At 36.6% G+C, this 472338-nt stretch overlaps 86 protein-coding genes, 2 long non-coding RNA genes, 3 other non-coding genes and 2 pseudogenes across 145 annotated transcripts; 49 read left to right on the forward strand and 44 right to left on the reverse strand.

Moving 5' to 3' along the window:
* Nucleotides 1–1444: 1444 nt before the first annotated feature.
* Nucleotides 1445–3555, forward strand: LOC111799558 (protein RDM1). Of its 5 annotated transcripts, XR_002815857.2 has the most exons (5): nt 1446–1640; nt 2045–2219; nt 2360–2742; nt 3335–3423; nt 3504–3555. XR_002815857.2 is itself a non-coding variant. In XM_087126576.1 (4 exons), exons 3-4 carry the CDS (start codon nt 2063–2065, stop codon nt 2725–2727), a joined length of 525 nt encoding a protein of 174 aa, XP_086982702.1. In that variant the 5' UTR covers nt 1445–1640; nt 1871–1947; nt 2045–2062; the 3' UTR covers nt 2728–2911. The 5 variants fall into 5 exon arrangements, 4 of the variants coding, with proteins under 4 accessions (XP_086982702.1, XP_086982701.1, XP_023538687.2 ...); XM_087126576.1 differs by lacking the exons at nt 3335–3423; nt 3504–3555 and adding an exon at nt 1871–1947 and having other exon boundaries at nt 1445–1640; nt 2360–2911; XM_087126575.1 differs by lacking the exon at nt 3504–3555 and having other exon boundaries at nt 3318–3423.
* Nucleotides 2860–5839, reverse strand: LOC111799557 (LOW protein: PPR containing-like protein). The gene has a single exon (XM_023682916.2). The coding sequence runs from the start codon at nt 5586–5588 to the stop codon at nt 3063–3065; it is 2526 nt and encodes an 841-aa protein (XP_023538684.2). The 5' UTR covers nt 5589–5839; the 3' UTR covers nt 2860–3062.
* A 562-nt stretch (nt 5840–6401) lies between these two features.
* LOC111800719 (serine/threonine-protein kinase 54) lies at nt 6402–10382 on the reverse strand. 3 transcript variants are annotated; one of them, XM_023684534.2, is made up of 7 exons: nt 9831–10382; nt 8960–9396; nt 8699–8820; nt 8342–8550; nt 8093–8267; nt 7100–7234; nt 6402–6900 (listed from the first exon to the last, which is right to left on the reverse strand). In XM_023684534.2, exons 2-7 carry the CDS (start codon nt 9249–9251, stop codon nt 6694–6696), a joined length of 1140 nt encoding a protein of 379 aa, XP_023540302.2. In that variant the 5' UTR covers nt 9252–9396; nt 9831–10382; the 3' UTR covers nt 6402–6693. The 3 variants fall into 3 exon arrangements, with proteins under 3 accessions (XP_023540302.2, XP_023540301.2, XP_023540303.2); XM_023684533.2 differs by lacking the exon at nt 9831–10382 and adding an exon at nt 9584–9747; XM_023684535.2 differs by lacking the exon at nt 9831–10382 and adding an exon at nt 9581–9747.
* Nucleotides 10383–17160: 6778 nt separating this feature from the next.
* On the forward strand, nt 17161–21859 carry LOC111801101 (protein tesmin/TSO1-like CXC 2). The gene is made up of 10 exons (XM_023685082.2): nt 17161–17513; nt 18301–18461; nt 18570–19302; nt 19676–20148; nt 20254–20331; nt 20428–20608; nt 20686–20781; nt 20872–20938; nt 21062–21224; nt 21304–21859. The coding sequence occupies exons 1-10, from the start codon at nt 17460–17462 to the stop codon at nt 21650–21652; spliced, it is 2355 nt and encodes a 784-aa protein (XP_023540850.2). The 5' UTR covers nt 17161–17459; the 3' UTR covers nt 21653–21859.
* A 4419-nt stretch (nt 21860–26278) lies between these two features.
* Nucleotides 26279–33228, forward strand: NET1A (Kinase interacting (KIP1-like) family protein). 2 transcript variants are annotated; one of them, XM_023684174.2, is made up of 4 exons: nt 26279–26720; nt 26984–27179; nt 27581–31665; nt 31868–33228. In XM_023684174.2, exons 2-4 carry the CDS (start codon nt 27077–27079, stop codon nt 32984–32986), a joined length of 5307 nt encoding a protein of 1768 aa, XP_023539942.2. In that variant the 5' UTR covers nt 26279–26720; nt 26984–27076; the 3' UTR covers nt 32987–33228. The 2 variants fall into 2 exon arrangements, with proteins under 2 accessions (XP_023539942.2, XP_023539943.2); XM_023684175.2 differs by having other exon boundaries at nt 26279–26491.
* Nucleotides 33229–33512: 284 nt separating this feature from the next.
* LOC111800468 (small ribosomal subunit protein eS1) lies at nt 33513–35829 on the reverse strand. Its single transcript, XM_023684176.2, has 7 exons — nt 35685–35829; nt 35555–35602; nt 35355–35460; nt 34507–34644; nt 34230–34415; nt 33913–34113; nt 33513–33798 (listed from the first exon to the last, which is right to left on the reverse strand). The coding sequence occupies exons 1-7, from the start codon at nt 35693–35695 to the stop codon at nt 33703–33705; spliced, it is 786 nt and encodes a 261-aa protein (XP_023539944.2). The 5' UTR covers nt 35696–35829; the 3' UTR covers nt 33513–33702.
* A 1097-nt stretch (nt 35830–36926) lies between these two features.
* Nucleotides 36927–38161, reverse strand: LOC111800983 (leucine-rich repeat extensin-like protein 4). The gene has a single exon (XM_023684929.2). It carries the CDS (start codon nt 38147–38149, stop codon nt 37013–37015), a length of 1137 nt encoding a protein of 378 aa, XP_023540697.2. The 5' UTR covers nt 38150–38161; the 3' UTR covers nt 36927–37012.
* Nucleotides 38162–40476: 2315 nt separating this feature from the next.
* On the reverse strand, nt 40477–52819 carry LOC111801203 (sulfate transporter 3.1). Its single transcript, XM_023685222.2, has 12 exons — nt 52482–52819; nt 52185–52392; nt 51935–52106; nt 51759–51824; nt 50986–51099; nt 50767–50883; nt 42018–42144; nt 41576–41862; nt 41311–41501; nt 41152–41237; nt 40993–41069; nt 40477–40892 (listed from the first exon to the last, which is right to left on the reverse strand). Exons 1-12 carry the CDS (start codon nt 52795–52797, stop codon nt 40701–40703), a joined length of 1953 nt encoding a protein of 650 aa, XP_023540990.2. The 5' UTR covers nt 52798–52819; the 3' UTR covers nt 40477–40700.
* On the forward strand, nt 43385–43524 carry LOC111804587 (small nucleolar RNA Z247). The gene has a single exon (XR_002816551.2). It is a non-coding gene; the product is annotated as a small nucleolar RNA Z247 (small nucleolar RNA).
* A 7515-nt stretch (nt 52820–60334) lies between the features above and the next one.
* LOC111800526 (protein IQ-DOMAIN 19) lies at nt 60335–62224 on the reverse strand. The gene is made up of 3 exons (XM_087126088.1): nt 61557–62224; nt 61232–61471; nt 60335–61120 (listed from the first exon to the last, which is right to left on the reverse strand). Exons 1-3 carry the CDS (start codon nt 61971–61973, stop codon nt 60335–60337), a joined length of 1443 nt encoding a protein of 480 aa, XP_086982214.1. The 5' UTR covers nt 61974–62224.
* Nucleotides 62225–65743: 3519 nt separating this feature from the next.
* LOC111800048 (VAN3-binding protein-like) lies at nt 65744–67312 on the forward strand. Its single transcript, XM_087126401.1, has 5 exons — nt 65744–66251; nt 66321–66599; nt 66689–66738; nt 66821–66878; nt 66957–67312. The coding sequence occupies exons 1-5, from the start codon at nt 65813–65815 to the stop codon at nt 67178–67180; spliced, it is 1050 nt and encodes a 349-aa protein (XP_086982527.1). The 5' UTR covers nt 65744–65812; the 3' UTR covers nt 67181–67312.
* A 2715-nt stretch (nt 67313–70027) lies between these two features.
* On the reverse strand, nt 70028–70505 carry LOC147791360 (EPIDERMAL PATTERNING FACTOR-like protein 4). The gene has a single exon (XM_087126531.1). It carries the CDS (start codon nt 70378–70380, stop codon nt 70090–70092), a length of 291 nt encoding a protein of 96 aa, XP_086982657.1. The 5' UTR covers nt 70381–70505; the 3' UTR covers nt 70028–70089.
* A 2982-nt stretch (nt 70506–73487) lies between these two features.
* On the forward strand, nt 73488–76781 carry LOC111800527 (acireductone dioxygenase 2). The gene is made up of 7 exons (XM_023684261.2): nt 73488–73646; nt 74950–75061; nt 75154–75248; nt 75400–75514; nt 75607–75731; nt 76338–76408; nt 76508–76781. The coding sequence occupies exons 1-7, from the start codon at nt 73629–73631 to the stop codon at nt 76572–76574; spliced, it is 603 nt and encodes a 200-aa protein (XP_023540029.1). The 5' UTR covers nt 73488–73628; the 3' UTR covers nt 76575–76781.
* Nucleotides 76782–78133: 1352 nt separating this feature from the next.
* LOC111800657 (heat stress transcription factor A-6b) lies at nt 78134–80372 on the forward strand. The gene is made up of 2 exons (XM_023684455.2): nt 78134–78592; nt 79278–80372. The coding sequence occupies exons 1-2, from the start codon at nt 78290–78292 to the stop codon at nt 80007–80009; spliced, it is 1035 nt and encodes a 344-aa protein (XP_023540223.2). The 5' UTR covers nt 78134–78289; the 3' UTR covers nt 80010–80372.
* Nucleotides 80373–81547: 1175 nt separating this feature from the next.
* LOC111800931 (uncharacterized) lies at nt 81548–88057 on the forward strand. Its single transcript, XM_023684854.2, has 18 exons — nt 81548–82035; nt 82472–82711; nt 83002–83065; nt 83142–83271; nt 83348–83489; nt 83955–84197; nt 84293–84377; nt 84647–84749; nt 84966–85091; nt 85165–85278; nt 85683–85801; nt 86042–86129; nt 86226–86318; nt 86424–86513; nt 86640–86759; nt 86869–86960; nt 87309–87366; nt 87651–88057. Exons 1-18 carry the CDS (start codon nt 81846–81848, stop codon nt 87735–87737), a joined length of 2184 nt encoding a protein of 727 aa, XP_023540622.1. The 5' UTR covers nt 81548–81845; the 3' UTR covers nt 87738–88057.
* A 397-nt stretch (nt 88058–88454) lies between these two features.
* ELIP1 (Chlorophyll A-B binding family protein) lies at nt 88455–89460 on the reverse strand. The gene is made up of 3 exons (XM_023683322.2): nt 89218–89460; nt 89032–89115; nt 88455–88909 (listed from the first exon to the last, which is right to left on the reverse strand). The coding sequence occupies exons 1-3, from the start codon at nt 89341–89343 to the stop codon at nt 88565–88567; spliced, it is 555 nt and encodes a 184-aa protein (XP_023539090.2). The 5' UTR covers nt 89344–89460; the 3' UTR covers nt 88455–88564.
* A 1286-nt stretch (nt 89461–90746) lies between these two features.
* LOC111799569 (emp24/gp25L/p24 family/GOLD family protein) lies at nt 90747–93150 on the forward strand. The gene is made up of 4 exons (XM_023682941.2): nt 90747–91003; nt 91843–92029; nt 92123–92230; nt 92896–93150. The coding sequence occupies exons 1-4, from the start codon at nt 90785–90787 to the stop codon at nt 93027–93029; spliced, it is 648 nt and encodes a 215-aa protein (XP_023538709.1). The 5' UTR covers nt 90747–90784; the 3' UTR covers nt 93030–93150.
* A 2264-nt stretch (nt 93151–95414) lies between these two features.
* LOC111801100 (stem-specific protein TSJT1) lies at nt 95415–97265 on the forward strand. The gene is made up of 4 exons (XM_023685081.2): nt 95415–95718; nt 96289–96529; nt 96620–96740; nt 96841–97265. Exons 1-4 carry the CDS (start codon nt 95519–95521, stop codon nt 97029–97031), a joined length of 753 nt encoding a protein of 250 aa, XP_023540849.1. The 5' UTR covers nt 95415–95518; the 3' UTR covers nt 97032–97265.
* A 35-nt stretch (nt 97266–97300) lies between these two features.
* Nucleotides 97301–101462, reverse strand: DMC1 (DNA repair (Rad51) family protein). Its single transcript, XM_087126477.1, has 14 exons — nt 101164–101462; nt 100971–101056; nt 100428–100519; nt 100279–100350; nt 100117–100155; nt 99815–99872; nt 99687–99732; nt 99538–99583; nt 99029–99090; nt 98838–98904; nt 98667–98759; nt 98522–98590; nt 98334–98412; nt 97301–98106 (listed from the first exon to the last, which is right to left on the reverse strand). Exons 1-14 carry the CDS (start codon nt 101181–101183, stop codon nt 97811–97813), a joined length of 1125 nt encoding a protein of 374 aa, XP_086982603.1. The 5' UTR covers nt 101184–101462; the 3' UTR covers nt 97301–97810.
* Nucleotides 101463–102470: 1008 nt separating this feature from the next.
* On the forward strand, nt 102471–110170 carry LOC111800263 (Leucine-rich repeat protein kinase family protein). Of its 2 annotated transcripts, none has more exons than XM_023683877.2 (11): nt 102471–103284; nt 104067–104361; nt 104556–104721; nt 104815–105565; nt 105680–106103; nt 106210–106391; nt 106662–106821; nt 106986–107213; nt 107299–107646; nt 109285–109386; nt 109541–110170. In XM_023683877.2, exons 1-11 carry the CDS (start codon nt 102773–102775, stop codon nt 109793–109795), a joined length of 3423 nt encoding a protein of 1140 aa, XP_023539645.2. In that variant the 5' UTR covers nt 102471–102772; the 3' UTR covers nt 109796–110170. The 2 variants fall into 2 exon arrangements, with proteins under 2 accessions (XP_023539645.2, XP_023539646.2); XM_023683878.2 differs by having other exon boundaries at nt 104097–104361.
* A 4702-nt stretch (nt 110171–114872) lies between these two features.
* Nucleotides 114873–124062, reverse strand: LOC111799933 (protein argonaute 10). 2 transcript variants are annotated; one of them, XM_087125996.1, is made up of 22 exons: nt 123540–124062; nt 122399–122951; nt 122002–122210; nt 120716–120865; nt 120464–120597; nt 120272–120381; nt 120095–120201; nt 119865–120003; nt 119667–119783; nt 119103–119210; nt 118935–119006; nt 118073–118195; nt 117830–117989; nt 117620–117741; nt 117381–117518; nt 117144–117286; nt 116983–117045; nt 115911–115974; nt 115684–115819; nt 115518–115591; nt 115317–115443; nt 114873–115235 (listed from the first exon to the last, which is right to left on the reverse strand). In XM_087125996.1, exons 2-22 carry the CDS (start codon nt 122807–122809, stop codon nt 115069–115071), a joined length of 2874 nt encoding a protein of 957 aa, XP_086982122.1. In that variant the 5' UTR covers nt 122810–122951; nt 123540–124062; the 3' UTR covers nt 114873–115068. The 2 variants fall into 2 exon arrangements, with proteins under 2 accessions (XP_086982122.1, XP_086982123.1); XM_087125997.1 differs by lacking the exon at nt 123540–124062 and adding an exon at nt 123202–123413.
* Nucleotides 124063–128328: 4266 nt separating this feature from the next.
* Nucleotides 128329–131799, forward strand: LOC111799934 (ATP sulfurylase 1, chloroplastic). Its single transcript, XM_023683465.2, has 5 exons — nt 128329–129026; nt 129821–130226; nt 130315–130575; nt 130663–130749; nt 131384–131799. Exons 1-5 carry the CDS (start codon nt 128515–128517, stop codon nt 131525–131527), a joined length of 1410 nt encoding a protein of 469 aa, XP_023539233.2. The 5' UTR covers nt 128329–128514; the 3' UTR covers nt 131528–131799.
* A 196-nt stretch (nt 131800–131995) lies between these two features.
* On the reverse strand, nt 131996–136918 carry LOC147791361 (uncharacterized). Its single transcript, XR_015422078.1, has 3 exons — nt 136793–136918; nt 133012–136687; nt 131996–132715 (listed from the first exon to the last, which is right to left on the reverse strand). It is a non-coding gene; the product is annotated as an uncharacterized LOC147791361 (long non-coding RNA).
* On the forward strand, nt 133250–136881 carry LOC111800049 (uncharacterized). 2 transcript variants are annotated; one of them, XM_087125866.1, is made up of 5 exons: nt 133250–133385; nt 133484–133546; nt 133625–133786; nt 133876–134067; nt 134168–136881. In XM_087125866.1, exons 2-5 carry the CDS (start codon nt 133504–133506, stop codon nt 136879–136881), a joined length of 3111 nt encoding a protein of 1036 aa, XP_086981992.1. In that variant the 5' UTR covers nt 133250–133385; nt 133484–133503. The 2 variants fall into 2 exon arrangements, with proteins under 2 accessions (XP_086981992.1, XP_086981993.1); XM_087125867.1 differs by having other exon boundaries at nt 133487–133546.
* A 1034-nt stretch (nt 136919–137952) lies between the features above and the next one.
* LOC111800936 (calmodulin-like protein 11) lies at nt 137953–139379 on the reverse strand. The gene is made up of 4 exons (XM_023684863.2): nt 139233–139379; nt 139017–139174; nt 138840–138920; nt 137953–138225 (listed from the first exon to the last, which is right to left on the reverse strand). Exons 1-4 carry the CDS (start codon nt 139306–139308, stop codon nt 138088–138090), a joined length of 453 nt encoding a protein of 150 aa, XP_023540631.1. The 5' UTR covers nt 139309–139379; the 3' UTR covers nt 137953–138087.
* Nucleotides 139380–142388: 3009 nt separating this feature from the next.
* Nucleotides 142389–142610, reverse strand: LOC111801240 (small nucleolar RNA U3). Its single transcript, XR_002816115.2, has one exon. It is a non-coding gene; the product is annotated as a small nucleolar RNA U3 (small nucleolar RNA).
* Nucleotides 142611–143012: 402 nt separating this feature from the next.
* Nucleotides 143013–145423, reverse strand: LOC111799682 (uncharacterized). 3 transcript variants are annotated; one of them, XM_087125846.1, is made up of 3 exons: nt 145179–145423; nt 144777–144984; nt 143013–143730 (listed from the first exon to the last, which is right to left on the reverse strand). In XM_087125846.1, exons 2-3 carry the CDS (start codon nt 144966–144968, stop codon nt 143371–143373), a joined length of 552 nt encoding a protein of 183 aa, XP_086981972.1. In that variant the 5' UTR covers nt 144969–144984; nt 145179–145423; the 3' UTR covers nt 143013–143370. The 3 variants fall into 3 exon arrangements, with proteins under 3 accessions (XP_086981972.1, XP_023538887.1, XP_023538886.2); XM_023683119.2 differs by having other exon boundaries at nt 144777–144993; XM_023683118.2 differs by having other exon boundaries at nt 144777–144993; nt 145174–145422.
* Nucleotides 145424–151079: 5656 nt separating this feature from the next.
* Nucleotides 151080–153217, forward strand: LOC111800384 (uncharacterized). The gene is made up of 3 exons (XM_023684049.2): nt 151080–152194; nt 152323–152515; nt 152602–153217. Exons 1-3 carry the CDS (start codon nt 151775–151777, stop codon nt 153189–153191), a joined length of 1203 nt encoding a protein of 400 aa, XP_023539817.2. The 5' UTR covers nt 151080–151774; the 3' UTR covers nt 153192–153217.
* A 2529-nt stretch (nt 153218–155746) lies between these two features.
* On the forward strand, nt 155747–158360 carry LOC111800953 (armadillo repeat-containing protein LFR). Its single transcript, XM_023684890.2, has 8 exons — nt 155747–156013; nt 156183–156352; nt 156556–156680; nt 156763–157013; nt 157164–157269; nt 157349–157487; nt 157577–157704; nt 157826–158360. The coding sequence occupies exons 1-8, from the start codon at nt 155836–155838 to the stop codon at nt 158079–158081; spliced, it is 1353 nt and encodes a 450-aa protein (XP_023540658.2). The 5' UTR covers nt 155747–155835; the 3' UTR covers nt 158082–158360.
* A 919-nt stretch (nt 158361–159279) lies between these two features.
* On the reverse strand, nt 159280–161036 carry KCS20 (3-ketoacyl-CoA synthase 20). The gene has a single exon (XM_023684968.2). It carries the CDS (start codon nt 161010–161012, stop codon nt 159510–159512), a length of 1503 nt encoding a protein of 500 aa, XP_023540736.2. The 5' UTR covers nt 161013–161036; the 3' UTR covers nt 159280–159509.
* A 3920-nt stretch (nt 161037–164956) lies between these two features.
* Nucleotides 164957–167521, forward strand: PNSB5 (NAD(P)H dehydrogenase 18). Of its 3 annotated transcripts, XR_015422114.1 has the most exons (7): nt 164957–165249; nt 165328–165388; nt 166531–166593; nt 166676–166734; nt 166824–167081; nt 167335–167411; nt 167479–167517. XR_015422114.1 is itself a non-coding variant. In XM_023684970.2 (6 exons), exons 1-5 carry the CDS (start codon nt 164992–164994, stop codon nt 167052–167054), a joined length of 672 nt encoding a protein of 223 aa, XP_023540738.1. In that variant the 5' UTR covers nt 164957–164991; the 3' UTR covers nt 167055–167081; nt 167335–167521. The 3 variants fall into 3 exon arrangements, 2 of the variants coding, with proteins under 2 accessions (XP_023540738.1, XP_023540737.1); XM_023684970.2 differs by having other exon boundaries at nt 167335–167521; XM_023684969.2 differs by lacking the exons at nt 167335–167411; nt 167479–167517 and having other exon boundaries at nt 166824–167262.
* A 1397-nt stretch (nt 167522–168918) lies between these two features.
* On the forward strand, nt 168919–171771 carry LOC111799810 (serine/threonine receptor-like kinase NFP). The gene is made up of 2 exons (XM_023683290.2): nt 168919–170108; nt 170888–171771. The coding sequence occupies exons 1-2, from the start codon at nt 168951–168953 to the stop codon at nt 171620–171622; spliced, it is 1893 nt and encodes a 630-aa protein (XP_023539058.2). The 5' UTR covers nt 168919–168950; the 3' UTR covers nt 171623–171771.
* A 327-nt stretch (nt 171772–172098) lies between these two features.
* LOC111799737 (ion channel POLLUX-like protein, putative (DUF1012)) lies at nt 172099–180580 on the forward strand. Of its 5 annotated transcripts, none has more exons than XM_023683194.2 (24): nt 172099–172377; nt 172710–172783; nt 172986–173165; nt 173346–173629; nt 173878–173949; nt 174413–174488; nt 174608–174706; nt 174782–174936; nt 175033–175137; nt 175337–175423; nt 176461–176545; nt 176633–176780; nt 176864–176940; nt 177015–177095; nt 177204–177398; nt 177755–177868; nt 178159–178251; nt 178336–178462; nt 178544–178620; nt 178799–178846; nt 178927–178996; nt 179076–179149; nt 179655–179765; nt 179840–180580. In XM_023683194.2, the coding sequence occupies exons 2-24, from the start codon at nt 172757–172759 to the stop codon at nt 179918–179920; spliced, it is 2466 nt and encodes an 821-aa protein (XP_023538962.1). In that variant the 5' UTR covers nt 172099–172377; nt 172710–172756; the 3' UTR covers nt 179921–180580. The 5 variants fall into 5 exon arrangements, with proteins under 5 accessions (XP_023538962.1, XP_086982659.1, XP_023538961.1 ...); XM_087126533.1 differs by having other exon boundaries at nt 172710–172779; nt 173046–173165; XM_023683193.2 differs by having other exon boundaries at nt 172100–172377; nt 173047–173165.
* A 163-nt stretch (nt 180581–180743) lies between these two features.
* On the forward strand, nt 180744–184279 carry LOC111800998 (rRNA-processing EFG1-like protein (DUF2361)). Of its 4 annotated transcripts, none has more exons than XM_087126540.1 (8): nt 180744–181047; nt 181583–181712; nt 181802–181929; nt 182424–182562; nt 182929–183037; nt 183135–183201; nt 183307–183594; nt 183853–184279. In XM_087126540.1, the coding sequence occupies exons 1-8, from the start codon at nt 180913–180915 to the stop codon at nt 183856–183858; spliced, it is 1002 nt and encodes a 333-aa protein (XP_086982666.1). In that variant the 5' UTR covers nt 180744–180912; the 3' UTR covers nt 183859–184279. The 4 variants fall into 4 exon arrangements, with proteins under 4 accessions (XP_086982666.1, XP_086982665.1, XP_086982664.1 ...); XM_087126539.1 differs by having other exon boundaries at nt 180745–181047; nt 182923–183037; nt 183313–183594; XM_087126538.1 differs by having other exon boundaries at nt 180746–181047; nt 182923–183037.
* A 1345-nt stretch (nt 184280–185624) lies between these two features.
* Nucleotides 185625–196817, forward strand: LOC111801113 (Glycosyl hydrolase family 47 protein). 2 transcript variants are annotated; one of them, XM_087126537.1, is made up of 18 exons: nt 185722–185861; nt 186216–186279; nt 186398–186517; nt 186630–186722; nt 187432–187518; nt 188410–188500; nt 188958–189013; nt 189335–189407; nt 190296–190405; nt 192911–192961; nt 193687–193775; nt 193878–193959; nt 194067–194180; nt 194732–194811; nt 195322–195457; nt 195551–195621; nt 195731–195971; nt 196268–196817. In XM_087126537.1, exons 3-18 carry the CDS (start codon nt 186407–186409, stop codon nt 196490–196492), a joined length of 1710 nt encoding a protein of 569 aa, XP_086982663.1. In that variant the 5' UTR covers nt 185722–185861; nt 186216–186279; nt 186398–186406; the 3' UTR covers nt 196493–196817. The 2 variants fall into 2 exon arrangements, with proteins under 2 accessions (XP_086982662.1, XP_086982663.1); XM_087126536.1 differs by lacking the exon at nt 186216–186279 and having other exon boundaries at nt 185625–185861.
* Nucleotides 196818–200252: 3435 nt separating this feature from the next.
* LOC111799884 (auxin-responsive protein IAA4) lies at nt 200253–201507 on the reverse strand. Its single transcript, XM_023683377.2, has 3 exons — nt 201223–201507; nt 200919–201139; nt 200253–200807 (listed from the first exon to the last, which is right to left on the reverse strand). Exons 1-3 carry the CDS (start codon nt 201420–201422, stop codon nt 200632–200634), a joined length of 597 nt encoding a protein of 198 aa, XP_023539145.1. The 5' UTR covers nt 201423–201507; the 3' UTR covers nt 200253–200631.
* A 6614-nt stretch (nt 201508–208121) lies between these two features.
* LOC111785088 (auxin-responsive protein IAA14-like) lies at nt 208122–209492 on the forward strand. Its single transcript, XM_023665563.2, has 5 exons — nt 208122–208435; nt 208536–208756; nt 208854–208989; nt 209059–209120; nt 209202–209492. The coding sequence occupies exons 1-5, from the start codon at nt 208194–208196 to the stop codon at nt 209237–209239; spliced, it is 699 nt and encodes a 232-aa protein (XP_023521331.2). The 5' UTR covers nt 208122–208193; the 3' UTR covers nt 209240–209492.
* A 910-nt stretch (nt 209493–210402) lies between these two features.
* On the reverse strand, nt 210403–214337 carry LOC111785089 (PRA1 family protein D-like). Of its 3 annotated transcripts, none has more exons than XM_023665564.2 (2): nt 213660–214337; nt 210403–210605 (listed from the first exon to the last, which is right to left on the reverse strand). In XM_023665564.2, exon 1 carries the CDS (start codon nt 214196–214198, stop codon nt 213668–213670), a length of 531 nt encoding a protein of 176 aa, XP_023521332.1. In that variant the 5' UTR covers nt 214199–214337; the 3' UTR covers nt 210403–210605; nt 213660–213667. The 3 variants fall into 3 exon arrangements, with proteins under 3 accessions (XP_023521332.1, XP_023521333.1, XP_023521334.1); XM_023665565.2 differs by having other exon boundaries at nt 210403–210613; XM_023665566.2 differs by lacking the exon at nt 210403–210605 and adding an exon at nt 213507–213552.
* Nucleotides 214338–214475: 138 nt separating this feature from the next.
* Nucleotides 214476–216617, reverse strand: LOC111799576 (DNA-directed RNA polymerase V subunit 7-like). Of its 4 annotated transcripts, none has more exons than XM_023682955.2 (4): nt 216454–216612; nt 215547–215654; nt 214833–215437; nt 214476–214743 (listed from the first exon to the last, which is right to left on the reverse strand). In XM_023682955.2, the coding sequence occupies exons 2-3, from the start codon at nt 215595–215597 to the stop codon at nt 214850–214852; spliced, it is 639 nt and encodes a 212-aa protein (XP_023538723.1). In that variant the 5' UTR covers nt 215598–215654; nt 216454–216612; the 3' UTR covers nt 214476–214743; nt 214833–214849. The 4 variants fall into 4 exon arrangements, with proteins under 4 accessions (XP_023538723.1, XP_023538729.1, XP_023538727.1 ...); XM_023682961.2 differs by having other exon boundaries at nt 215566–215654; nt 216454–216605; XM_023682959.2 differs by lacking the exon at nt 215547–215654 and having other exon boundaries at nt 216454–216617.
* Nucleotides 216618–217728: 1111 nt separating this feature from the next.
* On the reverse strand, nt 217729–219331 carry LOC111799529 (small ribosomal subunit protein uS19x-like). The gene is made up of 4 exons (XM_023682882.2): nt 219175–219331; nt 218948–219099; nt 218815–218872; nt 217729–218176 (listed from the first exon to the last, which is right to left on the reverse strand). The coding sequence occupies exons 1-4, from the start codon at nt 219175–219177 to the stop codon at nt 217928–217930; spliced, it is 462 nt and encodes a 153-aa protein (XP_023538650.1). The 5' UTR covers nt 219178–219331; the 3' UTR covers nt 217729–217927.
* Nucleotides 219332–219768: 437 nt separating this feature from the next.
* LOC111800690 (calmodulin calcium-dependent NAD kinase-like) lies at nt 219769–222561 on the reverse strand. The gene is made up of 9 exons (XM_023684496.2): nt 222460–222561; nt 222168–222362; nt 221852–222075; nt 221705–221763; nt 221301–221525; nt 221094–221223; nt 220675–221009; nt 220443–220587; nt 219769–220114 (listed from the first exon to the last, which is right to left on the reverse strand). Exons 1-9 carry the CDS (start codon nt 222470–222472, stop codon nt 219851–219853), a joined length of 1590 nt encoding a protein of 529 aa, XP_023540264.2. The 5' UTR covers nt 222473–222561; the 3' UTR covers nt 219769–219850.
* A 2824-nt stretch (nt 222562–225385) lies between these two features.
* LOC111800557 (uncharacterized) lies at nt 225386–228947 on the reverse strand. The gene is made up of 6 exons (XM_023684306.2): nt 228383–228947; nt 227757–227916; nt 227034–227210; nt 226870–226953; nt 226280–226361; nt 225386–226174 (listed from the first exon to the last, which is right to left on the reverse strand). The coding sequence occupies exons 1-6, from the start codon at nt 228766–228768 to the stop codon at nt 225744–225746; spliced, it is 1320 nt and encodes a 439-aa protein (XP_023540074.1). The 5' UTR covers nt 228769–228947; the 3' UTR covers nt 225386–225743.
* Nucleotides 228948–231904: 2957 nt separating this feature from the next.
* On the forward strand, nt 231905–233189 carry LOC111800997 (uncharacterized protein At2g34160-like; annotated as a pseudogene). The gene is made up of 5 exons (XR_015422073.1): nt 231905–232511; nt 232650–232698; nt 232792–232854; nt 232939–233003; nt 233085–233189. The product of XR_015422073.1 is annotated as an uncharacterized protein At2g34160-like (transcript).
* A 395-nt stretch (nt 233190–233584) lies between these two features.
* UAH (ureidoglycolate amidohydrolase) lies at nt 233585–236298 on the reverse strand. The gene is made up of 10 exons (XM_023684629.2): nt 235950–236298; nt 235779–235864; nt 235623–235697; nt 235412–235540; nt 234810–235202; nt 234636–234727; nt 234472–234534; nt 234140–234380; nt 233999–234039; nt 233585–233877 (listed from the first exon to the last, which is right to left on the reverse strand). Exons 1-10 carry the CDS (start codon nt 236157–236159, stop codon nt 233780–233782), a joined length of 1428 nt encoding a protein of 475 aa, XP_023540397.1. The 5' UTR covers nt 236160–236298; the 3' UTR covers nt 233585–233779.
* Nucleotides 236299–239395: 3097 nt separating this feature from the next.
* Nucleotides 239396–247390, reverse strand: LOC111799996 (TNF receptor-associated factor homolog 1a). Of its 2 annotated transcripts, none has more exons than XM_023683560.2 (13): nt 247230–247390; nt 246458–246690; nt 245853–245964; nt 245271–245359; nt 245112–245180; nt 244895–245024; nt 244213–244371; nt 243273–243621; nt 242846–242958; nt 242226–242373; nt 241609–242081; nt 241336–241540; nt 239396–240992 (listed from the first exon to the last, which is right to left on the reverse strand). In XM_023683560.2, the coding sequence occupies exons 2-13, from the start codon at nt 246639–246641 to the stop codon at nt 239613–239615; spliced, it is 3411 nt and encodes a 1136-aa protein (XP_023539328.1). In that variant the 5' UTR covers nt 246642–246690; nt 247230–247390; the 3' UTR covers nt 239396–239612. The 2 variants fall into 2 exon arrangements, with proteins under 2 accessions (XP_023539328.1, XP_023539327.1); XM_023683559.2 differs by having other exon boundaries at nt 242226–242376.
* Nucleotides 247391–248654: 1264 nt separating this feature from the next.
* On the forward strand, nt 248655–250315 carry LOC111800551 (FHA domain-containing protein At4g14490). The gene has a single exon (XM_023684299.2). The coding sequence runs from the start codon at nt 248743–248745 to the stop codon at nt 249913–249915; it is 1173 nt and encodes a 390-aa protein (XP_023540067.2). The 5' UTR covers nt 248655–248742; the 3' UTR covers nt 249916–250315.
* Nucleotides 250316–252037: 1722 nt separating this feature from the next.
* On the forward strand, nt 252038–252942 carry LOC111800058 (uncharacterized). The gene has a single exon (XM_023683637.2). It carries the CDS (start codon nt 252271–252273, stop codon nt 252730–252732), a length of 462 nt encoding a protein of 153 aa, XP_023539405.1. The 5' UTR covers nt 252038–252270; the 3' UTR covers nt 252733–252942.
* Nucleotides 252943–257939: 4997 nt separating this feature from the next.
* On the forward strand, nt 257940–261702 carry LOC111799991 (ethylene receptor 2). The gene is made up of 3 exons (XM_087126265.1): nt 257940–258631; nt 258812–260654; nt 260797–261702. The coding sequence occupies exons 2-3, from the start codon at nt 258888–258890 to the stop codon at nt 261340–261342; spliced, it is 2313 nt and encodes a 770-aa protein (XP_086982391.1). The 5' UTR covers nt 257940–258631; nt 258812–258887; the 3' UTR covers nt 261343–261702.
* A 4201-nt stretch (nt 261703–265903) lies between these two features.
* On the reverse strand, nt 265904–267076 carry LOC111800059 (AT-hook motif nuclear-localized protein 20). Its single transcript, XM_023683639.2, has 2 exons — nt 267073–267076; nt 265904–266921 (listed from the first exon to the last, which is right to left on the reverse strand). The coding sequence occupies exons 1-2, from the start codon at nt 267074–267076 to the stop codon at nt 266074–266076; spliced, it is 852 nt and encodes a 283-aa protein (XP_023539407.2). The 3' UTR covers nt 265904–266073.
* A 1395-nt stretch (nt 267077–268471) lies between these two features.
* On the forward strand, nt 268472–269525 carry LOC111800952 (enoyl-CoA delta isomerase 2, peroxisomal). Its single transcript, XM_023684889.2, has 2 exons — nt 268472–268891; nt 269188–269525. The coding sequence occupies exons 1-2, from the start codon at nt 268487–268489 to the stop codon at nt 269485–269487; spliced, it is 705 nt and encodes a 234-aa protein (XP_023540657.1). The 5' UTR covers nt 268472–268486; the 3' UTR covers nt 269488–269525.
* On the reverse strand, nt 269343–279265 carry ARP9 (actin-related protein 9). 3 transcript variants are annotated; one of them, XM_023684885.2, is made up of 21 exons: nt 279116–279265; nt 278962–279034; nt 278686–278795; nt 278539–278598; nt 278396–278461; nt 277325–277421; nt 276775–276980; nt 276246–276366; nt 274796–274860; nt 273289–273378; nt 273076–273126; nt 272485–272616; nt 271710–271799; nt 271561–271631; nt 271270–271484; nt 271145–271188; nt 270990–271039; nt 270444–270489; nt 270232–270282; nt 269834–269980; nt 269343–269481 (listed from the first exon to the last, which is right to left on the reverse strand). In XM_023684885.2, exons 1-20 carry the CDS (start codon nt 279116–279118, stop codon nt 269837–269839), a joined length of 1785 nt encoding a protein of 594 aa, XP_023540653.1. In that variant the 5' UTR covers nt 279119–279265; the 3' UTR covers nt 269343–269481; nt 269834–269836. The 3 variants fall into 3 exon arrangements, with proteins under 3 accessions (XP_023540653.1, XP_023540655.1, XP_023540652.1); XM_023684887.2 differs by lacking the exon at nt 269343–269481 and having other exon boundaries at nt 269639–269980; nt 271270–271469; nt 279116–279264; XM_023684884.2 differs by lacking the exon at nt 269343–269481 and having other exon boundaries at nt 269639–269980; nt 279116–279264.
* A 1151-nt stretch (nt 279266–280416) lies between these two features.
* On the reverse strand, nt 280417–283147 carry LOC111799718 (uncharacterized). Its single transcript, XM_023683167.2, has 5 exons — nt 282924–283147; nt 281587–281701; nt 281328–281417; nt 280907–281005; nt 280417–280796 (listed from the first exon to the last, which is right to left on the reverse strand). Exons 1-5 carry the CDS (start codon nt 282989–282991, stop codon nt 280695–280697), a joined length of 474 nt encoding a protein of 157 aa, XP_023538935.1. The 5' UTR covers nt 282992–283147; the 3' UTR covers nt 280417–280694.
* Nucleotides 283148–284400: 1253 nt separating this feature from the next.
* LOC111799889 (1-aminocyclopropane-1-carboxylate oxidase homolog 1-like) lies at nt 284401–286398 on the forward strand. The gene is made up of 3 exons (XM_023683384.2): nt 284401–285066; nt 285152–285473; nt 285999–286398. The coding sequence occupies exons 1-3, from the start codon at nt 284522–284524 to the stop codon at nt 286245–286247; spliced, it is 1116 nt and encodes a 371-aa protein (XP_023539152.1). The 5' UTR covers nt 284401–284521; the 3' UTR covers nt 286248–286398.
* Nucleotides 286399–287112: 714 nt separating this feature from the next.
* LOC111799900 (1-aminocyclopropane-1-carboxylate oxidase homolog 1-like) lies at nt 287113–288929 on the forward strand. Of its 2 annotated transcripts, none has more exons than XM_023683405.2 (3): nt 287113–287694; nt 287740–288082; nt 288651–288929. In XM_023683405.2, the coding sequence occupies exons 1-3, from the start codon at nt 287147–287149 to the stop codon at nt 288912–288914; spliced, it is 1155 nt and encodes a 384-aa protein (XP_023539173.2). In that variant the 5' UTR covers nt 287113–287146; the 3' UTR covers nt 288915–288929. The 2 variants fall into 2 exon arrangements, with proteins under 2 accessions (XP_023539173.2, XP_023539174.2); XM_023683406.2 differs by having other exon boundaries at nt 287761–288082.
* Nucleotides 288930–290185: 1256 nt separating this feature from the next.
* LOC111799864 (1-aminocyclopropane-1-carboxylate oxidase homolog 1) lies at nt 290186–292561 on the forward strand. The gene is made up of 2 exons (XM_023683351.2): nt 290186–290803; nt 291779–292561. Exons 1-2 carry the CDS (start codon nt 290244–290246, stop codon nt 292362–292364), a joined length of 1146 nt encoding a protein of 381 aa, XP_023539119.2. The 5' UTR covers nt 290186–290243; the 3' UTR covers nt 292365–292561.
* A 467-nt stretch (nt 292562–293028) lies between these two features.
* On the reverse strand, nt 293029–295913 carry LOC111799867 (1-aminocyclopropane-1-carboxylate oxidase homolog 1). The gene is made up of 3 exons (XM_023683358.2): nt 294363–295913; nt 293617–293938; nt 293029–293418 (listed from the first exon to the last, which is right to left on the reverse strand). Exons 1-3 carry the CDS (start codon nt 294902–294904, stop codon nt 293164–293166), a joined length of 1119 nt encoding a protein of 372 aa, XP_023539126.2. The 5' UTR covers nt 294905–295913; the 3' UTR covers nt 293029–293163.
* Nucleotides 295914–296053: 140 nt separating this feature from the next.
* LOC111799575 (transcription factor bHLH104) lies at nt 296054–298860 on the reverse strand. Its single transcript, XM_023682954.2, has 5 exons — nt 298626–298860; nt 298432–298503; nt 297940–298017; nt 297517–297679; nt 296054–296456 (listed from the first exon to the last, which is right to left on the reverse strand). Exons 1-5 carry the CDS (start codon nt 298739–298741, stop codon nt 296208–296210), a joined length of 678 nt encoding a protein of 225 aa, XP_023538722.1. The 5' UTR covers nt 298742–298860; the 3' UTR covers nt 296054–296207.
* Nucleotides 298861–299210: 350 nt separating this feature from the next.
* Nucleotides 299211–300281, reverse strand: LOC111800934 (RING/U-box superfamily protein). Its single transcript, XM_023684860.2, has one exon. It carries the CDS (start codon nt 300279–300281, stop codon nt 299310–299312), a length of 972 nt encoding a protein of 323 aa, XP_023540628.2. The 3' UTR covers nt 299211–299309.
* Nucleotides 300282–303503: 3222 nt separating this feature from the next.
* LOC111801174 (ethylene-responsive transcription factor ERF096 pseudogene) lies at nt 303504–304061 on the forward strand (annotated as a pseudogene).
* Nucleotides 304062–309317: 5256 nt separating this feature from the next.
* LOC111800217 (ethylene-response factor C3) lies at nt 309318–310251 on the forward strand. Its single transcript, XM_023683811.2, has one exon. It carries the CDS (start codon nt 309390–309392, stop codon nt 310065–310067), a length of 678 nt encoding a protein of 225 aa, XP_023539579.2. The 5' UTR covers nt 309318–309389; the 3' UTR covers nt 310068–310251.
* Nucleotides 310252–311891: 1640 nt separating this feature from the next.
* On the forward strand, nt 311892–314628 carry LOC111800216 (serine/threonine-protein phosphatase PP1 isozyme 3). The gene is made up of 5 exons (XM_023683810.2): nt 311892–312355; nt 312452–312644; nt 313515–314074; nt 314144–314362; nt 314448–314628. The coding sequence occupies exons 2-4, from the start codon at nt 312470–312472 to the stop codon at nt 314339–314341; spliced, it is 933 nt and encodes a 310-aa protein (XP_023539578.2). The 5' UTR covers nt 311892–312355; nt 312452–312469; the 3' UTR covers nt 314342–314362; nt 314448–314628.
* A 3014-nt stretch (nt 314629–317642) lies between these two features.
* Nucleotides 317643–319806, forward strand: LOC111800215 (low affinity inorganic phosphate transporter 1). Its single transcript, XM_023683809.2, has 2 exons — nt 317643–317761; nt 318024–319806. Exon 2 carries the CDS (start codon nt 318032–318034, stop codon nt 319601–319603), a length of 1572 nt encoding a protein of 523 aa, XP_023539577.1. The 5' UTR covers nt 317643–317761; nt 318024–318031; the 3' UTR covers nt 319604–319806.
* Nucleotides 319807–320681: 875 nt separating this feature from the next.
* Nucleotides 320682–322355, reverse strand: LOC111800712 (phosphoenolpyruvate carboxylase kinase 1). Its single transcript, XM_023684524.2, is given in 3 exon segments — nt 320682–320905; nt 320908–320925; nt 321217–322355. Coding segments are annotated over 3 exon segments (837 nt in total). The 5' UTR covers nt 322001–322355; the 3' UTR covers nt 320682–320870.
* A 1433-nt stretch (nt 322356–323788) lies between these two features.
* LOC111799821 (uncharacterized) lies at nt 323789–327246 on the reverse strand. Its single transcript, XR_015422089.1, has 2 exons — nt 324993–327246; nt 323789–324386 (listed from the first exon to the last, which is right to left on the reverse strand). It is a non-coding gene; the product is annotated as an uncharacterized LOC111799821 (long non-coding RNA).
* Nucleotides 327247–329268: 2022 nt separating this feature from the next.
* Nucleotides 329269–330901, forward strand: LOC111800060 (transcription factor MYB30-like). Its single transcript, XM_023683640.2, has 3 exons — nt 329269–329401; nt 330057–330186; nt 330265–330901. Exons 1-3 carry the CDS (start codon nt 329269–329271, stop codon nt 330767–330769), a joined length of 768 nt encoding a protein of 255 aa, XP_023539408.1. The 3' UTR covers nt 330770–330901.
* A 1550-nt stretch (nt 330902–332451) lies between these two features.
* On the forward strand, nt 332452–336929 carry LOC111799751 (pre-mRNA-splicing factor SLU7). The gene is made up of 11 exons (XM_087125844.1): nt 332452–332629; nt 332961–333030; nt 333284–333447; nt 333536–333648; nt 334122–334535; nt 334639–334774; nt 334885–335184; nt 335711–335927; nt 336201–336304; nt 336405–336473; nt 336587–336929. Exons 2-11 carry the CDS (start codon nt 333015–333017, stop codon nt 336662–336664), a joined length of 1611 nt encoding a protein of 536 aa, XP_086981970.1. The 5' UTR covers nt 332452–332629; nt 332961–333014; the 3' UTR covers nt 336665–336929.
* A 1029-nt stretch (nt 336930–337958) lies between these two features.
* LOC111800061 (cotton fiber protein) lies at nt 337959–338790 on the reverse strand. The gene has a single exon (XM_023683641.2). It carries the CDS (start codon nt 338706–338708, stop codon nt 338148–338150), a length of 561 nt encoding a protein of 186 aa, XP_023539409.2. The 5' UTR covers nt 338709–338790; the 3' UTR covers nt 337959–338147.
* A 1689-nt stretch (nt 338791–340479) lies between these two features.
* Nucleotides 340480–344200, forward strand: LOC111785025 (putative E3 ubiquitin-protein ligase XBAT35). Of its 3 annotated transcripts, none has more exons than XM_023665507.2 (10): nt 340480–340635; nt 340878–341120; nt 341204–341318; nt 341410–341490; nt 341590–341678; nt 341784–341875; nt 342077–342158; nt 342722–342824; nt 343181–343266; nt 343437–344200. In XM_023665507.2, exons 2-10 carry the CDS (start codon nt 341019–341021, stop codon nt 344037–344039), a joined length of 1353 nt encoding a protein of 450 aa, XP_023521275.2. In that variant the 5' UTR covers nt 340480–340635; nt 340878–341018; the 3' UTR covers nt 344040–344200. The 3 variants fall into 3 exon arrangements, with proteins under 3 accessions (XP_023521275.2, XP_086982383.1, XP_023521276.2); XM_087126257.1 differs by having other exon boundaries at nt 340542–340657; XM_023665508.2 differs by having other exon boundaries at nt 340573–340729.
* Nucleotides 344201–344633: 433 nt separating this feature from the next.
* Nucleotides 344634–346948, forward strand: LOC111785016 (Splicing factor 3B subunit 5/RDS3 complex subunit 10). Of its 2 annotated transcripts, XM_087126258.1 has the most exons (4): nt 344634–344770; nt 345488–345573; nt 345662–345785; nt 346549–346948. In XM_087126258.1, the coding sequence occupies exons 1-4, from the start codon at nt 344765–344767 to the stop codon at nt 346594–346596; spliced, it is 264 nt and encodes an 87-aa protein (XP_086982384.1). In that variant the 5' UTR covers nt 344634–344764; the 3' UTR covers nt 346597–346948. The 2 variants fall into 2 exon arrangements, with proteins under 2 accessions (XP_086982384.1, XP_023521267.1); XM_023665499.2 differs by lacking the exon at nt 344634–344770 and having other exon boundaries at nt 345482–345573.
* Nucleotides 346949–350326: 3378 nt separating this feature from the next.
* LOC111799876 (casein kinase 1-like protein 10) lies at nt 350327–355926 on the forward strand. The gene is made up of 15 exons (XM_087126335.1): nt 350327–350485; nt 350682–351017; nt 351121–351161; nt 351710–351779; nt 351893–352041; nt 352119–352214; nt 352544–352614; nt 353111–353172; nt 353288–353351; nt 353438–353522; nt 353708–353834; nt 353956–354029; nt 354128–354188; nt 355026–355162; nt 355260–355926. The coding sequence occupies exons 2-15, from the start codon at nt 350942–350944 to the stop codon at nt 355539–355541; spliced, it is 1395 nt and encodes a 464-aa protein (XP_086982461.1). The 5' UTR covers nt 350327–350485; nt 350682–350941; the 3' UTR covers nt 355542–355926.
* A 4868-nt stretch (nt 355927–360794) lies between these two features.
* LOC111785018 (large ribosomal subunit protein eL14z) lies at nt 360795–362698 on the reverse strand (the record flags this gene model as incomplete). The annotated part of the gene is given in 6 exon segments (XM_023665501.2): nt 360795–361135; nt 361346–361458; nt 361559–361688; nt 362284–362385; nt 362515–362625; nt 362627–362698. Coding segments are annotated over 6 exon segments (582 nt in total), but the record flags the coding sequence as incomplete, so codon positions are not given.
* A 1477-nt stretch (nt 362699–364175) lies between these two features.
* On the reverse strand, nt 364176–366746 carry LOC111785019 (large ribosomal subunit protein eL14y). The gene is made up of 5 exons (XM_023665502.2): nt 366651–366746; nt 366418–366519; nt 364901–365030; nt 364675–364787; nt 364176–364516 (listed from the first exon to the last, which is right to left on the reverse strand). Exons 1-5 carry the CDS (start codon nt 366651–366653, stop codon nt 364463–364465), a joined length of 402 nt encoding a protein of 133 aa, XP_023521270.1. The 5' UTR covers nt 366654–366746; the 3' UTR covers nt 364176–364462.
* Nucleotides 366747–367444: 698 nt separating this feature from the next.
* Nucleotides 367445–371195, forward strand: LOC111799879 (glycolipid transfer protein 1). The gene is made up of 7 exons (XM_087126020.1): nt 367445–367650; nt 368037–368166; nt 368514–368569; nt 369064–369194; nt 369778–369913; nt 370424–370555; nt 370812–371195. Exons 2-7 carry the CDS (start codon nt 368049–368051, stop codon nt 370845–370847), a joined length of 609 nt encoding a protein of 202 aa, XP_086982146.1. The 5' UTR covers nt 367445–367650; nt 368037–368048; the 3' UTR covers nt 370848–371195.
* Nucleotides 371196–371859: 664 nt separating this feature from the next.
* LOC111785020 (uncharacterized) lies at nt 371860–373738 on the forward strand. Its single transcript, XM_087126469.1, has 5 exons — nt 371860–372072; nt 372172–372364; nt 372442–372545; nt 372653–372725; nt 373108–373738. The coding sequence occupies exons 2-5, from the start codon at nt 372292–372294 to the stop codon at nt 373479–373481; spliced, it is 624 nt and encodes a 207-aa protein (XP_086982595.1). The 5' UTR covers nt 371860–372072; nt 372172–372291; the 3' UTR covers nt 373482–373738.
* A 794-nt stretch (nt 373739–374532) lies between these two features.
* On the reverse strand, nt 374533–376755 carry FIB4 (Plastid-lipid associated protein PAP / fibrillin family protein). Its single transcript, XM_023665504.2, has 4 exons — nt 376435–376755; nt 376029–376265; nt 375152–375278; nt 374533–375033 (listed from the first exon to the last, which is right to left on the reverse strand). Exons 1-4 carry the CDS (start codon nt 376702–376704, stop codon nt 374819–374821), a joined length of 849 nt encoding a protein of 282 aa, XP_023521272.2. The 5' UTR covers nt 376705–376755; the 3' UTR covers nt 374533–374818.
* A 980-nt stretch (nt 376756–377735) lies between these two features.
* On the forward strand, nt 377736–382002 carry LOC111800897 (KIN14B-interacting protein At4g14310). Its single transcript, XM_087126566.1, has 3 exons — nt 377736–379624; nt 379866–380479; nt 381255–382002. Exons 1-3 carry the CDS (start codon nt 377978–377980, stop codon nt 381787–381789), a joined length of 2796 nt encoding a protein of 931 aa, XP_086982692.1. The 5' UTR covers nt 377736–377977; the 3' UTR covers nt 381790–382002.
* Nucleotides 382003–385320: 3318 nt separating this feature from the next.
* Nucleotides 385321–391470, forward strand: LOC111785024 (long-chain-alcohol oxidase FAO1). Of its 3 annotated transcripts, none has more exons than XM_087126165.1 (4): nt 385321–385584; nt 385677–385949; nt 387498–389227; nt 390739–391470. In XM_087126165.1, exons 1-4 carry the CDS (start codon nt 385366–385368, stop codon nt 390749–390751), a joined length of 2235 nt encoding a protein of 744 aa, XP_086982291.1. In that variant the 5' UTR covers nt 385321–385365; the 3' UTR covers nt 390752–391470. The 3 variants fall into 3 exon arrangements, with proteins under 3 accessions (XP_086982291.1, XP_086982292.1, XP_023521274.2); XM_087126166.1 differs by having other exon boundaries at nt 390755–391470; XM_023665506.2 differs by lacking the exon at nt 390739–391470 and having other exon boundaries at nt 387498–389231.
* On the reverse strand, nt 390055–395381 carry LOC111800267 (phosphate transporter PHO1). Its single transcript, XM_087126164.1, has 15 exons — nt 394954–395381; nt 394152–394232; nt 393832–394054; nt 393065–393407; nt 392907–392955; nt 392743–392814; nt 392456–392585; nt 392017–392137; nt 391677–391926; nt 391476–391580; nt 391352–391396; nt 391111–391263; nt 390746–391024; nt 390514–390659; nt 390055–390408 (listed from the first exon to the last, which is right to left on the reverse strand). The coding sequence occupies exons 1-15, from the start codon at nt 395182–395184 to the stop codon at nt 390318–390320; spliced, it is 2319 nt and encodes a 772-aa protein (XP_086982290.1). The 5' UTR covers nt 395185–395381; the 3' UTR covers nt 390055–390317.
* A 14355-nt stretch (nt 395382–409736) lies between these two features.
* On the forward strand, nt 409737–415005 carry LOC111801142 (protein NPGR2). 8 transcript variants are annotated; one of them, XM_087126212.1, is made up of 6 exons: nt 409737–410081; nt 411445–411721; nt 412028–412280; nt 412402–413618; nt 413883–414036; nt 414374–415005. In XM_087126212.1, the coding sequence occupies exons 2-6, from the start codon at nt 411467–411469 to the stop codon at nt 414691–414693; spliced, it is 2199 nt and encodes a 732-aa protein (XP_086982338.1). In that variant the 5' UTR covers nt 409737–410081; nt 411445–411466; the 3' UTR covers nt 414694–415005. The 8 variants fall into 8 exon arrangements, with proteins under 8 accessions (XP_086982338.1, XP_023540900.2, XP_086982339.1 ...); XM_023685132.2 differs by lacking the exon at nt 409737–410081 and adding an exon at nt 410173–410192; XM_087126213.1 differs by lacking the exon at nt 409737–410081 and adding an exon at nt 410490–410983.
* A 1709-nt stretch (nt 415006–416714) lies between these two features.
* LOC111799722 (multiple organellar RNA editing factor 2, chloroplastic-like) lies at nt 416715–418961 on the reverse strand. The gene is made up of 4 exons (XM_023683172.2): nt 418498–418961; nt 418315–418412; nt 418091–418156; nt 416715–417053 (listed from the first exon to the last, which is right to left on the reverse strand). The coding sequence occupies exons 1-4, from the start codon at nt 418914–418916 to the stop codon at nt 416911–416913; spliced, it is 726 nt and encodes a 241-aa protein (XP_023538940.2). The 5' UTR covers nt 418917–418961; the 3' UTR covers nt 416715–416910.
* Nucleotides 418962–419183: 222 nt separating this feature from the next.
* On the reverse strand, nt 419184–419256 carry TRNAF-GAA (transfer RNA phenylalanine (anticodon GAA)). The gene has a single exon. It is a non-coding gene; the product is annotated as a tRNA-Phe (tRNA).
* A 2656-nt stretch (nt 419257–421912) lies between these two features.
* On the forward strand, nt 421913–427105 carry LOC111800700 (protein NRT1/ PTR FAMILY 5.2-like). The gene is made up of 5 exons (XM_023684511.2): nt 421913–422112; nt 422789–423006; nt 423596–424161; nt 425232–425507; nt 426506–427105. The coding sequence occupies exons 1-5, from the start codon at nt 421992–421994 to the stop codon at nt 427074–427076; spliced, it is 1752 nt and encodes a 583-aa protein (XP_023540279.2). The 5' UTR covers nt 421913–421991; the 3' UTR covers nt 427077–427105.
* A 294-nt stretch (nt 427106–427399) lies between these two features.
* On the reverse strand, nt 427400–430879 carry LOC111800063 (protein unc-13 homolog). The gene is made up of 2 exons (XM_023683643.2): nt 430183–430879; nt 427400–430108 (listed from the first exon to the last, which is right to left on the reverse strand). The coding sequence occupies exons 1-2, from the start codon at nt 430750–430752 to the stop codon at nt 427643–427645; spliced, it is 3036 nt and encodes a 1011-aa protein (XP_023539411.2). The 5' UTR covers nt 430753–430879; the 3' UTR covers nt 427400–427642.
* An 876-nt stretch (nt 430880–431755) lies between these two features.
* Nucleotides 431756–432855, reverse strand: LOC147791362 (uncharacterized). The gene is made up of 2 exons (XM_087126062.1): nt 432435–432855; nt 431756–432151 (listed from the first exon to the last, which is right to left on the reverse strand). Exons 1-2 carry the CDS (start codon nt 432650–432652, stop codon nt 432094–432096), a joined length of 276 nt encoding a protein of 91 aa, XP_086982188.1. The 5' UTR covers nt 432653–432855; the 3' UTR covers nt 431756–432093.
* Nucleotides 432856–434488: 1633 nt separating this feature from the next.
* On the forward strand, nt 434489–436798 carry LOC111799789 (protein PROTON GRADIENT REGULATION 5, chloroplastic). Of its 2 annotated transcripts, XM_087126403.1 has the most exons (4): nt 434489–434880; nt 434957–435042; nt 436279–436391; nt 436493–436798. In XM_087126403.1, exons 1-4 carry the CDS (start codon nt 434602–434604, stop codon nt 436636–436638), a joined length of 624 nt encoding a protein of 207 aa, XP_086982529.1. In that variant the 5' UTR covers nt 434489–434601; the 3' UTR covers nt 436639–436798. The 2 variants fall into 2 exon arrangements, with proteins under 2 accessions (XP_086982529.1, XP_023539035.1); XM_023683267.2 differs by lacking the exons at nt 436279–436391; nt 436493–436798 and having other exon boundaries at nt 434495–434880; nt 434957–435235.
* A 207-nt stretch (nt 436799–437005) lies between these two features.
* LOC111799726 (acid phosphatase 1) lies at nt 437006–439687 on the reverse strand. 3 transcript variants are annotated; one of them, XM_087126402.1, is made up of 4 exons: nt 439559–439687; nt 438003–439067; nt 437430–437639; nt 437006–437353 (listed from the first exon to the last, which is right to left on the reverse strand). In XM_087126402.1, the coding sequence occupies exons 2-4, from the start codon at nt 438395–438397 to the stop codon at nt 437182–437184; spliced, it is 777 nt and encodes a 258-aa protein (XP_086982528.1). In that variant the 5' UTR covers nt 438398–439067; nt 439559–439687; the 3' UTR covers nt 437006–437181. The 3 variants fall into 3 exon arrangements, with proteins under 3 accessions (XP_086982528.1, XP_023538945.2, XP_023538943.2); XM_023683177.2 differs by having other exon boundaries at nt 439475–439687; XM_023683175.2 differs by lacking the exon at nt 439559–439687 and having other exon boundaries at nt 438003–439552.
* A 560-nt stretch (nt 439688–440247) lies between these two features.
* LOC111801188 (uncharacterized) lies at nt 440248–443364 on the reverse strand. The gene is made up of 3 exons (XM_023685191.2): nt 443052–443364; nt 440702–442459; nt 440248–440601 (listed from the first exon to the last, which is right to left on the reverse strand). Exons 2-3 carry the CDS (start codon nt 442382–442384, stop codon nt 440431–440433), a joined length of 1854 nt encoding a protein of 617 aa, XP_023540959.2. The 5' UTR covers nt 442385–442459; nt 443052–443364; the 3' UTR covers nt 440248–440430.
* Nucleotides 443365–447205: 3841 nt separating this feature from the next.
* On the forward strand, nt 447206–454895 carry LOC111800120 (pre-mRNA-processing factor 19). The gene is made up of 18 exons (XM_023683705.2): nt 447206–447366; nt 447462–447547; nt 448664–448735; nt 449026–449082; nt 449718–449804; nt 450072–450216; nt 450298–450419; nt 450568–450684; nt 451327–451422; nt 451507–451566; nt 452030–452104; nt 452350–452454; nt 453417–453533; nt 453617–453694; nt 453772–453868; nt 453997–454048; nt 454271–454341; nt 454422–454895. Exons 1-18 carry the CDS (start codon nt 447354–447356, stop codon nt 454535–454537), a joined length of 1566 nt encoding a protein of 521 aa, XP_023539473.1. The 5' UTR covers nt 447206–447353; the 3' UTR covers nt 454538–454895.
* An 850-nt stretch (nt 454896–455745) lies between these two features.
* Nucleotides 455746–457484, forward strand: LOC111800121 (plasmodesmata-located protein 2-like). 2 transcript variants are annotated; one of them, XM_087126221.1, is made up of 3 exons: nt 455746–456919; nt 457009–457116; nt 457240–457484. In XM_087126221.1, the coding sequence occupies exons 1-3, from the start codon at nt 456130–456132 to the stop codon at nt 457242–457244; spliced, it is 903 nt and encodes a 300-aa protein (XP_086982347.1). In that variant the 5' UTR covers nt 455746–456129; the 3' UTR covers nt 457245–457484. The 2 variants fall into 2 exon arrangements, with proteins under 2 accessions (XP_086982347.1, XP_023539476.1); XM_023683708.2 differs by having other exon boundaries at nt 455771–456919; nt 457006–457116.
* A 1266-nt stretch (nt 457485–458750) lies between these two features.
* Nucleotides 458751–460839, forward strand: LOC111801097 (pentatricopeptide repeat-containing protein At4g33170). The gene is given in 1 exon segment (XM_087126490.1): nt 458751–460839. A coding segment is annotated over 1 exon segment (1740 nt). The 5' UTR covers nt 458751–459061; the 3' UTR covers nt 460802–460839.
* Nucleotides 460840–461159: 320 nt separating this feature from the next.
* On the reverse strand, nt 461160–464833 carry LOC111801098 (S-adenosyl-L-methionine-dependent methyltransferases superfamily protein). 2 transcript variants are annotated; one of them, XM_087126491.1, is made up of 5 exons: nt 464490–464833; nt 464052–464280; nt 463757–463909; nt 462310–462882; nt 461160–461489 (listed from the first exon to the last, which is right to left on the reverse strand). In XM_087126491.1, exons 1-5 carry the CDS (start codon nt 464703–464705, stop codon nt 461299–461301), a joined length of 1362 nt encoding a protein of 453 aa, XP_086982617.1. In that variant the 5' UTR covers nt 464706–464833; the 3' UTR covers nt 461160–461298. The 2 variants fall into 2 exon arrangements, with proteins under 2 accessions (XP_086982617.1, XP_023540847.1); XM_023685079.2 differs by lacking the exon at nt 461160–461489 and having other exon boundaries at nt 461957–462882; nt 464490–464831.
* Nucleotides 464834–465275: 442 nt separating this feature from the next.
* On the forward strand, nt 465276–469783 carry LOC111799527 (uncharacterized). 6 transcript variants are annotated; one of them, XM_023682875.2, is made up of 9 exons: nt 465276–465383; nt 465486–465664; nt 466641–466749; nt 467798–468102; nt 468190–468324; nt 468533–468631; nt 468973–469065; nt 469160–469234; nt 469374–469783. In XM_023682875.2, the coding sequence occupies exons 4-9, from the start codon at nt 468036–468038 to the stop codon at nt 469586–469588; spliced, it is 684 nt and encodes a 227-aa protein (XP_023538643.2). In that variant the 5' UTR covers nt 465276–465383; nt 465486–465664; nt 466641–466749; nt 467798–468035; the 3' UTR covers nt 469589–469783. The 6 variants fall into 6 exon arrangements, with proteins under 6 accessions (XP_023538643.2, XP_023538646.2, XP_023538644.2 ...); XM_023682878.2 differs by lacking the exons at nt 465276–465383; nt 465486–465664; nt 466641–466749 and having other exon boundaries at nt 467556–468102; nt 468533–468598; XM_023682876.2 differs by lacking the exons at nt 465276–465383; nt 465486–465664; nt 466641–466749 and having other exon boundaries at nt 467566–468102; nt 469163–469234.
* On the reverse strand, nt 469321–471977 carry LOC111799526 (uncharacterized). The gene has a single exon (XM_023682874.2). The coding sequence runs from the start codon at nt 471851–471853 to the stop codon at nt 469826–469828; it is 2028 nt and encodes a 675-aa protein (XP_023538642.2). The 5' UTR covers nt 471854–471977; the 3' UTR covers nt 469321–469825.
* Nucleotides 471978–472338: the final 361 nt, after the last annotated feature.

Below are 472338 nucleotides of genomic sequence, written 5' to 3' on the forward strand. Positions count from 1 at the left end.
AAAGAAGAACATGAGAAATTAATATACTCTTCTTTTTCAAACAGTCAAAAAGTAAAAATGAATTTGTCTCTTCCAATCAATATTTTGTGTTTTTGGACCCCAAAATCACTCATAAAGCCCCGGAATATATCTACCCACGTTAAATCATTGGAAAATGTGACTACCCACAACTAAATAATTTTATTTTACACTATAGTTTTAAGTTTATATTTTAATTTTAACCTAAGTTTGGATGCATGCTCCACATAATTATTAAGTTTCTATGTTTTAAATTTTATTATAATAGGTCTTTAATTTTTCAACCAATTTGTCCTCTCTTCTCCACCATTCATATTTGTCCTCTTATGTCTCATAGTCAATGCCTATTTACTCCCTATTCTCCACACCTCATGCTTTGAATTCTTGTTCATCTTCTTCTTTTTCCAAAAATGGTGGCTTAGGATTGTTCCAAGGCTCAAATATGAGTTGGGTTTTGTTTTATTTCGAACGATTTTTCTTCGTGGGCGTCGTTTTGCTATGTGAACGAGTTGAAATTGAGTGTTCGGGTGAATTGAACATGTAGTTTAGTTTGAATAATTTACAATATTTTTGTTTTTAAACTGTGAATGAACTTATTTGGAGTTCTTTTTAAATCGTGGGTCGGGCCACCTTTTGTTGCTCGACTTTACTCCTAGAATATTAATATTTACGGGCAGATGATCATCATGTTGGGCCACCAACATGAGTTATTTCAACATGTTTTGTCCTCAAATGCCACCTAACATAGAAATGCTCCAAGCAAATGCACCTTCTTGATATGGGTAGGATCACTCTCAGTGGTCTCAATTCATTCACGTGCTCCTTCATTTATTCGAGTGTCACATGTATACTCACGATATGATCTTTCTCGTGTTTAAAGTCAATGTAAAACTATAGTTGAACATTGAACAGCTCGACCTCACCGCTAACAAATATTGTCTTCTTTAGACTTTCCCTTCTGGGCTTCTCCTCAAAATTTTAAAACGGGTCTATTGGGAGAGATTTGCACACCCTTGTAAGAAATGTTTCGTTTCCTACGATTGCGTTTGGTTTGGCTAATTGGACGCCTGCAGCCAAACAGGGCGTTGTGTTGGGGCGTGCAAAATTACGAACTTCCATCATCATCATAATTATTTATTAATTTGGAGTTAATTTTATATTTATTGAAGTAATGATAATATTAATGTAAACAAATAAAGCCTTTCCACCCGCACGCTAATCATATGAAAATGGGCCGAACATATAAGCATGCTACTCCCAACATAATCATTGTAACATTTTTTTTTTCGAAATTAAGCAATTTTGTAATTTCCATAATTAATTAAATAACTCGTTATGGGCTTTGATTTTGGGCCTGAAATTGACGGGCTTCTGAGCTGGGCTCACATTTCATGTACATGTTCTCCTCTTCAATGCCCACAAGGTGTTTGTTCTTTTGCCCACCTCAAAATACCACAAGGTGTTTGATACTGCGCAAGCCATTCCATCCAAAGCTTCTGCAACGTTTTCGAGCTCGTTGGATTCGTTACTGAGCTCTGCTGATTATCCGTGGCGGAATCCAGATCGCAGAAGAGTTTCGGCTTTACGATTCGAAGCTCTCCCTCTTTTCTCAAAATACGAAGGTACCTCATGATCACTCTGACTTCCCATTTATCCATTACCATCTCTGTTCTTCCATTTTGTTTGTTTGAGATGTCACTTGTTATTGGATATCATCCCGTGTGTGGATTTTCCAGAATGTTGCTTCGTTGATTGATGCAGTGTCGTAATAGAGTTTCATTAGTTCTTAGAGATTGCCCTAGATATTGATGGTTATTGAGGGTAGTAATAATCTGAGGTTGTTCCTTAGCAGAAACTGAGTGCATTGCTTCATAAATTGCATGTGCGAGGTGTTCTTTGGGAATGGAGAGATAGTGATGGCTCAATGCGGTGATTAGTTCCAATTCTGTGATTAAGTTTTGTTATGAACATGAGATTGAAAGTTTAAAGCTGTTATTTATTAGTAACCATGATATTTTTTCTCCAGAGTTCCATTCTTTACAAAATGAAGAGGCCAATGCCATGGAATGAACAGGTAGATGTTATATCATCAGGTGAATCTTCTTCCTCTGATTCAGAAATAGGGGGACAAAATGATGGATTTGAGTTCAAGCCCTCCATTGACGACTTCAAAATTCCTGCAAAGGAGATGACATCTGAAGGTAATTTGATCTTTGTCTTTGTTACACCAACAGTTTGAAGTACTTCGTGAGATAAATTTAGAGTTTTTATATATAAATTTTCACATTCATAAGCTTTGGAAAAGAGGATTTTCTGTGAAATGCCATCTAATTATATGCAGACATGTTGATTAAAAGGGCAGAAATGTATCAAGAATACATGAAACAGATCCCGATCCCGGCACACCGTGGATCTGTTATACCGTTTACAACATGGATGGGACTAGGAAAATCTATAAAGCAACTTTATGAACAGCCTTTGCATTACCTGACTAACATTCAGCTCAAACAGTGGGACCGATTAAGATTCGGAAGTGTGGATGAATATAAGCCATTGGATACCATAATTCATCCGAGTAAAGCTGAAGCAACCGTATGGCTAGTTGAAGAGATTCATCGGCGCACCTCGTCACATCATCATGTTGCTAAGCTCTGGTTATCAGACTCGATGCACGAAGTGTATGTTGACTCCATTTTCCCCCAACTATGAAAGCTGCTGCTCTCAGTTAAGTTCTGTTCTGTGCTGATATTATAACATATTTCTAGTAGACTAACTTGTCATTGACAATGTGAATCGTAATAGAAACAACATAGTTCTTTAGTCACACTGCTCTTGAATGTGTAGGTTTCTTATCAACTGACATAGAACATGCTCTACCATTGCTTCTTCTGTCCATTGTTGTGTCTATCTGTGAAGTAGTTGATTGCATTTACTTTTGTAGCTTACAGATAGAAAAGCAATCTTAAGTTTCACAGAGATCAAATATAAATCAATAGTGAAGATGCATAGTTTCTTTTACAATTCTTTCCTATCTGAGAATTATGTTACCAATAATCACCACACGAACAAGACCCATGTCGAAAGAAGTGAAACCGATTATTATCTCGTATTGTTATTTCCCTATCATACACTTTTGAAACGTATTTGGCAAATGCATGACAGTCTGAGCACGTTCGGAGATTCTTAATGACACGAATAGGCAGGTGTTTTTTTGTACTTATAAGTCCGTAAGCCATCGCCAGCTTTTCGCTATGCTGATTGAGTAGATATTGTTTCTCCTGATCATTTACATCAAGCAGAACATTGGTTAAATCAGGAACATAGCCAGCATCCCCAAGCCTGTTGGTGATTTCTTTCAACATCATGTCAATGTGACAAGTTTCTGGGTGTGATCTGTCACCCGAGGTAAATTCATGAATAACTCCATCGACTTCGATTGAGCTCGAACCAGGCGTTTTTCTAACTCCTTTCTCCTTTAAATGTAGCCTCACATTAGCAACATCAGCCCACTGTTCAGCCGACGCATATATGTTTGATAGAAGCACATGAATCCCAGTCCTTTCTGGAGCTGTTTCTGCCAACCTTTCAGCTGCAAATGTAGCCAGTTCGACGTTTTTATGAGTACGACACGCAGCCAATAGAGATCCCCATATAATTCCATTGGGTTTCATTGACATGCTCTTTATAATGTCAAGAGCTTCTTCTAACTTGCCTGCACGGCCTAATAGATCAACCATGCAACCATAATGAACAATCTGTGGGGAGATTCCATGTTGCTTCATTGACTCGAATATGTGCTGCCCTTGTTCCACAAAACCACCATGGCTACAAGCTGTTAATATGTTTACAAAAACTACTTGATCAGGTTTCACCCCTTGTCTTAGCATCTCACTATAAAGTTCTATAGCTCTCTCTCCATTCCCATCCACAGCCATTGCTCCAATGGCTGCTGTCCATGCCGAGACGTCTTTTCTATCCATATTGTCGAACACTTTCATCGCACTACAAGAGTCACCACACCTAGCAAACATATCGACTAAGGCTGTCTCAAGCAACATATCACAGTCGATATTGTTCTTTATGATATATGCATATATCCATTTGGCGAGTTCGAGAGCTCCTAGATATCCACATGCAGATGCAACTTCTACCATCGTCACCCTGTCTGCTTCTATTTCCTTTGTTTGCATTTCTCGAAAGAGTTCAATTGCTTCATCGAACATACTCTCTTGAATCAGAGCACTAACCATTGTGTTCCAAGATACTATGTCCTTTTCAGGCATCGCGTTGAATATCTTCTTAGTTAACTCTAAATCTCTGTTTCTAACATAACTAACAAGTAATGAGTTCCATGACACAGTGGTCTTATTTGACATACCGTCGAAAACTTTGTAGGCCATTTCTTGTTTGCCACACTTCATATACATGTCAATCATTGCATTGCAAATGTTATCCCAACCTTCGTACCCGTTTCTTAGAGCAAAACTATGGCAGCACCTCCCAAGTAGATAGTCTCCCATCTGCCCACATGCTGAGATTGCTGATAACAACGAAACTCTATCCGGTCGAAGATCTACCTGAAACATATCTACCAAGACAGCAAGTACCTCTTTCGGCATGCCATGGCGTGCCAAATTTGACATGATCGTGTTACACAAAACCAAATTCTTATCAACACATTCATTATATAGTAGCCTAGCAGCACCAGGTTCTCCACATTTCATGTACATATCCACAAGTGCATTCACCATATGAGTATTAAGCTCCACTTCGGACTCTTCGATATAAGCATGAATTTTCATGGCCAGTTCAAGATCTTTCAACTTGGAACAAGCTGATATCACACACACCATTGTGACAGAATTGGGTCTAACGCCTGCCTCGATCATTTGGAAAAACAAAGCCACGGCCTCACTGGAAGAATCTGACCTAGCGTAGCCACAAATCAAGCTGGTCCATGAAACAACATTTCTCTCAGGCATTTCATCAAACACCTTCCGAGCAGACGAAAAATCTCCTGCTTCTGCATACAGATGTATCAGAGAATTAGCAACAAACATATTTCCTTCCAAACCAATCTTCATAAGAGCTCCATGGAGTTGAACCCCTCCTGAAAATGCAGCAGTCTTTGCACACGCACTTAACAAAAATGGAAATGTGAAGTTGTCTGGCACAAACCCAGTCTCGATCATCTGAACGTACAATGAAACAGCTTCATCACAAAGCCCTGAAGCAGAGTATCCCCTAATTAACGAATTGTAGATGAAAACAGTAACAGTTGCTTCGTCGTCTTCCTGGAAGAGCTCGAATACCTTTCGAGCATAATCCAAGCTTTCTAAAGTGCCCATTTCCACGCAAGTGGAAATCAACTTAGTTACAGTTGATTGTTTACGAATGAGACCCTGCTTCGACGCGTAGCAGTGCAATTGTCGAAGTTCATCCATGGTTTTGCAATTTTGGAACAACCCAATTTGAAAACGGTGGGAAGCGATATGCTTTGAGTCATTCTGAGCGGTGGGTATGATGAAGCTCGGCGTCACAGAGACGGTTGTATGAAGATTTGCCGCCATTACGGTGTGTCAGTTGTTGCACTGTGAAGCTACCCACTTTGTTTTGGATGAAGAATTGACTCAGAGCACTTGTAACCCAGCAGCAACTGCAAGCAAGTCGATTTCGCCACACATGCTCAAGGACTTCGAGATTGGTCGCCCAACGGAGCTACCTTTTGTTTGTTTTCTCTGTTTCGGATTTTATCTCAAATTCATCGACTATATAGCTTCAAATATAGTGTTATTGGAGGGCGTTTGAGTATATTTCATTAGGTAAGGTACCAAGGTTGGTTCGATCTCTACCTCTACAATATTAAGCTTTTTGATTAAATCCATGGATCTTGCCACTTAGAATTGGTAGGTAAGTATGTCTTTTTCTGGATTCCGCTAAACTGAAAGACGGAAGACATACATAAAAAATCGTTTAGATCTGTAACCAGCTCTTGAAAGCTCGTGTCATAGGTGGGAAGAGATAGGCCGAAAAAGCATGTTAATCATCTACACAGGCCCTTATGTCCCGAATGCTTAGCTAAAATGTCAAACAAATGTCATAACTAATAAGAGTACTCATTCAACTTTGAATGGTCTTCAGGTATCAAAATTCGGAATCAATCGAATAGGAGGGAGCAAAGCTTACCGTTAGTAGGACGGAGGACAAAAGCTAGGAAAGGAGTTGCTAGTTTAATATGTCAAACCCTCGTCCAAAACGCTCGCTTATCAAGTAGGATTTACTAATCCTAAGACAACATTTTATTTTCTAAGTTTTGAATTTGAATGAGATAGAAATGAAGCAGAAACTTAACAGAGAAAATATCATTCCTGGGACACTAATGCTTCAATAAACAAATGAATTGGGCTGTGTTTGTTCTATACAATCTACACCATACTAGTTTAAAACGACCAGATTCTCAGAAGAATAAATAAAAACTATTGGGAAGAGAACGCTTCATTGACAAGTCCTGAAGGCAAAGAAAGCTTGGTAACTGCAGTCACAATATGAGACAGCAGTTTTCAGCAGCTACAAGGAAATATTATCACATCACAACTGCGCAAAAGTAAACAAAAACCACCTAGTTTTGACTCTGCTTTATTTCTACATCATTCAATTGATGAGAGTATGAACGAATCACGGACCGCGGGGCGAGCCGAAACAGAAGCACCTAGAGACTTGGTCATCAGAAACCATCCCACCTCCTTTACTTGTATCAATGGCTTCCAACATTTTGACAACCTCATCCATTTCAGGGCGTTTGGATGGGTTGCCATCCCAGCATTTCTTCATCACATTAGCCAGAGAACTAGGACAGCACTTTGGGATATCAGGTCGTAGGTTCTGGAAAAACAAAAATGATCTTCTTCATAGACTATATACATAAACATGGAGATCATAACAAGACTATTGAGTTCTTTGGTATAGACACTATTTTCATGTTCTCCGCTGCTCCTTTGACATGCGGTATGAACATAAAACGAATGGGAACGAACACGAAATTTAAGAGACATTTGATTTCTTACAATGCAAAGTAGCATACCTGTCGAACAACAGCAGATGAGACATCAGCAAAACTAAGATCGGGGTATGGCATATCACAACAGTAAATTTCCCACAAGCAGATGCCAAAGCTGTAGACATCACATCTTCTATTGTACGGCTTCCCATCAAGAACCTATAATGGTAGTAGACATTGACATTATGAGTTCCTACTATACAGAAACTAGGCATAAGATACGATTATTATCAGTTATTATTCATTTTGCACAAAAACTCGGAACATAATTGAGCAAACACACCTTGACTAAAATTATTTGAAAATCATTCAGGATGAATGTATATGTAAGATCCCACATCGGTTGGGTAGGAGAACGAAACATTTTTTATAAGGGTGTGGAAACCTCTCCCTAGCAAACGCGTTGTAGAAGCCTTGAGGGGAAGCCCGAAAGGGAAAGCCCAAAGAGTACAAGATTTGCTAGCGGTGGGTTTAGGCCGTTACAAATGGTATCAGAGCCAGACACTGGGCAATGTGTCAGCGAGGAGGCTGAGCCCTAAAGGAGGTAGATTGGGAGTCCCACATTGATTGTAGAAGGGAACGAGTGCCAGCAAAGACGCTAGGCCCCGAAGGGGGTTGGATTGTGAGATCCACATCGGTTGGAGAGGAGAACGAAGCATTCTTTATAAAGGTGTGGAAACTTCTCCCTAGCATACGCGTTTTAAAAACCTTGAGGGGAAGTCCGAAAGGGAAAGTCCAAAAAGGACAATATCTACTAGCAGTAAATTTGGGCCATTACGTAAGGTTAACAAAACAAGCCACCAAAAAGTAAGTAAACCCAAATATAGAGATTTTTGGGTCTCCAAAGGTTGATATAGAAGAATATAACATATAAAATCAGTAGGCTTTCTTCCAAATACATTAAGGACATTTATAATTTGAAAATATCCACATGCGGTGCTAATTGCTATGACACATGGTAAAACAACAGAGCTAGCGCCTAATAATCACGTATAATAAGAACAGAATGAAAGATACCTCTGGGGCCATGTATCCAAGAGTACCAGTTTCCCCAGTCATGTCTCTTGGATTCTGAGCTTCGACACGGGCAACCCCAAAATCAGCAATTTTGAGAGTTCTTTGACTATCTAACAACATATTTTCAGTTTTGACATCACGGTGTACAATCTTCTTGGAGTGTAGATAGCTAAGCCTGTAAAATTGGTTATAATCCATATCAGCAAATTGTCTAGCAAAGGCTTGATCAATAGAGAGAAAGAGACTTACCCTCTGGAGAGATGCAAAGCTATTTGAATCACAACCTTAAAGGCAAGTTTCTTTTTCCTGTTCCTTATCAAGTATTGTTTTAATGTCCCACCAGGAAGATACTCAACAACAACACAGCAGGCTCTAGATGGAAGGGAATTTTGACCATCCATCGAAGAGCCATTTGAAGGAATCTTAAGATTTGTAGCTCCCATTGAAGCTCCAACAAACTGACCAGAGTTCCAAAAACGAAGAACAAGAAAAGTGTCAAAGAGGCAAAGAAAAGAAAGTTTCATATACAGAAAAATATAGTAAAAAAGTTGTCACATGTATGAACATCAAGCATTCACAATAAGAACTTGAAGCAGAAGTTCGTACTTTTGTAACATTAGGATGATCAAGCTTGTGCCAGACAGCAACCTCTTGCTGAAACGATGCACGCAAAGCAGCAGTTTCAGCAGATGTGGCAAGACCATCCTCCCCCCAGTCCAATAGCTTCACTGTAACAAGAAAAGTACAGTTCAGCGACAATTCGATATTGACGAATTTAGAACGATGTTTTCATTAATATAAACACCCAGCTTGAAGCTTGAAGCTTGAACATACAGAATTCCAAGATGAATCATAAAGGACATTTACCAGCAACATCTTGATTGTCATATGTACCCCTGAACACCGTCCCGTAAGTACCGTGAGCAACGACATATCGAATATCGAGTTTAGACAAATCAATCTCCCACTCCTCCTTAGGCTTTTGTGTCTCAACGCCAACGCTCTTCGACCAAACACGGCTCAAGTGCTTTTCCAGCTGCATATCCAGGTTTTTCAAATCAATCTTATCTGCTCTAAATATCATATCTTTGCTGCTAATGCTTCCCATATTAGCATCCTTTGAGTTCAGAGATTTATCCTCGTTTCCTCTCGAATCCATTGCTAAGATCCAAACAGATAACTCAAATAGAACAATCTTAGACCTGAGAAATCAAACAGGGTGAAGAACACGGCCTGGGAAAGTAAGAACTGTACAGAATTTTGCTATCTTTCATGCTTCCCATTATGCTAGAGAATCCATGAACCTGTTCAAAAGTAAAAATAAAAAACAAAAGAAGATCAAACTCAGACTCCTCCGAACTTGAATCTACTTCACCGACAAAGTTTAACTCGAAACAACAGGCAGTTTGATCTTTCAAAAAGAGAATGTTTGATCAAAATCCAAGAACACCAAACTTTCCAACTCAACCACCCAATAAAAATACGAACTACCTCCAATGTTGACCGATGCCCCCAAAATAATAATAATTAACCTTTCAGAATCAATAATAGCCAGAATAGAAAAGCTAGAAGACTACTCCTCTTATCAGGAAAACCCCAGTTGACAATTGAGTTCAAAACCCAATATGTAAAAGAAAGTAAACCTTCAGAAAACGACCAAATTATGACTACCGAAAGGCCAATACCAAGCACCAGAAATGTAAATAGTAGACAATTCAATAATTGTAGTTTCCTTTACCTCTCAGCAAAATCGGACCCGCCGAAGAAGGAAAAAAGCCCCCACAAGAAGCACGAGCGCAGACCCACCAAAGACCCCTCGCCAGAAAGCGAACGAGTTGAAGAAAGAGGCCGTAAATGTTGACTACCACAGCGAATGAAGAAATACAGCCATGAAACAGGCGGAAAGTCGGGTATACTTTTAGGATTCAAAGGAAACGAAGCCGACGAAGTAGAAGGAAAAATCTAAGAAGCGCCATTGCCGCTATCACCGGACGCGATTAGGGTAATGGAGGAACAAAGAATCGTACGGCGATCAAAAATCGTGAACCAAATTTCGTGAAAACAAAAGGAACCAGCAATTCGAATCGAAACACCTCGGAATTTGGGAGCGATGAATAGAATAGCGCGGGGGTTTGGCTACATCATAGAGTAGGAATTCGACACTGACCCTTTCAAATTTGTCGAAATGTGTATAGAAATTGGAATTAGCAAAAGAATTGTATTACGATTTTTCAACTAAATTACCTGTATGAATCAAACGATGAACCGAGATTTCTCCTCGTTGTTCACCCCAATTCATCTCCAATCAGATCATCCACAATAATAGCAATGATAATAATAATAATAATAATTACACAGTAACATTTATAGAAAATAAGTCATTTTTGTTTAAAAAACGACAATAATAAATAATTTATTTCCCTTCTATATTAGCAAAATACACGCCCTCTAATATTTTGGTCATAATTTGAATAATTATTAAAAAAAAAATGGCACATTACACGCTTTATTCCTAGTTTAATCAAAATAGAATTATGATTCAAAATTTAAAGGTATAATTATTAAAATTCAAGCATGTATTTTCAATTAAAAAAATCATAAATTTAAATTCGTTAAAAAAAAAAAACTCTAAAATTACTAATTATTCAAATTAGTGATTTTTTTTTTTTTTTTTGTCTAACAATAAATTGAATTTTATGAACGGTTTTAAATTTGTTAAGTCCCGTGTTGGATCATCAAACAGAATATTACTATTTTGCCTTAGTTGAATGGATAGTGACATGTCTTAATGGTAGTTTACGTAGGGTCATTTTCGTCAAAACAGTGTAATATCTCAAACTTAATAGTATCATCATTTTTATAATGTTATTTTATGGATAATTTTTATTTTTAAATTTATTAAAAGTATAAGAATATTTATAACGAAAAAAGTAAAAATAGCTAAAGGGTTTATTTTGACATTTAGAAACAGAGTATTAAGAGGCCGACATTGAGAGGCAGCTCTAAATGCAACGCATCTAATAATTGTACGGACCTCCTTGTCTCTACCGGTTACCTTCCGTACCGGTAACATTGGTTTCCTTCACCTATGTCATAAGCTAATCAATTAAATCAAATGAATATGGTCAAATTTGTGGGTGTCACTTTCATTTTTTTAATTTTAATATTTAAATTATAAATTTAATTTCGAACTATATATATATATAATGATGACAACGACCTTGCAATAATAATAATAATAATAATAATAAAGCCTATAGGTTGATTGCGTATAATTTCGAAATTAAAAATTAAAACCGAATAGGGACATTATAAAGTAGTCGGAAGAGTTGATTTTAAATAATTTATTTAGCATATAATTTCAATTAAATAACTAAAATATTTTAATTATAATTAATATTTTACTTAAATAAATAATTATTTTCCCACAAAGTTTGGGCCGGGTCCAGCTGAGCCCAATTGAGTGGAGCGAAGAATCAATTTGGGCCGGGTCCAGCTGAGCCCAATTGTTCCCACAAAGTTTTTTCTTTTAGTCACGTGTCTGATGTCGTGTTGTTTTACTTCCCAAAAATTAACGTTCAATATGTTTTTTAATAACAATAATTACAATTTTATGTTTTTTTTTTTAATTAGACCAACCTATTTATATATGACTCGAGATTGAATTAGGTCTAATAGAGAGGTCATTAGGCCAAAATGCTCAAAAGGCCACCTCAAACCGAGTTGAGTCAAGGTGGACAAAACACAAATGGGCAATGAGCTCGAGAGACGTTTGGTTCAACCTTTTCCTAAACTTATCCGAAAGAAGGAAAAGAAACCCCAAGTCAACTCTATTTTTTATTTAATTACATTGTATATTATTATTGCATTTTATAACTACTACCTAAGTATTTCATTAGTTAATTATGAATTACAAAATTCAAACCATTTTATCTTTGTCCACCTCCCATTTGGAATTGCATGCAATATTCTTATTCTAAATTGGGCTAATCAACTTAGATTCTCTTATTTCATGCCAAAAGTAACAAACAAAGTGTTATTCCAGAAACATATCATATTTATTTACTAAGTTACATTAAACACTTTTTGCATTATGATATATTACTTGGTTTGCTATTATGAACATAGGGTATTTAGAACGTTGCATACGAGGAAACTTACTGTTAGAGATGTCTATTTAATCTGTGAAGTCAAGATAGAGATTTTTGGTTAAAATGGAGAATAGACGAAGGAGCCGGGAGAGATTTGTTCAGGATAAGGACGGGTTCCTATTTTTACCCCCACCTCGTAAGCATCTCGGGTCAAACACATTTGAAAAAAACACCAAACTTGGCAAGTTGAGAAAAGAAAGAGGTGATTTTTTATTGATGGGGTCAGAGTGGACATATAAAAAAACACTTTGAGCTTCCTTCTTTTGGGTCTTTTTCCCCTTTCTTAACTCCAATCAACCTCTCTTTTCTTCGACAAACAGCACAATCAGTGTCCAGTGGGAGCCGTTGAACTTCCTCCTTTTCATGTTCCAAACACTCCGCCCCCTAAACCAAACCTAAAACCTACCAACCAATAACGTAAAAAGTCAATACACCTCTTTAATTTTCTTCGATTCGAGATTATGTCGGTACAATTGATTAACCAAAACACGAGAGATATTCGCTCAAAAGATTACTGGGATATTAATGAATAAAAGAAGGGTCGTAAACAAATGAACCTGTACGACCGTTCACAAATGCCACTAAACAAGTAAAGGGCAACAAACCGTTCTCGTGCATCACGAACATTTGAACAGCAAGACAAGAAGGACGAAGAAGACAGAATATAAAACATATTTCCAATAATTAAAACAACGTATTTTTTTATGTTCCACTCATTTTGCATTTGGCCGAATTTGGTTAGGTTTTTGGTTCCCACCTATTTTGTTGGTCAATCCCATTATTAAACTCTCTGACAATTTTGGCCCAATATAAAATAAATAAATATAGATTAATTTATTTTAATTTTTTAAATTTGGTTGGTTAATAAGCTATGTAATACAAAATTGAAAAATTTAGAAATGGAATAAATAATAATAATAATAATAAAAAGACAAGGTGGTTCTCATGCTCTGCCACCGAATCTATGTATAATTATGGGATGCATGCTTTATTTTCACACGCACTCGACACTATCATTTCTACTTCCTAAAAGGTTTGGAAAGGACGACTTGGAAAATGGTTTTGGTTCATCTTCAACTTTGGTCTCCTACTCTACTTCAATTTTAATCGTCATAAATTTCACATAAATAAAACATTCACAAGTCACAATGCATCATTAAAATCAGTTACAAACTTACTATCAATTTTATTGAGGACGAATTTTTTGAGTTTGCTCACTTTCACAGGATCACAACCCTTTGTCCCTACCACTGTAGCATGTGTGTCGCCCAGGGCGTAAGAGGCATGATGACTTGACGTCATCCTCTACTCAAGGTTCCAACCTCAACAATTAGCAATTAAATACGAGGGTTGGGCTCATTGCAAGACTTAACCCAACATTTTACGGCACGAGCTGACGACGACCATGCACTACCTGTGTCTGCGTTCTCAAAGGCACCCCTTTTTCAAGAGGAAATATTTATAATTTTCACAAGGGTTGAGTTATGAATTTATTTTAAGGTTGGTCGGGGAAAAACTTAAACTTTTCAATTTTTAAAAAAATTTAACTAAATCTAAAAAAATTTAATCCAATCCAATATTTGTGATTTGAGCTTCATAGTCTGAATTAGTCGAATTATTAGAAGATAGTAATAAAAAAAAATTAAAAAAGAAAAAGTGACCGGCGTGTGTAAGGCAATGGAAATGGACCACGCACCTAACCAATAAAGCAGACAATTTTTATACGCGCCCTGCCAGCGCGGCACCAGAAAACGACACTGACGTGTCTTGTTGCCACTGTGTCTTTGTCACGCACGCCACAAACATGACGGTCGTCTATGCTTGTAATATGCAAGAATATTGGGGATTTTTGTGTATTAAATAAACATTATGGTCTTAAAATGTCATTGTCTTCCTCAAGTGCGTATATTTATATAAATATTTAAATGTCAATTTTTAACTTTTTAGTTAAAAATATATATTTTAATAATTAAGTGGATTTTTGTTTTATTTTTAAACTAAAATTCAACTTATTCTTAATATGTCTGTAATTTTAATTTTATGTATAAATATATTTTTAAAATTTTAAATTTTTAATAACATTTGACCTATTTTATCACTTTTTTAAAAAAATTTATTTAAAATTTATTTAATGATTATTAAAAATCTAACATAGACTATTTTACAATGATTTGAAAAGTTCACATAGATAATTTTAATTATTTTAATTGAGTTATTAAAATTCTAAATAAATTAGACTAAATTACTAAATAAATTAAGTTTTATTTGAAATCCATTTGATTTTCTTTAATTTGGATGATTTTCTCTCAATTTTTTATAATGATTTTCTATTTTATTAAGGAAACGTTTGAATTATTAATCAAATTAAAAAAAAAAAAACAAAATTTTAGAATTATATATATTTTTCAAATTTGGCTTAATTTATTTTAAAAACATAGATAAAAATATTAAAATAGTGAAACTCGAGCTTACTTTTTAAAAATAAAAAACTAAAAATCAAATAATCCTATTTTATACATCAAAATATAAATATATTCTTCCATCGTTTATCTTCGGTATATATATATTTTAATAAATTAGTCGAATAATACATAAATTAATAAGATCTTGACATATTTTTTCCAAAATAATATTTATTTTTTAAATACAGTTGGATAATTAATATTTAAGACAAAGCATATTACTAAATAAAAACAGGTCACACTTATAAGTTCTTGATTATAACAAGGTACAATGTATTATTTACGTTTTTTTTGGGTTAAGTCAACTAATTAATTGCGTTTAATCAAGTTTTTTTAAAAAATTATTATCAACCCAAAATTGATTAATTAATTGCATTTTTATTTGTTTTTTTAAGGAAATTATTTATTTATGATTTTTAAAACTTATAGGTAATAAATGTGACATTGAGACTTAGCATTAATTAATTATGCAAATGGATTACTAATTTTAGACCAACATTGCATTAAAATCAAAGGAAGTTTGTTAATTATTGGGTTAATTAAAGAAATACTCATTATATATATATATATATATATATATATATATATATATATATATATATAAGAAGTTTTTTTAGTAATTAAATAAATATTTGTAAAAAATCAGTCAATTGATTAAAAAATTAAAATTTAATATTTTAACCGATTAAATTATACTCGTGTAAATAAAAATATGCTTATAGTTAAGATAATTAACTATAATTATGCATATATTTATTTATAGCGATTAAAATTTAAAAAATAATGTTATTGTATTTTTCTAACTGTTTATCTATATTAATCAATAAAATGAAAATGAAAAAAAAATAAAATATTATTTTATAATTTTAAAATTCAATAAATTAAAAAAATAAATAAAATTGTAAAGGAAAAAGATGGTGGGGTATGGCACGTGAGAGGCGCGTGGGCTTTGACCGTTCAATCACAAAAAGCTCATGTCCACCGAAGATTCAATGCTCATCAATGTAGAGTAACTATTACGTCATTCCCTCATTCCCGCCCTTCAGCCCATTTAAAACCCATTTTAATTTTATTAAGATTAAACTTTAAAACTGGTACCGTATATTTATAAATTAAATTCCACGTAGGACAAATGTCAGTTTTTAATCTTACTTTTTACTGTCACTGACCCAATATAGAAGTACCAAAATTTATCTTTTTCTTTGAAATAAATAAAATACTAATTATTCATTCATTCTCACATTTATTTGCATTTAAAATATTTAAGAGAGATGTTTTTTTTTCTTTATAATTTATTAAATTTGGGAATATAAAACTTGCGGTTATATTATATGCTTTTGAATATAAATTTAGTTTTATAGTTTTTATTCCCAAAATATTAAAATAATAATAATAATAATAATAACCATTTTTACTCAAAAACTTATTAAATTACCCTTTTTACTTTATTGTTTTAGTTTTTATTGCCTTTTTACCATTTTTAAGTTTATAATAAATACATATTAGTTTTAAAAAATAAATCAAACTTTAAACCCTAATACATTTATCGAATGTAACTAAAAAATAATTAATAAAAATAGAAATTAATTGAGATGGTAACCGAAAATATTCACCTAGTAAAAACATAGACGTGTACATTGTTATTAATAAAATAGAAATTTCTCGTTATTTTTTTTTATTTTAACTTATAAAATAATAAACAATGCACTTGATTATAAATTATAATATAGAAAGAAATTAAAAAATACATAACAAAATGGAAGAATATAATTATTTATTTTAAATTCCAAAAACAATACAATTTATAAATAAGAAAAACATTATCCAAAATTCAAAATTAGTAAAAAAAAAAAACATACTATTTCCATTAATCTCATTTTTTTTTTTTCCATTTTCAAACAATTTTATTTAACTTTACAAAATGGAAACATTTTTTTAACAATTTTATGTATAAAAAAAGAAGAAAATCCGATAAAATATACATTAATTTCTATCGATCTTATAATATGTTACGGTTAATCCAGTACTAAAATCAACAATGCAATATTAATATAGAATCTTAGTCAATTTGGCTTTACCGCCTAAAAAAACCCTTTTAACCTAAGATTAAGTTTCAATTCAATGGGCCGGTAAAATGATATGAAAATTATATACTTTTCTTCGACAACAAATAATCATAGTAGCTTTAGAAACATTAGAAAAACCCAGAAAATCTGAATCCACTCAATGGCAGTGGAAAGAGATTGAAGGACTAAAAGAAAAAAAATAAAAGGGTTTTGAGGCAAGAAAATCAAGACCCAGAAAAGCAAATCATATTCAGCGTTACTTTTTTTTTTAATAAATAGTTTTGTATTATGTAAAAGAAAAAGAGAAAAGAAAAAAAAAAAAAAAACGAAAATTTTACTGTGAAAAGGTAGAGAGGGGGCACATTTTTTTGTATTAACACATCGACAGCTGTGAAGAGGTGAGTGTGGGAGATTGTGGTGGGACTTTGTTGTAGGGTCCGGGTTATCCCCACGAGAAAATCTACTATCCCGCCTTCCCGCTCCTTTGAATCTCATCTGGGAGACCCCATTTTTTCTAAGTAGAAAGAAAACTAGGTTAAGAGAGGGGGAAACTTCAGAGAAAGGGAAGTCAGAAGAATGGAAGTGGTTAGCTAGCTTGCTTTGATTGCGAGTGTTGTGTGTTTTTTCTTCTTCTTTTGAGTGGTCTCTTTGAGGTATGCTGGTGGAGGAATCCATTTAGCTCGCCGACATGGATACTCCGGAGAGGAAACAGATCGCCACTACTTCTGTCTCTAAATTTGAGGTGCTGCTGCTTTGCATTTCAGATGGGGCTGACCCTTTTGCTGTTTGATTGTTTTTTTCTTTACTTTAGGAGTTTTTGTTATCTGGGTTGGGATTGGTTTGCTGTTCTTGTGCATGTTCTTTGATTTTGGCTTCGTTGACTTCTGGACCCTTAATTGGCCGATCCCATTTATGCTCTTGTGGATGTGTTGGCTGCATGGTCTGGATTTGTCTTGTGAATTCCTTGATCTGTTGTCTTTGTGGGTTTTGGTTGGTTTTTACTTAAACTAGTGTTTTCTACGTCTTTAATTCGATGAATTTGACGTTTGTTCTTGGTCTGATGGTCCTGGGAGGACTGGCTTCCTTGAGCTTCGTGTATTTGAGCTCCAGATCTCCAATTTGGGCAATATTTGCTTTCATATTGGCCATGGTTTAGTTGCTGTGCTAGAGTTCTTTGTTACTGTTACTTTGAAATTTGGTGTGTTTAACTTAGTTGTGCTGCACCAAGCTTTGGAGCAGATCTGTATCTTGTTTCTGGCCTGTGGCTTCACGTGTAGAAACAATGTTTTCTGACGTTTGAGGCTCTTTGGAGACTTTCTTTTTAGTTCAATAATGTATGGGGTGGGGATATGAACCTCTAACCTCTTGATCTCGGTTGAACTATGCTCACATTGGTGGCTCTTTGGTGACTTCGTGCGTTGGTTTGGTGTTCTTTTTTCTTGTGTGTGTGTTGGGGGAAGGGTGTTTATGCATTAATTCTTGTGAATGCTTCATCTTTTCATGCCTTTACTGGGTTATTGCTGGTGCAGGATTCCCCTGTTTTCAATTACATCAACAATCTATCACCGATCCAACCCGTAAAGTCTGTACATACTACGCAGACATTCAACTCTCTTAGTTTTGCCTCCCTTCCGTCGGTTTTTACTTCGCCACACGTTAGTTCATACAAGGAATCTAGATTCTTAAGAAGGTACTATACAGGCCTCTTTTAAGATGCCTTTTTTTCAAATTACTTGCGAGGATATGTAAATGCAGCTACTTTTTCTCTATATATAATTGAAGTTTTATTTGTCATTAGGCACAGTGTTGCAGATCTATCGAAACCGGACTTCGCTTCTGAAAATGGGAATAGAGTTGACACCAATGGAGGTGTTACTGGGAGTGTGTCTCAATTACAGGAGAACTCTAGTGCACCAGATGGTAACTCTGATTCAACCGAGCTTCCTTCTGTGCACCCATTGTCTACTAAAGAGGAGCCACAAGCTATGAAGAGTGATTCGGCTCGTCCAGACTGTGACCAAAAGCAACCAGATAGTGTTACAGAATCAGGTGAAGATCCAGCTTTAATTGAACCCTATGTTCACAACAAATCAGGAAATGGATCAGCTGAAGCTGAAGCGAATAAGCAAGTCGTAAGCCTCACTGAAGAAAGAGAGGCGACCGGTTATGATTGGGAAAGTTTAATTACTGAAGGCTCTGATCTTTTGATATTCAGCTCCCCCAATGGTTCAGAGGCTATCAGACTAGTTCAGAAACCATTAGACCTTGTGACAGGGTTTACTTCAAGCACCTTGTCTCAGATCATGGAAAACGACAATACCAATCTGTCGAAAATGAGAATTGCTGATCCAATAGAATCTAGTGGTGGACAGCGGGAAATAGAGTTTTTGTCATCTCAAGCTGGAGAGGCTCGTGAGCTAAAAGATATGGACCGAGCGATAGATAGCCTTTCTTTTCCAAACTCAAGTAACTCTATGAGTAGGGAAATAACAGATGATGAGGTGGCTAGATATATTACCGATGATTGTAAGGTATCGATGCTTAATTGTCTCCCTATGAACTTTTTATGCAAATGCTACCGTTCGATGAACTTTTTATGCAAATGCTACGTTCGACTTTTTGCATCTTGCATGTCAGAACTACAAGGAAATAATGGGCAATGTAATTGAGAAGGATAACATTTTGGTTAAAAAATGTAACTTATCAAGGTTTTTATTACACCAATTTTTAAGTCAGAACGTTATGAACACGTCTATTTAAATTTATCTGGTTACGTTTTGTGTAATATTTCATATAGAGCCTGTTTCACCATACATTGTGATCCCTTTTGTTTTAGCTAATATATAATGTAGCTTGCTTTGATTATTTAATAATACTAGTTGGGGTTCGTTTGTTTGCTTACAGCCAGTGTCTAATTTGTATCGGGGTATGCGGAGGCGCTGTCTGGACTTCGAGGCAGCAGTCAGTCGAAGAAAAAACTTGGAAGATGGTTCAACTAGTGGTTCTGTGTCGACACATCCAGAAGAGAAGATGCCATCCGTGGATAAACAGCTGGTCCCTTATAAATCCGGTGGTGTTGCAAGTCGATGCATTTTAACTGGAATAGGTTTACACTTAAATGCTTTGGCAACAGCGTCAAAGGATGCCAAAACTCTCAATCAAGAGAAGTTTTCGTCCGAGAGGCAGCTGAATTTGCCAAATTCGAGTGCTTCATGTCACTCTCCCTCAACTGGCCTGGATCCTCGCTTAACTTCGGTCGTTACCGAAAGGGATATGGACCCTTCAGAGAATGGGGTTCATAACGAGGAAGATGCTGTGAGGGCATCCTCTTATGTGCTTGCGGAGGACTTCAATCAAAATAGTCCCAAAAAGAAGAGGCAAGTGAACTTCTCTGAATGAAATGGCCAATGCATCACAGTATAGAACTTCGACGTTTAGCTGCATCGCCTTGTTATCTAAAACTTTGTCAAATGGTTTTGCAGGCGTCGGTTGGAACATGCTGGAGAAACTGAGTCGTCGTGCAAACGCTGTAATTGTAAAAAGTCGAAGTGTTTAAAACTGTGAGTTCCAACTCCAACAGTTCGACTGAATCAATTGTTTCTCTTCTTCAAATTGGCTTCATAATTAGTATTTGACCTTTTGTACTCTTTGTGCAGTTACTGTGAATGCTTTGCTGCGGGCGTTTACTGTATCGAGCCATGCTCGTGTCAAGATTGCTTTAACAAACCTATTCATGAAGATACCGTTCTTGCAACTCGCAAACAGATTGAATCTCGCAATCCACTTGCATTTGCTCCTAAAGTGATCAGGAACTCGGACTCTCTTCCTGAGCCTGGGGTATGGAATCTCTGTCTAGATTTTTCTCTGTAGTGTTGGACTGCGAGATGATAACTTGAGAAATTTGTTTCGTTCAGGACGAATCTAACAAAACCCCGGCGTCTGCACGGCATAAAAGGGGATGCAACTGCAAGAAGTCAAGTTGCCTCAAGAAATACTGTGAATGCTATCAGGTTTTCCCCCTTGGAAAATCATGTGTTTATTAGTTTTTTTATTCTTTTCCTTCCGTGGGATCTTATTTAAACCGTTCGTCTTTATAACAGGGCGGTGTTGGATGCTCCATCAGTTGCAGATGTGAGGGGTGTAAAAATGCATTTGGAAGAAAGGACGGTGAGTTTTACGAGTGATTTCACGGCGTTGGTTCCGTGGTCTCTTGATTGTTCATCTGAGATTTTAGATACTTTGCTTTCCTTTCACTATTTTCCTTCATAGTAAATTTTGTTTTTGTTTCAGGGTCTTCTTTATTAGGATTAGAAACTGAACAAGAAGAAGAAGAACCAGAAACAAACCAAGCGAGTGCGATGGACGACAAAGCTTTGCACGGCCCTGAAATACCGAATAATGAAGAACAGAACCCAGGTTCTGCTATTCCCTCAACACCATTACAGCACTGCAGGTGGATATCTGAAAATTTCATCTTAAACATTAATGTTTATATTCATTGTTGTTGGGATATTGACAATCTACATCAACAGGCAATTGGTTCCTCTACCCTTCTCCTCAAGGAGCAAACCGCTGCGTTCTTCTTTTCTCAACGTCGGATCCTCGTCTGGATTTTACACTGGCAACAAGCTCGAAAAGCCGAACATTCTCCAATCTCAACCAGATCCAGGGAAAAATACTCTTCCTGGTATGGAAGATGAAATGCCCGATATTCTTTGTGGCAATTGCTCTCCTGGTGCAGGCGTGAAGACTGGTTCCCCCAACAGTAAGAGGATATCTCCTCCTCAGAGCGACTTCGGGTTATCGCCATTACCACGAACGGGCCGGAAGTTGATATTGCAGTCAATTCCTTCTTTCCCTTCTCTCACCCCTCAACACTGAACATGGTGAGTCTTCCGAGCAAAGTCTGCTTCAATTTGTCAATTAGTTGAAAAGTATGTTGCTCAGTAGTACTCTGTATAATAAAAGTAGTGTCCGTATGCCCAATACCTCCAACTTATCATGTAAAATATTAGTTTCCCTAAGCTTGTACCTGTAGAAATGATGGTTGGACTGTTGATTTATATAGATCCTTCATTAGTTTGCTTCTTTACAACCTCTTCTCTTCATAGTTGATCACAGCCATGTCTTAGAAACCAAAGGCCTACCCCCTTACTCCTTAGCCCATTGGCCCAACCCATATGAATCAGGCACATGGGTGAGAGATAGGCCTTTGTCCTTTTGTATGCAGCAAGAACTGTAGAGAGGAACAAACATGTGTAGGATTTTTACTTGTTTGAAGAAACAACAAATTTACAGCACAAGTTTTAACTTTTTACAGCACTGTTTTTCTGAATTCAACTGGTAGCCAGCCACACAGCTGGCTACTTCACTAGAAAACAAGAACAAAATCTGAAAGTTTATCCCTTGGTTGGGATCCAAAAGATTCACATGCCCCTCTTATTTCCACTTTTCTTCTTAGATATACTTTTAAGGCCAACTTAATCATGGAGGTTGGTTGATTTGTAGTGGGTTTTGCTTTTTATATTATAAGGACAATCATGCCGACACTCCACAAAACTTCAACATATTCAAACCATTGTCCACACAAACACAATCTCTTTGGTCTTAATGTTCTTTGTGGCTGTTTTTCTTCATATGTTCTTGGAATTAAGAACAGTAAACCTTCAGAATACATTCAAACTTTGTTGTTCTTTCTTGGTTTGTGCTGTTGTCAATGTATTGAATCGTTTCTTTCCTTTGTTTCTAATTTCTGGGTGTTTGGGTCGGTTTGGTTTGTGCGTATCTCGACTACTTTCACGAGACAACGTTCAAACCAAACCCTACAAAATGGTTTGATGAAGCATTTCAGAGGGAAATCACATCAAGAGGGTGAAGGGTTTTTATTAGCTGTTGTACTGTTTCTGAAAGCATAATGTAGCTTTTTTGGTGAGAAGGAAAAATCCAACAGTGGGTGGACAAGATTGAGCTGAACCAATTAGAAAGGACTGTCTTTTGTTCCTTTCAAACAATACTTTGGACAATCTCCATTGATGGTGTTTGAGTTTTGATTGATGCAGAAAGTTTACAACATCTCCATTGTTGGAAGGTTTACAACATCTCCTCATATTTAACTTCTCATTAGAACTTGTATAGTGTTGAGGATCGTTAGAAGATGAGTCCCACATCGGCTAATTAGGGAGTTGATGACAGGTTTATAAGTAACGAATGTATCTTTATTTGTAGGAAAACTACGAGAGCTTATGCTCAAGGTGGTCATTATCATACTATTGTGTAGGTCCGTCATTCCTAACATATAATTCATATTCAACCTCTTCTTTTCTTTGTCTCAAAACTCAGAGCAATTTTGTGGAGAAGAGAGAGAAGAAGAGAGAGATTCACTTGATGTTCTAAAAACCTCCTGTCTTATTGAAATGAGTAATTTTGGTCGAATAAGAAACCCGGAAATTAAAAATAATAGAAGATAATAATTCAAAGTAAAAATTAAAATTGGAGGGACACCAATTATTTATATTAAGTATGAACAAACCCATTTGCCATCTGACAGGTGGACCATGAGTCATATACAATGAGTAAAAAATCCTACGTCAGCATCCATGTGGACATCATTAAATGGACGGTTTTGATCATTGACAAGTTGTCCAATGAGTCAACATTTTTACTTGGACCCAAATAATCAGAAAATATCAATATTTAGAAAATTAAATTATTGATTTTTTTTTTTTTTTTTTCATGATTCCGGACTTTATGTTAAAAGGAGAAAAGCGTAAAAAAAAAGTTTAAAAACTTTTTGAAACGAAAAATAGATGCAAACAAAATTTAAATATTTATATTTGGAATAAAAATAGAAAAGCTCCCATTTCCCCCTTTTTATTTCAATGATAATAATAATATAATAATAATAATAATTTCATCATTCGAACCCTACCGACAATGTCATTAGAGTTACTATAGACAGGCAAAATTCATGGATTTATGAGACACCCTTTAAAGCTGGTTTCAGATACCAAATTTAGACACAAATTTGAAAGTTTAAGGAACTAAACTTGTAATTTTCATACTCTATCTATAAACTTAAAAGTACTCAAATCACTCGACATTTCAACTGTCTTGTCAATATTGCATTAATGAGTATCATGAGAAAAAATTTAAATGTTTAACGTATATTGGATGAACCATAACCGTGGCATAGTCGAAACTCGAAAGTGGACCATTAATTAAAAAAAAGATGAAGTGGCGGACCCATTCAAGGGCAGACAAAATTCACCCACAATTTGAGACACCAATAATGGAGCGGTAGGCCATAAGAGAAAACCAAGACGAAACGCACCAAAAATTCAAACAATGTGTTGGCAATCGTGGGGGACTTTTTTTATTATTTTTTTCTCCATTTTTCTTGCAATTGCTTAATGTTTGTTTAATGTAAGCTTACAAAGCACCGACAGATTCCCTTTGCTATTTTGGTCTCTCTCTTAACCAATCCACATTAATATTAAACTTTGCTAAATCTAAAATAATCCTACGGCTACGATCATCTTATCAATATGGGTGTTCGTTCGTTCCTTGGTTGGGTTAAGTCGAGTTGATACGCTGTTTAGACCTAGCCCAATTATTCCGACTCTAAATTTTTTCTACCCAATTCAAACAAACCATTAATCTTTAGAATTGGATTAGTTTCCGTTATTTATCAATTTCAATATATATTTTGAAAAATTATCCTCTAAAATAATCATGAAGTTAAATAAATATATGTATTGTAATGTATTTTTTAAAATTAATAATAAATTAGAATTTGTTCCGTTCAATTTAATCTAACCAATCCAATCTACGGTTCATAATCCAACTCAAATCATACTAATTGGGATGAGAGTTGGGTTGGTTGAATTTGTCGGGTTATCAGATTTTTTGAACACTCACCCGTATTGTCGAGTTAATTTTTTTTATTTAAATATTGATCTTGACGTTAAGAAATTATGACATGTACAAATAATTTTATTTTTAGAGGACAGTAATTTAAGCATAATTTAATAAATAAAATACCAATTATCATCGTAAAAATGATTTACTAAAAAGTAAAATAAAAGGTTTTAACTAATTGTTGGGTTGGTAAATGGGGGAAGTTGGGCATTGGGACCAAAGCTAAAAACCATTATTGGTTACCTATTTGATAATTCATAATATCTATGATTAATAATGCAACAAAATTTTAAAATAATAGTCACATTTAATTTTGGATTAAGACTATAGTCTCTTATTTTCCCACATGATGATAATAAAAAGTGGGTTCAAAACGTTATAATTAAATTATAATTGTATAATAGCGTGTGGATGAAGACAATTATTTATAAATAAATGCATCCGAACTTAATAACCCGGTGAACGGCAACCAAATACGTAAGATATTTGATAGAAACATTATTAGGCATAACTCATCGCAATAAATTTTTTAGTCGATGATATATCTCTTAATTATTTTGAAAAAAAAAATATATTTTTTTTGGAGGGTTCGGGTTTGTTGATGAATGACCAACTTTTGTTGACTTTTGTATTATAGATCTTAATTCTACCTAATTTTTATTTAATAATATTAACATAAAAAATTTGGATATTATTATTATTTTCTTTTCTTAAATTATGAACTTGACATCTAATATCTCTAATTAAAAATTTTATCAATTTAATATATATTTTAGTAATATTTTATTATTATTATAATAATAATAATAATTTATTTTTCCTTATTAATGATCCATTATTAAAGAGAGGTGGTGTTCCACCCACACAAGGAAACTAGAAATATTGGTTATTGCAAATAAAAAGGAAAAAAATTAGAAATTTCATAATTTTGTGAGTAGGCAAGTTAATATATAGATTACTATTTGTGGAAAATTTGAATTATTTAATAATTTTAATAATTACTTCTCAAGAACACGATGAGAAAAATAAAAATAAAAATAAAAATTGTTAGACGAATACAACTCTCTACAATAGTATAATATTGTCCACTTTGAGTATAAAGTGTTGGCTTTGCATATTAATGAAGTTGGTATTCCTCACTTATAAACTCATGATCATTCTCTAAATTAGTCGATGTGGGACTTTTATCTTTCAATAAAAATAAAAAACTCAACTTAGTATTATATTGAATTTCTCTATCTTGAAAAAGCTGGTTAACAATAATTCAAGGCACTAATTACTGGTTAGAAACCCAATAAAGAACAGCTTGAACATCATAGCTACAAGCAACCGTGCAGAGAACAAAATTGATTTTAATAACCAATTAGATAAAAATAAAGTAGGAGGTAGCTTTTGGTGATTTAAGCACCTTAATCACTCTCTACCCACTAATCTTCTTCAGGGTGGTGACGACAAAACACAGCAAAATTGAAAGAATACGACTGTTTTCCTTTTTTTGAATCTAATTAACGCTACTTATACTGATTTTCAAGGTTATTTTTTGGGGTATTTTGTGTTAATTTCCTAATTGGGTTGCTTACCCCTTCATCTAATTCACTCCTTTTGCTTAATCTCAGGGCGGTCATTTACGCTGCTCGAACGGCTGAGTTATCATTGGACGGTTACTGTACGAAACCCGAAAATATAATGCGATAATGATATTCTGCGATGGAGAATAGCAGGGAGACAGAGAGAGAGAGAGAGAGAGAGAGAGAGAGAGAGAGAGAGAGAGAGAGAGAAGAAATGGGGTGAAGAAGCTGATTGGTTAGTGGGGTTTTTTCTTATGACCCATTTTGTTGCCTTGGTTCTTATGCTTTTCATTTGATCGAAGCGTTTGATTAGAGGAAATCGCTGTTTCGCCTCTTTTGTGGGAGACCCATTTGCTTGAAACTTGATTTTGTGTTCTTTCTGAGCTGTACTGCTTCTTGTATGATTGGGAACAAGCTGCTTTTTCAGCCGTTCTGGTGATTTTTGGTCCCCTGATTACAAAAGGGTTGGTTTCTGCAGCGCTTTGAACTATTGATTTCTTCCTTTTGCACCAATTCTTGTGTGTTGAGTTCATAATCGACTCGTATAGATAAGATTTGTTTGAAACAATCAAGTTCTTGTAAATTTGGGGAAGTTTATGTGGTTGGAGATCTGGATTTCATCTGTTTTCCTCATCCTTCTCTTTGAAGCTGCCTTTTATTAAAGGCTAAATGGCCACAATGTGAACAAAGCTTCGTTTCATAATGACGTTTGTCTCTTGCTATGCAGGTGAACTCAGTGACAAGGAGATGGGAAGGCTCGTGGAGGATTAGCTTGGTTTCTGGCCTGGATCCGTTACCTTGATTGTTGTGTTCTGGAGTTATGGCGACGTTGTTGCATTCGGAATCTCGGCGCTTGTATTCTTGGTGGTGGGATAGCCATATCAGCCCCAAGAACTCAAAATGGCTACAGGAGAATCTTACAGGTTATGCATCTTCCATCTTGACTAACCTTACTGATGCGAGTTCAGTTCTATTCCCATGTTTAGATGGTGCTTGACCCCCACATTACTCGAGTCCGTGGGGGCCTTGTCGTTTAGTTTACGAGCTGCATTGTTCTTACATTTGTTCAGCTTCCTTTAGTCTCGAATCTTTTCTTTCACTTAGAGTTTACGAACTTCACTCGACCTTTGACTGATTTCACTTGGTAAAGCTGCTTCGTTCAATCACTTGCCCTTTACCGTCCATTCGCGTTAATTTCTTGCTGAATTTTTTTAACATCTGAATTTTGGATGAGTTGGTATTGGAGGCTAGAGTTGAAGAATGAGGTAGAAAGTTTGTAGTTGAAACTCTCTTTAAAGGAGACCTGTTGTTCACTTGTTTGCAGATATGGATGCCAAAGTAAAAGCAATGATCAAACTCATTGAAGAAGATGCAGACTCCTTTGCAAGGAGAGCAGAAATGTACTACAAGAAACGTCCCGAGCTAATGAAATTAGTCGAGGAATTTTACCGAGCTTACCGTGCTTTAGCCGAAAGATATGACCATGCAACTGCAGAGCTTCGTCATGCACATAAAACCATGGCTCAAGCTTTTGACAACCAAATGCCTCCTTTTATGTTCTCTGATGAGTCAGCTTCAGGGTCTTCTAGTTCTGAAGCTGAAGTCCACACACCAGAAATCCACCTCCCGAATCGTGCACTGCTCGATCGAGATGACTCGCACAAGGATTCGGCATGTTCATCATCAACAAACCAACATCCATTAATAACAAAAGGAGACAATGAGCTAGAAAATTTAGAGGTTAGTGAAGGAGGAAGCATCAAACCACAACTAGTTTTTTCTGAAGGGGAATTGGATGACCATAGTTTGCAAAACGTATCCTCTCAGTTATCAAGTAAAGCTTATGATCTCGAATCGCATGAGCTGGTTGAGTCGGGAAGTGACGAGAAATTGGACGTCGAACTTCAAAACTTAAGAAAGAGACTCAATCAGATGGAAGCTGAAAAGGAAGCTTTCTTTCTTAAATACCAGAATTCTTTGGAAAAGTTGTCTAGCTTAGAGAAAGAACTTAGTTCTGCTCAGAAAGATGCCGGTCGACTAGACGAACGAGCGAGCAAAGCCGAAATCGAAATAAAAATATTGAAGGAAGCCCTTATAGATCTGAAAGCAGAGAAGAATGCTGGTCTTCTACAATATAATCAATGTTTGCAAAAGATATCTAGCCTAGAAAAGCTATTATTTGTAGCCCAACAAGATGCTGAAGCACATAATGAGAGAGTTGCCAAGGCAGAAATTGAGGCGCAGAACTTTGAGCAACAGCTTTCCAGATTAGCAGCTGAAAAGGAGGCCAGTCTTCTTCAGTATGAGCAATGCCTAAAGAAGATATCCGCTTTGGAGAAGAAAATCTCTCTTTCTGAAGATTATGCAAGAATGCTTGATGAACAAATGAGTAGCTCAGAGACTGAAGTCAAAGAACTTAAGAGAGCTCTTAATGAACTAAATGAAGAGAAGGAAATAGCATCCCGCCAGTATGAACAGTGCTTGGAGAAGATTGCGAAAATGGAAGCTGTAATATCTTGTGCTCAAGATGACGCAAAACGTCTGAAAGGTGAGCTTATGATGGCTAAAGCAAAACTCGAGACAACCGAAGAAAGGTGTGCTCGTTTGGAGCAATCAAACCATTCACTGCAGTTTGATGCAGACAAACTTGTGCAGAAGATTGCTATTAAGGATCAAGAGCTTGCAGAAAAGCTAGATGAGTTGAAGAAAGTTCAGAGTCTAATGAACGACGAGCAGTCGCGATTCGTACAAGTTGAAAGCACTCTCCACACTCTGCAGAATTTGCATTGTCAATCTCAGGAGGAGCAGAGAGCTCTGACTTTGGAGCTAAAAAATGGTCTCATGATGTTGAAGGATTTGGATATATGCAAACATGGTATGGAGGAAGAGCTTCAACGAGTTAAGGACGAAAACAAAATGCTGAATGAACTACATTTTTCTTCTGACACTTCAATGAAGAATTTAGAGGACCAATTATCTAGCTTGAAGGAGATGAAGGACAAACTTGAAGAAGTTGTTGCACAAAAAGAAGATCAGAGCAACTTGCTTGAGAAAGAGATCCTTCATTTGAGAGAAGAAATTAAGGGCTTAAGCGGAAGATACCACGGCATAACGAGACAATTGGAGGCAGTAGGATTGGATCCCGACTCGCTCGAATCGTCAGTGAAGGAATTTCAGGAGGAGAATGCCAAGCTGAGGGGGACATGTGAAAAGGACAGGAACAAGATGGAAGCACTTCATGAGAAGGTCAGTTATATGGATGAACTTTCAAAGGAAAATTCCATTCTCAAGGTATCTCTAGCTGAACTGAATGCTGAATTGGAGAAAGTCAAGGAATCCCAGGAAGAAAAAACTGCTATTGTTGCAGAGAAATCTTCGTTGCTTTCACAGTTGCAGAATGTAACTGAGAATATGTTGAAACTTTTAGAGAAGAACACATTGCTAGAAGACTCCCTATCCGGTGCAAACAAAGAGCTTGAAGGTTTAAGAGCAAAATCAAAGGGCTTAGAAGACTTCTGCCAGTTATTGAAGGATGAGAGGTCAAATCTTCTGAATGAACGAGGGGTGTTGGTGGGTCGACTCGAAAACATCGAACCGAGACTAGGAAATCTCGAAAAGAGGTTTACAAATCTTGAAGAAAAGTATTCTGATCTTGAAAATGACAAAGACTCTGCCTTATATCAAATAGAAGAATTGAGATTTTCCCTTCTCATGGAAGAACAAGAGCATACAACTTACAAACAATCGACCGAGGCGAGACTTGCCGGTTTGGAGGACGATGTCCATGCCCTGCGAGAAGAAAGTAGAGTAGGCAAGGAAGAAATCGAAGAACTACTAGATAATGCTGTAAACGCCCAGGTCGAGATCTATATCTTGCAGAGGTTTGTTGAGGATATGGAAAAGAAAAATATTTCTTTGCTCATTGAATGTGAACAATATGAAGAGGCATCCAAATTATCAGATAAACTTATTGCTGATTTGGAAGGCGAAAATCTCGAGCAACAAGTCGAAGTAGAGTTTATGTACAACGAAATCGATAAACTAAGAGCTGGAATCCGAAAGGTATTAATGGCTCTTCGAATTGATCAAGATTATGTGCAGGGAAATATGAAAGAAGAGAGAATCCTGATAGTGGATATCTTGACCAGAATTGAGGACTTGAAAGCTTCTGTGTTCAAAAACAAGGACAAGAAGCAGCAACTGCTTGTTCAGAACTCAGTTTTATTAACTCTTCTCAAGCAACTGAGTTTAGAGAGTGAAGAACTTCTATTAGAGAAAGATAACATTATGCAGGAGTTAAAGATCATGAAGGGGCAGCTAGCAATGCATGAAAACGACAAGCACGAGCTTCTGAAGTCGAAAAACGAGTTGATGATGCAAGTTAGCCAGTGGGAGCAACATGAGCTACTGCTGAAAGCCGAGATCGAAACTCTAAATGAGAAGCTAGTAAATCTTCAAGGGACCTGCCTTATGCTGGAAAAGGAAAATCATAATGTTGCTGAAGAAAAGAAATCTTTGCTCAAGAAATTTTTGGACCTTGAAGAAGACAAGAACATTATTCAACAAGAACAGCACGATTTAATCGTCCGGGAAGTGATTGCGTTCAATATCCTATCGTCCGTTTTTGAAAGCTTCAAAACCGAGAAATTCATGGAAACGGAGAAGCTCGTTCAAGATATTTGTCGTCTCCAAGTGGTGAATTCTGATACAAAGGAAGAAGTTGGAAAGTTAGCAGAGAAATTTCAGTTGAAGGAAGTGGAAAACTTGCATTTAAATGGTTCATTAGAGAAATTGGCTAAGGAGCTACATGAAGCTAAGGACATGAACGATCAACTTAGCCATCAAATTTTACTTGGAAGTGATTTTCTGAGGGTGACAGCCCAAGAGCTTTCTGAAACAGAAGAGAAGCTTAAAAATTCACATCTTGAACTGTCTGAAAAGTGCTTAAACCAGGAGAATGAGATTCAAAGCCTTTGTGAACTGAACGGAAACTTAAAATACGAAGTCGATTTATTGCACGACGAGATTGAGAAATGCAAAGTTAAAGAGGAATGTCTGAATTCAGAACTACAGGAGAGAAGAGATGAATTCGAGCTCTGGGAAGCGGAGGCCACGACGTTTTACTTCGATCTTCAAATCTCATTGATCCGGGAGGTCTTATACGAACATACGGTTCATGAACTTGCACAGGCTTGTGAAACTGCTGGGGATGAGAATGCTGCAAAAACTACAGAGATTGAACAACTCAGAGAAAGAGTAGGTTCCCTGGAAACTGAAATTGGAGAGATGGAAGCACAGATGTCTGCTTATAAGCCTGCCATAGCTTCTCTGAGACATGATGTAGAATCACTCAAGCATATTGTTCTTCCTCAAACTAGGGATATCTGTAAGGGTTTTGTAGGAGAAGAGGTAAAGTTTTTTTCTTATTAAATATATGCTAAAACACCTGCAGCAGTAGTTTAATGCACAAATTTACTATGATTTAGCTCAAAATAGCCAAATTTTGTGCTTGGTATCATTGAACTTCTTCAGTTCCTTTGTTCTTGGATGAGCTGAGCGTGAAGGATAATGTTGCTGAATTCTAATAATGATTTATGTTCATATGTTGCAGGAGGAGGAAACCCAGATTCATGTTCATCACAGTAGCTGTTATGTCCACAAAGATGAGATATTGGATTTGCAGAAGATTGGGGCCGTGATAAAGGCGGTCGAGATGGCTGTGATCGAAGAAAAGGAAAAGCTGAACAAAGAAGCTGCTGAAAAACGTGTCAAAAACTCGAAATCGGAAGGAAACTCGGTTCAAAAAGCAACGAGTAAGGAAGGGAAAGGTTTGAGGGATGGAATTAGTGATAAAGTAAAGGCAAGAAAGAATAAACCTGAGAATGGAATATTGATGAAAGATATTCCATTGGATCATGTATCAGATAGTTCTTTCCAGAGAAGAAGCAAAAGGAGGGAATGTAGTGAGACCAGTGATCAAATGCTGAAGTTGTGGGAAACTGATGAACAAGAATGCGAGCAGAGTTTGATTGATAGCGTGCCACAAAGCCCGTCGGACGGGCAAATCGAGTGCCCACAGTCAGAAATTGTAGAACATAAAAGTCCAGATTGTTCTTCAGAGCTGCAAGTAGAGAAGGAGTTGAGCGTTGATAGATTGGAGCTATCGCCTAGCATTAGAGAACGAATTCGACGAGGTCGAAAAGGAAAGGTTTTGGAGAGACTTGATTCAGATGTTGTTCAGTTGACAGGTCTTCTAACAAGCGTTCAGGATTTGAAAAAGAGAATGGAAGTGAACACAGTGGAAATGGCTAGAAACAATGAATACGACACGGTCGAGAAACATTTAAAAGAAGTCGAGGAAGCGATCTTCCAGCAAGTAAATATAAATGGTCAACTGAAGCAGAGTTTGGAACGCAGTCCATCCTGTTTCGAGCGAAGGTCATCGGTAGAAAGCGAGGCAACTGGAAACATGCCCCTAAACAAACTAACAGAGCAGGCACAAAGAGGATCAGAGAAGATAGGAAAACTACAGTTTGAAGTACAGAACATTCAGCGTGTTATTATGAAACTCGAATCCGAGAAAACAAGAAAAGGGAAGAACAGATTCTCGAAGAGTAAACCGGGTGTTATTCTGAGAGATTTCATCTACAGAAGCGGAAAACGCAGCAGCGAAAGACGGAAGAAGGCGTGTGCTTGTGGATGTACAAAACCTTCTACTCATGGAGACTGAGTGTGGTAATGCTGAAGAACAGCATAATGTTATAGAGGCAGCAGAGCTAGATATTATCCCCTTGTAAGTTGTATAATTGTAGTTTGGTGTTCTGTAGATCATCTCTGGATCTTTTTTTTTTTTTTTGAAAAAAATGCTCCCCTTTTGATCTTATGATGAACTATAATATAGACAGATTGATGTAGTGATATAACCTCCTTTCTAAAACTTGTACTATCTTGAGCTACCTTGATTGATTGATTGATTTTGCATTATAGGGCCCTGCATTGAGATGCATACATAATTGCCAAAAGCTTGGCTTTGTGATGCTCAAGTAACCAAATGACCTGACTTCACCTTAGTTTAAGGGGATCCGTTCTACAATTACCCAGTTGATCGATGTATTGTGTAGCACAAGATCGATGTATTGTGTAGCACAAGATCGATGTATTGTGTAGCACAAGATTACGGAGAAGTCTTTTCCATCCCCATCTCTGCCCTTTTTCATTTTCCATACCCACGAAATTCTTCACTGAAGATCGTAGAGTGAAAAAAACGGTGCAATTTGCTAAATTGATTCAATGAAAGTATTCTTAACTAAGGATTTGGTAGCACAAAATTGCGATCCTCAAAACCAACTCTCCGACTAGACCGAGAAGCGGGTTAAAACTAAGTTTGTGACAAAGCGGGGCAAAACTAAACAAAAACAGATCAAATGAAATTCAACATAACTGAACTTAAGCTCCAACAATTTCGGTAGGCCCCTCGTCTGCAACTTCATCAGCAGGTCTCTCAACCTTCACGCCAACGTCTTCTGAGTAGTCTCCATGAACCTATGAACACAGATCACGGCAATGATAAGACTCTGAAATAACATTATAATTTCATAGTCTACGGATGAAATTCAAAACATTAAGAGAGAATGAGAATAAACCATATATATATACCTCCATCAACTTTCCAAGATCGAATTTGGGTGCTTTCAAAATTTTTACTTTCCGGATAAACACATTTTGAAGAGGGTAGATGCTGGATGTTGCCTTTTCAATCTCCTTGCCGATGGACTCTGGAATGAACTTGCGAACCAATTCCTTCAAATCACAAGAGGTTGCTTGGTTTACCATGATCTCTCTCATCTTACGACGGATCTGACATGTAAAAAGGATGTCAGCATCAATTCAGAGAAAATTTAGTGACAAATGCATTACCATAAGCAAAAGACAAGTTTTACGATAAAAATACTTCACTCCAGTCCTGAACTAACCTGCCTGATCTGGCTGGATTGGGCGTAGCATGTCCTCTTCACTTGGTTTGGCCTTCTCTTAGTGAACCCAATGCAAAACATTCTAAGAGTGTAGTTGTCGGTGGTTTTGACATCGACATGAGCTTCAATCAAAGTATGCCACTTGCGTACTAAAGACCTTAACTTGTCAGTAGTGAAATTCATTCCCTGAACATTTTCACAAGAAAGAAAGAAGAAGATCAATACGCAATCAACAAAATACCATGTGAATACAACTAAGTGGAATGTCCCATCTCACCCAGAAATTTGTCAGGACATTCCTCCCTTGAACATCTTCTGCTCTCAGTCGAATCTTCCTGTAAGCGTGCTCCTCATCATCCTGAAGATCAGCCAACGAGACCTCGAAGACTCTGTGTTTGAGTCCTTCAGAAGCAATCTATTGGGAGCAGCCAAGGAAATTTAATATTTACATTATTTGCAAAATTAATTATTGATACAACCATTAGATAAATAGAAGAAAGTGTTTCAATACCAGATTCTATAACTTTTTTATATTAATTATTATGTTCTATAATTGATATTTTCCAATGTTCAATATTTATTTGAAACTAAATTAGATTTCATATTCATATGAATTAGGAATAGCTAAGATCCCAGTAATTAAGTAAACTACTACTCATGTGACTAGAACAATTGAACTAAGTTGGTTGGCTTAACTTCGGCCATTTGATGCGTAGTTTTGTAATGTGATCACGCTTAACCCAAAAAGATTAAAGCATCGCTTTTGTAATGCAATTGTCATCGGTTCCATTTTTATAGGTCTTAAATCTACATCAGATAACTTCCAAAACTCCAAAGAAGTAAGCCAGGTTACAAACGGCATTCCACAACATCTAGAAAACATAAAATCCAATCTTTTGTTCTAAGAATCCAAATATCTCCATCCAGCATCAATACAAAATTATAAGCAAGGAGATAAAGAAAAATCTTGTATCAATCGAATTCAACAATGCCACCGAAACCCATTTAAAAAACAATGCCTCTAAGACCACACAAACACCATTCAAATTCTCTTACACTAAACCCCCTTTTTCCAGATAAATTTCAAATATAAACGTAAAAGCAAGCAGAAAAGGATCGATTTACCTTGGTACCCTGCGTACGCGTAACAAGAGTCTTTCCAACATTCTTAACAGTGAAAACTGAAGGTGCTTTGATATCATACCAATCCTTCTTGGCAAATGGATCGGTGCTGAAGGACGAGCATACAACAGATACATAAAGTACTCCAAAACCAACACTAAGATCTGAAAAACAAAGGAATATAAAAAAATATATATACTCACGCTTTCTTCTTGCCTCCCTTCTTTCCCTTCGAAATCCGCTTGTTCTTACTGATTGAAAAGAAAACAAGTATGAGAGATAAAAACACAATGCAGCATACAATTGAAACAATCGAAAAGAAAGAAAAAGTACCCGACGGCCATGGCTGGAGGAGGCGAGTTGCCCTAACTCTGCGGATGTTATGCTGCACGGCAGAGAGAGTTTGAGAGCTTCCAATACCCTAAAATCTGCGTTTATATAGGTCAGGTTTTTGGTGTTTTATATTTTTTTATTTTCAATAATTTATCTGTTAATTTTACTTTAAGGGTTAACTCTATCTAACCTAACTAACGAAGAGTTCACAATAATATCACAATTTTCGTATATTTGTAAATAGAGTAACAATATTATATTTAAATAATAGTACTAATTTTTTAATTGGGTCTTCATCAATTACGAGGCCAGAGTCCACAAAACTAGAGTCCATGAACACAAGCCCACGGAGGGAGAACCCACCACACAATAGTCCATGAGCTCAAGCCCAGGCGGCGAGAGCTCACCAAACAAGAGTCCAAGGACTAAAGCCCATGAGGCAGGAGCCCACAAAAAAAGAGTCCATAGACTCAAGCCCAGGCGGCGAGAGCCCACCAAACGAGTCCATCGACTCAAGCCCATGAGGCGAAAGCCCAACAAATAAGAGTCCAAGGACTCAAGCCCATGAGGCGAGAGCCCACCAAAGAAGAGTCCATCGACTCAAGCCCATGAGGCGACAGCCCACCAATCCAGAGTCCATCGACTCAAGCCCATGAGGCGACAGCCCACCAATCCAGAGTCAATGGACTCAAGCCCATGAGGCGACAGCCCACCAAACGAGAGTCCATCGACTCAAGCCCATGAGGCGACAGCCCACCAAATAAGAGTCCATCGGCTCAAGCTCATGAGGCGAGAGCCCACCAAAGAAGAGTCCATGGACTCAAGCCCATGAGGCGAGAGCCCACCAAAGAAGAGTCCATCGACTCAAGCCCATTAGGCGAGAGCCCACCAAATAAGAGTCCATCGACTCAAGCCCATGAGGCGACAGCCCACCAATCCAGAGTCCATGGACTCGAGCCCATGAAGCGAGAGCCCAACAAACAAGAGTCCATGGACTCAAGCCCATGAGGCGACAGCCCACCAATCCAGAGTCCTGGACTTAAGCCCACGACCGAGAGTCCACGAAACACGAGTCCATTAACTCTAGTCCATGGAGCTGAAATTTTTGTTGTTGGTGTTGTTTTTTCTTTTTTTACATCCACGAAAATAAATTTAATATTACTGTTTTTTAGTTCAGTTTAATATTATTGCTATTTTATTTTAAAATTTTCATAAATCAATTAGAAAATAAAAATTGGCCAATATAAAGTAAGAATTCAAATTACATGCATATGTATCACATCACCAATTAAGCAAATCAGTAATACCAATCATTACTAATACTAGTATTAAAGCGGCGGCGGCGGTGGAGGTGGCAGCCGTCGAGGGCAGCCAAAGACGCCGCAATCAACAGGGTAAGAGTACAGAGCTTTACATTCCTCCGGCGAACGTTGTAGTGGTCTTTCCGGCAAACAATTTTTTCGGTCATCACTCTCCTGAAGCTTCAGGCACATCGACGGCTCACTGCAGAAGAAATTATACGAGTAAGTGAAGTTCTGCAATGTCGGCAACAAGCAGACACTCGCCGGTATCTCGCCGGATAGTTGGTTATGTGCGACATTTAGCTGCTCCAATTTCTTCATTCCAGCCATTGTCTCCGGCAAAGGTCCAACGAGATTGTTGTCACTGACATCGAAAACGGTGAGATTGCTCAGCGACCCAATTTCCGGCGGCAAACACCCAATCAACCCACTATTTGTGATTATAATTTCTTCGAGTGTATTGTTCATATTTGACAAACTCGAGGGGAGGCAGCCATTAATGTTGTTATTAGCAAAAACCAGCACAGAAACAGGGGAATTGCCGATGTTTTCCGGGAGGGAGAATTTGAAATCGTTGTTATTGATGAACAGAGCATCGAGTTTCTTTTCAAACAGGGAAGAAGGGAGATCGCCGTGGAATTTGTTGAATCGAATGTCGAGGAATTGGAGGGAAGGGAGAGAGAGAATTACAGAGGGGAACTCGCCGGAGAAGTCATTGTTGCTAAGATCAAGCTCAAAGAGGAGAGTGAGGAAACGGAAGGAGTTGGGGACGGTGCCGCAGAAGCGATTGGAATTGATGTGAAACAGGGCAAGGTCGGTCAGGAGGCCGAGATCGTCGGGCAGGGTTCCCGAGATGTTGGCGTGGTTGAGGTCAACCCCGGCAACGGTGAGGATGTCGGGGTCGTCGGGAGCAGGGGCACAGAAGACGCCGGAGTAGTTGCAGACGTTGGGACCGTACCAGTCGGCAGTGAAGTTGGTCGGGTCGTCGGTGATGGCGTGTTTCCAAGCTTGGAGAGCTGTGTAGGCCTTGAGGTGTCTCTGGTTGGGGAGAAATGTGGATGGCGGCGATGGCGACGGAGATGGCGGCGGAGATGCTTGAAGGGAAGGTTTGGGGAGGAGGATGAGAATAGAGAGGAGGAGGAGGAGGGAGTTTGAGGTTTTCATTTTGGAGGAGGAGGTTAATGGAGCATGGTTGTTACAAAAATTATAAAATTGGGTTTTTATATATAGAGATTTAAAATTTGAAATTTTCTACTTAATTTAATATCACTATAGTTGGTATCAAGTTAAGCATGTGCTACATTTATTTCAGATTAAAGCAAGATATTCCTATACGGCTGACGACGACATCACAACTCGAGACCATGATACATGCACAGAGTAGTCGTATTTATTTTATTAGACTTATGTTTTTAAGTTAAATATTTATTTAGTTTTTTGTTGTGTCATTTTTAGAGGTGTTTTCAAAACACGTAAATTCATCACTATGTATTAAGATGAAGGTGACATATTATGAAAGTTTAAATGAAGTATTTTTGCATTCAATGTTTATGATATGTATACGGTACTGACCTTAAATTAGGTAGAAAATTGTGGGTCGTTACACGAGAAAAGGGAGGGGTACATGAATGAACCAAAACTACATTCGAACGAAAGCAATCATGAAGATGGGATGATTAAGAAAGACATAAAAGAATTGAAAGTCACTATCTATACTAACAAGGTGCATTTTCCGATGGCTCAATCATAAAAATTTTATGGTTAAAGTATGTTTTACTTGGAGTAATTCTATGATGGGTGAACTTCTAAGAATTCTCCCAGGATGCATATGAGTGAAGACAAAATATGTTCGAAGAACCAGCATTTGTTGTGGTTGTGTGTTTCGAGATTGAATTGCCGCGATTTCGGCTACCTGATTATGCGGGAATCTCTAGTTTTCCTCTCTGAGGTTATTTGAATCTCTCCTGCCTCGTTTGAACTTCACTCTTAGAAACTGAAGAATAAATAATGTAATCATGTCACATAGGAATATGAAGAACGGGCTCGGGAGGTTAACTTAAAGAGGAGAGAAAGAAGGAAGGGTATGATTAGAGAGTGTGGGGGCTAAAAGGGTTTGCATGGAAAGCATAAGGTAGAATGTTGTTGGGCCATTGAAATTCTCAACAAGAAAACAACTTATTACCCTAATGATTTAGACAACCCACTAATCCAACATATTCATTTCTTCTTCCTATGTTTCATATCTTTCATCCCTATCCATCAACATTTTAACTTCAAACCATATGGTAGGAGATTCAAATTAATCCGAGTCGGTCCGTATCTAATGAGAAGCCAACTAAGGTTTCCAAAATTTCTACGAAGATCGATTCAATATGCATTAATATCACCTGTATTTATCTAATGTTGGAGTGTTGATATAATATTAAATTGATCATAATTTATTAAGTTAAGCTTTTAAACTAATCGTTGCAAAAATCCTAAAGTTTAAATCCATTAAAGTTTTCTTTTAGGTTAATGGATGATTAACATAGTTGCTTGAGACTTAAAATTTAAGCATATTGATACGAGTTGATTAAACAAAATTTGAAACTTATGGAAAAAGAAACCCTACACGAATTTGGTGAATAATTGCAAATATCATATGATTTCGTTTGGAATTAAGGAGCCTATTGACTCTAAAGAAGTAAGAATTTAATCCCTGTAATTTTAAATGTTAGTATCGAAAACAACCATTAAGACATTTAATGAGACAGATAAAACGAGATTTCTAGAAGGATGGGTAACACTTCAAAAGCCTTACCAAAAATAATTTGACACTCCATCTTGAACTACATGTTGTGAACATTGATAATCGCTTTCATCAGTTTCGAACTTTGAACATTTCCATTTTCGTTTGGAGATGGAAAGGTCAATTAGTTGCCTTGTTATGTCAATAGTTGTTGGGCCTTCAAGGGTTGTTTAATTAATTATATGTTAGTCGAGTTAGGCTCTAGTAATAACATCGAAAAAAAAATAGATGAAAGAAATCTCGTATTAAATAAATATGTCGTCATGTTCTTCTTTGAGTTGTAAAAGAATTGAACCTTCGTTTTGAAGACCAAATTTAAGAATTGAATTGTTGCATTTTAAAACTGTGAGACTGACGTTGATACGCAACAAGTCAAAGCGAATAGTGGAGAGTTTGAACCATTATAAATAGTATAGCCAGATATCAGGTAATATGCGAGTGAGGACACTGGCCTTCAAAGAAGTAGACTGAGATCGCACATCGGTTGGAGAAGAGAACAAAGCATTAGAGTGTGAAAACTTCTTCCTCACAAACACAGCATAGACAATTTTTACAAGTGGTGGGCTAACGAGGTCGCCGGCACGTTTTTATGCTGACCCTTGAGAAAACAAGAAGACCAAAGGAAAAAGCAGCAAAAGTCTGGTGTAGATAATCATGCCATGAGGGAAATTTGATGGAGACGATAGTGAAAATATAAACAAGATGTGAAAGCGTGAAAATGATCTCTCTTAAATGATTTTCACCCAATTTCATTTTCGCGTATTACATTAAAAAAAGAAAGTGGAGACAATAATTTCCATGGGTGTAGATAAGAACATAACTAATGTGGCGTCCTGATTGGTGGATATATTACCACCTTGTGTGGACTTAGTGAGAGGACCCCATCAGCCAAATAGATCCTCCTTTAGCTTGGAGTAATTTTCCAGATTACACACTGTTCACAGCTGAATCTAATTCAGCAGCAGCAACAGGACTTGGTTTCCATGTTTGGAGTACGAAGTTGCAGGCCGTTACAGCTTCTCCCACTGTAAGATAGATCCATTCGTGCCCGATTGCCTCGATGAAGTTCGACTTGTTTAGCTTTTTTATCACCTCACTTTTCGGATTTGCAAGAACAAGCTGCATAATCACACAAAACCATACAAGAAATTACTATAACGAGCTATTTTGGGTCAATTTCGAGGGAGTTTATGATGAACAATGACTCGGAAATACGTACTTTGTACCCCTTTCTTTCAATACTCTTCTTAATCTCTTTAAGCATGCTGATCCCACTTGAATCAATGCTACTCACGCCTGTGTTCAAAATTTCAATTCAATATAACGAGAGAGATCGTTTGTTTTGTTCGAAACGTCAGATATTCTTTTAAGCAATTACCGGAAAGGTCCAGAATTATGTACTGCAAGCTGGTTTCGCCTGATGATTTTATCCTCTCTTCTTCATCTGTAATCCACCTTGAAAGCCTGAGAGAACAGAGAAATGTAAATCAGGATCACTGCGTCTGTCATTATGAGAGATCATTGTTCAGAATATTACCTTTCTCTCAGGTAGTTTGAGTTAGCAAAATAGATTGGTGCTTCCAATTGAAGGATGAGAATTCCAGGCACATGCTCAGCTGTTGGGTATTGATCAATGCTTCTGTAAATTGTGGAGTTGGGAATGTTACCTAATACTAAAGTTCTTGGCCTTGCGATCATGAGAAGCACCCTCAACACAGAAAGTGCAACCTGAAAAACAATGTCGATTGGTAAAAATGAGAATCATATTGGTTGATTCAAATTCATTCTGTTGATTTGCTCACCGCAATGATCAAGCCCATTTCAACACTGCCAAAGACGACACCGATGTATGCACCGAGGCAGACGACAAAGTCGAATTTGTCAAGTTTCCAAAGGTGGATGACTTCTTCATAGTTGATTAGGCCAATCATAGCAGTGATGATTATGGAGGCGAGCACCACCAGGGGTGTGTAATGAAAAAATGGCGTCAAAAACAACAGAGTGATCATCACAGCTATTGACATGACAATATTGGAGACTGCAGTTTTACATCCTGCATTGAAGTTCACAGCACTCCTTGAAAATGGCCCTGCAAATTTTATCCATATTAGTAAAGCTGCAACGCAACCTATTAGTTAATACATATCAAAACTAAAAACTCCATAGATTGGTAACGTCAACACAAATATCTAATAATCGACCCCCGAACTCGCGCCCCTCCATTGCTTTAATAAGGATTCTTACCGGAAGTCAGGTAGCAAGAAGTGCAGGAACCAACAATGTTCATGATCCCAAATGCTATCATCTCCTTGTTGCCATCAGTGTGATAATTCTTAAATGCAGCAAAACTTCTCCCAACCGCTACTCCTTCCTGCATTATACAATGGGTTCAATGAAATGAAGACAATTCACTAATTTCTTTCTTTGGGGCATTTCATCAAACACTTGGTACTCATGTTTCCAAGCACACCCACCAAGTAGAATGAAACACAATTCACTAATTTCTTTCTTTGGGGCATTTCATCAAACACTTAGTACTCATGTATCCAAGCACACCCACCAAGTAGAATGAAAAACTCTTGTAAAGACAATCAATTCATTCATATTACTGTTCAAATCTGTCCCTTCTGTTAAACCTAAAATAGATCATAACTGTATATACTAAAATAGTCTAAGATTTACTAGTTTATGATTTGAAGGGTTTGTTACCAAATCTATGATTTTATGGTTTGTTACCAAATCATAGATTTGGAATGTAATCTTCATTATACGCATCTATAAATACATGAGGTCGTGACCCATATAGGTCATCGTGCCATTCAATTTAACATGGTATCAGAGCCATGCCCTAAACTTAGTCGTGCCAATAGATTGATAAATCCTCAAATCCTCAAATATCGAACAAAGAACTCCTAAAGAAAAGGAGCCAAGCCCCTCCTCGAAGGCAGTCAAAAATGACTAAGACTCCAAAGGAGTCGAGCCTCGATTAAGGGGAGGCGCACTTTGTTCGAGGGGAGGTGTTGGATGTGGGACTGAAAAGGAGCCAAGCCCCTCCTCGAAGGCAGTCAAAAATGACTAAGACTCCAAAGGAGTCGAGCCTCGATTAAGGGGAGGCGCACTTTGTTCGAGGGGAGGTGTTGGATCATAAACTAAAAACAACTTCATGTTGTCACCATGTTGTCACAATTCCTCTAACCAAAAACAACTTCATCATATGGCGTGCCCAGCTCCTCCCCTACCTACGGAGTACGAAGCTTATGGGCTACCTCGATGGCACCAATGTTGCACCTGCCAAGCTGATCCCTTCCTCAACTGCTGCTGGTGCTGAGCTGGTCTCTAATCCGGCCTATAATCAGTGGTATGATCAGGATCAACAAGTCCTTAGCGGCCTTCTCTCCTCCATGTCTGAGGAGATTCTTCATGATGTGGTTGCCGCTACTACGTCCAAGGAGGCGTGGGATACCCTGCAGCGGATGTTTTCATCGTCAACTCGTGCTCGCACTACTCAGATTCGTGTTGAGCTTGCCACGTCCAAGAAACGAGATCAATCTGCTGCAAATTATTTTTGCAAGATCAAAGGGCTAGCCACCGAGCTGGCCGCCGCCGGCTCTGCCTTGCAGGATGATGATGTGATCGCGTATCTTCTCGCTGGTCTTGGCCCTGACTATGATCCCTTCGTCACCTCAATGACTACCAAGAGTGAAGCCCTCACCCTTGATGATGTGTTTGCACATCTAATGACGTATGAAGCTCGCCAACTACAACACCAGGCTGAACTTCAGTTAAATCTTGGATCTTCTGCCAATTATGCTAGTCGTGGTGGTCAGCAGAAGAATCGTGGGCGTAGGGATCGCGGTCGTGGTCGTTCTCAAGGTTATGCACCCTCTCGTCCTGCTGGTGATCGTCGTGGCCCTTCTGCTCGTCCTTCCTGCCAGATCTGCGGCAAAGTGGGGCATACTGCTATCCGCTGCTGGCATAGGATGGATGAGTCCTATCAAGATGAACCTTCTTCTGCTCCTCCTACGGCACTGGCGGCTACTTCCTCTTACAAGATTGACCCAAATTGGTACAGCGACACAGGCGCTACGGACCATATCACCAGTGACCTGGATCGTCTCGCTGTGCGTGAACGTTATCATGGAGGTGAACAAGTTCAAGTCGGCAATGGAGCAGGTTTGCGTGTTTTGCATACTGGTCATTCTCTAATTAATACTGCTACTCGTCCTCTTGCGTTGCGTAATATTTTGCATGTGCCTGAAATTTCCAAACATCTTCTTTCTGTTCATAAATTTTCTCGTGATAATGACGTATTTTTTGAATTCCATCCTTGGCATTTTTCTATAAAGGATCGACAGTCGAGGAAAAGTCTCCTAAATGGGAGGTGTGAATCTGGTCTTTATCCTATTAAGCCATCCGATGTTGATAATCTCAAGCACGCCTTGGTGAGCAGATCTACTACTCACGCCCAATGGCATGCTCGTCTTGGACATCCTTCATCTCAAGTAATAAAATCCATTTTGCGTCTAAATAATATTTCGTGTGCTAGTGAGTCATCTTTGTCAGTTTGTAATGCGTGTCAGTTAGCAAAGAGTCATCGATTACCATATACTAGTTTTTCCCATAGGTCTTCGTCACCTTTGGAACTTATTTTTTCGGATGTTTGGGGCCCTGCACCTCCATCTGTTGGGGGTTTTAAATATTATATTAGTTTCATTGATGATTTCAGTAAATTTTCGTGGATCTATTTGATGCATGATCGTACAGAAGCTCCTCGTATATTTTTGCAATTCCAAGCTCATGTTGAGCGCCTCCTAGATACTAAAATCAAGTGGGTTCAATCTGATTGGGGTGGGGAATATCAGAAAATTCACAACACATTTTTTCGTTCCCTTGGAATTGGTCATCGTGTTTCGTGCCCTCACACACATCAACAAAATGGGTCTGCTGAACGCAAGCATCGTCATATTGTTGAAACTGGCCTAGCCCTTCTAGCTCATGCTCATGTACCTATTAAATTTTGGGACGACGCGTTTCTTACAGCCACATATCTCATCAATCGTCTTCCTACTCGTGTCATCGATAAAAAATGCCCCTTAGAGCTTCTTTTTCATACCCCACCAAATTACTCCTTATTAAAAATTTTTGGGTGTGCTTGTTGGCCTCATCTTCGTCCTTATAACAAACAAAAGCTCTCTTTTCGATCAAAGGAATGTGTCTTTCTAGGCTACAGTTCTTCACATAAAGGGTATAAGTGTCTTGACACCGATTCTGGTCGTGTCTATATGTCTAGAGATGTCATATTTGATGAAAATGTTTTTCCATTCAAGAGAGCCTCACCTAATTCTTCCCCAATCATGCAGTCGACGCATAATGCCCCTGATTTGTGCACCTTGCATTTGGGTAATAGCAGTACTAATTTGGAGAATGATCACATGCATATGTCTGGGCCTACTAACTCTTTGGATGCAGAAAATTTGGTGTCTACATCAGCTTCGGAATTGCCGCAACAATCCTCCGCGTCGCTGCCATTCGAATCGGCGTTGGTTGTTCCGCCAATGATTGAGGCATCGGCTTCTCCGCCAGCAGATGATATTGCGCAATGCCCGGTCGAATCCTCGGCCGTTGGTCAACCAACTGCTGTAGCATCGGTTGCTCCCCTCGCAACGGCTGATACGGCCGTCCCCTCAAATGTGGATTCTGCACCTACTACTCATCCGTATGGTACTCGATTGAAGCACAATATCAAGAAACCCAAGGTGCGTACAGATGGAACAGTAACATATCTTGTAGCTCGGTCTTCTGCCTCTGAACCTACTTCACATATTACTGCTATGGAGCATCCCCTCTGGCGTCAGGCAATGAATGATGAATTTCAGGCACTTCAAAAAAATAAGACATGGCACTTAGTTCCTCCTCGTGCTGGTCTTAACGTTATTGATTGCAAATGGGTTTTCAAACTCAAACAAAAGCCAGATGGCTCTATTGATCGCTACAAAGCACGCCTGGTTGCTAAAGGTTTTAAACAGCAGTATGGCGTCGATTATGATGATACCTTTAGTCCAGTTGTTAAGCCCACTACCATTCGGCTCTTATTATCTCTTGCTATTTCTCGTGGTTGGGCTATTCGGCAGATTGATATTCAAAATGCTTTTCTTCATGGCCTTCTTAATGAAGATGTTTATATGAAGCAGCCCCCTGGATTTGTGGATTCTCAACACCCTGGTTATCTCTGCAAGCTGGATAAGTCGCTTTATGGCCTTAAACAAGCTCCGCGTGCCTGGTTTTCTCGCCTTAGCTCCAAACTATTACAGCTGGATTTTACACCTTCAAAGGCTGATGTCTCTCTTTTTATTTTTAACAAAACGGGCATTCAGATGTATATTCTCATCTACGTTGATGATATTATTATCATCAGCTCATCTTCTACGGCTACTGAGAAACTTCTTACACAGCTTCAGGATGATTTTGCCGTCAAGGATCTTGGTATTTTGAGTTATTTTCTTGGGATTGAGGTCCGCCATACTTCTAGTGGACTTATTCTGACACAACATAAATACATTCGAGATTTATTAGCCAGAACCAATATGCTCACCTCCAAAGGTGTGCCCACACCTATGCTTCCCAGTGAGAAGTTGTTATTGAATGGTGGTGAAAAGCTCTCACCTGAGGATACTACTCGCTATCGAAGTGTCGTTGGTGCTCTCCAATATTTGTCTCTGACACGTCCTGATATATCCTTCTGTGTCAACAGAGTGTGTCAGTTCATGTCCTCTCCGACTTCTATACATTGGGCGGCAGTCAAACGAATTCTCCGTTATCTACATGACACTATTGATATGGGTTTGTGTCTTACAAAGTCCAGCACTGATTTGTTGAGTGCCTTTTCAGATGCTGATTGGGCTGGGAATCCTGATGATCGTCGAAGCACTGGAGGCTATGTGATCTTCTTTGGTGGCAATCTTATCTCTTGGAGTTCGAGGAAACAATCGACAGTTTCTCGTTCTAGTACGGAAGCCGAATATAAGGCGGTTGCTGATGCCACTGCCGAATTAATTTGGATCCAAGTTCTCTTGCGTGAGCTCGGGATCTCGCAAGCGCGAGCGCCTAGCCTATGGTGTGACAACATTGGTGCCACCTACCTATCCGCCAATCCAATCTTTCATCGACGGACGAAGCATGTTGAGGTTGATTATCACTTCGTTCGTGAACGAGTATCGACTCGTCAACTTGATGTTCGACTCATATCTTCCAAGGATCAGCTCGCCGATATCATGACAAAGCCACTGCCAGCTCCTTCTTTTAGCTATTTTAGGCGCAATCTGAACTTAGTAGTACATCGTCCAGATTGAGGGGGGGTGTTAAACCTAAAATAGATCATAACTGTATATACTAAAATAGTCTAAGATTTACTACGGCACTGGCGGCTACTTCCTCTTACAAGATTGACCCAAATTGGTACAGCGACACAGGCGCTACGGACCATATCACCAGTGACCTGGATCGTCTCGCTGTGCGTGAACGTTATCATGGAGGTGAACAAGTTCAAGTCGGCAATGGAGCAGGTTTGCGTGTTTTGCATACTGGTCATTCTCTAATTAATACTGCTACTCGTCCTCTTGCGTTGCGTAATATTTTGCATGTGCCTGAAATTTCCAAACATCTTCTTTCTGTTCATAAATTTTCTCGTGATAATGACGTATTTTTTGAATTCCATCCTTGGCATTTTTCTATAAAGGATCGACAGTCGAGGAAAAGTCTCCTAAATGGGAGGTGTGAATCTGGTCTTTATCCTATTAAGCCATCCGATGTCGATAATCTCAAGCACGCCTTGGTGAGCAGATCTACTACTCACGCCCAATGGCATGCTCGTCTTGGACATCCTTCATCTCAAGTAATAAAATCCATTTTGCGTCTAAATAATATTTCGTGTGCTAGTGAGTCATCTTTGTCAGTTTGTAATGCGTGTCAGTTAGCAAAGAGTCATCGATTACCATATACTAGTTTTTCCCATAGGTCTTCGTCACCTTTGGAACTTATTTTTTCGGATGTTTGGGGCCCTGCACCTCCATCTGTTGGGGGTTTTAAATATTATATTAGTTTCATTGATGATTTCAGTAAATTTTCGTGGATCTATTTGATGCATGATCGTACAGAAGCTCCTCGTATATTTTTGCAATTCCAAGCTCATGTTGAGCGCCTCCTAGATACTAAAATCAAGTGGGTTCAATCTGATTGGGGTGGGGAATATCAGAAAATTCATAACACATTTTTTCGTTCCCTTGGAATTGGTCATCGTGTTTCGTGCCCTCACACACATCAACAAAATGGGTCTGCTGAACGCAAGCATCGTCATATTGTTGAAACTGGCCTAGCCCTTCTAGCTCATGCTCATGTACCTATTAAATTTTGGGACGACGCGTTTCTTACAGCCACATATCTCATCAATCGTCTTCCTACTCGTGTCATCGATAAAAAATGCCCCTTAGAGCTTCTTTTTCATACCCCACCAAATTACTCCTTATTAAAAATTTTTGGGTGTGCCTGTTGGCCTCATCTTCGTCCTTATAACAAACAAAAGCTCTCTTTTCGATCAAAGGAATGTGTCTTTCTAGGCTACAGTTCTTCACATAAAGGGTATAAGTGTCTTGACACCGATTCTGGTCGTGTCTATATGTCTAGAGATGTCATATTTGATGAAAATGTTTTTCCATTCAAGAGAGCCTCACCTAATTCTTCCCCAATCATGCAGTCGACGCATAATGCCCCTGATTTGTGCACCTTGCATTTGGGTAATAGCAGTACTAATTTGGAGAATGATCACATGCATATGTCTGGGCCTACTAACTCTTTGGATGCAGAAAATTTGGTGTCTACATCAGCTTCGGAATTGCCGCAACAATCCTCCGCGTCGCTGCCATTCGAATCGGCGTTGGTTGTTCCGCCAATGATTGAGGCATCGGCTTCTCCGCCAGCAGATGATATTGCGCAATGCCCGGTCGAATCCTCGGCCGTTGGTCAACCAACTGCTGTAGCATCGGTTGCTCCCCTCGCAACGGCTGATACGGCCGTCCCCTCAAATGTGGATCCTGCACCTACTACTCATCCGTATGGTACTCGATTGAAGCACAATATCAAAAAACCCAAGGTGCGTACAGATGGAACAGTAACATATCTTGTAGCTCGGTCTTCTGCCTCTGAACCTACTTCACATATTACTGCTATGGAGCATCCCCTCTGGCGTCAGGCAATGAATGATGAATTTCAGGCACTTCAAAAAAATAAGACATGGCACTTAGTTCCTCCTCGTGCTGGTCTTAACGTTATTGATTGCAAATGGGTTTTCAAACTCAAACAAAAGCCAGATGGCTCTATTGATCGCTACAAAGCACGCCTGGTTGCTAAAGGTTTTAAACAGCAGTATGGCGTCGATTATGATGATACCTTTAGTCCAGTTGTTAAGCCCACTACCATTCGGCTCTTATTATCTCTTGCTATTTCTCGTGGTTGGGCTATTCGGCAGATTGATATTCAAAATGCTTTTCTTCATGGCCTTCTTAATGAAGATGTTTATATGAAGCAGCCCCCTGGATTTGTGGATTCTCAACACCCTGGTTATCTCTGCAAGCTGGATAAGTCGCTTTATGGCCTTAAACAAGCTCCGCGTGCCTGGTTTTCTCGCCTTAGCTCCAAACTATTACAGCTGGATTTTACACCTTCAAAGGCTGATGTCTCTCTTTTTATTTTTAACAAAACGGGCATTCAGATGTATATTCTCATCTACGTTGATGATATTATTATCATCAGCTCATCTTCTACGGCTACTGAGAAACTTCTTACACAGCTTCAGGATGATTTTGCCGTCAAGGATCTTGGTATTTTGAGTTATTTTCTTGGGATTGAGGTCCGCCATACTTCTAGTGGACTTATTCTGACACAACATAAATACATTCGAGATTTATTAGCCAGAACCAATATGCTCACCTCCAAAGGTGTGCCCACACCTATGCTTCCCAGTGAGAAGTTGTTATTGAATGGTGGTGAAAAGCTCTCACCTGAGGATACTACTCGCTATCGAAGTGTCGTTGGTGCTCTCCAATATTTGTCTCTGACACGTCCTGATATATCCTTCTGTGTCAACAGAGTGTGTCAGTTCATGTCCTCTCCGACTTCTATACATTGGGCGGCAGTCAAACGAATTCTCCGTTATCTACATGACACTATTGATATGGGTTTGTGTCTTACAAAGTCCAGCACTGATTTGTTGAGTGCCTTTTCAGATGCTGATTGGGCTGGGAATCCTGATGATCGTCGAAGCACTGGAGGCTATGTGATCTTCTTTGGTGGCAATCTTATCTCTTGGAGTTCGAGGAAACAATCGACAGTTTCTCGTTCTAGTACGGAAGCCGAATATAAGGCGGTTGCTGATGCCACTGCCGAATTAATTTGGATCCAAGTTCTCTTGCGTGAGCTCGGGATCTCGCAAGCGCGAGCGCCTAGCCTATGGTGTGACAACATTGGTGCCACCTACCTATCCGCCAATCCAATCTTTCATCGACGGACGAAGCATGTTGAGGTTGATTATCACTTCGTTCGTGAACGAGTATCGACTCGTCAGCTTGATGTTCGACTCATATCTTCCAAGGATCAGCTCGCCGATATCATGACAAAGCCACTGCCAGCTCCTTCTTTTAGCTATTTTAGGCGCAATCTGAACTTAGTAGTACATCGTCCAGATTGAGGGGGGGTGTTAAACCTAAAATAGATCATAACTGTATATACTAAAATAGTCTAAGATTTACTAGTTTATGATTTGAAGGGTTTGTTACCAAATCTATGATTTTATGGTTTGTTACCAAATCATAGATTTGGAATGTAATCTTCATTATACGCATCTATAAATACATGAGGTCGTGACCCATATAGGTCATCGTGCCATTCAATTTAACACCTTCAACACCATATTACAAGTAAAGGATCGAACTCAAAAACTTACAGCAAGGCCAATGATTCCAACGATGATCCCCGTTTTGATGGCAATTAAGAGATGAGGAGATCCAAATGCTAAATCAGTCGCAGATAGTGGATTCAACCCTTTCTTCAAATGCCCAATCTACATTAGAACAAAAACATAGAAACCCAATAAAGATCAACCCAATTAAAGATTTCACACAGCAAAAGAAACAGCGACGGAAATGGCGATTCGGTAAGTTACCACTTGAACTCCATGCTTTTCAGCGTGGGTTAAATAGACGAGAAGACTCCCCAAGATGACCGACGTCAAAGGCGCCAATGCATTTATCCAAAAGAAGATCGGTTTCTTCTTGCTCTGCAATTCGTTAACCAAATTAACTCAAATTAGCAACCACTAATTATTTTACTTAAATATATTAATTATAAAAAAAAAAAATCAATTTTAAATTAGTATTTTTAATGAATTAGTTAACATTTATAATTCACTTTTGTATTATTATTTTCATTAATTCTATTTAAAATTAAAAAATAGGGAAATTTAGTCTTGGAAAAATGATATATATATATATATATATATATAGAAGAAAAATAAAATTTAAGTATTTAAAAAATATAAAATTCAATCCCATTTTTCAAAAGATTATTAGACATATTTTTGTTTTAAAAAGTTTGGTTTTTTTTTTTTTTTTTTTTTTTTTTTTTTTTTTTTTTTTTTTTTTTTTTAGATTTCAAACAAATAAGTCAACAAAAGTAATTATGGTATTAAAAAAAAAAAAAAAAAACCATGGCATAAATTTTATCCACAATATTTCTCGTAAAAACAAATCATTAATATGGTATGTGACTAACACATGCTTAGAGGTAACATTATTTTCACAGACAACCTCCCTAATAAAATACCTAAATATTCCGACCTTGTTCGATAAGGTTAAGGTTAATGTTTTTGTTTTTGTTTTTTTAATTTTTCTCGAAATTTGAAAATAGTTCTCAAACGGGAGCTAAATGAAAGCTTACAAGGTATCGGGTGAGGAGGAGAAAGAACAGAAAACAGCAGCCCAACACAATACTTTCCCATCTCCACTGTAAAAAATAATAATAATAATAAATAAATAAATCAAAGTGAAAAATTGCTAGAGAGAGCTTTGAATTGATTCAAAAATGGCGGCGGCCATGGAGGTGAGCTAAGAAACCTGATGAACTTGTGAGGAAACAGAGGTTATAACGGATACAATATCGGTCTCGTGCGTGAAATGAACCAATCCTAATATTCCTTTTAGCTGCTGAAGACAAACCACGGTTGCCGCGCCACCCATGAACCCCACTATTGTTGCATGCGACAAAAAGTCAACAATAAGCCCCAGCCTGCACTTTTCAAATCTTCCCAATTAAATTAAATAATTATTTAACATGATATCAAAGCAAGAATCTCGTTAAAACAACCTGAGAAAACCGAGAGAAGCTTGGAAAACTCCGGCGAAGAACGTGGCAGTGAAAACCAACTGAACGTATTGTTTCGGATGTTCGACGGGGCTGACTTCCCTCCCCATTATGGCAGCCATGAGCAACGACGCTACCGCTACCGTCCCGACTGCCACGTCTTTCGAACTACCAAGCATGGCGTATATCAACGGAGGAATAAAGCTCGAATCTGCATGGATTTATGAAAGTGTAATGATGACGATGATAATAATAATAATAATAAGAAGGTAGTTGTTAACATGGTATCAGAGGTGTTACAGAGTCCGATGATGGGAGGGATGCTAGCCAAGCTGGCGTAGCTGATGCCTTGAGGGACGGCTAAACTGGCGATGGTGACACCGGACACGAGGTCGGATTTGAAGAAGTCGAGGGTGTAATGAGGAGCCCATTCGAATATGGGGATGAAGTACTTTAGCCAGAGGAGAATTTGGGGTCCTAAAGGCTGGTTTTTGAACTGTTTGAAAGGGTCATCGGGGAAGAAGGTTTCTTTGAGGTTGGAGCTTAAGGACTCCAAGAATGGCTTGGTTGGTGGAATGGCGACTCGGTGAGGGCACTCAAAATCTGCGTTACCCATGGCTCGTAGCTTGAAGGGATGGTGGGAGGATTGGGTTTGCTGCGGGGGGGGGGGGGGCATATAACGAGGAGATTGGGAAGTGGGGAATCTCCAAAGTGGATTGCTGGGGCCCAGTTGGGAGGGACACGTGGAAAGTCAACAGAAGTTTGACCATAATTAAAAATAAAATTAATGGAAGAAAATGCAGTGATTTGGTTATATTTTTGGTGATGGCTCAGAGGACAGAATCTGAGACATAAATTTGTTTAAAACAAATCAAAATTCCGATCTGTGATTAACGCACATGATGTGTTTTTTCAATTATTTGTTTTCGTCTTAGTGCCCTTCTCTGTAGCTTTTTTCTTTTTTTCCTTAATTATTCTAATTAATAAAAATTTAACCATTTTCTTTTAATATAATCAATTAAACTAAATAAATATAAACTATTTTTCCACTTAAATATTCAAAACTCGTCTCATATAAAAATGCTCTAAGTCAAACACGTTAACTTTAGAATTCATAGGATTAAGTCTTCGAAAATGAAGATATACATTGTTGGTATAATCACAAATGTTCAGTTATGTGGGATCCAACATCGATTGGAGAGGGAACGAAACATTTCTGACAAGGGAGTGGAAACCTCTACCTAGTACACGGGTTTTAATATTTTGAGGGGAAGTTTGAAAGGAAAAGTCCAAAGAGAACAATATCTGCTTGCAGTGAGCTTAGGATGTTACAAATGGTATCAGAGTCAAACGTCGGGTTCTGAGATCTCACATCGGTTGGAGAGTGAACGAAACATTTTTTATAAGGGTATAAAATCCTCTCCTTAGTATACGTGTTTTAAAACTTTGAGTGGTAGCCTACAAGGAAAATTACGAAGAGAACAATATCTGCTAGCGATGAGGTTGAGATGTTACACGTTCTTTTTAAATTTTGTAATCATCATATCTTCGTAATCACTCCCGTCTCGTTTCATTTATATAACTGTTTTATATGGGTATCAAATGGAAGAAATGATTTGAGAATGATTAAGGAATATTTATAAGAATAATTAAGAGGTAATTAATATTAATTAAACAAGAGTGATGCTGTACTCCATTACTTACCATACATAAAATTGCAAGCTTTAGCCAAGTGGTCGCCTAGTTTATTACGTGGAGAACTGTCACACAGAAGCTTCCATTTGGGAAGACCAAAAGACATTAATGTGTTTCATGTGGGCGTCTACATAAATAAATGGAAAACATTACTTTTTTTTTTTTTTTTCAAATTTGGACAGCTACATCATAAGATTAACCCTTTGGATCTTTAATTTTGTTTATAGTGACTATTTTTTAGGGTTTTACTGTCCACGAGAATTTAGCACTTAATGGTCTTTATATTCGGCTACATCTCGAGTGCTAGGGTTTTGAAAGATTAAGTTTATATTGATAAGCGTCGATCTACTATTAGTTATCCGTTTGCTATAGCAGATAGATCTGTTTGTTGGCATTCAATATTGTAGTCTACCATAGAGCAGAGTATATGACAGTCACTGAAACTTTTAAAAAGCTATTTGGATGCATGGTTTGATTAATGACTTAGGTATGGATCAAGAACCAAATTAGAGCACAACCCACAAACCAAAATGTTAGAAATTCGAATCTTCACCGTCATACACTTATGAACTAAAAACACTCACAAATTAGGTAAAGATTAAGTTTATATTGATAAGCGTCAATCTACTATTAGTTATCCGTTCGCTATAGCTGGTAGATCTGTTTGTTGGCATTCAATATTGCAGTCTACCATCAAAGCAGATACTGGAGCTTTTAAAAAGCTATTTGGATGCATGGTTTGATTAATGACTTGGGTATTGATCAATAACCAAATTAGAGCACAACCCACAAACCAAAATGTTAAAAATTCGAATCTTCACCGTCATACACTTATGAACTAAAGACACTCACAAATTAGGTAGAGATGCAGGGATTTGTATATTCAGTATTACAAAAAGACGTACATGTACATATCAATAACTATTGAGCTAAACTCACGTTAACTCGTCATTTAAACTTACCGTTCTAAGCTAAGAAAATCTAGACCAGTAAACGTGGCGATCGTCATTTAGACCATAACATAGTAATCGACTATATTCTAGTCGAAAAGGTTTAATAAAGTGGAAGAAGATGATGAAAATGATTGAAAGCATGCTCATTTATGAATGGAAAATAAGGTAAAAGTTGGATAAAAAGGTAGGTTAGTGCAAGTTTTCTAGGGCTTCCATATGTCATTCCCTATTGGTAATGGGTGATATAGTGAAAGTTAATGCTTAGTGCACTCAAATATAATCACTTATTCCAATGACTTAAATTTCAATTCATTTTATAAACAAAATTCATTTTAGAGTTCCCCAAATGATATCAATATATCCACAAACATAGGTTATAACTTCCCCCACATAATAACTCCACTATCTACATTCATTTTCCCCGCTAATCATTGTTCTGACCCTATGTTAATCGGAATAGAATTTAACTAATTAAGATTAAAAAATTTCATAACCCGTTATTAATGAACTCATTAAAAAATATTTTTTGATAATAGAAAATAATAATTACTTTTGAAATATTAAATTCGTTGATAATTATTTGTTTAAATAATTACTAAAAAAAATTAAATTTATATGGAAATTCTAAGAATGTCCTCAAATTCAAAATTTTACTTTTTTTTTTTTTTTGTTTGTTTGACAATAATTTGGTAATAGAACAAAACAAAAGTATAATTCAAATCAATTTAATAAGTTTTTAAAAAATAATTTTACTAATAATAATTGATTATAATGTTAATCCATTTCAATAATTCAGCAATAACTCCAATATGAGTGGGACAACTAATATTAATTTCATAAAAAGTTCTTGATATTTTATTGCCAAGTGGCAGCATGCAAAATTAAATTTTAATTATTGATTTTATATATTATTTAAAAGAATATTCTAAATAGATAATAGACAAGATTCACGGTGATATGTGAATGTGAAGATGGAAAACTCAAATATTTGAATTTCTGGGAAATGTAGATTGAAGATTATCTGTACCAGAAAGATGTTCACGAACTTCTGTCGGGGTGAACGTCGGATACTATGACTACAGTGGAAGCTCAAGTATTGGTAGAACCTAGGAGTATCAAGTTGATGTTGTCGAGAAACGTGGTGTTGGGTGAGACGGGGACAATAAAAAAAAATGTAATTTGATTTCAACATTTGCATGCTCCAATCACAATCTCATCTTCAAGAACTCTAATGATCCAATTCATAATGAATGAAACAATGAAGAAGTTAGGGGAAGAAAGGAGTGGTTATGGAGATGGAAGAAGTGCCAAATTTGAAGGGGCGCTGTTTGGTGGTCAATTTCCATGAGGTTTGGGCGGTGGTTCGTACAAAGTCGGCCCCGGAAAATCTGTTGTACTCAAACTGCACTAAGTGAAAATGGTGGTCCTCTTCTGCGCCACGTCTCTTGATGTCCCAAAACAAAATGATATCAACCCGAATATAAACCTGCTACCCACACCATAGTTTTTGTACCATCTTCAACCCAACCCTCCAAAAGATGAACACCTCATCTCTATATTTATAAATCATTCATTATTACCTAAAAACAATTCAAATCTTCAACTTCATACCTTACATTGATCCTACTGAGCCGTATAACAACGAGGACGCTAGGCCCTCAAAAGGGTGGATTGTGAGATTCCACATCGGTTAGAGAAGAGAACGAAACATTCCTTATAAAGATGTGGAAACCAGTTTTAAAATCGTGAGTTTGACAACAATGACGATACATAACGAGACAAAACAGACAAAATATCTACTAACAGTGAACTTAAGTTGTTATAAAACCATGATCTTTATAAATCAAATGAATGAACCTCCATGTGAGCAAATCTGGATTTTGAAACCTAATAGCCACCTAACATAAGGGTATACGTTAAAACGGAATCTATCTCGAAACTAAAAAAGAAAAAGAAAAAAGATTGTTTTTGATACATAATGTTTTGATAATTGATGGAGAAACAAAATGTTGTGGGATAAGGTATGTGGGGGAAAAAAGTGGTCGAATGTAAAGGGAAAGTAGACAAGCAATCCATGCCAAAATCCACATGCTTCTTTCTTCCATCATTCTCATTCGCTGCCCATCCATCCATTCATTCAAACTCGAGACGTAGATTGAACATTCCATATACATCGTTCATTTCTAAAGTTCTACTCCTTTTCTAAGATTCCTTTCAATGATCTGTCGATTTGTCTTTAAATTGAATAAATATTGCCTAATTTGAAAGCTTATCTTGAATTCTCTCTTTATCACGAGATGGATGTTAGCAGGTGAATTATAAAGATAGGTGTGACTTAAATTTCTCTATTTTCTCCAATTACGAGTCTAAATAAATATTTTGAAAAATACTCGTAATCTATCCTAAAATTCTAACCTTCCATCGAGTATTTCAATCTAGAACTCCACTAATATTAACGAAACTTGGACTAGCACGTGACATACTTAGTTTGATATATAACATTAATAAAATATATTTTGATTGAAAAGTCTAAATGCTTTTATATTTTTAAAGAATGAATAAAAAAAATTCAAAATAAAATATAATTTATTTGCAAGTTATAATTATTAATGATTTATTAGAAAACCAAAAAATTCATTAAAATTTTGAAAGATAATATAAAAATACATATTTAATTGTCATGTGCCTCGAAGAACTTACCCCAAATAGAGTGGAGAATTAACGTTTAAATAGCAATAGAAAAATGAGCTATAAAAAATTTTGTTAGTTATGTAAATAAAGATGAGATGGAGATCGTTAAGTGATCGAAGAGACGTATACTTTATTATATTTTTAATCTCCATCCTTAACCTGACCACATCCACCTCGCTTCACTTTATATATAAATATAAAGTTCTTAAAAGATTATATTATACTATTTAAATTTTAAATTTAAATTTTTAAAAAATAATATTTAATATTATATTATATTTTTTCTTATAATTTATTATCATGTTTTACATTATTATATTAAAAAATTAAAATTGTCTATTAAAAATATGTGATACCTTTTCAAAGTCAGATCGGGTAAAAGATGAATCCAGTACTGCTTTTATCAACGAAAAAGTCTAATTAAGTGTCACCTCTTACGGATATCAAAAGATAAGAAATGTTAGCTCTTCGACTTCTAGAAAGAGTAAGCTCAGCCTTCTGAAAAGAATTGCAACTAAGTCAAGCCAGCACAGACTTCCTTCTTGAATTTCAAGAACAATAGTAATTCAATCGAAGGACGGGCGAGTATTCTAATAGTACTAGATCGGCTTTCTCAGTTTCAATAGGAAAGACAGAAATGAATTAGCTCTATATATATATATATATATATAATAGGTGAAAATCTCCCTCGAAAACGTGATCTCTGTAAATTCCTTGCAATGAATCCTCGTTCTTATCCTCGCAAAAATTAGAAATGAAAGAAGAGGTGGAGACGAGGACGGGGACAGAGAAGGCATTTTCATCTCCGTTAAGTAAATATGTTTATTGTCAGTAGCTATCCTAACTATGTTTGTTCGCGATAATCTCGCAACAGAATCGATAAGAATGATACACCTAGCTTTAACTTTTGTTTTTATATTTTGTTAAACAAATGTGAGATTTTTTTTCATATACATCTCCCCTCTCACCTAACAATTTCAAACTGCTTTCGTACCTAAATAATGTTTGGATTATTAATACCAAATACATTAAATATTAATAATGCTACCAACCTAATTATTATCTCCCGTTCATCATCGTAATAATATTTAACTTTGAAGTTTCTATGATTAAAAATCGTTGAAAAGATCATTGTCATTCGATGCAATTTTTTACTCTGATATCAACGTGTAATCATGTATTAAATAACAGTTATCGATAGATATTGTTCTTATCATTTCGAATTTGGTCATTAATATCTAGAATTGATGGATAAATATCACGACGTCAACTTGTAAAGTTTGTACAAACAATTCATAAAGTCGAACGTCATAAGATTTGAAAAAATAGAAGTAAACGAAAAGGAGAGTGGACAATAGAAATGCTTTATGATACCCTATGGTGGATAAACGAACAATAATTGAAGAGAGAAAGATTTAAAAATAGACTCGTATAGTCCAAAAGATAATCGAGTGCTTTTGAACTTTTTTTCTCCAATGGGCTAATATGTACACTTTTTTTATCGAACAAATTGGCTTATATACTCGTTTATTTTGTGATAATGTTTTTTTTTATTATATATTTACGATTTATGATTTTTAAAAAAGATTTAAGGCATTTGTAAGAATATATTAATAAAAAAGAAATATGAAAAAAATAATTAGAACTCTAAATTATTGAAAGAAATATTTATGAATTTATTTTATGTTTAAATACAATAATAGAAAAAAAAAAGTGAATAATAATGACGAAAGCAAGCAAAAGGAATTGTGTCTGTCGGTCAATTTTGAGGTTCCTTTGCTTTTCCAGACTCCCAAGATTCCTTACAGTTGACTTTTATTGACTTTTGAAGTCGTGGCGCAGTCACATTGGTCCGTCGCATTCCATCGCTGTCACATATGCAAGGCAGGCACTCCAGCCAACTTTCCATTATTTTATAATTTAACCGGTCCCACCAGATGCTTCCTTAAAAAAACAGAAAAAAAAAAAAAAAAAAAAAAAACAAACAAACTAAGGATATTTTTATGTAAAAAATCATTTTCCATTGGATACATTTTTAATCAACCAATTGGTTAGGATTAATTAATTAAAATTGAATAATTAATTAGGTTAATTCAATACATTATTATAAAATAGTTCCTTTTAATAATATTGGGTAACCGAATGACGCATTAATTAACTAAGACCACGTACGAACACACAGTGACTCAATCATAAATTTTATGTTTTTTTTCGAGGAAATAGGTTTTTTTTATTTTGTCCTTAAAAAAACCAAACATTTTTCCCTCACTATATAAGCCCAGTTAGCAGAAATTGATGGGCCCAATTTGAAGCCCATTGTTCTTCAATTGAATTTTATTTTATTTTTTCATACCACAAAATAATCACAAACAAAATTTATATTTAAAAGATTAATTTCTAAGATCTGATACCACTTGTCACAATTTCAGCACTGTGACAGCATTTGTTTGAACGCATAGAACAAGTCATTCGCCATAAATTTAAATGGCACAGACAACGTTGGCGTATGTTCGAATCTCAAATAACGTTTGTGAGAAATGTTTTAGAAGACGTGTTCAAGGAAATACATTTAAAAACGATAGGAAAGAATCGAAAAGGGTAAGTTATGTGACTATAAGCACATAAAAAAATACTACAACATATAACTCTGAATAGGAACGAGTGACAACTCGATGAAGAAAAATTTCGTCTAAAGTCCGACAAACTAAAAATTATAATGGAATTTAAACGAACATATTTGAACATATCTTATTTGATAAGATGTTTATTGTAATCTAACAGGAAAAAACTCAAACAAAAAGGAAAAGAAAAGGGTCAGAAATTGGAGAGGTAACTCCTTTTTGTTTCAGCATCTTCTTTGTTAGTATCTGTTTCCGTAACCCTGCAAAACAAGAACACCAAGAACAGCATTTCCTTCAGAATGTGATCCAGAAAATTCATCCTTTTCTTCCATTTTAATTTGTTCATACTTACTTCCTGTGCTGCCATTGATCGACAGTAGTTCGAATTCGTAACGATCGAGCATGTCGAACCACATTCGCTGTCCTTGAGCGACACGGTCGACCGGTCGAGCTTGATCGGCCATGGAGGGTAACCGGTGCCATGTGTTGCACTGCCCAAATGCGACGACGAGCGTTGCATTTTCACCGCTCTTGGAATGTTCCTCCCCTCTACTGATACTCTCCGTCGGCTTGGCTGCCTCTCGAGCGACTCCGGCCGGGCTTTTGGCGCGCTTTGTGACCGCACTTTCGCCTTCGATGACTCCGTGTTCGCCATGTAATTTGGGAACAATTGGTACTCATAAGACAATGATTCTCCGTATTCTGATCGGGGGAATTCAAATGGGAGTCGATTTAAATCGGTTTTCGCCCTGGCTGAGAAGCATTGGGGACTGTTCTGAGCTGTTCCGACGGCGTAATCATCGTAATGGCCACTGAAAGTTCTCGGGCTTATATCCACCATCGCCGATGGCGTCGGCGAAAGACGGTAGCTTTCTTGATTCGAATACGCGTAATGGCTGTAGCTATTGCGATTCTTTATGCTGCCCCCTAAATCCATCTCCACGATCTTTATATTCTCTTCCATTTCTCTGTCAATCTCCTGCAAAAAGAAGAACAAAAACAGAGCAAAAACAGAGTCATACCGTATCGCTGAGAAACTATGAACAAGATCCGATTTTTATCACAACCCAAGATTTTGATTCGAAATTACTTGATGGGGTTGTCTTAAACGAGTTTCTTGGAAGGATTTTCTATGTGCTGAGTGCCATTGTTGTGCAGTGGGCTTCGAATCTTCAGCCATTTTGATCCTCTGTGTTCGTGCTCTGTCTTGCGCCGTCACTAAAGCTTGCATACACCGCAGAGTATCGGTGGCTCTTTTTCTTACTAAATGGCCTCTGACCATCGCTTGTAATTTCACCAATCCTTTCAATGCATATAGAGCCTTTCTCGCCTGCAGTTTCAATCGCAACAAAATTGCTTTGAATTTCTATTTGGGTATTGTAAATTTGGTGTAATTTTGAGATTTGTGTATGTACCAGATAAGATCTGAAAACAGATTGGATTTTAACTGCAGCAGCTTCTTCAATTGCAGTGGCTTTCCCATTTGAAGCTGCGGTCAGACGAATCACGGCAGCGGCAGCTTGAGCGGCGGCGACTGCGACGGCCGTCGCAGCCGCCAACGCCATCGTGTGTTTTTCCTGTTCCTTTTCCATGTCGAAGGTAGTGGTCGCCGGTGGGGTTGTAACGGTGGAAACATTCAGCTCCGGTGGATTCACTTCCTTGGTCGGCGAGCCTCGCCGGAAACTCCATCGCTTCTTATCTTTAGGAGTCGAAATCGGAGTGGTGGGGTTTTCAGAGGAAATGGGAGAAATCGGATTGGCCATTTGGGAATGTTCTTTATGGAACTTCTTGCCGGAGAGGAACTTCTTGAGCCATTTTCCAGCCTTACCCATTTTGAAACAAACTCCGGCGGACTAAAAACCGGAGATCTCTGGAAGTAAAGGGAAGATCTTGAGATGAAAATGGCGGTGTGTGTGTATCATTTGTCTGTTGTGTTGCTTGGTTGGAGTCATTAAATTTACAGAAAATGATGGAAGTGAGCGAGATTTGAGTTAAGAAACAGAGTGGAAAGCTCCCTTTGTGACAGATTCTGAACTATACCAACGATGATGTTCTTCTTTTTGTAATGTTCTGTCGTATTGATTGATATTTTATTTTATTTTTCCTAAACGGTGATTATCCATTTATTTATTCTATATTTGTTATATTAAACTAAGATATTCATATGCCTTACTCATATTAAAGTTGTAGATAATTAACATATTAAATCATTATTTGTTAAATTATTTTCAAAAATATTAAGTTAAACAACATCACTGGTGCGATCAGATCTCTATTTCAACTTGGTTGATCATCGAGAACGATATTCAAAACACTAAGGAAGAACGAGCCACTCCAACTATCACCGATGTTGTGTAAACCACTAGTCGCCACTGAACATCTATCTTTTTTTCGTCTGCAATGTGTACTTTTTTGTTTGTTTGGATACTAGAACATCGAGGAAAAGTCAATGCGTTTTTCAAATGGGTTTCTGAAGAAAAAAAAAACGACCTACCCAAGGAGATGTTGAAGTTGTGCATGGAGTAGTCTCTATCTTCTGGTCGGAGACAAGGGATGGATGACGCTAGACTAAGTCAACTCTATCATTGGTTTATTATCCCTTTAACGATCTCTAAATAAAGATATGTATTATTATGCTGCGAAGCTATGTGGTGCTATTATGGCAGGGAAGGATCGATTTAATCTCACTAAGGTCTTTATGTTATTCATATGATCTCACTAACGAGTCTTGTTCTGCATCTAGATCTCGACTATAAATTCAATTAATTTATTTAAATTTTCATTTTTATGACAATTTTGCACAATAAAAACATAATTAATTATAATGAAAAAAGGTTAAAGGTGAAGCTTCAAATAACATGGCCACTCTTGTGAAATACTCCAACGAGTCACGTGCAATGAAGCTGCCCATCACTACTTTGAATGATGATTTTATGACGTCAAAAAAAAAAAACCAATAATTTGCGGATAAATAAAGCCTAAATTCAACTTTGATATATTGACGTCATAAATTAGACTTTTGTTTTTTACTTTTACATAAGGTGAAAAAATAGAAGGCCACGTGGCGAACTTATAATTTGCATGTAAAATAAGTGCCAGCTGGATTTAAATTGGTCAAAGTGGCTTTTAGGAGATAAAGTCAAAGGAGATGCTTTGACATTCCTTTGTAACATCATCTATTACATTCATTTTTACTTATTATTTATTATTTCTTTTTTGTCAATTTCTTTTTTTTTATAATTATTGAAAATTTCTTATTTATTCATGATAACACGTATTCATAAATTACAACATACGCCAAATATATTTACTATTTATAATAAACGTTAAATATAATATTTATATTGTTATTAATTACATTTCCTATTTATTAAAAAAATTAAATAACAATTAGTTGGCATTCACGTGGCTTGCTATATAAGTACTTCCCCCTTTAAATTTATGTTTTGCCATTGGGAAGCAATTTTCATTATTTCATCTCCTTTGTGAATATTCATTAAAAAAATATAAAATATTTATAATAAGTTTTAAACCAAATATTTATAATTTATATAAATATGTACGAATTTGAATTTTCATCGTGTTTTAGTAATATTCATTGGAATCTGAATTAAAAAATAATAATAATAAATAAATAAATAATTTGTGTAGATTCGATTATTATGTCTTTTATATAATGCTTAGGTGGCTCTCCACATGGGGCTTGTTTAAAGACAAAGCAAATATATTTCCATGTGCAAGATTAAATTAAGGCCATTAATTAGGGCATAATTAAATTATTTTATTTTTCTCCTTTTTCTTGAAAATATAAATTGATTTGTATTTATTTATTATTCTTTGTGAATTTAATTTATATTTATATTAATTAATTAATTTGGAAAGTGATAAATGCGACCAAAGTCATAATATTTGACCCAAAGAGGCATGGAAACAAAATTGACCTTTTTTTTTTCCTTTTTTGGAAATGGAAATTAAATGGACGTGTATTATTTAATTAATCAATTGGTGTCTAAAGTGTTTTTTAATATTAAAAAAACAAAATAAGGAACTTCTAAAAAATTATTTTGTCTCCTATTTATTTTTTTCCAAAACCCACCTTATATTTATATAATATTTATAAAAATATATCTCTAATTAAGATATTTATACTTCAATTTGAACTTAGAGTATACTAATCAATTAAATTTAACTGTCTTTTCATACGGCTTAAGAATTTTTCGGGCGCTCTCACCGTCATATGTTTATTTCTTTATCTAACTTAATCAAATTTAAAATTTTTAAAATATTTATCAAAATAAAACGAGAAAAATACAAATATAAATACAAACTCTTTTTCAATATATTTTTTTTTTCTCATTTATTGAGATATAATATTCGAATAATATATTATTTATGGAATATATCTCAGATATTATATCTTAATATTATTTTTTTTATGATTTGATTTGGAGTATATTTTATTTTATTATCAATATTTAATTAGTATATATATATATATATATATATTTTGTTGGTATCTTGTATCCGCTTATGAATATCAATGAGAATACATACTTTTGATTTCAATTCTATTTTTCATTCTTAAGATGATTTTTGCACCATATTATGATGTCGACTGTTCGGAAAATTTGAAGTTGATATTTTATTTAAAATAATAATAATAGATAAATAAATAGATAGGAGATTTTTATTTATTTATTTATGGTAGAAAAAAACAAAAGAAGTTAGAAGAAAATGGGGATGGGAGAAGTGTCGCGTCAGCACTGAATAAAATTGGTAGTGTCGGATCTCCTTCACGTTCCCATGTTTTTTTGCCACTCCGCCACCCACCGCCACCACCACCAACCTTCACAGTCACCAATCATATATATATATAAATATATATATATTGTTCCAAACTAAAGGCCTTGTAGAAAGCCCATAATGAGGATGGATTATCAATAGTTTGGGCCTGGGCTCGAAGAAGGCTTGCTTTGGGCCTCAATAGAATTATTTTTGCTCCTCCGCCACGTCCCGGCTGTCCTCCGACGTCCCTCTCGATTCCCCCTTGGGAGTCCGTCAATTCCAAGATTCCGACCGGCGTCGATGTGGAGGGGTTTCTGGTTTTTATGAACCCTTTTGGTAACTTTGTGTCTTCTTGTAAAATTTTATTGACTCTGTTCCGACGAAGATTCGATCGTGTTCTTCCAGTAGGACGTGTCTCCTCGGACATCCGGCAGGCTGCCGCACAGCAGCGGTTGAAATTGCCGACCACGACACCAAGGTTTGTTTTTCTCTTAGTTAGTCACTACTTCAGCTCTTCGAACAGTCATCGATTGTTCCATTTTTAGACGAAAAACGTTGTTGGATATTAAAAGAAACCATTTTTAACAGCTTTGCAAAATACTAAATATGACGTCAAAAACTTTGGAATTTGGGGAAATATAGTTTTTTTTTTTTTTTTTGTTTAATTAGGAATTAGAGTTGCAGTTGACCATCAGGGGAATTGGTTAAGTATTGACCATCCAATTCCAATGGTTTGAATTGTTCATCCAAAACAAGAGTGGGTTTCCGAGAAACAGGGCTTTTCCGGCGACAATTAATGAGACCAATTCGATTCGTTTCAACTAATGACGATCTCAATGATTGATCAATTTGACAAAAACCCATCTCCTCCAAATTTCTCAAAAGCATGAATCGGCAAAATTCCATGCAGCTTTACCGCTCCAACTATACTTTGAGTACCGCCACGGTGAATGGGTCCAACGCCGCCGTTATCGGCGGCGGAAAGACGGTTGGACGGTGGTTGAAGGAGCGGAAGGAGAGGAGAAAAGAAGAAAACAGAGTACAGAATGCTCAGCTTCATGCTGCTGTTTCTGTTGCAGGGGTGGCTGCTGCCATCGCCGCCATTGCCTCCGCCTCTGCAAGTTCCCAAGGCGGAAATGACGGGAAAGATATCCCAAAGACCGATATGGCTTTGGCCTCTGCCGCCACATTGGTCGCCGCTCAATGCGTGGAGGCCGCTGAGGCCATGGGAGCAGAACATGATCACCTCGCCTCTGTTATAAGCTCCGCCGTCAATGTCAAGTCCGCCGGCGATATTATGACGCTCACCGCCGCCGCTTCAACAGGTTGTAGTAGCAGCCTAATACATATTTTAATTTCTTTGAAAAATAACACGCGTGTTGTGAATTTTGTAGCATTAAAAGGAGCTGCAACGCTTAAATCGAGGGCCATGAAGGAAGTGTGGAATGCGGCGGCTATAAACCCGACGGAGACAGGAATCGGAGCATCCAGCAGCTATGGTACTGTGAATATTTTGGAGACTCAAAAATTTAGCGGCAACCCTCACCCGATTCAACACGACCTTGATCTTCTACGTGACTGTGAATCAAACCATCAAATTCAACATGAAGATAATTTCGTCACCGTACGATTGCTCGCTGATGGCTGTGAGCTTCTTAAACGTACTCGTAGTGGTAAGTTTACCTTTTCTCAATTCATCAAATTTTTAATTAATTAACTTTTTTAATTTTGTTTTAACAAACCACTAATCCTCGTATTACAGACGATCTCCATTGGAAAATTGTCTCTGTTTATATCAACCGATCAAATCAGGTTTTTTTTTTTTTTTTTTTTTTTTTTTTTTAATTTTAATTTTATAAAATTTTCATTTTAATTTTATATTCCTTTGTTACAGGTTGTGTTGAAGATGAAGAGCAGGCACGTGGCTGGGGCTATAACCAAAAAGAAAAAGAGTAAGTTTTGTTTATTAATTAATTAATTAATTAATAAACATATTCTGAATATTTAAGTTAATTGGATTCCTTGCACAGATGTGGTGGTGGATGTAGTGAAAGACATTCCGGCATGGGCAGGGCGGCACCTGCTGGAGGGCGGCGACGACCGCCGCTACTTCGGGCTGAAGACACTGATGCGAGGGGTGGTGGAATTCGAGTGCAGAAACCAGAGAGAGTATGACATGTGGACACAGGGAGTTGCCAAGCTTCTTGTAATGGCGGCTGAAAGGACTTGTATGTTCCAAGATCAACCTGTTTGAACGGGGAACACAAATTGTAAATTATAAGCTTTTTTTTTTTTCCTTCTTGTTTTTTTCAAAATTGTTTTTAATGGTTTTAATGTTCAACTTTTCTAGTACAAATCGACTTGTTTGACTTCATACCAAAATCAACCATGAATGTTGGGCTTGGGCTTCGGAGAGGCCCAAATATTGTCGGGAGCCCAAATGAGCATGGGCCCAAAGAATTTAAAATTCAGATTTAATAAATAATAAAAGAGGGAAATAAAAGTAGAGCCACGTAATTGAAATTAAAAAAGAAAAAGAAAAAAGAGGATTGTAGTGGAATGTAGTTTTTTTCAGGGGATTGCTCAGAACGACATGACGTTTTGGAGCTTCTGAACGACAACTCTGTTCCCTTTTATCCCCAACACTCGTTTAACGCTCCAACTAACATTTCACCGCTTTTTTTTATTATTATTTTTTAAAAAAGTTTTTTTTTTTTTTTTTTTTTCCATTTAGTAAAAGTAAATATCATTACCGAATAGAAAATGACGCTCCTGTCCTCCTGGTATCAGTCCCATTTTGTCCCCTCTCTAACCCCAAATATTAATCTCACTTCATTAAATTAATAATAATAAATTATGTCCCAATATACATAAATATATTTTCAAATTATAATAAAATTAAAATTAATGTATAACTGTACTCTAGGTTGGATTGGGTTTTCGTAACAACTCAAGTCTATCACTAATAGATATTATTCGTTTTGACCCGTTACATACCACGATTTTAATATGCATCAGGCTAACTACAATACTTAAGGGTTTATTAGTGGTGGGCTTAGACTGTTATAAATGGTATCATAGCCGGACATCGAAAGTGTGTGCCAGCGAGTATGCTAGGTCTCCAATAGAGATCCTACATTGGTTGGAGAGTGGAACCAAACATTCTTTATAATGGTGTGGAAACTTCTACATAGTAGACGCTTCTAAAACCGTGAAGCGAACGATAATACGTAATAGGCAAAAATTGACAATATCTACTAGTGATGAGCTAACTCTTCTAAAAGTAAAATATTTTATATCAACCTAAAAAGAACTCACAGTCCACTTAAAAAATTATGTTATTTTTCCGATCTATTTTTTAGGTTTGAAATTAAATTAGGAATAAAAATATTACCTTTTTCATTTTTTTTTTAATTTTAATTTTAGCTAAATTAATAGAGGTAAAAGTGTTGATGGCTACTTTCTTCTGCCTACAATACTTAAAGGGTCAAAACAAACAGTATCTATTAACTGTGGGCTTAGACGGTTACAAATTATATCATAGCCAGACATCGAGCGTGTGTGCCAGTGAGAATGTTATGTCTCCAATAAAAGTGGATTGCGAGATTTTACATTGGTTGGATAGTGGAACCAAACATTATTTATAATGGTGTGAAAATTTCTACATAGTAGACGCTTTTAAAACCGTGAGGCGGACGACAATACGTAATGGGTCAAAACGGACAATATCTACTAGTGATGAGGTTTAACTCTTACAAAAGTGAAACATTTTATATCAACCTAAAAATAACTCACGAGTAATCTATTTTTTAGATTTTTTTTTTTTTTTTTTTTTTGTTTAAAGTTTGAAATTAAAATATGAATTAAAATAGTACCTTTTCAATTTTTTTTTTTTTTAATTTTTTTTAATTTTAGCTAAATTAATAGAGGCAAAAGTGGTGATTGAGAAGCATAAAGGCTTTGTCACCCACAAAAGCGGTAACAAAAGAGTGTAGGGGTTCTGTGGTCGTGTGTACTGATATTATGCTGATATACCCTTCATCTTTTACACTTTTTCATAATTGCCCCTGCAAATTTACTCTTTTTCCTTTCACACATCACTCCCAATGTTTTATTTACAAACTTACCCATTCCCCATTTTACATCAATTTCACTTCACATATACACATTCTATTACTAAACAAAACATCCCCTTTCACTCAAATCGACCCTCAAACTTCTATTTAATTGAAAAACGGTGACACTTTTTTTCCCTTTTTCATGTTTAAGACCGTAAAATTTGAGAATTTGAATTTATACTCTCCGATTCGAAGTTGCATTGCATGTCTTAATCCGTTTAGAAATCAAAACAAAATAATTTCATGTAATAATCTAAATCTACTACTAGTAGATATTATCATATTTAGACTGGACTTTCTCTCAAGATTCTAAAACACGTCGATTAGGGAGAGATTTTCACACATTTTAAAAATGTTTTGTTCTAAAACATGTCGATTAGGGAGAGATTTTCACACCATTAAGAATGTTTTGTTCTTTTGGTATATTTAATTTTCACCCACGATTGAGTCACAAAAAAAAATTAATCTTAAATACTTTAAAATATTTGTTAATTCTCTTATTATGAAACGGCGCCGTTTTCAACAGTGAAGAATAACAAAAATAATAATAATAATAATAATTTCCAATTCTCTCCTTTTTTACATTTTCCAATGCAAAAAGCCACCAAATTTCAATATTGCTTTATATTGAAAATTTATTTTGGTTTTTCTTTATATAATTGAGCTGAATCACTGTTTTGAATCAGCTTTTTGTTTTTTATTTATTTATTTTTTTTTTACATTTTTTAAATCTGTACTATTTTTTTTACTGTTCATACTCTGTTCTTGTGGGGAAGCTTCACAAAAATTACACGTGACCTCTAATTATCAACTAATTGCTAAACTTTTTTGTTTTTAAATTACAAACCCATTAAATTAATATAATGTTCAAAGATGCATTAAATTAATTCTCAGCTTAGTTTCATTCATACCAACACCACCAACAATAATAACCAACCAGAAGATCAATATATACACATAAAAACAGCATTTTTTTTTAAAAAAAATTTATTTTAGTCTAAAAATAAAAAGAAAATTACTATTTCTTGCGGTGGCTGAATTTGGCCTAAGGCATGAAGAGCTTATTCCCACATTTGCATCTCCAAGCTTCGGGGTAGTACTCCAATGGCACACTCATACCCGGTTGAATTGGAACATGAACCGGTTGACACGGCCAGCATCTCCCACACTTGGATCGGCAAGTTGGCGGCGACGAACCCGGTCCAAGAGGTGTCCCAAGCCACCACCGGTGGGTTTCCGCAGAGGTGGAGTGGAAGAAGACGGCGGCGAAGGCGAGGAGGAGGGTTAGAAGTAAGGAGAAGTTGCAATGATTGGAGTGGCGGTGTGACCCTCCCATTCAGAAATCGGAAGCGGTGCAGGAGATTTTGTTGTGTAGGAATAGAGAGGAAGGGGGGCGGGGGGAGTAAACCAACCTGCTCCTCTGCTTCTGCCTCTGCCGCTGCATGCTGCCTTTCTGAATTCCTCTGCTTCTCTCTTATCGTTTCATTTTTTTTTTTTTAAATTAATTAATTTATTTATTTATTTTATTTCTATTTTAGAGAGTATTATTTCAAGTCAAATACATAGAGCCCAAAAAGATTGTAATGGGGTTTGTCTTATTGTCTGGCTTAACCTGCTGCTGCTGGGGGCCTTCCCAGCGTCACTGCCCCTCTCTCTCATCAACCCTTTTCTCCTAAATTACCTTTTTACCCCTTCTCTTCCCTTTTTCCTTAAGATTTTAAAATGATAAAAAAAAAATAAAAAATTAAATTTACTACTTATGCTATATACTATATCTTTCTCTTCCATAGCTTAATCCTCGTGAGGAGGGGTTTGCGTTTGATTAGCTAGTTGGTGAGCTAATAGCTTATCAAGGCGATGATCAGTAGCGGATTTGAGAGCATGATCAGCCACACTAGAACTGAGACAAGGCCCAGGCTCCTATGAGATGCAGCAGTGAGAAATTTTCGGCAAACGGGTGAAAGCCTGATGCAACAATGTTGTAACGGCCCAGATCCACTACTAGTAGATATTGTCCTCTTTGGGCTTTCCCTTTCGGGTTTTCCCTCAACCCAGATCCACCGCTAGTAGATATTGTCCTCTTTGGGCTTTCCCTTTCGAGCTTCCCCTCAACCCAAATCCACCGCTAGTAGATATTGTCCTCTTTGGGCTTCCCGTCCTCTTTGGGCTTTCCCTTTCGAGCTTCCCCTCAACCCAAATCCACCGCTAGTAGATATTGTCCTCTTTGGGCTTCCCCTCAAGACTTTAAAACGTGTCTGCTATGGGAAGGTTTCCACACCCTTATAAATGGTGGTTTGTTCTCCTCCCCAACGGGACATCATAATCCACCCCCCCCCCCCCCCCCATTCGAGGAACAGCAAGAAGGCTAGCACATTGTCTGGTGTCTGGCTTTGATACCATTTGTAACGGCTCAGATCCACCGTTAGCAGATATTGTCCTCTTTGGGCTTTCCCTCAATGCTTTAAACCGTGTCTGCTAGGGAAAGGTTTCCAAACCTTGTAAATGGTGGTTTGTTCTCCTCCCCAACCAATGTGGGACATCACAAATGTCGTGTGGAGATAGAAGGCCTATGGATCATGAACTTGGAGAAGAAATAATGACGGTATCTAAAGAATAAGCATCGACTAACTCTACGCAGGTGATCTCTTGAGAATTTATTACATGTCTAGAAGAAAATTTTCTATTAATCTTTATTTTAAAGATTTTAATCAATACCATTTTATATAAAATTTAAGGAGGAGGGGTAGGGGTAAAATAGGAAAAATGAAAAGAGAAATAGGGTAGGGGTAAATTAAGGGTGAAAGAAGGAAGGAGCACCCGTGTGGATTACGTACGTGCGGGAGAAAAAAAGGGGGAGAGGGAGCTGTCTTGTACGGAACGAACATCTGAGTCATCTCTCTCTAAATCTCCACCGTTAGATCCTCAATACTGGATGGTCAGATTAGATGACCTTTGTTAAATGTGCAGTGGGGCCCACGTTTTATATAGACCTAACGACGGATTCCTACGTACACTTGGACGCTACTTGTTTTTACTGATGACCATATTATATTATCAATTTTTATTATAATTTAATTATAAATTTAAAATTTTCAATTTCACCCTACAATTTTTATTTTTATTTTTATAATTTTTAATGGTTAAAAAAATAGGTGTTATTGTTTATGGAATGTTTTAATTAAAAAAAAAAATGGTACGGTATGACGAAATGGGAAATTTAAGGAGAGATTTATTGCAGCTTACTAAGTTGGGGTAAATTTTAATTTTCTTTTTCCTCTTTTATTGTCCTACACGATTTTTATTCCAATAATAAATATGAAAAAAAAGTGTCCGGCTTTACGACTGGTCATGGACCGGGTCGACTTTTGCAGTTCGATTAATAAAGCCCGGCCCGTTTTTCGCAGTCTAAGGCCCACCTTCGGCAGCTTCCTCTTTTAATGAGCTCGGAATGCGTGGCTCATGATTTTTCATTACTTAAAATGCCACCTTTTTAGTTTAATTATTAATTGTTTTTTATTTTAATTTTGTTATATTGTCTCTAAGCTCTCGTGGTTTTGATTTGGGCTTCTCTCCTCACCTATAAACCAATGATCTTCCACTAAATTAACCAATATGAGACTCACTTCCAATAATCATCGACATTTCTAATTATTGTACGTTTGCGAAGGAAAAAAAAAAAGGAATAAAAAGGACGAGAAGTTCAAGTTGTTTACCAAAAGGTCTGCATTTTTCAAGGAATTGAAAGAATATTTTCAAATATATTATTTGAATTAAAGCTTTAATTTCAAGAATTTGGTTGAATTTCCCTACCCGAAATGTATTCGTGCCATAGAAATTACGGCCCATCAGACCATTTTCGTGGACTTTTGAACCTGAACCGCAACTGGAAAGCCAATCGCGACCCGCAACCGGACACCATCCCGGTCCGGTCCAACCTTCCCCCAAATGGAACCTACCCCGGGAAGCTGCTATAAAGATTATATATTTCCAACTATACCCTTTCCTTATATTCTTATTTTCTCCAACTGTATTTTATTAGTTAAATTACTATTTTTGCTTTGTTTTTCTTCTTCTGGTTCTTATAATTTTAAGGATTTTAAATTAATTATGGTTTGAGCTTAATTAGAATTTTACAAATTAATTTCATTTTGGTTTTTCAATCCAAATGATTTACTCAAACACCATAAATTGTTGTTGTTATCTTAGATTAGTAAATGAACGGTGCATTTATTATTATTAGTATTATAAGTTGACGGGTTTGTCTCTATCTGGTTGTTTAAAATTAAATACGAGTGAAAAATAAATAATACAAAATATAAAAATTAATAATGAATTGAGAAAAGTAATTTTTTTTCTTTGGAATTGATTTTGAAATTGGGTCACAAAAAGAAAGCATTTGTCTCGAGCATGAAAAATGCAATATTCCCAATTAATAAAACGCCATGATTTAAGGGTATTATCGTCTTTGTACGTTCGAAGAGGCAGTATATAGCTTCTTCGTTTTCGCCTCTCTGCGTTGCCTTGAAGCGTTCCAATTTGATTGGGATTATTATTCTGAAGCAGAGGCCGGAGGTTGCAGTGACGATGGCTGTTCCCGACAAGGTAAATTTATCTTTGTTGCTTATCGCATCGTTTCTTTCTGTATCTGTGATTGGCAGAAAATGCTCTGTTCGTATTTTTCATTGATTGTTTCAACTCGTTATTTCCCAATTCGTTGCGATAATTGGTAATCGGGTTTGCATGCTTGGAATTTATGGAAATTTTTGGACTATTTCTTCTTGAAGTTTCATTTTTCTGTAGTCTAGCTCGAAAATTGAAGTTGTTTGGTTTACTTTGCTGTTGATTCCTAATATCTAGATGGTGCTGCCCTAGGCTGAAATGTTCGTATGCGCCTTTTCATGGGAAATTGAAACTAATTGTGTTTTGGCTTCCTCCTTCATTAAGCGAACTTGTTCTTACACATTTCCGGGGGGAAATGCTAAAATTCTGGTTTGGATTTGGAATTTCAACGCCAAGTTTATCCGTTGAAGGAAAGTAATCCCGGTCGCCCGTCGCTGGGTTGATTTGGATTGATGTCTTAATTCATGTATGTCGCATAATTATCCAATTGTTATCGGGCTTTAGAATCTAACGGGTTGTTTGGAAGTTTTTGTTTCGAAACTCTTTTTATTAGGAAAATATGATATGGCCTGTTTCCTTACTTTTTTTAGTTGTTCTCCTTAGAAAATTACGGTGTTGCACAATGACTTTGGCACTTGAATGTGGCTTTTCAAAATAGTTATTGCAAATATTGATACAAAAGCATCAATAATGTTCAAGAATTCTCTGTTTTGGCGCCATTTGTACTTGGTTTGTAAGTTTGCTGGCACTATTGAAAGGACATCCTGGTGTTATATGTTAATGATGTGAAATAATGCTCACCATCGAAATGAAAAATGTCTTCGTTTTTTTGAGATCCTACATCGGTTGGAGGGGGGAACGAAGCATTCCTTATAAGGGTGTGAAAACCTCTCTCTAACATACGCGTTTTGAAAACTTTGAGGGATGCCCGGAAGGGAAAGCCCAAATAAGACAATATTTGCTAGCGATGGGCTTGGGCTGTTACAATTTTTTTGATGTCATGGTTTTATAGTTTGCGGATATAGGCCTAAGCATCATTGAGCCGTTGAGGAAGATTTAGGTAGGTTTAAATGACATACTAATAATACTGGTGCTGATAGAGATAATGGGTTCTTAGTTTCTCTTTTTCTCTCGTAGAAGAAATGATGTCCTTAGATATGCATGCATCGGTGATGTCTGATAGTTTTGTTCAGGGCCCTGCTGCTCTGAATTTGCTGTGTGTAGCCCAATTTTGTGGGTCTTTCAATATCCTTATCATTACAATTCTCGAAACTTGCATTTACAGGATCCGAGAGAGGAAGTGATTCAGGCATGGTATATGGATGATAGTAATGAAGACCAGAGGCTTCCTCATCACCTTGAACCGAAGCAATATTTGTCCCTCCAACAACTTGATGGTAAGCCTGCTGACAATAGAATAGCTTACAGTTGTACAAAGCTAAGTGGTTTTAGATAGACTTATATTGTGTGAATTATGCTAAAATTTCAGAACTTGGAGTTCTGAGCTGGAGACTGGATGCCGACAAATATGAAACAGATGAGGAATTGAAGAAGATACGTCGTGATCGTAATTACTCCTACATGGTTTGTTTCTTTTACTTGTGTGTTCATTCCATTCTTCTATATGAGCAAGCACATGTTCAATTGCTCGTGAAAATTGCTCAAACTATTTTGTTTTTTCTTCAACAAGTTTGGTCTCTCTCTCTCTGCTATTATCTCATTCTTGTATTGTCAGGACTTTTGCGAGGTCTGTCCAGAAAAGCTTCCTAATTATGAAGAGAAGATTAAGAACTTTTACGAGGAACATTTGCACACCGATGAGGAGATCCGTTACTGTGTGGCAGGGAGTGGTAGGATTAGTTATGTTTTTCTTTTACTAGACCTCAATTATGCATTATTTGTGTCTTCTAATTTTCATTTTCTTTGATGTGGGTGGATGAAGGTTATTTTGATGTTAGGGATCTGAATGACAAATGGATTCGTATTTGGGTAAAGAAGGGAGCAATGATTGTCTTACCTGCTGGAATTTATCATCGCTTCACTTTGGATTCTGACAACTACATCAAGGTTAGCATCACATAATAGAACAAGCATCATAAGACTCTGGATGCTTCTAAGTTCTAACCCCTTCTAACTATTTGTTTGCCTTCCTCACAGCATGTAGATTCACTTTACTCTTCTCCACTTCTTTGCCATGATTTTCACTGCATAATTTTTTTTTCTGAAGATTTGTGTGAGATCCACATCGGTTGGAGAGGGGTACAAAACATTCCTTATAAGAGTGTGAAAACCTCTCCCTAGTAGACGCGTTATTAAATCTTGAGGTTGACTACGATACATAACGGGTCAAAACATACAATATCTGCTAGTAGTGGGTTTAAGTTGTTACAACCCTTCTCTCATGTGGTGTACTCCATTCAGTATACTGTGGATTTAGGTCATATTTGTTTTGTTTGGCTTTGGCTCGACTTGTTATATATATATATATATAGCAACGGTAGGGTGAAGAAACTAGTCTTCCAACCAAGAAAAACCAATAATGATTCCTTGAAGCCCTCCTTTGGTAGTATTAGGGCATGTTTAGGACTGATGTATTTATATATTGAGGCAAATTTATAGTATAGTGCTTAGAAAAGGAACAGTGTTTCTGATGAGGCAAATTCATGTATATAGGCTATGCGACTCTTTGTTGGCGATCCTGTCTGGACTCCTCACAATCGTCCCAATGATCATCTTCCCGCGAGGTATTGCTAATGCTTGTAGTTGGTGCAGTCATGGATTTTCCCTGTGCCCCTTGCCATGGATTTAGCTCAACTATGAATAACTCGTTTGCTGCTTTGCAGGAAGGAGTATCTAAAAAATTTTGTGGAGAAAGAAGGTGGTAACCAAACCATTAACGCTGCAGCTTGAACTCTGCTCGCGCTTCTGAAGTTGGATCGGGTCTTAGCTGTCGAACCCGTTACTATTTGTATGGTCCGGTATGCATGTCCTTTCTTCGGTATGCCTGTAGCTTGTCATACTTTGCTAGTAATGCCTAGGCTCATGCAAAAACTTAAATAGTTTGTACTCTGTCGTTCATGTGCTGTTTCTGAAATATATGTAATGAGTGTTTGGTAATGGTGGTTGTCATGTTCCTGAACTTTTTTCTTACGAAAGAAAGTTTCGTAAGAGGGGACGAATCGTCATCTGTCTGTTTAACAGGGAGAAATCATTCACTAGTCGATCTAACGAGTCTCGTCCTAGAAAACAGAGAGTCCGTGTGGGAAGATATATAGAAATGGAGTGTGTTTGCGCTTTGACTTTTCGTGTCAAACACAAGATTAATATTTTAATGATTTTTCTTTTTCAAAAATAATTTAAAACATTTACCTAAGATTATCATAAGTTTTTTTAAAAAATATTAGATGCTTTTTTAAATTATTATTATTATTTTCAATACTTGAATAATAGTGAAAGGCAAAAAAAAAAAAAAAAAATAAAGAAAAAGAAAAAGGGAAAAAAGAGACAAAAATAAAGGTAGTGTGGGGTCTGTTCTTTCTGAGGAGGTTCTACACAAATCCTCCATCTGTTTTCTTAATAAATAAAATAATATTTACAAAAATATGGTGAATTTAGTTCCACGTCATTGACTTAGAATGATGACCCATCAGCTCATTACTTTCATTATTATAAGAAACCACACTCCCCCATAACCCCTTAACCTCCCTCCACGTGTCCCTTCCACCTTTTCAATTTCTACACACTCCTCCCTTAAAATAAATATTAAATTTCACTTTTTTATTACAATACCGAAAGGTTAAAATTTTCTAAAATATGATTTTTCCATTTCCAAAAACTTTAATTTTTAATAAAGTCTTTAAAATAATTATGTTCTCGTGATTTTTTTTGGACCATAACAAAAACTTCCAACAATATCATTTCCTTTTTAATCCACGTGTAATCACTCTATTGGATCTTTATTGCTATCTTGTAGCTGACGTGTCCATCCAAAATCCTAACTTAAAACACATTGGTTTGGGTGCCACCCTACCAAACTACCATCTTTGACTCATCCCTGGTTCCAGATTGGCTTTCAATTTTAGATAAGATTTCTAATCTCTACTTAAGACAGAATGAGTATACTCGAACTTACGAATAAGTTCTAACTTAAAATATATTCGAGTTTGAGCTTGATTTTATGTTGCACGTCGAGAGGATTTTAGTTGACGTTATAATTCTAGAATCTTCTAGACCCTATTTTTTTTAAATGTTCATTACAATAGGGAGCATAAGAACACAAGATCGTTTTGGATTGTGACGCAACAAAAGAAAAATAATGATGAAATTATAAAAAAAAAAAAAAAAAAAAAAAAATCTCAATATAACATATCTCTCATCTTAATTGAAATCTTATTGATGCCATGCTCAAAAGGGAAAGGGCTAAAATGGAAAATGGACCAAAAAAAAAGAAAAGTTTTACACTTTTTTTCATTTCATTTGTTTCTATAATTAGAATTGATTCTTTCCTCCATTCAACACCTACTACTACTACTGCTACTCTCTCTTCATAATATCCTTCACAGTTTACATTTTCAATTTCCACTAAATTGAGAGTGAATTTCAAAAAATTAACGACGACCCAGATCATGAATCGTCTCCGCCGAGTGAAGGAGGAGTTTCCGGCGTCGAATTCTGCATTTTCTAACGGAGCGCCGTCGCCCACGGTGGCTCCTCAGCCGATGGAGGGTCTTCACGAGGCGGGTCCTCCGCCATTTCTGACCAAAACATACGAATTCGTCGAAGATTCAACCACCAATCATATTGTCTCTTGGAGTAGAGACAACAACAGCTTCATCGTTTGGGATCCTCAATCCTTTTCCTTGACCCTTCTCCCCAAATACTTCAAACACAGCAATTTTTCCAGCTTTGTTCGACAACTTAACACCTATGTATGTTTTCTTCCCCTTGATTTCGATTCTTTTAAGGTTATTGGCCAAATGGGTGTTCTTTACAAATCTCCCCCTTGATTTCGATTCTTTTAAGGTTATTGGCCAAATGGTTGTTCTTCACGAATCTCCACGATAATATGATTGTTAGGCGAACACGACTCTCCACAATAGTATGATATTGTCTACTTTGAGCCTAAGCTCTCCTGCTTTGTGCTCCCCTAAAAGGCCTAATACCAATGCAGAGAGTATTCTTTGTTATAAACCCATCAACACCTCCCTCGAACAAATTACGACTCCCCTTAATCGAGGCTCGACTCCTTTGGAGTCTTAATCATTTTTTACTGCCTTCGAGGAGGCTTGACTCATTTTTCTTTTTGGAGTCCTTTGTTTGACATTCGAGGATTTGCCAATCTATTGACACAACTAAGTTTAAGGCATGACTTCTGATACCATGTTAGACAAACACGACTCTCCACGATGGTATGATATTGTCCACTTTTAGCATAAGCTCTCGTGGCTTTGATTTGGACTTCCCAAAAGGCCTCCTACCCTATTCTTTGTTTATAAACCCATCAACAATGATATTATTAACTTTGCTTTGAATTTTTCTCGAAGGTCTTGTATGTAAATGTATTACTTACTTATAAATTTATGATCATTCCTAAATTAGTCTTAATTTTGGTAGGGATTTAGGAAGATTGATCCAGACAAGTGGGAGTTTGCTCATGAAGGTTTCTTGAGAGGGCAGAAGCATCTTCTGAAGCTGATTCGGAGGAGGAAAACGGTGCAACCAAATGCCACTCTCCAAGCTCCGGACCCTTGTGTCGAAGTCGGGCGGTTCGGTCTGGATGGAGAAATCGATCGGCTGCAGCGAGACAAGCAGGTTTTAATGGGGGAGCTGGTAAAGCTAAGACAACAGCAACAAACCACCAAAGGGCAGCTCCAAACAATGGAGCGCCGCCTCAAAAAGACAGAGACAAGGCAGCAACTAATAATGAACTTCTTAGCAAGAGCAATTCAATTCCCTGATTTCATCCAACAACTCATCCACCAAAAGGACAAGCACAAAGAGCTTGAAGAAGCCATCAATAGAAAACGAAGACGACATATCGACCAAGGCCTTTCCCCAACCTCCGACGAATATGACGAAGAAGACAAGGCATCGTTCGCGAACAACATCCATGTGGATGTCGAGCTACTAGCGGTTGACATGAACCAAAATAACCCGCATTTTGCTAAAGAAGAAATGGGTGAAAAAGGAGATGGAATAATGGATGATGGGTTTTGGGAGAATTTGTTGAATGAGGCTAATGAAGAAGGGTTTGGAGTTCATGGGTTTGATGAACAAGATGATGAGGTTGAAGATGGAGATGAATTGGTTGCTCATTTTGGGTTTTTGAATTCTAATCTTAAATAGATAGCTCGTAACTTTTTTATTTTTACAAATAATGGGAGTTCGGGAGAGCGGAAATATCTCAAGTGGGCTCGTTGGGAAGAAAGATAGAGTGCAGTATGTAGAGTACATGAAAGGTATAGTCGGCTTGATCACACACCGAATCCAGAGACACGAAAGTAACAACCTTCTTTCATGGCTGCATCCCACTTAGACTACTACTACTATGATGTGAGCAGTTCAAATTGGTTTGATCTTTCCTAATTATCCTAGTCAGAACTTGTACGTATCATTTGTATTGGGTCCATGCATAAATGTCGTGGCTTCACCCATTTAAAACGGAGTCAGGTTATAATTATTTTTAAAAATTAAATTTATTTTCATAAATTTCTGTATAATAATTTTTATTTGGTAAATATTTGAATTCTTAATCAAATTTTAATAAACAAAACTAATTTTAAAATTTTATTTATTTTTTTTAGTTATTGAATTTTTAAATGGTTTATAGTTTTGATATTTATTAATTATAATATTATTCTTCAAATTAAGATATATTATATTTTTTAAAAAAGATTTTAAATTGCATCCCACCAAACAAAAACTCTATTTTCTTTATTTTCAAATTTATCAATTTATATATTTTTTAATTCAGAAAATAATTAAAAGCCCATCTTTCCTTTTAACCAACAAAATAATTAAAATTGTCGGTCATTGAATAATTGGCTAATACATTAAAAAAAAAAAAAAAATCCAATTCCACCGGCGATTTTCTGGGCCTCCAACAAACCCACTAATGGGCCCATCATTCTATTGGCAGCCCAACTTGTATTATTTCTCTAATCAATCTCCATCGAACCGTCGGCATCTCATTTCTCCATTTTTGTCCAGATCTCAGCCGCTGATTTCGCATCACTCCCAGAAGGCGCCAATCAGTATAATAGACTCGCACACACCTGACGAAAACTCAGACGACTTTGACTATACTTTAATTAATTAAGCATTTAAAATGACGTGTTAAAGCCACATGTCTTTATAGCTAAGGAAACTATCTTCTCTTTGTGCGCCAAGTCAATGTCCAATGGAGTTCATCCCACGTCAAGCGCTAAATCAAATTAATTAAATTATAATAAATTTAATTCCTTAAACTTTCAATAAATATGACAATTGACTTATGGTTATTTTATTATTTACTCTTTTTTTTTTTTTTTGCATGAAAATTATAGTTTTTATTTGATAAATATTAACAAGAAAAAAAGTTTTTTTTTTTTTACCCAACTAAAATTAAAATTAAGGTATAATTTTTTCTTTGGGCTCTTTTATGGGTAATTAAAAAAAATGATTAAATTTAAAGTTTTTGGTATTTATAGGTTTTTTAACAACTTTTAAAACGGCGGATTCAATGAGTGTTAATTATAAATAAATAATTTAGAAAACGCGTAATTTGAAAAATAAATATTGACATAAATAAAATAAATGGATAAAACGAATTAAGAATATTTGGAAATTGGGGTAAATTTTTATGACGCATCGACTTCGTTAAACCGATAAAACCATTTTATTTTTATTTTTTATTTTTATTTTTTTATTTGTTGTTCAGTTCTGTAAGCCTTCGATTGAAAGCTCTCGCGGTTTCTCACCAATTCTCCTTGTTTGTTACGAACGGGGAAGGATTCTTAGTTTTCTTGGTTGAAAGTTTGATCGAGCGTCTCAGATTTTCTTTACCTGTAATGCCGTCGGTGTGAATTCACTACGGTTTGAATTTGCTTGTTTTTGGATTCTGATCGGCATTGACACCGTACTGAAGGAGTGAGTCAAGAATCTGAGTATCTAGGGTTTTCGATTCTGTTGCTTGGTGTTTAGATGGGGGCTGTGCCTTCTACGCCGCGCCGGACTAGCTCGCGGTCGCAGGATACGGCGGAGTACTTAATCGGAACTTTTGTTGGAGAGGAGTCTTTCCCCATTTCTTCTGATTTCTGGCAGAAATTGCTTGAACTTCCTCTTAGCCTGCAATGGCCGACTCACCGCGTTCAACAAGCTTGTGAGCTACTAGGTCGGTTATGGCTTTTAATTGCTCTAATTGTTTAGAGTTGGATTTTGTAAGCTTAAACTATGTCATGCAGTTGGTTTGGCTACTAGGGAGGACGGGATATCCAATCGAATGTGATCTAGCTTCTGGATTAGTTAGATTTTTTTATGATAGTGGACACGATATGTGCCGCATGAGATTCCATTAACCTTTGATTAGTGCGTTGGTGCCATGTTGGAGCTTTATGTGCTATGGTTCAAATTGACAGATTCTTGTGCTCTTAACATTCTTTTGTTATAGTTAAGCAAATACTGAGTTTATAGCAATTGGCTTTTTTTGAGTGCTGGGCTGCGGCATTAGACATTAATACGAAACTCTCTTACCAATTAAATCCAATTTCATGATTTTGCAAACCTTGTAAATTCCCTTGTATTTTTTTGGCTTTGTGTTGTTTGTGCAGCAACAAACAACTACAAGACGAGGCATCTTGCAAAGATTTTAATTCACATGGCATTGTGTTTACAAGAGTGCATGACGAACTCCGGAGCATCATCCTTGAATTATGAGAAAGCAATTAACGCGGTTCATATCTCATCCGTTTTCTTGAAGCACTTGATTGAAAATGCGAAAAGTGACAGAATTGAAGAATTATATCTGTCCTTGAACGATGGTGAATCAGCATCAAAAGATTTCTTAGGAGGTAAAACCTTTTTAGAACCATATTTTTCATTTATACACTGTAAAATGGGAGTTGATAATTTTACGAACTTGCTTTCCACATCTTCAAATAGAAGCAATTTCTTATGTGCTTAGAAATGGTCAGTGTAATCTCATCGTTTCAGTTGCTTTTGTTTGTTTGAGATTATTTCTATCATTAACTTCCACTTCATGGTCTGTTACCGAACCGGCATGCTTAGCCGTGTTTGCCGAACGTTCTAGTTCTCTCTGAAGCACCATAGGCTTCATCCTGCCTCATTTTATATTTTGCAGATCAAAAACTTGAGGATTTTGTAATTCATTCTGTTCTTGGCTTTATTGGCTCAGTTAATACAAGGTAAAGTGTTGAATTACTCCCCTCCCTCGATGGAGAGAAATGTCTACTATTCTGAGTATGTACTTTTTCTTAATAGCGACGAGAAATACCTCCTCCACGTGGAGCTGCTTAACTTTATGCTAATTTCCATGTCAACTCAACTTCTTTCTGGTCCATCACCTAGACCAAAGGATTTTAATCCATTTATTGATGCAGCCATGTCTCAGGTAACTGGATTTTTAACTTGGTCAAACATCAAAATTTATAAGTTTACTGCTGCTAAGTTTCTAGTGGGATTTTCAGGACAGGGCCTTAGTAATTGTGGTCATGCGGAAACTACTACTGAATTATATAAGTCGGCCCAACGTACCCTTAAATAGTTCTTATCCCGTAGTTTCTGGTGGAAATCAGTCTGGCGTCTTGCAGAGAGTTGGTTCTGCAGCAGGTATGACACTTTTTCTTTCACTTTTTTGACTAAGCCAATAAGGATCTCTTTTAATATTATTTTTAATGGATTTTGTTGATTTTTCTTTGAATCTGATTTTAGAGTTTTATGTGCCAAACTTTGTGTGGTTTCTTGCCTTTTACTGGTTTTAGTTCTCTGATTTTGTCGACCAAGATTTGGTTTTAATCAATTCTATCACCACATTGCTATGTTTAATGCTTTTCGTGTCATTTCTTAAATTACTAGCTTCCATATGCCCATGTCATTTTGTTGCCTAACTAATCAGTAGAAGGCTTTTTTCCCTTCATTCATTCGCCAAAAGTAACCAAGCCGGTGTATCTGGTTTGGCGTGCGATCTATTGTATTTTTGGTTGTTCGCATGATTGTTGAATCTGGGATACCATTTGAAGCTTATGTTACTGATAAAAGCCTCTGCTAACATGTGTACCTTTAACCTTTCTACAGCAAATTTTGTGTTAATGCCATTCAACTACCTGGTCAGTTCAACTGCCCAAGGCTCAAGAAGTCCATTGGCTGATTGCAGTCTTCACGTTCTTCTTGTTCTCATTCATTATCGTAAATGTATTGTGAGCAATGGATCTGTAGCAAGTGGCGATAGCATTAGTTCAGATTCTCTTTTGAAAGAGAATTCAACCTTTTATGATAATCCCTATTGCAAAGCCTTGGAAAATGCATCTGATGTCGAATGTAAGATATTAGTTTTCCTTGCTCCATCACTATTTGTTTCTTGTTATTTAGGCAGTTTATGTATGGTTGATGCTGGTTTATTTTGTGCTTGACAGTCGATCGTGTTGATACGGATGGAAATGCACATAATGGTCCACTTGTGCGGTTACCATTTGCTTTACTGTTTGATACTCTTGGAATGTATGTATTTGCTTTCTTGTTTAATAATTATTGATAATAATATGTTCAAATTTCACGTGTAAAGTTTTATGCATTCAGGAATCTAGTTGCAACATATATGAATTTAATTATGTTCATATATCATTTTACTAGGCTGTAGTACGAGGTTAGAAGTTAATATGTGCATATTTAGTATTATTTGCATCTATATACTATTTTTAGGTGCAAAGGCTGATGGCACGAGGCGACCTTTTTCTTTGAGTTACCCTTAACAGGATATGTATCTGCAGGTGCTTGGCTGATGAGGGCTCCGTGCTTCTTCTATACTCATTATTGCAAGGGAATCCTGACTTCTTGGAATATGTTCTGGTGCGAACTGATTTGGATACATTGGTAAGTTGCTGGAGTTCGATATTGATCAAAGCAACTGTTTATTAGTGCGATGTTGCAACTAAGATTTCTTAGATGGTTTATGGGGAGTCAATTTGGATGATTCACTTCTTTTTTTAAATATTGTTGCGGTGTTATGTTTGTACGTTGGTCATGCATCCACTTTATACAGTTGTAACAACTATATCTTATTGCTCCTGTTTGATAATCTATGAACAGTTGATGCCCATTTTGGAAGCACTCTATAATGCTTCAACGAGGTCATCTAATCAAATCTACATGCTACTGATCATACTTCTAATTCTTAGCCAGGATTCTTCTTTCAATTCGAGCATTCACAAACTGGTAAGGCCGATATCTGCTTACATGTTTTCTTGCTCTTATGAGGTTCTCTTAAGTTCTATTACTATGTGCTCAGATACTTCCTGCAGTTCCTTGGTATAAGGATCGTCTTCTTCACCAAACATCTCTGGGTTCTCTGATGGTAATAATCTTGATCAGGACCGTACAATTCAACCTCTCTAAGTTGCGGGTATGATTTGACAAGCCCATCTAATTAAAGTATGATTTGAGTAATTACAATAAATTCTTTGTGTGGTTTAATATATAGATGATAATCATGCTCCTATGCCCTTTTTATATAATTTCCTGACTTGTGGAAGTCTAAACTGCTTGGGATTAAGCAAATAAATATGTAAATGCTTGTGGAGTGATGAATAGTGTTATCAATTGCTTGCCAATTTTGAGATGTTGAGTTTATTTCATCTTTCTCTCTCTACTCTGCTTCATTGGTTTATATTGAAGCTTGTAGTAAGTTTCATAACTTACTTGATGCAAAATATTTCAACATCAGATCAATCCTGAAATATGTTCCATTTCTTCTGCTTCTTAACCTACTTAATTAACACACTAATGTATTTGGTAATTTTTTGACAGGATGTATATCTCCATACTACTTGTCTTGCAACATTAGCAAATATGGCTCCTCATGTCCACCGTTTGAGTTCATATGCGTCTCAGAGGCTGGTCAGCCTTTTTGATATGCTTTCAAGGAAGTAAGACAATAATTCTTTCTGTTGGCTGATTCCCTTGTAATTCTTTTTCCATTTCACTGTACGCGATGCTACTGATGAGGCATCAGAGATGAGTTGCCACTTCCACTTTAATGTACTTAATTTAAATGGATGCACTCGAGTAGCATGCAACTTATGGATACCTTTACTCATGGACAACTCTTGTGTCATAATTCATGGTTGGTCTTATGAGCTGTTTTCTTGCTGTTAATTTTGGTGTAGGTATAACAGATCGGCAGAACTCAGAGACATTAAGGTTGATAATGCTAAAACCAACTCCACCGAAGTCAATTTCCCAACAGATGATGCGGTAATTCACTATAATTTTTTAGGGTCCAAGTCAAATTCGTATTTGGATTATATGGATGGTCGTACAATATATTTAATGTGATTGTTTTTGTTGTAGTCAACTGAGATGCATATTTATACCGACTTCCTGAGGCTTGTCCTTGAAATTCTGAACGCTATTCTGTCTTATGCTCTACCACGGAATCCAGAGGTACCATCATAGAAGTTGATGAAAGATTCAATAATTGATTGTATATTTAGCTTTTATTCTTATTGACTTCCCTCTTCTGTTAATTGAATCTGTACACTTTGGCAGTTTATATATGCAATAATGCACAGGCAAGAAGTATTTCAGCCATTCAAGAATCACCCACGATTTAATGAACTCCTTGAGAACATTTACACTGTATGTTTCAGAATATTGTATAATTCTCTTAATTTTATCTCCCCCATCCCTGTTAACCTTGCAATTTGGCTTATTAGGCTTTGCCAGTCATTTGCAGGTACTTATTTAATTGTTAATGCTGTGTAGGTACTAGATTTCTTCAATAGCCGCATAGATGCTCAAAGAAGGGACGGTGATTGGTCAGTTGAGAAAGTGCTGCAAGTTATCATTAATAACTGCAGATCTTGGCGTGGAGAAGGCTTGAAGGTGAGAAAAAAACTCGATGTTTAGCTGAAAAGCCAACTTGCGCAAATGATTTTTGAAGATCAGTTTCCTTATTGCTTTTGTTTTCTAATACGAATTTATATTATTGTAGATGTTTACTCAACTACGTTTCACGTATGAGCAAGAGAGTCATCCCGAAGAGTTCTTCATTCCATACGTGTGGCAGCTTGTACTATCAACCTGGTATCTTTTCCTTCATGCTCCTTTTTATGCAAAATTCTTATGTATTTTCATTGGAAAAATCAAACCAAAGTCTGTTGTCCCCATCATAATCCATGAGATTCTCATATAACCATATTTTTAAATGACTATTCTGCATATCAGTTCATTTTAGTAATTGCTATATATATATATTTTAGATTTGAATCCTCGTAGTGGTTTATCAATTTATGAACTGAACATGTACTCAGTCTCTTATTCCTTAGATTTTTTTTTTATTTTTATTTTTTTGTTTCCTTGCTTTTTCTTTACATCAATATGGTACCTGTAGCTAATCCATGGCTTCTTATATTCATCATCTGATTTGTTCAGTGGTTTCAACTTCAATGCTGGAGTCATAAATTTGTTTCCAGCTAATCTACCTTCAGAAGTAAGTTCCTTCAACTGTTGAGATTAGTACTTTTTTAACTAATAAATAATTTTGTTTAGTTACTCTGAAATCTTAGCCAACTTTCTGTAGTTTGAAGTTTGGCTAAAATTTTTGCTAAATTTGAACTGTCAAAGCTTTTGCATTTCTAAGAACAAGAAATTAAAATATTCATCCAAAAGTTCTTTTAAGTGATCAACAAAAACCGAAATCTTTTCAAAGTTTGATTTGCAGAGAATACATCTGAATTGAGATCATTATTTAACTCAATGTTTACACAATCACAGAAAGAAGATGATGAAGCTACAACGCAAGATGATGATAAGCAACAAAAAGGTGAGCCTCACAAGTTGGCGATCTACATCGATCCTTAGCCGCAGATGCAAGGTATCATCACAATACCCTCTACCCCCGCCCCGGCCCTATTAGAGATGTGGATGGTTTATGGTGAATATGTATATAGATGAAAATATATTCATCCATTCTTTTCTGTTTATATGTTTTGAAGAAAGAAGCCTGTCCACTGTAGATAAATCTTTTTGAGGAGATAAATTGTGTACTGAATAAGAGACTACGAGCAATATAGTATCAGGATAAAAAAAACAGATAAATATCACCAAAATGTCACTAATAATATGAATTTTAAATAGTTTTCACATGTAAAATACTTATTTATTTGTTTGCATTTTTAACATTGATAGTTCACTTTATATATTATTGCATGAGTATTCAACATTTTCTTTGAAATAGTAATTTTAACCTCTGAAATATTAACAAGATAAGTAATAAGGATTTTGAATCATGAGGTTATATAGACATATTTATGTAGTTGATTGTCATTTATTATTGATGGCGGTATATTATTATATTAGAAATTTTTTTACATGTACTAATAATGTTAGACATCTTATGTCTATCAACCATTTATTCATCTTATAATGTGTATATCATTATTACAAAGATTCAAATGGAGTTGATGGGTTCATAATTATTCCTATTATAAAGTGAGTCCTAACATGTTTAAATTAAATGTTAATTAGTGCACTAATAGCTATTAGTACACATAATTAATTACAAACACAAAAATAACATAATAGGCAAACGAAGGAAGTATTACTAATAATAATTGTTACAGCAAACTATAAAGTAGCATATTCGTTGTTCTCTTAGAGACATCGAATCTACATCTCAGAACTACAACCTACACGAGGCTTCCACCCTTGACAAATTCAGTGAAAGCCAAAGCTACGAGCCCCAACATCGCAAACCTCCCATTCCACAGCTCCGCGTCGGATGTCATAAGCCCCTTCGACTTAGACTCCACGCTCACCCCTTTAAATAGAGGTATCAGCGATGCCAGTGTCAAAACCACGCTTGTTCCCACAAACCATGGAATTCCTCCGTTGCCTATTTGCTCCAATACATCCTGACCTTTCCATGCCTCAACCGCTACAGCAGCCACGAAGCCTATCATTGCTAGCCGCCCGTTGATTCTCTCTGGCGCTGGCCCGCTGAATGCGAGGACATCCGAGAATTTCGTGCTCACCTGCGGATCATATTATCAGATTCGAAATTAACGATGATATTTAAAGACAATGTTCATCTACGTTCTGTTACGTTTCGATCCGTCGATTGAGAACGGCTGGTGGATGTAACCGGTTTGTTTACCTTCGGCTTAGGAGACGGTGGCGGAGGGGACGGATTTGGCGTCGGTGGAGCTGGTGTAGAAATCGCTTGCTCTCTCTGCTCTTCCTGAGAGTCCAGTCGAATAAACAGATTTAGACATACATTAAGCCCTAGAATGTACATACAAAAAATGGAAGTATAGACGGGAAGGAAGAAAGCAAAGATTACCTCCGCCGTGCATCGCACACGGAAGAAGGCCGTCCTCCTGGAACACAACCGGTTCGTTGGTGTCCTAAAGGTAGTTCGAGATGCCGATCTCGCCGGAATGGCTTGTAATAATGCAGAAGTGGCCATTTTTCAACGTCAACGGAGTAAAGGAACGGCAGAAACTAAAGACAGTGATCGATCAAAGAGCGATGGAAATTATAGTATTGGAGGTGGAGCGCTTCTATGATGATGTAGATGAGAACCTCCGGGGGGTTTATATAACGGAGGATGGGGCAGGGAGTGGTGGATACTTAGGTTCCACGTCAGCAGTTTCCTTTCACTGCCAAATAAGAGAGTCACGTGGGTTGGATTGTCCACACATGAAAAAGTGTAATGGCGTGGCTTCCTAATTCACCAGAAGAAACAAAGGAGACTTTTGTACGGTGGGTTAAAGGTTAGTTAGAGGAAGCTTCTAGATCAGTGTAGAAGGAGTAATTAGGGTTTCTTTTTTTCCTGTTTAGTGTTAATTTTATCACAATAAATAAATAAATAAAATAGTGGAAGGAATGAACACTATGAGTATATGAAGTAAAATTCAACACTAGAATACCCTTATTAAAGAATATTTAATACAAACATTAAAATTATGGGTTTATAGGTATGGGGAATGTCGACCGTCCACATCAACAAAATAAAATCTCACCGTTGTTAAGGAAGACTGTAATCGTGGATCAACTTTATTTTTATAAAACTTTTTGTGTGGATCCAAACATAAAATTATGGAGGGTTATGTCTCGTAAAGTTAGACACCTCAACATGAAGCTAATATGAATTTATGAGTCGACTTTTGCATCAATAATAAGAACACAATAACTCTGTATGTTTTTTTTTTTTCATTTTTTTTTTTTTGGTTGAGTGAATATCAAAATTTGTTGATAAAGACAAACCATTTGGCTTAAGGGTCTTCACGGTTGACTATTCTTAATATTTTAAATACCTTTTTGATATTAAGAACTAAATAAATACTAATATAATATCACATTGGACAAGATTTTTTAGTTCAACAATTGTGACTACATCAATATTTAAACATTGACCTGTCGATCGATTAAATATATTTATATATTTTATATTTTATGTCTTGTTTCAATTTTTTTATTTTATTATTATTATTATTATTATTATTTTTGCCAATCATATCATAAACTATTGATTTTTGTTGGTTATATGGGCAAACGGCTTTAAATTTATCTAAAAAGAGAAATTGAAAAATAAGAAAAGATTAGATATAAATGGGCCCATAAGAACAGCTTGGCAACCAGTTAAAAAGCCCAATAGGCCCAATATATAAGCCCAAAAGAACGATAAAATAAAGGAAAAATGGATTAGGTGATTAGAGATTTGAAAACTAAATAACTTTTTAAGCCGCCGGCTTATTTTCCAATATGTTCTATAATGGAAAGACTAGTTTTCAAAAAACAAGAAAAGGGTACTTTTGTAAATTGATTGGTGATTAGTGCTACTTAACCAGTTATAAACTTCGGACTAAAGGATCTGAAAGGAAAAAGAAAACCGAGAAGGCGAGAAAATGGAAAGGAGGCTGAGAGAGACGGGATTCGGATATCTGTTGGCGGGTCTTCTTCTGGCGAGCCTATTCGCCGGAATCGATTCGATATCGGTCACAGTCAACGAGCTTGAATGCGTTTATGAGTACGTTTTGTACGAAGGCGACACTGTTTCTGGCAATTTTGTGGTGGTCGATCATGATATTTTCTGGGGCGCCGATCATCCCGGCATTGATTTCTCTGTAAATTCCTATCTTTTCTATCTTCAATCTGTTATTGTGTTTATGTTTGCATGTAGATGGATTTCATTACTGCCGATTTGTTGGTTGTGCTCGATTAAGATTGGATCTTAGATCGGGGGATCTTGGGATAGTGGGAGAGGGTTTAGTTTTAATTTCTGATATTTCTGGGAAATTTTATAATCTTCGTTATGAAATTGGCGTGGGAAAGAATGTGAGAGCTTGTGTGTTGATTTTGACTTTTTAAAACACGGTGGAAAATTTTTCCCTTTTGTTAATTCGACGTCTAGGGTTCGTTTGTTTTAAATTATGGTTTTGAGAGATGATATGTTAGATTGATAATTGGATTCTTTATCTTGTGAGCTGCGAGATGATTCGTTATTGAACAGTTTCTGATCAATAGATTCACAGTTATAAGCCCCTTTTCGAGCCTGAACGGACTGATACCCTGTAATTTTCTTCGTTTTTGAAATTGTATGGTTCAATTGTTCATGGTTTGTAGAATTGGCGATCTCTTGCTCCCCTTTGTTAAAATTTTTGTTTTTGTAATAACTACGACGAGTCATGATTCTCAACTCAATTCCTTAGGTTTACTTGGTTATTGAGCGCATCTTCACAATAGGGTTTCTAAAACGGTGGTTCAAACAATGTTTAGAAAAGTTGATGAGTTGCATTGTTGTTGTTGTTGTTCTTCTTCTTTTAATCTATGTGAAGCTACTTGTGTTCTTTCATTGTTTATGGTTGGCTGGACATTGGGGTGCCTGGAATTTCTTGTCTGATCGTTTTATATCAATGATAAAATGCTGTTTGAAGATATCCTTATATGGGTTATTTTCGTGCAGGTTACATCTCCCGCAGGTAATGTGGTTCACTCTTTGAAGGAGACCTCTGGCGACAAGTTTGAGTTCAAGGCTCCTCGTAGTGGAATGTATAAATTCTGTTTTCATAATCCCTACTCGACTCCGGAGACTGTTTCTTTCTACATCCATGTGGGTCACATTCCGAACGAACATGACCTTGCTAAAGATGGTAATTGATTAACTTCTGCATTGCTAAAGTCTTGGTTGCCTGTGAGAATTTAACACATTTCTCTTCTCACCTTGTTATGGTCACTTCTGGCAGAACACCTAGACCCTATAAATGTTAAGATTGCTGAGCTTAGAGAGGCATTGGAGTCAGTCACTGCTGAGCAGAAATATTTGAAAGCACGTGATGCTCGCCACCGTCACAGTATGTGGTTTATTTTTATGCATGGTTTTGGTTTTATGAATTCGTTTGTTTATGCCATTTCTGGGAATTCTTGCTAGCAAATGTTGAAAACGCCAGCTGAATATTGTTCGTGGGCATTATATTGAAATCACTTTTCTTTTTTATTCCTAGTCTAATATTAATGTAGAGGCATAGACAACTCACAAGCTCTTACATAATAGCAATCACATAATAAAATAGCAATCTTCCTTCATTTTACCACATTTTTAGGCTTGTTTTTGTATGCCCTAGCCCCCCCCCCCCCAAAACAAAATTTGGTGTGAATCATTTGCAGTTAACCGAATGTCAGAATGTTAGCTTTCTGAACGTAAATGTGTGAGATTGTTACTATAGCTGAACAACGAAAGCTTGAATTTTTTAGTTCGAATTCGTGAAATGTTGTTTTCCCATCTTCATTGTTTACTAATATAATAGTCCACACGTCAAGACTCGTGATGAAATTGGCTCTACAGTTGAGGGAGCAACAAAAGAATCTTAAATTTATTCTAGCCTATCTACTTAAGTTTTTGAATTGATTTATGGGTGATTCTATGACACACAAAAGATTTTGGTAATCTTTTTGCTACCTTTTCCTTACGCCATTGTCGTGATCAAGTTGATAACTTATTGTTCTCCTTTTGATGCAGCAAACGAAAGCACAAGAAAGCGCGTAATTTTCTATACAGTGGGAGAGTATTTGTTGCTTGCTGTTGCAAGTGGGCTACAGGTCGTTTACATTCGTCGGCTGTTCAGTAAGTCAGTTGCATATAACCGGGTGTGAGCAATCCTAGTGATAAAGTTGTTGCTTCTGTGTTAGGTTTCAGGAACCTTAGGAATGAGTTATAGACAATTATTCGTTGAAAAAGTTAACATTGAGTATATTATATAATCACTTTTGACCATTCTACAGTTTTAAATTTTAATAAGTTGGTTATATGTTCCATGAGTTATCTATATTCTTTAAGGAAAAACCATTTTCCCTATGCATCTGGGAAAGGATGTTTGCGACTCCAGATGACATCCTCATTGCCCTTCTTTTGTTTACAGCAATAACAGCACTCAAGCTAAATGACATGAATTTACTGCATATTTGATGGTTGGGGCATAACTCTCGAGTAACGAGGATTAGACCCTAATTACCGTTTCAAAAGTTTCGAGTCAAAGCCATCGGTATCACTACCTTTTTTGTCTTTGCTTACTGTAGAATCTAACGTAGCCAACTTGAGTGGAGCTACTAGATTTTGGAAGAGGAAGTCATTCATAACTTTAAAATATTTCTCATACTTGGTTCTTCATCTATTGGGGAGGAGGTAAGGATGGGAAAACTTCTCTGAGGGAAATTTAGAAATGGAAAACCCAAATAGTACAATATCGGCTTGTGGTGGTCTGGGCTTGTGCTATTATAAATCCTCTTCCACGTTTCGAAGGAAGAATACAAAAGGTAAGCTTGAAAGGGAAAGCCAAAAAATGACAATATCCGTTGGCGGTGGGCTTGGGCTTGGGCTCAAATTTGGGTTCGGGAAAGTCAAAAAATGACAATATCTGTTGGCGGTTGGCTCGGGTTTGGGCTTGAGTTTGAGCTCATACAAGGTTTAGGAGGGCTCGGTCCATTGTGCAAGGCATGGCTCTTGGAATTTCTTTCCAGATGGAGCATTCGGCTTCGAATTTTGGTTGTGTTTAATCTTGGTTTTAGTTCAGGGGGATCATTAATCCTTCAATCTTGGTGTTAATATCCATGAAATCTTTCCTTTTAATCTGTCATAAGTGGGTATGACGGTTTATGATCCAAATTAGGGTTTGCTTTTAATCTGTCATAAGTGGGTATGAGGGTTTATGTTTATGATCCAAATTAGGGTTTGATATCAATTTACATATTAATAATCTATCAATACTCGAATTTTAAATGATTTGTAATATACAGATAATCAATAGGTAATAGGTAAGTATATTAAAAGATAAAAAAAAAAAAAAATAGAATTATTATATTTATATGCAAGTAATCATTTCTTACAGATTTATTTTAGTAAATAATTATATTATCCGAAAATGTATTCTTAAATTATATTCAATTTTGGTATGGAATGATTCATAAACATTTAATTGTTTCAATCCAACCATCAGTCCATAGAAAAAGGAATTTCAAATATTCAATTAGTGGATACAAAGTCAGATACAATGTTCCATCCACGTGTTGCTGACTCATAATTAATTAATTGATTGATTACAACTTTTTTTTTTTAATAAAAAAAAAAAAAGTCCTTCCCTTCATCCCCAAATTTCTCCAACATCCCACCAAAATGACGTTCAAAAATAAATATTTATTTTATTAAATACTTTTAAAATTATTAATATTATTTTGGTTCTCTACTGTTAAATTTGCTGTATATATATATATATTTCATTTGAAACATGTTTGTTTATATCCATTTTTATTTGAATATAAATTAATAATTTTTAATTTTTTTAATTTGATTAATCTGAATTTCTGACTGTATTACTACGTGGTGTTCCACGTTATGAATGGATATGCTTCAGATTCCATCAGTACGACACCATTAGTTTTTTTAGTAAAAAATAAAAATAAAAAAAATTATTTTTTTTGGTTCCCTCCCAAAACCCTTACCCCTTTCACAAAATTACAAGAGAACCCCTACACTATGGATAATTGGGGTAATTAACTAATAATTAAATTTTTCGTTATCTAATATTTAATTCATTCATATCACATGGCTCTAACGTTCATCCACATCAGAACGCCACACATATAATTAAAGCTAAATCATCTACCGTTAAATACGTGATGCCAAAATAATAATGAAAATTAATATAGTTTTATTTTAAAAGTTCAAAAAAAAAAAAAAAAAAAAAACTGAAAATGAAAATATTGTTTATTAAGTTATAAAAGTTTCTAAACTTTCCAAATTTGTATATAGAAAGAAATATATTAAAATGGATATAAAGCGATGCTAAAGCTAAAAGTAATTATAGAATAATCACTTTATTCAGCTTTTCCCTACAAAATTATTCTCATAAAAATAAAAATAAAAATAAAACTGTGGGTGCAAGTTAGTAAATAATGAAAATTAGAGAAATAAGGAGGGGCAATAGCGGAAATTCACTAACCTTATTATTATTATTTATTTTTCTTTTTATTTCCGTCCTTCAAGACCATGCGATCCTTCATCGCCCGTATTTGCGAGTCCCTGCATTCACAAACGAAACCAATCGTGTTTTAGTTCATCTAATTTTTCTGATCGACGATCTTCGAAAATGCTCGCCGTCTTCGACAAATCGGTGGCCAAAAGTCCCGACGCTCTGCAGAGCCCTCACTCCGACTCCGTTTGGGCTCTCAAAGATGGAATTCTCGCCAAGCATTTTAGCTCTGTGTACCCTGACTCTGTCATTGTCAACCTCGGCTCCGCCGGTCTCTTGGCCTATTCCGTCGAGAAGAAAAACCCTCTCCTCCCGAGGTATTTCGATTAACTTCTTTTTCTTCATTTTTTTGGGGAAAACTATAATGTTCGTCTCTGTTTTTCTGATTGTTTCTTCATTTTTTATGTTTTTTCTGGATCTGATTGCTGATCTCATTAAGCTTCTGTATTCCTGTGATTTCATCTGCAGTGTTTTTCGTTTTGGGTTGCTGAGATTCTGTTTGAACTTACAAGAATCGAGTTTTCCTTGTGTATTTGATTTTACCTGCAATCAGGGGTTTACTTATATGATATTATGTCGTTAATTTGTGTTCTTTGAAGCAACTATTGGGCATTTTTTGTTTTGCTTCAGATTTTCCATTTTGACTCGATCGAAATTTTGGAGGGTCAAATCTTTCCAGATCAATGTTTAGTTTATATAATTTTAAACTTATGGGATTCTTGGTTTGGTAAGATTCTTTTACACTTCATCAATCATCAATAATTTTTATGGGATTTGTGTCGAATCGTTGGGGTTTGTTTGGCTTCTTGATTCTTTATTCTTGTAAGAGCATTTGTTAGATTTGGCTGCTGTTGGAAAATTGATGAAATTTGTGTTTATAACCATAGATTATTCGCGGTTGTGGACGACATTTTCTGCTTGTTCCAAGGGCACATTGAGAATGTTGCTCAGTTGAAGCAACAATATGGATTGAACAAAGCTGCGAATGAGGTTATCATCGTTATCGAAGCGTATCGAACGTTAAGGGATCGGGGTCCATATCCAGCTGATCAGGTGGTGAGAGATATTCAAGGGAAATTTGTGTTTGTTCTATTTGACAGTTCCTCAAAAGCTGCATTTTTTGCTTCTGTAAGTTGTTGCCCTGATCCCTTAGTTTAACCATTGATTGCTGCAGATTTCTTGTGTTTTTAACCTATTTTGTGTCTTTTTAATTCGTAGGATGCTGATGGGAGTGTTCCTCTCCACTGGGGAACTGATTCTGAGGGACAGCTAGTTCTCTCGGATGATGTAGAAATTATGAAGAAGGGTTGTGGAAAGTCATTTGCTTCTTTCCCCAAAGGTAATTTTTTATGGGAACTGTGGGCATCTCTTCTGGTATCATATCATATTCGCAGATGGTTCTTTTGTTTATTATTCATTGATTCTCTGCACTATGTTAGGTTGTTTCTTCACAACGTCCGGTGGGTTGAGGAGTTTTGAGCATCCACTGAATGAGCTGAAGCCAGTGCCAAGGGTGGACAGTTCAGGTCATGTCTGTGGAGCCAATTTCAAGGTGGATGAAGAGGCTCGAAAGGAAAGTTCTGGCATGCCAAGAGTTGGGAGTGCTGCAAACTGGTCATCAAACTATTGAGTGCACTATTCGGCAAAGGCTTTGTTTACTTTGGCCTTGGCCTTCCTCCAGCTTCTTTCCATATTTCCATATTTCATTACTCTTTAACTGTGCCTTGTAAATGGGTACTTAGGGTTTATACTTCCCTTCCCGTTATGGGCATGTTTATGCAGTTACAACTTAATATCATATGAAACTTGCTGTGGCTTATTTGAGTTACATTCTAGATACGTGGAATAATAGTCTGTTTCTAAATGTTTTTGGGGTTGCCCTTCTCTAACAATTGGCTCTATATGTGTTCATAATGGCTGAAGGGGGGCATTTATCCAAACAGATTTTCGCTGGTTTTGGATTTATGCCAAAAAGTTGCTCCTTGCAAAAATTGCATATTTGGCTGTATCTGAATAGAGTTGCAATTTAATGTTTACTAGAGAAAACGCTTTTTCATTATTTTTCCAAATGGATTGCATATGGGGTAGCTAAAGACGTTATGGATGCTAGAAGATACAATGTACATAGGGTCCTACATACTGTCACTTCAAGATAAAAATATGTATCCAGTAACTAGATGAAAAGTTTAAAACATTTCAACCTGTGTTTCCTTTAATTTTCCAGCACCACATGAGACGTCAATCCTTTGCATCTGCAATGCCCCCTGGTGTTATCTGAAAAACGTGGTTCTGTCAAGGAAAAAATTGTGTGAAAGGTGTAGCCAGCCTTTTCTCTTCTGCTTTATCTACAATATTTATCAAGTGCAATTTTTATGCAGTGATATGAGTGCAGTAGAAGAATTGTAGGACTTACTGCTTGCATACATCTTTGGTTCCATGATTTCGGAAATCGTTGAGAGTCATGGGATTTATGTTTATACTAACCAGAAAATGATAAATGAAGGTGTTGAAGTGTGACGTGATGTGAGGTAAGGATATAGCTTCAGACTCTGGCAAATTAGGAGCATCAAACACCTTACAGATGCGTTGTTCTCCTTTGCCTTTCCTGAACATCAGTCTTACCGTGGCAGCATGGGCAAGAACGTGGCCTCCTGCTGGTTTTTTTGGGTCTGATACGAACACTCCTCCACCTGGGTCTGCAACAACTGTTGTCAACAAGACAGATGGCGCGTTCAGTGACCAACATTTTGAATGATAAACACCAGTTCGGTGTACTCAACGGCAAACGATTTAGTCTCGGTAAATCCAGCTAATACAAGAAGTACCAAGGTCAAGATTCTTTGAACATAAATTGAGCTAACATGTCTGTCATGGATTGCCTGAATGAGATGACTAAGCACTAGAAACGACTTCCATAAAGTTCAATCGCTACCTTGGTTGGTCATGTAAACTGCTACATTATACTCTTCTGCAATTTTAGTTAATCGGGACAGCATCTGCGCCAGTTTTTGCTGCACGTGACAACCAGCTTGTGTCATAATTGATGAAACAAGGTGACAGGTGAGATTTAGATAGGGAAATTAAATTCTAAGACGACTGTTGAAGTCTATAGGATTCGACCTGGCGCTCTGCAAGTTCTCCTCTTCCAGTGAAATCCACTCGAAAAAGTGCAATGATAGAGTCAACAATCTGAAATTAAGAGATAGAATGTATGTCAGGCAACATAGTTTTTGACATTTGAATTACAAGTTACCAGGTGACTCACCAGAAGTTTAAACGGTTCTTCAGACATTTTTGCCGCAAGGCCGAGCAAGAGGTTATGCTGATGTTCGTAGGTGTAGGCACGAGCATATATGATCTATTTCCATTAGCAGCAAATTAATAAAAGATTTGTGATCTTGTTGAAAGAAGCTATATGCAAAAGAATGGTGCTTACATTATCTAGCACAGCTCCCGGGTCCATGCCAAATCTTTCAGCTATAGGCACAATTCGATCAGGTCGGCTGCAAGTGCGTGTGGTCAAGGAGAGGACATATTGAAAAGGGGAACATCTCTGAAGATAATCATTTCAATTCTCTAGACATGCCGCAATAACGACATGATAAAAGAAGCTTCAGAAGAGGATACAAAGTGCCTTCAGTGTCGATGTATGCAACCTTTCCATTCCCTCCCCGCATGTTGGTGGGAAGCTGCCAAGGCAAACGCCAAGCACAATCGTTAAGATGTTATCAGATTTGATGCAGCTAAAGAGGCGCTAAGTACTTCCGAGATTTATAAGAAAGATAAGTAAACCTGAGCTTTTCTTTGAATACATATATTACCAAATATAGCATTACATAAATCGAACTCAATTTTAAAGATCAGATGCGAAGCCGAACAAGTATATGCTTCCAGGTTTTCTGAAATACAATCTCAATTGTAATTCCATAACTATCTTGTGTGTACTTGACTTTCACTGGAGACTAGTAAGAGTAAGCTTTATAACAGGTGCCAGGAGAGTGAAAGGCATAAGTTATATTTGGACGGTGTCAAAACGATTTCTGTTAGTAACTATTAAAATTTCATCGACTGAGAACCGGAAAAAGGAACAAGACTACATTGTACCCCAATGAATCTTCAGATGAGGCGTAGATTACCTGCGTAGAGACGCATAGAGTATGCGCGAGTTGCGTTTTCCCGGACCTAGCATTCGTTTAACGAGGTCAGAGGAGAACGGCAATTTAAATACGGGACTTCGATTTTCAATAAACAAAATTGAAGCGCCTTTTAACATATACATCCTCACCTGAATTCTCCAAAAGCTTCCGTGATCGCTAGAGTTTCAATTCCACCTTTTGGAAAGAATTAAAACAATATTGAATGCTTATGATTGGTGAGATAGTGAAAAAAGGAACGTGGTAAATCAGGACTTGCCTCCTAAGAGTTCATCGAGAGCCTGGCTTCCAGTCGTAATGCGAACTACAGACTTTCTCTACAAACAAAAATCAAGGACTCAGTCTGCATTTCATGACGGACAGTATTTTCCTAGAATATATCTTGAACTTATAGGAGCTACTAGAAAAACTAAAGGAAATCGTATACAGTTGTTTCCGAACGCAGAACTTATAGCATGCGGGAAAGGAAAGGGAAACTATGCGAACTATAATTTTTTGGTGAAGTATGGATCTATTTGGTTACACTCAATTTGTTACAAATAAAAAACAGAAGCAGCTTACCCTGAGAAGAACGTCGCTTCCAGTGATATAACCAAAATTCTGAAAAACGACAGACATAATAACTGTTAATTGAAGAAAAGCTGGACTTCATCGCATTATGACATCATTGTGTAAACCATTGCACGCATCGTGGATAACAGAAGTGGTGATTGAGTCACTAACCACTAGCTTTTCGGCAGCTTCGCAGATCTTATCAACCTTCGCTTCGGATAAACCTTTTATCCCTGTCAAGTGCTGAGATACAAAACCCTTGGTCACTATAATTACATCAAATTCAGAATATATAGAATCGGATGTAAGAATTGTTCTACCTTCTTCGTGTGCATCATCAAACCATTGCAAGTGTATATCCCTGCATCCTGAAGCTTCTTCACGTCTCCAGCATTAATTCCATGAGAAGTCACTGCACAGAAAATGCCATGGGAACTCTATCAGATGTAGTGGAACAACAGTACAGCATGATAGTTAGTTGATGGCTAAAACTAGTTGTATCTTCTCCTCGACTTTAGCAAAACTCTGGTAGAATTGCATGCCTTGAGAAAATAGACCACTACAAAAAATAAACCTAGCTAAACTGGATGCAAGGCTATCGCGAACTGAAAGGATCACTAAATTAAAATTCTGATGAATCAATCGAATGAGATTCAGTGATGCCGTATCGGCAATCTCATATCTCTTCGGAGAAAGAAAATCAATTAGAATTGGAGTTTTTCAAATCAACCTCGAGGTCAACAAGCAAATCACTAAGATAGAAAGTCATGAAATCAAGTTTTGCACAAAACAAGCGTCAGCGAGGAAATTCTTTGAATAGCGAAACCATAACTTAATTATAAGTTGTAAGCTCTGAAACTTACGTTTATCGATTGCTTCGAACAAGTCGTCTTCATCCTCAATATCTTCGCGCTCTACAATCTGAAGTTGCTGGCTCTGTTCTTCCGCTCTGAGCAACATCACATAGACAAAATGAGAGAGAATGCGATGGATAGATTACAAAGTAATTGTTATAATCTGAAAACGAAAGATAACGAGAACAAATCTCTAACTCACTTGAGCGTTGCGAGCATCATTGTTGGCTTTGAAGGTGCCTAAATCGGAGGAGAACTATTTCCTGCTTGTGAACGAAACAGGGGAAGCCGTCTGGAACTTAAGAACGAAAAAAAATTAAATGACAACTGAATTTATAAGGAAGCGGGAACTTGTAAACGGCGGGGAAATTATGCGTTTTGACATGGCCTACATTAGCAAAAGCGTGACTACTTGGAAAGGGTATTTAGGACTTTTCACATCTTTTGGGATAACGCGCCCAAATTGATGTGAGCACTCCCATCTCCAGGAGACTGGCGTAACTAATTTTGCAAATCCCTACCGTCTCGGGGATATATTTGACTTTTCACTACCAGACTAACAAACCTGGATAATAATATACGTTCTTATCTTTTATCAATACGTGTCCAAATCTATAGTAACAATATATTATATTTTTTTATATTAAATAATTTAATAGGGAGAGAAAGTGAAAAACAAATTAAAAAAATAATACTTTTAATTTGTTTTAAAGAAATTCCTAAACTTTTTTTTTCCAGCTAAAATTACCAAATTAAACAAATTGTATCAGTAAAACTGTAAATTAAAAATTTTATCGATTAATATATACTTATAAATTTATCAAACTCTCATTGATTAATTAATTTAGGTTATTGACTTAATTAATCTGATCCATATTCCAAAATTTGCAATCCTATTATTACGTGATATTGTAAATTCAAAATGATATCAATTTAATTATATTAATTATTAAATACGATTTACGCTATATATATATATATATATATATATGCTTATTTTTCCCCTTTTGGAACGGATTTAATGTTTGTTTTTATTAGTGATGTTTTCGTAAGCATTAAGTATTTACTCTAACGAGTAACGTAATTATTAATTTTCAAATTTATTTCATATGGGTCACAATAATATTATTTTATTAAATAAAATGAATGTGGATTTTATTTTAAAGTCTTGTTTTATTTTTTCTTTCAAAATATTTATAACATTTATAAAAAATGATTAAGTAAATTAAAGATTAAAAATAACATTTTTATTGGTAGTATAGTTAGTTAATTAAATTAATTAAAAATATAAAATGAGATTATGATAATTATATTTATTTATTTATTGACTGAAATATTTGTGAGATTTAAAAGAACTAAATTGAGAATTATGTGGAACATTTTTAATGAAAAAAAAAAAAAAAACGAAGAAATAAGGAGGTAAAAACGGAAAATAAAAGGGGAGCGTCTTGAAGGAAAGGTGGCGTGCTCAAAGCGTATACTGACCAATTATATATCCCCGTCCCGTTATAACGTTTTCTTTTCCCACTGTCTCACTGGATTTCTAGGGTTTCTCTTCTTAACTTATTCACCAGGAGCGGTCCTCTTCCGGGCCTTTTCTTCCCGCTCCTTCTGCCCCTTTCCATGGATTATCCCTTTCTTTAACTTCAAATTTTGCTCGTTCTTATATTTCATTCCATGCTTTACGCTTTATATATATATTTTTTGTTTCTGGATTATTTGATTCCTGTTCTGAAGGCTAAAACCTTCAACACTTCGATTCTTCGCCATTCTGACCTGTGGATTAATCCCGGAAGGCGCTGTTGCCCTCAATGCAGCTTCTTAACTCCGAAGAAACGGTCGCCGACTCGTCGGAAAGCGGCCTTGGGGAGGAAAGAAATTTGAAATCTTCTAACTTGGTTTCGTTTGAGGGTGATAGTGGAAACGAAACCGATGATTCGGTTATTGATGTATCGGGGAGAAACTTGGATTCTCACTTCTTGGAGGGTTCCCACAGCTCAGTGAAGGGTCTGTACATATTTCGGAATGCGTTCAATTTGATTCCGAAATCAGTTGGCAACTTTGGAGAATTGAGAATGCTGAAGTTCTTCGGGAACGAGATTAATTTGTTTCCGCCGGAGTTGAAGAATTTTTCGGGGTTAGAATGCTTGCAGGTGAAGTTATCATCACCGGGTTTTGGTGGTTTATCATTACACGAACTGAAGGATCTGAAGGAGCTCGAGCTATCAAAGATTCCACCTAAACCTTCGTCGTTTCCAATTCTTAGTGAGATCGCTGGCCTTAAGTGCTTGACTAAGCTCACTGTTTGTCACTTTTCTATTAGGTGAGTGAGCCTCATTTATACCTGTTTAGAAGTATAAAAGAAGTTGAACATTCCATCATTGCTTTAATAGCCTGCTGTGCTTGTTAGTTAGATGAGAATTTCATTCATACGAAGGTAGAACGAACTAATCTTATTAAGAAAATGATGAAGCGAGTTGGATTGTTTGATTGTTTTCTGCTTTTCAATATTATATGTTATGGTCTATTGGAATGTTTTAGAAAGAGACAAAGTGACATTAGAGTGTCACTTTCTTTTGAACAATCCAAATGATTTGGAAAACAGTGACTAAAGTCTCATTCACTCTCGTCAATTTATTTTGAAGTTTTACCTAGGCTATCACATTAGGTGATATAGGAATCTAAAATTAGGATCTTTCTTCAATTGTTGCTGTAGGGTATCATTTTGAATGATAGATTATGTAATTGTTGGTGTTTGCATGCAAGTGTACGTACATGTCTATCACTTTTAGAAGTGTCAATTTTCCACGAGTTAATAGTGTCTTAAAAGTTTTAATATAATCCATATCTTTTTTTATTATTTAACTAGTGATTCATTTCTACTAGCCGGACATGTAACTGTGGCATCGATGTTGAATATCAGCTCATTAATTGTGATGTCTTGCTGTATAGATCCATACCTGGATGGATAAACAACGTATGTAGACTGATGATACAATATGATGTTTTGTGATGTGAACTATTGAGCTTTAGTATGATTTTCATAACCATTTTTCATCCTAGTTTGTAAGTTTCTTATTATTTATTTATCTACTCTTAAACAAGGTATCTTTGTCGCGTTCCCTTTTCCTTCAGATTCCTTCCTCCTGAAATTGGCTGCCTGGATAGTTTGGAGTATCTAGATCTCTCATTTAATAAGATGAAGAGCCTTCCAGCAGAAATAGGCTATTTGAATGCCTTGATATCCTTGAGAGTTGCCAATAACAAGTTGGTGGAACTACCTCCAGCTTTGTCCTCCCTGCAAAAGTTGGAGAATTTGGATCTCTCAAGTAATAGGTTAACGTCATTGGGATCTCTTGAACTTGTATCTATGCATAGCCTCAAGAACTTAAATTTACAGGTATTTTGTCTTTTTTATTATATTTTATGTATATTTACATAATTTCTTTTGCAAGTTGGTAATTGTAACCTTTCTGTCCAATCTAATGGTTTAGATCCTGTTCACTTAAATTTATTATACACGTTTTTACTCTGAATATGACAGCATATATTTTTTTAATTTTGTTTTCGCTATGGTTTTTCCTTGTGGTATAGTACAATAAGTTTCTAAGAAGCTGTCAGATACCCTCCTGGATACGCTGCAACTTTGAAGGAAATTGTGGAGACAAAATAGCTGATGAAGAATGTATTAGTTCTACAGTTGAAATGGATGTTTATGAAGCCACCATTCCAGACAATAGTGATAATTTTCCACATAAAGGTGTGTTCTGCGGTCATTTTATGCTCAATGATTGAACATGGATTTTTCATTTTGGTTCTTTGATTTTCACTGTCAAGAACTCTGTTTTTGCAGGTATTCGTAATCTCTCATCAAACCTATTAATGGGATCTTCAACAAACAGTAGATCATTTGCATCTCGAAAATCAGGTAAGCGATGGCGGAGACGACATTATTTACAGCAAAAAGCTCGCCAGGAGCGTTTGAATAATAGCAGGAAGTGGAAAGGAGTAGATCATCATACTGAAGTGAAGATCCATGAAAATCATGAACTTGGGCGGCTTGACACTGCTCCTACTTCTGAAACTACAGTTGAAGATTCATCAGTTATTGAGGAGTTATATGATAGTAAAGAGACCAGTCATGGAAAAGATGAAGGGGAAGATCTTATCAAGAACCACGAGAAGGACAACTTTGATGTCAAAAAGGAACTACCTGTGGAGGATTGCTCAGGTATCTGTAGTGGTGCTGCAGGAAAAATGACAAGGGACGACAATGAATGTCGTGAGCCCAGTGAGACTTTGCCGCTACCAGGAAATGAAGCACGTGACCTAGAAGGGTCATCGTCCCAAATATCAAAGGATAATGCTAAGTTGAAAAGATATTCTGAGAGGGAACTTGATAATCCTAAACCTTGCAAGTCAAGAAAGGCTGCTGAAGATAGCTCAAGTTTATCTTGCAAGTACAATAATATATCATTTTGCAGCGTTGAAGATTATGTACCGGATGGATTTTATGATGCAGGGCGTGATCGTCCCTTTATGTCATTAAGGAATTATGAGCAAAATTTTCATCTTGATTCTCGTGAAGTCATTCTTGTCAACAGGTAGATTAGTTAAGACATTATATTGGTGACTGATTATTTATTGAGTAGATTGAGTATCCAATGACTTTCATACTGGGGAGTGGAAAATGATAATGATTATTTGTATGTGCCCAGGGAACATGATGAATTATTAGACTCTACAGTGATATCTGCCAAGTCATTGGTACTTCGTCTAAAGCAGATTAACCGAACCCAAGAAAGACATCAAGTTCTTGATGACATGCATATCATACAAGTACTTGCTCTATTTGTGTCTGATCATTTTGGAGGCAGTGATAGAAGTGCAATGGTTGAGAAAACACGGAAAGCGGTTTCTGGTTCCAAGTATCAGAAGCCTTTTGTCTGCACCTGCTCAACTGGAGATCGGAATAATCTTACTGCGTCCACTAAATTAACGGTGGATAATTATGAGGATATTCTTTTTACTGATATCTGTGAGAAATCTCTTCGTGCTATTAAAGCTAGTCGAAATTCCGTCATAGTTCCCCTTGGAGCTCTGAAATTTGGTGTGTGCAGGCATAGAGCGCTTCTTCTTAAGGTGATTATCTTACTGTAATAACCTTTCCTTGCTTGTTCTTGTTGGGTCTTTCTGTAATGACTGGTTTTATATTTACTTGGATTTAACAAAGCTTTGATTACCTCAGTATTTGTGTGACCGAATGGAGCCTCCAGTACCTTGTGAGCTTGTGAGAGGTTACTTGGATTTCTTGCCTCATGCCTGGAATGTGATCTTAGTGAAAAGAGGCAATGCTTTGGTTCGAATGGTTGTTGATGCATGTCGACCAAATGATATACGAGAAGAAGCAGATCCCGAGTATTTTTGTAGGTAGGTTTCTCTTGTCAGTTCCAATGGCCTTGACATTTCTCCAACTACATATGCATGTTCAAGGCTTGATTCTGAACGTCTAATGTTCCTGTGCACTTGTTTATTTATTTTATTGTTATGATAATGTAGATTCGTTCTTTATTATTCTGTATAGTGTTTGTTCTTAACTTTATTACACTTTGATTCAGTTCCATGTTTCAGAATTCATTGCTTACAGTTTTGATCTGATATATTTATATTTAGCTTATAACTTTTTGTTTGTTGTGATAGGTATATTCCTCTCAGTCGTGCAGAACTTCCTATTTCTTTCGGAATGTCACCCAGTCCAGGATTTTCCTTCCCGTCTCTGTCCAACTGTGATGAGATTGAGAAGGCACCTTCTAGTTCTGTGATAAAGTGCAAACTTGGGTCAGTTGAGGCTGCTGCAAAGGTAACATTTTAGACGATTAAAAAGTTTTGTTTATCTTAATGTTATGCTGTACTGATTTGAGGTATTATTTTAATTAGTATTGTGCTATGCTGTGTGCTATATCGTTGCTTTTTTCATTTAGAAACCTTTGATGAGGTACATTTATTATGTGTTGGACATTGCAGTTACGGATGCTTGAAGTTTGTGAATCTTCATTTGATGAGATAAGGAACTTTGAATACAGTTGCTTAGGTGAAGTTAGAATACTGGGTGCTTTGAAACACTCCTGCATAGTACAGATGTATGGGCATCAGTTATCTTCTGAATGGATTCCTTCTGAGGATGGAAAACCGAAGCGCCGGTTACTTAGATCTGCAATTTTTTTAGAGCACGTTAAAGGGGGATCTTTAAAGGTAAACTGTCTTATAGCTTGTTACGTTACCATTTTTGTATCAGTAATTGTTTTTCTCAATTTATGTTCTGTTTTGTATGTTGTAGAGCTACTTGGACAAGTCGTTCCAAGCTGGGAAAAAGCACATTCCAATGGATCTGGCATTGCATGTAGCTCGAGATGTTGCAAGTGCTTTGGTAGAGCTGCATTCAAAACACATCATTCATCGTGACATCAAAAGTGAAAATGTTTTGATAGATTTTGATGAAAATTCGGATGGAGTTCCCATGGTTAAGCTTTGTGATTTTGATAGAGCAGTGCCCCTTCGATCTTCCTTGCACACTTGTTGCATTGCACATACTGGAATACCTCCTCCTGATGTTTGTGTTGGAACACCTCGATGGATGGCTCCAGAAGTTCTACGAGCAATGCATACACCAAATGTTTATGGACTGGTATGTAGATTAGCATTTTACTTTTTTCTTGTGGATGTGTTAGGCTTTCAGATCAGCGTTTCTTTTTGACACTACTGAGTCATTCTTGGTATGGTGCTATACATTTCTAACTATCTGTTCTGGCTAAGAGTGGAATGGAAATATGCCAATATGCCATGAAGTTGAGAAGAATTAGGAGAATAATGAAGTGTCCGGAAATGCTCTCTGGAAAATATTTATTTCTATCATAGAATGGGATTTTTTTTGTCTGGGGGGGGGGGGGGGGGGGGGGGCAGTTTCTTTGTAGAAAAATATCTAGACCCCAGGGACCTGTCAGTTTGTTGTTGGGTGGATTGCAACAGGATTGAAGACCTCTGGCAAAGGGTGTCCGAGATTTTGGGTTCAGGGTGTTCTGTTAACAAGCTGGATGCTAGGAATTGACACGTTGTTGGAACTACAGATGGACTTGATATTTCCCGCAAAGGGGTGTGGTAGGGGTGGATGTATATGAGGTATAGGCTTGCTGACTTTGAAGAAGAAAGAGGAAAATGCAGGGATAAGGTAATATACTTCTTAATGAGCTGGAAGAGAAGACTGATTTTTACGCCCCATTTTTAACACAGTGAGATGGTTCAAACAAATGCCCAAATAGCCCCACCCTTTTTTGTCAGGATTTCAATAGAGTTGCTTTTTATTCTGGATTTTTATTCTGTTTAGGGGGGGAAAAGGTACACAAACAGCTACCAATTTTTATGGTCTATGGGTGGGCCTACTTGGAGAAAACCCTAGCTACTTTCGAGAGCAGAGTGTATGGGTGTCACTAGCAAAACTTTGGCTATTAACATAGAAAGCAGACGGACTTAAGGGACAGTGGGGAATAATTAGACTCTCAATGGGTTTGCTTCACTTGCTTTTTAGCTTCATCGTTTAACCACTCCTCGATGATAAAGTGTGTTTTAAGGGCAAAAAATTGTTAGGAATCCACAATTGTTAGGTATTTGTCTGTTTGCCAACTGTGAATTTAACATATTTGGATATGTGGGGGATAGGTAGCCTACAGGTTACAATTCTTCGGAACAAATATTTAACCTTACTATGTGGCAACTGCATCCAGCTAAATGTCAAACTCCCTGCCATCAACTAACTTCTGAGAACTCCCTACCACACCTATCTATGCCAAGTTTCCCTGCCAATAATGTAAGGAGGTAGCCCTGGCATAGGGTGTTGAGAGGTTATATTATCTTTTTCCTGTAAAACCATTAGCAAGGACTGAATGGGAGATGCTAGATGTCAGTACCAGGAAGGAAGTGATGTGTGAGAGTGATGCAAGCTAAATATATATCTGGGAACTGGAGCGAGATGTGTTTTTATTGGGGTGTCCCAAACCTCTCAAATGTTTGGAGGTTTTGTAACTGCCCATTCACACTTTCTTCCGTTCTTTTGTGTTCTATCAAAAATATATTCTTGCCATTTGGATTGTAATTTAAAATTAGCATTCTGCGTCCATCCTGTCATTCCCCAGTACACTTTGCGAGTTTGTGTAAAAGGAAATTCATGCATCGTCTGATTTTTCTCACACCACACATTTAGTTGTGCATTATGTGGTCAAGTTATGATGTCGATAATTTGATGATATTTCATTCTTACCTTTGGTTGCAGGAAGTGGATATTTGGTCATTTGGATGTCTGTTATTTGAACTGTTGACTTTTCAAATTCCGTACTTGGGGCTGACAGAACTGCAGATTTTCGATCAACTTCAGGTTTCTTTTACTCTCTTGATCTAGTTTTCCATTTCCCAGGACTTCTTTAAAAAGAATTGGATCTCATTTTTTTAGAAGTAAAATTGCCATTTAGATCCAAATTTGAAGGTGTAGGATTTTCCCTGATCAATAATTATGCCCTCAACCTGAACAGATGGGCAAAAGGCCAGAATTGATAGGAGAGCTTGAGGAGGAGGCACTGGGGTTGATAAAGGAAAGCTCAATGTCTCAATCTGTTCAAGAATCAGATGGTTCAGAGAAAGACCAAGAAACCAAAACATTCTTGATCGACTTGTTTTGCAAGTGTACTCAAAAAAATCCGAATGACCGACCAACAGCGGAAGAACTACACAAAATTCTGCTTGAGCACACAGCCAAAGTGAAATCTTTAGAAAAACTAGCCACATGAAATTGATACCCTCAGCTGCCCCATAACCTTATCCCAAATTTTTGAAGCCCTAGAGTGTTTGTATTATGTTTCCTGGATCCTTGTAGTAGGGCCTTCTGTCCCCTGAATTAGTCATAGTCTCACAGGTTGTTTTAGAATACAGTGGCTGGCGCTAAGTAAGTAGTAAAGGTAGAATATCTAATCGTAATGTAATTAAAACCCACAATTTTTTAGGCAAATTTACCCCCACATCCAAACCAGTGAGGAGAATTGATTCTGATGCAGTTGTGTGTAGAGAAAACTTGAGGAAGACATTTAAGAGCAACGTGGGATCCTCATTAGTTGTACCCCTCACCGTTGTCTTCAACATAATCTTATTATCAATTGTTTTCCCCATGCTTTCTTTGACCTGACCGTCCTTGATAAAGATTTTAGCTTTATCTGCTTTATACAGAGCCACGCGGATATCATCATAATCTTCATATTCCCTCACTGAATCCTTCTCTTTTCTCTTCATCATTCTGTTCGTGTAATGTAATCAAGTGAAAGAAAGAGTTTATTCTGAGTTTAGAACCTTGGCTTGACTAGTTCATCGAGTTTTTATTTTTTATGTTATTGATTAACATGTGGGAGTAATAGATTCGAACCAATGACTTGTTGATCAACTTTGATTAGTTTATCAGGTTTAGATTGACCAATGACTTGATCGGTACTGATCAACATGTGGGAGTAATAGATTTGAACCAATGACTTATTAATCAGCTAGTTTATCAGGTTTAGATGGACGTGTTCGAACACAGCAGGCAGGCGCGTAGTTACAGCTTGATGCTGAAAAAGAAAAAGGTGGCCGACTTTCCTTTACAAATATATTAGACCGACACGACACGAGGATTATTCTGAATTTAGAATCTTGGGGGGAACCCTAATCCTAGGTAGGCATAGAACTTGAAGGTCCTTAATTGTTTAAATAAGAACCCTCTGCCCTTTTGAGCTTTCTTTAACCCCACAAACACAGAAAGAAAAAGGGTTTGCCTTTTGTGCCTTTTGCCATTGCCTCCTCGAAGCACACATAAGGACCACCCTTAAGATAAATGACCCCTCAATTTCTAGCCTCTCTAGGGGTTGTTGGGCTAACCCCTTTTAATTTTAAATTTTTAATCCTTCATTCTGATTCCCTTCTCCTTTCATAAAGCCTTAAAGTCGACATTCATAATAAATTTTTATATCAACCCGATCGCTAGCTCTTTCTGTTTCTACCGAACCATTTATTGTCACTAAAATTGGTTCGTATGTTTGTATACTTGGGAGCATCTAATATATTCGAGAAATGTTTAATATAATAATAAAGAATATAAGTAGTAGGCTTAGGTCTTAAAGGTAAAATGGACACGTGAGATCCATGTTTCCCATTTGGCGTGCCTATTACGCATCAAAATATGTACCCAAAAAGGGGATATAAATACGCAAATGTTGGGATCTTCAAGTCTTGTATTAAATCATTAAAAATTCAATTTTTGTATTTAATAAGTATTTATTTATTTTTAAATTTTTAAAAATTGAATAATGATAAAATCATATTGGTGGATTTATATGGTACGAAACTATGCAAAATTGTAAGTTTAATTGCAAAGTTAAGATTCTTTATATTCTCATATTAAAGTAGTAAAGAGTATGATAATATAAGTGAATAATTATTACATATATAATAAGCTTTACAAGTCACTCACCATGATAGTTCTTATTTTTTTAATTACATGAGGTAAAAAACTTTTTTGAGGGTAAATTTTCAAACAAGGACACACTTTCAATTTTTAAACTAAAAAATTTAATGTCCACAAGTTTGAGATACATTTCTAAGGAAAAAAATTATTTTGTGACAATCGAGTAAATAAGAGTTACACGAACGTATCGGACTATTAAGTGTTGTTTGAGATCCCATTCTTTATAATGGAGTGGAAACCTCTCGCTAGTTGACACATTTTAAAATCGTGAGACTAATGGTTGTACATAATGGCCCAAAATAAACAATGTCTACTAGCGGTGGGTTTGAGCCAGACACCAAGTAGTGTGCCAATGAGGATGTTGGACCTAGAGGTGGGTAGATTGTAAGATCTCATATTGGTTGGAGAGGAGAATGAAACATTTCTTATAAGAATGTAAAAACCTCTCTTTAAAAGACGCATTTTAAGTCGTGAGGCTGACAACGATACATAACAAAGCAAAAGGACAATATCTACTAACGATAGACTTGGACCGTTACATGTCGAATTTGGATTCATATTATATTATAACTTTGGAAGAAAAACAATAAACATATTCCATTTAATAAGCATTTATATCTATAAGATATGCTTTTCATTTTAAATTCGCATGGGATTAAACAAATGATCAAGAGTATTCAAAGCCAACGCCTTTGTTATAACAACTCATATTCAGAATTTGGATCAAGATTTGATACTTGATAGTCCCAACATTCTCTTATAACATGGTCACGTTACTTACTTCTCACTTTTAAGAGTGAAGACTATCTTCACATACCAACACGGGTCTTTTCAACATGTTTTATTCTCACCCAACATAGAATTACTTCAAGCAAAACAGCTGAAAACAAAGTTGTTTCTAGTTGGTACGAGTAGTAACTTTCAATTTTTTTAAAAACGTTTTTCTTGGTCATTCTATCATTAAGATTGCTCTTATTCGGTTGTGGCTTCGGTTCATTCATGTACCCATCTTTTACTCTACTATTACATACATCGACCTCTTAAACGGACACGGGCCATGAACACCCCAACCAGTATGAATATGTATCTCTTTGCTAAACTCGACTTAAGTATTAGTATTGATGTGACAAACATCACACGATGTGTTATTTTTATCTTTCGTAGGTCACATTTCTCGTGATTTGTCATCGGTAACACGGGCGATCGATCGACCTATCTATGCCTAAGTTTAAAATATAATTCAAATTCAAAACCCTAAAAGTGACAAGGAAGAATTCTCATGCACAAACGTTCCCATGTTTTTGTTTTGGCTCTTTGGATTGTTCTAAGAATAAAGTGTTCTTCGTTTATGGTGAAACACATTCTAATCTCTGTCGGTCTCTCTCTCTCTCTCTCTCTGTCATAGCTAGAGAGAGAAAGAGAGAGTAAAAAAGGGCCTCCACGCGAATATAGGGTTCTCAAGGGGTAATTAATGCAAAAAAATGAACCCACCAAGCCCTTCTCTGCAAAAGAGCTGCATGAGTTAGGGTTGGCGTGATAATATTCAATTTGCACCAACAAGGGACCACTGTTTTATTTTTACTTTTCTTTTTAGTCCCTCCTTTTTTAGTTTCTTCTATTTATACCCCTCTTCTTCAACCTCTTGCTTCTCCATCCTAAACCCTAATTTCATCACCTTTTCCCTTCAAATTATGGTGAATCACTAACAGTTGAAGCTGCCAGCATGATCTTAAATTTTCTCTCTCTTGTTTTCGTCGTCGAGGAAATATCAGATCATGCGACAGTTTCACCTGTTGTCGTTTTTCCCTCACAAACCCTAATCCCTTCAAAATTTTCATCTAATTTGGATCAATTCCTTTCATAATTGAGTTTTGTGATCCTTTTTCTTGTTTCTTTTAGGGTTTAGGGTTTAGGGTTTCGGTTTAGGGTTTAGGGTTTCATGATCTGAGAGAAATTAGGGTTTCATGATCTGAGAGAAATTAGGGTTTCTGATGCCTTGTTCAAAGCTTCTGATCATGGCGGCGGCCTTATCTTTATGCTCTTTCCAGCTACAGCCGATATGGGTATCCTTTAATTTTTCAAGATTTCATTACGCCATATGCATTTTTCTATCTCATAATTGGTTTTTGATTTTTTTTTTTTTTTTTTTTTTTTTTTCTGTAAGATTCTTGGAGTTGCAGTTTGTGTATTTCATGTAGTTTTTTTGGGATTGCTGCCATGAACATTTCTACCCGTGTTTTATTGGTAGCTACCTATTTAAGATTTAATATTCGTGTTCTAACGAATCGGCTTCTTTCTCATGATCAAAATTATATTTTTCAGCTTGTGGGAGATCTTTATTTGGGTATTAATCGGGTTCTCTTCAATATGGCTTCCAACAAATTGATTATACAAACAATTTAAAGAAAGTATTGATATGAACGAAGATATCTTAATCATATAATATGAACTTCCAAAAACATGTACAATAAAAAATGTTAAACTTAAGTTACAACTAATGTCAAGTTAAAGAAGAATCGTGCTCATTTATACTACAACAGATTCAATTTAAGCTTATAAATTTTTAGGTAGATTACAATCTAGATCTACCGTGTTTCATTAATGTATTTTTCCGTATTAAAACTTTTTATTTACTTTTTAGTTATATTTACGTGCTAATTATGATTATAAAATATAAAAATTGCAAATCTTGAAATTTTTATTGGAAGGACAAGAATTTTATTTTGAGTATAAAACCATACATAGAGTAAACTTAGAAAACGGAGTACAAAGAGCATTTATGTTTCCTTCTAACCTATAACTAAGTTTCTTTGCAATTCTATGTAGTTCAAGTTGTATCCTAAGAATCATTTAAATTTAACGTTATCAATCTTACTTGTAGAGTGATTTAAATCTCAAACAACAAATTTTCTTACCTTAAAATATTTGATGAACAAAATAATTTAGATCTTACTTTCCGAAGAGTGATTTCTTATTGTTTTGAAGTTATTGGATTTTTTTAGATCTAAAAATCTTATTTTTTAATAAAATTGTTAGATCCAATTGTCCAGTGTTAAAAAACATTTTGGATGAAACCATCTTAATTTAGGGTTTTAGAATTTAGGGTTTTAGAATTTGTGATTATTCAACCTGATTTCATATCATAAAAAAATATTTTAATTAGTTAATCGATCATATATATTTTTAAATCAATATTAGTTCATCTTTAATTTTTTTTTTTTTGTCAAGAGTATAACGCATTCCGACTGACGATCGTGGGAAGCTTAAAAGACGAGCTCTTTTGCTCGCCCCTCTCCCTATCTTTAAAGGGGCGTAAGCACTGAACTTGATAGGGGATCGGACTGGATAAATTTTTTTCTGTTGTAGACTCGAAATAATTCAACACATTAAGAAGGCATCTATACTGATTCATTATGGAAGAACAGTTCTTTACAAATGTGGGTGAAAAGAGAACCTGTGATCTATGGCTGGTTGTGATCATTCATTTACAAGGGAACTAATGCCAGAGGAAGCCGGACCTTTCCGGTCATCGCTCCGACTACGAGCCTCCCCTTTGCTTGGTGGTTCCGATTTCTAACAGTAAAACATTACTCTCTTCACATTTTCCTTTAGAGCTGGCAAAGGGCGAACCCCGGTCGCACTCTTACCAGAACGACCGCTCGTGCCATTCTCTTGCATCTCTGGTTCCATGTAGAATCGAGCTCGGAATGCTGCTAAATGTGCATAGTATGCTGGAGGGACTGCATCAATGCCAAGACTAGGAACTTCAGTAACACCAAATATGTAACTCGGAACCAATCAAAGAACGAAAACTGGCTTACCGATAGAAACCGAACGCGTACACCTTGCATACGTGTAGCAAAGATTATTGGTTAAGGACTGAATCCCATCTGCTGTAAAATTGTTTTCATCCCAAAGAACATGGTAATGAGCTGGTCGGCTTGTCCCCTACAACAAATCAAAGAACAAGAACATGGTAAACAGTTGGGTGGCATGGCTACAAAGAGACATGAAATCAATACCTGAATTCCAGCATGGCTACAAAGATAGAAATCAAATTCTGTCGGGTGGCATATTTTGGAGTCGACTACGGTGCCTGAAGAACGCGTAAGACGAACGAATATCGGATTAAAAACTCGTCCTGTATCTCTAACAGAACATGTTTGAAACGAGGATTAAGCTGTGTACCAGGTAAAATGTTTCCACTCCTGTCTGTGCTACTTCTGTCTCTATGGTTGTTGGCAAACAGTTGGGTGTGATGTCGTTTTTGTACGACGATGAACGTCACGGGTGGCTGGTAATTCAGTTCTAAAGAAGCACATGCCTATACCAAAAAGAGAACCAGAAAACTTATGATCTGTAATAAGAATGGTTAGGAACAAAAAATGGAGAGGCTGAGTTCATTGGTTCATTACCTTCCTGATTGCATCTAACTCGTAAAGTAATACTTGATAGAATTGTCCTTCACTAACGCCATCCCTGCCAAGATGATAAGCATAAAGTAACTAGTTATGCATCTGTAACAGCCTGAGCCCACCACTAACCGATATTGTCTTCTTTGGGCTTTTCTTTTCGGGCTTCTCTCGAGGTTTTAAAACGCGTTTGCTAGGGAGAGGTTTCCACACTTTATAAGGAATGTTTCATTCCCCTCTCCAACCTATGTGGGATCTTACAATCCACCCCCCTTGGGGCTCAGTGTCTCTGCTAGCACACCGCTTAGTACCTGACTCTAATACTATTTGTAACAGCCCAAGCCCACTACTAACAGATTGTCCTCTTTGAGTTTTCCCTTTCGGACTTCTCCTCAAGGCTTTAAAACACGTCTGCTAGGGAGAGGTTTTCACAACCTTATAAAGAATTCTTTGTTCCCCTCTCCAACCGATGTGGGATCTCATAATCTTTGTTCTCCTCTCCAATCGATGTGGGATCTCATAATCCATCCCCCTTAGAGGCCCAGCATCTCCGCTGGCACACCGTTTGGTGTCTGTGTAAGGGCCCAGATCCACCGCTAGCAGATATTGTCTTCTTTGGGTTTTCCCTTTCGAGCTTCCCCTCAAGACTTTAAAACGCGTTTGCTAGGGGAAGGTTTCCACACCCTTATAAATGGTGGTTTGTTCTCCTCCCCAACCAATGTGGGACATTACAGTCGGGTTCTAATACCATTTGTAACCAACCCCATTTGTAACAGTTCAAGTCCACCGTTAACAAACATTGTCCTCTTTAGGCTTTCCTTTTCAGGCTTCCCCTTAAGGTTTTAAAACACGTCTACTAGGAAGAGGTTTCCACAACCTTATAAGGAATGTTTCGTTCTCCTCGTTCTCCTCTCCAACCGACGTAGGATCTCACACTCAACAAGAAGCTAGCAGAGGGAGTGGAGGTGTCATAGCCATTCTTCATGACAATGACTATGATTCAGTTGCTACAAGTATTGTTTTTTCTCAACATGAAATGTGTTCAATCTGCCTAAAGCAGAAAAAACTGCTTTACCTGTAAAATATTATTCTTAGAGGCTTCTGCCCTGTTGCTTTCCTAAACGAAACCAGAAGATCCCTGTGACAAAACCGGTACGGTATAAACAAACATCGAAACAAAAACTTTACAGTTAATCTGTTTCCATTTCTGAAGAACGGAGTGAGATAAACCGATACCTGATCATGCCCCCGCTGACGGTGCCACGGACAGGATCCTGCCAAGTTTTGTACAAGTCTTGTATAAGTTCTTGTCTATGAGCCTGAGCACATACTAGTCCAGCATACTTTGTCACTTCAGGCCAATCCTGAGATGCTACAACCTGTCATGGATCTAAATGCCATTAGTAACAACAAAGTCAGGAATGTTGAATGAAAACAACTTCAAAATATCAGTAACTTCCTAGGAGACCGTACAGCAGCTATCGAAGGGCTCGAATCTTCGCCATTCTCTGGATGAGTCACGTCTGCTCCAAATATTATAGTCGGTATGTCGCTTACGAGCGGTATCCTGCAGCTGATAGCATCTAGAAGAACAGTGTTTCTACCACCCATCTGAGGTATCAAACAGGAGAAGAACAAGATCAAATAACACTCATGAAGTGGATAAGATTCATAAATTTGTGCTATCACTAAACTGTGGAGCTAAATTGTACCTTGACATTGATCTTCAATGAAACATTAGCAAGATACTGTTTACTAATCTTGAACACATATTTTGTAAGACAGCATTGTGATATTAAACCAAGATCCGTCTCACAGATTCGCTTAAGATCACCTACAAATCCGAATGATATCAAAGAAAAATCTCAGTTTAGAAGGGTCATCTCTGTTTTCGGATCATTTTACGAGTTGTATGAGCTCACCGTAAAGCGATCCGTTACTGTCGGGTAAGATAGCTAATAATAGCTCTAACTCTTTTCCTTTAGTCTTGTTCATGGAAGCATGATAAACATGCTTCAAAGCTTTCTCTACTTGTTCTGGCCTAGCATTGTATATTGGAATAACTGGTTCTGTATTGAATTCCTACGATATGTTATGTTGCAGATCAATAAAATGTGAAACATCTTAATCTTGAAGAACCAAGAAAGAATCAGCCAAAATATTACCATTCCAGACACTTGACACATTTGAGCAAGTTCAGAACAAAATCCACGAGCAACGCTCTCCTGCACGCTCCTAGAGAAGTTGATACACGCCCACCGACTAACCGTCATTCCATTAATCATTTTCTGCATTACGTGAGGAAAAATGTAAGCATGGGTAATATGATATTTGATAAAACCACATTGTGAGATCCCACATCGGTTGAGGAGGAGAACGAAGTACTCTTAGGGTATGGAAACCTCTCCCTAACAAATGCATTTTAAAACCTTGAGAGGAAGCCCAGAAGGGAAAACCTAAAGAGGACAATATTTGCTAGCGGTGGGCTTGGGCTGTTACAAATGGTATCAGAGCTAGACACTGGGTGATGTGCCAGCGAGGAGGCTGAGCCCTGAAGTGGGGTGGACCGTCGAGCCCCAAAGGGGATGGACACGAGGTGTGTGCTAGCAAGGACGTTGGGCCCTGAAGGGGTGGATTGGGGGGTCCCACATTGATTAGAGAAGGGAATGAGTGCCAGCGAGAACGCTGGGGCCTGAAGGGGGGTGGATTGTGAGATCCCACGTCGGTTGGGAGGGAGAACGAAGCACCCATTATAAGGGTGTGGAAACCTCTCCCTACCTTGAGGGAAAGCCCAAAAGAGGACAATATTTGCTAGTGGTGGGATTGGACCGTTACATAGTCTCTACCGATTGATAAAATCCTCGTAAATAGCCCCTACCTCACAAAATGGCGAGAGTTTTATCAAACCATTGGGCCTAATTCTAACATTGAAAGCCATAGGAACTAAATTCTAACCTTTTCAAAACTATATTAAGTTGATGTTCGTATAGAACCGATGAAAAAGTTTATAAAAAAAGAGGCATATACCTTATTCATCATATTCCATTGACCCACTTGAGGCAAGCAATCCTTCTCTTTTCCAGTATCATGGTATTTCAGCTGCATCAGTTCATCAAGAGGTTGATGTCAGCATAAACACGACTTTTTCGTTAACGTAGCAGTGGATAACATGAGATTTGAAGATGTAATGCATACCCATGGAGGAGGAAGAATTCTAGCTTCAACAGAAGTCATCTTTTCACTAACATTTATCCCAAACTCCTTTGCATAAGGATCGTTGTTATAGGCATTATGTTGAACAGTCTATCAAAGTTTGAAGGCCAAGAGAAGAAACTGTGTTATCTAGCAATCATATAAAGAGTCAAGAAAGAATGTGATAAGAAAGTCCACTGCCTAATTGGACATTGAATATCTTGTTCCTTTCAGTGTCCTGGACACTAAGCCCTGAAGGAGGTGGACACTGGGTGGTGTGCCAGCAAGGACACTGATCCCCAAAGTGGATGGACACAGGGTGGTGTGCCAACAAGGACGCTGGGCCCAAAAGGGAGTGAACTGTGAGATCCCACATCAGTTAGAGGAAAGAACGAGTGTCAGCGAGAACGCTAGGCCCAAAGAGGGGTGTGGATTGTGAGGTCTCACATCGGTTGGAGAGGGGAACGAAGCATTCTTTATAAGGATGTGGAAACCTCTCTCTAGCAGATGGGTTTTAAAAACCTTGAGGGGAAGCCCAAAAGGGAAAACCCAAAGAGGACATATTACCTTCAGAATGTCGTTTTCTCGATCCCTCGGTCTTTGACATGTGACTTTCAGAAGTGCAGTTATTTGTTTCTCATTCAATCTCTTTGTATACCTTTGTCCCCCAACAATTTTGCAGGCCTGCAGACACAAAACCATTCAAATAAGGCCGGTCGGCATCAATCTAACAACAATAGCAATGGGGGAAGAATTTTAAGCTACCTCCATTGGTAAATAATTGGCCTTCTTCTGATTTCCTACTTGAAGGCAAGGCAGATGAGCATGTTGGATGGTGAAGCCATACATCTCCTGGAAGTACTCGACAACCGACTTCATGGTCGAGTTGTCGTCAACAGGAAACCTGACCGAGCATTAGCACGCATGGATTAGCCATATAGAGTAAAAGCTTACACTATTGCAAGTGTATCTGCTTGAAGAATTCAAAAGCTTACACTAGCTCTCTTGTAGGCTGTGACGTTAGCCCCGAAATACGATACTTACGCCTTACATTACCCCGGTGCGTTACGTCGACTTTCACCCCTCTAAGAGCCTTTTTGATCTGTTTTATGCTCAAGTTAAAGGACAAGGAAACAGTGAAAAAATGGACGAGATCAGATACAAACAAACACCTTTACACGATCGGAATCAGACAGTGGCCGAGACAAAACATCTTTCCCGAGAAGCTGAGCAACAAACTCGAGGATAGGGAGAGGCTCGATGAATGCAGCTGAAGCCATATCTATTAACATAAGAACATAAACAATAGTAAGAGAAATCACTTAAGTAGAATCTGTAAGCCTTTGTTTTAAGATTCTTTTTACCAATGTTCAGAGACAGTCCCATTTGAGTAGGCCTTATACTCTGGTAAAAACCGCGCCATGATTCTAGGCCATCACCGAGCCGTTGAGGTGACCTGATATCAGGAGAAAAGAAGGATCTTCCTATAGGACAGTACCTACACGAATTCGAAACGCAACGAGCATAACAAAACTACGAAAATTAGCCATGTTTAGCTGATCTTTGTAACTGTAACAAGTTTAACATAACAAATAGAATGATAATAAATTTAGTACCTTTTGGATGATAGCTCTCTCAAGACAATGTCCAGTATTTGAATGGCTTCTTGTGGTGCATTGGCACGCTTACCGGCAAGGAACTGACCCAAATACTGCAAATTTGCCCTTGCAACGAACTTAATGACCACTTTATAATCCCTCTCCCTCCTGAAGTTTACAATTGTATTAGTTGAATGACAAACAAAACATTCTCCATAACTTTCAAAACTTCCTTTCTAACACATTGGATACCTTTCATAATGAACAGATACATGAATTTGACAGTAGACAACGTAAAAGTTTTAGAATTCGAAGAGGGGCGGTGTAATAATCAAAGCCCACCGCTAGTAGATATTGTCCGTTTTGGCCTGTCATGTATCGCCATAAGCCTCATGATTTTAAAACGCGTCTACTAGGGAGAGGTTTCCACACCCTTATAAGGAATGTTTCGTTCTCCTCTCCAACCGATGTGGGACCTCACAATCCACTCCTTGGGAGTCAGCATCTTCACTGGAACACCGTCCGGTGTCTGACTCTGATACCATTTGTAATAACCTAAGCCTAATCTGCCCCTTTGGGGGCCCAGCGTCCTCGTTGGCACACCGTCTGGTACCTGACTCTTATACTATTTGTAACAACCTAAGCCTGACGTCGTCCGGTACCTGACTCTGATACCATTTGTAACAGCCTAAGTCTACCGTTAGTAGATATTGTCCTCTCTGGACTTTCCCTTCTAGGCTTCCCCTCAAGATTTTAAAACATATTTGCTAGGGAGAGATTTCCACACCCTTATAAGAAATGTTTTGTTCCCCTCTCCAACCGATGTGAGATCTCACAATCCACCTCCTTGGGGGACCAACATCCTTGCTGGCACACTGCTCGATGTCTGACTCTGATACCATTTGTAACAGCCCAAGCCTACCGTTAGTAGATATTGTTCTCTCTGAGCTTTTACTTCTGGGCTTCTTCTCAAAATTTTGAAACGGGTCTGCTAGGGAGAGGTTTTCCCACTCTTATAAGGAATGTCTCCTCTCCAACCGATGTGTGATCCTTTGTTCTCCTCTCCAACCGATGTGAGGTCCTTCGTTCCCCTCTCCAACCAAGGTGGGACCCCACATCAGTTGGAGAGAGGAATGAAACATTCGTTATAAGGGTGTGGAAACCTCTTCCTAGTAGACGCATGATAAAACCGTGAGGCTAATAGCAATACGTAACGAGCCAAAGCGGACAATATGTACTAACAATGAACTTGGGCTATTACAAGCAGGTAAAAAACAAAAGCTGTTATGACTGTAAATTCTTACTTGGGACCACTGACTCCATCTTCTTCATCCACAAGCTTGATGTTAAACTCTCTCCATACAAAAGGAAGCTCACCAGCTGTATACAGACTCTTTCTGCCATCATAAGCTGGTAATCTCTTTCCCAGATCAGATTCTCTGTATAATCTCACCAATTCAGCCATAATGCCTCTGTTCACAGTTCTTGAGGCCACTTCTGGAGTGATTGTAACCTGTAAAACCCCATCCCCCAACGGCGGGAAAACAAAACCAAACAAAATCAAGCAGACAAAAAGAACAAATGAAGGCTATTTAAGTTGAGAAAAGGACATCACGAAATGAGAAACTTATTCATTTTCATCTGCAAAAATTTAAACTTGCAGCATAAATTGATTGTCAGATGGAAGGGACCAAAACTTACATCATATTGATTCAAATCTTTGTCGGGTAACTCTGCAAAGAAATGGTTTGCTTTTACTATACACTTTGTCCCAACTTGCCCAAATCCAGGTCGTGGGGCAAAACTCACAGACTTGCTTGAATTGTTTGCACCATTTGGATTTGGATTAGTACGCGCCACTAAAGCTCCGGCGGTAATCTCCGGTGCGTTAGGTTTACGTGCCACCGTGCAGGGCCGAGAATTTGGCATCATAAAGACTTCTCCCTGATCGGATTTCCGACCGCCTCTGCTTCTTCTTCGGGCTCTGTTTTTGGTGTTTTGGTGTTCGAGATTCGGGTGGCCTTTGCCATTTTGGATTGGTTTTTGAGCTTTTTGAACAGAGTTCTGAAAGTGGGGTTTGATTACAAGGTGCTGCTCCGAGCTCTCTGTCATTGCTGGTGGGCTGAGAAATCGACTGGCAATGGCTAAAGAACTTGACAAAGCTTCACGAAATGATGAACATGATGTCTCTTCATAATCACGCTTACTCTGAACTCATTTTTTACCATCTTCTTCACGGATTCAAGACGTCATTCTATTGAGAAGAGAAAAAAAAAAGAACCCAGAAGAGGAAAACTTCATGTCAGCATAAATACGACGAAGAATCCTTCAAAAGAGAAATGAATCATTGTTTCATACGAAAAGTTGAAAACATGTCCAAAACTTTGGCAGTTTCTTCAACGTTTTCAAACATTACTATTCCTTTGTTAAATCAAAACCCAATTTTACAGCCATTGTTTCAGCAAATTTAAACAATCGAATACACAATCAGTAAAAAAAAACACCTCCGACGGCTTGAAAATTCCTAAATGCAAGGATGAGAGTTCAAAAAAGTGAACAAAATTTAGAAACCCAGATCTTGTTTGGGAGTCCATCATCGAAAACAAGGACGAAATCTTCCATTAAGGAAGACAACACAGAAAACCCAGAAAAATAAACTATGCAGGAACACCCAGCTGATACCCAAAGATTCATTGATACCCAAATCAAGAATAAATATAGAAAAGGGTAGCAAAATCACTATCCAGCTGATACCCAAAGATTCAATGCTGCAAAAGTGGCGGCCCCATTGAATAACCACTAAGAAGAAGCAAACCCAGAATTCAAAAAGAAAAGAACTCACCCTAAAAACCAATGCAATCTACAAGCAGTACAATTTCAGAGCTCCAAAACCCCAAACCAGAAAAGGGTCACTGCAGAATAGCTCTATAACTCAGCTAAGAAACAAAAAGAAACGAGAAAAGAGAGGGAAATAGTTAAGAACGTGAAAAAAAAGACGCAATGGAAGAGAGGAAGGGCGTGGAGAAAGCGAGGTGATGATGAAGAATAAGCTTTAAACACGCATGCAATGTGCCTTTTGGTGTATCCTTTATCACCAAAAGGATAAAGAAAAACAAAAAAAGGGAAGACTCTGTTCCTCTTCGTCTCTCTCTGTTTTACAATTCGGTTCTGTTCTGATGGCACGCAGCCTCGGGGACGTACCACACACCATAAATTAAAGGGTACGGAGAGAGAGAGGGAGAGAGGACATTTTCAAAAGCAATCATACACAGAAGAAGAATAATTCGAAGTTGCAATCCTCTCTCCTGCAGGCTACTCTGTTCTTCTCTCTCTCTCTGTTTCTTCTAATCCAATGGTAAAAATTGAATCTTTTTTTTAATTCATGCACCATATGGGTACTAAGTTCTTCATGGAAACAGTATTAAGAGGAATTCAAATGAGCTTGAATAGCCTACACAACTAAAGATGAACAAACACATGGAATAAACAATCAATAATGAAGCCTTTTAGAATTATGATGTGAAAGAAGAGTGAAAAATCCTCATGCCTATAAAAATAGAAACTTTAGTTTTTACTTTATTTCCCTAACTTATGGACCTTAAAAGAAACAAATTATATGCTCCCCTCCTAACCCTCACCAACACCCTCACCAACTCTCCCACTTTTCTTTTATTTCTTCGATTTCAAGTATAATAAATGTGGGATTGAACTTCGGTTAAAGATGAGAACGAAACATTTTTCACGTCATCAATCTAAACTCGATCAACGGCTAGAAAGCAAAATGAGGAAAATGGGTACATCTCTAGCTGATGTGGACGAATGGAACGTCCACGGAAGGAAGGAGTAGTGAGAACGAAACATTTTTTTGCGTCATCAATCTAAGCTCGATCAACCGCTAGAAAACAAACAAAATTAGGAAAATGGGACGTGGAGGAGGAAATCACATCTCTGGCTGATGTGGACGAATGGAACGCCCACGGAAGGAAGGAGTAGTGGTTGTGTATGATGACATCCACGACTTGTAGAGGGGTGAAAAAATGGGACCCAGACGCCACGTGTACCATATTAAGTTATGAGTTTTTCAAGTGCTGATTCAAAGAGCACTCATTAGAATTTGGACGGTTGTGATTGGATGTTGTTACAAGATGAGATGATTACTATAGTTGACTATTGACTTCATTCTGCAAGGCAGGGACACGCAATCATTTGTGTCCACTAGGCCCATAATTTTGCCACGTCATGACTAAACTAAATACCCAATATTTGGGGTTTACCATAATGAAGTATGATTCACTTAAAGAATCTATTTTGAATATAAAAGTGAATCTAAAGTTTTAAATCAAAAGCGAGCGATGTGAGATTACAAACAACATACCGTGACATGAATCAAAATCAAGATTTGAATTCAATTTGAAAGGAATGGATTGAATTGATAGAAATTTGGCAGTAAAGGGAAGTAAAAAGGATGTTACAAATAGAAATTAGAGCCTATGGCCCATCACCCAGTGAGGCATTTGGGTGGATCGAGTATAACTTGATAGAAAAAGAGTGTATGTCAACCGGGCTTGATGCTAATTGAGCTTAAGTATCTATTGCTCGTCGTCTTTGTCATGTCAGGTATAAGTCTAATAATAAGACAATGAAAAAAGTATAAACATCATGGGCTCATCCCATTAATGATTTACACAATACTATTCTAATTCAGCTCAACGTCACTTTGATCTAAGCACTAACTCGAACATGGAAGAATGCATTAGAAACAATATTAGAGCATTTTGTGATCAAACACAAATAGAAGAAGGTAAAAAGTATGGGCAAAGGAATTAAATAAGAATGTGGAGAAAAAGGGTATAATATTCATCCACACATGCCCTCCAATTGTTAGTAATAACAATACTCATAATATCTTCATCCATTTTGAGTTTGAAGAATTAAATAATATAATATAAATAAAAAGTTGTCAATAATTAGGCAATGTGGGTTCCCAAAATAGAGGATAGAACAAAGTGGGAGTACATTGTCCATGTTTCTCTCGTCCATGGATAGATACCAATATTTCAATTTCACTATCATTTTCCGAGCAATCAATTTTCAATCCGAGAAGAATAGAAACCATCTTAAATATTGTTGGGAGAGAATCTCACATAAGGAAATGATCACAGGATTCCTAATGTTCCATTGAGAATGATAAGCTATTGCATCGTCCTTCCATTAGATCAACTACTAAAAATTAATTTTAAATATCACGAATCCAAAATTAAAATCAAAATGGAAGGTTAAGGACAAAAAAAATATTAGTTCGATTTAATTTTTTTTTTTTCTTTTTTTTTTTTTTCATTCCATTTGTTTAATGACATTTATGTCTTTTCACACTCTCTCCGCCTTTTTTAAACTTTGGCCAGTTAGCCATCAAAAGGCACCAAAACACTTTAATCCTTCACCCAAAAAGCAAAACGGTCAGAACTCCAAAAAGAAAAATATAAAAGAAAAGAAAAAAGAGCCCAACAAAAAAGGCAAGGGCATTTTCGTCATTTCCAACCATGGAAAGTCCCATAAAAAAAAATAAAAAAAAATTTCTTTTATTGTCTCGTTATTGGACCCCATTCCACGAATACAAATCCAGAGTTAATGAGTTCATCAAGATTCGAAACCAAACATTATCCCTTTCTTTTTCTTACTTTTACAATTTTATATGAGTTTTTATTTATTTAATTATTTAAATTTACATTATAATAATTATATTAGAAATACTATTTATTTTATGAACCTAAGAAAAGGGAATTATATTATTACCTTAATTTTTAAAAATCTAAACTCATGCTGAAAGTTTCCAAAAATTAAATTCACTGGGCCTTGTTATTCGACTTGGGCTGCTTATTGGGCCATCTCACTTAGTCTATGTATTTGGGCTTGGGGTTGGGCCTCATTTTTTTCATATATAAAAAAAAGGGTATTATTAAAAGAAGAAAGTAATGGCGGCTGCAGGGTGATTGAATCGTAAGGCATGAGGTTCCCAAGTTCCAAAATGTTGGGCCCAATTTAATTTCATAATAAATGTGGAAATTTTGTAATGCATAGATAAGAGAAGAAGAAAATTTAAATTTGGGTTTCTATTTTGTATTAAGGTTGGTGGAGTTTGAATTTGGGCAACAAAACGGGGAAAGTTCAATTGGACAAAATCTAATAAAGATATCATGTTTTAGTGATGGAGGTTTGAATTCAAAGATTATGAACATTCAAGGAACCTGAAGGGGCATCTTTATCTTTCCTATGGACATCATCCAATCAACTCTAGGTTGACTCAAAGAAAAAAGTGACGTAAAAAGCAACATGAAAATGTAAGGTACTTTAATATTTCAAAAAAAAAAAAGTTATTATATTAGCAAATAATTCATACCGAAAATAACTATTCTAATATTTCAACCAACCATTGTTTTAACAATTTTTTTTAGAAATGTCTACTTACTCTAACAAACTTAAGTTGAAATAAAAATTACGAATTAATCGTGAAAAATAAGTACATGTGATATGAACCAAGATATCAATCATACCAGATAAATTTTAAGGAAGATGTGAAAAAATATTGTTCAAATTATCACAATAGGTTGCAATTCATGTCGCACTAAAGAAGAATAAGGTTCATTCATTTTTAGATGGTTACAAATTTTGGGTGGGTGGATTGTAATTTAGAGTTGTTTCTTTAATATATTGTAAGACTTATTTACATACCTACCCGCTAATTATGATGCACGGTGACTAATTATAGTCACGAAAATATGAAAGTTACTAACTCTTAGAATGCTTACCAAAAGGTTGAGAGTTTTCATTTAGAGGCTATATAAAACATGTATGTTATATATGTAAAGGGATTTGGAAAGTGTAGTAAAATGAGTATTTGTGCTTTCCTTTATCGAACGAACGGCCAACTGTTCTTACATTTCCTTTCCAATTCTATGTAATTTATAATTCATTCAAGCTAGACATGATCGATCTTGTTTGTGGAGTGATTCGAATCTCAAACAGGTTTCCTTACCTTGAGATATTCGATCAACAAGATACTATGAATCTTACTTCCTTGTAGTGATTCCTTATCATTTGGTATCATAGCTCTCCTTTGGGTTGATTCTTTATCAACATGGAACAAAATTAGACCAATACAAAAGATTGAGCAACAAAACAAAGAAGATAAGAAATTGGGTCAAATTTCTTACCCTCGATCTTGACAAGAGGTCGTGGCTAAGGTCGGCCTCATTAGGGGCAGTCCTTTTTTGACTTAGATAAGAACCCTAAAAAGTCGGAAGTATGCAATTCTCCATACGAACTATTCTTCTTCTCCTATAATTCTTAGTGTTAACTGCATATGTGGCCAGGTGATCTTATTTTGCAGGTCATGTTTTTGCTCTTAAACAAAATTAAATCCTAAGAAAAATAGAGAAATTATGTATTTTTAGCACTAATTTTTCCGCCGGAAAAATACAATCATTAACGGGTAGTAAGAATTTAAAATCTCCAACGAAGAGCAACTTGGAGCATCAAAATGGGAAGAAACAAAAAGAATGGGAGGAAGAAAAAGATGTCCAGGTTCATCCTCCCAACCAAAAATAATTATTCAATGAAAGAATCTTCATTATATATTTCTATCCCATCCCACTATCTCTAAAAAGTTGCAAAATCCCCCGCTCCGATTCCCCTTTTTGTTCCATCTTCTCTCTCACTTTTTCCACCATCGGATTAATCTCTTCCCATTTCGTCTTCTTCCCTAATTTCAGGTTAATCTGTCCTTAATCTCGCTTTTGAAGCCTTGGTCTCCATCCGAGATGGCGTCCACGGCGACTCGATTCATCAAAGCCCCATCTCCATTTCATTCTATTCAGAGAACTTCCTACACCCACTTGGGCGCTCCGATCAAAATCTCCCTTCCTGCTGGGAGCTTCAAGGCCAAGAAGGCCAATCTCCGGCTCCGGGTTTCCGCCGGTTTGATCGAACCAGACGGCGGAAGGCTGGTGGAGCTTCTGGTTGAGGAGCCTCTGAGGGGTTTGAAGAAGAAGGAGGCCTTATCCTTGCCGAGGATCTCCCTTTCGAGCATAGATATTCAATGGGTTCATGTCCTCAGCGAAGGATGGGCCAGTCCTCTTACCGGATTCATGAGAGAATCCGAGTTCCTCCAAACGCTTCATTTCAATTCGCTCAGGCTTCCAGATGGGTCTGTGGCGAACATGTCAGTGCCCATTGTCTTGGCCATTGACGATGCCCAAAAGCACCACATCGGCGACTCCACCAGTGTGGCTCTCTTTGACGTCAACAACAACCCCATCGCTATTATGAAGGAGTAAGATTTTCTCTCACTTTTCTGTTGCTTTTCATTTCTCAAGTTTGTGGTTCTGATTGGGACATGATGAATCTATCTCTACGCTATGATCTGGTGAAGCCATTGTGTGGCTTTGTTCTTGACGAACCTATCTCTATTCCATGTATTGTTCGAGGAATTCATAATTTTATTTCTTTTCTCTTCTGTTTCTGTCTGCAAAAGAAAATAGTATATCCATGTATTCCATGTATTGTTCTAGGAATTCATAATTTTATTTCTTATCTCTATTCCATGTATTGTTCGAGGAATTCATAATTTTATTTCTTTTCTCTTCTGTTTCTGTCTGCAAAAGAAAATAGTATATCCATAAAGTTTCTTGCTTTTTTCCTCTCGGTTTCTAGTTCCCTAGGAGGTCAGTAGTGTAGCTTGTTGAGCGAGATCTCCTAACAGAGACAGCCTAGTTGAGAGTTAAGACACCTCTTAATTCATGCCTATGAGAAAATAGTAAGTGCTAGTCTAGAATATCTTTATGTCGTAGAAAATCCAAAACTTGGATGATTCATCTTGCATGGGCTCCAATTGTGATTTATCTCTGTTTGGATTGGATTGGATTGGATTTCACATCTTTTGTCTATTTGGGATCATATCAATAATGGCATGGTGAAGATTTTGACAAACGTTCACTTTCCTGGAGGCCTGATTGTTATAATCCATTGACAAGATGCATGCTAATTCTAATAGTAGCAGTTACTTGCCTGCTGAAATCATTTCATACCATCTAATTAGTCTTCTCATTTCCTTGTTGGATGTATCAGTATTGAGATCTACAAGCACCCAAAAGAAGAAAGGATAGCAAGAACCTGGGGCACCACTGCTCCCGGGCTCCCTTACGTTGATCAAGCCATAACCAATGCTGGTAACTGGCTGATAGGAGGTGACTTAGAGGTTATAGAACCAATCAAGTACCATGATGGGCTTGACCGTTTCCGACAGTCACCTGCAGAACTACGGGAGGAATTTACCCGGCGAAATGCAGATGCAGTTTTTGCATTCCAACTTCGAAATCCAGTACATAATGGGCATGCATTACTAATGACGGATACCCGCCGTCGACTGCTTGAAATGGGGTACAAGAACCCCGTTTTGTTGCTTCATCCTTTGGGTGGCTACACCAAGGCAGATGATGTTCCACTAGGTTGGCGAATGAAGCAACATGAGAAGGTGCCTAATTTTGAACCATCTTTCCTACTCTATTTATTGATTGTCCATGGAAAGTTCTAAATTTTTTGATCTGCACTAATTCTACCAGGTCCTTGAGGATGGTGTTCTTGATCCAGAGACAACGGTCGTCTCCATATTTCCATCTCCTATGCACTATGCAGGGCCAACTGAGGTGCAGTGGCATGCAAAGGCAAGAATCAATGCAGGAGCCAACTTTTACATTGTTGGACGCGACCCAGCTGGAATGGGTCATCCTACTAAGAAGAGGGATTTATATGATGCTGACCATGGGAAGAAAGTCTTGAGCATGGCACCTGGACTAGAGCGGCTGAACATCCTTCCCTTCAGAGTAAGTCTATATAGAATGCTCTGGACCAAACTTGGTAGATTATCACTTAAGTCGAAGAGCCGCTCATCTATTTTATTGCACTTTCAGGTTGCTGCTTATGATAAAACTCAGGGCAAAATGGCTTTCTTCGACCCCTCTAGAGCTCAGGATTTCCTATTCATATCCGGCACCAAGGTAATTGCCTGCTTTCATCATAATTCTAATCATTGTCTTCTACCTTTATTTATAGTATATAGTGGAGTGTGGAGTGTGGAGTGTGGAGTGAGAGATTCAAATCTCTAACCTTTTAACCTTTTAATCCAGAGTGTATGCTAAACTAATTGAGCTATGCTCGTTCACCTGTGTTGAGGATTATTGGGAGTGAGTCCCACATTGGTATAGTGGAAGTTCATGGGTTTATAAGTAAGGAATACCATCTCCATTGGTATGAGGCCTTTTGGGGAAGCCCAAAGCAAAGCCATGAGAGCTTATGCTCAAAGTGGACAATATCATACTGTTGTGGAGAGTCGTGATTTCTAACAACATGAATTTAATCTCAAACATCAACTATCCAATTAAATCGATAAAACATTAATATGGCGTCACGGGAAAGATGGGTGCGGTTGGCAAGGCACCATATACAAGTGACATGACTGTCACCTTGGTTTTCATACATGGCAACCATTGAGTATATTAATGTGTGCCATGTCAGCTCCCACATGGCGCCATATTAGTTGCCAGTTGACTGGAGAATTAACAGTGAGGACTAAATATATATGTTAGCACCATTGGTTGTATAATGAAAAAACATATTACTTGGATGATGCAGATGAGAACACTAGCGAAGAACAAAGAGAATCCACCAGAAGGGTTTATGTGCCCAGGTGGATGGAAGGTGTTAGTTGAATATTATGACAGTTTGGTACCTGCAAGCAGTGGCAGACTGGCTGAACCTGAAGCTGTTCTGGCATAGCCTGCTGTATCAGAAAAAAGTATATTAGCAATTTGAACATATGAATAAGACCAAGAGATGGATGGAACTGAAGCAAAACATAATTTGCCTCTCTTTGTAAATTATAGATGCCCTCATCGCATCTTTGGATTTGGTACAAGACTCTGCAGCTTGTGTACTAGTGTTCTTTATGTTGAGTTCTATGAAGGAGATGGGCTTGATTATGGATTTGATTTTCAGGTTAAACAACTTTCACTATATTATGCTAATAGAATCCCGTCGCGAGTTTTATAGATGATGGTATTGTTTCGAATCCCCACAGAGTAGTGATAGAGACAAGTGAGCATTGTTACTGATGTACCAATGGAAATCAATAGATGGGATGTTTAAGGTTGGATTTTAATTCCCATATAGCTATTGCAAATTATTTTGTTAAAAAAAAAAAATAATAAATAAATAAATAAAAATAAAAAATCAGTCGTAGGTTCTTAATTTTGTTCCCAGATATTTTTTTGGTTCCAGAACTTAGCCTATAAATACTACTTTAACCTATGATCCACCCATAAGCTTATTTGTTTTTTTACATGTGTTTTAAAATGTTTTGAAATCTAATAGAATTATTTTTGTTTTTGAAATTTAATTAAAAATTGTAATGTGTTCATAAGAAAAATGAAAATAGACAGGATGAGTAAACAAACAGATTTTGTTTTTAAAATTAAAAAAGAAGAGAAGTAAATTTATTAAAGCCAAAAAACATAAAATAATTACAAAAGTTGCCGATGGTATGTCATTAACAAATAAATTATTAAAGGTAAATTTTGATGGATCAAATAATTTTCTAACTATTTTATTTTTTGTAATCATTAAATCATCAACAATAATTAATCAAATTTGAAGTTCGAAAACTACACTGTAACAGAAACAAATAGGCAGATGTACGGTCCCAATGCGTATATTCATTTCCTTCATCAATTGTTTGCCGGAAAAGCGATTAGTGGGTTTCCCCCACCATTATCTTTTGATTTTGTTAATGAGGAAAAAGCAGAACAGCCCAATTATTTAACTCTTAAAGGTGCAATAGACAGGTAGAGAACTTACATACCAAATTACTGATATGATGAACTCGTCCTCCCAAATAATGGAGTTCAGCCACCTTGCATCAACCACCAACAAGATTAAAGCTCAAGAAATGTTGATCAATCGGCCCACCTGTTCGAAAAGAAAAAAAAAATTCCAACCGAGAATGATTATATCAGTTAAGCTCTAACTTTAATCAAAGGGACTCATAACTTATTAGTTTGTAATCAAGACTATCTATCTCTAAACAATTTTGAGGAGTGCAGTTCATCTACAGATGTCATCACAGAATGATGACAATGCAATAATATAGCAATTGCAAGTCTAGTTAGCCGACCCATTCCCTTTAAAAATAGTGAAAATGATGAAAAGTACATATGGGGGGGATTGAATTTGTTAATGAAAAACACAGCAAGAAGGCGCTTTACCCCAGAAATGGCAGCTCCAGTGATGTCCAGTTTGGATGTACCCCTGCTTTAAGGTTACCACTACAACAGCCTTTTCCAACAAATACTGAAAACAGTCTAGAAATTTTAGTTGCAAAAGCACAATCATAACGACAGATCATTAGCGCTCATTTGAGTGGAAGATTGTCAAACTTTATGTACTAAACAAAATCTTGAAAGCTATAAAGCTGAACCAGTGTCAGAGAGGAATGAGAGGTTGAAAGAGTTCGGCTGACAGATTACTCATTTAGAGCTTATGTTCTAAGCAATATTTCTGAAATTGTTTAATCTTGTGTCAACAACCTAGCTGTCTACAACAGATCAAGCTGTCAAATATCATCATGATCATCACAATGGTAAGGAAGTTTGAAGTATAGAAGCCCCCTTTAATTCCGATTTTATTCAGCTTGTCAGTTATAGAATTGTGAGTGTTGTGTATTAAACCCCTTAATAGCAGGATTTGTTGAGTTGAATATGGGAAATGAGATGGGAAACAATAACACATCTGAATTTAGAGGTAATTTTGAAGTCTGAATAGCCTCGGTAAGACTAGTTTACGACATGTATAATCGTGTTTTCTGTTCTATTGATGCAGAGGAAGAACAGGCAAGAACTGAAGGTCCAGAAAAATCTTTACTGGAAGGTGGGGCCAACGAAGTCAAAGCGGATGAAGTTGCAGACTTCAGCCAAAAAGAGGCTAGGCCAGGTTCTGATGGTGCAGATAAACTAAATGGAAATCACCATGTCATAGAGAAAGGTCTGCACAGAATTTTAACATCTCTGTTATAGATAAATTCAAGTATTCTAGAGTCTTATCCAACCTACTGTCCCTATATATTTATGCAGAGGAAGAAAAAAATAAAGAATGTAATACGGCAGAGTTTCATGTGGTTTCTGAAAAGCTACCAGACAGAACTAAAGAGGACAATGAAGTCCAGGCCAACTCTAAAGAGGATAAAACAGAGGAGTTTGATTCGGAAGAGAATAGATCGGATGGAAATGAGCATGAGCATGAAAAGCAGGCTTCAAATCAGGAAGGTCAGCAGAAGTTCCCTTACTTCTGTAATTTAATTGTATGTAGTACTAGTAAACTTCATAGCATCTAATCAATCGTTTTGTCTGCTCCAAATTGAAACAGAGGAAGAAGGGGAGGGAGTTTCCAATTTGAACACAACAATACTAGCATTAGATGAGCCGAAACCTGAAAAGACTTCAGATTTCAAAAGTACTCAGCATGAATTGCTCAACATTAAAGCCGAATCTTTCATAGAAGATAGCAACAAGTTTCCAGAAGAATGCAAGGATGCTTTGGGATTGAGTTTGAACAACATTTACCATTCAGCAGAATGTGCCATGGCAGATTCAGAAGAAACCACCAATATGGATCGAGTTCTTGGTATTGACCGAGATATTGATAAGGAAAATGGAGTGAGGGGAAAAGGTTCAAACTTCGGCATGATAACACAGGCATCAGAAGATCCAAAATCTGAAAAGATTTCTGATTTTGATGCTGATCAAGTTATTGATACTGATCGAGATGCAGATAAGGAAGATGATAGAGAGAGGGGCAAAGGTTCCAACTTAGATCCAAAATCTGAAAAAGCAACAGATTTTGATGTTGATCAAGTTCTTGATACTGATCGAGATACAGAAAAGGAAGGTGATATTGAGAGGGTCAAGGGTTCAAACTGCCATACGATGACACAAGCATCAGAAGACCCAAAATCTGAAAAGTTTTCAGATTTTGTTGCTGAGCAAGTTATTGATAATGATCAAGAAAAAGGTGATATTGAGAGGATCAAAGGTTCAAACTGCAATACGATGACACAAGCATCAGAAGACCCAAAATCTGAAAACGTTTCAGATTTTGTTGCTGATCAAGTAATTGATAATGATCAAGAAAAAGGTGATATTGAGAGGATCAAAGGTTCAAACTGCAATACGATGACACAAGCATCAGAAGACTCACAATCTGAAAATTTTTCAGATTTTGTTGCTGATCAAGTTATTGATAATGATCAAGAAAAACACAATGAAAATGATGGAGCAAGAGGAAAAGATTCCAACTTTGACACGATAAAACAAGCACCAGAAGATCCAAAATCTGAAACGACTTCAAATTTTGATGCTGATCAAGTTATTGATACTAATCAAGATACTGATAAGGAAGTTGATGGACTGAAGGAAAAAGTTTCCAACTTCGACATGATAGCACAAGCATTAGAAGATCCAAAATTAAGAAAGACCTCAGATTTCGATGCTGATCAAGTTATTGATACTCATCGAGATACAGATGAGGAGAATGGTGCAGAGAGGGGAGAAGGCTACCATGTCAAGACGTTACATGTATTGGACGATCCAAAATCTGAAAAGAATTCAGATCTTAAGTCTATTCATCATGAATTGCCTGAAACCAAGGCAGAATCGTTGGCGGGATCAAGTGCTGATGGATCCTCACAAGAAATCAAGTACTGTTTCGGCTCTAGTTTGGAACATACTGAGGAGAATGATCACTTCATGTGCACAGAAAAATTATCTAACGTGGATTCTTTCGGCGCAGAGGCAGAGACAGATATGGAGAAGAAGAACTGTGATATAATAGAGCCAAGGTCATGCCATGAAAATACAATGCCAGCAACTACAATTGTCGATACTAAAGATGAAGAAACTGCGATAGATTTGATCGGTCATAATACTTCATGTTCACAACCAGAAGAGAGTCTGGTGATAGAATTACGGAAGTCATGCATGCAAGTTCCCAAGGTTGAAAACAGATGCACAGTTTTGAAAGAAGAAACCCAATTAAGAGAAGAACAGGGAACTGAAACAATCGTTCAAGACAATCTTCCAACTCAATCTAAGATTTCAAATGAGGTCCAAGAGGAATTTAACACGATTAGGTCGCACTCCGAGGAAAATGCAGCTTCTGAATCTGTTGTCAGAAACCAGAACGAGACTCCTGGAGAAGATTGCGAGGATTCAGATGAAGAATATCTGGAAATTTCTGAACAAGTTATGGAAGTTTTAAATTCATCTATTGGAGATTACAAGCATAAGAATGAGGGGATGGGAGAGACAACGGAAATTTCAACAAACGTTGGACATGAAGGGGAAAGACGAGAACCAGAGGAAAACTTATTTGAACCTCTTTTAGGGCTTCAACCTCAAAGCCATCAAAAGGAAGCTTCGATCACATTTCAAACTGGAGAAAGTACAGATGAATCAATCTCAACACTGAGGCAAATAACCGAAAAAGCATCTGAAAAATCCAAGAAAAAATCCTCAGACTCTCCACATTATATACAAACAGCTTCAGCAACATTCACAGAAACTAAACCATCGACAAATCCGATCGACGAACAGAATGTAACAACACTTCCGCTCTCAACATTCAGAGAGGAAAATCAAGAATCTCCAGGAAGAACAAGCAACGAATCAAATTCCGACAATTCAGTCGCTCATATCGAAATGCGTAAATCGCCTAGCTTCAATATAGATATCCAAAGCGAAGGAAAGGCAGTAGAAACAGAGAAAATTCCATTGTTATACCAGATCAAGACAATCGAAGACTTACAAAATCTGCAGGAGATTAGCTTCCCAAATCCAACGGAGAAGCGAGTTGTAAAGTTAGGAAGAAGCGAATCAGAGAAATCGAGACCTTCATTCCCAGGATTCGCAAAAGAAAAAGAAGAATCGGAGATGGAATCCACCGCAATCAATCAACATAAATTAGGCGCCACAAAAAACGCAGACAAAGACTTACCACCGCCATCGCCGATTCGAAAAGGGAAGCGCAGAAGCAAATCCCTAATCTTCGGAACCTGCATCTGCTGTGCTACTGCAATCAATTGATCGGATTTTCTCTCGAATTCAAATTTCTGAGTGGTTTTCACCGGTTTTCTTCCCTTCCTGCTACGGTTCTACAAGTTTGTTCGCACCGTCCGTACACTTCTCTTCCCGCCAAATTTACAGGTCATCATCTCATCTTGTGGTTTAAATTTGCATTTAATTCTTTTTCTTATTTGGATTTGTTGTGAATGCAATACATAATTTATTTAATATAATGTTTTATTTAATTAAATTATAGCCAAATATAGTTTAGAATAAACATTATTTAATGAAATTAATAAATCAATACGTGGAGGAGAAGGTGATAAAAATAAATCAAATAAATTTAATTCTCAACAACACGCCTCTTGAAGCTGATTGGATTGGATATTTGGATGGTCCAACAAGGCATGGTCAAAGTCAATATTCACCAAATACCCTTTTAATATTTATTATGATGTAATTATTACCCTAAAAAATACATATTATAAACATTTTGAAAAAAAAAATAATAGAAGTATATATTTTTTAATATAAGATATCGAGACGAAAATGATATTTTAACGCTCAAATTATTTAATTTAACTTTCAACATCCAAAATCCATAATTAAAACATTCTTTAATTAATTAAAATAATTATCTTTTTAACTCCGCGGAAATCCCATTTTTAACTTTGTAGTTTGAGATATAACGTAGATAGAGTTATTTTCGAGTTAAAATGTTAATATTAAGCTAATTTGTATTTTATTAATGTTATTAAAATAATTTATTTTATTAATTCACAAGTGGAAATTTTAATACGAGAATTAGCATCTAGTAGTATATTAACTTATCTAAATATTAATAAATAATGTCATGTCAGCTTTTTTATAAAACTTCTTTTGTTAACAAACTTTCATAGGAGGACAAAATTGATATATATATATATATATATATATATATATATATATATATATATATATATATATATATATTATTTTTTTTATTTTTTAATTTGACGACCCAATTAAAAATTGAAAAAAAAATTGTAGACCATATTTTATATTTAGACTTTTATTATTATATCTACCAAAAATAAATTTCATGAACTTAGGGATCAAAACAAAAGGAAAATACCATAAATTAATAACTATTTAAAAAGAAAAAAACAGGAAATAAATTAAATTGTATGAAAATAAATGAATTGGAGTAAGGTTTTTGGTCCGTTGATGAAAGGCTAGTTTTAATCATCATCCAACGGTCATCATCATCTTGACGAATTCATCGAAATTGACTTGACCATCACCGTCCAGATCGGCTTCTTCGATCATCTGCTTCACTTCTTCATCTGTTAGCTTCTCCCCGAGATTGATCATCACGTGCCTCAGCTGCACATCATTAAATTAAACAAATTTCAGCCGTTAGATTTTCCACTGAAAATTATTAAAGAAATTTTAATTATAATTTTTAAAAAATGAGTGTTTGGGAGGAAAGAAAATAAGAAAGAAAATGTGGAAAAATTGTGAAGAGTGTTAGATGATGAAAGTCCCACGTCCGTTAATTTAGAAGTTTATAAACAAAGAATACTCCATCCATTGGTATGAGGTCTTTTGGGGAAGTTCAAAGCAAAGCCACGAGAACTCATGCTCAAAGTGCAATATCATATCGTTGTGGAGAGTCGTGTTCGTCTATTATAGTATCAGAGTCATGTCCTAAACTTAGTTGTACCAATTTGGAAAGGAAAAGGAGTCAAGCCTCTTCGAAGACAGTAAAAAATGACTAAGACTCCAAATGAGTCGAGCCTCGCGCATTTTGTTTGAAGGGAGGTGTTAGATGATGAAAGTCCCACGTCGCCTAATTTAGGGAATGATCATAGGTTTATAAACAAAGAATACTCTCTCCAATGGTACGAGATCTAGAGCTCAGCTCATGCTCAAAGTGGACAATATCATACTATTGTGGAGAGTCGTGTTCGTCTATCAAAAGGGAGAAGAAAATTGACCTCAGTAGCTGAGATGAAACCATTTTGATCTTTATCGAACACTTTGAAAGCCTCTTTAAGTTCTTCTTCTGCATCAGTTTCCTGTTCAAAAACAGAATCAAGATTCAAACATTTTGACTTCGAAATTGTCGGAACGACATGTCGTGAATTCGTTAGTTTGGTCGTGTGGTCTCAAACCTTGATTTTCTTGGCCATCAAATTGAGAAACTCAGAGAATTCGATAGTTCCATTACAATCGGTGTCCACCTCCTTGATCATATCCAGCAGCTCCTCCTCCGTCGGATTCTGATCCAACGACCGGATCACCGTCGCCAGTTCCTCAATCGTAATGCAACCTAAGAAACAACGTTAATTTCGGAAAAGGAAATCGGAGGAGAAAGAAAGGGCACTCACCATCGCCGTCTTTGTCGAAGAGACAAAATGCTTCCTTAAACTCCACGATCTGTTCTTCACTCAGTACTTCCGCCATGTTTTTTTTCTTTCTTCGAACAGAGGATTTTCTCGGGAAACAAACAGAAACAGAGAGGAGAAAAAAAAAAAAAAAAAAAAACAGGGGTTAGTTGGGAATGGCGGAATCTGAAGTGTATTTAATTTTAAAAAGAAATTAAAAGCTAATATTAATGAGTCAAACTTAGGTTATTTTGTAGAGAAGAATTTCCCTTCCAAAGTCTCCCACCAACTTGACATAATGGACAAACTTTAGCAACTTGTACTCTGTTTGACCTAATAAAAGTCTTGCTCCAAATCCATGCCCAATTCTCCCCCGTCTCCAATTTTTTCATATAAAAAATATATAAATATCGTTCAACGATGAAAATCCCAGAACAAAACCACGAGAGTAGAAGCCCGAAGCAAAAACATGAGAGCATATGCTCAAAGTGGACAATATCATATCATTGTGGAGAGTCGTGTTCGTATACATTCAACCATATCATAAATTAAATTGAACGAGGCTTTCTCATCTCGAGGAGAGGAATTAACACGTGTACACGTGGGAGAGGTTCAAAAAGGAAGACGTGGAAATGGGGAATTGACTTTCAATTCAAAACCCTAAAATCAAGCTTTGGTTGGGACATAATTATTATTATTATTATTTCTTTTTGGTCTTTGCGTGTTAAAACTTTACGACGACAATTACATTATATATATATATATACCTGAAGAAGGAGAAGATGCCGTGTAATTTCATATAAATAAATAACATTTATATTTTATTTACATTAGTATTATCAGATATTTTATTATAATATTTAATATTTTAAATAAGCAGTCGTGCAATTAAAAACAATAATCTTAAGATTATCCTCAAATAAATGCTTTTAATAAAAATTTATAATTTTATAATTATCATACATTATAACCTATTTTGAACCATAAAAAATAATCAAATTATAATGGAGTTGAAATTTAATTTTAAATATGCTAATCCGAGGATTATAAATAATCCATTAGTAATAATGGTCGAAAGTACCCCTCCACATCAACCAACCATAATCAACTAAGTAATGAATAGTTTAATAAATAATACATTCATTTAATTAACTTTTATTTGTAGAAATGAATTACATGTATATTTAAATGAATTGCTATTAATTTATTTTAATTGAATAATTATTTTTGGTAATTAATTAAGTATATTAAAAATAAAATTAATTAATTAATTAAAATGGTAAATCAAAACCTCCGAGCCTAACAGGATTCTCCCCATGGACTTCCCCAACAAAAGGCCTCAATGGTGTGGGATCAACGATCCCCTTGAACAAAGTATGCCTCCCTTTAATCGAGGCTCGACCCCTTTGGAATCCTAGTCATTTTTTACTGCCTTCGATTCGAATGATCAATGGTGTGGGATCAACGATCCCCTTGAACAAAGTATGCCTCCCTTTAATCGAGGCTCGACCCCTTTGGAATCCTAGTCATTTTTTACTGCCTTCGATTCAAATGATCAATGGTGTTGGATCAACGATCCCCTTGAACAAAGTATGCCCCTTTAATCGAGGCTCGACCCCTTTGGAATCCTAGTCATTTTTTACTGCATTCGAAGAGGCTTGACTCCTTTTTTAGCCTCCTTTTTCTTTTGAATTCTTTATTCGACATTTGAGGATTTATCAATCTATTGTACGACTAAGTTTAGGGCATGACTTTGATACTATGTTAGACGAACTCGACTCTCAATCGTATGATACAAAGAACCAACCAACTAGTGATTTCAGGCATAAAAAAAAAAACATTTAAAGACTTAAACTTGTAATTTAAGAACTGACGGATTACAACTTGAAGAATCATAACCATCCACATCAAAACATAGCTACCGGAGGAATATCAGGGGAAGACGGTGACGTCAATATCTCCGGACCGGGAGGCCTCGGTGGCGGAAACTCCGGTGGCGGCGGCGGTAATATGTCCGGTTCTGGCACCGGCGACCCAGGCCTTGGCGGCTCTATATCTGGAGGCTTATGGGGTGGTATGGGTACGTCGATGCCTGGAGGGGATGGAACCGGCGGAACTGGTAAGTCGGGTCCGGGAGGCAAGGGAGACGGTAATCCAGGAAAATCCGGCCCGGGAGTTATCGGCGGAAGCTCTGGCGGAGTGATCGGGTCAATCTCTGGAGAAGTCGAAATTTGAGGAACTTCGAGGGGGACAGAAGGCTCCGGAATGGGGCTCTTTTGGGGAAACTCCGGCGAGTCCCCGACAAGCAGAAAACGCGAGAGAGGCGCAGAGTTTTTAAACGGGAGGAATTCGCCATGGGAAAGGAACGAAGAAGGAGAAGAAGAAGAATAATAAATGGGAAGCGTTTTCCTCATGAGAGTGAAAGAGAAGGGTGAGGTGCAGGACATTTTCACGGCAATGAAGATCTCTTGTGGAACGGTTCGGGCTTTGGTAACAGAGGAGGAGGAAGAGGGAATGAGTGAGTAGGTGACACGTGGGGTGACACTTGGCAGGATGTGCTTACACGTGTGAAGCTCTAAAATGCGGGAACCCTTGCCTTGCCTTTTTATACTCACACGTGTCGCCATCTATGAGCAAAAGAAATTTTTATGATATCCTTCATTCTGCAGTTTCAGCGACAGCACAGCACCCTCCATTGGGTTGAAGTAAAAGCAGAAGCGGAAGGTTTCAACAGCCTCCATTGAGAGCAAGTTAGAGTGTTCTAAACATCGGTCGAATCGACCTTCAGCCTAGATCCCCTTGCCTTTGCTTTCAATTTTACCATTAAAAGAAACCAATTGCAGGTCTGTGAGGCATTTCAACAAACAGGTAAGGGGGCATGAACTGGACATTGTCCACTTTTCTCATTACTCTGCATCTTGGTTAACACTTAAGATACACATGATTTGATATAGTGATTGAAACTGAAATCGATCCCAAATCTCTCTCATCAGAGTTCAAACAACGCAGCAGAAGAAGAGAGCGGACATACCCAAATTGAATCCACTGCCAAACCAACAAATCTTTAGATTTCAGGCATAATGTTCAACACAGATTCAAAAAGGAAACGAGAGCTCAAAGAAAAACTTAAAATAGAGAGGTAAAGAAAAAAGTTTGGTTAATCTGTCAGACCGCCTTGCGACCATCCCCCAACTAGGGCGAAGCCTTGCGCTGAGAACGATCATCTACCGACGCAGATCCTCCAATGGATCGTTGGACTGTTAATCACGCTCTAGCCGCAGGGCAGTGGTTCATCCACCAGATAATGGTTCTCGTCTCTCCTTAGAACTCGGGGACACAGTTGTACAACCTATAGAACAGATCCTGTTCAAGTATGGTCGTGCCCTGATGCCTTCATATTTAGGTTTAAATATTGTTGTACTTATCCCACATTTTCCGATGTGGGATATCTACATCCATCAAATCAGCTAATTTACCTTGGAAAAACAAAGGTTCCGTAAACAATCTTCTTTTTACTTGTTCACTGTATAATAAATTTAATTGTTATCATTGCGAGGAAAATAAAATTTAATGTCTATAATTTTAAATATAATAATTAGTTAACTGTTTTAATTTTTTTGAGATTTTATTAAATCCAACTCTAATCAGTTTAAAAACTATGATGTTTTCTAAACTATATAATTCCAACATTGGTCTCTTTTGAAAAGCCTGAATTTTGGGAACAATTTATGTTGCTTTCTTAAAAGAACAATAAAATTAGAAAAATGAATTTAAACACAAAGATTTGGAAGGAGAAATAGACACAAATATTAACAAGAACTGAGTTGAAAAGATTGAAAAACATATGTTGCTGGCCGAAATGAAGCGGCTCGAGCAAGAGGCTAGATTTCTAGAGGTGGTTCTTGTTCTCTCTCTGTTCTGTTATAGACTTGTTCATTTCCCATTTGCTCATTCTGATTCATTTTGGTTTGGTTTTCGCCAGAACTCTCGGCCCGATGAATCCCGCTTGGGATCGATGGTTCGAGAGCCTGAACGATTCAAATTCTTTTATATTGATCTATTTTTTGTTAAAATGGAATTGAAAGGGGTATAACCACAAGATTACATGTAAGAATGAATCCCACAAGCAGCGACTACCTTATCAACTCGGCGTTTTACCGGTAACTTGCTGAGCAATCCACCCAAGACCGTCGTATAGACCATCTCCGGTGAGGGCAGAGCAGGCTTGGATGTGCCAGTCGTGATTCTTGATGCTGTGAAGCGAAAGAGCATCGGTGATTTCGACCGGAGTCATGGCATCCTTAAGATCCTGTTTGTTTGCAAAAACCAGCACCACAGATTGCTGAAGATCATCGTGACCGAGTAGTCTGAAGAGCTCGTCCTTCATAATGCTGATTCTTGCTCTATCTGTGCTGTCTATCACCGCAATCACAGCATGAGTTCCACGGTAATATGTTGCCCATGATGTCCTAAGCCTCTCTTGACCACCGAGATCCCATACCTACAGAAAACAAAGCCAAAACAACACAGGTTTTAGCTGTTCAGCTTCGCCTTACAAAATGAAGAACAGAGATGGGTTTTGTGCAAAGTTTTCAATATAACTGGATTGTATATGCTTTTCCAACAATTACTCTGCTTTCAATTTCCTTGTTAGGCGAATAAACAAGCCAAATATAGAGGAAACCATACTCAAATCACAAAGCAAATCAGCCCAACATTTTGTAATATTTTGAGAAGTTACCAGTTAAATGCTATAAAGACACTGACTCACAAAATCAAGTGACAACTCTACACCAACAGGCCGGAACATTAAAAGATCTCAAAGATCCCAGTGCAAAACCACACAAGCCAACACTGGACGAATAGAAAACTAGAACGGAATCGATCGAGGAAAAGAACCCCTGTCGATTGAAGATAATGAACAACAGAGTAGAAGTCAGGTAAGGAGTCACAAATCTCCACAATGGTATGATATTGTCCACTCTGAACATAACCTCTCATGGCTTTGCTTTCGACTTTTCCAAAAAACCTTACACCAATGGAGATGTATTACTTACTTATAAACCTATGATCCTTCCCCCAAAATTAGCCAATGTGGGACTCACTCCCAACAATCCTCAACAATCCTCCTCTCGAACAAAGTATAACATAGGGTCTTCGAAGAGCTTCCTCTTCATCGAACCTCGACTCCTTCTCTAGAGTTCTCGAACAACGTACACCCTTTATTCGACACTTGAATCACTTTTGACTACTACTTCGAGGCTCACAACTTCTTTGTTCGACATTTAAGGATTCTATTGACAAGACTAAGTCAAGTGCATGATTTGGTATGATATTGTCCATTCTAAACATAAGCTCTCATAGCTTTGCTTTGAGCTTCCCAAAAAAGGCCTCATACAGATGAAGATGTATTCCTAACTTATAAATTCATGATCCTCCCTTAAATTAGTCAATTTGGAATTCACTCACAACAATCCTCAACTAGCGATCATAGAGGATAAAACAAATAGACGGCAAAATAGGAGTAAATTGATAGATCGACTGTACCTCGAATCGGATATTCTTGTACACGAGCTCTTCAACATTGCTTCCAACCGTAGGATGTGTAGTAACAACCTCTCCCAAGTGCAATTTGTAAAGAGTCGTCGTCTTTCCGGCATTATCCAACCCAACGACCACGATTTTGTATTCTTTTGCCGGAAATAACATGAACCAGAATCTCGAAATGAAAGCCCCCATCGTATCCCAAAATCGCCTAAATGCCCTAAAAGTGAAGAAAACATAAATTCCTCATCAACAGCAACATGGAATTTCATAGCTAAACAGAAGAATAATCACCTAGAAAAGAAAACCTACTAAATCCAATCGGACGAACGACAAATCACAGATCCAGATCCGAATTGTTTCAAATAACGAAAAGCGCTAAAAATGAATAGACACTTACCGAACCTGAATTAATCGAAGCGGGAAATCGGATATCGAAGCGCGAAGTACAATAGCTTTACAAAAGAACCAATCAAGAAGCAGAAGAGAAAACCCTAATCGCGATTCAGAGATGAAATTTCCAAGTTTTGGGGGCAGCGATAATATGTGGTCGGCAAGTTAAGGGAGCTTCGGCGAAGGTGATGGACAGCAAAGATCATTTGATCCATCGTGGCGGCTGACGTGTACATCCCACCATTACCAACTCTTTGCACTAATAATCACATAACAATATTTAATGTTTTCCTTCCCAAAAGTAAAATAAATAATTTTTGATTTTTGATTTTTCAATTATATCCTGTGTGGTTGGGCTGTTATTTGATGGGCTCAATCTTACATATTGGGCCTAGATGTGGATGTGGCCTAGCCCAATAAAGGAGGGCCCGATTCGTTTGTTCCGGCCCAGTTGTAGCTAATTACTTGGATGAAATATAGGCCGAATTTATATGAATAATCATATATAAAAAAATAATAATAATAATAAAATAAAAACTAAATTAATAAAAATGCTTCTATATTTTTTTTTATTATTAATAATTCTCACAGACCAATACGAGTTCTTCTAACATGCTTTATCATCACTCATATAAGTCCCGAGAACTTTCTTTGTGCATTTTTTAGTCATCGTATACTCGTACTTATCAAGTTTTGATGGTGAATTAGGGATGCAAGTTGTGGGATGTTGAAATATAAAAGGTGTTTGGGTGTGACATTTGAGCCCCACATTTCATGTTATACACTTAAGCAAACTTCATGGGTTGTTTTCCTTCCGTTCCCACTTCATACTGACACTGACGCTCGAGTAAATTAGGGTTATATGAATGAACTCAATCATAGTCAAGTAATCCTATGTTGGGTGTGTTAGACGAACACGACTCTCCACAATTGTATGATATTGTTCACTTTGAGCATAAGCTCTCATGACTTTGAGTTAGGCTCCCCAAAAGGCCTCATACCAATGGAGAGTGTATTCTTTGTTTATAAACCCATGATCATTCCCTAAATTAGCCGATGTGGGACTTTCATCATCTAATAGGGTGATCTCATATGAACAGTAACAAAGTCATGTCACATATGAATAACCGTTGTAACGTTTAGCACAAAAAAATCTACTCTTACACGAAATTTGAGCCATTTAAATTAACAGGACCCGCTTTTAAATCCTCGTGGGGGCCAAGTGGCCCGTTTGCGTATATCGAAAACGGGGCAAGGGCTTATAAAAGAGAGGCTATTTTGTCATTGGTAGGAACAAAGCCAAACCCATCATTTCATTTCAATTTTATATTTTTCATACACATTAAATAGATTTCCTCATCAAACAACTTTATGTCTTCATCATTCATCATTCATCATCATCTTTTTCTTTTTAATTAATTAATTTTTTTAAATATATATATATATATATATAATGGATGATGTAAGCTTGTTGCATTTGACAAAGACAACACAATCCCAATTAATTAATTTAATCACTTTTATTACCATAAAACCCTAATTAAATCCAAATCATACAAATAATTAGCAACAAGAATAGAATATAATATGTGATGATTAAAGAATATTATCTTTTTAATCCCATCATAGATGTGCTTATAGAATATGGTCATTTTATCATAATCTTTATTAATCCAAACCATATCTTAAATATATAATTAATCCATTAAATCATTTTCATTTAATCTTTTTGGTTATAGTGGGTCCACCCCCATGTGGGTTTGGCTTCTTCCTTTTTCTTCCACTTTTTCCTCCCTATACTCATCCATTTCCCTTTAATTCTTATTTTATTATTTCTTATCTACGAAAAGGTTTCCACACGCGGGATCTCACAATCCATCCCTCTTCAAATCCCAACGTCATCATTGACACTGTTCTCTCTATGATCTCACTGTTGGATGATGTAAGTCCCACGTCGACTAATTTAAGGAATGATCATGGGTTTATAAATAAAGAATACTCTATCCATTGGTATGAGACATTTCGGGAAAGCCCAAAGCAAAGTCATAAGAGTTTATGCTCAAAAGTAGACAATATATATATATATATATATACGCCCACGTATGTATGTAAAGGGGGAAGTAGGGCAAGAGGTTGAGAAAATTCATGGGACATTGATAGATGGGATTAACCAATTGGCACATTAATTTGGTTTTGGTGGTTGCTTGGGAAAATGACATTGTTTACTATATTTGGTGGTAGCTTCTTGAGTGGCTTGTGGGATCCTCCGAAAACGTCGTCGTTTTGAACTTTCATGTCATTTTCAATGTTTTTTTTTTTTAATTTTATTTTGGATTGGGTTGGAATTTTTGGTACTCTTTTTAAATTAAAAAAAATTAATGGGAAAATCAAAATAAGGACCCTTTTTTTTAATTATTATTTACTTATATATTAGAAATAATAAATATAGAATTATACTCCAGTCGACGAAAACTAATTAGTTATTAATTATTTTATAATTCGAGTTATTGATCGATTAGTGATTAAAATTAGCTTAAAATATAAAAAAAAATTCATAAAATAAAACATATGATTAGTTGAGTAGAAAATAACATTATTATTATTATTATTATTAGTTTGCATACATAAATAATATAATTATTGAGGGTGTCTCCACATGGATTTGACCCCTCATCTACCATGAAATATAGACGACATTTGGTAGGCCCAATGGGCCCAATGGGCCCAATAATTAAATCACTAAAACAATGGAAAATGACACTCATCTACTTTAATCTTATTCCCTCTAATTCTTCTTTCCATTTGGGAAATTTCCACTCTCATGGGTCCATAAACCAATTGTCATCTTATCATCATTTTTTTTTTCCTTGTAATTGACCTATTACCCTTTCATTTTCATTATTTTGTACATTTTCCCCAACATACCATATTTATTTTATAATCTATTCGATTACTTTTTCGTCTATAGAATAAACATACACCAAATAAATGACAACATTTCACTTCACGATTGTGTTTCCTAGGTTTTACCGCTACCTTCTGAAATTAGCTGTGTAATAATTGCTTAGACGAATTAATTAGTTAATTAAAATTAATTACTTATATATTATGAATAAGTTAAAAGTAATATGGGTTATGAAAAGGAGCTCGAGGAAATTAAATGTGTTACGCTAGACTTTTGAACTTGGACCAGTCGAAAAAAAAAAAGGTGGGTTTTTTTATGTGGTCCTTTGGTTGGGTAAATATATAGAGAATAAGGTTAATTTAAAGTACAAAAGATTATAAAAGAAAATAGGGGTATGATATAAAAAAGGTAGTGCCTTTAATATCCTAAAATAATTCTAATTCTTACCCATAGGAAAATAGATGGAGGAAAATACCCAGTTTTTATTTTTTTAAAATTTTAATTTTTTTAATTTTTTTTTTTTTTAATTTTTAGGGTTTAAAAGTCATAAAAAAAAAGATAAATAGATTGTGAAATTGAAGGCATCTCAAAGTGTCCAAAAGCTAATGACAAACCCATGTTCCCAAAAGCTTTAAAAAGAGAGAATGATGAGATTCAGAAAAGAGTGAGAATTCAATAATTTCATTAGACATCATCAAAAGAAGTTCACTAAAGTGGCATCAATGCCTTTGTCCCCATTACCACCCACAATTCACCAATTTCCTCGCACATATCATTCCAAATTAGTCGATAATATACGTATACATATATCTTAATCAGTTGATAAATCATTTAAAATTGGTCGATAATATACGTATATACCTTAATCAGTTGAAATAAAATCAACACGAAAAAATATATTTTTGAAAAATACAAATTTATGAAAAAAGTTGGAATTTTTTTTTTAATTTGGGTAATTTTTAATATGTTTTTATCATTATTATATTAAATTTGAGGGAAAAATTAAAATGTTGAATTAGAAGTTGATTTTTATGGAACCAAACAATGAGGCTAACCGGACCATGAACAGACCCATGTGTTGGCAGACCGGATAAGTCGGACCCTGGCCATGAGGAATGTTGACTGTCTATATGTAATGACCGTGACCTGCCTACGGTTCTTTATTACGTTATCCGTTCCTTTAATAATTCATCGCATAATCCATACCAAAACTATAGCCTTCGTAGATTACGTAAATGTCTAACTTTTAAGTCGATTGTACGCGTTTTATTGAATTATATTCATAATGTCTATTTTTTTCATGTATTATTGATCAAAATGTTAATGTTCCGAACACAACATGTATTCTGTTACACGAGAGTTCGTACACGAATTGTGTTGGAAAATCTTTTGGACCAACTTGAAATTCAAGTTGGTTGGTAATCCAACACCCAGAATAGAGTTTAGAACTCATCCCGATATTTTTATTTTTAAGTTGGATTTGGTTATGTTGTCGAGTTTTTTTTTTATAATTATTTTAAAAATATTATAGTTATCCACGGTACATGTTATATTAATCACTAAAATATCGTAAAACTCAAATATCGAACTATGACATCCGAGTAACGGTGAAGTACGTGAATGAACTGAGATTACATCTGAATTAGAGCAATTTTAAAGATTGGGTGACTAATAAATGCTTACAAGAATTAAGAGTTGCTACTTATACCATCATAAGAAATCACTGCCATAACACACTTTCTAGAAATTTTTATGAGATGCATGTGAGTGAAGACAATAATGTGGCTGGAATGACTAGTGTTGGTTTGTTGAGATGATTTTCACTCTTAAGAAGTGAATAGTATGTAACACGTGACCATGTCATAAGGGAAATGTAGGAAAAAAAATACGGATTGGATTCGTCAGATGTTGAGATTGTCTCGGTCTTCAATTAGCTACCATAAAAGCTTCCTTAGCTTTTGTAGTGCTTTACAGCAGTCATATTGAAATATAGGCTCGTGAGATCTCCCACGCTAACTCTTGCTCTAGCACTATAACTAGCACACTAACTCGAGCTTTCACACATTGCCATCAAATGCCGAATTCATATTCTAAATCTAATCGACTCGAATTTTTGAGTTAAAAAAAAAAAAAATATATATATATATATATAGCTAAATTATTTAAACCATTTATCCCCGGACAATAATATTAAATCCCTCATTCTTATTGTTAAGGTATTATTTATTCAAAGAAAATAATTAAACATTTATTTCAAAAGGTTGACGAGGTAGGCCAACCGAAATTATTTTCACCCGATTTTTAAAATATTATGACTTTGCAACCGAATATTAAAAAAAAGAATATTCATGGTAAAACAAAACATTTTTGTAATTATGGTAAAATAAAATAATTATTTAAATTTATATAAAAAATACAAATTAATCTGTGCAAAGTATTTTTTTTATTAATTACGAAACAGAAGACTGTACAAGAATTAATTTTTAATTAAATAAATAATGAAGATCTCTATAAAAAGTTGCTTTTTCAACGTCTTCCTATGAAATAAAAAATAAAAAATAAAAAATTATTTTTATTTATTTTATTTTCGAGAGTTTTTTTTTTCGCATATCCATAAAAGAAAAAATATAAATAAATAAAAACATTTTTGAGGTAAATTGTGATTTGCCACGATCGCTTTCGATGGTTTTCGATATCCACGGAAAACGAGGGGTATCTACCCGATATTCTATACTAGTGGAGGGGTGTTTTTGGAATTTCACATGGTTTTCACCTCGGCTAAATTAATTATTTTAAAAAGGGGTAAAAAAAACTATCCACCGTTTCAACCACGCGACACGTCGCACTATCTGGCCCATCTACATGGACCAAAACTACGTGCAATAATTGTCACGCGAGCAAACTGCCAATTCAGGATAATTTACTGCCATGTAGGACTCCACGTGGCAAATATCATGTCCACTCAGCAACCCATCTTCTTCTATTTCCTTATAAATTCCCCGGCCCGGTTTTCTCCCACTCCATTACACTCGCCCCTTTCTGGACAACCACTGAACAAGGTTACTCTCTCAATTCTCATCTTCTCCGGCGACCTCCCCGGCGGAAGATGTATTTTCCGATTTCCCTCCCTTTCAGATCCAGACTTGCTGTATCCTTCTCCGATCATCGTCGTCATGTTTTCCACGAAAAGTCTCTCAGATAAAACCCCCTTTCTTTCTCTTATTTCCCTTCTTCCCCTGTTCTGTATACTTGCTTCTTGCTCCAGCATTTTTCCGCAGGTATCGTCTCTTCCGATCTGTGTATATATTTTTTCGGTGGTTTTTCCTTTGTCTTTTAGATCGCTGCACGGATAATCTGAGTATCGAGTCACTTAATTGGATTAGTGGTGGAAAGGCAACATTGATTCTGGAGCTGTCTTGTACTTCGTTTTTTAGTTTGAAGTTTTGGAGTTGGGAGATTGTGAAAATGTACATGCAACTTTCTGGAGTTCATTTCTCTGATTTTTTCCTCTTGTGAGTCCGTGAATTTCAATGTCAGTCATTGTTAGTCATCAGTCTCTGTAAATCGAGCTGCACAGTGCAGAGTTTCAGGAGGCGTAGGTAGAAATTTTCGTCCGGAGAAAATCTGTACTGTTCTATTTTTGTCTTTTGTGTTCTGGAAATCTCTTGAAGGAGACGAGATTTTTCTCTGTTTCTTCTCGGTCATGCCTTTTCCGATGAAGATCCAACCGATCGATATCGATGTTCGGACGGTGAGAGAGCAGGTTCGGACCGACACAGCCAAGCCTCTGTTCAAATCGCGACTCAGGCGACTTTTCGATCGGCCATTTCCGAGCGTTCTGAGAAGTTCTACGGTAGAGAAACCGATTGTAGGGGAACCGGCTCAGTTTAGCAGAGGAACTGAGTTCGAGCCAAGCTCGGTTTGCTTAGATAAAATGGTGCAAAATTTCATAGAGGAGAGCAACGAGAAGCAGCCGGTGGCCGTGAAGTATGGTCGCAATCGCTGCAATTGCTTCAACGGCAACAGCAACGACAGTTCCGACGACGAATTCGATGTATTTGGGGGTTTCGGTGAATCGATCACCTCCGGATCATCCGGTGGCGATGCATGTGATATACTCAAGGTAAACGCCTCACATTCATAAATTCCTCACTCGAAAACCTGGATTTTCCTACCTCTTTAAACTGTAACTCCAAATTTTGAGATTCGAGCTTTTCGCAAGTGTATTTGACGAACAACAATTTGTTACAGAGTTTAATTCCTTGCGCGAGCGTTACGGAGAGAAACCTTTTGGCAGACGCTTCGAAAATTGTTGAGAAGCACAACAAAGTTCATAAAAGGAAAGACGATTTACGAAGAATCGTAACTGATGGCCTCTCATCTCTCGGTTACAATTCCTCCATCTGCAAATCCAAATGGGAGAAATCCCCCTCTTTCCCAGCTGGTACACACACACTTTCTATGAACCCTAATTCCGTTACATTAATCCCAAATTTTCATTTCTTAAATTCGTTTTCGATTCTGTTTTAGGTGAATACGAATACATGGATGTGATTGTGGACGGAGAACGATTACTTATAGACATCGATTTCAAGTCCGAATTCGAGATCGCCCGTTCGACTGGAACATACAAGGCGATTCTCCAGACACTGCCGTACGTCTTCGTCGGAAAATCGGATCGTCTCGGACAAATTGTATCCATTGTATCGGAAGCGGCCAGGCAGAGCTTGAAGAAGAAAGGAATGCACTTCCCGCCGTGGAGGAAGGCAGAGTACATGCTCGCCAAATGGCTCTCTTCTCCGATTAGAACCGCCGATTCAGTCACCAACTCTCCTCCAGAGGCCGAACCCGAAGTAATCTTACCTCAAATCCACAACGACCCGCTTGTAACCGACACCGATTGCGGTGAATTCGAGTTAATATTCGGCGAGGAATCCGCTCCGAGCGAATCCGTCACCGGCGATCCCGTATCGCCGTCGTCGACGTCAATCTCCAGCGATAAAAAACCGCCGGCGGGAACTGCTTCCCCGTGGCAACCCCCTGCAGTCAAGCCAAAGAGCATAGATAAAGGAGCTAAGATAGTCACCGGATTAGCTTCCCTTCTCAAAGAGAAATCTTGAGAAAAAAAAAAAAAAAGTTTTGGATTTTTTCTTTTTTTTTCTTTAATTTTTTTAACCTTCAGGTTTAATATATATAAAATATATATGAACATAAAAAAAAAAAAAAAAAAAAAAAAAAAAAAAGATATATATTCCGTTGAATACTTTCATAATACTTCAGATTTTCCCTATCATTTCCAATCCTTTTATATTAAAATAATTAAAAGGAAAATAATATATATATATATATTATTAAAATAAATAAATAAATAGGTATGGTGAGATAAATGGAGGGGGGCTTCTGCAAATTTTGAAAAGAATTTTCACATCTTTCAAGGGCATAAAGAAAATTTTATTGGGGGAGTTTCGTAATAAAGAGAAAGATTGGGGGGTTAAAGAGAATTAAAGGAGTCTCGAAGGGCGTGACGGTAAATGAACTCATCAGAACGGCGTGATATTCTGTTTCTGTTTGTCCTCGTGTTTAAGCTCTAGTTCATCTACTTAGCCGTTTTTTACCGTTTTGCCCTTTTCCGCCACTTGTAATTTGAATTAAAAATTCAAAATCATTGAAAAATATTTAATTTATTTAAGTGCAGAAGAAGATGGGGAGAAAAAGCATGATGGCAAATAATTAAAAATAAAAATAAAATAAAGGAGAAAAAGGAGAGGGGAAGGGTAATAATGTCATATAATTATATGTTATACTTTTGATGGGAGTGGGTAGGGTCGGTTACTGGAGAGCTGAGAAGACAATAACTATTTAAAGAAGGCGTGGGGTTCTTTTCTTTTTTTTCTTTTTTCTATTTTTCTATTTTCTTTTTTAATTTACTTCTTTATTAATAATAATATAATTATTATTGTAGGCCGTTGAAAGCAACCTGTCACCTACTTTTATTATTTATTTTATTTTATTTTTTAAAACAATTTGGAGGTTGCTTGGGAAGGTGTAAACTTGATTTTCAACTATTGTTCTGAGCCACACGATTTGAGGGAAAAAAAAGATAAGATGCAGGTGTCCTTAGAGTAATTACCATGGACTCTTCACCTTTTTTTTTTTTTTCGTTTGTGGATTATTTATTCCTTGGAATATGCTTCTGGCTTTACTTTTTATATTTATTTATTTAATTTTGATGGACATAATCCCAATATTTAAAAATATTCCAAAATTTGATGATCCCAAAAAATTCATTGTTCCAACCAAATTGCATGTATTAATTTAAGTACAAATTAGGTTGGGTTGGGTTTTTGCCTTTTTTTTTCTTTATTTTAAAAAAAGATTTAAATAATTAGTTGTATTTAATTTTAGGCATATATGCCTAACCTTTCAATCTAATTCTTTATTATTTTAAATTAATAATTTTATTAACAGAAAATTGATGAGTATTTAATTAATTTATTAAAATTATTATCCATTTATTGAAAATAATAAAAATAATACAATAATAGAGATGGGCCCTTAAAGTTATCGGCCTTATCCGTTGATGATTGGACATGTCGGCCCAAACGAAGTCTATATTCAAAGTTGTTTATCCCTTTGAGTTTCCGCTTTTCAATTCTCCAACACATCTTGGTCCCCATGTGGTCCCCCCTTCTTATCCTTCTCCACCTTCACTTTTTCCCCTTTTTTATTTTTATTGTTTTTTAAAATAAAATTTCACATTTTTAAAATTTTTATTTACAATTGTTTTTTTTTAATTTTATTTTATAAAATGTTAAGATGAAAAATTTGTTGAGGATTATTGGGAGTGAGTCTCACATTTGTTAATTTAGTGGAAAATCATGCGTTTATAAATGAGGAATACTAACTCCATTGGAATGAGGCATTTTGGGGAAGCTCAAAGCAAAGCCACGATAACTTATACTTAACATGGACAATATCATACTGTTGTGGAGAGTGGTGTACTTCACCGTTACTCAGATATAACATTTTTAAAATAATTGAATTAAAAATGTTTGAGTTCAAACTTCACTCTTAATTTTATTGCTTTTATTTATTTATTTTTGTGATTTTGATGTGTTTTTGCATTTATTTAATGTGAATATAATATTTGAAAAACTGTACTTTCTTTTCCACCTAGGATATTAGGACATTAACTAAGACTACTTGTCTGGTTACATGATTAAAATATACATTATTTTTCAAATAAAGTAACGTAACAATGACGTGTATTTTAAAATATTATTCCTTTTATGTTAAATAAATATTATTTTAGCTAATATTTTTTAGAAAACAATATTTTTAAATTACTATATTATCCCTTTTCAATTCAATTCAATATTATTGACTTATTTGAATAACTTTGAAATATTAGGACAAAACTATTAAAAAAAATAGTATTTATAAATTTAAAAGTCAAAAAGTAAAATAAAAAATTAAAAAAGGTTCAAACGTAAAATTCAGTCAAAAAGTAAAATTGCAGTTGGGCCTGATTTGGGCTTTCAAAGCCATTATTTTGAGAATTGGGCTTATTATTTGGGCCTATGTAGCTGTCGTGATCCATATATTTCCAGGCCCATTAAAATTCATGTCGCTTTCCTTGGTGGTTGAATAATTGAATTTATTCTGCATCGTTGTGCCCTAATTTAGATTTCAAGCTTTCTGATTGTTACACGATTGGGTCGCCATTGCTAAATCGCTTGAAGTTCAGGGAGAAGAAGCCAGGCCATGCAGAAGAGAGAGCATAATAAGTTGGGTGGTAATGTTGGCGGCGTCTCGTCGGCGCCTCCGGCTAAGCGAGGCCGTCCATTCGGCAGCGTAAACAGCAACGCCGCCGCTGCAGTCGAGATCTTCGCTCCATCGGCACTGCTTGGCCCTTCTTTCCATGTTCATACTTCCTTCGCGGGTCTGTTAATCGAAACCCTTTTCACTTCGTCTCTTAATTTGCGGGACTCTTTACTGGAAAATCAGCTGAAAGTTCAGCTTTCGAGTTCTATTTTTTGTTGAGACGTTTATTTGATTGAGTTCCTTTTTTTTTTTTTTTTTTTTATCTCTAAAATTCGTCACAAGAGCAGATCAAAACAATAAAAAGATAGTGTTGGCGCTACAGAGTGGCTTGAAGAGTGAATTGACATGGGCACTGAACACTCTAACTCTTCTCTCCTTCAAAGAGAAGGACGATATGCGCAGAGATTCTACTCCTCTAGCGAAAATTCCCGGCTTGCTTGATGCTCTTCTTCAAGTTGTATGTATTACTTTGCCTCTCAGTCATTTTCTCGCGTTTTCTTTTGCTATGAATAAATATGATATCTTGGTTCCCTCGGGAAGATTTAATTGTCCTACCGTGTTTCCATTTGGGTCACGAAATTGAATTTTGAAATTGGCAAGACTGATTTAAATCGTTCAAGTAAATCCCGGGATTAATGATCATGATGTTACATCAAACAGATAGATGATTGGCGTGATATAGCACTTCCGAAGGATCTTGTAAAGAAGGCAAGGATCAGAACGTTAGGTGTAAATTCTTCTGTAACGGGATTTGGGAATGAATATGAGGCATTGGGCTCAAATGGGTATGCATCGAATGTCATTTTGTTATGTTTGCTCAGTTTACTGAATATTAGTTCTAAGTATGGTGTAAATTATGCCTGACAGCCTGAGACCTGGTTCTTCAGCTTCAGAGGTAACGGTTCACACTTCCAAATCATCTCCTCGACATTGGTGGCTTGATGAAGATGGTCTATTTAGTCTGGATGACGAAGGCCGAGCAGAAAGACAGCAATGTGCTGTTTCTGCTTCAAATATTATCCGAAACTTTTCTTTCATGCCAGAGAATGAATCTATTATGGCTCAACATCGACATACTCTGGAAACAGTGTTTCAGTGTATAGAAGATCATGTTACAGGTCAGAAGTTCGTGACCCTAATGAGCATTGCTTTTAGAGTTTCCTGTAGATATCTTATGTCATTAGTATTGAATGTTGCGTTTGAAATATTAAGTGTCAAATTTGAGTATGTTTGTCTGAATTATGTCTGAAAGCTTTTATTGTTGACAGAGGATGATGAACTTGTTACAAATGCACTAGAGACAATTGTGAATTTATCCCCACTCCTTGATCTTCGTATCTTTAGTTCATCAAAGCCGTCCTACATCAAAATAACGTGAGAATACTATCGATATTTTAGGCCGACTCGGGTTGATGATTAGTTCTAATAAGCTTGCTTTATACTTTTTTACCAGAGAGAAACGAGCGGTGGAAGGCATCATGGGAATGCTTGGATCTTCTGTCAAAGTCTGGCACTGTTCTGCTGCAGAATTACTCGGACGATTGATAATAAATCCCGACAACGAGCCTTTCCTTCTTCCCTTTATCCCCCAGGTTTGTTTCTTTTAAAACCCATGAACCTCCCGGTCTTCTGTCGTATTATGCCTGCTTTATCGTAACAACTTTTTGTTGAATCTTATTAGATACACAAGCGTTTAGTCGACCTTATGAGCATCCCAGCATTAGATGCACAAGCAGCAGCTGTTGGTGCACTGTATAACCTTGTTGAAGTTAATATGGACTGCAGATTAAAGCTGGCAAGCGAAAGATGGTAATTCTTTTCTTTTTCCTTTACCGCTCTTGCGAAAACAACCTCGAGTTCTTTCCTAAGCCACTTGACACGCAGTAGATACTGAAGTATATTGCCATCTTTTTCCTGTACTTCGAATTAGGGCGATCGATCGACTTCTTAAAGTAATCAAGATGCCTCATCCAGTTCCGGAAATATGCAGGAAAGCAGCAATGATATTGGAGAGTCTCGTATCTGAGCCACAGAACAAGGGTGTGCTCCTAGCATTTGAAAATGCATTTGCAGAAATACTCTTCTTAGATGGCAGATATTCAGATACATTCGCTAGGATATTGTATGAGCTAACATCCAGACCAAACAATAAAGTTGCTGCTGCTCAAGGAGTATGGGGCATGTGATCAGAAGTATCCTACAACCAATTGTCATCTTCGGCTCGAGATCACTGGACTAGTAGCTGCTAGATTCGAGCCTAGGACGAGATCGCTCGACCAGTAGTTGCTACCAATTCAAGCAAAGGACTCGACCCATGTCGTTGCTGTAAAATGTAAATATCAGCAGTCTACTAACTTACATATACATCTAATTCAAGCTATTGAATCTACCAACTCTGTATTTGTACTGCTTGCTTATAATCTCTTGTAAGTTACTTCTATTTCCAATATTACATTTTTTTTTTTTTCTAGCAGGTTTTATTGGATATTGTTAAAATATTTAAATTACAATTTTAGTCTCGGGTCCTTGAACGAGTCTATCCCTCTTTAAGAGATAATATTTTCATTGTTACGAGGCTTTTTGAATGATTCGATATGATTAAATTGTTAAAATATTTAAAGTGCAGCTTGATTGTCGGGCGGAATCAACAGGAAGGCAAAAATCAGGTGGATTATTCGATTCTATTTCCTCGAATTGGCTTTTCTTTGTTTGTATCACCGAGACACCCGAAGGGCCGGCCATATGTACCTCGCCTCGGCAGACCCGGTTCATTCAAATCAAAATCGAATGAGCACCTACGACTAAGGGGAATGGAATGTCGACCACAGGGTGAGATGATCTTCTAGTCAAGTCACTGTAAGTGGACCGGTGGACTGGATTTATGTGTTTAAACTGACTACGATCAAAGTAGTGACTACTCCAACCAAATAAAGGGCGACCCAGACTATTTACCAGTGTTTTATCAAACATAATTACATTAATTACATCTAAAACTATAAAGATTAAATTCTAATTTGTTTTATAGGAATTAAATTTAACATTAAATCCTTAAATATATTGTGAAAGTTAGTTGAAAATTGTCAAATGCACGTGAAAAGTGCTTAAATTTTCATACCATACTGAACAAGGGACATACTTTTTATCTACATCAACTATATAATTCAAATAATTATTAAAATATAACAGACATCAACTATATAATTCAAATAATTATTAAAATATAACAGACATCAACTATATAATTCAAATAATTATTAAAATATAACAGCCATCAACTATATAATTCAAATAATTATTAAAATATAACAGACATCAACTATATAATTCAAATAATTATTAAAATATAAGAGACATAAATATTAAAACAGCTATGGTTAAAAGAAATTAAAAGAAGTAAAATAATGGGTCCATTAATTGGGTAGTATAAATGAATATTACACCTTAAAAAAACAATAATTAATTAGCATCCAATATGAACAATATGCTGTGTGACACACAAAATAAACGCACAACTTAAAAAGAAAACATTATTTAAAAAAGAAAGAAAAAAAAAAGGACCCAAATAAATTGGGAGTTAAAACCCTAATGAATCTCAAAAGAATTCTTCTTCTTCTTCAAGCTCTATTAATGGCGGCTACTCTGGGAACCTCAACAGGGAACCCATCAATCTCATCCATCCATGGATTCTTCTCCTTCGCCGGATCGACGGTCCTCAACGCCCGCCATACTGCACTGTTACACTTGAAACCCGACCCGAACGCAATCTGCCATGTCCGATCCCCTTTCCGGATCCGCCCTTTCGCTTCACTGTAAGCCAATTCGTACCACAAAGAACTACTCGACGTGTTCCCGAATCTATTTAGAGTCATTCTCGACGGCTCCATGTGCCACTCGCTCAGATCCAGATTCTTCTCCAGTTCATCCAGCACCGCGCGGCCGCCGGCATGGATGCAGAAATGTTCGAACGCGAGCTTAAAATCAGGTATGTACGGCTTAATTCGTTTCATTTTGAGAATCTTTTTAGCGACGAGAGTCGCAAAGAAGAGAAGCTGCTCCGACATTGGGAGGACGAGTGGACCAAGAGTAGTGATGTTGGTCTTCAGGGCTTCGCCGGCAACCGCCATTAGGTCTTTGGAGAGGCGGACGCCGACACGGCCAGTGTCGTCTTCTTGTTGGAAGACGCAGTTATAGCATTTGTCATCGGAGCCTTTGTGGGTTCGGACGGTGTGGATGAGTTGGTACTTGGAGCGACGGCGGTCTGAAGGGCGGTTTGAAAGGAGGATGGCGGCGCCGCCCATACGGAAGAGGCAATTCGAAACGAGCATTGATCGGTCGTTTCCGAAGTACCAATTAAGCGTGATGTTCTCCATGCTAACCACTAAGGCGTATGAATTTGGGTGAACTTGCAAGAGCTGTTTAGCAAGATCAATGGAGATAAGCCCAGCACTGCAACCCATCCCACCAAGATTATAGCTCAAAACATTGCCTCTAAGCTTATAATGATTCACAATCATAGCCGACAAGGACGGCGTGGGATTAAACAAGCTGCAATTAACCACCAAAATCCCAATGTCCTTAGCCTTAACACCTGTCTTCCCCAAAAGCTCATCAATGGCGCCAAACATGACAGCCTCCGCCTCTTTTCTAGCCTCCGCCATACACGGATTAGGCGGGACTCTCATCACCGCCTCCGGCAAGTAAGTCTTCTCTCCCAAACCAGACCTCTCAAGAATCTTCTTCTGAAACGCCAAATTGTCCTCTGTAAAGCTGCCAGTCATCTCGGATTTGCCAAGAAACGCAGCTCTGTCGCACATTCTAGCCGTCTCCGGCTTATAGCAGGAGAAATTCATGAGATAAATCTTTCTGGGTCGGGTCATTACGTAAAGGGTAGAGAAGAAAACGATGAGGGAAGAACAGAGCGTAACAGAGAGGAGGTTGAATTTCAATTGGTTCCAGAGGTGGAGGAAGTGGTGGAATTGGAAGGTGGAGAGATGGGCAGAGGCGGCGGCGAGGAGAGGGAGGAGGAGGAGGTACATGGCGTTGGAGATGAGGTAGTGGTAGCCGAGCTTGACGTACTTGAGGCGGACGGAGGAGAGGAAGTTGGGGAGGTCGGCCATTGTTGAGGGAGGAGGAGGAAGAAACAGAGGAAGTGAAGTGGAGTGTTGGGGGAAGAAGGGGAAGGGGAAAGGGGGATTTAAAAAGCAGGGGAAGGGAAGTGTGAAGGGAGAGGGAGGATGCAACTACCCCAACGAACTTTTAATTGTGAACCAGGCGGGGCATTCAATTTGCCAACCCGGAAAACACTGTCCAATAAAATAATATTAATAATATTCATAATATTAACCTTAAATTATTATTATTAATAAAATATTCCTATAAATTTCAAAAATACTCTCCAACTTTACAAAATTTTATTAATTTTCTCATTTTTTTTAAAAAAATTTTAAAAAATCTTGTTTTAGAAATACCTATAAACGTTTAAGAGTATTAAGTTAAAAAGATATTATTTAAAATTTTAAAAAAAAAAGTAAATAAAATATTAAAATATTTTATATTCTTATTAAAACTTTGAATTTTTATTAAATAAAGTATTTTTATTAATTTAGACTAATAATAATAATTATTATTATTAATGATGATGTGAAATGTAGGAGTAAACTGTAATTTTCAAACTATTTTGCGGAGATTAATTATAATTTATATTGAACCGATAATTTTGGGTGAGCTACTATGGAGTGCGTAATTTGTCGGATAATATAGCTGACGTGGCGAGAAACTAATGGGCAATATAGTTCCGTACGCCGGTAAACTACGCGTTGACCATGAGAATTGAGGTGTACAAGTGGGTTGCCAAACCCACGAGATTTAATTTGTTCATTTCTCAAGTAATTTCAATTTTCTATTTTATTTACTTTTTTTTTTCTTCCACTAAATTTATTTTTCATTATAAAAATATTTTCTTTTATCCATTCAAACACGTCATCAAAATTTCAATCCATATTATAAAATATTGGAGAACATTCCAAAAATAAATATGAATTTAAAAATAAAATTAATAACAATCATTGAAGTAGCTTGAATTAAGCTTCTCCGTAGTTCAAGAGCTTTTTCATAGCTATTTTCGGGGCTAATTAATTCGACAGCTACAAGCATAAGTTCTTTGTCTATAAGCAACTCTACCACTTGTCTTAGTTAAGGACATTTACATTCGAACACCATCTATAAGCTACTCTTTTTTATTTCGTATTTAAATACGTATAAATTTTAATACAACTACTTAATCCAGATCAATGTTGCTATTAAAAAGTTACCCACTACAAGAATTTAAAAAAATTTCAACGTCACGAGGGGTTGAGACAAATAAATAATGTATCGACATCTCTACCAACGTGACATTATAGTGATTTATATCTGATACATATAATATAGTGTCAGGAGAAGTCGACATCTCCTAGTGGTAGGTTATAGCGTCGAGAGAAATGACTTTCTATAACAACTTTTGTGGCAATGAAACAAAATTTGTGCGAAAAAACCAAAATGTTCGTTTTAAGAGTATTTATAAGCTTGAAATTATGTTCGAAAACATTTTTTATATACATAGGCAAATATCTTTCATAATGTGAATAATTTTAGAGTGATTGGTTGGGATTGAATTGAATGGAATTGAATTGGGTTCCAACGTTTTATTTTAATTGAAGCTGTCCTTATATGTTCCCTCGTTTTAATTGGAACGTCCTATCCACTACCTCCCTGGTCCCACCTTAATTAATCTTAAATTTAATTGATAGTAGAGGTGTTCATATGACTCGATAATTCAACCAATTAAAAATGTATAACTCAAATCATAAATGTTGAGATGGGTCAGATTATTTTCTCGGTTAGATTGAGTTGAATTTTTTAAAAATAAAAAATTTGGTTCCGTTTGTTAGTTGAATATGTTTAATTAATAGTTAAATAAAAAATAATAAAAATCCGGTATTATTTATGACGTTGGATCCTTTAATCTCTTGTAATAAATTTTTTGAATTACGTTGGAATTAATAGTTATATAAAAATGGAAAAAACGTATATTGTTTATGACATTTCTTCTAAATGAAATTAATTATTCTAGAATATCTAAAAATAGGTGTTTTTTTTTTTTTTTTTTTTATAAAAAAACACGTGTATTATTTAAATAAAATCAATTGTTTTAATAAATAAGGTGGGTTGATGTTAAAGATATTTACCCTTTTTGTATTCATTTATTATTATCTCATTTTGTTGTTATTTTCATAGTATTTATAATTTACCATATTTCTGTATTCAGTAAATGATTATAAATAAGAGAACTCTCACCATCATTTAGGTGTGGTAGATTCAGCAAGCATTTACCATTGACATTTTTTGTTAAGTCAATCTAACAGACCAAGAAATAGAGTTATAATTCAATCTCACCGTACCATAATTTTAAGATTATTATAAAAATAAAAAAAATAATTGACATTTGTAAAATGTGAATATTTGATCATTGAATTTTATGACATTTAAAATAACTTGACAACCCAACTTGAAAATAGAGGATTGAGTTGTGAACTCTATTCACGTTGTTCAGATCACTAACTCAACCAACTTGAAATTTTTTGTTAGTCGAAAAGATTTTTCCAACCCAGCTCGTGTACGTCATTAGCTATCTCATAGTTATTTTCGAGTGTCCATATAATTTACTTACCACGTGGACGATCGATCCGAATCTTATAGCTATTTCTATTACATTAATATGAACATAACTCAAACCGACGAAATGGTCAAAGTTGGCGTGTGAAAGAGGAGGTGGAGCAGGTATGGAATCCCACAAGGCGCAAAGGTTGCTGGGTTTGACTTCTCCAACACGTAGACTTATCCCATAACATATTTGCGTGTCCAAAACAAAAGCATTTAATTTTCTTCCCAATTATTAATTCCCTCTAAAACTCCCAACTAATAACCCACCAATTTATTGTTCTTTTCTTTTACTTTTCCAACCAAACATCCAATTTTCGTTGGATATTTCGTACAAGCTTTATTAATTACAATGCTATTAAAGATTTAATTTTTATAATATCATTGCGTTTAACAATTTTATTACCTTATATTAAAATAATTTTAACTAGTTAAATGTTAGTTTAATTTTAAATTTTATATTTGTGAATTTATTTAACAATTATTATTAAAAATTTTAAAATTTTAGTTTTTGTTCCATCAGTTCAGAGTCGATTTCTGATCTCTTATTTGTGAAATAGCATTTTTTTTAAAAGGTTTTTTTTTTGTTCTCCTTAACCTTTGTTATAAAAAATGTGAATAGATCTGAAAATATTATTATTAAAAGGAAACAATAGAGTTAAGAATGAGAATAGAATTGGGATCGAAGGTTTAATCTTCATTCATATTCACAACGTTTGAATACGATACAAGCTACTAACTAATATCTATAACAAAAATATAAACTAACTAAATCTTGAGAATAAAATAAAATATACTACTAATCGAATATATTTAAGATATACTCTATAACTAATATATTCTTCAAATATTAATTGATTACGAATATCTTAACTAATTCAAACTAGTAATAAGTTGCATTAAATTATGACCTTAGACTTCAGGTCAGATTTCATATCAGTTGGAGAGGAGAACGACATATTATTCATTAAATTATGACCTTAGACTTCATGTCAGATTTCATATCAGTTGGAGAGGAGAACGAAATATTATTCATAAACGTGTTAAACCTATATTTAATAGATGCGTTTTAAAATGGTGAGGCTGACAAAAATAAGTAAGAGACAACAAAAATGAACAAAATCTGTTAGCAGTGGCTGGGTTGTGTTTATATAAATAGATGTAGGCTTACGTGCAACCTAGAGGAAGTTGACCATCTTACGTGCAGCCTAGAGGAAGTTGACCATCTTACGTGCAGCCTACATGTACTTGCCACATGGGTAAGCTGCAGACTTTGGTCTACGTGGCGAGGTTTCATTGGTTAGTCTGCCACGTAGGACTGGAAGTTACGATATTGGAGTTTATCGTTGGAACAAAAGGCGGGGATTTAAGGCCCAGAAACTAAAGATAAGCCCGAAAATGGCGCTCTGTTCTTCCCTCCCCGTTCTTTCTTTCAATCCACTCCCCAAAATTATCTTCAAATCTTCTGGAATTAGCGCTACAGCGTTCTCGAATCGGAGTATTCCTGGAATCAATGGAATCTCCGCCGCCAAGTTGCTCGGGAAATCGGCGAGGGGAAGCCGCTTACGGCGTCTCAATGCGGCTGGATTGTCCGAGATTGAACCCGACTTAAACGAAGATCCAGTAGATCGTTGGGAGACTAACAGTGTCAGCGCTGTATGAATCGCTCTCCTGTCCTCTCATTGTGCCTCTTTTATCTTGCTGATTTTTTAACAATTTTGTGTTTCGTTTCAGGAAGATTTTGAGTATGGAGTGTACGATGGGCATCACACTTACTTTGAGGGCGAGAAAAAAGGTTCGTTCATTAACATATCTTTGAAATTTGAATGTTAGAATTTAGATGAACTAGTTTCTGTTTTGGATGAAGTCTTCTGTTTAGGCTGGGTGGAATCTGGATTCAATATTTGGAGGTGGTTCTTGATTTTTGGAGCCCTGGCTCTGTGAATTGGTTGTCTGAATTCCAGTTTTATATGAAAATGTGGTTAAGAGAAAACAGAAATGTAATTGTAATTGTAGGTTCTGAATTAGAATCCCAAGCTTGGAATTTAGCTTTCCCGTGAGTCTTTAAAGATCAATTTCGTGAGTTATGGAATCAAGATTTCCCATCTCTCACTGCCATCATAATTTGGCCAAGATGAAACTGTTTATCATCAATCTCACTCATAATGTATGACAAATCACCTTTAGCATAGTGAAAAGTGTTTTAGTCCACCATTAAAACACTTCAAAGTTTCTCACGATGTGTGTTTATATGGCTAGAAAAAGATTTTGAAAATTTTAAAAACACTTCAAACCAAGGAAGAACTAATTTTTTGATCTGCACTAACTTCAAAAGTTATCCCGAACTCACTTTCAGCCGGTCTAATTGAGAAGTCGATGGTAGCTATGCTATAGATTTTGTACCTCTATAAGCAGTATCGATTATTTGATTGTTCTTTGAAGTAGTAACCACCTAGTTTTCGTACTATGGATATTCCTTGTTGGGAATGGTTGGATGAAAAGAAAAGTCCCACGTCGGCTAATTTAGGAAATGATTATGGGTTTATAATCTAGGAATACTATCTCCATTGGTATGAGGCCTAAAGCAAATCTATGAGAGCTTATGCTCAAAGTGGACAATATCATACCATTGTAGAGAGTCGTGTTCATCTGACATGGTATCAGAGCCATGCACTAAACTTAGCCATGTCAATAGAATCCTCAAATGTTGGACAAAGGACTCCAAAAGGGGGCTTTTCGAAGATATAGTAAAAAATGACTAAGACTCCAAAAGAAAAGGAGGCGTACTTTGTTCGAGGGGAGGTGTTGGATGAAAAGAAAAGTTCCACATCGGCTAATTTAGGGAATGATCATGGGTTTGTAATCTAGGAATATTTCAAAATCATTTGGGTAGTAACTTCTGGTACTGATTACTTTTCACTGGCAAGTTCTTCTCAGGAACATTCTGGGGAGCCATTGCAGATGATATTGCTGCAGTTGGACCTCCAACAGGCTTTCAGGGTAAACCATTGTCACTCTTAGACAACTCAATCCTCTGACTTCAACACTCGGTTCGTATCTTCACATTTGACATATTTGGCAGGCTTCATCTCGTGGCTCTTCTTACCAGTAGTTGCTGCTGCAATGTACTTCAATGTTCCGGTAATTTCGAATTAGATCTCCGAACGCCATCGATATCTTTCTTCCCTACTTTTGGGGACGCTATGTTCTTAATGGGGACTGTATTTCAGGGGGAGTATATATACATTGGAGCAGCTGTGTTTACAATAGTATTCTGCATAATTGAGATGGACAAGCCAGATCAACCACACAACTTTGAACCTCAAATATATAACATGGAGCGCGGGGCTCGTGACAAGTTGATATCAGATTACAACACCATGGACATCTGGGAATTCAATGAGAAGTATGGAGACTTGTGGGATTTCACTGTGAAGAATGATGATATAACAAAGAGATGATTGCCGACTGCTCCTCAGTAATGTGATGTAAGTGAGAACTCCTTGTCCAAATTTTTATGAAAAGATATATATAGTGGATGTAAATTGTAATTATGACATGAACTTATTATCAACCGTATAGCAAGAAAATTTCTCTTGTTCTGTGCAGCTCTGAATGAATGATGTTTTCATTTGAAGTATTGAAGTAAATCTCTATGGAGATAAAGAACTCTGCTAGTTTTGTGGTTCTGTTGGTTTATAGTTCATTGATCTGAATCTCACTCATTTCTTTCATGTTCAGGAGAACTTGATGATACAGGAAAATATGAACGAAAAATAAGCATAAAAATGTCCCTACCAGAGTTTCAAATTCTTAAGGTTAGAAATCATCCTGCAAATTTAATTACATTACATCCAAAAGTTCAAACATTGCTCTATTTTGCAGGCTTGACTAGGAATTGGGCTGAAATTAAAAAAAAAAAAAAAAAAAAAAAAAAAAAAAAAAAAAAGCTTAAAAGTGTATTAGACATGGGCTTTCATAGGTATATTTCATATATATATATATTATAACGTGGACAACAGGGCTAGTCGCATCCATGGGAGCAAATGGATTCTATACGACACTTTTTCGGTCTGGTGAATAACTTCGATTGGTCCATAGTATTTTCTCACCAATCTTCGACTCGTTTTGATCTCGGAGTTGATCTAACCTCAACTTGATCAGAACTCTCTCTCCTTCTTGAAACTGTCGTGGTCGATGCTTTCGACCGATTCTTCTCTTTCTCTGTCTGGATGGTACTTCTACGTGACCATGCGTTGTTTCTGAGGTTTGTCTCTGTCTCCCTCCCTCACTAATCGTGGTATTTGAGGGCCTCATGTACCCAAGTAGAAATCAGTATATATATATAATTTGTCTGTCTCCCTCCCTCACTAATCGTGGTATTTGAGGGCCTCATGTACCCAAGTAGAAATCAGTTATATATATATATATATATATATATATATATATATATATATATATATATTAGTTATAAAAGTTGTTTAGGTTATGAATCGAAGACAACCAATCGATTAGTTGTAAAAAAATTAATTGAACCAATTAGTTCACTAGTACAGACTAGTTTTTTAATACCTGTACTAGTAAGGCCCGTTTTATTTAAGATTTCACACATGTTAGAAATAGAATATGCTCGGGAATAATATGTCTCATAATAAAATATTCCTCTATTTAATGGTTGAGAATACATCAAGTTTGTATTTATTCTGTGAAACTATTAATTAATTTTAATTGATTTCTTAATTCAAAGTAGTTACAAATTAATTAACTAATAATAAAATAATTGGTTTGATTATATAATTAATTAGAAGTACTATTAAAAAAAAAAGCAAAATTAATTCATTAATATATTTTCAAATTTAACAACCTTTATTATTTAATAAGTTTCTTATTTTAAAAAAATGTTTATTTATTTGTGAATTCATTGACTTACTCGAAAATTTAAAATTTTATAAATTACTATACATAAGATTAGAAAAAAAAAGAATTTATAAGATTAACTAAAAAAAATATGGATTAAAATTTCAGTTTAAAATATATTTTTAATACCTATTCTCAATAAAAGTTTTATTTCACATTTTAAATGTTTTCCGGAATTTATTTTTCTTCCATTGTCAATTATTAAAAACAAAAGTTATTTTAAATAAAATATAATATTATTATTTTCCACCTGTTATTTGAATTTTTTTTATTTTTAAAAGGGCAATACTGTCAGAATGGTCCAAAATCAGCCGTTTTGAATGGTTGACTAGGACTTTGACTATTCTTCCATTCTTTTCTCTCCCACTGACTGTTCAGTTGTCGCTATAAATGAAAGACTATAAAATATAAAAAACACACAGAAAATAATATCATAACCAATGGAACCCCAAATCCGCCATGGCTGCTCTCTTCTGCTCTTCATCTTCTTCATCTTCTTCATCTTCCCCTTCCCTCCCTCCTCCGCCCAATCCCCCGACGCCGATGGCTACTCCTGCACCGCCAACCACACCGCCGCCCCATGCCAGGCCTACGTCTTCTACCGAGCCACCGCCCCCGATTTCCTCGACTTAGCCACTATCGCTGACCTCTTCTGGGTCAGCCGCCTCGAAATTTCTCGACCCAGTAACATCTCCGACTCCAACGCTACCTTCCCCCTCGTCTCCGGCCAACCCCTCTTCATCCCCATCACCTGCTCCTGCAACTCCGTCAACGCCTCTGTCAGCATCTCGTACGCCAATCTCTCCTACAAAATCAACGCCGGCGACAGCTTCTGGCTCGTCTCCACCTCCAAGTTCCAGAATCTTACCACGTTTCAATCCGTCGAAGTCGTTAACCCCACTTTAGTCCCCACCAATCTCTCCATCGGCGCCGACGTCGTTTTCCCCATCTTCTGCAAGTGCCCTAACTCCACCCAATTCCAAAACCGCGTCAATTTCATGGTCTCTTACGTTATCCACCCACAGGACACTCTGTTTTCCATCGCTTCAAGGTTCGGAGTACCAACATCGGAAATCACCGCCGCGAACCGCCCCAATCCGAAAGCGTTCGACACAATCTTCATCCCGGTAAGTCGTCTCCCGAATTTGACGCAACCCATTATTCTTCCACCGCCGCCAGAGCAGCCGCCGGCTCCGGTGAGAGAGGGAAAAAACAGGGCAGTAACAGGGCTGGCGATTGGGATGGGGATTGCTGGGTTTTTACTGATTTTAATGGTGGGTTTGTGGGTGTGTGGAGTGGGAAAGCGGCGGAGAAGTGAGAGGGAAATGAAGGAGGGAATTGAGAGGCAGAAATTGCAGGAAGTGGGGATTTGGAAGGGAAAGGGGAAAGAAATGGAGATGGATTTAATGGCGGATGTGTCGGATTGTTTGGATAAATACAGAGTGTTCAAGATCGAGGAGCTGAATGAAGCAACAAATGGGTTTCATGAGAGGAGCTTGATTCAAGGATCGGTTTACAAAGGGAGTATCAATGGAGTTGAGTATGCTATCAAGAAGATGAAGTGGAACGCCTATGAACAGCTCAAGATCTTGCAGAAGGTAACATTTTTTTTTTCTTTAATATATTTACAATTTCCGAATATTATTTTTGATATTATAACTCAAATTTATGATTTGCATTAATTTTCTTTAATGAAAATTTGGAGGCTAGTGGGGTTATTTATTTATTTATTTATTATTATTAATAAGATAAACCACTTGTATATGAATTAACTCATGGTTTGAAAAGTGTATAAGTTGAGGGTTAAAAATGGGAATTTACATAGTTCATAATTGAATGATTATTAAAAAAAAAAAAAAAAATTTTAAAGTTTTTTATATTAATTTTGAAAATTTGTGAGTATTTTCGAAACGTGATACCAATAAATTAATTTTTTTTAAAAGCTAAAGGTATTAATAAAGTTTTTTAAACTCGTATTTTTTAATTATTAAAAAAAATGTAAAAAAGAGTAACCTAACTTGGGACTAATCACTCGTTCAATGTGAAAGGAAGAACTATAGGAACGTTTTTCAAACCAATTGTTTCAAAAGTTTTTTTTTAAATAATTTTCAAAAAGCTATTTGGAAAATGAAGACGATGGCTTTTATTAAAATATTGAAAGTCGGTACGGAATGAGACCATGAAAAAGACGAAAATAGCCTTGAGTGCTTTCGTTTTCTCACTTCCTTTTCTAGTTGACACCGCTTCAATAAATATAAATGTATATATATATATGTATATATATATATACACATACATACATACAGACATTTTCTTTTCTTGAGGTTGAAAGTTCGGTTTATAGACTAATATTATACATGTTTGATTTGATTTTAAGGTGAACCATGGTAATCTAGTGAAGCTTGAAGGCTTTTGCGTTGACCCTGATGATGCAACATGCTACTTAATTTATGAATATGTAGAGAACGGTTCTCTACATTCATGGCTACACGGAAGCCAAAATCGAAAGTTGAATTGGAAAACGAGATTGAGGATTGCAATTGATGTTGCTAACGGACTACTCTATGTTCACGAGCACACGAGGCCACGAGTTGTCCACAAAGACATTAAAAGTAGCAACATTTTGTTGGATGCAAGCATGAGAGCTAAGATAGCCAACTTTGGACTTGCGAAGTCAGGGTGCAATGCTATAACCATGCACATTGTTGGAACTCAAGGCTATATAGCACCCGAATACATAGCAGATGGAGTCGTGTCGACAAAGATGGATATCTTTGCGTTTGGAGTTGTTTTGCTCGAGCTCGTCTCTGGTAAGGAGGCCATTGATGAGGAAGGAAGGGTTCTATGGATGCGAGCGAGTGGGTTTTCGGAAGGGAAAGAGAAGGAGAAGTTAGACAGATTGAAGAATTGGATTGATGAAGCTCTTTTCGAGCAATCGTGCCCGATGGAGAGCGTGATGGATGTAATGAATGTGGCTGTTAGTTGCCTGCAAAAGGACCCGACGAAGAGGCCGAGCATGGTCGAGGTGGTTTATGCACTGAGCAAGAGCGACGACGCCGTGTTCGACTTCTCCGATGATACTCTATCAGCACCTATCTTAACAGCTAGGTAGCCAACTAGTTACTCGAGTTTCTAAGAAGCTTCATGTTTATAATTTTCATATCAAGCCCTTGAAATAATTGCATATAAATTATTATTATTATTATTATTTAACTGAATTTGATAAAAAAAATAAAAATAAATTATTATTAGTATTATACAGCTCATGACAGTTTGGATTCCTTGCTGGCACGTGCGAACTGTCAGTGTTTTCGGACAAAGTGTAGGAAACTCTCACGTGCGTCAGAGGGCACGAGGGAACAAATTTTAAGATTTTATTAAAAAAACAAATATTTAAAATTCAAATTCTAGATTAAAATAAAATGATGCAACTTTATTATTATTATTATTTAAAAATTAGGATTAAAATTGATTTTAAAATTTATTAAAGTAGAAAATTAATATAAAATAAAATTCATATTAATGACGTAAATATTACCAAATAGTATTTTGCCCATTTATTTCTTTTAGAGGAATAAATTTTATTCGATTAAAGAAAAGAAAAATGTACGGTACAGCGGTGATCAAATTTCCGTCTGCAAATAATATAATATGGAATTCACCGGGCGTTCTCTAGTCATCCGTCTTCTACTCTCTTCAATTCCGCCATTGCCGCCATTACACAGCCTCCTTCCACCACCGTACCTGCTGCCATTACGGAGCATCGTGCAAGAGCCAAATGCTTCTGCAACATCGCTGCTCGCACTTGCGCCTTCCGCCGTCGCCACCTCGTCGACTCTATCGGAGCATTCCGTTTTCGACTTCCAGGTATTTCCTTCATATCCAATCTTCAATTCTCTTGTTCTATCCATTTTTCTTTAGTACTAGCTATCTTCGACTTCTGTAAATGGCATTCGACTTAATCGCTGAGATTTTCGCGCGTGTTGAACCGCTGTTGTCAAGCAGTTGACCAATTTATTGCGGATTGAAATTTGTTGCGGATTTGAAGCTCTGCCGCTTTTATAATCATTTAATCTCGGCTAGTTCTGTTCTGCTACGAGTTTATAAGATTTTCTGTCTGTAAAAAATATTGTCCGACTTATTCTTTCTAATTTATTGCTTAGTTAGATTTGTTTCAACTGTTTCAACGCTTTTTCTAGGAGAACATTGACATGTCCACTTTGGCGGATTGACCATTCGAATTTCAATGCACGCCCTCTCATTGCCGGTGATGGTGAGTCTGTTAGGAAATTACTATCAATTATCTATTTTAGACTTGTACATTTGAGTTTTCAAGACAATTTGGTTTATTTTCCATTTTCAGTGTAATTGAAATCGTTATGATTTCGCCTTTTCATAATTTCTTTCTATGTATTACATAGATGTCTTTGGAATCAATTTGTCAAGCAGCATTGATCCCTTGTTCTACTTCTTAGGCATTGAACACGGCAGATCCGTCGCACTTTTACTTTCCTGATGATGGTGATTTGATGGCAGGGACACGGGAAGCCTGTTCGCATAGGAAACTTGGTGGGGTACATACTATAACGTGTACAAGCAGTTTAAATGACCAGAATGCCAGTGTAGATAGAGTTAATCCGAATATATTTTCTCAGGTGAGTGTTCGATGATAGACTGAAAATATGATTTGGATTATTGTTGCCTGCCGAATGGATAAACTATATGTCCCCCCCCTTTTTCTCTTATTTTATCGAGAGCTTGCTCATTATATAACCCATGCTTGTAGTTCACGGAATTGGTTGATTGCTAATAATGATGCACTGGAATTGTGTCAGGGTACCCAAGCTAAAGTTGCGGTCAAAGTTATATTTGGATGCTGCCTTTTCAGCTTGACACTAACCTCTGTTAAATCTATAGGCAAAACTGTCCAAGAGATATTTCCCTGTCTCGTTCAAAATGTTGGGGAGTTTAGCTTGCCATTTGCAAGTGTATCCAATATCTTGAATAAACCGACACCCCTTCAGTTGGATGTATACTTCCCTGCATTTCATGAAATCAAATTGAGTTTCGCACGACTGATATACCTATTCAATATCCAACTCGAAAGAAATGTTGGCACGTAAGTGAGGTGCATATTTGTTGCCATGGTTCATATTTTATGGAATGATTGCCACTCATCTAAACTGATGCTGTAATAGACTGCAAATGTGATAAAAGAAATAGAGAAACTGCAAGAACCATGTATTTCATGAATGTACTGCACCGCTCTTTCTTTTTTTCATTTTTTTTCCAGAAGAAATTCATGTTCTATTAAGATTGAAATATCATTTGATTTTTTCTTTTGTTTTTTTAATGTTCAATTTAAAGGTTCTTAGTGGTGCTCCTTGTGGCATGCATCTCATTTATTTTGATGGGTGGTTTTCTGTTCTTCAAGCTCAGGTACTCTACTTTTCTTCCTTTTTGACCTAGTACTAAATTTCAGCTTCAAATAGAATTTATACTGTAAATAGTAAGATCCGATCTATAACATATTTAACCCTTCCAATGTAAGTCTTGAAAAAAAAAAAAGAAATATTTTTGTTTTTTTTACCTGTGTTCAAATAGAAGTGGATTGTTCAAAGGGAATCAGAGGATTTTCTTTTATTTTCTAGGGTTAAATATTCTGTTTTGTTATCATTTTTTTACAATTTAATTTTAAAAAATAAATATGTTTTGCTAACAATTTCTTTGTCTTGTTTCTCAGTCTAGTTTTACATTTTAATTTTTCTGTCCGCTTTTATTACTAGAACTTGCAGTCAATTCTTGCAATCAATTGTTAGATTGATTATTTTCTGTTAGTTCATTGTTCCTTCCTACATGCGATGCACATTCTTGTTTGCCAATCTGGGAGTGTGTTGAACAGAGGTAGCACTCAGTCTCTGGAGGACTGCTTATGGGAAGCATGGGCATGTCTATGTTCCTCATCCACTCACTTGAAAGTATGCTACATACATTTTCATTATAAGATCTTTGAACTTCAACTGTTTTCTTAAAATCATTTGAAGTATCTGAGAACTATTCATTTGACTTATAAATATCTCTGTATTTTATCTAACAGCAAAGGACACGAGTTGAACGTGTTATAGGGTTCATTCTTGCAATATGGGGCATATTATTTTACTCCCGTCTACTCAGCACAATGACAGAACAGTTTAGGGTAAGCTTGGTGATAACAAAACATAAGAAAAGATAAATGTTTGCTGAAGCTGATTACTTGCGCTCGTTTGGACAGCATAACATGCAAAAGCTGAGGGAAGGTGCACAAATTCAAGTTCTAGAGTCTGATCACATCATCATTTGTGGTGTCAATAGTCATTTGGCTTTTATACTGAAGCAGCTAAATAAATACCACGAATTTTCTGTCCGCTTAGGTACTGCGTCTGCTAGGTAACTGTTGCTCCTCCTGTCGTAGATTTTGTGCCAATATCATGTATTATGTGTGTTGGAAAGTACAAACAGTTTCTTTTTGGTCTGTGTTTTTAGGAGACAGAGAATTCTTCTCATGTCTGATCTTCCAAGGAAACAAATGGACAAGTTAGCTGATAATCTTGCCAAAGATCTTTACCACATTGATGTTCTTACCAAGAGGTAAGGGTAATGAAGTTGTTTTCTTTCTTAACCATAAATTAGACATAAAATATCTGATCTCTCGTTCAGATCTGTAATTGGAGTTCCCTCATATGAGGATATCCTTTCCCAAAGGAAGTGAAAAGTTACAAGTTTTTTTCTCTATTGGCCTGAATTGTCCTTGGTCTTATCTAATTCCATTGAGTTTGTGGTTCCACAGTTGTAGTCTCAGCTTAACAAAATCATTTGAAAGAGCTGCTGCCAGTATGGCCCGAGCAGTAATTATACTGCCAACAAAAGGAGACCGGTAAGAAAATTGTCAGTTACAAGTATATTCTTTGTTTTTCGCCTACTGTTGTTTCGTTGATTGAGTTTTCTTGCCTTCGTACTATCCTTTTCTTTCTCACCATTTAAAACCTGCCTTTGTTTATCAAAGTAACGATTTCTGTAATAATGTCACTGAATTTTAGTACTAGGCTTCAAAGTTGCTGCAATATGTATGAAATGTTGGTCAGGATTAATAATATTATCAAGCAGGGATGACTATGGTTTTCTTAAATTGTAATCACAAATAGGAAATTGCTTTTGACCATTAAATTGTCGGTCCTATCAAATTTCAAGTCGTAATCCAACTACACGATTGCCTACCTTCATCCTTTCTAGCCCACTCTACTTGTTACCAAACATTCCTAACAAACTCCTTAGCTGATTGCTAACAACACCCTTAATATCCCGATAACATTTTCCTATCATACTACTCTCTCAGAGAAGTCAAAGTTTATACAATGGACCTTGTTTTGAAAGAGATAAAAGACACCTATTTTAGCATTTCCAAAGCGTATGAGAGTAAACTTGTCCTTTTAAGTGGGTAGGTGGATTCATTTCTCGGTGCTTTTAACATTTTAATTTCTTCCTGTATTTCCATGGTTCCTATTTTCTTTTATGTGATAGACAAAGCTGATAACTTCTCTTTGTTCCTTCCACAGTCCTCCATTGGATATTGAGATGGATTATCCTTGGTCTTTTACAATTGTGGTGATAAAGGAAGCAGTCGTTGTTATAACTTTTAAGAAACCCTTATAGAATAGTTATCCTGGATGCGTTTAAAAGAAAGGCTATTTTTGCAACCAATTGAAGATTAATGTGGTCTCGGATATTTTATAGTGACGCTGGGTCCTGCTAAAGAGTGCTTTCGGCACTCATTCAGCTAGCTAAAATGTAGTTGAAACTGAGACATTGACCGCTATAGGATGTAGGATTACTTATTTTCGTTTCAAATAGGAGAAACCAATCTTGGAATGGAAATATGGATTAACTAAAGCATATTGGACACAAATTTATTAGGTATGAAGTTGATACAGATGCATTTCTCTCTGTTCTTGCCCTTCAACCCATTGCAAATATGGAGTCCATCCCAACTATTGTTGAGGTAAGCTACCAATAAATAACAAGTTGTCAGTCTTGTCAAATGACAACTTTGAATGGCTGAATTTGAACCTTTTCTCAATGAATTCAGGTTTCTAGTTCCAATACCTGTGACCTCTTAAAGTCGGTCACAGGACTGAAAGTAGAACCGGTGGAGAATGTTGCCTCTAAATTATTTGTCCAGTGTTCTCGGCAAAAGGAGCTCATCAAAATTTACAGACACTTGTTGAACTATCGAAGTATGCAACACATTTATAGTTCTCCCAATTTCATAGAATGTGGTTTTCAGTTTACTCAAATTTGTAATGCTGTGAAATTGCAGAAAACGTATTTAATCTATTCAGCTCCCCTAATTTTGTTGGTCTAAATTATAAAGAACTTCGCCAAGGATTTCATGAGGTACTTATCCATCAAATAAAATTTTCCTCCTAATTCCCTTTCAGTTTTTTTTAATGGATATTTCTTTTCTACAGGCAGTTGTTTGTGGTATCTATAGAAATGGGAAGATACACTTTCATCCAAATGATGATGAGATTCTGCAGAAAAATGACAAGGTATAAATAATAGATTCATATCTCTTTTTTTTTCTTTCTTTTTTTATAGAAAAGAAACACCTTGGTTTAACAGATTTTCTAAGTGAATTTGTGTATCTTTTGATGTAGGTGCTGTTCATTGCACCTCTCCTTGGAGGACACAAGGGAGGAGGTGGTCATTCAAATGTGACTAAGGAAGGAAGTAATACCATTAAAAAGCTGGAAAGTATTAAAAATAGTAATGTAGGTTTACGTCAATCTCTAGAAATATATAGAAAGGAATTCGAGAATATGATCAAACATCCAACAAAACCCTCTTTCAAGGTAATATTGAAGCTCTAGTTTGATAATAATTTTACTTTTAGTTTTCTATTTTTTAAAATTGTGCTTCTTTCCTTACAATTTCCTTACTGGGTTTTCACCTATCACAATGAAACTTTTATATTCTTAGCCAAATTTCAGAAACAAAAAAAAGTTTTTCAAAACTACTTTTTTTAGTTTTCAAGACTTCGTTTAGATTTTGAAACCATTTTCAGAAAATAGATAACAAAGTTAAGAAAACCTTTATAAGCTAAATTTTCAAAAACCAATAACCATAATTTTCAAACGGGCCCTAAGTGATTTGTTTTTATTTTCAACAAGTCAGTAAGCAAGGTAGCTAATTGTTACATTGCATGCAGCCTTTAGACAAGACTATAGGACCAAAAGAATGCATACTTTTGCTAGGTTGGCGCCCAGATGTTGTAGACATGATCCAAGAATATGACAAGTATCTTGGACCTGGTAGTGTATTGGTAAAGCTCTTCTCTTTATGAATCTTCTTCAAGTTTGCTCGACTTCAAATCTTTTTGCAACACCTTGAGTCCTCTAAATCACTTTTAATGAAACTGGGTGTGTATGAATTAACTTCTTAAGTGATTATGGAGCGCAAAAACATTGTTTAAAAAATATCTAGTGCGTTTGGCAATACAAATTAATCACTTTTGAGATAAACAGTTTTATACATTTGTAATTTTGGTTATATGCAACAATTGGCATACATGCGATTGTTGGACCCTAATTGTCATCTCCCATATATATGCAGGAAATCTTATCAGATGCACCATTTGATGAAAGAAAAAGAGCTTACAAAGCTGTGGACTGTAACAAGTTCAAAAATGTCAGAGTTTCTCACAGGGTACTGACATATTGAATGTAGTTTTTTGAAACATTTTAATACTTTCTCTAAGCTACATTCCATAACTTTGTACCTTTGCTGCAGATAGGAAACCCTATGGACTATGCTACCTTAGAGGAAACCCTACTAAATATTAGAAGTTCTTTCAATAAAAGTGAAGATGTTCCATTGTCCATCGCTGTGATATCCGACAGGGAATGGCTTCTTGGGGGTATGGATATAATACTATCTTATATGCCTTTTTTTTGGCTTGTATAATGATAATGAATTGCATTGACTTCCAACTTTTCAGATCCATCTAGGGCTGACAAACACTCAGTATATACTCTTCTCCTTGCTGAAAGTATCTGTCAGAAACATGGAGTCAAGGTATTTAATTTGTTGTTTATTAGTAATATGATCTATAGCACAATACCTTCACGAATCTTTTACATCAATCCTTTGACATTTATACATTTATGGAAAATTTGATCATATTATATCATAGTGGTTTTTTGCTTATTTCTTTTGGATAAAATAAGGTCTACGATATGACACTTTATTTCAGGTTCAAAATCTTGCTGCAGAGATTGTCGACTCCAAATTGGGAAAACAAGTAAATGCTTCATTTTGCAATTTCTTGTGCAGCTTTTTGATTATATTTAAATATTGATGTAGCTGCGGCAATGTATGCAGGTAACAAGAATAAAACCTTCCCTGACGTACATAGCAGCAGAGGAAATAATGAGTCTTGTCACAGCTCAAGGTCTGTAAATGTTCTGAACCAACCTCTTTTAGATTTTGTGTGCGAAACTGCATCTCAAGTGTATATTTTGGCGTGACAGTGGCAGAGGATAGTGAACTGAATCAAGTATGGAAAGATATTTTAAATGCGGAAGGTGATGAAATTTATGTGAAGGTACATATCTATTTCTTCATCCATATTAGCTTTTGATATGTATTCATGAATGTGAGATCCCACATCGGTTGGAGAGGGGAATGAAACATTCCTTATAAGGGCATGAAAACCTCTTCCTAACAAACTCGTTTTAAACCTTGAGGAAAAGCTTAGAAGGAAAGCACAAAGAGGACAATATCTGCTAGTGGTAGAGTTGGATTGTTACAAATGATATCAGAGCTAGCCACCGAGCTGTGTGCCAGCGAGGATGTTGGGCTCCCAAGAGGAGTGGATTGTGAGATCCCACGTTGATTGGAGAGGGAAACAAAACATTCCTTTTAAGGGTGTAGAAACCTCTCTCCCTAATAGACACGTTTTAAAATATTGAGAAGAAGCTTGGAAGGGAAAGTCCAAAGAGGACAATATTTGCTACCAGTGGGTTTGAGCTGCTACGATTGAACATTAAAATAAAATGACTAGCTTGAAAGTACGATTCTTGCACTAATTGAACCTTTTCTTGACACAGGATATCAGCGGCTACATGAAACAAGGGGAGGATCTCTCATTTGCAGAACTTGCTGAAAGAGCACATCTAAAGCAAGAAGTCGCCATTGGCTATATTAAAAATAATAGACAGGTAATAATACTAGCTGAATCTCGTAGAGAAATTTAGTATACGAAACTGATGCATTATTTTTGTGATTAATGCAGGTAATCAATCCAATTCCTAAGTCTGAACCAATCTCTCTTGCATTAACTGATTCATTAATTGTTATATCCGAGCGCGAATGAGAAAAATGTTATCTTCCATCTCTATCTGTGGTGTTTAGTTCTTATATTATACAATGCAACATTGATTTTGTTCTCCCTCTTATAGAATAGAAAGTCACACACACAAAATTGTCAAAATACTATATAGACTTTTTGTTTTATAGATCAAATCATAGGGTATAATTCGTTGGAAAAACATATTCTTTCGGTTGAATTGTGACATAGAATAAAGTTCTTGTTTTTTAAAAGTATCTTTATCGTGTTATTGACTTTAATATATACTTCCAATAACGTGTTTTCATGAATTAAGAGTTTAGTATTCTTGTACTCGATTTTCCATAATGATCGGATCATTTTTTAGATTAATTTTCTCTTACGTTTGGTATTGTCATTGGTTCTCAACCATATAGATTTTTTAATTGTATTTATTAGCCGACTTAAAATAAAACCAATAGAAGATAAATGGAAGATTAGCCACCCTAATTGTTGAGTCGAGAGTAGAGATCCCTAATGGAGAAAAACTATATTGAATTTACATTTTAAATATGAAGTTTAAAAATTTAAGATTGAATGAAAAAAATATTTATTTGAATTTTTAGATAATGATTTTTGTTTTATTATTTAAAGTTTGATTTTGATATTTGTATTGATAAATGCTAATTATTAATTGATATAATTATTAATTTGAAATTTAAAGTGATATTATTTTTTTTTCCCCTATAAATTTTGGAAATTAAGAAGAATTAGGTTTTGGTAGGAAAAATAAGTAACGTTTGTGAGAAGAAAAGGCGCTGATTAGGGCTTTTGCATAAATTAAAATTAAGAAGGTCGTCTAGAAATCCAAAGGAAAAAAAAGGAAAAGAAGAGTTAGGAAGGAGTGAAAGATATCCGTCTCCACTGTCCACCTCTCCGGTGTTATGAATCCACCGGGGTGGCGTTGAGAGCCTTCACAAAACCCTTGCTTTCCTGTATACGACTCTCTCCCTTCTCTCTCATCTGCGTCTAGGGCAACCATGGCCCACGGTGGCTACGGCAAGCGCAGGGTGAACCCGGCAGCGCGCCGATCGAAGGCTTTAGCTGTTGAGAAGAAGCCCAAGTCCGTCTCCCTCAAGAACCAGATTCGATCCGCTGAGCGCATGCTTCGCAAGGTTTCCTCCTACTCTTTCCTTATTTTCCTCCTTTGTATGCTGTTCTAGGTCGTTTTAGGGCTTCGAGTTTGTTTAACTCGTTTTAGTTCGCTATTTAGGGAGTTTGGAGAAGAGACTAATTTGTTGCATTTGTTGCTCCTTCTCTTTGTTTTTGGCTGCTGTAAGTTTTGTTTGGGAAGTTGAGTTTTGCTGTGCTTTTTCTTCGGAGGTCCCTACGATCAAGTAACACTTGATTCTCAGGACATCCTTTTTGTGTATGGAACTAGATTCCTGGAACTCTATTGAAACGCTTTATTAGGTTAGCGTGCCCTTATTACGAACCTCAAATATGGAGGTGAAGAATGTGCTGCAAGGTTTTGTGAAAATTAGGAGAGCTAAAGTGAGGTTTCCATCACGTTTTCTATGTGGGTGTGGTTTTTCGAGAGGTTGCTTAGTCTTTATCGGATTACGGATTTAATATTGTACCCCGTAGTTTACAGTGTGTGGTTGTTGCCGATTTTTACTCCATGGTCATTGAACGTTTTTTTCCCTTCAGAATTTGCCTGCTGAAGTGAGGGAGGTTCAAGAGAAGAAATTGGAAGGACTTAGAAAACAGCAAGAAATTCATTCTCGTTTGGCTGTTGAGCGCAAAATATTCTTGCGGGATAGGAAGATCAAATTTTTTGGTAATACTTGGTAATAGTTTTTCTGTCAATTGATGGGGTTTGTTTTTCAAGCACGTATCAGTTTTTGATTATTTTTTTCCTTAATCCAGAGAGGAGAAAAATTGAAAGAAGAATTAGACGCCTTGAAAAACTGCAACGTGCTCCATCTGGTCAGTCGCAAGATTCGGATATTGCAGATCAATTGTCTAAGTTGAAGGAGGATCTTGAATATGTCAGGGTAATCTCAAAAAAACCTTTTCCTAAAAATATATGTGCGAGTTTGTATCTTTGAACTTTTTATTTACATTCATTCATCAAAGGAAGTTGTTTCTTGTTGATTTTTTTTTTTTTTTTTTTTTTTGTGTGTATATTTTGTATGTCTGTTTTTATGTATGCATTTATTTAATACTTCAATACATGGGAGTTCATCTAAACTTGTTGCATAGTCATGTCTTAGTTTTCACTATCATTGTGTTCTAAGATACTATCATTGCATATATTTACTATTTTTCATTTTTCTGATGAAAATAAAAGTTGTTAGACAATGCTGAATATTTGCGTTAGAGGAGGTATGCATTGTAGATTTAGCTTTGCTTGTGCTTTTTTTGTTCACCACTTACTCCTAGAAGAACTGACAGCGTTACAACATTTGTGATGGCAAGTATAATACTTGGTATTTTCGCTATTCTTTATAATGGGAGACGTGAAAGTTTTTTTTTTGTTCGAATGCAGTTCTTTCCCAAAACAGAAAAATATTTAGCTTTATTTACTGGAAGTGATGATTCGGACACGGTTGATAGGAGGAATAAGTTGCGCAAGCAGATAAAAGCCAATCTAATTGCTGCTGCAGCCAGTGGAAAGGATTTAGAAGGTGGTTTCTTTTCCATTTCTTCCAATGTTCTTTTTCATATTTTTGTTCTTATATATATATATATATTTTTTTTTTTTGCCTTGTAGTTGGGTTTCTTCTTAGAATATTGTATCTGGGCGACTCTGGTTGCTCTATAGGTGTTTTTATGCACTAGGAAGCAACTGGCCAACATATATATATATACACACACATCATTTTTTCATTTTAATGAATTTCTTTCATTCAATGAAAAATTGTTTCCTACATGGAAACGGTACTTTTTCTCATGTTTTTTTTTTTATTCAATGAATTTGTTAATTTAAAATTGTTTTGGTAAGATCATAGTATATTCTTTTTAATGGTGTGGAATTGATCAAACAGAGACAGGTAGTGAGGATGATGGGTTACTTGACATGAGTGAGGATGATTTCTTCGTATCTGGTAGCTCAAGTGATGAAGCAGATGCAGATGATGAATGGACAGATAAAAGTGCAAGGTATGTAGGCTTTGAATTCTCATTCTTCTTCCGGTTTGTTCATGTTTTGCTTTTGCAAGAGTTCGGGTATATTAAATGTTTATTCTATTCTTTGCAGGGAACATGCTTCCAGTACTTCTGGCAAGGCAGCATCAGGCATGTCTAGCGATGAAAGAAATCATCAGGTTTAGTTATGATTTATGTTGTCTTGTAATAGGATGTAATCTTTGTATCTCATGCCCCCAAAATCTGTTTCCATCCTTCTCTCATTTGACTAGCATTTTATGTAGAGGCAGCAGATCTCTGCCAGAGCCTTAATGCCACCTCCCCGTCCAACCAAATCATTTCCAAGTTCAGCTCAAGCTCGGTCAAAACCAGGGTCTTCATTAAGAAAATTTTCGACAAATCGTAGGGCCGAGGTTTCTTCATCCAGCAATACATCAAGTAGCAGAAGTGGATCTTCTTTCAAGGCTAGGGTTTCCTCAAACTCTCATACAGGTCACAGCAGTAATATAAGTTCCAATTCTGATGCTCACAAACCCCGAAGAAAGAGGAGGCCTAAAAAGAAAAAGCAGCAGGTATTCTTTATTCTAATTTTTGTCTTCTACATCCAAAAAATTACAAAATCCTTTCCTGTGCTATCTATCTGTAGTTGGATTTTCTTGAAATTCATATTTAAGGGATAGTTTGATAACAATTTAACCAAAATTGTGCTAGTTTTCTCATCATTTCTCCATCAAATTTCGTTTAAGTTGGTGGCTTAAAGCCCCTCTCACACACTTGAATTATTCATTGCGGAAGTACTTTCTACTCATTGTCCAAACCCCTTTTTTCAGGCATGATAGATAGGCGTCGGCTCCCTATAACCTGACTTCTGAAGCGGTTTGTGAAATTTTAACCCAACCATGGATGTATCTAAGTCTGCTCTCGACCAGTTTGGAGGTTTGCTTGCTTGCACTATATATATATATATACTAGGAGGAGTTGGGAAAATCATTTCCTTTAGTTCTGAAATGATATGTGATCTTTTATTATGGTTCTTTTTGTGTTGTTTCTTTGTTTTCTATACGGTTGCAACTTGTAGTGGGACCTGAATCTTATGTAGTTCCGTGCTGCTGCTTCTTGTGTGGCCTCTTGAAACTAGTCCACTTAAATTACTTGTTCTTCGGGAATGAATAGTTACATTGCTCATTCCCCTATGATCCATTCCCAACAATTGAGTTATGTTACCAAAACCAATTCATTCACTACGCTGTTTTCTTCTCTCGAGTTAGCCCACTTTTACTCTCTATCATAGTGTACTGTTAATTGATTTTAACTTCATTTTTATCATGCAACTTCTCCTTCACCTTCGGGTGATGTTGGTGCTATATGTCATGGTTATTCTTGTCTATGATATGTCATGGTTATGCTTGTCTATGATAAGTTGTCTGTGGCTATATGTGTTCGCCAGCTTACCTCAAAATGTACGGTAGGGAGATACACCTAATTGTCAGTTTTTCTTACTCGAATTATATGCTATCAATGTTGTTACATATTGTTTGTTAGTTTAATACTATTTTCTCAAATTATGTTAAACAATGTTATTCCATAAAACCTTTTTACAAGAACGAGGTGGATGCATATTCATGTGTCACAAGTCACTCGAAATTAAGTTGGTTGACTTACTCATGGGCGAGAGTAAGTGTTGTACGATCAATCTTAAACTTGGGTATTGTGATACTATATGCTAATTTAAGCATCTCCGTTATAAAAAGACATAAGCATATTTGGTTGACCACAACTTTTGAATTCCAAGGATTGAAAAATGAAAGGAAAAAAAAAAGAAGAAAAAACATTGGCCCTATCCATTTCTATCATAATAATATTCTTTTTAACTTTTTTTTTTTTTTTTGTTCTTTTTCTATATTTTAAGTAAAATATCATAATTTCAATTTTTTTTTTTGTCTTAATCAATATTTGAATTTTAAAATGCTAATAAAGGACAGAAATTTCAATTTATACCTTGACATATTCAATTATATTTTAAAGTAATTAATAACCAATCCATAAAGTAATAATTCTACCCTATTTTTAATATTATTATGAAAATTAAGACTATTTGACGATCCAATGTTAGTAATGTAATGAGATTTTAACTATTAGTGTAATATGTATGGTAGATAAATACGATATTTTAATAAAAAAAAATATTACCCATTCGCAGTGCTACCCAACTAAAAAATAGAGGATTAAGTTGTGAACTTTATTCATATTAAACTCAAATCAAATTAATCCAAAAGATTTATCAAACCCTATCCAAATCCAACTGGTCCATATCCTAATTTAATTTCTATGTTTAAGTAGGGAGGTTTTAAAAACTAAAGAAATTGGAGTTTTCTAACAAATATTTGTAGTAAAGAAATATAAAATTCGTGAAGAAAATTAACGATATAATGAGAAAACATGAATTTTTAAAATAAAAAAACTAAATAATTATGTAATGAAACTGTTAAATATTTATTAAGACGGGTTGGTGTATCAAATATCCTCTCGAGATTTGAGATTTTGGAGCACAGAAAAGGCATTTAAATTAAGAAAATAAATAAATAAATAAATAAATAAAACAGAAGAAACAAGAAGAAGAAGAAGAAGAAGAAGAAGAAGAAGAAGAACCACAGTGATTTTCAGGGCGTCTCAGCACCGGAAGGAAAAACCACGGCGAGAGACTGTAATGGAAGCTCCTTCAACTCGGCTCCCTATCTTCTTTATCTTTCTCTTACTCTCAGTTTCATCTCCCATTTTCATTCAAAAATCTCTAGCTGATGGCGTCACTCCCGACGAAGCCAAACAGCTCAGAGATGAGGTTCGTATTACTTCCCCCTTTTTTCCTCTATCAATTGCGTACCAGAATTCATTAAGGACTCTCAACCAATTAATCTTTCCTCAATTTCGGCACCGTTTAAGCCATACCTATTCTCAATCTCTCATTTGGTAAGCTCGTCAGGTGGGCTACATTGCTTGGTTATTGAAATGCTGAACTTTTTTTTCTAATTTAATTCACTTTTCGGGATCAGTAATCTTAGGATATCTGAAAGAATTTGTTCTTATAATAAATCTCCAATATACGTTTGAACTGCCGCCATTTTCTTTAAACAGTATTTTGTTATACGGGTCATCTTGATTGAGTTTATATTTTTACGCATTCTTGTTAAATTAGCATTGGAGGATCGAACTTCTTACAAGAAGGATAGGGATGCGGGATCTGGAATTAGTGATATCATGTAATTATTTGATTTCTTGAAATATTCTGTTCCAGTTTCGTTTGTTTATGATCTGCCTCTATTTCGCTACTTTTAATTTATTTCAGATTGTTATAAGCAAGATATACTCGCCATGTAGGTACGTGAAATGTTTTATCATGCTTTCAATGGATACATGAAGCATGCTTTTCCTCTCGACGAATTAAGACCTCTGTCGTGTGAAGGAGAAGATTCACTTGGTGGTTATGCTTTGACTTTGGTAAGCTAATTCCTTCTGTTAAATGTCATACATCTAAATAATAGGTTAACTGATTTAGTGATATCATATTGGAACAATGATGATGCTGTTTCCCTCATTTTTGTTGTCATAGATTGATTCATTGGATACACTGGCCCTGCTTGGTGATCGGGAACAATTTGCTGCATCTGTTGAATGGATTGGTAAAAATCTTCGGTTCGATATAGTGAGTAATGTACATTTTTGTGGGGGTTGCTTTCGTGATTAGCTATTTAGGCTTCAACTCCGTCTAATTATTTTTGACACGGACCATTATCTGAATATATATAAATTTTTATCTTATTAGATATTAGATATTAAAAATTAAAAATTTCTCTTTCTTTCACCTTCAGTTATGTGATGAATTTACATGTTGAGGAACTTCGTCAGCATGTGGTTTTATAGAACCGAGATCTTTTGGTCTTCGAGTCTTAGTCCATGACCTCTACTTTAGGTATTTGAATTAGTTTCTTTTTGGATGTAATTTCCGATAGAGACTATACCATCTTAGTATCAAAATTCTGGTGTTCCAACTTAAAACAGTTGAGAGAGATGCAAGTGGTTGGTGACTAAAAGGAACCTCAACAAAAGTTCTTGTAAAAGAGGGATCCCTTATGGTATAGGCTTTGTTTGTTTCTTGAAAGACAGTTGGAGGATAACCAGCCACTACGAGTTGTCACTTGTGTATTTACTAACAAATTTTACGATCATTTTATGATTTCCTGATTGATGAATACAATAGCATTGGCTACTTAATAGTTTCTAAGTGATGGGGTATTATATTATGTGTTTGTAACATTTTGTATTACTAAATTAGAAGATCATTTCAGTTTTGTACCGTTGTAATTCTATAGTTATATATTTCTTCAACTAGAACCTTTCTGTTGTAATTACAGAATAAAACAGTATCTATCTTTGAGACGACAATTCGAGTTCTTGGAGGTTTACTTTCAGCTCATCTTATTGCAAGTGACCACACTACGGTATTGACTTTTTTATTTTGTCTGTGTTGTCTTTCAATTAAAATCATGATGAAATCGACAAAATTGAGGTTCTATATGCATAGTCAATCAAAATCTTATTTTCATGAATAGTGTACCTATGATTGTGAAAGTATTATTCAAAAGTCATTTCTGAAGTCTCAACAAAGTTGAGACATCGGATTGAGAAGTGACAAACACGTTGACTAAGGTAAATCACAGACCGAGGGCAAGCCTCTGAACGGTTCTTTGAAAAATTTTTCTCCTGAAAATAAGACTTTGTAAGAAGAATGGTGTTGTGGTCTGTAAATGTTACGGTTATTGTGTACTTGAAAAAATCATTACTCACAAGCACATGATTTTCATAGGAAGAAGATATATTTTTGTATTGAAAAACTAGTCACCCATGAGAACAGATTAAAGGAAACTTGTTGTAAACAACTTTTAATAAACAGTTAAACAAACTTTTTTCACTAAATTTTTGTTCTAAAAAACAAAATATGTTTTTGAAATTGCTTCTAATAGCCATTAGATATGAGAATTATTTTTTATGCGGGACAGTCAATAGCTAAATATTTACATGCCACTCTTGGTGAGGTCAATTCTGCTTGTTTGATATGCAGTGAGCCTGTGAGGTCCTGTTGTTAGGTTAACTGTTTGTATAGCAACAGAATTAGAACATTACAGATCAAATTCTTCACAAAAGTTTTGTTAGTCAACTTTTCTCCGCCATGGTGATGATAGTATATTTTCAAATTTTGTATGCCTAATGCAGTGCAATATTTGTTGTAGCTAGTTTATCCATTGTTGCCATGTGTGTAGTACAACCTACGTTTTTTGGGTGGTTATTTGATTTTTAAATGAGTATCTGATTGACTCCTTCCCTCCCTATAGGGTATGAAAGTTGCATCCTATGAGAATCAACTGCTTGACTTAGCAGAGGATCTGGCTCGAAGATTACTGCCTGCATTTGACACTCCTACAGGTTGGCTGCTGAACTATTCTGTTGTAGTATAGTGTTATGCTCACATGAAGAGAGTCTCTTTTGCAAATTTTCCATACTGAAATTTGATAAAAATTCCTCCCCTTTTCCTTGTACTAAAAAAAATGATTTCAAATTATCTAGGCATAGGAAAATCACTTATGCTCATCTAATCTTGACTGAATCATCATTTTTGGCACTTCTAGTTCTACCTTAGCGCATGCTTTTCACTTTTATTTTCTGATACATTAATTACCTACAGGCTTAAGTTTGTTATGGTAGAATATGGAATGGGGTTGTAGGGCATTTTACTCTAAATCTGATGTTTTTTGGGTTTCATTATTCAAGAAACAAAGCAGATTTTCCAAGCCACTACTTTCGTGAAACTTAGCTGAAAAGCACTTTTTGGGGTATGCCAGTGTTGGCTATTAATGACAGTCTATTGCATCATATTTTGCAGGAATTCCATTTGGATCAGTTAACCTATTGTATGGAGTTGATGAACATGAAAGCAAGGTAAAACTTCTCAGCCTTATACACATGATGTCTAATGATCAACTAGAAGAGCATGCTATCCATCTAGGTTTTGATAAAGAATTCACGCAGCTTGAAGATAGTTTCTTCTGCCCTTACAATAGTACACACGAGGACTGTAAGAACTAGATTATCAATTGCGACATGCAGTAACCTCGTATAATTTCCAAGGACTGTTTCTGGTTATGCATATGATAACCATGAAGTAATGAAGATAACTAGTAACTATTTAGTAGCTTAGTTGTGAATTCCATCTTTCATCTTATTGAAGTTCTAATACAGGTTTTGTATTCTTTCTCTCAGATAACGTCAACAGCCGGTGGTGGGACCTTAACTTTGGAATTTGGTGTTCTTAGCCGTTTGACGGATGATCCAAGTGAGTGTTGTGACCTTAACTTGAAGTGCGTTCTTTTGTCTTGACCCTTGATTGTTTCCAAGATAACCCAATTTGTGGCTGCATATTTTTTTCTATTTACACTTCTGCATCTTACTATACTTTTTGGGTAGAAGTTACCTATCATGAGTTGGTATCTCTCTTGAGTGTTTTTGGAATTAAAATAAAAGATTGTTAATCTCCTATAGTATTCTCATTAATCTCCTATAGTACTGTCAGATTCACCTAAGTGTCTAGAATATTATTTATGGTAGTAATATCAAAATAGATGTAAGAACACCATGCAAGCCACCCAACCAATTCGAGAGGGCCAGTTATTCTCTCAAACTCTAGTTCCTTAAAAATGCAAATAATTCTCTGCTCAAGTTCTTATTCCTACACATACCTAGGCCCAAAATCTTACCAATTGTCAGACTTATAGTGTCCCTTTTTCTCCTCCTAGAGGACACTTTTGCAATTGGATGCCTAACATTGTGTTCATGAATTGCTCCAATGAAGGATGGCTACAAATTTTTATATTTACGTTGACTCATATTTTTTCGTTCTTATTTCAAGAGAAATCAGTCTGGAGAACTTTAGTAAAACTGACTCCACTGAACAAGTTGTAATAATTTGAATTATTTGTCGTACTTCTCACTATATAGTAAAATGCATAAGTATCCTTCAACTCTGCAATTTTTTTTAATGATGAAACTTAATTCCATTATTTCTTAGCCTCTCGGTCTTGTTGCTCAATACTCGGTTGCTATCTGTTGACATGTATCATATATGGCAATTTTAGAAAGTTGGTTGACTATCATCTGAACTCCAAAAATTTAGTGAACTTGGTCCATAAGATTTCACACATTTTCATTTGCCATTGGAATGCAGTTTTTGAACAAGTAACAAAGAACGCAGTACGTGGACTGTGGGCACGCCGTTCAAAGCTTAATTTAGTTGGTGCACATATTAATGTTTTTACAGGTGAATGGACACAGAAGGTAACATTCATGTCAATGAAAATGAACAATGGATGCATTACATATTCATTTTTTTGATACCCATAGTTGCAATTTGCAAACAACAAGATTTTTTTCAGTTCTCATTGCTCTTTCCCTGGCATGAGTGTCAGAAACAATTAGATTGGCGGAAAGTTTATGATAATTGAAAATTTATTTCCTGATCTTACTGATTCTTCAATCTAATCATACTTTTAATTGGTCATCACTGCTTAGACCTTTCATGGTAAACGTAGTGTAATTTGAAGCAGATGCTTTGATGGACTTAGATTGGGAAAAGAACGCTTGGTTGAATTCCATCATATCCTTTCAATGAAGAATTATGGTTGGAATGAAAATGATAATCTTTTAAGAGAAATCTCAAGATTGGGAGGAAATTCCGGCACATTCCTTTTCCATTTTGGATAAACATTTTTGCAATTATTCAGAACCTGTAATTAATATTTCTTAGAGTAGTTTTTTAAGCTATTTGAGTCGGGATCTATGCCCCCTTTTTGAATTTTTATAAATACAATACAAGAAAAACTTTTTCTTTGTTGCCAAGAATAGGAAGCGTACGTTTATATTTTGATGGGGGGTAGATTTCTATTCTCTTTAGTCGGAGGAACCTATTCTTTTTTATACTCTCCCTCTTTTTAAAATACCGGTGTCAATGATAAAAACCTAGAAAAAGTTACCAGGGACTTCTTGTGGGAGGGGATTGAGGAGTGGTGGGTTGCACCCTATAGGTTGGGAGGTGGTTTCACAGCCCTTGAAGGCAAGTGATTCGAGTATTGACAACCTGAGACTTCCAAATGATGCTTGTTTGGCAAACTGGTTGTGGTATTTCTTTCAGGAATCTCGGGCTTTGTGGCAATGGATCATTGTGAGCACGCTTGGTGCTTACCCTTTAGAGTGGGTCTCTGGTAGTAGGATTTTGATATCTTTTAGAAATCCCTATGAGGCTATCTCTTCAGTTGTTCCTCTCTTCCAGTTCATGAAATGCCCCATTGGGAATGGCTCGGATAGTTACTTTTGGGAGGAATTTTGGGTGGTGGAGGTTCTCTTTGCATATTTTTCCTCCATTTGTACCATCTTTCTGATTCGATGTTGCATTCAGTGGCCTTTATTCTCTCGTCCTCTTGGGAATCTCTGTCCTTCAATTTGGAGTTTCTTTGTTCTCTTACTAGTAGGGAGGCAGTAGAGGTGTCTTGACTTTTCTTTTAAGAAATTCTCATATCAGTTGGGGTAGGAGGGATCTTCATTTGTGGACTCCTTGTCCTTCCCAAGACTTTTTGTCTAGCTCTCTTTTCCAGCTTGAGTGTTCCCTCAGACCCTGCTGGCTCCATTCTTTTTCCTCATTTTGGAAGATTAAGATTACTGAGAAGGTTAAGTTCTTTTCCAGAAAGGTCTTACATGAGAGAGTTAATACTATAGGCTGTGTGCAGAGGCATTCTTCCTTCTTTTGGGGGGTTGCAGTGTCAAAAGACTTTTGGTGTCAAAGGGTATAGTAGTGTCAAAAGACTTCGATCATACCCTTTGGAGCTGCCAGTTTTGCTTTTGGTTTGGTCTCATTTCTTGGGGGCTTTTGGTGTGTCTTCAGCTTGGAATAAGAATTCTAGGGCTGTGATTGAGAAGGTTATGCTTTCTCCCCCTTTTAGGGAGAAGGAAAATTTCTGGGGCAACTTCTTTCCTGTTGTACGGGAGTTTTTAGAGGGGGCTGAGCATTCTATGGAGGAGTTGACTGAAGTCATTAGGTTTAATACCTCGATTTGGACCTTGGTGACTGAAGTCTTTTGAAATTATCAATTAGGTCTTATTCTTTTTTATTGGAGCCCTTTTTTAGTTCTTTAGGTACCATTGTATAAGAAAAAAGCTCAGTTTCTTATCAAGAAAAAAAAAAAAAAAAAAAAAAAAATCTTTTTTCTTCCCCTTTTGATGATACATTTTCTTCAGCATTTCTTATGAAATTCATTTAGCGAAGCTTTGTTTGTTTACAATTATTACTATATATCACATTTTGTTTGGAATGAAGACATTAGCTATATGGTTTTAGTCTGGTTAAGAAAAATACTCAGGTAGATATGTTACCAAGGATACAAATATATTGGGCGTTTCTTGATGCCATTCTTAAATGAAAGGGCTGTGAGAGATGGAGGATGTAGAATACTGTTACTTTTATATGAAACTTCAACAGTTTTTTGAAATGGCAATATGAGACGCAATGCCACATAGAAGTCAGATTATAGGCGTTGTATTTAGAAAAAACCATTGTAGTTTGGAAGATAGGTCTATGAGTAAGGAGGAAATTGAGGGTTTAGTGTTGTTCTTAACTTCTAGAAGCTCTTTGTCTGAACTATCTAGTAATATTCATATTTCTTTTATTCAAGTCCCTTCGGTATTTATGGGGAAGATGTCTGATCCTCCCTCTTGTTTACTGCCTTCAGATCTAATGAAAAGCATGTTATCCTAAAAAAAAAAATCCACTCTTCATATCTTGTCTCGCAGGATGCAGGTATTGGTACGAGCATTGATTCCTTCTATGAGTATTTACTGAAGGTTGGTAACTACCTAACGTGGAAATAAATGTACCATAGTTGTTACTGGTATGTAATGTTATTATCTCAAGGAAAACTTTCTTTTGGCCATGCTCATGTTGAAATAGAAATTTTATCTATGTGATCCGAGAATCATAGAAGAGGGGATTTGAGATCACTCGAGATGGTTTTGACTTCAAGCTCTTATCACTCAAGATTTAACGCATGTACATTATGCTAACGGTTGTCCAATAAGTGTCCAACAAGGGTTGGATGATCGGACACAGGAACCAAACTAAAATGTTTGTGCTTTTTAGTCAATTTCTACACTTCCAATCCAATTATTAATATGCATCAATACTTTGTTTATGCAGTTTGAATTGCCCTCTACTTTCATGAGAAGTTTCTTTTGCTCTTATTTTATCAATCTATTATTTTTCCTTTAGCACTGGAACTGGTTCATATTAAATGGACAACACTCGAGGCTTTAAACTTTAGAAAATTGTACTTGATGTCTTTTCTTCCATGCAATTATGTTATAATTGTATTTGAAATCATCCTATGGTATTGTGCCAAATGCTTGATTCTGCTAGTATTCAACAATAAACTCCTTATGCAAGCTCAAATAAATTTCTTTACAACAATGGCAGTACAAACCGTCAAATTGTCAATACATGCGTTGCTAATCCCAATCTATTACCCCATAATCTTTTCACTAGTCATTTTTTTTGTAATACATGATTTTAGGCTTACCTTTTGTTTGGAGACGAAGAGTACCTATTCATATTTCAAGAAGCATATGGGGCTGCTATGCATTATCTATTTAATGACCCTTGGTAAGCTTATGCGTTCTAAGTCTAATGGTGAAGAAAATATGTTCCCTCCTTGCCTTTCCTTTTTATTTTTAAAATGATCAATGTTGTAATCCATACATGTAGGTATGTTGAGGTAAATATGGATTCCGCTGCACTCGTCTGGCCATTATTCAACAGTTTGCAGGCATTCTGGCCAGGGCTTCAGGTTTTCGGCTTTCTATAGTTACAATAACAACTGCTTATCATGTTTTCTGTAGTTAAATTCTACTTCAAAGAACAAGAGTTAGATAAATTCTTCTGTTGTCTTGAAAGGTTTTGGCAGGGGACATCGACCCTGCAATTCGAACACATACTGCATTCTTTAGTGTCTGGAAGAGATATGGATTTACACCTGAGGGTTTCAATCTTGCTACACTCAGTGTCCAGGTATTTTAGTTTTCAATAATGGACATGAGTCAACTGATGTCTTAAGATCTTCTTGCTGCTAATCCTATAATTTCTTTGTTTAAATAGTTTGATAAGAAATGTAGACAGTTATTTTTATTTATATTTGTTCTTTAACTGGAAGCATTTTCAAATGAAAGTCATCTACTGAACTACTTTTGCTCCCACAAATATCATGTCTGGATTGCATTCACAAATGTAGGGAGGATGGACATGTCTTAATTTTGTTAACCCGTCAGTATATCCTAGTCAATGTCATATCCATATCAAATGACCGTGACTTTGCTTCTCATATCAGTTTCTTAAGCTTGCATCTACCACCTGTTTGTGTGCATGGGTTCGTGTATATATATGGTCATTAGTAAGCCTTTCAGAACCCTATGATAAACCTAAGATAACCTTTATAACTAACATTTTTCCTAGTCCTGTTTCTGTAGAGTTGTCGTCTAAATACCTATGTATCCGTTATAATTGAGATTTAATTTTTTGTTCTATGTATGACCTTTTATCCAATTCATTATGTATTCTTGCAGCAAGGGCAGAAAAGTTATCCACTTCGTCCAGAGTTAATAGAGAGCACTTATTGGCTCTACAAAGCCACGAGGAATCCCAGGTGAGCTGAGCTAGTGTAAAGTGGTCCTGCTAAACTTTAGTAGAAGAAGGAGCGTAGTATTTACATAATGCTCATAAAGTTGTGGGCCTACTAGCTTTCTTTAATCTCTACTTTCATTTCTAGTGGGCGTATAGAAAATTGACTAATCTAATTTCTTTGCTTTTGAAAACATCAAGTTATTCGGTAGGAGAGTGCTGAGTTATTTGTTTTTGAAAGATGAAAAATGCATATTACGAGTGCTTGAAATCTTAAACATCTAGGATACGTCAAGATTGTTGATGTTTGTTTACCTTTCTATGGCACCAACTTTTTTCCTCGATTGAGTGGGGGGAGTGAACTTTATTCATACTGTTCCTTGAATACTCCTTGGAGATGGCGTACAGTAAAATCACTAGGATTTGGTTCGGAATCCAGTAATCTGTTCAATGCTGACAATATTTTTCTTTACTCGGGTGTACAACCTTTCCATCTTCCTAGAAATTGTTACGTACCTGAAATCTTTCTTTATAGATATCTTGATGCCGGACGGGACATGGTCGCCAGTTTGCAATATGGAGCCCGATGCCCATGTGGATATTGTCATATATCAGATGTTGAGTTTCACAAGCAAGAAGATCACATGGAAAGCTTCTTCCTTGCCGAAACGGTGAGGAATCTTCCCCCAATCCAACATAGAAAAAAGAAAAAAGAAACTATTACTTTACTTCTATTACTTTATGTTGAATGTTCGTTGGGTTAGGTTAAATACTTGTGGCTTCTTTTTGACTTGGCTGCGGGCCCTGACAACCTTGTGGAAAATGGTCCATACAAGTAAGTTCTAGGTTCTGTTTTAAGTTTTATGTGTCAATGGAACAACACCCATTGTTTACCTTGATATGCTATATTTTTAAAAGCAACTATGCATGAATTCCTTTTATAGGTATGTTTTTAGCACAGAGGGCCACTTGTTGCCTGCAACCCCTCAAATATCCCTAGTTAGGGAACATTGTTCATATCTTGGGGCTTTCTGTAAAAGTAGAGTGGAATCAGAATCTGATGCGATAAATAATGCAACCAGTGTTGAAGAAGCTAAACATTCATTCTCTGAGGGAACGACTTCAACAGAAACCCCACCAAGCTCTGATTTTGATGAGTTGACATCAACAACTGGGTTGATCAGGGTAATTGTTTCAGTTGCTTTAAGCTTGGTTCATTCTGCTCTCTTAATATATTCACACCAGAGCCTTTTTCTCACTTAAGTAGATTGGTTTAGAATATTACAAAGAAAACACATTCGCATCTCGTGTCGGATTTCTTATGTGAATGAATACTTATACTCCTTAGAGTTATTTGTTGGTTATACATTTAAAAATGCAAGAGAATTAGTTGAATAGGTAAAAGAAATACCAAGAGGAACTAAAGCCATTGAATTAGGTTGATCTTTTACCAAATAGAATCTTATTGTTGTGTCACGCAGGGGTTCTGTCCAGGACTGACTCATGGGCAGAAGTTTGGTATGATATATATTGGGTCAACATCCACAGACGATGAGTCTGTTACTGAAACGGAAGCTGCCCAACGACATTCGACGGTGGTCGTAACCGATCATAATTCTGGTCATTCCACATCTGATGAAAAAAACGTTGATAATTCTCAGGAGCACAGGGAGGAGGATGTGATGAATGATCCTCATCCCATTTAAGCAAGCAAAGTATTTGATATTTTTGGAATGACTCAAGCCATCTGCTCCTTGGATCTGTTCTGTTAAACGTCTCTGGGTTATAACTATTGGAAGCATTGTTAATAGAACTTACAATCAAAAGGATGGAGCGATATTCAGTCGTTATCGGTAGGGTGAAAGAGAGCCTGACAGTCGAAAACCGACACGCGTACGAACAATAGTATTTGTTGTTGAGTTCGTGTAGGAACGAGGAGGCATTAACATTTTGATGACTATGAGCATTGTAACATATGGCCTTGTACTGTAATTTCCTTTACAAAAAGCCAGATTTTGTGTTGTTTGATTATATTGGTTTAGGGGGATGGATATATATATTGAAATTGATTATTTTATCATTTCAAAGGACATAACTTTGAATTAGAAACCTTAATTTATTAATGATGTCGGATTAATTAACTTAATCCACAGACACGCAACAGAATTATTACATTAAACCCAACAGATTTTCTAAGATTCCTACACAAGTATATAACCTCGTAAATCTCATTCTATTTATTTATTTATTTATTTTTAATTAACTTAGGATTCGATTCAGTGCATTCTGCAATTTCAGTAAAAAAAAAAAAAAAGAAAAAGAAGATAAAATTAATTTATGAATAATTCCATTAAACAAAAAGTAGAGAGTGCAATTTAGGGTTGTCTTCTGGTCTCCAAATTCATCACCAGAATATTATATTGACAATTTTTTTTTTTTTAATTTTTTTAATTTTTTTACAAAGTTCAAAAAATATGCTCGTTGCTCCATAAGATTTACTCGAAATTTAATTATAATTAATAATACACATTTTGAATTAGTGGGTTTTGTTTTGTTTTGCTTTCGAGTGCCTCAAACTTTGACATTAAATTGTGGGATTTGTTTGGTAATTTCAATTCGTTTTATTAATAACATTAAAAATGCCATTTTGAAAAGTGGGAAATTGTCAGAAATTGAACACTTCAAATTCTTAACTTTTTTTTTTTTTTTTTTTTTTTAATCTATATTATTGGATTGTTGAGTCAATTTTGACCAATTTTTTCCTAAAAATTTATTTTGGCATTAAATTATCAAAATATATATCTATCTATATATATATATAGTTGACAAATGTGAAATCTCACGTCAGGAGAGAAGAACGAGTGCCAACGAGGATATTGGGCTTTGAAGATGGTGAATTGTGAGATCGCATATCGATTGGAGAGGAGAACAAAACATTCTTTACAAGGGTGTGGAAACCTCTCCCAACAGACGTGTTTTAAAAACCTTGAGGGAAAGTCCAAAGAGAACCATATCTATTAGTAGTGGACATGAATTGTTATAATTGGTATCAGAGCCAGACACCGAGCGGTGTGCCTGCGACGACGCTAAACCTTGAAGGGGGAGTGGGCACTGAGCGGTGGGCCAACAAGGAAGCTAAGCCCCAAAAGGAGGTTAACACCGTGCGGTGTGCCAGCAAGGATGCTGGTTCTCAAAAGAGTGTGAATCGTGAAATCCCACATCGATTTTGGGATGTGAATTGTGAAATCCTACATTGATTAGGGAGAGAAACGAGTGCTTGGGTCCCGAAGGGGATAAATTGTGAGATCCCACATCGTTGGAGAGGAGAACGAAACATTCTTTATACGGGTGTGGAAACCTCTCAACACTATCAGACACCTAAAAATCTCAAAAGAGAAAGTCGGTTAAACCAACAAAATACCTAAAAATTTGTTGAAAACATAATGTTTTTAATCAAAATGTGAAAAAGCATTTATTAAAACCCAACAAAATTTGTTGCTTTATCTCTTTTTGGTAATATTTAGAGTACTTTTATTAGTATTAATATTATATAATCGCCCTTTATTTATTTATTTATTTTTGTAATAAAAAAATAAGAGAGAAAAAAAGAAGAGCAGACAAAAAAGAAAAGAAAAAGAAGATTGTTTTAAGGCAAACATAACATAATGGTGTTTGGTGCTTTTACATAACAATCATTATATCATATGTGTCTCTGTTTTGCCTCTTTTCTTCACACCTTTCACTTCAAACCAAACATTTATGCTTTTCTGTATCGACCCAAATCCACCCCTAGCAGATATTGTCTTCTTTGGGCTTTCCCTTTCGGACTTTCTGTATCGACCCAGATCCACCGCTAGCAGATATTGTCTTCTTTGGGCTTTCCCTTTTGGACTTTCCCTCAAGGCTTTAAAACGCATATGCTAGGTGAAGGTTTCCGCACCCTTATAAATGGTGATTTGTTCTCCTCCCCCACCAATGTGGGACATCACAATCCACCCCCTTTCGGGGCCCAACGTCCTCGCTGGCACTATTTCCTTCCTCCAATCGATGTGGGATCGTGCCCCTAAATCCACCCCCCTTTGGGGTCCAGTGTCCTTACTGGCACACTGCCTCGTGTCTACCCCCCTTTGGGGAACAGCGAGAAGGCTGGCACATCGTCCGGTGTCTGGCTCTGATACCATTAGTATCGACCCAAATCCACCACTAGCAGATATTGTCCTTTTTGGGCTTTCCCTTTCGTGCTTCCCCTCAAGGCTTTAAAACGCGTCTGCTAAGGGAGAGTTTCCACACTCTTGGTGATTTGTTCTCCTCCCCAATCAATGTGGGACATCACACTTTCCTTTCAACCACACACAACTCACTACTTCCTCCTCTTTCCACCAAACCCTAATTTTTAATATCCAAAATTTTGATCATTAATTTCGTTCCCACGATTGATCTTATGTACGATTTGAATTCGAGCCCGTCATTTTTCATCTCTTAACAACGAACTAAAACAACCCAATGATTTTTTAAAACTATGATATCACAAGTTTCCCAGAGAACTGATTATAAAAGTTCTTCCGAATCTATTATTGAATGATCAAAAGATAATTGGTTATAGTCATTTGTTAAGCAGAATATGGATTATATCTAATTACATAAAGAACATTCGTGAGTTTCGTTAAAGCTATGCGTATATTTTAAAAAATATATTATTTTATTTTGTAGGACACGAGTTAAACACATCGAGTGCACAGACATGTGTAACAACTCTACTTTTAATCGAGAGATTTGGTCATTACTAAATGTATGACATGAATATTTGTCAAGACATAATCGAGTAAACACCAATTTTTGTTTTTTTATATTTAAATTAGGGTTTTTATATATGCTCGAAAGTCAAACATTCCCCAATAGTATGTGGTTCGGAGATGAATCAAGGTTGTAGCGTTATTTTTCATAAAAACAATATATATTAAATTTTAAAAATTAAAAATTAATTTTTTTTTAGTGGTGCAAATTATTTGGAAGCAACCCATGTGAAGACTCTTTTATTCTTTTCCTTTCTAATTAATAATTCCGAATCAATCTCATAAATAACATATAAAAAAATTACACTATAAAATCTTTAATTAAGAAAATAAAAAATTAACCATATATAAAACACAAAAAGTTTCACAGCAAAATAATAACAATAAAAAGTTAAAAGAGTTAAAAAGTGAAAAAGTTATTTTCAAAAGCCTTCAAGCTCATAAATGCTAATTTAATGGAATTTGTATTTCCAAAAGTAACACAAATTCCAAAGCTAAAATATTAAAAAATATTCTAATTATATATATATATATATATAATTAAACCGTAATAATTAGGTTAAATTGATCGTATTATTCGAATCATCAAATTTTTTAAACAATTCTATTTAAAAAATGGTCGCTCTTATTAACTTTATAATAAAATAAAATATACAAAAATTGACATCATATGAGGAACAAAAATCCCAAAAAAAGATTAATAAACATAATTAATAGTATTTTTATCCAATTACATTAATATGAATAACAATAATTAAAAAAAAAAAAAAAAAAAAAAAAAACATTTGTGGTGTATGCAGATAATGGATAATGGATAAAATCCAGTAGACACTCGCGATTAAGTTCCACAAAGATTATCAAAATGCATCAAATTTGTTCCCTCAAAAATCCTTTCTTTTCCACAAAAAAAATACAAATAAAAATTCCATCTTTGAAGTTCATCATCATCATCATCATCTTCTTCTTCTTCTTCTTCTTCCTCGACAACCCAAGCCCATTTCTCCTTCTCTTCTTCTTCCTCTAATTAATAAAGCTTCTTCTTTATTTGTGTTTCATGCAACACACCCTAACCCCTTCGCTTCCGATCCTTTCATGATTCTCAGCCTCTTGCACGACGACATAAACATCTCCCATGGAACATCTCCGACTAGCATCCAATCGCCATCTTTATCCTCGTACGTTGGAACGTATTCTGATCCTTTGTACCCTTCTCTCTCCGAGTATTCACCTATAAAAATCAAAACTTTATCCTTAATTTCACTCAAAAATATGTTTGGAGAGCTTTAAAGTAGACACTATTATATGATTGTGGAGATTCGTGATTTCTAATAACACGTACCAACGGTAAACTTGAACATGTCTTCGAGAGTTTGAAGAAGTTCGGGGTACCCTTTGTATAAACTAAGATCAATTTTTCTCAAGTAAGGAGCTCCATCCATGCTCACTTTCACGTAATTGCCAGTACTCTCTCCCGCCGCCGTCGCCGCCGCCGCCGTTTTCTTCCCTTGAAGGCTGTTTCTTCTAAACGATTGAACCGGCGGCCACCCCACAATCTGAGCTCTACACCACAAAAAACCCACAAAAAAAAAATTAATAATCAATCAAAAAGTTTCGATTTTTACAAGGTTTGAATCTAAACTCACTTGGAAGGAGGTGGGGTTTCGAGATTGTCATCAGAAACGGAGATATTTGAAGCGGAGGAGCTTTGGTTGGATTCCGGCAATAAGGGTCGTTTATTGTTAATGATTCTGAGAGATTGAGGTTCTTGCTTATTTCCGTCGACTCCCGGCGGTCCAAGGCGGAGCTCCGTCGCGTCGAGGTTGAGGCCAGCTTCAAACGCCATAGCAGAGCAAATCCTGGGTCAAAGTTTGAATTTTTTTTCTTCTTTTTCTCTCTCTTTTGTTTGAAGGAAACGGTTGGTGGAATGAGGGAGGAAGTGTTTGTATTTTTATACACAAAGCCTAAAAGAAAAAGGGTTGATTTTTAATTTTTAATTTAATAATTTAATAACTCATTTATTTGTGGGTTTGAATTAAGGACAAAGGCAAGGGAAGCTGTCGGTAGCAATGGCGGCAACTTTGAGGCAATGTGTCTGTGAAGCGAGGGGACAAGAGTGGGACAGCACCGAGCCTGCCCACGATCAAGGAAATGCAGCGGATCTAACAAATGGACGGCTCAGATTCCTCAATAAATTACCAACACTAATTATTTACAACGCTTAAGATGTGGGTTTTATTGGAAAAGTAGCCTTTTTTTTTTTTTTTTTTTTTTTACCATTATTATAAATTAAAGTTACCTTTAATTTTTTTTCTTAAAAGGGTTTAAAATGCATTGAGAAGGGTAACTTTATTCCCATTTATTCATTTAATACAAAATTAAACATAAGTGGTTGAGAGAACAAGTATAAGTCGTCTATCTAATCTCGTTTTTTCTGTGGCCCGACATGTCGACCCTAAAAAAAATTTAGAAGTAATAATAATTATTATTATTTGTTAAAAAAACAAAGGGAATGAAACGACAGTGGTTTATTAGAATGGAGTTGGAGAAGGTCGTTGCCATTAATAAATGAAACAAAGTTATTTACAATTCTGTAAGGTGTTCCACCATTGTTGGCTCTAACCAAATCCGCCATTAATTCTTTGAAAGCTTCGAAGAATATATATAAAAGAAAGAACTTTTTTTTGTGGCAAAGCAAGAAGGAAGAGCAGGCATCACCATTAAATTTGAGGGAGAGAGATGGGAATATTTATGAAGATTTGGGTTGTCATTTAATTAGGGTTTGCTAGTTAGGTTGATTCATTCAAATTTATGTATTTCCATATGATATCTGTTTTTGTTTATGAATCTTTCAAATGAATGGTTTATAATTGTTTGAGGAAACTTTCAAATTATTCTTTTTTGTGTGGAGATATTTTATGTTTTGATGGGAATTATTGTGTTTGGAATAATAATATAATGTGTTTTTAATTTGGTCCTAACATGGTTGAGACTAATAGTGGAAACCATTATAGACTTTGGGTGAGATCTCCGTTTGTTGGTATCAGAGTTAGATATTAGGCGGTGTGTCAAGAAGGATTCTGGACCCCAAGGGGGTGGATTGTGAGATCTCATATTAGTTGGAGAGGGGAACGAAATATTCCTCATGAGGGTGTGGAAACCTCTCCATAGTAGACGATGTCGAACCCCTAAGGGGGTAGATTGTGAGATCCTACATCGATTAGAAAGGGAAACGAAACATTCTTATGAGGGCGTGGAAACCTCTCCCTAGCATACGATGCTAGATTTCCAAAGGGGAGATTGTGAGATACCACATTGGCTGGAGAGGAAACGAAACATTTCTTATGAGTGTGGAAACTTCTCCTTAGCAGACGCGTTTTAAAATCGTGAGGCTGACGGCCAATTTGAGCTGTTACACAGAAAGAGTGTTTCATCCTCCAATTAAGCAATTTTTAGAGATCTAACAATGAATTCTAATGATAACGGATCATTTCCTTCTAGAACGAGATGAATTTAGTAGATCTTTTTAAGAGGACCAAATGTGTATGGATAAAAACTTATCATATTATTAGTGCTGGATGGTTAGCTATTCATGGTTTAGTCATACCTATTGTTTCTTTTGTAGGGTCAATATCAGCACTCAAGTTCATCCATAAACCTAATCCGAATTATAGAGCTATAATACAATGTTAATTGAATCATACGAGTCTTACGAAAAGATCTATTAGAATTCACGTTAACCAAAAGGGTACAAATCAAATACATGTCACACAACCTTAGGTATGATAAAATTTGTATCCAAAAAGTTTACCAATGACCCCACACAAACAAAAATTCGAACAAATTCAAATAACAGAAGTTGCGAAACCCTAAACCCTAAACCCTTTTACCGAGCATCAAAAAAATCAAGAATTAGTCCACCAAAGAGGTAGAAAGGAAGAAGCCAAGAAAAAGGGGGGAAAGAAATGCAAAGGGATAAGGATATAAACGTTGATTCAAGAGACAAAACACACATGGAAAGATGAGCAAGCATGTGTTGTTGGAATAAGCATTAGTTTAACAACAACAAGAACAAGAACACCAAGAAGCAGTTCCATCTTGGTGGGACTTGAATGTTAGGAGCACAGCTAGTGCGTGTCGTGGAGGCATTATGGGATGTGTCAAAGTGTTTGGTTTTTGTGTAGATTTACAGAACAATAGGGAAACAGGAAGGCAAGGATTTTATATTGTGAACAACCAAAATCAAAGCCAGCTCACAAACTCGGTGTTCTCCTGCTTCTGTCCCTCTGTCTGCTTCTCTACAAACCAAGCTTAAAGCAGAACATGATTAAATATGTACCGACGTTCACAACCTGAATCAACCATCTTAACGTTGTTAGACGAATACGACTCTCCATAATTGTATGATATTATCCACTTTAGCATAAGCTCTTATGGCCTTGCTTTGGACTTCCTAAAAGGTCTCATTACAATGGAGATAGTATTTTTTTACTATAAACCCATGACCATTCTCTAAATTAGCCGTGAGACTTTTATCATCCAACAAATGTCTCTTGTGTTTGCTCATCTTATTAACCCACCCTAAACCCTAAACCAAAAAAAACGAACACCAAGACTTCTCTATAGGTAGTATGTGTCGTGACCAACATCCAGTTCATAATTTTATTAGGAGGGTACACGAGTTGGGTTGGAAAAATCCAACGATGGGTGATCCGAACCCAATCGAAAAAAATTCAACTCAACCCAAATCGAAAAAAATCTAACCCAATCTATAAATAGTCAAGGTTAGTCTGAGTTATTTAGTCATATGAACACCCCGACATATTCTAAAATCACTTTTGTGGGTATCACAACCTTAGCAACTCAAAATGTATCAAGAATGACATTGCACCAAACACATCCTCCTATTCCTGACAAACCCTCAACTTTTCTATGGTTATATGGTCCCTTCAACTATTCTATATATCTATCATGTTCATAATAAGCGTTCATGTACAAGAACATTATGTGTTGTCTTTAAATTCATCCACAGTCATTGAATTGAATGTTCATTGGCAACATCAAGTTGGAGAAAATAGTTTAAATCTTTTCATTAATGATTGTGAACAAGTTTGTTCAAATTAAAAGAGGGATTATATTATACAATCATATTACATTTTATTCTTTTATAGGTATATTATGGATAAGTAGATCTGACAACCCAACCCGACCACTTAACCTAATTCGAAAAAGGGAGAGTTGAGTTGGGTTGTGAACTCTGAGTTGTTCAGGTCATCAACCCAACCCACTCAAATTTATGGGTTTGTCCAGAAAATTTTCCCAACTCAATCCAACCTGAGTACACCCTGGATACTACGCTTGGTTCATGATATCTTCCTACATCACCGTATTATATGTATGAAACTGGTCCCTCATCATCACATGCTCACAAACATGGACGTGGAGGACGGGCGTGAACAACATTCATACCCTACAAAGTATGTAAAAGAATTATATCAAGGAGAAGCATAAAACGAACTAGGTCATATAGTGAAGGGTCGTTGTCGACAACCACCTAATAATAATGTCCACATTGTGCAAACGTTAAATTTTATCATGTTCATGAACTAATTACTTGTGGATTAAAATGTTTTTATTTATTAAACAATAAAATTAAAAAGAAAAAAGAAACACTATTAATAAATTAAAAAATAATAGTGTCACGTTTGGGTGTACCTAATTAATCATTTCATTCCAATTTACATCATGATATTAATATCCAATACTAACCTAAGTATTGATGATTAAATACTATTATAAGAATAATAATATTTCTTAAAATTATATTATTAGTTTGAAAGACCACGTGGCAAATGGGTGGAAGCGCGTGCGGAAGGAGAGATAACGTGTGGGGCCATGGCAGGGTTGCATGTGTGGCGGTCTGAGGTGGAAGGTCCCATTGAGAATCAGGAAACCACACGGGAGGTACCATAGGACCCCACCGCATGATATCAAAATCCCCGCATTTATTATAATAACAAACAGTGGGACACGTGTCCCATAAGAAAACCAATCCCTAAAAATATTCATGAAACACAATAATTGGGCGTTTCTTTTTTGCGGGTTTTAAGGCCGCTTGTTGGGCTCTAGGCCCAGCCCAGCCCACCCCACCTTCCTCCACATTTCCTTTCATTTTCCGACACTCCCATTTTCCTATGCTTTTTTCTTTGTACCTTCCTCTTTTCACGCGTTTAGTTCATGATTTTAGTTCATCAAACTGTTTCTAATTCTCTTTTAATTTCAATTCTTTGTGTTCAATACTTTTTGTTGCCACACATGTTTTTTTCGGACGTATCGGCAATCTTCGTTAGACTTGTCCATACGACTCATCTCACGAGAAAAAAGATCAAACTTATTTAACTCGGCCAACCCAAGCTATAAAAGTTGGGTTGAATTTTTTGAAATTCGTTTGCCGGTCGACATTTGACTCAACTCAACTATGAGATTCCACGTTGGTTAGAGAAGAGAATAAAGTATTCCTTATAAAGATATGGAAACCTCATTCTGACCACAATGCGCCAAAGTGAACCATGTCGGTTAGCAGTGGGCTTGAACTGTTACACCAACTTCACTTCACCCTGCCCTATTTTTAGAATTATTATAATATTTTAGCTATTAATGCGACATATATCACAGATAAATGGGATATTTTTAAATAATTAAAAAAAATAACCTGATAACCTAACCCAATTCGAAAATAAGACGTTGTTGGGTTGGCTTGTGAACCCTATTTTGGTTACGATAGTTTTGTTTCGGAAGAAAAAAAAAAATCATAAATCAATTTCAACTAAACAATTCTTGTATAGTTTAGGTTAATTGATTGTTGATCCAAATTGCATGGAATTTATGGAACAGCCGTACCAACACTTAACAGAATTGGGCTGGGCCTGAGCAAAATTGGGCCGAGACAAGTTAGAGCCCAAAACGATGTCGGTTCGGGTAAAAACAGATCTGCCAGTTGTCATTATCAAAAGGGGAATGAAGAGGAAGAGAAACACACAACTCAGACGTCAATTATGTTCAAAGATTCGATGAATTTGATGTTGCCGCCGCCATAACAACCAATTAGATTTCACCACGATCACTCACTTCCAATTTCCACATTTTTTTTTTAATAAAAAATGACCATCCTTAACCTTTCATAAATAAAATAATTTCAATATTATTCCTTTTTCTTTCTTTTTTCTACCCATTTAATTAATTTTTAATTGCGACCAAATCTCATATTAATCAATTAATTAAGCAAACTTGGATTTAGAATTGCTATCAACTTTTATCGTTCAAATTTAACCTTCTGGTCGAGAATATATGTGTAACAAGCATCCCCTCGAGGTAGGATTAGGGTTTTATAATTGCGAAGAAAAATAGAATAATAAATAAGAGAGAGAAGAGGGGCATATGAGTAAATTCAAGGAAATGATGTTGTAAATATTGAGTAAAACAGTGAAAGCAAAGGGTGTCATGGTCAGCCCCACTCACGGTACCATTGTCTCAATTTCTACCAACATTTCGAATATTTTGTTATTGTGCGTCTAGATTCTTTCTAATTATTTTTTCCTCCCTACCCTTTTCATTTATTACTCCCGAGCTCCACTTTATTTCGACCCATCTTTTGGTGCTCGATAATGTACGTCTTATCTAGTTGAGTTATGGTCAAATTGGTTAAGTTAATGATGATATATATATACATTCTTAACATTACCCGAAATAATAAATTCAAACACATGTAAATAATTTCCCACTAAATTCAAAAGTTTAAGTTTGATGGATTTTGCATTTTGAAATGCACGAGAAATTGGTTTGTTTGTGACGTTACATGATTTTGACTCATACATAAAAGATTAAAAAAAAAAAAAGTGTATCTTTGGGTCGGGGTATATAGTCGTTTAGGGTACTGTTGAAGGAAGACGTGCGTGTGATTAGGAAGGCATTCACATCAAATTTATTAGAGAGAGAATGAAAGAAACATGGTGATAGATACGAATGAGCAGCTATGGGTTTGAGTTTAAATTTGGGAGAGCGACGTTGAGAGAGCAATGTTACCTACCGGCTTTGCAAATGTTTCCTTTTCTCTCTCTTTCTCGATGTGACCTGTCTCTAACTCACCACCATATCCTCTCGACCCTAACACCAACAAAACAACGCTCCACTGTTCTTATTTAATCAATCTTCTTCGTCTAATGTTTTATGTCTTAGTTTCGAGCTCGTGTCGAGGGCAACAAACGCGTTTCTATAATATGGGCGATAATATATGATTAAGGTAATATGAAAAGAGGGGTGAGGGTGTAGAGTAAGAGGTTTGGTGGAGTGTCTGTATGTGATTAATGGTTGACTAATTGAAACCATGTTACAGCTGCCTCCCTCCCTTCAAATCCAACCACAATCACTCCAAAATCAACGTCCTATGTTTCTCCACGTGGCGAAATCCCATTAGAGAGGACCTTGATAAGACATGCACATGCAACGCACCTTAATATTATTCTGCTCCATATATTATTTCTCTCCCACTCAAAATTGCAAAAAATTATATCACAACACACAGCGCTCTCAGGAATTTTTCATTGAGGTTTGCCGGAAAATGGTCAACATGCTTGAAACTGATCTCTGTCTCGGGCTTCCCGGCGGCGGAGGCGGCGGCGGAGGAGGAGAGCCGGAGACTCCAAAAGGTAATGGAAAAAGAGGATTCTCTGAGACGGTTGATCTGAAACTCAATATCCAATCTAAGCCTGTGGTTACCGTCGATCTGAGTACCACACAGAACATGAAGAGTACTGATTCAGAGGATCTTAGCTCCAAGGATCCTGCAAAGCCACCTGCCAAGTAATTAGCTTCCCTTCCCATCCCGTCCCGTCCCGTCTCGTTCCTTTACTCGAAACCTTGTTTAAGTTGATGGGTTATGATATTTTTTTTAATTATTTAGGGCACAAGTCGTGGGGTGGCCACCAGTCCGTTCCTACCGAAAGAACGCGATGTCTCAAAAGAGTCCCGATGGCGAAGAAAAGGGTAGTGGCTCGGCTATGTTCGTCAAAGTTTGTATGGATGGCGCACCGTATCTACGAAAGGTGGACCTAAAGACGTACAAAAGCTACCAAGAGCTCTCGAATGCTTTGGCCAAGATGTTCAGCTCCTTCACCATGGCGGGTTAGTTAACAATTGTTTTAAATACAAATTTGTAGAATAAATTGGGTTAGATCTCGAGCGAATTAATTAATTAAATTTGACGAGTTTTAATGTAAAGGTGAGTACGGGGCCCAAGGAATGATAGATTTCATGAACGAAAGCAAGTTGATGGATCTTCTAAACAGCTCTGAATACGTGCCAACCTATGAAGATAAGGATGGTGATTGGATGCTGGTGGGAGATGTCCCATGGGAGTAAGTTGCTTATCTCTGCGGCCAATCAACTTTTACGTCCGTTAATCTAATTATGTTTTATACTTTTAGGATGTTCGTTGATTCATGCAAGCGCTTAAGGATAATGAAGGGATCGGAAGCTATCGGGCTCGGTATGTATAAAAGCTTTATAGTACATAAGAAAGAAAGTTTGCATTTAAGCCCCTAAAGTAAGTGGGAATTACTTTTTGCAGCCCCAAGAGCGATGGAAAAATGCAAAAGCAGAAGCTGAAGAGGAGTTGATTGCAATATTTGTGCTTTTTTTTGTTTAATTAAAATTTAAATTTTGAATGTTGTGATTAGTAAATAGATATTAAAAGAGATTTGGGAGATTAATTAATTAATTTGTAATAGGAAACAACAAAATAAACTCTCTCTCTCTCTATATCTCTCTCTATCTCTCTCCTATCCTGTCTGTCTGTCTGGCTGTTTGTTTGTTTGTTTAATTAAAAAAAAAAAAACAATTATAATGGGTTTTGCTTTTATTTATGTCTTTCTCTTTTCTTAATTTACTTTTTTATTTTAATTTATTGTATTAATTATTGCATTTTGTAATGATTTTGGGTGTGGAAGCCATTAGGGAATTATTATTATTATTATTATTATTATTATTTTCTTTCTTTGGGGGACATGACCATGTGGATGCTTATAAAGATGTTTAATATATTAATGTGTTTTATTATCGACAGGGGTAGAAGGGTAAATTCACTACACTAAATATTATTTGAAAATTCATTACTAATTAATATCTTAATTGATAAGGAATTATGTGGGCTTAGTTAATACGGTACAACATAAAAATTACTTGGATGGAGATTAAATAAAATGAAAGAAAAAAAAAAACTATATGTTTAATTAATTCCAAAACAACAACAGTCCCGGTCATGCTTTCATGGGTAGTTAGGTCTTCGGTCATGCTTTCATAGGTAGTTAGGTACTATTCTTGTCATGTCTATACTCGCTAGAGCTAGAATGATCAGCGCCAACAGTGCTGGATTTTACAAAACTAGGGGTCATTTATTGTCACTTCATTCTTTTCTTGATTTGATCTTTTTTGTCTTACTTCTTGTAATTGATGATTCGTGTACATGTAATTAATTAGTGGTTAGATTCGCATCATAAAATGTTCCAAAATGTGATTGGTTTCGATTCTTCTTACATAAGTATATGCTATCAAAATTGTAGTGGTTGTTTATTTGCTTTTAGCTTATAACATTGTGTTCTTTCAAATTGTTTTCAACGCATTTCCTCACTCACGTTTTTTACCATATTAGAACGAATGTCACATACTTGATGTCACGTTTTTTACCATATTACCATAAGCTAGATTAGATTAGATTGAATGTTTGTAAAAATGATTTAAGTATTTGAAAAGTAATAATTGAAATGGAGGGATGAGATGTATGACATGATTTAAAAACTTTGAATGTTAACCCATATTTACGAAATTAATAGGGATGGACGGTTCTGGTATTGTTTGCCAATATGTTATGATGATAATAATAATAATAATTACAATATTATATTTAATAATAATAAGAAGAAGAACAAGTCCATGCTGTAATGCTTCCCTTCCATTTCTCTGATTTTTCTTGGATCTGACGCCCTCCATATGTAAATAATAAATAAATAATTAATTAATTATTAAATCATATTTATATAATTTAGACAATGTAGGAAATATTTTAATAATTTTAATGTGATGCAGAAAGAATATGAAATGTAGGTATCACTCTACTAGATACATAGCTTATGTTAAAAAAAATAAATATGATGTGTAACGTTTTATATTATAAAGGATTAATAATTCTTACATATCTTACTCTCCCTTTCTACCTCCTCTTCTGCCAAATAAATCCAATCATGTCCTGCAATAATTATTTCAAGAGGTTTATAGATGTAAAGAATGTTTCGTTTATCTCTCCAATTGATTTGAGATTTTCCTTTCAGATTTTCCCTTAGGTTTTAAAAGGGCTTCTGCTAGAGAGAGAGGTTTCCACACCTTTATAAAGAATGTTTCGTCCCTCTCCAATCGATATGGGATCTCAAAATCTACTCTCCTTCGGACTCTTATATCGATATGGGATCTCAAAATCTACTCTCCTTCGGACTTTTATAAAAAATGTTTCGTTTTTCTTTCCAACCGATGTGGGATCTCAGAGTTCTCTCCCCTTCGAGGCCCAGCATTCTCACTTGCACTCGTTTCCCTCTCCAATTGATGTGGGACCCTCCACCCCTTCCAGAGATCAGCCTTCCGGATGACACATCGCCTGGTGTCCACCCCTTTGAGGCTCAGCCACTTCGTTGACACATCGTTTGGTATCTAACCCTGAAACCATTTATAACGGCTCAAGCCCACCGCTAGCAAATATTATTCTCTTTGGGCCTTTCTTTCCGAACTTTCCTCCAAGGTTTTAAAAACACGTCTATTCGGAAGAAGTTTCCACATAAAAATGTTTCGATCCCGTCTCTAACCGAGGTGGGATTTCACATTAATATTGTTTTTTTTTTTAATAATAGCTTCAACAGTAGCACCTGATAGGATATTTTCTTCCAATTATTTCGAAGTTTTTACTGTTTGATAATCTGCAAAGCAGAGCAGACAATGGATGATCTATGGGAAAAGATATTATTCCCTTGCAAAAGGAAGGAAGGAAAAGGCTCCTGAAATACACACAGACAGATCGCTCTCTTTAGCAATCATCGACACGAGAGTACTGTTGACTTCTGACAATCGAGAGGAAAACGTCGACGGAGTACAAAACGGCCGAAGGAAAACTTCTTTGAAGAAGAAAATAACGGAAAAGAAAGGGAGAGAGAAATATTTACGCTGAAGACCAGATGGTTGGTTGTTATTTCATTCCCTCTCCCATTAAACGGGAGCTTAATTCAGATATCCAAAGCCAAAAATAACTAACAAAATTTAAGGAAACTGTGTGAATAACCGAATAGAGAAAAAAACCATAGCTTTTATCTAACAAGTACAGCTTCAGCTTCTCATCCTGTAACGAAAATGCTGTCGAAATCGACAGCACAAGACAACCTCGTCCCACAACAATGTCTTTCCACTGTGATTGCTCACGGAAAACTCATCTTGGTTCAAAATAACCGGAACAACGCCCAAGAAATGAAAAGAAGCAACTGTAACAAGTTAATGACTGTAATATACAAGTGAATGTTGCCAAGGCAGAGCCAATCCAGATTGAAGATATCAATTGTAATGTTCAAGAACATGGTTACAAGCCAATGATGGAAAGAGTTGGAAGTGGACTAATTCCTGCAACTTCAGCTTCTGTTAAACATGGAAACTTATAGGATGTTTGGATCCTATGATCAGGCTAGAGGTGAAGTTGACACTGACACACGAGCAACGCATTACTAAATCCAATATGGTTTGCCTTAGTTGCTTTAGATTAAGCCCACCGCTAACAGATATCGTCCGCTTTGGTCTATTACGTATCATTGCCAGCCTCACGATTTTAAAACACGTCCACTAGGGAGAGGTTTCCACACCCTTATAAGAAATGCTTCATTCTCCTCTCCAACCGATGTGAGATTTCAAAATTCACCCCCTTAAGGGCCCAACGTCCTCGTTGGCACACTGCCTCGTGTCTTGCTCTAATACCATTTGTAATAGCCTAATCCCACTGCTAGCAGATACTGTCTATTTTGGTCCGTTACATATAGCCAACAGCCTCACGATTTTAAAATGCGTCTATTAGGGAGAGGTTTCCACACCCTTATAAGAAATGTTTCGTTCCCCTCTCCAACCGACGTGGAATCTCACAAATAACTTTAGAACAAGAAAAAGAATGGTTCTGTTCATAATTCTACTCCAGCTAATGACCAAACATCATCCTAACTTGTAATTAGCTTTACCAGAGATGGAACTAAGCCTTTGCCTCAGATCACCTCAAACTACACAACTTGAGGGTCAGGTTAGTTCTATTTCCTAAAGTAATAGTAGACCATTTGATAATAAGCAACTTCCCCACCTGTCCTGTGTCGAGGATTGTTGGGAGGAAGTGAGACATTTTGGGAACTTTAGAGCAAAGTCATGAGAGGTTATGCTCAAAATAGACAATATCATATCATGGAGGTTCGTGATTCCTAACATCCTCCTACCCTGCCCTTTTCTTGCATATTTCTACTAAATTACGAACTACAGACATGGCAGTATACCATCGAAGGGTCGGTCAGCCAGTGACGCATCTGCACGACATCGCAGAACTGTGGCAACAAACAGCCACAGAACGAATACAGATATCTGTGGGCAGCTAAGCCAAGAGAATTTTGTGAAGGTTCTATCTAATGGTCTATAAAGTTGTCATCCTATAATGATACTCAAAGAATAATATATTCAACAAGAATCCAATTCAGTGACTAATTTAGTTTATGCAAATTCAAAGGGAAACATACAACAACGATAACATCCCAGTAATCAACAGATCAAACTCAGAAACACAAGCTAAAAGTAAAAGGAACGATAATGAGCAAAATTCAGAGCATAATGGAAATGAATACTTTTCTGCAATTCATTGTGTTCTGCAATGTACATTTCATCTAACAAATATCAGTATATAAACCAGCAAACAGTCAAATTTCTTTAGCTAAATCAATTGAAAAGAAGAACAGTAATTCAACAAACTCACATATTCAATCAGATGCCGCTGTAATCACCTCTCGGGCTCTCCAACAGCGTATCCCCAAAAGGGTCTTGCAAATCCCCAAGAGCATCCTCCGTGCCCTTCAAAGCCGCATGCAAACAAACCACCACGGCTCCAATGGCAAGCGAAATCAGCACATTCACGAAAACCCCTGTCAAAGCCAGCGCCAATCCGGTAGCCAACCCAAGAATGATGACCAAAACAAAATCTCCCAACTCAAAACCAAAAACCCTAATTGGGTCGTCGCGGGAGAAGTAAAGGACGAACCAGGCAACAAAGACAAGGAAGAACACAATCATGGAAAACGGATGGTAGATGAGGCCAAGAAAGATGAGAAGCAAGACGACCAGACAGTAATTGGAAAGGAAACGGGTCAAGTTCTGAGAAATCCGAGAGGTCGCGTCGGAGAAGGAAGAAGGAAGGCTGAGAGACAATGGGTCGAGGAATTCCCGCCATGGACGGCGGGTGGCGATGACGGATCGACCGGCTTCCTTGAAAGTGACGGCGAATTCAGCGGTCGACATTGGGATAAAAACCTGAAAATTTGGCCGGAGAAAGGCTGGTAATGACTGTCAAGAGTGGAAGATCCCAAGCTCCAATCAAAATAATCGGTCCACTCTAATGACAATTTTTATTCGGTGCAAGTTTTTTTTTAAAAAAAAAAAGTTATTTATTTTTCCACCAAATTAATTATTTAAATTATGTATCTTTAAAATTGAAATAAATAGAAACAACTATTTTAATTGTCAATTAAGCTGCAAAAAGATTTAATTTTTTTACAATACATCAATTTCTAAAAGGTAGAGATGAACAATAAGTTCTTATTTCATAGGTCGTTGTAAACGAATCTGATTCGAGTTCGACGAAAACAACAGCAACAACTGGAACTGGGTTAGATAGTAAGACATAGACATCCAAAGCAGTGATTGGAAATATGGAAATATGGCATCATCTGTTTGGATCTTCAATACCAAAAGCTTGATTAGTTGATATGGGATATATTTGGATTGAACAGTACTGTCTTGCATCTCCAACTAATAAGATTCAATGCATCCTGCTCTCGGACGCCCTTAAATCAAGACACTCAAATGAATTATCATTTGCCAAAAAGTAAGAACAAACAGAAAGATGCAGAAGGGAAGAAGAAATCAGCATTACCAAATTTGTGTGTTGTTCTAAGTTTGCAAGCCTAACTCATCGGCTTCCGACAAAGAAATGGGTCCAAGTGTGTTGCTACCTTCTAAGCTAGCAAGCATCACAAACTCCTTTTTGATGCATCCTCTTTTCTCTATCCATCTCACACCAAGCACATTGAACCGTACAGCGCTCTCGGTTCGAATAGTGGCGAATTCGTTGCTTGAGAACACAGGATTCTTACCACCAACATAATGGTAGGTTGGCATTTTACGAGATGAAAGAAACACGTAGTTGATCGGTCCACATTTTAGGAGCAATCCGCGACGAAATACGTGACGAACAACTCCAAGCAAGATTTCTCCCCCTGAAGGCACAAAGGTTCGGCAGCCAAAGGTAATGGGGAATGTAACATACTGAGATTTATTCTTGCACTGTCCCTTGCCTATGCTCTTCAAGCTAGTAACAGCAATAAAATAGCCATGGTCTTTGCTGGCCCTCTCCTTCAATAAGTTCTCTAATAGACGTGCCATAATGTACCTCTGGAAGTTGAGACCATCTCTATCTGCCTTTTCAGCCACCACTTTCACATCTCTCACTAGTTCCACTTCACAAAACATTTCCCAAATCTGATATAATTCATGAAAAACAATACAACTATCAAAAACATTTATCAATCTACTTCTTGTAAGAAACTGGAAATTTGTAGGCATTCAGGAATTTAATCAGGAACCAAACGTAAAAGAAAATGTCAAACATCTGAGCCACCAATCTACTTCTTGAATTCATCCACTTGGAGAAAAATGCTTCAGAATATGAGATTTTCAGCCATATCTCCAGCCATCACTTGTGGAGGAGAAAGGATAAAATGAATCAAAGAATGAATTATGTGTTCATGTTGGTCTCTAACATCAGCGTTATGAAATGAAGATAAAATAAAAGGTCAACAGTGTCATGAACTAGAAAACTAAAAGGTTCTTGTATCTAGCGAATATTGAACAATAAATCCACCGAGAACAGGTGGAGTATATTAGTAGAACACCTAGAAGGATTCCAAACAGCAGAATTAAAAACTTGAGATCGCTATGTATGTTATAAATTGGACGATCGCACATCGATCAAATACTCTTCGACTCTTTAAGAAAAAAATTATAACAAAGATACCAGAGTGTTTGGTGATTCTGTGGATTCCAAGTGGAACAATGACGAATAAGCAATGGATCCACCCGAATATGCTCGGCGATTTATACTTTTCAATGTTATGCCAAATCCAGTCCAATCATTTCATGACTACTCACCGAAATCTGATTCTCTGTTCACTAATTGACCACACGAACTTTAATTCGAGTAAGCAACACAATCGCCAATGGATCACACTCTCCGATTAATTCCAATAACCTCAACATCCAAACAGAGGATCGAATCAAGAATCAAACTGCAAATGAGAAACCACAGACTCTGCCTCGAATAACAGATGTACAAAACGGACATAAACTCAATTATCCTTCAATTACAGAGAGCCAGAACCGGCTACAGATCTCCAATTCGAAATTCAAACACATCCATAAACTTTCAAAAATCAAATACGATGCGAACGAAATTCTTCCACACGGATTATAGAGGCGCGAAGGTAATGAGGAGATACCTGTTACAGAAAACTGAGGGCGGCAGAGGCGGAGGCGGACGCGGACGCAGAGGAGCGGCGGCGAGAATTGCGAGGAACTAGAAAAGTGAAATTGGGCGCGCAAAACGAACCGTTGCCATGTTCTGATTGGTGAAGTGCATTGCAATGGATAAGCGAAGGCTAATGGCTTTGCCATTTATACAGGAACAAAATTTGGATATTGGAAATGGACGCTGCTCCGATATGCTTACTTTTCGTCGTTTCTCCCATCTAATTTATGACGTGTCAATGTAATTCCTATTTTTTATGCTTTATAATTACAAATTTAGTCTTTTGAATTAGTCCAATTAATTTTCTAAATTTATTAATTTTAAAAAGTTCTCTTAATACACCTTAAAATTTTTAATTTAGAATCCATACACACATGATACACAAAATTTTTTTTTTAAAAAAAAAAATTAAAATAGTATTAAACAGAAAATTCAATTTTATAATTAATAATCAAATATTTTTTTAAAAAAATTTAAATTTAAAAAATTATAGACTAAACTTATAATTTTTACCTTTTATCTCTTGTTCGTGGTCTAGCAGACAATTGTGCTTGTTCGATACATCTCAAGCTTCGTCGATACATCTCTAGCTTCGTCGATACATCTCTAGCTTTCTTCTCTGAGTTTCATGGGTCTCACATTTTACCAATGTGCTGTTAGTTAGATATCTTTAGTAATCGCTCCTCTGACAACTCGTACATTTTCCAATTGAATTCCTCGATACATCTCTAGCTTCCTTCTCTGAGTTTCATGGGTCTCACATTTTACCAATGTGCTGTTCGTTAGATATCTTTAGTAATCGCTCCTTCTCCGACGACTCGTACATTTTCCAATCGAATTCCATATGGGGGTTTAATCTAGAGATAGGTGGAACAAAACTGCGAAACAAAGTCGCCCAAAACCACCTCGCGCCGGGTTGGATTATCCCAGTAGTATGGCAAGGAAGTTCCAAGCTCGAGTACAATGGAGAGGATTGGGAGAAAGTTGAAGAAATTTGGGTACATGGATGATGATAATGAAGATTAGGGGCTAGAGAGAGCCATTGATGCACAGATGCAAGACCATCATTGGCAGAAATGAGTCTCCCTGAGTCAGAATTGAGGAGGTTGAGGAACTTATTGTTTCAAAAGCACAAGATGAAGATAGGCATTTGAATAATAGCTATTTGATCTGATCCCAATATAAGAAACATTCTCCAGTCAAATAAAACAAATCGAAAGAACCTTAAAGAACACACACACAGGCATCACATGCACAGCTTAGGCATTCTTAGTTAAACAACTAGAACATGTCTCTGAACCATCAAAATCATCTTTCACTGTTTATAGAAATTAAATCCCGGTCAAAAAGTAGCCAAAAATAGACTAATACAGCAAAAAATAAATATCCATAAAACTTGACGAGATGGAGAGTATGCTCCCAGACCAACAAATGGTAATCTCTCTTCACTTCAGAGGAATGAACCTGGATGAGTGAGTAGCACCAATACCAGGTCTACCGTGCTTAACAGGCTTGTATGATATGGAAAACTCAGCTAGGTAATGGCCGATCATCTCAGGCTTGATTTCAACCTGGTTGAAGGTCTTCCCATTGTAAACTCCAATGATGCTTCCAATCATTTCAGGTACTATGATCATATTACGAAGGTGAGTTCTAACAGGTTCTGGCTTCTCACCCGGTGGTGCCTCACGTTTCTGTACATAAAAGGGGAAAGAACATGTGAGATTGATATCACATTCTCCAAGCCACCATTCACCCATGAAACGTCACTAGTAAGCAGTAACATTCGATCATAGAAGACAGATGAGAGGTAAATTTATCTGAACACAAGACTCTTAAGGCCAATGGGGAAAATGCAAATTAGTCATAATTGGGAGAGGTTCTGCCTACGCTCAGATTCTTGGAGCATCAAGAATTATGTAGGTGGGTGTCTTTCGGTTTCAATACAGATTCCAAATTGAATCAAGCGAACCCTGTGGCAGAACAATACTTAGGGAGGCAACCAAATCAAACAAAGCACCACACTTTCACAAAAGTCGGGGAATTAGTAGTACTCCGAACGATATCCATCTAAGTGATCTCGTTTACCTCAAGTTAAAAGCAGTTTCAGGAAAACCACCGAATTTCTTTCCCAAAACCACCTTATAACAACCAAGAAAAGCATACAACCCGCGGATTTGATAATAGCACGGTACATTAAGGTGGACTTGTATTTTTCTATCTAGCATACTACCAATGAATTAGACACGCACGTACAGGTAGCAGATTTAAGCAAATGAAATAAACTTTTCCAGTTACAAAATGGAACATAAATAGGAAGGGGAGCAATTACCGCTTTGCGAAGCTTCTTGATCAAAGCCATTGGCTTTCTAGTCAGACCCCTCCGGAACCTAAAACAGAAAACGGAGAGGAAGAGTAAAAATCAGCAAATAAATCATTCCAATTACATTTATCATTTGAACTACCTTCTGCGAGCCCTAGCAGTGAAGAGCTTGACGAGCTCGTCGGTGGACATGTCGAGGAGAGCATCCAAATCGACTCCACGGAAACTGAACTTCTTGAACGTCCTCTTCTTCGGCACTCCTCCGGCCGCCGCGACATCGGGATTATCGTCCGCCTACGAACACGAAATCTAGGTTAGATGAAGTAAACAAACGTCAAACCAGAATGCGAAAAATTCTTCGAGCCTTACCATGGTTGGAGTTCAGAAATCAGAAGCCCTAGGCTGAGTGCAACTGAGGATTGTGGCTGCTAGGGTTTTCAGTGGAGTAAATTTGCCGATTAAGATCATATATAAACTGTAAAGCCCTGGACTGCAATTATATTTGCTTAAAAGCCCTTTAACTTTTAATATTCAACTTTCGCCCCAAATACTACAAATTGGGCCTCATAGGTAAGCCACGGTAGAAAACAGGCCGAATATATCGAAGCAACAAAGCCCAAATATATATATATATATATATATATATATATATTTTAATGAGTTTATTTAATATTACTATTATTATTGTTATTATATTTTTCCTTCTATAATTTTTCACGTACTTTATCTAAATCCTTAAATTTTATTTCTTAATAATTATTTTCTTTTCAATATTTAATTATTAAGTTAATTTTTTTTAATTATTTAACATGCTCTGGTTCCCTTTTAATACATTATTTAAAAATTTAATATCAATTCATTTGAGGTTAGATATCATATACCCTTTTTGATGACTAACATAATCTCTCGCACGTAGAACGTTCTTATGAACGAAGAACGAATGTATGCAAAAATAAGACATAATACACATACAAAAAGAACGAATACTTAAATACCACGTTTTCTTTTTTTTCACTTCAACCACTCATTAAATTTACAAGTTTTTTCACCGTAAAAATTCATTTGAGATTGTTCTTGAACTTTCTAGCTTTTTAATCACATATCTAAGCTCTTTTTGACAAGTGAGCCTTAAAGAGGTTGGAGTCATTTCTTTCAAAATGGAACCAGGTTCAGAAAATAGGCTCGAGTTTGGGTAAAGCTCATGAACTGATTCTGCATCGATGTTTAAATTACTCAACGTTGTCAACCATGCATGTGCCTCTGGGTCAACCATCTCAAACGACTTGTTGCTATCTTTTCTATAGATCAACTGCAAAATTTGAAACATTAAAAATAATGAATACACCAAACATTCAAATTCGAATTCATATATCATTTTATAAAGTTTTTTGTAACGGTTCAAACCTACCACCACTAGTAGATATTGTCTTCTTAGGACTTTCCCTTCTATGCTTCTCCTCGAGATTTTTAAAATCCATTTGAAAGGGAGATGTTTCCCGTAAAGGTGTTTCGTTCTACTCAAGTATGAGATAAATGATCCATACCATACCATTATTTTATTCAACTATTCACATAATCTACATTCCATTCATGATGTTCGAGATCCAACCAAATAAGTTTAAAATAGTTTAAAATACCTTAGGTGGGTTGCCAGTGGAATTGGTGGAATAGAGCCTGACGCTATCAACAACTTTGGAGTATTTTGGAAAAGCATTAGCAAATCTCTTGTGGGATTGCAACTGAGAATTCACCCTCACAGCCCTTCCCATCATTATGGCTCTCCTGCACAAATCATCACAGCCTTCATTAGAACCATAAATGGCTCAAGATATCAATACCAAAGCGCCAAATTTTGGCTTCGATCCTTACCTTATTCCTCTAACAACAGCTAGATGAGCATCACAAACAACTCCAACCAACTCTATTCTATACGCCATTCTATTTTGCATTTCTCCATGCGCCTTCCTCAATTCCTTCTCTTCTTCTTCACTCATAGCCTCCCAGTAATTCTCTGTCACTTTTCCATTCTCTACCTTGTACCCAACTCCCATTCGATATCGACGTTTGTGAATGTTTCGAGCCATTTCAATGGTCTGCATAACGTATGGCTCCCAAGACAGAGTGCCATCCAAGATCACATCCCGTCCCTCGTTTAACGCTGTGACCAGCAACGATGATGCAGCATCGGTTGATGGCTGGTGTACCTGTTACGATTCGTCGTAGTTAGTTGGTTTGTTCATTGAAACAATTCGAGATGTAATTTAATGTGTGAGTAGGAAGACGCTCACCAATTCGGCAGTTTGAAGCATGTCATCGTGATAGCCCATTGAGCTGATGGCTTTGTAGATAACATCAGTCTCTTTGAAGGCATCTGCCTCTACCATCACTCTATTTGTTTCTGCTTCCAACCAGAAGGGCCTGCATAATTAGCAACTGTTTATCAGCAAACTTCGATATAAAATTTCTAAACGAGCTTCTATATCAATATTACGCACTCTTTGCAAATGTCTTTGAGGACAGTACTCTTGCCAGCCCCCATGCCACCACCCATAAGAAGAAGCACAGGCCTCCTATCTCTTCGAGACGATGGCGGTATCGTGTGGGAGAATTTCGACTCGCCCTTAGATGGAGCACAACCTATCTTCTTCATTTCCTCCACCAAAGTAGAGAATACCCTTGTCACTTTCAGATCCTTACACACCCTATCGAACCTCTCCTTCCTATCAAATGGCCAGAAACCAATATAGGAAAATAAATACTCAGAATCTTCACTTATTGAAGTTATCAAATGGATCTTAATTCTATTCTAGAAGATGCACCATGATTGAAGTTTCAAAGTTCAAACTCAGGAACCAAATTTGACTTCTCAAGCAAATTGACAGATCTAAAATGAAAATACCTAGTCGCTGCCACCACAAGATCTTTCAGCTTCATGCGCTCGGAGTCGACACTCAAAACCTATCATTAAATCCGCCATTAATTAAGGGATATACTGAAATTTTAACATCATGTTCATCATTTTTTGGGGGAGGATTGACGAATTTACCTGACTGATCATCAAGGGAGCTTGGCTCCAATGGAATGCGAAATAACTCGAGATGCATTGATCAAACTCATCCATTAACTTCAGATACAGAGATTCCGCCTCGGATTCACTCGCGAAATATGCATAAATTTCTTCCACGCATCCATTCGTCTTCCTCAAATAATTGTTCGCTAGCTTGCAGAGTTGAGGATAGTCATCTGCATCTGAAAGCCCTAACTGCCTCGCTGCAAAATGAAAACCTCAAAATGTTAGGGTTAGATATTCCATTTTACATGGAATTAGGTTTGTAGTCAGTAAAAACGAAGGAGGACTTTACCAACATAATGCGAAAATCTCTCCAAGAAACCAACGCGGCCGGTCTCCGTTATATGTAGATGCGGAATCAACTTGTGATTGTTGATTACAGCCTTCGAAGTCCGCCGGAAATGGCTTTTCCCGATAGCAGCGATGCCTTCGACGAAGGAAGGGCTAAGATGGTGCGACGATGGAATGACCTTCCCGAAGCCGCCATCTGAGCACAGAGCAAGTAGCAGAAAAGTTAGTCTTCAATATTCAATGAATTTCAAAGATCAAAATCAAAGAAATGTTAGGAAAACAGCTTTGATTACCTTCATGCTTCATGATGAAATTTTTTATAAAAAAAAAAAAAAAAAAAAAAAAAAAAAAAAAAAAAAAAAAAAAAAAAACAGAGAGATCGGAGGTAGAAGATGAGGATCTCTGATTGCTAGTCCTCGGCTTCGTTGGTGTTTGAAATTTGGAGGTTCATATATTTATAGGCTTACTCCACTGATTTGAAAATATGTGGGGTCAGACTTTCGCACTTTTTAAACCAAACGGTTCGGTTTTTTTTTTTTTTTTTTTTTTTTTTTTTTTTTTTTTTTTTGGTTTTCCATAATTTATTTACCAATATTTTATATTTCTCAAAATAAAAAATTGGAATTATTCCTAATTTTCGAAAATAAAAATATTTTTAATTTTGAATTGTACTTGAAAATTTCAATTTTGTAAAGTTGTTCGTAATTATTGAATATTTAATTTTTAGTTTTTTTATCATTAGATTTAATTTCTTCCTGTTTTTTTTTTTTTACAATAATTGAATCTTTAAAATTTTCAGCTAAATTTATAAACAAAAATTACTTTTTTATATATATATATATATATATATATATACTTTTGGATTAGATTTACTCTAAAAAAATATATTATTTTATAAATTTATGTTAAAAATTAAATAATTATCGAATAGAATCTAAAATTGAGACCACATTCATTGACGAGTAATTTAATAATGAAGGAGATAAAAGAGAACAGATACGGTCGAGTTCGCAAACTCGTCAAAAAGTGAATAAAGTTGATAAGTGCCCCACTTTTCCATTTCTTTATGTTAATGTCGAATATAGATAACTAACTTGTCACGTGCTTTATTTTAATAAAAATTAACGGATATACGAGAATCTATAAATCAATTTACACATAAATATTAGAAGTTTTGTCGATTTAAAATTTAAAATAATAAATATATCCATTTACATAGTTGGTTAGATTTCGTTTTAAAATGTTAGTTCACGAGTGTGCAGATTTTTATAAATAATGAATTTAATCGTTCATACATTAAAATTGTCATAAAAAAAAATTATATTTTGATGTTATACAAAAAAAAAAAAAATTGTGCATGAAATCTTTTCTAAAAAATAAATAAAGAAATAAAGAAAAAAATTGAAAAAATAAAATAAAATAAATAAAGTAGTTTAGAAGGTTCATCCAATATGAACACGTTTAAAAATTCACTATTATTTTGGCATTGAATATCTCAAAATTGGACTTTTCTTTATGATATTTCAATTCCTCATTCAACCCCTAAAAACCTTCTAGTTTCTACGACCTTTTCTTTTTGTTTTTTATAATAAAATTTTAAATTATATAATAGACACGTGAATTATTAATTTGAATCAATCACGTTCTAAATTATTGGTAGACATTCAAAAATGGTTGAATTCACTCGTCACAAAATTAAACTTTTTTAAATATATTAAAAATTTTAAAATTTTATCTTTTTTTTTTTTAAAATAAATTTTATAAACTAAAAGAATTAATTTTTAAAGTTTTGTTTTGTAATTTAGTTTATAATTAAGATGTTTTCTTAGAAATTATGAAAAAGTATGTACCATTTCATAACGTTTTTAAATTATGGGTGCAACTTTAAATGATTCTTATAAATTGTTTAAAGTTTAAAAGAATTCTCGAACCAACTCAAGCGCTAAATCAGGATGTGTTGACTACATCGTCATCTTATCGTCATCTTATTGTACCAAAAGTGAACACTTAATTTTAAAAACAAGAAATTGAATTAAAAAGGATAACAAATATGCCCTAAATTTGATGCAAATTAAGGATCACATGTTAATATTACAAGGCAAGGTCTATGAATAATTGATATTAACGAGTCCAACTTAAACTTTATTTAATTGAATAATATGCTTGGCTGGATAAACCAAGTTTTACAATTTCTACCTCTATATATATATATATATATATATATATATATATATATACACACGAGGGATTAGAGAAAAGCAACATTAATATGGTTGAAATTGGTGAGTTTTGAAATATTTAGTCGGATGTTGGGCAACTTCTTTCTAGGGAGATTCTTGTGGATCATCGGGTCCGTTCAGTTGGGCTCGATTTCAAAGAATTGACTAAACAAAAAAGGGAGTACTTTCGCTGACTAATATCTTTCAAGAAGTACTAGGGATGAAACGACAAATGAACATTTTTGAGGCTCGGGCTAAGATCAACGAAACTCAACATGAGAGTAAAGTGTCAGTAAATCCTCAAGATATTTTTTATTTTTATCAAGAAGCTATTTGACCGACCGATTGGAAATAGAGTCAAGGACTTGCCCTTTCGTCCATAAAGAAAAAATGAGCATCACAGCACACAAAAAAGAAAAAGACACCCACAAACGCACATAGCGACAATAAATAACAGGAAGAACTGGTACCCAAAAGTGTACATCAGCTCCTCAAGAGCTGTAAAGCAATTTGGCATCCTATATTTGTCAGATATGCATTCATACGGACAAAATGGCTGACCAACTCCTCCTGTCATAAGTGGTCGTTGATGTTATTGTTTCGGCTTCATTCTTCCTTGGAATGGTTTCAGATCTTCTTGCTACAAGGAACGAAAAGATGGGGCAACCAAATTTGACAAATGGAAATAAGATGTTGAATGGAGTTAGGACCCCATTTTGGCACTAAATTCACAGCCCCATTTATTAGGTCTTTGGTTAAAGGGCCACAGCCGCCAGGGACAGTGGCAAGCAACCACCAATAAGGTCCATCTTTCTGTCTATCAAATGGACAATGTACCATTCCTTCGCCTATCATATTAAATTTTTGGGTCATTCCTAGTTGTCAAGGACCATGACTAGACCACTTCGTTGATGGCTAAAGGAGAAAGAAATGGCTCGAATTGGGTTGGGTTTCTCCAAAAGTCATCTACAAACAATCAAATAACCGAGTAGTCCTAGAGTTCAACAATCTTAGCTTTGGATATCAATACATTAACAAAGCCCCCCCATTAATTTACATATCCACAATCCTAATCAAGCTTAGAGCTAAACACAAGCATGATCTGATTAGCTGCAAAGGTTGATTCAAGTCACAACTGAGTTCCATTACACATGCCATACAGCAAAAGACTGACATATAAAAGCAGGGAGCTCAGGAATACCGGAAGTTTGTAGAGGTTGGCTCTATCACAGCCATTCAGAAAACTTGATCATATGCTGTTAATCTCTATATTGGTTGATGCGTCCGTCTACTATAAGAAACTTCTCGAGCTTCAAAATGCATTGAGATACAGATTCTGCGCCGAATTTAGACATCTCTCACTTTCGAGCCATTCTCTGTCCTGCCCCAAGTAACAAGGCTTTCCCAATTGCACCTGTTCGAAGTCCACAGACTACAGCCACTGCCCCACCAATGACTATCCATTTCCAATCTAAGCCAGAATCATTTTGGTGCTTTCTCCTCATTACCTGAGTTCGTACTTCACCTGATTCTGACTCTGAGGACTCCGAGCTTCTGTCAAAAGCAATCTTCGTGGTGATTCTGGCCATCAGTGCACTTCTGGAAACAGAAATGTCTGATTTCCTAGCGTTTTGGTATGCTCTGAAACCAGAGTGCAATTTTTTGACAGTTCCCCACATTCCGTGACGGACTCCCAACTTAGCCACATCCTTGGGGATTCCCATATCTTCATAATGCACTAGGATAACCTCAGTAGCAGACCTCAATCCATCTCCTTTACGAGACTCCACTGTCATTTCCAAATTTATGAAGTTAGTATATTAATTAAAACGAATTTTCACGTGAAATCCTGCAGTTTTCTGAAAGAGGAACAATACATTATCTTAATCCTCACCTGCCCTGATGATCCAACTTGAAAAATAAAGATCAACACGCCTAGGTTTGTCACGTCTGGGTAAGCTTGGATACTGTACGCCCTGAAGAAATAGTTTCACGTTTCAACTTAATCACATCAAAATACGAGCAAAGGTCTTGATTAACAGGGAGCATGTAATCATAGTCCAATTCTGAAAGTCAGCAAGGAATGCTTAGTAATTCTATAATTTAGTATAGATCATATAAATCCGTTGGTAATTCGTTTTGACTGGACAAACAGCCAATTGTTATAGCGTTCGGTAATCTACAAAGAGGCTGAACTTGATCAATTAAAACCAGTTGCTAATTGCTATTAATTTTTTTGATATGTTCTTCCCTCTGATAATACATGTTTCCATGGAAACTTATTGCCATCCTAAGGAAATTTCGGACATCTGGCAGTCCAGGTATACAGCCATGTCAGACTGAATAACAGTGTATGATAGAACTTATCTAAAAAAGTACCTAAAATAAGCCAGGGAGGGGGAGGATGGCTAGATCAAGTACAGACAGCGTAGCTAGCAACATAGAGTAGCAGGAGAAATTCCTAGAACACGGTGGAATATATACCTTTGTTACACAATAGTAAGTTTTTGCAGCCTCCCATATTCTTCGACCCATGACATATTCTCTATCACTGCAGAAAAAGGGGAACTGCAAAATGGAAATACAATTGAGGCATTTAATGGTACCATACAACAATTACATTCAAGTATCTCCCATGTCTTACAAACCTTCTTAATCCAGTGCACAATCATGGTCCCTGTATGAGGGCATTCATCCAATATCTTGACATACGTAAGCATTGGATCCCATTTAGTCCGAAACTCATCGTCCCAAAAGAAATCTCTGACCATCTCTGGAGTTGCATCCTCAAAGACAGTTCTACTACGATAAACTGTTGGTCTGTTCTGGTGAGGAGAAAAAAAAAAGATGTGGGAGCTTTATGTTACATCTAAAACAATAAAATGCAAAATTGAAACAGCTAACAACAACAATTTGAAACAGCTACGTATTCCCCATAGACAATGGTTCAATACTATATGGTACAAGCACACAAAAGGTAGAAAGAACCCACGGTGGAGTTCAAACATAACAGTGTGGTACCCTACAAATTTCAGAACCAAATTTTTTAGTTTAAACAGGGAAGTTTAGGTTCTGATATTAGATCATAGCTTTGGAAAAACAGAACACAAAAGATTAAGTGTAGAAAAATTGTGATTTCTTAATCATAGTAAAATCTTAACGAAAAATTTTGAAGTTCCTAACATGGGAAAATGATTTATAGAAAGGGGTTCAAAAGGAAATAATAAAAAAAAAATGTGCAAAATCAAGAATTCTAAAAAATGGCAAAAGACTAATCCAAATCTGGCAAGAAAGAAAAGGAAAATGCAAGAAAGCTCTTCAAACTTATAATAGGAAACACAATCTACCATCCACATAGCTGAATACCATACCTCAGGCTCAAGGCGCCAAGCTTCATATGCGAAATTTGGGGTCGACCTTTGCATCATACCTTGCCATTCTGCCGGTTCATCCCTTCCTTCAAGCAGTTGCAATAGGTGATCTAAATCATTCTCTGTAACAATATCCTGCTCTTTTTCCACTTCATTATTGCTGAAGAAGTGGACAAGATAATTACCATCAGAAACAGTTTCATCTTATGGCATCCATAATATGATTACAACTTGTTCTTCATTTGCCTTTAGCGAGGGTATTAATTAAAGATATTGTTCAATGAAACCCAAATCCTTCGTAGTTTAACAGCAACCAGGATCGAGCAAAGAAAGAAGGAAGCAATTGATCATCCCTTGGTTTCATAATTGAAAGACTAAACGTAAAAAGTTGGAATGTAAAAATTTTTCCAAGAAAATTCTAACTCCGCCTCAACAACGCCGCAAGGATTTTTCAAAGCAAAACAACAGGCAAACCATTAATGTCAATAACAGGAGTCTAGACGAACGACGAAACCTCATAAATTCAACAAGCTCAAATACCGTCAGTTACACACAGAATTAAAAGATTGGCAAATAAGTGACTAACCACAAATATTGATACGCAACCAAATAAATTTCATACTCACGCAATTACACCTCCGCTCCCTTCTGCCGAGTGCTTCAACGTAGAAGCCACCGGAGAATCCGAGTCCGCTGGCGCCGGCGGTGCTTTCCTCTTCCAATAAAAATTGGACCAAAGAGTCCGGCAGACCGAGAAGGCAGAGAGAGCCGTGAAGGCCAACCAAAGCCGCCGAGCTCCAAATCCGGGAGGAGCAGTCCACAATAATCTGAACTTGCTCCGAAAGCCGAGGAAAACCAATCCCGTCCACCGAGGACGCCACGACCATCCGATAACCAAGCCGATCATAACAGCGAGCCAGATCGGAACTGCACATAGCAAAATGTCGACAAATGTTTCGGCAATCGAGGGCCTCTTCAGAAACTCAACAAGATCAAAGAAAATTTCCTCCATGATTCAATTCCTCCCAATGATTTCCAAAAGAACTGGAACAGAACTACCACATCCAAAAATGAAATCGAGCGCCTTGTCTCCTCTCTCAGTAATCGAATTCCACAAGGTTCTGCCCTCTGAGAGACGAGATTCTCGAAAGAATTCGACACAGAGAAACAAGAGATAGAGAGAGAGAAGAGGGGTCTCAGGTCGGCATTTTGTTTGTCTGACGTGGCGGCATGAGAGCAGTTGATGCGTTTCGTTGTTTCACGGGAATTTTGGCGCGTGGACCAAACGATAACCTTCAATTGGACACTTTAGATATATTAATCGAAACCATTGATTGGGTATGGGAGCAGGTGTAGTCCATGTGCATGTGTCGCGCGTGGTGGGTTATGGTGTAGATTTTTAATTATTGGGCCAACTTGGGCCGCTTTGGGCCCAAGATAGACCTTTTTAAAATAACCCAACATGAACCATCCATGTATCTGTCTACATCTTTAGAAAATTTGATTTTATTTAAATTTAAATTTAAATGTAAATACCTTATTTTCTTCTCATTTATAGTTTAATATAATTGAAATCAATATTATTAAATGTTACCCAATTACGGTCGAGCTAAACTATTATAGTGTTTGTGGTTAGGTAGTTGAACTGCCAATTTCTCGTCTTTATATAAATTAATATTTACGATATAAGTTAGATTATTTATTGTATTTAATTAATCTCTGTCTTTATATACATAATTATTTATGAGTATGATGTCCACAGACTGAGGCGGAGACAGAGAACTCTTTTCCATTTTTGTCCTCGTAAAATTTTTCATTTATTTTTATGTGTCTGAATGGAGATTCTTCTAGAAAATTCAAGCAGATCGGTTCCTCCTGGGTTTTTTTTTTTCTTTTCCATTCTTTTAAAAACAAACTTTTCTAAGCTTTTGCTTTAGTCAAGCCATAAAAATAATAATAAGAATAAGAATAATAATTTATTTCAAATAATAATTTATTTATGGAAAATAGTTATTTTGATATTGGTATGAAAAAAAATTAATAATAAAAAAAAATTACAGCCATTTTCTCAAATTTATGTCAAATTTCCTTTTCTATTCCCTCTTTTTAGAAATTACCTTTTGTTATTTCTTCAACATTTTCTTTAAAACTTTTCTTTTAAACCTTTTCAAATTTGAAAATATTGCATTATATTTTACCCATATTTTTTTCGACCCAACACGACTCTCAACTCTGAACCTTGGTTCAGGGTTAAATCTTCGATTGTTCATAATATAAATAACCCTAAAAACCCGATAAGAAAATCACGAGAGATCTTAAAATAGAAGTTTTGCGTTTCTTAAAGAGGTATATTTACATACTTTTGCTCGTAACTTCTACTAAATCTCGATCAAGAAGCTACACATACGACCCATAAAACTACTCGAGAATTCTAATCGGAAGAAGATATATGTTTTAATCATGACAGTCAAAAAAAAAAAAAAAAAAAAAAATATCTCTTTCATGCAGCTTATAAAGTGAAAGGTCTTGAAAGCTTCTTCATTTCAGCTCATATTATTCTTTGTAACTCTCTGCAAGCAAAGCTAATTTGCCTCTTATTTTATAACATCTTTTTCACTTCCTCTTCTCCTTTTCCTCATAAACAAAATTAGGGTTTTCCCAATGTCTTAAACCCGAAAGAAAAAAAAAAAAAAAACTTTACCGTTGCTCGAGTTTCTGCAACTTAAGGGAGGAATGAAGCCTAGGCCGACATCCTCGACATCGATCTATGGAGGAGAGGAGAATGACGATACTCGTTTCTTTTTCAAGTTGGGGGGAATGAAGCCTGGTCCGACATCGTTACCGTCATAGGAACGATAATGAACGGTGTCGAACCAGACAACATTCCCCTCAACAATTTCACTGAGAAAACGAGAAAGAGAGAGAGATTTGGAACTATTTGATATAGAGATGTTGTAAGGAGGCTTTATATACATGAAAGGGAAGAGGGAGAGAGAGAGAGAAGCAACAGCTTTTCACACACAAACACTCACTCTAAAGCATGAATTAACTACTTCAATGTCTTGTCTTGCTTGTGTTAGTTTATATTCTCTAAAGGATATAAGACAAACCCTTTTATCATAACCTAAAAAAGAAAAGAAGAAAAAAGACGTTCTTGTCTCTCTTCCCCGTACCTCAAAGAGGAGCTTCTATTTGCTTTTCGACATAGGTTCTTCAGAGCAAACACGAATCACTAAAAAGCGTTTTAAAGAACGAGTATGAGTTCTTCTTCTCAAGATCCAACCAAGTTTTTCATTGCTTGAGATATAAGGCAAGTGATTTTGCTTTCCGTTATGGTTCGAATCTACGATACTGTACGAAATGTTCGAGATACGTTACGTTTAAAATGGGTTTAGAGTTTGGTGGGGGAAATTAAAAACCATAATGAAATGGGACAAATAGAGGAAAAAAATGGTGTAAGCTTGGGGTAAAGGCAAGAGCTTGTTATAGGCACCAAAGTTAAGGCTAAATAAATAGTCCCACATGGAAGTGTTTGCAATTTTCAGAGCCATTGAATTGAACCAATCTTTGCTTTTTTGTGTGGAAGCTTTTGTCAATGAAGGTTATTTGGTACAAAAGTGAGTGCCATTTAATGACCTACTTAATAAGTTTGGTATCACCAATAAGTCTGGATCGAGATCTAAACATAATTAAACTAGTTAAGACATTTTTGTATGAGACGAACCTGTTATAGGTTCGATCCTGCCATTTTCTTGTGGGTCAGTGGATCATATTATAGACATGAGTGTGTGGGTCAGTAGATCATATTATGGGCATGAGTGTGAAACGTATAAACTCATAAGCTTTTTCGTCTACTTCCTACCGTGGCAGCACTCAGGCTTAACGAAATGAAGATCTTTCTAAAGAGATTCAATTCAACATCGAGCCACTTTACGCTCAATCTCTTTATTATTATTTTTGCTTCAGAAGCCTTTTTATAATGAGGCATAACGTAGTCGTGAAAAAAGAGAAGAAAAAAGGAAAAGAAGAACGAAAAAATCATATCCAACCAAATATCGATGGGACCCGTCACTTTCGTATCGAAATAGTAATGCAATATCATTTTAATATATAGTTAGCTGCATTTTACTTCAAATTATAATTTGTCACATGGTAGTTGAAACTGTTATTTAACTAACAAAATTAGGTAAATTAGTTTTATGTTGCGATTTATATTTCGTTACATCTAATTTTTAGTGTATATCATTGAGTCAAAATTAAAATATTTTTTTAAGGTTATATTTGTAATTTCATAAAATTAAAGGTGGGAGTCTGGGATTTTTCGAAAAATTTCAGGGGCGGACCAGTCACCGGATAATGCAGTAACTGCCGGTGTATACCTTAACTGCCCAAACGCCGCCGTCGAAACAAACACTGATTCCGCGGGATTCTGATTTTCTTCAACATTCTTCGCCCTCGCAACTCTTTATAAATTACTCCTGCAATTCGATTCCATTCTGCCAAACTTCTTCTCAATTTGTAGAATTACAGTTTTCTTTCAGCGATTCGGCAATGGAGTCCGGCATGGTCATCTCAGAAGCTACTACTGAGGTTAAGAATGCAATCCGCAATGAGGACGAAAAGCTCCTCGTCGTTGTCCCCGATGGTGAGGTTAAGGAGATTGGTGTATTGACCGAGTTTAAGAAGAAGAAGAAGAATCAAATTTAGGTTTCCAATGTCAAGAAGCCGTTCTTCTACTACTACAATCTTTTCAAGGTATTCTATTGTTGCTTCCGTAAGATCTTGTTTGTCTAAACCACGATATCGAGAAACACTGTTGAATCGACTTCTCTATTTAGCTTCCTCTTTAGAAAATCAAAATCTGGATTGATTTTACGTTTCGTTTTGTCGCAGAGGTACATTAAGCAGTACAAAGAAGTTGAGCTCTCTGCCTTGGGAATGGGTACGAGTTCTTGAATCCTTTCTTTTTTTCACAACCTAGTTCACAATTCGATTTAAATAACTGGTACGACTTCCATGGATTCATGGAATACAGCTATACCAACTGTAGTGATGATTTCTGAGATTCTGAAGAAGAATGGATTGGCATTGGAAAAGAGTAAGAAAATTTATCGAATCCGTTGCCATTAAATCTTTGAGAATTTGGCACTCTCTAAACACTTGTTTGGAAAATAATCTGTAGACTTGACGATATCTTCTGTCAGTTTGAAGAACGGGGAAAACGAAAGGCTGGTAATGAAACCTAAGGTTAGTGCTAAGATTTTTGATCCACTGTTCAATTTTTTGGGTCTTTCGTTGGGATGATGCGTTCTTTAACATCTGTGCTAGATTGAGATTTCACTAGTAAATGCAGAGAAGATCAAAAACATTACAACTGCTACAACAAGTAAAGATTGTTGATACAAGTTTTGATAGCGTAGTATCACTCCGCGTGGTATGATATTTGTAAGGGATTAGATATTTGTAAGGGAACAAGCTGTTAGACGAACACGACTCTCCACAGTGGTATGATATTGTCCACTTTAAGCATAAGCTCTCGTGGCTTTGCTTTGGGCTTCTCTAAAAACCCTCATTACCAATGGAGAGAGTATTCTTTGTTTATAAACTCATGATCATTCCCTAAATTAGCCGATGTGGGACTTTCATCATCCAACACAGACGAGTGTGAACTGCAGATCTTTTAGTCGAAGCAAATTCAATCCAGATAGAACCTAAGGAGAGTAGTTTCTGATTTTTCCCACACTACTCTCCCAACGAGGTCGATAAAGATTGGGTAAAGCTGCTGATTTCTTTGTAATTGAAATACCAACTTCAAATTGCAAATATAATTGGATAAACAGACTGATCCTTGTCTCTTTCTTTTGCATTCACACACACTAATCATCTAGTTCTGAACTCACCCACCATGAAAATTCAGTAATGGGAGAAAATTCAAACTTTATTGTAAACAAGTTCACAGGGAACAAGGCTCCAATGAAACAAGGACGTGAACAATCAACTTTACAAGAATTTGGAATAAGATATCACTGCAGGGACAATTTGGCAAGGGTAAGGGCCAATACCTTGACTCCATTTGATATATCCTGGGGAGAGGAGAATTCTTCAGGCTTGTGGCTGTACCCTGCAAAAGCAGTAGCATGGAAATTGACTCAGATTTTCTCGATGGCACAAGCTCAACTCATTATAAGGTTAGGTGCTTCCATCTTGTGCTATTTACTAGAGGATACAGAGTAGATTAATACCTTTATAGCAAGGAATGAATATCATACCCATTGGGGATATCCTGCAAGGTTGTGCAAATGCAAATTCAGCATTGTTCACTGAAAGAATACAGAGAAACTAATAGCTATGTATTTAGAGAATTGATGATAAAACTCTGTAACCTGGCCATAAACAGTGAATCATGGTATGCTCTGCTAATCATCAGCTTGTGTGTGAGATTGAGCTCTTTTGTTGAAGAAACCATTGCCTCTATTACTGATTTGTCAGAATGTGCTGGTGGATCCTGGTTTATAATTTTGAATTCTGATAGTTTGACCCGTCGCCTTTGAGCTATTTCAGTTGCAGATTCATGAATCTTGTTAATGACAGTATTTCTGCGTTCTTCATCAATGTCTCTGGTGTCTGTTACCAGACAAGAAAAAACAATGAAGATGAAGTACACGACCATCATGCAGCTAAACAAGATAATCAAGAGTTACAACAAAATCTCAACCTATTTCCAGATGTGATTTGCTTGGGATGCTGTTGATTGCTCCAGGATGCAGCTCCAGAATACCTTGAAAAGTTTCATCTAATCAAGATCATGTTCTGAAAGGTGGGCAGATATAGGATGATGCTAGGACAAGACATAATAAACACTTGGTTATGAAGAATTACCAACGGTACCGACAGTATCGATCGATCCAGAGCTCAATACATGCTTCTCAACTGCTAGTGCTAGCTCAGCTGCTGCCAGTCCAGCGTCATTTCTGATCAAATAAGAAGTTTGGATTCCAATTGTCTGTGATGAAAAAAAAAAACAAAGAAATGTTGATGGCTATATAATTTCACCTATATGGCATCAGTACAGCACCGGCATGGCCTCCAGTGCCTTCAAACTCCACCTTTATACTAGCAGGAGCTGCAATGGCAGTCACTACTCCTATAGATATACCTTCTTCCTCCAGAATGGGCCCCTGCTCTATGTGCAATTCCAGGAAAGCAGAGTAACTTCCTTTCTTCAGAAACACCGTTGATATCTGAGCTGAATCAGTCAAGTACCCAGCAGAGCTAGCAGCTTCAATAAAAGATATATTCTGAGCATCAACAGTTGTCTCCAAAGCTTTAGCAAGTGCATCACTCCCTGCCATCAAGCGGCTACCCAAGCAGCTGATTCCAAAGCGTGTAGGTTCCTCAGAGGTAAAGAAGATAATTTCTAGAGACCTCCTTGGTTTGAACCCCGACCTGCCAAATTCTAAGTCAGCCCCTTGAAAACTACAAAGATTTTATCTGGTTTGGTGGGGAAGCGTTTGGTAGGGAGCATCTTTATAAGACTGTGGAAACCTCTCCTTAGCAAATGAGGGAAAGCCCGAAAGGAAAAGCCTAATGGCTTGGTTCGTTCCATTTAGTTTGAGAGACCCTTTAAAACTGTTAGTAAAAGTAGGATATCGAACCTTTTCAAGACATTGATGGCTTCTAAAGCACCCAATACACCAACAACTCCATCGTATTTGCCAGAGAATGGAATTGCATCAACATGAGAGCCTGTTGCAACGGCAGGAAGCAAAGGTTCAGAGCCCTCCCTGCATAAAGTAAACAAGACTAGAGATGTTATGCATAATACAATACTCTAATGACATGGGTGACCATTGCAGATTCACTCACCATCTGCCGAATATGTTACCGACAGCATCCTCTCTAACAAAGAGACCAGAGTGCCCCATCAAGTTCTTGACATACCTGCAAGCACATAACCATTCTCATTTTGGAATGAACAGAGAAGAAATACAAAGAAATTAGATGAATAGCCGGAGTCCATGCCTTCGCGCCAACACATCCTTTTCAGAGTAAAGAATCCTGGTAACCGATGGGGAAGGAGAATCCGAGAAAGTAGAAAGCTCCTCAATCTAAATGCCCAAATCCGCAAAACAATTAATTAACTAATACATCCGATGAAAACCCAGTACGATTAGGATCCATTTAAGTCCATACCTGTTTCACCAAGGAATCCGCATCGACGAGGAGAGAAGAAATGGGGTTTGGGATAGAAGAGGAGGAAGGCTCGTGAAGAGGATAGCCGGAGAAAGCCTCCATGGTTCTGATGCTTGGGTCCTCATGATTCTGAGCTAAGGCCAACGAAAAAGGTGCGAGGAAGATGAAGTGAAGTAGGAGGGGGGCGATGCATTGGTGAAGAGGAAGCATGGTGGGTGATGATAGCGGGGGAGGACAATGATTGGACTCCAAGGGAAGGGAAGTGGTGATGGAATCGGGGATAAACCGGCCCGTGACTCGTCCGCTGGGTGCCTGCAAATTCGACGCTCGCCTTTACAATTTTACTCGTGTGAGCGTGACTGTGACATTCACTTCGTTGTACGATGAATTCTTTATTTATTTTTCTTTTTTTAAGAATCATTTAAATTAATGGTTGATCGGCCCAATGAGTTTTCACTACAATCTAACCATTATTAAAAATATCATTAAATTTTATTTTTTCTTTTTCTAAAAAAAATACATTTTAATTTTCAAACTTTTAATAATATTCTTAAACTTTAATTTAATAGATAATCATCAATCATGGTCTTATTATATCATACCTCTTAAACTTTCCATTTTTACTATAAAATTTCAAATTTATTAAATTAGACTTACTTGTTTACTATATTTGTCAACCCAATAATTTCCAAAAAAAAAAAAAAAAAAAAACAGCATTTAATCAAAAGAAGTTTCTATCAGCCAACCCAAATAGAAAATTCAGTGTTTCTTGATCGTAAATGTGTGAGTGGTATGAACTGTTTCGTGATTTACTTCAAAACAAAATAATTAGAATTAGACTCGTTACACTGAAATGTATATTATCAATATAAAAGATTTGTCGACCTATAGTCTAGTATTAACCTAGTTTAAAAGTTATAGCTTATACGACTTATAAAGTTATATAGCAATCTTTCTTGAGTGTATATTGGTTATATCAAGAGATTATCATCTTTTACTTTTATTTTACATTGATTTATATTTCATTTTTATTCATTTTATTACGAACTAAGTTTTTTTTTTAAATTTAAAGATGTGTTCGAAGATGAGCTAAACAGGTTCAATATGAATTGCATATTCCGTTGTCCTATTTACCTTTAATGCAGTTTGAATTTTTGAATAATGGATTTATGTGCATTAAATCATATGTTGTCATGTAACATCTGATGAATATAATGTCAAAATAATTGAATTCAACACCACGTAACAATAAAAATAATTCAATGCCCCAAAATGAGGATAAGTAGGACAACACTCACCGCTATGCTACAACGACAAACATATAGAGTAGCTGAGAGTAGTATAAATATTATCATCTCGGAGGACCCGAAACATAACCACTTAGAGCAGTAAAAGAAGAGACCAAAAGATGTCTTCATGTCCAGGTAATAGACTCACAACTCATGATCCTCGCTTCTCTTTGTCTCTGTGTCTGTGTGTGTGTCTTAGGAGATGTGTTTTGGCGACCAGGTAAGAGCTCATGGCCGCATCTGGTGGGGGTGGGCGGCTCAGCCGCCAAGGCCATTATCGAGAGGGAGAATCCGAACGTGAAAGCCGTCATTTTGGAGGTGGGAACCCCCGTCACCAAGGACTTCCGCTGTAATCGGGTTCGAATTTGGGTCAATAAGCGTGGACTTGTTGCAAGCCCACCTCGAATAGGCTGAGGCCCAAGACCAAGCCCAAACCCAAGCCCACTATAAAAATATATTTCTCTTAACTACGGGAAGGCCTAAGCCCATTACCCCAATTACTAAATAAAATAAGTTTTATTATATGCCGGAATAATAATTTTTAAATTCTGTACTTTTCAACCTCAAATAATAATAATAATAATAATAATAATAATAATAAAATCAGATTTTGAAAATTTTAGAGTAAAATTTAATAAAAGTGATATCGTTATTAATTTCAAGGGTCACCAAACAATGCCGTACACGCATGGAATTAGTACACAAAAATTCAAAATAATAAAGTTTAGATATTTAAAAAAATTAATGTAAATGATTATGTGGGGAAACTAATGGGATTATATTATATTATATTATATTATATGATATTATATATATTTTTTCATGTTCTTTTCCTCTGCCTAAAATAACCAAACTTCACAATTCCAATTCCAATACGTAATTCCATTTCAATTCTAAATTTTTAATATATTTTCTTCTAAATATATATTTGTTCAAAATTTTAAATATATATATATATATATATATATATATATATATATATATATATATATATATATATGTATGTATATGTATAAATGAGGCAGAAGAGGGTGCCGTGAAGTCAAGGATGAAGACAAATAATATAATCTTCGTCCTTAATCTTGTTTTGTTAACAACGGAAAATCTTTCTCTATTTTTCTTAATTTTCGCTCCATTCAAGATCTGCAAGTTAAATCGGTAGATTGTGTGTCGAAAAAATGAATTTTATTTTGAGTTCAAACAATAAATTCAATTTCTATTGACATATAGATTTTGCTTATTTACATGACAAGAACACAAATAACAAAGCAATCTTGCAATGAATTCGATATGTTACATGATGGCTAACTGATCTTCTAGCTTCCAAGAATCCAAGTGGGACAATAAAACCAACTGTTTGCATTCTGAATGGAAGAAAGCAGATGGGGTAGAGCTTCAGATGAGAGCCTCGACGACACGAACAGGGGTGGCATAGCGTCGGAGTGTGCTCGGTCGTTGCTTTGAACCGTTGCCAGCGTAGTGCCTCACTTCGAGAGGACAGCCAGGGCCGTTGGTGCCGGGAATGAACGTGCAACCGGAGGGGCCAGAGGGTGGCACTCTGACCCTCTGAAGAGACTGCAGCTTCAACTTCAGCTCCAGTTCCAGTTCCCTTCTTCTCACCATTGCTGGCTTCTCATGCAGTGTCCTACCAGCTGCGTTTGGCAGAAGCTGCAAGAGAAAAAGAATGAAAGCCATTGACAGAGTTATGTGCAGAACTCCCATATTTGTATTTGTTTTTCTTCCCGTTTCGAGGAGTTTAATGTAAGAAAAGTTGAGTTTGTTGATGGGGTTTTGCAATGATATTTATAGTAACAAGAACAGTGTCAACTTTTGGATAATTCTACAAGCTGCAAGGTTTTGACCAAAACCTCGACACAAGCAAATGCGTCCTGTCCTAACCACTAATATGGGAAGTTATCTTTGAATTGCTAACATTGATGATATGATATGTATGCATAAGGCATGATGTATAGCAACATTATAAGAACGAGACGGGGATTGCTCGAGGAAGTTTCCAGCAACGTAGTCAAAAGGGAAGAACTTTGTTTTGCTTTGCTTGTTTAGCAACAGGGATTTGTCTGTGGTGAGATTTCAGGATATTGTTCGTGTACGAGCGCTATAACTGGTTGAGTAAATAGGGAGAAAACTCGAAAAGGGTAGTAATCGAAACCTCAACAACACGACTAAATTTGTATTTAAGGCTAAAAGAGGTGGGAAAAACACTCTTTACAAATTGTGTTCTTATGAGAAGGATAGCAACCCCACTCCAAATCCAAGACCCCAACAACTTCCTGGTACATTATTACAGTGGATAGTACTCACGAACTCTAGGCAAGGCAAGGCAAATTCCAGCCATGTTTGCTTCTTACGTTAGTCAGTGCCCATCTGACGGTCGAAACGCACTGTAGCCATTGATGCCATGGGCCATATTTGAGTATTCTGGGTTAAGATATTGGTAACCATCAAAGTCTAAAGACCTTGTCCCAAGTACAGAGAGATCAGAAGCTGCGCGCCAATTTGGAATCAACCCATCAATCTGGCCATTTAGGTGCTGTTGTTGTTGACTCGTAGGTGGAATAAAATCCATGCCTGGTTCGTATCGACTGATGGAAGAGCCATACCCCCATTGGAACCTGCCATTTTGATAACTCTGTGTCCGCTCGAACCTGCAAGAGCTCGTGGAGGACCCTACATCGCCAGCCTTCCCTACCATGTCACCAGGAAGAGAGAACTGTCTGTTCAACAGACTTGGGCCATTGCCAAGAGAGTTGAACATTGAGCTGTCTCTAGATGAAATCCCAACAATGTTTTCGTCATCAAGAAGATCGTTGATTATATCAAGGTGAGGGAACTCCTCAGCGAAACCTTGAAGCTGTCGACCAGACGTACAAGCTGAGAGCTCTGCTGACAGAAGTTCATGTGTCGAACCACGAATTTGTTTCTTGTATAAATCTTGAACATCATCGAGTAGAGAAGAATTGTAATGCATGCTCCTAACAGCTTCCCTCTGTGAACCCTCTACCCACTGGGGACTGTTCGGTAAGACATCTCGAGTTACCATACCAAAAGGAAAATTCGATCTAACAGCACTCAGATCCGACCTGTCAGAGTTGTGTGGTACAAACATGGGTGAAGAAACCATAGCAGATGTCAAAGAGAAGGCTGAAGATGGGCTCACGCTTGAAGATGAAGTGCTCAGATGAACATATCCAGCACTGCTTGGAGCTGCATGGTTTCCAATTATGGCATTCCTATAAGACTGGGGAGCATAACTGTGTGTTGCTGGAGCAAGATCTGGACCTAACCGACCAGCTGCACTCACGGAACGAGCAAGCAATGGGGATGTATGAACCACATTAACAACAGGCGCTGCAGCTCTTGGACCGAGAATTAGAGGTGCACTAGAAGGCCTTGACATCATAGGAGATTGCTGTGAGGTAGCCTTTTCAGTTGGTTTTGGAATTGTAGACTTCTGAGCCTCTGATTTTATTGCACTTACCACATAGGATGAGGTAACTACAGGCACAGCCTTCTCCATCTGGTGGACGCTAATTGAGGATGATGAATTATTTTGAATGGGATCAACAGTACCAATACTCTGATTGCTTAACCTCTGTTCAACAATCGATGGCATATGATCCTGGTGGTTCTGAGGGGAGGATGGTACCGCTGCCGACGCATCTCTAAGTATCCTTTCCACATCGACCTGGTTTTTAGAGCTTTGTTCCTTCGGCAACGAAATAGCCTTTTCTTCCTACAGAAAGAACAAACTAAATGTTGAAAATGGACACGACACTACAAATATTTGATCAAATATAAATTATCCTTCCAAGTCCGTTCCCAAACTCGGAACTGAAGAAGTCTAAACTTGAACCGATTAAACATGATAGTAATTTAGAAATTAGTCTCAAGAAAAATTTGAACACAAAATAACACACCACGTCAATAACAAATAAAGGAACGCAGCCTGAACGTGGCAACATCTACCGACACTCTTCTTTTTTTCTTTCTTTTTTCCCTCGAGTTTGATGCGCTATTTCATTTTATTCAGTCTAGAAGTTTTATATTTATATACTTGAAACGGGTTAGGTGCGCACCTTCTTAGCAGCCTGCTGTTCGACCCTTTTCATTTTACCCCGGGGAGAATGATTAACGGCCATAGGATCAGACTTTTTAGACTTGTTACTACCACAAGAATCACTTCGGTCTTCTATGCCAGCTGTAATCACTGATGACTGACTATCCACGTCGTTGGCACAAAAGCTCCGATCGTATACTACATCCTTCTGCCGATTCTTTCCTCTGCAAAATCAAAGATGCAAATCACTACATATCCTGAGGCATTCACAAAGAAATATTTGATCACTTACATGCTAGGTGATTTCTGCTTTTTGTAGTTGTGAAAGGAATTCTCCTTATAAGACGCATTCATTACCACGGATGGAATAGAATCAGTAGAACATGTAGAAGAGCTATCATCCATGATAGACAGCTTCTTGTCGGATAAGGGCGTTTGTGCAGAAGACAGACTACCAATGCAACTGCTACTTGCTTCCGTTGAAGGATGAACTTCTGATGTGTCCGTGTCCGAATTAACAGCATTGCCATCTCTGTCTTCTGAATCAGGCTGAAGTACTTCGCCAACCCCTTCAACTGAATCAGAGACATCCGATACAACTTCAGGTAAGTCAGACTTTTCAAGCACGGGCTGCACCTCATCCACTATGGCATCTTCCTCCTTCCCATTGCAAGGATTTACTTGTTCTCTGATCAGTGCAGCCACATTTGTCCGTTCTTCTCTCCCTTTATCCTTGCTTTTGCGGTTATTTCGTTTTTGTTTAGCCTGTTGAAAGAAACGACATAAGATAATGAGGAAATTATTGATAACAAGATAGACCGATACAGGCAGAAAGAGAACGTTGGAAAAAAGAGTAAGGCCAGAGGAAAATGGATTAAAAGAGAGTTAATAATTCGACTGATGTGACACCTGTTTTTTCTTCGATTTCTTATCCTTTTCTGAAGCTAATCGTCTCGCCTTTTGTTCACTTTCAGCCTGCCATGCTGCCTCTTCTTCACGAATGAGTTCCTCTTGCCTTTTCAATGCAACAGCCTCCTGATAGGCAACTTCAACTTTACTGCTGAGTAAGGAGAGAAAAGTAAATATACCATTCAACTTCAAATTAGCAATTTGTTGAATCATATTTGATTTGAGAAACTGAGAGCCATGCAGCAAACTTCTTTTTTCAATAAACTTAGGGAAGATATTTGTGCAACACTACAACCTAAATTTTTCCTGAGAGAACATGCCACAAAAGCCAACACTTTTTCGCAACACCTTTATGGCAATCATTGGCCTTCGCTATATAAATTTTTTTTAAGACAACGACAGCAAGCTAATGCAAAAATAGCATCCTAAATGACAAGTAAAGGAATCGAAAGAAGTTTCCGACATTTATGAAGTTATTACATGCTAGTACACTAGTTGAAACAAGGCTTCCAGAAAACTAGTTTTGGACATAAAACTGTACTATTTCAGATCACATTTGTAGAATAAGGCAAAAGACAAGAGTTGCTGGATTATGTGAAGAGATCATAAAAACACAATACCTAAATATATGCGCAAGAACAAATATTTCCACAGTCCTACGACCCAGTTCTGTAAGACGCCTTTCATCACGTTCAATGGAATCTTTGTTAAAGTCTTCTCCAGAGCTACCATCCTGCAGACGCCAACTCCAACATTACTAGGTATGTGAATTATGACTTAAGAATCCTTGTTCCTAACTAATAATAAAATCAATGCAAAAAGAATTGTGTATTCGTCACTAAGAGGTGTCTGGCCACAATTTAACTCACAAGTTTGTTATCAGGACTAACGTAGCCATTATCGTCATAAAAAAAGGGTAACAAACAAATCAAATAACATAATTATTATTTTACTTGTACCCCAGACCAATCCATTTTTAAGCTTCCAATCAAGCTATCTTTTTTCCCACCTAAAGATTTTGACGAGCATTATCGATCAGGCATTCACCTTTGTACGATTTTGTGGGCCTTTCTCATCTTTTGGTGGTAATGGTTCCACAGCAGCCCTCTCGAGCAGAGATAGTACATCATCCACCAAAACAAATGTGTCTTTATCTATGTGAACTATTGGAGCTGGCATCTCTTCAGAATCTAATAGTTTTGCTTTCCCCTTCTTATTCTTGGTATGCCCTTCAAGAGCCTTCAATCCACTGTATAATGAGTCCATCACTAAAGTAGATGTCACCTCCTTCTCTATAAAGAAGTGTTTTACAACAACTTTTAGAATTGCATCGGTCCTTTCCCTAGACATACGTCGTCTAGCATTCTGGTCAATTCCCAACCAGAAAGCTCGAAAACTGTAAGAAATAAAAATGAAAGTCAATAAAAAAAAAGTCACTAATAACAATAATATGTGATAATGAAGTTTTCTCAGGGTGGAAGATCCAAAAAGGCAAATATTTTGTGGAATTATGCAACTAGAGCGTTGTTGTGGTACACTTGGTTAGAGAGATATCAGAAGACTTTCAAACAGTTCTATTGTTAAAAAAAAAAAAAAAAAAAAAAAAATCATTTCACTACGGGACAGGGAAATGTCCAGCCTTCTGCTGGGATTTTTTTCCACCAATATATTCGTTTACACACTGATTAATTCATAGAATGATCATGCAAATCTTCCGGAGCACCATCAATTCTGTTTTTCTATTTATTTTTAACATAAAGGATGCCTCAATTCTGATTCCCTTGTAGATGTCTACCTTATATACAGCTTCTGATCTAAGGAAAAAAGTAGACAAATATTTATAATGTTTTCCTTCACAAACTCAGAGGATACAATAACAATGAAAAGTCTCAAGAATAGATTCCAGACACCTTGTTTACTGATAGTACTCACGATCAATTTTTATAATGTAATTGAGGGAGTGATAAAGAATGAAAAACAAGACTACCTTGACCATCGAGCTTTATCAGCTATCAGCTTCCCCAGCTTACTTCTTCTCTCTTCCACAAAACGTCGGCATATCTGCTCAACATTTGTCAAATAAACCCTAACAAGTTCTCTCCTATACTGACAATCAAGGCAACGAAAAGGCCGGTCAGCTCTCTCCCTGCAAGACAAAATTCAGACACATGAAATTTCAAACATAATTGAGAACTCAAGACTCAAAGGTTTCATTTCCAAAGAGAAAACCCAATGAAAACTTAGACATCCCGGTCAAACTGTGGCCAATATAGGGTTTTAACGAAAGACCAACTTAGACTATGAACTCTTTTTTTCCTTTATTTTCGTAGGGGCCTAGAAGACGAAACAGTTCAAGCTTTCAGAACTAAAAATAATAATAAGAATGAATTCATTTAACTAACTGAACAAATCAAAATAGCAGTTGTCTGGTAATGAGGAGGTAGCCTAAAAAATATTCAAAGAACTAAAACTTTTTTAGTTTGAGTGTGACGTGTAATGGACTTTGAGTCTGTCGACGTTCCGTTGATAAAACAGAAGGGTCATTGATTACCAGTGGAAACATACTTAACATGCTAGCAAGCAAGGAAAATAGAACATCACACAGAATTTGCAAGAATATATCAGCGATCTAGGATTAGTAATCATTATTAATCATGATCAGAAATTACCTAATCACTTGAACTTGTGCCTTTATTATGAGAGTGTCAGAGTCAATAAAACCATCTAATACTTTAGAAAGCTCCATGAACTTTTTCCATCCCCAGTCATGTTCTTTCTTCCAGAACCGATGTAACGTATCTGGACAACATATATATTTCTTTTTATTTCACAAGTTATGGTAAGTGGTAACAACAAAAACTTGAAAAGCAATGTAACAGAACTAACCAGAATATTTTGATTTCTTTGGGTCCTTATTCACCACTGCTATAGTAAACTGTGCAAAATGGCTCCAACCTGTTTAGCAAAGAAAAAGATATTGAAGGAGATTAAACAAATTGAAAATAAGGATAGTGCTTAATAAATACAATTCAAACAGAACAGTACCTGGAAGGAGTTTATCATGATTTGCGACACAAAGAAACAGAGAGAGATGATTGCAGACATCACAGCCCTGAGGATATATTAAAATGTACCTGCAACAAGATTGTACAGCTTATCAAAACTAAAGGTAGGTGTGTGGGTGACCAATTTCCAAAGTGCATGTTCCTACAAGAAACATGCATAAATCCATAGGTATTTTGCCACTACTAATGGATCAATCCTCAACCATCAACATGTGGAGAAAAGAGCATCTAGAAACAAAGGCATCAAAATTTTCTCATTAATACCACACAAAAATAGTTCTCAGCTTTCTAGTAGGATATTGACTACCACTACCAAAGTAAGTCAGATTGAACACCACGACGAGAAACTAAGAACGAGCATCAATCAATAATTGAAGATATAACATCCCAGAGTAAAATATAATTTCAAACATCAAAAGGATGAAAAAAAAAAAAGTTATCACGTCAGTAGAAGGATGTGAAGATATTGGCCTGGAATTCCATGTAAAAAAATACATGCGACATACAAAAAAGAAAACCACAAACTGTTGAATAATTCAGAAGGGATAGAAAATTCACATACCATTTGTAGCCCCCAACCTCAAATGCATTACTTCTGAGTTCTCGTTTGTTAAGTTGAGAAAATTTTTCTATCTTCCATGTATGTTTTCCATACAATTCAGAAGGTTTTGGTCCTACAAAAAAGATAGGATAGAAATATGAGTAAATGTTTACAGAGTATGAAGATATCTGATATATTAAATCATCCAAGCGGCAACTTTTTTAGCACAATACAAACCAGAACAGCTATCGTGAGAAGGGAGAGAGGGATCAGAGATAGAGATCAATACAACAACCCAGATATTTGAAATAAGAGACCAAGATACACAAAATAAATATCACAAAGTTAAAACGATATGAGCTATCATAAGGTTCTGGCCATGTACATGACTGATATGAAACATCAATTGATGCACCTCACGCAGATTAGATATGTCAGAATTCATTGTCCAAGCTCCTATGATGAGAAATCCAAAGAGCCCATAATATTTCACAACTTTTCCCTGTTCTTTGCATTTGTTCCAGCTTACTTAAGAGCTTCTAGGAGAATCTCATTGCTAGACAAAGCACTCCCACAAATATAAATCACAGAAAAAACAAGTATGGAAGTACAAATAACAAACATACCAGCTTCTTCTTCTTCATCATCATCGGTGTCCCAGTATGGCGGTGAAGTTGATGGCGTTCCATTTTCCACTTGCTCAGAAGACCTCCATTCAGCCAATGCTTCTCCAGACTGACTGTGATGCCCATTTCCAAAACTCTCCACGGACCTCATCCCTATAGCCTCTTCACTAACGGCACCAGCCATCTTCTTCTCAAGAGAAATAAATAACTCTGCTCACAATCTGCTCCTCCAACTAAATGATGCAAAACACCAGGAGACGTCAAAATCAAAACCAGGGGAAAATAACACAAAGAGTTAATACAGATATCAGTATTTTCAGAATGCCCAAAAATCATTTTCATTCAATCTCGTTAATTTCAAATGAAACCAACCCGACCCCTTTTCTTACAGCTGTTGAAACCCAATAATCTACCTGGTATCAACAAAAAAAACCACCACTCTTAAAGTCGAAAGATTCAGAAGGTGAGTCAATAATTAAGCTAAACATGAACCGGAGAAGAAAAACAAGCCGACAAGAGCTAGAAAAAAGAAACGGAAAACAAGCATGAAAACCTCCAAAATAGGAGAACAGCAGAGAAATATAAAGCTGAGGAAGAACAGGAAGTAATCATGGTTATAATAAGCGATGATCGGAGAAAGGCAATCGGGATGAAAAACCCCCAATCCAATTAAAACCCTACAGCTACAAGGAGAAAAGAATTTGGAGGAAAAGAAGAAGCGAAATGAGCGATGTCCGATAGAGCATCGGGGAGATCAGGTGAGCATACAAACCTTGAAGGAGTGGCAGAGGTGGGAGAAGAAGCAATGGAAGCTGAGAGTGTCTGAAGGGAGACAGAGAGAGAAAAAGGGGGAAAGACAGAGACGGAAAGAGAGAGAAATAGAAAGAAGGAAGAAGGTCGAAGGAGAAGAAAAATAGAGATAGAAAGAGAGAGGTAAGGCGGAACCCAAAAGGAAAATCACAATTTAATTAAATTAAAAATAAATAAATAAATAATAAAAAATAAACTCCATTTTGTCTTGAAAAATCATTATTATTATTATTATTATTATTTAAATAAACAAAAATAAAAATGCCGAGAAAAAACACGAATCTTTGTGTTTTTTTTATTTTTTTATTTTTTTTTTTTTTATTCGTGTTTTAGGAATAGGTTGCTGGTAGGTTTTTTTATTAAGGGAAAATAATGAAAATAAAAAATAAAAATAATATATTTATTTATTTATATTAGGGTCGGTGAAGGGGAATGGAAGGGACAGACTCCAGAGCAGAGGCTAGGAAATGGGTTCCATCGTGGATTCCTACTGGAAATATAAAGCCATTTTATTTTCTCCACTTACTATTTGGACGACCGTGGTTCTTGCTAGGGTTTTGTCATTATGGGCCTTATCCTTACCTTTTTGGGCTCAATTGGGCTTTCCTTATATTGTTTTCATTTGGGCCTCAAGTAATATGAAGGCCCAAATGAATATTCCACCTGCAAAAGATAAATGGGATAGTATATATATATATATAATAAAAATAATAAATTAGTTAATTTTGAGATTCTCGTATTTAACTAAATATTAGCTTGGTTTTTAATCCCTAAAGATAGTATGAATATTAAAATTAAATTTTATGAAATTATATTAGTTAATGAAATATATTGGTTTGATTTTTTTTTTTTTACAATTATTTTATAAATATTATATTAAAAATGAAAAACTTTAGAATAACTATTTTTGAAAAGAATAATAAATGAGTAAAAATTATTCGCTAGAATTTGGTCCCGAACTTACTTTTATCTTCGTATAAATAAATGAAAAATATTGGACGGGAGAATAAATACTGATGGAAGGAGGGGAAGAGATAAGACGAGGTAAAGAGATAATAAACAAATAAAAAGTCACGTGAGTCTAAATTAATATTCTCGTCAACTAACTTTTAATTTTAAATTTTTAATCTTTTGAAACATTCTTAAATACTCCGAAGACTTATATACAACATTTTAGGGATAAATAACATCAACTTTAAACTTAGAAGGTCAAAAATGTATATTTCCTAAATGTCTGGGCTTTTATGGCCCATCAAGACATGATGTTCAAAATGGGCCGAGAGCCCATTTAGTTGGCCCAATAGCGGAGGAGAGAGAAAGTGGAATTGGAGGGAAGCCGAACTTCAAAATGGGAAACCGCGCCTTTCCCATTTGCATTTTCATTTCCCCAAAAAAAAAAAAAAAAAAAAAAAAAAAAAGGGATCAAGATCCTCTCGATTCAATTGCTACATTTCGAAATTGGGAGGCATCTCACCATGGAACCCTCTGCAATTAGTCTCATTGTAGTTCAAGGCCCTCGCGAGGGCGAAACCCTAGATTTTCCACCTGGATCGACGATTCGAATCGGTCGCGTTGTTCGGGGAAACTCCATTGCCATCAAAGACGCCGGCATCTCCACCAAGCACCTCTCTATTGAATCCAAGTCTATTGCAGGCAAGTGGGCGCTTCGGGACCTCGATTCTTCTAATGGCACCTTTGTTAACGACACCAAGCTTCCTCCACAAGACGCCTTCGTTCTAAACGATGGCGACACCATTAAATTCGGTGAGTTGACTTCCATTTTAGTTAGATTAAACAGTAATGAAGAGTGTCAGTCGAGGCGAAATCCAAGGCGGAAGGCTGCTGAGAAGTGTAATGGTTCGGATATGGTGGGATCAGTTGCTGAAACTGGGAGTCGAAGAGGAAAGGTCGTGGAAGAGATCAGCGTACTTATGGGAGCTAATGACGCGACGTTGGAGAGTGGAAGATGTCGAAGGGGGAGAAAAGGCAAGGGTGTGAAAGGTGATATTACTAGCCAAGTACCGGACTGCAAGAAAATTGAGAGCACTTTAGATGTGGGAAGAGCGCCAGAAAATGTGAGCGACATTGGAAACGAATCCAGCCGGAAGATTATTACTAGAAGTACTCGTAGAACGAAAAACATTGTGTCTGTGGCCACAGATTCAGTTCTTGAGAGTGTTCCCGAGAATTCATGTGTGGGTGTTGAAGTAAAGGCTGTGGCAAAAAAGACGAGAGCGGGAACTAGAGGAAGGAAGAAATTGCAAAAGGAGCCACCGGATTGCAGTACAGTCATAAAATTGGAACCCAGTGAAAACGTCGAGCAGAAGAGCTTAGAAGAAACATGCAGTGGGTCTAGCCCTCAAGAGGTTTGTGATCGAGATGAAAGCGAAAATGTACTTATTTCAGAAAATTGCAAAGAGGTTGATGACCGGAGAGCTTCTCACGATGAGAACTTTCTTTGTAAGGCCGAGAAGGCGCCAGATTTGAAGAAGATGACACTTGGGGAGTGGTTTGATTATTTGGAGACCCATGTGCCTAAACAAATCATTGATGCAACTGAAGAGATAATTTCTGGTATGAGAATTAAATCTGCACAAGTACGGGAGTATGTTGCACAGCAGAAGTCTGCGAATTGCCGGGGAGGTTAGTGCAGGAAAAACACTGGTGTACGAGGTAACCCTTTTGCTTTCTCATTTGATTTAACATTTTGTACAGATCCTTCTTGTTAAAGACACCTTCTTGATCCTTTAATATATCATTTATGATGTCCCGCGTAAAATTTCACTGTTTATGTGTCAATCAATTTAGATGGCGACTTGCTCTGGCTTAGACATATAGCTTTAGTTGGATTAGGAACTGTATCTCGGGTGATTATTTATGAAAACTGATGAAAGTTTTCCTTCATTGAAGCTAGGAAACGACATGTTGATTTAATGGCTTTGAAACTCTCCATGTAGTCATAACAAGCATTGTAATTTATGAGAAACTATCATAGAAATTTGGGCTTGTCTATTAGATGTTTGTTAATTAATATGAAAATACTTCTTTTGAGTGTCTGATTTCTCCCCGTGAAAGATAATGTGGTTCCTCTGTCCATGTACACCACATTATGATTAATGATTGTTGTATATCCTCTTACTTTGCGTGATCTGAGATCCAATCCCGATAGTCATATGTCCTCAAACCATCCTACTATTCTAGGCTGTTACAAATGGTATAGAGCTAGACATTGGGTAGTGGACTAGTGAAGACTCTGGGTCCCGAAGGGGGTAGATCGTGAGATCTCACACTAATTAGAGGGGGGAACGAGTGACAGCAAAGACGTTGGGCTCCGAAGGGATAGATTGTTTTCTTCTTGTTCCTGCAAAACACAAATGATAGGCGCCCTTGACAAAGAACATTCCTACACGCCATATGATCTCATTGTCACTTCGAATACTCCTCTAGGGATGTTTATGGTAGTCTCCGAACAAATCACATATAGTCCATTGCCTAATGTTCAAACTCCAAAGAGCCCAAATCATTTCACATCTTTCCTCCCTTCCCTTTTGCATTTGTCCCAACTTGGTTAAGAGCTCTAGGAGAATGCCATTGCTGGGAAAAACACCCTCACAAACATAAGGCACAGGAAGTGTGGATTATAAACATACTGGCGTTGTCATTGTCGTCAGTGTCTTGAGTATGACCCTGCCATTGATGGTTGTTCAAAAGGTTTCCATTCAGCCCAAGCTTCTGGATCTCATTTGCAATACCCTATGTTTTCGTTGACCTCCACAATAGTATGATACTGCTCAACTCTGTGGCTTATCTACTGTTTTCTTTTCATTCTTTAACTAAGCCTCAAAATTGTAATTTAATAATTATATTTTTATTCTTTAAATTATACAGAATCATACGAGTTTAACAAATGTAGAACACGACAACGATTTGTTCGAATTAAGCCCAATGAATTGTATTTATTTTGGGCCATAATAATTTTGAAGCCCAATGGGCCATATAAAAATAGTAATAAGGACGTTGTAAGGTAGAGATATTTTGTAATTATTATTAATAAATGATGGCAAAGTTGGAAAGAATGATGTCAAAATCTGTTGTTAACTGGTCCCACTGTGAGGGCCCCACACCGCCATCTAAAAACATTCATGCAACCTACCTTACCTAGCTTCTCTTTATTACATTCAATTCCACACCCCTTCCAATTTCTTTTCTATTATTTATTAATTTAAATAATCCCTCGAATCTAACTCGGTTTCGTATTGTAATAAATAATTTGTACGAGAATAATGTTATTTATAATAAGTTAATAAGTCAATTGACTTAGAGTATATAGTTTCGATCAAGAGATGAGGACGTCAATTTGAACCAACAAGTTGTTTGACGTATATCAATTAATAATCATGACCTTGACAACATATGACGAGAACTCAAGCCAAAACATCAAATCCCAACGAAAAACACCCATAAATACATCAACTCAAATGAATTGAATTCAATTAAATGAACTCGAACCCAAAGAAAAAAGTTTGATGAACATTGGGCGTTTGTATGGTAGGGAAAAATGAAGAAGAGGCATGGGCCTTAATTGCGAGTATAATAATCACATGTAAAAGATGAATGAGAGAAACAAGGATTGCTCTTTGGAAGGGGTATCTCTCGTGACCTTACTGCACCCAGCAGCTCTTCGCCCCAAAATTGGCCCACGTTCCCTTACCTTTTTAATGATCTCTTCCACACATTTACTCAGCTCAATATCGATATCGAGTTATTTTTACAGTTTCTCTCTCGTAAACTCGACGTCGTCGTGAGGTTCGACAAAGTGAATCCCCATATAAGGCTGCTTAAGAAACATCCATAAATGCCAGAATGGAAAATGGCAGATGTTTTGTGTTTGTCTTTGTATGAGCCTTTACTTTTTAGTCTCTGTATAAAGCCTCCACTTTCTACCACCCTTCCCCCCACAAATTTTCCCCTCTTAATCTTTGTTTTTGCTTTGTGGGGTCTGCATGGATTTTGGCAAGCAGGGGAGCTGGGACAGTTGGAGCGACGAATATGAGCACCAAAAGGACGAGGAATTGGATAATGATAGCACAAAAAGGCCTTATGAGTGCACATTTTGTAAGCGTGGGTTCACCAACGCACAAGCTCTTGGTGGCCATATGAACATCCACCGCAAAGACAGAGCCAAAGCCAAACGCCGCACCTCTTCCTCCCATTCTAACCACCAAATTTTCCCTCATCTTTCAACCCAACCCACTGCCCCTTTACCACCCTCTTACCGGATGTATTTCGACACGACGGCGGCGGCCATGGCGGCGAACTTCCCTATTCACCAACAGAGATCGGAGAGTGTGAATGAAGAGCTGGTGTTGGGGGCAAATCTTAGCCTCCAAATTGATCAAAACAGGGGTGTGTGGAAAAATGAAGAGGTTGATTTGGAGCTGCGATTAGGACATGAATATCGCTGATTTTTCATGTTTTTGTGTACAGCGACGGATAATAAAGAGTACTTGCTGAAATGTAATTTTGTTATCTTTCTCAGACGTAGCTATTCAAAACAGAATATTCAGCATTATTATTAGTACTAAATTCTGTCCCCTCCCCTGTTCTTTTGCACTTTTCATTTCTCAATGCCACACCTAATGAAATCATATGAATCCCCGAATCCCGGAATTCAAATGTGTGTTCGATTCTTCTTAATCTTCATCTTTTTCTCTCGGTTCCAATTTGTTTGGAGCTTAGGTTGCGTTATGAATCACGACTCTCTACAATTATATTGTCTATTTTGAACATAAACTCTCGTGATTGTGCTTTTAACTTCCCTAAAATTCTCTGGGTTCCAATTTGTTAGGAACTACGACTCTCACAATAATGGTATATTGTCCACTTTGAGTCTAAACTCTCATAGCTTAGTTTTGTTTTCGACTTCCCAAAAGGCCTCATGCCAATGGAGTGAGTATTCCTCACTTATAAATTCACGATCATTCCCTAAAGTAGTAGGACTTCCATGGACTTCCATCATCCAATAATATTAATAGAGATGTATTCCTTCCGTATAAATCCAAGATTATTCCCAACAATTCTCAACGGAGCGAATAAAGGTTCTAATTTTGTTTAAATTTATATATATATATATATATATATATATATATATATATATTTTTAACTATAAGAGGTTTTATTCCACCATTCAAACCAATTTTAAATTATAATATTGGAAAAAAAAATGGTTAATTTAACCTAAAATTAATTAAATATGTAGTTTAAAAGGTAGAAGTTATTTAATGTTTAGTAAATAGGAGAAAGTTGGGAGGGTAAATGAGTAATTTAGTGTAATTTAAATTAAAAGGGTCGGACATTTTTGTTACCTCGTATTGATTTCAGAAATTATTTGTCTGAGTTTTTATCTTATTTTAAAAGGAGATTTCCCGCTCAAAATAGATAAAATTTGATAGGAATTTGTGTATTCTCATAAATGCCCTCCTTTTTTTGGTCTGCAACTGCGTGCATAAACCCCACGTATAGAAATTTTATTTTATTTTATCTTTTTTTTTTTCTTATCCAATATCACTTGGGACAGTGACACTCACGTGATCCCCATGCAATTAAAGAACACAACTCTGTTCTGTCTTTTGCCTTCTCCTCTCTCCCTTTATTTTTTTATTTTTTATTTTGTTAAAATGTCTCCAATGGGCCCTAATGGGCTCTAACAATGATGATATTTGACATCGAAAAGAACGTGGGCCAGTCCGGGCCCATTGATTTACGTTCTCCTCATGGCCCAAACTTCGGCCCACCATTTTCGTGGACTGGAAAGCTACTTGGTGGTGGTGGTGGCGGCGGCGGCGGCGGCGGCTATGGCTGCATGACGAAGATGGTCACATTTCAATGCTTTCCCAAATGGACCCTCTTATTTCCAACACATGGGATGTTGCATTTGCATGTGCATTTTTGCAGACACCCCCACCACTTTTTTCTTTATTCCTCCACCCCCCCTCCTACACATTGGTAGATAGTGAAAGTGCGAGTGTCTGAGTTTACGTTCGGTATAATAGATTTGTCTGTAAAGATATTGGTGGTCCTGACACTTGTATCTTGACAGAAACACGTTACGAAGAAGATTCATTGTTACCTTTCGTATACATCTTAAGTGGAGGGTGAAGAAAGTCCACTTCTGAATGTGCTCGAGCCATCAGTGAGATGCTATTCTCGAATAGTTAAAATTCTAAGCTTGTGTCAGGATCAACAGGTCAATAGATAGTTTTTATGGGGTGTAGGTCTTCAAACTAGACGAGATTGAATAAAAAGAAAATAATGAAATGTTTTAATAATAATATAAGTTGAGTTGGGTTATAATTTTTTTTTTTTTTTTTAATTTGAATTGGATTGAATTTTCGAAAAAATCGAAAGATCGGGTTAATTTGTGAGTTGACATTTTGACTCGACCAACGGGTTACAATCCAAACCTATCCCTAAAATTATAACTAAAATTAAGAATATTTAATGTGTGTATGTGACAGTATGGTTTTTTAAAAATAATATTAATAATAAAAAGACAACCTGACAACTTAAAAATAGATGATTGGATTGAGTTTTAAATTTTATTATCACAAAACCGAACCGATTCAATTCGGGTTAAGAAAAATGAATCCGAAATGTTAATCCAACCCAACCCAACCCTTACAGTTCGAGTTGGGATGGTCTAGGTTGTCGGGTTGAATGTACACTCCTACCACAAATATTATTAAGTAATTATATTTTATATTAATCAATAATTAAATTAGATTATAATATTGAATAGTAACGGATCATTAATTTATCAAATTGTGAATAGAAGAAATATGTCACGTATTAATAATATCAACTCTAATATATTTTTTTTTGTGTAAATATTAATTCAATATCTAAGTTTCATTAAATGCTTAATTGTGAGACATCAAGATTATTACTTCAAAGTACAACAAATTTAGTCAAAGAGGCAATTCGATAGCAAAGAGCAATGCCATTAAATAATCATTATTTTATGTCTAAATTAACGTTAATTTCGGTCGGAATTTTAGACCAAACTCATCCATATTCCCCACCAACTCTCTCCACTAAGGAAATTAAGGGAAAGAGTTTCAGTATACATTTATCACTGCCACGTGTCACTATTCTAAATATCCAATCACTTCGGGAGGCCACTACAATATATAACGAACTAAAATGGACAATATTTACTAGCGATGAGCTTAGACTGTTACAAATGATATCAAAATCAAACACCGAGCAATATTCAACGAGGACGTTAGGTTCCCAAGATATAAACATAGAACTTTTAATATTAAGATTATACAAATTAAAATGATTTTTTTTTCTAATATTTTAATAAGTAATTAAAAAAAAAATATATAAATGTTTTGATTAACAACAAATAAATTCAATTGCACGTTAGAAAACTATTCAAACTCACTTGTCTGAGTAAGAACACGTGGAGAGAGAGGCATTAGTATTAATTTATAATTCATATTTTTTTTATTTTATGAAAATTACCATTGTAAATAGATAATTATCTTTTTTATACACACGGGTTCGTAATTACTATAATTTTCATATACACAGATAAATAATTGTCTTAAATTTTTATACATACAAAATATTTTCTATTATTTCAAAATATCATTTTTAACTATACACTAAAATTGAACGAGACTAAATTAAAATTATGAAAGAAAAAAATTACCTTCGTGAATCTACCGTGTAATTTATAAAAGGTCATAGACAACATATAAATGAAATCAGAGAGCTAATTTTAGAAAATCAATAAACGTGACTATTATAATTAATATATCAGACGTATAATGTAGCAATCATATATTAAATAACTTAATTTAATCCTACATATAATAATTCAATTGGCTAAAAGAAACAAAAATAAAATAAATTATTGTTTATAAAACCAATATATGTATGTTTACCAAATCAGCCTTTGGTAGAGTTGAGACGAGGGACGGAGGGAAGGGGCAAAATGGTAAATTGAGAGAGGTACATTAAATAATATTGTTAGGGGAGGGGGGGAATTAAAAATTAAAAAATAAAAAGGAAAAAAAGAAAAGAAAGGGATCGGCATCGGCTGCCACTACTCGTTGAAGAAAAAACGCCGGATATAAAGATTTGGATGCTTCCATTTTTAGTATACAAAGAATTGGGTTTGGATCTTTATTTCCACTTCCCTTTACCTCGCGTGACCCATCCCTTATTTTTTTATTTTATTTTATTTTTTTATTTTATTTCTTCAGGTCTTTTGCTCTGTATTTGCATTAAATGCCAATCAACAAAATACAAAAATACAAAAATATAAAATACAAAATACAAAATCCAACCATTTTCAATTCCTTTCCAAACGCGCGCTTTCCCTCTCGCTATTCTCGCCGTGAAACGCGTGGATCACGTGGATACAATTGTACCACTCCAAAATATCATATTCCGAGTTTGTCTTTTTAATTATAATAATCTTATTTGCAATAAATATGACGTTAATATCTATTCTTCTAGTTCTCGCCCACCCGACGTCTTACCTTCCATGAGCACGAGTTCTACTATTCTTCCTGATTTTAGTAGGTGTCTATTGGATCAACATCTTCTAGATCTTCATCACCAGTGGTTTTTCCTACACCTCTCGTGAATTATATAAAGCTCAAATAAGAAATATTTCATCACTAACATGAGTTACAAACGGTAAATGTTCATAATAATCTTAAAGATAGGGTATGTCTTAGGTTGTAACCCCTTTTTCTAACCAAAGAAATTCTTTATTTTAAAAAAATTTAACCTATTTTCAATTTTTATAATTTGGGTCCTGTTCATTTACTATTTTATAAGAGATAACATGGTAAATAAAATGACAAAAGTCAATATTTTTTTAAAATATTTTAAAATTTAAAAGATTAAAAAAGATTGTTGAGGAAGGTAGATTAAGGATTTTCTTAACCATCAAAATTCAACCAAAATGAATTAACTTTCAAATTTTAATTTTAATTTTGGAAATATAAATAAAAAGTAGATGATGAAATAATGAAATTTATACATGAAAATGGTATTTATAAACATAATTATTGAAAACTATATATATATATATAGGAAAGGATCCAGCATATATTCTTTGGATTTGGATTCATTAGCTATTCATGACTTGGACCATTGTAGAGTCCAATATTTTAAAGCATTAAACATTACCAACCACTAAAACTCCTACTTTATTTGCACCTATCCTTATTTTGTTTTTTCAATTATCTATTTTTATTATTATTTTTTTAATAAATTTTTAATAATTAAATATATATCAATTTGAACTATGTTGAAATTAATTAAAATAATATGACAGGTAAGGTATTAAAATAGGGTGGAGGAAGGAGAAGAAGGTGGAGAACACGCGCGAAGAGTGAGAGTGGTGGTGGGAGTGAAAGAGAGTAGGCCACGTGGCAAATAGGAAGTAGATTAATAATAAAAAAGGAAAGGGAAAAATAGGAGAGAGAGAAATAAAACAAAAGTATTTTGGGGGAGTGAGAAAGACGTTTATAAGCAGAAGGGCGTCTAAGTTCTCTTCATGTAAGAGCCTGTGGGCCCCACTCCTTCTCTCTCTCTCTTTCCTTTTTTTTTTTTTAAATAAATAAATTATTTATTTTTCCTGCTCGTTTCCGAAACAACGGCGCACGCAGTCTGCGTTTTTCTCCAATGTTCTTCACTTCTCTCTCTACAAAAACGTGTTTACTCTGTGTTTGAATTTTCAAGGGCAGGGAGAGAGAAAGGGCATCACAGAACCAGTTCGCGAATCACAAAGAGAAGAGTGTAGCCTTCTTTCTTCTCGTTAGTTTTTGATTTTTTCCTCTTCCTTTCTTGTTTGTTTCCCCCCTCTTTTTTCGAGTATGATTTCTGTAAGCTACCTATAAGGATTAGAGCGCACCTCTGTCCACTAAAGAAGATCTGGTTTCGATTCTCTCCGATTTTCTTGCTCTCTTCTTGTTTTTATTCTTCAATCGCCTTCTTACTGCTGGGTTTCGATTCGAATCCTGTTTTTCTTTCTGGTTTTCAATCTTATTCCGGGAGGATTTCTTGTTTTGTTTTGTTTTGTTTTTTTTCCCTGTTTTTGCTCTGAGGAACAAGAGGTGTTCTGGGATTGATTGATTGATTGATTGATTGATTGATTTGGGTTTCTGTTTGGTGGGTTTGTGTTTAAATGGGCGAAACGCGGAATGGATTGGATTAATGGATGAGGGACATCGGATTGTGAAGCGTTTGAGATCTTTGCATATGGTGGAATGCTAAGATCTGGAGCTGGATGTGAATGGAATCTGATGTATTGGCGACTTGTTGGTTTTCCCTCTTCAGGTTTGGTGTTCTTCTTTCTCTATTTTGCGTTTTAATCGATTATGCTTCTTTGATCTTAGCGGGGTTGGTTAGGTTTGGTTTAGGTTTCAATTTCTTGATAATGCTGTTGATTTTTGATCGGTGAAGTTTGAATCGGGTTGATATGCTTTCTCTGTGCTGATGCGTGTGTTCTTGTTATAGTTGAGGCGGCCATTGGGGTTTGAGTGTCTCGAATTTTGGGCTTAAATGGATTGAAGAAACTTGGGTTTTGGATGCAATGTTCAAGGCATTGCCATCTGGGTTTCTGATTTTGTTATTATTGGTATCTGTTTCTGCTACCGACAACGGATTTCCGCGATGTAATTGCGACGATGAGGGTAGTTTATGGAGCATCGAGAGCATTTTGGAGTGTCAGCGTGTGAGTGATTTCTTGATTGCTGTGGCTTACTTCTCCATCCCTATTGAACTTCTTTACTTCGTTAGCTGCTCCAATGTACCCTTCAAATGGGTTCTGTTTCAGTTCATTTCCTTCATTGTTCTATGTGGTTTGACCCATTTGCTCAATGGCTGGACTTATGGCCCTCACTCCTTCCAGTTAATGCTAGCTCTCACTGTCTTCAAAATCCTCACAGCTCTGGTTTCTTGTGCTACTGCTATTACCCTCATCACTCTCATTCCTTTGCTTCTCAAGGTGAAGGTAAGGGAGTTTATGTTGAAGAAGAAGACATGGGATCTCGGCATCGAAGTTGGGATGATAATGAGGCAGAACGAAGCTGGCTTACACGTTCGGATGCTTACTCAAGAGATCCGCAAGTCGCTTGATCGACATACCATACTTTACACGACCATGTATGAGCTTTCTCAAACTTTGGGTTTGCATTACTGTGCTGTTTGGATGCCTAATGAGAGCAAGACAGTCATGAATTTGACTCATGAGTTGAAGGATAGGAGCTTCTCAGATGGTTATAATGTCTCTATACCGATTAGTGATTCCGATGTCATTAGAATCAAGGGTAGCGATGGGGTTAACATTCTTGGACCAAATTCAGCTCTTGTTGTTGCTAACTGTGGCGAGTCTGATCAACGGGGACCTGCAGCAGCGATTAGAATGCCGATGCTACGTGTTTCGAATTTTAAAGGAGGAACTCCTGAGATTGTTCCGACTTACTATGCAATTTTGGTTTTGGTTCTCCCTGGTGGACAGCCTAGATCTTGGAACAACCAGGAACTTGAGATAATTAAGGTTGTTGCTGACCAGGTGGCTGTAGCTCTCTCCCATGCCGCCCTTCTCGAAGAGTCCCAGCTCATGAGGGAGAAACTGGCCGAACAAAACCGAGCGCTGCAGCAGGCTAAGATGAAAGCTATGATGGCAAGCCAAGCTAGGCAATCCTTTCAGATGGTAATGAGTGATGGTATGAGGAGACCTATGCACTCCATCTTGGGTTTGCTTTCGATGCTGCAGAACGAGAATGTTAACGACGACCAACAAATTATCCTTGATGCAATGGCGAGGACTGGTAATGTTGTATCGACATTGATAGATGATGTTATGGACGATTCGATTAAGGATAGTGCAAGATTTCCTTTGGAATTGGAGATGAGATCTTTCAGGTTACATTCAATGATAAAGGAGGCAGGTTGTCTTGCCAAGTGCTTGTGTACTTATAAGGGCTTTGGTTTTGCGTTCGAGGTTCAGAGATCTCTGCCCGATCACGTCATGGGCGACGAGAGAAGGGTTTTTCAGGTGATTTTACATATGGTAGGGAGCCTCTTAAATGACATCAACCAGGGAGGAGGATATGCTTTGTTTCGGGTTGTCGCTGAGAGCGGAAGTCAGGGAAGGAACGACCAAAGATGGGGTAACTGGAGACAAAACTCTTCTGATGGGGATGCATATATCAGATTTGAGATTGGGATAAACAAGAGTAACTCTCAATCCGAGGGCGGCTCTATTCCTAACGTGGTATCTGGGGATTGGAGATACGCTAGCGGGGACGGAGCCGAGGAACGCTTGAGCTTTACCATCTGCAAGAAGCTCGTTAAGGTGAGAGATATGTTTAGGTTCGAGTTCTTTTATATGAATATCTCATATTTACCAACTTTTGCTATTCCAATTAGAAGTTTTGTGTAAGTTTTGGTTCAAGTTCTTATATTTCCTCGGTTGTTTATGGTTTTATCACTGGCAGTTGATGCAAGGGAATATATGGGTAATCCCAAATCCTCAAGGCTTTACACGAAGCATGGCACTCGTTCTTCGTTTTCAACTCCGACCCTCGATAGCAGTGGCCATACCGGAGTCTGGAGAATCATATGAACATCCACACTCCAACTCCATCTTCAGAGGCTTGCAAGTTCTTTTAGCTGATGCCGACGACATGAACAGAGCTGTGACACGAAAACTGCTCGAGAAGTTGGGCTGCAACGTGACTGCTGTTTCTTCTGGATATGAATGTCTAACAGCCATGGCACCTGCCAGTGCCTCAATCCAAGTGGTGCTCTTGGATCTTTACATGCCAGAAATAGATGGCTTCGAAGTTACGTCGAGGATCCGAAAGTTTCGAAGCCAGAATTACAGACCAGTGATCATTGCATTAACTGCAAGCGCAGGTGAAGACTTGTGGGAAAAATGTGTTCAGACTGGCATGAACGGTCTCATTCGAAAGCCAGTTCAGTTGCAAGGAATCACCACCGAGCTTCGTCGTGCTCTGCTGCAAACGAACAAGGTCGTTTGAGATCAAAAAATGGCTTCTGCCCAGAGAGGAACGACACACGAAGAACTCGAAAAAAATATTCCAGAATTTGACAGTGAAAATGGTATACAATAGTTGTTGTTGCCCCAACCCCCCCTTCTCCTTTAATTCTTTCTAACACGGAGGGAGGGAAAGAAGAATGGCTGCTTCCATTATTCTTTCTTATATCTTGTCATAGTTTTGACTTAGGTCGAAAGATATCGAATCAATTCCATGAACTGAACTGAATAAATGTTCTATCAAGTCGAGTAGGTCTCTTTGGGTTTGATTCTTAGAATCAAATTCTATTATTTGTGATTTGATTGTTGATCATAATTAATTATGTGATACACGTTATGTAAATTTAGTGCCATTCTTGAATCGTTATTCAAAGTCCATTTTGACCATACTAGCGTAGGTCAGCCTACCAAACTCATTTATGTATCTTGAAGTTCATGAAACTATCGACTTTTAAATGATAATTAATATTTTATCTATCTTTCATACATATTTAGTACTCGAACACTATCTTTCGATAGCCAACAGTGATGTGAGAGAGAGAGGTTTAGAGTGAGAAAATGGTTTAAAAAAATAAACAAATAAATAAAAAAAGAAAGATGATATTGTTTGGATAATGGGTTATTGTTTTGTTGGTTGTGGAAAGCATGCATGAAGGTGTTACGTACATGGACTCTTTGTTTCAACGTCAAGAAAAATAAATAAATAAATAAATAAATAAATAAATAATTGTTTTTGGTTATCCCTGCAACTGGCCCCACCATGCCACCTCACCTTTTGGGCTGCGTTTGTGGGCCTTAGGGTTTATAAAATATGAAAAATTTAAAATTTTGTGAAAGAGATGGGTTTGGTTGTCAACATTATGTCATGGGTTTATTAATTATGGTACACTACAACCAATCCATCACTCTCACTCAATCCTACCCACTCTCTCTCGATATTCTCTCCAGATAGCTCAACTTTGCACAACATATAGAGAATGACTCCAAATAACTTATAGAATTTTCTTTGACGATCTCATCATAGCTTGAATTTAAGCGACTAAAACTCACAGTAACTTCTTCATTGGACCTTGAGTTATGAAAATTCCTTGGTATTGGTTCATGTCACCACATCATATATACATTAAAAGACATCTCTAATATATCAGAATTCATCCTCACATATGAATAAGAAAATATGTTACTAATACAACTTGAAAATCATCGCGAAGCTTATCTAAAATTTCATTTCATTTCATTTTTATTAGTCTATATTTCATTATCTAATAATAATACTATTAAAAAAAAAAAAAAAAAAAAAAAACATCATTCGTTTAACTATTTTTTAAATTGGTTTACTAAAAATCAGTCATTAATCTAGTTGCCTAGTAAGATATGAAACGAAAACCAAAATGGTGTTAAAGAGCTGATAGACAGGCCCACTGGGCTTTAAGGCCTTTTAGAAGTAGGAATATGGGCTGAATCATTATAGTGTTAAAGAGATGATAGACAGGCCCACTGGGCTTTAAGGCCTTTTAGAAGTAGGAATATGGGCTGAATCATTATGGTGTTAAAGAGATGATAGACAGGCCCACTGGGCTTTAAGGCCTTTTTGAAGTAGGAATATGGGCTGAATCATTATGGTGTTAAAGAGATGATAGACAGGCCCACTGGGCTTTAAGGCCTTTTTGAAGAAGGAATATGGGCTGAATTGTTTTTTTTATTTATTTTAATTTTCATAAAATAATAATAATAAGAATAATAATTTAGGTTTGCAGGAGGGAGAAAGGGAGTTAGACAGACAGCTTTGTCACGTGGGAAAAAGAAGACAAAAAAGAGAGTGGAGAGAGGCACACGTGGGAAATGACGTATGTGTCGGGAATTTGATTTAACGGGTGTTTGTCGTTTGTGGAAGAAGGGGAACAGAGCGAGAAAGAGGCACACAGGATTGAGTTAAAAAAAAAAGACATTTTTTTTGGGGCAAAAACAGCAAAGATTACAGATTTGGATACTCATCTCCATTAACTTCAATGGAAAACATCCATTTTTTTTAGCATCATTTTTTTGTCAAATCAAATATCCTTTCCCATTCCTCCCCACTTTTCCAGTAGGGTATTGCTTCATACTTCTTCCTCTACTTCCAAATCATTCTTCATAACCTCGTCGTTTACAACTACGAGTACTAAAAGATCAATTATATTGAATTTCTCTATCTTCTCATCGATTTCATATTATCTACGACCTCATTTAATTTTGCTTTAGATGTTATTGAAAAACCCTTTATATTGAGCAATTTCGTAAGAACTTATCTGTTTTTAACTTATGTGAGATTTTGTTCGTATCTCTAGTATTGACTTGTAAATCCTTTCGAAATTTTAGGGTTAGAAATAGGTGACGTGTACTCCATGATAAACGAAACGAAGCTTGTTTGGGAAACTACTCTCTCTCTCTATTCTTGAGAAAAAGATAGAGTTATTCTTAATCATAGTTGGAAAGGTAGATTAGGATAATACATTTTCTTTCATGTCTCTATAATAATATAATATCATACGAGTCTCTTCACATCTTTTACCTATAATAGTTGAACTCTATTTAAGATGCCTTGCATCAGTAAACGTGTAATGGCTCAAACTTATCGATAGCAGATATTATCCTCTTTTAAGTTTTTTCTTTTGAGTTTCACCTTCTTAAGGTTTTTAAGACGCGTCTACTAGGGAGAGGTTTCCACCTCTTTATAAAAAAAATGGTTTGTTTCACTTTTCAACGGATGTGACATCTCACAATCCACCCTCTTTTGGTTCCTAGTGTCTTCACTAACACTCGTTTTCCTCTCCAATCAATGTCGTTCCCTTCTTCAGTCGATGTGAGATCTCACAATCCACCCCTCTTTAGGGTTCAACATCCTCGCTAACACTCGTTCCCCTCTCCAATCAATGTCGTTTCCCTCTCCAATTGATGTGAGATCTCACAATTCACTCCCTTCCGCCTTAGCATCCTTGCTGGCACCCGTTCCTCTCTCTAATCAATGTGGGATCTCACAATCCGCCCCTCTTCGAGGGCTAGCGTCCTCACTGACACTCATTCCCCTCTCGAATCGACGTGGGGTCTCACAATCCACCCCTTTCAGGGCCCAACGTCCTCGCTGACACTTGTTTCCTCTCTCCAATCAGTGTAGAATCTCACAAAAAAGTCAAATACAAACTAGAATTTCGGAACTCAAGATCAAAATAAAAGTAGTAGGTTCAAAATCATGGGAACTTGGTGTATAAAATGCAAAGAAATGAGGAAGAGGAGAAGGAAAAGGGAAGAAGAAAGTTAGGTTAAATAAAGAAGAAAGTATATAAAAAAAAGGTGATGTGTAGAGCATGATTAAGCATAGAAGATTGATTGATACCACTAAGTTTGATGGGTAAGGGAAAAGCTCAAACATTTTGTATGGATTGGATGGTGCTGCCTGCCCCACTTTCCACACCATTCCTCTCTCTATGCTTCATTAATTAATTTTGTTCTTGGTTTAGTGGGTAAGATTCCCCTTTCATAACCCTTTTTTAATCAATTCTCTTCCCAAATTGAGTTTTTAAGTTCATATTATTGATGCCAATGTCTTTATGGGTCTTTCTTCATCTCTACCCCATAACCCATCTTTAATGGGAATACTTCTTCTTTCCCACCTTCAACATCTTGAACATAGTGAAACTTCAATGAGTGGATAGGGAATACCATCTCTCTCTTGCTTTCAAACCCTAAACCCTAATATCAAACACACTATCTCGTTATGCGATCGAGTAAGTAGCTCGATGAACGAATGAATTAGGTTAAATTGAAAAGTGGGTCAATTATACTTTTAGAAAATTTTATTGTTTAAACAAATGATAGGCATTGATGTCATGCCACGTTTGATCTTATTTTAAATGTAATGATGTATAATCGAAATTAATCTCAAATTCTAAGAGATTTTGAATATTTTAGTCTCCAAACAAACAATTTTTTAATTATTTTAAACAAACATGTTGGGAAATTGAAATAAAAAAAAACATAAAATCACAATAAATAAAAAATTTCTCTAATGATTACTCTTGATTTGGGGGAAATGGATGGTACAACAATGAAGCTTAATTAAAAGATTTGGTAAAGGTAATGAGCTCATCAATATAATTATAATATACATTAAACCCTAATTGGTAATATAATATTTTAACTTTTTATAATAATTCAAAACTTTATAATGACTTAATTAACTCTTACATAGTTTCTTAATGGTTATAATTAATCTCCCAAATCCTTCAAATTTTTTAATATAACATCTTTAAATTTATATTTTATGTAATGTTCTCGTTGACAACGTTATGAACTAAACAGAGTGATTAAGTGACTAAAAGAAATTTAATAATTACATATAACTGAGTTTTTTCGAGTTTCAAAAAGCTAAAAACACTGAAACAAGTTTTTGAGGCAATAATTGAACTAATTGAACCCTTCAAATGATTTACAAATCTGGAATCAAATTGTGATTAGAATAACTAATACACCATAAGATAAGATTAGCACCATAATGAGAGGAGAAATAAGAACAAAAAACAATATAATTGAAAAGACAAGCGAATTATCTTGTTTGTTTATTAATCCCAACCAGAAAAGAAAAAAAAAAAAAAAAAAAACATTCTCCTTTTTTTTTTTTTTGGTCTCATCAATCCTAATAATCAGTATAACGTTCTTGTTCTCATAATTTAAGATTTCAATACGGCGGTCGGACGTAAGCATAGCCGTCGTGGCCGAGCTGAACGCCGTTGGGCATCATGTCGGGCAGTAAATTATACAACGGCAAAGTGGGATCCGGCATCCCAGTTGGCATCTGCCCACCGCCTCTAATTTCCTGTGGTGGGCTTGTAGCGCCGCCGTGTGAGGCGGATCCACTGCCAATTTCATGATCCTCCGGATCTTCAAGAGGCAACCTTTCATAAGTGGCATTAGAAAAAGTAGCAGCAATTACCATAATAGGACCGGCCGCCACAAGCGACCCAACAACGCTCCCGCCGACAACCTGCCCCTGACCGCCCGACAAGTAAACGGTCAGCCCGGTGGATCCGGGTGGGGCTGGACCGGGTAAAAACGCGCCGGTTAAAGAGAGAATCTCAAACCTTCCTTGGAGTGGCATTACCGAACCGGGAGAAGTAGGCTGACGTAACGTGACGTTAGCGACCAAGCCGGTTGCACTGAGGACACAGACGCCACGCTGGCGCTTCCGAGCGAATTGGGCGATTGAATCCGCCACGTCAGATCCGGCAGCCACCTCTAGAACGTAGCTCCGAAGGGCGTTGGGACTGTCACGTGTGACGAAGATGGGTGGTTTTGGTTTGTTTTTAGATCCAGGTGGACGCCCTCTTGGTCTCCGGTTTCCGGTCTCCACAGCACCTTCTTTCGGCTCATCACGGTTGTTGTCATCATCGTCGTCCTCTCGGCTTCCGCTTCCTCCGCCGCTGTTTTCATCGCTTTGTTTGAAGATTGGTGAGTTGACCGCCGCCGGGTGATGATGATCGAGCCCCGGCAGCCCCACCTGCGTGGTCCACCAAGGATTCGCCAGACCTAAAATTTAATTAAACTCCTCCAAAATTAAAAAAAAAAAAAAAAAAGGTGCAATCTTGAAATGAATTGGATCAATGAAATTGATCTGTGGAGAGGGTTTTGAGGGAAAAGGAGAGAGACCCTTTTGTTAATTTAGAGAGAGAAGAAAAACCCATATTTTAGTTTTGGAGAAAGATGAGAAATTTAGGAAGAGATGCAAAGAGGAAAACCCTTTGCACCTGTTGTTGTTGCAGTAATGGAATGGAGGGAATCAAAGCGCAAATACAGAAGAATAAACCCAGAGATGGGGAAGCACTAAGTAATGGGGTCAAACACTCAACTCTCTATTTTTTTTATTTTTTTTTTTATTTTTTTTAAAATTGGAGGGCATATGAAGATTATTAAATTATACCCAGAAAAAAAAAATGTATTTTTTGTGGAAATTTTGTTGTAGAAGAACCAAACAAAATGAATTATTTGATTAATTGTTTTTTATTTTTATTTTTATTTTTTATAATATAGGGTGATCGGCTCTGCTTTTAGGGGTTCTTGGAAATTAGGGTTTGGTGGGTTTGGGTGGCGTGCGCGTGGGAAGGGGTGGCCTCACCACTTCTGTCTCGAGAAGTGGGAATGGTGACAGGAAAATGGTATGGGCCTTAACACGAGCCCATTCTATTCTAATTGGGCTTTTATTTTCCTTTTGTTTCTCTTGTATTCTCTCCACCATTTTAGACTTTTCCTTTTTCAAGATCTCAAATGAGTTGAGTTGTTCCTCCTCCTTCTATAGTCATTAATGGAAGGGCTAATTCTTCTTTTATAGTCACTCTTCATCTGAATTCTCTTTATCTCCATTTTTTATTATGCTTTCCCATATTCTTTGTCCGTCCTTTCAGTATGATATCCAAAATTTTCAAGCGAACAGTTGCTTTTCTATAAACGATACCAATTATGTAGAAAACAATGTATTTGGCCTTTACATAACGACAACACTAAAAATAGAGAGATAATTTATTGGTGGGTAACCTAATTTTCTAACTTTTTTTTGGTCGTTCCTGAAAAGCTAATAAATTATTCTCAACAGAAAGTATATCCCATTGTATACAATATTCTCAACAATTCTATCCAATACTTATCTAACCATTTTATTACTTTTCACCTTTTGAAGTCATATTAAAATTAAAATTGCTCCTTTAAATCGATAGATATGTGGACCAAAACAATAATCATCTAATATTGTTCGAATTATTACCTCTTTTCTTTGAAGTTATATTTAGATCATGAATATAAAAGTTACCATTAATGCATCATGGAAGGTTAAACCTTTTTAGAAAGCAAATTTGGAAAATGGAGTAAAAAACATTTATATTTTTTTTTAAGAAAATGACTAAATTTCTTTAATGGTAGGTATTTTAGGTTCATATTTAAAATTATTTAAACTTAACGTGATCGATCGTGATCGTGATGAATCTTCTCGGTAGTAAAAAATCATTTTAAAAAAATATCCGTACATAAAAATGCGTGCCCATTTCCCATCCTTCTTATTTATTAAGAGCACAACACGAATTGAAGCAGCTTATTGAAGAACCATGTGCACACTTGAGAGGCGTGGTGATCTCTTCATCGTCACCCTCACCGGCGACGACGAGCACTGGATCGGACCACCCTTGATTTCCTCCTTCCTCTCTCTTCTCACCCAAATCAACTCCCAAGCCACTCCCGGTTCCGTTCTGATCACCACCTCCCATGGCCGCTTCTTCTCCAATGGCTTCCACCTTCCCTGGGCTCAATCCGCTGCCTCCAAATCCGCCGCTAAAGACCGCATACTCCACATGGTTCATATCTTCAAGCCTGTCGTCGCCGCCCTTCTCTCTCTCCCCATGCCCACCATCGCCGCTGTCTCCGGCCATGCCGCCGCCGCCGGTTTTGCTCTCGCTCTTAGCCATGATTACGTCCTGATGAGGCGCGATAGAGGCGTGCTCTACATGAGCGAGGTCAGTTAACCAAATCATAATTCATAAACTTTCTTATACAAATAAACGTAATATTTATTTTAATCCAAATATGTTGAAAAAATTCTTCAATTAAACTAAATGCAAAATAAGATTTAAAGGTAATATGACCATAAGTTACAATAATTTGAAATATTAAATAATAACAAAGTAAATTATCATTCATAAACACATTTATATAAATCAAAACAATTAAAAATTGAGAATAAAATATCTAATTATTAGACACAAATTTAAAAATGGGAGGACTAAAACTCGTAATTTATTATTCATGACAGATTGACTTGGGTTTTACGTTGCCCGATTACTTTGCGGCATTGATGAGGTCGAAGATCGGGTCAGCCTCGGTTCGTCGAGACGTGCTGCTGGCAGGGATGAAGGTGAATGGTGAAACAGCAGTGAAGTTGGGAATCACAGATGCAGCACACGACGGCGGGGAGGCACTGATGGAGGCGGCGGTGGCGATGGGGGAGAAGTTGGCAAAGAGGAAGTGGGAAGGAGAAGCTTACGCGGAGATTAGGAAGAGTCTGTATCCTGAAATGTCTCCGTTACTTAATGAACTGAGTGGAAAGCTGTAAAGAGGTGAAGAAGTAATGTAAAGGAAGTATTTGTACTCGATGTGTCATTCAATTTCATTATCATCAGTCTCCCAACTGAGCTATGAGCTATCCCACATTCTCGATTCGAGGGTTTTGGTGACTCCATAAACAATATATTACTTCAGCAAAATGATAAAATAAAGTTCTCTCCATTCCAGAATCTGAGCCCAATATTCACTAAATTTATACGATGAAATAAAATCATAAAGATCATACTAAAAGAAAGAACTGAGAAGCACAAGAAACTAAACTAACATCATTTATGTACATATTTGCCCAAATGCTGAGAAGTTTGTGCTAGAAGTAGCAAATAGCAGAAACAGACCTTTTAGGAGTTCATATAGCACATCGCTTGTGCTTGAAGATAATAAGAATCCTTGTATTTTCTGCCACTTGCAACAAAAATTCCGCTGTTAATCCAGTCTTCACGATGTATCCAAGCATCCCGCCCAAAATCAAGCACTCCAATAATCTGTCACATCGTTATCATATACTATTATTCTAATGGATTTGAATCTTCAAGAAAAATGTTAAGAATGATAGCTTGTAAACTCTGCTGCAGCTAAAGATAATTTCACTATGTATTATTCCTTTATTCGAGAAGGGAAATTGTGTCGAGGATTGTTGGGAGATGAGTCTCACATCGGCTAATTAAAGGGAAAAGACAAAATAAATTAATAATAATAAATGTGAATAGTCGTCTTTTAATGGCATTCAACTTACCGCTCCGCCTTTCCATGATGCAAAAGAAGGGTTTGTTCTTGATTGCAACACCTATTTGGAACACATTGTTCAGTCATATAATAAGTTTAAAGTGGACAAGAACTTATAGAGGGTCATTGATAATCTAATATTAATGTGGTACTAAATTCAAATAATTTCCAAGTTCGATTATCTAGACGTAAGGAAATGACTTGTGTTATATGCAATCTAACCTCAACAGTATCTATCGCTTCATTACAAGGAATTGCATGCAAGACTCTGCAAAGGGAAACAAAGAAACATATACAAGAGCGTTAGAATATCAAGCACAAGTAGATCACTCCCAAAGAGTACTTCAGACACTGAGATGACAAGGATGAAGATATACTGCCATTAACCTATGTTCCTAGAATGAACCTTTCTATGCATTTGTCCACATCCATAAAGTGAAAACCCTATCCAACTGCAATAGTATCAGTGCTCCACAAGTTTGGAATGTTAAACGGTTGCAAAAGGAATTCAGCCAAACATTTTTATGAGATGGTACTTAAATTGAGAGCTTGATGGGCTGAATGGACAATCATTCAACCCTGAATTTATATATTTTATATTACTAAGGTTGATAAATCCCTCCCAAGTTCAAAATTATCCAGAAACAAATTTCCATCTGTTGTCTGGAACTCAAATGACGTTCTTTGTGCTTATTTGCACAATCAATAAAGGAATATAAAGAAAAATTGAAACAACATATGCTCTTGAAGCTTAAGACAACAACAAACCTTTCCTCCATTGCAGGAACAAGACCCCTTGTCAAAGCCACCCCACCAACCTAAAGTCCAAAACAATATTATTTCCTCTGTCCATATCAAATATATGGAATTTGCACTTTGTACACTTCAACTGAAATTCAAAACTTCATGAAAAAGAAACTTACTAACTGTATGCTTAAGAACAGTTTCCTCTGGAGGTCAATCCGCCCTGTTCAGTAATCAAGGAGCTTAGCCATTAAAATCTCACATTCTGGTAGGAAAAAAAAAATGCCCAAGGCTTGCCGTATACCTGTTGAGAGGATGCTGCTGGTGATAGCTTCAGCAAGACCAACGTTCTCTTCTTTCTTTGGTTTAGTTGCATAAACTGGGTAGCTATCCCACATAGGGAAATTAACGTTAACGCCAGGATATACATTATCGGGTAAATCAGGTCTTCTGGAGTACTCTGTATGCCATGTCTCTTCCAGCATATCCTCATGGTCATGAAACCTAAAAATATCATCACTAAATTTTCAGAATAGTCGTCATACAGCTATGCTTTGATATGAAAACTAGTTGAAAATGATTATCAGTTACTGACCATGCACGGGGTGGTGGTGGATACACATCTGGAACCAACAGCATTGGGAAGAACAAACCCATAGGTGGTACCTGGGGGGGGCATAATGATAAATGATTTTTCTAATAGATGTTCGTGAAATGAAAAATGAATTCATTACGAAGGCCCACATTAAGCGCAGTCAGTCTTGTTTTATGAGAACCAGCAGGGGTGCCTTCTTCATACGAGTGAACTACAGCAACAGCATCGACCTCCCCTTCCTGTCAATTGGAACCAAATGATAAAAGGAAATCGATCTAAATACAAGGGCATCGATTAGAAACAACATCTGAAAAATACACGAAAATCCTCAAAAGATTAATTCACGAGCATAATGTATCTCAACTTTACAAAAATAAGCATTTTATTCAAATATTCCATCACTAAGTTTTAGACAACAGTATATCCTTGAAAAACAAATGACCAGCTCATAATATGGAACTGTAAACAACAAAAATGCATTAAAATCATTTTATATGTGATAATATAATTTCTTTAGTTATGGTCAATTTTCTTCTTTGACACAGCACCAGAAATTAATTGAAAATTAAGAGAAGGGTTATTTCAGACCGAAGCTTACATAGAAATCTTGTTTTAGAGGAATATTGAAACAGCATGGAGTCAGTGGGCAAAAACTATAAATCATTGTATCACAAATATAGCCCTTAACCATACATTCAAATGCAATATAAGAATTATGGTCCAACATCTTTTCAAAAAAAAATAATAAATAAATCAAGAAAGATAGAAAGCAGTCTAAAAAATTAGTAAACAAACAAATTTGCAAGAACCATTTCTAGAAAACACAACCAAACGGCAAACGGCATCCAAACATCCTCCAAGGACAAAATAATTATGAAAAGAAATGGGTTAATTTTCAAGAAAACAACAATTATTCAAACTCACCTTAATCTCACAGTAGAACTCTTTCAGTCTATTAAGCATCAGAAGATCAACAGGCTTCGACAAGATGTCAGTACGAATTGGTGGCCAAGTCTGATGATGCCTCTGAGTCCACAGAAGGCATCTAGATACGTCCTGAAAAAAAACCACTTAAATCAATTAACAAATAAAATAAAAAGATTTCATCACAGAGCACCGAGGGAAAGTTGCTAAATAATTAAGGCCTCATTCTGTATATTTTAATTTTTTTTTTCTGTTTTTTTAAAATTAAGCTTGTTTGCTCACAAATTTTTTCTTGAGTTTTTCACCTACCTTCAAAACACATTTCAATTTTAACCCAAATATCAAAAACAAAAACAAAATCAAAATTTTAAAATTACTTTTTTAGTCTTTAAAATTTGGCTTCAGTTTTTAAAAAGTACGTAATAAAGCAAGAAAATTAAATGTGAAAGTAGTGTTTTATAACCTTAGTTTTAAAAAATACAAACTGGTTACCAAATGGACCTAAACTTTTGTGTTCCCAGATTTTTGACACCATATTAATGATGACTTTCAACAAACAACGTAATTGTAGCAACTGAGAAACAACCCAACCTCTCCCCCGAAAGGCAAAGTCTTTGCTGTCGCAGGCAGAGCAACTCCATCCTAGACACCAAAAGATGAACAATTACAACAAGATCGCTGAATACTTAATACTTCAGGAAACACATCTACATTTCCAAACACAGACTAAATATTGTCTCTTAAAATATGAAAAACCAGTTACTTTTAAAAGTAAAAAAGAAGGTTAGAAAATACTGAATTTACCTCGACGCAAATAATTGTTGTCACCTGTGCTCCCATGTTAACAACACATGCTGAAGATAGTCCATTACCAAAAACTGCAGCAAGCCCTTCCTGCGACATCCAAAATTACGAAAATTGTCCATTTAACGAGGTAACCACTAACAAATAGAGAGAAAAATTAACCATGTGATGTACAGAATTGAAGGACAGAAAAATTCGAGTCAAAACATTCAGTTGTAGATCTTATTAAAAGCTTGGGTTTATTAATTACACCCATTTGATTTAGTTATTTTGCAAATCGTTTTCTTATTTCTTAAAAATGCTTTCAAATACTCCCATTTGCAAAATATAAAAACCATACCTTTCTATTAAACCTTAACCTTTATTTTTAACAAAATTGAATCACGTGGCTTATACCAACAATAACGTAGAGCATTATCCTATTAGAAAGGGTTCAAACGGACATGTTAGATCCCCTCTTTTTTGTAACAAGCAACATCTTGTATCTTGTACCAAGCATCATGCAAAGCACTGTTAGGTGATAACTACAGTCTTCTTCACTTCTTCATGATTAGAAAGCTTTTATGTCATTAGCTCCCCTCAGAAGGGTTTTGGTTTTTTCTTCCCCTTGCCCTTAGGCTGGTTTTTAGTTCTAATAAATACCCAGGTTTCTTATAAAAGAAAACAGTATTTCCACTCTAGGTTCACTATTCACCAAAAATGTCGCAGTCAAAGGCTTGGAAGATACATGAACTCTTGCATTTTTTTTCTATTGAAGAACCAAGATTTCATTGAGAAAAAGAAAAAAACATTGAAGAGTTACAAAAGATCAACTAGGCCAAAAGCAAGGGCCAAAGAAAAAAAATCGAGCCTACAAAAACAACAGCCCCCAAACGGAACCCAATAGAACCTAACAAAGAAAAGGGTTCTAGTCCAAAAGAATAAGATGCATTGAATAATTATAAAAGTCATCATAGATGCCCAAAGCACGACATTAAACCACGTTAAAGACCAATCCTCCTGTATGGATCCGCCCCCCCAAAAAAAAAACTATTATTTCTTTCAATCCATATACCCCTAAGAACTACAAAAATACCAGCCCTCATAACATCCTCCCCCTTCCTCTTAGAGGGATGTTGAAGAAGAACTTTCTTCATCATAAGAACACAATCCATGTTCTAGGCCAAACAGATCCCGAAAGCCTTGAACAAGCAGTTTCAAAATGAGACCTGCTTGTTGGTTTGTTTGTTTGTTTGATGCAACTTTGAAAGTGAAAGAGACTCTAGAAAACCACTCCCAGCATCAAATATGAATAATGACAACCTTTTTGCGATTGAATCTCCTAAAACTTCTAAAGCCCCTGAGTGAAAAGTTTTGGTGAATATTGAACTCTATAAATATAAGACTATAGTTGGAAGGAGTCAATTCTCAATATACAACGACACTAAGAAACTACAAGCATAAACGTTGTAGAATGCATACTACATAGTTTAAATGTCCGCATATTTGATAAAAACCATGCACTCACCTGATGAACCACTGCTGAACCAAACCGCAAATCTTGCAGTACCATAGTCAACATATCCTTTATTTCTGTTGGCACCATGTAAATTAGTTTTCTTTTTAAGTAATTATACGTGAAAGTTTTATTAAAGAGTACTGTCAAAAAAGCAAACCAAAGAACCACAGAGAAAACACACGCACACAAGCTCATGTGTTTAAAGTATCACAAAGAAACATGATAAGAAGTTGGATAACTTCAATAAAATCAAAAGTTCCCAAGAAAAATGACGAAAAAGAATTAAGCAGACTAGAGAAGTCACACTTAAAAATGTAAAATGTCAAAGTTTAACTATGTAAATCCAACAATTTAGATGGCGCAAAGTATGGTCAGGAATCCAAGACCAGCCAGTGACACTCAACTCTAAAATAATTTGATATATCTGCTCCATTACTTGTGCTAGGAAAAAAAATACATGAAATATCTGATAGAATATGGATTTCTTGCACAACAATTGATGCCTATTTTGTGAGTTTTATTCTTCGAGAAATCATTCAAATTTTGAAAAAACATATAATTTCCACGGTTAAATAATTTAGTCTAGTATTGGAAAAGAATAAAATCAGAAATGAATATGATTATACTTGAAATCTAAGAAAATTATGCCCACACACATGAAGAGGTATCATACACAAATCTATATATAACTATGAAAATGCTATAGTTTTCATAAATCAATATGGTGATAAATGCTGGTCATGGGCAAATAATGTGAATCTTCTCCAGCTCCAAACATATTTCCCATACCTGCTCCATTTACCAACTTTCCATCTAGAAATAACTGAGGCAAGTTTTCACTTAAGGTAAAATGGCTTTTGACAACAGCACAACATATAAAGTTAATTGGACGCTTAAATTCTATTTTATTTCTCGCCATTTCAAACCTTTCAAAAGTTCTGTTATACATCCAGAATTTTATAGGAAAAACTATTTTAGTCCTTCATGTTAATTTTATGTTAACCATTTAATAGAAATCTGGATCCACTTTGGGAGGTGGCACCCAACCCACTCTGGTAATAAATGGCAAAGATTAAAAATATTTTATGCAACATTGAGGTACTAAAATCAAACAAGAGAAACTTTAGGGACCATAAAATGACCTTAACTTGGGCAAAAGAGATTGAAGTTTGTTAAAAGATTCATTTCACCTTTTTCCTTAAGAAAGTCCTCGCCCACCTCAAGGTCTAGACTTTGGACACATCAAGTGTTTTCCTTATTAAGCTCACCCAAAGATTTCAACTTGCAACTTCTAAGTACGTTTTACTCAAAGACTATGACCCTTAGCCAATGGGGCCACCCATTAGAGCTAAAAACTTATTTCACTTGTCTTCATAATTTCTTGATTATCCAAGCAAGATTCACAAAATGATAAAACAGAAAAATCGTAGAGGTGAAAAGGGGTAATTCTTAGAAGTACCGCGGTTGTCAAATGTTTCTGGGACGACCAGAATAGCAGAATACAAGTTTCTTTCACTAAGAGGGATATGTAGTTTTTCTATCAAAATCCAGTCCCAAATAGCATGCAAGTCCTCAAGTACCTGAAATATACCAGATAAAACTTCAAAATAAAGTTTGAAGCATGTGAAAGCTTCAGTAAGCTATTTCCTTTCATCTAGAATCTGCACATTAAAATAATTCTGACGCACTGATATCATAATTACAGAAAATATCATAATTACCATTATCTTCCCCACAATCCTTGAAAACTAAACTTTTATCCAAGTGTGGTGGAATAAGTAGAATCGAAGTACACTTATGGATGTACATGTTGATTCAACTTAACTTTCCAAGACAATTCTTAAAAAAAAAAAAAAAAAGTAGAATAGACTATGTAACTTTCACCATTCATAAAACACAAGTTTTGGAAAGGAAGCTTATACTATAATACATCAAAACAATGCATTATAAAGAAACTACTGGCAAGAGATGCCCACATGAGACGGTACCTGTTGCATAGAGTAATGTTGTGAGATATTAAAGTGACCTCTGCGAATAGGCCGGTGTAGACAATATGGCTCAATGGGTGATATTTTAAGAGCATCCTCACCGCAAATAAACTGTCTATATTTGATTACACTGGGACTAAGCTCCTTGGAATCAGTCTCTACATGCTGGTCCAAAGACTGGCTCACATCCTTGGAGCTTGAACTTTCTGCAAAAACAAATTATGCAGGTTGCTGAAGAACATATGATGTGCTATCAAAATACATTACTGAATCAATGGTGGAGATGGCAAAAAGGAAGAATATCTGCATAAACCCAGAAAGAAAATTTTTAAAAGAAAAGCCAGATGCGTGCTACAAATCTGTCTTGCAATACATGTTACAGATCTGATGACAATGAAAAGTCAGATGCATGCTACAAACCCAGAAAGAAAAGTTTCAGGTTTTTTGGCATTCCAAATAAATATTAAGAAGTGTATGACACATCATAAAAACCTTCATGCCTTCTAATGGAATTTGAAAAGACACAGAAAGTTGACTAAACGATTATTACCCACAGTGACTGACGAGGTAGGGTCCCTCTCATGTACGTCAGTCCAAGTAAAGACAGTATCCCTCTTGCCATTATGATGTCCATCAATTCGTCCCATCTGTTGACCATTCACAGCAGAAGGAATAAACACATTGTTTGCCAGTAAATTGCACCTAATTAGTGCCCATGCTCCTCTTCGAGAATTATTTTAGCAACCATCTAGGGAGCTACTATCACATGTAGAATAGCTAAAATTTAGAAGGAAAGATAAAATAGAAGATGGGCATAAAAAGAACAATATTAAAAATTGAATGTCATGCAAGGAAACTTGTGATTGTGGATTGAAGAGGTGAAGTAATTTATCTTCTTGTAAGGTAAAGTTAAGCATATCAATATAATCAAAAAAGAAATTTCCAAATTCATCCTACCGTTGGGCAAACTCATGGCATAATAGATAGTTTCTTCAAATAAACAGACAACTTGATTCAGGTACATAGAACCTCACAACTCTCATCAGTCCAAAAAACTACTTGCTAATTTGCTATTCTGCTTACTGTAACAGTATGACTGTATGACACGCAAAAGAACCGCACAAGAATAGATGGTAAGTGAGATTAAAAAAGTGAACCAATGTGATCTTCTAATTATATTAGACAGGAAAATGATATGGTTAATGTTTCTATTTCCTAATGCAATTCCGTTGATCTAAATGAGCACAAAATAGTTTATAACGCATTTCTTCCGGTCCTTCAAACTACAGTACTACATTCTAAAGAGATGCAACATGAAAGCTCTCTTAATACCACAAATTGTGTATCATTGACATATTTACCCTGTCTCATATCTCTACGAAGGTATTTCACTCCAGTTCTATTTTCTTTTTTCTTTTTTTTTTCGGCGACGAGGTAATTGCTTTCATTCAGATGAATGAGCATCGTCACTTCACTGGCCCTTTTTAGAACATAATAGAAAACCAAAAAAGTACTTTCAACTTGCAAATAAACTACAGCCAGAGATAGTTATATTACTGCCATAATAAGCAACAGATCTTAATCAACTTCATTACCACTGAATGCAGATAACAGTGCCTACCTTACGCGGGAAAGAATTGTTAGCAACCTCTTCATCCAGAAACGGTATTTTTATCAACGAGGCAATCTAGAGACAGACAAAAATGAATAACCAATGAATGATATATTCCATAAATGTGTATACAAAGCAGAAATAATACTCACAACATCATACGCCCTCTCTCGCTCCATGTGCTGTGCAGTTGTAACTTGTGAATTAAGCATCTGAAACCCCAGAAACAAACATTTCCAGTAAATGTTGATTGAAATCACATCGATAATGTTGTAAACGTCTTAAAACGAGTACTAAACCTGATCTTGAACACTTCTCTTGGGAACTTGATTGGTATAACGAGCAATGCAATGAGGAATATTAAAAGGAGCATCCTGCGATGCAAGCCCAATCCTAATATTTGCAGATCCTTCCCATCCAAAAAAAGTACCATAACAATTAGAGTGAAAAACACATACATACATATGATTAGCGCAATGAAAATTTGAGTCTAGAAGCTGGAATTCGCGAGGATGAGAAGGAGAAGAAGAAGAAGCAGAAAACAAGTTCCTACAAGAGAGACGAATTTGCAGTACCTGGGTTTATCACTACCAAATTAGAACCTCGTTCGGAAATAAGTTGGGAAGGGACAACTGATTTTAGGTATTCCTGTTAGTGAGGAAACAAAGAAACAGTTCAGAAATGGTCGGAAGGAAGATGAAAATACAGAGCTCGGTTCTTTGCCCTTACCATGGCGATGGCGATGGCGATGGCGATGGTGATGGCGTTCGTCTATTTTGCAGTCTGCAGGACGCTGCAGCGTAGCCGAGCTGACCACACCCCAAATTGGCGCTAATTACAAACGTACGGCGACTCTCGCTGTTAACGCCGTAACCAGTTGCAAAATTATTATTTCTAATTAAAAATCAAATAATTAGACAGTTTTTTTTTTTTTTTCTTTTATCTTTCAAATTCAATCAGAAATTCAGAATTTATAATTTGGATAAATAAGTTTTTTTTTTTTTTCTGTTAAGTAATCCACGAGGCAAATTATTCTTAATTTTAGGTCATTCAATTTATTTTCCACAAAGAAAAATAGCAGTCAAATTTGTATATAAAGCTTATTTTTTTATTCAATAAATAGTTCCGAATTTGAATTTAAAATTTTATAAAAACTATAGTTTATGTTGAAAAAACTATAGGTATTCAGACTATGCCTCTTGGAACATATGAATCCTTAAGCATATTTAGGTCGTATCGTAGGAAACACATGAAGTTCTGGATGTGGGATTAAACTAAATCGCTTGGAATGTAAGACGTCTTAGATATAGGTTTTCAAACTAGGGTGCTTGGAAAGTATGAAGCCTTTGATATAAGTTTTCAGACTGTGATGCTTTGGAAAGTACGAAGTCTTGAGTATGTATTTAAATTATGCTGCTTGAAAAGTAAGAAGTCTTGAGTGTAGGTATTCAGACTATGCCGCTTAGAACGCAGAGTTGCTTCACTTAGAATATGACACGAATTCAACTAGTTGTCAAACGCACTTGTCACCAAGTGCAATTTTAAAAGAATAGTTTTATTACCGCCAAAAATCAATCTATGCTTCAATATTGTATATTATCGATTAAAACCCTAAATTATTAGTATAGATGTATGCCTCTAATTTTAATTGATACAATTTTTAAAATTTATAATTTAATCTCCCACTTTATAATGGTTGAACAAAAAAAAATCATAAATCCTTTTTTTCTACTTCCCTCACACAAAAATTAATTCTTACCCTGGTAATTGTTGAAAATTTAAAAAGCTAATTAAAATTATAATATTGATATCTTGTATAAAACTATTTAAAAAGCTAATTAAAACTATAATATTGATATCTTCCATAAAACCGAGAAGAGATCAACTTTAGTGATAAACACGTATAAATTAGTCAATTCGAGCATAGTTCAACTAGTTCCTCATCCTATACTATAACGGTAGATGGTAGATAAGAAGCATGTAGAAGAGGCTTGTTCAACTGGTTGGTTCAAATACTAAGAAATCTGAGCTAAATAAGCACATCAAGCTAACTCCTTAGTTAAAAAAAATTAGTGTAATTCTTTTATCCAGAGCACAAGTACAAAGACCTATTATGCCGCAGCTCAACTTAAATAATAACTCATCAGAAGCAATAATGAAGCAAAGTAAATGCGAGAAAAAGAGAACAGCCAACTACAAGAGAAGTAAATAACTTGTTTGCATCAAATGGTGAAAATGTGTAAAAACCTAAGAACTGAGTGCCAGACCAAATTAATCCGATCGCCAACCTGTTGCTTCGTTCACAAATCTAATACGTTTTTGTTTTCGGCGCCTTCTTTTTCGGTTGCCTCTTTGGAACTGTGTTCTTCATCCCCAAGAAGAACAGCAGAGCACCAAAAAGTGCAATGTGCTGCCAAGAAAAATAGGATTCCATAAGTTTTTTTCTTTTTATTTCACAGGTAAACTGAGATGATTAAAATGAAATCATGGGGGCGAAATTCAGAAAACATATGGACAAACCTGCAAGAAATCGCCAAGCAGGATACCGAAAAAAGGCTTCTGGGGGCTAATGTTGAAGAAATCATAAAGAACCGGAGTGATTATAGCCAATTGCAGAAGCTGAAAGAGAAGGCAATATTTTCTTTAAAGACGTCCATAAATTTTTAGTAACACCGTAACAGGCCAAGCACACAACTAGCAGATATTGTCCTTTTTTGGCTTTTCCTTTCGGATTTTCCCTCAAGGTTTTTTAAAACGCATCATCTAGGGAGAATTTTCCACACCCTTATAAAGGGTGTTCCATTCTCCTCCCCAATCGATGTGAGATCTCACAATCCACCCTCTTCGGGGCCCAGCGTTCTCACTAGCACTCAACCAATGTGGGATCTTACTAACCAAATTTATATTCGAGGCTAAAATTACGAACATGGTGAATCCTTACCAGGAGATAAGCTCCAACGCTGCTTCCAAAAACAAACAGAAGGCCTCCAATTCCTTTAAGAGATAAAGAAATGGCAACCAAGTGTGTAACCTGCAGAAATGATCAGAGTTTGAAAAAGAAAAGTCATCGCATACTCATATTGACAACATAAGTTACATAAGCGCGCGAAGGTGTACGCTCTTTTATGAAGTGGTGAATAAGAAGAGAACGACAGACAAAAACTTTAGGCAAACAGATGGTTACAAATAAATGGCCTTACATCAATATCAGGTATCGCTACCCCCAGCTTGGATGATAAATTTCTCCTCAAAACAGCTACCTTTGGAGACAATTCCGCAGCCGCTGACCCACCATTGTTACTAAACTCATTAAACCTAACCAATGGATGTATACAACGTCAATACCAAAATAAGAGAGTTCTCGCTAGACGAAGCACTTTGCTCGAGATATTTATACGTGTACTTAATAAACGCAGAGAATAACATAGCTCTCAAGTGATAAAACTGTAACTACTGAATGCTTTCTCTAGAAAGTTATCTGCGTCATCCTTGTCCCGTGGAGAGATTTTGTTTAGCTAGTAAGGGAGTAAGCAGGGTGCGTCGCTCCCTTGCCCATCTTGTTAAAATTATAACCAAAAAAATTATGAAAAGGTAGATATAAGAGGCAAACCAACATCCTACTGGTCTAAAGATTCAAGGAAAAGAACTTCTAATGTGCATGGAAAAAGTTGCATTCCCCTATAATCCCAAACAACCGTCTGGCTCTACTACATTTTAATGCGGCGAGCACCTGGGTTGAACGCATTCCTGAGTTCTTTATTATTTATATCGGCTCTTATTGACTACTAAGCTAATCCCCCAAGGTCTTAAGTCCCCTGTTGATAGGATCCAACAGTAACAGTTCATTTCTTCCACACTCCCGTTCATTACTATAAGATTGAAAAAAGTGACTACATAATTAGCCAACGAAAAAAATTGATCCTCAAATTATGACTAGTAGAAGAAGACATAGCTAGAAATACCTAAAATATCGAATTGGAGAATTGAAGATCTTCAATGCAATATATCCTCTAATCTTTCACTTAACATAGTTCATTCAAGTTTGGATGGATGAAACCAATACCTTATCCCCTACAGAAATAATTTACCCTACAAATATAACCTTCTTCATATCAAAACCATCGCCCGAAATTGAATAAAATCACTAGCAAAAATGGCTCCTCATGAAAACGCTTTTAGCCCCCAAAATGGTCCTTAATATCCATGACAATAAGAAATGAACCGTATATAAATCATTCTTAACCAACCCGTCCCAAACTACGAATCCGAGGTCAATTGAATGGCGCCCTAATAAATCTAGCCATTAGAAGTACTCGCCCGCAATTTATATGAATAAGAACCAGAATTCCATAACAGCAACACAATCCTAAGCATTCATAGGCACTAACAAAAACCCCAATACCTAATTCGGAAATTGAAGCAAGAGCAATGAAATATTAGAAACGGAAGAAACATATAGATCGAAATCTACAGATTCGAGATCCAGTCAATCGAGTGGGAATATGGAAAAACTAAACAGAAATAGAAGAAATCATACATTTGCCAAGCGGAGAGGATGAAGATGGAGGCAAAGAGGACCCGTCCAAGGAAGGAGAAGAACCCCATGTTTCTTGTTGCAGATCCGAGGTTCAAGAACAGACTCCTGTTATGGATCGGCAACTCCTTCGCCTCCGACTATTCGATCAAATTTCGTGCTCGCTGTGCCTTAAATGGCCGCCTTGCTAGACCCACTTGAAATTTCTAGTGTGAATTCTGGAATATACAACTGGGTGTTGTAAAATTCAAATTAAATGTTTTAAAATATTATTATGACTAATTTATTCTATTTTTTATTTTATTTTTTAATTGTGAGTTAAATTAAATGTTTATTATATTTTAGTATATATTTCCTATATTACCTAATTTTATATATAATTATATTTTAATTTCAAATATTTTTTAATTTTAGTAGTGCATGGTGTATGCGTCTGTACTGATAAAATAATTATTCTCGAATATCATATGGTCCAAATAGCGCACTATTCGACTTTTTAATAAAACTTTATTTTTATAAATAAAAAAATATATTTTCACAGACGTTACGAATGTGACTCTGAATAATTTACTTTAGTATTTGATTCTATTTTATTAAGTTATATTAAGTGATTCTTAATTATTCACGAATTTCTACAGAGGAAAATTAGATTAGAAAACGATAAATAAGACTATAATATTTGGATAATATGATAAATTATTTTTTTATTTATTTTCGACCATTTAAAAAATTATAAAAACGTGTACAAAATAGTTCCAAATGGAGGAGCTATTATTTGGCCAAGTTGGAGGCAGTTGTGTGGTGACTAGTAGATGAACATGTATTGTTGAATGATGCAATTAATCATATATATATATATCACTGATAAATATTTGATATTTAAATTTTATATAAATTAAAATATTAATATAATATGTATAATTAATAAGTAAGATTTTTTAAAATAATTAAAAAATAATAATAATTAGGACAATTCAATTAAACTTAAAAAAAATAAAGGGTTGGACAGTGAACCTTATTCGAGTCATTCAAATCCAATATATATATATACACACGAGAATGTTATCTTATATGCGTGGAGCCCACCAAAACATAAAATAAACACATAACCTACGTGCTTATTTTCACTATTCTAATTTCTAAAACATTAATATTATTATTATTATCATTATTTTGATGAGGTACTTGAATACGACAACTTTTCATTGTTGATTCACATATTTATCGTGACAGAATAGCTCAATCTGCACGTTCCAATTGTAAAGAGGACCAACGATGCCTACAAAATAGTTAACCATATTAATTAATTTAATGTATGGTTGAAATTCAATTATAAATATATTAAATACACGTTTCAATTTTTATGAAATTAAGTCTTTATAATGGATCTACTTGCAAGTGGATAGATCTAGAATTTGTATTAAATTATTATAAGTCTATAAATATGTGTATCAAATAAAAAATTAAAAAAATAAAAAATAATTTTTTTTTAGTGTCACAGTGACGACCAGCGGCCCAAGAGAGAATCCTCTGTTCAAAAGCTTATCTTTATAAACACGGCGAATAATTTTTCGTAGAGGAGGTTCATTTGATCGGAAAAAATGGCGGTCGACGGATGTATCCTCACTCCGTTATCCAAAGTGGGTGAAAACTACCACAGACCCACCGAGCTCAAAGCTTTTGACGATTCTAAAGCTGGCGTTAAAGGGCTAGTCGACGCAGGTGTTACTGAAATTCCACGCATCTTTTACCAGCCACCGGAAGATTACCACTCCGACAACGTCGCCGGCGAAACACCGTACAAAATTCCGGTGATCGATCTCGAACACGTGGACAGAAATTCCCTCAAACGCAAATTCACCATCGACAGAATCCGAGAAGCTTCAGAGAAATTGGGTTTTTTTCAATTGATCAACCATGGGATTCCGGCGGCGGTGCTGGAAGAGATGAAAGAAGCGGTTAAGAGATTTAACGAACAATGCACGGAAGTGAAGAAACAATACTACACTCGCAACACGACCAAGCCTTTGATTTACAATAGCAATTTCGATCTGTACAGCGCAGCCGCCACGAATTGGAGGGACACGATTGGTTACATAAGTGCTCCTGTTCCTCCCAATCCACAGGACTTGCCGGAGATTATCAGGTGGGTTTGATGAAAAAACAGAGACACCCTTTTGAAATTTGAGCCTCTGGGTCTCTGATTTAACTTGAGATGTGTGTATTTGCAGAGATAATTTGGTGGATTACTCGAAAAGAGTGATGGAAATTGGGAATTTGCTGTTTGAATTGCTGTCGGAGGCTTTGGGGCTGACCCCAAATTACTTGAAGGACATAGGGTGCTGCGAGGGGCTGGCAATTGGGTGCCACTATTACCCACCCTGCCCGCAGCCACATTTGACACTGGGCACATCCGAGCACAGTGACAATGTCTTCATCACTGTTCTGTATCAAGACCACATCGGCGGCCTTCAGATCCGCCACCAGAAAAAGTGGGTCGACGTCCCACCGGTCGATGGCGCGTTGGTCGTCAACATCGGAGAGCTTATGCAGGCAAGTTCCCCTGTTTCTATGTCTTTTGTTTTCGATTCTTCGGTGGTAATCGTGTTTAGGGTTATGATATTATCCACTTTCCTAAAAAAACCCACCAAGATTTATTTTTTACTTATATAAATTCACGATCATTCTCTAAATTAGTTGAACGTGGGACTCTCCCAACAATCCTCCCCTCGAACAAAATACACTGTACAGCCTCCCCTCAGACCTATAGAGCCCTCAAACAGCCTCTCCTTAATCGAGGCTCAATTCTTTTGCTATAGTCCTCGAACAAAGTACACCATTTGTTCAATACTTTAGTCACTTTTGATTACACAGATTCTATTAACATGGTTAAATTTAGGACATGACTCTTATACCATCTTAAGAATCACGGTTCACAGGTGACTTAGATTTTGGCTTTCCAAAAAACCTAGACAGTATTTCGTACTTATAAAATTCATGATGATTTCCTAAATTAGTGAACGTGGGACTCTCTCTCCTAACAATCCTCGACAAATGGGGTGTTGTTTTGTAGCGCAGTTGATAACAAACGACAGATTCATAAGCGTGGCGCATAGGGTATTGGCGAAACAGGAGGGTCCAAGAATCTCAGTGGCGAGCTTTTTTAGTACGCTTTATTTGCCGAACTCGAAACTGTATGGACCCATAAAGGAACTGTTATCGGAAGAAAATCCGGCCAAGTACAGAGAAACCACGATCAGAGACTTCCATCTCCAGTATCGTGCCGATGGGCTTGGGACTTCCTCTCTGCAGCATCTCAAGCTTTGACTACAATAATAATTCATCTACTTTTCTCGCTTTGTTTAGTTTACCACGTCTAATCTTCTACTTAAGTTATATATTCGACCATGCTCTTATCAATCAATATGTCCTAATTTGATATCATTTCATGTTAATTTGCTATTACATTCAATTCAAACTTTACGTGTGTTCTTAGGAGAGGTTTCCACAACCTCATAAATAATGTTTCGTTCCCTTCTCCAACCGACGTAGGATCTCACAATCTATCATCTTTGAAGCTCGCGCGTGTTCAGTGGCACTCATTCCCCTTTTCAATTGAAGCGAAATTTCACAAATAGTCCATTGGCCCACGCGTTGTAGTGAAAGTGTCTCAAAGACGTGGTTGATTATCGTTCTTTATAAGTCGGTTCAAATATTAAATATTGGCAAGGCCGACATCTAACCTCTTTTTCTTGTTATAATAACAAACCTTAAAAATAAATGTGTTGACTTTTAGGTTAACAACAAGACTTTACTCTTTGATTAGTACAATACAAGAATTTGTAAAGTTTAATAATGTTGAATAAAATATAATTATTAATTGATGGATTGACTTTAGAGGATAAAGAAAATAGGTGGATACATTGAATGGGAATTTGAGGACAAAGCGACGTCGTATTTGAAAGCAAACACATAAAATATTAAAAAAATAAAAAACAAACCACGTGCTTATTTACACTATTTCCATTTAAAAGAAATGAATTATTTAACGATGAGTTGGTCAAATACGCCAACTCCGTAGAAAAAAAAATAATTAAATTATACTTTATAAAATTGGTCTTGAAAAAATTGATAAATATTTTAATAAATATATATTTAGGATTTTTAAACATTAAATTATCCGAAACAATAAGTGATGACATCATAAGCTAAGCGAGTGATCGACAATGGCGGTTGGAGCGACAAGAATCCTAACGCCGGTATCCAAAGCCGACGGAAGCTACCACAGACTGACTGAGCTCAAAGCTTTCGACGACACTAAATCCGGCGTTAAAGGGTTAGTGGACGCCGGAATTACTGAAATCCCTCGAATTTTTTACCAGCCACCGGAGTCCAACGACTCCGGCCATGTTTCCGACGAGACCCAAATCCATATTCCAGTGATAGACCTCGACCACATCGGAAGAACGCCGCTCAAACGAAAATACACCGTCGACAGAATCCGAGAAGCTTCAGAGAAATTCGGGTTTTTCCAATTGATTAACCATGGGATTCCGGTGAGTGTTCTTGAAGAGATGAAAGAAGGGGTCCGGAGGTTTCACGAACAGGGCACAGAATTGAAGGCACAATACTATAGCCGTAACCTCACGAAGCCTCTGATTTACACCAGTAATTTCGATCTGTATTCTGCTCCGACCACCAATTGGAGGGATGCGTTTCGGTATATAAGTGTCCCAAATTCTCATAATCCGGAAGATTTGCCGGAAATTTGCAGGTAAGTATGCTGATTTTGGACCCAAAAAAAGACCCTTTTAAACAGAGGTTCCTCTGTTTTGTGCAGAGATATTCTGGTGGATTACTCGAAACGGGTGATGGAGATTGGGAAATTAGTGTTTGAATTGCTGTCGGAAGCTCTGGGTCTGAATCCAAATTACTTGAACGGTGTAGACTGCGGCGAGGGGCTTTCTCTGGTTTGCCACTATTACCCACCTTGCCCACAGCCGAATTTGGCCATTGGCACATCGGAGCACACTGACAATAGCTTTATCACTGTGCTGTTGCAAGACCACATCGGCGGGCTACAGATTCGCCATGAGAACAATTGGGTGGACATTCCCCCAGTCGCCGGAGCTTTAGTCGTCAACATTGGAGATCTTATGCAGGCAAGTTTCTCACCGATCTCTCTCTCCCCTCTATAATATGATATTATCCATAGAGTCTTCGAATAGCCTCCCTTTGAGGCTCGACTCCTTCTTTGGAATGCTCGAACATAGTACACCCTTTGTTTGACACTTGAGTGAGTTACTTTTGACTCCACTTTCGAGGCTCACAAGTTTAAGGATTCTATTGACTACACTTTTGACGACATTTGAGGATTCTATTGATATGACTAAGTTAAGGGCATGATTATGATACCATGTTACGAATTACGACTCTCCACAGTGGTATGATATTGTTCACTTTGAGCATAAGCTCTCATATCTATGCTTTTGGGATTCTCTCCTAACAATCAAGTGATCTTGTAATGTCCCACATTGGTCGAGGAGGAGAACAAACCACCACTTATAAGGGTGTGGAAACCTTCCTGTTTTAAAACCTTGAGGTGAATCCCGAAAGGGAAATCCCAAAGAAGACCATATTTGCTAGCGGTGGATCTGGGCCGTTACAGATCCTTCCCTAAATTAGCCAATGTTGGACTCCGATTCTAATTGGGTTAGGTTTTGGGTGCAGCTAATAACGAACGACAAATTCAGAAGCGTTAAACACAGGGTTCTAGCAAACAAAGAGGGTCCGAGAGTATCAGTGGCGGGATTTTTCTCCCCGTCGGTTTTGTCGACCTCGAAAATGTATGGACCTATAAAGGAATTAGTATCAGAAGAAAATCCTGCAATATACAGAGATACCACAATCGGAGAATTCAATACCCAATTCCATTCAAAAGGCATTGGAACTTCTACTTTGCAGCAGTTCAAGCTGAGTCGAGCAGATATTTAACTTGTTGTTGAAGGATAGAGTGATCGATTCTCGATTTTAATGAACACACGCAATCTATAGTCGAAAACTAAATTAAACCTTATTCTATGGTGGTGTCGTTAAATGTAATAGTTTAGGTTACATGTTTAAAATTGACATGATCGATCTCATAGAGTGGTTCAAATCTCAAACAAGTTAATCTGAATCTGGCTTCTCATTTTTTATCATTTGGTATCTGATTGTCTTCTTTGAGTTGACTTCTTATCAGAAATTCTATCTAACTCGTCAACTTCCCTCTATTGAGGGAGGTTGTTATTTCTCTCTTGCTTGCTTATATAAGATCCCTTTCAAAAATCTCTCCTTCGAAAATTACTCTCTGCCCTCTACTAAGGAAATCTTTCAAAAATCTCTCTTTCGAAAATTACAAAATCTTTCAAAAATCTCTCTTTCGAAAATTACTCTCTGCCCTCGTTTTCTAAAACCTTCTCCTAAAATCGAGACCAGAGGCTCGAGCATACGTCGTTTGGCCGCATGCAAGAACGAATTGACTTAGCTTGGCCGCACGCAAGAACGAATTGACTTAGCTCACTTGTCGTTGGAAAGTGAGCCGCACGCAAGAACGAATTGACTTAGCTTGGCCGCACGCAATAACGAATTGACTTAGCTCACTTGTCGTTGGAAAGTGAGCCGCACGCAAGAACGAATTGACTTAGCTTGGCCGCACGCAATAACGAATTGACTTAGCTCACTTGTCGTTGGAAAGTGAGCCGCACGCAAGAACGAATTGACTTAGCTTGGCCGCACGCAAGAACGAATTGACTTAGCTCACTTGTCGTTGGAAAGTGAGTGTCGCACAATCGCAGGCATAGTAATAGAATCATGCCCTAAACTTAGTCATGGTAATAGAATCCTCAAATGTCGAACGAAGGAGTCGAGCCTCCCACCTCGCAGGCATAGTAAAAAATGACTAGGACTTCAAAAGAAAAAGGAGTCGAGCCTCGATTAAGGAGAGGTGACGTACTTTGTTCGAGGGGAGGTGTTGGATGAAAGTCCCACCAGAGGGGAGGTGTTGGATGAAAGTCCCACCAGCTAATTCAGGGAATGATCATCGATTTATAACAAAAGAATACTATTAACGGGGGAAGCCCAAAGCCAGTGCACAACATCTAACCATAGAGTGGTGTTGACTATAACAAAGAATTATTTAAAATTAAAAAAATAGATAACAAAAATTTGAATTGGTCAAAATTGTGTGTCAATTTTAATGAGACCGAACATTTTCCTTAAACCTTTGATTTTTCTTTATATGTGGTCTGCAAAGTGGTTCAACCCAAGATAAGATAATAGACAATGGCGGTTGCAGCGACAAAAGTCAATACACTCAACCTAACTCCGGTATCCAAAGCCGACGAAAGCTACCACAGACCCACTGACCTCAAAGCTTTCGACGACACTAAATCCGGCGTTAAAGGGTTAGTGGACGCCGGAATTACTGAAATCCCTCGAATCTTTTACCAGCCACCGGAGTCCAACGACTCCGGCCATGTTTCCGACAAGACCCAAATCCATATTCCGGTGATAGACCTCGACCACATCGGCAAAACGCCACTCAAACGAAGATACACCGTCGACAGAATCCGAGAAGCTTCAGAGAAATTTGGGTTTTTCCAATTGATTAACCATGGGATTCCGGTGAGTGTTGTTGAAGAGATGAAAAATGGGGTTCGGAGATTTCATGAACAGGACACGGAATTGAAGGCACCATACTATTCTCGCAACATAATGAGGCCTTTCATTTACGTCAGTAATTTTGATCTGTATTCTTCAGCCACCACCAATTGGAGGGATACGTTTCGGTATCTAAGTGCCCCAAATTCTCACCATCCGCAAAAGCTGCCGGAAAGTTGCAGGTAAATCTGCTAATTTTGGTTATGAATCCCCTAATCTCCATTATACTGTCTAATTTAAGACCACAAGTTTGGGCTTCTCTACCAATGGAGATATAGATCTCTCTTCTAATATCATCTCATTTAACAAAGTACACTACGAGATCTATGGAACCCTTAAATGGTCTCCCTCCTCTTAATTGGAGCCCTAGAACAACTCCCTTTTTTTTGGAGCCCTCGAACGACCTCCCCTTAACTGAGACCCGACTCCCTTTCTCTGGAGCCCTCGAACGACCTCCCCTTAATTGAGGCCCGACTCCCTTTCTCTGGAGCCCTCGAACGACCTCCCCTTACTTGAGGCTCGACTCCTTTTTTCTAGAGCCCTCGAATGGCTTCCCCTTAATTGAGGCTCGGCTCCCTTTCTCTAGAGCCCTTGAACGACCTCCCCTTACTTGAGGCTCGACTCCTTTTTTCTAGAGCCCTCGAACGACCTCCCCTTACTTGAGGCCCGGCTCCCTTTCTCTGGAGCCCTCGAATGGCCTCCCCTTAATTGAGGCTCGGCTCCCTTTCTCTGGAGCCCTCGAATGGCCTCCCCTTAATTGAGGCTCGGCTCCCTTTCTCTGGAGCCCTCGAATGGCCTCCCCTTAATTGAGGCTCGGCTCCCTTCTCTGGAGCCCTCGAATGGCCTCCCCTTAATTGAGGCTCGGCTCCCTTTCTCTGGAGCCCTCGAACGACCACCCCTTACTTGAGGCTCAACTCCCTTTTTTCTAGAGCCCTCGAACGACCACCCCTAATTAAGTCTCAACTCCCTTTCTCTGGAGCCCTCGAACAAATTACACCCTTTGTTCGACATTTGAGTCTCTCGTACCATGTTACGAATAATGAATCTCCACTGTACTGTCCACTTACTTTCATGAATCTCCACAACATTATAATACTGTCCCCTTTGAAAAAACAAACCCATTTAAACAGAGATTAGAGATTGCTCTGTTTGTGCAGAGACATTCTGGAGGATTACTCAAAACAAGTGATGGAAATTGGGAAATTAATGTTTGAATTGCTGTCGGAGGCTCTGGGTCTTCCTCCAAATTACTTGAACGACATAGACTGCAGCGAGGGGCTTGCACTTGTATGCCACTACTACCCACCATGCCCACAGCCGCATTTGGCGATCGGCACATCGGAGCACACCGACAATGACTTCATCACTATTCTGCTGCAAGACCACATCGGCGGCTTACAGGTTCGGCATGGGAACAAGTGGGTGGACGTCCCCCCTGTCGCCGGAGCTTTAGTCGTCAACATCGGAGATCTTTTGCAGCTAATAACGAATGACAAATTCAAAAGCGCTAAGCATAGGGTTGTGGCGAACAAGGAGGGTCCGAGAGTGTCAGTGGCAGGGTTTTTCTCCACGTTTGGGTTACAGACCTCCAAAGTGTATGGACCCATCAAGGAATTGGTATCAGAAGAAAACCCTGCAATATACAGAGATACCACAATCAAAGACTTCAATATCCAGTTCCATTCAAAGGGCATTGGAACTTCTACTTTGAACCACTTCAAGCTCACCCAAGCACATGTTTAATCAGTACTTCATAAAGAAAGTTTATGATTTTATTATCTTGGATCTGGTTCGTAATCCCCTCGTGTTCTGCCACGAGAACTTGGAGTTCATATTGTAGTGAATGTAAGTAAGGTAATGTTATTATTCTTGCTCAAAGAATAGACAAGATGTCGCGATAAAATCTATGAAAACACTTTCTCATGGTTTTTATGGTACAAGCTACGACTCCAAGAGCACAAGGAGTTTGTCCCGCTCGATCTTGTCCTGTTGACAAGCTAGGTCTTTACATACGCGGCAACGTTGTCTTGCGTGCAAGGCCTGGTGGTCATGTAGTATCTCTGTTTTTGAAGGCCTAGTAGTCACGTAAACAAAGTTTCTGTATAGGATGTACTGTGGCGAGTCCTTCTCTTTCAGTCGTGGTGTAATTTCACCACGGTGACAACCTCCTCTACAATGGGATAATCGAGTTTGGAAGGTTCTGAGCAATTACTCTTAAGGATGTACATCTTTGGCTAAATGATTAATTTGTCTTTAATAGATAAAAGGCCTAGAAAGAACAGACCGGACACCGCAAACTAGTCGTTATTGGGATCACCATTTCCGTAATTTCAAGTAATTGATACAGGTCTCTTTTGAATTCGTTCGAGTTATTGGCTCGTCTAACCTAGCAACACTCACGAGTCACTTGTTCATAAGGATGACATTACTCGTAAATACTTTTTTAGCCAATTATTCATAATGTTTAGGCCTAATAGCCAATTGGGAAGAAGATTGTATCATAAACAACACAAGCTTATAGGTAATTTGAATGAGTATGTAATCAAAGCCTGAAATGTGGGAGGGCAGAGGTCCCATCCAACCCTTTTTCTGCATAGTAGAGATTGTATTCCCTAACGGTGATTTCTCGGTACTTGGCACGATTTTCTTCCGACAACAATTCTTCGATGGGTCTATAACGTTTGGAGGTCGGAAGAGGCCCGGTGGAGAAGAAACTTGCCACCGATACTCTCGGATGACCCTCGCTATTCGCCAACACCCTGTGCTCCGAGCTCACGAATCGGTCATTCGTTACCAGCTGCAAAAAGGAACCCAAACCCGTAATCTTCCTTAAATTTTATGTATCTAGGATGATGTTGTTGTTGTAAGAGTTCAACTCACAACTAAAGTATTCCTTAAGTCATGAGAGATTATGCTCAAAGTGGACGATATCATATGATATTGTGAAGATTCGTGATTCCTAATAGTTGTCTACCATAGAAAGTCAAAAACTTGCCTGTAATAAGCTGCCAACATTGACGACAAGGGCTCCCGGAACGGGAGGAATATCCACCCATTTGTTGTGTTGAAGCACTTGAAGACCTCCAATATGGTCTTGCAGCAGGACGGTGATGAAGGTATCGTCAGAGTGCTCGGTGGCACCAATGGTGAGTTCGGGCTGAGGACATGGCGGATAATAGTGGCACACAAGAGCTAGTCCCTCGTTGCAGTCCAAGTCAAGGAGATGGGTCGATTTCAGACCAAGAGCCTCCGAAAGCAACTCAAATATCAATTCCCCAAGCTTCACTATTTCTTTCGAATAATCAACCAAGATGTCCCTGCAACGAATGTATTGGTACGAGGACTTTTGGGAAACCCAAAGCAAAGCCATGAGAGCTTATGCTCAAAGTGAACAATATCACATCATTGTGGAGATTCGTGATTACTAACATGGTATCAGAGTCATGCATTTAACTTAGCTATGTCAATAGAATCCTCAATGTCGAACAAAGAAGTTGTGAGTCTCAAAGATGTAGTAAAAAAGTGACTCAATGTCAGACAAGTAATGTATTTTGTTCAAGTTCTCCAAAGAAAGAGTCGAGCCTCGATTATAAGGGGAGGCTATTCGAGAGCTCCATAAGTTTTAGGGGAGGCTCTATAGTGTACTTTATATGAGGCATTTTGGGAGGAAAGCCACGAGAGCTTATATTCAAAGTAGATAATATCATACTATTGTAGAGATTCGTGATTTCTAACACTTACCTGCAAACTTCAGGCAGGTCCTCCGGGCGTGGAGAAACAGGGGCCATGAAAGTAAAGAAAGTGTCCCTCCAATTGGCCGCCGGTGCGCTGAACAGATCGAAATTACAATTGTAAACAAACGGCGCCGTGGTCTCTCTTGTATAATATTGTTTCTTCACTTCACTGTCTAGCTCGTGAAATCGACGCACCCCATTGATGACCTCCTCTTGAAGCCTCGCCGGAACTCCATGGTTTACAGCTTGAAAAAAGCCCCACGTCTCTGAAGCTTCCCTGATTTTATCCACAATCTCTCTGCGTTTGAAGGGGTCTTTGTCGACGTCTTCGAGATCCACCACCGGAACGCCGAGATGGGTCTCCACGGAACTGGAATCGTCAATTTTGGGTGGGCGGTAGAATATTCTTGGGATCTCGACAACCCCGGCGTCGACTAGGCCTTTGACGCCGGCCTTAGTTTCGTCGAAAGCTTTCAGTTCGGATGCTCTGTCGAAGGTATCGTCAAGTTTGGAGACAGGCGTGAGGTTCACTTTGCCGACGGCAACCATTTTGTTTCTCCGGTGAAAGTTTAGAGTTCAAATTCTGTGGAGTTTTTTCGAAAAGGTTGGATTTTTAATGCTGAATTGCCTAACGAAGATAGAAATGATATTTAAAATCGAAATCCAATCATGTGAGAGATCAAAAGTACTCGAAGATTAAGAGCCACTCGTGGAAACAAAAGAACAGTGCGATACCATCAAAATCATTTTGATAGATAATGGACATAACTTGAGATTTTAGAACTCCCTTCTCCCACGACTCGTACGTTGATCCGACCTTTTAATTCTTCGTTCAGTTGCCTAAAGGGGATAAACCTATGTACGATTGCCTTACCATACAACTCGGTGTTCCAAGCTTGCACGAAACTTGATGCACACTTCATTTGAGATTAGGTCATTGCTCGACATATTAAAACTCAGCATCTTCTGTAACATTCCAAGCCCACTGCTAGCAGATATTGTCCGCTTTTGTCCATTATGTATCGCCATCAGTCTCACGGTTTAAAACGCGTATGCTAGAGAGAGGTTTCCACGCCCTTATAAGGAATGTTTCGTTCCCCTCTCCAACCAACGTGGAATCTCACAATTCACCCCTCTTGGGGGGCCAACGTCATCGTTGACACACCGTCCGGTGATAGTCTCTGATACCATTTGTAACATTCTAAGCCCACCGCTAGCTGATATTATCCGCTTTGGCCTGTTACATATTGCCGTCAGCCTCACATTTTAAAACGTGTCTTCTAGAGAGAGGTTTCCACACTCTTATAAGACATACTTTGTTCCCCTCTCCAACCGGTGTGGGATCTCACATCTTCCTTCTAGATATCTCAACATCAGTTTCTTCGAGACAAACTTGCACTACCTTTTGGCTTCAAGAGCATAGCTTCCAACAATTCAAGCTTAAGCTAACATCCAGTCAAATCCTAGCCCTGTCTTTGATGTAGACTGATATTATAATGGTAGGCATTGATGCAGTTTCATTCATTATAATGACGCAGCCTCGTGTCTTAGGGGACTGAGGCTCCACCAAATGAACAAGAAAGTCTATTATTCAATACCCATGAATGCAAAAGTTCAGAACATCAATATATTTACATAAGATGATAACCCACAAAGTTAAATCCAATTACTAAAAGAACGAAACGAAGCGACAACAAATGAACGAAACGAAATGCTGCTTCCATTTAGCAACTAGAAGTTTTAAAGACAAATAAGGAAATGAGTTGAGAGAAATATTTGCAGCATGTTGGTGAACAAAAATGGATGGATGAAAGAAAGTGATAGTTTATTCGTTTAAAGATGGCAAAACTAACTAAGCAGCAGGAGGCCTGAGCTCATGATCTTGAGAAGTATCACATACTGAGGGAGGAAGATATGGCCACATTGGTATCAAACCATAACCTGGAAAAACAGCCATCTTACCTGGAGCAGCATGATATGCAGCTGGATGACCTGGGATAAGCCCTGGAGGTGGAATGGCTATAGATTTCAACTGTTGCTCGATTCTTTCTTTGTCTTCCTTCAAAATTGTTTTCTCCTTCCGAAGATCATTCTTCTCTGCCTGTTAAAATCAAGCAAAAACACTTTGAACTGATGCTGAGAGATCACTAAATTTCCAAAATATACTTGTGGACATGTCACTAAACATCACACAACCTTTTTAATTAGATACAATACAAGCCAGAAGCATGTTAGAGGATTATTGGGAGTGAGTCCCACATTGGCTAATTTAGGGAATGATCATGGGTTTATAAGTGAGGAATACTATCTCCATTGGTATGAGGCCTTTTGGGGAAGCCTAAAGCAAAGCCATGAGAGCTTATGCTCAAAGTGGACAATATCATACCATTGTGGAGAGTTGTGATTCCTAACATGGTATTAGAGCCATGCCCTAAACTTAGCCATGTCAATAGAATCCTCAAATATCGAACAAAGAATTGTGAGCCTCGAAGGTGTGGTCAAAAGTGACTAAAGTATCGAACAAATGGTGTACTTTGTTCGAGGGCTCCAGAGAAAGGAGTTGAACCTCGATTAAGGGGAGGCTATTTGAGAGCTCCATAAGCCTCAGGGGAGGCTTGTAGTGTACTTTGTTTGAAGGGAGGATTGTTGAGGATTATTAGGAGTGAGTCCCACATTGGCTAATTTAGGGAATGATCACGGGTTTATAAGTGAGGAATACTATCTCCATTGGTATGAGGCCTTTTGGGGAAGCCTAAAGCAAAGCCATGAGAGCTTACGCTCAAAGTGGACAATATCATACCATTGTGGAGAGTTGTGATTCCTAACAAAGCATTTTGATCGAGTTACCGATAAACTATCCCAAATACATGAAGTATGTTACAGCAAAATAGCATAATTACTCGCCGAGCAGTTCATGTAAGAGGCGGTGCCGTTTAAGTCATACAAATATTAAAGATGCAAGACGTTGAATATAAAATACAAGTTAACCATAATAATTTTAAAAAAAATTGTTGAAAGAACATGCCTTAATAAAAAGAAATCCAATTTTTAATGGGAAAAAAGTTATATAAAGATGAATATAGATACAATAGCAGGGTATAGTGCCATGCACGTTTCAAAGATAATATGAACATACTCGGCCTTCATATACGATAGCTAACCTTTAAACACTCCACTTCTTCCCGTAGCTTTTCGTTAGTTTGTTTGAGCTCTTCAGCTTCAGTCTTGAGCTGATTCAACACTCTAATGGCATCATCAAGTATGGCAGGCTTGTTAGTTTTGGCAGGTCTATCAGGTTCTAATGCATGGCTCAAATCTAGAAACCTGCACAAATCACCAACAAAAACGTTGAACAACTGAAATAAGCATTAGATTATTCCCTAAAATCCAAAGAAGTGCAAATTCCAAACAAATAATAATAACCTTGAACTCTCTTGGATGGAAAAAACATATCATACATAGATCATAAACACCATTAGATTTCTCCTCCCAATATTATCATCAATCATCATCATCAAACAAAAGAATGAAAAGAAGAAGCAGGTAAAATTGCAAAAGAGTTGGATAACAAAAAAAATGCTTGCCTATCATTTAATCTCCCTCTCCGCAACCTCTCGCGACAAGCTTTAGAAGTCGGTCCAGTGCACGGCTCATCTCGCACCCTGAGAAATTCCAAGCAGGAAAATTACAGGTAGATGTAACTGAAAATTGATAGAAAAAGTTCAAAAACATCACCAGAAAGTTAATCCTATAACAACAAATCGCTTATTGACTAACAAAAGAAAAATGATACCAAAATCAAGAGAACCATAGATTATACTTATTTCCCAAGATGCTAATTCCTACCGAAAATGGCTATATCCACAACCGGAAAGCACAATTTAGATACAATTGATATTCCAACTCTGTAAGCAATAATATGGTCCGATTCATGAACAAGATATTGACAAAGCACTTGCAAAATTTCACCGAAACCAGAACTAAGCGCCAGTGTCATGAATTTTCTTTACTGAAGAAGCGCATATCACCGATATCAGTTCGTGAACATCCAATAACGCTACATGCAAAATACCTACCTCTTCCGCAAACAATCGGTTTCTTCAGATTCAACACGCCCGGCTGAAACACCCGTATCCGCACCACCATCCCTGCAAACGGAACAAAATCCCCAAATTCGTGAACATTCTCCATTCAATCAAACAGAGACAACAAAATCCACAGGAAGAGAAAAAGAAAAACAATGCAGTAACTGATTTATTATTATTACTACCTGAAATCATTAGGCAGCCATAGAGGACCGAGCGAAGGGCTAACAATGTTGTCGGCGTCGGCGAACAACGAGTAATCAAGAAAATCCGAACAGCTCGGGTCCTCCAATGGATCCATCTGATTTGAAATCAAATCTTCGTCGACTGCAACTCCCCTCCAATTTGGAATCTCATTCCGCGACGAAGATTTTGGGAAATGAAAAAGGAAGGGATCGAAAAGTCCATGAAAATTTCGGAACAAACAATTAAAAAAAAAAACAAAAACAAAAAGATGAGAGCGGATTGAAACATCCAGTAACAAACGAACACGTGTACCGCATATTAACCTGTTTAGTAGACGGAATCTTAATTAACGCTAATTTAACCCAGATTTAAAAACTTAACTTTAATAAATAAATTTTAAATTTTAAATTTTATTTTATTTTATATAAATCTAAATAACAAAAAATATATATTATTAGAATATTTTATATTTAATTAGTAATTTGAAAAATAATAATAATAATAATTAGATCTTGAGGCTTTTGAGCAATAATTTTGATAATGATGATTGTTTAAAGAAAAAAAAAATTAATTAATAAATACATTAAAAAAAAAAAAAAAAAAAAAAAAAAAAAAGCTTTCAATCTTTTGATTGAATCTCTCTCGTAATCCTAACAGTTTCTATAATATCCCTTTTCTAATTCCTAACTCTCTTCCAACCGCACCGCCTGAACTTCAACGCCATTTCTGCAACTCATCCCATTCCCAAACGAAAACAGAGACCTCCTCCCTCTTCCATTACACCCATCGCCGCCGGGGCTCGCCGTACTTCCACGCAGCGCCGCCTGCACTGCCAAATACATCTGTCGTTCCGCCGACGAGTCCATCGAAACCGACCGTCTAATCGGCTGAACACAAAACCTCTCGTCTTTCTCTCTAGTGTCAATCCACTCATCTCCTAAACTCGTCACTTTCTGCAGCTTCCGCCGCTTCTTCCCCTGTTCTAATTTTCCGGCTGTCGCCGGACATTCCCCTGAATTTGGTCGTTCTTGTGACAATTGACCAGATGGGTCGTTTCTAATCCCACCCAATTCAATTACTACGAAGTCTCTTTCATTTCCACCGCCGATTGGATCCGCCGGCGAGGAGGTTGGCAGGGGAAATCGATGAAACAGAGTAGAGCTGGAAATGGTGGTTCGACATAATGGGCAATTGGGATTGTTTTGCAGCCAAATGTCGATGCAATCAATGTGGAAAAGATGTGAACAAATGGGAATGATTCTCACCGTTTCATCCTCTCCAAATTCACTCAAACAAACAGAGCATTCCGACGAGGTTTTTCCTCTGGGTATTGAATTCTTGTATTGAACTAAGGGGATTGATCTAATGACCGATTCGTCGAGACCCCTGGTGTGAATGGGTGGAGAAGGAGTGGTGGGAGGTGGACGGCGGCGCCTCGAGGAGAGGGGGAGACGGCGGAGGAGATCGATGCGGTGCCAGTTGAGGCAGCAATTGATGACGAAAACGTAGTAGCTGAGGAGCAAAAAGGCGGTGGCGAGAATTCCGATGATGGCAATGGCGATAATGGGGAAGCTGGTGGAGTCGGAATGGGAAGGAATTGGCGGCGGAAATGGAGGAAGGTAATGGGAAGATTTGAGTTGGGGGAAGAACTCCATGGATAGATCTTGAATGGGAAGGGAAGGGAAGGGAAGGGAAGGGAAGGGGAAGGGGAAAACCTAATTGGGAATAAATGAGGTTGGGATTTTGAGTGGAAATGAGCTGGAAGTTGGGGTTTACAAAAAGGGGGAAAAAACCACTGGAGAGTCAGTGTGACAGTACATTGTAGTTGGTGAGTTTTTCCTCTGTTTTTTCCCCCTCTTTATTTATTAATCCAATCCCTCACTTCCAAACTATATAATATTACAATACTCTTCTTCTTCCCGACTTTATGATGTAACCCTCCAATCGTCATGTTACTTACTACTATCTTCAACCGAAGTTTTTTTAACATGTTTATGAAATTTTATATCGACTGAGAAGAACAAAACATGAAATTTTAACATGTTTATGAAATTTTATATCAACTGGTAAGATTAATGGCTACGTAACGAGCCAAAACGGAAAATATTTGCTAACGATGAGCTTGGACTGTTACGAATGGTATTAGAGCTAGACATTGAGCAATGTGTCAGTGAGAATGTTAAGCCCCTAAGGGGTGGATTGTGAATTTTATTTTAAGGGTGTGGAAACCTCTCTATAGGAACGTAGATATGCTTAAAACTGTGAGACTAAGCGGATAATATCTACTATTGTTACGAATGGTATTAGAGCTAGACATTGAGCAATGTGTCAGTGAGAATGTTAAGCCCCTAAGGGGTGGATTGTGAATTTTATTTTAAGGGTGTGGAAACCTCTCTATAGGAACGTAGATATGCTTAAAACTGTGAGACTAAGCGGATAATATCTACTATTGATTTGAAACCGTGAGACTGATGATGATACATAGCGGCCCAAAACAAACCATATCTACTAGCGGTGGATTGGGCTATTACAAATGATATAAAAGTCAGAGGGGCTATTACAAATGATATAAAAGTCAGAGGGGCTATTACAAATGATATAAAAGTCAGAGGGGCTGACCATATCTACTAGTAGTGGGTTTGACCCATATCTACTAGTAGTGGGAGGAGTGGGTTTAACCCATATCTACTGGCAGTAGATTTGAGCTATTACAAATGATATCAAAGTCAGACGCTGATAGCCCTTAAGGGGTGGATTGTGAAATTTCATGGAAGAGAGAAATTTGGTGTGGAAACTTTTACCTAGTACACACTCAAACATAGATAATTATAAGCTTTTGGAGGTTAAATAAATATGTAATAATATCCGTAAATTATAAATAATTGATATAAAGAACAAATAATCAATCAATAGCCGAAATTGGCTCAATTCCCACCTGAATTTTGCTAATTACATCATGAATTCTCTTAATTAAACACACGCTTTCATATTATTATTTGATTTACTTTTGTGGTAAAAAAATGATTTTAATTATTTGTGAATAAAATAATTTCATAATGATTTGAGATAATTAAATTATAAAGTTTGAAACGTGGCAGAAATAAAAGCGAATTTTACGGGAAATAAAATAATTTGGTAAAATGCCACGTGGGGAGTCGGTAAAAATACATGAAATTTTATTTATTTATTTATTTATTTAGAGTAATTTGAATGGAACTTTTTCCCCTATTTCATGGGTACTAACAAATATACAGTTTTTTCCCCTTTTTTCATGGATCAGGTTATTGGATAATACCAAAATTTTAAAGATAAATTTTGCACCACACCCACGTGGCACTGAACCCAGGAACATGGAGGTTGGCAGGGAGACTCACGTGCTGCCACGTTCTCAAATCTCAACTGGTGGAGCTTCCAACTTGGCATAACCAGTCAACGCTTTTGACTCGCTAAAACCAAATTCAGACATGTCAGTTAATTACCAGATTAAGGCGGTCAATCTTGCCAACTAACGGCCCACGATTGCTTCTATAAACCTCCATGGGCCTTGACTTCGTCAAAACGACACGTCGTCCACTTTCCTCTTTCTAGAACAAAACAAATCTGTTCTGTCGTTTGAAACTTTCGACATTAACCCAGCTACGTTGGGCCAAACATGTCGGTTTGAGCCATTTTTGAGATGGAACTTAAAAGAGTAGGGGGTACATGGTCCGGGTTGGGTTGGATTGAAGGATTTTTTTGACCCAACCCAAAAGTTCGGGTTGGTTGGATTGGCAACCCAACCCAAAACTTTTTACAGCCCAACCCAACCCTCTATTTTCGTGTTGACAAAGAGTATGTGGGGAGAGATTATTCGTGGTTAGCTTAATGGGATGTGGGGATTATATTTTCCTTCTCTAATGTAAAATTCCACATTCGTTGGAGAGGAAAACGAAACATTCTTTATAACTATGTGGAAACCTCTACTCAGTAAATGCGTTTTAAAATCGTGAAGTAGAAAATTATACATAATGGGCAAAAGCGGACACTGAACCCATAAGGGCAGTGAATTGTGAGATCTCACATTCGTTGGAGAAGGGAACGAAGCATTCTTTATAAGAATGTAGAAACCTCTCCCTAGCAAACACGTTTTAAAACAACGAGGCTAACAGTGATACATAAGAACTCAAAGCGGACAATATCTATTAGTAGTTAGTTTTGGCGGTTATAAATGGTATCATGACTAAACACTGGGTTGTGTGCTACTGAGGACGCTAAGTCTCGAAAAGGGGTGGATTGTGAGATCTCATATCAATTGGAGTGTAGAACGAGCGCCAACGAGGACGTTGGGTCCAGGGGGGTGGATTGTGAGATCCCACGTTGGTTTGAGAAGGAAACGAAACATTCATTACAAGGGTGTAGAAACTTATCTCTAGTAGACACGTTTTAAAATCTTGAGGAGAAATCTGAAAAGAAAAGTTCCGAGAACAATATCTACTAGGGGTGGGATGAGGTTGTTACACCCGACCAATCCTATTGCTACTTCCGTTCACTTTTATATATAAACGTTTAGTCAAAAATTCAAAGCATGGGTTTTGTTTATTTTCATATTTGAATGAAAAATGAGTGGATGATTGTTAATTTGAAAACATGGAATGAGGTAGTGGTGATATTCCAAAAAGTATATAGTTTGGTCACATGAATTTAATTTCCTCATGACATTGACACACAAAAATCAAAACAATTAACGTAAAAGGAGTCCGAATAACAATAATAATCCACGTGGGTTTTTAGCCACCATTTTGACCACACTTTTTTGACCAACCCCAACCCAGAATGCTACTATAAATACTCATCCCATGCAAAAATCATAATAATAATAACAACATTTAAAACATTAACCCCCATGGACGACAGCAGTGGCCGTGGAAAGGATTACACGGAGGATTCCGCCGCAGCTGGAGGCGGGAAAGAGATCATCCGTTACCGGGGAGTACGACGACGGCCGTGGGGTAAATTCGCGGCGGAGATACGTGATTCTAGAAGGCAAGGAGTGCGTATATGGTTGGGGACGTTCAACACGGCGGAGGAAGCTGCACGAGCTTACGATCGGGCGGCTTACAACATGAGGGGTCATTTGGCGATTTTGAACTTTCCAAGTGAATACCTGCCGAGGAGCTCCGGCCGTGGAGGCGAAGGCGGATTTTGTTGTTCGTCTTCTTCAAGGACAATGAGGCAAGATGAAGTGATTGAATTCGAGTATTTGGATGATAAAGTGCTGGAGGATCTTCTTGAGTATGGAGAAGAAAGTGAAAAGAGAAGGTGAAGGTCGTTATCAACTAATTACCATCTCTTTCCACTTATGTTTATCCTTTTTGAAATCACTTAGAAATTATTTCAAAATAATGTTGCCATACAATGATGTCCACGAGACAAGACATAAGACAAGACATGAGACATGTAACTACGAGACAAGACATAAAACAAGACATGAGACATGTAACTGCTTAAGTTCACTGCTAATACATATTGTTTTCTTTAAGTTTTTACTTTCAGAATTTCGTGTATAGTTTTAAAAATGAGTTTCATAGGGAGAGGTTTCCACACCCTTTTAAAAAAAATGATTCGTTCTCCTCTCCGACCGATATGAGATCTCACAATTCACTCTCCTTCTGGGCTCAGCGTCTTCGCTGGCATTCGTTCCCCTCTTCAATCGATGTGGGATCTCATAATCCATCCTCATTCGAGACTCAATGTCCTCGCTAGCACAAAGCACCATGTTGGGTTCTGATACCATTTGTAATAGCCCAAACCCACCGCTAACGTGCGTGTGTGTATCTTGGACATGTTCTTAATTTGTCTTACCTCATCCTTACCATTACATTACAACGTCTCAACTTCAAATATCAATTACGAATGAAATGGTAGTTTGAGATTCAAAGATCAAAACTTGTCTTCAAAAAATTGTTAGGTTATAGAGTCTGATGTTTACTGTAGATCGAGTGTATGAATTGTGTGATTTTGTAACACCCCGTGTCCAAGATTCGGTTCAAAATTTGGAATCTGGAATCAACACCTAACGGTACAGACCACACCCCGTTATGTACTTCTTGCTTCTTAATAATAAAAACCATCCCCACAGACCACACGAGTCATTCCAACGTGTTTTGTCCTCACTTACATGTATCCTAGAAAAATTTCAAAGAGATCGCGAACATAGAATTCATGTAAGCAAACCACTCTTAACTATGGAATTCTACGATTGAGCTACCAAAAAGGAAGGTGAAGGTGCACGTTATTGATATAGATAGTGACCTTCAATTCTTTTAAGTCTTTTTTAGTTCATTCATGTATCTCTCCTTTACTCGGATATCACAGATTTTAACAATAGAACGGGAATATCGGGAAGTGGAATGAGTTGAAGAGTTTGGTCCCATTTAGCTTTTGAGAGCTCCTCCTCCCATGTTTACAAGATGGGCAGCATTTGCATTAGCAGTCATAGAAAGGATTACAAATGATTGGTCAACATGAAGACTGAGTCAATCTGAAAGTGGTGGTCAACGCCAAAAACAAGTGCTTTTTAGCTCACTTGAATCACCCATTTTGGTGACCAAGTCAGTCAGTGATGACTGCACCATTCATGCATCTGCACCTTATATTATATTATTATAAGCTTCCACCTTTTCTTGTCACCCATTAGAATCTTCTTCAACTATTGCTATAAGTCCTAATCATCTGAGCTTTCAAACTCATGATCTGATTATTACACTCTAAAGTTCCACGACGATGACACGATAATTTCTCTCGGACCTTCTTTATTCTCTTACGGAGCCCTGAGAAAGTCATCGACGAGTCCAGTGGCAATGAGGAAGCTTGCATCACCCAAATGTGACTCGACGTGAATGATTGTTGACCCTGTCCATGAGAATAAATCCTACTGAAATCCACTCATCTAATTTTTATCTTTTTCTAGCATCTAATTTGAGAAAATAAAAAATAAAAAAATAAAAATCAAATGGGTTTTAGCCCATTTGGTGTAATGGGCTCAAAATCCTAAGGCTATGGCCCATTGGGCCTTCAATTTTCATTTGGGAGAGCCCATTGGGCTTTCCATTTTCATTGAGAGGGCCCATTGGGATTGATATCAGTGATCTCACACGAGGTCAATTTCGTAAATATTTTCTGTTTACCTATTTTGTCCTTATACTCTAAAAAAAATATTTGATAATATTTTCAAATTTATATTAAATAATTCGGATTCTAAACAATCTAGAAGATCTCCAAATTTTGTCGTGTATGTAATATTCATTCATATATTTAAATTTAAAAAATATTAATTGATTTTTTTAGATATGATATTATAATTTATGTCTAATGAAATACTAAATTTTTCAAATTTTTTTTATTAATTTTGAATATATTAAAAAATTTCAAATGAGGATTTGGTAGGCAGGAAATAAAAAATATAAATTCAACAACGAAAATTAAATTTAATTATTAAATAATTTGGTCATATTTTAAAAAAAAATTAGATTAATTTTCTTGTTAATATGGAAAATGACGTGGCTGATCCTACCAGCACAATCGCCCAGGGTAAAATAGTAAATTGCTCCGCGCCGCCGTGTCATTGGGTTTTCTTCTTGGCTCCTTTCGGCAAATATTGTATTTGCATGCATATTTCTTGTCCTTGTCACTTTTTTTTTTCCACGTCATTTTCACAGTGTTTAAAACTAAAATAATAATAAATAATAATAATAATAATTACAAAAATATTCTTCTTTATCATCTACAATATTTTTAATTTAAAAAAACCCAACAAATTATTATCATCCAGACTTAAAATAATTTTATCCATTCATGAAATTACTTATTTTACAAAATTGTGGTAATTCAATTTCGGAAAATTATTTAAAAATAAAATAAATAAATGCAATTTTCAATATTCTAAAAATCTATGTCGAAATCAATTTAAATATAATCCAACAAATCAGATTGTTTACCTAATAATTGGAGGGCCCACAAGAACAATAACTCCACACCTTGAAGTAAAATTAAAATCCCATAATTAATAAATCCACGTTGGACCCATTGGTTGGGGGTCATAAATTAAATAAAAATTAAAATGTGAGAAAATGATGCTAAAAGATAATCAACCACATGCAATGTATCTCCCCCCAGTCTCACTCAATCTCATGGCCCATCTTTTTAGACCTTTTTTCTTTCTTTTTAAATAGAAAAAAACAATTTTATTTTATTTCACTTTTTTTTTTCCTTTTTTCAACTTTTGTCTTCTTTTTCCTACACTAAATTGCCTAAAAAAATTTAATTTAATTTTTTATAAATGTTATATTATTTTAATTTAAATGTCTAAAATTATTCTATAATTATTTTTTTCTCGTTAATAAATAACTAATCATATAAATTATAGGTCTTGGTTGCTCGCTTTTGTAAAAAGATTCTATAAATGGATGTATTTTTATTTTTTGAAATCTCTTTATTTTTTAAAAAAGTCTGTTGTCCAGCGTTCTTCTTTTTGGCAAAAGGAACACGTAGTTCAACGTAGAGGGTTATTACGAAAAGGAGACATCAATCTTTGATAGATCAAGATATTGACTATTCTGTTCGTTAATTATGCTCTTGCCAGTCTCAAGTAAAAAATATAAATTTAAGTCGATGTTAAGGTTTCCTATTTAGTTTACGATATGATATATTTGTAACTACTGGAACTCATCTATAAATAAATTCTAATTATTGAAATAATAAAAATAAAAAAACAAAATTTTATAGTTTCTAGAAGGAATAAGGATAAATTTGGAATTTAATACTCCATTGTGGGAGGGAGCAGAAATATCGTTGCAGTTTCCTTTTTTATGTTTTAATTTCAATATTTATTTATTTATTTATTTTTTATTATTTTCCACGTAATCATCACCCGAAGCTTCGTAGTAGAGCACGACGCTTTGAAATTTCTAAAATAATAATTTGAATAGATAAAATTAAAGTCTTTTAAGTTGAATTGAATTAACTATCTCCCTAAAATATAATAATAATAATAATAAATAAAAATTGTTTTATTTTTTATTATTTTAAAGATAATAAATTTAAAGTATAAAATTAATAGTTGAAAGTCAAATAAATTTAAAACATTTTCCTCTCTATCTCTCATTTGGTCTCAAATCAAGGGAAACAAATTCACTTTTAATTCTTTAATGGAAGATAATAAAATATGTCACCTAAGATTTTTTATAATTTAAATAAATAAATAAATAATTTTAATTCATGGTAATGTTTTTATATTCCCACCCAAAAGTGTAGGTTTTATTATTATTATTTTTGTGAAATTACCTTTTTATCCCCAATCTTTTTAGATCTTCATATGAATAAAATATTGTTTAGTTGAGGCAATCAAAAACTACACGTCGTTTATAGGAGTTAGCAGTTAGTGGCTATTATTGTCCCAAAATTCAATGTCGGACTTGTCAAACTAAGACTGCTTGACTTTGACAAGCTGAAAAGACAAAAAAACCAGCCATCAATCTCTGTCCCTTACCCTTGCACACCGGAATGGGAATAATCCGATCATTTTTAGCCGTATGTTTTCACTCTTACTTCCAATTTGGGGTGGCTGGGGGTAAAATGGTCATTTACAAATTAATTTAATAAAACAGATTATCGTATTTACTTTCGTGAAAACCGACGTGTCCTTCGCACGCTGACAAGGACAGGAATATAAAATTATTTAAAAAAAAAAAAAGGGTTTCGAGGAAGGTTCATGGCTGGACGACATGTCGTCCCATCCTAAAGTTGAGAAGAGGAAATCCGAATTGTCGTTTTCTAACCGAACACAATCCCATTCCACTATCCATTCTTTTCGGAGAGATCTCTTGAAATTCAATTCAGCGGCTGAATTGTCGTTTTTATTTTTATTTTATTTTTACATTAAATTTTAATTTTTTTTTCACTTAAAAAATTATTACTAAATCAAAGGGATCTGTATCTGGATTGGGCCTATCAAAATCATTATTTTTTTCCACTCCCATTAAAATAAAAAATAAAAATAAAAATAAAAAAATAAAAAATAAAAAAAATCGCCCCTTTTGGTTTTATTTGGATTATTGGATAGTGATTTTAGTAATTATTTTGTAGAAGAAATAATTCTTAAATTCCGATAATTCTTCATTCGTCTTGCAATTTCTTGGAAGTAGCGTTCAAATTAATGAAATTAATTAAATACTAAAAGATAATTAATTTGAAATAAATATTTATAAAGTATTATTATAATATACGCACTAAAAAAAAAAAGAACAGGGAATAAAAACCGAAACCGTTTTCAAACAAAGAGAGAAAAATGGCAGAGTGGTAATTAATTGGAGACGTCCACGTAATAAAGACAAAAAGTGTCGCATCGGTCACGTGATGGACACGTGTACGAAAGACATGAACTGGTCCCATTACTATCCGACAAAACCCCCGGAAATACAATGCTGATGTCAGCAACACTTCCCTCTATCTGATACGGCGGCTATGTCCTTAATTCACGCATGTGTTCAATTAATCTGCTCCTTTCTCAACGACGAAAACATTCTAAACCGATTAAATGTGAAACACTTTGTATGCGATTTTACTATTTTACCCTCGACTATACTCCTCTCTTCCCTTTTTACCCTTATCCATTTTCTTTACTTGAATATTCGGTATATATATCGGCGATTATGGAATCAAATTTTCCTTGCTAAAACGACTGCCAAAACAGAGCAGCTTCTTCTTCTTTGATCTTTGTTAATTAGATGGATTACTCTGGATTCTTCTCGCCGGCGTCGGATTTCTCATCGGAATCCTCGTTTGATTCGCCGGAATCTTCGTTCATCAATTTGGATCATGATTTTCTTCCTTTTAATGAGAATGATTCCGAGGAAATGCTTCTTTATGAGATGATCTCTGAGGGGAGGCAGGATTCGTCCGAGAAGGGAATTGGGGCGGTGCGAATTAAGGAGGAGGAGGTGGATTCCGTCGGTGAAGAGAGCCCAAAGAAGGAGAGATCTTACAGGGGAGTTCGCCGGCGTCCATGGGGGAAATTCGCCGCCGAAATTAGAGATTCCACCAGACGTGGCATAAGGGTATGGTTGGGAACATTCGACAGTGCGGAAGCCGCCGCTTTAGCCTACGATCAAGCCGCCTTTGCGATGAGAGGAGCCACGGCGATTCTCAATTTCCCCGTCGACAGAGTTAGGGAATCTCTGAAGGAAATGAACTGCGGCGGCGATGGTTATGGGCTCGCCGAGGACGGCGGGTCGCCGGTGATTGCTTTGAAAAGAAAACACTCCGTGAGAAGGAATGGCATAAGCAAAAAGAAGAAAGAGAGAGATGTAAGGATCCAAAACATGGTGGTTTTGGAGGATTTAGGAACAGAGTATTTGGAAGAGCTTCTGGGGTGTTCTCAAAGTGGCAGCCCTTGTTCTTGCTAAACCCAAATTATTATTCTTAATTTCTCTCTAATCCACCATAATCTCATCAGGGGATCTCTTAATTAGCTGTTAATATTGTTTTCCCTCCCTCCCTCCCCTGTTTTAGCAGACAAGAATCTAGACAAGATGATCATATTGTTACCAATTTTGATCACATTATTAATGTTATTCTTTTTTGCTTTTACCTTCTTTTATCTCATTGTAAAGTAAACCAACAAAAAGGTGAGCTATCCTTATACTTGTCGATAGCCTCAATTCAAATGTATAATTATTAAAGGAATGTTGCTCAAAGAATGTCGACTTTTCTCGGTGGGTCACAAGTTTGTACTAGAAAATTGATACCATAATAATTATTTATATCACGAACAACTTTAAGCCCTGTTGGTCTTATAAATCCGAATCAAACTTAATAATTGTATACAAAAATTTGGATTATTTAATTAAAAAAAAAGGAGGGATTTTGGGGAAGCAAAATGGGATATGAACACGAAGTGTAAGGAAGGTTCGAGCTTGGTTGGACTTGAAATTGGTGTAAGCTTTATAGCTACTTGTAATTGACTTTAATTTAAATATAATTAAAGAGATAATTGTGACGTGGGATGATTTTGCGTGCTGATTTTGAATTGTTATTTATTTATTTATTTATTTATTTATAAAATTAATATATTGGAATTTTGAAAGCCGTGAGAACGGTGACCGTTGCTTCTCCCTAGTTTTCGCATTCCACGTGTCACTTCACTTCTTTTACCTTTTTCTCACCTCATTTACCTTTTTACCATCCGATTTTTTTACCTTCTATTTCTAAAAACAATTAAAAGCTGCAACAACTCTAAATTATAAATAAATAAATAAATAAATAAATAAATACTCTTCAAACTCTAAAAGAAAAAAAAAATGGTTTAAATATATAATTATTTTAAATGAAAAACAATTAAAAAAACAAAACAGAGAGACAGGTTAAATTTATCAGAATTGGTCAAGATATTCCTCCGTTAATATGGGAGAATATATTAGTTATAAAATATATATTAAATATTCTTAATAAATTAATATTTTTTTTATTTATGATTGGATTTGTATTATATTTTATTTTATTTAGTTAGTTTATATATTCTTTATTGGTAGGTATTAGTTTGTATGTTGTATTCTATTTAGACGTTGTGGATATTAATGAAGATTGAACTTTCGATCACAATTCTATTTCTTATTCTTTCGTTGAGTAATAATATATTCATATTTATTCATACTTTTGAGTGGTAGATATTGTGTCAGAATTATGCATACATCACCGAGGATGAACGGGAAAATTCAATAGTTGCAATAACAAGTGAGGAGCGTTTAAATTAGTAGTAAGCAAAGAGGGAGAGTATTGAAGTCGGTTGAAGATGTCTATAGCTATGCTCGTGAAGAAAATTTGAGTACGTGAGCTCTTCTAGAATATATGAAAGGAACAAATTGTTTCACCTAAAAAAAACATCCTAACAAGGAACAAAAGAAAGGATAAGGTTTTGTCTGAATCGGAAAAATGGGAACCATCCAATTCAATCACGTGGTCATTGACTGGTCAAGGGTCAAAGTCAAACTCTTCTTATATTTTTATCATTTATTATTCCACATGGAATTTATTTCATATTTATCACGCGCCTTATTTTCCACTTTTATTCAACACATTTTTAAAAAATATTAATTTAATTTTTTTTTTAATTTTAGTTTTTAGACCAAACTACGTTTCGGCCCATATTATTATGGGCCCAAGCCCAATAACTCTGGGCTTATTATTATGAAAACGAATTTTAGTATAATGGCTTAGAGAGAGTGCTTCACCATCGTCATGACTCATGATCATTTTCCCGGCGGCAGTGTACGACGCTGCGTGCAGAAAATGGAAACGCGCCACCGTCGTCATGATCGGCGGTGGAAGAGTGGTTCAGAAGTTGTATGGTGTATGGGGTCCGCGTGTACCAACTCAGAACCCCACTTTACAAAGCTTCTTCATTACCCTTCGTTCTTTAATTCCTTTTTCTGCATTAGGGTTTGCTCCGAATTCCACTCAATCTTCTTGCAATCGAATATATTCTTCCTTTTTCCTCATCGATCTGCCACCATTCTTTTCATCTCTCCAACTGAGAAACCAAATGGCCAAAAGGAAAAAGAAACATAAAGCCGTAGTTCGTTTTCTTTTTCCTTCCGTTTTCAAAAACCCTGAATCTCTCTCGCAATTTCAATTCTCGTCATGCTAGTTTTTCAAATCAGACAAGGAGCGGAACCAGAAACAGAACATTGAAGAAGTACGTTGCCTTTATTCTTTCTGCCTTTTCTTTTTCCTTTTACTACTGCTATCTTGTTCGTCCTGAAAGATCGTTTGTTTTTTTCTTGAATCGAAGGAGGAACCAAGCCATAGGATGGAATCTTCTACCCTTAATAGAATAATTAGCAGGTTGCTTGAAATCGGGAGCAAATCGGGGAAGCAGGCGCCGCTTTCTGAGACGGAAATTACTCAGTTATGCATGGTCTCCAGGAATATCTTCTTAAGGCAACCAAATCTCTTTGAAATTGAAGCTCCTGTCTATATCTGCGGTTTCTCCTTTTCCCTTTCTCTATTGATTTGTTTGGGTTTTGTTGTTGGGATTAGAGTACACTGCTTACGGCTATACTTTGACTGTTTGAAAAGTATATTTCGATTGAGAACTCTGATCGAACATGCCCATTACTTACTGTATAGCTCTCAAGTGCTACAACATAGTTTCGTTCATCAATTTAAGTTGATTTGAAACTGGGATTGACTTGCTTAACCATTTGAGACTGAGCTTATTGAAGACAAGTAGTTTAGTTGGTTGCTTCATGTTGAAAAGGAAGGAATGCTCTTCCTTGTTTGATTAAAATGAAAGCAAGAGTAAAGCCATGAGAGCTTATTCTCTAACTGGACAATATCATACCATTGTGGAGGTTCGTGATTCCTAACATGGTATCAAAGCCATGCTAATCGAATCCTTAAGTGTCGAACAAAGAAGTTGCTAGCTTCGAAGGTGTAGTCAAAAGTGATTCAAGTGTTGAACAAATGGTATACTTTGTTTGAAGACTCTAGAGAAAGGAGTTGAGCCTTGATTAAGGAGAGGTTGTTCAAGAGCTCCATAGGCTTCTGGGGAGGCTCTATAGGTTTATAAGTAAGGAATACATCTTCATTGGTATGAAGCCTTTTGGGAAACTAAAAGTCAAGCCACGAGAGCTTATGCTTAAAGTGGACATATCATACAATTGTGGAGGTCCGTGATTCCTAACATTAAAAGTTGTATCACTGAAGTTCTAGTAAGATGGGTAGACTCAGGACACTAGAAATGTGGGTCATGTAATGATCTATGGTGGGAGTGTTTTTCAATTCAATATTTAGTTGTTTTGAGCTGTTTATTCTGTATGTATGACTGAAATTTAGTTTTCAATGGCATTCAGGAGACATCCATGGTCAGTACACTGATCTTCTAAGGCTTCTTGAATATGGTGGATTACCTCCTCATTCGAACTACTTGTTCTTGGGGGACTATGTAGATCGAGGAAAGCAGAGCTTAGAAACCATGTGCCTTCTCCTTGCATATAAAATAAAATATCCTGAAAACTTCTTTCTTTTGAGGGGCAACCATGAATGTGCATCGGTCAACCGTATCTACGGTTTTTACGACGAATGTAAACGGAGATTCAACGTCAAACTCTGGAAGATATTCACAGACTGTTTCAATTGCTTGCCTATGGCTGCTCTGATTGATGAAAGGATACTCTGTATGCATGGTGGACTGTCTCCTCACCTTGACAAGTTGGATCAGATTAGGAACTTAAAGCGGCCTACTGATGTTCCCGACAACGGATTAGTTTGTGATCTTCTCTGGTCTGATCCAAGTCAAGAAACACGAGGCTGGGGACCGAATGAACGAGGGGTTTCTTACACGTTTGGAGCGGATCGAGTTATAGAGTTTCTTCGAAAGCATGATCTTGATTTGATTTGTAGAGCTCACCAGGTGTGATCATGTCTCTGATAACATCATAGACCTACACAATGCAGACACTTACACTATTTCAATATGCAGGTCGTGGAGGACGGGTACGAGTTTTTCGCAAATCGGAAACTTGTAACACTATTTTCTGCTCCAAATTACTGTGGAGAGTTCGATAATGCTGGTGCAATGATGCACGTGGATGAAAACTTAATGTGTTCGTTCCAAATACTAAAACCAGCTGATAAGAAGTCGAGGTTTGGCTTCGGCAGCATGTCGTTGGGACGGTAGTGCAGTTCAACTAAAGTCGAGGTAAGTTCACTCCGAGATGGGAGCTAAATTGTTCGAAAATCATGTCAAGAAGCTTAATAAAGGGTTCAATATTTGTCTTTTGCAGTCGTTTCTCGGAGCAATTGGATGAAACTCTTACCGAACTGCGTCATCTGATACAGGTTTCTTCCTCGATGTAACAAACATAATGTTTTGTGCTCATTGACACACTTTAGCATCTTTAGAGAACAAAATAATTGTTTTCCTTAAAGAACATGTTTATGAATCTCACGACAGTTCTTGAGTCAGCTTGGCCCAACATGAAGATGATATATATATTTTTGCTTTTCCTTTGTTTTTGGGTATTGGTCTTAGTTTTTCTTCTCATATCATCTACCCATCAAACTTCTTCCTTATTTGGGATCTGGAATCAATTGTTCCTCTTGAGTTCTTACAAGTGGATCTTTAGTTCCCACGCGATGCCAAATCGCCTCGGATTTGAGAGCTTAGAGCAGAAGGTTAAATTACCCGTTGCCTTCGGTCTCATCTCGCCTCAATTTCACCCTTGGAGTCGGTATTTAGTTCTTGAATTCTCGTCTCGATTCAACAACATTTGTCGTCTCCTAGTTGCTTAGTTTCAGCCTCAAGTGCTTCAACATCGAAGTTCTTTTTTCGAACAACCCGAATCCAACCCAAAAATAGAGGGTTGAGTTGTGAATCGATTTCGGGTTGGGTTAAGTTACTCATCCAACCAACCCGAACTTTTGAGCTGGTCTAAAAAATTTTCTCAACCCGACCCATATACACGCCTAATATATCCGTAAAAGAGGGTTGTAAATAGAGAGTTGGGTTGTAAATCCGTAAAAGTTAAAAGTAAAAATATCAGAAAAATAGCTTTGAAAAAAAAAAAAAAACTTCTAGTCATAAAGTTATATAATTTAATTTTTGGGTTAGAATATAGTTTATTCAATTAAATATAAAATAATTTAGTCTAACAGCCGTAGTAATTCAATTTTTATTACAAAAAAATATATTATTAAAATTTAATGTCCTTACACATATATTGATTAAAACAAATATATTTATAAACAACAAACAACGAACACTACGTTGTTAGCATGTAGAGAAAAAGACAAAAAAGTGTAACCTGATTATTACACAACTATAGTATTAAATTATATAATATAATTAGTATTATTATTATTATTATTATTATATTTTGTATTTTAGTAAGAAAATAAAATAAAATAAAACCCTTTTTGTTTGTGTGTGTACTCTTTTATATATTAAATAATTATTATTTTTATTAAATGGTGTTTTTTCAAATTAAAAAAAGTGACAACAGAAGAGTAGACTTTTAAAGACGTTGACTATTAAATGCCCATTAAGAGGATGGAGATGGGGATGAAAAGTTTGTAGAACACCCTAACAGCTGGCAACTCCATTTTCCACTCTTTGACTTTTATTTCATCATTTCCTTCTAAATTAATAAAATATTATGCTAAAGATGCTCATAAATTTTTAAAAGTTTCAATAATATTCCAAAAGGGTATTTGTCGGTAACTCTCGTGTCGCTGTATACACCACTGACTAGTTTCACGACCACCAGATTCTACCGGCTTCTACTATCACCACACAAACTAGGACTATTCGACTATTGTAGTCAATCACAGTACTTTCATCACACATTTTAGCAGTTATCAATTCAAAAATCGTCGTTTATGGACAAAAGACAACGAAAGATGTCATGGTTATAGATGATCCAAAATAAACGCCAAGTTGTTTAAAAATGCTCAAACTTCCACCGTTACCACGCAAATATGAGTTCAACTTAAAAACTATGAAATACCCTTTTAAAATAATATTGGTTATATTTCAAAGAAAAACGTTTTTTTATTGGATAATAAACATTATTATATATTCTCGCTATTTAATATTTTATTTATTTACGAAATATTTTACTCACAAAGTCATAGTTGAAAAGTTTGAATTTGCACCATTTATTTATACAACAAATTATAAGAATCAATTATTTGAGTTTATAAATATTTAATTTTTTAATTTTTATTCCATGAATATAATAATTATTATTAATTAAATATCATGGGGTTTGCTAAGGGATGATTCATCGAATTAACTAATAATTTAAATTTATGTTAAAAATAAAGTACTAATTTGAATTAATTATTATTAAAAAAAAAGTCAAGTTGTGACGTTGATAACCTTATCCAGTTTCAACGCACATGCAATTAATTTATTTAATTAAATAGAAAACCATTTCTTTTATAAAAAAATTATTTATTTAGTTTTATAATAGATTTCAATTTAAAATTTTAAATAAAGATATTTTCTGCTTTAAATTTTATCCTTAGTTATTTCCATAATTAAATGTAAATTGAAGAAAAAAAAAATCTCATATGCATTAATTAAATTTAAAAACGTCCACATCAATTGGACTAACAAATTATAAAGATAAAGTCAATCAAGTCCCCGTTCCTTGTGGTCCACTTTTTCTTCTCAACAATAATATTGTCTTAATTAATGTAGGGAACGTCTATTTCTGTCAATCCTATAGACGTTTACTATATATATACGCGTCTTTTTAATAGACCAAAGAACTTAAATTGATCAAACGTCCCCTATTAACCATTTGAATGAAATGCAATCAAAGGAAAGAAATTCCGTGAACCAATCCTATTGAAGAACTGGGAACACCACTTACCTTAAATCGATGAAACGTCTCCACCACTAAGAATGGTGAGATCATCTCAAGAACCTAATATTGACCATATAATTTCGGTGAAGGACTGAAGTACCTTATTTATTTACGTTACTTACCAAATAAATACAGTGTTTGAATTATAAGCACGGGCGTCACATCATTTTCTCAACTAATATTGGAACTAAAATAGTTATAATTATTTTTATTAAATTCGTCTTTTAATTTTAAGAAAAAGTAATGTGAAAATAATCGTTAAAATTTTATTTTGATGAAATTTAAGTTTACACGAAACTAAATTTGATGCGAATAAATTATAGAATAATTCTTTTATTTTTGTAATAAAGTTAAAAAGTGGATAGTTGAATTAAAATATTTATTTTACTTTTAAAAAAATTAAACACAAAAAATAAAATAAATGAAGAAATTTCATAATAAGAAAAAAAAAACAAAATTAAAAAAAAAAAAAAAACAAGAAACAGTTGAGAAGCGTAGTGTGAAAAAGCGCAAAATAGCAAAGAAGGCGAGAAAAAGTGGTAGAAACTATGGAATATTCGCTGGAGAAGATTCCATGCACGTGACTTGGACGCTGTTCCCCCCTCTTAAATACCCCTCATCCATCCCCATTACTCTCCGTCCTTCTCCTCCTTCCTCCTCCTCCTCCGCCACCGCCACCGCCACATCTTCCGGCAAAAACTCAGAGACTGTGGTTCCACCTATAGGTATCGTATACCCTAACTTCTATTTCTCAATCTTTTCGTGATAATATAAATGAATTTGATTGAGCTATATTCAAGTTGAATAATATGTAATTGTATAAAATTTTATTGAAACTATATCAATATTTCCATATAATAGTCGGATAAATATAATTTATTCCACTATGTTGAAATTGATTTTTATTTTGATGTTAGAGTAGCTTAAGATTTTGTTTACTTTTATGAATTTGGGGGAAAAAGTCATTTTTTTTATGCTTTGAACCAGTTGGAAGCATGGCCGGAGAGCCACTGAAAGTGTTGGACGCGTTGGATGTAGCCAAGACGCAATGGTACCATTTCACGGCCATTGTGATCGCCGGAATGGGCTTTTTCACCGACGCCTATGATCTCTTCTGCGTATCTCTTGTCACCAAATTGCTGGGTCGGATTTATTATCACAAACAGGGCTCTGACAAGCCTGGTGAATTGCCTGGCAATGTCGCCGCCGCCGTTAACGGCGTTGCCTTCTGCGGTACCCTCTCCGGTCAGCTTTTCTTCGGCTGGCTCGGTGACAAAATGGGTCGGAAACGAGTCTACGGCATGACCCTTATGCTTATGGTTATTTGCTCTGTTGCTTCCGGTTTGTCTTTCAGCAGCTCGCCGACGTCGGTGGTTGCCACTCTCTGCTTCTTCCGATTCTGGCTCGGGTTTGGTATCGGCGGCGATTACCCACTTTCCGCCACAATTATGTCGGAATACGCCAATAAAAGAACAAGGGGGGCATTCATCGCCGCCGTGTTTGCGATGCAGGGGTTTGGGATTTTGGCTGGTGGAGTGGTGGCTATAATTGTCTCCGCCGCTTTCGACGCCAAATACCCAGCGCCGTCGTACCAGGAAAATCCCAACGCCTCCACCATCCCACAAGCGGATTACGTATGGCGAATCATTGTAATTTTTGGAGCTTTCCCAGCTCTCCTCACTTATTACTGGCGAATGAAAATGCCGGAAACTGCCCGTTACACCGCCTTGGTGGCTAAAAACGCCAAACAGGCGGCCGCCGACATGTCCAAAGTGCTGCAGGTCGAATTAGAATCCGAACAGGACAAAATCGAGGAAGGCAAATCGAAAAACGAATTTGGGTTGTTCTCAAAAAGCTTTCTTCGCCGGCACGGCCTTCATTTGCTCGGAACCACCTCCACCTGGTTCTTATTGGACATTGCATTCTACAGTCAAAATCTATTCCAAAAGGACATATTCACCGCCATTGGATGGCTTCCTCCGGCGAAAACAATGAACGCCATTGAAGAAGTTTTCAAAATCGCCAGAGCACAGACGCTCATAGCATTATGCAGCACAGTTCCCGGGTATTGGTTCACAGTGGCATTAATCGACGTAATGGGTCGATTTGCAATTCAATTAATGGGGTTTTTCTTCATGACGGTGTTCATGTTCGCATTGGCCATTCCTTACAACCACTGGACTCTACCAGACCACAGAATTGGGTTCGTAGTGATGTATTCGCTCACGTTTTTCTTCGCGAATTTCGGGCCAAACGCGACAACATTCGTGGTACCGGCGGAGATTTTCCCAGCGAGGCTTCGATCAACGTGCCATGGAATATCAGCGGCGTCGGGAAAAGCAGGGGCGATCATCGGGGCGTTTGGGTTCCAGGCGGCGGAGAAGGCGTTTGGGGTAAAGAAGACGCTGATAATTCTGGGGGTGGTGAATGGTCTGGGGGCGTTGTTTACATTGTTGGTTCCTGAATCGAAGGGGAAGTCTTTGGAAGAGATGTCGGGGGAAGCGGGAGAAGAGGTTGAAAGGGAAACAGAGGGGAGGGCTGAATCTCGAAGAACTATGCCTGTTTGAGCGTTGGGGGAGTGTTGGGGTTTTGTGTGTAAAACTCTGTTTTTAGATGTTATACGTATTGTGTAAAGGGAAATCCTAAGGCTATTGGGTGATCTACTTACTGGGTTGGGTTGTAGAACAAATAACACAGATTTTGTATTCGTTTATGGCTTTCTTCCGCATACACAATGGCCAATGGGCTTATCAGGAGCTTTGTTCTTGTATTCTCAAATGGGCTTATTCATCAATTCCCTTAGAAACTATTTGTAGGCCTACAAATGGTATGATATTATTTACTTCCATACAAGAGATCTTCATAGATTCCGAGATGTTGTTCTTAAAAGAACAAGGGATCTTCGTAGATTCCAAGATGTTGTTCTGAAAAGATCAAGAGATCTTCGTAGATTCCAAGATGTTGTTCTGAAAAGATCAAGGGATCTTCGTAGATTCCAATATGTTGTTCTGAAAAGATCAAGGGATCTTCGTAGATTCCAATATGTTGTTCTGAAAAGATCAAGGGATCTTCGTAGATTCCAAGATGTTGTTCGGAGAAAAACAAGGGATCTTCATAGATTCCGAGATATTGTTCTGAAAAAGAACAAGGGATCTTTCGAGATGTTCTGAAAAGAACAAGGGATTTTCATAGATTTTCTGAAAAGAACAAGGGATCTTCATAGACTTTCGAGATGTTCTAAAAGGAACAAGGGATCTTCATAGATTCCGAGATTTAATAAAGACAATAAGACGGAATCGTTGATAGCTTCAAATAATCATAATTTACATATTTAATTATATATATATAATAACAATAATAAATTAGTAGGTAAAAAAATAGTTGTTTTAAAAAAAGGTTAAATGTTGAATTTTATGTTGGGTATAATTATGAAGACATAAAAGGCATTAAAATAGTAATTGCGATGAATAAACCATTATAATAAATCAATTAATCTTATGGCCTCAGTTCCCACCAACTGTTAATATGCATTAACAATATATATATATATATATATATATATATATATATATATATATATATATATTATTTGAGTTTATTTATATTAAAAAAAGAAATATTTTTTTAACCAAACTAAAAAAAAAAGAAAAAAAAAGCGAAGTATATATTATTTATCGTTATTTACAGAGAGGTTTCAGAGGTTATACAAATTCTTTCACACTACTAACTGTGTGGCATCATCGATCGAATGCAGCTCCGTCATATTTACAGTGCGCGCGCCAAACACAAAAACAAAGTAAAAACAAAAAAAAAGTACCGACTCTGCTCAAAACTTTAGTCTAGTTCCTTTGCCGGCCTGTTTCCCCCCCAGCTGTTATCCATGGATGCCCTGATTCCACCAGACCAATAAAAAATTTACAACAACGAAGAACAAGAATACTGTTGATTAAAATAAAACTAAACCGTGGATTTCTATATAATGTGTTGGAAATTGAATACACTGATATATATGGACCAGATTAATTTCAGTTTTAGGGCACAATAAGGCCAATGTGTTTCTGTAAGAGAGTTTAATTGTTCGAAATGAAGAATGAGGATCTTGCTATCTTCCACAAGAGAACGATCGAGCGCAAATTTTAGAGAAATATTGAGCAATTGAAAGCGTTAATTAGATACTTACTGAGGACTTGTTCGGCGGAGAGTCTCCTGGAAACATCTTTACAGAGCATTTTTCGAAGCAAGTCTTTCGCCATGGGCGATACGGAGTGGAAAACTCTAGGCGGAAATCTCAAATTCGTTCGCAACACCGCATGAAAGATCTCAACAACCGATTCTCCCTGAAACGGCGGAAAACCAGCCAACATAACGTACAAAACCACACCGGCGCTCCACACATCGACCTTCTCGCCGTAGTTTTTTCCAGCCAGCACTTCCGGCGCCACGTAGTACGGCGTTCCGACGACTCCGCTCATCGATTCTTCTCCCAGCTTAAACATCTCAACCGATCCGAAATCCGCGAGTTTCAACGAATTCCACTCGTCAAACAGAATGTTATCCGGCTTAATATCACGGTGCGCAACGCCGTGACGGTGACAATGAGCCAACGCACTCATCAGTTGCGACATAACCAAAGCAGCCTCCGCCTCAGAAAAAACCTGGAGATTAATTCGCCGAAGGAGATCGGAAGAACAGAGATCGAGAACTATATGGAGGTGAAATTCATCTTCGTAGAGATTATGCAAAGCAAGAATGTGAGGATGAGGATAAAGGAGATGAAGAATCTTCGTCTCGTTCACAAGACATTCAGAGTCGAGTGAATCACCGGCGGAGATTCGCCTCTTGTCCATGGATTTAACAGCATAGAATCCACCAAAAGCTCTGGAAATACATCGAAAAACAGTGCCGAATCTTCCCCGGCCGATCTCTTCGTTCACTTGATAGTCTCTCCTCAACGCGTCGCTCATCACTCTAGTTTTCGTTTCCCCCTCTCTATTCGTTTTCGCTGTAAAAATATAATGAATCTAATTGGGGAGCGGTTTAGTTTTAGGTATTTATCGGAGAGAAGTAATACCTGAGGTGAAAAAGGAATTCAACTGTATTTTCGAATACACGGCGGAATATTCGGTTTCGTCATGACCCAATGAGAAAACGCCACGTATGTCAATCGCAGAAGCCTACTCGTAGACACTATTACTAACAGCCGTGCAAAAAGAAACAGGCTTCTGGTTGCTTTAAATTACGATAATACCCCCTCCGTTTCTGTCGCCTTGGCCTGGCTTTACGGGAAATTTGTCCAAAAAAAGAATGAATTATTTAAAAATTAAAAATATTCAAAATTACACTTGAAATAAAATTAAATTTTAAAGAAATTATTAAATAATAATTTGTATTTGCTGTAGCAAAAATATAGGTATTAACACGTAATTAAATCAATTTAATACAAAAATATCCTACGGAATAAAGGTACGAAAATTCATGAGTTTGTTTAAGTATCTACAGAAAGTGGCGTGATTGGATTAAATAATGGTGGGTCCCACTGATTTGGGACGACATGTAGTTTTCAACCTACTATTCAAAACGTTGTCGTTTGGGAAAGACGGAGAAAACTACATTTTCATGCAGTGAAGCGGACGCGTGTTGCTCATGGCAGGTGGTTACAGCGTTACATCATCAACGTGTTCCTCTCTTTCCGGAAGCCCGTTACAAAATTTCAATTTACAATTTGGAACATTATTAACTCATTTAATAAGTATTTCCAACCTATAAAAAATATATTTTTTTAAATTTAATTACGTCATATTTTTACAATGATAATTAATATATTTATTAAATGAGTTTGGATTTTTTTTCTCGTAAATAAACTAACAAGAATATAATTGAAAATTTGGGAGAGATGAGTAGAAGTATTCAAATAATCTAATGATTTAAAAAGTGATAAAAAATTGGATTCAAATAAATGAGAAATTTTATAAATTAGATTAATTCATGCCTTCTTCCACTCATATTAAAGAGTTCAAGTGAATCAACTAAATTAATTATTAATTTTTTTAAAAATACATCGTGATACAATTATATATATATATATATATATATATATAATTGTAGCGAAAAAGGCAATATACATTTTTTCGCAAAACTCAAAACCACTCTAGACCGCAAGCAAAACTCAAAACCACTCTAGAACACAAGCAAAAACACGTTGGTTTCGCAAAACTCGGCTCCCAACCATGAGTGGGGGCATTCTCCACCCCAATGCTAAGAAATAATTTTTTTTGCTACGGAGTGAAAAAACCACTCCATTTCAAAACTCAAAACCGCTCTAGAACACAAGTGAAAACGCGCCGGTTTCGCAAAACTCGGCTCCCAACCATCGAAAATTTGAATAAATAAACCATTTGAATCAATCCAACCCAAAAGTTTTTTTTAGTTCGGTTAGATTAATTTACAACTAACCCTCAAACTAATTTAATCCAAAATTTACAATCTAAACCATTAGGTTTGGATCTTAAAAAAATATACTAACTTTCAAAGAAATTTAAAACCCCAAATAAAACAATCACCTACATTTGAATTAAATGATTAGTTTTGACCCCTTTAACGCCTAGGGCATATAATAAGCCAAGACCTCTCAGGGTCCCCAAGACCTCTCAGAATGGGACCCAGAATCGGGTCAAATGGGGTGGAGTATTCAAACTTCCCAGAAAATCACTCCATTTATGTCATTCTGGTGCGGACCTGTACAAGATTTAAGGTACCCAATGGTACGTATTTCCTTCACATTTATTGCATATTGTATAACAAAGTGTTTAGGAAACTTCCCTGACAGCATTTCAGCCGCAATACAGCGTTCCTCTCCAGGATTTTCCCTTCATTTTTTCCCTATTGCCTGGAATAAGATTACAGCCCACAACAAAAATCTTATGGGTCCACCTGATTTTCTGCGAGAGGCTTGTGTTTGAGGGGCTTCTTTTTTAGAATTGGCTTTTGGAGAAACCTAAAGGCTAGCTTAAATTCTGAGGTAATGCTTCTTATTTGATACTACACTGATAACTAGTGGGAGATGGTAAGATACAAGACAAACCCATTAACTTACTCGAAACTGATATCTATGGAAAATGGGAAGCTGTTTGTTTGTATTTTTTGGGGTTTTCTTGCTTTCTTTTCTTCATGGGACCATTTGACAGATTTTTGCCTTTTCTTGCTTCACAGTCAGGTATCAGAGAACTTATGGTGTTGCTATCAGATTCATAATCTGTTTTTGATAAGGCCCTCATCGATAAGTGGTTGGTTCTCCTTTCCTCCAAAAGCCTCCCTTATTATCGTGGATTTCTTATCCGTCCTTTGCCTTTCCTGTTATCAATTTAATGTATTAGGTCATTTCTAATTTTTCTTTCATCTCTAATCTATAAGGAGAAGTGAGAACTACTCGAGAATCCAACAGCAACGATATCACACCCACCCTCATCATTTCAAACGATTGAGCAAGTTTGTGGACCCCGGCTCATCGTAACCGAAAAAAGATGGACCTTGTAGTGTGGTTGCATTCTATTGATTGGATAAGGTTTGTTGACTTTGTGAGATTTATGTTAAGAATTATTGAAAAGAGTAGTCTCACGTTGGCTCATTAAGAGTAAGATCATGAGTTTATAAGTAAGGAACACTATCTTACGATGACTTTTAGGAAAACCAAAAGCAGAGTATATACTCAAAGTTGACAATATCGAATCTAACAATTTGTGCAAACAGAAATAAGGAAGTCCTTTCACACTTCGGAGCAGTAAAAAGTTCTAAATTCTTTACCACTTGTACTGAACAATTGTGTCCAGAAATTCAGCTGGAGACTTTAGGTATTAGAACCGATTGACTAAATAGAAAAGAGCGAGAAATATAAACAGAAGATCTAGTTGGTCATATTATAGATTGAGCAAGTAGTTTAAGTCAAGTTTACAACATCACCTTAGAAGCATAACGACAGTGAGGAAGCTCAAGTTACCCTCCTGCTGCTGCAGCGGTTATCAAAGTCACGAGCCCCTAATCAAATATACAGAAATATTTTTAGTTAACAAGGCACAGTCATTATGCAGTAGAATAGACCTCTAAGAATTCCCTATGGGAAATTCGTACAAATCCAAGTGTAATGCTTAGAATCAGATTGCATGGTCTCTAAGGACTTCAAGATCCTTCTCAGTTGGGTCAGTTGTCTGGATCTCGTAATGGATGTTAGGAATCACGACCCTCCATAATGGTATGATATTGCCCACTTTGAGCATAGACTCTCGTGGCTTTGCTTTTGGTTTCCCAAAAAGCCTCGTACCAATGGAGAGGTATTTCTCACTTATAAACCCATGATTATATCCTTAATTAGCCAATGTAGGACTCCCTCGAAGATGGAGACCTGCAAAAAAGTGTTAACTATAACAAGTCATAAGAACTGATGTAGGGAATAGTAGGGTAATTTTTTTATTTCCGTTTCGTTAGTTGTACTCGTCCTCTTTATTCTGTAAACATCAAATAAAGATATCCTACGAGTTCTTCAAGAGAGCTTTACGCTCAATTAATCATCTTGAGCGAGATTATTTTATATAGTTGCATACCTTACTTCATTTCCTTTGCCTGCAAAACTAGAATGACATTATAAAACATTCAATATGCTTGCTAGTGTTCAGAAAATAGAAGAAATCAAGTGTGAAAACTTCAGACAATCACGGCCATGATATAGATGTTTGATACTGAAACACCTTATAGTGCTATAACATCAACCGGACAAATCAAGTGAAGCAAATTGATAACAAACTAATACTAATCTCAGATAGGTATAAAACAACCCTTTGTATAAACTTCTCAAATCCCTCTTGTTAAAGAAACAATGGCATAGATAAAGTTTGATTGTACACAATTTCATGAAACAACATCAGAAAGAAAGTCAACCAAACACATAAGAAATGTGACAGCTCCATGTTTTCGGTTCATGCTAGCTAAGCTAGAAATAACACCTGAGATTCAACACATAAAGAAAGATGCTTGCTATATAATGAAATAGTTGAATATTAAACTAAAGCAGAATCAAACATAAGGAACTGAACTCGTTTAATCAAATAGTAAGAGGTTGAAACTGCTAAACTACAAATCAAATTACTGTTCTAACAAGGAAAAAACTGTTTGAAAGAATGAAAATAAACCAGGCAGTATAATCATGAACTGCATATCTACAATCACTCTCAGGTAATGAAGAAGTGAAATCATCGAAAATCCCATCTGGGCTTTTTTCTTTTCATCAATCTTAAAATTCACATGTCGGTGAACCATCTTTCGCTGAAGTTCCAGGTATATGCTTTTGCTATGCTCAGCAACACCAATTTCAGATGAAGCATTACTCTGATATTTAGCCAAATGTCATAAACTATTCATCTTCCACAGATTGTAGCTGCGGCTCTGTCAGCCACTGATTAACTACCAGATTAAAATTTGTCTCCAGATCTCGAATCACAGTCCATAAAGAACAAACTCCTAATCTTCAAAATATAGGGAAAGTGAAACATTAAGAGCACTGTGCTTTCTGGTCCAGTCTTAAGAGTTGAGTGTCTCATTGTATCTCCTACATCCCAAATTAATGTAACCTACAGTAATTTTCATTTTGATTTATTTCTTTGCCCGTTTTCCTTTTCTGGCTGAATGTTCTTCCGGCAACAGAAGATAAACAGCAAGATCAAAATCATTGTTCATTACGCGACTCCAATAATAATGCACTAAAGAGGAGATTGCAATCCAGTATCCAACGAAATCAAAGAAGAAAACATTTGCAAGTATTAAAATAGAAGAATTATATTCAGCTCATTCGTCATTGATCCAGCTTTCCGAAACGACCTTCCGAAAGAAAAACACAATAATATATTCAAGTAGAATGTTCGATTTACTATTAGAACTGGAAATCGAACGATGATCCTAAGCCGAGATCGCGAATAGCTCCAATTTAGAGAATGTTGCCTGAAATTTATCGTAATCGACGAAAAATGCTCGCAAAATGGAGATTAAATAATCAAAGAAAGAAATCCTACCTAGTTACTCAAAACATATCGAACAGCCACAGAAATTATTCCAATCAACAATCAAACTAGATAAGCTAAATAAACATGAATCCAGAAGAACAATTCATACATTGATATAAGCGAAGAACAATTCATACATTGATATAAGCATCAAGCATGTGGAATCTTACCCCTGTTTTTCCTCGTTTCAAACTTCTCTATTTCAGAGAAACTGGAGATTCAAGACTGAAGTAAGAACTCGAAGGCCCAATATTTTCCAAATATATCCTCTTTTTATTTTTTAAAATTAATACAACTTTCAATTAAATCATTTTTTCTTTTTCATTTATGTTAAATGAGCCGATATAATTTTAAAAACTTAAAAAAAAAAAAAAAAAAAAAAAAAAAAAAAAAAAACAGAAAAATATAAATTTTATAAATTAAAAATTAAAAAAAATAGAAATTGCATTATATATGAAAAACTATATCATCAAATATTTTTATTAAATTACAATCAATATAAAGTAATAATATAAATCAACTAACAAATATAAACTATTAATTAATTATAAAATAATTTAAAATTTTAATCAATAACATATAAGGATAATGTTAGTTTGGCAACTTTCTTGGAGTTATTCCTCTTATTCCAAATTTACTTATATTAAAATTATTATTATTTATTTAATACCTAATAAATATTTAATTATGGATCACTTGGTATAATTTGACTTGTTAAATTTTGGAATATAAATTAAAAGTTAATTTAAAGCTTGTCGTTATCTGTAATGGGTGCAATAATTTATATTTTAGATTATTTATAAAAATGTAGTTGAAGTTTTTAAGGATAAAAAATTAAGATAAGACAATGTATATATCAAAATTAATTAATTAATTAACCTTGCTGGTGTGAACATATAAATGGTAAAAGTACTCGGTTTTGACCTTGCATTTATTAATTTGAACTATATTAATGTCAATTTATTTGCCTAATTCATTTTAAATTACTTCAAATTTTAATTAATAAATTTATTAATTTTGAGTTTTATCTTTATAATATAAAGTAATTAAAATATATTTATAATATAAAGTTTTGACCAATATTTAACGCGCAGATTCAATTAGCATTTGATTATTTCATGCAATATATTGTATTTTTTGTTTAGTCAAAACAATAGATTTTCTAGCTCTTCTAAAAAAATGATATGTTATATTTTTTATAATAATATTGTTTGTAAGCAAATATTTAACATATTAAATTATAGAAAGTCCAAAAATAATGTTTTTTTAATGAATAATTCTAAAGTAAAATTTTTTATAAGAGCTTGAAAATCGCTTTTAAATCGTGAAGTTGACGGTGATACGTAATAGACTAAAATGAACAATTATCTGCTAGTGGTGAGCTTGAGCTGTTATAAATGACATAAGAGCCAAGTATGGGCAGTGTGCCAGCAATGACGTCGGGATTCAGGGAGGATAGATTGTGAGATTCCACCTTGGTTGGAGAAGAGGTGGTGTACCAGCGAGGACACTAGCTCCCAAGGAAAGCTAACAATGATATGTAACCGGACAAAACATACAATATCTACCTGTGGTGGTTGGTCTTCACAAAAATATTTCTAAAATTAAAAAAAAAATAATAATGTTCACACCTAAAAACTTTAATCTAATTATTTAAATCTAGGTCAATTTTCTAACTTTAAAAGTCACGGGGTCGTAAAAAAAAAAAAAAAAAATCCCACAATGTTTTTTTTTAATCCTATTAAATTTACCTACTAAAGTTTAAAATGCATAATCTCTCAGTTAAAATTGACTTTGTTCACATATTGTATATAATTTAACCATATGCTTTTTAACCAACTTATATGATGTTTTACTGGTAAAAAGTTACTTTTTTTTTTTTTTTTTATATAATAAAAATTTCCCCTTTATATTTAATAATATTATTGTTATTAAAGGAGGGTTCATTTTTTCTCATATAATTGCTCTTTCTTGGTTTCTTGTTCCTTGAAATTTCCAATCAAATATAATTAAAATATTTACAACAGGTTTTGCTTTCTTTTTTCCCAGTTGGAATATTCAAACTCACCAGACTTTTTCCTTTTGGAAATATTATCAAATTCATATATATATATATATATATATATATATATATAACTCACTCACGAGCTGATTTAGGCAAGAAAACATAGTGGCATTGAAGAACAATGGTGAGAGCTCCTTGCTGCCAGAAAACAGGACTGAAAAAGGGGCCATGGGCAGCTGAAGAAGATCAAATTTTGATCTCTTTCATCCAAAAACATGGCCATGCCAACTGGCGCGCCCTTCCAAAGCTTGCCGGTAAGTTCTTCTAGAGTTTCGATGATCAGATGGTTGGTTTTTGTGAGATTACACGTTGGTTGGAGAGAGAAACGAAACATTTCTTATAAGAATGTGGAAACCTCTTCGTAGCAGACTCGATAGCAGTGAGCTTGAGCGGTTACAAATGGTATTAGAGTCGAGGACGATGTGCCAGAACGCTCAATCCCGAAAGGAGTGAATTGTTAGATCCTACATCGATTGGAGAGGAGAACGAAGCAGATGTGGAAACCTCTCCCAAACAAGTTTTAAAAATCCTGACCGGAAACCCAAAAGAAAAGTCAAAATAAGATAATATCTGTTAGTCGTGGGTTTGAGGGGAAGTTCGAAATGGGAATGGTAGTTACGGTTTAAAATCTTGAGATAAAACCCAAAAGCAAAGTCCAAATAAGATAATATCTATTAAACGTGGGCTTGAGGGGAAGCTCGAAATGGAAAGGGCGGTCACAGTTTCTTTGTTTTGATCTTTGTGTATTTTCAAGGTCTCGGCTTGAGGGGAAGCTCGAAAATGGAAAGGGCGGTTACAATTTCTTTGTTTTGATCTTTGGGTATTTAAATGACAATATCTGCTAGTTGTGAATTTGGGCGGTCATAGTTTCTTTGTTTTGATCTCTGTGTATTTCTTCGATTTTGTTAGGCCTTTTACGATGTGGGAAGAGTTGCAGACTTCGATGGATAAACTACCTGAGGCCCGATATTAAGAGAGGAAATTTCACTCGAGAGGAACAGAACACCATTCTTTACCTCCATGAAAAGCTTGGGAATAGGTACATCAACTGAAAAACGCCATTAAAATTATCGGCAGAGAATAATTTTGAGACGATATTGATGGTTGATACATTCAGGTGGTCGGCCATCGCGGCCCAGCTACCAGGACGAACAGATAACGAAATCAAGAACTTTTGGCACACCCACTTGAAAAAACGAGCAATGAAGAAACAGAGCAACGATTCCGCCATTGTTGAACCCAAATCCAAGCCACCCCAGAAGCTGAATTCCTCTAACCAATACGAATTTCCATCTTCTTCCCTCGATCATTCATCGGTGACAGATTCTCCAGCCGCCGTGTGGGGCGGCTGCAACGAAATCGAGAAGGAACAACGCATTGAAATCTTTGAGGCATTTCATCAAACAGGTGGCGGGGTATGGGCAGAGGAGGCGTCGAATGGGCCAATGTTCAAGTCGTCGGCGTTCAATGATGAAGAACAGGTTCAGTCGCTGTTCAGAGCCATGGATTCTATGGAATTTGGGTGTTATTACGACAATGGCTCTAGCATGAACGATGGTATGGAGTTTTGGTACAGCGTGTTCGTTAAAGCTGGTGGGTCGCTAAATCACCCTGCATCTTAATTTTACAGAACCGCCGCAGTCCAAAAATGGCGTGAACTGTAAATTAGATAAGGATTTAAGGGTATATTAGGAAACGAAAATATGTCTTTTGCCAACGCATTAGTCTACAGTCAATGACTCGTAATAGGATAATTTGAGGGTTTTTTTAATTAAAAATTATTATTTGTCACCGTGACGTCATGCTTCCGTCACTAATTCCTAATACGATTATGTAAAAAATAAATAAATAAAATTTATACTTTCCAATTTTTTCTATTATAATAATAAAAATGAGAAAGGCATAAATAATAGATTTTAATTTTTTTTAATTATTTGAAAAAAAAAAAAAAAAACAAAATATTACCGTTGGACCTAAATTTAAAAATATTTGATAGGTTATTTAAAATAATTGTGAGAAATTTTTTTAAAACAAGTTATATATCTCGTCTTCCATTGTTTTGTATTAAAATATTTAAACGCGTCTAAGGCAAAAACAATTCATTAAAAATGACTTCGATAATGTTTTTACTCGAACCTCATTTGCTCGTGTAGAAATATTTTTTTTCACGTTTATATCACTTTCCACCCTATTTCCAAATCCAAAAGTTCACACGTTTTCCATGACAACTAATTAAGAGGATAATCCCGAGTGATATGAGGCGAATGTATAGTGACATCATGATAAAACGAAGTATTTGTAATTTCGTTTGACCAATGTCGTTTGAATTTTAATTTTTTTTATTGGAAAAGTATGGAATTATTAATAAATGAAATTGAGAAATTGAAGCCTCGTAAGAAAATGGATTAATCAGTTATGATGATGTCGGTGGACCATCGAATTTCCACGAGCATAATTTTTAAAAATATATATAAATAAAATAAATTTCTAAAGCTTGGAGACTTGAACTGTTGACTAAAGTCATTCATTCCAAATTCATATTTACTAAGAAATTGCTATGAAATTTGTTTAGTTATGTGATGAAATAAATTTTATAACACATTTATTTTTTAATTTAATTTATAACATCAATATTCTCTTACTTTTAATAATAATAATAATAAATAAATATTTTTGTTATCTGTTTTTTAAATTTATTTTATTTTTCGAATTGGGCTAAATTTCAAATATAAGAAAATCATATCAATTTCCAAAAATAACATAAAATATTAATTTAATTTTATTTAAAGCAAATAAAGCATAGTTTGAAAAGGTTATACTTTTAAAATAATTTTTATACAAATATATTTTAAAAAATTTGGACTATAATATAAAATAAAATAAATGTTTAGTAAATTTCAAATTTATGGGTAGAAAAATAGGATAAAATATATAATTTTAAAAGTTGTTAAAAAAATAATAAAATTATTATAGTTTAATTAGATTTTAATTTTACCAAACAAAAAAATTAAAATTTAATTTTAATGACATATAAAAATGACAAAATGCAACCTTATTTATTATTATCATTTAATATTAAAGAAAAAAAAAATCAATTTATTTGAGTTGGTTCGGTTTTTAATTAAAGAACGGAGAATATCAAACCGAACCGCTAAGCTACCTAGTACCTACATATACCGACGTGTATTTACCCAGGCCCATCTCTTTTTCTTCCAGCCCAGCCCAGCCCAGCCCAGCTCCATTTTTTAAAATAATAAATAAATAAAAAAAATAAAAAGGAAAAAGGAATCAATATCAACGTATTTCCTTCTTACATCTATTTTACACTCTCTCTCCCGCCAACCGCCAGCTTCCCTCCGTTGTCGTTACCGACCCGGTTACTTCCCCCGTCGGGCTCTGTTCCGCTTTCGGTTCCTCCCGCTCGTTCTTCCTGCTTTGTCGCCGTCGGCAACCGTTCGTTCTTCTCCATCTTTCAATTTCAGGTACTTTTTTCGATTCCAATATCAGTGACGTCTGCAAACTTGTTGAACGATTATGTTTCAAATCGAGGTCGATCAGTTTCGTTGCGTATTGATTTAGAGGATTGTCGATACTGGACTGTTTAGGTTAATCCTTCGTAATTGGTTTGATTGTCATAATCAAATAAGCTTCTAAGGTTAGTTTATATACACTATTAAATCGGATTGTTAGCCATAGTCAAATTCAAGAAGCTTTTAATGGTATTAATTCTCTTGGAAGATTAAGTTTCTGTGCATTGTTTAATTAAATCTGTTTCCACGGCTATATCACTGATCTTCTGTCTTCTTTGGTTAGGGTTCACAATAACTTCCACGTTACTCTTGAATATCCGTTCTGTTTCTGCTGAAGATGGCTACTGCATCAGGTATTATTTCGAATGCAATAATTTTACCTAATAAAGAAGTCTTGGTGGAATTATGGATGCAGTCTTATTTTTTTTGTCTCGCCCTTTAATTCTTTTTTGTGAGTTGTGCATTGTTGAACGAACGGAGATTCTAGCTTATTAAGTTAGAACGGAAACTGCTACTACTTTATTATCAGATATTGTTTTGATTGATGTACTCCTACTTTTTTTTTATAGAACACTGTTTTGATTAACTCTCTCATCGGTATTGCAGTTGCTTTCAAATCTAGGGAGGATCATCGCAAACAACTTGAATTAGAGGAAGCACGTAAGGCAGGGCTTGCGCCAGCTGAGGTCGATGAAGATGGGAAAGAAATCAACCCTCACATTCCCCAATATATGTCCTCTGCACCTTGGTATCTTAATGCTGAGAGGCCAGTGAGTTTCTCTCTCACCCCATCTTTCTAGATTTTATGTTGGTTGTTCGTGAATCATGATGATTGAATTTATTTTGAATCTATTTCAGAGTTTAAAACATCAAAGGAAATGGAAATCAGATCCGAATTATACAAAATCCTGGTACGATAGAGGTGCAAAAATACATCAGGCAGACAAGTACAGGAAGGGTGCATGTGAAAAGTAAGTCAGATGAATGCCTCATTGTTCACCATTATGTATATTCCTCAACCTATTTCTTGTCCTTACCTAAATTTATAACTAATAGTTTTTCATATAAAAGAAATATACGAGGGGATATTGAATCGGAACTTAAAATTCTTTCTCAATATTTTGCTGTGAAAAAAAGTACCAATCATAGTTGTGGAACTATGATTTCCCCACATTTTATATTCTTTCTTTTGTTACTGTATAAAAATGTCAAATCTAAATATATTATAGGTTTGGAACTATTCTCCTAACTTGGTTCAGGTTTGGTGATATATGGAAATTCCCTTTTTATACTAATTTTCCTGACCTATGGTTTGTACCACTTTCCAATATTATTTAATATAGTTTTTTTATTAAAAAAAAATTAATTTTTAATTTTTTATGATTTACTTGACGTGTATGTTTTAATTTTATTGTGTATCTTTCAAATTTTATTGGCCATCCAGTTGTGGAGCATTGACACATGATGCTAAGTCATGCATGGAAAGACCCCGAAAGATTGGAGCAAAATGGACAAATATGCACATAGCACCAGATGAGAAGATTGAGACATTTGAACTAGATTATGATGGGAAAAGGGATCGTTGGAATGGCTATGATCCAGCAACCTATGCTCGTGTCATTGAGAGGTATGAGGCTAGAGATGAAGCAAGGAGAAAATTTTTGAAAGAACAACAGCTTAAAAAATTGGAAGAGAAAAATAATAAGCAGAATGAGGATGCTGAAGTTAGTGATGAAGATGAGGATGAAGATGATTTGAAGGTTGATGAGGCAAAGGTTGATGAGAGCAAACAAATGGACTTCGCAAAAGTTGAGAAGCGTGTTCGTACGACAGGTGGTGGAAGCACGGGAACTGTAAGGTATGTCACATAATTTATATTTGTTTATTCTTTTATGTCTCTCCCCGCTTAGCTCTTTTCTAGAGCGCCTCAATGCTGTATTATTTGTTTCTTCGCATATTAGGAACTTGCGTATTCGGGAGGATACAGCAAAATATCTTTTAAATCTCGATGTCAATTCTGCTTATTATGATCCGAAAACTCGGTCCATGCGTGAAGATCCTCTTCCTGATGCTGATCCAAATGAAAAATTTTATGTGGTATGTATCAGAAATGGGATCGTGGAATTTTTATATACTCCCAAATTTAACAAAGTAATAGTTATAAGTTAGTACGGATCTAAATTGTTGATGTATTTTTGTCATAATAGGGCGATAATCAAAATAGAATAAGTGGGCAAGCTTTGGATTTCAAGCAACTCAATGTGCATGCTTGGGAAGCATTTGACAAAGGTCAAGATATCCATCTACAAGCTGCTCCATCCCAAGCTGAACTTCTTTATAAGAACTACAAGGTTATCAAAGAGAAGTTGAAGTCACATACGAAGGATGCTATCATGGAGAAGTATGGCAATGCTGCTGATGAAGAAAAGCTGCCTCGAGAACTTTTACTGGGACAGAGTGAGAGACAAGTTGAATATGACCGCACTGGCAGAATTGTTAAAGGCCTGGTATTAAATTTATCTGAACTCATCCCTTTTATTTTCCTTGACAGAGTGCTACATCATTAACATGAAGCATTTTTAATCGATTTTGAGTTATTATCTGGTTTTGTTTTACACTAATATCCTTCATGACACTTGTCTTCGTTACTTATGCTGAGATTGATATAACAATAACTGTATTCTTTTTTTCTGTATCGCGCTTTGCCACTTTATCAGACATGATTATTTGAAAGCTTGGAAAGAAGAGTCAAATTGTCCTGTTTTTGTTTGTTTATGCATGCATGTGGCTTGGGGGGGACTGAGTTAAGTGGATAAGAAAATGCCTGCTATAATTTCGAAAATGCATGATTAGCTGTACTCTACCATCGAGGCATTATAGTTCTACCTTTTTAAAACAAATGTAATTGTAGTGCTTTCCGCTCAAGCTCAAATTAAAAGCTTGGACTAAGAATTGTCTAGCTAATGCATCATGACACGAGTTGATTGTCGAGTATGTTTGCTTTGTTCTGATTCCTTTTTTTCCTCCTTGAAGGAAATGGCTCTTCCCAAAAGTAAATATGAAGAAGATGTTTTTATTAATAACCACACAAGTGTTTGGGGCTCATGGTGGAAGGATCACCAGTGGGGCTATAAATGCTGTAAGCAGAGCATCCGTAACAGTTATTGCACTGGGGCTGCTGGAATTGAGGCTGCTGAGGCAGCAGCGGACTTAATGAAGTCTAATATTGCTCGTAAAGCAACTTCTGAAGGTTAGTACTCGGAATCCGTTTTGTAGTTTTTTAAAAATTGAACCTGGAATGTCTTCCTGAATGTGATAAACCTCATTCTTGGCTTTCAACCGAATGCATGTGATTCAAGCTTTCTTTCCATAACATAGTGCTTGCATGGATATAATTTTATTTTAGAATATGTAAATTTATCATCGGTTAGCCATCAAATGCTTGGCATCCTCAATTCTTCATTGTATTAAGGTACAAAATTGTTCAATTGAACTCCTGAATGATCTTTTAACATCACCACAGATACACCAGCCCCAGCTGAAGAGAAAAAGCTAGCTACTTGGGGAAGTGAAGTACCCGATGATCTCATCCTCGACCAGAAGAAACTTAATGAAGCTCTCAAGAAGGTATGAATCTTAATACCCTCTTCCTGCAATATCTCGTGTTATCATCCGTTTTCTCACCGCATTTTACTTGTTTCTTACTTGGGATTACCTATTTCGCCAGGAGGATGAAAGAAGGAAGGAGGAGAGGGATGAAAGAAAGCGTAAATACAATGTGAGATGGAATGATGAGGTATATTACTTTCTCTTGCTTTGATCGATAGGATCCTATGCAAAATTTAAATAGCAAGTTTAGGTTTATTCTTCGTTCGGGTAAAAAACAACGTGCTGCGCCCTCGTGTGCAGGTAACTGCGGAGGACATGGAGGCATATAGGATGAAGAAGGTACGTCATGATGATCCCATGAAGGATTTTCTTAACTAACTTGCCTACTTGTATTGTAAATGTTTAGTTTTAGTTCCAATGATCATCAAGGGAACCTCTCATCTGAGCTTTCAAAACATAAAGTTGTGATTGTGAAGATTTGAGGTTGTCCAATGTATAATGGGTCGGTCGGTTCATGTGTATTATGTGTTGAATGATGAAAGTCCATGTTGGCTAATTTCCTGTGTTGAATGATGAAAGTCCATGTTGGCTAATTTAGGAAATGATCCTGGGTCTATAATCAATAAATACTCTCTTTCATTGACATGAGGGTTTTTGGGGAAGCCTAAAGCAAATCCATGAGAGCTTATGCTCAAAGTGGACAATATCATACCATGGTGCAGAGTCATGTACGTTTAACATGGTATTAGAGCTATGCCCTAAACTCAGTCGTGCCAATAGATTGGTAAATCCTCAAATGTCGAACAACTCCAAAAGAAAAGGAGTCGAGCCTCCACGAAAGCATAGTAAAAAATGACTAAAGACTCCAAAAGAAAAAAGGAGTCAAGCCTCGATTAAGGGGAGGCGTACTTTGTTCGAGGAGAGGTATTGAATGATAAAAGTCCCACATCGGCTAATTTAGGGAATGATCATGGAATACTCTCTCCATTGCCATGAGGCATTTTGGGAAAGCTCAAAACAAAGTTATGAGAGCTTATGCTCAAAGTGGACAATATCATACCATTATGGAGAGTCGTGTTCGTCTCACATTATGAAGTGTGTCGGTAGTGGAAAAATTCAAATGTAGTTCTTTAGAAAAAGGTCAAAAACACATCAAAGAACAAGCTTTTTCTAAAGGTATGTAAGTTAAAAAGGTGGAAATGACATTTATAGGCTTAATTTTTAAAAATAATAATAAAAAAATAGTTATTTGAATTCTAAATTAGAATTTGGAAATATTATATTCCAATGATAAAATATCGACCAAAAGGTCAAAACAATTATATTCTATTTCACAAGTGTACTCCAACCAATTAGGTATATTACAAGTTGGCATTGTAAGTAAAGCCTTATTCTTTGCCTCTCTGTCTCAAAATAATGCACTATGCCCTCGTATCCAGTATATGACATCAAACGATGAAAATAATTTTGATCTTATATAATTAAGTTGCGTTAGTGTTGACATCAACCTAAGCGTCTTTCGGTAAAAGCAACTAATTGCAAATTCATGAACAAATGAATGAACGAAGAGTCCTTTCAAAGCTCACAAGTTGGAAATATTTATGATGTTATATCAAATTTTATACAAAATGTAACGATATAGATCAGAATTTCTCCATCAAAATTTGGAGAATATCACAAAGCAAACATCAAACCACAATCACATCATAGTAAAGTAAATTAGTATCCCCTCAGCATCTTCTACGATACATTCAAACCACACTCTGAAAAAGTACTTTCCAACAAATCACCAATTCAATAACGAAATCAAGATCCATATGCACTCATAATTATGAACATGTATGAACGAATTCAACAATAATCAAGCACTGCGGGCCAACATCTGTTGAAATTCGAGAAGCGATTTCTCCTTCTCAAGAATAATCTCTTCTCGGAATTTCCTTATGAACTCCTCTGCTCGTTCATCCACCGGCCGTAGATGCGGCGACGAAGCCACCACGATTTTCCAAGCATCTTCAATGCTGTTAACACTCGTCTCCTTCTCCTTCTCCTCTTCCATTACTTCTTTTCCTCTGCTCGTCTCTGCAATCGGCGCTGCCGGATCCGCGAAGAGCTCATCGATGTGGATTGGCGCGAAATTGTTTGGATTTTGAACGTATTCATCGTATTGTTGGAGATATTGATTCTGATCGCGACGGTAATATGAAGAAGGAGAGGACTTACGGCGGAGAAGACGGCGGCGAAATTTGGAGGGAAATAGAAGGCTGAGTGAGCGTTGAACGACGGAGTTGAGGCGGCGCGTGACTATATTGATGGATCTGGAGATTTTGAGCGCGTGGAATTTGAATCGTAATGTGCTGGTTAGTTTCTTCCACGCCTTCTTCGCCGTACGAAGCTTCTTCTCCATTTTCGTGCGCGACATTGGAGAGAGATTGCAGAAGGAAGGATTGTGGAGAATGATTAATGGATGGTTTTAATGGCGCCTCCAAAGAAAAAGCAGCGTAGTTGTCAAGCTTCCCCCTCTTTTAAACCCCAATTTTATTTTTTTTAAAATTTTTATATCTAATTAATTCAATCATGCAATTAAATTATAATCTAAATTATCTCAACCATACGTTCAAAATCGTTAATTTGTGATAAACGAGTCAACATAAGTCAACCAAATTATTCGATTGATTGTTACCTAATCCGTGATGTTAATAGGTTAGCTGTGCAGCTATAAAACTCCATATAAATCTCATAACGTTTGTGTGTTGATCATTTGTCCCCATTACGATGTACACAATTATTGTGAGATCCCACGTCGAAACATTCTTTATAAGGGTATGGAAACCTTTTAAAACCGTGAGGCAGAGGGTCAAATCGGACAATATCTGCAAGCGGTGGACTTGAACTGTTACAAATGATATTAGAGTCAGTCACTTGGCGGTGTGTCAGTGAGAATGTTGGGTCTTCAAAGGGAATAGACTATGAGATCCCACATTGGTTATAGAGGGGAACAAATCATTCCTATTAACAGTGTGAAAACCTCTTCCTAGCCGGGTATGTGTTTAAAACCGTGAGGTCGATGATAATAAGATATATTCAAAGAACGTAGTCACGACATCTAGATGCTAAAAACACGTCTCAATACTGTCATAAAATAAGGAAACACGTGCATATGGAAAGAAAAACGTCAAACGCTCTATGATAGCATCTCGACCCTATTGATGGAAAGATTGCACGTAGTATCGAATATTATGTTCGATAGACTTACGAGTAGCCTACTTCATCAAAATCTTCTTAAAAAAATCTAATAATAATTATTTATTTAAAAAAAAAAAATCAATGGCAAAATGGAAATTATCTTAAAGATGAGGGGCAATTTTAATGGAAATATCTCTTTCGGCAAGCACCGATGTCCATTAAAACACGGCAAACTTGGGTCCTAAGTTTTCGGCCATGAAAAAGTTGATTAAACATTCCCAAAAAATAAAAAATAAAAAATAAATAAATAAATAAAATCAATTTCAATCATATAAAATTAATTTCATGTATTTTTTTTTGTTTTTTTAAAGTAGAAAAAAAAAACCGATTAAATTTAATGACGGATTACTTCATGCAAGCTAGCTAGCTCTCACCCGACAAGCATCGAGATGCAGGAATCCGACCTATAAAAAAAATGTTGAAAATAACGTATTTTATAAATAAATTAATTATAGATAAAATAGAAAAATATTAGGAATTATACATTATTTGTGAGGCATGTGGGGGTGGGGCCGTAACATATTTGACATATCATTAAAATGGCAACAAAAATACCAAAATTTAATTTTTTATCAAAAGAAATGGGTATTTTATCCTCTTTTTTGTAGCTTTACAGATCATTTTGCAAAGCTAAATAGCCCTTTTATTAATTTATTTATTTTCATTTTTTTTCTTTTTAGTTGTCCATTATTTCAATATTTTAAATAAACTATATTGTTAAATTTAATAACATTTTACGTCACAAATATTACAAATATCAAATATTCTTAATTTTACGTAATAATTTTAGAAGTTGTATAAAGTTGGATAGTAACTCTATTTTTGATTGGTTGAATTAATTTGACAAAAAAAAAAAGTCAACTCACAAATTGACGGACCCAACAAAAAAAACTATTTTAAAGTCAACGGCGTTTCAAAATAGTCAAGGGAGAAGATCAACTGTGGAAGACGACATGTCGTTTACATGACTGATATTCCACTTCAAATTCTACGATATTTTCGGACCCCCACCCTACAATCGGTCTCCGTCGCAGAAGCTTCGTCAGAAAATCCAGGGACGACATATCGCGCGAAACTCGATAAAATTGATCCTCAGGAACAGGGTAGGTAAAGGGTAACATCAAGGTCTGAATTATTTGATTTTCGCGTTTCATCTTTGATTCAGAATCCTTCTCGTTTAAGAAATTGGAATCGATCGTAAGCGTCTTTTGGTTTTCTTTCATTTTTATTGATTTTTGGGTGAAGATTTCGATTGGTTTCTCTTGATTGTTCATCGGCCCCACTTCTTGGATCGATTTAACCTAAAATTCTCCATTGACGTGGTTACCTCGTTATTCTCTTTCAGGCCTGGGAGTTTGCGTTGCTCCCATTGTTCAAAAGGGGGCTTGAATTGAATTTTCCACGGAGATTTTTAGGCGAAATTCTGGGTTTTCTTCTTCCAGACCTGATTGAACTTATTCGATTAGCTTTTGTGGGTTGGTCTGGAATGGGGCAACAACAATCGAAAGATGAACTGCTCTACCAGCAAGTAAGCTATGGAAATTCAGAAGGGATTAAAGCCCTTTGCCGAGAGGGTGCAGGCCTTGAGGTAATTGTTAAATTTGCTCATCCTCTTGAGAGTATGATTAATTGCATTTGGTGCTGCTGTTCTTACTTTCATGATATCTACAGTGGATTGATAAGGAGGCGAAAACCCCTTTAATTGTGGCTTGCATGAGTACTGAGCTTCACAATGTTGCGAGAACTTTGATAGAACTTGGTGCTAATGTTAATGCCTATCGGCCTGGTAGTTTTCTTTATAATTCGCTTATGCTTTCTTCTCATTGCATCATATTCAGCTCTGCTTTGGTTAGCTTAACCCTTTCATTGCATTTTAGGACGTCATGCTGGTACCCCTTTACATCATGCAGCTAAAAGAGGTCTTGAAAATAATGTCAAATTACTTCTTTCTCATGGAGGTTTGTCTTAATCTCTCCATACTAACACATTGTTTCTTTCAATATTTGTTCAAAATTCTTTTAGCAAGTCTAATTGATATGTTGTGTCATAATCTTCAGCAAATCCATTGATCATGAAGGATGATTGCCAGAGTCCTCTTGATGTTGCTAGAGCAAAAGGTCACAGCAATGTTGTTCGTACGATCGAGGTTTGTTTACCTCGTAATTCTATTTTAACTCCAACTAGATCATTTTTTTGGGTTGAAACTGTTGTGTCAAGATGATTATTGAAGGTTTTTTTTTTTTTTTTGTAGAGTCATATTTGTTTGTTCTCGGGTTGGTTGCGGGAGTTCCATGGACCAGGATTTTTGGAAGTACTGGCTCCTCAATTGGTCTCAAGGAGAGTGTATGTACTTTATTACCATAATTCTGAATTTAAGTTTCTTCTATTCGTAGTTCTATGTCAATCAAATACCGTGTAGTAAGTCGTGAAAGTAACATGACTTAACGACTTGGCGATTGACGATAACTTCTATTTGTATTCGAACTCTGAGTATATTTGTCTTGTCAAATTATATGCTTGTGATTGATGTAATTCCAATTCCAGTTGGGCTGTTATTTTACCATGTGGAGCAAGAAACCTTGCAAGGCCTTTAAAGCTGGAGCTTGCTATATACCCAACTTTACAGGTACAGCACATGATATTGCTACTATTCTGCAGATCACGATGTTTAATAACACTTAAAAGGTTTTAATAACGAAAAATTTCCCCTTCAGTCCATCCCAATCAAGAGCGTCTAAACATCTAGCGATGATAGTGCTAGGGTCGAAAAAAATGTATTATCACGTCAGTCGTATATGTTATCTTTTGATGTTGCGGGCTATGTTTTGTCCTGTCACTTCTCTGGCTTTCAAATTGCATCGAAACGTATTGTACCCCTCGGAACCACCATAGCTTATCAATCATGCTAGTGTGCTACTTATTTCGAAAATATTAGCTTTCCTTTGTTTCATCTGTAGGCAGCGGTACTTGTCCTATTTAAAGTCCCCAGTTCTTTATAGCATTTACTATGCAGTAGATTCTTACCAGGTGGAAGTGGATGTGATACAATTACTTTACTGATATATGTCTTTGTATTTTCTGTTGGCTCTTGTTCTTGGCAACCCTTTGGTACCGTCCATTTCTTTCTAATACTGCTTCAGGTATCTTATGTTATTATTTTGTTGTGTAATCCTTCTCTGTAACTGGTAGGACGCTCAACCGCGTATCGTTGTTCCACTGTGGAGAGCCAGTTTGGAGGAGACGAAGTCACAGCATTCTGATCCATCAGTTATGATTGTGGATAACGCAGCGAGTAAGTCATGACTATCTCGACCACTTTGGCACTGAAAGATGCACTCCTTTCATAGTTCTATAATTTCCTTTGCTTAAATAGCCAAGCACAATTCTGACAAAGCGAGCGCAGAAAAGGGGTGTGTTCGATTTGTGAGCTACAGGGTCTAAACATTGTATTTGTATAATTCTAAGATCTCTTTATTGGTCTGATGACTCTGATCTTCTACCTTCTCTGTCTCCGCCTCCAATAATACTCGCCTACGCTCGAGAAAGGACTAATTTCATTTGCTTCTCAACCAAGGAACTCCGTTCTTGACTTAATGTTCGTTTCTTGTTTTGAACTCGTTATAATAATAATTATTATTCTTTTTTCAGAAACTCGCTTGAAACTCGCATCCGGGAACGAAAATGACAAAGAACAACTTCTGTGGTTTTGCAATGCATGCAAAGGAATTCCTACGGTAACACGTCTTCGTCTCTTTTCTTTACTATGTCCATTCTCTTCTCGTCTTGGCACATGGTCAAGATAGCTAGAGATTAATTTAGGGTCAATTTGTTGTTCTCCTGCTTTACTTTGTAGTAGAAATGCGAGTACAATTGCAATAATCTGGAAATTTTTGGAATCGTTCAGGTGATGCACCCTGCATTTATGAATGGTAACCAGGGCTCGGGTGCATCCGCAACTGCACCGCCGGACACAGAAGATGTGGAGCTAGACATGGCCATTAACGCTTCCATACAATCATCTACCCAGGGGAGACCACCCTTTCCTGATCCTAGTCCAAGTTCTAAAGCAAGTGCCTCTAGCAGCCATACAGGTCCAGTTGCACCAACAACAACACATTCGACGAAATTAGGCACGAATGATTCCGAAGTGCATGAAGCTGGCCAGAGCAGCAACTCGAACGAACATCCCGAAATTCAGACTAACACCATCCCGTCAGATTCAGTACCTTCAGCTCCACCGGTGGCAAATGATATTCTGGACGATGGTGCAATTCACTATCCATCGATCGATTCAAGTCCGATTGACTTAAGACCGGGCGAAGGGAAAGAGGAAGCGAGTTCTTCATCATGTGTTATATGTTTGGATGCTCCCATTGAAGGAGCCTGCATTCCCTGTGGACATATGGCTGGGTGCATGAATTGTTTGACTGAAATCAAATCCAAGAAATGGGGCTGCCCAGTTTGTCGCGCCAAAATCGACCAGGTCGTCCGATTGTATGCTGTATGAATAATCCAGAACATCGAATTATACTGTGAGTAAACTATTTAATGTACAGTTCCTGTTTATATATATTCTTGCTACATTATATACTCATTGTGTTCTATCTGATTGTGTGGACACAATATTGGTAATGTAAATGCATTTTGAATACAACTTATCGTTATCAATACCCCCGACTTGAGCATACTTTCTTGAACATACGCTCTTGAACATACGCTTTGTCATCTTAGTGTGAGAACCTAAAGGAACTCACGATGATTTTTTTTTTTTACTCAACTCGTAAAGGTCAAGAAAAAAGGGGGACCCGCTTCGAATCTAAACTCGTTCTCCTTAGCACAAGTATTAAGTAAGTCAACTACCTCTCTCGAACAATCGCTTTAATATAATCCAACAATAATAACAATTATATTAAAAAAAAGAAAACAAGATTTTAATACGATAATTAACTTAACTTGATAAACAATATCCTGACACTCGAAGAGATGAAGATAAATTAAAAAGTAAATTGGAGAGAATTTAGAATTTTAGAAAATGAGAAAATAATATTAAAAAAAGGTAAATAAATAAATAAAATATATTTTTTGTGATTTAGAAGAAAAAAAAAAAAAAAAAAATATATATATTTTTAGGGAAAAAAAAAATCGTTCATTTGGACCGCGCCAGAGGCCAGATCTTTAACTTGCGCCTTTTCTCTGCTTCGTCGTTCCTGTCGAATCTCCCCCGAATCGAACATGCAGGTGAGCACTGCTAATATAGTTCTCTTATTCTTATGTGTTCTTCGCTCATGTATTCTCGAATTTGGTATGTTTTTTTTTTTTTTTTTTTCATTCATTACAGCAGTAATTCCAAAACCCTAGAACTGATTAGTTGATCGGAGGTTTTTTTTTTTATGTGATGTTTCTGATATCGTGGGAGATAAGGAATTTGATACCGTTGCCTCGCGGAATTACTACCTCCATTTAGCTTTATTTTTCAATTCATTTAGCGTTTATGTTTATTTACTTCTAGTTGTCGTATGAATCTGGGTTGATGCATTTGTGAAAATTAGCTCTGCTTAAAATGAACTATCAAGAACGGGAAACAATTTCATTGATGTATGAAATTTACCAAAAGGAAGCAGCCCACATCCGAGTTAGTGACAAGAAACATTTCTAATTGGATATAAGGGTAGAATAATTATAGAATTGAAATAGTGAAGATAATTTATATCGATAAGCATGCTCTTTTCCACTGAAATCCCTTTGATTCCTTTCATTCCAAGGAAAGGATACCGTATTGGGGGCATTTATTTATTTATTTTCCCATTTTGTTCGGATGTTATTAGTGTCATATGTGGAAATCAAACCTCTGAATCAGTAATCCGTATTTGAAATCTAAGTTCTGATCATGGCTTACTGTCTTTGCTTGAGGTTTCCTCAGATGGAGCTAATGTTGGTTTCTGATCTTCAATGCAGGCCAGTGATAGATTCAACATCAATTCCCAGCTTGAGCACCTTCAGGCTAAATATGTGGGAACTGGGCATGCTGACTTAAATAGATTGTTAGTTTTCCTATTCCTTTGGAGCTTTGATCTTATATTACTTCGCATAGTAGTTTGTAATCCTCATTTCATATCTCTTTGCGTACAGTGAATGGGCTGTGAACATTCAGCGTGATAGCTATGCATCATATGTTGGACATTATCCCATTCTAGCTTACTTCGCTATAGCAGAAAATGAATCCATTGGAAGAGAACGCTACAACTTTATGCAGGTTGGTACATTGCCTTTACTTGTGTTTATTTGTCTTTTCCCTGTCACGCATTCTCTTCATAGCATTAACCCCCTACCCAAAAGAAAAAAGTGAGAATTGGAAAAGAACTAAGAAAAAAAGAGAGAAAAAGAGGGGCTCCAATCCATTTTGTTAAACCTTTCCTAAAATGTTCACTCCTTCCACAAGCCCTCCAATAAATTTTATTATCAGTAGGCAGTTTTGATTTTCTTTTCTTCTTTAGTGCCAACCATTTCTGAGGTTTCTGGATACATTCATTATACTTGTTCTATATTACCTTCATTTGTCCACCACCCTTATTATGTGCTTTCTGAGTTTCAAGTCATTGTAATATGATTACTGGGTGACTTGTTGCTTTCAACTTTTCAATTTTTAGTATTCAATCTGGTTTGTTTGTCTTCACTTAAACAATAGTGCAAGTATTTCATTCTGCATGCTTTTAGTTATCAATAATAAATTGGACATACCAAATTTGATATGCGGGGTTGTGCCAACCATGTAACTAACTTTCTTTCTTAATGAGGAATGGAAAATTTGATTTTACACGCTATGAGTTGCCAATAACGAATTTTTCATACCAACTTTGAAGTGTAGGGTTGTGCCAATCATGTTACTGACTTTCTGTCTTAATGAGGGATGGAAAATTTCATCATAGCAGACCCTTGATTTCATTTACAACTTAATTAGATACAGAATGGTAACTATTAACATGACTTTTTTGTTTTTTGTTTTTGTTTCTTTGCAGAAAATGCTATTACCTTGCGGCCTTCCTCCAGAAAGAGAAGATGATTGAAATCGTATTAGGTTGTGACAAGAGATTTTAGTACTCTGGATCTTCATGGGGTTAACGAACTTATCCTTTCGCGAGCTAACTCTGTGTCTGTTCAGAAGCAATGAATGGGAAATGTGCACTATTTTCTCTTGTAATGCTCTTGCTTGATTAAGAATCAGTTTCCAACTAATCTACAAGACTGCACTGTACCTTGTTGTTCTCCCTTTTATTTCAAGAAACAGTTCTATCTCAATCATAGTTTGTGGAACGTTCCCATCTTTAGATGTATAATTGGGCTTAATCAATGAATTGATTGTTTCCTTGACAAGACCATGAATTTAATTTGACAGCTATTGATGCTGGATTTGGTCCATTCAGTTTGTAACTATTATCAGTCGGTTACTCAGTTTCAGGAGTTATTGTGTACCTACTGAGAGTACTTGTTACAGGACCGCACCAAAAATATGTGATACGTCGCATGCTAATTAATACAGGTGGATGTTTATTACGTGCTTGACTTGATAATGTTTCTTGTTCAGCATGGTGTAGAATGAAAGGAGGACCTTCATGGAACTGCCTCCAACTTAACTTTGGGAAAGATTTTGGGTTGGCTGGAGGGTGCCTCTTTTAAGATACAGACTCTTGCCAATCAGTTCTCTGGTGTGATTATACAAAGTGGAAAGCAGGTCCAACCGAAGGAAGAACCAATGAGGGGACATGTGGGTCCAGTATTGGTCCTTGCCATTTCGATACATCATTAAATGTCCTATGGGTTTCAACGTTTTATTTGTCTCTTCACTAACAAAAGCTTCGGTTCATGTTGTGGAAAATGCAAGCACACATGCTTTCAGTCTGACAAAGGTACGCTATTCGATTTCTTTGAGACTCTTCATATTTATCATGTCAGGAATTTGCAATAACTCCATGTTAATGGTTAATAGAACCTTGTAGGCTCCAAATAGTTGACTTGTTTTCGATTCGTTTAATGTGGGAGAGCATCTAGTTCATCCTAATTTTGGCACTTTACACAAGTATTTGATCATTGACCTATAAGATTGAGCTATCGAACCTTATTTTCGATAATGACATTAAAAAGAGGAGGAGTTTCTGCTTTCTGCACCGACTATGCAAGTTGCTAGAATGTTTTGGACTGTTAATCCACTAGTAAACTTAAAAGAGTGTGAACCACAAATTTGAGCAGATTTTGTCGGCATGGCTACGTGGGGCGTTATATCACATGCTGTCATGTTAACATAGAACTGCATCAACTCAACTCTGACAGGGCATGTTCCTTCCAAGTCGAACATAGTAGTACGTACCTTACTTTTGCTTAGTTTATACTTGCTATTTATTCTAGACAACCTTTTAGCCTCCAGCTATAAATCTATACTCAATGATGTATGCCACTCAGACTCACAACTCATAATTTTATCTTTGTGAACCAGCACTTATATCACTCTTCTTATTCAAATTTCATGTCTATCATGATTCTTATACAAAATACACTCTTAAACTCGATAGGAAATCTTATGGAATCTTTCATAATCTTGTAAGATACACATAGTTTAACTTTTGGATGCTGTTTTTCTACCCTGTAGGTTGTTGGATGTGTAACCGTTCAAGCTCACCGCTGGTAAATATTGTCCGCTTTAGCTTGTTATGTATCATCGTCAGCATCACGATTTAAAAAAGCATCTATTGAGGTGAAGTTTCCACACCCTTATAAAGAATGCTTCGTTCTATTTTCAACCGATATGGAATACTTCTTTTCACAGTCGACTAAGATACTAACGTGATTTTAAAGATTCTAACATATAATTAACATATAATTAACGTGATTTTAAGTTCAGAAGTTGCAAGTGTGTGGTTAAAGCAAGCCCTACCGTCATCTTCCTCCATGATTGGTACCAAACTTTCCATTTTGTTTTTTCTGTTCTCGCATTTATTCTCTGTAGTGAAAAATGAGAATGCTTTTTCTGTTTTTGTCGAAATGTTCATGATAGGTGTGTGACATCTCTTTGGATTCTGCTGCGAGGGAGGGACCAACCCTCGCCGGGCCCTTACCTTTCACATGCTTTCTTTGACTCCATCGTCATCTCCTCATATGCTACTTTTTTGTTTTTTTTTAGCTTCAAACCTTTCATAATATTTGGTGTTTGGCTTATAGAGTAAATTTTTGTACTTTTAACTTTAGAGATGAAATTTATATTTAGTGTCCAAATTTGTTTCTTCTCAATTATAGAAAGCAATCTCACATGTTACATAAATTTTGACTTATATTTACCTTTTGATTTTACAGTCTGGGTCTGGTTAGTTACTCGAGATTTTCGATTATTTCATTTCCTAATGTTAGGGTGTATTGGTCAAATAGAATAATATTTTCGAGACTTTTTACTTTCTTTTTTTAATCATCTGGGAGTTAGAATTAATTTTCGTTTATTCCTTTTTCTACTTCTTCCAAGTGCAGGATAACCTCAAGGTGTTGCAGTTTTTTTCTACCAATTGAGGCCCTCCCTTCTACAAGGTTCATAACTACTCCTCTTACTATAGGACAACGCTTACTTAGCTAACATTTAGATCCGGCTCTACCCAAACTTTTCTGGTTTACCCCAGCATTCTCCACTTGTCCGACTGTTGCTGAGCAATTTTTGGATATCAAACGGACCTCCCCAGAAGGTAATTTTAATGTGGCCGATTTCTCATTTTTTGCAATCAGTTTCGCTACAGCACCTGTTGCTCTAGCTAATTGTCCTCCCTTCCCAAGTGTGATTTCTATATTATGTATGGCCGTGTCTATGTTAACCGGAGTTTTGGGCCTTTAATAAACAAACTTTAAATATTGATTAGCTACTTAATTATATCCTATAGCATGTTTAAAAAATATATTATTTTTTCAATATATTTAATTTTTTAGTGGAAATTGAGATTTAGAATGATGTGGTAGTGACCTAGAATAAAAATTTGGATTTCTACGAGTAATTTTAAGACCTTATGAAAAGTCAAAGTCAAATAGTAATTTTAAGACGTTACGAAAAGTCAAAGTCAAAAGGTAAAATAAAATTGAATGTTTTCGGAAGTTTCCTATTTTTTTCAATATCAATTCAAATTATATCACTGTCATGTTTTTAATTAATCTTTTTTAAAAGAACAAAAAAAAATAAAGATGAAGTCAAAGACTTCATTTATTTAAAACAAATAATGTGAGTAATTATTTAAATTAAATTACCCCACCACCTAATAATTATATTTAAGCCTCTATCCAACATGAGTCCAACTGAATTTGTTAATATTAAAACCATATACTTTTTCTATCAAATATTAATTAATTCATTTTTGACGTATATATTCATTTTAAAGTACGATAAAAATGTAACATTTTAAAATTTAGCGCGAAATAAAAATAAAAATAAAAATTTAGAGATAAAAAATATATTTTTATATTATTATTATTATTATTATTATTTTACAAATACATTTAAAAATAAAATATTTTTGTCCCTAGTCTATCAATCAAGCAGGCCAACGTTGAAAAAAAAAAAATATATATATAGTATTACAGGCGTATAAATCTATCTTACAAATTAAAAAAAAAAAAAAAAAAAAAAAGGGAAAATCTTAATTTACACGCGTCGAATTATAATTGGATAAAGGTAGGGGAGTGTAGCGTAGAAAAATAGGCTGAAGGACAGCAGATTGGCAGTTAGATTAAAATAATAAATAAAAACATAAACAGTGGTTTTAAGAAGAAGAATGAATGATCCGAAGCTTTTTTGTCATCCATTTTCCTTCATTTTCTCGCTTCCTTTTCTTCACTCCGTCAAATTCCACCAAATAATCTCCTCTTCCTCCTCTCTAATCCCCGAACAAACTTGATCCTTGTCCGAAACTCAGATCCGAAAATCCCTTTCCGGTATATATTCCGACGTTAAAATCTTTACCATTCTTGTTATTATCAATTTCTTCATTTCCTCTTCTCCAAATTCTCTACCGCCATCTCCTTTTCATCTCCAATTCCCTTTTTCCAGATGTAATTGCATTTCTCTTACATGCGTTTTCATTCCGTTTTTGATGTTTCCGCATTTTTGTTCTTCCATTTCTATGTGTAGGGAAGGAATGTGTTTTGTGAGCTTTTCTGCCTGATTTGTGGATTTAATGGAATTTTCGATCATTTCCATTGGATTCCATGGTGTGGATCAGAGGTTGTATTTGATGATTTGAATCCCGAGATTAATCGAGGCGGTACCTGGATTGGGAACGGGATTGTCCGGCGGGGAAGCATTTTTGTGCCATTTTCTTTTATGATGGGCTAAGTTCTGAGCTGATTCGTATATATAGGCGCGAGTTTGGTGGATTAGTAAATTAGGTGATGGAGCATATTGTAGGTGGGAAGTTTAAGCTTGGGAGGAAGATCGGAAGCGGATCATTTGGCGAGCTTTATTTGGGTATGCAACTCATGTGCTTTGTTATTCGATTGGTCCTGTAATTCACGTGCTTGTGTATGAAAAACATGGCCGACATTGATGGTGTTTCGTTTGGTTTATTCAGGAACCAATGTGCAAACGGGAGAGGAAGTGGCTGTCAAGCTGGTAAGTGGGTAATTCGATTGTGTTTCCATTTCTCCTTTGTGCTGATATCGCGATCTAACCAATTGTGATATTTTTCCATCAAGATTAGAAATGAACTTTTTCCTTTAACAAAGATCGTCCTCTGATGTCTGAGTTTTGATTTTTGTCTTTTTAGAACTTTTGTTGTGATCACCAAGTTGGGCATATGGCTGGAAACTTTAATAACCACATTGGCATTTTGAGTGTTGTTGTCTCCATTAGTTAAGAATTGGATGAAATCCATTAGTTTTGGTTGCTTACCGAGTTTCTTCTCTTTTAGACACTTCTATCAAGACTTATTAGATACATATTTCTTTTCTCTTACCGTTTAAGCCAAGAGTGGGGAAGAGGGAAGAAAAGACAGTGAAATCTTGCTGTCTTTCTGAATTCTGATGCTTTAATTTACTCTGCTCCGTTACTTAAGTCGTTTATGGCGTTCAATGATAACCATATCCACCATTTGATTTATATTGTACATTGATAAAATTCTAGATTTTGGTGATTCATTCATGATATTCTTGTTTCCTCAGGAATCTTCAAAAACCAAGCACCCTCAGCTTCACTACGAGTCAAAATTATACATGCTTCTTCAAGGAGGAAGTAGGTTTTATTTATAGTTCATTTACTCCGAGTGATGTTAATTATACTCTCTTAGAATTTATGTCCAATAGATGTAGGTTTTTTCTCTTTATATTCTTTGTTTATGTATGTAGCTGGTGTCCCCCATCTCAAATGGTTTGGAGTTGAGGGTGATTACAATGTCATGGTTATTGATCTTCTTGGGCCAAGCCTAGAAGACTTGTTCAACTACTGTAATCGGAAACTGTCCTTGAAGTCGGTTTTGATGCTTGCAGATCAGTTGGTTAGTTTGCCGATACTTTTAAGTAGTATCTTACTGATTATTTTTGCAGTGCTCATTCTTTTATCTCTCCCCTGTAGTTAAACAGAGTTGAATATATGCATTCACGTGGTTTCCTTCATCGTGACATAAAGCCGGACAATTTTCTAATGGGCTTGGGGCGAAAGGCTAACCAGGTATTATGTATTGAACAACATTTTGTATTGTATTTTATAATATTTGAGAATGTTAGTGATGGCATTTAGAATCTCATTTCTTATTTGTACTTTATGCGTTTGTTGGTACTTAAGTTTATTCCATGTCGGTGACCGAGCTAGGTCTGGATCCCACATGAAGTTAGTAGTTTCTGCCGTCTCAAGGTCATAATGCAGAGACGAGAAAGAAAATGACTTCAATTTAAGTTCTTGCGTGTATCAGTTTTATAGGGAAAGGGGGTAGCTGATTGGAAAGTTAGTATCTTTGGCTTATACCTTATTAAATCAAATCACCTTGCTTTTGTGAACAGGTATACATCATTGACTATGGTCTTGCAAAAAAGTACAGAGATCTTCAGACACACAAGCATATACCATACAGGTAACTTATCATCTATTACCTTTTTGTGACTCTGGCATGTCTTTTATCTGCATTTTCCCTTGAATAATCGTGACACTCCTAACTAATTGAGTCGTGAAACTTCAGTTTTCAGTTCACTAAACATGCCTAGCTATGAACAACCATGGTAGAGTAGGTAGCCATATGTCAGCAAATAGTTTATCAATTCAAATGCCTTATAAACCTTATTCTATCCTTCAACTCCATGGTAATGTCTCATTGTCATAAAATTCAATGATGAATATAGTGATAAAGTGACTTGATCGTTCAAACAAGTCTTTCATGAGCTGGGAATCCTTGTTCTTTTGGGTATTTCTTAGCACTTGAGTAGGATCTGAATGCTCCTTTTTTTTTTTTTTTATCTAATTTTGCATCTATGAGATAATCTTTTCCTCTTATATTGTGGTGAAGTTTTTAGCTGATCTTCATTCTTATTTTTCTAAATTAACCTTGGTGGGTTCTCTTGCTTCTGTGACAGAGAAAATAAGAACCTCACCGGAACAGCTCGCTATGCAAGTGTCAATACTCATCTTGGAGTTGGTGAGGCAATCTTCTTCTTCGTCGTCTTTTTTATACTTTTTTTTTTTTTTTTTTTTTTTTTTTTTTTTTTCTGTCAGCCAGATTCTTTATAGAAAACTACTTGATTTGATTGCAGAACAAAGCAGGAGGGATGATTTAGAATCACTGGGCTATGTGCTCATGTATTTTCTAAGGGGAAGGTCCCACACATAACTTGATGCTTGCTTTCCTACTAATATCTATTTGACATCAGATTTTGACCTAAGTTCATGAATCTTTATCTCAGCCTTCCTTGGCAAGGGCTGAAGGCAGGGACTAAAAAGCAAAAATATGACAAGATCAGTGAAAAGAAGATGCTTACTCCAGTAGAGGTATTATTACTCGCTCGCACATTAACGTTTACAAAAATATAAATGTGACAAAGTGACATACGGTGAGGACAGGTGATTGTCTGGACCAGTGTGCTTGCCATATGCCAGTTTGTCTCTTACAAATTATAATTGAATTTGCTTGAAGTTTTTTCATGGACGTACTTGACATATCAACATGTTTCTAGGTTCTCTGCAAGTCATTTCCCTCAGAATTTACATCCTACTTCCACTATTGTCGATCACTGAGGTTTGAAGACAAACCTGACTATTCGTATCTGAAGAGATTATTCCGAGACCTTTTCATCCGCGAAGGTTCGTTTGAATTGTTGATTTCTCTTGTCCTTGTACTATTGATACACACAGGGTACATGTTGAAATCCTCTTACTACATCTAGGGTCTAATTAACGGCATCACACTGGTCATTGTTTGCAGGATATCAATTTGACTATGTATTTGACTGGACTATATTGAAATATCCACAGATTGGCTCCAGTTCAAAATCACGAGTCTGTATTTTAATTGCTTGGATGCTTATAGTTGCCCAATGATGGAAAATAAAGTTGTTTTGCTAATAATATAATTTTTCATTGTTGCTTCCCTACAGCCTAGTGGAAAACCAGGTCTCAGCCCCGGACCATCTGCTGAAAGAGTGGAAAAGCATCCAGGTCGGTTCCCTTTCTCAAGAAGGATAGGGTAAACTATAAACTGTTGAAATTGGCTGAATATTACCTCCTTAGCTAATCTATGCCTTGGAGAGATGGTTTCTTACGTCAAACTTCATTTTCACTTGGCTTGGTTATATCATGTTTTTGATTAATGATCTGCATGCATACAAGGGATATGACTTTGGTTGTGTGAGATCCCATATCGGTTGGAGAGGGAATGAAACATTCCTTATAAGAGTGTGGAAATCTCTCCCTAGTAGATCATTTCTTATAAGAGTGTGGAAATCTCTCTCCAGTAGACACGTTTTAAAGCCTTGACGGAAAGCCTAAAAAAGATAATATCTGCTAGCGGTTTGAGCTGTTACAAATGGTATCATAGTTAGACACCGGACGGTGTGCTAGCGAGGACGCTGGGCCCCCAAGGGGGGTGGATAGTGAGATCTCACATCAGTTGGAGAGGGGAACAAAGCATTCCTTATAAGGGTGTGGAAACCTCTCTAAGACACGTTTTAAAATCTTGAAGGAAAGCCCGGAAGGGAAAGCCCAAAGAGGACAAGCTTGTGTACAATAGGATAAGGTGAGAGAGAGAGAGAGAGAGAGAATTCAGCATTATTTCGGTTATCCTTGATTGCAGAATGTTTTGTATTAGTCCATTGCTGCTAGTTGCTGCAAGCATCAGTTTGAGAACTATTCTTCTCTTTCAACTGCTATGATATATACTTGTTTTGTTGTAAAAATATTTTGGGAGCATTGGGGTTTGAGAGCTCTCTCTTCATGTTAGACATTCCTAGCCAATGTATGCTACGAAGTTGATATATTGTTTACTATGTGATTTAGTGGGCCAAGATATCCGAGACAATAGATTCTCCGGTGGAGCTGAGGCATTCGCAAGAAGGAACGCCAGTGGGCATGGTTTGCATGGTGATCATTCCAGACACAGATCATCTGATGATGTACCGTCTTCCAAGGATGTGGTACTGCTCCAACTTGAGTTTTGTTCCACTCTTTCTGAGCGTATACTATGCTGTTTTCTCTACTTTAACCAAGTTGAAACGTTTTCTTTCATTACAGCAAGTTGATTCAGAAAGGGTCCGCAGTAGTTATAGGAATGGAAGCATCTCGAAGAGGCCTGTTTTATCGAGCAGTCGACCAAGCTCCTCTGGGGAGCCTAGTGAAATCCGATCAAGTCGGCTGGTGTCAACAAGTAGTCGCCTATCTGGAGGCCAAAGGGTTCAACCTGGTTTCGAGTCGAAAACAACAAACTTTACCCGTTCGTCAACTACAAAAGGTGGTCGTGATGATACACTCCGGAGCTTCGAGATGTTGTCTATTGGAACTGGGAAGAGGAAATGAAAGAAAACAGATGAATCTTGGTATAACTAGTGACGGTGTGAATGGTCAAAACATAACAACACCCTATGTATCTTCTTCTGTAAAATGCTCCCAGCTCCTACGGTATGTATGTTATATGATTTGAACCTTGTATATGTGTATCGATCATCGGTTGGCTCGGTTCATCCACACGTTACAAAATCTAATGAAATTTTCTCTGCAAAAACACTGTTGGAAGCAAAACCTCCATGGATTTTCTTGATTACAATGGTGCTTGTTCTTGTTTGGTTCTAGGAAGTTGTTAATAATACATTTGAGACAGTTACTCCAACATCCTTTTTGCTTTCCTCTATTCATTTATTTTTACATTAAGTATGCAAATCTAAGGCTAAGATTAAGCATTATGTTTGCTTGTTGGGAAGAAAGAATTTTATATATATAGATTTTTATGAAAAATCCTTTTATGATTCTTCTTTTCATATTTTATTCTATGAATTTATTTCGATGAATTGAATACTCTTGTTTAGAGATGTTTATGAGGCGAGATGTTAATGAGGCGGGCTGGCCTTTTCATTCACGTAGATTTTCTATTTCATTCTCCATTCTTGAGATATTTTTTATTTACTTTGCGAGAATTGGAGTCCGAGATTCTTTGTAGAGAATTTTTCTTCATTTTTTTTTATGACACTATATTTTCTAATATAATTTTTATTAGAATAATGTATAATATTGTAATAAATTCGATTATATTTCATAAGAAAAAAAATGTAATATAATGTTTAATATAATTTCTCCATTTTTTAAAATAACATGCAAGGTAATGTGTGCCATGACTAAAAAAAGTTTTACTTTGAATTTTGACCCTCGACTTTAAATTCTTAGTTTTCGTAAAATTTTCCAAATGACATGGCGAAGATTATTCATGAAAAATATGCAAAAATTGAGTTCTCTACGGAATATTAATCGAGCTCCTAATTGAAGTTAATTATTAATAAAATGAGTTAAATAATAATAATTTTTATGTAACAAGACACGGATTATATTTCCAAAATGTATAGAAGGAATGCTAATAAATACTATTTTTCAAAACAAAAATTAACTATAAACTAATGGTTGGGTCAACTTTAGACTTTATTGAAAGTAAAGGAACTTGAAAAACATTTAATGAGTTGCTTTTATAGAATTTCCCTCCTGTTTCACCAAACCCGTCTGCCCAAAAGTTCAAAGCATCAAGCTCTTGTCTTGGAGGTTCGAATGGACTGATGTTGAAGATTCAGCGAATGAGTTGTAGTTAGGAGTGGAGTGTCACTCAAACCCAGAGCTAGATGGTTATCCTCGAAATGCATTGAAGGGCAGCAGTTGACTAGACATCTAGGGATAAACCACTGTTTCAGTGGGGGCCACGAGAGCCGTACCAAATTGAGGCAAACTCTGAAGACTAGGTATGATCTCAAAATAATAGGGGTCAAAGTCGGCCAGTGAGACGATGGGGGATAAGCTTCATCGTCAAGAGGGAAATAGCCCGAATCACTAGCTAAGGCTCCTAAATGACCGCTCAGTGATAAATGAGATAGAGGTGCAGAAACGGCCGGTAAATTTGCCTAAAAACAGTCACCCTTAAAAGAGTGCGTAATAGCTGAAACTCTATAATTAAAAACATTTAACATACACGGACTAAAATGGAATGGTACTTAAAAGTACATCGGACCAAAATAATATTTTAACAAAAAGAAATTAACAATTCATTTAAATTCATAACAGAATTGAGGTTGTAACTCTAATATCTTGGTTTAGCTCGAGAAGCTTTTACCTCCATTCCCTTCCCTAATCCCCACCTATCCGGAGGGAAATAGACATCCGTCACGAACCTTACAAACTAACGTTGAACTAATCACAAATAAACCCATTTTAAACTATCCCAACTCAATTAAAAGTGAAATAACAATAAAATATTTACGTAACGAAAACTATTATCAATTTATAAAACAATGCTTAATCTAGACTATAGATAAATTTGCTAATGTGGAGTGATTGGAACGTCTAGCTTGTCAGTCGAAGATATATATTGTAACAAGTTAAACTCGATTCGAGTTGACTATATCACTCGAAGACAAGGACGGTTAAAGAAACGTATATTCAAATAAGGGTAATGGCCTCTAAGCTAAAGCATAGATGAAACAAAAAGTGGCTATCTTTGGTAGGATGAGTGTGTCCTAAAGCGAAGCCATTTAGTAGGTTACCTCTCTTTCAAATGTGCATTAAATTTCACCTTTTTCATCTCTATAAATTGAACCTCTCACCATCTCCAAATTCAATATCATCTCTGTTTTGCCCATTTCCGCCATGGCCGCCTTCTTCCTTCAAGCTCCTCTGTTTGCTCTGTTTGCTCTGTTTGCTCTGTTTTTCCTCACAGCCTTCTCACCTTCTCTGGCTTTCCCATGGAGTTCTTCCCCCTATGAAAAATCTGGTTGGAACCCATCATTAGAAGAGCTGTTATCGGCCTCCGGCGAGACTTCTTCCCGGCCGCCTCGCCGGAAAAGCACAATTTTTGGTGCCCCTTGTGGGCTCTGTGGTCAAGTGATTTTTGGCTCTGAAGCTCTTAATCACCATTACAATTACCATTTATTGCAGAATGATCTTGCTTCTTATGGTAGCCGCTTGGTTCCTTCTTCGGCAAGCTCTCAGCGGCCGCCGGTATGGACCGATTATTTCCATGGACAAGCCTCTGCTTCTCGAGAACCCGAAATTACGCTTAACGATTGTTTGACGATGCCACCGCCGCGGCAGCCGTCGTCTCTTAGAAGCTACCCCAGCCCCACCGTCGACATGGCTCACTTATTACCGCTTCATCCGTTGTTGGCCCAACCGCCGCCGCCGCGTCGGACTACCACCGCCAACGGTGTTAACGAGGCTGCAGCAGGGCAGAGGTGGCAGGGGAACCAAAATCAAAGGAATAATGGTGGCGCAAGGACGACCGGTGCCCGGTCGGCGGCGGAGCAGCGGCAGCCACGGCAAGAAGTGATTGATCTCAACAGTACTGAGGAGAATGATTGTAGCTCTGATGGGTCAGATGGCTTGGATTTGACATTAAGCCTTTGAAGAATTATGTGTTTTTTTTTTTTTTTTTTTTAATTTTATTTTTGGGTGTTTGATTTTTTCCATTAATAAAAGTTTTTCATTTTTAATTGAAATTTGTTTAAATTTAAAAAAAAAAGTATTAAAAAGATTGATTTTTTTATTATCTACACAATACAAACAAATTAATACAAGGCAACATCGTACAAAAGTAAGTAAAAGTTTTTTATTATTAATGAATTCAGTTGTGTTTTTATTAACTTTTAAATATTTTTTATATATAAAGTTTAAAATATTATGTTTTTTATTGGTTTCAACAATAAATGACGGTTAATTCTTTTGTCGTATGAGATAAGGACGAACCAAAACGAGAAGAAAAAACTCTTACCATCTATTGGTCCTTTTTAAGATACTTAGACTATGAGATAAGGACGAACCAAAACGAGAAGAAAAAACTCTTACCATCTATTGGTCCTTTTTAAGATACTATTTTAGACTACATAAATAGGATGTTTTATTCTCACTCGTGCTTCTTATTAAGACAATCTCGAAAAGGTTACTTAACGTGGGTTCTTTTTAAAATGCTTATAAGAGTGGAGACTATCTTTATAGACTAACTTGGGTCGTTTTAGGATGTTTCTAAAGTTATTATGATTGAGCTATCAAAAAATAAAATTCATATTGTTGGTATAGTAATAACTATCAATTTTAAATATTGACCACTCTCATTCGGTCGTGAGCATAGGGCAATATAGGTGGGACATCGGTCGTGAGCATAGGGCAATATAGGTGGGACATGGGAACGAAACAATTCTTATAAGGACATAGAAACCTCTCCCTGACATTTTAAACCTTCCATAAGAGAAAAGAACAATATCTATGAGAAAAGAACAATATCTATTAACGGTGGACTTTAGCATTTTAAAACCTCTCATAAGAAAAAACACGTAAATATGGAACTTAATAAAAAAAAAAAAAAAAAAAAAAAAGACAAGATAATATATATACATAATTACTGTTAGGAAATTGAACTTCAAATTAAGCCGTGACATTAAGAATGGAAGTGGATTAAATGTTTTACCAATAGAAGTATATACTTCGTTAAGCAATTATTAATGTAATTAAGCTTCCATTAAATTTCTTTATTCAGTCTAGATATAATGGACTTTACATGTATAGAAATCACGTCCTTGTCAATGTAACCCTGCCCTGATATGCTAAAAAACAATGACAACAATAGCCGAGGCATCGTTTGATGTCTACGATTATTCGAGAATCTTCGACGTCCTTCACAATAAGCATGTAAATTTCATCATGTATTTGCATAGCATTGAGTGGAAGCAGTGGAAACAATTCTACAGAAAAGTTAGCTGCTGAATATTCAAGAGTGATTCATATATCATCTAAGATTGGAACCTTTAAACATATAGATGAAAGGGGGTAAAATTACTTTGTTCAAATCAGAGATGCACATATTATACAAGAGTAAAGGCTTTTCTAATGATATGATAGGTTCAACTGGGGTGAAATCATGCCGTAGAGGGCAGACTTTAAAAGAATCACGTCTGCAAGCTTTGAAAATAACAAGAGAAATTCAAGTATTTGGAAGTAGTTTATTACCTTCATTGTCGTCGTCAACACTGTCGCCTGGCTTTTCGCCGAGCTTTTCACCCAACTTTTCATATGCAACATTCAGAACTCCATGGTTTGGTTCTTATTCTACTACCACGAGCCCCACATGGAGCGATTTACACGAGGAAAGGATATCTGAAAAATCACCATTCCCAGAAGATACCCTTGATAGCCATATTTGGGAGGCAACACATCAGAGGTAAACACCTTTGGGACTACTTGATCCCAAGGTTGAGGAAGAAGAGAAACCCATCAAGTTTTTTAAGTGGAGTTTGCTCAAATCTCGTGGCGTTTTGTCCTACCCGCCCAGAGCGATCAGGATACAGAAAAGCTTCTGATAAAAGTGAAGAATGAAGATAGAAGTGTTTGGTACTGCACTATGAATTGGTTAGCAACGATATATTTCTAACACAGGGTATAAGTAAGAGCTAAAGCAGATGAAGCAGGCTTAGTCATGAAACCATGCTTGAAATCATCTTAATTTGTAGCACAACTGCAGTATCTAATATTTCATCAATGAATGGGGCACTCAAGGGAATCCAGACATAAAATTCAGAAAAGCAAATAGAAATCGAAAACCATATCCATAGCCACAGAAACCCGATTTTAACAGTTGAGCAGAAAAACATCAGCACTCAGCAGATTCAGATACATGCTTGCTTAATTGGAGTGATGTAGGCATCTTGTGAAGAAATCAAGTAAAAACTCGCTACACTAGATGTCCAGAATTCCATAAACCTCAAAACAACCCCGAACAGCCCCGAACTCCTGAGGCTTGAGAAACAGAATTGAACAAAATCCAAAACTGATAACTTCAACTAGTAACAAAATTTGACGCTAGAGAAATACACTTTCTAAGATTCACTCTTTTTCAGCTTTGCAAGCTCTTGCCTCACCAATCCAGCTCTCTGCAAAAAGAGAGTAAATAATAATGTTGATCCATAAGCATTGAGTTGTCATCCAGCCAATACACAACAGAAACAATAGAACACTTCATGTGTCAATGATTAATAAAACAAAACTTATTTCAAACTCTTTCATGTATCAAATGCATAAAAAAAGGTCAAAAACAAACAAGAGGAAGTACAAACTACAGATTGCATCACAACATCACTGACCTTTATCTTAGCCAACATTAGCTTGAACCTATCAAAATCATTAAGTGATGCCCTTCTTTTCTTCACGAGTAGTTTTCTTCCCCAAGAGCTATCCTCCCACTTCTTCTGAACGTCTGACATGATCAAAACAACAGGTTAAAGCAAATAAAGAACATGAAAGGTGAGGTGCGTTGGGTGGGTATCAGAAAGTGCAAATTGAGTTAAGAAGTATACCAGCAGCCTTCATAGCTTCAATGAGTTCCTTCTTTCTAGGGACTCTCTTAATGTCAATTTTAATGTCAGTAAGAGAAAGTCTCTTGAAGTTCATTTGAGATCTGACCATATCAGGAGCATCTACCAAAGCCTGTATGTGGTAGCATTACAATTATAGAGTGAGAAACTAATCAAATCTTAAAGAAACTAAAACCGAGACACCAGGAAATGACAACAAAAGATACAAAGTTCAAAACAAAACTGTGGACACAGATGATAACTCCATCCAGATCCTCTTTTCCAACCAAAAAGATTTGATATTGTCGATTAAAGGGAAGTACTAGAAAGAGAAATAAATCATGTGAGCTCAGAACCATAAATTTGAATTATTCAAACATCCCTAACGATCAAGCTAACAGAAGAGCTAACCTATTAATAAACTAAAATTTGCATGTTCAACCACACTATCGATCAGTAACAGAAGAGCTAACCAATGACAATGCCATAAATTACTTCAACAGTATCACTTCAAATAGAAGAGTTTGAAGAAGCTAAGAGGTGGTTATTTCATTAAATTCCAGAGAAATGAGCATCTATACTGATGAGGGCACTTCCAAGACAAATAGTGGAGAAAAGAAAGCTTCAGTTATCAGTGGATTTCTAAAATCTAAGAGGATTGGTACAACTTCAAGCTGAAAACTAGTAATCATCGACCAAATTCAATAGTAATAGCAAAAAGAACAAACTCTATTTTGGTCAATAACATCGACAATGACCACAAGCTTTCCGTAGTCTTCGCCATAGTTGACGAGAGCGACTCTCCCGATCTCAACGTACCTCTTGAACGGCTAAGAACCAATAAAAGAACACATCATTCAGAAACAACTCGTAGGACAAAAACTAGGGAAGAAAATTATACGATCATACTCCGTAGCTTTATAGTTCGACGGAAAGAAACTAAGGACGGGAATGCTTACCATCTTCGTACTGCTAGGGTTTCCACAGATGGGCAAGGCGATGAGAGAAGATTATACGATGTCGCAATTAGGGTTTGTTCTTCCCATGTAGATCCAAATAAGACTCTGGATGAGAAAACCCGACTGTTCTGTTCATAACTTTAAAATTACGATTCAGCCCCCCATGGTGCTTTGTGAAATTGTTAGATCATTATATTTTGAAAAAGAACAAACACAAAAATATTTTGAAAAATAATGAGTGGATTACAATATATTTTAAATTATTTGTATGTGAGCGTATAAAAGTTTGGATAGTGATTATGTGACAACGAGCACCGTAATAGAAAAACGTATTTAAATATAGTGTAAGATTTTAATTCTTCTTCTCCAAAATATTCTTCTTCTACAAAATATTCAACTTTTTTCAGAACTGGATAGACACATATTTGGGATGCATTTCACCAATTCATTTTGAGGATTTCAATCGAGACGCTACGAGAGAGTTTGATCTCGTGTTCTAGGGTGAGTTGAGCCAAAGCATCGACATTATCATTTTGGAGTGCATATTTGCTTCACTTCCACAACTTGATAGCAACCAAGAAAGTTCTTCACTTAGCAAATGTAGAGGGTAATCTTATTATTCACAAATCTAATTATTCATCGATCGTTGTAGGTCTAAGATCTTATGTGTCTCTCACTTGAAATCCATGGAAATGATGCTCCCTACTCGACATTGTTGTCTTTTGCTTACATTCCCATATAACACCAATTTCAATTTCTCAAATCTTGCTTTCAAAACTCTCTTCGAAATCTCTCTGCCCCTGTTTTTTGAAACTTTCTTGAACCAAAGCCAGAAGCTCGAGTATATGTCGCTTGACCGTGCCCCTGTTTTTTGAAACTTTCTTGAACCGAGACTAGAAGCTCGAGCATATGTCGCTTGACCGTAGGCGACGCATTAACAAATAAGCTCAACTCAATTGTGGGTGGAAGTAATTGTGGGTGGAAGTGAGTGTCTCACAATCGTAAGTCCACTGCCATCAAAGTACAATTGTGACCGAACTCATAGGGCGTGCTAATTGTCACTTCAACTCAGGACATGGATGTTCACGCTAGGAGAGTATCGTTTAGTCGTTGCACGTACCTTGATTCACGTACCTTGATTGAAAGGGCCATCACACCGCTTCGTTTTAATTAAAGAATCGAAACATCACAAAAACTAGTTTAACTTGTTTTCATTGCATCCATGGAGGGCACCATTCAATAAAAATCTTCATTACACCAATTAGATTTGCATTCAAGTCCCATGATTTTTTCCTATGAATCCAAGAATTGTGTTCAATATAATAAAATAAATAAATAAATAATTAACTATAACAAACCATTATCCACAAACGACGCCATTGACAGGCACAACAAAGAAGGAATGGTAAACGAGAACATTGCTGTCAGCAATGTTTATGTCAAACGATTGCACCTTTGCTACTTCGCACCATTGAAGAGGATGCTGATTCACTCATTACAGGGCATAACCAGAAAATAACTGAAACTCGCAACTAGGGTTTTTCTCGATCCCGAGCGTAATCAGCAAGTAGAGAAACCACCAAATATTCTAACCTAAGTTCGCTCAAAGCAGATGTCTCTGAGTTCTACACCAGTCCACAGAGGAAAGGATTTAAAAAAGCTTTTGATAAAATGGTTTGATATTGCACTAAGATCTGGTAGCAATCATATACTTTCTGAACTGCTTACTAAATGAAAGTTCAAGCAAGTGAAGCAGACATTAAACAAACAAACAAACAAATAGAAAACAGAAGGCATATGCAGTTGTACTCACTACACTTGGATGTCCAAAACTCCATGCACTTCAGAAGCAACCCAAATTCTCAAGTGCTTGAGAAGCAAAAGGGAGAACAATCCACAACATTTAAATTGATCTCTAACAAAATTTGAGGATAAAGAAATGTGCTTTCTAAGATTCACTCTTTTTCAGCTTTGCAAGCTCTTGTCTCACCAATCCAGCTCTCTGCAAAAATATAAATAATATCCATTTGAGAAATAGGTTGCCATGAATCAAGAACACGAGAGAAACAGCGGGTTTAGAGCTCTTATACTTATCGATGCTAAAGAAAGAGGGTGGGGGGAACAAGAGAAAGTACAGACACATCACATATCATCACTGACCTTTATCTTGGCCAACATTAGCTTGAACCTATCAAAATCGTTAAGGGATGCCCTTCGTTTTTTAACGAGAAGTTTTCGCCCCCAAGAGCTATCCTCCCACTTTTTCTGAACATCTGACATGACCGAAACAATGGGTTAGACTTGAGGCAAACAAAAACAACACCCCAATTGAGGGTGGTAGTAGAAGAATTAAGTATTTGAAAGTGAAATCAGTTGAAAAGCATACCAGCAGCCTTCATGGCTTCAATGAGCTCCTTCTTCCTAGGGACCCTCTTAATGTCAATTTTAATGTCAGTAAGAGAAAGTCTCTTGAAGTTCATTTGAGACCTGACCATATCAGGAGCATCCACCAGAGCCTGTACACAGTAGCATTAAAAAAAATACATAGAATGAACTGTTAGACGAACACGACTCTCCACAATGGTATGATATTGTCCACTTTGAGCATAAGCTCTCATGGCTTTGTTTTGGGTTTCCCCAAAATGCCTCATACCAATGGAGTAAGTATTCCTCACTTATAAACCCATGATCATTCCCTAAATTAGTCGTTGTGGGACTTCCATCATCCAACACCTCCCCTCGAACAAAGTGCGCCTCCCCTTAATCGAGGCTCGACTCCTTTGGAGTCTTAGTCATTTTTGACTGCCTTCGAGGAGGCTTGACTCCTTTTTCTTTTGGAGTTCTTTGTTCGATATATGAGGATTTACCAATCTATTGGTACGACTAAGTTTAGGGCATGGCTCTGATACCATGTTAGACGAACACGACTCTCCACAATGGTATGATATTGTCCACTTTGAGCATAAGCTCTCATGGCTTTGTTTTGGGTTTCCCCAAAAGGCCTCATACCAATGGAGTAAGTATTCCTCACTTATAAACCCATGATCATTCCCTAAATTAGTCGATGTGGGACTTCCATCATCCAACATGAACTAATAAAAAAAAAAATCAAGTGTTATATCACATGGAGGAAGGGATTCGAACTTACAACCTCTCAGAGGAAGTAAAAACGACTTAATAGTTGAGCTATGCTCGTGTTGTTAGCAACTAGTCAAATATTGAAAAAACTAAACCCAAGTCACCAGGAAATGACAACATAAAATGCATGCATATGCCAAATCCATCCAAATCCTTTCTTTTCTACAAAAGACAATTGGGTACTGTATAATCAAATTCAGTAGGGAAAGAAAAAATGGAAGATATCCATTGAAACAAGCATGAATGTTTACAAACATCCAGTACGACATACATCTGTATTTGTAGACTCACGAGAAGTCCCAAAAACAATTAAAATCATCAGCGCATCAAACAACCATAAATTTGAACAACCAACGAAACACCCCTTTTGGTTTCTGGAGAATCAGCCAGAGAAAACAGTTCAAGCTAACCATCAATCAGTAGTAATTTGCATCATCCTCAACCCAACTACTGATTCAATGACCACTAATTAGCGACCTACTAAATGAACATAAAGTTAAATAAGGAATGCTGTATATTATTTCAACAATTATCACTTCAAACTTGAAAAAGCTATGAAATAATTTTCCTAGATAATAAATAGCAGAATTTTATGATATTAATATGTTTAGATCATAACGCAAACATCAAATTCAGAAGAAACAAAGGAGAGGGGAAGCATAGCGCTACCGTTTTCCGTGGCTTATGAATGTCAAGGGGATTGATACAAATTCAAACTAAAAAGTAATACTCATCGAAAAAGTAAGTAACAGCAGAGAAAATTACTCTGTTCTGGTCAATGACATCGACAATCACAACAAGCTTCCCGTAGTCTTCGCCATAGTTGACGAGAGCGACCCTCCCGATCTCAACATACCTCTTGAACGGCTACAGAAACAATTCAGAAAACACGAAATTCATAAACAATCCGCAGAACATAAACTCAGGAAGAAAACACCACCACCATGCGCTGTCGATTCGTAGTTAGGAGAAGAAATACGAAGGAAGAGAAGCCTCACCATCTTCCGGCTGTAGGGTTTTACAGAGACGGGCGACGAGCCTAGGGTTCTTTCCTCTGTTCTGGGTCCAGATAATTGGTTCCTTCTATATGTTATTCCTTGTGAAATTACGATTTTAGGCCCCCGATTAAAAGTTATTATTTTTATATCCAAGATAAATAAACCTCAAAATATAAATTAGAAAATGTCCGTTTTTATCCATTTAAATTACTATTTATTATAAAATATTAATTTCATCTTAGATTTAGTTAAACATTAAAATTTATTCATTCACCAGTTATATATATATATATATATATATATATATATATATATATATATATATAAAACTTATATATAATAAATTAATAAATTTAAATTTAGTGTATTATCTGTTTATAATTTTTAAAATTTAATGATCTATGAAACGCAAAGACGTATAAATTATTTTGCAAAATTGAGGGGCAAATCACGTAAAAATTAAAATGATGAAGTTAACAATGCTACTATAAGAACATATTTGACATATTCGACATAATTTTTAGTACAACGTTTTAGCTCTTCTGCTTGTGTATCACATGCTCGGTGTCATCGATCTGCCTGATGTGAGAGTCACATGCTCGGTGCCATGTGATAGTTTCTTACTGACACGTCAAATCGAACTTGATAAGGAGGCTCGAGAGCGGAATAATATGTTATTATTTTTGTAATAAAAAAATAAAATAAATAAAAATTGGTGCCGCATTATATGAAGTTTTATTAATTTTTAGAAATATATAGTTTAAAAAATTATCGAACAACTCACGTGATAGTATTTTCTTGCTCGTCTGGCGACGTAAACAGCACCGCTAAAATTAGAAGAGAGATATTATCAGAACTTCTGTTACTACTCGAATCCCACACTTTCCGGTATCGTCTTCCTCTCTCCAGCCTGCCCTGATCTTTTCAATTTATCTCGCGCTGCTTTGATCAGAGCTCTCAACGCCGCACCAATCAACAACACAAAGGATCTCTTCTTACTGTAAGCATACATTTCTCTACTTCATTCGCCGGAGTTCTTCTTCGTTACACTTGATTGTTTTCGGCTGTACGCTGTGATCTGATTAAATTGTATATTGATTTCATTTACGTCTGTGTTATTTTCGTTCATTTTTGTTCCGGATTAAAGGTAGATGAAATTGAATGAAGAAGTTTAATTCTAGTTGAATGTCTTGATGTTGATCAACTGCAGTTTGTATTCTAATCGATATTATTTTGCGACATTACTGTTTTGTTGAATTCCGTATTGCTTTGTATCTCGAAGAGAAGCGACTTTTCTGTTCGACTGGTGATTGTGAAGGAATCTGACGGAAATTAATTATTTCTAAGTGTTCTCTGTGAGGAATTCATGTACTTGTTTGGATGCAGCAAGGCCTATAAATGGATGGAACTGTTTTTGCCCCTGCCTTGGAAGGGATTCAGCATGTCAAATCTGAAGCAGGGGAGATTTTGACCAAGCCTTTCTTGGAAGTGTGCAAACATATTTTGCCTGTTATAGGTGGAGTGCCTCTTGAATCCTTTTGCCTTTTAAATGATTCTCTAGTTTCCTGGCGTTTGACTGCATATGATTTCATTTTGAGGAAAGAGAGTTATATCAAGAAGATAAACATGGGCTTTATCATTTGCCTGCATGAAGTTAGTAGACTGATATTTCTTTGTTAGTGGACTAGAGAACTAGATTTGTCTTTTTAAGGTTTCTGCAGTCTCGAGTCATTTGTTTCCACATCAATATTGAATTCCTATTGCAACTAAGCATTATTGCAATCTCATACTTTGGTTACCACAAACTGATCAATTTTATGAATTGATATCTTAAAATTAACGTCTCAATTATTTCTAATGCAGATAAGTTTGGAGCTTCTATGGCACTTGTTAAAACTGACATTGGAGGCAACATCTCGGTAAGATGCGCACGTCATATTCTTTTCCCATTCATTAAGTTTGTAGAATATCATTGTCTATGAGGCCCGTTTATGGCAGCCTGTTTTTTTTACTCAAGGGGGAAACATCGAAGCTTGTATGCATCTGTTCGCATAATTTTATCTGTCTTGTTTGAGTTTATAGGCTACTAATCACTGTTACTGGACTTAGGACTTACTAATTTTCTTGTCTTCTTTTATTGGATTTTCCAAATATGATTGGAGGAAATGAGAAACGTAGCTGGAAAAGTAGAAAAAATGTATGGTATCTGAAAAGATAAAACACACATCTAACTTGAGTACTCACGGGTGTTTATAAGCATTCGTGATATAAAACTGTACTTCTTAAAGGAAGACAAATGTATGCCTTTGCTGTTCTAGAGTTTTGGGAATTATATCAATGCTTGTGATTTTGTTATAGACCGCTAATTTCTGTAACGTTTATGTTTTTTTCACCTTAGTGTTTGTATCTGTAGAGATTGGACGCCAAGTATTGTTCCAACCCACCTGCATTCAAGTACTTGTATCACTTGGTGAAGCCTGAGATTGAAACTAATACTGCAAAAGGATCATCCAGTTGCACAAATGGTCTTCTTTGGTTGACAAGGTTAGATAATGTCTGTAGTGAATCTGTTTCCTTTTTCCTTTGGAATTTTACACCACTGGAGAATTATATGTTGAATGTTATCAAGGAAGCTTTTGAACACGAATATGTACAACTTAACTATGTTTGTCATTACATGTTACAGTGCTAAAATCTAATTGGTGATGGTAGCCTTCCCCATCTTCCACGAGATACTTTAAAGAGATTATCAAAATGATACAAAATAATTTGCAGTTAACTGAAATAAGTAGATGAACTACAACTACTTCAGTTTTCCCCTGCCCCCTCTGGATGCGTATCCTTGCATTTTCTTGGTTATTGCGTTGCACACGACCTGCAAAAGCATTTTGATAAAACTTCGATGTGACTCTTTGCACTTCTTAATACAAGGATGAGTTTTTAGTTGCATCTCCAGTGTGAATGACTGAACCAAATTGCTGTTTTTCCCTTTTTTAGAAAATAATGAATAAATCTTTGTTTTTAACTAAACCCAGAAATATAATCATCTAAATAACTCTGCAAATGATCTTGGATCAATTTGATTAACACACACTTTGATCCTACTTGCATACTTTGATCCTGTCAGAGCATTGGATTTCTTGGTACAACTGTTTCGCAACTTACTGGAGCATCAGGATTGGACAATGACCCGTGCTTGTACAGAAGCATATGGCAGAACCTTGAAAAAGTGGCATGGCTGGCTGGCCAGTTCAAGTTTCACTGTAATCCTCTGATGCCTCTACTTAATTTAATTTTTAAATTCTTTGGTATAAGGGGGTGATTTTTGGTCCAATTTGTTAGTTGCAGCAGTTATTTTCCTCTTTTTTTCTCGCCTTCTTTATTTTCCTTCAACTTAGGATTTTAGGGATCAATAGAAGCTTAAAAATGCACTGAAGTATTCCGCTGAAGCCCATACGCATATTCCTTGAGTTCTATTTCTGGTATATGTCGTGTTACCAGCATCTTTTTTGGTCTATAACTCGTTTATCTTTATCGAGCATGGTGTAACATATGAGTTCACATTTCAAGATTCGAAAGTTAACGTCACTTTCAGTAAACAAAAACACGTAGCAAATACAGAATCATGGCAAATTTTGTTAAACCTTCTACTGCTTCAAATACATTTATAATGTTTGAACTAACTGGAAGTTATTTCATATCGTTAAGCTCAATCCGTGAATTCAGCTTATGAAAAATTATATGTTGATTCTAATCGGATACTAAAATTGTAGGTCGCCATGAAGCTTGCTCCCGATCGTAAGAAGTTTATGGATGTTCTATCAGGCAATGGCAATGTTGAAGCTGACATTGAGAAATTTTGTACAAAATTTTCACCTCTCCTCGCAGAGAATCACAAATTTCTGGTAAGTTTCCCCAAATTCCTGAAGAAATGTCAAACTTTCAAACTTGATAGAACTAGTTCAGTTTTGCAAGGTAGCTATGCTTTTTATTAACTGAAATTTCTGAGCCTTTAGGGCGATATTAACTTTTTCTTATTCAATTTTGTATGTCATTAGCAATGAATCAATAGATTATATAGATTATAGTATCTATGAACTGTCTCAATTTGGTTAGGAAAATGTTTTAGAGGACTGATGAAATAAATACTCTCTTTCACAGGCTAGCTTTGGCTTGGACGATCTTAAGGCGTCGTGAGAGGCTGGTCGTTCCTGAAAATCGAGTTGTCGTCTCCTTGTCTCCTTTATATTGTGTTACTTCCTCTATGCACTTATATTATAGCTTATTTAAAATCCTTTTAACATCCTTAAAATTCAGACATAATCGTTAGACTTCAATTGTGTTTTGATTTGGTATTCTCATGTTTCTATTTTGTATGTTCTTTTGTTGTGTTTCTAACACAACTAGCTGATTGACATTTTTACGTCTTTAACGAGAATTCTAATCTTGTAAAATCATCTTTTAATATTTTTGACATTTATAAATTTGAAAGTTGCAAGAAAAATTAGACAAACCACCACCCTTAAAATGATGGGTTTGTTACCATCACATTATTGAATTTTCTTTATTAAGAAGTTCTGATTAGATTAACGTGTTCCATGTACTTTGTTCATCATTGCAATCACATCTAAGAGTTTTTAAATTTTGTAAAGCATTGTCTAATTGAAATGTAAAGTGACCTATCGATAAACTTGTTATTGAGCCTTTTTTTCAGCTAAAGAAATCATAAAAATTACACAACTCAAATAAAAAGAAAGCATAAGATAGGCTTATTGCAACACTTAAGGTATATGGGTGAATCGATCAAATTTAAGAAGTAATCAATTTCATAATTTAAAGGTAGTTTGTGCAATTTTTTCTTATTTATTTTGGTTGGTTACATAATTGTTTCTTGTCATTTCAATCAAAAGTTAAGCACAATACTTTAGATAAATAAACAAAAACAAATGAGCCATTTAAAAAGAAAATATATATATTTAGAATTCTAAAAACATCAACAATAGAACCAATAAAATTAAAAAAAAAAAAAAAAAAAAAAAACTAAAAACTAAAAAGAGAACAAGTAAATTAATATTTTTTAAAAAAGCAAAAAAGATGTGATTAAAAAGGAAAAGAGAAAATATTGCGAGAGTGGATGGCCGTACAGTCCCCGCCCCAACCGCTGTTCCCGCGCTTTCACAAAACAGCCATTGAAAACCTGCACTAAGATTAGCTCATCAATCTGCCCTCTCCATTCGAATTTCTATTCCTCCTTCTCTGTAAATTCATCCTAAATTCATTCTTCTCTCAAGCAACCAGGTTTTGATTGACTGGACTCCGGCTCCGATTCCCTCCCCCTTTTCCTCACCGGTCCCTGTCGATCAAAACCTGCCGATTTCCCCCATTTTCACTTACCTGTAGCTTTCAGATTCTTTCGGCGAAGGTAATTTCTCTCGATTCTCTCTTCATTTTGAAATCTCTTTGAATCAACGAGTAATTTCATCTTCCTTGCTTTTCTCTGCATTTGGATCTTGAATCGCAGGTGTAGGATTATCGATTATCGTGGTTGGAGTTTTTTTTCTTTTTCTATTTTTTTTTTTTTCTTTTTCATTCTCTCGCGATCGGGTAGTTAAGTTTTCAGTTTATATAGCTAATTGGAACAATGGGCACCTCTGTCAAGGGCAACTCTGTAAAGGGCCTCTTAAAAGGACTAAGATACATTTCACAGATTTTCGGTATGTTTTCGATTTCGTTATCGTTTTCGTTCGAAAAGGATTGGGACTTGATTGATTGATTTGATGGAAATTTGCAGATGAAAAGGAACAGGAAATGCAGATTGGGCTTCCCACTGACGTTAAACATGTTGCTCATATTGGATGGGATGGTCCATCTGGTAATCAAAATAATCCTGGCTGGGTAAGAACAATCAAAGGATGGAATCTCACCCTTTTCTGATTTTATCTTGTGTTTTAAAGTTTTGTGAACGTCGATTTGGATTTTGTGGATGTTGGGAAATTGCACAGATGAACGAGTTCAAATCTTCGCCACAAGACTCAGGGGATTTGGTGAATACTAGTGGGGAACTCCCCAGCAAAGGTTTGCTTCATCTTCTTCTACTTTTATCTGAAAATTTTAATTCGTTTACTCATAGAAAGTTAAGGTTTAAATGGCACTCTAGTTTATGAATGTGTATTCGTTTCTTCTTTGGATGAATCATTCAACCTGCGAAAAATATAAAGCTAATAGTTTAATCATGTGCATTGATAAATGATTCAACATTTACATAGCTCATCATGTCAAAATGGAAATTCAGGACTGTTTACATTCAAGTCATGAATATAGATGTTTGATCTATTGTATTTTGATTGCCTAGTCTTGGTGGCTGAGATCTGGTTTAAAATGCTGGTAGATTGTTGTATCTTTTAGAGTTTCTGAGGATGGTGAAGTGATGTTGGTAATGGAAGTTATGTTTGTATAGAGTCTGGAGAGATAGATGTGCAAAAGGCAAATCGATCTCGAAAGTCGAAATCGCAAACATCATCAGACACGTCTTTAGACTCTTCTTCTGCTCGGCGACACTCTGAGAAAGGTTCTAGGCGACAACGCTCATCCTGCCCTTCAGGCGAATCTGCTGCAGAAGGTAGTAATCGAAGCTCACGACGTCATCGTAGTTCGAATCAAGGGGGTTCATCAAGCTCAGAAAATCCTGCCCCAAAACACTCACATCGGAGGAAATCTAAGGGGTCATCTGACGGGGGTGAATCAACAAAATCCTCTAGATCAAGGGAGAATAACTCTTTAACAGACATACCAACCCCAGTGTTGGAAGCAGTTGATGAAGAACAGGGGTGAGCAGAAATTCCAGACAAGGAACTAAACGGCATTCTAGTCGAGCTGGGTGCTTCAGATGGATTCTCCTTGCCCGTATATGAACATAATTTTGTTGCCTTGGAGATGATATGAATCATATGACTTTAGCTTCAGTCATCAGTTATAATTTTATCACCAACAAAGTTGTCTGTGTAAACATGTAACCAACAGTCATTCTTCAAACGATGACCCACACGTAATCTGAAGCTTGAATTTATATATTCAGCGCCCCTTTTCAATGCAGTGGTATGATCCTCATAAATCACTGATTGACAGAACCATTGTAGTCACAAATAACAGCACTTAGATAGAGCTTATTGTTGCACTGTCAGTCTTGCATATTTGTGTAGCATGGAACATTTCATTTCTCGGGTAATACAAATCTCTTATATCACCTAGAAAATTCTCCAACTGCCTCCCTTAAACCACTGTTCCATCCATGTCTAACAAGGATGCCATGGAAGCTTTTGGGTGTTCAGAGAGCCTTTTAAGCTGTCAAGGCTCATAAGAGCCTGCAGTGGATTTGGATTTAAGTTGTTAGGAGGGAATCCACGGGATGATCATAGGTTTATAAGCAAGGAACACTATCTCTATTGGTATGAAACCTTTTAGGAAAATCAAAAGCAAAGCCATGAGAGATTTGGACAATATTATACCATTGTGGAGATTCGTGGTTCCTAACATAGAATCAGAGTCATACCCTTAACTTAGCTATGTCAATAGAACTCTTGAGTGTCGAACAAATAAGGTGTGAGCCTCGAAGGTGTAGTCAAAAGTGACTCGAGTGTCGAACAAATGATGTACTTTGTTTGAGGGCTACAGAGAAAGGAGTCAAGCCTCAATTAAGGGGAGGTTGTTCAAGAACTCCATAGGCCTCAAGGGAGGCTCTATGGTGTACTTTGTTCGACGGGAGGATTGTTGGGAAGGGAGTCCCATATTCGCTAATTAAGGGAATGATCATGAGTTTATAGGCAAGGAACACCATCTTTAAGAGGTTATGCGCAAAGTGGACAATATTATACCATTGCTGAGATTACTAACAAAAACCATTTCACATTTTTAAGCTCTGACTGATCAATACATAGATGAAGACAATGAAACTACTTACAGTGAACAATGTAGAAATCCAGACACTTTATGCTTTCCTCTTCCTAACTATGGTTACAGCAGTTGATCTCTAAGTTTCAGTTTGTATCGAAGATTCGATAACGAAACTCATAACAATACTAAACAGTGATGGATGGTATAATTTCAGACTTTAGGGGAGATGTTTAAACCTGAGGGTGCAGCAAAGGGCATGCATCATGGCTGTGATGATATTATGAAATAACAAACACTCTGAGTTCTCCTCTATCTCCTCTGGTGATCCGAGTATCATTGTCAAGGTAAGTGACTTCAAAGTCGCCACTTCCAGTGTTGGATGGAGGCCTTAGCGCATCTGGAAGCCGAGGTACCTCTAATGGAGGAAGCTGTGACAAGTTTCCAGTGGCTTTCACGGTGGTTTTCTGAAAAGTTATCTTTATCTTAGCAGAACCTGATCTCAGTACAAGTAGACAATAGAACAATTCTTCTGGTTAAGAAATGGGAAGTTGCATAGCAATGGCCTTGTAATTGTAACACCATAAGGAAAGGAATATCCTTAGAGAACCAACCTATGATTTCAAACACGTGAGCTAATGTAGCAGTGACTTCAGCAGGAGGTAGTGGCCAAGGAGCACCTAACTCGAGCTCTACGATGTTATCGAAATCTTTGCTGATGACGTCGATCCGCTGAAAAACCTATTGATGGAAATTTGAAAGTCAACCTTGTTAGAAACCACGAGTGTTCTCTTTGAGCATAAGCTATCATGACTTTACTTTTGGTTTTCCTAAAACGCCTCATACCAAAGGAGATGTATTCCTTACTTATAAACCTATGATCAGCCCCTTAATTAGTCGATGTGGGACTCCTTTCCCAACAATCCTCCTCTCGAACAAAGTACCCTATAGAGCCTTCCCTGAAGCTTATAGAGCCCTCGAACAACCTCCCCTTAATCAAGGTTCAACTCTTTCTCTGGAGCCCTCAAATAAAGTACACTCTCTATTCAATACTTGAGTCACTTTTGACTACACTTTCGAGGCTCACAACTTCTTTGTTCGACATTTAAGGATTCTATTGACATGACTAAGTTAAGGGCATAGCTCTGATACCATGTTAGGAATCACGACTCTCCACAATGCTATGATATTGTCCACTTTAAGCATAAGCTCTCATGGCTTTACTTTGGGCTTCCCCAAAATGCCTCATACCAATGGAGATGTGTTTCTTACTTATAAACTCATGATCGTTCCTTAAATTAGCTAACGTGGGACTCCTTCCCAGCAATCCTCAACACAAACATGAAGGAAAACGAACATTGTTCACTAAATAAGTTTTGTTAGTCATTTTGTTTGGAAGTTGTATGACAAGAAGAAGCACTCGTGTCCGGTTCTATAGTAGAGATAGAATTGAGAAACGACCAACAACAATAGAAATCAGAAATACTGCACCTGACCAAGAGTGATAGGAAGTAGCCTTCCCGTGGGAGGTCCCGGTCGACTTCCGCCTAGAGTGCGAGACGAGAATGCACTACTGTATATCAGTTTCCATCTCCCTTGCAATTTGTCAAGATCAACAGAGAGGTCCACAGGCCCTCCAGCAGCTTCAATCTCTTTAGCAGCCTCATCTGCCTTCTGTAAATCATCCTCGTTTGCAGCAAGACCTCTATTTAACCCGGAAACCGCACTCTAGTATAATGAAAAAGAAGAGCAAGTTAGGAATCACAGATCTCCACGATAGTATGATATTGTCCAATTTGAGATAACCACTCATTGGGACTCCCTCCCAACAATCCTGTACACCCACTTTCAATCAATCAATTGAAACAGAGGAATGAGAGGCAAAAGAGAGACCCACCAGTAGCTTGAGCTTCAAGGATGCAAGGAGTTCAGAGTTAGCCTTGGAATCATCATCAAGAGAAGGAGGGGAATCGGAAGCCGACTTCAAATAGAAACTTCTTCTGGGTCGGCCGTCGCCGGAAAGCAGAGGCCGGCGGCTGGAACACTTGAGCTTGAAACTGGGTGCAAACCCATGGATTCTGGATGGAGATAGAAACCCAGAAGAAGAACAATCGGAAGAACAGATCTGGAGTGGCGAGTGAAGCACAGAGCTCGCTAGCGCAGCCATGGGTGTGTTGATTGAATGGAGAGGGAAACTGTTTGTTTCTCGGGAAAATAATCGAGGGAAGAACAGAAAAACAGGGAAATTTTCTGAATCATCAATTGAATGGTTAGCAACGGTGGAATGTTATAGAAATCGAAGCAGGATCAATGGAGGTGAGATGCAGAGCGTGGACTGGTGGGACAGATAGGATTTGAGTGGAGCGATATGATTGGTTCGCGAAATGCCACGTGGTTCTGTCTAATTGAGATTTGAGATCTAGATTGCATCTTCCCGCTATAATCTTTTTGGATAAATAAATGTTTTTTTTTATAATTAAAGTAATAATTATTAATTTAAATAAATATATATATCTAAATATTTAAAATTTTATTTTTAAGAATGGTTTCAAAATAAAATTTAAAATATATATGTAAATTTTTTACTATTGCTAGTGGTCCGACTCACTTTCTTTTATCACCCTACTAGTCTTCGACCTTATCCTCGACATCCTAGTAATCTTAAAACTTATAATTAAATAGTTTAGTAAAAACATTCTAATTATACTAATTGTCTCGTTCAAATTATTAATTATTATTAAAATAAAATTATTTTATATTAATGACTTAAAATTAATCTTAATTAGCGTATAATTATACTAATGGTCCCTAGGACTGAGATTAATTACTCCAGATAAAAAAAAAAAATTAACAATCTTAAAAGGAGGATAGAAACTGTTTTTTAATCATTTAAAAATAATTATATTTATAATTAAAATTTCATAAATTTCAGACATTAAAAAATTTATTTTAATATTTATAACAACCTTAAAAGTAAGACGGGAAAATGTTAGACTGTAATTCTATTTTTGGATGGATTAGTCCAACTTAAACTAACTTTTATGATTTGAGTTAGTTTAGAGAGACGAAGGAAACTCTTAAAAAATAATAGTTTTTTATTCCTCCACAAAATATTGCCACCAATTATTAAGCTTTAATATATGGAAAAAGAAAACACCAAGGAACAAGCTCAAACATGTTGTCGCTTCCTGACAAAAGCAGAGCGTTAAGTGAAGAAAGCAAATGAAATTCAAAAGCTAAAATTCAGATTCAATTTCCCGCCCAAACCAAAAATCGAATCCCTCCTTTCATTCCCCCATTTCTGCATTCTCCAAATTCATATCCATCACTGAAATCAAATCCCTCTCCACTCCAAATCCAGATCTCAACATCCCCTCATAATTTTTATCTGTTATCGATTCCCATTTCATCCCATCATCACCGGCAAATCAACGCCACCGATGTCGGCTCGCCGTCTCCGAGATCGCAGCGGCGGATCCGCTGCCATCAAGCCTTCCAAACCTGTAACTCCGCTCTCATGTTCCAATCAAAAGACTAATTCCGATTCATCCTGCAGATTTTCGTCGGCGGGGAAAGAGAATCCGAAGTCCACGATGATGGCTCAAAAGCCCTCGATCCGGGCTGTGCCGCGAGTGAACAAGGCTGCGGCAATCGCTGTTAACGACGGCGAAAGTCGTGCTCGGTGGTCCACGTCTTCGGTTCCGAGAGGTAGGAGCTCTAGTCCTTCTGAGTTTATTAGGGGTTCTGTTGATTCTCGTAGGGAGCGGAGGGTTTCGGTTGATCGAGTGAGAGGTTCTGTAGGGGAGAATTATCAAACGGCTGGGGGAAGAGGTTCGAGCGTTAGAGGTTCTGATAGTGATAAAACGAAAGTAGGAGTTAAGGATCTGGATGTGATGGTGGGAGGAGGAGGGCTAACTGGATTGAGAGTTTATAGGGAACTGAAGGAAAATGTAAAGCTTCGAGCGAATATGGACGGTAAGAATCGGATTTCTGAAGCTAACAAACCGCCTGATGAGGAGAAAATTGAGGACAAACCACTGGGGTTTAAGGTTTTGGGATGCCATAGTGGGGAAGCCATTGATGATGCTTTAAGAAGCGATGGAAATGGTAAAAGTTCAATCGTTCCCGAGAAAGTACAGAGGGTTTCTATAATTAACGAAGAAGAAGAGGAGAAACCCAGTTTGAAATCTGAGAAGAAAGATTTAGAGATTATCAAAGAGGGAGGGCAAATTGGAGGAGAGGGGACTTCAAGCTGTACGAGTAACAAGTATCCAAGCAAGCTCCATGAGAAGCTTGCTTTTCTGGAGGGTAAGGTAAAGAGGATAGCATCGGATATCAAGAAGACAAAGGAAATGTTGGATTTGAATAACACTTCCTCGTCTAAGCTGATACTCACAGATATTCAGGAGAAGATTTCTGGGATTGAGAAAGCGATGGGACATGGTGCAGCTGGTTCTGGTGTTAAATTGGGATTGACGAGTAAGAACGATAGAGATACCAAGATGGTCTTAAAGGATGAAACTAAGGAAGCAGATGTTAACACTTCTGTTAAAGGTATAAACACCAAGGAATTGGAGGAGAGACTATTTCCTCATCACCAATTGCTCAGGAATCGGATGTCAATGAAATCAACGTCAGATAGCTCAAAGAGCAATGAAGTTCATGGAGTCAAGGTTGAAGATATGCCAATTGATGAGAACCCAATTGCTTTGGAGTTTTTGGCTTCTCTGAATAAGGAGCAAACAAAAGTTACCATGAGGAGCGAACAAGTTGGTATGGAGTTTTGTGAAGTCCAAGAAATGGATGAAAATACTTCTTCAGGATTGCGAGAATCATCAACTCAATTCAAGGGTAAGCAAGAAGCCGAGGTCATTCTCACAAGCGATGAGATTCTTGATGATTTTGATGATCGCGAGAATAAACAGGGAGGCCTAATTGGAGAGGAGACAGATGATACTAGCACCTACCAGATGAATGAAATAGGCACCAAAACCTCAACAGGTGGATGGTTTGTGTCGGAGGGAGAGGCCGTCCTTCTTGCTCACAACGATGGCTCGTGCTCATTTTACGATATTACTAATACCGAGGTATGCCATTTAACCTCTAATGAAGGCTCCCTCGTTTCTAACTGTATTGATTTAGTAAATGCTTCTTTGCAATAACCCTGAAAAGTTAGGCTAATTCACATGCATGGTACAACTCTACTAATCCGATGGACAATTGTTCAACTATTGATCTGAAATGGGTTTATGAGAATGCCTCCAGTTGTACAAACTGCTAGATCTTTGCTTAGATTTATTTCTTTACCTATTGTGTTCATCTGTTTAGGAGAAATCTGTGTACAAGCCCCCAGCAGGTATCTCACCCAATATATGGAGAGACTGCTGGATAATACGTGCCGCTGGAGCAGATGGTTGCTCTGGAAGATATGTGGTGGCAGCGTCAGCTGGGAATACGATGGATGCAGGTTTTTGCTCTTGGGATTTTTATAGCAAGAACGTACGAGCTTTCCAGATTGAGGGTGCAATGACCTCTTCAAGGACGGCACTTGCTCCCTTACCCCATAACATTGTGCAAAAGCGATATGCTCCTAGTTATATGCTGGTACCAGAAACGGAACAGTGGTGGTATAAGCCATGTGGGCCTCTGATTATTTCAACTGCTACCTGTCAAAAGACTGTAAAAGTTTTTGATGTCCGTGATAGCGACGAAATTATGAACTGGGAAGTGCAAAAGCCAGTGGCAGCAATGGACTATTCTAGTCCCTTGCAGTGGAGAAACAGAGGGAAAGTAGTTGTAGCAGAAACAGAGGCAATATCTCTATGGGATGTTGCTTCTACAAGTGCTCAGGCATTGCTCTCTGTTTACTCACCTGGTTGCAAAATTTCTGCTCTTCACGTTAACAACACAGATGCTGAATTAGGAGGAGGGGTTCGACAAAGGTGCTGTGATTCTTTATTTTTAATTACACTGCTCTCTTTATTTTTAATTATACTGCTCTCCTGGTTGCTTGAAAAGGTTAGGAAATACGGATTCTTTACCCTAGCATGTTATTGTTCACTTTGAGCATAAGATCTCACAGTAGAGATCTATTCCTTACTTATAAACTCATGATTATTCCTTAAATTAGCTAATGTGGGACTTCCTCCCAACCATCTTCCCCTCGTACAAAGTACAACATAGGGCCTCCATTGAGGTCTATGTAGCTCTCGAGCAGCCTCCCCTTAATCGAGGCTTGACTCCTTTCTCTGGAGTCCTCGAACAAAGTACACTTTTTGTTCGACACATAAGTCACTTTTGACAACACCTTCGAGCCTACCATTTCTTTGTTTGACCCTTGAGGATTCTATTAACATGACTAAATTAAGGGCATGGCTCTGATACCATGTTAGGAATTGCAAATCTTCACAATGGTATGATATTGTTCACTTTAAGCATAAGCTCCGATGGCTTTACTTTGGACTTGCCCAAAAGGCTTCATACCAATGGAGATCTATTCCTTATAAACCCATGATTATTCCTTAAATTAGCCAACGTGGGACTCCCTCCCAACAATCTTCGACTCGAAATTCATTTGAAGATGTTTTTCTGAATTTCTCACATATTTATCCGTACTCTATTTGAAAACTAATCCATTGCCATATCCATAGTCTAAATAGGTTTATCTATCAGCTCATTTTATACTGATTCTGTGAAGTTTGCGTTTGTGATATGCAGAATAAGCTCAGCAGAAGCAGAAGGAAACGATGGTGTGTTCTGCACAACAGATTCTGTAAACATTCTGGACTTCCGCAGCCCATCAGGAATAGGCTTAAAGTTGCCAAAAGCTAGCCTCGGCGCACAGTCAGTTTTCTCTAGAGGAGATTCTGTGTACGTTGGCTGTTCCAGTGTCAGGCCAGGAGGGAAGAAGCAGCCTTCTTCAGTGGTACATCAGTTCTCTATTCGTAAACAGGGCCTCTTCTGCACTTATGCATTGCCAGAAACCAATGCACACGTCCATCATACAGCAGTAACTCAAGTTTGGGGGAACTCAAATCTTGTCATGGCTGTCTGTGGATTGGGGCTGTTTGTATTTGATGCCTTAAATGATGATGTCTCACAGTCCAGCTCTGTTGATCCTGAAGGCACCCAAGTGGCGGTCAAGGAAGTTGTTGGTCCAGATGATTTGTATTCGCCTTCTTTCGATTACTCGACGTCCCGTGCGCTGCTCATTTCGAGGGATCGCCCTGCATTATGGAAACAATTGCCATAGGTACGTAATTTAAGCTGCTGGTCAAATGCTGTTTGGCTTGATCTGTCTTGAAAAGCTGTATAAGATGTTTGTGTCTTTTGGTGTTCTAAGTAAGATGGTAGAGCAATAGTTCTCTCTATTTATGGTTAATGAGATTGTGTTTGTTATTGCCTGGTTTTGCGTATGGATGTTCTTTCATACAGAAAAGAGATGAAGTTGTCAAGTTTTTTGAAACTTAAGCTGTCTGTGACAAATTAGACAGAACTCTTTTGAAGTAGCAATTTGTGGCTATTTGAATTGAGAGTTGGGCTGAAAATAGGTGAGGATATCTTCGGTTAGTCTCATGACTTTAAAACGTGTCTGCTAGGGAGAGATGTCTACATCTTTTATAACGTTTCCTTCCCTCACCCTTCTCGGGGGCCTAGTGTCCTCGCTGGCCCACTGCCTGGTGTCAGGCTTTAATATCATTTGTAATAACTCAAGCCCACCGTTAATAGATATTGTTCAATTTTGCCCATTACAAATTGCTGTTAGTCTCGTGGTTTTAAAATGTGTCTGTTAGAAAGAGGTTTCTATATCTTATATAAGGAATATTTCGTTCCACCGATGTACTGGCACACCAGCAGTATTTAGCTTTAATACCATTTCTAACATCCCAACCTTACTACTGGTGGATATTGTCTATTTTAGTTGGTTAGCTGTCAGCCTCACAATTATAAATGGTAGGGAGAGGTTTCCACATCTCTTACAAAGAGTCTTTTCAATTAACGTGAGATATATCAATAATCCTTTTGGCTTTTACTATTTTGATATCAATATACTCGCACAACACACTCATCTTTGATTGATAAATCACAGTCTTCGCCTCTTCGCCCTACGGGTCTCAGGGCTTCGCCCCTTTACCCTTTACCTTCTTGAACTCCTTTTCCTCTCCAACTATCAGCTTCTCTACGGAACCATAACTATGTCTTGTCTCATTGCTTCCTCTGCCTTATAGTCTCTTTTCTTTCTGTTCTTTCTCGCTCTGCTGCCCACTTACTCCTGAACTACTCTGTATTCCCTTCTGACCCGTAACCTATTCAAAGAATGAATGAAATCCTTCGCTTATTTTTTTAAAAGTTAAAAAATTAAAAGACTAAAATGAAACAAATTAAAAAAATTAGAGACTAAAATAAATATTTTGAAAGGTTAGATTAAGATATAAAATATGGGAGACGAAAATGAGATATAAACTAAACTTATTTATGAAACTATATGTGAGATCTCACGTCGATTAGAGATAGTAACGAAACATTTCTTATTAGTGTGAAAGCTTCTTTCGCTTAGATGCATTTTGAAACTGTGAGGCTAATAACGATACGTAACGAGCTAAAACAGACAATATCTGCTCACGGTGTGCTAGCAAGGACGCTAGGCCTCCAAGAAAGGTGGATTGTGAGATCCCACCTTAGTTTGGGAGGGACGAAATATTGCTTATAAGAATGGAAATATCTCCTTAGCATGATACATTTTAATACCGTGAGGATCACGGTGATACATAACGGGTCAAACATAACGGGTCAAAACATATAATATTTACTAGCGGTGATAAATTTTTGTTGACATATCTCAATTGAGATAAAAATTATTCTCGGTAAAAAATTAAATATAAATTAGTATGGATAGGAGACTAATAATAATTAATAGAGGTTGGTATTAAGTCCATAAATGTTAAATAATAAAATAATAAATATTTTAAAATTTGAGCTACACATAATTATTTTTAATAGGCGTAATAAAAGTTGGTTGAGAATAATAAGTGAACTTTATGATAGTTAAAAGTTTACATTTATTGTTATAGTAAATTACTGTTATTTATGCATTTATTTTTAAACTTTACTGCTTACTTTTACTTTTATGGTTTCCCGACTAGGACTACACCTAAAATCGTACACTAATTTTCTATTTAGTGTTTATAACATTTATTATTATTATTTTTGTTCTACCAGTATCGGTGTGATTGTACCTTGTCCAATTAACTATGTTCGGGTTGGACCGACATTTTTTTATATTTTTTTATAGTATTCAATTTATTTGTATCATTGACCTACTTTTTTTAATTTCATTGTTCGGTAGCTTATCCATTAGTTTCAACTTGAAAACGTTCATTTAGTCTGTAGGGACGTATTCCGAACGGAACGAAAAATCCTGCTTGAGAAATGAGGAGGAAGCGACAAAATATTTCTCTCTTTAACTAAATATTCACGACAAAAAATTATATTTTTTTGTCGCTTGTCCCATCTTACCTAAATCCACCTCATCGTACCCACTTTGAAAATTATGAAATATTATTAGATTTATCGAGATATTTTATATTTTTTAAATAAAAATATATTAAAAAATAGAAATTATTAATTAAAAAATTATTTAAAATAATATTTTTATATATAATATACCGTAAAACTTAGCCTGTGAACCTTAAACTTAACCTGTAAACCCTAAACCCTTAACTCGGTTGGAATCTCGCCTTCATCTTTATAAAATATATATATATATATATATATATATATATATATATATATATATATATTTATTAGAGACTAGAATAATAAAATTTTAAATTGTGATGATGAAATTAATTATTATAAAAATTTGTAGACAATAATAAATAAATAAAAACCCCAAAATACATGAACCAATTTGTTGGCATTAATTAATGGAAATGAAAGTTTGTTTCATTGAGTAGGTTGTGGTTGCTCTCTCTTTAATTTAATTTAATTTTTTTTTATAATTTTTTATTTCTTATAAAAAATATTTCCAATAATTCAATAATTGAGAAATTTTTTTATTAAATATAATTTTTTAAAATCGGGAGAAATTAAGCATAAAATAAAAAATGGAAAGAATTTAGGTGTAATATTATATGGACGAATGGTATCAAATCAAACATATTTTTAATATTTGTTTAAGCTTAATTCATTTCGATAAAATATATATTTTTAATATTTAGATATATAGATTATTATAAATAAATAAATAAATAAATATATTTGTAGGGTCCAATTCTAAATCTCGATCTATTTTTTCAAGGCCGATTATACTGAAAAAGGATCGACATGGTCCCATCTTAATGCCCACTTGATTCGTTTCTATTTTGAAATTGAATCCTGTAGCCGAAATAGAAAGACGTTTGACAAGTAACATGTTTTAAAAATTTGTATTTTTTCATTGGAAAAATATTTAAAATTTTCCATTTTTTTTAATCTAGAATTTTAATTTAAATTGTGTGTTTTTTTTAAGGGTATTTTTGAAAGTATTTTTAATTTTTTATTTATTAATGTAGCTGAAAGTTAGAAATACAATTAAATAATAAAAAAAAAAGTTAGAAAAATTATTAAAGGCTAATTGTGTAATTTAACCTCTCAAGTTATGGAAGAGCTGTGCTGTGGTGGGAGGGCAAAAGAGTCAAAAGACTAAAACTTGACGAACGTCCACGTAGGCTGCCGTCTATAGCCTAAACATGATGAGATGATGGAATGGAATCCGAACCGTCCCTATATATTGAGAGTTCACGTCTTCAGGCAGAGGCACTCTAAGCTACTTTGCAGATAGACGACGATGAGGAGATCGGAGTGCCATCCTTTGTTGAGAGGAACAAGGAGCAACAAGTTCACCCATGGCTTCTCTGCGGCGGAGATGGAATCAATAACCGCCATCTGCGACACTGTTCTTCCTTCTCTGCCGTTCGATTCACAAGGTGAAACGAATGCTTCTGATATCGCTTCTGTCGAGGCGTTTTATGCAGCATCCGGTTCGAGATCTCCGATTCCGGATGAGGTGCGTTGATTAACGGATCGAGTTCTTTGTGTTCTTCATTAATTTTAGGTCGATTTTGATTTCGAGTTCTGTTTGTGGAAATTAAAAATTAGGTTGCAGAGATGATAACGAAGATCGGATTAATTGAAATAGTGATATTGATAAGGATAGTGATGTGGCTTCTGGCTACGAGGTTAGGAACATTGTTGCTTTGTGGATCGCTTTGTTTCTGCGAGAAATGGCCTTTTGTTTGCAATTTCTCGGCTATGCCATTGAAGAACAGAGAGGAAGCTTTGAAGAGATGGTCTAAGAATAAGATTTTCACGTTCATCAGAGTTGCTCTTGCTTCCATCAGAATTCTTTCCCTCTACGTCTTCTTTTCTCGGGTACTCCTTCCCCTCGCTCCTTTTTTTTACTAAATTTGAAAAGGGTGGGATGATAAAAGTCTCATATCTGCTAATTTAGAGAATAATCATGTGTTTATAGTCAATGAATACTCTCTCCATTGTTATGAGGTATCATGTGTTTATAATCAATGAATACTCTCTCCATTGTTATGAGGTATTTTGGGGAAAGCGCAAAACATCCCAAAACAAAGTCATTAGAACTTATATTCAGGGTGGACAATATGAGTTATTTTGGGGAAAACCCAAAACATCCCCAAAACATCCCCAAAACAAAGTCATTAGAGCTTATACTGAAGGTGGACAATATGTGTTCAACTAACATGTATGAGAGTCATACCCTAAACTTAGTCTAGTCATGCTAATAGATTGGTAAATCCTCAAATATTGAACAAAGGACTCCAAAAGAAAAAGGAGTCGAGCCTCGACTAATGGGAGGCGTCAAAGGACTCCAGGAGAAAAGAAGTCTGAGCCTCGATCAAGGGGAAGCGTATTCCGTAGGGGAGGTGTTGGATGATGAAAGTCCACCCTAATTTAGGAAATGATCATGAGTTTATAATCGACTTTTTGGAAAGCACAAAGCAAAGTCATGAGACTTTATACCCAAAAGTGGGCGAGGAAGCATCTTTTTATCTAATTGTTTTTTATTTTTTAAAAATCAAAGATAACAATTAACAATGCATATTTTAAAAATAATAATGAACAAAAATCATTATTTGGAAACATCAATACTAACGGACAGAAACATTCATTAAGTATTAAGTATGGATTTAATGCCCAACCTACCAATGAAGCTATATGAACATAATGATACCATAAAGAATAAATGTAAATAAAAAGAGTTTTTAATTTTTATTATTGTGTTATTAAATTCTTTGAATAAGTCAACAATATATTATATAAAAGATTTATAATTAAAACTTTAGAAATTTAATAAAAAAAAATAACGTTTTAAAGTATATCCTTTTTGTACAAAAGATTACGGAAGATTCTGGATGGATGGAAGAGAGCATAAAGACAAATTAAAATTCAAAAGTCAAACATCATACCATCCTTGCCCTGCAGCAAGAGCACGTGCTATGGGCATATTTTGTAATTTTGCAAGAAAAGAAGGGCCAAAAGACAAATAAAAAAAAGGGCTTCTTGTTTCCATAGCTTATTTATTTATCTTTTTGTAATAGAAACGTAGGATATGGAAATATGACGTCATATATACTTATTTATTATTTTGTTCATAAAAAGAGTTTTGCATTTAATTTAATATATTTCTGTTTAATTCATGAAATTCAAGTTTTTGGATCTTTTTTAACACTTGAAAGAAAGGTACATTTTCTTGCTTCCATCACTTTCATCTTCCCTTTTGTATTTACTCATTTATTGCTATTCAATTAGTCTTCATTTATTCATTTTTCCAATATATATATAATCTTTTATTTTCTGGGTTGAGGATTGAAATAATTAGACAGAAAATTGTTTATTTTACGGCGAAATTACATAATCATTGAATGTTTTTTGGTTGATTTGATACAGGTTGATGTAAATGGCGACAACCCAGCATGGGAAGCCATAAAATACCGGCCGGCCATTGATGAAACTCCATCCAAATCCTCCGATGAGAGGCCTCTCCAGAAGGGAATCATAGAACCCAACAACAAAACAGAATCATCCTTTCAAAACTCCCTTTTAGAGAAAGGTCTCACAGTCATCGGAGAGGAAAATCACACCCTTTCCATCGAATGCGATGTGGTGGTTATTGGATCCGGATGCGGCGGCGGCGTTGCGGCGGCCATTCTCGCAAGTTCCGGTCAGAAAGTGGTGGTTCTCGAGAAAGGTAACTATTTCACTGCTTCTGATTATTCAACTTTCGAAGGCCCTTCTCTCGATCAACTGTACGAAGCTGGTGGGGTTTTAACTAGTAATGATGGGAAAATGTTCATTCTGGCTGGTTCTACCGTCGGCGGTGGCTCCGCCGTTAATTGGTCAGCAAGCATCAGAACCCCAAATGCCGTTTTGCAGGAATGGGTTGAAAGCGACAAGATTCCATTCTTTGGAAGCTCTGAATATCAAAACGCCATGGATGCAGTGTGCAAAAGAATTGGAGTTTCAGAGGATTGTGAACAAGAAGGGTTTCAGAATCAAGTTCTTCGAAAAGGGTGTGAAAATTTAGGGTTTCAAATTGAAAAAGTACCAAGAAATTCCCCAAACACTCATTACTGTGGATCCTGTGGCTATGGCTGTAGAAAGGGTGAGAAACAAGGGACTGATACAACATGGCTCGTTGATGCTGTGAATCACGGGGCAGTGATCATAACAAATTGCAAAGCTGAGAGATTGATATTGGAAAGAAACAGAGCTGGAAGTATGAGAAAGAACAAATGCTTGGGAGTCATTGCAAAAGTTTGGAGTGATAACATTACCAAGAAACTGAAAATCAAAGCCAAAGCAACCATCTCAGCTTGTGGAGCTCTCTTGACACCACCATTGTTGATATCAAGTGGGCTGAAGAACAAACACATTGGGAGAAATCTTCATCTCCACCCTGTTTTAATGACTTGGGGATACTTCCCAGATTCAAATTCAGAGTTCAAGGGAAAATCCTATGAAGGTGGAATAATCACATCAGTACACAAAGTTGTCTCTGAAGGAACTAACTCAAGTCCTAAAACCATCATTGAAACTCCTCTATTAGGACCAGGATCATTCGCTATATTGTTCCCTTGGATATCTGGACTTGACAATAAGAAACGAATGCTCAAGTATTCGAGAACTGCCCATTTCATAACGATCGTTCGAGATTCAGGTTCCGGGGTAGTGCGATCGGAGGGAAGGGTGAGGTATAACTTGAGTGAAGAAGACAAGGAAAACCTCAAGACAGGGCTGAGACAGTCATTGAGGATTTTGGTAGCTGCTGGAGCTACTGAAGTTGGCACACATAGGAGTGATGGACAAAGACTTGAATGTAAAGGGATTGGGAAGGAGGAAGTGGAAGAGTTTTTGGATATGGTATCTGTAGAAGGAGGGCCGCTAACTATGACACAAAACTGGAATATCTATACCTCAGCTCATCAGATGGGGAGCTGCAAAATGGGAGTTTCTGAAAACGACGGCGCGGTCGACGAAAATGGAGAGAGCTGGGAAGCTGAAGGGCTCTTTGTTTGTGATGCTAGTGTTCTTCCTACTGCTGTTGGTGTTAATCCCATGATTACTATCCAATCCACTGCTTACTGTATCTCAAACAGATTGGCAGCCTTGTTAAGAAAGTAAGTTCCTTAGACATTCATGCCTGTAATCGTATATTCTTTCATGTTTGAGTAAAGTGTTAAAGAATCACGTACCTCCGCAATGATTGATAATGTCCACTTTGAGTATAAACTCACGTGGCATTACTTTGGGCTTCTCCAAAACGCCTCATTCCAATGGAGATAGTATATTCCTCACTTATAAACCCATGATCATTCTCTAAATTAGGCCAATGTGGGACTCCTCCCAACAATCCTCCCCTCGAACAAAGTACACTATAGAGCCTCCCTTTAGGCCTATGGAGCCTTCGAACAGTCTTCCCTTAATCGAGGCTTGACTCCTTCTCTGGAGTACTCGAACAAAGTACACCATTTGTTCGACACTTGAGTCACTTTTGACTACACCTTCGAGGCTCTTTGTTCGACATTTGAGGATTCTATTGACATGGCTAAGTTAAGGGCATGACTCTGATACCATGTAAGAATCAAGGACGTCCACAATGGTATGATATTGTCTACTTTGAGCATAAGCTCTCATGGTTTTGCTTTGGGCTTCTCCAAAAGGCGTCTCCATTCATTCCAATGGAGATAGGATTCTTTACTTATAAACCCATGATCATTTCCTAAATTAGTCAATGTGGGACTCCCTCCCAACAACCGGGAACATAAATGAGAGAGAAGAAAAGGAAAGATGGGAAAGACTGCTCCCTTCAAGTTGTTTTCATTTTCAATCTCCAAAGGTACAATGGTTCTGTTTCTAATGATGTTGCAATTGTATAGCTAAGTCTTAACTTGGGTATCTTCTGGAGTTATTATGAGCACGTACTCTATACGAACACACACGTAGATTTTAGCGTAGTTTCAACTGCTACTCGAGCAGCTAAATCTTCACTAGAAACAAGGATTCCTTACAATTGAGAAAATAGGATTACATTACAATGTGTCGAGGAGCCGAGCGAGAGTGTTATCGCTTGGGACCATGCGTCGGAAATTACACTTTGTAGCTTAACAAGTGTGAACTGGAATAGTAGGATGAATGAGACTAGCCTCATCCCCTCATTCAGGTCAGCAGCTTTGTTAGGGACTAGACTCGCACTTTCTTGAATCGGTCTTAGCCATCGGAGTCGGCCTCACGGAACGGTAGAGGAACGGTCTTAACCGCCCTGTATTTTCCTATGTTGCTTAGCTGTTCGTTCTCTAATCTGCAAAACAGTAGAGGATTATACTAGAGAAAATGAAAGATTTTGAGATTTAGCTCCTAGCTCGAAATCTTCAAGCTGTTGTTTCAAAGATAGATGATATCATACCTGTAGAAATTCCAATGCCCTCGACGGATAACCTCCAATGAAGCCAACAGGAAGTCGAGCATTTTTGACTCGACGTTTCGAATATGTAGTTTATGCAACTGTAATACCGTCTCGACCCAAGCAACTCTTAGGATCACATTCAGAACCTGCAAGTAATATCATTTAGCACTTTTCATTGCTCCTTTAGCTAGTATGCATTTGAATGCTAATTTCATTTGTGGTTAGGACTCACAATTGACAGGTAGTAGACGCCTTTGTTCTTCAAGATGAGTTCGTCCCGGAGCCACGGGTTTCGAGATTTCGGATTGAGGATTCCCCAATCCTTTGCAAAGTCCCAGTACAACTGATATATCGTAGCTACAAAGGATGTGACTAATACAATTACGAACCAGAGGCGAGTGTCTTGTCGAGAATACGTAAGCCTAGCCCCGGCTGCCACCATGGCTGATACATACTTACCCATGTTAGCCAAATGGTCCAAATCATTGTCATCAAACCATCTTCTTGCACACTTGAACGCAGTAGATCACATGGTCAGTTCGAGTATGTCGAATTATCGATTTTGTATAAAAGAATCGATAGAAGTTCGGAGATCACCTGCATTGCACGCCAATAGTATGGCAAAAATGAAATGAGGTAAGCCAACTCCCAGTACAACGTCCCGGATTTGCAGACATCGCCTCGACGCATTCCGAAGGAACCCGCAAAGAAGTAGCAGGTAGCGGATTCCATGAGTCTCAGCAGAGTGATCTTTCAACATAAACAAGTCAAAAGTGATCAAGAAGTTACTGCAACAGTAAGTTTTAACACAATGTGAGTATATACACATGTCATTTACCTGGCTTGTAAGTTGGTCTGCCAAGAAAGAGTCAACGAACAAAACCTGAAAAAAACAGCTCATTTCAAAGTTATAACCAAACCACAACTTACAAGGCAATGCCATGTTGTAGTGTGAAACATACCTTGTAAAAAGGAGAGAAAATTATGTTACGAAACACGCGAAGAAAGTAATAGCGTGTCGGTCGGTAGAATATATCCAACGGGCATACAAGTAGGACGAGAAAAATCTGCAAAAGGAAGCTCAAATCATCACCCGAGTCGTCTAAAAACCAAACCCATGTGAGAAATTGATACGTCGTGGCTTAAGGTATCAAAGAACTAACAAGTAGAAGAAGCCCGGGAATGGAATCAACTTGGACAGATGAGAAGCGAGTGAGTCCTAGAATTAAGTGAATGACTAAAGCTCCGACCACAGCTGTCATGGTGATGGTGCATACAAGGAAAGCATCACGATATTTGAGCGCAGTACTCGATTGAAACTCAAAAATGAAGTTGTAATTGATCCTTGCATGTTTCCACGTGAACAAATTGCACCCATACACGAACATGTGCAAGCTTAGCAACGCAAACATGCTACAACAACAACAATAATTGAGGTAAAAATAAGTAAAAAGGATCAGTAATTGAGGTAAAAATAAGAAGAGGGGTAAATTAGAAAGTTACCTGAAAACAGGATAAACAGCATCCATGTAAGAAACTTCATTTGTTCGAGAGAAGACACCAGACAAATGCGCCAAAATTGCGTATACAATAAACAACGACACAAAGCAACCCGTAAACAAACCTGAAACCAACCAACCAACCAACAAAAATCATAACTTTGGTTCCAAATTTCCTTAACTTTAATTTCTCGTATTTTAAAGGTTTTTACAATTCAACCTCTATCGTTGAGCTATATGCTCATTAGAGATATCAACGAGACGGGGTTAGGGACAGAAAATACAATCTCTGTTCCCGACTCTGTTTAGCCTCCTCATTGTTCGTTTAAACGGGAATTCTCCGTCCCGTTCAGGGCAGATTTCCACACGAACAAATGGGCATGACCGTATAGTTTTTCAAGTGCTTAAAATCGGGTCGTAGAGATTAATAATAGAAAAATTACCAACAAAGAAGGTGGTCATGTGGGAATCTTTAGGCTGCTGAGGCCTCAAATATTTCATTGCCTTTTTCCTGTCATTGTTGGCGAAGTGCTTTGTGAATATGGATTCCACTTCGTCCATTAGCCTTACCACCTTCATATTACACAAACCATTTTTCATATTAATATAACATTTTCTTTAATATTTTTATATAATAATGTCCTGTCATGCATTCCAGACAGGAAATCATTGTCGTATGTAAATATATATTTTTTAAAATTAATAATAAAATTAATAATAACTTTGTTACCTTATCGGAGCTGATAAATGGCGACCTTTTCACCTGTTGAAGGTATGTAGTTGACGCCTTCTGGTTTGCCACCTGTTTCCTCGAAATACATTAATGTTAATAAAATTTAGTAACCAATTAAAGAATTAACGTAAGATGGTATTGAATAATTAATGTTTTGTCACCTTGTCGAATTTCTTCAAAATCTTTACGAACGCTTTCATATTCAATGAACTGCCATGGATAAATTTGTAATTTTGTTTTAAAAATATATCTAAATTTTAAATTAATTAATTAATTAATTAATTAATTAATATTTTATTTTGGATTATTAAAGTATTACCTGAAGGTTTTGAGGAGGCCGAGGCCTTTGTAGAGCTCAACAAAGGCGCCTCGAAGCATCTTCTCCGACCACTGGATCTTCTTCCGGCTGATCGAGTCGCCGGAGGCATCCTTGTTCGGATTGTTGATGAGGTCCTCCCACAGCATCCCCATGACGGCGGAGATGGTCCTCGACGGAGTGGTGGCTGGAATGTCGACTCGCAACGCCATCTTCGGCTTATTTCCTTTCTTCGTCTTTCCTCTCACCGCGGCGTTAATGAACGTGACCCCGTGCCTCTCCAATGCAGCGATTGCTTCATCCGTCTCCGATACTTCCGCTGACGCTTCGTTTGATTCCGAGTTCTCTATATTCAACATTAATCGGTCAAACCCCATGTTTTTATTTAATCTCTAAATTTTTAAAAATTTAGAAATGAATTAAGAATCAAACCACCCGAATTCGGAAAAGAACAGAGATCGGCTATTCGAATCTACACTTATTCTTCGTTTTATAGAAGGTTACTTTTGAAATTTCGAGAACCGAACAGAAACTTAATTAAGGTCAAATGGGTAATTTGTCTCGATTATAACTATTTTATCTCGTTCCTAATTTGGTAAAAATTAGAGATGGTTGTGAGATTCAATATGAACTAAAATTAAAATAAAACCAAAAAACAAGATAATTTAAGGTAACAAAAATTGTCATAAAATTTGGTGTAATATTCAGCCATGCAATCATAAAGCGCCACGTGTCAACCAGGGAAATAATGGGAAAGAATTTGAGGTTACCAGAAAAATTGGAGTGGCGAGGAGAAAAAGAGGACGACCGGGAAAAGCCGCCGGCCGGCGAAGTTTTACGGCGGCGATGTTCAAGAATCCGTTTGAATTCAAGCAAAATTCCAAGCTGCTCTCTAAGACTGTCCCCTCTCTCCACAAACTCACTCTCTCTACTCCCATAAAACTCGTTCACTTTATCCAATTCTTCGTCCAATGTCTCGAAAAACATCTTCACCTATAAAAAAATAATAATAATAATAATAATAATAAATAAATAAAATAAAATAATAAATCGAAGCGTAACTCAATAAATAAGACATTCATTACTGTACCTCGTCTTCTTCGGAGAAGAACTGGGAAAGCTCGGTTTCGCGATCTTCGTTAACGTCGATGCCATCTTCACTCTTTTTGACCTGAAATTATGGAAAAGGAAAGCTTGGTGATTGAGTAAGCAATAAGAAGAGTGTTGATTTGATTTTCCTTAGCCAAACCCATTTCCTCCAATACCGCCAAATTGCATGCCATCCCTATTCTTCTTACTCCCTAACGTCATTTTTTTAACATTTTTTCTAACAAAACTGCCTTTTTTCCCTTATTTCTTGCACTAATCTTGCCTCGTTTTTGGTTCATTCTAGAATTCTCTATCTATTTTTCAGGGATTCAAAACTGGTACAAAATTCTCTATTTATTTTTGCAAAAATTGAAAAATCCGGCAAAATTTTCTATTTATTTTTACAGGAATTAAAAAACTGTCCAAAATTCTCTATTTACTTTTACCAGAATTGAAAAACTGTGCAAAATTCTCTATTCATTTCGGCAGGAATTGAAAACAGTTTATATTCATTTTGGCAGGAATTGAAAAAAAAGTGCAATTTTTTTTTTTTTTTTGGAGGAATTGAAAAACGGCTCAAAATTCTCTATTTGTTTTTGCAGGGATTGAAAACGATAACAGAGATTGAAAAAACGGTGCAAAATTCTCTATTTATTTTTGCATGGATTGAAAATCAATACTCAAATTCAACCGGAAAAACCCCATCTCTCATTTCACACTAGATTCTATGTCGAAAGCGACGAACAAGTTGGCATCAAAACGACACACGGTAGAGGCCATAAACGACATTGATGGGGGTGTACCTGAGAGAGGTGATCGGCGTCAAGGGGACGGCGGCGGCGGAGGAGGCGGAGGGGGAAGTGGGCGGCGAGAGATGAAAAAATTGAGGCGGCGGAGGAAGAAGGAGGAGGAGGAACAGGGGTTCTAGAGAGCTTGACTCTCTTAACGAGCTTCTTGAGGTGCCAGTAATTGACGAACGCATCTTTCCATTCAGGAATCAGTTGAGCTTCCAATTCCTTCGAGAATTTCACCATTTTTCTTCAAACCTCTCTCCGTCGTTTACAGAGATTTTGTGGAAATGGAGAGCCTTCCCTTATATACTGCCTTTTAGAGAGAGAAAAGGAACGTTATCGAGCATACGTCCAAAGAAATCATTCATCGAAATAATGAGTCGCCATTGATATCAACACATCTGAGATCCTCAAATGCTCGGGAGTTCCGCTATTCAGTCCTTTTCCTTCTTCTCTTTCTTTCTCGAGCCTATAGTGAGTTACAGACAGAATTCGAAAATATCAAATCTTACCTGATTGAGCTGCCCAAACTTCTAGATAAGTATCACACACTTCCGCTCTAATTAAATTATTACGAAACTAACTCAAAAACAGGGTTTTCAACCCAATCTTACCCTGTTTTTAAAATTATTATAAAAATTTAAAAAAATTATATTTGATATTTAAATTGTATGAGATTTTAATTATTTATATGACGTGTATGTTCTAATTAATTATTAATTATTATATAATGTGAATTCAATAGGGAAGAATTTAAAATTTAATTGCTTTACTTTTCAATTTTTAAAATTTTATCAAAATAACTTACCATTTAAATTACATAAAATTATAAATATTTAATTTATTAAAATAGATGTTAAATATGAATATAAAAATATTCTGGTTTCCCGACGATTCACACTACAAATAATGAGCTCGTATCTCCTTAATCTCGAGCTAGTTCTTGAATTTAAGATTTATCGGGAAATATAAATATTAAAATTAAATATTAAAATTAAAAAAGATTTGAAGGGTGTTACTGTGGGCGGTGTGCTCTTGAGCCAACTTTTTGTTTGTGAGTGTGCATGACGTTGGAACCATGCTCTCTTTTTGTGTCCACCCACTAACCCTCCAAACACACCTTTCTCTCTTTTCTTTTTTTATTTTTATTTAAAAAATAATTTCATAGATACAATAAATCCGAGATCTCGTAATAAACATCGTACCACTTATAACAGTTCAAACCCATTGCTAGCAGATATTGTCCGTTTTGATCTGTTACATATCATCATCAGCCTTATGGTTTTAATGTTTCCACACCCTTGTAAGGAATCCAGTGTCCTCGCTGTCACACGGTCCAGTGTTCAGCTATGATACCATTTGTAACAATTTAAGCTCATCGCTAATAGATATTGTCTGTTTTAATCTATTACGTATCGTTGTCAACCTAAAAAAGAGTATCTAATTGGGTATATAGAGAATCATGAGTATAATTAAAAAAGGAAATAGGGGTACCAAGTTGGAGTAAAGTAACCCTTAAAAGGAAGGGGTGCCCTAAAGAATAATGTATTGGGATAAGAGGATATTGAGAGGAAAAAAACAAAGGTGGGTATTGAGTGTAGGGTTGAAGTGGATGAGAATCTTGAAGTAGAAATGCATGCAATTGGAGGAATCATCTTTGTTGGGATCAGAATCATGAATCACAACACGGACAACTACGAATTGTACTCTTTCAAATTGGGTCTCGAAAGTGACTCGAACATTTGTCACCAACACACCAAAAACACATATGCCTTCCAACTATTTGTTGCCTCGTATTTCTCAAGCCATGAAGTATTTAGATACTGTCCTTTTTGGGCTTTCCTCGTCCCTTATAACCCTTATAAAGAATGGTTCGTTCCGATGTGGGATCTCTCAATCTAGTTACATTTTAGTTATATTCTTGAAAATTGTACGTTTTGTGAATAAGACAGCGTTGAAGAAGCATAGTTTTGATCGAAAAGTTGGGAAAGAAATGGGATATAGAGTAAAAAGGGTTCGAGATCGAGAAAGTTTGACCTAAAATTCTTAATGTTTTTAAAGGAATAAAGAAAGAGTTGGAGGGGAAGGCTTGTTTCTTTGTCATATTTCCATTTGAAAATGAACTTTTAGAGTAACCAATGAAAAATATAATGCATCCTCCACTACTACTACTGCTGCTGCTACTCAATTAAGCTTTGTTTGGTTTAACTTTAATTTTGAGAATTGGATTAATTTAGGGATTTGGTCTAACAAATTGGTGTATTCCACTATCTACATTACAAAAAGCTGCTATTGCATTGCTTAGTGGGTCTCAAATTTCTCCTCAACTCAATTTTGGTTTCATTATCGACTCAATTTAAAAAAATATATATATGAATTGAGTTGGTTCGTGAGTGATAAGAATCACGGTGTTCCAAATGGACCTATTGACAGGAAGATTAAAAAAAATGTCGATTCAAATATGTCAACAACAGAATTCAAACCTACACGCAAACAGCTCAGTCAATTTGACTTATTCTTTTGTGGAGATTAGAGGGGATTGGGAATAAATTTCGACCACAAGAGAGACTATAAATACCCATGTTAGGTAAAATTTAGATTTGTGGATGAATGTAATTTAGATCTCAAATTGAGACGTTTCCCTTAGAAATTCGAGCATCATATTTGTCATTTCTAAGTTTCAAGCAATTCTTGTGATAGATTTGCACCCGAGTCATTCAATCAAGCTTTGATCAAGTTCGATTGTGGAGTGACTCAACTTAAAATAAGGTTTCCAAATCTTGCTTCTAGATCTTCGATCATAAGAGATAATCTAATTCTAGCCTTATCTCTCGGTTGATACAAATTTCGTATGAGGAGGTGTTAATTACTTTGATTCAAGGGTTCTTGCTTCAACAAAAACTTGTATCGTTGTGCTGAGGAGAGTTCTCTCGAATTGGGAACATTTAACAAAATTGGGTTTATAGCTCAATGGTAGAGCATTTGACTACAGATTTAATTTTTTTCTGAGATCCCACAAGTTGCTAGCGAAGGCGCTGGCCCCCAATCGAATTTATTGGCCGCTAGCTCGGTTTCTTTTTGTGAAATCTCTCATTGGTTTGAGGGGAACCTTTTCCTATCAATCTTTTGAAACACGGCGTGCCCCATTCGCTAGCAACTTTTTCCTATCAATCTTTTAAAACGCGGTGTGCTAGTGAAGAAGCTGGGCCCCATTGGCTCCCAATCAAATTTGTTGACCCTATCAGTTGGGCCCCATTTAGATTTATTAGCTCGTTGTACCAGCAAAGACGCTAGCCCCATTCGAATTTGTCGACCCTATGAGAAGCTGGCCCCATTTGAATTTGTTAGCCTTATCAGATGGTGGCCCCATTTGGATTTGTTGGCCCAATCCCTAACAATCTTTCCAAATCAAAACCATAGTGTACCAATAAAGAGGTTGACCCCATTCGAATTTATTAATTATTTTTAAAAAAATAATTACAATTTTATTTAATTTCACCAATATCTTTCGATTATTTATTTTTCAACAACTTTTAAAAATAAAATTTAAAGTCTTTAAAAGATAAGTTTTTTATAATTTTATCTAATTTCATCGATATTTTTCAATTATTTATTCTCCGAACAACTTTTAAAAATAAAATTTATAAAATGTAAATTTGAAAATATATATTGAAATTAAGTTGTAATATTAATACAATATTTGAAAATAAATAAATATTAAGATCTGAACAACTCAAATAAAAAAAAGAATTAATTAAATTGAAAAAAATTACCATTCAAATAATTGAGTTGAATCCGGGCTTTTTTTTTTTATTATTTTATTTTTGAGAAAATAAAATAATTTATTAATATGTGTTAGAGAGAGAATAATAAATAGTATTTGACTTAAATAAACAGTCAAAATGGAGAGGGTAAGGAATTTATTTAAAAAATGAATTAATTAGGTAAGTTTCCCTTTCAGAGTCATCTCCATCAACTTTACAGCAAGACCACAAGACCATAATCTTAGGTTAATTTATGTCTGTTTCAGATTCCCAATTATATATAATATTTCTTTACAATCAAAGCTGGAGAAGTATGTTTGGTTTAATTCATTTAAATTACTAAATTAAATAATAATATCCCTTTCCCATGTCAAAGATAGCGACTTTACTTGTTTTATTATCTACTTTTTAAAATTCAAATAATATATATACTTTTTTTATTGTTTTTTTTTTAATTGAGATTTAAAACGTTTTAAAGTATGAAAGTTCTACAAAATAAATATAATTTGAATTTCAATCTCTATTTTTGTTTTATTTTCTATTTTATAAATATTATTGTATTTATTATTTATCTTTATAATTTTATGTCAAATTTTTTTTAAACTTCTCAGTAATTCAACTCTCTAATTCAACTCTCTGTTTTTTGGTTGGGTTATTATCTATAATACATGTTACATTAATAACTAAAATCTCATAAAATTTAAATATTTTTTAAAAGAAAAATCAATCCAACCCAATTTTTTTAGACGAAAAGATATATTATTTAGATTTTAGCTTTTTTATTTTTAAAAATTAAACTTTGACATAATATCTATCCTCAAAAGTGTGAATAGATCTGAAAATATTATTATTCAACGAAATATAAATTAAAATGAGTAAATAGAATTGGGATCGATGGTTCAATCTTCCTGATATACGGGACGTTTAAATAAATATAAAAGATATCAACTCATACCTACCAATAAAAAAAAATATAAGCTAACTATGAGAATAAAATAAAATATACTACCAATCAAATCATAAAAATAGAAAAATATTAACGGATTACTAATATCTAAAATATATTCTATAACTAATAATGAATGCACCTGCAGATCCAACTAGCCCCGCTAGGTTTAATATATATGTATTAGAATAAAAATAACAAAATAGAGAAGATGGTTTAACATATATATATATATATATATATATATATATATATCTTAAAATAAAAATAACAAAATAAGGAAAAAAAAAAAAAAAAAAAACTGCCCACCTCTCCTTCAATCTCTCATCCCCTCCCCTAAAATACCTCTCTCATCCTGTATCAATACTTCATCAAACAAAACAGAAACAGAAAAAAAATATTGTCTGGAGGAAACAAATGCATATGATGGAGAAGACAATAATGACAGATAGATGGTTAGACAATAATGGAGAGATCAGAAGAAGGCAGATAATGGAGAGATGGTAGGCAGATGAATGAAGATAGATGTCATTTCAGGTTAGTAGTTTTACTTTTTCCTTTTAAGAAGGATATTAGCAATTATTTAGATCTGGGTTAGAAATTTAGAAATTAACGGTTGAAATGATCTGAATTAGAAATTATCTATCTATGAAGAGTCCTGGTCACGAAAAAAAATAGATAGATAAGAAAAAAGAGATGAAGATAGGGAAAAGGAAGATCTGTAAAACATATCCAAATAAAAAAAAAAAATGAAGATTTGGAAAACAGGAAGGAAGATCGGAAAACATATCCAAATAAAAAAAAATGAAGATTTGGAAAATAGGAAAAAAAAAAGACAGAAAGAGAGAGGGGAAGATTAGTAAAACAGATCAAATAATAATAATAATAAAAACAATACATGGGAAGAGAAGAAGATAAAAACAATACAGGTAAGGAGGAGAAGATTAGATTTGGAAATAGTAAAGCAAAAAAAAAATATATAATATATGTGAGAATAGAATAAATTGCTGAACAGAATTGAATTAAACGATTTAGATATGGGAGTAGACTATTTAGAGAATTAAACGATTTAGATGATAAGACTATTTAGAGAATTAAACGATTTAGATGATTTAGATATGGGAGTAGAGTTAAACTTCTGGGAAGAAACTAATAAAAGAATTATACAATTAAACTCATTGAAGAAATTGATTAAACTAATAAAAGAATTATAGAATTAAACTCATTGAAGAAATTGATTAAAAGAGTTAGATTTAAATTGCTTAAAATAACCAGATAGGGAGGTAGAATTGAACGGCTTAAAACAATTAGAGTTAAAAGAAAAAAAAAAACAAAAGAGAAATTTTAGGAAAGAAAAGAAAATTAGAACTGTTTGAAAATGGCAAGTACTGTTGAGGTTAAACAGAATTAAAATATAACATAAAGTTAGAGAATGAGAATGGAAGATATGAGAACGTACTGTGTAAACAGAATTAAAATATAACATAAAGTTAGAGAATGAGAATGGAAGATATGAGAAATTATTATATTTGTATATATATGATATAAAATTAAATGTTGAACTATCCAAACCGCTTGAAATATTAATAATATTGACATATCTTTAATTTAAGTTTTAAGTTTTATTATTCTATATAATTTAGAAACAATGAAAACATGAAACTCAATTTTTATTGAGGCCGTTTAGGTATTTTATACTGTTGGTTGGATTATTAATTAAAATGTGAAATATTAACAAAAGGTGACGAACGATGCGATAAGAATCAAACCTTAGCAACCTTTGCAGCAGCTCTCGAGGAACGGGAGCTTATGTTAATTAAATTAGGGAATACTTCGGCAAAGGCCAACCAGGTAAGTGGCCTTACTATAGGATAGGCTAAATAATTGTATGAGTTATGATGATGTGTGGATTATGATGCTTGATGATATGTGCGGTATATACATATTTTGTTGAGTGACGCTTGATATGTTTGACCCACGTTGTGGCATTATGATGAGCATGATGATTGCATGATTGTTACCTTAATATGATGATGTTTTCTATATTGAGCATGCTAGATGATGATGAGTGCCATATTGCATCATGTCGTTAGATCGACGTAGGACACAACCCTAAGAGCATGAAAATGATATTAATATAAATATCCACGAGTATGAGTTACCTAGAGTAACAAAGAGATGAGACTAGAGGGTTGTGTCAGAAGAGACATTACGATGGATCTAGAGGGACCTCATGCATTTTGTATGTTCATAAGCATAGGGCTACTTCCCCTAGAGATGATGAGTGCGGACGCGCACCTTATGATGAGCGTGAATGCTCACAGGTGCGAAAGCACACAGATGAGGGTGTTCATGAGGCGCATGACACTATGGGGTTCCGCTGACCTCCGGACGTCGCTACAGATTAGCTTGACCAGAGGGTCCAGGGGGTGTGCGAGCGCCCTGGGGACTCACACTCGCACGTGTGAGTCGTGTGTAGGGAAGTACTATACATCCAATTTGTCCGAGACTGGAGGCCACCCCTAAGATGATTAGAGATAGGTCCCTAAATCATGATTGCATGTGTTTGCATTTGCATGGCCCCTATAGTGGGGCCACTTACTAAGTATTCTTTGAAATACTCAGGTCGTGTGCCACATCATTTTTTAGGTAAAGGCAAGGCGCACTTGTACGGAGGACAGCGGCATCGCGAGCAGAGACTGTGGCACGTGCATAGGGTAGATTCATATTTAAATTTCTAGTCTTAAGTTAGAATAAGTTGTTTTGCATTTCATTGTTTTAAATTATTTTGTATTTGTTTTTGTTTTCTCTAAATTTCAGTATTTCATATTTAAACACGTAAGACCATGGCTGTGTTTTCCGAAGAAGAAGTTGTTTTAAACATTTTTTTTTGAAGTTTACGTTATCAACTATGTTCATGTAAGAGTTATATTTCCGCATTATAGATGAGCATGAGACGTTAGTAGCGACTCTGAGTATGTGGAAATTTAGGGTCGTTACAATTTCATAACCTGTCCCTGCAGTGATATGGCTGGATATATTTTTTTTATTAGAATATTTTGACTAATTCAAACTAGCAATAAGTTGCACTTAACAACATGACTTCACCTATGTTTTCTTTTTATTATTTACATTAACTTTTATAAATATTTTTGAAATCCGAAAAAGTAAAAGAATTTAATTTGATTAAAAATTAAAATATTTCCATTATAAAAAATGGGTAGAAAACAACCGAATTTGACTTGTTTTTAATGAAGCTTTCTAGGCATTCAACCCAAAAAGAGAAACCAATGAAAATTAATAATTAATTTAGTACCCATTTTGATATGTTTTGATAGGAAGATTTGAAAGAACAATATAGGCATAGGGATATGTTGTTGTTGATGAATATGAGACACAACAAATAGAAGGCTTTTGGAATCCCAAAGGGCCAAACAAACCTGATTAGCTCAACAAAGATCATGCACTGATATTATTGAGCCATTTGTACAAACCCCATGTTCTTGCCTTTCAATTTGCTACTCATTCCCATGTTCTTGCCTTTCAATTTGCTACTCATTCCCATGTTCTTGCCTTTCAATTTGCTACTCATTCCCATGTTCTTGCCTTTCAATTTGCTACTCATTTCCAATGCCTCAATCTTTTCTTGAGTGACCCCTTGTATTTATTAATCACTTCCTCCATTTACCATTATTGCCTTTGTTTCTTTACAAACAGAATCTATGTCCCATTGGCTCTCCCCCCATCAACTTATTTCATTCATTTAGGACAACAAAAACACGAAATGATTGGTATTGAAGATTCTTTTTGTGAGAAATGTCCACTGCTATCACCGATGATGTGTGAGATTCTACATCGATTGAAGAGGGGTATGAAATATTTTTTTATAAGGGTGTAGAAATCTCTTTCTCGTAGACGCGTTTTAAAACCCTAATGGGCTTAGGTTGTTACCAAATGTATCGGAGTTAGACACCGGTGTAGGGGGTGGACTGTGAGATCTCACATTAATTGGAGATGAGAACGAAAGATTACTTATATAGAAACCTTTTGCTAGTAGATGCATTTTGAAATCGTGAGACTAATGACGATACATAACGAGTCAAAGCGAACAATATCTACTAGCGGTGAGTTTGGGCTATTATAGGATAGGAAAGCTTTTTTTGCCCCATAATTTATATATATATATATATATTGGCAAATAATATAAAAAATAAAAACTATATATTAATTTATATATAGTTATGAATGAGTAGCCAATGGTTTGGGATGTGGTGGTAATGATACCGAATAGTTCATTCCATTTCATTTATTCCAGCTTTCGTGGGTGCTACTTATTTATATAATTATTTGAGTTTTTCAATTTCATAATTTTTATTTTACATAATAATTACGTAATCATGATGTAATCATAATATTTGTTTTTTTTATTTATATAATCATTAATTGTTTCAAACGTGGGCTTGGGGGAGCTATGTGTTCTTGTGATCTATATTGGCCCAACTTCCAACCACGCCCAACTATGGGCCTTCATACAAATGCAAGAGTTCGTTCCAAGTCCACGTCAGCCATCTAACCGACACGACAAGTTAAGCTGGTCGAGTTAGGTCGAAGTTATGTTGAGTTGAGCTAGGCTACATTAGTATTATGTATCTTTTTAGTTGGATGAGTTTCGTTTATTTAAAGCGTTCTTTGCTATTCGGTTGACTTTTTGGCCTTGTGAATCTCTAATTGTACCTTCGTGGAGAATTTTGAGTTAGCATCAAAATTCACCCTCTTAGAGGCACAGCGTTGTAAAGAATGTTTTGTTCCCCTCTCCAACCAATGTGCGATCTCACAATCCACCCTCTTCGAGGCACATCGTTCTCGTCGGGACTCGTTCCCCTCTCCAATCAACGTGGGATTTCACAATTTACCTCCTTTGGGGCCCAACGTCTTCATTGGCACTCGTTCCCCTCTCCAATCAACGTGGGATCTCACAATTCACCACTCTCGGTGCCCAACGTCCTCGCTAACACTAATTCCTCTCTCTAATCGATGTGAGATTTCACAATTCCACTCAAACACGATAATTGATATCATATCCCGATCTTCTTTGAATTGAATCTACCATATACAATTCAATGCCAAGAAAAACTATTAGTTGATTGTTCATGATTGAAAACTTAAGAGCGAGTGAACCAAATTATGGTGGCACATTTATAGGTTGGTTGACCATGGCTAGGGTTCAAGAATGAAAATGCTTCCATTTAAAACCTCCATTTCAATTCTGCCCCTTGTCATCCATGCACATAGCCATTCACATTTCCAATAAATATATACGCTCATAATTATAATCATATCATATATATCCTCATTGATTTTCAACAAACAAAAAAAAAAAAAAAAAAAAAAAAAAAAAAAAAAAAAAAAAAAGAACCCAACAGAGATAAGATCGATCTAACAAGAACTAATCAACCACTGTCCTCTGTTTTTTCCGCCGCCGGCCGTGGGAAAATCATAGAGTTTTCAGTGAGACTGTTACCTTTAATGGTCAGTGACCCCGAAGACTCGGTCAAATATGACGTGGAGAAGAAGGAATATAGTGCTGACCAATAGGATTTCGCCATGTGGCGGACGTTTTGGTTTCGTTATTTGGAAAGCCACCGAGCCAGTTGGGTCGGGTTAACGATGCCGGATATCTGGGCCTTATCCGTCTTCAAAATGGTCGCCACGTCGGTGTAGCTCTGAATCTGATGCTCTTTCTTGATGATCTCCGGCGGCGCGGCTTCCGTCTTCGGCTTCTTGTACTGAGCGGCGGCGATGGTCGGGAATGGGCTTGCTTCGGCTCGATCCGGGTCGAACTTCCTGCCCAAGATGGTTCCTTTAGTCAGAAACTCGTAAGCCATGTACCCGGCCAGAAGCCGGTTCGACGTAACTGGCTGCTCACCGGCTTTAAGAGCCGACGGCTCCTTCCGCTTTCTTGACGGCCCAGCTGATAACAGCCCACGGCTGTGGCAATGGAAACTCATTTGCCTTTTTTTTCTCGGCCCTTTGTTAAATGCCAGCAAGCTAGGCCCCCGTGGCAAAACCGTAGGAAGTTGATATTCCCAGGGGCAAAATCGTCTAACAAGATTTTGTGAACTTTTTATTCCTGAAAATTTTGACGAAAGGTTAAAAAGTAAAAAAAAGAATGAGGGATAGTGGGCACGGTAAAAGTAAAAAAAGAGGTTTAAAAATGGGGATAACGTAAGTTAAGGCGAGAAAGGGAAAAGGATTGAAAGCGACTACAATTTTTTAAAAGGAAAAGGAAAAAAAAAAATAATATATATATATATATATATATATATATATATAATTTTCTTTCTTTTCCTTTTTTTAATAATTGGGAATAAAAACTTAATAAAAGCTGGGGAAAACGGGGTCAATGTTTAGGTGAAATCGGATCCAGATGGTGGCGGATGGAACCTGAGGGCACTGGTTGGATCGCCGTACGGACGGCAGTTTACCGGTGGCGCCACCCGGCGAACGACGGAGATGACGGCTGACCAAGAAAAATTCCGTTCAGATTACAAAAAAGAATTCGAAGGAGAGAGAAGGGAAGAGAGAAAAGAGAGAGGGGAAAGAGTGGGCAAGGGAGAGAGAATGCGGCGAAGCCGAGGCCCCTGCTTTTATCTGGCACACCTTTCCAATTATACCCCTCTTCTAACCGGAAATACCGGAAATACCCTTGGAAAATGCCCTTTATATTTATTCTTTCTTCTCCGCGGATCGGGGCATGGTCCGGCTCCACTTTATATTTATATATATATATATATATATATATATGTCTTTTTTTAATTTTTTTAATATTATTTTAAATAATTTTGAAAAACTTAAATTTTAAATATTATAACATACTATTAATTACTTACCAAAAGGAAATTTATTTATTTAATTACTATTTATATTTACGTATACAATATTTAGACCATTACAATAAATATAATTATCGACTCTTCGTATATATTCTCGTTATTTCGTCCTTTCACAAAATACTAATAATAAAAATTAATTATTTAATATATTTACTATATAAAATGGAAATTTTGAAAAAAAAAATGATAGAATAGACAAGAAAAGAAATTTGTGTACGAACAAAGAATAGAAACCACTGACTTTAGATTGTAGATGTCACAATCAATCCCAATTTACCATTTAATCCAAAAGATTCCAAAGTTTTACTATATTGCCCATCCATAAGAATAAAGCTAATATTCATTAAAAAGAGGGGCGGAAATGGAAAAGGAGAATATTACGACTAAAGTATAAATTCTGTTTTTTTTTTAATTATTATTTCAAATGTCGATGAATTTAAAAAATAAACATAAATTTTAAATAAAAGAATTGTAATTTATCTTTGAATATTCAAACCTTTTATGATTTTGATTAATTAACATTAATTTAGTTTAATTTAATGTTGCGTTAATAATCCAACCATAATGTTATAGAATTGAAAAGGGAGAATGGATTTAATGCAATTAGATTATTTGAAAATAAAAATAAAATGAATAAAAATTGTACTAAACCTACCTGCTATTTATAGACAGGTTGTTTTAATTGGATTTAATTTACTTAATAATTAACGCTTGCCTTAATTGCTGGGCGCAAAGACCATAATACCCTAAACCACTCTTGTGCTTCTCCGACCAAGACATTGAGTTCCCAGAATCCGGCGGCCGGCGGCTTCCAACTCATCCTACCAGTGAATACAAACGGAATACTTCATTGGAATTGAATTCATGATTACATACATCGATTCGGACATCGACAAGTTGGTTCTAATGTAACGACCCAGACCCACCACTAGCAGATATTGTCCTATTTGGACTTTCCCTTTCGGGCTCCTCTTAAGGTTTTAAAACGCGTCTGTTATGGTAAGGTTTCCACACCCTTATAAATGATGATTTGTTCTCCTCCCCAACCAATTTAGGACATCACAGCTAGAGATTCTAGAGTTTGGAATTTAAGTTTCTCGGGAAATAATTCTCTCAATCTTGAGTTATTGTGTGAAACCCTGTCCTCCTCTCGATCCACATGACTTGTGCCTTGTGAGAAGTTGTCGTGTTCAAAGTAGACCTACTACGTATTACCGTCAGCCTCACGATTTTAAAAATCATCTACTAAGAAGGGATTTTCACACCCTTACAAGAAATGATTCATTTCTCCCTCTAACAAATGTGAGATTTCAGAACTCACCCTCTTGAGGGTCTAATGTTCTGGCTAGCACACCGCTCGATGTCTAGTTTTGATTCCATTTGTAACTACCCTAGTGTAAACCTACATTAGATATTGTCCATTTTAGTTCATAGAACACTTCAAAATCCCACATTTGTTAATTAATAATAACAAATGATAACGAAAAAAATTAATTAAGTATTCAAATGTAATAATTATTCATACATGCATATTTTTTTAATTATTTTTATTACTTTGTTAATAAATTATTATAATTATATAAAATGTATAAATATATCTCAATTAATATAATTTACTCAATAATATAAATTTAGTAGTGGGTTTAAAAAGAGTTTTCATTAATTAGTTTTGTTAACGCTTCCATAAAAGTTACCTATGGATATATCCGCCTTTTATTAGCTATTTTTACACGTGTCGTAATTACAGAGTGCCAACTTTGAGTAGGATAAGCATGAAAAATATTTCTCTAGCATTGGCGTTCACTGATCAAGCTATCAAGATTTGCCACGTGGGATTCGAAAAATAGCAGACCTGTGTTCAAAAGCCTATAATGTGCCACATAAGAATCAAGACGATCGAAATCAATCCTCCGCCGTTGGATTCCCCTTTATTCAAACTACGAAGCTTTTTGGAGCTTTTTGCCTTTTACATTTAAAAAATTAAGAAAATTTTAATTTTTTTATTTTGTTTTTTTGTTTTAAATGACACAAAATATGAAAAAAAAAATGTTTTCATTGCTACAAATTTGGTAATACACATGTTTTTTTTCGATTATCTGTCTTTTTTTATAATAAACTCAAACCAAATATAGACACACATTCAACTTTAATTTCAGTTAAAAGTTACCTTTAATAGATCGAACCACAAATGGGTAAAACCCGACTCTAAGTATTAAGATGACGTAAAAGAAAAAATACTTAAATAAATTTTAAATGAAATTAAAAAAATTTACAAATTTATTAAATTATTCATGATTCTTAAGTTTCATAAAATTAAAATGAAAAAAATGTGATCAAGATGAATAAAACGAATTTTAATTTGAAAAAGAAAAGGCAATTAAAAAAAATATATATAAATAAGTAATTTTGGATTATTTCTAAATAAATTAAAGTTATTGTAGTGGGCCCACGAGTCACAATCTTGGTGATCTGGAAATTGGCCCAGTTTTGTGTTGGGCTAAAAGGCAATGTAGGCCCAAATATTAGGAACCTTTGCAGATGCTTCCTTTCCCTTTCTTTAACACTAAAGAGAACACAATACCCGTACCGCTTTTAGCTTTGGGTACGTTATCCCGATCAAGATTTTTCTACTCTAGACGAAAAAACCCTTCTCTTTTTGGGCGAGTCAAGATGGCTTCAAACCTCTGATACGTGATTCGTAGTTGTTCGATGATGAAAGTCCCACATCGGCTAATTTAGGGAATGATCATGAATTTATAAGTGAAAAAGACTAACTTCATTGGTATGAGGTCTTTTGGGGAAGCCCAAAGCAAAGCCATGAGAGCTTAGGCTCAAAGTGGACAATATCATACTCTTGTGAAGAGTCGTGTTCGTCTAACAGTAGTTACGTGCTATAAATTTTGAGAATTGGATTAATTTTTTTTTTGAAATCTCGAGATTAATGATGGCAAATTATTTTAAATTAGTGACAAATTAATTGAGATTTTTGCTTTTTTGGGTTTAAAATTAGTAAAAAAAAAAAAAAAAAAAAAAAAAAAAAAAAAAAAAAAAAAAAAAAAAGCCAATTTGATTAAAATATATTAAATTGGTAAAAATTGATAAAAATTGAAATTTTATGCTTATAAAAAGATATTTAAATTTATTTATATACTTTAGGATAAAAGATGCTTTTTATTTTCTTTTTTGGGTAAGAGGGTTTATAAGGATTGAATTTTGGGATGGTCATGGCGGGAAGATCGAGGGACAGCAAATCCAGATTGCCATTGATCCATTACGATCGACGTTGAAGACAAAAGAACAGAGCTCAAAATAAAGAAAATGGCGGCACAAACATTCAAAATGATCAAGAATACATATACGCAAACATTTCAAATCTCAATCGCACTCGTTCTACTCCGGCGGAGCTCACCAGTCCGAGAGTCGACACCAAGCGAATTCAAAGTTCGGGAGGAAGAATCACAATCATTTGGCTGAAATCCGAAGCAAACGAGCATTGTGAATTCAATTCAATTATTACAGATGCAGGAGATAAATTGTGTAAGGCGCTTTTCCTTTTAGTAGGCATGTTTTAGACTGATGTCCTTGCTCTTCATGCGGCTGTAAATTCATTTAATCATTTCAATGGAAAACAGCTTGTGCTCCACTTTGGTAAGTAAGATAGTAGGTTCTTTTACTTTCGAATCATTCTCATTCATTCTTTCACCAGTCACTGCCTCTTGATTTTACTCATATCCGATGATTCGTCTTTATTCGCACTTTTCAGTAACAGTGAGCTAAAGGAATTTTATGATTTCGTTTTTGACCTAAATTTTGAAATACGCGAGTCTAATTTTATAATTTCTTTCTCGATGCGGAGTTTTCGAGATGAAGGTTTTTCTGTCTTGTTCTATCGTGTAACGAAGGAACAGAGAATGAATAAAATGTTAATGAAATCAGTTCCTTCGGTATTAGGGCAATTGTTGACTTGTAAGGGATGGATTTCTATTCTAACTGGGCCCTGCATATTGATTCTCATTGGAAGTTGTTCATTATTTTATTTTATTCTAAGTGATTAAAATATTAAGAAGAAAATCATGCGTGTTCACACGTTGAAGGGAGAACTTAATGCGTATTGTACATATTCAGGATTCCATGCCTGTGTTTTGACTTTGAATACAAATTTGTACTCTGCCGAAAGGAAAACACAATTTTAAAAAATCCCAGAAAGAAAAGTCATTGAGACCTTGGATTCTTGCTTAGGAAGATAAGTTTGATGGCTTCTTTTTGAGAGGATTGGAGAATGCACGGTGGAGTTCGTGTTTTGTGGGCTCGGTCGATGACTTTACTTGGGAAAAAGGTCTTACTTTTCTTTTGTTGATGTTTGTTCTGATCGCATTAGCTCTAGTTCATGATGCTCCTGTGGGTTTCTCTTTCTTTTTTTTTCTTCTTTTTTAGCTTTGGTAATCATACAACTTTGCTTCATTATGATGTCTACTTATATTGAGTTCGAATTCGTTTTGCCACTGCTTGTGTTTTTCTGTGTAATTCCCCCCATTTCCCTGTTCTTCACCAGTAATGCGTTTCATTCGTGCTTAATATTCGAAGCTTTCCAGGTATTTATCGAGTTGTAGAAAGTTTTGCTGGAATGGATGGGTTTCTATATGCTAGGAGGTATTTTAGAACAAATAATTGGAAGGAAAAGAACTGGAAAATTCTATTTGGGAATTGAGTTGACTCTTCTCCACTTCTAAACCATTCATTTCTCCTATTGCTTGAACACTTCGTGTTTATTGATTGAGTATTGAGTGTTTAGTTTTCGTAATATGCTCAAATTTTGAAGTGCGTGCCATATTACTGAAACTGGTTTGTAAGAAGTTCTAATCCTCTCCCTCTCTCCCTTTTATTTGATCTGTTTTCACAGATTTTCGGTGGAATGAGCCACCATGAGAGCAAAGGCCTGGATGAATGAGCAAATTTTACGCCTCAAGAGTAAATTTAGCAAGATGATAGACTGTATTCGTTCAGGGGATCAATTAAAAGTGGATGAAATGATGCATTCATCAGATTCTCTGGCAACTCGAGACTATTCAGCCAGTGGTTTTTCATCACGTACTGGGGAGGTGGAACCGAAGGTGGATAATGCCAACATTGAAGAAGCTGAATCATCTCTTCGTGAGAGTGGTTATCTGAATTATGAGGTTTGTCTCTCGTCAATAATGAAACCACTGTTCTATGGAAAGAAGCAAGAAATTCACTGTGTTATAGGATTACCTCATTGTGTCTTTTGTTGAGGACATCACCTGAAAAAAGTACTTTCATGAGGCAGAAGATAGTGTCTATATAAGTATTTCTTCAAATTTCTTATAGATTCAATCGCCCTGGATGCAGCCATTTGACCATGTACAATTCTATTGGATATTAGAATATGATAGTCCACAACAATTTTTTGAAATATCATGTTTGCTGTTGTTGAAAGTGAGCTACAGTACCTTTTAATTTTCTAGGAAGCACGTGCTTTACTTGGAAGGCTCGAGTACCAAAAGGGTAACATAGAAGCTGCTCTTCATGTTTTTGAAGGAATAGACATTGTTGCTGTAATTTCCAGGATAAAAGCTTCCATTTCAACGAGATATGAACAAAATAGACGGCAATCACAAAGTGATGTTGTGCCTACTATGTCTATGCATGCCATTAGTTTACTTCTTGAAGCTATTTTTCTGAAAGCAAAATCATTACAGGGTTTAGGAAGGTTTGTAGGTATCTTCTCTTCTCTCTCTCTCTCTCTCTCTCTCCCCCTGCTGCTTGAAGATTTTCAAAGGATCCTCTTTCTTCCCCATCTGTATTCATATTTTTTCCCTTTTTTGTTTATAATCTGCAGAGGCAGCAAAATCTTGCAAACTACTTTTAGACACTGTTGAATCTGCATTACCAGAAGGCTTACCTGAAAATTTCGCCAATGATTGTAAATTGCAAGGGACACTAACAAAGGCTGTTGAATTGCTTCCAGAATTGTGGAAATCTGCCGGGTCTCCAGAAGAATCTATCTTGTCATACAGGCGTGCCCTTATTTACCAATGGAATCTAGAAATGGAAACTAGAGCAAAGATAGAAAAAGAGTTTGCAATTTTCCTTCTCTATAGTGGTTGTGATGCAAGTCCTCCCAATCTCCGTTTGCAGATGGAAAGCTCATTTGTGCCGAGAAATAATATGGAAGAGGCCATTCTTCTGTTAATGGATCTGTTGGGAAAGTATATACATGGATTGGTTGTATGGGACCCATCAATAACAGAGCATCTCTCGTTTGCAATGTCTATTGTTGGGGAATTTGGTGCTTTAGCTAATGAGGTTGAACAATTGCCTCCAGGAACTATAGGAAGGAAAGAGAAGTACTGGACACTAGCTCTTTGTTACTACGGGGAAGGTAAAAGCTTAGTTGCGTTGAACCTTTTGAAGAACTTCTTGAATAACAAAGATAATGTAGACTGCTTACTGGAATTGTTGTTAGCTTCAAAGCTCTGTGGAGAGAATTTGGTTTGTCTCGATGAGGGGGTGACTTACATATTGAGAGTGCTTTCGGAACTGGGTGGTAGATGCATCCAGATGGTTTCTATTGCTAATTGCTTACATGGTGTATTACTGTCAGCCATATCCAAATCAATTGCTTCTGATTCTCTTAAAACTTTGAAGCAATCTGAGGCACTCAAGGCACTACAAACCGCTGAGCAACTGATGAAACAAAGGGATCCATTCATTGTGTATCATCTTTGTCTTGAATATGCTGAACAGAGGAAGCTGGATATAGCTCTATACTACGCAAAACAGCTAGTGAAACTCGAGGCTGGGTCTAGTGTGAAGTCGTACATCCTCTTGGCCAGAATATTGTCTTCCCAGAAACGGTTTGGGGATGCAGAGACTGTACTCAACGCTGCTCTTGAGCAGACAGGGAAGTGGGAACAGGGCGAACTCTTACGAACTAAAGCTAAGCTCCAGATTGCACAGGGCCAGTTAAAGAGCAGTATAGAAACATACACTCATCTTCTTGCTATAATTCGTGTCCGGACTAAAAGTAGTGGAGTTGGAAAGATGCTTTCAAAGGTAAGGGATTCAATTTCGTAAGATCAAAGCTTTTTCTTGTATTGTTATTGACATTTCACTGAGTTCTTGTGGATTAATGTTTTGGTATCTGGAAGTTCTCTTCCTCCAGCTCGCATGAAACTGAATTTTCTTTTCTTTTAAAATGTCTATGAGGTTTGAGAGACCGGATTTGGTGCCTTCTCACTTGTATTACTATAACCATCAAGCTGAGTTAATACAAGTTAGTTCATTTATTATTTATTGCTTTGTTTCACCTTAATACAGGATGTGAGAACATCTGACAGAAGTCTGGAAATAGAAACATGGAATGATTTGGCCAATATTTACACAAGCTTGTCTCAGTGGCGGGATGCTGAGATCTGCCTATCAAAATTGCAGGCAATCAATCCATATTCTGCTTCTAAATGGTATTCCACAGGTAAACATCATCCCCATTTACTTTTGTGGCTCAAATACTTTCCCATCTAATGTTCTCCTCATTCCATTTTATTTTTTAATCAATTACTTGATCTACCTTCTTCACGATGCTAAGAAATTGCTTAGAAGTCCCATGTTAAAGATTACCGAGTTACATCTTCAGAAAGCATTTAGTTTAGTTATGATTCTCTTTTGTGGCATTTTTTAGTGAAGAAAAATAGAGGCCAATGGTTTCTTTTGGATCGTAACTAGAAAAATAGTGTTGGTTAAGAACATCCCCTGGAGCCTTGATATCTTTTACACTCAATAATGAATTCGTAACTTGATGAATCTGGTAGGTTTACTGTATGAGTCTAAGGGTCTCCCACGAGATGCTTTGCAAGCATACAACAAAGGATTAGACATCGATCCTAACCATGTTCCCAGCATGATATCAACTGCCCGTCTTCTCCAACAACTGGGCGGCAGGCAGTCATTTCCTGTGGTAAGAAGCTTGTTAACCGACGCCCTTCGACTTGATCGAGCAAACCCATCTGCATGGTACAATCTCGGGTTGCTATACAAAGCTGATGTCGGGGCATCCGTGCTGGAGGCTGCCGAATGTTTTGAGGCTGCAACTCTGCTTGAAGAGTCAGCTCCAGTTGAACCTTTCAGATGATGAAAACTTGCCTTCTTTCTCGTAGAGAAGTTGGATTTTGCTGTCTTAGTTCCACAGGTTTACTCAGATCTTCCATTTGCTTGCTGCATTTTCTTCTTCGGGATTAGGAACAATAGTAAATAGATGATTGGCACAAAGTAGTGTGTAAATAGAAAAGCAAAAATACATAGGCTGTTAGTTTTCTAGCCAACCTTCTTGTGTTTTTTTTTTTTTGTTCATTCTATAGAAATATAAACATCACAATTTGGAAGTTTGATTTGTAAAGTGAATTAGGGAAACATTGTTCCCCAAGTCAATGAGTTTTCTTCTTCATTGCTTCATCTTCTACAGCACACAACAGTTGAGCTCCTTCTCAAGGGCAAGGGCAAGGGCAAGATGCAGAAAACTTTTGAGCAACGGGTTGAAGCGCAGGCCTGAGAGGAGCGGACATGGGAGTGGTTGGGTTTAGTTCTGAAGTGAAGTTTCGTTGACGATGCTGCCATGGTTTGGACTACGAGTTGGAAGCCTTGAGTTTTACTCGAGAAGGTGAAGGGGATAAGCTCTTTTATCGTTCGGCTGGACTTCGATGTTTGGGCCATGGTCAAGTGAAAACCCATAAAACTAAATCTTTTTAATGCTGGCTAGACTACATGGTTTGGACCATGGTCAAGTCAAAGCCCAAAAAACTCAAGCTTTTTACTGCAAGGCTGGACTACCATGTTTGGGCCAAGGTCAAGTCAAAGCCCATAAAACTCAAGTTTTCGGCTGGACTACGATGTTTAGGCCTCCGTCAAGTCAAAGCCCATAAAATTCAAGCGGCTCAAGCCCATGAACGAGAGTCCACGAAACAAGTCCATGAACTGAAGCCCATGAGGCGAGAGTACACGAACCGAAGGTCCATGGATCCAAGCTCATGAACGAGAGTCCACGAAACAAGGTTACATGGATCCAATCCCATGAACGAGAGTCCACGAAACAAGGGTCCATTAACTCAAGCCCATGAGGCGAGAGTCCACGAAACAAGCGTCCATGAACACAAGCCCATGACGCGAAAATCCAAAAAACAATGGTCCATGAGCGAAAGTCCACGAAACAAGAGTCCATGGATCCAAGCCATGAGGCGAGAGTCCACGAAACAAGGGTCCATGGACTCAAGCCCATGAGAAGACTACGTTGTTTGGGCCTCGGTCAAGTAAAAGCCCATAAAACTCAAGCTTATTAATGCTGGGCTGGACTACGATATTTGGGCCTCGATCAAGTCAAAGCCCATATAACTCAAGCTTATTAATGCTGAGCTGGACTACGATATTTGGGCCTTGTTCAAGTCAAAGTCCTAAAACTCAGGCCTTTTGATGCTGGGCTTTACTTCGATGTTTGGGCCTCGGTCGAGTCAAAGCCCATACAACTCCATCTTTTAATGCTGGGCTGGACTACGATGTCGGGCCACGTTCAAGTCAAAGCCCTTAAAAAGCAAGCCTTTTAATACTGGGCTGGACCAAGTCAAAGCTTATAAAATTCAAGTTTTTCAATTCTGAGCTGGACTACAATGTTTGGGCCTCGTTCAATGCAAAGCCCATAATAAAACTCAAAGCGGTTTAATGTTGGGCTGGACTACGTTATTTGGGCCTCAGTCAAGTCAAAGCCCATAAAACTGAACCCTGTTAATGCTGGGCTGGACTAGATTGTTTGGGCCTCGTTCAAGTCAAAGCCCATAAATCTCAATCTTTTTAATGCTGGGCTGGACTACGGGGTTTGGGCCATTGTCAAGTAAAAACCCTTAACTAATCTTTTCTATTAGTAGGCTGGATTACGATATTTGGGCCACAAACAAGTTAAAGCCCATTTTATGGAAAGGAGGGTGAATACCTATTTGTTTCGTGTATATACATAGATATTTGAGATTATTATTCAAATAAAAGTAGATTTAAAATAAAATTATTAAAAAGAAAAAAGAGAGGAGGTTTTCGAATGTACCCCCTTTCATTATACAATTAAACAAAACTTGATAATCATTACTAGGAAAATAAAGATGAGAAGGAAAATTATAAAGAACCATATAGATTTTGTCCATGTTCACCAAAGGAAATTACCACCTCCTAAAAACGCCATGATTCTGATCTATTACATACCAGAATGGGGATTACAGACAAAACAACTTCATCTGTCCATGTTTTCCAATTTTGTCTTTCCCCCTTCTTTCTACTCGTCATATGCACATATTCTCACTTCTCAAATGCCTCACCTCATGTTTTCTCTGCGCCTAACATACCGGGTCCGATCATTATACCTCGGCCGATCTTGAGCTCTTTGAGGCTGTGGCTCCACCCTTTTCTGTCTCTCTGGTGACCTTTGAACAATTTCCCCATTCACGAACAACTCAGCTGCGACCACCACAAAAAAGCCCTTTTTATTTCACACTGAAAAGTATATTGCAAAGACAGACTAGACTACAAAACATAGTAAGCAAGTCTTGATGTTTCATCTCTACAGACTACAGAACATAGTAAGCAAGTCTTGATGTTTCATCTCTACTGATCTGTATCTCCACAAAGTATAAAGAGAGCAGAACAGTTTCGAGAGACATTTGTTGTAAGTACATTAGCATTCAAAACTAAACATTGTCTGAAAGACTAATTTAGGTTTGCCAAGATGAACTATACACGCATTCAATCTGTAAACTGATGTAAGAGCACTCTCTTTTAATTTCAATCTTCAACTACTATATGGGATTTAAGAAACCTGAATGGCATAACTTATCAGGACTCAAAATCAGGCATTGCAAAGATGGGACTTTGAAACGTTATAAAATGCATTAATGTTTCATCTCTACTGATCTGCATCTCCACAAGGTAAAAAGAGCACAGAACAGTTTCGAGAGACATTTGTTGTAAGTCCATTAGCATTCAAAACTAAACATTGTCTGAAAGACTAATTTAGGTTTGCCAAGATGGACTATACACTTAAAATGAATTTAACAAATAAGCAAAGCTAATGTTTCATCTCTACTGATCCGAAACTCCACTATACATACAAAGCTCAGAACAGTTAAGAGTGACATTTGTTATGAGTCCATTAGCATTCAAAACTAAACATTGCTAAAAGGCTGATTTAGCTTTGCCAAGATGGACTCTATCATAGCTTATCTTATTTAAGTCCAAAAGTCATGTTTCTCGCATTTCTTAAGCTATCATGAGCATATTAATAAAATGAACATAATATCAAGGATGGTTAGCCAGAATGCAAATCTACGCATGATATAAACATAGATAATGTTTCATAACTGAAGCAAACAACTTCTTGAAAGCGACTTTGCCAAGATGAACCTCCTAGATATCAATGTCATTGTCTGTCAAGAATTCTTTGACTGGGTTTTTAATGAACAGCGAAAAACAAAACATTTAAAGCATCATATGCTTACCCCCATAGTCTTTATACTCAGGGTCGACATAAGAATCAGGAAGAACAAAGAGAACACCAGGCAAGCCTGTTCGCAAAGATACAAACAAAAATCATTAGATACAAGCTTCACAATTTCAATATGATAAGTACAAATACCACATAAATAACAAGAGTGCGAGAAAGGAAACGACGGCCTGTATGTTAGGGCACATGAAGAAGAAATTTAAAGATCATAACACATACCCTCAAGCTTATTGGAGGTCTCTTCATCAATCTCACATCCAAATCCAAAATACCTCTCACAGGAAACATTATAAATCTTCTTCTTCGCTTCCTCTTCACTGTTCAAATCACAAAACACAGCCGAAATCAGCGAAAACACGCAACCAAATTAAGAAGAAAAAAACATTATATCCTTCCAAGTACCTGCCAAGAACTTTAGCGAGGGTCTGAACGTAGCAGTCAATCATCTGTTGCTTAGAGGCACCCTCACCACCAGGCTTGTCCATCACGATGAGCCAATGCTCATAGTCACAGCCAGGGAAAAGTGGCGCCATCTCAGTGGGTGGACGATCACTGAAGTTGGAGTTAGAGTTAAGAGGCGCGTAACCGGAGTTACCAGACCGATTAACACGGCAACGAATCGAAGTAAGCCAGGGGGCGCACGGTGTGGATCGAACGGCATGGGAAAGCAGAGGAAGAGATCGACGAGCGAGAGTGAGAGATGGAGGACAAGGAAGACGTGTAAGAGATTTGGAGGCGGAGAAGAGGCGTTTATGAGCAAGAGGGAGGCGGGCGGAGGAGGCGGAGGCGGAAGCCATAACTCGAAGAAGGGATAACGCCATAGAAGGCGACCGTGAAAGGGTTTACAGCGATGGAGACATGCAAGAAGGAGGATTCGAGGGTTTTAATAGCAGAAGGCAATGTTGTAAGGTCATTGCTTAATGGGCCTGCCCTCTTGTTTCCTTAAGGCCCATTAATGGCCGGATTTAGACGCTGGTATAGGCCCATAAACACGAAAAAGTAGGCCTTCTTCACAAAAAAAAATGGGCCAAGCTTTGCTTCTTCAAAGCCCAATAGCCTCCAGTACTAGATAAAAATAAAATAATCTATGCGGTGAGCGTGGATCGAACACGCGACCTTCAGATCTTCAGTCTGACGCTCTCCCAACTGAGCTATCCCCGCGTTGTTGTTAAGTTGGCCAAACTTTATATTTTATTTATAAATAAAACTTAAAAAGCTAATTAATTTTAAATTACAATATCACAATTGCAATAATCATCTCAAGTTTATTGTTATATATAAATAATATATATATATAAAGCTAATCTAAAACTAGTTTATTGTTATATGCACATATATTTATCTTAATTATTTAGTTTCATAATTGTTTGTTAATATTTATTTCCTTAATTATTTTAAATTATTTATTCTTCAACGAACAATCTTTATGCCTCGAACCACTTCAACTCAGCCTAAATAATGTATCAACCTTATCAAACTTAACTCATGAACACCTCTACCGATGATCTATAATATCAAATACCAACCAAATACATGTTCATGATTATGGTCCAATGAATTTTTACCATCAATTTTAACCCAATGATCTTCTCGTTCAACTAACTTAGTCCTAGGATTATAACACTGTTTTGGAATTGGTCATAACTCAACCAAAAAAACGTTAATCCATGAACCTACCTCGAGTTTTAAAAAATTTAACTCAACTCAAATCGAAAAATAATCCAACCGAACTCAACTTTTATGAATTGGGTTAAATATCTCAAACTGTTCGGTCTCTAATAATATCAGTTTATTTGTTTGTTTTAAAATTAATTTTTAAAGAAAAAATAATTTTTTTTTTTTTGGTAAACAAAACACCAAATTAGACAAAGAGGTTTATTTTTTACAATTTTTTAAAAGTTTAAATTTAATTTTTACTTTAAAAAAATATATTTTCACCTTTAATATTTTAATAATTATTTTTTTAATCAGTTTTATAATGATTATTATAGAAATATCAACTAAATTAAAAAAAAATAAAAAAAAAAATAATAATTCATCAATGTTTCCAAAGTAAACACTCAACATGAAAATAAAAAATATATAATTATAATAAAAATTAATCAAAGTACAATAATTACCCATATTTTCCCCTTCAAAGCTACCTCGAAAATATATTTTATTTTATTTTTAATTTTGAAAATTATTATAAATAACACCCAACTTGGAGCCTTTTTTTCCTCCTTTTATCATGGTCTTGCTTCCAGCTGACTTATAAGTCAACTCTCAGCTACAAAACGACCAAAACAAAAAACAAAAAATCGATGCTTTTTCTCATAAAAGTAAACTCTGTGTATGACTTTTGCTTTAATTTAGGCTTCAAAATTTAAAATAAATAAATAAATAAATAAATCACCAGAATATTGCCAACCGGTCTTAACCGTTGACCAGTCTTACCATGCTATAATTATCCTTAATAGTCGCATTTTCTTTCCCCTATGTGACATCTCCTTTTTACTTATAAACTATATACTAAAATTTTCATTAAAAAAATGCGTAATTCCAATATCGATGTCTTCAAAACAAAACATAATTTTTTACCCACTTGTCCTTTTTAAATCATCTCACATGGTAAGTAAGAACCGTTAGTGCAGCAAAAATTATGATCGTTATATATTTTTATAATTACCCACTTGTCTGTTTTAAATTATCTCACACGTTAAGTTAAAATAGCTAATTAATACCATTAAAATTATGAATATATATATAATCTTATAATTTTTTTTTTTTTTTTTTGAGATGAATTAACGTTAATTTTGTAATTTTTAATTTGGATTTTGGAAATATTCTTATAATTATTGTTCACGTTTAATATCTATAATAAAGCCATCTAATATTATTCGATAATGAATATTTAATTAGAGTTTTTTCGATCCCTTCCAAACTTATTAAAGCCACTGCAGAATGTAAATATTAATTTAATTTGTACTTGTTAAGGAATCGATTTATAAAATTATTTAATAACTATATGTAATAAATGTATTTTTTAGTAATAATATGAAAAAAAAAAAAGAAAATAAAGTAATTTTATTGATTATTTGGATACACAAATTTCTTATATTTATATTTTTTATTTCTTTTATTTATTTGAGGACTTTCCACAATTGTATGATATTGTCCACTTGAGCATAAACTCTCATGGCTTTGAATACTATCTGTATTGGTACGAGCCCTTTTGGGTCCCTACCCAAAATATTTTTTTTATTATAAACCCATGATCATTCCCTAAATTAGCAGACGTGGGACTTTCATCCAACACCTCCCCTCGAATAAAGTATGTCTCTTCTTAATCGTGGCTCGACTCTTTTTTTCTTTTCGGAGTCTAGTCATTTTTAGGGCCTTGACTCCTTTTGGAATCCTTTGTTCGACATTTGAGGATTCTATTGACATGACTAAGTTTTTACCATGATCATTCTCTAAATTATGTGAAACTTTCATCCAACAATAAAAATATGAAATAAGGGAATATAAATGATGTCCCAGTAAAAAAAAAATTGAGTTATTGATCACTTAATCATTAAAAAAAATTATTTTTATTTTTTAAATTTAATAATAAGAGTTTCTTTTAAAAAAATTTAAGCTATTTTTTAAAAAATTTAAATATAATATTCAAATAAATAGTAAAAATATTTTAGTTTTTAATTTTTTAATTTAATAAAAAAAATATTGAGAATTATAAAGTGAGTGCCTATAATTTTGAGTGTTTGGAAGGTGACAAGAGAGAGGATAGGATTCATAGAAAGTGGATAGACGCGTATATAAAAGGGTCAAGTTTCAGTGGTAGACACAAACTAAGACTTCAAACTCAACATTTCTGGAGCCCAAGGGATAGCTTTTAGATCTCTTCATCTCCATTAATGGCGTCCCTACAAGAAACTGGCCTCGACCGCTACACCGAAGATGGAACCGTCGATCTCCATGGCAATCCCGTCCTCCGCTCCAAGACCGGTCGTTGGAAAGCTTGCTCCTTCATCGTCGGTAACACTCTTCTCTCGTTTGCTCTGCAACTTCTTCTTCTATATACTTGTTTCTCCGTCCTTAAGAGGAGGTCATAGGTGTTGGATGATGAAAGTCCGGCTAATTTAGGGAATGATCATGGGCTTATAAACAAAAGAATACTCTCTCCATTGGTATGAAGCATTTTGGGGAAGCCCATAGCAAAGCCACCAGAGCTTATGCTCAAAGTGGACAATATCATATTATTGTGCAGAGTCGTGTTCGTCTATCATGGTATTAGAGTCATGCCCTAAACTTAGTCGTGCCAATAGATTGGTAAATCCTCAAAGAAAAAGGAGTCAAGCCTCCTCGAATAAACTTAGTCGTGCCAATAGATCGGTAAATCCTCAAAGAAAAAGAAGTCAAGCCTCCTCGAAGGCAGTAAAAAATGACTAAGACTCCAAAGGAGTCGAGCCTCGATTAAGGGGAGGTGTTGGATGATGAAACCCTAATTTAGGGAATGCTCAAAGTGGACAATATCATCGAGCCTCGATTAAGGGGGGTGTTGGATGATGAAACCCTAATTTAGGGAATGCTCAAAGTGGACAATATCATATCACTGTGGAGAGTCGTGATCATTTAACAATAAGCATCTATACTGTAAGATCGATTTTCGACTTAAATGGGGATTGACTTTTTTGTTGTGGGTTAATGACAGTATATGAAGTGTTCGAACGGATGGCGTATCACGGGATATCGACGAATCTAATATTATACTTGACAAAGAAGCTGCATCAAGGCACCGTAGCATCGGCTAATAATGTCACCAATTGGTCTGGAACTGTTTGGATAATGCCCATCTTAGGAGCTTACATTGCAGACGCTCATCTCGGTCGGTATCGGACCTTTATGATCGCCTCGACCATATGCCTAATGGTATGTTCTTATATTTCAGTAATTTCCATCTTTGTTCAATGTATCTCGTCTTTCATTTAAAAAACGAGATAAATAGAAGAAATTATTGAAAGAGACAGAACTAGATAGATGCAGTTTAATAAAATATAATATTTTATTAAAACGTTGATAAATAAAAAATTAAATAGACAGAGGATATGCTGAGTCATTATTTATTTATTTTATTGTTTCGAGAAATAATGTCTCTAGGAGAGGGACAAAAAAATCGTGCCTCTAGGAGAGGGACATAATGGTCTAAAAATATTATATTCTTAATTTTTTTAAAAATATAATGTAAAATATTTATTCCAACTTATTCCATTACGAGGTACAACTATGCATGTCATTAAACTGCTTTAATTATTTAATTTTTTTTTATATTATTAAAACAAAATTTAGCATTATTTTAATAAAAAAAAATATTTTTTTTAACGTTTTTTGAAAAGCGAGTTTTTTTTTTTTTTTTTTTTTTTTTGTTTTGTTAAATTTATGTGTAATATTGAAACAAAATTTATAATAATTTATTTGTTTATTCGACTAGTTAAGATATATAATATTATTGAATTTATAGGGAATGGGACTTCTAACATTAGCAGTGTCAATGTCGAGCTTAAAACCGCCACCATGTTTAGAAGTCAACAAAGGAAATTGCAAGCAAGCCTCGAAACTCCAGCTTGCGGTTTTCTTCGGTGCACTCTACATTCTAGCTCTTGGCACCGGCGGGACGAAGCCGAACATCTCGACGATCGGAGCCGACCAATTCGACGATTTCCATCCAAAAGAGAAGGCACAAAAGCTGTCCTTCTTCAACTGGTGGATGTTCAGCATCTTCTTTGGCACTCTTTTTGCCAACACGGGTGTGGTTTACATTCAGGACAATGTCGGGTGGAGCTTGGGCTATGGCCTTCCCACTATTGGCTTGGCTATTTCCATTCTCATATTTGTGGCTGGCACTCCCTTTTACAGACATAAGCTCCCTAGTGGCAGCCCCTTCACTAGAATGGCTAATGTCATTGTTGCTGCTGCTAGGAATTGGAGGCTCCCTCTTCCTAATGACCCAAAAGAACTTCATGAGCTTGAGTTTGAAAAGTACTCCATCGAACGAGCTTTTCGGATCGATTCCACTTCATCGTTGAGGTGACCATTGTTCTCTTTTATTGAAAAGGTCTAAACCCACCACCAGTAGATATTGTCATTTTTAAAATGAAGTATTCCTTATAAGGGGTGAATTGTGAGCTCTCACATCGGGGTGTGCGAACCTTTTCCTAGCATACGCGTTTTAAAACCTTGAGGGGAAGCGTGAAAGGAAAGCCCAAAAATGATAATATCTGCTAACGGTGGGCTTGGGTTGTCCCAAATGGTATCAAAGCAAGTCACTGTGGCAGCGAGGATGCTGGGACCCCAAGGGGGTGGATTGTGAGATCCTACATTGGTTGGAGGAGGGAACGAAGTATTCCTACCTCTCCCTAGTAGACGCGTTTTAAAACCTTGAGGGGAAGCCCTTGAAGGGAAAGCCCAAACAGGATAATATTTGCTAACGGTGGACTTGGACTGTTACAAATGGTATCAAAGCAAGTCACTGGGGTATGTGCTAGCGAGGATGCTGGGCCCTCAAGGGGGTGGATTGTGAGATCCTACGTCGGTTGGAGAGGGGAACGAAGTATTCCTACCTCTCCCTAGTAGACGCGTTTTAAAACCTTGAGGGGAAGCCAGGGAAAGCCCAAAAAGGATAATATTTGCTAACGGTCGACTTGGACTGTTACAAATGGTATCAAAGCAAGTCACTGGGGTATGTGCTAGCGAGGATGCTGGGCCTTCAAGGGGGTGGATTGTGAGATCCTACGTCGGTTGGAGAGGGGAACGAAGTATTCCTACCTCTCCCTAGTAGACGCGTTTTAAAACCTTGAGAGGAAGCCTTTGAAGGGAAAACCCCAAAAGGATAATATTTGCTAATGGTGGACTTGAACGGTTACAAATGGTATCAAAGCAAGTCACTGGACTATGTGCCAGCGAGGATGCTAGGCCCTCAAAGGAGTGGATTGTGAGATCCTACGTCGGTTGGAGAGGGGAACGAAGTATTCCTACCTCTCCCTGGTAGACGCATTTTAAAACAAACTCAAAGAAGATAATATCTGCTAACGGTGGGGTTGGGCTATTACGCTCGATTTGAACCATTATGGGGTTGAATGATTGAGTGTTATACGTAGGTTCCTGAACAAGGCTGCTATAAGAACAGGTTCAACAGAACCATGGAAGCTATGTTCAGTGACACAAGTGGAAGAGACAAAGCAGATACTGAAAATGATCCCAATTCTGGTCTGCACGTTCATTCCAAGCACTATGTTGGCTCAAACGCACACCCTTTTCATCAAGCAAGGCACCACTCTTGACAGAAGCGTAGGCAGCCACTTCCAGATCCCTCCTGCCAGTTTATCTGCCTTTGTCACCATCTCCATGCTCCTCAGTGTTGTCATCTACGACAGGTTTGCTCAAGTTTATTACCTTAAACTTTTGGTTAAAAGGTTTTTGTTTAATCTATCGTATTCCATATTGGTTGGAGAGAAAAACGAAGTATTCCTTACAAGAGTGTGGAAACCTCTCCCTACTAGACACATTCTAAAATCATGAGGCTTACGACGATACGTAATGGTTCAAAGCGGACAATATTTACTAACGATGAGCTTGGGCCGTTACAAATGGTATTAGAGCTAGGCACTGGGTTGTGTGCCAGCAAGAACGCTAGGCCCCCAAGACGAGTGCATTGTGAGATACCACATCGGTTGGAGAGGGAAACGAAACATTCCTTATACGGGTGTAGAAATCTCTCCCTAGTAAACGTGTCTTAAAACCATGAGGCTGACAACGATACGTAACGGGCCAAAACGGACAATATTTACTAGCGGTGGGCTTGGGCTGTTACAAATAGTATAAGAGCCATGAACGCTGGCCCCAAGGGGGGTGGGTTGGGAGATCCCACGTTGGTTGTAGAGGGAAACGAGACATTCCTTATACGGGTGTAGAAATTTCTCCCTAGTAGACGTGTCTTAAAACCATGAGGCTGCCGGCGATACGTAACGGGCCGAATCAGACAACATCTACTAGTGGTGGGCTTGGGCTATTATAAATAGTATAAAAGCCATGAACTCTTGCTCTAAATGGGGGTGGATTGTGAGATCCCACATTGGTTGTAGAGGGAACGAAGCATTTTCTGTAAAGGTGTGAAAACCTCTCCCTTAGTAGACGTGTTTTAAAACCAGGGACCTGACGGCATACGTAACAAGCCAAAACGGACAACATCTATTACAAATGGTATTAGAGCCAGACACCAGAAAGTGTGCCAGCAAGGACGCTGGGCCCTCAAGGGGGGTGGATTGTGAGATCTCACATCGGTTGAAGAGGGGAACAAAACCATTTACTAGTGGACAATATCTGTTAGCGATGGGCTTAGACTGTTACATAATCCGTTTGCTATGTTTTACAGAATCTTCGTGAAGATAATGCAAAGATTGACGAAAAACCCGAGAGGAATCACACTCCTACAAAGAATGGGAATAGGAATGATTCTCCATACCATGATCATGATGATAGCATCTCGAGTCGAACGGCGCAGACTTTACGTCGCAAGAGAGAACGGATTAGTACAAAACGGAGGAGAAATCCCCTTGACAATTTTCAGTCTGCTACCTCAGTTCATGCTGATGGGAACTGCTGATGCATTCACAGAAGTAGCCAAGATTGAGTTCTTCTATGATCAAGCACCAGAAAGCATGAAGAGTTTAGGCACTTCATATTCAATGACTTCACTTGGAGTTGGGAATTTTCTAAGTAGTTTTCTGCTCTCAACAGTTTCTCATATCACCAAGAACAATGGCAATGGATGGATTCTGAACAACTTGAACGCTTCTCATCTTGACTACTACTACGCCTTAATTGCTGTGCTTAGTGCTATCAATTTCATTGTGTTCTTGATCGTTTCTAAACTTTATGTGTATAAGGCTGAAGTTTGTGGTTCCATAAATGTTCTTGCTGATGAACTCAAGGAAAGGAATTGAATGCTTTGAGCTCTTCATGAGTAATGATACATGTGTTCTTTTATGAACTTAGACAGAGCTGAAATCAGCTAAGAGCCTAAGACATGGTTAAAGACATACGAATATGTTTGTTTTGCATTAACTGTGACATCCCATGTTGGTTGGAGTGTGGAACGAAATGTTCCTTATAAGCGTGCCAGCGAGGACTCTAGTCCCCAAGGAAGGTTGATTGTGAAACCCCACATCGGTTGGAGAGGGGAATGAAACGTGTTTTAAAACTGTAAGACTGACGACGATACGTAACGGGCCAAAGTGGATAATATCAGGTAGCGGTGAGCTAAGTATTGACGTAAATAATTAAAGAATTTGTGCAATCTTTTTGTGTTGGAAAGAGGTGGTTTAGATGAAAAATCAAAGAGAAAGCATAGTTCATCCCAACCATCATCACAGCAATGAATTGTTTTGGTTTGTAAATTTGCATGCAATGTGTGTTTCCTCAATGTCTCTGTATTTCCCAAACTTAATTGAAAGTTGGAATAATACACACACACACAAACTCTCTATCTCTGTTGTCCCTCTCTGCTTTTCTATCTTCTTTTAGCTAATTGGAATGTTTTCTTCAAGAACTGGTTCGCAGCTCGATCATTACGGTGGCACAATACGCGTAAAATGGTGTTCGGATCGGCTCGGTTCCACCGTCCCGTGGTCGGAGGCATAGGTAGCTTTTGTCCAGACCCCACAACTCCTATCCCACTCGTTTCACAAGTCACAACGCTAAAATCCTCCACCAATTGTTCAGTACATTGGTTCATCAATGCTATGACTCCTTCGACCGCATCGGCTTCTCGGTCGACGACATTCTCCGCAATCAATCCCTCTCCACAAGCACAGAACAATTTCTTCAAGCTTTGAAAGTCCTCATGAATCATGTCGTGATCGGAACGATAGTACACCCTCGACACTCCTCCAGCAAGAAGAACCATCGAAAACGCTTCAAAACAGGCTCTCATTACTTCTTTCATTGCCAAGGCTTGTGCTCTATCCGTCACTATGGCACACAATAAGGTCAGGTTGTGCTTTAAGACACGCAAGGCTGGACGAAGTCGCGCATTGGCGACATCGCCTGCATATAACGCGTTGTACAACACTGAACTTGAATCGAGGAATACCATTCGATAAGCAGCTACTTCGGAGACATGAACACAAGCGGATTCAATGGCCGAGTTTGCTAGCTCAAAGTATGAGGATTTTGTTGATGAAAGGGATAGGAGTTTGTGTAAGGAATGTAAGTGAGAGTATATATAATGCAGTGTGTTTAGGCGAATGTATAGCCGCTGAGTGCCACGGCTTGTCAAGGGGCGGGCGTGATGGCCATCAATATGGAGTATCATGTCTTCGCCCACCACGCTGCAAGGGGTAGCTTTCTTCCATAGCTGGATCAACTTGGAGTCTCGGTTACAACGAGTTAGCGGCGGAAGCTGTGGGAGGTAGCTCCGTTTTGAACCACATGATGCCACAAAACTGATGTAATCTTGGAACATTGATTCTAAACCAGAGGCTACATCTTCAACCAGTTCTTCACTCACTCCAATACCAATTTCAAACAATTCCTCCACTGTTTCCTTAGCTAACTTCATTAACTCGACACCCGACTGCGCGTATGGCTCGGTTTTCGACCTCGGGTTCCAACTCTCTGATTCTTTAGCTCTCTTAACACACTCCCTTTGTTTCTTTACCCTCTCATCCACCCATTTCTTCATTAGGTTCATTATGATGGTCTCTACTTCAAAAGGAACCATCTCTTGAACGATCGCCTTCCCGCCGTCGTCGCAGTCGGCGCAATCCTCAACAACCATTTGAACGAGTACCTTCTCTAGCTTTCCTGCTCTATGTAATACACCGATTGTCTCGCTCGTTAACGTCGCCACCCCGGTTAAGTATTGCTTCAACATGCTACCATAGCAGTTATGCAATGTAGCTGCTGCTACTCCCACTGCACTTGGATGCCATTTCTTTAGTATAGGACTGAAGCTTTCCCTCTCTTTTAATGTCAAATCCTCGGTTTCTTTCGCCAACTCGACCAGTGCCTCGCTCGCTTCGCTCACATCGCTCACCTCACTCGCTGCCTCACTCGCTTCTTCCTTAATAAGCTTCCCATTCTCAAGTACCTTCTCAAATGCATTCCTCATCGAACTCCGGATGTAATAATCGACACGATCACCGGACGAGTCGATGACAAGGACATCTCCCTCGTTTTTTCCTGTACCTTCTGTGATAGTGACATCTTCTCCAAGAATCTTGGAAGCTGATAGCGCCAAGGGAAGAAGGTTTTCCACCTGACCAATTGTCCCCTTCTGGAAGTAATCATGGTAATGAAGTAACCTCTTCTCCGCCCAACCCTGCATCGACGATAATACCGACGTCAAAAGCTTAACGTACATCGCTTCTCGATCCGGCTTCTTCGCGTCATTCGCTACTTCTGCTAACATGGCATGAGCTGCACATAGAAGGTCTGGCTCAAGCTGTGCTGTCACAACATACTGTTGGAACAACACCCAAGTAAAACACACATTATGAATCGGCCTTGTGATTCCGAGTGTCGACCATGTTTTCTTCATTAGTTCGAGAAGTTCGTCGACCTCGTCGAGTACTAACGTCTCGTCCCTCGAATCGAAAATGGCTTGAAGAAGAGCAACATAGATATGAATGTTGAGAGGGAAGCCATCAGCCCAATGACATACATCGGTTGGTGTCCCATTGGCACTGCGCCAAGACAATGACACCACAGAATTGCAAAGCGTTCTCATTGTATCAGAGTTCTTCCCTGTGTCAATTGGCTTTGATTCACACCCACGAATGATCTCTCTAAGACGCATTGCAAATGTGTTTGATTTATCAAGTGGAATCGAAGGGTGAAGAAGAAGCCCTGCCTCTAAGATCTTGAGCTGCCGCTTCTGCCATAAATGATACTCATTTGCATCATTGAATTCCGATGGCTTTAAATGGCGTAGAAGCTCCAATGGAAGAATTATGGTCTCTGCTCGTCTTCCCATCTGTTCATATTATGAACAAACCATAAATTTACACATAAAAACCACAAAATTCTACAATGAAATCAGAAATTTACTTGGCCAACAAGAGTCCTCATCAGGGTCTTCCTAAGCCGATTATCACTCTGTTCTGTGACCTTCATTTGATGTCTCATAATCTCCGCCGATGTCATTGGCCGGCGAGGTCTCGGCGACGGCAGAGTATATGAAAAATTTGGGCTCGACCCATTGGAGCTATGGGAGCTAGGAGACGACGGGTTAGAGCCACTACTCCCACCGGACGACATTCTTCTCGATGGTGATCGTTTCAAGATTTTCAACCCAAGTGTACGTTTGATCCGACTAGTCGGCGTCATCACCACCGCATTTGTCTTCGGCCCCGACGGCCCATCTCCATTGCCACCATTTTCAGGATTAGAAGAGGAGTAAAATGCGAGAGCGTTCCGACCTCCAAAGCCCGGCGCGGAGCGGCAAGCCGTGAAGAAGATCTCGTAGGCGGTTTCCCGGACGTCATCACGGTCAATTCCGTCGAGTTTGTTAAATGGCCACACTAGATCGTTCTCGAAAACGTCGACGTGATAGTCCGGCCGGGCGACGGAGAGGAACCCGGAGAGAGACTCACGGCGGACGTTGTGGCTGTACCCCATTTGGGAGGAGGAGGAGTGGAACGATCTCAACTTCTCTCTCTCCTTCTCTCTGTTTTTTTTTTTTTTATTTTTCCTCCTCTGTTTCTTAGATTTCCGGCGGGAGAGAAGTGGAAGATAAGGCACACATTTCTCTTAAAACAGAGCCCTTTTAGGAGAAGACAAGGCACGCATCTCTCTGATTGTTTCTTTATTATTTTCTTTTGGTAGTTATTTGACAGAGGACAGAGAAACAGAGATGTGGCTGATCCTGCCTTGTTCGTCTCACAATTATACGAGGAACAAGGAGATGGGAATTTAACGGCCATTAATTCCTTTTTTCCTCGTACGAGGAAATGGGTCTTTCTAAAAATAACTAAAGGTTTCAGATTTCGATCTATTTTCTGCAAAAGAACCAAAACATTTGATGCTCTGTTCTGTTCTGTTCATCCCTGTCTTGTCTCTGTTTTCTTGTCCTCTGCTTTATTTAATATCAGTCACGTTTCATTAATACCCTCTTCATATTTATGTCTGAATTCCTTTTATCTCATCAATCCATCATATAAGAGGTGACAAAATATAGGAGCTACTTCTCGACCCGAGCCTTAAATGGTATAAAGTTTGCACTTTTGAGATCAAATGTTTGAATCTTCATCCAACGTATTGTCGAACTAAAATAACATAAGTGGAACAATATATGCTCGACCATACATACAGTAGAAGCAATTCTAGCCGACAGAGTTAAGAAAGTAGGAATACCCGCATAAAGGATTCGAAAATTCCTAGCCAAATGGAAGAACTTATAAAAGAAACAAGCTAGGAACGCGTTTAAGACTTGAATTCCATCGCAACCCACATCCCGACAATAGCTAGTTGACAGGGACGTCAACCAATTAAGTAGGAATCTCGTATATGAGGTTTTTAAGCTTCTAGCTAGAGCAACATTGCGGCTAATTATGGGATTTCGAGAAAAGTATAGTTTAAAGACTAATTATGACATTTAAAACTTTAGGGACTAAATTCTAACTTTTTACGAATCGACTAAATTTGTTATTAAACCAAACAAAAACGTTCACGACCTCTCAAGATCTAGAGGTATAAACAATAGTACAACGCTCAACTAATCTGAATATTTGTTATAATAACATCATTATTCGCATCATCGATATGATCTTACAAACTCGAAAACCAAAACAGTACAAGATATCCCCGAACACACATCACCAAACACCGCAAGGAATATCGACATATTAACCCGTCAATCTTCGAGAACTCGTCGTCGTAGTAAGGCAATCAGTATACAGTCAGAAATACCACCAATGACTCTCAGCTTCCTGTCATTATACACATATTTGATGTAATAATCTACATAATTATACAGCTGCAAGAATCATCCTCCTCGTCCCCCGAGTCGCTCACATCGCTGCAAAAACACGCAAAGACACCGAATTCAAAATCGACCCCATCTCGTTAAGCTCATGACATCAAACTAAAGACTTATTTCAACTCATTTTCTAAGCGTTTAAGCACTTAAAAAGTCATTCTAAACGAGCGATTTCACGAAGAACAAGCAAAGAACAGATCATTTCAGCTCATAAGACAGCATAAGACAGCATGACAGACAGCATGACAGACAGCCCATCTTCCCCAAACAACATAAAACATACCAAAAAAAAACCAACATAAAAGGAAACCAATCAAGCTACCTCGGTTGAAACTCCAAAATCTCCGCTAGATTATTACCATTACTATCAGTCCACCGGACTTTCATCCTCGGCTTATTCGATTTCCTCGACATTCCGCCGCGCCGGGGCGGCAATAAAGCATTCGATTCACTGTAATCTTCGCCGTTACCGGAATCCCCAACTTCTCCGGCAGCCACAGAATCCACAGTCTCCTCAACATCCTTAGAATCGCCACCCATAGTTCACCAAAGATCAAAAATCAAACCCAAATTTGAGATTTCTGAACCGAATCATCGCAAAAATCACAAATCCAGAACCGAGTTAGGGCTCATGGGTTCAAGATTTACGAACCCAACAACCCCATCAAAAACCCCTCGATCTAAAATTTGAACCAAACAAAGAAAATAAGGCTTAGAATCGAAAGATTCCCGAGAAAGTGACAGAAAATAAAATCGCCTCCAAACCCCAAAGAGAAAATGGGCGATGGAGCGGTGCGCTGTCGAGATCGGAGAAGGAATTAAAACAACGATACAAGAAGGCGTTTACTTTGCTGTGATTGGTCATTGGTGATGTCGAATAACACTGTGGAAATGGACGGTTGAGATTGGATATCAAAGAAAATGGATGAGTTTTAGGTGGGTCCCGGTGGCGGGTGTTCGTTAAATTCGTTGCTCATAAATTGTCGGTTATCAGAACTTGTCCTTTTTCTATTCCATTTATGTTTTTTTTTTTCAAACATTAATTGATGTCCTCAATGTGAGTTGTTTTCTTGGATCATGACATTTAATTTAGTACTTTTGAATTGGTATTACTTTTATAAAAAATACCCATAATGTCGTAATATTATTATATAAGTGTAATGTATACCGAAAAGTTTATAATATAATTATAATTTAATGTTAATTTCATTAGTCAAACTTGCTTTTATGATAAAGTTTTTAAAATATGAAATTCGATTTATAAATATTATGTATAGTTCGATAAAACCCTCTAGGTATAAATTAAAAATTAATTGTAATATTTAAAATTATAGAGATTAAATTTTAATTTTTCTAAAAATGATATATATTGAAACTTTCTATTTTTTATGACAGTTTTTAATAAAATTTATTCTCTCTAAAATTGTCTCTTTCTTTGTGTGATGTCCCACATTCGTTGGAGAGGAGAACAAACCACCATTTACAAACGTGTGGAAACCTTTTCCTAGCAAACGCGTTTTAAAGCCTTAAGGGGAAGCCCGAAAGGGAAAGCCTAAAAAGGACAATATCTGCTAGTGATGGATCTGGATCGTTACAAATGGTATCAGAGCCAGACACCGGACGATGTGTCAGCCTTCTCGTTGTTCCTCGAAAGGGGGATAGACACGAGGCGGTGTGCCAGTAAGGACGCTGGGCCCCAAAGGTGGGTGGATTTGGGGGCGGTCACACATCGATTAGAGAAGGAAAGAGTGTCGGTGAGGACGCTGGGCCCCGAAGGGGGGTGGATTGTGATGTCCCACATTAGTTAAGGGTGTGGAAACCTTCCTCTAGCAGAAACGTTTTAAAGTCTTGATGGAAACCTTCCCCTAGCAGACGACTTTTAAAGCCTTGAGGGGAAGTTTCGGGAAAGCCCAAAGAGGACAATATCTGAGTCGTTACACTTTCTCTAAAATTTTCCTCTCCAAACAAATTTTAAATTAAATTATCATTTTATTCCTAATTTTAATCCACAAATTTTATAATTAATCCTTCAAAATTATATATATTTTTTTATTAAAATTGATTAAATAATAATAATTTTCTAATCATTTTCCAAAATTTAATGAAAAATTAATAGATGTTAAAAATATCTTAAGAAATTGAACAATAATTTAACCATAAGAAAATTTGGATGTTACAATAAATAAACTTTAATAGAAAATTCTAAACTAAATAAAAAATAAAAATAAAACCATTTAGAAAATTTAAACTAAACCAAAAAATGAGAAAAAAATGAATAATTGAAGTGTGGATTCTGTAATTTTGCAAATTAACAAGGACCATATAGCAAAAATGTAAATTAAAATTCAAGCCACAAGTTTGTGTGGCTCAAAACAAGGCCCCTCAACTCTCTCACAATTACACGAAAATATCCACTTTCGTAGATCATCCAAAACCCTCCGTTACAACTTCCACCATGCTCTCTGAACTCTGATCCTTCCGCCATTTCCATGGCAGCTTCAATTTCTGCATCTCGTCTTCACAAACCTCTTCCCTCCTCCTTCCATGGAGGCTGGGGCTCCTCCATTTGCGGCGAAACCACCGGGATGCTCGCCAAATCGGTCCCGGAAGTGATCCGAGTTGCAAAGCCGGTGAGATTCCGGCCAGTGATGAAGAATGTTAACGAAGGGAAAGGCGTATTTGCGCCTGCCGTTGTTCTTGCTCGAAATATTATCGGAAAGAAGCGTTTCAATCAGTTGAGAGGCAAGGCCATTGCGCTGCACTCACAGGTAAATTAGTCACTTGAACGAACTGTCCTTATGAGTTTAGTGAGAAATGCGTGTTGAGATTTTGGGTTTTGGACAGATTATTACGGAGTTCTGCAAATCTATTGGAGCTGATGCTAAGCAAAGGCAGGGTTTGATTAGGTTAGCCAAGAAGAATGGTGAAAGGTTAGGGTTCCTTGCTTGATTTTATCACACTCTGTTTCTGTAATCATAGATCTGTTTGAGCTTCCATTTGTATATCTATCAAACACAATCTGAAGCATTATGTTTGCATATTCTTGTATATAAAACTCTTATTCATCGCTTTTAAGAAGAATCAAAGGACGATGAATGAAGGAAGGCCTAGAATGTTGATCAATATGATGACTCTATCAGGGATTTTTCTTTTAGAACTACTGCCATATTCATTAGCTTAGAAACCTGTATGGAGTTTATAGACCATGGCAACGATGAACAGTTTAAAATCGTGACGAACTTTTGCTTCTAACAGTGACGACTGTTGTACCCACAAATCAACACATGTCCTTTCACATGTTTTGTTCTCACTCATATGCTTCATACGAAAATTTTTAAGATGTCACCTAACCAAGGATTGCAAATTTGGAGCTCTTATAATTTGGAAAAAGAATGTGCACCTTATTGGCTTATTGGTTTAGGTAGACACTTCAATTCTTTTCAAGTTTTTCTTAAGGATCCTATGCTAAGGACCACTTGGATGTGGTCTCGGTTTATTCGTGTTACTCCTCCTTTACTTAGGCATTACAATACCAATAATGTGCATTTTTCTTCCGAAGTTAAAAAAATGTTTGCTTTTGAGTAAATTCTATATTGGGCGGGCTCTCTTAGAAAACCACGAACCTCCAGTGGTATGATATTGTCCACTCTTATGGAGCCATTGAACAACAATTAGCTCTCGAACAAAGTATACCATATAACCTCTCTTGAGGTCTATGGAGCCCTTGAACAACCTCCCCTTAATCAACACTTTATTCGACACTTGGGTCACTTTTTACTATGCCATCGAGACTCACAATGTCTTTGTTCGACATTTGAGGAATTTAAGGATTCTATTGACGTAGTTTTACTCTTAGTTTCTCCAAAAAGCCTGTACTAACGAAAGATGTATTCCTTATAAATCTATGATCAACCACTTAATTAGCCATGTGATATTCCTCTCTCTATCTTCAATAGGCTAAAAAAAAAAAAAAAAAAAAAAAAAAAAGAAAAAATGAGCAAGAACAAAACATGCTAAAAGAACATGTTCACTACTAGAAACCGGTATGCTAAAAGAATCAAAGGATAAAGAATCAAAGGATGATGAATGAAGGCCAATATGATGACTCTATCAGTGTTTTTTCTTTTAGATCTATTGCCATATTCAACTTAAAATTCTCAAGTCAGACAAAGGACTCAATCCTCAAATGTCGAACAAAGGACTCAATCCTCAAATGTCGAACAAAGGACTCAATCCTCAAATGTCGAACAAAGGACTCAATCCTCAAATGTCGAACAAAGGACTCAATCCTCAAATGTCGAACAAAGGACTCCAATCCTCAAATGTCGAACAAAGGACTCCAATCCTCAAATGTCGAACAAAGGACTCCAAAAAGATAAGGGACTCCAATCCTCAAATGTCGAACAAAGGACTCCAAAAAGATAAGGAGAAAAGGAGTCGAGCTTCAATTAAGGGGAGGCGTACTTTGTTCGGATGAAAAGTCCGCTAATTTAGGGAGTGATCATGGGTTTAGTCCGCTAATTTAGGGAGTGATCATGAGGTTTATAATCAAAGACTAATCTCTCTATTGGTGCGAGGCCTTTTGGGGAAGCCCAAAACAAAGCCATTGGTATGTAAATGAATCGATGCCACATTTAAATGAGAGATGATCTTGAGGAGATGAAACTACTTTTGATTACAACTTCTTTGTTCAACATTTGAACTTCTTTGTTTCTCCAAAAAGCTTGCTACCGATGGATGTGTAAAACTCATGCTCAACTCCTTAATTAGGCAAAACTTTTAGTTTCCCAAAAGGCTTGCTATCAATGATTGTGTAAAACTCGCGCTTTTCGTTTCTTAGATCTTATTTAGGCAAGCAAAATTTTCGTATCTATAAACTTTAAAAAGTAACAATACCGAAATAAACTACAACTTATTCATCAATAATCAAAACATTACATCTCTCTATGATGTCTCTCTCTGTCTCTCCAGCTCAAAATACAATCCTCTAGCCGACGATCGTTCATGGAGAGTCAAGAAGAACAAAAGAAAACAGTTTGAAATCCAAAACCAGGTCGAAATTCCAATGCTCAAGCTACATAATACATTGGATTTGGAAGCTTGAACGTTCTTCTTCCACTTGGAGTTCCCTCAAGGCTGCTGTATTGATCTCCCAATATCCCCCAAATGCAATACCCTCCTTTCACCAATCTCCTTCTCACATCTGACTTATATTTCTCCACATCCTTCTCTTCATCGCTCCTGCAACCAAACAAGCAAACCCATCACACACCAGGCACAGACACAAGATTTGTGATTTGTGGGCTGTGACACTGACCTAAAGAACAGATCGGACCATCCATGGTACCCCTTTTGAACGAGGTTCTCAATGGTGGCTGATCTCAGAGCTTCCCTTCTAGCAGAAATCAAAATGATATCCACTCCTTTTGCTTTCAATAGATTGAAAAACCTCAATGTGTGCCCCAAAACTGGTGCTTTGGCCTCGCTCATCCATGCTTCCAAATCTGTGATATTCAATTTCTTCCCCCTACACTCCATGAATCTCATTCAACAAAATAAACCCTCTAACAGATTCTACAGACCCACAAACATTCTTCAGCAATCAAGAGAACTCAGACATTGCATTAGTCAGAGCACAACAAAAGAAAGTTGATCATATTCATCAATCAGAAAAGATTCAACGGACCCATAAAGATTATTCATCAAAACATTCAAACAAATAAAGGGTATGAAGGAAACGAGAAAAGAAAATTACCCATGTTCATCAATCAGAACAGATTCAACAGACCCACAAGCATTCTTCAGCAAACAAATCGATTCGGTCGATGCATCAATCGAAACACATAACAAAAAAAAAGAATATACGATGAAAAGGAGAAAGAAAAGTTACCCGTATTGAGCTTTCTTGTAATAGGGCACGGTAGAGATGAGGGTATCATCGATATCAAAGATCCAAGCATCAGTGCCGTCGCCCTCAAGGGAGCAGCCCTTGGTAAGGTACACGATACATTCTTCAATCGTCCTCTCGGAATCAACTTTGTACTGAGTGGAGGTAACGTAGTTGCCAATGTAACCAACGCATTCTTCAGGAACAAGCTTGAAGTATCGGACATTGTGGAGCTCGACGTTCAATCTCCAGCTTTCGCAGTAGTTCTTTAGGCTGATTTTGAGCCCATTATTGGTCCTTCGGTTGATAATGTTCCAGTCTGCAGCTGTTAAAGCCATGAAAAGGCAAAAGAAAGTGAAGAGAAGGGGTAGTACAGATTTTGCCATTGCCATTACCATTGAGATTGATTTTAGGTTGTGAAATGGAAGGGATTTCGAAGCGTTTAAGTAGGCATGGAGGGGGAAAGATCCGAAGAGACAGAGTCAATTGAGCAAAAATAAGAACAGTTTTGGACCCTGAATGTAAGGTGTTCTACCACCACAACCGGATTTTCATTTCGTCAACTTGTTCAACATAATGTACCCTCCAAAATTTCAGACGAACGAGTGGATTTACTCAAATTTATTTAATGTTAGTAGTTAAGAATCTGAATTCGACAATTTATATAATCTAATGACCATACATTTTTCAAACAATTTAGTATATTTAAAAGTTCAAATTCTTCGATCAATCAGTTTATGGTTAACATAGAATTGAAATTTCAAATAATTACATCACAACATGATCTTCGGTCTACAAGCTGAAACTCTAAATCTGTCTCGAATCTGAACACAAAAGAGTCAAGGGACAAAACATGGCAACCCTTGATTTTGAAGCCAGCAAAAGTAAGACAAAATACAGTTGCAGATTACCCTATTGTTCACTAGCTCCAATTTGATTTCAACGCCCACACTCTCTTCTCAAGCCTCCCATCAACTGTACCTTGTCGGGGTAAGAACACTTCAAAAATCATGCTTATCACTCAACGTGCAAAGCCTTTTGGATTTGAAGACCACATTCCGCCAAAATCTGGTTGATTTGGACAATAGGAAATAGAACAATCATCTCAATTGAAAGAGTACGATAAATCCAAGAAGGATAGGTAATTCCTGAATTCTTTTTAGAAAACAAGTAATATTTTTAGATCCCAGGCTACATATCTCATTACATTGAAAACTTTCAACACTCATTTTCTAGAGAAATCTTATAAGCTTACAATTTGGTGTCGATTTAACCAAAGCTATCATGTAGAGACCAAATGGAACAGATGTGAGCAAGAAATTTTCACACATCTGTAACGATGGTCTCAGTCAATTTTCCAGACTCGTAACTGTATCAAACCATTCATAAAAGAAATGATACATGACTAAGTCTGGTAGCACCAGATTTCTCGCGAAAACAATTAGTAATCAAAATAAATCCAAATCTGCAATCACCTCTAAAAGAGAGAACAAACAGGAATCAAAAATAAAAATAAAACTCTAGCAGTGGAGCGATAATGGTGGCAGCAATGTACCAACCTTGACCATATCTCCTGCAATTTCAAAATTAGGGCAGAAAATGGAGAAACGCAAAGAAGAAGGTGATAGAAGAGGACGACGGTGAAGGAGAACGAAAGAAATAGGGTTTAACACGATTGAAGGCTCCCATCTGATGAATAGGTTTAGGGTTTTGCCCATATTTATATACAATTTTAGAGGGGATGACGGACGGGCTTGGGCTTTAAGGCCCAAAACTATTGAGGCCCAGTGTACTGTGGGCCATTTTTGGGCCTAATTGTAGTGTTTCTTATTTATTTTCCTAGATTAATCTCTTATTAAATAATTTTTTTTATTTAAAATAATGTAAAAAATATTTTATAAATAAAAAATATAAATATAATGTTACGTTATGATTTTTAAAAAAAAATCTCTTCTCGCTCTTCCTATTCTCAGTTCAAACGAAAATTTCTAGTTCCGAGGACCCGTCAGGAATCCTTTATAATGTATAAAGCTAGGCAGGGACGAGACGGGAGGCCTGTTCAGCTAACAGGGAGAAATCTCTCCTCATTTTATCCCCATTCTCCGTTCAAACGAAAATTTCTATCTCCAAGGACTCGTTTCCGCCAATTAAAAACATAAAAGTCAACAAATTTTCCCGTTCAAGACACGAAATTGAATGTCAACTTCAAAATCAAAGTCAAAACATGTCCCGACAATGAAGAACAAACTCAGCAAAGCTTTGAACTTTTTTATATTCATACCTCTAATCTAAACAACTCATTCAGTCGCCATGTCAAAAGCTTGTAGAGATCAAAAAATGGAACAAGCTAGCTAAGCTAAGCTAAGGAAGTTTTCCTTCCACATTCACACAAATTACAAATCACCTATTCTAATTTTCATCAATCTTCTTCTTATTTTAGCTCCTGTACATTTCTCGTTTTCAGACCCGGACTTCGCGAATGGATCATCGCCACCGCAATCGAGAAAGATTGCAGACATGACAGTTTCCGTTCAAAATGAACAAAGTACAACCCGTCGCGGATGTTCACCATCCTCAACGCTGGACGATCCTTCTCTAAACCCTGAAATATGTCATAATCATCACGAATCTAACTAAATTACTAGAATGATTCAGAGGTCAGAGGTCGAAATCTCTAAGAGGGAGAGTGTGTGTGTATATACCTTAGCATGTACGTTGAATGCCCGACACTCGTGCGTGTCTGTTCGTCGCGAAGTATCTTCACTGACGCCTTCAAGTACTGTTAGAGGACATCCAATGTCCCAACCGCCACAATCACAGAGTCCACCCGACCTCCATCGTTCCTTGAGGGTGGAAGGACCGCAGTTCCTTGTTCTAGGCCCGCCATGAAGACCAGCAGGGATAAGAACATCCATGCTCGTCGAACATTTACCGATATTTCGTGCACAACAGTCAGCCTGCACTGTGGTTGCTGTTGAATCGGGTGTTTGTTCGGCCTTGGCCTGTTTGAGAAACTTTAAACCCCAACCTCCACGTCTACTGCCTCGATCTTCCGGGATATGGTCTCTCACAACAATGGTACACAGCTCAAAATTGGGGGGAACGTCACGAGCACAAATTAAGTCGTCGACGCTGTTGAATTTATCCGAGTTTACGACGCCTGATCTGTTGAAACTGGGCATGTTTCTTAGTTTAAATGAGTTACTTGTCCTAAATACTTCAGTCACCTTTCTAGGGAAGACCTTATTCCTCTTGTGAGTATTGTTAGAAGAATCCATCTCCAAGTCGGAATTTTCAAGAACACCGAACAACACGAATTCAGTATCTGCAGTTTTCGAATTATTCGAACAGACGCTATAAGACGTCGACACCGTCATTTTACCAACGATAAAGGGTCTGCTATCTCTAACCTCGTGATCCTTTAGTCCATTCTTTGCGGAATGGAACAAATAAACGTAGCTCCAAGCCTGATCGTCTGATGAGGCGACCTTCGACGAGCTAGCTACATAGATTTCCTTCTCGTTGTCCACCGAGAAGACGAAGTGAAGATTTCCTTCCTTCCATGTGAACTGAAGCATTCCCTGACAAAGCTGTGTGGAAGCCGAACCCGAAGAAGACTGGTCGGAACATATAAAACTCGTGCTCGGAATAGGGAAAACCCTCTCGTTCGCTGTGTTAGATTCATCTTGATGACTTTCATTTTCTAGCTTCTTCAACGAAGATATATCGACGCCACCGAGAGAGTCCACAAATTCGCTGCCTGGGAAGCCTTTGATATCATTCAAGTCCATTCTTACGATTTTCGACGTGCCATCTGTGATACCGAGTTGTTGCAATAAAGGGCTCTTCAATATGTTGATCATGCTCTTACTTCCCATAATTGAACCAACAAACGACAGTTTGCTCGAGGTTACATCCTCGTTGCCATCCACGCTTGTTGACGAGCATGCAATAACAAACTTTTCCAAATCACCCATCGCTCTCGTTCTTAATCTAGTCGTATCAGTCAAAGCATCAGTCTTCACCGAGCTCAAGTTTATAGATGCATTACATCGTGCAGCCTTCGATGCACTGATCTGTATCGATTCCAAGCATCGTCGTAGATATTTCTCATCTGTTGTCAGCATATACTTCGGAACGTTATAGTCTAACCCTATCTTACTGTTAAGAAACGAATCGTGAACATAACTCTTACTGATTCGGTATTGCTTCAACTTCAAATATAATGCATGAGGCAGCATTACCCTCTTATTCAACCCTCTCGATATCGACTTCGACAGACCCAATTCACCATTTTCCAACAACTCATCCTTGTTCCTGTCACCGAAAGAACCAATTTCACTTCGTCGATCAGTCCGAGCGTTGATAGACGACTTTGGTTCCATATTCAATTCTCCAGTAAAGTAAGGATCATGAATGGCTCAAAAATCCCTCTGTTCAAATCACATCTTTCTTAAGGCCTAACACAAAAATTGAAAGAAATCTCATCAGATCCAGTAAACAACCATTTCGTCTTCCCTCTCGTCCTCCATAATCAATCATTTCAAGGATTGACTGTTTAAATTTGAAGATGAAACCTGTTCTAAATCTCCTAAATCAAGAACTTACACAGAGGGCTTGAACTGGGTAAGAACAAAGGCAATCTAGAGCCAAATGATTGAAAAATACATGAAGAATCAAGCTAAAAAACTCCATGAAGCTTAACAATGGCTTCCGATTGTTTCCAGAAGATGGGATAAACTCAAGCAAATAACGAAGAACAAGGAAAAATAGGGCAAAAGATTCAGTGTTTCTATAACCCCACAAGAGAAAGTATAGATTTAAAGGCTAAACATGATTAAGAGAGATAAACCCACAAGCCACAAAGTGTATACAGAAAGTAGCCTCAATAAACAAGTACAAAAGGAAAAGAGTAGCACAATCATAACAATAACAACAGCAATAAACAAAGCATTTCCTCAAGAAATGGATCCAAGGAGAACCAAAACATCAATCCAGCTCAAACCAATCAAAGAATCAGAAAGAAACAGAGAAACCCACAAGAGAAATCACCTTAATCTCCTCGAAATCCTCCAAACATTGAAGTTCTAGGAGCTTCAAATCAATGTTTTAAACAGAACCAAGTTCGCAGAGGATAGGATTTATGGCCCTAAAACTGCCAAATCGTTTACATTCCTGTAGAACAACACAGCCGTTTCGAATAAAAAATGGAAGGCACGTTCTGAGTTTCAAGGTCAATGAACAAAAATGGCGGTGTTTAAAGGTCCCACAGCCATGGCTGGAGCGAATTCTTTCGCATTCAGAGCGACCCAGGTTCAGAATCGGCTAATTTGGAGAGGGAATGAAAATGATGATAAAAGAGAAGAAAAAATTGGGGGATCGTGAGCTGGTGCGCATATGAGCCCACTATGTCAAGTGGAGCCCACTGCCCGAATTGCTTTTCTAGAACAGAGGATTTGAGAAAGAACAATTTCTTTTTAATTATGTAATTAATATATGTTAATTTTAAATTTTTATTTTTATTATTAAAATTGTTTTCAATAATTTTGAAAAATTCAAAGCTTGAAACGATTCTCCAATATTCAAATAGTTTCTCACAGAACATTCCTCGATTTTTTTATTTCTGAAATATTTTAGTGTTTTTTTTTTTTTTTCAAACTAATTAAAATATGTATTTTTTTTAATTTATTAAATTTTAAAAGGACAAACGAATAATTTGACTAAGTTACGGTCAACCAGCCAATTGGTGACGGTCTTTTAAATCACAGTCCGTGAGTTTAGCCTCCGTGAAAGTACGGATTTTTTTTTTTTTTTTTTTTTTTTTTTTTTTTGGAAAAATTAACTTTTAAAAAATAAATTAATAGCTTTTATTGTATTTAAAAATTAAATACTTAATATTAATGTTCTTATTATCGGTCGAGAAAATTCAAGATTAATCGAAGAAATGCATGTAGTTTTAAGATAGTCGTAATAACTGATTAGGGTTTTATGCGAGCATACCTTAGAGATAGAGATGTTCCTCTTGCTCTTATTCAAGGATTCAGTTAGGGTTTTTTTAGGGGAGCTCGTGCATATTAGTGTCTATGCAATGTGTATCGATATCATATTGAGTTGTGATCGACCTTTTTTTATTTTACTCGAACTAGTGCAAGCTAGAGGTGTACGCGGGTTGAGTTGGGTTGAAAAAATCTTTTGAACTAATTCAAAATTCCAGGTGGGTCAATTGGCGGCCCGAACAATTCAATTAAAGTTCATAACTAATTCACAAGTTACAATATATCACTAACACGAGTTACAAACGTTAAATATTCTTAATATTCGTAATAATCCTATTATTTGGTTGGTGGAGTTGACCTACCCAACAAAATGTCAACTCAGCCCAACGTTTTATGATTTGGGTTGAGTAGTTTGAGTTGGTCGAGTTCTCCAGTCATTTAAACACCCTAGTGCAAACTTGGTTAATACTAGATCGAGCTCTTGGGTTCATTGGACTTGACCACGACCAACTCGAACAACCTTAACTCAATGATGTGCTTATCTATGCGTTCCAGCTTTATGATACCAATTTCTTTTATAATTATTTTCGCCCATTACAATCTACCGTACGCAATAAATATGATATATAATTCAACAATTGGTCTATTTTAAAACTAAATTAGTAATTATTAATGCAATTATATGTCACTCTTATTTATTTATATTATTGAAATTGGTGAATTAATATGGTGTGTGACAACCACATTATTTGGTGGACTCGTGAAATAAATTAAGTTATTTAAATATGCTCACATGTAGTCTATATATCGAGCTATACCCAAACTCTATTTCATACATTATTTCATCTATATAATATTTTATACATTTAAATTTTTAATATCATTAAATTAAATATCATCTTCAATAATTATATTTATTTTCATACAAATATATTTTTTTAATTGATTTTTTTTTATATTTAAAATTTTGGCCAAATTTTGAGAAACAAATAATTTTTTTTTAATTTTTATTTACTAGACAATAAATCAAAGAAAATCTTATTTATAAACTTTAAAATATTAATTTAATTGGTGTATTTTTTATTTATTTATTAATAACGAACATTAATATATTTTCAAATAACCACTTTAATCGTTAATTATGTACTAAAGTCGCATATTGGGCTACAGTTATGTACCAATCACGTCATTTATAAATGAAATAGTGATATAACAATAATATAGTTTAAATAAATTGGAGGATGTTTTAGAAATTAAAAAAATTGAAATAATATATAATTGCACGGACATTTAATATAATCAACCTATTACATCAATTTTTGCCATCCACATATTACGTGATTATTTATAATATAATCGGTCTATTCTTTTGTTTGCAAAAAAAAAAAAAAATACGTGTATTGTTGTTTGATATCAAAATTATATTATTATAGTTAAAATAAAAAAAAATTATACTCATAAAGTCGATTCATATAATTAGAGATACCTCCATTTTTTCAAAACCTACTTCTCGACCAGAGTCATAATAATTATTTTTTTAATAAATAATTATATCTTTAAAAGCCGTGTCTATAGTTAATTAAATTATACCCTATAATTATTAAAATTAAATAAAAATAAAATATTAATAATTTTTATTTAAATTTTGGAAATTTTTGGCAAAAGGGCATTTATTTCATAAAGCCGGCCCGACCCGACCGGCTTTGATTGGTTGAATAAGACAGTTTTTTTGGTTGGATGATGGGCGTTGAAAGATCAAAAGGGTTTTGTTGTTTTGGGTCGGATTAGACATAAACATGTAGGCATCAATCAAGCCCATGTGTTTGAAAATTTGAAGCTAAGTCTTCCTCTTTATAACCATACCTAACTTCTTCACATGCCTTGTCTTTTTCAACTAACTTTCTCTCTCGAGTTCGTTAATTGGAGTCAGGGTATCTGAGATTGAATCGTTTGTTCGTCTTCACTCGAATTAATCTTTTCATTCTATGTTACCTCGTAAAAGAGTGAAATCAGGTTCAGGTTGAGTCTTTCCTTCCTACCTCGGTCAAGAAGGTTCAGCTTCAGTATAGGTTACGGAGCGAAAGTGGCTCGACTGTAAAGGAGAGGAGTGAGGTCTCATTAAGGAGAAAGATCCATGAAAGAAGGTTCCTGTTCACACGCTCATTCTTCTTTCGGCTTTGTTTACTGTTCGTGTTTGAAGAGTCAAGATCAAGAATAGTTCAACCAACCCGAGTTCAATAAATGGCCTAAAAAATAGGGAATATCGTCAAAGGTTCCAGAGGGCGCGAAGCCAACATCCTTTCAATCAGTTCGTTAATTGGAGTCGGGGTATCTGAGATTGAATCGTTTGTTTCTTGTTTAAGTTCTTATCTTCACAAGCTCATTATTTGGGACTTGGGTATCTAAGATTTGAGCGTTTGGTTCTCGTTTCAGTTTTTATCTCCACAACCTCGTTATTTAAGATTCAGGTATTTGAGATTGAATCATTTGTTTACTGTTTTGGTTAATTCCCATGACTTTGTTAGATATTGTCGTCGTGAGCTAGGTTTGATTTATTCATTAATTTGAATAAAGTCCGATAGTGCTTGAACTTTTAATTAATTATAATCCCGTTTTGATAACTATTTATATTTTGAAAATTAATTACTTGTAAACAATACATAAATTCGGTAATAGTTTTTTTTTGATATATTGAATTAAATTTAAATAAATTAAAAATTTATGGATCGAGTTGGTCATAAAATTTCAAAAAAAAAAAAAAAAAAAAAAAAACTGGGTGGAACGAAACCAACCGAAATATATTATTAATTTATGGACATTTATTATGAAACGACTCTTATAAATATATATATATATATATTTAGAAAAATATTATAACTGGAACAATTGAGTTGAGTCTTAAAAAATGTTCAAATCCCGATCAATTCTAACCCACGAACTCTCATAATTTAAAAAAATAAAATATTAAAAAATAAATAGATGTTAAAAGGTATTATTTTTGCGAATTTTATTTTTATACGTATTTTATCAATAATAAAAATAAATAAAAGATTTTATAGTAAATTAATATAATATTATCATTTATTACTTGGGCTGCGCATAAAATAGGCCCACGGCAAATATGATTTTAGTTAATGGGCTGGGCCGAATGACAAGATATTCCGGGAATCCGGCCCATTTATTCTAAGCTTTTGAAAATCCCTAGTATCATCTCGCGGTACCTCTTTTCCCCGATCTCTCTCTTTCACTCCCTTTCCTCTCGCGCTGCTGGTTGCCGACTGTCCAGCAGTGCCGTCCGCCGTCTGAGAAAATCCTACTGCACCGCCACTCCACTCATAAACCCTAGTTCTCCGCTAAAATGAACTGCTCTAGTAAGTTCTCCAATTTTTCATTCTCTTAAATTCATTGTTTTGCTTCTTCAATTTGTGCTGATCTCTGTTATTGTTATGTTTGATTTGCTCTACAGTCTCCGGCGAGATTCCGGAAGAGCCAGTTGTCTCTAAGAATTCTGGATTACTCTTCGAGAAGCGGTTAATCGAGAGGCACATTTCAGTATGCTTGTTTTTCTTTCCCTACCACTCAACTCGTTTCTCCTTTCCTTTTTAGGGTTTTTTGACTTTGTTTTTAGTTCACTCTGCGTAATGGGAGGCTGGTTTAGCTTGTCACTTTGGCTTTCTGTTTTTTATGCGTGATTTTCGCCTGTCTTTGGCTCGCGGAACTACAATTTCTGAATTTATGGGGTTTAAGGTCTGTTTGTTCTTTTGTAATTTGTTTTTTAAAGAATTAGGATACTTCATCCGAGGTCATTCATCGCAGCTGAGGATACTGAAACGTATGGAAGTTCAGTTTGATTTCCAAACTTGTAATATGTTAAAAACTAATACACGCCTTCAAAGATTTATTTTTTGAAATCTGGTCATGTTATAAACACATTTCAAATGACGGCAGTTTTCTCAGCTCAGAAAGAAAGCGTATTCCTTACTTTCCTAGTACCTTTTTTGCTATCTGTTTGCAACTGGAACTTCTTTGTCTTTAAAGAATTACAAAGGACCTTGTTTCTTTGTTGTTACCTTGGTTCGCAGCTCATCGGTTTAGCCTTGTTTTTATGGTTCCACGTTTCTCCCTTCTCTGCCTTATTTACAGGACATGTTTTTGTTAGAATCATCGTCTGTAACCAATTAAGTTTTCTGATAACTTGATGTATGTTTCTACTCTGAAAATTCTGTCGGCTGGTTTCAATTTGGGAATGGTAGAACAGATACATCAAGTGACAACATTTTAGAGATTATATCTCACCTCATTTTAAAAGATAATAACTTTAGTTTTTGGGTTGTGGTTACTAATAATTACTTATCTTTTAGTGACTTTGAATTAAATCTTATAAGAGTGATAGGTGAAGATGGAGTAGGGGAAGGAGGAAGGGTAGTGATTTTTGTATCATTTTCTGTTGCCTATTGCTGCTGAACATGAATAATGAATCCTTCTCTGCCTGATATCATTTATAGACACGACCTAATAATCCACCTCAAGTTTTGAGCAATTTACTCCAAGGAATTTTAATTTAAGTTCTGCAATGTTGTCTTGCTTTTATTGGGATATTCTTAGAATCATTTTTGAACAAAATAATATTGCATTTGATTAGTTTAATTGTTTGCATTGCATCACCAGGACTATGGGAAATGCCCTGTTACAGGCGAACCTCTTTCCATTGATGACATCGTTCCAATTAAAACTGGAAAGGTAGGAAATATCTCTAATTTTATTTAGTTCAATTCCTAACATTTTTGGGCCCTTCTGCATTTCTCTGTAAAACTTGTGTGTGGAATATTGCATGTTGGTGTGGATTTGGACAAACAATGGCCAATTGGTATGTCGAGTGGTCTGTAATCTGCCTAACTCTATTTGATGAAGCTAAAGAGTGCAGGGGTTAAATGCTAGAGACATCAGATAACCTAATTTATTTTCCATCTGAGTGTATTTTTTTTTTTCTTTCTAGTTTCCATCTTTAACTCTCATTATTTTTTCTGCAGATAGTCAAGCCCAGGCAAGCTGCTAGCATCCCTGGAATGCTCGGAATGTTCCAGAATGTATGAAATTATGGTCTAGTTGTACTTTTGATCATTATTCTGGAAAATTCTATATTTCATTATGTAATCATGGAAAATTATATATTTTTCATTTCTGTTTTTCATGGATTTTTGTTTATCTTGTGATGTATCTGTATGGCGTATGTGGCAGTATAATATTTTATGTTAAACTTTTTATCAAGTTACATCTTACACCCCCATTTCTTGAGTAAGCATGGGGTGCAATATAGTGAGAAAAAAGTGAATGTTTATCATACGTATTTTCTAGTAATTTATCTCTAGCAGGTTATGGCCTTATATCCTTAGGTATTGTGTACTTGACGATTGCCATTCTTTAAGCTTATGTGTCATATCATATTTAGGCGTTCATGTTGAAATTTGATTGCTAAGCTATTTTCATGTATTATGTAGGTTGTTTAATATGCATTCTTCTTTAGAAACTCTGTTGAAATTTAAGCTATCTTGTGCCTTAAGTTCTAGGATGTATTTCTATAATTATTATTTCTATTTGATTTGTAGGTTCTAACATAAAATTGTGTTATACTTATTTCTCTGTGTTTTTTTTAATCCTGCTATTACATATACTGTTTTCTTTTTAAATTAAAGCTAAAAATATGATTTTTCTGTAATGATAGGAATGGGATGTTTTGGTGCTGTCCAATTTTGCACTGGAGCAACAGTTGCATACAGCCAGACAGGAACTTAGTCATGCCTTATATCAGGTATATAATTTTTTTGTAAAAATTCATTTAAGTCCCGATTTCCAAGTGTGCAGAAAACTAGTGTATCTGTTATTTCAACTTAGGTATTGTAATCAATGTGTAATACCTCTTTGTTGATTTCATCTTTGTTCCATAATTCATCACCATGGACATTTTTGCCTTGGTTCAATATGTTAGACACATTTATGTTTTGCTACTTGGTGAAGTCATGGTGAGGTGACTTATGTTACAAGTCTAACTTGGTTTAATATCTTTTATTTCTTATAGCATGATGCAGCCTGTCGTGTAATTGCAAGACTTAAAAAGGAACGGGATGAAGCTAGGTCATTACTTGCTCAGGCAGAGAGGCAGATGCCCTTGTCATCAACTTCAATATCATCCAATGCTGCTGTCAATGTTAATGGCAAAAGAGGTTTGTCCTTTCAATCATCCCATCAGCGGGATTTTCATGAATTTTCTGGTTCTGATTTGCCTTGATTTTTCTTTGTGCCAGTTAATGAGGATGAGGAATTGGGTCCTGATGGGAAGAAAATACGTCCAGGAATATCAGCCACTGTTATCTCTGAGCTCACAGATTGTAATGCTTCCCTTTCACAACAAAGGAAGAAGCGGCAGGTATTTGATGACAATAAAAATTTATTCAAATATCATTATTTCTTGTTAAAGAAAAAGAGAAAATTGGTGAATGGATAACGTAAATGTTTAAGATATTAAGGTTTCCATGTAATGTGCATTAATTCATTATTTGGTTCTTTGTTCTCAGATACCTCCTACGTTGGTTCCTGTTGAGGCTTTAGAGAGTTACACCCAGATTTCTAGTCATCCACTTCATAAAACAAACAAACCAGGGATTATATCTCTTGACATCAATCATGAGAAGGTACGATTCTCAAGTGCATCAGCCTATATTAGCTTTCTTAAATTAGTGTTATATGGCCTTCATTTAAACAATTCCTTGAAGTCATACTTGCAAGTGTGACTAACTATTTTATTCAATCTAACCAATGGGCTTTTTTGGGATGAAGAATGGGACATGCATGCATTAAAAATTTGTGTGAGAGTTCATTCCTTTTGCTTCGTTTTCCCCTTATAATAATTAAAACTTTTAAGCCATAAAATAAGAATAGTTCAAATATTTAGAATGATTCATCCTTTTTTTTCTCTCCTTTTCGGTGAAAAGTGAAACTCATTAAAATTAAGTGGACATAAGTTGGTGATAATTTTGTCAATAATTTTGCAGTCATTAATTTAATCACGATAAGCTATTCTAGTAACTAATGTGATTTTAAGCATGGGGATCATGTCCACATGCCTAATAATCGAGCCATGTCTTAAAAACCTTCTATCATTCGTTGTTCATCTTGTTATGATAATTGATTATGCGTCTGCATGATGGTGAGTTAAAGGTTAATTTTCCTTTTTGATTTTTTGAACTATTGTATTCTAGAAAAACAATAGCCCTCGTCAATACTAAATCCCAAATTTGCTCCTCAGTCAAGAAATTTCATTTTGCTGGTTTTAGGATGTCATTGCGACTGGAGGGCTGGACACAAATGCTGTTCTTTTTGGTCGATCATCTGGGGAGATTTTATCTACACTGAGTGGTCATTCAAAGAAGGTTGCTGGATAGTACATCCAAGTGCTGGAGCTATTTATTATTAATATTATTTGCTAATGAGAACATTGAACATTGTTTGTTTAGGTAACAAGTGTCAAATTTGTCACCCGAGATGATTTATTCTTGACTGGTTCAGCTGACAAGGTGAGTTTTTTTCATTATGGTTTTGAGAGGAAAAAAATTTCTATTTTTGATTTTATGTTAAAAAATTTTTGTTTGGAATTTTTGAGGCTGCCAGGCAACTTCCGAAGGAGATCACATTTTCATCTTTGGCTGAGCATAGTCAATTCTGAACCAGATTTAATTAATTTTTGAAAAACAAATGAACTGCTGTCATCCTTAAATTCTTGGTAGCTAAGTAGTAGTGCTAGGTTTAATAATTTTAACATATAAATGAACAGCTTTTGCTTTGGTCCATAAATTCTTTGTTCTAACTGAGTGCCTTAGGTTCGTTTACTTTGGCTTCATGGACATAGTTATTTTAACTTAACCAGGATGATCATGCCATACCGTATGAACTATTTTTATTATTTTTCCAATCTAAACTCTTGCTATTTTTCTGGATTGAATCTGAGAGAAATAAGAACTTCTATTCCTAATTGTGCAGACTGTCCGTGTGTGGCAACCATCTGATGACGGGAACTATAATTGTAGACACATTTTAAAGGATCACACAGCTGAGGTAAGTCAAATTTAATTCAATGGTCACTAAAATAATTGATTATTGCTGATTACAACTGAAGCAAGGTTAAAAAACTCCACCAAGTTATGTGTGACTGGTTGTGTTGTCCCAATTGCTAAGAGTATGATAACAATCTATGATACCAAAGAATTATTAAATAGGAGCTGAATGGTTCTGATTTTGTATGACTTAATTTCACGCCTTAATGAAGTGTAAAGGAACCTCAACTTTCTAAAATCTTACAGGTCCAAGCTGTTACCGTCCATGCTACCAACAACTTCTTTGTTACTGCCTCCCTTGATAACACATGGTGTTTTTATGACCTTGCTTCAGGATTATGCCTAACCCAGGTTAGTAGGGATCTTAATTTTTCATTACTGTAAGTTCGTTTACTACAATGTCTTAAATGTGTTGTGATTACTTTACTTGACTCGATATTTTTATGTCCACACTATTGTGTATGCTCTAGGTGCTAGGCCTTTTATGTTTTTGTTTCTGAAAGATTGATGATTAGCTGTCGATATACTTTCAAATATATGATTTAACTCTGTCAATTGGTTAGGATAGGTAAAGGTTTTGGATTCGGTTAAGAACTTTTCCGCTTTCTAAATTTATTGGGATTCGATATCATGTAGACAAAATTCCTCAATGTTGAAGAGTGGTCAGTTGGTCATAGAGTAATCATTGACCTATACATAACACTATTATAAAGCTATTATTGAATACAAGGGCACTAAAGAGCCTTAAAACGTATGTTCCTCAAATCTGATGTTCCACATTTAGTCTCCTTTAAACAACGATTATTGAACACCAAATATGGTCATAAAATTGATTGAACTATTGAGGAAAACAACTTATCTAAATAATGTGCTGTGCTGCCGGCCAAACATATTGTTGAGAATAAGTTTGTGTTTGCCATTTGACTAACATGTCAAGTTTTGGGCTAGTGGTAGGGTCTGAAAGTTGTCTGCGTTTTGTAGGCAATGTACAAGGGTCTGAACTGTTCCCATGTTAAGCACGTACAAGTTACTTTTAGGACATCACAAGTTTATTTTCTGAAATATTGTTCTATTTTGCAGTCACACATGATCAAATAAAAATAGAATGTTGTAGTTTTTAATAAAGGACGCCCATTGGCATTTTTATAACCCGTTTTTGGTTGGCTGGAAATGGGTATGGATGTATGGTTGGGTTATGACGTTTCAAATAAGTGGAATGTTAAGGCTACCATCAATGTCTCAGTTATGCTGTAAAATGATTCACGTTGTCTATCTCTGCTTGAATTATAGCAATTTTATCTTATCCTCCACAGGTTGCAGAGGCTTCAGGAACGGAGGGCTACACATCTGCTGCCTTCCATCCTGATGGTCTCATCCTTGGAACGGGCACGTCGGAGGCCCTTGTTAAAATTTGGGATGTAAAAAGTCAGGTGTGAAATTTTCTTACTCTTGCAAGATGCATTCCCATATCTCTAAATTCATACACTCATTTCTGTAATGTTTTTGCTTACAGAAAAATGTGGCTAGATTTGATGGACACGTTGGGGCAGTGACAGCTATATCTTTTTCTGAAAATGGTTACTTCCTTGCGGTGTGTGTTAAATTGTTACAATTAAGGGTAATGTTTAACTTTGACATAACTGCAACTAATAAATATCTAAACTGCAGACTGCAGCTCATGATGGAGTAAAGCTGTGGGACCTTCGAAAATTGAAGAATTTCCGTACATTTGCACCTTATGATTCAGAAACTCCAACAAACTCCGGTATGTTTCCTTTTGTGGATGCCGAATGATATAAGATTTTACGATTTCTGTAGCATCTTTTCGATTAAGCCCGACATTTATTCGTCTTGCTTGTTGGAATTTCTGAACATCTGTTTCTGGTTCTGTAGTGGAATTTGACCATAGTGGATCTTACCTTGCAATTGCTGGCTCAGATATAAGGTAAGCGTTTGACTCTTGGAATTACTTCTAACCTTCCCCCTATTTATTATTGGAAATATGAACGAACCAAACGCTTTTTAGTTTAAAAATCATCCCCCCATCATCCTCATTCGATTCTGCCTGCGACGATAGAGAACAATAAGCTAGTAAGGTTTATGTATTACTCATTTTTAGTTCATCAGCAATTTTTATAACGTTTAATGTCGAGGCTTTAACACGCAGAGTTTACCAAGTTGCTAGTGTGAAATCTGAATGGAATTGCATCAAAACTATTCCAGATTTATCTGGCACAGGTACCACAACATTACAAATAACTGCAACTATATAATACAAAACTGGCGCTGATGAAAATTGGGGTTCTACTTCTTTTCAGGTAAAGCAACCTGCCTAAAATTCGGAACGGATGCAAAATACTTGGCAGTCGGATCCATGGATCGAAATCTTCGGATTTTTGGTGTGCCTGGGGAAGACGGCCCGATGGAGACATAAGTTGAAATTCTGGAAAAGATGAACGCTAGCTTCCCGCTATATTTGCCCAATTACAGGTTTGAATTATGAAATTTAAAAACCAGATTATGAAGCAGAGGCATCTTTTAAAGATACTCCAGCAAAATTGAGGGTTACAACACCCAGATCAAAAATTTCACCAATTTTTTCTTCTTCTAGTAGTTTGAACTAATCTCGTTTCTATGAATGTATTATTTTGTTGAGTAAAAAGATTATGTAGCTGTGTCACCTTCAGGTAGCCATAGAACTGTTAATATACGCTGACATTTTTTATTGGCCGTTCTTTTGCATTTTGGCAGTGAAAAAACTTTAATAGAATTATCCTTATTACTGTTCGACATTTGCTTTAATATGTTCATTGTTACTGTATTTTAAATTGAATATTCAGTTTGATAATGTATTTGCTTACAATAATGTATCTCTCTTACTCTTATCCTATGGTAGCTTAAGACTAAATTTCCAGATCCAATCTGCTTCATACAAAGCATGTGTTGCACATTTTCATTGCATCTATAAAACCGATGAATTCATTCTCTTCTAGAGAAGCGACGAACGAGACGGGTCTTCATAGGTCCTTACAAAAGAAAGACGTACGAGAGATTTTCATCATAAACTCAAGGTTGCGTAAGTACAATTGATATTTATATTTATATTCTTTTTCATGGTTAGAATTTACTTTCTGAAAATGCATGCTAAGCGTCATGTGGATAACATGTTTTGGACAAAAATGACCGTGACACTAAGCATAAATTTCCAAAGTTACCAAGTGTGTCACATGGTCCACTAGTCCTTTTGACTTTTTTTCAAATACACATTTAAAGAGTTAGAATTGTCTTGACTCGGGAAGAATTTCAAATTTGATCCCTACCCCATTTATTGAATTTTGGAGGGTATACGAGAATATCCGAATTATTTTTAAGAAATTTATAAAATTTTCTTTTTAAAATTATTGACAATTTTTTTTTCAATTAATAAATATAATAAATAATTTTAAAAATTTCCATAATAAAAATTGTAACGCCTACATATAGATAAAAAGTAGTAATAATTCCATGTGATGCAGAATATTTTTATTATTTTCATTTATAATAACAATAAGTTTAAAAACAGTAGCAGACAAATAACTTTCATTTTCCACCCACTTTAACACACTCAATAAGTACTCTTAAAATGATTTTTTTCTTAAAAAAAATTTAAAAAAATTGTTCGCTATCTCCCTTTCTCTTGGCACTCATAATTATTGCAAAAGCTTTCTTACTTCAAGGAGGCTTTAAATGATTCATGAGTGAAGTATGATGAATTTAAGAGCTTCATTCCACTTAATAAGATCATTACATTAATCTGATTCAAACCTTCTTTGAAGGGGAAAAAAATGAAGAAAAAGATACTTGTGCACGTCTAAAGAGGCAAAGCTAAGCCAAAGTGGGCGGCGAATGGCTGAGGAGCTTCACAAAGCCAAAACCCTCGGCCGCTTTTGAGCACAAAGAGGTATAATCCAACCCATTTTTCCTTTACAACAATACCCATTTCCCCCAAATCCCCAAGGTTTTAGAGCTCCATGATTTGTTGCTTTAATGGGGTTTTCTTCTTTCAATCCTTTCTCTCTTCTTCTTCTTCTTCTTGTTTCCATGGCCTTCTTGTCCTTTTTTGCTCTTATCCCACCTGCACAATCTGCCTCTGATTACACTTCTTTGGTCTACAAGGGTTGTGCTAAGCAAGCCCTCTCAGATCCATCTGGGGTTTACACCCAAGCGCTTTCAGCCCTTTTTGGCTCCTTGGTTTCACAATCCACCAAGGCTAGATTCTACAAAACCACCTCTGGAAGTGGCCAAGCCACCATTAATGGCCTCTTCCAGTGCAGAGGGGACCTCACCAATGGCGACTGCTACAATTGTGTGAGCAAAATCCCTCATATCGTTGAGTCTCTCTGTGGCAAAGCTATAGCCGCCAGAATCCAACTCTATGGCTGCTATTTGCTCTATGAAGTTTCTGGGTTCGCCCAAATTTCAGGGTTTCAAATGCTGTACAAAACTTGTGGAGCTACCAATGTTGCTGGAAGTGGCTTTGAGGAGCGGCGGGATACTGCCCTCTCTGTTTTGGAGAATGGTGTTGTGAGTGGCCATGGATTTTACACTACAAATTACCAATCTGTTTATGTTTTGGGGCAATGTGAAGGGGATTTGGGTGACTCAGATTGTGGAGAATGTGTGAAAAATGCAGTCCAAAGAGCTCAAGTTGAATGTGGGAGCTCAATTTCAGGCCAGCTCTATCTCCATAGATGCTTTATAAGTTATAGTTACTACCCAAATGGGGTTCCTTCAGGAGGATCATCATCTTCATCTTCTTCATCATCATCATCATCTGGTAAGAACAAACCATGAATGGCTTATAGATTTCAATTCTTAGAACACAAAAGGGTTGTTTTATCTGATAAATTGGAAGTGAAACAGGAGTAAATACAGGGAAAACAGTAGCTATAATCCTCGGAGCAACAGCAGGAGTGGTTTTTGTGGCGATTTGCTTGCTTTTTGCAAGAGGGTTGATGAAAAAACATGATGATGGTAAGTAGAGAAACAAAAAACAGATCTGAGATTGCTTTGTTTTGGATTTTAATCTTTGTTTATGAACTATGAACTATGAACTATGAACTATGAACATTGTTTGCAAAATCTTTGTGTGTGCAGATTAATGAAAGAAGAAGCAAGATTGGATGATGATTCTAAGATCATCTTCAAAGATGCAAAAACTATTCTTTCTTTCATTCTTTCTTTTTATGAACAGAATCTCTTCTTTTTCTCTGAAAAGGATGTGATTTTTTTGTTGTTGGTCAATTGGGGTTTTGTTTGAATGAATGATATGTATCAAACTGAAGTATTTTTTTTGCATATAAGTGAAGGAGAAGCAGCTGCTGGCACTCCCTTCTCTCTCTCTTAAACTTTGCTTCTTTTTATCTGTGCCATTCTTCTCTGTTTTCTTACCACTTTTTTATGCTTTTCACAAAGTTGCTTCATTTCTTTCTCATCCCAACATATTGTTTTGAACACTTTTTTCTTTTTTCTTTTCGAGTTGGAGTTTACGATGACGTAATTGAATTCGTTTTGTTCACGTCTCCATTGAATTCGTTTTGTTCACGTCTCCAATGAATGAATGAATGAATTCAAGGGTATGTTTGAAGAAGTTTTGACTGTCTTTTACGACTTTATGAGCTTTGCTACGAGGATTTCATCTTCTTTTAATGTAAGTGTATATTTCACTTACAATTCTAGGCTTCTAATGGAGTTGGGAAGTATAAGTATGTGTAACACGAAGGATTATAGAAAGTTTCGTGCTATATTGAAAAGTGGGTGTAAAAACTTCAGAGCTAGTGCTAGCGAAGATGCTGGACCTCAAGGGGAGTGGATTGTGATCGGTGGGCTTGAGCTGTTACAAATAGTATCATAGCTAGATACCGAGCGGTGTGCTAGTGAGGACGTTGGATCCTAAGGAAGTGGATTATGAGATCCCGCATCGGTTGGAGAGGGGAACAAAACCTTCTTTATAACTGTGTGGAAACCTATCTCTAATAAATGTGTTTTAAGACCGCGAGACTGATGGGGGCCTAGCGGACAATATCTTCTAGTAGTGGGCTTGGGTTGGTAAGTACTTGTGTCGCCTACTATTTTTACTCAACAAATATATATGTGAACGATCAAACCTTCCGTCTTCAATGTCACCCGATGTTGCTATAATAATAACAAGGTAATATAGGAATTTATAAAGTATTTTTTAATTTAAAAAGGAAAGGTTACTAATTATTAATCTACAGCATTTCTTTAATAAATAAATCACCCTAATTTGTAGGAGAAAAATGAATAAATAAAATCATTGTGAAAATGGAAGAAATCAAATGGAAGTCTTTCTTTTCTGATTTAAAAACATAATTTTGAAAATAAGGAATTTAGAAAAAAATTGAGTTTATATATAATTAGAAATTTAATTCCAATTTTAATAATGATTTAAAATAATATTATTTATGTAGTAGAATTAAATATTTGGATGAATATGAATAATTATTAATTCATTTATAAACTAAAATTTGTATAATTATTATTTTACCATATCATATAAATTATAATATATAAATAATTTTACATTTTAAAACATCAAATTTAAAATTGCAATATAATCCTGATATAAAAACATTAATTTAAAAAATTTCACAAAATTTTATAACAGGTTGAGACATCAATCTTTTCTTATAAATATTAAAAGAAAATGGTTAATGAGATTCTGAGAGAACGAACCTCGCCGCCGCCATATTTTCTCTGATCGTCTCTCTCCTCCGTCAACAAACCGAACACTATTTCTTCAACCCAAGTTCACCGCCGTCCGCCGGCCGGAAACCCTTCAGCCGCCGATAGAAACCGTCGTCTTCCTCCTCTATCCATTCTAATTAGCCCTTCCGATCCAACGCTTCTACCCCTGTTCATACATAGCCACATGCCGATCGAAAGCTAAATAGCGAACATGAATGACTTATTCGATCCAGACCCAATACCACCACGAGCGCCACCCCTGGCAGCGGCGGGGAAGTCAGATCCTCGCATCATCCATGCCCAAGCCATCAAATCTCCGGCCACCGATCGTTCTGTTTACAACAATCTGATAACTCTCTACGGCAGAGCAAACTTGCTGCACTATTCCGTTCGTCTTTTCGACCAAATCCCATTGCCCAATGTTGTGTCTTGGACTGCACTCATCTCTGCTCATTCCAACACGTTTCTCGCTCTTCGCCATTTTGTTTCTATGCTCCGATGCCCATCTTTCCCTAACCAACGGACATTAGCTTCTCTTTTCAAGACCTGCGCTTCGCTCCCTTGCGTCTCTTTTGGGCTTTCCCTTCACTCCCTTGCCCACAAACTCTCACTCTGCAGTGAACCCTTCTGTGGCTCTGCGCTTGTGAATTTCTACTCCAAATCCCATTTGTTCGATGACGCCCGTAAGGTGTTCGATGAAATTTCTGACACAGACGAGGTTTGCTATTCTGCCCTCGTCGTTGGTCTGGCACAGAATGCTCAATCCATTGATGCATTATCAGTGTTTAGAGAGATGAAAGCTTCTGAAGTTGCGTCGACGATGTACAGTGTCTCTGGTGCTCTTCGTGCTGCGGCTGATCTTGCTGCGCTGGAGCAATGCAGGGTTTTACATGGCCACGCTGTGGTTGTCGGACTGGATACTGATGTGATTGTTCAAACTTCTCTGATTGATGGGTATGGGAAATCGGGGCTCATAATTGATGCACGGCAGGTGTTTGAGGAAAGTTTGGGATGTATGAATGTTGTGGGGTGGAATGCGATGTTGGCAAGTTATGCACAGCAGGGAGATAAGAATTCTACGCTTGAGCTATTCAATTCAATGGTATCTTTTGGGCTGTGTCCTGATGAGTACACCTTCTTAGCCATTCTAACATCATATTGCAATTCACGTCTAGTTGGTGAGATTGAACTGTGGCTGAGAAGGATGAGAGTGGAGTATGGAGTGCAACCTACCCTAGAGCATTTTACTTGCCTGATAGATGCAATGGGGAGAGCTGGGAAGTTAGAAGAAGCTGAGAGGATAGCCATGACAATGCCTTTTGTGCCAGATGCTGCAGTTTGGCGTGCATTGCTATCGAGCTCTGCTAGCCATGGAGCAGGCGATATGGCATGGGCCATGGCAAAACGGTTACTCGAGCTTAACCCGCACGACGACTCGGCTTATGTGATTGTTGCTAATGCTCTATCTTCTACAGCAAGATGGGAGGAAGTGGCAGTAGTGCGGAAGATGATGAAAGAGAGGCAGGTGAAGAAGAAAAGTGGGAGGAGTTGGATTGAAGTTAGAGGGGAAGTTCATGCGTTTTAAGCAGGGGACAGAAACCATGAAAGGACTGAGGAAATCTATGCAAAGCTAAGAAACTTGATTTGGGAGATAGAGAAGCTTGGGTATGTCCCAATTTGGGCTGAGATGCTTCATGAAGTAGGGGAAAAGGAAAAGAAGGAAGCACTTTGGTATCACAGTGAGAAATTGGCGCTGGCTTATGGGGTGCTGGTCGGGGCGGCACCACCTGGAAAAGCTCTACGAATTGTAAAGAATCTAAGAATATGCAGAGATTGTCATCAAGTTTTCAAGTATGCAAGTAGGGTGCTGGGGAGGGAGATTGTAGTTAGAGATGTAAATAGATACCATAGATTTCTAAATGGTAGCTGCACCTGTGGAGACATCTGGTAAAGTTGAATCCAAACAAATCCCTAACTATGAAATGCAAAGGGGATTTAATTTAACCTTCCTATTCATTATATTTGTCTCAGATCAATATTCTGCAAATTTGAACACAATCACAATGCGTGCTATATCTCTTCTGTTCTAATTACTTCAAACATTTTCTCGGATTTTCTCCGCAACCAAATTTTACATACCAAGAAGATACGGAAAATCGAATAGGAAAAATACTTTCAAAGAACTGCAATCCTAGAATCATTATCATAATTCATCATAAGAGAAACGAACCTCGAGAATAGAGAACCGAAGAAACCATCTCGGCAACGGCGACGGAACTTTGCAAATCACTTTCGAATCGACACGGCAGGGGCACCGAGCAAGGTAGCCTGCTGCAACTCGAGTTCATTTAGTTGCTGTTCGCGATCCATCTCGATGATGAGCGGCACAACGAGGATGAGGAATGTAGTGCCGGCTATCCAGGCGGCCTTTCCGTACATTTGAATTGGCTATAGATCGAGGACTCGGACACGGAGCGCGATAGCCTGGAAAAAGACACCGGCCGCGTTGTCGTCGTCGTCGTCATTGTTGCTGAGCGACAATCGCTTCTTGGCATTGACCGCCATGAGAGACGTAGAGAGGAAGTTGGCTTTCGGGGGATCGAGCGCCAACAGTGCTAACGAACTTTTGGACTTGAATCCTAAAAAGCACTCTTAGTATGGTAAGAAAAATGATCAAATATTCATCTTAAAAACCACTCTTATTTATTATTTTCTAAAATTTAAATCAAACATTTTTATTATTTATAATTTTTGTGAGATTCTAAGGAGAACAGTACTAGTGTGAAAACCTCTCACTAACAAACGCGTTTTAAAAACCCTACAGACACGAATACGAATAAAAAACACAGAGGGGAAGCCTCTCCTTAACAAAGACGTTTAAATAACTCTACATACACAATTTAAAAGCTCGGAAAACTAAAAAAGGAGAAGGGAAGCTCGAGAGGGAATACTCAAAAAGGAGAACATCTACCAGTAGTATGAAAAAAACTGACATATAGTTTCTGAGGGCATCGAATTTTCAAGACTTCGATCTCATCTCATACAACTACAACTTTCACACAATTTCAAGCATTTGACAGCACGTTTGTAACTTGAAAACCTCATGTGACTTCATAATAGAATTTTCATTTCCTAGTTACATACGATCAAGCTCCATCGAGCGAGCCTATCTCAATGATTGAATTTACATCATCTAGCTCCTCACCAAGTGTAAAAGTTCGAGATACCAAAGTTCTAACCATCCAAAAACTAGAGTGGTGAGCAAAAGAGATGAAGTGATGCTAAAGCATTTCAAATTTTCAATGCCTAGTAAAGTGAAGTGTTTGAACTATTAATCAACAAGTACAAAACCTCTCTTTATATACTCCAAACAAGAAAATGGCAGCTTCAGAAGACTTTCTACTTCAAGGGATTTAGATATCAATGTGTTCATTAAAAGATCCCGGTCGAGATACTCACCGTTCATTTCGAAACCTTTGCACACAACCAGAGATGTATTGCAAACCCACGGAACCGCCACTGTGAATCCTAAACCAGAACTTTCACCAGAAGAACTCCCATCTCGTGTTAGAACATCCTTGTACGCTCGACCGATTCGAGATACGTACTTTCCCATTGGCAATATATGTTCAAGAACAGATGGGACAGAGCCATCAGAAGTCAAGAGATCGGAATCAGAGTGAAGATTCACCACCACAGTTCCATGTTTAGGATGAAGTCGCTTGCTGAGAGCTTCAAGAAATGTGGAATTTGGATCCCAGAGTTTGTTCGGGAATATGTCATCTCCATCGTAAGCATCAATGAAGATCATGTCGTATAGATTGGTCGTGTTGCAGACGAAATCCTCTGCATCTAATTCGTAGAGGAAAAGTCTTTCATGGATGCCTTTCCACATGACATCGTCAATGGATTCGGGTCGGGCAAATGCATGCTCTCCTGATGCAGTCATAACTGAGAACGCTGGGAAGCCCATGGCTTGGATTGAGGCCGAGATCACAAGAGGGTCGATTTCAACTATGTCAACGTTGGCACCTGAAAAAAAAACACAAGTATTTGGAGCTAGCTTCGTGATTAACCCTTTAATTTTAAAGATCCCAGTTCTATGAACAGAACAGCTGAAAACAGTTCATGCTTGGTGCAACATGTTATAATAACGAAAAAGAAATGACAATCTTGACAAAAAGTAGGTAGAAAAGCCTAGAAACTCGACCCAAATATACAACCAAAACCAGACAAGAATTTAAAATTACCCACCACTAGCAGATATTATCCGTTTTGGCACATTACGTATCACCGGTAACCTCACGGTTCTAAAACGCGTCTAGTAGGGAGGAGTTTCCATCCATACTCTTATAAGGAATGCTCCGTTCTCCTCTCCAACCGATCTGGATCTCACAATCCACTCCCATTGGGGCCAGCGTCTTCACTGGCACACCGCCCGATGTCTGGCTTTGATACCATTTGTAATAGCTCAAACCCATCGCTAGTAGATGATATAGTCCACTTTGGCTCGTTACATATTGCCGTCAACCTCACAGTTTTAAAAAGCAACTGCTAGGGAGAGGTTTCCACACTCTTACAAGGAATGTTTCGTTCCCCTCTCCAACTGTTGTGGGATCTCTCCAATAGGGTCGTTACATATGTAGAATCCACTAAATATATGTTTGGGTTTCTTTTTCACCCGCAAACATATACTTGATTTAGAACAGATGTTAAATAATTTACTGAAAATCAGTCCTTACAATCATTCTTCGCCATCCTCTATAATCTTGCTACTCGTAAACGACAGCGTGACGTTATTACTTGTAACATTCCTAAATTTTATTCAGCTAATTGATTGTTGTGGTGAAGGTCATTGACTAGTATTACATCAAATTCATAGATGCAGAAGAAAGAGAACTCTTACCTTGAATTTTACTTGCTAAAAATAGAGGCAAGCTCCCACCACCATGACCAATACATAAAATACGTAGATTTTGTTTTCCTTGGATTGCATTCAAAAGATCATACCCACAAGATGCAATAGTGGTCAGCCCAACTGATATCATACTCTTTAGATCTGAAATTTTGAACATATGATTACATTAGTCACGTTATTGTTCAAATTCCTTGTAAGAGAAGCTTAAGTTGATTGGGGGAAGCAATGGTTAGCATTATTGGATCAAGTTTAGAAAATGGGGGAAAATAGATGGAGAAATTACAAGGAACAGCCAAACAATGCGCCTGCTGCATGAGGAAAATTGACTCTGGTTTTGATTCCCGGTAAGCAGCCATTACTTTAGCTGTGCTTTGGCGAGTATTGTCATTGAAACGAAGCACTCGCCATTGATATCCAAGAATCCCGAACCGTTCCCCGTTCTTGCAACCAGGGCATACCTCTGCATATCTTTGCTGAAGCCACCTTCCAGTCCCTGGCCAATGAAGCCCACTCTGCATTATTTTGAAAACCAATATCTTCCTCAGGAAACGAGAAATAAAAAAGTCCTTACGAGTAACGATCGAGCTGAAACTTAAGCTATTCAAAGATTTTGAAAGAAAACGCCGCAAAAACTAGAAAAAAAAATGGAAGAACAATCACATTCGAACAAGATTACTACAAATCAAGCCGTCCTTAGATAGATAGAGAGAGAGAGACTAACAGGCCTGGAGGAAGGGTATGAAAGAACAGAGACGACGCCATTTCCTTTCTCAGATGTTGAACTGAAAACAGTGCGGCCGTCGCCGTCGCCGTCGTAATCGTTCCCCCACCATTCTGAGGCGTAAAACCAGTCTCCCTCGTCCTCGATACGACGGCGAGTTTCCGCTGAAAACCGCCGAACGCCCAGCCCTCGCAAAATTCCGGCTCTACGCCACATCACTCAGGCAAATCCAGGGGCCCAGAATGAGGAATGATCGAAGAATCCATAGCCGAAGCTTGGAGTTATAAACCTCGCAAGCTTCATCGGTCTCTGCAAATTGTGTGAATTAAGGGTTTAAGCGTCTGGTTGATGGAAGCATTGTATCCTGATCTCGAATAGGCAGCTATCCCTAACCCGGACAAGAATATGAGGCTAAATCCGTAAATTCGCATTATATTTTCAAACTAATATAATTTAAAATTGTCGGCAATGTGGATTAAAGAATATGATAATTTTATAAAATAACAATCTGGAAATTCGGAAAAAACTTTTTTATTTAATAATTTTAACATTTATACTTTTTAAAAAATCAATCGAAGACAGATTTGTAATAGTTTTATTTTTTTTATTTTTTTAATAATTATAATTAATTTTCTTTATTAAAAATGGATTGTGCGTAAATTTCTATTTTGTGTGTAAATTAGGTTTTTAATTATAAATCTAAAATTATTAGCAAATATAGCAAAACCTTATTCAGCATGTGAAATGACGAAAAGCCCCATTAAACCCTTTCAGCCCAACTTCTGGTTATCTCTAAAATCCCGCTTCATCTTCATTTCTTGCTTTTCAAGTCGCCAACCGTCTTCCATATTTCTTCCTCCTTTGGTTTTCGATTTCGTCGCTGTTGATTCTGAGGTTTTCTTCGCTGATTTCTTCTTCCTTCTGTTCATCTTCGTAATTCTTACATGTTTGTTGTTTCACTGAAGTTCATCATGTTTGTTGTTTGTTCTTTTGAAGAATCGCGATTCTCAGCCATTTGAAACTGACTAACTGTGTGCTTGTAGCGAAATTGATTCCGCATTTCAGCCTCGTTTGAGTGGCTTCAGCGTTAATTTTGCAGAGCTTCTCCTCTTCAAGCTCGCGTCTCCATTCCTTTACCAGAAAAGTTACTAGGCGCCATAGCTTCTGCTCTCAAGGTACGCTTTCTTCTGCTTCTGCTCTCGAAGAAAACACGATGCTAATAAATCACCTTCTGAACTACTTCAATTATCCTATGTCTTTTCTTCCACAGGTAAGGAACTGAGTTGATTCATTATTTATGATACATTTTTTTCTTCCAATTGGTTTTGGTTTAGCTGCTTACCGATTCTTTATTTTTGTTTTCTTATTTGATTGTAGAATAAAAACTTCTAATCATAAACTTCCAATTGGTTTTGGTTTAGCTGCTTACTGATTCTTTAATTTAGCTGCTTACCATTGGAAGTGAAGTATATCGGCAATATTTGAAATCACAATTACAATTATTGCAGATAGACTATTAGCAACAACAGCTTATTAATGATAAACTTCACTCGGGCTGCATTTGTTGGTTCAGTTTGCTATTTTTTCTTCGCATAATAATTCTTCCAACATGTTTGATTGTTGTTTAATCGAATCAAATCAGAGTGCGGAGTACTCTGATTAAGGAGAAGGAGATGATCATGAGTTTATAGGTAAGGAATACATCTTTATTGGTATGACTTCTTTTGAAGAAACAAAAAATAAAGTCATGAGAGCTTATGCTCAAAGTAAACAATATCATACCACGATGGAGGTTCGTAGTTCCTAACATGATATCAGAGTCATGTTAGTCGAATAAAGAAGTTGTGAGATCGAATCTGTAGTCAAAAGTGACTTAAGTATCGAACAATGGTATAGTTTGTTTGAGGGCTCTAGAGAAGAAATCCACATTTGAGGGCTCCATAGGCTTGAAGGGAGGGGAGGATTGTTGGAAGAAAATCCCACGTTGGCTAATTAAGGAGATAATCACGAGTTTATAAGTAACGGATACATCTCTATTAGTATGAAACATTTAGAGAAGACAAAAAAACAAAGTCACGAGAACTTATGCTGAAAGTGAGATCCATAGGTGAAGAAGCTTATGATTGAAATCTTCGTTTTTTGTTTTGACAGGTGGACAAGGGAAAAGAACCCATGCAAACTGAAGAATAAAAAAGAAAGCTTAAGGTTCAAAGTAGGAGCATCATCTTGCAAGAAGAAAATGAAAATGATAAATGAAGAGGTACTTACAAATTTTTTATCTAATTATATATATTTTGACTTTAATTATATTTACAACAATTATACGTTATTTTATATATTAAAAAAAACAATTTTATTCACGATTAGGTCATTAAATATAAAAATGTGAACATGCTTAGTTGGATGAAGAAAAATTAGGAGGCTAATGAAATTAAAAAAAAAAAAACAAAAAAGAAAGAAAAATACTTTTAACATTTGTTATTTATTGAGAGAATTTGGAATCAAATGCTTACAAAAATGCATAAATGGCAAAGAATCTTGTTTAAAAATAGGTAACGTAACTAATAAAATCATTACCATATTAGTATAATTTTAAAAAACAAAGAACAATAGAATTATGGTTCGATAAATTTTGATAACTAAACCTTTTAAAAATTACAACAGAAAAATAAACCTAAAAAATATTATCAAGCTCGACCCAAGAATATTAAAAAGTAGATGTAAATAAATGAAAATTCAAAATCTCGGGATGTTATATAAAAAAAAAGTATTAATGCACGTCTTAACCCTACATGTATGAATTCTTGTTATATGTTTCTTACTCCACAGACAAGCATATTTAACTATTTTTCATATTTGTTATACTGAGATCATTAAAATTTTATCGGATTGGTATGAATTTATATATTTCCATCCCAATATTGATGGTGTCTTAAAAAAAGAAGTCGTTATTATTTAATTATATTCAATAATTCCCTTAATTGACCTTTATTTGTTTAGGTGAAAAAATAGCCTCCATTTATTGACTAAGGTTTTAGGATATAAAAAACAAGTGTCCTAATCACTTTTCGCCACCTTTAAAACAAAATCAAATAAGATTTCCCAGATTCTTGATACACTCCAAACAAATAGGGGGAAAAAACTGTATCAATTGCGGGAAAATCCTCATGAAGATCAGAAAGAACTGAACCCCACCAATCAAGAAACAAAAATCTAAACCCTAAATCCAAAAATGGACGAGAAGGAATGGAAGAGACGAAACATTGAAATTTGCGTTGGAACCCAATTTGATTCTGTTCTTAACTCAGGAGGAGCAAAAGGTAAAGGCCAATGGGGTCCGCCACTGCGAAGGTTTCAGACAAATGCGCCCTTTGGCTTTCGTTGACCCAACGATCACTTCTGATTTGATTCATTTCAATTTCTGAAAACCCCAAAAGCCGTTTCTCCCTTAACTTGGCGCACTACTCATTCTTTTCTCTCTTTGAAGACAAGCATTGAACTCCTGATTTCTGGGTATCTTTTTCTTCTACTACTGATTCGTTTTCGATGGTTCAAAATCCAACGCCCATATGCCGCATCTCTGTTCCTAAGATGATGAAGGACCAGCCTGCAAGTGGGTTTGATCTAATCTGGGTTTGTTTTTGATCTTTTTGTTCTTGCTCTTTGTGTTGATTTTTGTTGTTTTTGTTGGGCTTGCAAGTCTATCCGAAGGTGAAGGTGAGGGAGGAGAACGAGCTCGATGATCACCCTGCTGTAAATGAGCAGAAGAGAAGTTATCTGTTGTCTTTGAAAGATTTGGAATCACTATTTCTTGAAGACTCCTCAAATTCTTCAGGTACTCTCTAGTTTCTGGGAATTGTTATAAATTTATGGGTCTGTTTCTGCTTGAACGAAGCATCTTTGTGCTGTTGTCTTTGTTTCTAATCTTTTCGTGTTGTGGAAGCTGAAAAATGAAAAACCAGAAGTTGACAGTCAGTTTAGATAGATATATCATAAATTTGAAGTTTAAATGTTGATATTAGCTTATTAGCTTTCTTTTTCAGAACTACATAGAGAAAGGGCATCTTGTTCTGATCTAGGGACACCAAACTTCAGAGCAAAAGTGTGGAGTAAGTTTCCACCAAATCTGACAGAAAACGAAGGTTCCAGTAACCTATGATTGCCATCGTCAAAAACAACTCATCCCAATTTTGATTGATTTTGCTTGGAATTTGAAGATATTTCAAAACATACCTTTGATCTTTCCTAAACGTTTCAAAAGTTTCAAAAGTATCCTTAGAGTAGAAGTTGAAATCATATATAGCTTGTTAAACACAAAACCGACATGACATCAACTATAACACTCAGCTTGAATTAGGTATGAGAGAATAACATTCAAATACATGAGTTTTTTTAGAATAACACCAATCATAATAAATGTTGAATATTTTACTCTCTGAATTTTGACCTCACGGTTTTATTGCAAAAATGTTTGTATTCACAGGAAAGGAGCATCGTGTTTCTTCATCATCCACTGCTAAAGTTCCGAAAGTTTACAGTCCTAATGTAGTAAAGCCATCCACTTCTGAATCTCAAGGTACGAAACTAACATTATATGTTCATCCCTATAAACAAAAAACAGTAGATTTTCATTCTGTTCTGAAATATCAGCTATGTTTGGTTTGCTAAAGCAGATAAGAGGTGTAACAAAGTTAATACTAGAGCCAGTTCAATCCCAATGCCTCGTGCCGTCCTATCCAGCCCTGGTATTTCCTACCTTCTATGAACTAGTCTCACTATGATTCATCTCTATGTTTATGGCCTCTTGAGCATCTTTAAGTTCATCAAAATGTCTCTCGTGAATATCATTTTATTAATTGAAGCTTTCTATTCTGTTTTCTCCAGAAAATGATCTGATGATTGGGAAGAAAAACAGAAAACCAACTGAAAAACCATCAGTCTTGAAGAATCACAATTCAGTTCAGTCCAGACACTCACAGTGTAAGATCGTCGCTAGGCACAGTGGCAACGAAAATCCCATCTGCTCGAGGAAATCCAAGGAAACTGTCGTCGATAGTAAATGTCGATCGGCTGGGAAGAATAGAAGCCAGAGTCCTTGAGGTGATGCTATCATCAAGCATGTAATTAGCTTCTTCCAATAGGGGAGAAATATAAGACTCGAGTCAAGGCTTGCACTGTCTAAATGCTCAACAAGGCAAGAGGTTCCTCGTTCGTAGCGTAGCTTACAGATGTTTTGAACTTGAAAACTTGAAATGAATGAAGTTCTAGTAACAGCTCGCGAAATTTTCCACTGACATAGCTATGAAACTGATCTAGACGTGCATTTTTATTCATCACTATGTTGTTTGCAACTCCATCTCCAGATTCAACAGCTTTAAAACACAACAGATTCTATCAAAATGCGGGTTCGAACGATCTCCCGAAAGAAAGACGTGTCCGCTATTGTTTATCTCAACCCAACTACACCCTGGTTGTTTCTTAACTCCATTGTTCTTCATTCTTGCCAAAATCCTTTCAGCATCTTCTCTTTTCCCACTTCCCAAATACATTTCTGCTAAAATCAAATACACTCCAGAGTTATGAGGCTCCTTCTCCAGAACCTTTTCACCTGCAATCACCCCTACATCATAATTCTTATGGATTCTGCAAGCTCCAAGCAAAGCCCCCCAAACACTCGGAGGAACTTCGATTTCCTCTGTTTTCATTTCGACTAGAAAACTCAGTGCCTCGTCAATAAGCCCGAATCGCCCGAACAAATCAACTAAGCACGTATAATGCTCGCTCAATGGCTGAATAGAACATTCGTTTTTCATCAAATTGAAATAGTACCTTCCTTGTTCCACTAGACCCTTATGGCTACAAGCAGACAGAACACCAATAAAGGTTATATGATTAGGTTCTATGTTAGCTAATCTCATTTTTTCAATCATTTCCAGTGCTTCTTTTCCATTTCCATGGTGAGCAAACCCACAGATAATAGAATTCCAAGAAATTACATCCCTGCTCGACATCGAACGAAACTCCATCAAAGCACAATCCATGTTCCCACATCTTGCATACATAGTAACCATAGCATTTGAAACCGAAACAATGTCACTGAATCCAGCTTTTATAACAAGTCCATGTGCTTGTCTACCAAGCTGCAAAGCTTCCAGGTTGGAACAGATCGTTAGAACACTCGTAAATGTAGCTTTATCGAGACATGGACCTAACTTTATCATTCTAGTAAAAAGCTTCAAACCTTCCTCGCCTCGGTCGTTCTCTCCTAATCCGAATATTGTAGCATTCCATATGGTTGCATCCTTATCCTGGATTGATTCAAAGATCTTCACTGCTATTCCAACTTCACCAATCCCAAAGTACCCCACGATCAAATTAGTCCATGAAACTATATTACCATATGGGGTTTTCTCAAGAACTCCATGAGTCTCTTTTACCAGTCCATTCCTTATGTATGCTAGCACAATATTGTTCCATGTCTTTTGGCATTTCTCTGGCATTTCCATAAAAAGTCTCCTAGCATCGTCAACCCTTTGGCTTCCAACCAATCCATTCACTAAACCGTTCCAAGAATCAAAGTTTCGATCAGGCATTTTCTCAAACAGCTCCTCTGCCATTTCAATCTGCCCATTCTCTATATACCCAGCCATCATGGCATTCCACGCTCGATCATCTTTCATGGGCATGTTCTCAAAAAGCTTCCTTGCCTTATCAACGCGTCCTGCACGGGCAAGCCCCGAGATCATGATGGTCCACGACACAAGATCACGCCTGTTCATTTTGCCAAAATACACTTCAGCCGAATCAAGTTTGCCGCAGTTTACAAGCCCTCCAATTATCAAGTTCCAAGAAATTACATCTTTCAAAGGCATTTCATCGAACAACTGTATCGCTTTCTCAAGTAACCCATTTCGAACATACCCCGCAATCATCGAATTCCAACTCACAACATCTCTAAACGGCATTACATCAAAAATCTCCTTCGCACCATCAACATCCCCACATTGCATCAACCCAGCAATCACCGTATTATAAGAAAAAATATCTCGCTCTGGCATTCGACGAAACAAGCTAATCCCATCACTACACCACCCGTTCAAGAAGTAGCCGCGAATCATCGCGTTCCAAGTCACAACATTTCGTTGAGGCATTTCGTCGAACAGTTTCTGGGCTTCTTCCACTAACCCATTTCTCATACAGCTTGAGATCTCGGAATTGAGAGGCTTTAGATTTGGAAACGTGGGTGGAGCATGACGGCCTTGCAAGCAGGAGGTGGAAGTTGAAAGCAAGATCGATGTCCTGCGATATAGAGAGAAAATCCATGTGGGTCTGAGTGCAAATGAGGGCTGAGCTACAAAGAACATTCTCCATTAGTTTTAGAAACCAGAGCAGAAGGGAAACAGAATCGAGTGGGTAATTTATACAGCTTTGTGCCAGCTGTCAGTCCCTTTAATATAAATATATTTTCAATACATATTTAAAAAAATAATTATTTTTCAGACAGTAATATTTAAAATAAAATATTATTTTTAAAAACCATAAAATTTAAATTTTTAAAAATTATATGAAACATCTAATATTTATTTACTTGTATATTGATTATATTGAAAAATAAAAATTTTAAAATAATTATTTCTTTTTAAAGAATAAGTAACACGAATTCTTACCGATTAATGAAAAATTCTAGACCCAATTTTTGCAAAAATAAATTGAGAATTTTACAAAAATAAAAAAATGAAATAGGTGACCGAGACGAGACGAGGAAGGCTTCCCCATCTCAGCTCCATAAACATCTAAGAGAATGAAATCGACCACCAAGCTAAAGATGTAGTTTCTAGGACAAAGTCGA

Source organism: Cucurbita pepo, chromosome 8 (genome assembly GCF_057944985.1).
Source record: "Cucurbita pepo subsp. pepo isolate OVF chromosome 8, ASM5794498v1, whole genome shotgun sequence".
Lineage (NCBI taxonomy): Eukaryota > Viridiplantae > Streptophyta > Magnoliopsida > Cucurbitales > Cucurbitaceae > Cucurbita > Cucurbita pepo.

Coding starts and splice junctions, on each gene's coding strand:
- LOC111799558 (XM_087126576.1), top strand. CDS start 2,063: ATGAAGAGGCCAATGCCATGGAATGAACAGGTAGATGTTATATCATCA. Junction 2,220..2,359: donor AAAGGAGATGACATCTGAAG/GTAATTTGATCT, acceptor AATTATATGCAG/ACATGTTGATTAAAAGGGCA.
- LOC111799557 (XM_023682916.2), bottom strand. CDS start 5,588: ATGGCGGCAAATCTTCATACAACCGTCTCTGTGACGCCGAGCTTCATC.
- LOC111800719 (XM_023684534.2), bottom strand. CDS start 9,251: ATGGATTCGAGAGGAAACGAGGATAAATCTCTGAACTCAAAGGATGCT. Junction 8,821..8,959: donor TGACAATCAAGATGTTGCTG/GTAAATGTCCTT, acceptor TTCTTGTTACAG/TGAAGCTATTGGACTGGGGG. Junction 8,268..8,341: donor GCTTTGCATCTCTCCAGAGG/GTAAGTCTCTTT, acceptor CCAATTTTACAG/GCTTAGCTATCTACACTCCA.
- LOC111801101 (XM_023685082.2), top strand. CDS start 17,460: ATGGATACTCCGGAGAGGAAACAGATCGCCACTACTTCTGTCTCTAAA. Junction 18,462..18,569: donor GAATCTAGATTCTTAAGAAG/GTACTATACAGG, acceptor ATTTGTCATTAG/GCACAGTGTTGCAGATCTAT. Junction 20,332..20,427: donor AAGTCGAAGTGTTTAAAACT/GTGAGTTCCAAC, acceptor CTCTTTGTGCAG/TTACTGTGAATGCTTTGCTG.
- NET1A (XM_023684174.2), top strand. CDS start 27,077: ATGGCGACGTTGTTGCATTCGGAATCTCGGCGCTTGTATTCTTGGTGG. Junction 27,180..27,580: donor GCTACAGGAGAATCTTACAG/GTTATGCATCTT, acceptor ACTTGTTTGCAG/ATATGGATGCCAAAGTAAAA. Junction 31,666..31,867: donor AGGGTTTTGTAGGAGAAGAG/GTAAAGTTTTTT, acceptor CATATGTTGCAG/GAGGAGGAAACCCAGATTCA.
- LOC111800468 (XM_023684176.2), bottom strand. Junction 35,461..35,554: donor AAGGGAGGCAAGAAGAAAGC/GTGAGTATATAT, acceptor CTCGTCCTTCAG/CACCGATCCATTTGCCAAGA. Junction 34,645..35,354: donor CGCGTACGCAGGGTACCAAG/GTAAATCGATCC, acceptor TGCTCCCAATAG/ATTGCTTCTGAAGGACTCAA.
- LOC111800983 (XM_023684929.2), bottom strand. CDS start 38,149: ATGAAAACCTCAAACTCCCTCCTCCTCCTCCTCTCTATTCTCATCCTC.
- LOC111801203 (XM_023685222.2), bottom strand. CDS start 52,797: ATGGGTAACGCAGATTTTGAGTGCCCTCACCGAGTCGCCATTCCACCA. Junction 41,863..42,017: donor TTCTTGCTACCTGACTTCCG/GTAAGAATCCTT, acceptor TAAAATTTGCAG/GGCCATTTTCAAGGAGTGCT. Junction 41,070..41,151: donor CATAATTCTGGACCTTTCCG/GTAATTGCTTAA, acceptor TTTTGAACACAG/GCGTGAGTAGCATTGATTCA.
- LOC111800526 (XM_087126088.1), bottom strand. CDS start 61,973: ATGGGTAAGGCTGGAAAATGGCTCAAGAAGTTCCTCTCCGGCAAGAAG. Junction 61,472..61,556: donor CTGTTTTCAGATCTTATCTG/GTACATACACAA, acceptor TTGAAACTGCAG/GCGAGAAAGGCTCTATATGC. Junction 61,121..61,231: donor GTTTAAGACAACCCCATCAA/GTAATTTCGAAT, acceptor TTCTTTTTGCAG/GAGATTGACAGAGAAATGGA.
- LOC111800048 (XM_087126401.1), top strand. CDS start 65,813: ATGAATCGGCAAAATTCCATGCAGCTTTACCGCTCCAACTATACTTTG. Junction 66,739..66,820: donor ATATCAACCGATCAAATCAG/GTTTTTTTTTTT, acceptor CCTTTGTTACAG/GTTGTGTTGAAGATGAAGAG. Junction 66,879..66,956: donor TATAACCAAAAAGAAAAAGA/GTAAGTTTTGTT, acceptor TTCCTTGCACAG/ATGTGGTGGTGGATGTAGTG.
- LOC147791360 (XM_087126531.1), bottom strand. CDS start 70,380: ATGGGAGGGTCACACCGCCACTCCAATCATTGCAACTTCTCCTTACTT.
- LOC111800527 (XM_023684261.2), top strand. Junction 75,249..75,399: donor ATCGTAATTACTCCTACATG/GTTTGTTTCTTT, acceptor TTGTATTGTCAG/GACTTTTGCGAGGTCTGTCC. Junction 75,732..76,337: donor ATTCTGACAACTACATCAAG/GTTAGCATCACA, acceptor TCATGTATATAG/GCTATGCGACTCTTTGTTGG.
- LOC111800657 (XM_023684455.2), top strand. CDS start 78,290: ATGAATCGTCTCCGCCGAGTGAAGGAGGAGTTTCCGGCGTCGAATTCT. Junction 78,593..79,277: donor TTCGACAACTTAACACCTAT/GTATGTTTTCTT, acceptor TAATTTTGGTAG/GGATTTAGGAAGATTGATCC.
- LOC111800931 (XM_023684854.2), top strand. CDS start 81,846: ATGGGGGCTGTGCCTTCTACGCCGCGCCGGACTAGCTCGCGGTCGCAG. Junction 82,036..82,471: donor ACAAGCTTGTGAGCTACTAG/GTCGGTTATGGC, acceptor TTGTTTGTGCAG/CAACAAACAACTACAAGACG. Junction 85,802..86,041: donor TTTGATATGCTTTCAAGGAA/GTAAGACAATAA, acceptor ATTTTGGTGTAG/GTATAACAGATCGGCAGAAC.
- ELIP1 (XM_023683322.2), bottom strand. CDS start 89,343: ATGGCCACTTCTGCATTATTACAAGCCATTCCGGCGAGATCGGCATCT. Junction 89,116..89,217: donor GTGTGCGATGCACGGCGGAG/GTAATCTTTGCT, acceptor CTGGACTCTCAG/GAAGAGCAGAGAGAGCAAGC. Junction 88,910..89,031: donor CACCGTCTCCTAAGCCGAAG/GTAAACAAACCG, acceptor TATGATCCGCAG/GTGAGCACGAAATTCTCGGA.
- LOC111799569 (XM_023682941.2), top strand. CDS start 90,785: ATGGAAAGGAGGCTGAGAGAGACGGGATTCGGATATCTGTTGGCGGGT. Junction 92,030..92,122: donor ACATGACCTTGCTAAAGATG/GTAATTGATTAA, acceptor CACTTCTGGCAG/AACACCTAGACCCTATAAAT. Junction 92,231..92,895: donor TGATGCTCGCCACCGTCACA/GTATGTGGTTTA, acceptor CTTTTGATGCAG/CAAACGAAAGCACAAGAAAG.
- LOC111801100 (XM_023685081.2), top strand. CDS start 95,519: ATGCTCGCCGTCTTCGACAAATCGGTGGCCAAAAGTCCCGACGCTCTG. Junction 96,530..96,619: donor AAGCTGCATTTTTTGCTTCT/GTAAGTTGTTGC, acceptor TTTAATTCGTAG/GATGCTGATGGGAGTGTTCC. Junction 96,741..96,840: donor ATTTGCTTCTTTCCCCAAAG/GTAATTTTTTAT, acceptor GCACTATGTTAG/GTTGTTTCTTCACAACGTCC.
- DMC1 (XM_087126477.1), bottom strand. CDS start 101,183: ATGATGCTCGCAACGCTCAA. Junction 99,733..99,814: donor TCTCGATGAACTCTTAGGAG/GCAAGTCCTGAT, acceptor TCTTTCCAAAAG/GTGGAATTGAAACTCTAGCG. Junction 98,107..98,333: donor AGTTTACATGACCAACCAAG/GTAGCGATTGAA, acceptor TGTTGACAACAG/TTGTTGCAGACCCAGGTGGA.
- LOC111800263 (XM_023683877.2), top strand. CDS start 102,773: ATGCAGCTTCTTAACTCCGAAGAAACGGTCGCCGACTCGTCGGAAAGC. Junction 106,104..106,209: donor ATAGAGCGCTTCTTCTTAAG/GTGATTATCTTA, acceptor TGATTACCTCAG/TATTTGTGTGACCGAATGGA. Junction 109,387..109,540: donor AGATTTTCGATCAACTTCAG/GTTTCTTTTACT, acceptor CAACCTGAACAG/ATGGGCAAAAGGCCAGAATT.
- LOC111799933 (XM_087125996.1), bottom strand. CDS start 122,809: ATGACAGAGAGCTCGGAGCAGCACCTTGTAATCAAACCCCACTTTCAG. Junction 120,004..120,094: donor CAGCCTACAAGAGAGCTAGT/GTAAGCTTTTGA, acceptor ATGCTCGGTCAG/GTTTCCTGTTGACGACAACT. Junction 119,211..119,666: donor GAGAAAACGACATTCTGAAG/GTAATATGTCCT, acceptor AAACTTTGATAG/ACTGTTCAACATAATGCCTA.
- LOC111799934 (XM_023683465.2), top strand. CDS start 128,515: ATGGCGTCCACGGCGACTCGATTCATCAAAGCCCCATCTCCATTTCAT. Junction 129,027..129,820: donor CCCATCGCTATTATGAAGGA/GTAAGATTTTCT, acceptor TGGATGTATCAG/TATTGAGATCTACAAGCACC. Junction 130,227..130,314: donor GAATGAAGCAACATGAGAAG/GTGCCTAATTTT, acceptor TAATTCTACCAG/GTCCTTGAGGATGGTGTTCT.
- LOC111800049 (XM_087125866.1), top strand. CDS start 133,504: ATGGGAAATGAGATGGGAAACAATAACACATCTGAATTTAGAG. Junction 133,547..133,624: donor TAACACATCTGAATTTAGAG/GTAATTTTGAAG, acceptor CTATTGATGCAG/AGGAAGAACAGGCAAGAACT. Junction 134,068..134,167: donor GCAGGCTTCAAATCAGGAAG/GTCAGCAGAAGT, acceptor AAATTGAAACAG/AGGAAGAAGGGGAGGGAGTT.
- LOC111800936 (XM_023684863.2), bottom strand. CDS start 139,308: ATGGCGGAAGTACTGAGTGAAGAACAGATCGTGGAGTTTAAGGAAGCA. Junction 139,175..139,232: donor CTTCGACAAAGACGGCGATG/GTGAGTGCCCTT, acceptor GTTGTTTCTTAG/GTTGCATTACGATTGAGGAA. Junction 138,921..139,016: donor TGATGGCCAAGAAAATCAAG/GTTTGAGACCAC, acceptor GTTTTTGAACAG/GAAACTGATGCAGAAGAAGA.
- LOC111799682 (XM_087125846.1), bottom strand. CDS start 144,968: ATGGGGGCTTTCATTTCGAGATTCTGGTTCATGTTATTTCCGGCAAAA. Junction 143,731..144,776: donor ACAAGAATATCCGATTCGAG/GTACAGTCGATC, acceptor TGTTTTCTGTAG/GTATGGGATCTCGGTGGTCA.
- LOC111800384 (XM_023684049.2), top strand. CDS start 151,775: ATGCCTTTTCCGATGAAGATCCAACCGATCGATATCGATGTTCGGACG. Junction 152,195..152,322: donor ATGCATGTGATATACTCAAG/GTAAACGCCTCA, acceptor AATTTGTTACAG/AGTTTAATTCCTTGCGCGAG. Junction 152,516..152,601: donor ATCCCCCTCTTTCCCAGCTG/GTACACACACAC, acceptor ATTCTGTTTTAG/GTGAATACGAATACATGGAT.
- LOC111800953 (XM_023684890.2), top strand. CDS start 155,836: ATGCAGAAGAGAGAGCATAATAAGTTGGGTGGTAATGTTGGCGGCGTC. Junction 156,014..156,182: donor TGTTCATACTTCCTTCGCGG/GTCTGTTAATCG, acceptor TCACAAGAGCAG/ATCAAAACAATAAAAAGATA. Junction 157,488..157,576: donor TTCTTCCCTTTATCCCCCAG/GTTTGTTTCTTT, acceptor GAATCTTATTAG/ATACACAAGCGTTTAGTCGA.
- KCS20 (XM_023684968.2), bottom strand. CDS start 161,012: ATGGCCGACCTCCCCAACTTCCTCTCCTCCGTCCGCCTCAAGTACGTC.
- PNSB5 (XM_023684970.2), top strand. CDS start 164,992: ATGGCGCTCTGTTCTTCCCTCCCCGTTCTTTCTTTCAATCCACTCCCC. Junction 166,594..166,675: donor ACCTCCAACAGGCTTTCAGG/GTAAACCATTGT, acceptor CATATTTGGCAG/GCTTCATCTCGTGGCTCTTC. Junction 166,735..166,823: donor CAATGTACTTCAATGTTCCG/GTAATTTCGAAT, acceptor ACTGTATTTCAG/GGGGAGTATATATACATTGG.
- LOC111799810 (XM_023683290.2), top strand. CDS start 168,951: ATGGAACCCCAAATCCGCCATGGCTGCTCTCTTCTGCTCTTCATCTTC. Junction 170,109..170,887: donor AGCTCAAGATCTTGCAGAAG/GTAACATTTTTT, acceptor TTTGATTTTAAG/GTGAACCATGGTAATCTAGT.
- LOC111799737 (XM_023683193.2), top strand. CDS start 172,289: ATGCTTCTGCAACATCGCTGCTCGCACTTGCGCCTTCCGCCGTCGCCA. Junction 173,630..173,877: donor CTCGAAAGAAATGTTGGCAC/GTAAGTGAGGTG, acceptor TTCAATTTAAAG/GTTCTTAGTGGTGCTCCTTG. Junction 174,489..174,607: donor CCTCATCCACTCACTTGAAA/GTATGCTACATA, acceptor TTTATCTAACAG/CAAAGGACACGAGTTGAACG.
- LOC111800998 (XM_087126538.1), top strand. CDS start 180,913: ATGGCCCACGGTGGCTACGGCAAGCGCAGGGTGAACCCGGCAGCGCGC. Junction 181,930..182,423: donor AGGATCTTGAATATGTCAGG/GTAATCTCAAAA, acceptor GTTCGAATGCAG/TTCTTTCCCAAAACAGAAAA. Junction 183,038..183,134: donor TGGACAGATAAAAGTGCAAG/GTATGTAGGCTT, acceptor TATTCTTTGCAG/GGAACATGCTTCCAGTACTT.
- LOC111801113 (XM_087126536.1), top strand. CDS start 185,730: ATGGAAGCTCCTTCAACTCGGCTCCCTATCTTCTTTATCTTTCTCTTA. Junction 188,501..188,957: donor TGCATTTGACACTCCTACAG/GTTGGCTGCTGA, acceptor CATATTTTGCAG/GAATTCCATTTGGATCAGTT. Junction 195,972..196,267: donor CAACAACTGGGTTGATCAGG/GTAATTGTTTCA, acceptor TGTGTCACGCAG/GGGTTCTGTCCAGGACTGAC.
- LOC111799884 (XM_023683377.2), bottom strand. CDS start 201,422: ATGGCGTTTGAAGCTGGCCTCAACCTCGACGCGACGGAGCTCCGCCTT. Junction 201,140..201,222: donor GAAACCCCACCTCCTTCCAA/GTGAGTTTAGAT, acceptor TTTGTGGTGTAG/AGCTCAGATTGTGGGGTGGC. Junction 200,808..200,918: donor CATGTTCAAGTTTACCGTTG/GTACGTGTTATT, acceptor TGATTTTTATAG/GTGAATACTCGGAGAGAGAA.
- LOC111785088 (XM_023665563.2), top strand. CDS start 208,194: ATGGTCAACATGCTTGAAACTGATCTCTGTCTCGGGCTTCCCGGCGGC. Junction 208,757..208,853: donor CAGCTCCTTCACCATGGCGG/GTTAGTTAACAA, acceptor TTTAATGTAAAG/GTGAGTACGGGGCCCAAGGA. Junction 208,990..209,058: donor GTGGGAGATGTCCCATGGGA/GTAAGTTGCTTA, acceptor TTATACTTTTAG/GATGTTCGTTGATTCATGCA.
- LOC111785089 (XM_023665564.2), bottom strand. CDS start 214,198: ATGTCGACCGCTGAATTCGCCGTCACTTTCAAGGAAGCCGGTCGATCC.
- LOC111799576 (XM_023682955.2), bottom strand. CDS start 215,597: ATGAATTCAAGAAGTAGATTGGTGGCTCAGATGTTTGACATTTTCTTT. Junction 215,438..215,546: donor TGTTTGACATTTTCTTTTAC/GTTTGGTTCCTG, acceptor GAATTATATCAG/ATTTGGGAAATGTTTTGTGA.
- LOC111799529 (XM_023682882.2), bottom strand. Junction 218,873..218,947: donor ACTGCTAGGGCTCGCAGAAG/GTAGTTCAAATG, acceptor TTTCTGTTTTAG/GTTCCGGAGGGGTCTGACTA. Junction 218,177..218,814: donor TCAAGAAGCTTCGCAAAGCG/GTAATTGCTCCC, acceptor TTTTATGTACAG/AAACGTGAGGCACCACCGGG.
- LOC111800690 (XM_023684496.2), bottom strand. Junction 221,526..221,704: donor CTTGTGGTGGCAGCGACTAG/GTATTTTCATTT, acceptor GCCATTTGATAG/GAAGGAGAGGTTCGATAGGG. Junction 221,224..221,300: donor CTCAAAGACATTTGCAAAGA/GTGCGTAATATT, acceptor CTAATTATGCAG/GCCCTTCTGGTTGGAAGCAG.
- LOC111800557 (XM_023684306.2), bottom strand. CDS start 228,768: ATGGAGGAAATTTTCTTTGATCTTGTTGAGTTTCTGAAGAGGCCCTCG. Junction 227,917..228,382: donor GGGAGCGGAGGTGTAATTGC/GTGAGTATGAAA, acceptor CCACTTCTTCAG/CAATAATGAAGTGGAAAAAG. Junction 227,211..227,756: donor CTTGGCGCCTTGAGCCTGAG/GTATGGTATTCA, acceptor TCTCCTCACCAG/AACAGACCAACAGTTTATCG.
- UAH (XM_023684629.2), bottom strand. CDS start 236,159: ATGCTTCCTCTTCACCAATGCATCGCCCCCCTCCTACTTCACTTCATC. Junction 235,541..235,622: donor GGTAACATATTCGGCAGATG/GTGAGTGAATCT, acceptor TACTTTATGCAG/GGAGGGCTCTGAACCTTTGC. Junction 234,040..234,139: donor GATTCACTGTTTATGGCCAG/GTTACAGAGTTT, acceptor ACAACCTTGCAG/GATATCCCCAATGGGTATGA.
- LOC111799996 (XM_023683559.2), bottom strand. CDS start 246,641: ATGGCTGGTGCCGTTAGTGAAGAGGCTATAGGGATGAGGTCCGTGGAG. Junction 245,965..246,457: donor TGATGAAGAAGAAGAAGCTG/GTATGTTTGTTA, acceptor TCTTTTTTGTAG/GACCAAAACCTTCTGAATTG. Junction 244,372..244,894: donor GCACAAGTTCAAGTGATTAG/GTAATTTCTGAT, acceptor TTTGTCTTGCAG/GGAGAGAGCTGACCGGCCTT.
- LOC111800551 (XM_023684299.2), top strand. CDS start 248,743: ATGGAACCCTCTGCAATTAGTCTCATTGTAGTTCAAGGCCCTCGCGAG.
- LOC111800058 (XM_023683637.2), top strand. CDS start 252,271: ATGGATTTTGGCAAGCAGGGGAGCTGGGACAGTTGGAGCGACGAATAT.
- LOC111799991 (XM_087126265.1), top strand. CDS start 258,888: ATGTTCAAGGCATTGCCATCTGGGTTTCTGATTTTGTTATTATTGGTA. Junction 260,655..260,796: donor TCTGCAAGAAGCTCGTTAAG/GTGAGAGATATG, acceptor TATCACTGGCAG/TTGATGCAAGGGAATATATG.
- LOC111800952 (XM_023684889.2), top strand. CDS start 268,487: ATGTGCACACTTGAGAGGCGTGGTGATCTCTTCATCGTCACCCTCACC. Junction 268,892..269,187: donor GCGTGCTCTACATGAGCGAG/GTCAGTTAACCA, acceptor TATTCATGACAG/ATTGACTTGGGTTTTACGTT.
- ARP9 (XM_023684885.2), bottom strand. Junction 272,617..273,075: donor CTTTGCCTTTCGGGGGAGAG/GTTGGGTTGTTT, acceptor GTTTTTTTTCAG/GACGTATCTAGATGCCTTCT. Junction 270,283..270,443: donor AAGCGATAGATACTGTTGAG/GTTAGATTGCAT, acceptor TGTTCCAAATAG/GTGTTGCAATCAAGAACAAA.
- LOC111799718 (XM_023683167.2), bottom strand. CDS start 282,991: ATGGGGTTCTTCTCCTTCCTTGGACGGGTCCTCTTTGCCTCCATCTTC. Junction 281,702..282,923: donor ATCCTCTCCGCTTGGCAAAT/GTATGATTTCTT, acceptor TCCATTGGTTAG/GTTTAATGAGTTTAGTAACA. Junction 281,006..281,327: donor GCGTTGGAGCTTATCTCCTG/GTAAGGATTCAC, acceptor CTTCTCTTTCAG/CTTCTGCAATTGGCTATAAT.
- LOC111799889 (XM_023683384.2), top strand. CDS start 284,522: ATGGCGGTCGACGGATGTATCCTCACTCCGTTATCCAAAGTGGGTGAA. Junction 285,067..285,151: donor GACTTGCCGGAGATTATCAG/GTGGGTTTGATG, acceptor GTGTATTTGCAG/AGATAATTTGGTGGATTACT. Junction 285,474..285,998: donor ACATCGGAGAGCTTATGCAG/GCAAGTTCCCCT, acceptor TTTGTAGCGCAG/TTGATAACAAACGACAGATT.
- LOC111799900 (XM_023683405.2), top strand. CDS start 287,147: ATGGCGGTTGGAGCGACAAGAATCCTAACGCCGGTATCCAAAGCCGAC. Junction 287,695..287,739: donor GATTTGCCGGAAATTTGCAG/GTAAGTATGCTG, acceptor CCTTTTAAACAG/AGGTTCCTCTGTTTTGTGCA. Junction 288,083..288,650: donor ACATTGGAGATCTTATGCAG/GCAAGTTTCTCA, acceptor TTTTGGGTGCAG/CTAATAACGAACGACAAATT.
- LOC111799864 (XM_023683351.2), top strand. CDS start 290,244: ATGGCGGTTGCAGCGACAAAAGTCAATACACTCAACCTAACTCCGGTA. Junction 290,804..291,778: donor AAGCTGCCGGAAAGTTGCAG/GTAAATCTGCTA, acceptor CTGTTTGTGCAG/AGACATTCTGGAGGATTACT.
- LOC111799867 (XM_023683358.2), bottom strand. CDS start 294,904: ATGGTTGCCGTCGGCAAAGTGAACCTCACGCCTGTCTCCAAACTTGAC. Junction 293,939..294,362: donor GACCTGCCTGAAGTTTGCAG/GTAAGTGTTAGA, acceptor CATTCGTTGCAG/GGACATCTTGGTTGATTATT. Junction 293,419..293,616: donor ATGTTGGCAGCTTATTACAG/GCAAGTTTTTGA, acceptor TCCTTTTTGCAG/CTGGTAACGAATGACCGATT.
- LOC111799575 (XM_023682954.2), bottom strand. CDS start 298,741: ATGGATCCATTGGAGGACCCGAGCTGTTCGGATTTTCTTGATTACTCG. Junction 298,504..298,625: donor TGGCTGCCTAATGATTTCAG/GTAGTAATAATA, acceptor TTCCGTTTGCAG/GGATGGTGGTGCGGATACGG. Junction 298,018..298,431: donor ACCGATTGTTTGCGGAAGAG/GTAGGTATTTTG, acceptor GGAATTTCTCAG/GGTGCGAGATGAGCCGTGCA.
- LOC111800934 (XM_023684860.2), bottom strand. CDS start 300,281: ATGGAGTTCTTCCCCCAACTCAAATCTTCCCATTACCTTCCTCCATTT.
- LOC111800217 (XM_023683811.2), top strand. CDS start 309,390: ATGGATTACTCTGGATTCTTCTCGCCGGCGTCGGATTTCTCATCGGAA.
- LOC111800216 (XM_023683810.2), top strand. CDS start 312,470: ATGGAATCTTCTACCCTTAATAGAATAATTAGCAGGTTGCTTGAAATC. Junction 312,645..313,514: donor AGCTCCTGTCTATATCTGCG/GTTTCTCCTTTT, acceptor AATGGCATTCAG/GAGACATCCATGGTCAGTAC. Junction 314,075..314,143: donor TGATTTGTAGAGCTCACCAG/GTGTGATCATGT, acceptor TTCAATATGCAG/GTCGTGGAGGACGGGTACGA.
- LOC111800215 (XM_023683809.2), top strand. CDS start 318,032: ATGGCCGGAGAGCCACTGAAAGTGTTGGACGCGTTGGATGTAGCCAAG.
- LOC111800060 (XM_023683640.2), top strand. CDS start 329,269: ATGGTGAGAGCTCCTTGCTGCCAGAAAACAGGACTGAAAAAGGGGCCA. Junction 329,402..330,056: donor CGCCCTTCCAAAGCTTGCCG/GTAAGTTCTTCT, acceptor CGATTTTGTTAG/GCCTTTTACGATGTGGGAAG. Junction 330,187..330,264: donor CATGAAAAGCTTGGGAATAG/GTACATCAACTG, acceptor TGATACATTCAG/GTGGTCGGCCATCGCGGCCC.
- LOC111799751 (XM_087125844.1), top strand. Junction 333,448..333,535: donor ATCTTAATGCTGAGAGGCCA/GTGAGTTTCTCT, acceptor AATCTATTTCAG/AGTTTAAAACATCAAAGGAA. Junction 336,305..336,404: donor TTAATGAAGCTCTCAAGAAG/GTATGAATCTTA, acceptor CTATTTCGCCAG/GAGGATGAAAGAAGGAAGGA.
- LOC111800061 (XM_023683641.2), bottom strand. CDS start 338,708: ATGTCGCGCACGAAAATGGAGAAGAAGCTTCGTACGGCGAAGAAGGCG.
- LOC111785025 (XM_023665507.2), top strand. CDS start 341,019: ATGGGGCAACAACAATCGAAAGATGAACTGCTCTACCAGCAAGTAAGC. Junction 341,319..341,409: donor TGTTAATGCCTATCGGCCTG/GTAGTTTTCTTT, acceptor ATTGCATTTTAG/GACGTCATGCTGGTACCCCT. Junction 342,825..343,180: donor GATTGTGGATAACGCAGCGA/GTAAGTCATGAC, acceptor TTCTTTTTTCAG/AAACTCGCTTGAAACTCGCA.
- LOC111785016 (XM_087126258.1), top strand. Junction 345,574..345,661: donor CATGCTGACTTAAATAGATT/GTTAGTTTTCCT, acceptor CTTTGCGTACAG/TGAATGGGCTGTGAACATTC. Junction 345,786..346,548: donor AACGCTACAACTTTATGCAG/GTTGGTACATTG, acceptor GTTTCTTTGCAG/AAAATGCTATTACCTTGCGG.
- LOC111799876 (XM_087126335.1), top strand. CDS start 350,942: ATGGAGCATATTGTAGGTGGGAAGTTTAAGCTTGGGAGGAAGATCGGA. Junction 352,042..352,118: donor TGATGCTTGCAGATCAGTTG/GTTAGTTTGCCG, acceptor TCTCCCCTGTAG/TTAAACAGAGTTGAATATAT. Junction 354,189..355,025: donor AAGAGTGGAAAAGCATCCAG/GTCGGTTCCCTT, acceptor TATGTGATTTAG/TGGGCCAAGATATCCGAGAC.
- LOC111785019 (XM_023665502.2), bottom strand. Junction 364,788..364,900: donor TGAAGCCATGAAGGCTGCTG/GTATGCTTTTCA, acceptor CGGTCATGTCAG/ATGTTCAGAAAAAGTGGGAG. Junction 364,517..364,674: donor TAATGTTGGCCAAGATAAAG/GTCAGTGATGAT, acceptor ATATTTTTGCAG/AGAGCTGGATTGGTGAGACA.
- LOC111799879 (XM_087126020.1), top strand. CDS start 368,049: ATGGATGGAACTGTTTTTGCCCCTGCCTTGGAAGGGATTCAGCATGTC. Junction 369,195..369,777: donor GGTCTTCTTTGGTTGACAAG/GTTAGATAATGT, acceptor TGATCCTGTCAG/AGCATTGGATTTCTTGGTAC. Junction 370,556..370,811: donor CAGAGAATCACAAATTTCTG/GTAAGTTTCCCC, acceptor TCTCTTTCACAG/GCTAGCTTTGGCTTGGACGA.
- LOC111785020 (XM_087126469.1), top strand. CDS start 372,292: ATGGGCACCTCTGTCAAGGGCAACTCTGTAAAGGGCCTCTTAAAAGGA. Junction 372,365..372,441: donor ATACATTTCACAGATTTTCG/GTATGTTTTCGA, acceptor GGAAATTTGCAG/ATGAAAAGGAACAGGAAATG. Junction 372,546..372,652: donor ATCAAAATAATCCTGGCTGG/GTAAGAACAATC, acceptor GAAATTGCACAG/ATGAACGAGTTCAAATCTTC.
- FIB4 (XM_023665504.2), bottom strand. CDS start 376,704: ATGGCTGCGCTAGCGAGCTCTGTGCTTCACTCGCCACTCCAGATCTGT. Junction 376,266..376,434: donor CCTTGAAGCTCAAGCTACTG/GTGGGTCTCTCT, acceptor TCATTATACTAG/AGTGCGGTTTCCGGGTTAAA. Junction 375,034..375,151: donor TCACGTGTTTGAAATCATAG/GTTGGTTCTCTA, acceptor TACTGAGATCAG/GTTCTGCTAAGATAAAGATA.
- LOC111800897 (XM_087126566.1), top strand. CDS start 377,978: ATGTCGGCTCGCCGTCTCCGAGATCGCAGCGGCGGATCCGCTGCCATC. Junction 379,625..379,865: donor ACGATATTACTAATACCGAG/GTATGCCATTTA, acceptor TCATCTGTTTAG/GAGAAATCTGTGTACAAGCC. Junction 380,480..381,254: donor GGAGGAGGGGTTCGACAAAG/GTGCTGTGATTC, acceptor TGTGATATGCAG/AATAAGCTCAGCAGAAGCAG.
- LOC111785024 (XM_087126165.1), top strand. CDS start 385,366: ATGAGGAGATCGGAGTGCCATCCTTTGTTGAGAGGAACAAGGAGCAAC. Junction 385,585..385,676: donor GATCTCCGATTCCGGATGAG/GTGCGTTGATTA, acceptor ATTAAAAATTAG/GTTGCAGAGATGATAACGAA. Junction 385,950..387,497: donor TCTACGTCTTCTTTTCTCGG/GTACTCCTTCCC, acceptor GATTTGATACAG/GTTGATGTAAATGGCGACAA.
- LOC111800267 (XM_087126164.1), bottom strand. CDS start 395,184: ATGGTGAAATTCTCGAAGGAATTGGAAGCTCAACTGATTCCTGAATGG. Junction 392,586..392,742: donor CATTTATCAGCTCCGATAAG/GTAACAAAGTTA, acceptor TGTAATATGAAG/GTGGTAAGGCTAATGGACGA. Junction 391,025..391,110: donor ACTATTGGCGTGCAATGCAG/GTGATCTCCGAA, acceptor ACTGCGTTCAAG/TGTGCAAGAAGATGGTTTGA.
- LOC111801142 (XM_087126212.1), top strand. CDS start 411,467: ATGAGAGCAAAGGCCTGGATGAATGAGCAAATTTTACGCCTCAAGAGT. Junction 411,722..412,027: donor GTGGTTATCTGAATTATGAG/GTTTGTCTCTCG, acceptor TTAATTTTCTAG/GAAGCACGTGCTTTACTTGG. Junction 414,037..414,373: donor TTCTAAATGGTATTCCACAG/GTAAACATCATC, acceptor TGAATCTGGTAG/GTTTACTGTATGAGTCTAAG.
- LOC111799722 (XM_023683172.2), bottom strand. CDS start 418,916: ATGGCGTTATCCCTTCTTCGAGTTATGGCTTCCGCCTCCGCCTCCTCC. Junction 418,413..418,497: donor CTCGCTAAAGTTCTTGGCAG/GTACTTGGAAGG, acceptor TGATTTGAACAG/TGAAGAGGAAGCGAAGAAGA. Junction 417,054..418,090: donor TGAGTATAAAGACTATGGGG/GTAAGCATATGA, acceptor TGGTGGTCGCAG/CTGAGTTGTTCGTGAATGGG.
- LOC111800700 (XM_023684511.2), top strand. CDS start 421,992: ATGGCGTCCCTACAAGAAACTGGCCTCGACCGCTACACCGAAGATGGA. Junction 423,007..423,595: donor CCTCGACCATATGCCTAATG/GTATGTTCTTAT, acceptor TTGAATTTATAG/GGAATGGGACTTCTAACATT. Junction 425,508..426,505: donor AGTGTTGTCATCTACGACAG/GTTTGCTCAAGT, acceptor TATGTTTTACAG/AATCTTCGTGAAGATAATGC.
- LOC111800063 (XM_023683643.2), bottom strand. CDS start 430,752: ATGGGGTACAGCCACAACGTCCGCCGTGAGTCTCTCTCCGGGTTCCTC. Junction 430,109..430,182: donor TGAGGACTCTTGTTGGCCAA/GTAAATTTCTGA, acceptor TAATATGAACAG/ATGGGAAGACGAGCAGAGAC.
- LOC147791362 (XM_087126062.1), bottom strand. CDS start 432,652: ATGGGTGGCGATTCTAAGGATGTTGAGGAGACTGTGGATTCTGTGGCT. Junction 432,152..432,434: donor ATTTTGGAGTTTCAACCGAG/GTAGCTTGATTG, acceptor GTGTTTTTGCAG/CGATGTGAGCGACTCGGGGG.
- LOC111799789 (XM_087126403.1), top strand. CDS start 434,602: ATGGCAGCTTCAATTTCTGCATCTCGTCTTCACAAACCTCTTCCCTCC. Junction 435,043..436,278: donor GCCAAGAAGAATGGTGAAAG/GTTAGGGTTCCT, acceptor TTCTCAAGTCAG/ACAAAGGACTCAATCCTCAA. Junction 436,392..436,492: donor ATCCTCAAATGTCGAACAAA/GGACTCAATCCT, acceptor CAAAAAGATAAG/GGACTCCAATCCTCAAATGT.
- LOC111799726 (XM_087126402.1), bottom strand. CDS start 438,397: ATGGTAATGGCAATGGCAAAATCTGTACTACCCCTTCTCTTCACTTTC. Junction 437,640..438,002: donor TACAAGAAAGCTCAATACGG/GTAACTTTTCTT, acceptor CATGGAGTGTAG/GGGGAAGAAATTGAATATCA. Junction 437,354..437,429: donor TGGTCCGATCTGTTCTTTAG/GTCAGTGTCACA, acceptor GTTTGGTTGCAG/GAGCGATGAAGAGAAGGATG.
- LOC111801188 (XM_023685191.2), bottom strand. CDS start 442,384: ATGGAACCAAAGTCGTCTATCAACGCTCGGACTGATCGACGAAGTGAA. Junction 440,602..440,701: donor CATTCAACGTACATGCTAAG/GTATATACACAC, acceptor GACATATTTCAG/GGTTTAGAGAAGGATCGTCC.
- LOC111800120 (XM_023683705.2), top strand. Junction 447,548..448,663: donor TAATCGAGAGGCACATTTCA/GTATGCTTGTTT, acceptor TTGCATCACCAG/GACTATGGGAAATGCCCTGT. Junction 453,534..453,616: donor TTTGGGATGTAAAAAGTCAG/GTGTGAAATTTT, acceptor TTTTGCTTACAG/AAAAATGTGGCTAGATTTGA.
- LOC111800121 (XM_023683708.2), top strand. CDS start 456,130: ATGGGGTTTTCTTCTTTCAATCCTTTCTCTCTTCTTCTTCTTCTTCTT. Junction 456,920..457,005: donor TTCATCATCATCATCATCTG/GTAAGAACAAAC, acceptor GAAGTGAAACAG/GAGTAAATACAGGGAAAACA.
- LOC111801098 (XM_087126491.1), bottom strand. CDS start 464,705: ATGTGGCGTAGAGCCGGAATTTTGCGAGGGCTGGGCGTTCGGCGGTTT. Junction 464,281..464,489: donor CATACCCTTCCTCCAGGCCT/GTTAGTCTCTCT, acceptor AAAATAATGCAG/AGTGGGCTTCATTGGCCAGG. Junction 463,910..464,051: donor GCATTGTTTGGCTGTTCCTT/GTAATTTCTCCA, acceptor TCAAAATTTCAG/ATCTAAAGAGTATGATATCA.
- LOC111799527 (XM_023682875.2), top strand. CDS start 468,036: ATGGTTCAAAATCCAACGCCCATATGCCGCATCTCTGTTCCTAAGATG. Junction 468,325..468,532: donor AGACTCCTCAAATTCTTCAG/GTACTCTCTAGT, acceptor TTTCTTTTTCAG/AACTACATAGAGAAAGGGCA. Junction 469,235..469,373: donor TGCCGTCCTATCCAGCCCTG/GTATTTCCTACC, acceptor TGTTTTCTCCAG/AAAATGATCTGATGATTGGG.
- LOC111799526 (XM_023682874.2), bottom strand. CDS start 471,853: ATGTTCTTTGTAGCTCAGCCCTCATTTGCACTCAGACCCACATGGATT.